General features: G+C 40.3%; 17 protein-coding genes and 4 pseudogenes across 21 annotated transcripts; 10 read left to right on the top strand and 11 right to left on the bottom strand.

The window, feature by feature from the left end:
- The first annotated feature begins 10,789 nt into the window (after nt 1–10,789).
- Nucleotides 10,790–26,867, top strand: dipk1ab (divergent protein kinase domain 1Ab). 3 transcript variants are annotated; one of them, XM_069680483.1, is made up of 5 exons: nt 10,790–11,018; nt 23,948–24,082; nt 24,213–24,320; nt 24,397–24,573; nt 25,772–26,867. In XM_069680483.1, the coding sequence occupies exons 1-5, from the start codon at nt 10,905–10,907 to the stop codon at nt 26,582–26,584; spliced, it is 1,347 nt and encodes a 448-aa protein (XP_069536584.1). In that variant the 5' UTR covers nt 10,790–10,904; the 3' UTR covers nt 26,585–26,867. The 3 variants fall into 3 exon arrangements, with proteins under 3 accessions (XP_069536584.1, XP_069536585.1, XP_069536586.1); XM_069680484.1 differs by having other exon boundaries at nt 10,993–11,008; XM_069680485.1 differs by lacking the exon at nt 10,790–11,018 and adding an exon at nt 11,954–12,138.
- A 423-nt stretch (nt 26,868–27,290) lies between these two features.
- LOC138607831 (large ribosomal subunit protein uL18) lies at nt 27,291–33,420 on the bottom strand. The gene is made up of 8 exons (XM_069680487.1): nt 33,344–33,420; nt 32,770–32,839; nt 32,577–32,692; nt 32,080–32,214; nt 31,725–31,927; nt 29,519–29,696; nt 27,758–27,846; nt 27,291–27,453 (listed from the first exon to the last, which is right to left on the bottom strand). Exons 1-8 carry the CDS (start codon nt 33,344–33,346, stop codon nt 27,354–27,356), a joined length of 894 nt encoding a protein of 297 aa, XP_069536588.1. The 5' UTR covers nt 33,347–33,420; the 3' UTR covers nt 27,291–27,353.
- Nucleotides 33,421–39,560: 6,140 nt separating this feature from the next.
- Nucleotides 39,561–81,804, top strand: evi5b (ecotropic viral integration site 5b). Of its 2 annotated transcripts, XM_069680480.1 has the most exons (20): nt 39,561–39,736; nt 46,920–47,152; nt 56,444–56,633; nt 60,447–60,671; nt 60,828–60,902; nt 61,019–61,144; nt 61,575–61,718; nt 62,316–62,405; nt 62,682–62,779; nt 63,948–64,008; nt 64,103–64,156; nt 65,215–65,247; nt 65,654–65,806; nt 67,182–67,313; nt 67,424–67,564; nt 67,653–67,811; nt 68,209–68,355; nt 68,769–68,864; nt 75,878–75,973; nt 79,166–81,804. In XM_069680480.1, exons 2-20 carry the CDS (start codon nt 47,001–47,003, stop codon nt 79,436–79,438), a joined length of 2,445 nt encoding a protein of 814 aa, XP_069536581.1. In that variant the 5' UTR covers nt 39,561–39,736; nt 46,920–47,000; the 3' UTR covers nt 79,439–81,804. The 2 variants fall into 2 exon arrangements, with proteins under 2 accessions (XP_069536581.1, XP_069536582.1); XM_069680481.1 differs by lacking the exons at nt 65,215–65,247; nt 65,654–65,806.
- Nucleotides 81,805–84,519: 2,715 nt separating this feature from the next.
- On the top strand, nt 84,520–87,886 carry gfi1ab (growth factor independent 1A transcription repressor b). Its single transcript, XM_069680488.1, has 6 exons — nt 84,520–84,655; nt 85,229–85,414; nt 85,887–86,263; nt 86,517–86,654; nt 86,782–86,947; nt 87,155–87,886. Exons 1-6 carry the CDS (start codon nt 84,544–84,546, stop codon nt 87,331–87,333), a joined length of 1,158 nt encoding a protein of 385 aa, XP_069536589.1. The 5' UTR covers nt 84,520–84,543; the 3' UTR covers nt 87,334–87,886.
- An 18,508-nt stretch (nt 87,887–106,394) lies between these two features.
- LOC138607801 (glomulin-like) lies at nt 106,395–114,470 on the top strand. The gene is made up of 18 exons (XM_069680451.1): nt 106,395–106,436; nt 107,695–107,820; nt 109,651–109,761; nt 109,837–109,945; nt 110,875–111,124; nt 111,210–111,300; nt 111,404–111,570; nt 111,679–111,732; nt 111,823–111,853; nt 111,943–112,032; nt 112,368–112,409; nt 112,498–112,571; nt 112,749–112,833; nt 112,976–113,085; nt 113,809–113,872; nt 113,954–114,089; nt 114,195–114,289; nt 114,375–114,470. Exons 1-18 carry the CDS (start codon nt 106,395–106,397, stop codon nt 114,468–114,470), a joined length of 1,773 nt encoding a protein of 590 aa, XP_069536552.1.
- A 972-nt stretch (nt 114,471–115,442) lies between these two features.
- LOC138607841 (protein SPO16 homolog) lies at nt 115,443–117,264 on the bottom strand. Its single transcript, XM_069680498.1, has 5 exons — nt 117,199–117,264; nt 116,877–116,970; nt 116,350–116,521; nt 116,040–116,118; nt 115,443–115,954 (listed from the first exon to the last, which is right to left on the bottom strand). Exons 1-5 carry the CDS (start codon nt 117,262–117,264, stop codon nt 115,847–115,849), a joined length of 519 nt encoding a protein of 172 aa, XP_069536599.1. The 3' UTR covers nt 115,443–115,846.
- A 414-nt stretch (nt 117,265–117,678) lies between these two features.
- LOC138607840 (apolipoprotein L3-like) lies at nt 117,679–118,973 on the bottom strand. The gene has a single exon (XM_069680497.1). It carries the CDS (start codon nt 118,962–118,964, stop codon nt 118,272–118,274), a length of 693 nt encoding a protein of 230 aa, XP_069536598.1. The 5' UTR covers nt 118,965–118,973; the 3' UTR covers nt 117,679–118,271.
- A 524-nt stretch (nt 118,974–119,497) lies between these two features.
- Nucleotides 119,498–123,201, bottom strand: LOC138607224 (uncharacterized). The gene is made up of 6 exons (XM_069679800.1): nt 123,162–123,201; nt 121,814–122,347; nt 121,562–121,672; nt 119,940–120,881; nt 119,716–119,798; nt 119,498–119,616 (listed from the first exon to the last, which is right to left on the bottom strand). Exons 1-6 carry the CDS (start codon nt 123,188–123,190, stop codon nt 119,498–119,500), a joined length of 1,818 nt encoding a protein of 605 aa, XP_069535901.1. The 5' UTR covers nt 123,191–123,201.
- Nucleotides 123,202–130,253: 7,052 nt separating this feature from the next.
- LOC138607223 (uncharacterized) lies at nt 130,254–167,251 on the bottom strand. The gene is made up of 3 exons (XM_069679799.1): nt 166,815–167,251; nt 165,816–165,891; nt 130,254–130,851 (listed from the first exon to the last, which is right to left on the bottom strand). The coding sequence occupies exons 1-3, from the start codon at nt 166,885–166,887 to the stop codon at nt 130,254–130,256; spliced, it is 747 nt and encodes a 248-aa protein (XP_069535900.1). The 5' UTR covers nt 166,888–167,251.
- On the top strand, nt 141,557–143,689 carry LOC138607183 (apolipoprotein L3-like; annotated as a pseudogene).
- Nucleotides 150,530–155,250, top strand: LOC138607182 (uncharacterized; annotated as a pseudogene).
- On the bottom strand, nt 160,595–165,179 carry LOC138606909 (uncharacterized; annotated as a pseudogene).
- A 3,454-nt stretch (nt 167,252–170,705) lies between the features above and the next one.
- On the bottom strand, nt 170,706–172,771 carry LOC138606849 (apolipoprotein L3-like). Its single transcript, XM_069679313.1, has 2 exons — nt 172,665–172,771; nt 170,706–172,016 (listed from the first exon to the last, which is right to left on the bottom strand). Exons 1-2 carry the CDS (start codon nt 172,757–172,759, stop codon nt 171,221–171,223), a joined length of 891 nt encoding a protein of 296 aa, XP_069535414.1. The 5' UTR covers nt 172,760–172,771; the 3' UTR covers nt 170,706–171,220.
- An 87-nt stretch (nt 172,772–172,858) lies between these two features.
- On the bottom strand, nt 172,859–175,324 carry LOC138607222 (uncharacterized). The gene is made up of 3 exons (XM_069679798.1): nt 175,252–175,324; nt 174,262–174,322; nt 172,859–173,456 (listed from the first exon to the last, which is right to left on the bottom strand). Exons 1-3 carry the CDS (start codon nt 175,322–175,324, stop codon nt 172,859–172,861), a joined length of 732 nt encoding a protein of 243 aa, XP_069535899.1.
- Nucleotides 175,325–180,274: 4,950 nt separating this feature from the next.
- LOC138607221 (uncharacterized) lies at nt 180,275–184,733 on the top strand (annotated as a pseudogene).
- A 6,206-nt stretch (nt 184,734–190,939) lies between these two features.
- btbd8 (BTB domain containing 8) lies at nt 190,940–223,828 on the bottom strand. The gene is made up of 19 exons (XM_069679719.1): nt 223,541–223,828; nt 222,809–222,927; nt 220,344–220,523; nt 217,182–217,306; nt 216,664–216,778; nt 213,801–213,890; nt 212,958–213,038; nt 212,085–212,181; nt 210,034–210,122; nt 208,025–208,127; nt 205,680–205,862; nt 205,400–205,570; nt 202,975–203,104; nt 201,998–202,059; nt 200,729–201,272; nt 199,971–200,058; nt 196,740–196,864; nt 194,766–196,649; nt 190,940–191,841 (listed from the first exon to the last, which is right to left on the bottom strand). Exons 2-19 carry the CDS (start codon nt 222,910–222,912, stop codon nt 191,342–191,344), a joined length of 4,671 nt encoding a protein of 1,556 aa, XP_069535820.1. The 5' UTR covers nt 222,913–222,927; nt 223,541–223,828; the 3' UTR covers nt 190,940–191,341.
- Nucleotides 223,829–225,602: 1,774 nt separating this feature from the next.
- ephx4 (epoxide hydrolase 4) lies at nt 225,603–239,939 on the bottom strand. The gene is made up of 7 exons (XM_069680591.1): nt 239,598–239,939; nt 238,308–238,393; nt 236,076–236,233; nt 232,916–233,044; nt 232,442–232,545; nt 229,448–229,596; nt 225,603–226,527 (listed from the first exon to the last, which is right to left on the bottom strand). Exons 1-7 carry the CDS (start codon nt 239,838–239,840, stop codon nt 226,287–226,289), a joined length of 1,110 nt encoding a protein of 369 aa, XP_069536692.1. The 5' UTR covers nt 239,841–239,939; the 3' UTR covers nt 225,603–226,286.
- A 4,514-nt stretch (nt 239,940–244,453) lies between these two features.
- Nucleotides 244,454–257,594, bottom strand: brdt (bromodomain, testis-specific). Its single transcript, XM_069679646.1, has 19 exons — nt 257,566–257,594; nt 254,158–254,409; nt 253,876–254,013; nt 253,431–253,569; nt 253,076–253,197; nt 252,277–252,627; nt 252,067–252,195; nt 250,154–250,351; nt 249,873–250,054; nt 249,506–249,780; nt 248,581–248,694; nt 248,372–248,491; nt 247,941–248,171; nt 247,256–247,326; nt 246,758–246,821; nt 246,574–246,680; nt 246,127–246,320; nt 245,402–245,627; nt 244,454–245,290 (listed from the first exon to the last, which is right to left on the bottom strand). Exons 2-19 carry the CDS (start codon nt 254,347–254,349, stop codon nt 245,225–245,227), a joined length of 2,919 nt encoding a protein of 972 aa, XP_069535747.1. The 5' UTR covers nt 254,350–254,409; nt 257,566–257,594; the 3' UTR covers nt 244,454–245,224.
- Nucleotides 257,595–271,461: 13,867 nt separating this feature from the next.
- Nucleotides 271,462–345,713, top strand: tgfbr3 (transforming growth factor, beta receptor III). Its single transcript, XM_069680166.1, has 16 exons — nt 271,462–271,577; nt 292,499–292,686; nt 306,613–306,750; nt 317,834–318,017; nt 319,365–319,527; nt 319,952–320,099; nt 322,946–323,135; nt 323,403–323,695; nt 325,516–325,671; nt 328,254–328,394; nt 328,816–329,001; nt 332,579–332,872; nt 333,554–333,680; nt 338,643–338,693; nt 339,712–339,819; nt 345,418–345,713. Exons 1-16 carry the CDS (start codon nt 271,517–271,519, stop codon nt 345,537–345,539), a joined length of 2,550 nt encoding a protein of 849 aa, XP_069536267.1. The 5' UTR covers nt 271,462–271,516; the 3' UTR covers nt 345,540–345,713.
- A 55,747-nt stretch (nt 345,714–401,460) lies between these two features.
- znf644b (zinc finger protein 644b) lies at nt 401,461–448,845 on the top strand. The gene is made up of 8 exons (XM_069679797.1): nt 401,461–402,992; nt 403,596–404,155; nt 405,553–405,555; nt 405,845–406,402; nt 408,587–408,688; nt 408,901–408,997; nt 410,585–410,739; nt 448,607–448,845. Exons 1-8 carry the CDS (start codon nt 401,461–401,463, stop codon nt 448,843–448,845), a joined length of 3,246 nt encoding a protein of 1,081 aa, XP_069535898.1.
- Nucleotides 448,846–483,332: 34,487 nt separating this feature from the next.
- On the top strand, nt 483,333–486,809 carry barhl2 (BarH-like homeobox 2). Of its 2 annotated transcripts, none has more exons than XM_069680275.1 (3): nt 483,333–484,157; nt 484,854–485,070; nt 486,186–486,809. In XM_069680275.1, the coding sequence occupies exons 1-3, from the start codon at nt 483,608–483,610 to the stop codon at nt 486,496–486,498; spliced, it is 1,080 nt and encodes a 359-aa protein (XP_069536376.1). In that variant the 5' UTR covers nt 483,333–483,607; the 3' UTR covers nt 486,499–486,809. The 2 variants fall into 2 exon arrangements, with proteins under 2 accessions (XP_069536376.1, XP_069536375.1); XM_069680274.1 differs by having other exon boundaries at nt 484,845–485,070.
- Nucleotides 486,810–492,822: the final 6,013 nt, after the last annotated feature.

The raw sequence follows: 492,822 nt of genomic DNA, 5'->3' as shown, positions 1-492,822 counted from the left end.
ACAGAAAACCATCAAGATCAGGCTGCTGTATATGTAATTTGATATATTTTACATTTAACTATGGCACAACTTGGCTACTAGTTACAGTTAGATGTAGATAATGGTTTTTTTTATAGCTTTTAATTGCTGGAAATGTCCTGTGAACAAATACAAGCATGCATTATAATATTTTGGCCATACCGTTTGGGTAATAAAAAAAATTTAAATTACATTTGTTCCTTTTTTTAAACCAAGTCCCTCAGATTAAGTCTTGAGATGCCTAAAAACAGCTCCCTGCAGCGACTGAGGATCAACACAGAGCTCAAGTCGCGTCCTTACCATGTAACCATTGTATGGGTGTGGTCTCGTTTGGATGTATGATGTCAGTTCAGACATTCACTTGTATTATTGGAGCTTGAAAACCTAGTGTGGAGCCAAAAGCAGCTGGCTCACCTGAGCCCTGCTGCCAGCTTCTCCATGGCAACTTTCCGCTCCTCTGCTTTCTGCTGTGACCGGCGCAGGACGTTCCTCAGCTCCTGCAGATGGTCCAACGTCCCCACCAGCTCGCCTTTCACTGTTTTCATCTGGCTCTCCAGCATCTGTGTGTGATGGAGGGAGTTTCGCCTGTGTCGTCTGCTGGAGCGCACTCTCTCCTCCAGGTCCTCCACTGCAACGAGGAACCAAAAAATACAGTCACACACCACACAACATGCAATAAGAGATTTTCAAGAATAATCACTAAGGATTATTGGTTTGTGATACAGACCCATGTTCTCCTGGTAGCCCATGCTCTCTGAGCCAGACTCTGGCTTCTTCTCAAACAGGCCCTTTGTCTGCTGCAGCATCTTCTCCATCTTGACCAGTTCAGCAGCCTTTGTGTCGCTGTCCCGACGCACTTTCAGTAAATCCTGCTCCCTCTGAGTGAGTGAGCTGTCGTACTTACTCATGTTGAATATTAGAGATCCAAACAGCACAAACTGCAACTTCACACTGCAACACAGTCACCTGCTATAACAGCTACCAACCTCAGTGAGCTGAAGACACAGGGATGATGCGTCTAAAGCTGATCTCAAACATCCAATAATGTTCCTCTCTGGAAACATAGACTCCTCTTTATGCTGCTTCAGCAGATGAAACAATGTTTTGTTTGCAAATGAAGCAGTCTGCTGGTCATATTTTGCTTTTTATAGTCCCTAACCTCAGCACATGTCTGGGAGTCATCTGAAAACAGACGGCTCTCAGTGCACACCATTACAACTGGCAAGTCATAAGACCAGCTTCACAAAGCCTGCGAGCATAACTGATCATTTCTGCGCTGAACAAAGCTCTGAGGAGAGCTGGAGTTAGTCAGCTTGTTGCTTTGGATTTGACATAATGGAAGAAATTTGATTTTTTATTTTATTTTATCGAGATTATTTAGCATTTTGAGATTTGTGACTCAAAATGTAAGAAAATAAAATCTTCCTCCTCTGATTTATAATTCTTCTATTTTCTTTTTCTTTATTCTAAAACTTTTTTACTCTTTTTCTCGTGCCTGGCCTTATTTCACTTACCCAAATGAAGCCTAGTTTCACACTGTCCGGTGTTTTGGTGACCGGCTATATGCTGCAGTAGGTGGACATGAGCACCAGGGGGAGTGCAACCTGCAATTCAGTGGCAAGATTTACTGCTTGAATCCCAACAGAGGGGGAATCCATCCTGTGAATGCTGCATCACAAAAGAAAGCCTTGTCCCTGTTGCTCATCTACAGTTTCTCCTCTGTCTCATGGACAGATCTAATTCTGTGTTTAGCAGAGCCAACCAGTCTCTGCAGATCGCAATACTAACACATTTATAATCCAGTTTAATACGAAATTGTTGCTTAAAGCTGTGCTTAAAGTTTCCATCTTCTTGTGTTATTATTAGTTTTCCACATGTCCTCATATAAAGGTCACTCACCTCCAGGGCTTTCTGGGAATTATTTCCATGTTCCTGCAGCGTGACCATGTCTTTCTCTATCTCCTTGCCCCAGGCTGTCAACAAACAAAGTCACTTCTATTTGTAGGAGTATGAATGTTATGAAACTGTCGGACATAATGACATAATGTACAGACATTATCCGAGGAGAATCAGAATCACACATGCTGGTCATCAAGTTATTTTTTTTTTTTTAGAAAAGCCACTTGAATGTAAACAGATAGTAAGAACACATTAAATGTAAAATATAAAACATACAACACACAACAACAAACCAAGAAAAAGGTGTTACTTTCATGTTTTTGCTCTAAATGATATGAGATTTATTTCAGGCAGAAACAGGTCCTACTTCAACTGAGGAACAACCTGTAAAAGGCTGTTGTGTTGGAACACATTTGATACACTTCTCTACATGAATAGGTTGTTCCAGAAATCCCATTAAATACACATGACCAAACAGTACATACAGTTGTGTTGATCACAGTTGACCCTGAGGGAGCAGCTCTTAATCCACAAGCATGAGCATGTGGCTGCTGCAGTGTTGGTCTTGTGTTGTGTTTGTGTTTCAGGAAGTCTTTAGGATCTCTGGAGCTAAATCTCTGACAGGAGCTCCGGCAATGAAAGGCGCCTGGTACTCCCATCACAACGGGGCCCTAAGTCGCTAACTAGACTCTTCTCCTCAGTAGTCCCCAGGTGGTGGAATGAGTTACCAAACTCCATTCGGCCCGCAGAGTCCCTTTCACCTTTAAGAAAAAGCTAAAGACCCAGCTCTTTCATGCACACCTCTGCACTTAATGATATTGATGCTATTGATAATGACGACATCGACATTGATTTATGTTGATTAAGATTCTCATGTTGCTGATGATGATCATTATATAAATAAACAAAAAGGCCCTGTGCACTGCCTGTTGGCACCAGTGTCCCATCACTGTTTGTTGGCACTTACTGACTTTATTCCCTCCTGTCCTGCTCGTTGATTGTGTTGTATTAACTCTCAGATGTACGTCGCTTTGGACAAAAGCTGCTAAATGAAATTTTAACATTGTAACATTGTAAGGGGACGTTTTACAACTTTGCCTGCAGTACATTCATGTAGCCACCAGGCGGCGACTTCAATCAATATCTTATCTAGTCTCACAACAAACAAGTAAGTAATTTATAATCGTGCCATTAGATTATATTTACATTAAGAGCACCCTGTCTGTCCCTATGAGGTGTACACAGTACCCACAGGAACTTTTAACTGAGATCAGACCAAAATACTCCAATCAAACCTAATCAGCCATGCCAAGAAAACCTTCACTCTGATGAGAAGCCAATATATCACGGTACATCCTTAAATAGTGTATTTTCAGTGTAGGAGTAGTCCTCATTATTACCCTCCGCATACACACATGAGCTTGTTCATATCAACACTTTCACAAAAGCATACGTGACACCTGTCTTACTGTGCTTCTACTCATTAAATTCTATTTTTAATGTCCAATTAACCCCCCTGAGTAGTTTAGTCCTGCTCTGCCCTCAGCTGGTGGAGGAATGATATAACATCCATGTATAAAAATACTCCCTTTGCAGAGGGTACATCTGTTAAATTTAGCTGACAGTGAGGCCTTTCTGGCCTCAAGCTTTACACTGTTCAATTATAAGTGGGAAGGGTCTGAGAAGAAGTAAATGTACCATTCCATCTGTTAAATCAATCACACAAATACCATTGATAGAGTTGTGTACTCGGTGAGCCTGATTATTACAATTATTTACATGCATTATTCTTATACAGGTTAAAGTGGGAAAACAACAACAACAAAAACAACAACAAGTTCTTTAAATAAGGTAAAAACATTTTAAAACTCTTACAAAGTGGAAGAATAAGTCGGCCTACCAGAGTGGTTAATCTGTGATCTACCTGTTGAGCCTTTTGAGAGATGATGCTTGTGATTGATTAGTCATGACTGGAGAGGCTGGCTGATGCCTCATTCTCAAGGAAGCTGCCACTGGGAACTTGGATTTTGTAAGTATCTTTATTGATACCCAGTGTTAATTTTTTCTTCAAGTCAAGTCACTTTTTTTCCACCCAAGATAGAGCACTCTTAGTATATTAGTAGCCCGTCTAATAATGATATTATTGGCCAATTTATACAAGTTCAAAAAGTATGACAGTGAATTGTATCTGTGTTATCTTGGCACAGACGCAGCCATGATGATGGTCTGAGACCGTATTGAGTAGTAACGAGTACGGCTGATGAGGCTTCTATTTGGGGAAAAAACATCAGGTAGCGGGGGTCTTTGATGTTGCGTGTTGCCATAGCGAGAAGTTTGGCTGACAGCCAGTCCTCCAGTCTTGACAATCACATACCGGGGAGCTTTTTGAGTCGTCCAATCATGATTCCCAGTTTGGGCCCATACATATTGAATTTTACAACATTCAAATTTATGAACACACTCAAGTCAAGTTGAGTCTCAAGTCATTTATTTTTTGTCAAGTCAAGTCGCAAGTCATAAAAACAGTGTCTCGAGTTGACTCAAGTCCAAGTCACCAAGTCTCAAGTCCACATCTCTGTTGATACCTCCCTTTTTCAGTGGGCAACAGTGTCACTGACATTAATGCTCTATACTTCTACAGTGTCCATAGATTAACAGCATGTGGGCCCTATATTTATACAAACTGTGAAATAAAATCAGGAAAAGATATTTGCAGATGGTTTATTATTATTTATTTATATCTGGTTTGTATTTGGGTCACAGTGGGGCTGTTGTCTCTTTATATGACCTTACATTTATGAATGGCTTTGTGTTTATTTAGTTTCTATTTAGTTTTTCACAAGTCTGTCCCTAAAGTAATCAGCAAGCATTGAACAAGGGGACATTTTATTAAACATAATTCTTACATTATCAACAGTCTGTAACATCCATATCTACACAGGCACACAAAACAAGAACGGATTATTTACTAAAGAAAATATGTCTCGTTTAAACCCAATCGCCAGAATACTTAGTTACACAGTTAAACCACCTTCAACTCAGAAACCGAAATATGCACTGAATCAGGTTTTGAGAAGTCTGGAAATGCTCCATGGAGAACTGATACAGACCAGGATACTAGAATCATCTCGTCCAGGTTTCGAACATAGGACTAAGATGGTGAGAAATCACGACACAGCTGCACACAGATGTTGAGAAACTTGGATACTGTCATGATCAGGTACACAGGGATGACCAGGTTTCTCATGTTCTGTGTTAACCTCGTATGCCAAATGTATGGCACAAAATCAGGATACAAATGAGCATGAAAACACTCTGAATGCGTTCATTATGCAACACTTTGACTTGACTGCTCAGTGACTTTGTCCCAAGCCCATCAAAACAGGACACAACTCATTATAATCTACATGGATATACACTTTTATTTCTTAAAAAGGCTCCTTTTTTTCCCCAAACAGCTGGGAACTGTTATTTTCATCGAACACTTCTCAAACAAGAGCAAGTAGTGCCTTCGTTGGAGGGCTATTTTTAGCTGTGCATTAATACACATTTGATGTGCGAGTGAGTGTTGACAGCAGCAGGATGGTGCAATTGGGATTTACTTAAAATAAACTACAGTGTGCGTGCTCATGGAGATGAAGGAGCATGTCAGCTGGTTTGGCTCTCCCATATGATAATGATATTTATATTCAGAAGCTACATTTGCAAGATCAAAGAAAGGCAAAAGTAAAGATACAAATATAAATAAATATTTGACATAAAATTAGATTGTGTTTAGGGCTTGTCATGTATTTTGAAACTTAGGTTAGGCTCCATATTTAAAGCTCCATGTGAGGAGTTTTCGCTGGTTATGAAACAGACTGAAATTTATTCTGATGACTCTGTATGACCCACAAAGGCAAACCAGACCATCAGCAACATTATTAATATAAAGTTATTTTTAATGCCTGAAACTGCTGGCGGGGGGTAGGTAAAGACAAAGCGATTAATTGCATGCTGCCTTTGTTTACATTTTACAGGGCAAAAATTTGAAGCAGGATGAGTTTTTTTCGTTAAAAACCACCACTTTAAATAAATGTCTGTTAAGTTACTATTTATCGCCAAATGAGGTGACACAATGGTGATCAAGCCTATGGCCCACTTATGAAAGCCTTTGCATTTGCAGTATACAGTAGAATTACGGACTGGGCGTCTGTGGCGACATTCGCAGAAAAAATCACAAGTGGCGCCCAGTTAGTGACTCGTTTCCATCACCCAGCAGTGGTTGGTCTGCCAGAGAGGGTAGGCGGAACTAAGCAGCTGCTTTTCCGGTCTCTGTAAGTGTTGTGAGTAAACTGTAATCTACTATGGCCAAACAAACAAAAAGATTAACAATTGCTACAGATACAACTTCAAAAATAAGTGAAAATCCAAAGAAAAAGAAACAAATTCGACACCCAGATGAGGGCAAAGGAAAGCGACCGTCAGCAAGGAAAGGCAAGAGTTACAACCGTGACAAAGGGAGCCAACCACAGATGTCTGGTTAAATTGGGAAGTTTCACAACAAATCGAGAAATTGAAACTGAAAACTTAGAGATTATCATTTTAAAGGTATAGTATGTAGGATTTTTTCTTGCATTTTGTCAACAACACATTCAAACTGGGCCCCTCCTCCTGGGCTCTTTGTCACCATAAACTCACTCCCTCTCACTCTCTCACTAGCATGCTAACCGCCGGTTACCATTGCGCCAACATGCTAACTGCCGGTTACCGTTGCGCCAGCATACTAACCGCAGTTACCATTGCGCTAGCATGCTAACCGCCAGTTAGCTTGTCCTACCCAGTTTGAGGCACCTACCTGTCCAACAGAAAGAAGGCCAACTCTGCATCGCTCTTTTGCCATGTTCGCTGGTCTGAATGGAGCCCAGTTGCTATCAGGGTATATATATCTATGAGTATAGAATGGATGCACACACACTCACCAACACACATGTATAGAGGCTCGTAAGCGCTGATTTTTATTATATTATATTTGTAAAAGACTATATTTTATTTTTCCAGGAAAATCCTTCTTATTATGCCTTTAAGCATGTACAGGAGAAAATTAGCAAAGAGATAAGAGGTACAGCTTTGTCCACAGGGGGCGCCAAAATCATCCCGAACTGAAAGCTCCTCACAGGAGCTTTAATATTCGGATTCACTGGTGTACAAAACAGTGCCTCAGTCCAACCTCATCCAAATTTGGAACCCTGTATGTCACGTTTGATGGCAACAATAATTCCTGAACTGGTTGAAGAAAGACAATAACGTATTGTTGTTTTAACATGTTCTTATTGTTGTCCAATTCAGAAGGTTTCTCAACTGGCCAGCCTACAATCTTTGTGCAGATTTTCATTTGGCAGAAAAGTTTGACTAAGGCTTCTAACATGTTGTTTTTCAGTACTGTAAAACAACCGTCATTGCAAAAGTAAAAAACTGAAGAAAAATGTGTCTCCTTGCCATAAACATCTAAGACGGAGGAGGAAATAAATCCTTTTGGACGCCTTCTCTCCTCTCGTGTGGTAAAAGGCCTGATTCAGCTAATAGAGAGGAATTACATGACAAAGTTTGCTGCTACTGAAAGAAATAATTCCGTCATGTATTATCCTAGTTTATTTATCTATTTAATCTGAATAATATTTTGTGTGTTATCTGTTATATTCCTGTTTCGTTTTGTCATTCACCCTTCCCTCTTGTGTCTATTGCTTTACTTCCTGCATATATTTAACCGCGCGATCGGCCTGACCTCATTGTTTTCACCTGTGCCTTAATGATCTCACCTGTGTCTGATTAGCCTCGCCTTCTTTGCATTTAACCCATATACACATTATATTTTATATTTCCCTTATGTTTGAGTCTACATTTTTTCATTACTCAATTTATTTTGTTCTGTAATTTTGGGGTCAATCTAGCACTAGAATTTTCTTCTATTAATAAAGCGAGCTTCTATTTAGTCTTTGTCTTCCCCTGTTTCTGTGTTAGCCTGTGTCTTTTGTTGAATAAGTCTGCTATTGGGTCCTCTCACTTTGTTAATAGAAAACCCTTTTGGTGTGATTTTTCAGAGGGAACCTTCTCTTACATTCTTAATAATGTATTCGTATCTTTTTAACCAGCATGACTCAAGAGAGGAGTCCACAGCTGTGCCATTGTAATACAGTAGTCTCACCATGAGGGGGAAGGCTAACAACAGTTTTATCTTATGAAACTGCTGTCTCTTGACAAATAAAGGTTTGATAAAACAACATTTCTCTTCTGTGATTCTGTTTTAGCTTCTGCTTTAAAATCTGAAGTTAGCATGAGCCGTTACAAACACCTGCTTCAGGATCATCCCCACCATCTCCGTTAATGCACAGCACAGGTACAAATTGTTCCAAAATCGGGAACGTTGAGATTATTTCTGGTGGGCTGTATGACAGACACGTCCTGTCATTTGTTACCAAGGCTACTCATCTGGTTTGCATGGATGAGATGGAAAGATGAGGTAATGAGCAGGTGTGGGCAGCAGGGCTATACAGGGATCACTGTTGGTAATGAAAGGTAAACTGGATTTAGACCTCTGCAAATGTTCCAGTGCTAATTAATCTGAAAGGTTATGTTTGTCGCCTTTATTACATTATATTGTGTGTAATTATCTATACTTGTCTACGTAATTACACAGCATATCTGGCAAGAACATCCCATGTATCTCTGCCATATTCTCTGTGCACTCCAGTGGTGCCACAGCCTGCGTCTCTGCACCAGCGTGACGGTTGTTTGTTTGTTCTTATATGGAAATAGAATTTTTTATCAACCCACTCAGAGTGCCTCAAGGTAATCAGCATTACATAATCTCAGGAAATACCTTATCTGCATCCAGTTTCTCTCCTCGAGGCTCCTATAACTCCTCCAAATTCTGAGCCTCTCTCCCAGAAAATTCAATATCACAGCTTTGTTTCTGTCTTTTCTAATGTTCCTCCAGAAAGAATTGATCGATGCAGCTCTCACGGCTCCGCTGTGCTGCATGAATTCTTCATTCTCGTGCAATTAAATCTGTCATTTCTAATTCTAAAGACAAATTGCATTTGTGTCTTCACACATAGGAATGCACTTTTGTGAAATACAACCATAGAAAGTTGTTGTCTGTTTTGATGGATGATAATGCACATGATGCGCATGCTAATGTGCTTTATAACTGAGTGCCCATTACCTTTTTGTTGGTGTGCTCCCAAGAGGCTCAGTCTTACTGTCTTTTATGATGTGAGATGCCAGCAAGCAACTCAGCTTTAGTGCAAATTTTGCAGGCTGAAATGAATTTACATTTATGCTTTTCATATGTCATATTAATATGGAAATCTGTGTAATCTGAGCATGCTCTACCTGTTCTCTCTTCTCCCTTACTATCAAGAAAACAGAAGACAATACATGCATTATATACAGATGTATGCCAAAGCCAGTAAGATTTAATAAATAATAAATTATGTCCAAACAAGAATGAGGTGATTCATCATCATCCGCACCCTCCTCCTCCTCTGCTTGCCCAAGCTTCCCTCTCAGCTGTGAGACTTGTCACTTTTGTGTTATTTTTTCCAAACCATACAAGGAAACACAAATCTCCCCTGAAGCCAGTTTGGAGTTGAGGCATCATGTGTCAGCCTTTATGCTTTAAATGTTAACACTAAGGAAGTTTGTTGGTCCAACATTTGCTATAAGATGGTTCACAATTCTCTTCCCAAATCGTCCTCACACAGGTTCCCATTTCAATTTGACACCATGCTAAATGACACTTTTACCTTTATCTTAGATTCCTCTGCATTAGCCATTTTACATAAATGCTGTATGTATGATGATGTCAAATCATGTTAGGAAAAATAATAATTGCCCGCAGCAGACATGGATTTAGTCTCCTTTCACCTCTGTTTTGGTCTCCACCAGCTTCTAAGGAAATATCAGGCTCTTTAAATGCGAAATGCTATTTTCACCAGCTATGGTTAACTTTTTCTGACTGCTGATATGCTGAAAATGTGCTGCTGCTTTGAGCTTTGACACTGAACAAAAACAGTAATAATGCAACAATAAAACCAAAACAATGAGCTTAAAGAGGCTAAAAAAGCTAATTAGAACTGAGATAAACTGCAGAGTCTGGAGATTATTTGTCACAGCTTTACTGTTACGTCATTAAATCCAATGTTGATGCAAATATATATGGCTTAGAGCAACTTTAAAGATATGACAGGTAATTAGGTAGGAATAAAGTAGTTTACCTTTACAACATCTTAAAGCACATGCAAATTGTAGCATATGTATATTTGAAACAACAGTTATCATGCAATAAATCATTTATAACACAATAATGTCACACAGTAACTTCACGCAGTATATGCACATGAATATTATGTATCATACTGCTTATATGTACATTTTTAACATGCTGTTTTTGTGCTAAATTTACATGAGAAATTTGTTCTATTTTGCTAAAAAAGTTGGGGAAAAGTATACATCTCCGGCCGCATTATTAATAAAGCAATAAGCACTTAAGCGACTTAGAGACTTTAAGATACTTACAGTTTATTAATTAAGGCAATATTTGACAGAGAAATCAGCAAAACCAACCTGTCACTTAAATTTAACATATGTTGAACCACTTGATAAACAGGACAATTTCTCTTTTTTTAAATATAAAATTAAGTGGAAGCTAAGAAAAGAAAACCCCATTCAAGTGAACATGTAGTCATCATATAAGATAAATGTATTCTTTATAGTTAACCACAGATGGTTTCAAACTGTTACTCATCCTAATTGGTCAAAACGCCCCAGAAGCCATCATGGCCAATGTGAGCCTGACTTCGCTGCAGTCTCCGGCGCAGCTCAGTCCGTCGCCTCCTGCATCCAAACGCACACTGACGGAGCTGCCGACAGAATTCATAATGTTTTATATTTGGAAAATCTCCAGGGTTTGCCCGATAGGCGTTGCCTGATAGTCTAGCTGCCATATGAAGAGTGCGCCGATTGTTCCTCCTCCAGCAGCTGTTGTGAGATGTTCTGCATTTGCCATGGCACGAGGTCTGCTTCCATGGGGGTTCTTCAAGAAGCCTCTGTACGTTCAGGTAAGCTTCTGGGAAATCCCTCTTCACTCTAGTGTCCAACTTGGAATCGATCCCGGCTCTGTGCATGTATATCTACCGGTAACATCCGAGCGTATAGAAATATACATCGCTATTAATCGCTAATAGGCGACGTTGCCTCCAATATTACAGCTTATACTTTATTATTTGACCTTCATGTTGTATGACTATTGGTCGTTATTTGCACATATTTCTGTGTAGGTTTGTCAGACTGAATCATAAAGTCACTTGATGCTCGACGGAATCAACCATCCTCTTGATCCTCGTTGCTGTAGCAACAACGTCCATGATACATCTGGCTGCTACAGCTGATACGTTGAGAAGAGGCTGTTTAAGAGGCTGCAAAAGTTTATCATCACCCTACATTACATAAGAGGTTTACTGTTTCCTCAGTTTACCTGTCACGTCTGTTTATGGTTTACTGCATGCACGGCAATATGAGAATGCATGTGGGTTATGGGCTGCTTTAGAATTCATCACAGGGAAATATTGGCAAACGTTTCATGTCATGCAAACTTATATCAAAACATAGAAATGTATTAAAGATCTGTATTAGATCTAGATCTGTATTTGATGAGATGCTACCCTCGCCATCCTCGTGGGAGGCTGTTGAAGAATATTATGTAACACTTGGATGTGACTGAAATTAGGTGAAGTCCACAGTGGCCTTCCTCATAAGCAAAATTAAACTCTGCTAGGAAAGCCCCTCAAGGACACATGGAGGTCTCGGGAACCCAAATTTAGGATCCACAAAGTCAACATATTCCAGGCCAAGTGACGAGCTAGAAAAGCCTCCCCGTGTCAGGCTGTTCTATTCAAATATTATGGTAATAGTACCTCTACATTAAGCCTCAAATTGCTTCACTAGTTGGAGCATACTTGGCTGCTGCTCTGTGCTTCCTGTGTGTGCCCTTGCATGTTAGAGACAAAAACCTGTCAAGTGCAGTGAATGGAGGGAGAATCAGCCAGTCTCGGGGGACAGCCACCAGCATCGCTCTGTTTTCTAGGCCACCTCAGCCTCCCGGTGACAACTTAAGAAGTGTCATTCAGTGATCCTTGGAGAGAAGCTATTTCCACTGAAACACAAAAACTGACAAGTCGTGTAAGCTGCAAACTTTGGTTCTTTTTTCATAGTTTGATTTTATAATGATGTACAGATATTACAATCAAATACAAACATGTTTGATTAAGCAGCTTTTCTTATTTCCTTTAAGAGGTGATTAAAGATCATTTGGTTTCTTGCGTCTCCTTATAATGCTTCAAATATGCTTTAAAAACACACTTTAAAGGTAACGTGTGTAAAGGCGTGTAGAGTGTAAACAGATATCTCCTTACCTTCATCACGTCAACAGCTTTGCTTTCTCTGAAAATTACTTGACAGCAATTTAATATTATTAGCTTTTGTCTATTCTCATTCTTATTTTAAGATTTACTGTAGTCATGCTGTCAAATTTATTTAAGAATGTAATCTCCTGTATTTTATGGAATTTAAAAATCAATATCAGAATTGATTTAAATAATATTGTAGCAGGCATCGGTGAGGTTTCAACAAATGTAACGAAACAGCTGAGAGGTTTTAAACAGCACTCACTGTCAACAGAGACACTGATTACTTGTAACAACAGTCTACAGCCCCATATAACTGCCCGTGCGCTGAAGGTAACCCCTACACAAGGAAATAACTGCATCCTATAACTGCATGCTAACTATTATAACAATAACAGAACACATGATTTCAACACCACAACATTGCAAATAACATTGCAGGAATATTATTATAACTTAGATCCATTGTCCCACAATTCCAAGCAGCTGGCAGGTGGGCGTGTTTTTAGCAATAGTGTTGACTGTTAGCAATAGTGTAAATGCAAGTAAAAAATCTCTCCAGAATGCATTTTATTATCGGCTAGTTGATAAGTTGTAATGATTTCAAGTGTATATTTTCTAAAGGTGAAGACGCAGCTTCTGCAGCTTTAATTCCTTGTCATAAATAAATTGTAGAAAGGTAAATTATTGACATATCGTTGGTCTTATTAGAACTTCTGTTGCATATCAATGCTACAAAAACATTGCATTCTAGACCGAGAGCTTTGCATGTAGCTGCAGCTGTGTGTTAAATAACAATTAAATGGGGTATAATAACACAAATTTTGACATCTAATTCAACTTATTTCTGTAAACACTTTTTTAATGTTACATATTGAGTATAAACTGCAGTTGATGTTGAATCCAGCCAACTTTATGTGGAAGATAAATATTGGGATATTTTGCACATCACAGCCCTGACTGGTCGGTTGAGATGTGGGAGGGGGTTTCCCCTGACAGGAAGCTGCAGTCCTTGCAGGAATAAGATGTGATGTCGCCTGTGTGTGAACAACATGTGCTTGCTGTTACATTGTTTGATTTAACAGCACATGACAGAAAGAACCACTGCTGATAAAGTAATGTTCACATGTGGTAATGTCGCAGTATTGAGTCAGCATGAAAATGCGTGCTTTGTATGTGTGTGTGGGGGTGGAGGAGGTGGTGTGTGTGTGTGTGTCTGTGTGGTTAGGGGGGTTGCCTGCTGTCTGGACTGTGATGAGTCAGATCTTTGTAGTGTCTGTGCAGAGAGTGTGGCATCCTTTTTTCAGCACAGTCTGTGACAAGTGGGGAGGCATGCTGGGCTGCTGCTGGGGCAGAACTCTTAAAGGTCGTCTTTTTGTCAACATTTAACTGGATCTGCTTTTATGCACATCCTGTTTGGGTTTTACATTTATTCTGGAGGACTCTTTGAGGGCGTGCACTAATTTGTAAATACATCAACAGAATAAATACATACAAGAAATAAAACAATAATAACACAGTGCCTTGCAGAAGTTTTCACCTAGCTTGGACATTTCCAAATTTGACTGTGTTACCATCAGAAATGTAGAGACCAGCTCCAGTCATGTTTTAAGACATAAAATGCTCTGCTTGAAATAATAAATTGTGTCTGATATGTTCTTTCTGTAAAAATACGTTTAATTATCTTGTAAAAATCCTCTCAAGGCATGTCCTCCTTCTCGCTCATTACAATTTCCTGAATCTGGATAGTCCCCGTCCATTGTGCACATTTCCACCTGCCCCCTCTGTCGCAAAAACAAAACTCGTCTCTGCCATCGTTTAGTGGCAACTTGTTGAAACTTAGCTTGCTTGAAATGTAGTGATTAGTATTAGTAACGTTAACGTTAACAAGTTTGCAAAAATGATGAGGTTACAGCTGGCTCGCGCATCACTGAAGTGGTTGCCATAGGTTGCACATAATGATATGCATAGCGTCACCCCGTCCATTAACGGGATTGGCTCCTTAGGTTTGTGACGTCTCAAACCTGCCAATCTGAAAACGTGTTGTTCAGCCTGTCCTTGGTACACTGCAGTTTAAAAGCAAACAGGCCCAGCCGTGGAGATGACTGCCTATGTTGTCCCTGATATGTCTTGTAGCTCATGAAGAACACCACATGGAGATGTTTACAAGGTTAAACACTTGATTTTCACTGGAGGGGGGCTTCAATTACACTTATGCGGCCTTTTTACTGTTTGATTAACAAACAAGAGCAGACAAAAAAGCAGACATCTCATGGATGCACAAGCTAACCTGAAGGCAGATGTTTGCACCTGATTATAGGTAGACGTTTCACAGCACACACGCAAAACTATTTTCATTTGAAACATTTTTGAATACCAGTAAATATTCTCTTTCCCCCACTGCAAAATTATAGACTACTTTGTGTTGATGCACCTCCTAAAAAACCCATTTTACTTTGCAGTTGTGACAACATATGGGAGAGATCAAGGGGTTTAAAAACTAATGCAAGGCAACTAACAAGCAGTAAAAGCTTAGCACAGTTAGAGACAGTTACATTCAAAGGTGGCGTAGTTTGTTTCTATCACTTGAACGAGTCAGATAATGACTATTGAATGAGTTTAATGAGGGAGTTATATATGATGATGGTAATTTGTCAGTAAGGGCTTAATGCCTGTCATGTCTTACTGTTAGTAATGCCTATAACCTTTTAATACAAGCTACAATGATGAGTCGAATAACTGTCACAAGTAATAAATCTTAGGGTGGACTGATAAACGTAATGTATTGGTCTACCAGTGGAGGCAGAGGCATGTCTGTAGATAACGTCTCTGTAATCCAGAACAGACAAGAAGACGGCTTCGATTATCCGCTTCCTGCGGAGAAGAGGAAAATTAGCTCAAATTTTTTGTCTTTTCTTGGTGAAAAGTATGTCATTGTGATATTTAAATGGAAATTAGATTACAAGGCATTTATACTGAAAGACCCTCTCAATACCATGACCTTCCAGAGTGGTACAATGTAAACTATTGCCCCCAATGTCTCTGTCTCTAGTGAAGAGCCTGTATTTAGTCTTGTGCAATCAGGACTACTTTCACGTTAAAAAGTGCATCTTGTATTTGAGGCTTGTTTTAGAGATGATATTTGTGAGTATCTCTTGTCATTCACTCCTCCAGCCCCCTCCATCTTTTGTTTCTCTATTTTCACATCTTTCTCGGCTCTGCAGCAGCCCATTAACCAGCAGCCTCTGAGGGATAGCTTTATAACCATACATAATGGATGAATAGTTTGCAGGCTGCAAAAACCAAGTGTCAGTACAGGGTTGTGCTGCTTTGATCAGCTTTAATCTCCTCTCTGCCTCAATAGTTCACCATCAGGTAGCAGTATGTGAACCTAAAGCATGTACTTCTTGGAGTACTTTCATGGTTTGAATACACAGCCTTCCTTTAACAGAGCTGTAGGTGGGTGTAGATGAAGGAGTTCAGCCTGATGTAGACAGACCATTTCTTTCCGCCCACCTCAGCATATGGCCACAGTTCCCAGTCAGTCTCTAATTAATAGCTGTCACAGCAGCCACAATCAATATGGCCTCATTAGCCATGTTTGTGTAACTCTCCCCCTTCACAAAGGGTCAATACATGATCCCAGAGATAGAAATGAAACGGCCGGAGTAGAAATGAAAGCCACAAAGCATCGATTAGAAAGAGGCCGACCATACATTTGTTTCCCCGTAGAGTGATATTTCCATAATGCTTTGCTGTTGATGCATTTCACCTACGGAAAAATCAATGGGAACTATATGCAGCACTCACTTGTGTGGTCAGTGCTGTTAAAGTTGTTGTGGGCCAGCGTGGTCAGATTTGTAAGAAAACCAATCAATAAAAAGGCAACAGAAAACATATTTAAATAGCATTGGTTAAATAGATTGTCATTGGAAATTAGAGCATTTCTTTGTTCGGTGTTTCTATGTTGAATTGTATTCAATATATAATATGGGCATCTGTCATTTTATTAACAAGACAAACCTGCAGTCAAAATGTAATTTAGACTGAAATGCGACTGGTTTGTTTTATGTAGACTCGTAAAAGACTGAACCAGAAAAACTAAAGAGGGTATGAGTAGACTGTAATTATGACTGTACTCAGGATTTAAGAACATTGTAGTGTCTTTCAGCTAATGTTTTGGTGTTACGGTCCACATAACTGTTTCAGTTCACTCTTTCTGCTCTCATCAGTGCTTTTTTTTGCCATAGTTCTACTAAAATGCTCAGATTGACGACCTGTTAAATGCCTGCTTAGCAGCAATGTCCAACAGACCCAGTATGACAACATAAATGAAGCTGGTACCTCTGACCCACAAAACAGACTCCTATTATACTGGTTTATGATAAATTAAGAGATTAAATGAGAAATGTACATGATAAAAAACAACTGATCTGTGGTAACCTGTAGACACAGAGGGCAGGAGAATGTTTGGGTTGCTTGCGGCCTTGAGGCTACGACCGAGTCACAGCTTATATAATATTCAGCACAAAATCACTCTCTCTCATGTGATGTTGCTTAATCATTTACAGTTATCAGTTTTTGCCAACATGTATAAAACGGCCTAATGCAACGCTTTACCCATTATGATGATATCAATGATGTGTACTCTAATTCCATATCTGACTCTTTAAAGTTAAAAAAGATTGTTGCCACCAACTTTTATAGAATAATTGAATCTTCGACAGTCAGGAAGGAGCGTAAGTATTTACACATAACAACAAAATGAAGGAGGTCCAATGACAGACATGAAGACACCAAAACAGACATAAGGCTGTGTTTTTATGCAACTTGTGTGTAAAAGGCTAAGAGAGACAAACATTTAATAACAGTATCCTTATAAATTTACAGTCAAACACAATACAACTTTATATGCATTTAATTTATGTTTATTAGCCTAATTATTTATTTTTAAGGGGCAATTTATCGTCGCCAATTAACCTGCTGTGCATGTGTTTGGGTTTGTGGGAGGAAACCGGAGCGTCCCGGGGAAAAACCCACGGAGGCATGGGGAGAACATACAAACTCCACACAGGAAGTTACCAGCTGGTCGGAAGGTTCTCCCTGTGAGGTGACAGTGCTAACCACTGCACCGCCATGCCCCCCTTTTCAGGTAAACCTTTTAAACAGCAAATATTTTGGATTGTTATGGCAATCCAAAATGTCTGCTGTGAAAATGGTTTGGGGGGTGGGGGGGGGGGGTGGAGAGAGGGGGGGATGGAGGAAGAGGAGGGGGAGAAAGAAGGGGGTTGAGAAGGAGGGAGGAAGAAGGGGAAAGAGTGGGGTTTGGAGAGGAGGGGGGAGAAAAACGAGGGGGGGTGGAGAAGAAGGGAGGAAGAAGGGAAAAGGGGGGGAGGGGGGGATGGAGGAGGAGGAGGGGGAGAAAGAAGGGGGTGGAGAAGGAGGGAGGAAGAAGGGGAAAGAGTGGGGTTTGGAGAGGAGGGGGGAGAAAAAAGAGGGGGGTTGGAGAAGAAGGGAGGAAGAAGGGGAAAGGGGGGGAGGGGGGTGGAGAGGAAGGGAGGAAGAAGGGGAAAGGGGGGGAGGGGGGGTGGAGAAGAAGGAAGGAAGAAGGGGAAAGGGGGGAGGGGAGGGGAGAGGGGGAAGACTTTTACTTATTCTTCCACCTCTGAGGCTTCCTCAACCCCAGGAAGTGTCTGGCCTGCTTCCAGATGGACGGTGTCTTCTTTTCCGTCACTGGAGCAATCTCCTCAGACACTCCCGGCATCTCCACTTCTTCAGGGGCAGCTGCAACTGGGAGGTTCTCTTCCAGGCCCATCTGCTCCTCTGGCTGCTCCTCACGCCTTGATCTTTTTCTCCGAGAAGGCATGAAGTTTTCCCGGTCGGCTTGCAGTTCCTTGGAAAGCGCGTCATTTCTCAGGAGCTGAACGTTGAGCTGAGTTTGCAGCTCCTGCAGATCCCTGATAAGACGGCTTTCCGTCACTGCGATTTGCTGCCGCATGATGTTTGCCTCTTCTGCCATCTTCTGACACATGGCCTCCTGCTCAGCCCTCATGGTGCAGATCTGATGCTGGCTCTCTGACAGCATGTCCGATTGAGACTGAACTTTTTCCTCAAGTTCATGCTGAACGCTCTCAGACTGCTGTCGGATAGTGAGGACCTCCCGCTGGTACCTCTGGCTGAGCTGCTGGTTGTAATCCCTGCACTTCACCAGTTCTTCTTGGAGACCCTGGGTCTTGTTCTTCTCCTCCTGTAGCTCAGCAGTGAAATGTTGCTGGCTGATCTTGTGCTCCAGCTCAAGCTCCTCGTAGTCTTGCTGGACGATCTTTTGAACACTGAGCTGAGTTTTCAGCTCCTCCAGATCTGTCCAGAACTTCTTCTCCTTCTCAAAGACATTCTGCTGCAGGACAGCCACCTCCTCCGCCACCCTCTGACGGAGGGCATCCTGTTCGGCTCTCAAGGAAGCGATGAGTTGATGGTCCTGCAGCGCTCTGTCAGCGTGAGCCTGCATCTGCTGCTGCAGCTCACACTGAAGGCTCTCCATCTGCTGTCTGGCACCGAGGACGTCAGTTTCGTACCTGAGAGTGAACTCATGGTGGAAAACCTTCGTCCTGTCCAGCTCTTCTTGGAGGAGCCTGTTCTTGTCCCTCTCTCCCTGGAGCTCTGCTGCAAACTTTTCGCTGCTGATCAGGTGGGCCACTTTCAGCTCCTCATAATCAGCATGAAGTTGCTTCTTCTGCTTTTGTCGGTTGGTGTCCCTGACGAGTGTGGCAATCTTGGTAGTGCAGAGAGCCTCCTCGGTGCTGTACTTTTGCAGCCGCTCTAGGTCCTCCTTAGTGTCTTTGCCCCTGTTGATATACATTTCTTTGAGGACCTTTTGTTTAGCGAGCTGCTGCTTTGTCTCCTCCAACTCTGCAGCGATGAGCATCTTCTCATTCTTCTGACTGCTGCAATGAGCCCTCTCTCTGTTAAGCAGCTCATTGAGCTGGCTCACATCCCGACGGAGACTTTCCAGCTCCATCGAGTTGCTTTGCCGAGCTCTTCCTCCGAACTGCAGTCTAGAGGTGTTCTTCTTCCCTTTGGGGGTTCTTGCTTGCTGCATTTTCTTATTCTGGTGGACTCAGTGGTAAAGAAAAGCTGCAGTCTTTGGTCTTCTTGGTGAGTGTTCTTTCTCTTAGTAGTGTAACTTACTGAAGGGTTGGAACGATCTGACTCTGGGCGTCTGCTCTCTTTTATAGGCACCTGATGATGTCAGAGAATTATGCCTTTAATTTTCAGTTGCATTCTTTGTGACTTTGATGAGTTCGGCTGTTCCATTTCTTCTTCTACTCTTTTTTTTGCCTGCGTGTTTACATTCAAAATCAACATCTGTCAACTATATTCTAAACAGTTAGTTCTGACCAAGTAATCTGATTGGACAAGAGAATTTCGAAGAGTTGCGACATAGAGAACATCACTGGGACTTTTCACTTTGTGTATCACTCCACCTCAGCCTCAGGTGTTCTGAATACTTAAGCAATATCACATGAGAGGGAGTGACGTTGTACTGGATATCATCACAGCTGTGATTTGGTTGTAGGCACGATGCCGCAGGCCGAGTGCTGCAGATAAAGTCCAGAAGGAGGAGCCAATGTTGGACTTCATTTCACCAGGTGACACTACAGTAACTTTATATGGTGATAAAATGCCAATGGTGTGTTTACAGTTTGTTGTGCTATCCCCAGTTAGCTAAACATATCAAATCATGCTAAATTGAACCCCCCCCCAATACGTTAAATTGTCAAAAATAGTACTAAGAATAAGACGTCTCTCATAAATAAGAAAGAGAACATTACCTCTGTGGCTTCTTTAGTAGCTTATGCCCCGGTGGCAATGTCTGAGAAATATACTCCAGTGCTTTTTTACTCAAAAGAAAAACATAATATTAAAGGCCGCTGCATGGAGAAAAAATTACATTACAGAGTGACATATGGAGGCAGTATGAAAGCTTGATTTGTGCATCATCTCTAGTGTCCAAAGCAGAAAATGGATGCGTGATCTGTTTAGACGCAGATACAAAGGGCAAAACAAATGTAATCTCTGAAAGTAAACTTCACATTTTGTGCTTCTAAGTTTTTATGAGGCTGAGTGTTTAAGGAAAGAGCAGAGTGGCTGCTACTTTCTGTTTAACAACATAGTGGGGTCAGAGAGATCCCAGAAGAAGATGGAGCACTGTTACAGAGGGAATAAAGAAGACGAGGGGGGAGATAGAGAGACTTTTGCCAATATAGACAATTGGAAGTGAAAGGGGCAGAGACTGTAAGCAGAGGGAGTCCATCACTGTCAACGCTGAGTGCAAAAATCATTAATAGCTGGGAAAGCACTACTGCCAAAAAGTCTGTTATTTTTCACTAATGTTCTTCAATTGGAGAAATGCCATTTTGGATCCAGGCTGAATGTATTTATCAGCTGGGAAAGAAACTCTGTAGAAAGTCTGGATTATCTTTAAATGTTTCACTGGTGCTGTTCCAGACCCCAAACAGCCTTTACTGTTAATCACTGAGCGTGCATTTAGAAGCAGTTTGATTAATGATGTTCTCTGTGATACAGCTCAGTTTGGAGCTAATTCGTACAGAGCTGTGTTTTAGGGAATGTGCTACTAACTGGTCCATTCCCTTCCACACTAGCCAAATAACTGTAAAGATTATTTTTTTGCCTTTATTTGATAGGAAAGTGAAGAGTCACAGGAAATACGGGGAAGAGGGAATGGGGATGACATGCATCAAAGGACCACAAGTCAGTGTTGAACCTGCAGCCGATGCGACAAGGACTTTGCCACTATACATGGGGCACCTGCTCTACTGGCTGAGCCAAACCAGCACCCCATGTTGCTGTTTTAAATTGTTTACATGTTGTATTACTTTGCTTTATGTCAAGTATCCACTGCTCATATCCCTCCACTGGCTCCCAGTCGCCGCTTGCATCAAATTCAAAACCCTGTTGCTCGCTTACAAAACAGCAACAAAAACAGCTCCTGCCTACCTGAACGCCTTCATCCAGGTCTACACTCCATCCCGCCCACTACGCTCTGCCAATGAAAGGTGCCTGGTACTCCCATCACAACAGGCCCCTAAGTCGCTAACTAGACTCTTCTCCTCTGTAGTCCCCCATGAACACCTCTGCACTTAATGATATTGAGACTATAGATGATGTTGATGATGGTGACATTGAGGATGTTGTTGATGTTGATAAAGATATGATGAGAATGATGATGACTATTGTGAAGGGAGCCCTGTCTGTCTGACACTTAAACACACACACACACATGCACACATACACACACACATACAAATACATACACACACACGCACACCCACACACACATACACGCGTACACCTACTGAGCAGTGGTTTGTAGGTGGGAGGTTTATGAATTTTTAGTTAATACTGTAATTTATTTTGGGATTGGCCAATCAATGTATTAATTATTTCACTCTTTTCCTGTTAATAATGTTTATTTATTATTACATTTCTATCAATAGCACTCATTAAGTTACAGTATGTAAAGGGGGATTGATTTTGTGTAGATAAGGTGAGAATGTGGATCTGCCGATCAGTGGGGAAGTGTTTACCGGTGTGTGGGGGTAATTAGTGGCACCTGTGGGAAAGAGTTAAAGGGAGGTGAATTTCAGTCAGAAGGGGTTCCTCTCCAGTGCCTAGGGCTGGAGAGGTCAGTCGGGGGGATGTCTCTGTGAGGAGCTCTTCATAATATTGTTTGATGCATGCTGTAAAAAGCCTGATCTCAGAATAAAACTATATAATCTGCTACAACGTGGTCCGTAGTTTCCGTCTGGAAAGTGCAGTGTGACACTATATTGACCTTGTTGATGTTGCTGATGATGATTTTTATAAAAAATAAATTAATAAATAACGCCCCGTGCACTGCCTGTTGGCACCAGTGTCCGATTGCACTTGAAGCTGTTTGTTGGCTCTTACCGACTTCGTTCCCTCCTGTCTTGATCGTTGCTTGTGTTGTGTTAACTCTCAGATGTACGTCGCTTTGGACAAAAGTGTCTCCTATAGAAATTGTAACATGGTATGTTTTTTTTACGTGCTCTTTTTTTTTTTTTTTCTGGCTAATTAAATTAGCAAAAACATTTGACATTGAAAAAATAGTCATCCGAAATGTTGCCCAGAGTTTTTCTTATAAGAAAAAAGGGATGTGGGGATTTGTTAATTTTTCCAAGCAGTCTAGGCTTTTAGATATAAGTGTACTTTCAGCTTATTAGATAGTTAACTACTATCTCACATCTTCATTGTGATATCAGCAAAATTTAGCAGTCAGCAGATTACCTACCTTACGGAAGCCCTAAGCAGACATGCATCCATACGTTTTATTTACTCCATTTTCCTGTGATAACGAGTTAACTTCCGGTTGTCTTATGACTTATTATTCTAGTTATCTGAACATAACAAAGCTGCACCACAGTAACGTCAGATGATCATAGCTTGTATCCCCAGAGTTGCAAAAGCACAAAACAAACTTAGAAACAGGCTTAACTTACCTCATCAGTGTGGGCAATGGCAGCATGGCATGTCGTGGTCTGTAAGGTCACAGTGACTAGTGACCTATTTTGTTTTCTTGATTGCCGGAAAATGATCCTGTTATCACGACAAAACCAGCTTTGTTATCTCAAGATAAGGAGATAAATAAGTTGAGATCTCCAGAAAGCAACCAGAAATTACTGGTCATCATGGGAATACAGAGTAAATAAAATGTATGGATGTATGTCTGCTTTGGGCTTCCGTACTACCTGATGTTACAGAAAATTAACTGTTAGTATCTGTAACAGCTACTACATAGCACAGCTAAATGTTAGCATCATCTTATGTGTTATGTTCCCACTTCTCCTTTAAAGGGACACTAGTTCATACTTTTACACTCACAGTGGGTGAAATGAGTGTGTGTATTGCACAAGGTGAATAACTCATAGGGAATTATCAACAGACTGTAGTTCGCTTAAAATCTACTGAGCATTTTAGTATCTTTCTACATTGCTTTGGTTTCATGGCCTGTCGTAAAAAACTAAGCTCCAGCTTTTACCAATAGAGAGTCTACACTTGTGCTGGCTGATAAATCGCATTTTCATTGTCATCGTGATATCAAAGTATTGCTTCACTGCCTGAAACGCAATTATTACAAAAATCTTTTCTTCCTTAATAATTAGCTGGAAATAATAAAACATTTTCATGGGTAGGGCACATGGTGTGCTCTACACATAGGGACTGATATACTGGCCTTGGACAACAAACACCACTCTGGCCCTCCTCTCATAAATCTTCATTATGATGTGTCATCTGAAAAATCCCTCGTTTCACGCTGTTCTCAGATCAACTTGGCCAGTCTAATGCACTGAAACATCAACAGATAACAGAGTGCCTTTCATATGATTTATTGATTAAGGATTTGATGCAGTTTTCCATTTACAACACGGATATGATGCCACTCAATCTTAATATATGAGCATATTGAAACTTCAACACTACTTCTGTGTGCTTGTTAAGCTTTTATCTAACTGATCACAAGCTTTGAAATGTGTTTCCAACAGGCCAGATTCTCCTACCTGCACATGAAGTACCTGTTCTTCTCCTGGCTGGCTGTGTTCGTGGGGAGCTGGATAGTTTATGTAGAGTACTCGTCCTACACAGAGCTGTGTCGAGGGCACGACTGCAAAAATTCAATAGTGAGTATTTTCTCTACTTGCTCTTTTTTATTTAAAAAAAAACATCCAACCCAGGCCTTTGATTCTCATACCCTGCGTTATATTCTAACTCCTTTATGAGGTTAACCAATATTTCCATTGTATTTTTCAGTGCGACAAATACAAAAAAGGAGTCATCGACGGCTCGGCCTGCAGCAGCCTGTGTGAGAAAGACACTCTGTACCTGGGGAAGTGCTACACTGCCAAAGCCAACAGCCAGGTCAGTCTCTTTTAAATCAATTACTCCTCTCACGTCTAATCCATTCTGCACCTCAGGCTTACCGTGTTTATCTTAGGTGTACTCTGGGATCTGGGGAGACCTGGAGGGAGTCATTAAGTGCCAGATGGAAGAGGCTCCTCATTATGATTTGGGGAGTGAGATGGAGCCAAGGAAGGAGGCTGCGGCCTTCAACAAGCCCACCGAGGGGACGTCTGTGGAGAAGTTCAGAGAGATGATCCTCAACCACCTAAAGGTTAGGAAGCCCTTGTTAAACACTAATACAACTAGGGATTAGGGATGCACAATATCCCTGATGCATACATACTGTATATTCCAAAGCATGTGTCCTAATATATTTCCTTTTTTTTACCTAATTGAAGAGACCATCATGTCTCTTCTGTAGTGGAATAAACATTATCCTGCTTGTTCTTATTCTGATGGCAGATGCAAAAACGAAATAAAATGCTTTTTAAATTGTTCACAGTTCACTGTGAAAAAACATGTTTCACGTAAAACGTGCCATATTTACTTTTATGCAACATATTTTTAAGGTCCACAGCGCCACCTACTGTATCTGTGTAGTAAATGGCATCAGATCATCAGGGCCAAGTTATTCAGAAGTTATCTGAAAGGTTTCAGCACTGGATTTGATCAAATCTCAAAATTTAAAAGAAAAAGGATCTTGATCTAACCTTCTTAATCTGTTATTCAAATCTTTTGAGAAGGACTGGGATACCTTTAATCCAAAAATATGGATTATACTGATCCCAGGAGAAGGTTGGATTTAGGGTGATGGGTGATGATGAGAATGAAATTGGTTTCATTGAACAAATGAAGCAACATTTTTATCATGTAGTATACACTGTGCATTAATGTATATTTTGCACTAAATTTTTAAATTAAACAAAAAAAGATTTTTGCCACCACATAAAAATAATCATTTCAACCATAACATAATATTGATTACAGCGACACAATCAGAGCTAGTTTCTAGCAATTGCATCTCTTGACCTATTTCAGTACACGGGTCTGTTTATCATATGAAAATATATTTGTTTGTTTTAATGTATATGTGGGTCATATAACGGGTCTGGTTGTTAAAGAAAATCTGGACATGGAATGGGATGTTTCTGTTGTTTCTTTTCCTGTGACCCTGCACTGACTGTTAGTGGCTTACTGGACATTTAAATTTTAAATCTGGTCATCTTGAAAACTTTGTGTCTAGATCAGGGCGATCCAATCCCATGTTGCTTAAAAGAAACAGCACAGAATAACAATGGATTAGCTGAATCGATTTTTTGATCAACTGTTCCCTGAATAGTCAAGAGCATCACTTTAGTATCATCTTGTTGGCAGAATTTTAATTGGAAGCTGACTAATGACGTGACAATGTCGTGGTGCATCCTTAAGCTCTGACTTAACAGCCTTGTTTTCTTTTTCTTTATCTCCAGGCCAAAGTGGGAGATCAGGCTAACCTTGCAGACCTGGCAACACAAGTGCTGTCTATAACAGACGCTAATAAGGACGGTCACATCTCACTGCCGGAGGCTCGCTCGACATGGGCTCTGCTGCAGCTCAATGAATTCCTGTTAGCATTAGTCCTGCAAGACAGAGAGCACACGCCCAAGTTACTCGGCTTCTGTGGAGACCTGTATGTGATGGAGAAGGTGCCACATTCTCCCCTGTACGGGATCAGCCTACCCTGGATCATGGAGGTGTGGATTCCTACCGGTCTGCGCCGCAGCATGGACCAGTGGTTCACCCCCTCCTGGCCACACAAGGCCAAGATCTCCATCGGACTACTGGAGCTGGTCGAGGACATTTTCCACGGCACTTTTGGCAGCTTCCTCATGTGCGATGTCCGTGCCACTAGTTTTGGATACAATGATCGCCATGACCTGAAGGTGATGGATGCACGTTACATTGTCCCTGAAGCCACCTTCCAAGAAATCATCAGGCAACAGCGCTGTGATGTGGACGAGGATTGTCTCTACGGAGCAGACTGCCTCACTTCCTGTGACCTCACCAAGCACCGCTGTACGCCCGAGGTCACCCGGCCGAACTTAGCCAAAGCCTGTGAAGCGCTCAAGGACTACATTCTGCGAGGTGCCCCGTCAGATGTGAGAGAGGAGCTGGAGAAGCAGCTGTACGCTTGCATTGCACTGAAAGGTTCAACAGAACAGATGGAGATTGAGCACTCACTAATTCTGAACAATCTCAAGACTTTGCTATGGAAGAAAATCTCTCACACAAAAGACTCGTAATAAAAAGGCAATTATTGCACAAAAGGCACAAGACCGATTCCTGTCCCTTCAAGTTTTTAAATGAAATAGTGGACTCTTTTCACTGTGGAAATTATTCCTCTTCTATTTATCTTGACATGTATAACTTAAGCATTTTATCCTGCAGGAATGTCACTTTCATATTAAATCATGTAATACATTGTTTAAGTTTTGTTTATATTATGGAGGAAAATGAGCAAGTGCAATTTTTTGAAACCATTAAAAAGGAAATCAATAAATGACTTAAGAAGCATGTTAGCCTCAATTTTGTCTCAACCCTTTTGGATTCTCTGCTGCAAGTCTTCTTTCTTATATTGCACAAAAACAACCATGGACTACACTTCTGCATCCATACCATTTTAGATCAAACAAACTATAATGTCCAAGGAAAAAAAATTTCTTCATTTAGTTTGTGAGCATTTAAGTTTGTGGTTTCATCCTCACTTGTAACAGACGGTTGCCTTAATCCACAGCTCACTCAAAAGACACATTTCTGCAAAGAAGGCTTTCATTGCATTATTCAATTGTAGCCATTTTATGACTAGCAAACAGCCTATAAAGCCATAATCTCACTTAAGATTTAAGTGATGGACTCTGCTATATAAATAATGATCTTAATAACACCCCTGATTTCAGAAATACAAGTAATTATGAAATGCAATATGACAAAGCACACAAGAGGATCGGACTCTTTTCAATAGATTTATTAGAACAAATGTTTTTCGCACTTGGAACGGAGCCAGCAGACACCTTAATCTGAAACCTCCTGTTCCTGAGCCCGGAGGAAGCTGGCCTTCTTCTGGGCGACGCGGTCCTTCCTCTGTTCCAGAGAGAGCTTGGCACGGTTCCACCTAGGTCACAAAAAAAGCACGATTAGCATTTCTGAAATGGATGCATCAGGGTTGCTGTTTAACAATACTTCCATAGAATACTTGATCAGATGTTAAGTCTTTTTGTACCTTCCAGGTGCCTCAATAGGCCTCACTTGCATTCAGATATTACTACACTATTGTGCAATATTTCCTTAAGCAATCAGAGCCTAAGAGCGGATTATGACCTGCACTCAGTCAATATTTAGCCCAACTTTGAACAGACTAATTTCCAAGACTGTAGAATAAACATTAAAACCTTTTTGAATCAATCAACTTGTCTTACCTCTTCTTCTTGATCTCTTTGAGGGGCTTCTTTTCATGGACTGGGTTCTCACGAATGGCAGCATGAGCCTTCTCGTACATTGCCTCAATCTGAAAGAGAGATAACCAGTCAACCTTGTGCCCGGAAACTTTCATATCCAGTTTTCTAGGTGAGATGTATTCTTCACTTTCACCAGCTGTGCTAAATACTGATACTAAATACTATATTTTTGCAGTCTTTTTGTTTAATATAAAAGTGAATACACTGAAAATCTTAACTAAACAGTTCCCATGTAACCTGAGCCCATGTCTTGTTATCCTATTGTCATTTTTCTCCTCACACCATGTCACCTTTACCAGTCGATATTAAACATTTACAAGATGATTTTATATTTTCATCACATTGCGAAAAACTCCTCACAGGAGCTTTAAGAAAGCCAGATTCTGACTACCTTCCACAGTCATATCTGTGAATTATTAATTCACTAAATGCCTAGAAAATGTCTTATCATTCCTCTCAAAATCTTCCTGAATCAGCCACCATATCAGTAACCAGTGAATTTTCCCCCTCTTTAAATCATTGTTGCATCAGTCCCATTTAAAATCCCATATTAGACTGTCAAACCACCAGAACTGCACCTCAAAACATCTACACTGAAGCTATGAAGGCCTGAAGGTGTATAAAAAAAGCAACATTAAAGATCAACTTAATATTGTGATCGATAGGGTGATCACAAGCCTAAAATTTAAAATCTACAGAACATGGACAAAAAGAGCCACTACCCAATTATGCAGGGTTGTACGGAGGTGTAGACGTGTAAGCTTGTTGTTTAGAGCGTAATGGCTGTGAAACAATCAGAAAATAAAGCTTAGGTGCCTTTCGTAACTGTCGAACCTTAAACTGAGAGCAAGACTGCACACGCCACATGGGATCTCGTCTGTTCAGTTTAGATGCACAGAGGGTCGAAACAGCGGTGCTCTGACAGCGAGGTTTCTTTTGCTGATTACTGTGATTTCAACACGAGTTTGTAGATCACAATGAATCGTTCTGTATGGGAAAGATGGGCTACGGCACATGGAGAGAGAGTTTACTTCGTCTTCTTTACTTCTGTTTTATGTCCGGTGTAAATCGGTAACATCACGAGTTTAACTGGTGGGAAAATGTCCCCGACGTGGCATCCCTAGTTAAGATGTGAGAGATGGTAAATGGACTTTACTTGTATAGCGCTTTTCTAGTCTTACAACTACTCAAAAGTGCTTTTACACTACATGTCACAATCACCCTCACACACACACATTCACAAACTGATGGCAATGACCTAAGTGCCAATTGGGATCTATGCCCATTCATACCCGATGGCTATGCCTTCGGGAGAAATTCGGGGTTCAGCGTCTTGCCCAAGGACACTTCAACATGTGTGACTGTGGCAGTCAGGGATCAAACCCCCACAGCCACCAGATGCATGATTTATTCCAAGCATTGAATGGACCAAATGTTTATTTGTTATTAACCGATTTCGTTTTTCTGGGTAAGAGGAAGTGATCACTTAAGCCTGCCCCGGAGATCTGTCTCATGAGGCATCACTAATGCTCATGTGTGAAATTAGACACTAATGAAACAGCTAATAGTCCTAAGATCTAATAACATCACAAAACATCATGAATTAGAGGAGCTCCATATATTCCTGAACGGATCAGTTAGACCACCAACTGCCCCAGACTCTTTTTGGTACAGTGTAATAGACTGAATGAGCAATTCAACAAATGTATAAGGAGTACTTGCCGAATCAGGGGTAACTCCATTCTTGATGAAACGGGAGAACTGCTTCTTGTAAGCGTCCTCGTCCTCCTCCATCAGATAGCTCATGTACTCTGACACGTTGGTGCCCATGATGTGCTTGCGGTGGACCTCAGCGTTGAACTCCTTGCTCTCTGGATCGTACCCAGGGAAGCGCTTGGTGCTGGTGGGGGAAATAAAGCAAGGAAAGGTTAATTCACAGCAGGTTCAGCGCAACATAAACCAGAAAAGCAGAACTTCAAGATTATTGTCAAAGCAGAATAAATGTATGCCAAAGTAAACGGTGCTACATTTGGAATTAACTTTTTCTCCTGCATCACTGAAACATCTCTTTGTGCGCTTTGCATTCAACTTTACTCAACTCAACACTGGGTATCAATAATCTGTCATCTGTATTCTGTCAACACGGTTGGGGCTCAGTGGTAGTCGGTTGTCTCTCAATCGGAAGGTTGGGGGTTCGATCCCTGACTGCTACTGTCACATGTCCAAGTGGGCCTTGGGCAAGACGCTGAACCCCAAATTGCACCATAAGGCATGGTCACTGGAGTATCAATGTGTATAGATCCTGATTGCAGAATGGCACTTAGGCCTTTGCCATAGATGTGTGAATGGGTGAATGTGACATGTAGTGTAAAAGCACTTTGAGAGGTTGGAAGACTGGAAAAGCGCTATACAGGTACATTCACCATTTACTGTGACTGTATCTTAACATGCGTCAGCAGCATCAACAAGCAGCCTTGACGTCAACTGCTGTTTTGAACTAGCTTCCTCATGATTGTGATGAGTGAATCACTTGGACGCAAGTAAAAGTGACGGTTGATGTTTTGAATGTCGGTAAATGTTTGGATATCCGATTTGTCATCGTTTTAAATTTCTCTGTTGCTCCGTTTTATGTCAGCACCAGTATCATTGTGCTTCTTTAGGTTTTGGCCATGAAAGTCTGGCAAAAGTTTTTGTAATCTTAATGAGACTTCACTCCTAATTAAATTAAAGAGGAAAATACAAGCTGTACAGACAGTTCTTAAACGTAGCTCATAGAGCACAGGCAGATACGACACTGGAGCACAATTTTAGGTGTGAAAAGGTGTTTAAACCATTAGAACCTACAATATCGATCTTTTAGCTGGCCTTAAGTTTACTTTGCATGTTTTAGATTCACTTTTTGCCGTGTTATACTACAAATCCTTGAAGCATTTACTCTCATGTTTGCCCCATTTACACAGCAAGATGATAAATATTCCATCACAAGCATTCAACCCCATCAATAGGGCCGTCTATTTCCATATATAACCCTTTCACATCAGGGTTGGATGACAGACTATTGCTGTGGTTTTGTCCTCATGCCTGTGTCTGCCTGAAGTGTAGTCCAAGTGACATTTTAAGCAAAGAAAATGAATCAGAGTTTACAAAGAAACCAAAAGCAGTAAGCAGACAACAAACAAGCCACAGCTCATTATCTAACAGAAGATCTGCAGCGCATGCCTCGTCTTACTTTCTCCCCGAAAGGACGAGAAAGAGTTTCCTTCCAAAATCTTGTTCACCGCACCACAACAGTAAACCTCAGTTTCAGTGCCATTTTCAGTTGCCTGCACACCAACTGAAGACCTTTTGAATGGCACAGTAGACTTTTTGACTTGTTATAATAATAAAAAGCACACTAGTCACCAACATTATCAGCTCTGTTCTATTCAAGTGTCTGAAAGGAATTCAACCCCCATTTGTTTATATTAACACCTGTGTCGTTCTCTAGCATACCAAGATACCTTGCATGAATAAAGGTCTGACCAGAAAAACAAAAACATAGCAGATTTCTATAATTGAAGACAAGGACTAAAAATTCGGTTAGATTCTACAAATACAATTTCCACCAGCCTTCCTTATATTTTATTCAAGGTGTCACTTTTACAAGACTTCATCAGGAGCACCTTGGCGGCAAAGTGGTTACAGTGCATGCCACATAACCGCGTCACATGCTAACCACCAAACTTTGTTGCACGTCATAACCCCCTCTTGGTTGATCTCAGTGTCGCTGACATTTGTAATAAAGGCAAAAACGCCTCCGATTCGATCAAGTGAAACAACCAAAACTTGTAGGATATTGAAAAGAAACCTTTGTCTCAGTAATCTCACATTGCCAAAGAACACACTTACTACATTTAAACAGGCATTAGGATAGGATAGGACAGGTTACCTGTGTGGGATGGACAGGCCTCCATCCACAGCCCCCTTCAGGACACCGAACACCTTGTTGCCTGTGGTGGTTCTAGCAAGTCCAGCATCCAGGTAGCAGGTGAAAGCGCCGGGCTGACCATCAATGCTCTCCACGTTGAACTCATCGCCTGTGACCTCCACCTGGCCTTCGTACACCTTATCCAGGCCAAACTTGTTCAGCAGCTGAGGACCAAAAATTGCAACAATCAAGATCAAAGTCAGCCGACAACAAACTATACCCTTTGTACAATTATTTTCTCTTTAAAATGTGATTTTAGAAGTACACCATTAAAGTTGAGAACATCTGATCTGTGTTCAACTAAGTCTATACTCACTCTGCGGGCCACCAGCAGACCAGTGCAGTAGGCTGCTGCGTAGTTCGTCAGACCCACAGAGATCCCGTATTTCGGCAGCTCGTGTGAGTAGGCCGCACACACGATCATGTCACCCTCAATCTTGGCATAAGCGATCTGCAACACAATTACAAGTAACCATGAATTTTGCAGCTGTACTGTTGACATGGACAAGCCACACAAGGGACATTGTTCTTACAAAGGACGGTACTTTTCCGTGCATTATAAGGCAGCTCAGATACGTAGCCAAAGACACCCAAAAATAAATTAAGACTCCACATCTCAGTTATTTTATTTACTAGGTTTACATTAATCAGAAAAGTCTACAATGTATTTTCAATGAATTCTCTATGCAGGTGATATTGGGACTGCTGCTATCCATAGAAACATATCCATCACCTCTTTCGATTGTTTTGACAGGTAATACAACAAGCCCTTTCCCTTACAATAAAAACTGGGTAATCTCAGTGGACGCTCACCTGGCAGACAATGTCCCTGTTGGAGAAACGGACAATTATCCGGTACTTGGGTGTGTTGTACTTGTTCTTATCTTGAACAACCAGGCGCTTGCGAGCAAAGAAGTCAGTCTTTCCCTCTGGAAGGAGAAAACATATTTACTAACTTGTAAACAACAGACATTGGCAGGAAGACGACTGTCACAGGTGGTCTTACCTCTCCTCCTCCTGAATTTGACCTGATACCTCTTGAAGTAGGCCTTGTTCTTCACCACTTTAACAAAACCCTGCAAGAGGACATGCATTGGCTTAGCATCAGGGACAAAACAGTCAATAACATTAAGGCTAACTCAAAGTGTTTTTCCTGTGTTAATGTAACCATGTTACTAGGGCTGTCACTGTCATGGGGTAACGCTGACCAGGCTAACATTAGCAAGCTAATCAAATGGAAATGGACGAGAGGAGTTAGCATTCGGCTACATGGGAAGCCAATAAGCTAATAGGCTTGTGGTAAGTGGTAATAAAAGGAAATTCGGGGTATGTGAACTAAGTGAGAAACTGGTAACATATGAATGAAAACATCACAGCAAAGCAGTCAACAGATATAAGGAATCAGTGAGTTTGTGAAGGCAGCCATTAGGCCACGTTAGGTAGAACCGGGTAAGTATTAGCAGGACATAATCTAACTTCATCTGAACATCAGAAGCATGTTTTTAAACGTCTGACACCACGCAGCATACAATGTATGTCTAAGGTAGACATGTAGGCGCATATTGGGTTGAATTACAAACCATTTTGCAGTCTTTTTGTCTCCTTATGAAGGAGCCCGGAGCCAAAGACTGGGGCTTGACTCCGCTGCACTGGAAAAAGGAAGATCTTCATGCGCATGCTCCGTAAATAGCGTGTCACAGGATGAGCTTCAGAGACGCCATGCTGCAGAGGATTCACCACTCTGCCCCCTATCGAGCTGGGGCGGCCATTCACCATAATAACAGCATTCTTCTGCCTTTCTTTGCTTGTATTGAGATGGCAGAAAATACGATGTTGAATTGAATTGAAATGTATTTCGAACATGTACATAAAGAAATGAACATACAAAAAAGCAGACGGACAGAAATAAGTAATATTTACAAACAATGAAAAGTATAATGCAAAGGAAGAACATAATAATATGTGTCAAACAGAAATGAGTGGGAAGAAGTACAAACTTATTAAATCCCACCCCTTCTCGCTTAGTTATAAGGAAGCTGACTGGATAATTATCAAACCTATACATTAATTATATATCTATCATAATCATAGTTATCTTTTTGATATTTGAATATATATAATATACATTATACTTATACATTAATATATATGTGTGTACCCACATACCGTACCCATATGTTCATCACTCTGTTTACCTCAAGAACTATAAAACTAATTATCCTTTATCCTCACACATTATTGGCTCAACTGACAATAAACTTGCAACACTGCATCGTCAGACTATTCTCCACTGTCCATGCAGATTGTTGACTTTTCAAAAATAGAACTTACAATGCAGTAAACTATTATAAAACTACTGTAAACATCTTAATCTAATGGCATTGTAGATGTGGTGAGATGCATTTCATCTCTTAAAAACAGAAAAGTTAACAGTATTTTAAAAGTTATCCTCTTGTACACTATTGCAGAGCATCTTCAGACGTTTGTGACTTGTGAATTAATCAATCTTTGTAAAATAAATATAACAGGAATCTATATGAAATTCTCTGCATTTTGCCTTAAAAACTGACAATGTTTAAAATATTCCTGCACATGCATGAAAAGCTGTTACAACAACTATTTTGGTTGCCTACGTGTAAGCATGAAACCAAATTTTACATCTCTATATCTCTGGGTAGCTCACCAAGATACCATTTTATTGATGGCAAAGGGAGACGCGGATGATGCAGAATGAACATCTATAAATACTCAGGTTTGGGATTTAGAGAAACAAGATGATCAGGTAATTTTTTAACAATGTACAGTTCTGCTGATTGTCCCTCCTGTATGTAGCATATACATATATATTTAATTTAATTTATCTGTTATAATAATAATAATATTATTGCTAAACATTAAGAATTGGACTAGAGAAAATGAAACCAGAAGATAATCAACTCGGAAAGAAGAGGAAAATGAAACTGATGTCAATATTTAATAAAACTCAGGAGACTTGAAATGGTTTTCAGCAAAATATCTTATATTTAGGAAAATGAAAAATAAAATGAAAAATTAATATATATATATAACAATTCACAAATAAAATTTACTTTTGTCAACAAGACAGCTCAAAACATTCACACAATCCAAACTTAAAGTACATTCAATTTCTTTTCAAAAGTTAATTTATAATTGTCCTTTAAATAAAAAAAACCCTTTTCAGGCCTTAAGTCTAAAACTACATGAAGAGTCCAAGATTTTTAACTTTCACCTTCTCCTCAAAATGCCCAGAGTTGCTGCTGCGGAGTACCTATAATTGAGATTCAAATCTGTCCTGGCCTCCTATTTTAGTCTTTCATCAATTTGCAAGCCATTTTATTCTTGTGGGGTTTTTTGACACTCAGTTATATCAAGCTATTCCATGAAATGGCCAAAATTTACATCAAGGACATGTGCCATATTTAGTGTTTTCATTCCCTTCATACTGTTTAATATTATTCCATGTTTTATTCCCTTCTTCATATTGAAAAAATGGATTCAGAACCTGTGTGGCAATCGCAACCTCTCTTCAACCTCATACTCATTTTGGTACTTACTAAATAAAAATGGTGGTGGACTTCAGGAGACAAAGGACCAGTCCTAAAGACACAGGACGCCAACAGACTCAGTAAGCTCATCAGGAAGGCTGGCTCTGTCTTGGGAGTGGAACTAGAGTCTCTAGTGGAAGTGTCTGAGAGGAGGATTCTGAGGAAACACCTCTCACCCCCTGCACGCCTCTCTGGAGTCCTACCAGAGCACCTTCAGCGCTAGACTGAGAACACAGAGGAGCACTGCAGAGCACTACGGGAAGTCTTTTCTACCTGTGGCCATAAGACTTTCAGTATCAGGTTATATTATGTTTACTATGTGCAATAATACTTTTCTATATCTGGCTGTATTATGTTCATTATGTGTAATAATACGTTTCTGGCCACATTTACATTTGTATTCATGTAGATATTTATAGAATGCATAAGCATGTGCAATATGTCGGCTTATTTATTAGTACCATGTGCAGTATCAGGAGCAACATGTACATGTAGGTGTACATAGTGTATATATTTATTATTAATATTATTGTTGTATTTTATTCTTTTTGTCTTTTTTTATCCATCACTTGTTTTACTCGTGTCGTTTACTTTAGCTGTTGTAACAAGTAAATTTCCCCCAATGGGGATCGATAAAGTCTGTCTTATCTTATCTTATCTTGATATAATCTTTTCTCAATCATTGTGTTCAATTGCATTCTATATCATGCACAATCCCTAAATTTATAATATTGTGCAATACAATACAAGTTCTTACTACGTAAAAACTGTCAATTTAACTGCCACCATTACTTCCTGCCTACTTCTGTAAATAACTATTGTAATATTGTTTTTCTATCAGGCACTGTCTCTTTTGCATTATCCCATACACTTTTTTTTTCAGTTATATTTGAGTTGTTTTTTTGTATTTCTCTAATTTGTACTGTATTTTTGGAGCTATCTGGCACTGTAATTTCCTTCAGGATGAATAAAGTTCTGTCTTATCTTATGTTATCTTAAAACTTTAAACTAGTCATCACAACTCTGCACATTTATTCCAGCTTTTCAATCCAAATTTTAATGGTTATTAAATTATGCTTTTAAGTTTGATTGTCATATTTTCAGATTTTAACATTCTGTTCATATCACTGGGTAGGAGTGATTTTATTCAAGTAGGTTGAGTTTTCCCGTTAATGACCCTCAGTGCAATAGAACCGCTGCACAGATAGTTTCCCCCTCCATTGATACCTGAAACCAACCTGACGATGCAAAAATGCAGTCCATATAACCTGCGTCTGCACATATAACCTATAAAATGATCCTCCAAAAAGCCCCTCAATGCCACTCACATTTACAGTCCCTCAAAGAAAGGAGTTACTTTGTGATCTATAAAATGTAGGTTATTTCAGCAGAAGTGAATCATGGAGTCAGCCATTGATTAGCAGGGATTAAAGGGTGCAAGCAGTAGCGTGTTTCTGGGTTTCTGGGCGTGACAGCAAAACAATGCCAGCATAGACGCATAAAACTGACTATTATGAGGTTAACATCTGATCCACCTGCTACATCATTATATCAGCCTTTGCTAGCTCACACAACCAGCAGCTGCAGTAGCACAAACTGTCAGGGAGGAATTATTCCTGAAAAGCTAACTTGTAACTCTCTAGTGGAAATATATTGATGCTTATATTATTCTTATTTTTCTTTGAGGGCCTAGATCAATGATTTCTTCACAAATAATCTCATTACGGATAATAACTTTTTTAATATGTATTCATAGCTATATAATTATGTACATCTGACAGACTGTTGTGTCTACAGTCTCTATGGTGTTGCCAGGTCTGACCTTTACAACGTCACCTGCCTTTCAGCTACTTCTATGAACACAGGAGTGTCAGACACACAACAGAAGATATGCGTCACAGCTTCCAAGTGAAACCTGAAAAGTTGGTTTTATGACAGTTTGGTATTTGAGGCTGTCTGCTTAGTCACATTTTCATCAGAGCTATTTTGCGCTGATGTGGTAACTTTGTTGTGTGTTTCTGTTGACTACTCTCGCTCAGTGAAAGCCGGCTGTGTAAAGCAAACGTAGTCATGTTGCTTCTAGCCAATTTTTAGTTAATTATCGACAATTTACTTTTTTGTTGAATTATTTATTAAGGTGTGTAGTTTTATTTTATGAGGAATAACCGCACCGTGAGAACATAATTTCTTTATATGGATTAATGGTATGTTTTGATTCTACAATGCTGACATGGATTAACTGAAAGAACACGAAGACAGCACATTTTGATCTTCCAGTCTGCTCAAACAGAAACATTTTTACTCTCAGCAATGAACTTCAGGTAAGTTATTTAGATCAGATTAGATAAGCACACACATACAGAGCTACAGGAAGCTTGAGACTCTTTTCTTTTACTCGTAATAGTACTTGGTTGGATCCCAGCAAGGTTGCAAAATGTCACATTTACTTCTTGTTAATGCCTCTTAAAGTTATGAATCAAAATGGCAAAGAAGAGGTGATATGTAATAATATACATGGTTAAAGATTTATTTTAATAGAAGCTCTCCTTTTCTTGCTGCCTGCTTCCTGAACAGATTGTCTCATATATTTTACCCCCTTACTCTGAGAGAGTGCAATAAATCTAAATAGAAATAAACAAAAAAGGTCTTTGACAGTAGATATATTGTCTTGGGTTCCTGAGAAGCTCCACATGATGTCACGTCTTACAACGTAAACTCCTGCCAGTCGGCATCACTCAACATGTGCAGTTTGCAAAACTCAGTGTAAAATGTCTAAATAGGAAACTGTTAAAATACTTCTAAACAACTGCATACCTATAATGTATAAAAAATACATCATATACTGAATTATGATTATCTCCAAAAAACCTGTAAAAGTGACAAACCTTCCAAGCAGTCCCCTAATGATGTTATGAGATAGTTTTTCATTTGTTTTTGAAGTACGCTTTAAAACCAACAAACCAGTGTCTGTCTGAAGTAGATTTTTAATGCAGGAAAGTATTCATGTACTTTTTTAGAGAAACTAAACAGAGTAGACTTCATGGCTGTTCTGCTCAAACCAAGCTAATATGACTCACATTAGATTTAGATTAGATTTGTAGGAGGAAAAAACATGAAAGTGCCCTCATGGATGCCACTGTTGCAGATAGAAAAAAATGATAAAGTGCCCTCTGGTTGCCCTTCCAGTGGCTAAATGATACATGTTGGAAAATTAGTTGGCCTCCACACTCTCCTATGTGTGAGACAATGCCCTCATGTTAAGCCTCTATAGTAAAGAATGCCCACGTTGTTGTTTCGCATCAAAACATTTTGCATGCTGGTACCCCATGGCATACTGTGGTATTTTGCCCCTGCCCCTTAAACCTCCTGAGTATGCCACTGCATGCATATAAAAAAGAAGCAGGCAAAAAGACCAGCATCAGTGAAAAATGCAAAGCCGAACACTTACTCCATTCCACAAAAAATTATTCAATAATCATATTTTGATCCTATGTGGATCTCTGTCAGGTGAATGTTTGAAAGAATGGAAACCATAACCATATTTACACATTTTGAAAACAAAAAGGCTACAAAGCTGTGTCATGGAATTTGTGGTTAGTTCTTCCAGATCAGCTGATAAACATATACAAAACAAAAGGTAATTATTCAATTAGAATTTATAAGCATCTATACATATGGAAAAAAAAAATAAAATGTGGTGAAAGATATACTTCAAAACATCAAATATCTTTATACTTTACATTGCACATAGAAATCTATAAAAAAAATGTTTATACCTCATATTTATTTATTCAAATATTGCATAGGATCTCCATTAGTTATCACTGCAATAACAACTATTCTTATTGGGGTCCATACCAAAATGAACACAAAACATTCAAGATCACACAATAGACAACACAATATACAACTTCAGATACATTTAGATAACTAATTTCCCCATTTTACTTGAGAAGGATATTCTTATTTGACTTAAACTACAAACTGCTCTTTTTAATTTATTTGGAAATACAGTAATTATTTTTTTGTGAATGAATAAAAAGCTCTATGTAGTGCCGTTTTACATCCTGACCACTTGGTGGCAGTGTTGCCACATGTTTGAGCTGAACGCGCATGCTCCGTGCGATGTAAACATTTGGTAGGCCGCCGCCGTCTGTCTGAGCTTTGCAGACATTTGTGTACACGTATTATATGGCTGCATGGGCTTGACCGAAGACTCAATGGAACTAGCTAACTTAACGCTGGCTAGCTTTCAAGTGGAAACCTAGCTATGCTAACTTGGAAAATATAGCTAATGTATTCGGGTAAAGTGTCGGAAAACCGGACTTTTTCTTATAGAAGTAGAACTATACTTTCGTGCATGGGAAGCAGACGACGTTTGCTGCGGCTGGTTAAAAACGCTTCAAGGTAAAAGATGTTCTTGTTTTTTCGGGCTCTGTCTAATAACTGGAATGAGCACTTACTCATAGAGCAACCGCTTATTATCAATGTATCAGTCAAAGGTAATAGTATGACATTACATTTAAAGTGTGGACGTTGTCAACACCGAACTTTTACATTTTGTTAGTCGTAATATTAGCTTTTAGACCTGTTTATCGTTGCTGTCAATGATGTTTAGTGTTGATAAACTACTTAGTTGGCTGGCTAAGGACTCAGCTCAGCTATCAACTGGAAGCAAAATATAAAATAACAGTGGGTTGGATTATTTTCTGCTGTGAAATGTCGAATTAAGCTTCACATGTAGCAATGTAACCCTACTGTAGCCTCGTGGAGCCTTCTGGAAGAAAGACACTCTGCTGCATACTGTTGCATTTGATGCTAGATCTCCATTTCAGCTCACAACACCAGCGAGCCATAAAAGGAGTAGAGACTTCTCCTGTGTGTAATGCATCTATCCTCGGTTTAATGCCTGTAAACTAAAATGTTTTAATAGGTGAGAGTTTAGCCTACTGTGTGTTCTGAGCTTTAAGCTGTTCAGGAGTGGCATTCGTTGTGTTCAAGCCAAGGATATCTTTAACTCAAACTGCAGAGAAGTGACTTGCAAGTTGCAACAACAACACAGCTCTGCGACCAGAGATGTCTTGGGCGATACACCCACCAAAGTTTAACACATTGAAACATACAGAAAGCACTACCACTACATTTCGGCTGTAAAAAATATTGCAGTATACCGTTTCCTGCTGATAAAGGATAAGGTTTTAAGAGAGAAAAGGGAAAGCACAACGTAGGCAATGGGATAAAGGTTAGAGCCTGAGAGTAAGAGTAAAAAGTCCTATATTTATATAACTGCTGATATTCTTCATGTGTAAATTGCACAGTTTGCTGTTTTATTTACCAAAACGCAAGTGCTTAATGTTAGTGTTTACCGTGTCTGTTCACAACATGGTAGCTTATGTTTGTTGTCCTTTTGGTTCATTGTGTACTTTGCTGTATTTCTGAGCTCCTGGCCCCTATGTTCATTAAAGGGTTGACATCACAAAGTCACCTAATATCTCTTTATGAACTTACAGCATTGTTAACAATAAAGTAAAAGCGCTAAGCAGGAGAATTCTATATCAGTGTATATCTGACAACATGTAAGCCTATACATTATAACTGTAATACACCAATATAGACCAGTAAATCGAATGTATGTGAGTATACAGTTTTAATACACCTCCACCGAATAACTGGTCACAGTGCTTAAACTAGCAGGTTTAGCGTTACTCCTAAGACTGTGACTTGCTTTACTAAATGTAAAGTGAATTTCCCTGGTGGTCATGGCAAGATGCCTCTATAATTGACACTGAACAACTCTTTCTAGTAAGTGAGTTGTGTCGGCAAGACCAGAGATTGCCATGTCAAAGGATTCACTTGTCAGTACTTGCTGCAGTTTTAACAGGCTTTCTCTGACCTCAGGCCTCAGTATAGACACATAGGAACATAAACTGCATCAGGGAGTTAGAATGCATCTTTTTTTGGACTGAAAGGATGCAGAAGATATGTTTGATGTTTTGTCTGTTCTTTTCGGTTGTATTATTTTGCAGAAAAACTGCAAGAAGGGACAATTCATAGATAATATACACTTTTTTAAATTTAAGAAGCTGTATTGACATGGAGATTAAACACACATAACAGAATGAGTAGTTTTAGTTTCCATTGAGTAATGCTGTCATTCCCACGGAATAAACTAGCCAAGGCGGACATATCTGTGTTGGCGTTGATAAACCCTTTTATATCCTACACTACTCTAAGGCTGCTTTTAGCACTGCAGTTTTTTGCCAGCCAAGTGTAAAATATTATCCAGTCCTTTTAGCTCTCAGTATCTGCTCTATAGTGAAGAATCGCCTTCAGCAACGCCATTGAAATGCTGATTGTACACTGGGAAAAGCTGAGCTTCCCTCTGTGTGTGTGAAGTGAAAGGCCTTTCTACCTCAGTGTGAGTGTGTTATTGTAAGTAAGGCCTGTGTTTTTAATTCCCTCACACAGCGGCACATGAACGGCAACTTGCTCTAAAGATAGCCATGCGTTCTTCTGCTGGGCAAGACTATTTTGTTCTTATTCAATGCCTCGAAATAAAACTAATTCTCTGTCTCTGTTGTATATTATCACAGAAGATGATGTAACCTTAAATCTGAATGTTGTAGTTTTACATTTGTCGTTGCCTTAGAGGTCGGTATAGTCTCTTTGCCTGGTCCGTTTACATCGCTGTGGACTTAACGTTTGCTGCTGTGAAATAAATTTTGAATTTTAAATTCGGAGAAAGGAAGTGCTTCTCTGCTGTGCCTTTGGTCTTTCTCAGTTCCCCAATCGTCTTGAAGTTTCTTCGCGGAGGCTTTCTTTTTGTCTTGCTGTGGGTTTCATTAGCTATGCGCATTGCATCTCAGGGCCCCTTTGAGGTCTTTGGCAAACAAAAGCAGAAACAATCTCTGTATCCAGGATTTATAGGAAAGCCTTGCTTCAGTTGGCTGAGCTTACTAGAAGGAATGTCTTCTAAGGCCACCTGGACATTGGCATCTCTCAGAGCATGGCCTTTGCATGTACTGACAAAGTTGAGTAGAATTTACGTCTGCTCATATTTGGATCCCTGAATTTGGTATTCAGGTCATTTAAAGTTTGCTTGAAAATCTGCATGAACGTACACTATTTTTTTATATATAAATCAACAAGGTTCATAATTAATGAGGTTTATCTTTAATCAGAACTAATGAGCACGCACATAAACAAGGCAATGCCCAGGCCTTACTTTACTTGGGTCAACGTGGTGTTTAGTCAACATAGTCATCTTTTCTCTTCACGGTTAGTTCTGCATGGCATCCCACATTGGGGATCAGTGTTTGAAGAAACCTCCAGCCCTAACATTCCCTTCTTGCTTTGAAAGAGAGAGAACAGACAATGATCTGCGGGTGTAAAAAAGAGCGAAGAGAAACATTTGTGTAAGATAAAAATTGGAGAGTGCAGTTTTTCATATCAGTGACAAACATTAATTATTTTTGTCTAGTAATTTGATTAATGTGGTTGTAAGAAAGGTAGGATTTACTACATTTATTTTTCTGTTCAGGTGAATTTAGGCACAAGCGCATTAGTTCTTTCTATTATTGGCCATATACTTTTACTTTTCTACTGTTGATGTGGAAATATGTGCTGATCAACATTTGGGTCGGTTGCACTGCACACAGCTAGTGAATACAGTTGCTTGATGCAGGATAAAGTTGTTTCTGTTACTGGTGTGGAGGCTGTTCTTTTTCTTAATGACAGCCTGAGCTCATAAATGCAACCTGCAATTTCTTCAGACCTTTTCCTATATTCCTATCACACTCATAGCAAGTTATATGATTAAATCAACCTCTTATTTGTCTCATTATAGTAGTGTATGTCCAAGACAGTGCAGGCATGGTCATGTGAGGTTTTTTAAAAACCATGTAGGGAAATGGTAAACATATTTCTTTGTTATGAAAAAAGGATTGAATTTATAAATCTCATAATACTGAAATTTGCAAGAGGGTTTTTATTTTCGACAAAATCTAATGTACACTAATGCAGATCTTTATCAAGTTTTTGCCACAAGTTGGGTGCCACCTTTTATTGTTTAGGTGTCCTTGCTGACTTCAATGCTGCCATCCTGCCGGGTGTAGAGGATGAGGGTCTGTTAGTTTAGCTGTATTGTCACATTGTAAGTAAATATGCTCCCCACAGTGACAGCTCAGGAACAGGGTGTTGCTATAAAAACGTTAAAATTTCGGAGTACCAACTTCCTGTTTTATCTCCTTCTCAGAATAGAACTGGCGCAGGCAATTGCCTATAGGGACCCCTGAGGTAGAATGTGATATGTTATAGTCTACCTTTTACTGTTGTAAATGTTGTACTGCTCAAGTGGATTCATGTTGGGTCTCTCTGAATAACTTAAAAAAAAGGGTACCGTCTAGACCTGCTCTTGAGATAACTTTGGTTATGATTTGAAGCTGTACAAACAACATTTGATTGATTGATTTGATTGAACTTTATTATAACATAATGTCATAAAATGTTTTAACAACAGTATATAGATATTTTTGCTGATTTCATAACAGTTGCTGTCAGTAACCTTTTTAAATTACATTTTTAATATTAATGATGGATATGATGCATATTTCCTTTTTTAGTTTTTGACTTGAGTATCATGTCATCCAATATTACTGGTGAAGTTGTGCATAATACAAATTTTGATAGGACAAATAACATTAAAGTACCAATCTGATGTTCCTACATGGTTAGATAAAATACAATAGAACTGTTCTCTGTTGTCTTTGAAGATATGCCTGTTGAGATTTTAGGTTTTTTTTGCTTTTCTACCATTAGACTTTATATGAATGAAAAAAGCATCTCCACATTCAAATCTGTGCCAAGAGCGAAAGAGACCTTCTTCAAGGCATGAACAGGTAACAAGTGAATGCAGCAGTGTAAAAGGTTAAGAGAACATCACTTGATTACCCTTAATGCAGAACACTTGTGTGGCTAAGCATCAGGGGGACTGTAGTCTTGAGTATAGTGGACTATTTGTTAAAGGCAAAGTGTCTATAGAGACAGTCAAGAAAAACGAACCATATCGAATATACAAAGTTCATAATATATGCAACAAGATTAAATATGCAACAATAGAGATATATGCTCTGTAAAAATCAGGCTTTTTTCATTTGTGTTTTTTCATTCACTTTACTACTTATAGCTCCAGCACCTCAATCAAGTTGATACCGGGTGAGCGTTGTTTTTTTTCTATTTTTGAATCTCAACCATTACAGTTCATCTCTGTGTTGTGTTAAAGTTCCTGTAAAGTCACTGTCTGTCTCTGTCTGCACAGGAGCGTAACAAAAGCTTAGCTAACATATTATCAGTCTGTGCTGTAGCACATTCCTACCTAACACCACACTCACCACAATCTTTCCCTCCGCCTCCTTTTCTCTCCTTTTCCTTTTTGTCTTTTGTCCTCTTCAGACCTTATAGTCACAAAGAAAAATGACTCATCATTTTATGCAGAGTAAAAATGTATGAAATTAGTTTCCTGCCTGGTGGCAGTATCCAGACTTCCTGCTGAAAGTGAACGCTCAGCTGATTGTGTTTTCTCTCAGGTGCGAGGTGAGGTAAATGTCAGATTTTTTTATTTTTTTGCTGAGTGCAGAGGTCCACTTCCTGCTCTAGACTGACTTCAGCAGGAGATCTTAAGAAGTCCTATCTTTTGTGGAGTACTTTGACCCTCCTGACAGTATGATCAGCCTATGACTACAGGGCAGTGTGTCATTGAACGGTTGGAAGTTCAGAAGAGTGGATTACCTTCAGGAGAGAATGTGTTACGGCCATTTTTCTTTTTGGTGTGTCCTCCTAATCAACCCATACTGGATTTCCTCATGGGGTATGTTAGCAGCTGAAGTAAAGACTTTTGATCAATTTGAGTAGCAGGTATGACTGTATAATAGATTCACAGCATATAGTCTCCATGTCCTTTCATGCCTAACTTAAATTATGGGGTGTGTCAATTGCTAACAGTCAGTCATTGTAACATTGTAACAGAATGCACTGTGATGTGGTTTGGTGTATGGTAGTGTTGTGCACAAGAAGCTCTTCATTAATAGACCAAAATGTAATATGAAGCAGAAAACACTGTACTGTACTTGTGCAGTGTATTAGCAAAAGTAAGAAGCAACGAAATGTATCAGTAGTTAAAGTTAATGATTATTTATAGTAGGGCTGGGCGGTATACTGGTTTCACACCGTCACCAGTGTCACGTTCTGCCACGTCATAGATTTTGCAATACCATCAATACCGGGATGAACATAAACTTTCGTACATGTTTTCCATAACTTATCTACAGGAGAAGTCTGTCTGATATCACATAGTGCATCTCTTCCGCAGAGCACACAGAGACCTGACGCTCTGCATGCAGACACTGTACAGTGACCTATAAAAATGCACACAACGCTGCAGCCGTCATATATATAATGTCGGCGGGATGATTGAGACAGACGCGCAGTTACGCGAGTCGGCTTTTTAATGAATGTGTCCCCGTTATTAGCGGAACCTCGTCCTGTCGCTGATTAACACTGTGGCCGCATGAACGGACCGTTCGCGGAGCAGAGGTGCCGTGGAGTGTTTACGTTTAGCGGCTTCATCTGCTGCGCACACATGGCATGAGGTTGTGTGTTGGCGATAGGAAGTATGATGCGTGAGTTTCCCCAAAAGGTCCCGGCACGGGGCTGGTCACGCTGATTAGACATACATTTGAACACCATTAGAAACGGTAGATGACAAGTAACCTAGTTGAAGTCTATTTGTAGTCGCTGAAAGTGTGGTAAAAGTAGGAGGTAAAAGTAAGAACAGTTGGCTGTTCAATACGAAGGTTTGAATATATGTTCCGCTCTTTTATTTTTTATAAGAGTCAACTCCTATATCAGCCGATATAAATCTCATGCTTTAACTGTGAGAGACAAGTTTATCTGAGTTTCTGTATGCCCCCACAGTCAGTGTACATCAAACCATTTCTACCCGGCAACTGTCCTAATGTTTCAAGTCACATCAGTCATTTTTCACTATGTCATTTAATTTTAGGTGGTTAATGACCTCGAATTAGCAGCAAGTAAGCTAGCAGTTCATAGCGCCTATAAAGTTTCAGAGAGACACAGATTTATAACATGAAACTACATTCAGTGTTTTTACTAGTTTTAATCACCAGGTGTGTTTGTTTTTGAGAAGAGGAGACCTCTGTAGATAAAATCAGCTCCAACACTGAAGGCTTATTTTAAGACTTACGGTTTGTGAAGTTGCTTTTGCTTTGTCCTGTGTATATTGTATATTGACTTTGTTAAAAAAGAAAGAAAAAAGTGATTCCAGTTGGTGTTTCTTTACTGATGTGTCTGAACATGGACATTTATGGTGCAGCCCTTATGGTCTGTTGCTACACAATAAAACATGAGGAACCTTTTCTTTCGTAGTTCAGCAGAAGTAGTCTGCTTCACGTGAGACTGTGCCCAGTGGCAACTGTGCACACATTGATTTAAGCCTTTTGCTAACAATAAAGACTAAAGAGTTTACTACTGTAATGTTATTACTTAACTAAGAGGTATTCTCCATGCTCCACAGGTGGCGACAGACAAGGTTGCTGGTAAGCTGAGTTCTACTCTCTCATGGGTGAAGAACTCGGTGTCCCACACGGTCAGTCAGATGGCTAGCCAGGTGGCCACGCCCACATCCCTGCAGACCACTGCTACCTCCTCCTCTACGTCTCTGTCCTCGCCTGGCCTCTCACCCTCCTCACCAGCGCAGCTCAGTCCTGACGATGTGGAGCTGCTCGCCAAGCTCGAGGAGCAGAACAGGTAAACAGTCTGTTTCTGAAGCGTCTCCTATCCATCAGCTTAACAGTTTGTGATGTAAAGAATTGTGTTAGAGGGTTGACTTGGTTCAAATGCTTGATCAACACCATGTGTACTGTAGTTACACAGGGATAGAGTCTGACTGAAATTTTAAACTGTTGTACTCAAAGTCTATTTCCTTTTTTATGTTGCAAAAGTTTAGAACAATTCTTGTAATTAGAGGGACAGTAAACACTATGAGATATTTGTTTACATTATGTATAAAAAGTTAAGAAACAACACTTTTACATAGTTTTCAAGTCAGTGTTCAAATATTTATCTTGTTAATGTCTCATTGCCTTGTTTTTTACACTTGCTCTCCTCTGAGTGCTGTTCAGTCATCTGCACATCCCCACCATCCCCCTCCTGATACACACACAGAAATGACGGTGACATCCAACAGGTTGCAACATGCCAGTCTGTTAACTGGAGGAAAAAGAGAGTTTAATACTGGTGGAAGAAAAGTTCCAGTTCGACAGGTTTTGGTTAATTTTGGTTTTCTCGGATTAAGGCCAAAAACTTTTAGTATTTGTACTGGGTTTTTTTGGGTCACTTTGTGCTCCTACAGTTTCAGAAGGAAGTATATTAGATGGTGCAGACTTTGACTTACTGGTTTGCAGATGTTCTCGCTGTGTGTCAGGGTTGGCTCACTGGGCTATAGACTTGTTTGAAACTGTCTCATCCACTGGCTCGTCTCATCCATGAAACGTCTCATCCATGTACGTTTAAGTACATGGGACAAAATATATAAAGGTCAAGAAAAAAAAGAATTAATGAATCCTATCTCTAATATATATATAATATTTGGAAGGATATCCTACAGAATTCAGAATACAGCTGACGGGGCTAGGGCTGTGATGGTACTGAATTTTCCTAAACGCGGTGAAACATGGTTTTTAAGCGGTTTGGTGGTTAACCGCCGTCTTAAGTCCACTGCCGGAGTATGTTTTGTGTGTTTTCACTGCTGCTTATCCCGCAGATGGTAAAACATCGTCGACATGAGTGAACACAGCATGAGCGGTGGTTTATTACCACTACTGAGTTTGTATCCCTATTTGTTGAAATTAAATCTGTGGTGACTGGCTAGTTGTTGTTGTAGTAGCTTAACTAGCATGTCACGATACTAAACACGGGCTCGTCTGCGGGGATTAGATGCGCAGAGGGTTGAAACAGCGGTGCTCTGACAGCCAGGTTACTTTTGCTCATTACTGTGATTTTAAGTTGTTCATTATTTATCGTTCTGTATGGAAAGATGAGGTGCGTCCCTGGGACATATGAATAGTGAGTTTACTGCGTCCTTTTAGATTTTGATGAGCCGGAGATGCTGGACGTGTATCTAGCAACATCACTGGGTCTATATTTCAAAATAAAAAAGCGGTGATGACTGTCACTTGTTCCACCCTGCAGGTCACATAACCACGGTATTGCGGCCATGCTGTTACCGTCACAGCCGTAGTTCCAGCAGACTACTTTCTAAGTGTTTTCAGTCATGTTGCTTTTTAATATATCACTAAAGCAGCTGAAGGAATTTAGTCATCATATGTCTGGATCTGAAATGATCAAGGTAAACTAAGTCTGATCATGACAGCACCAGAGCTATTGATTTTTTTTCTGTGAAATTGCTTCATTTATAGTGTTTATACTCGTTTAAACACTGTTTTTTTGTTTTGTTTTGGACCTCTGTGGATAATTGGGCTACAGGCTGCCATGCTGTTTCTCCTGCATTGAAGCAGCTCAAAAACATAAGACAAGATCTTTGACTGACAAACTACTGTCAACTGTTCTCTTCTGATGATTCCAATCGTTGAGTTTTAGGGGTAAGCCATACTTGCTTGTTTGTTTGTATTGTTTACTACTGCTCTAGCTTTTCTTCTCTTCCAGGGGAATGATCATCTTATATGCACAAAGTAAAATAAGGAAGAGTTTCAGACAGGAGCTGTTCCCTGTTGGAGAATGGAGATAAGTCGTATCAAAAATTATAACAAGCTTAGGAGTAAAGTAGCTTTTAAATGTTGTAGTTGTCACGCAACTCTGTTCTATGTGTTCTTCAAAGAGAAGGGTACAATAGCTTTTTGGTAATCAGCAGAAACAATAGCCACACATTGAACAGTAACAGTCTTTTGTAAAGTAAGATGTACTCTGTGCCGTGCCAGATTCGCTCATTGTCCACATCAGAATAAAGTACTGGTTGAGGATGACGTGACACCTTTCTGTAGCCAACTATGTGAATTCTTCCTCCGCTGTGACTCTCACCCAGGGTTAGTGCAGTCTGTGTCAGCATGGAAACCAAGCGTGCAGTTCAGAGTTCGGGATTGTGTCACAGTTAACTCCAGTGAAAAAGACAGCAGAGCTCTGTTGAATGCAGAGGTCGGTGACTCATCGGTACGCCCACTACAGCTACTGCTCCAGAATGCAAAGTGACACTTGTTGCAATGATTCCCCTCTTTGGGGGAGGTCAAACCTTACTAGGAAAATATTTCATTATTAAATATATGTTATGAAGCATTGAGCAGACTCTCATCTGGTGAACCGAAGTCATATTGTTGTGGGGCTCAAATGTTTTCAGCTCTTTGACTTCTGACTTCTACCTGACACAGCATGTTTCTTTCACATAACACATTTCTCTGCAGCCATGCTTTACCTCTGACAGTAATACAGTCTCTTCTTTCTTACCATACCTGTAACAAATTACTGAGGCATACCAAGCACACAAATTATATCGTGTACTTCTACTTCCCCTTCCCTTAGCCATCATTTTGTGAAATGAACTTAAATATAATACACTGAACTACTGATGTACTTTACACCTGAGAAGGGGTTCTTCGTTGACAGGCAGCTGTCACTTGGTTTTTCACTGTTAATAAAAACTTTAGGCTGCGGTGAAGTGTATAGACTTAAATGGAATACCTGAGAACTATACACTAACACATGCTTCATGATCAAATTTAGTTTTGTGTGTTTACTTCTGTCCACAACATGCTCTGTTTTTCCCTGTCCTCCTGGGTCCAGAGCAATGATGATGATGTATATACACATGGACGACGCATCTCCATCTGCTCTCATTGTACGAAATTGATGCCAAAATAGCCACCGTGACGGGTGCTGCCATCATGTGATGGTTACGTCATTTGAAACCAGAGTTGCGCAGTAGAGATCGAACGGTGGAGCCAGCATATCCACTTTCACTGACCAAAACACACTTAAATTACCGGAAAAAAAATGCGAAGGTCTCGCAGCTTCTTGTGTTGGTCTGAGGTTAACGTTCACTGACTGTAGCGATTGTTTTAGTTACGTCTCCTCTCCCCGTTCCTCCTCTACTCTGCTAATCTGGAACAGATCGGCTGCAGGAGCCGTATTTGTCAACAGAGCTGTCAGTCATCCTTTTTACAGTATCAAATAACTTATTAAAAATTAACTTGTCAGAAAAATGAACACTTGATAAGAACTAACTATAATGACAGGAACCATGTTAAAAAAATTTTTATTTGGCATGTATTTTGATTTTATACTGACTCATGTCCCATCTGATAACATGGAGGAGGCGGGCTTTATGACCTATACTGACAGTCGGCAGGGGGCGCTTGAAATGTTTTGGCTTCACTTTTAGAGAGCTGTCATGTCGGCCATCTTTTTATACAGTCTAGGACCAGAGGAATACTGTATATTTAAATATTAGAAAATCAAAATCCACACCCTAACATGCTTGCTTAAAAATAGAAACTTAATATGGCCCTTGGTACCCCATAAAACACACCAGCATGTCAACGTGAAGTGTCACATTGACTTGATAAACACTTGTATCTTTTTATCTATACCTAACTTCCTTATTGGACACTGCCCTACATATCATCCATGCTGAACTGGACCACTGAAACCTACAAAGCTCGCACTATTTACTGTCTGATGTTTCAAGTCCTTCACTTTTACTCAGAACTTGGACAATCAGCCTTTAGTTATTGTGCTCCAAATATGTGGAATTACTTACAACACAGTCTCAAGATTGACACTCTAATTTCTCTCGGACAAATAAAGGCAATGGTTTCAAACCACTTCACCTCAGCCTGCTATTGTTCTTACTGAGTATTTTGTTTTTGGTTGTTTTAATTGTGACATTTTCTGTATCTGAACATCATTGCAAATGAGGCAAACCTCAATGATTTTTGAGGCTTAAATGAAGGTTTGAATGAATGAATGAATGAATGAATGAATGAATGCATGCATCACTGCAAAGTACTATTATAGATAATTACGTAGTAAAAAGGTAAACCTCTTTACTTCCACAAATACAAGAGGCACAAAGATGTAAAGAGAGAGAGGCAGAATACCAGGCAAGAGTTAATGCATTGCAGTCAGGGTTCCTATAGTCATGGAAACAGCCTGACATGTTAAATTAATTTTTCCAGGCCCGGGGAGGTTATGGAAAAAGTAGGAGTTATGGAATGCATTTATTTTATTCAGTTTTACAGCAAGCACTAATGAAACAATACTAAACCTTAAAGTAGTGACTTGTTAGGTAGTTCACAATGACCTAATTTAGGATACTTCAGGGGTCGTGGAGAGTGCAGTTAGAGTGAGTGAAGCTGTACAGAGTTTCTTTCTCTCTCTAATTTGATTTGTGGCCATTAAACTAGTGAGGAACAAAAGTACAAAGTATGAAAAATGGCAGTTTAAATCTTCCTGTACTGTGAAATTCATACAGGAAGTACCAGTCATTTATTGTATACAATTATTTATTAATTTAGCGTGTTCCTTCAGCTAAATAGAGACATTTCCAATATAAATTGGTGCATTAAATAAACCGGTAAAATACAGGAAGTAAAGTTTTTGAAGCTCAAAATGTCAATTGGGCTTTTCAGGTGAAAGAAAAGAGGGAGATCTTGGGTATTCGTGCATGTATTACAGATACTGTGATGCACCCAGCACTTGCTGAACCAAGTGTTTGTTTGTTTGGTGAGGCCTTTGTACCCTACAGAGCAGATAAAAGGCACTAGCATTCGTTCAATAGCTCCACACAGACAAGGAAGTCGCACACTGACTGCTTCAATCTGTAAATCAGGAATGCCATTGCTCCAGAATTCCTACAAACCAGAGACATGAGGAGTACGTCATGAATTTCTCTTGGTAAGGTGTACAGTATTTTATGCTTGTTCTCCTGCAGTAATAAACTGCAAATCAAAGCCTTGACATTATAACAGTAACACTCTTGAAAGATAATTAACCTCTAATTATTTGGCCTTTTGGCCTAGCTCAAAATTTGACACAATATTTACTTTTAAAAACTGCAAATGTGGCTTGACAAAAATAATTTCTATGTAGCTTTTTGGTATTTTGTGCTTGAAAAGCTACCGCCTTATGTTTGACTACTGGTGAATTATTAGCAAGGGTGTAGGTATGGTCAGGTTCATGTGTAACAGAGCCTTGGGTCAGTGTGTGTAACTTTTTGAAGGGCTAACTAACATGCTTAAAAACTTTAAATTTAAATATATAATGTTAATTTTATTAACTTTTTAGCAGTAGTATCAGAGCTGAATAGTAGTGTAGAAGCTCTGTTGCAGGCTAGTCTTTCTGGTCGTCCATTTAACTCCCTCCCACACGACCCAAATTTGGCTGTAACCCTAGCCAATCTGGGAGCACCCACAGTGCCGTCACAGGCTCCAGTGCAGAAGCTCGGGTCTCTTTCCGAGATCATGTGTCCGACCCTTTGTGTGCCTGTCATGAGCTCCTCTCTACCGTACAGGTTGGGCGTCACAGTTTGTTTCCTCTGCACGCTGATCCTTGATCTGGTCACTCTGTCAGTAGCTCGAGTGACAAACTGATAAGAGTGATAGAGTGCAAGATTGACCTGCTGAAAACACATTTCTCAAGCTTTTCATCCCCTGCAATGCACTTTTTGTACGTCACTTTTTTGCAGTCATTCAAAGCAAGTGTAAGGGTGTACTTCTTAGTGTTTCTGCCAGTTATTATGAGAATTTGATTGAGTGGATTTGTGTTGATTTTTTTGAAATTCCTCCTGTTTATAATCATAAGTTGTGTTTATACTCATGATGTAAAGTACACAGAACCTTTTGTTCCTGCAACTATTTGAGGAACTGAAAGGTTCCTTCAACCTGTTGTTGTCGTCTGTGTTCCCACAGTGGTCTAAAGATCAGTGCAAATTCTGATTCTGACAATACTTTATGACAATGATGCTAGGGCTGCATAATACTGGAAAAAACTGATGTTTGGCTAACTTTTTTTCTGTGATATTTATTGCGATTTAAAGAAAAATACAAGAAATTATACCATAAAAATGCAGTGTGTTTTCATTTACATATAAACAATTAACAATCACTCTTGTTATTATTTGGGACTTTTAAGTTTTCTTTTAACCGCTCTCCTTCTTCTAACATACTAGTCCAGCGACTCTGACAGCCTTAAAAAAAAAAGAGGGTTGAAGAGCCGAAAAAGTAGAGAGGGTTGAGGTGGAGCAACACGCTTCTTAAAATAAAAAAACTTGTTGGCTGCAGTTGCGTATTTTTTTTTCATCATACCATATCATATAATTTCTAATGGTGTTCAAATGTATGTTTAATTAGCATGGACAGTTCAGTGAAGGTAACTTTTTGAAACGAAAGCTCACTGTCTCCTACTTCCTGTTGGCTCACAAAACCACACACAGTGTGTTTGTTGCTAAAAGTGTAGCCGCTAAAAATAAACTCTCTGCACGTCTGTTTATGTAGCCACGGCATTAACCAGCATCGGGACGAGGTGCAGCTGATAACAGGAATACACTAACTTGTAAGCCACCTCACGTAACGGAACATCTGCCTTGATCATCGTGTCGACATGATCTGTGACGGCACCAACGTTGCGTGCTTGTTTACAGTTTACTGTTTACAGGCACACAAAGATTCAGTTCGGTTCACTCTGTGCTCTCATAAAGAGCTGCACTAATGGGAAATCATGCGGACCTTTGTTGTAGATTAGTCGTGGAAAACGTGAAACTGTTGAGTTTTCTCTATGAACTGAGCAACAGTAAAGAAGCAGCGTGACGTGTTTCAAGTATGGCTTCACTATTGCACATCCTGCGATGTCACTATCACACATGTGCACAAGGTAATTGCGATTGTTGCCATAAAGTCACATTGTATCATTGCGAGTTGCTGTTGCTTGGTTTTGGCCTGAGCAGCAATATTGAATTGGCCCTGGACTTGGTCCATCTATCCTGTGCTGTCTTCTGTAGCTTCATCGAATGTCGTATTAGAAATAACTAAAAACTCACATACTGGTTCACAGCTACAGACTATTCCAAAATAGTGGTGTAAATACAAATTAGCAAGCATTGAACCAATCAGAAATCCCCCGAGCTTAAAGCCCAACAGCTAAGTTTCTTGTACTTTTGGAGAGCACTACCCCCAGAGCAGAGACTTTTTTGGGGAAGGGGAATGTCCCAGAACCTATTTCAGTCGCTGGTCCCTGAGGTGGAAATGCCTCCAAACGTTCCTACTCCCTGTTGATGGTTCATCTGGTGCAAACGCTGCTATATCATGACTACTCATCATGTTATTGTAACTGATGAACAAACACTTCATAACTTGACAAAATGTTTTCTAGTTTTAGAAGTCCTTAATTCTGCATCCGGGCAAATACATTAATCAGATGTGATTTTACAACCTGACATCTGGAGAAGGGAAGTAATTGCTAATTTGAATGCTAATGATCCATCTGTAGCAGTCTGTTGCTGTCACCCAGTAGGTTATGAAGCTGTAATACATCAGTGTTAAGTGGCTTTAAATGAGCTGTCCATTTTTAGCACTGCCCTAGAAATGTGGGCAGCTTTGATTTCAACACAAGAAGTGGTTTGTCTGTTTGCCACAATCACAGCTTAAAAACTGGTGGCACTGATTCTTCATTTAGCAGGACACTAGGGCTCCTGCACTCTTCTGGCATGTCCATGTTTAAACAGGTGATCATTTTTAAAGAAGGAGGTATTATGCTGTTTCACATTTTAAGACATATAGTTTTACAATGTTGGCTGTCCAGACTAAACATGGGTGATGTTTCAGATCTGTAGGTAAAGGTATGTTGGAGTAATCACCAGGCTTCTCAGCTCAGTCTGTAGGCTGCTGTGTACGCCAGGGTTTTTCGCCACGCTGCGCTTTGTGACGTCACAAAGTGCAGCCTCAGCAGGCTGCGGAGAGCTGGCCAGTCAGAAGAAAGTGGGCCTGTGGGGTTAGGGCTTCTTAAAGGGACAGAGCTGATTGTGTCGTTTCAGGCAGAGGCTGTATGACGGCCTGCACAGAGCACCAGTGTGAGAGAAATGTTGGAGGGTTTTTTTACTGTAAATTATGCTAAGCTAGGGAAAGTGAAATACAAAGCTTAAAATTAGCATATTATCTCCCCTTTAAAATAAACATGCTATTGATGCTTTTTTTTATGCATAGGGGGGCATTTTGAGCAGATCAGGCAGAAAATGGTGTCAAAAAACTGTACTAATGCACATATCTTTGTTTTTCCTTTTAATTTGCAATTTGTCTGTTTGTTAAGTGATGGTGTGTACAGCGTTTTTTTTCCTTTACAGAACAAGTTTTTACATTACATTTTAGCACATTTCCTCAAACTTTGATTAAACTGTTTGCATTGCTTTCTTCCACCTTATAAACTTCGCATTTTTGTCCTTTAAACTATTAATACAATTCAATTTGTAAAGTTAATTAGTGTTCATTAAAAACAACTACTCTACTATTAAGGCTGCTGTTTGCCAGTAGATTTGTTACTGTCAGTAATTAGACTAGAACACTTAATGTTGTTTTATTGTCTTTATTGGGCAATAGATATAAATAGATATGTATAAACAAACAGTAAAACAAAGGTAGGCATACAGTTAAAATCAAACCAGGGACTAGGCCTATATGGTCTGGATATTTATCACTAGGCCACCAGGACTACCCATGTAGGACTCTTTAGATGGCTTTGCATTGGAGATGCAGACGCTTGTTTCAAAGATGTAATTTGAATTATATTTAGCATACATGGAGCATACCTGTTTTACTTTGGAAAAACTAAACAAAACATTCAGATACAGTTCATGAAGTTTCCTGTAAAGGATCTAAGTACTCTTATTTTTGTCAGTTCCTTCTTAAAGGGACATTTGAATTAGGTTTTGATATATGACTGACAAAACATTTCCTTGAGATGTACAAAAAAAAGAAAAAGCCAAATGTTGTTGTATCTGTTCTGAGTGTTAACACATCCCTCGTCTTGCCTTTACTTCAGGCTACTGGAGACGGACAGCAAGTCCCTGCGCTCCATGAACGGTTCCAGGCGCAACAGTGGCTCCTCCTTGGTGTCCAGCTCCTCCGCCTCCTCCAACCTCTCCCACCTGGAGGAGGACACGTGGATCCTTTGGGGGCGAATTGTCAATGAGTGGGAGGAGGTGCGCAAGAAGAAGGAGAAGCAGCTTAAGGTGAGACTTGTGCACATGACTACCTGTGGAGTGACATCCAAGTCCTGTGCAGACCTGCTTATGTGCTTACTGACACACGGCTGTGTTAAGAGCTTACTGACACACATTTGACCCATCTGCTGAAGGTTAAGGCTGTAATTTCATAACTTCTTAGAGGTGTATCTTTTTTGGCCACACAGAAAGAAACGTCAGCTCAAATGCTACTGTTTCTGGTTATAACTTGCTTTGAACCATATAAGAAAGTTAAGATCCCGCCTGCTCTATCTCTCTTGTGATATCTTTCTCTGCTATTTGTATACAGCTCTAGCCTATGCTACAATGACCCTATTTGTTTGAATGTTTACTTGGTCCAGAAATAATTTAAGCTATCTTTGTCCCAGGTGACCCAGTAGTGTTATCCTTGAACTTGTTATTTTAGTTCTTGACATTTGGAGCTAATTTTAGGTTGTTTGTTCCATTGGTTACTGCATGAAGTCTTGTGATAACCCTATGGCCAGTCACTGTCACTGGCAGTTGGATTTAAGCTGCACTCAAACAGTGGAAAGATAGGCGACCTGGAACACAGAAAGTCCTGTTCAATGCTTTGTTTGAATTGTCTAATAACAAACAAAAGGCATAGCACTGAGTCTGGAAGGAACCTGTAGTTCCTTATGTTTCTAACAGCTTAGTGCAAATGCAAAAGTTTGAAGTTACCTGTTGTTTAAGGTCATGTCACCTGAAAGCTCCTCAAAACAAGGATTCTTGCACCGAAGACCAGATCGAGATGACCTCACACTTACAACAACTGGCAGAAAAAATAACTACAGTTTATGCACATAACACTACATGAAATTGGCAAACTTTTTTTGCCCTTTGCTTTTATTGGATAGGACAGTGGATAGGTTCGGAAATGAGGGAGAGACAGAGCGGGGAATGGATGACATGCAGCAAGGGCCAAGGGTCAGAGTTGAACCTGGGGCCGGTGCATCGAGGACAGAGAACTCGATAAACGACCTCCTTTCCCGTGTGCTGCATTGTATGCAGAAAAAGAACCTGTTTTTCTAGTGATTTACTTTAATTAACGGGTCTAACCTTTGCCGAAATTTCAACATCATGACGCAGATTTGTAAAAAGTCAAAATGAAGCTCTGTCAGGTCTGTCCTCAAGAGGAGAAGAAAACTACTTTAAAAATGCTCGTTTGTTGAACGGATGTCGGATCCATCATTTCTGATGCATTCGAGGAAGTTGGGGAAATCTGAATGCTGAACGGCTTTCGTGACACCGTGTCAAAGGAATTTATCTCAAGTTAAATTTTAGGTCTAGAGCAGATTGTTAGCTGTTATCATGCTGATGTCACATAGCCGCTGATGGGAGTCGGGATGTCATTACTGCGCATTACGATCTGCCTGCTTTTGCTCTCCGCACAGACTGTTTTTCCTGCATACGTTGCAGCCTGCTGATACGTGATTGGTCAATGCTACTCAGACTACAAGTGTAGTACAAACGGAAACCAGAACACTTGCTGTCCCGGAAATCCACGTCCCTGTCTACAGATTCTACATTAGAGATTGGGCATTAGGTAACATTAGCCTGGTAAATCCTCCCTTTTCAGACACTGAACCCAGAGCTGTCTTTGAGCATGTTTGCTCTTCAAAGACGAAAATCTAAGTCTCTCTTTATCCTCACACGGCACTCCAATACATATGCTGATATAACCACTTTCTCTCTGTTCATCATTCGGTTTGTTCTGTGCCATTACAATGTGTGTATGTGACGCAGATGTTTTCTACCCAGATTTTGTTGAAACAAACATTATTCCTTATATAACAACCTTTGGTCCTCAGCTTAAAATTGCAGCCCAGTATCGTTACAGTCATGGTAAACCTTAATGCTCAGTCAGTCCCCATGTTCATCCTCCTGCCTTAGTCACAGTCTGTCTCACTTTAAGTCCATTGTCTCTAATCCGTCAACATGCAAAAACAAGTGTGGACATAGAGTTTCTGTTGCATGAACCTGTTGATGCAGCCACCCTTATTCAAATGGAGCAGAACATCTGCATTATCTGGGGCAGGGTTTCTGTTATAGCTGTCACTGTGTGTGTAAATGGGGAAGTGTTGCGCAGTACTGGTGACCTGCATGGGTGTTATTATGTAATTTAACAGAAGTAGTAATAACCAGATGGTTGTTGTTGCAACTAACGTGGGATATTAATCATAACTGCTGAGGCGTCCACAAAATTGGCGTTTCTTCCCCCTCAGCTTCTGGAGAAAAACACACAGTGTCTGTTGCATGAAGGAAGGAACCGTGTCAGCAAAACCCATGATGTGTTTTCATAATGTTACGTTTCATTGAGACACATTGCTGCTGAGGAGAAATGTTTTTAGATCAGTGGATATCCAGTAGGGCTGTACCCAACTCAGAATTTATTTTAGTTCAGTGCTAAAACAAACGGCTATATCAGCCAATATGACTCATGTTTTACCTTTTAAAACACACATTTATCAGGTTTTCCATAAGCACTGGTCGACAGCCAGACATTAAACATTTCCAGCCGACTACTTTCAGTACCTTCATGTTTAACAATATTATTGAACTGGTTAGAGGATTTCAGTCATCCAGAGAACAGTTAGCAGCAAATGCTCGAATAGTGTTGTAGAAACACAGATTTTGAACATGAAACTTTTAGAGCACTGGGTCAATTTGTATTTTAGAGGAGGAGACTGCAAAAAATCAACTCTTGGTAAACACATTGTTTACCACGAATACTGAAGGAATCCTAACCTATAACAAGCTGATCCCCTACAAATGAGCAAGCTGCAGTTTGAAGATTTACATGATATCTATGTTGGAGCCTTTCACCGTGAATTAGAGTGAATAGAAAAAGGGAGTTAAAGCAGTGGTGTGCCTCAGAAAGCAGCTTTCGCTCAGAGTCATGATATGAGGCGGTGCATTGTTCCAGTACAAAGCTTGGTTTGTCTTGTCTAACCTCTAAGAGGCGAGAGGGATCCCCTGCTGAAAGCCTGTGTGGGAGGACCTCTGCTCCAGATGCACCCTGCACTGACCAGATGCACACACGCACATGATCCCATCACGGCAGGAAAGACGAGTGTTCCCTGTCAGCACAGGAAATTGCTTAATCAAATTGTACCAGCAGTAATATATGGAAACACATCACAGTGAAAAGTGCCTGGCAAGATTATATCTGGCATTGGAAATTGTATTATTTTAAGATGCACACTGTGCTGAAGTGGAGAAAATAAATAATAGAGTACAAGGCATGCCCATGGCTGTGTACTGCTGTAAGAAAGGCTTTACCCTTTCTTCACAGGAAACAGATGTGTTTTTTACACTCTAAAAATTGAACAAAGACACTCTCCCAAAGCTCATTTATATTCCTTATTTGTGTCTTTAAATACAGTCAGGTTAAAGATGTTATCTCAAAGATCTCAGTTTCGTTCTCTTTGGTGGCACCAATTGCGGGAGCACACTTCCCAGATATCCAGACAGTGCTGCATGTGTGATGTCCACGGTTGTAATGGTTGATTTTCCGTGCTGACGGTCGCTTTCCTTTTTAGACTGTTTGCCTTCATCTGAGCGTCGAATTTGTTTCTTTTTCTTTGGATTTTCACTTATTTTTGAAGTTGTATCTGTAGTCATCCATCTTTTCTTTGTTTGTTCAGCCATAGTACATTACTGTTTACTCGCAACACTTGTAGAGTCCGGAAAAGCAGCCGCTTATCTCTGCATACCCTCTCTGGCAGACCAGCCACTGCAGGGTGATGGAAAACGTGTCACTTGAACATCAGTTTTAAACATAAATCTTTTTCCCATCAGGATCTTGTCAGAAAAGGCGTCCCACACCACTTTCGGGCGATAGTATGGCAGCTGTTGTGCAACGCTCAGAATATGCCCATCAAGGATCAGTACTCAGAACTCCTAAAGATGACATCGCCCTGCGAGAAGCTGATTCGCAGAGACATCGCCCGCACATATCCCGAACACGACTTCTTTAAGGAGAAAGACAGCTTGGGACAAGAAGTTCTCTTCAACGTCATGAAGGTAAGGCTCAGAAGACGCGGATGAACTAATAATCTTGTGTACAGATTAGATTAGTTTCAGGATAAAAACTGTAATTCGAGTAAATTCACAAAGAAAGTGTGTTCAGCTTTGACTTTTTGACATCACTGAAACTCAAATTAATCTCTCTCACCTCAGGCATATTCTCTGGTCGACCGCGAGGTTGGTTACTGTCAAGGGAGTGCATTCATTGTAGGACTGCTTCTCATGCAGGTATAATCCCTTCTTCACCACAAATTCACACAAAAACACTTTCGCCAGCTGTCGGCACATGGTTTCACATTAAATAAACAGATTTGTGGTTTGACTTCATCCTGTTATTTTTCTAGATGCCAGAAGAGGAGGCTTTCTGTGTGTTTGTGAAGTTGATGCAGGACTACCGATTACGTGAGCTCTTTAAACCCAGTATGGCCGAACTGGGACTCTGCATGTACCAGTTTGAGTGTATGATCCAGGTACACACCTCATTTTTGGATATGAATCCTAATTTATACTTCTGTAACTATCTGACTGTAACTTGTATGATTACTGTAATTTTTAACTTCTTAAGGCTCATAGTGTGCGCATATTTTCTGTGTTGCAATTTTTTTTAGAAAAAGTAACTATTGCTCAACATTTATTAAATAATACTCACCACAAAAAAACTCAACACAGTGGCATTAACACCCACTATCTTTTGTCGTTGTAATGCTAAGTGGCATAGACACACCAGCGCACAAGTATAGATACTCAAAACAGCATAAGTCGATGATGTAAGCTCTGTGTAGATTAAGCACTTAAGTAGGAATCAGGCTTCAAGACAGCTGCAAGGGCTGACCACAGTTTGTCAAAATATAGTCATGTGCAAGTGTAATGGTGTAAATCCTTATGATTTTCGACTTGCAGGAGCAACTCCCGGACCTGCACATGCACTTCCAGGCTCAGAGCTTTCACACCTCCATGTATGCCTCCTCCTGGTTCCTCACCATCTTCCTAACCTCCTTCCCTCTGCCCGTCGCCACGAGGATCTTTGACATTTTCATGTGTGAGGTCAGTTAAAAGTAACCTTGGCCGTTCTCAGGGGCTAGATCTCGCTTTGAGTGATATCCTGTCTACCTATGTATCAATGTGCAAAGAAATGCTACCTTTCCATGTTTGTCATTCCACTATTTTGCTTGCATATTATTCTCATGTTCACTTTCTGAAAGAAATACTGGTTTTAGACTCTTGCACTTCTACTTTTGTTGTTTTTTAAAGATTGTGATTTGATAGTTGGACATTATCTGCTGTTGCATTCACTGTCAGCGTGGCTTCTAGCCTCAAACAAAATGTGTAAAATGCAGATGTGAAACTTAAAAAAGGAACAGTAAGCCCTTACATTGATACCAAGTGTTTTCACTCAGGCAAGGTGTAAGGATACCATTTCTGCTATAATGACTATATGGGAAAAGTAAATAAAATGTTGTCCAATAGCACCACCTGATGGAGAAAATGGAAACACTACGGTTCACATTAAATAGTTACTAAGAGTTGTTTCATAACTCCTGTTATACCTATTGTCAACCCTTTTTAAAACTCAGCCCATTTAAAACACAGTGGCCATTATTATACAACTCTTAGATGATTCCTGTTGCTCTCTTTCTTCAGGGTCTGGAGATAGTTTTCCGTGTTGGACTTGCCATCCTTCAGATGAACCAGGCTGAACTCATCCAGCTTGACATGGAGGGAATGTTACAGGTATATCACCACAACCAGTTACATAACTTGTCATTTAAACAGCTCAGATTTCTGGTGCAAAATACACAGTCTCCTCTGGGGAGGAACCTTCCCCACACCCAGATAATTGATACGTATGTTCCCAAGTGTTACCTGTGTAAATGCTGACATGTGATGTAGTGCTTTGAGGTCAAGAAGCACCTGACTAAGATGTCAGGATACATAGTTGTCTGAAAGCAGCTGGTTTGTGGGTGTGTGGCACTTATCCTGCCTTTGTCTTTCCCCACTGTGCTCCAGCACTTTCAGAGGATCATCCCACACCAGCTCGACAGTGGACCAGACAAGGTCATCCTGGCTGCTTATCAGGTTAAATACAACGCCAAGAAGATGAAAAAGTAAGCACAACTCTCTGTTCATAAACACCCTCCAAACTCTCCCTTTGAAGTTTACACAAGAATCACAAGAGTTAATCAAGTCCCATTTCATTTTGTCATTTCATTCAATTGCAATTGCACCAGCCTCAACTGAAGTTGTGATGGTGAGAATTAGTATTGAAGACTCATAAGATTTTAAGTCTGATTGGTTTTGTTCTATGTTTAATGAAGTAAACCTAAATACATGTATTTGTTATCTTGTTGTTATTCTATCTAAATATGATATATGAAGTTGCACTATTTTTTAGACCAGTTATCTACTTGATAGTTTACCAGAAATAGCAGTGTGTTGTCAGTGAGGTCCAAAAACTTAACTGCAATTACTCCTTAGTTGCCAGCGTAGTGAGATCTTCAAGATTGCTTTAAATTGAATTAATTACTTACAAAGTATATTAATTGAAAACCAAATAACATTTGGTTACGTCTTTCCAAAAAGCTTATCTTAAATTTCTAGAAATTGCTGCCTTGTAAATTAAAGTTATAATCTCGAAGATCTCTGTTTCGTTCTCTTTGGCGGCATCTATGGCGATAAACAGTAATTGCGAGAGCATACTTCCAGATATCCAGACAGTGCTGCATGTGTGACGTCCACTTCGGCTCCGGATGTAACTCTTGATTTTCCTGGCTGGCGGTCGCTTTCCTTTTTAGACTGTTTGCCTTCATCTGAGCGTCGAGTTTGTTTCTTTGTGTGTTTGTTGCTTTAGCTCCGCCTACCCTCTCTGGCAGACCAACCACTGCTGTCTGATGGAAAACGCGTCACTAACTGGGCGCCGCTTGTGATTTTTTCTGTGAAAGTCAACACAGACACCCAGTCTGTAATACTGCAAATGCAAAGGCTTTCATCAGTGGGCCATAGACTCAATCACCATTGTGTTATCTCATTCGGCAACAGATAGTGACTTAACAGCCATTTATTTAAATGAAAATCTTCAAGATTATCACTTTAAAGCATCACATTGTGGTTTGGAGTTTTGAATACATTAAAAAAAAGTTTTTTGCTGGTGTTTTTTATTTGTCCATGTTTTTATTGTTGCTCTTGGTTTCAGTACCCCAGCTTCACATATTTTATTTTATCTTCGTTTTGTGAGCAACACTAATATTCTTGTCTTTTAATAATTATATTTTTCAGGTTAGAAAAAGAATACACTACAATCAAAACTAAAGAGATGGAGGAGCAGGTGGAGATAAAGGTCGGTGGAGTTTGTTGAGTGTTTAAAATAATGTCCTGAAGGCTCCAGTGTGCTCATTTAGTTTCATTTGAGTTTGTAATCTGTTGTTTTGCAGAGGCTGCGGACAGAGAACCGGCTCCTGAAGCAGAGGATAGACACACTAGAGAAAGTGAGTGTTTGTCACAGGTTCTCCGTCACCAGACAAACCATCAGACAATGCTCCCTGCTCATCAACATTACATTAACTCATCCAGCTGCGTATGCTCACACATAATGCATCTCCTCCTAATGATGGAGCCTTACCTTTCACTAACTGGGCTGTGTTAGTTGAAAGATGTGTATTGACTACATCATGGATTGACTGCTCGGTCTGGGGAGTTTTCTGACTGTAGATACAGTCAGAAACAGACGCCAGATATGCACTTGTTGTAGCGCTGACTGCCTGTGGGCCCTGAGTAACTTCTGTTCCACCAGACACCACTAACTGAAGCAGAGACTGTAACAAGCCTGTTTGGAATGTGAAAGTGGCTGCTTGATGCTGTTCAAGCTGATACAAAGCACTGCATTCCCAGTTGCACTGTTTGTATCATTCTGCATCCATTTGTGTCTTTTTGACACTCCTGCTGCCAGGCGAAGGCACCATGCATGAGGTCTGCCATGGATAGCTAAGGGTGTCTGCTACGCCGCGTTTGCCTGCAGGGAGGAACACTGTGGTCTAATCGAATCTGTTATTCAAAACCAGCTCGAGTCTGCTGCTCTGTCACCTAACTCCCAGGATCCTTTTAAACGCTTACTAACTCTTCAAAAGCTTGGATGAACCTCATTTAACTACAATAAAGCCCAGAGCTTCAGTTGAACTTAACAATACAAAGCTCCTCAGCACTTTTACTGTGCTGTCGCTGCACCATACCTTACTTTCTGCTTACACGAGAGCTGTCCTTTGCTTCTTCCTGTCTGAAACCTGTCATTGTGTTCCTGCACCACTTAATTTTTTCAATTTGTCAACAGCTTATTTGCACCTTTTTCACCACATCTGCATGCAATGTTCCTTTTCTACCCCTGAATGTAAACATCCATTAACCATCTGTGAAAAACAAACGATTCTTAAGGGGAAATGAACATTGCATTTCTTCTCTCAAACAATCAATTGTTCTATGTGTGCTTTAAACTGTCTCGGATTGTCTCTCTCTCTCTCTGCTGTCTCTTGTCGATATTTCTGTTTTGTAGGAAAGTGCTTCCTTGGCAGATAGATTGATCCAGGTATATTCCCTCATTTTCTCTTTACCCTTGTTACTTAATTTTGCACCTTTCTTTTTCTTCCTCTCCTTATAGCCTTGCATGCTTATGATTGGCAGAATGAAGGACAAAGTAATAATGCAGAACCTATTAAACTCTTTTGATTCTTTGAATTAAGACCTAAAGCAGATTACTGATTAGAGTGTAAAATAAATGCATGAAATACCACATTGTGGCAGACAAAGTCACAAATCATGCTGAAAAAAGCAAAACAATTCTAATATAAATCACATACTGCTTGAGTTAAAAAAGCATGTCCTTAGAAAAACCCGATCCCTCATCTTCACTTCTGATTTGCCCCCTCATTCGTCCTCTCGTTTCATTTCCTGTCATGCTAACTTCACCCCGGCTCGGTTGGTTATGTCCCAAGGGACAAGTGACTCGAGCTCAGGAGGCGGAGGAGAACTACCTGGTCAAGCGGGAACTGGCCACAGTCAAACAGCAGAGCGAGGAGGCCAGTGCTCAGCTGGAGCAGGCCATGAAAACCATCGGGCAGCTTCAGCAGCAGCAGCAGCCACATGTGGTAAGGAGGGACATAGCGTCCCCAGCTGGCAAGTTGCATCGGCTCTGATCCTGCTCAGTCAGTGGCAGGAGCCGTGACTTTGAAACTGCAATGTTTCCCGGATCAGTTTGTGTTGTGCAGTAATGAAACCTCTGGCTGATCATTTTAAGATCGTGCTGTGAGCTAAAATTGACACATGAGTAAGAATGTGTTTCACTAGAGTTCAAATAAGCCACGGTTTTCCCCCACCGCCCTCTTGGCACTTACTGCCTAAAAACAAAACCCGTGGCTGAGCAGGGCTTCTCTTTCACTTTGCACATCGACTTTGGGTGAAGATCTGTTTTGGCATGCATGAATTCAAATTGTGACACGGAGTACGACACAGTTCAGCCACCATTTCCAGTCCTCTGCATTCTCAGAAATGTATTCATGAATTTGTAAGCAGTTGTCTTACAGGCTGCTGGATTTCACACATTGCACCCTGTTCACAGGCTGTGCTCACTGCATATCTACTCACCTAACATTGTGAATTATTGATGGTTGGATTCCAGATGATAATGTGTATGCATTAACGTGTTTTACATAATTGGCTATCTTGCTTCACAATGAGCAGTCATGAATTATATATGTAAAAGTGAAAAGCAATGTCGATGTTGATGTCAGCTGGAATTAAGGATGAAAGTCTTTGCAGTGACGTGTCAAGAGGTCTGTTATCTAGAGCTCGACCAATTTGGGATTCTTTTTTTGGACTGATAAGATAAATATTTAAAGAGGAAAATTAACTGATTTCAGATATTTTTGTGCTGGAATGAAAAGGGCGTTTTCTACAAGAACGTTGCACTGATATGACAATGCATAGCACCTCAGAAACATAGAGTACTTTATTTATCCCAGAGAGGAAATTACATTAATACATACATATGTACATTACTGCTTTCTTAACTAGTGAACATTATTAAAGAATATTAAGCGCTATAAATTGTCAACAAATTCTAGTGCAGACCACCATCTGCTCAGTTACATGTGACTGCAGGCTCTAAACTATGGAGTCTGAGTGCGCTCTACTGGACAAACTAGGGGGTGACACAATTTCTAAAATTGTATACTGTATTATATTTTGGCACATATTAGAAAACATATACGACCAAAGTGATATATCTGTGGTAGGCCTGAATCAGCATGATAATACTGGACGAACAATGTATCAGTCGGCTCTAGTATTTTATAAATACACTATCAGCCGACCCTTTTCAAAGGACTGGAATTATTTTTGGACCCTGTTTTACATAACTGGAGGTTTAAAATTATGCTATCCATCAAGTGCCAACTTTGAGGACACACAGACATCAACACTGCCTTGCTCTCTGTGCTCACTCAGTCTCATGTCCTGTTATAGAAAGGAGCCCCTCGCTACTCCGAGGAGTCCGTCCTGCAGCTGGAGAGGGAGCTTGTGCAGGCTCGGTTGATGGAGGCCGAGTCTCAGTGTGCCCTCAAGGAGATGCAGGATAAGATCCTGGATATGGAAAAGGTTGCTATCTTAATACATTATGTGCTTTCTAATCTTAGCATTATTATTATACAACCTGGTTATATTATTGTAGAGCTATAAACATAATGAATCTTACACAACGTCTTCAGAGGAACACGTCTCTACCAGATGACACCAATGTGGCTCGTCTTCAAGAGGAGCTGATAGGAGTGAAGCTGAGAGAGGCTGAGGCTCTGACCGGCCTTAAAGAGCTGAGGCAGCAAGTCAGAGACCTGGAAGAGCACTGGCAGGTGAGCACCATAGCGTACCAAATCAGTACATTATCTTTGTCGGACAAGTCAAAATGAAAAGGTGACTGACTGTAAAAACACTCCCCAGCGTCACTTGGCACGTACTACGGGCCGCTGGAAGGACAGCCCCAAAAAGAACACCCTGAGCGAGCTGCAGGATGAGCTGATGAGCGTGAGGCTGCGTGAGGCTGAGGCCCAGGCAGAGCTGCGAGAGACACGGCAGAGGATGCTGGAGCTGGAGACACAGGTCAGAGGTCACATCAGGACACATTAACCTGGTCAAGCTGGTTTATTCTTTTGATACATTTACAGTTATGCATTTTAGATTCTTAGCTTTTCGAGCCAATTTCATTACTCTTAAGAATAAAAGGTTTACTGTACTATTGGCTCTTCAGTGAGTAAGCTGGATTTACAGTTTTTCCAATAAATCTTAAATGGGCAGAAAAATAAGTGACTTCTCTACCTGTGTTGGCACAGCATATCCTTCAGAGGGCAGCAGACATCTGTTCTGAACAACTCAGAAACTTGAGCTTGAAGCAGTGCAGGCAGTTCTCCTCATGCAGTTTTGTCACTCAATTGTTTCAATGAACGAAAGTTAAATTAATATTGTTTTTGTCTTTAATGTGCCACCTGTGCTCACACAGAATCAGATTCACAGTAACCAGCTGCGACGGGCGGAGCAGGAGAGTCGCTGTCTCCAGGAGTGTGTGCAAACACTGACGGTGCAAAACAAGGACCTGCATGTGCAACTGCAAGAGATCAAGAGGAAACAAGCTGAGATTGAATGCAAGGTAAAACTCTGCTGCTGATATGCAACATTACACTTCATTGTATATGCAGGGGGAGATACAAGGTCTTTTATGACTTAAACTAAATACAATAAAAAAATAAGTATTTATATATAAAATCGTATATTACAAAAATCATATAATTAGGGGTCAATTCCAAATCAAGAGGGAGGAGGCGACTTGTTCTATTGTCAGTGGTAGTATTGTATTCTGATGGATCTGCTGATGCTGCTAGATTTCTCCATCTCTCAGGGAATTTCCCCCACATCCGACTCACACATATACAAATAGAAATGCCAATAAATCATGTAAAAAAACACGTTTTCATAACTGGCCATTCAGCACCAAACCTCCCCGGGGCTCTGGTAGAACTGTTGTTGAAATAACGTCTTTGGGTTTTTTTTGTTTCCCCTCAGAGTAAAGAAGAGGTGATGGCAGTGAGGCTGCGGGAAGCTGACAACATTGCTGCTATGGCTGAACTCCAGCAACAGATCTCAGAGCTTGAGATTCAGGTAAAGTCCCAACGAACTCCTCGCTGTGTTTGTCTGTCACACTCCTGCCTCTGCACCAAGCTAAAGATTTCCTCGACTCCTTCACAAACCACATTTATAACACGTAAACTTCCCTCTGACAAAAAGAGAAGTTTTGCATTTATCAAGTGACAAAACTGAGTTATTCTTATTTTCATTAATGAGAGGAAGACCGTTTGGTTGTTCAGTATGCCGTTAAAATACGTTTGTGGAGTTGATTTTAATGCAAATAGTAAAAAAAAATCATATTGTTTAAATCCTCAGTGTGTTCTTTTTTAATGCTTTGGCTACATTGAACACATGTATAGGAACAATGAAAATATGAATAATAGAGGGAATTTGAGCATTAAAAATTCAAATGTATTTCAAAGATTAAAAATAACATGGAATTAAACTGAATAGAGAAGGATTGACAGCTCTTGTGTGTTTCTTATGAAACGTGTTATGAGTGATGGGCTTCCTGCGTTTAAGCGCTGTCGCAGTTGTTTTCATGTAAGATTACTCATTGATTTGAAATGGGCCGGGCTCTGATGGAAAAAGATATCACGGATTCCCGTCCGCCAATCAGAGTTTCACGATATAAGAATCTGAAAGAGTTGATGTGTGCTTTGCTTCAGTTGCCAAGGAGACGCCACTGTCACTCACATATAATCAAACCACACCTAGCAGTCCTGCTGACGCAGATTAGCGTTATTCCCCTCTTATTTGAAATGTGACTTGTTGCTTAATTCGTTATGAATATGGAGATCGATTATGACATTATGACGTTTTCAGATGCTTTAAAGCACAGATAGGGCATTAGTTAGAAATGCAAAGTGATGCTGATTGTAGGGTAGATAGCACAGTGCAAATTTATTCAGTCCTACTTCTAATCTAAACTTCAGTAAAAGAACAAATCCACCTGAAGCAGACTTTGCACATTTATTTATATATACAAAACCATAATTCTGTATGACAAAGTATCCAATAAATGTCATTAAGGAGGAATGTATATTACAAAGATGTATATTATTTTTGTTTGGTGAACTGTGTTTAAAGAGCTGTCATGAATTTTAATGAAGCTGATTAGACTTTAATATAAACGTATTCACTGTATGAACTAGAGCCTGACCTATATTGGATTTTTGGGGCCGATGCCGATTCCAATATTAGGGAGTAAATAAATGCCGATGTCGATATATCGGCATCGTATACAAAACGTCTTAATTTGCCGTTGAATGAGAACAGTCCACGTGCGTGTGTGTCTCACTGCTGGAAGGAGCTGCAGGTGTGCTGCGGGCGGAGTAGACAGACGCACACACCTGGCAGCAGCGCGACGATTGCTTATTAAAACAAAACCCTGTATCTTCCTGCGGAGTTATACGGAGGTGTAGACGTGTAAGCTTGTTGTTTAGAGCGTAACCGCTGTGAAACTAGCAGACAATAAAGCTTAAAGCTCCTGTGCATTCGTTATTATCAAACTTAAAACAAACTGAGAGCCAGACTGTACACACGAAATCTTGTCTGCGCAGTTTACATGCGCAGAGGGTAGAAACAGCGGTGCTCTGAATGCAAGCTTTCTTTGGCTGATTACTGTGATTTTAACATGAGTTTGTTGTTCACAATGTTTCGTTCTATATGGGAAAGATCTTTTTATATGGGAAAGATCTTTTTTTAATTTTACTGTATGGGAAAGATAACGCTTCCTTTCACTGTGTGTGCTGCTCTGCTCAGCTGTGACGCGCACTCTGGCAGTCATAGGGACGTCATCATTTCCCATCATGCCTGCCGCCTAGTGCTGACTGAGTAGTTTAAGTTGTTAAGTTTGCTATTTATGTTCCAAAATGCAAAAAAATATTTTGTTAGTGTTTTTAATGTGTCTGTTTACAACATATGTTCTGCATATGTTCGTAATTGTCATTTTTGTGCAGGTTTATAGTTGTAACCGTGAATGAGGAGGCTGTTTCATTTTTTGACATCAGCCGTATTTTGCTAAAATGAATGAGAGTCTGGCTCCCATGCTGCCAAAATTAAAACTGCGCCCTCTGCTTGTCAGGAGGTGCACTGGCTTTTACCCGCAGCACTGCTAAAATTAAATCTATATATATCGGAGCATATCGGAGGACTTCTACGCTAATACCGATATATCTGCGAAGTGCAAATATCGGCAGATAAAATCGGTTGACTGATAAATCGTACGGGCTCAGTATGAACCAGTCTCAACAAGCAAGCGTAAAAAAAACAGTATTTATCCCCAAACAGATGTAGCACTACACACAACAAGGGTGACCAAAACAAATACAGGTGCTGCTCCGCCAGCACTCAGCAGTTCTGAATGATAACAGATCGTCTCAATCATGATGAGTTTAGGCTCATTTGCAGGCTCAACACTTAGAAACCGACACCTTTCATGCATTGAAGACGTAGTTTATGCAAAGTGTGAACGGGCTATAGAGGATGATTTTCTATCTTTATCTGGTCACTTAAAATGTCTCATGATTATGTTTGTGAAGAAGCGTATGTGTATGATTGAAACATAATCAGGTCTTTAAGCACACGACATGGGCACACAGAAGGCCTATATCTATATCAAAGATTCAGTTTGTCCACTGTTGAGTTTATGAGGAAGTTCTGGAAGTTGGTTTGTTGGTTGTAAATTGTTGGTACTTTACAAAATGCTGGACATGAGATCAACATGTTCTTTTTGGTTTTTTTGGAAGTGGACTGAAGCATGTTGGATAAAAGAATCATTTTAGACGAGATTGTTTAGTCAATAATGAGTAAGTGTCTGACACTTGTTTTGAAACTACGTATGTGCATATGTCCTGTGGAAAAAACATTTTTAATAAATTATTTACATGTATAAATGTCAGAGGCAGTGATTGTATCATAGTACCCACCCTTTTGATCATTTCTTACCAGAGGCACGTTTAGCAGCACGTCCACTTTTGAAGTCATGTGCAGTTTTGTTAAATGACTCAAGTTCTTGACACCATAGATTCTTACTGTCAGGCCACCGTATTTCCCCCTTATACTTCTGATGCATATCATACTGAGTTGTTTTTGCAGTGTGAAACAGATTTTGTTCCGGTGTCACATTGTTGCAAAAAATAATTTGAATACATCATGCAAAAGTGTTGTGGCTGCACAAACTGCCCAAACTACTATTGTGCTCTCATGTTATTTAACATGTAGGTACTGGTCAGTGAAAACGGTTTGAAATCAACCGTGCAGATAGGAAACACAAGCAATGAGCAGAAAGTGTCCAATAGCTGTTAAAAACAGCAGAAATGTGACTTAATTCTCAGACTGCAGCGGTACTTGGAAGGAAACCTTTAACACAAATATAGTATATAAATATAGAGATTTTATTAACAAAGCATGAAGTGTATTTATTGCCGATATTGAGTGTTAATACTTTACTGTAAGTCGCTATATTCAGCATTAATTAGCAGTACATTAACATGAAATAAGTGGCTTATACCCGAGTACTATAATGTTCATGTAAGCAGATGAAAGTCAATAAATGACAGTGTTGTACAACATATAAGTATAAAATATGTCTTCATAGGGCATTATAGTTATTGGTAAATGCTGCACACCAATAAACATTTAAAATGTCCTTATATCAGCACACAGCCACATTATAGTGCGTTATTAACCCTTTGTTACATTTTTATAGCGTGTTAATAAATGCTGAACAGTGGTTGTTGTTGTTGAGTTTAAAGTGTCTTATCTGGAAGCTTGGACTATTTATAAGTACGACACCTACAACTTCTCACAGCACACACAATCACACAGTGTGGTCTGAGGTTTTGGTTACTAAGTGATGGAGCCAAAACATGCAACACCAGAAATTTACCACTACCGCCCCCGCACTTTTCACAATCTGCATGCTGAACTCTCTGTTAAACGTGTCAAAAACAAGCAAAAGCCAAAAGCTTTAATTAAACCCTATTTCCTTTATTTTTTTTATCATAAGAATCTAAGAAGTGTTTTCACACATATGAATTATTTTTCTGTCAGGGGCATGTCTTTGAATCTAATGGCTGAAATCACTGTACCAGTTCTGGCTTTTTGGTCTGTGGTTTGGTTACTTCTCTATAAGTTGTGGGTGAAAACAGCTTCACTTACAAGAAAATAAAAGGGAAAAAAAATCTGTTGCCTTGCCTTCTTTGTGAGAGATGGTGTGATGCATGTTGCTGACAATTTGCAGCTTGCTTTATGATGTGAGAGGTCAGCGTTTGATCAGATAAGCTCAGTCTAAGACTAGATACAGAGTGTAGAAGAACGAGCAGTGGCACTTATAGGTTACTTAAACATTAAGGTGACGTGTACCTTATTGTCATTTAAGAACAGCACACATCCTGCAGAGATTGAATAAACAGATTCAAATAAATGATAACAACCACTAAGTAAAGTCGTCACTGAAACTAAGATGTCTCAGAGGGTCTCTGTGTAACACTCTTTCACTATCACTGCCATTGCCTCTGTTGAACGCCACAGCAACACTCTGTGCTGATAGGAAGTGGTTTCTCGTTTTGAAGCAGAGGCTCTACCAAAGGTGATATGCATGGTTTATTTTGAGGTTTCTATGACATGCTCAGAGATTTATACTAAATGTTTTAGCTTGTAACTGACACTCTCATTTATTTTTTTAATTAAATGAAATGTAGCTTTATCATCATTCTTACAAAAAAGCTAATTCTAATGCCCACATCCGGACAACAATTTAAAACTTCATCATGGCCCTTGTAAAAGTATTATTATACTTCTTCAATGAGAGGCTAATACTGAGACTGAAAGGTTAAATTATTGTACAAATATAACCGAACCAAACATTTTCACATATGCGTCACATATCTCTGTGTAGATTTTTTATAAGCTTATTCATCTTTTCCACACCACCAGTTCACAAGTCCAGAAAAACACAGTATTTTGTCAAGGTGGGCGTGGTTTCCACAGGACGTAGCAGCTATTTTACCAAACATAACCGAACTGTTACCATCCCCCGAAACAGAACAGGTTTGATTATTTTTAAGCACCAACATTATTTGCTTAAAAATTGATCAACAGTCAGGTAAAAGTCATTTGAAAATCTGCAGGGATGTCTAGTCCCAGTCTTTGTAAATTCGATGATCACATATCTATAAAAACCATTCCTGATTGTAGTTACAGTTAGGCATGAGCTTTCCTGTAGGTTTAATCTTGGGGTTAAATCAAAGATTAGGTTATTACACAATTTATCAGGTTGCAGTTTTGCTTTCTTTTCCAAAAAGTAACCAGAAGACGCAATGCAAGCCAATCAGGCTACCTTGCAATAACAGTGGAGATGCTCACAAAGTGACTCGCAACACATCATTTCGAATGCAATTTCAATGCATATCATTAAAATTACCTTAAAGGGCTGCGATTTAGCTCACTCAAGATGGGTGGATAAAGATATTTGTGATTATTGATGCATGATGTGCAAGATAAACTGCCATTGGTACAGATTACACATTTTACTTGACATTTATTTCTATGTCATTAGTTGCATTTCCACCCTTCCTTTTGCTCCTCTTTCAACAGACTTTGAATGAAGTCTCTCTGAGACGTTTGTTGACCTCGGCCACGGCCTGACACCTGTTGATTCACACAGCTGAACATGAGGAAGTGTCATTAACTGCCTCCTGCATCTTATTGTTGCAGTTTTGGAGCTGTGAAACCTCAAAAACACCAGATTTTTTTAATAATCTCACTTGTGAAGCGACCCCCCCAAAAAAAAAGCCTTTTGGGACCTGCCATATTCAACTCCATTTTACCACAGGAATCAGAAGCCCTGTGTATATTTTGGGGTGTTGGTTGGACAGAGAGGCACTCGTTGTCACCTCTCTGTGATACTGAGTGCTGTGTGCACATCTTCCCTTTTTGGTCTCAGTGTAGAAGCGGCAGGTTCAGGGTTGTGACTGACGTTTGAAATAGAGTATCTGTTTGTCTCCAGATGTCTTCACTGAGGAAAGTAAACATCTCAAAGTGGCTGTTTAACTGTTAAAGCTAACAACAAGTTGCATCCCCAGAGGCCCCAGGAGGAAATCACAACAGCACAAATGACACTGTTTTGTGTTTCCCCTGACATCTGTCACTTTGGTCTCCTGCCTCACAAGAAGTGCACTCTGTGATGTTGCTGTTTTAGGAGCAGGACTCTCGTATCTGCGGCTTTTTGTCCTGCCTGTACAGTAGTTCAGTGGATCTTGAACTTATTTAAATAATACCCCTTTTGAAATGTTTTCAGCCATGTAACAACTGTCCAGTGCAAAAATACTTTTGGTAGAAAAAAAGAGGTAAATTAAAGAGCTAATCCATCAACAACAACCTTGTAACTCAAAAACATATCATGATGTGGCTTCAAGCAACTGTTGGCCAATTTGTCCCTGATAAGAAGCATAAAGCCTGGGGAGGGCTTTAGCTCATTTAGTTTGATCCCCTTAAAATACATCGATTTTTAGGCTCTGTTTTTGCTTTTGTTATTACTTCTTTTCCCATGTTTTCAGCTGAATTGCTTCAACTTCTCAACTGCAAATCTTGATTCAGGTCTTTCATTTACTATTGTAAATGGCTTTGCACTTACAGTAAACAAACCTACTCTTGGACATGATTGTTTGTTGCAAGAGTTGAGACTTGTCGATTAATGATTGCATCGAAAACTAGGAATGTTAAATATAAGATGTGTTTTATGAAACATTTACTTTTTTTGTAATTATTTGTATGATGAAGGACTTCTCAGAGGATGTTTTTTCTTTATGACATTCATTTTATTTTATTTTTAAATATGCAGGATTGATATTTTCCTACTTAACATTTTTATTTAAATCTCCCTCAGCAGAAAACAGCAGTAGTGCAAAACAATTAATATCCCTGTGCACTTACGCATATTTTTTTTACAACTTATTTCCAAGTTTAATCAATTTGTTCTCGAGATAAATGTGCCTGTATCACCGAGAATCACTGTTCACTCATGTCTCTTCTACCAACAGAAAGAAGAAGGAAAGGTCCAAGGCCAGCTGAACCACACAGACTCGAGTCAGTACATCCGCGACCTCAAAGACCAGATATCAGAGCTCAAACATGAGGTGAGACTTTCAAAACAAGCTGAACGTCCATTGGTGTTCACACTACCTTATTTTGCAGCCTTTTTTTTCCCTTCTTTCTACATATTCAGATTTTGTTGTTGCCGATGCTTTGATCTCGCATTTCAAAACATTCAATCAGATATGGTTTTGTCTTTGAGGCCAACAGATTAGTACAAGTGTAAACTACACCCAGAGACTTCCTGTGCGGAGTTAAAACTGCGCATGACTTGTTGACACCTCAACAGTCATCACCTATAGATCTTTATAGAGGGTTTTACCAGGTTTGTCACAAAGTAGAGCTAAAATAAATGACAAAGACGGACGTACATTTACCGTCTAAACATTAAAACTGAAGATCTTACGTGATGAATTTAACATTAGAAAATTGAAGGTATCTCTTAATCTACCTTAGACCTTTAATTCTGTTCTTTTTTTAGTGCTGCCTGCCTTACTGTTTGTTATGCATGTAAGGGCTTCATGTATTGTTTCAGCAGCAAAATAACAAAACACATTGTTTTTTGCAAAGCACACAGCATACTCGCTGCTGTGCATGCAGAGTCTGCGTGTCACCTGCCTGTAAATATACAGGATACACAGCTACTGTGACAAGTAATGTAACCTGGATGTTCGACATTTCTAAGTGCATGTATTCCTGTTATCAGTGGCACCTTGTCCCTGTGCTGTGGCTACATTTGCAGACCATTTTCCAGAGTGCATATGCAGCGTAATGTAGCCCTTTAGTGGCTACACAAGGATACGTAAGGTTGTATGAGTAACAGTGTAGAACAAGACATTGAGTTTCCGCCCTGCAGCTCGTCGGTGCCCTAATGTGAAAGTGCTGAACACAAAACACACACAAAAATCGCAGTAACCACATCTATCTGAAGATCGTGCCAGCATACAGATAAATCTGTTTGCTGCTTTACTTTAAAACGTTTATCTCGTCTGCGCTGAGATGCCTGTTTATCTTTCACTGATTAAGCATCGGTTGAACATTATTACCAAGATTACCAGTAAACAACACAGCTGCGACACTTTGACTTTACAATTCACAATATATACCACAAAAAAAAATTGCAATGTCAGCTTTTTTTCAATATGCAAGGTTCAACATCTGTACACTCTTATGACAAGTTTCTACTTATTTATGATTGACTCCCACATCAGGATTATTCACCATTATTAATTTACAATAAGAATAACATATCTGGACTTCTGTGGCCTTACTGAAACAAAACAAGGACACCAAAAAAGAGCTGGAGAGTAGTGGTTCTTTTCCCCTCACACTTTGTTTTGCCTGGTTCAGTTTATCTTAACTCTCTATGATCTCAAGCACCTGCAGTGAGCAAACCTGAAAGCTGAGAGTGGTACAATGAAACCCACCATGCTCGCCCTCACAGACTTAGAACCGGCATCATATTGCTGGAAATATTGACTGCAGACGGTCATGTGTTGGTTAGTTCACAATTTCCTTGATGCATGGAAACAACAGGAAGCCAGAGTGCCAAGTTTAGACAGGTGCAGGTAGACGTAGGCTTTTTGTTTGTCATTTTGTCTACTGAGCTCTGAACTGGCCTCTGACTGCGTCTCTTCCCACATGTCTGTCTGTTGAATGGCAGGCTGACTCAGGTAAGTTGGTGCAGATGTAACCTTGTGACCTTCAGTGGTTCATCCCGACTATTGTGTAGCCACCACGCTAGCTCTGTTTGGGTTTGTTTAATTACGCATGGTGGATGTGACCTTTTATTCATTAATCAAACCAAACAGCAAGTCCTCCCTTTAAGTCTTTCCACGTGTAAAGCTGAAGCATGCTGTTAGAAGACGAGCACAAAACTCGATTCAAATCTTGTGTGTCAAAGTTTGTCTTTTGAGTCTGGCCAGAATTTTCTCTTTGCTTGAGGCAGATTGAGAAAAGAAACCGCAGATCAGCACTAGCTGCGATGTGTGTTATTTTCCCCCATCAGCCATGCAGCGGCAGCGAGCCCTCTATGTCTCTGTGCTACAGTAAGAAGTGAAGTACATTTACTAGAAAAGTTAATTAGACAAACCACATAAAGGTGAGATTCATGATGCGTCATCAGAATTGTTTTGGTTTCACAAGAGAAAAGACTTAAAGGAAGAGGCGTGAGTTTGGTTAATGTACAATGGGTTAACTTACCACCTGTAATGAAGAGCAGAGAGCAGTCATTTCCTTTAAGTTTACTTATGACAGGTTCAGGACTGTCTGTCATGCAGTCTCAAATGGAGCTAGACCTCACCCATGAAAAAACAAAATACAATAATTGTGTCCCTGATCCATTCTACATGCTGATTCTGAGCAAGTTTTGAATATGTAATGATTTCACTATGGAAAAGTGTCAACATTAAAGTGATCATCTTGAAAATTTTCATTTAAATAAATGTCTGTTAAGTCACTATCTAGTGCCAAATGAGGTAACACAATGGTGACTGAGCCTGTGGCCCACTGAGGAAACCTTTGTATTTGCAGTATATAGTATTATTAAGGACTGGGTGTCTGGTGTGACTTTTGCAGTGGTTGGTCTGCCAGAGAGGGTAGGCGGAGCTAAGCGGCTGCCAGTCTCTGCACGTGTTGCGAGTAAACAGTAATCTACTATGGCTGAACAAACAAAGAAAAGATGGATGACTACAGATACAACTTCTAAAATAAGGGAAAATCCAAATAAAAAGAAACAAATTCACAATATTGGTAATCTGTCAATTTGTGACCTTGTGAAATGGGAAGTGGTCTCACAAATCCCACATCAGTCTGTAGTTCAGCTGCTCCAAAGATGTTGGTGTTCATGTTGTTCTTGTATCCTTTCCTTTAGTTTAGATGGTGAATGATACAGATTTCTTGTATAGTAACTGCAGAAATAGTGTAGTATGTAAATGATCATGTAGTAAATACGTTATTGGTCTGTAGTATGGAATTGGGACACAACTGGTATCTTGTAACATTGTTCCCATTTGATTTGTGGTGAAGTTGCTGCTGCACGTTACATTTGTGAAACCTCATCTCATCCTGTACTGTTAGAATATCCCTGACTGCCAAATATTTGACCATATTGTGCTCACATCATATCTGTAGGTCTTTGTTCTCTCCCTCCAAAGTGACATATGTATCTGGCTCATGCCTGCATGCAGAATCAGTCCGTGTGTTCCTCCTAATACTCCTTCCTCTTCCTCTCACAGATTTGCTGCTTAAAAGGACAGAGGGGCTTGGCCAGTCAGTCCACCTTTGATGGCATCCACATCGTCAATCACTATGTGGCGGATGATAGGTCTTACCAGTCTTCCGATGAAGATGGAGTCAAGGACCCCATCCTGCAGGGCAACCAGCAGAGGAGCGGGGGTCGTATCAGACTGCGGCCAAACCTCCCCGACACCGACAGTGAGGAGGAGGATGAGGACGAGGAGTCCCTGCGACTCTCTGTACCTCAGAGCAGCAAGTCCACCACCGTGTGATGAGCAGAGGACAGACGCTGTCAGCACCCAGCGAGGGAGCGGTGTTCCCAGCAGCCATTTCAGAGGAGACGTCTGGATGTGGGAGTTCTGAATTTCAGAAAGAAAATGCATCATTTCATATCATGAGAATCACACTTACGGATTGAGTTTATTTAGTTTGTTTGTAGTTTTTGTTTTTCTTCCTGAGGGCAGCAAACACCACTGACAGAAGCAGATCATCAGCATGGACCTCAGTAACATGAAGCGTATCAAACTCAACGGGGCTACAATGTCCAGAAGAGGACATCAAGCCCTCCTGTAGGTACAACACAGACAGAGAGACTGTGCAATAAAACCTTTTATGCTATATCACACACTTCATCCAACCGGTTTTTATACTTTTAAAAGCATTTTATAAATGAACATCTAACATGTATCGATGCCGTTACTACTACGTATCCATCTTGCAAAAGCAGAAGTGCACAAGTGCTGTGTGTGTATATATATCTATTGTCCTGACGAGCTTGGTCACAGGCTGGTGCTGTGTCAGCCCACGTTGACTTTTTGGCCTTAGCAGAAGCCGCATGCCTTCTACCAGGGCTGGTGAAGCACGAGGTCAACCAGACATCTGCATACTTGTAGATATGTAAATGTGTATTATGTTTTTTTTTTTTCAATTCCTTTTGAACTTGAAAATATGTATCTATTGCATATCTTAGTTTATATTGTACAATGCAGAGAGAAAAAAAGGGACATATAAGTTAGTTTAACACGGTAACCCGAACAACAAATCCCGTTAAAGAGAGGAGTGGGGTGAATGGTAAAAGAACAACTGATTTTTCTTCATTAGAAGACTTTGGCTTGTTGTTATTCCTGAAAAGTTAAAGTAAATAATCTATGAAAGTGTAATTATGGCCAGGTATAAGGAAAAAGGTTAAGAAAAGGAGGTTAAGTTGAATCAAAATAATGTTGAATGTCAAGAATAAAGCTGAAATCTATAAGAAAAGTAGAATGTCAATAGTAAATTTGGACTTCCATTATGAGTGCCAGGTATAAGAAAAAAAAATCCCAGGTGGATGGTTTAAGAGTCACTTTGTAAATGACTCTCATTTGACTTTATACCTGGCCCTGCTTTGAAAGTTTAACTACTACTCGACTTCAAAAGATCTCCCCTCATATTTTTTCCTTATGCATGGCCCTAATCGTGTTCAGACCAAAAGCTAAGCAAATGTTTCTCCCTGAGTTACCTGCATAAGTTTGACAGCAACATCATTTGTGTTCATTCTTGTTGGATAAACAAAACCTGCTAATATTCACCCTTCGAGATATGTATGGAAACTGTCTGGATTGACTTTAATGATACTTCTTGCTGCTTGAGGCTGACCCATGCCCAGTTCTATGGCCTGTTGGCTATGATAGGCTCAACCAGGCGTAATAAAAACAAATGGGTAAAAAACATGCTAAAATAAATACATCATGATGCAGATCTTTAAAAGTAAAAATAAATGCTTTCTCCATAATCAGACTTGCAAAAATGCATGTTTTTTTCAATGCAGTCAATCTCAGGATGTCAGGAGAATCTCAACTCAAAGGGTTTTGCACGACAGCATCACAGATTTCTCCCTGAAGTTAAAATGAATTTGCCTGGTTTGCGTTGCCTGGCATCAGTTTGCATCGTCTTTGTGTGTTGTTGTGTTGAAATGTTTCTATGCTTTTGGTCTGAACACGCTTTAATACTCTTCTGTTAAAGTCAGTGCAGAAAGGGGGCAGATTAAGTTCTTCACTATGGTGCTCTTGTTCTTTGACACATCCCAACTTTACTCTCGAAATGAGTCAGTCAAATTTAGCACATAGTTCATTTGGTGAGTCAAGCATGAGTAATGCCTATCATATGTTTTGCTTCTCATAAATTGCACATGAAATAGATGACAGCCCCCGGGAACTTGGGAGATGAATCTGCGATCACACAACATGGTACACTTTAAAAACACAATCTGGACGAGGAACTGTCGAGTGTTACCAAAGTAAAAGCACTGTATTCTGCACCGTGCTCATCCACAGGCCCACTTCCACTCCATTTCATGCCCAAGGACCTGGATGTGTAAGACTTTGAATTTCTCTGATTGTCTGTATTTGAACACTAACTCCTGTATTCAGCGAAAGACGAGGTGGAAGTGAACGCAGCAGTGTTGGCAGTCCATGAAACAGAAAAAAATAACAAGATACCCTGTGTTTGTTTGATGGGAACACGTTATGGCACTTTTTGAGTCTGCAGTGCAGTAAGGACACACATGATGGCAACACTATGGCGCAGTCAGCACACTCTGGAGACTACATGAGATTTGTGTGTGCGTGTGTGAGTGATGAGTTCACAATAAAAACGTTTGATAAACTCCTTCACTGGTGTCTCTCTTTAATTTAATCAAATGTAGGCAGCAGACCTCCAACCTTCCTCCTCTGCCACACGTCGACTGTGAGAGTGTGTGATGTTGAGTCTCAGCTCTGCCTTCCTCTTGTGAAGATTCTTGCTTAGATTGAGCGCATTCAGGAAGTGATTTCTCGCGGTTTTTCAGAGCTCAGCCTCCAGTACTGATCATTTCAAGCAGAAAACCACACTTTAAAAGAGCGTTTCTCTTTGGGAGCTCTGGAGGATCAACCAGGTTTGTATTAATGCCAACTGATGATTTTATTTTAATTTGACTTTGAGCACAGTTTGTAAAGCCGAAAGTGAGCAATTTGTAGGTTTATTGTATTTTTTTTTAATGTATTGCAGTGATTGACAATGCGCTGATATTTTGACGCTGCAAAGTAACAGTTAAATTTCATATTTAAATTTAATCAGGCTGGTTGAAAAAAACGGGCAAGTTTAGTTTTCACACCTGCCAACAAGACGCGTGTCTGATTAAGCTGTCATGTAAAATTCATCATTTCGGCCTTTATCTGCAATTTTGTAATTACATCAGCCGAATTTGAGTTAAACCCCGTCTTTAAAACAGTACAGGATACATGTTACTACTGCTGTTTTTTTAATATATATTTAGAATTAGAAATATTTTTCGACTAACCTTATTTTCTGTCCAAATTGTGCGGTGTGTCCTGAAACGTGCAAGATCGCATTTACACCAGAGACTGAGGCTGTGTGTAGGAGGCATGAATCAATCGGCTGTTTTCACATGAAGAGGCGTTTTTAAAAGTTGCATTATAATAGCGTGCAAGAAAGTTTGAATAAATTATTCATTGAAAAAAAGGAAATGTGTTTAAACATCCAAAAAAGTCATTCTAATTTGAGACACTGGCTTATTATTATTAGTCATATTGTTATTATTATTGGAGCAGTATATTTAACTCATATTGTCACGTAACCTGGTAGCTTTTATCACGCAGCGTCCTCTCCGCCGGCCTATCGGTTCTCCCCGGGCAGCAGGACCTGTCTGCTTCGCTTTTTTTTTTATCGGTTTGGGCTTCATATCTTCACTGACACTGCGTCCGGAAGCCCCGGCCGTGATGCGTCTAATCGAGCTGGGACATGTGGCGCTTTGATTTCCTGCTCATCGTGGACTGATAGGCTGGTTTTTGCCTGCAGCCGACAAGTGAAACTGTATTCAGTGATCTGTAACAATCACAGATTTAGTCTATAAGATTGTGTCCGCACGCTAAATCTGAACCAATGAATCCTTGTCTTCAATTTTGCGAAAATATTTACAGTCATAGATTTGACATGAGCAGATTTAATGATACGTAAATGTGGATGTAGAAGATGTTAAGTGAAACGATTTTGGTCAAATGGAGCTTCAGAAATATAACTTAATTTGAATTTTGACGCCTATTTAAAGAAAACACAATTAAAACATCCATTAAAACATTAACGATTTTATGTTGTGTTATTATTATTGCCTGATTGTCTTGTTATAATCAAATCCCCCCTCGCTATATCACTGTTACAGTTTGGGAATTTATTAATTCCACCTGCGATGGCTAAAAGGCGCCAGGACGCACGACCCTATCCTTTGTCCTGTGCGTAATGACGCTTAACAGGCGTAACCATTTGCGTCCTGGAGGGCAAACTGAAAACAAATTGTCTCTGTTTGGGGCTTCTTTCTTTTGAGTGTAAACCTCGCGGGGTAATGTGATACTGTCACCGCAGGCGTGAAGACGGTGAGTGTCTGTCGCGTAATAACAGTCTCAGGCCCAACAGAGCACCAGACCAGTGTACCAAACTCTTTCATCTGCAGACCCCTGGAGCCCGAGGTTTAAATAAAGGTGCATTTAAAAAGAGATTTATATTAAATCAACGTCATAGCCTGTATCAGATGATGGAAAAAATAGTCCCTCGTCACATCATTATAGCCGGTAAACCCCCTGCATGAATCTACCGGCTAAACTGGTGTAAGTCAATGCATTTCCAAGTAAACGTAATCTATATTAAGCATATGAGGCCACTATGAATTCAGAGTTTCCCCCACCCTTTCATTTTACCACTACATGCTATATGCAGCCTCTCAGCAACTGACGCCCTGGGGTGCGCCTCCACGTTTCCTCTCCCCCTGTTAGATTGAGTAAGGCGCTGATAAGGCCCGTATCACTCCTCCTGATTGCCACGGGCTCCTCTGGAGACACGAGCCGCAGTCTGATCCGGGAGGGACCAGCTGCCCCGGGCGGTGGGCTCAACGCTGAAAAAAGTCCGGATTCAAAGGCCACTTACATTCTGACTTTTGTTCTGAGTATAAAAGATAGAAGGTGTCTGGCACAAGCCCTCATGTTCTGAAGTGAGGCCTGGAAAGAGTGAATTTGCATTGCGGAGAAGGTGAAAAGAAGTCGCCCCCGCAGCAGACTATTTTCCTCTCACCTGTGACCACAGCACACGCGCTGACTAAAAACACCGCATGTGGATATTTTTTGCAGTGGAGGAGCCGCTGCAGTGACACCTGTCTGCGCAACACCTGGCAGACGGGACAGACCGTGTTGCGCATGCTCCGCCGTCAGGTTGAAATCTCTTAAAGCACTTGAAACCGCATCTCCGCAGCAGTCCAGCGGAGATCAAATCCTTGCAGGGTTCAGACAGCGCGCGCAGCACTCTTCTATGCAGCGGGATTTTCATCAGTGATTTGTCTGCTCTCAGATCAGAGATGCCTCGCTCCTTCATGGTGAAGAGTAAAAAGGCGCACAGCTACCACCAGCCCCGGAGTTTGGAGGATGACTACAGCAGGCTGGACTCGATACTGGCGCACATATGCTCAGGTTTGTGCAAAATGATCCAGTTTTAAAATGTTCTTTGTTGCGCAAAATGTGTCTTTGAATGCTGCATTTTATTCCTATATTACGTGATATTGTTTTCTACAGTAACATGAGTGAATTGTAATTTTTGAAGGCTGCCTGCAAAGTTTCACTGATTTAACAGTTTAAAATACTTCAAAACTTGCGCGCAATTTACTGTGCCTTTATTTTGTTTTGTGAAACAGAAATTACGATTTGTACTGAGATTTTACACAAACAAAAAATGATTTCCATGAATACATTTAACGACAAAATAACAACAGAGACACGTTTTATACTCTGCTGCATCACTATTATACATAAGAAGTGAGGCTAAACTGGCCTTACCATTAGTCATTTTGCGCACCTAATAATCTTTTTAATTTTTATTGAATTTAGTTAATTTTCCCACAGTGACATAATTATTATTATTATTATATCAATAATAGTTTTTAAATCTACAATCGTGCCTCACAGTGCATATTACGTTTGTGCAGAGACAAACGCACTCACTTCTTTTCTGTTAACCTGCTGGCTGTGCTCCGTCTCTCCCCTCAGAGGTGGATAAATTCCCGGATGACACCGACATGTCGGTGGACAGGTACGGTCTCTCTCCGGACTCTCCCCTGGGCGACGCTGCTGATTTCTCCCCGAAGTCCCCTCTGAGCTGCGCCGACAGTCTGTGCGGTCGCTCATCGGACTATGAGGACTTCTGGAGGCCTCCGTCCCCCTCTGCATCACCGGGTACAAACACACACCACACAGACGCAACACAGATAAAGTGTGATGAACGTTATTCTTACATTAAAAAAAGATTAAATCATATATTATATTTTTCTAAGATTTCTACCTGAAAGATATTGTGAGATTTTTATTTTTCAGCGCTTTATGGAGCCACTATAAATGGTCTCATCTGTTAGGGTTCTTTTTCATTTTTTCATTTCATTTGCATTTACCCGCAAATACTACTGAGGCTTCTTTTAAGCTCTTTTTGCCATGTTTACTACCTGTCAATAACTCCAGTTTTCCAATTCTCGCACATTCCCTCTTCTTTATTTAATATTCTGATCCCTAAAACAGGATCATCATCTGGGATTTCTCTGAGAGAACATTGCATGACTCTTTATGTGCCGGCTGGCCCTTTGGGGCCCTGGAGGCACCCAGCTTTAACCATGTCAATGGCTTCATTAAAATTTAATCTGTTTCCCTTCTCCAGTTGATTCGGAGAAATCCCTCTCTCCTCTGGTGGACGAGACGCAGCCCTTCACTGTTCCCTTTCGGCCGTACGCCTGGGGCAGCTACCCAGGGCCAGGACTGAGGCCCCTGGTGCAGCAGAGCCTCCATCCCAGCATGGATGTGGACAGGGACCCGGGGTCTATTTCTTTCTATGGTGACAGGAGCACCCACCCGGCCTTGGACTCATACCGGACTCTTGGCGAGGAGGTTTATGGAGACTACAGGAGGCACGCGGCTGCTCTGCTGTTTCCGGAGGGAGGCCTGCACGGGAAAGCCCACAGCGCGAAGGCCCAGACCAACCTGCTGTGCTCCAGCCTGATCCTCAACGGGGCCTACAAGTGTGTCAAGTGCAGTAAGGTGAGGATGGGGATAAAAACCAACCCTCTGCTGTTGTTTTGATTAAATAAATGTATGGGTGTCAGCCTATGCATTGCCAAAATAAATAAATACAAAATCAAATGATCCCGATGATAACTGTTTAAGAAAACACGAATTAAATGATCTTGAGCAAGACCCTTAAAGGCTCTATGGCTGAGGCTGACCTCTGACCTCCCATCTTAAAGAGATTTCCCAAATGAAATAATTAGACTCACTTATCTCTTTCCACCAGGTGTTTTCCACTCCGCACGGTTTGGAAGTGCACGTCCGCAGATCGCACAGCGGCACCAGACCGTTTGCTTGCGAAATCTGCGGTAAAACCTTCGGGCACGCTGTCAGTCTGGAGCAACACAAAGCTGTGCACTCTCAGGTAACCTCACACTTTGAAACTAAAACAAACCCGCATCCCCGGAACTAACACCTTTTCTCTAAGTACGCATCTTCTCGTTGCCCATGCCTGCTAGTCTAACCCCACTATGCCTCTGCTCACGTTTCAGGAAAGAAGCTTCGACTGCAAAATATGCGGTAAAAGTTTCAAAAGGTCATCCACTCTGTCGACGCACCTGCTCATCCACTCCGACACTCGGCCGTATCCGTGCCAGTACTGCGGGAAGAGGTTCCACCAGAAGTCAGACATGAAGAAACACACTTTCATCCACACAGGTGAGTGGAGGAAAGGCAGCTTGTGTTGCTTCGAATAACAAAACATATGATCGAAGTTTAATTGATATTCGAATTATTTTGTTGTTTGCTGGATGTCTAGTATCTGTGCGTAAAAGTCCGACATCTCGATGAAAGAATACAGAATTTATCTTATGTTCAATTAAAGATAACCCCAAATAACACATCTTCCTTAAACGTGTTTTTAAGGTGAGAAGCCACACAAATGTCAGGTGTGCGGGAAAGCGTTCAGCCAGAGCTCCAACCTCATCACACACAGCAGGAAACACACCGGATACAAACCTTTCGGCTGCGACCTCTGCGGGAAAGGCTTCCAGAGGAAAGTGGACCTGAGGAGGCACAAAGAGACGCAGCACGGACTGAAATGAAGCGAAATTATTCTCTGCACAAATCCTGTCATAATATTATCAGACTGTAGAGTCTTTAAAGTATTATCACTGATACGAGGACATCTGAAATCACAGGCAGAAGACATGTTTTCAATCTGCCAGCGTGAGGACGTTTCTAGGATCAAAACTCACTGATCCACGTTGTAAAAACCTGCTGTTAAAGTGCATTGGAAATAATATAACTATTTATTTATTTTAATAAGAAAACGTTACGGACTTTTCGAAGTGAAGACACCGAAAACACTAATTATTTTCCAGATTATTCCAAAGGTCCATAAAACCAGAGATAAGCTGGGAGCTGTGAGAGCCGCAGATGAAATACGATGGCGCGTGATGAAATAGATCCATCATGTTTACATCGACCGATAGGAATCAGCTTCTGTGGGCTTTAAACCCCAAAATATTTGTACCCTGATCGACAAAAAGCTAACAGAGCAGCAAATCTGCGCCTCTCCAAAGACCCGAGGCGCTCTCTGTTTTCAGTTTGAAGGCATGCTGGCAAAACAGCCTCCTCAGACTGTGTGATTTAATAAACAGGAGGCCTTACTCACAAAGATGTTATCTTCATCTTCTACATTTTGCACATTTTACTGTCATAATGATTTTTAAAAATGTATTATTTTCTCCCAAGTCTATTTTATTTTCTGGTTGGTTTTATTGAAATTTAAAAATGCAATAAAATCTAAACGTGAAAGGATCTAAGATGACTTATTTTGAGACATTTCCGTTGAGTTTACTGGTCATTTTATTCAGTTTTCAGCACTAAATCTGAGCAAAAATCCCCAGAATTTTGACACCCAAGTCTTATTTTCTGTTTGGTTTTATTCAAATTAAAAAACTGCAATAAAATCTAAATGTGAAATGAACTAAGGTGGCTTTTACTGATTGTTTAATTCAAATCAACAAAAAATCCCCTGAATTGATCATTTTTGACACCTTACAGACTGAAGCCTTGTGTACAGGCCGTGTAAAGTATAATTTAATGTGTTTTTTATATAATAGCAATGAAATGATCAAATAACTGCTTCATTATAAATCAGCCACCTACCTAACAACAATATAATCTTTTAAGATCTTAGCTTTAACAAAGTGTTTAGGTGAATAAAAGCCACAGACACAAACAAAGAAGAATCAGGACATCTCAGCATCTTGCTGCCGTGATTGTAAATGCCCTGAGGCGACTGCAGCTCCTGTTTGTTTTGACCACTGCAGCCAAGTGTTTCTACCTTAAACAGTCTGAGCAGATTTAACCGTTAACCAAGTGTTTTTTTACCCTCATGGCCGTTATTTCAAAAAACAAAGGCAAACCGAGTTTGGGCAGGAAGCTGGCAGACACACAGAGCAGCTGTGATCCTCTGAGGGATCACTGCCGGGATGGAGTGTCGCATACAGTTTACTAGAACTCTGTTTAAAGAGACGAGCAGTGGTGGTTTAATCTGAGGCCTGTGGGTGGATCGCAGGACATCAGTTATACAGTTTGAAATCAAGCAACAATACATCCTGTTAAGACTAAGACAATTATGTTAGACAGATGGTGAGTGACACAAAGTATGATAACTAAAAATCATTTAGTCATCATCAGAAAGTCTTGACACAAGCTAAATAAAATAATCTGACAAAAAAGCTTTCACGGCCATAAAACTGCCAGTTAGTCGAGTTTACACACGACACATGACTGTCTAAAAAGATGTAATAACAAAAAAAATCATTTGATCCGTTTACCGTCCAACAAAGACAGAAAGGAGGAACAATCAGTAAGTCGTCCTCCCTCAACATTGATTGAAATCACTGACTCACCAGGATTTCCTCCGCCTCACTTCCCTCAAAATCGTACAACATCCAGCCTGCGAAAATACTGAATATTTTAAACCCCCAGATGAACAGACTGAAGGAGAACACAGGAAAAGGCGAGCTCATTTTAAAGCCAGACTTAATGGAGCTGTGCACCTTGGTGCTGTGATGCACAGAGGGAGCCGTGTCATTTATTCTCTGTGCATAAAAATAAACTCCATGTTCATCACGTTCCCCGTCTTTAAATGTGTGCTAAAAGTGGCTCATTTCACTGGAAATCTGCAGATTATATAAAGGATATTACTGAGCGTGACAGAGACAAATGCTGCTATCTGAAAAAAAGAAAAAAAACACTGTTCAGACTGAGTGATGTCGAATCTGCTCACAGGGGAGGAATGAGGCTGAGTTTGCCATTAAGTGCCTTTAACACTCGGAGGCAGCCTCAAGCCAACAGCCGGACCACGGCTCTTTGAATTAACGGGCAAGAAGGGGGACTTTAGTTGTGAAGAGGAACCTGAACTTTTCTTTCTTTCAAGGTCTTTCTTTAGGGCTACAGACTCTTAGTAAAAACATACCTACGTGTTTCAGCCACTGAGGCCTTCATCAGGACGCTTGTTTTTGTGTGCCTCAGATCCTTTTAACTTGGATCCCCAAACTGAAGAGCACCAGAGACAACTTTTTTCACACCCATGCAGCACTCCATGCATCTGCTTTTTATAAAATACAGAGAGAATATCATTATGACACACCATATTAGTGACTGAAAAAGTAATCCTTAAAGAAAGAGCAAAAAACAAAAAGAAAAAAAAGATGGCTGCCCAGAGATTTTTGTGATCTGCTCCACAGTTTGTAAAATGTACTCTCTGTTCCTCGAGTAGTGTAAAGGATGTTCTCCAGATTTATAACAGACATCATGTCTGGGAGCAAAGGGCAGAATCCTTTCACTTTTATGATAGCTTGATGAAGCAGAGAAGAGGTAAAGGCCAGCACATTCAGTTTGGCTTCAACAAATCCAAGTCTGGAGCAATTACAAAATTGACAACAAAAAAAATCTGGCTCAGGGGCTTCCTGGTTTGAACCTCGGGCCTTTCTGTGTGGAGTTTGCATGTTCTCCCCGTGCATGCGTGGGTTCTCTCCGGGTACTCCGGCTTCCTCCCACAGTCCAAAGACATGCTCGTTAGGTTCATTGGTGACTCTAAATTTCCCGTAGGTGTGAGCGTGAGCGTGAAAAGTTGTCTGTCTCTATGTGTCAGCCCTGTTATTGACTGGTGATCAGTGCAGGGTGTACCCCACCTCTCGTCCAATAACAGCCAGGATTGGCTCCAGCCCCCCGTGACCCTGAGCAGGAAAAGCGGTATATATGATGGATGGATCTGGCTCAGTTTGGTGGAGGGTCTCTGAAAAAGACTAACTCCAGCTCCAGTAGCTTGATTGTAAAGTGCCCGACATGTGATAACTAAACAGGGATGCTGAGTAGTGAGCCAGATGCACGTTTTATTCATCACATGCAGGGTCCACATCAGCTAACATTCAAGCTAATGCTTATTTGGTGTTAGATATGTGAACTTTACACAACAAACTCTCATTTGAACTTGATTTGAAGCAACTGGACAACATCACAGAATTCAGAGAGCATATCATTTGTGACTATCTCATCTGCTCTTGCACGATTTCCTCTGAGAGACGCAGGTCGCGCACAATCAGAGAGAACTTTTCAAGCACAAATCTTCAAACGAGCCATTAGGGCTGACCAGATTTCCTCCAAGGGCACGGCTGGATTTTTTTAAAGCATTACCCCACTGCCCGGAGGCATATCAAATATGAATAGAAGGCGGCTCGATCGATTGGAGCGGGCGAGTAATCAGAGCATTGCAGTCTGAGGGCTCAAATCTAGGCCTGCATCCTGGACCATAAGTGCACACACTCAGGAATCACACACATCTGTGCACACATGCATGCACCCACAGGTCTGACTGGATTAATTTCTCCTGACAGACATAGTTGTGCAATTAGAAAGTTCAGTGTCTGGGTTTCTGTGGTTCTGGATGATTTATTATTAATCTGAAATTAAACATGAATAATAAAAGAGAGTTTTTAGAGACACGTTGGTGTTTGATTTTGATTTTTTTTTCTCGTTCTGCTGTTTAAAGCAGCTGAACAGTCTCGATACAGGACTAATTAAACTTCTGTCGATAAAGAGATTTACTGTGGACGTTTCCCACGTTATGGATAGACTTCACAGTTAGTCACAGAACAACAACAGCCTGTAAGTCTGCAGGTTTGTAGCTTGCATGCTGGACATGATAACATTTACAACAAACTACTTTCTAACTGTAAAACGTCCCCCGTCACCTTTTAGATCCTGGTGATTATTCAAATCTTCTCTTAAGCAGATGATTTAAGCAGTTGCATATCTGGAAAATATAAGAGAAACAAGGTGAGCTGAACATGGCAGCTACTTTACACTGCTGTAATGTAGTATATCATCATACTTTGGGACATAAACGTCTGCATTTTTACCTCATCCATGTCTGTGCAATTACTTCTCATGTGCAATTGTTATTTATTCTGCAATATGTCACTTAACTTATCATCAGTCATATCACCATGATACACACCGTGTGTGTTTTTGACTTGATATAATTGATTTGTACAAAAACATAACCACAATAAGTGAAAGGTGCACATAGTGTATATACTTATTTTTTAATATTATTATTGTATTTTATTGTCTGTTTGTCTTGCATCTGTTTTACCCTGTCCTTTACGTTGAGCTGTTGTAACAAGTGAATTTCCCCCAATGGGGGATCAATACAGTCAATCTTGTCCTACCCGAAGCGGCAGCTCAGCTTGTAGCCAACCAATGAGCTGCCAACGGTTGTCTAAAACACTTAATTTTAATGTGAAACTGCTTGATTCAGTGTCTCATCTGATTAAAACGCAGAGTCGCAGAGTTGCAGAGAAGGAGACCACTGTGCATAATTCAGCTCCTGATGGAAACCTCGTGCAGGTTGAACACTGAAGCAATTTTAATCTCTTCTTACAGATTCTGCATAAAAAGTCTGTGGCGTGGGAAGTGTTTACTTTCTGTTTGTAGTCTGAGTGGTATTGACCAATCACGTATCAGCAGGCTTTGGTTGCATGCAGGAAAGACCTTCTGTGGTAACGTCTTGAGCAACAGCTCAGCTCACAGCTCCTCTTGATGCCTTATCTGTAAGAGAGTGTTAATGACAAACTGATTAATACCTAAAACTGCTGTATTCACTGGTTTTGTATTTGCTCTAGATATAGACAGGGTTTTTTCAATGTAAAGAAACAAAACACAGTAGTTGAGATCTAACTTCAGGTCAGCAACCAGAGCTCATCTCCACATTTACAGCTTTTATACTCACACACACTACAGGAGGGAATCTGATGAAAGCATTGCATGCTGGCTCATCCTATCATCATATGCTTTACTTTTCATGAGAGAGAAGAGAGGGACGGCACCATAAGGAGAGAGCAAATGTGATTATTCCCCCCGAGGGCATGCAGACCTGTTGTGTATATTGTAATAATAATGTGGTATTTGCTCTCCCGCTGCGTTCAGCAGATTTCACACAGGTTTGACGAGTTACAAAGAGAGATAACCTGAGAGAGATGAAGGATTTCTAAAGCAAGGTTCTGAGAACAAGCACTGATCAATGTGCTCAAATACGGGAAATGAAGGGTAGAACTTCCTGAAAGATGTGAGGAAATAAAAGTGTTTTCATACATGTTTGAGTTAGGAAACTTTCTGCCTCAGAGAGACTTCCCTCCTCACCTGTCCCCGTCCCCGGTGGTTGACACGCCAAACTGAGCTGGGACGGATGAAGTGAGGCAGGGCTCATATAGGACACGGCTCTTTTGTTGCAGGAGGCTTATTCATTATTCACCTGATCTGAAAAACAGACTGCAAACCAACTGCACAGCTGTCATCGAGCAACAAGGCGTAGACACAAATTATTCATGACTCGGCAAAGAAAAGGCAGCAGAATGAGAGGAAAATAATAACAAGAGACATCAGCGAGGCAGCTGACAGGCTGAACACGTGTGGGGAGAGACGGCCTCTTCGGGCTGACAGGCTAACTGCTCCAAGCTTCCCCTGGAACGCTTTCACACACCAAACAGAACCAGAATGTACGTTTGTTTATGACTTTTATATTTTTAAAGACATTTTCACACCATGAAGTTTGTCATTAAAGTAGTAGCTTCATAAATGATCTTAGTGTAGAGAGTAAGGGCACTCACACTGACAGTTATGGGAAAGTACAGTCCACTATGAGTACCTGCATGGTTTACTCAGGTAAAGCTCATGCACTATGTAAGAAAGAACACCGCACACACACTGTACTACATGGCAGTGTACTAAAATAAGTATCTAAATTAGGACACAGCATTAGTTTAGTATCTTGTGATGTTATAGCAGCCACGTCTACGTGTTTGGGAGAGCCCTAATCTGTCTTTTTGTCTCTGGTAAGTATGGCTGCCCTTCAGAGTCAATGTTTCAAATCATTAGTCCAGAAGACCCGGAGATGATTTGCATTTTTTCCAATCAAAAATTGGTAGCTTTGTCTATTATTTGCTTCTTTGTACATGGAGTAATGCAGGAGCAACAGCATGGCAGGCTGTAAACTTTACAAACTGAGTCTCTAACACCTCAAACCTGCACTGAGCAGATTCACTTCAGTTGAATCAGGACAACACAAATACTATTATTATGTTAACCCTCTCTTATCAGGTTCTGCAACATTCAGGATTCTTATCATGCAACTTAAAACCTTTGCTATTATGTTTTAATATAATCTCCTGGGCTGCACACCTGGGGGCAGGCTAATCAGGAGTACTGGACACACCTGGGCCTGGTGTGCCTCGTGCATATAAGCCAGAGCAGCAGCCAGTCTTGGGCAGACCTGCTGTCACACCTCTGGTTGCTCTTTGTTTGCTTTTACAGCACAACATCCATGCCGCACATTCACTGTGACTTTACAGATTGTTCATATCTACTTGTTTTTTCATCAATTTTGTATCTTTATTTTGTCCACTAGGTTTTAAGCTTGCATTGCTGTCTTATTCCCTTTAATCTGTATTAAATTCCTGATGTAAAGCACTCAATAATTTTATTGAAAAAGTGTTCTATACATTTAGTTCATTATAATTACTACTATGACAATCACAGTAATAATAAAGTGATGAATAACTGTTTATAGTGTATTTATTGGAATCATGTTTTAGAGCATATTTTAAGCCCAACACTAAATGTTCTCATTGCATGTTTGCGTGTTCATGTGTGTGTTTGGACAGTGTTGTTGTTTTCAGTTTTCAGGCCCGTTTATAATGGCATGTCCCAAGGTGTGTGTGCGTGATTCTAGAGCCAGGACCACACACACACACACACACACACACACTAGCGACATCAGAAAGGCCAAATGAGAGCCGACATCTTCTCCGGCCGCCTTGAAAGCTTTCCATTAGCCGGCTCTGTTCTGAGGGTCTGGGGCCCCGAACAGCATGAGTCCGTGGGGAGCTGCCGGTGGTGGGCGGTAGGTGGGTGTGTGTGGGGGCGGGTTCTGATGGGGGACCCACAGGTTAGATGAAAGTAGGGGGGTCGGGAAGGCTGTCCGCTCATTTAAAGACATGTTTTTCTGGTTCATTAAGCATTACATATCACTAGACAATTTGGATGTGGGCTGTCACTCAGGCACAAAAAGGCTGCTCTGTCGCTGCTCACTTAGAGTTTGTGTCTGTGTCGCAGCCCCCTGCTCTTTTTCTACACTTACACATATCATATTATATTGTGTAACAGTACAAAAAGACCTGTGTTCACCCCTTTTAGCCCTTCTGCTCCTACAGCACGCTCTCACCTTGCTGGCCTGGTTTCATCATTTATCTGCAGTCATGTCCAATAACATATGAATCCTTAAGGTGACATTAAAAGGATCGACTCGGGCTAAAAGGCTTGAAAACAAAAGATTCTCTTCTCTTCAGGGGAAAGAAATCACATGGAAAAGGAAATCCAGACAAGAAGGAGAGCTTTATATCCTTTTAGCGTGCAGCTGATACTCTTGTTCACTCGTAAAAGGTTTTACATCACCGAGGAATTCATGTGTAGAATGTAAAGCTTTCAGATTCATGCACAAATCCAAGCAAACTGTACAATAAATGCAACTATAGGACTTACTGTTTGTAAATGTTGCAGTAAAATACTAGAGGCTACACTGTTACAGCTGGAGATTAAACCTCAAACCATAACATCCTAATTTGACAAATGGAAAAGTGCTTGTATTCTGCTTTTGTTCAGAAAACTTTAAAGAAATGTGGCTTCTCCTCAATAAAGGAACAAAGGGGCTGGACAAGATGATACATCTCTATGATAATGTAAAAGTATCCTTTAGATATCTGTTACCCACTAAAAGAGAAGTATTGTATATCCACCTTCAGTGGAAATTACAGTGTAAATACAGACTATTCTAAATCCTTGCCAAGGGCGTAGAGTTCATGGTCGGGATGGTAGGACATGTCCCTGCCAATATACAGAAAGTACTAAATTGTGGCATAACATGTAACTGTTGCACTTTCAGCCTGCAGAGGAGTCGTGCATATGAGACTGTGTGTGTCACTGTAAACAAGGACTCCAGTCTACAGTTCAGGTCATACACTTCACTAAAGTGAAATTTATACAGCGGAACATGTCTCATCATCAAATGACCACTTCCTGCACCGCCAACGCTGTCCATATGCATGCCCACTCACTCTCGCTCTCTCTCTCTCTCTCTATCCCTGAGGGAGTGCAGTTCGTTTAAATATTATACATACTAACATTTGCCTGAATGTCTTTGGTTACAGTGGGACATTTGAAATGACAACACCTCATCATCAAAGTGTTACATTTATCCATTATAACTAATGGATAAAATAAAGGATAAAACCTAATTACTGCTGCAAATACCAGTCACTGAGGTGGAGATAAAGACACAGAGATGTGAGGTCACATACTAAAGTCATTTCTTCTTTTCAGTCTCAAGCGGTGATTAAACAATAATTTATCTGGGAATTCATAATTCCTTCATAAGGAGAGTGCAGATGAAGCAGAGAAATCATTCTGTCCTCACTCTCTGTCAACTAAACTACTGCGAGACAACAAGGAGATGAAGTGACATGAAGAAGCATATTTGAAATATTGATAGAAAAAAAATTTAATAAAGTAAATATTGTGTGAAATTCAGCAAAACTGGTTCAAAGCACACCTGTACTTGTACTTGTACTTGTGTAATGTACTTGCAGTGCATGTGAAAATTAGTCATCCCTAAACAAGTTTGCATGTTAAATTATTATTTTACAATTTTGAGTCAAAGTAGACACAACGGGGCTTTCCTGACACTGACCAACATTAATGTTAATGTCTACTTGAAAACAGACCTCTACAGTCATCTTGTTAAACTACAAATATGACATACATGTGTGTTTAAGTGCTCTACTCCTTCAATAAGGAGCGCCCTTTGCCAAAAAAGGGCGAAAATCACCCTTGCAGATCTGCAGGCTGATAGAGACCTAACCAGGTGAAGAGTAAAGGCTGTACTTGCTCCCAAGGTCCAACTTTGAGCTTGAATTAAACACTTTCAAAGGGACTCTAACTATAAATAAACTAACCATGTGCAATACAACCACACTGCTGTACAGCCAAACTGTTAATTAAGTGGTACGAAGTGTTATAACAGAGGAATGTTTAGTTCCTCTGTTAAAGAAACACACAAAACCTCTCTGAGCATATATTATCTATGCAAACAGTATATGATTTGTGATCAAGCATGGCAGCACAAGATGTTCCTCTGTGATACAGTCCTCCTCTTAACCAGGTCTGATTGCTGCTATGAATCTTTCTAAAAAATTCATAAGATCCATTTCACAAATGACCAAGCCAAGCATGCGCCTTTATCCACACAGCAGAGAGAGAGAGAGCGAGGCGAGGAAGGATCTATAAGAGGAGCCCGCAGCCGGAGGAAGGAGAACAAAATGACAAAGATTTATTCTCAGCCATGATCAAATATTTATGCTGAGGCATTCAAGTAAAGTTACTTTTTGTGTTCTGATTTAATGAATGATTTGAGCAGTGGCAGTGCTGGGAGGCACAGATGTTGCGTTTGCTGAAGCCTGCACTAATGCCCATTCAGGGGTCTGTGTGGTCATGTGTCAGACTGCAGCAGGATCAAAGCAGAGTAATGCCATTGTGGGGATCGCAGCATACAGGAGTAGGATGGTAAGTACTTCCACAGCCCCAGAGGTTTACACTGGGCCGTGACTGAGGAGAGAAAAGATTACTATATTAATATGTTGTTGAAGATCCTGCAGGAAAAAGGACGTTTTTAACAACAATTCCTTTCTATTTGTTCCACAAGCTCATTTATCAGAATGAAATGTGAAACACCTTAAAAGGATTGCATTCACCCAATATCTCTCGTTCGTTTAATCTCAGGCCAGTTTGTTGCCAATCAATCCACCAGAGACGAGACACTTTACAATAGAGCTGCACACGCTGGGATCCAAAATGATTAAGCCGCAGTCAAAGGAAATGGAGACTCTCCCATTCTCCCTCTGGCATCCTCTGAAACATTAATGACCCCAAGCTGAATCTGATCTGGCCCTCTTTACTCAGTGTTTTATCTGTAACTCACAGCTATCTACCCGCTGATGATTTCAGACAATCAGACATAAAGATGAACCAACTTTCTGCCTGCATTTCTGATATCTATTGCTGGATGTCTCAAACGTTCCTCAGCGTTATCAAAAGAGCAATAATAACAAAACAGAAATTATTGAAGCCAAATTCAGTTCTTTCAATCAGATAGTATGCACTCAAGGACCCCTGTCCCATTATATATAAGTACATTTCAAAAAGTAAATCCTTGTTACCCTTTGAGGATTTACACGGCGCTGTATTTTGTCTTGCCTAGATTTCTGTAATGCCCACTACATAATTATTACTCAGGATAGCCTCTGTAGCCTTCAATAGCTCTGAAATATTCTGCTGAGATTACCAGTTCAAAAAGTTAATAAAATTCAGATCTTTGTCTCTCTGCATTGTCATTGATTTAATTATTTAAATGTTGACCTTAAAGGCTTTACATTTACAGACGCCTTATTGTATTAAAGATCTGCTAACCCGCTTTGAGTGGAGGGCCTTCTTAGTTTGCCTGTAATTTGCTTCCTTGTTGTTCCCAGAGCCACAGTGGTGGCTTTAAGAGCTTTTGATTGGGGCACTGGTTTAGTTCAGCATCCCATGAACAGCGGCCCCCGGGTTCAAATCTGACCCTAGGCCCTTTGCTGCATGTCATGCCCACTCTATTCACTGTCCTATCAATAAAGGCAAAAGGCCAAAAAAATAAACTAAAAACACAAAAAGCTTTTGCTGTCAGTGCCAAAAACTATAAAAACCAAACAGCTGAAATCTGGTTAAATAAATCTCTAAGGGCCCGATCAGACAGAGTGCCGCATTGTTTTCAATGAGAGGACGCGTGCTGCTTTGAACTCAAAGCAGAAAAGCGCCCAACGTCATTGCCGCTTTTTCTCATTGTCCAATCGGATGAATGGAGAGGTGTGCCTTCTGTCAGGTAACAAAATAAAGGTTAGGTCAATGACAGCTAATGATTCGGTGGTTGCCTTAACAACAGAAAAGTGCAGCGAGCTGCTCTTTTTTTTACCGTAGGCTTCAACAAAAAAGGCAGTGCGGTGCGTTTTACACCTGCAAAATAGCTCTGTCTGATCGGGGCCTAACTGCTTTTGAAAGTCGACTTCAGAAATCCTTTTTTCTTAAAAAACCAAAACATAACAACAAGACTTTTATCTCTAAGATAATTTAAATAAACAAATAAATTAAAGATAAAGTTCATCTATATACATTAGAATAATTCTCCGGATAAATCAACTCAAATTGAAATGACAATCAGTTAAGTCATCTGAAAATAAAAAAATTAGAAAACCAACAAAAAACCTTGACCTGTATAACGAGCAGTGAAAGAAAAGATTCCATTTAAAGTTTGTAAATTCAAAGAGGGTCCGGATTAGATGACCTGAAAGGAAGCCGTGAGAGGGCAGGAAGTGCCAGGAGACGTCTGTGGCAGGTGAAATACAAATGCTAACACTCGAGTGAACGCTTAAACGGATAAAGGGAGTTCAAGAAAAAAAAAAAGGCTAAAAGCCTCCATCACTTCCAACAAGACATTGGTACCCCAAACACAGTGTGTCAGCATCTTTAAACACCGGAGAGAAGGGGAGATGACAAAATCATTTTGACAGCCAGTTCACATGTAACATCTCCGATTCATCCACCTTGGGGAGTTGCTGGGCAGTTTTACCCCGCTGCCGGGGGAAACCAAGCCCCCGTGTGTGATAGCAGAGTGGGCAGGGCTGAGCTTGTGCGCCGCGCCACACGCCAATTATTGATCAAAGTCAGACAGGGTGTCAGTCTCCACAGCCCAGAGATACAGCAGGCAAGCAGCAGTTATCTGTGTCTATTAAGGCGTCCGCTCTGTGTGTATTGATTGGGAACAACTCGACACAGGGAATTGTCATCAAAATGCCGATTTACAAAAGGTTGAGCAGGCGGTGGTGAAGTCTGTCTGGTGCAGGCAGTATGGATTTGTTGATGCACTTCTCCCAGCGGCGCTCAGAGCCAGACAGACGCAGCAGCCCAGGCAGGACTGAGGCGTCCGGCCTGGGCCTTTGTCTCACCTTGGGAGCTTTCACCTCACAGCACACTGGTGGATAAAGCAGCTTTATGCCCTGTTGAAAGATGTGAAAAAGACTGGACTACATTACTGCAACAGCCTCTGCCCGAGCACAAACAAATGTTCACTAAACACGCTCAGACTGCCCCCGCACAGCCCCTCCCTGCAATTGTTTGCTACAGGGGCAAAGCTTTTACAAAAAGGGGCCAGGGTCAAGATTCTCCCTGGTGAGACCACCAGCTCCATTAGCTCACAGATCACTGGGGTATCTCTTTCCCCCTAAAGATATTCTACTTCTGGACTCCACTTCTAAACTAGCAACAATGATAAGAGAAGAGGAAAACAAAGCCTATTGTAAATTGACCTGTGTTGTTAAGACAAACACTTCTCCACTCCCTAAACATCCAGACTAGTTCAGCACCATCTGCTGACATTATGAGATGTCTCTGTTTGAGATTACTGCTACCAACCTCAAACAATACTTTTACGTGGAAGACATATTGACATACCACAGCAGGAAAAACACAGATGTTAATTAAAAATGAATGACGGCTGAATCCCATTTAGCTGCCTCTGTTTCTGGTTCCTAATGTGCATGCTGGTTCACATTTAACTCTCATTCTTTACTGATTTTGGCGGTCCCTGTGGGCGACTGCTTTTGTTAAGATCGCAAATGGCAAGTGAAAGAAAGACACGTCACTTCTTTTTAACTACCATTGTTGTGCTTTTGCAGGATGCATACATGAGTATCTATTTGTGGCTATGCAGGATTAATAACTGTAATATGACAATGGTGACTTTCCTGTGTTTAAGTTCTGCTGATACACCCTGTTTAGCCAACAACTAAGACATGTGTTAGCTTGTTAAAAGTAATCTGGTTTATAACGCAAAAATAAGACAACTGCAAGATAAAGTTATGTATATGCTTCACATTGGGGGTCCAGCATCTCCCTGTCCGGGTTTGATTTTTGATATAATGACCCTCTTGCAGTCAATTTTTTGCTTCTGGGCCCCTATAAGATAAGAGAGTATAAGATAAGATAAGATAAGATAGTGAGCCCCAGAGGGAAACTCGGTTGTTGCGACAGCACAAAGTAGCAAGAAGGCAAGTAAAAATAGCTTAGTGAGAGATGAAAATAAAATAATATAAGAGATATATACAACTGGTATACTGAAGTGACAATCTAAAGTGACATATATGGGTAATAGCAGCAACATTTAGCAGTATGTAATGGTACAGTATAAAGTATGAAATATTGCAGTATAAATAAGTTGCAATATAAAAAGTGTCAAATACAGTATGTTATATTACGGTATGTATATGTATATATAATACAGTATGATATGAAATATTAAGTCGATAACAATATTACAGCAGCAGAAACATGTTGTGTACTTGACATGTACACAGCCAACACTCACAATGCATTTCATAAATAAAATAGACGTATTACACGTCTGTCTATGAGGGTAAAGTAAAGTTTGGTTTCCTATCAAGGTCGCCTCGTGTTTTCACCTGTGCTGTCCAATTTAGGTTTTTTGTTTGTCAGTCAATTCTCTGCTTCTTTACATCTCTGGATTCCTTTTAACTGGCAAATTTACAACTCCCTCTTAAACTTTGTAGAGAGAAATGTGCCATAAAATGCTAAGTCGAAATCGGACCCAGCGACAGCTGCGACAGGTATTAAAAGTAACTACATAGAGAAAGTCAGTTGTCTCCCTGATGGCCTTGCTTCATCATCAGTGTTTCATAAGTTATACAGGGTCATAAATATTTTTTAATGTCAAGAAAAGGGATCTACTGTTCTTTGAAGGGGAGGTTCTAGGCCATGCTGGAAAGTGGAGTTACAGAAGCCCCTTATGTAGAAACTGTTTTCAGGTACTTCAGAGAGAAACATAATATCTGAACACTACTGCCACTTTTGCTCCTGGATACACTGACAACTTTAAAACTAGATGGCTTGGATGATGAAAAACTATCCTGTGTATTTCTTTGTTTTGTTTTTTGGTGATCTCTTCCATTTTAATTTTCAGTGTTTAATGAACAGCTCCCTGCTTGTGGTGCATGTACGTACGTTCCTGTTTGAATTGGGTGGACCTAACCTCATCTTAAGTAATTTAAGACACTTTAGATCAAACAGTAAATCAGCAATCACAAAAGCAAATCTGGACTATATAAAAAATATCTTAAAATCAAATTCATGTGAAGGCAGCAGCAGTGAAGCTGGAGCAGCACCCGAGGGAGAGGCCCTAAACATGGCAGTTTTTCTTTGACAAGCACAGCGGGGCCTGGGGAGGTTTTGGGCAGACAGGAGAGCTTGCAGCAGTCTGCGGAGGCCTCCGGGGGATCCTGACTGGATAAATAGTTCACTTAGAACCTCTTGCTCTCTAAGAGGTCACTAAGGAAATATGGGATGGAAAGGGAAAATGGAGAGGCTTTATCTCGCTCTCATAGGACTGCTGCCTGTTTGTATACTAGACTGCTCCATAAATACTGCACTATCTGCTGCTGCACCGCTGAAATGATACAGTCTTTTTCATGCCTGCTTCTTCTTCCAATCAAACTAATGTCAAAAATATACCTTTAAATTTCCTCATTACATAAATAAAACTATGTAAACTCATCTACTAGAGCTGAAGCTTATACAAGACGGTCCTCTGCACACCTTGTTACTCAACTGTGTTGTTGTAGTCCAGCAAATTAAATATAAATGGATATGTGATATCAGTGACCTGAGATACACGTATGCCTCTGAACACTGCCGGCCGCTCCCCACATGCCTAGACAGAACACACACTGTCATACAGTATCTTCACCTGTCCTGAAGATCGCTGAGGATATCAATTCATGGAAATTGATACTTTGGTTGGGGACTTCCAAATAAATGTACGTGCCCCTTTAAGATATATTGCAGGTATACAGCTGAGTCAGATTTCACACTGGGACATTTTATCTCCTGACACGATGCTGCAGGGAGCTATTTAATAATCAAACCAAACTAAATCTAAGAGAAGGTTCTAAATATTAAAAACATTTAAGCCAAGCTATCTTTCTGTATGTAGCAAAGTCAAATAATGTGTACATTTCAAGCTAGATAATCTAATTCTCTTAATGGCATTCTCATGGACTAGTCGAATGAATTGAATTCCATTATATGGTACTTTTAAAGTTGTAGTAACTGGTCAGAGATTAAGATTTTGCATGGATACACATTGAGGCCTCAGTAATTGTGATATGCCAACTGGAAGTAGCAATTCAAGTGCTTTCAGCTTTGAGAATTGTGAGGCTGCTACCTGTGACTGAGGCGAGATATTGATGGATTACTGTTGTTATTTGGGGCTGGGCCAGTTAGGGGAAGGTGATATCACATCCCACCTTTAATTCGAATCACAATCTGAGGACAGTTGTCATGTTGGTCAGTGTAACTCAATCTGATCAAACTACACCCACACAGTCCTGATGAAGCAGATGTAAGCAGCATTTTCAGTGTTAAACTCTAAAACAAAACCCTAAGATGTTTTTGAACTTGTTTTTTTAGTCATGACTGTCATTGTTAAACAGAAATAGTATATAAATGCTGTTAAAGTTGTAATCTCGCAAATCTCTTTGGCGGCACACTTCCCAGATATCCAGACAGTGTTGCATGTGTGACGTCCACGGTCGGCTCCGGTTGTAACTCTTGATGTTCCTCACTGACGGTCGCTTTCCTTTTCAGACTGTTTGCCTTCATCTGAGCGTCGAATTTGTTTCTTTTTCTTTGGATTTTCACTTATTTCTGAAGTTGTATCTGTAGTCATTCATCTTTTCTTTGTTTGTTCAGCCATCGTAGATTACTATTTACTCGCAACACCGGCAGAGACTGGAAAAGCAGCCGCTTAGCTCTGCCTACCCTCTCTGGCAGACCAGCCACTGCTGGCTGATGGAAAACGTGTCAATAACTGGGCGCCGATTTTTTCCGTGAAAGTCGCACCAGACACCCAGTCTGTAATACTGCAGATGCAAAGGCTTTTATCAGTGGACCATAGGCTCAATCACCATTGTGCTACCTCATTCGGTGATAGATACTACAGGCATATATTAAAATGAAAATCTTTTATCTTATTACTTTAAGGAAAATGTTCACTTATCTTAAGTCCAGCATTCAAAACTAAAAGCACAGAGGTATAAAGTAGAATTCAAAACACTTCTGACACCACAGCCTTTGTATTCATAAGGTGTTTAATCTAAAGATTCCCTCCAGACAAACAGTGCCCTCCTGAGTTAGAATGTGATCACTACTTTTACTCACTCATCAGGACATTTGGATTCCTGCTCCTGAAAGACAGAAATGATAAAATCAATACCTTTGCAAATCAGTATTTTGTAACCTGTATTATCAAAGCAGCATGTACTCCATTCAGTTAAAGGCTGCAGCGACCATTTAGATGCAAGTGAAAACTACAGGCCTTAATCATGGTTGGTTTCAAGGCAAACAGAAATAGAAATACATTTGTGCATTGAAGTTCATTCTTCACTTAATAATTGTGTTTTTTTATCATCACTTCCCCTTTATTGTATCTAAACAAAATCATTAATTTGATGTAGCCTCTGTGAGTCATAAGCTATTATTTATACAGTCTAGGTCATAAGGCATACTGATCCTTGATTTCCTGCACACAGGAACAACTGTCGAAACAAAACCTCATCAGCCCGCAATTACCAATGACTAAATCAGTGACAAACCCGGGATGAGCAGCAGTCTGAGCTGTGTTTGCTTTGTGGCTTTTGTCCAAAGCTTTCATCACACAGCAATACAGAGAGCAAACCAGAGCGGCAGATGTCGGCTAAATCCGACCGTTCAAACACGCTTCTCTCCCTATTCATGTGAAATCAGGACTTGAGCTGCTGCTGTACTGAAGCTGTCTGGCGGGAGCAGGAAGTCAGTGATTGTACTTCTATTATATTACACACACACACAAGCCAACGCTCGGGGGGGAAAAGATGATCCCAGCCTTTGAAGCCTTTGTGTTTGGCAATATGTTGTCATTAAGCAATCATGGAAAGGCATTCTTAATCCTCATGCTTCTCTGTACAACAAGCTCTTCCATTTAATTACAAAGAGGAGCTGGGGCAGCCAGTATGTGTCGCAGGTGGATTTATTTGTATAATATACTGTCAAATCACAATAAGGCCCAGACCAGGGCTGCTTATCGTATACATGCAAAACAAATGTTGGTCATGTTAGTACAACAAACCGTGTATGTATTTAACATCATCTTCTCCTAAAGCACACTGTTAACACACACTTAGATGTCTGTTGATGTGGCACACGTGCAGTCTTAAATGAAAATTAAACAATATGGTCATTTAGAAGGTTGTAGGTTGTGATACTGTTGAACTGTACTGAGTCATACTAAGAGATCCCACTAACTTTGTGTCTATCACTGCTGTTGTATAGACTATTCTATTTATTTATGTATTTAATGTACTGTATAGCGACAAGTATGAGGCATGTAAACCAATGTCACACACTACAGCCTTTAAAGCCTATGCTAATTCGCAATGCCCGTCCCTAAATGGGCCTTCCCAGCTAGCAGGGAATGTTCCCATAACATCGGCTAACATTACCTACAAGTTCTAATTATGTTTGAAAGAAAACGTTTTAATCTAATATTCAAATAATGTTTTAAGGATGTTTATCATTTCAAATAAAGTTCTTGCAACGTTAAAACTTAAACTGAGACAAAACGTTTTAACTGCAACATTCTGAAGATATTCAGGATGTTATTGATGTCAGAATGCCTTTTATAAAACATTTGCTCAATGTCACATAAAAACAACACTGCAACTTTCTGAAAATGTTTTCAGAGAACGTTCTCCTGCTGTTAAAAGGAACGCTTAATGTAAGTAAGACCGCTGCATTCCACCGTCATGGTTTACAGGGAATGGGGTCTTAAATACGCTCACAGAAAAATGCTTAATATATTTTTTCTTGCCATCAACCACCACATATGAATATAATATATATAAAATAATATGAAGAAGCATATGAATTGCTCCTTAAAATACAGACTATGTTAGTGACATATCCCCACCTACAGAGCAGAATATGAGCAGGTAGTAGACACATTCAGTGGACCTCACTGGATTACATAACTTCTTACAGAGGGGTCCCTGGTCTAATACATTCACGGTCCTTCCAAAGCGTGACCAACGATACACGATTCATTTAGCAGAACTGAAAGAGGAATTCGACTGGATCCTTCCAGACACTTCCACATTTTCTGTGACCACACACAAGCGCTCTGGTTTAATCCTATTACAAGTCGAGCACAAAGAGAGATAAGAGGTTTATGTCAGGGTTCCTTACAGACTGAATCTCTTTCCCCCCCGAGAGACGAGGAGAGCAATCCTTTTGGTCATTTTGATACCGGGTGCTGACGCTGGTTCTTATAGCTGCCACAGCTTCTATTTAAAATAAAGACATATTGATAAGAGGATTGACTGTGATGGCTCAGGACACACTGATGATGAATGAAGAGCAGGTGAATGACATAATCCAGAGATGGGTAAGTCAACAATGTTCTATTACTGTAATAAAATAAAGATGGCAGCCTTACTCATTATCACTTTTCTTTACTTAAGTTTTAAAATGTGTACTTTTAAGATATCAGCCAAATAACTCACCTACTTTGATGAAGATTTTGGTGACAAAGTAAACAAGAGCAGTCATACTTACTGCCTGCCTTGTAACAGCAATCACCAATTAAAGGTAAAAACAACATATAACGTCATAGTAACTGTTGGCAATGGGTCTTGGCATTTTTTCTACTCTCTGAACTCTACCGGAGGGAAGGACTCAATTCGTCCATGAGATAGTCCCTCGCTTGGTGTTTTGATGATTGCGGTAGACAGGGCTGACTCACACTTCAGCCCAGAATCTCCCCTGGGAGCTTGACTGAGTTGAGATCTGATGACTGCGAAGGCCATAGCGTATGATCCAGATAATTTTCATACTCATGAAACCATTCAGTGATTCCTCACTCCCTATGGATGTGGGCATTGTGATCCTGGAGTGATTGTTCCTTTAATTTGTCACCCACCTTTGTCTCGTTTTTCACACAGCTTCCATTTACCTCTAATGTGACCATAAGAAGGGAAATTAAAATGCTGTTATCAAGAGGATGACTGTTGCAAATTATAAATGTAGAGTTTTCCAAATGATGAGCAACTAAAAGACAATGAATACTGAAAAATCCATAGTGGCATGGGGTCATATTTCAAAGTAAAACAACATATCTGGTGACCCACTGGCTATCCTTAGACAACAGCTAACGTTAGCATTAACCCAAAACCTGGCTGACATTAAAGTTGTTTGTAGGAAAGGCCTAAATTCCTAGCTAACAGTATGTTAGCTAGCAGTATGTTAGCTAGGAAGTGTTGAATGCTACGCTAGCAGTTGTCTAACGATACCTCATTGTTTATTATGTTGTTTAATCTTTAAATATTGTCCCATTTTTCTCTGGATTTTCACAATAAATTGCCTTTCCAGTTGATGATCAAACAAGAAGCGTGAAATGATAACCATTATTCAAATTTCCTTCGTTTGTAAACGTGTAACCTACAACACAAAAAGTACAATACTGTAACAGCATTAGAGGTGCCACAATTGGGTGTAACACCAGTGGAAAATGGCAGCCAAGTGATTGTGGTAAATAATATCCTCATTATTGACTTACTTTATTTGTCCTCATGTTTTAAGCTGAGGGATAATATCTGCTCACACTTAGATAACTGACAGGCGTTCTTCCTACATCCTGTTCTTAGCGGGATACTCCAGAAGAAGATTTAAATCCAGAGGACCATCAGCAGTTCAAGGATTTTGGATTTGCTTGTCTAACAGAGGGTGACAGTGGGCAACTACTTACATTCCTCCAGGATGAGAAGAACCAGGTATTTCTCCTCCACCACTAACACAACTGAAAGACACACGTCTGCTCTCTCCTGACTGGCAGTACCTCACAGATATAAAGTGACAGTGTTAATCTGTCATACAGCACTTGAAGCACATACACAGTAACACCACAGCCTCCTGAGCAACAACAGCCACACAGCTACTGAAGCGAACAGCAGCATCCACTTCCCTGCAACTACCCCACTATGCTCAGCATTAACATGCAGCCGGTACTCTGTGCCTGCTGCAGCCTCTTGACCTGGAGGTGTGGGGAGAAAACAAGCAGATATTCAGTCAGATTTCTCGCTCCACTGATAACCCTCTTCAATACGGCACTCCTCTAAGTGCCCTTGGTTGTCCCTTCTCTCCACGCTTCATGCAGTTGTGTTAAGCATACTTTTAGAAGCTTGTGTCATTTAGTACGATTCTGAAGCAAAAACAATCTCGAGGGGTTCAAGTGATTAATAAATAGGAAATCCATGGCCTTGAACTTGGACATAGAGAAAAAGAATAACCTTAAGCAGCAATAGCTGAGGTCTAAGCAGACTGTGAGCATTTGGTGTTTGTTTCTTCTTGTTTATTTGACAGGAAGATATATATATAAATATTTGTTTTCATATAATGATAATAATAATAATAACAATAAGCTTTATTTATATAGCAATTTTCTTAACAAGGTTACAAAGTGCTTCACAAAAAATACATAAAGATAAAAGGAAAGCAGATAAAAATACAGGAGTTAAAACAGACGATAAATTAAGAATTCATGAAAGCCTTCCTGTCGAAGAAAGTTTTCAGAGCCGGTTTAAAAGAAGCTTAAGTTGTGGCCTGTCTTACTGTCATCGGCACAGTCTGGGGGCTCTCACTGCAAAGGCCCGGTCACCTTTGGTTACCAGTTGAGATTTAGGAACAGCCAACAGAGCTGCGTACACTGATCTCAGGGAACGCCGAGGCACATAAGGGGGCAAAAGAGCTGTAATATATTTTAGGGTAAGGTCATGTAATCCTTTAAAAGTAATCAATGAATTCTTAAAATTGATTCGATAAAAAAAATGGCAGCTAGTGTAAGCTGGCAAGCACAGGAGTCTGTGCTGGTATTTCTGGGTGCCTGTTAAAATTCAAGCAGCAGCATACTGAACCATTACATCCTCACTACATGTCGATGATCTGTTTAGTTGTATAAATGTTTGCAGAAACATTTGATGTAGCTTAAAAGATGCATTTTGCATGAGAACATTTGTAGCTTTTTATTGATAAAAACTGATAATAATACTAAAAAATAATATTGCAGAAGTCTTTAGAGCAGAAGACCAGTTGGAGTTGCCTTTTTTTTTAAATTTAGATTTTATTGCATTTTTCATCTTTCGCACACTCAGACATAAACAGAACTTTCACCATTGTACAATTATGAGGCTTGGCTTACTAAACAGACAGATATCAACATTAACATAATATTAACGTGACAGAAAAAAATAAGGTAAATACCATTTCTGGTATGTGTTTTCTTACAGTTTAAAGTGCTGCCTCTCAGATCTATATTATGTTCTGATGACGTGTCGTGTGTTCAGAACCGTTAATTGTTTGCAATTAGACATATAACAATGCAATGCTCCTTAGATCTATCAACATGGAGATGTGCAAACCTGCACTCATTGTACTCACAATCGTGCTTTTTTCCAGTCCATTTAATCCCACAGGTTTTCTCCTGATGCAAAGCAAGATGTTGCACAAACACGTGTTTATGTAGCAACAAGTGCAAATGGACAGGAAGTGCCCGACTCTACTTCTTTGGCTACTAATGAAAAATAATTGTGTTCTCTTGCACTTAGGGCCTTGTCAAGACTATGGGCTGTGTTCTCATCGCACCTCTCGTAAAAGAAGTAGTTAAAAAAAAGAAGAGTCATGATCACTGCCAGGATGCCCTCACACATCTGTCAAAGGTAGATACAAACAATCCATCCATATAATAAGCCATGATTCCGATAATTTGGCTGTAATGCTGTTCTATTGTTTAGACTTGCAGCCCGGATGAACTCCTGTACAGCTTGCTCGAACTAATTGAAGACATAGATCCAGGTGTCATATCTGAGACCATCTTAGCCCTCGTTCCACATCTTCAAACAGGTAACACGACCCGCAGAGACAAAAGGCTGCCACAGTAACACTTTCTAAGACATCTAGAGCACTTGCATAATGTATGAGGGGAGTTGATAAGCACGTATAATTCTGTACGGTGTCCTATGACAATATTAGGCATTAGGCCAATCTTTAAAATGATGTTGTAATAATTCATAATAATAACTTAAAATAATACATTCATTCATTATCTTCATGATGTGTAAAATACAAGCATACAAATACAATTGTTGACTGACAGAAATCATAAAATTTCTAATTGTTTTGTTTTTGAAAAATATGCTCAACAGACATGAACATAATCAATCACGCAGCTCAATAGATGTGTCTTTGTCGTAGAACATAATAGCCTACCCTCACTGATATAATAGGGTAGAAGCTATTATAATAAGAGATAAGATAAGATAGACTTTATTGATCCCCCATTGGCGGGAATTCACTTGTTACAACAGCTCAAGTAAACGACAGGGTAAAACAAGTAATGGATAAAAAAAATAAATAAAATAAAATAAAATAAAGAAATTAAAAATTAAAAATTAAAAAAAGACATGTATAACAATGCAATTCCACAGCAACACAAATGTCAACCTCCAAAATCATACAGCTGAATCAACACCTCTCTATAACAGTTTTAATTAAAATGCATTATAACCTCCATTCCTTCCCTCCTATCTTGATCGTTGTATTAACTCTAAGATTTACGTCGCAATGGACAAAAGCATCTGCTAAATGAAATTGTAAAATTGTAACATTAAGGAAGAATGTACTGCAGGATAGCTGCATAATCCTTGCATTTGCTTTAGCTTCCTGCTGTTATTGACAACTGGTTATCCTGCATATGCAGTGATTTAAAAAGTGGTGTTTGGCGCCCCCTGCTGGACATTACTGTTAACTACAACAACCTTGTCGCTTAACAGTGCTGCTTCAGCTGGAGGAACGAAAGGCAGCCGGGGTGGGTTTGGCTCTCTCCGCCCTGCAGAAGCAGTTATCCCGGCTGCCTGTACCGTACACACAGCAGCAGGAGGAGGCTGACGAGTACGGTGTGTGTCGCTGCTGCAACGCCTTGGCTGCCTTTACAAAGCCATTCATAGAGGAGATGAAGAGGAAGAATGGAAACTACACGACCACCTCTGAGGATGAGGAGCTGAAGACTGAGCTTCTGAAGTTGTAGGTTTCCTTTTCTATGTTTTGTAACATTACATGTAAAAAAAAAAAAAAAGGTTGTAAAAGGCTTGATTTTGATGTTCTGCAGCTGCATGTGGAGCTTGAGAGAGCCTTTGCTTGAGGCTGAACTGAACCGAGACAGAAAAACATCGCTCTGGCTGTTTGCCACAGAGATCATGGTAACAGCATTTTTTCTGTGTTTTATGTGCTTAAACAAAGGATGATGTTTCAGTGTGATTTAATTATTTGAAACAATGTCTCTGTGCATTACTTATCCTACAGGTCATATTACCTACTATCCAAGAGTCTCTCTCCGAGCTCCTGTTCTTCAACACTGTGAAGAAAAGCACCCAGACGGACAGCATTCAGTCAAAGGAGTCAAGAGCTTGTCTGGCTTATCTACTGTTTGTCCAACTGATCAGCATAGACAGCTTTCCAGCGGTATACAGGTGAAATAAAAGCTATACATCCGTTCAGACACACTCACATGAACAGAAAAAACAGTGCTCATTGTTGTCTAATGATAGTTTAAATTGTACTGTTTTCTTCTTTGTCAGTCCTGTATTTGTTCTTCAGTGCAACATGGAATACATCAATCAGCTACTCAGTAGGTACGCCATCAATTCAAAGTTGACTGAAAAAGTTATTTCTTTAGAATGACTGATTTCTTAATGTAATTGGGAATCTAATTTCTTTGAAAGCAAAAAGGAATCACACTTACTCAAAGGACTGGTAAGGAAACCTTTATAGTGATTTAGAAGTAGCCCTAATGATGAGATTAAACAAAGTATAAAATCAGAAAATTATCTGTTTTCTCTCAGGCACTGTATGCAAAAAGCTTGGACAGTGTGCAGGACAACAGCCTGCCAGTGAGTCTACTAGAACTGAAGAGCTTCTATAGTGTACCACAGGTAAGAGAAGAATATCATCAGCCTCCCTCTTACACTCTTAAAAGTTGTGCTAAGAAATGTATAGTCATACATCCAAATACCAGTTTATCTACAGGGGTCTGATAGCACAAGGAAATCACTTATTATTGGAACTTGCTTGTAGGATTAGGATTAAACATTATCGCTACCATGACTACTACTACTACTACTACTACTACTACTACTACTACTACTACAACAACAATTGTTCTGACCAAAATATCAGAAAAAGCTCTTCGGGCCAGTAAGTTGTCATTGTCCAGATGTTGAACTTGTGCTTGTCAAATCAATGACTTGTGGTGTGCTGAAATTCATAGAATCTGCGGCAAGTCCTTACCGATTGTCCAATGCAACATTTGGTGAGTATAATGCCTAAAGAAAGGATGCCTTTCACATACTGTGAAACTCATGATTGTGTTTAACTTTAAGTGATCACTACTTTCCCAGAGAGAATCAGGAATGAAGGTTTTCCAGCTCTTCATCAATAAATTAGATGCTGAAGCAAAGCACAAGTTCTTCAGGTGGGTAAATCAGCATGGAGGATAGTTCATGTGCGTCAGTAGCACAACTACGCTTAATTCAATGCACCTTCCTCCCATTGTTTTTGTGTATATTTGCTTTAAATTAATATGCAATCTTTTAAAAGTATTCCACTGTATTAAGAATCTACTATATATCGATGTGTGATTCTGTTGTAGGTGCATGTTAAAAACCAGCAACCACGCAGGAGTAGAAAGCTACATAGTAAAGAACATCAGGAGTCAAGCAGAATCTTCTATGCAGGTGAGTTCTGATTACTTCGTTTTATCAGGATTGAGACGATCCTGACTTTGTATTTGACCTTAGTCTTGATGACTCAGATGTTGTTTCATGTCTGGTGATTTTATTTGAAGGTGTTTTAAATGCATAACTAACTCCCCTCCAGCCAGGTAATGCCAACAAATGGTTTCTTGGAGAGGAGCTTCTCTCGTTGTTGGGACTAGTTTTCTGTTTGCCACAAGGTGCTGAGACTGATTTGCTGAACAGTATGGACCGGTAAGTAACAGCTGATGATTACATAAAGGCCTGCTCATTTGTTACTTTTGACTCTGCCCTAGGCATAATCCATTAACTAACTAACTATTAAATGTTTACTAGCCCAGAGGCAATGCAGTCTGGAAAATGTCTCTTGGCCACAGTCTGACTAAGTTTTAAAAAATCCCCTTAATTGGAGTTTTTTTGGGGCCAAACCACAAACCACATATCCTGTAAAAGGAGATGCAAACACTAAGAAATGTATCTCCAGCATTTTCTGCCCTTCAAAAGATATTGCAAAACATTTCTATAACTAAGTAAAGGCAACATTTCATTAAATAAATATGGAGCTAGATATCTAGGTTCTATCAAATTATCTACATTAAATGCAAGGTTTCAATGTTTTTCACATCACTGTATTGTATTTTGCATTTCAATTATATACAAAAATCAGGATCAGGAATCAGGAATATTTTAGTTATTAATTAGCTAAATGTGTTCTCTGCTTCTTATCCGTTTGTTCTAGTTTTTCTTTTTACTTGCTTTTGTATTCGACTTGATGTCACTGTAAATTAGGGTTTAGCCCTCAATGATGTCGCTAGTATATATAAAATTCATGGATGAATTAAAAATACATAACAAATTTAGATCTGTTTATGTAAATCTCAACCTTCTCACAAATGTGTCTGCTCACATTTCATTCAGATTAAGCTATTAAGCATTGCCCTATCTCTCTTTTTACAGGATTATGGAGAGTCTGAATCTTCTACGCTATCTCCTCATCAGAGACAAAGAACTGAGGAGTACAGTAAGTCACCCTAATTCAACACTTTCACTGGTCAGTCAGCCTGGTTAATGCCGAAAGCTGATGATCTCCTCCTACCTTCAGGCAGATGTGTGGGAAGAGCTGTGCAGAATCAGAGATGAATACCTCAAGATGCTGCGTGTGTGTATCAACATATCAAGAGGATATTACTCAGCTGAACTGAAGGCACTGAGGGAGGATCAGAAGCTAAAAGCAAAAGGTAGGAATTACCTGCTATTCTTTGCAGCAAAATAACATTGAAATGACTAATGGGGGCACAATAGTCTGTTAACATACTGTGAACTCTCTTATTTCCCTCCCATAGAAGCCAGAGATGCTGCCAGGTCCAGCAGATTAGTCAAAAGCATGACAGTGAAACATGAGAAAGTGTCCAATATGTCCCCAGAGAGCCAGCATCAGGTACTGAAACTTTCTCTCTCTTTAATTATCATTTTCATTTTGTAATCTGTAAAACCAGACAGCTGATAACTCTTGTATGCTGCAGGTGTTGCAGAGCGCTCTGGTGACATTTGACCTGATGGAGAGTCTTATAGTCCGGATTGAAGAGATCACAGAGGAAAAGCTCAAGATTCCTAACTAAACAACTCTCTCAAACTCTAATGAGCATCTGTCCAACTGGTAGAGAAAACTGAACATTTTAAATTCATATTTATTAGATTTGTTTTTTTTATATCTCTTCATCATCATCATCATTGAAGCTGCTGTGAGGAGTTTTTTGCTGGTTAAGAAACAGACTGAAATTAATTCTGACTACTTTATATGACCTACAAAAGCAAACCAGACCATCAGCAACAAGATTGATTATTTCTATATAATTGTTTTTTGCTGACCACCGGGTTCAGCCCTACACACGGGTCTGTATATGACTGACTGACTGATTGAGTAACTGACGGACGGACGGTACTTTAACAGCTGTAGAGAGAGTTGCGACATCACAATGGCGGATCATAGAGCATATTGGACCTTCACTGATGCGACTCTCTGTCTATAGGTTCTGGATACTTTGTTACTGCTCGGCCACTGTCCTCACCTACGTCCCCAGCGCACCTGCTTTCTCATCGGCCTCATAAGAACAGTCCTTGTAACACATTGCCCACAAAAGCGCACATTGACCTGATGCGGTCAGCCACATACGAGGTTTTGACCTCGTCTTGTTTATCCCATAAGCTGCTGGCGGGGGTTAGGTGTCAGACGAAGAGATTAAGTGCAGGCTGCCTTTGTTTACATTTTTCAGGGCAGAAATGTAAGGTGTGTGATACATATGACTGTTGAGCAGGATGAGATTTATTGGTTAAAAAACACCACTTTGTACAACTTTGTCCACAGGGGGCGCCAAAATCAACACAAACCAAAAGGTCCTCACAGGAGCTTTAAGCAACTTTTTAAAATCCAGTTATTATAATGATATAATAAAAATTCCTCTTCATGTTGCGTTGTACAAAATGAAAAATGGCTGGATGTAGCTCACATTTTGTGGTGCGAGGATATGGAACGCCAAAGTACATATGAGCACGAGCTCTTTGTTATCAAATTTAATACATGATACCTAATCATTTTTTGAAGCGTGTATGTAACTAGATTTTTTCTTTTCAATTTCTCTGTATCATTTTTATTTATTGGATCATCTGTTACTGATTGGTTTTTCTTTTTGCTAATTTCTTAATTTTCTTTTTCTTCATTAACTGGACTTTATACACTCTCAACTTAAAAAAAGGCTGCTTGTGCTCAAGAGTCATTTCACTGGACTAATATTCAGAACACTTTTTGATTTAATATGTTTTAGTTTTACTGATATAAAACATGTTTTTTATACATTTTGAATTATTCTATGGCAAAGTTACTGCAGACATTTCTAACAGAACAGAACAAACTGTAGTCATATACTGTAACAAATCGTTTACCTTCATTACCTTATCGTAATAAAACAGCAGAGGTGTTTGTGATCACCAGCTGAGCTTATAGCGTGTCTCGTAGCATCTCCCACACAGGACTGCTTTTGATGATGTGAGCCCGAGCCTGAGACATCCGGTTGCAGATACTGTCCACATGGGGTTTACTGGTGGCCTGCAGACAAAATTAGCCTTTACTTATATCAAATCATTTGTTATCCAAAAATACCAAATATTTTGTGCACTGCCTTTTTCTTCACCTTGGCAATTGTCAACATCCCTTTTACAATCTCAGCATTGTTTCGCACAGGCAGGATCCTGAGATTGCTACCAAAGAATCTGAAAGATACAAGACTTTTCTCAGTTATAATATATATATATGTATATATATATATATATATATGTATATGTATATATAAGAAGTATGTAAGATGAAATAAATCATGTTAATAATGTCTATGTAACCAGAATCCTGTTTTTTTTTTGTGTCAGTAAAAGCAACAAGGTTTTAACATGCTTCCAGACTTCAACTTGGGGACATGACAAGACATATTGTAGCCATTTATCTACCTGTGTTGAATCACAGCCAAGATTTCCAGCTCCCTTTTCCCATTAAAGGGGGCATATAGAAGCAGAAAGCTGTTCCTGTGTACTTGCACAAACATCTTTATCCTCTCAATGAGTCCAGATTGCTCAAAAGGCTCAAGGTGGTCTTGAGGGTCAATCAACAGAAATGCAGTACCTAGTGACATAAATTATTCATGTCACATTATTATAAAAACAAAATTGCATTTTTTGTTTACTGTGAGGCTAAATTCGTCTACAACATCCATTAAAGATAATAATACTAACATATTTTAATCAATTTACAATATAATCACATTGTTTCTTACACTGTTTTTAAGTTTAGGGTACAATTCTAGCTGAATAAGTTAATACTGTGTATGAGCAAAGTAAATGTTGGACACTGGCTTGAAAAGTGAAATGCAAGTGTATTGGAGAACTAATTGTCCAGACTAGCTCTTTAGGTCTTGTGTTTGAGGTTTGGTCTATGGGTTTGGTGCTTTATCTAACACCAGACAATACAGCAGGTTTACCTGACAGAGGAAAAATAAAAACTCCGGACTCCACACTGTTTGAAAATCTGATGCGGTGCTGCTGCGCACTTAGCATCCTGTTTGTGTCATGGTTCTGTGAAAAAAAAGGTTACGATATTTTTATTAATTTAGCTTCTACATTCGGTTAAAAGCTGCATTAAGTTAAATTAGGTACCAATTTAACGACTGTAATTATCTTTAGCGCACATTTTTGTGTTTTGTTGTCACCGTTATTGCGTCAAGGTTAGCTTGATAGGTAGCTAGCAAACTTCACTTAAGTAGCCTAATCGTAATGTTTGAAAATTCAGACGTTAACTCCTACCTGGAGTGATGTGCTGGCAATAATCGTTGTTTTCCACTGAGGAGTCGTTTCTTTGTTTGTTGCCATTAATAAATGCTTGCTGAAAGGCTCTTGAACACTTTAGCTTTGATAATACGACCCCAAAACTTTACGCTTCAGCGCGTTGAATCGTTGTTTGTTTCTCGCTGAGTGCGCACGACAGCGTCTCTGTTGTAGCTTGAGCCCAGTACGGGCAATAACCCCTGGCTGTAGCACGCGGAATGGGGTGGGGTCAGATGTGGGCGGAGTCAGACGTGTACACTGTAGAGTGTTACAGTTTTATGTACATCGTAGAGTTAATAAAACATAAGCCAGGATCAAGACCGGAGGGAACAAATTAAATAAGAGCCAACAAACAGCTTCAGGTCGTATTTATTATAATTACAATTAATTATTATTTTTTTGCTGATGTGTCTCAGAAACCTGAGAGATATCTAGCAATAGTTAAATATAATACACATCCTGTAGGCCTAGAGAAAAACATGGTTATATATCCTCTAATGACAGTGACATGCTGAGGCTAATTAGAGTAGAAGATATTGGGGGAGAGATACAGGGAAGGGTTTTAACAGTTTCAGCAGAAAATAATATGTGACACTTTAACTTTAAGACATTGACAAAACTTTAACAAAAACATTTGATAAAACTTTTGATTATAAAGTTTAAAAATTTTCCATCAATATCAAGCAATAGTTAAATATCTGGACCTGACAGATCCACATCCTGTTGTGAAAAACATGGTTATATCCTCTAATGACATTGACATTACAATTTCACCGCAATTAGAGTAGAAGATATAGGGGAAGAGATCTTTCCCTTGTTTGTCACTAAAAATCAGCACATCTTCATCCTGGATCACCAGCTTCATATCAGCATATCATTTTCCATCTGTCTAATGTTTGATCCCTGATCTCTCTGTAATGTCCAAAACACAACATCCACGTACCCTCTCGTAAGCATCACAACTGATCGTCCCAAAAGTACCAACTGTTCATATATATTTACACAAATGCAGATTGATGTTACAGAGCACAACAGGGCTTATTCTGAAATGTTTACTTCTGTGGATAAAATGGCTCCTCCAACAAATCTCTGCTTTCTTCTGATTTAAGGGAATTATAGATCTTCTGCCATAAATCCACCGCAGCAGCAGCCCTTGCAGCTATGGCTCTGATGGACTTTGAGCAGTCAGTCTCGCTGCCTTTGGCCAGACTGGTGCTGTCTTCCAGGCCAACAAAGAGAGCATTGAGCCCAACGAGACCGCCCCTGGCGGACTTTGAGAGGGCCACAGCCCCTTTGGCTGTTACCTTACCCATACCTGTAGTGCCAATAGCACCAGTTTCAAGAAGCACCCTCTGTACTCCCGCAGCCATATCTATCGGACGTGCTTCTAATTTGATGACTTGTTGAGTAATGACCTCATCCAGACAAGCCTGGATACTTTGCAAATCCTCCTTGAAGTTCTCGAGGATTTCCTTGGCTTTTTGTTGTTGGGTTGTGTTTACTCCGATCTCTGTTGCTCTGGTGAAAGCAGCGTTGACTCTGTTGGTTCCTATTATCACTAACCCCATCACAGTCAGAGCTAGAGATCCTCCATCTGTAAATGGAATTAATCCCAAACCAGCAATGATGAGCAAAACTCCCACTGTCACCACAGAGCTGCCCACCACACCAGAGATCCTTGCCCAGAGATTCATGGAGTCAAGCTGCACAGCGACCTGCTTCAGCTTTTTTAAAGACTGCAGCATCTTGGGCTGTCGCTCTTCAAACTCTCTGAAGTGCTGATCCTTCCTGAAAGAGAGAAAACAAAACTATTTATGAACTCTTTGATGTCTTTTAGCCTCTTTAGCTCAATGTTTTATGAACTTTATGCTCTTAATATATAATATAATATAATGTCATATATTAAAATACACATAATAACCAGGAAACACTGAATATTTATTTTAATATTTTTCAACACCAGGGTCAACAATTGGCAGGCTGGATGTTATGTTCATATTGAACATGTTTAAATTTGACAGATAAAAATGTGACTCTACAGAAGGTGAAAGCTCCGTCTGGAGATGTCTCAGAGATCTGGCTCTGCAATTTATTCTCATGTGTGTTTACAAACACCTCTTTAATATTCAAAGTGTCCTCTTCGTAGGCTGAACAAACAATAATTATGTTGTCATGCAGTGTTACCACTAAAATAAACTGGATGTGTCCTTTGTAATATAATGCTGTAGAAGAAGTGAATGCAGCGGAGCAGTCAGGACTGGTGCGTTCACAGTCACCATTATCCCTGAGTCACCCCCTCTCTGACAGATTGGAGACTGAAAAGTAGCATCATGGCAGAGCTGTGGTATGGATCTCTTGCTACTGTTGTTGTGTTGATATTGTCGTATAATGCTGAGCCTAATAAAGAGGCCAGTGAGTGTATAATAGATCATATCAGGCCAAACTAAACATTCATATGAAACACTGACCTGATTTCATTAAGCTGCTTAATGTGACTGAGCATCCTTCGTATGTCGTCTTCAGACAAATCCTCAGCGAGAGCCACTGCAGTTTCTGTGGACATCCTCTGGGACAGGTGCCTAAAGACAGAACAATATCTTATTTTTCATATGTAAACATTTTCCTTTCATGTTTCTGTGATTCATTATTTATTATTCCAGATTCATTTAAATAGTTTAACACCATAATGTGCCAATAACATAATAATAAGAGCTAAATACCTGATCTCTAAAATGTCATAGATCCTCTGGACAGTCTGAATGTACTCATCCAACTGTTGTGAAATCACTTCAAGGTTCTGAAGTTTGGGGAGGAAGGAGTCATCTGCTTCTTGTTCGTAAGTGAAGAGGATGGGGCAGATCAGCCGAGCAGCTTGGATCACCTCCTGAACGAGCTCCAGGCTGACCCCTGCTGGCAGGTGAATCACCACATGCTTCTCCTGCATGAACACACGAGGTGAGGTGACCGCCAGCTTCTTCACTGCATCCAGAAAGCAGCCGAGCTTCTCCAGGCCTTTCAGCGTGTCCTCCAGCACAAGGGCCAGCTCTTGCTCTTCCCTCAGCACTGCCTGCCTTCTAGTTCTGTCCATTAGCTCAAAAGGGTTTAGGTTCTCTTGAAGTTTGTCAGCCCTGTTTTTTATGTCCTTTATTTTGTTTAATTCTCCCTTCCTTTCATGAATCCATCCAGGCAGTCCTCTCACTGTGTGGATGCAGTCGAGTGTTTCTGTGGTGTAGCTGCACAAGACCTCATCCAGACAAGCCTGGATACTTTGCAAATCCTCCTTGAAGTTCTCGAGGCTTTCCTTGGCTTTTTGTTGTTGGGTTGTGTTTACTCCGATTTCTGTTGCTCTGGTGAAAGCAGCGTTGACTCTGTTGGTTCCTATTATCACTAACCCCATCACAGTCAGAGCTAGAGATCCTCCATCTGTAAATGGAATTAATCCCAAACCAGCAATGATGAGCAAAACTCCCACTGTCACCACAGAGCTGCCCACCACATCAGAGATCCTTGCCCAGAGATTCATGGAGTCAAGCAGCACAGCGACCTGCTTCAGCTCTCTTAAAGACTGCAGCATCTTGGGCTGTCGCTCTTCAAACTCTCTGATGAATTCAGATTCTGTTCCTTCCTGGAACAAGAACACCGTCCAGAAGTGCTGATCCTTCCTGAAAGAGAGAAAACAAAACTATTTATGAACTCTTTGATGTCTTTTAGCCTCTTTAGCTCAATGTTTTATGAACTTCATGCTCTTAATATATAATATAATATAATGTAATATATTAAAATACACATAATAACCAGGAAACACTGAATATTTATTTTAATATTTTTCAACACCAGGGTCAACAATTGGCAGGCTGGATGTTATGTTCATATTGAACATGTTTAAATTTGACAGATGAAAATGTGACTCTACAGAAGGTGAAAGCTCCGTCTGGAGATGTCTCAGAGATCTGGCTCTGCAATTTATTCTCATGTGTGTTTACAAACACCTCTTTAATATTCAAAGTGTCCTCTTCGTAGGCTGAACAAACAATAATTATGTTGTCATGCAGTGTTACCACTAAAATAAACTGGATGTGTCCTTTGTAATATAATGCTGTAGAAGAAGTGAATGCAGCGGAGCAGTCAGGACTGGTGCGTTCACAGTCACCATTATCCCTGAGTCACCCCCTCTCTGACAGATTGGAGACTGAAAAGTAGCATCATGGCAGAGCTGTGGTATGGATCTCTTGCTACTGTTGTTGTTTTGATATTGTCGTATAATGCTGAGCCTTATAAAGAGGCCAGTGAGTATATAATAGATCATATCAGGCCAAACTAAACATTCATATGAAATACTGACCTGATTTCATCAAGCTGCTTAATGTCACTGAGCATCCTTCGTATGTCGTCTTCAGACAAATCCTCAGCGAGAGCCACTGCAGTTTCTGTGGACATCCTCTGGGACAGGTGCCTAAAGACAGAACAATATCTTATTTTTCATATGTAAACATTTTCCTTTCATGTTTCTGTGATTCATTATTTATTATTCCAGATTCATTTAAATAGTTTAACACCATAATGTGCCAATAACATAATAATAAGAGCTACATACCTGATCTCTAAAATGTCATAGATCCTCTGGACAGTCTGAATGTTCTCATCCAACTGTTGTGAAATCACTTCAAGGTTCTGAAGTTCGGGGAGGAAGGAGTCATCTGCTTCTTGTTCGTAAGTGAAGAGGATGGGGCAGATCAGCCGAGCAGCTTGGATCACCTCCTGAACGAGCTCCAGGCTGACCCCTGCTGGCAGGTGAATCACCACATGCTTCTCCTGCATGAACACACGAGGTGAGGTGACCGCCAGCTTCTTCACTGCATCCACAAAGCAGCTGAGCTTCTCCAGGCCTTTCAGTGTGTCCTCCAGCACAAGGGCCAGCTCTTCCCTCAGCACTGCCTGCCTTCTAGTTCTGTCCATTAGCTCAAAAGGGTTTAGGTTCTCTTGAAGTTTGTCAGCCCTGTTTTTTATGGCCTTTATTTTGTTTAATTCTCCCTTCCTTTCATGAATCCATCCAGGCAGTCCTCTCACTGTGTGGATGCAGTCGAGTGTTTCTGTGGTGTAGCTGCACAAGGCCTCCTGTAGTTTCTCTCTGTCACACAGAAACACACTTTGAAGGTTAATCTCTGTGAAGCGATCTGTCAAAGCTAAATGATGAATAACAACAACTTCACTGAGCTGTTTTTTAATGGCTGCCACAAAGGAACAATGTGGGAGACCACAAACACACCAACACACTGTGTTTAAAATCACATGACTTGAAGGTCATGGATCTGTTAGAATGAAAGACAGCGCAGAGCAGGAATGAATTTCTTCAGACTAAAAAAGAGAGGGGTTATAATTTAAAGACCTTCTCTAAAGAAATGAAGAGGGAGCGTGTTGCAGTCTGTGGGCAGGTTTTTGGAACACTTTGAAAAAGCTCAAGAAAAACACAAACTTTATCCTGTTAAAGAAACACTTTTGATGTAATGCAGTAGAGGAAAGAGTGTGATAGCTGGGTGGATATTTGGGTTATAAAAAGAATAGTGACTGTCCAGAAGATGTAAATATGGTATAGTGGTTTGGAAGTACAGAGGGTGTAGGAATAAAGCCTGTATACTTCCTCCTAGTCCTTTAAGAACATGCTCTGTTTACTTTGTGTTACATTTTGCTTTTTAAATTGTTGTACAGGTTTACTGTTAATGCTATTCTGTTTTTCTTGTGAAGTTATTAATCTACTTTTGTCTTATAGACGTGTTGGAAATAAAAATAAGTCATATGATATGAAAGAATTAAAAGACTGAAATTTAAAATGATATTGAATAAAATCTTAATAAACTCTCAGTGAGGTACAAAAAGGCCATGATACAGGCTACTCGGGATACAGACTTCTCAAAAGCAAGATTAGAACTTAAAAAGGAAGTTACCCATTTTGCTCTCCATCAAAATAAATCATCCAGTCAATGCTTCTTCGATGTGAAGCTAGGACTATAAAGAGAGAGAGAGACGGTTTAGTAGAATGAAAAGAAACAGGAAGCTAACACAAAGATGCTAATAAAGGTGTGATGTGTTCACCTTGTGATTATTAGAACTCTGTCAGCTGCATGCTAACTATAAAGGAGGAAACACAACCACAGGTCCACCTGTCTATGAAGGCACACATGGTCTACATACTGTACAGATTGTACCCAGCTGTGGAGTCAGGAGCTCTCAGAGAGATCATTTATAAATCTGATCAGTGACTTTTTAATCAGCAAAGAGATGCAGGATGAAATGTTTTTACTTGGAATATATTTAAGATGTGTCTCTAATCTTTGCTGCTTTACTTGTAAAACTAAACCATCTATAAAGTGATTGAGATAAAACAGAATTAAGTCTTAGCGCACACGTCTTCAGGCTCTGCTTTGTTTGAGGGTCAGAAACCACAAAGGTTTGGATCTGTTGTTTCATAATGTTCAGGATCAATCATCATTTCTGTGTTTCATTCAGTTCTGTCACTTCACTGTTCTTCTTGTTTACAGCATAGACTATACACAGTCATTAGTTTACACCACTTGACCTGCAGGTCTCTCCAGAGCTCACATGCTGTGACAGAGCTGTTTGAGACTTTTACCATCATTAAACATTGTTTCATCTATTCTTAGGGACGATAATTAGCAGTGTTATTTTGTTTAAACTGCAGAATGAATTTTACAGACATGATTTTTACAGTGCTTGGCATAACCAGGTTGAGATGTGAGTCTTAATTTCCACATTAGTTTAATACTATACAGTTACATCATGTAAGGATACGGAGTGTAAGCTTATTAACATGCTATTAACCGTGTTCTTTGACATTCAGTCATTTAAAAGTCTGTCTCTTTATCAGCACACACATTGTCACATTTTCTTGCTCAAAGATTCAAACTTACCTGGATGCAGACTTGCTTCCTGTCCCGATGTTCTGTCTTCACCTTCATGTTGCGACTTTATAACATTCCCCATCGCTGCTTCATTACACTTTAAATGGATCAGTAACAAAAGTCTGTTTGTCTCCTGCACCAGAGATCACCATTCGTACCCAGCTGGTGACTGAATCTTCTGAAATAACTGAATACTGAAAGAGGAGACTGCTCTCCACTGTGTTTAGGCTGTCTCTGTCCCTGCGTGTGTCCTGAAGCAGTTCTGAAGGGAAATAATTGTAATGTTTTGTGAAAACATTGGACCAAATATTCAGCTGAGTAGGTTTCACTCTGTTTACTCCTAGATGACTCTGAAATACCTTATCAGTAGTTTAATCATCATAAGTTTAATGGAGATTACAGGACAGCCTGTAAACATCTTCTTATCTTCACAAAACAGAAGCAGTAAACCCATCAACTGGCCTTCATGGTATCACAGCAACATGATCACTTATTCCTCATTTCTGAAGTTACCCTCAGTTAGAGTTTCAAAATGGTTTGCTACTAAAGAACATTTTTTTGTGCTCAACTATTATGGTACTGAAGAAGCGACTACATGCCTCTCTCGATTCAACCCTCTCCTCTGGTTTAAAGAAGCTAATAACTGACTCATCTGTAATTTGTTCATATATATCGTATAATCAGCAACAGGCATGTGCACACAGAGGACCCAAAGTCCCTCAGAGTCGAAAAGTGCCTCAACAACCTCAAACTTTTTCATTTACATAAATGTCTTTTAAGTCACTATCTATCACTGAATGATGATTGAACCTATGGCCCACTGATGAAAGCCTTTGCATTTGCAGTATATTTATTTGGTAGATATATTTAGTATATTTTATGGACTGTGTGTCTGTGGCAACATCCAGCCGTAGATGTCTGTTCAAACAGACATCTACAGCCTGATCAACATGTCTATTAATCAAATAAGTTTTTGCGTCACGTCGGCTATTTTCTTCTTCTCAGTCTCAAGCTGTGATGAAACAATAATAGAATACTGTATGTTGTGATCTTGTCTGCCATGATTCCTCTGTGTTCTGGGAGGAGCAACATGCACACCTGTGCTGGCTGGACTCAATTATAGACAGCTGAAGTTCATCTCCTCGCAATCAAGACTCTTATAAATAGGCAGAGAGCCCATTGTTCAGTTTCAGTTCAACCAAGCAGACATGTGTTCTCCTTTGCCTGTCAAGTGTGACAAAAGTGAGTTATGATCTAAGGACTATTAGTTTGATGATGTAATTTATTTGTTAAGTTCAGTGTGACTTTATTTAGTGTTTAATTGATACATTGATATCTTGTGTTTACCTGTGTTTAGAGCTTAATCTAACTTGTCAGGCTAATGTTAATTCACATGTTGATGAGAACAGTCATTTTTGTTAATGTTGTTGAAACATAGAACTGACCCACTTTATTATACACTTTCTCTTTGTTTAAACACAGACTTCACCACTTGACAAACTAAAGGTGCAACTGTAAATAAAGTCCTTTTCTTTCTTGGAATCTCACGTCTCACTGCCTCTAATTCGAATACCTCGTGTCGATAATTTAATGTTCATAAGCTCCAGCCCTCCTCAATTAGCCTACTTGTTTGTGCATTCAAACTCTAAAGCCGACAAATGAACAGCAGTACGTATTTCAATATCTGCCGGGTTTTTTCTCCTTCTTTCGCGACAAAGACCTACACAGCACAAGCGCCTGTGTTACCATGACAACAGGAAGCCACTAGAGGCCACTGTAGTATCGCCTATTTAAGATTTAATGGATTCGTCTGAGGTTTTTGTCGCTAAACATAACGAAACCAAAGAAAGGCACTATAGTCTTCTAAAGTGGGTTTTGTTTGATTAAAATAGTTTATTTTATGATGATAAAATTGGTCCTTTATTAGCCTACATATCCTATACAACATTTCAAGATTAGCACAGGTGTGAATAATGACACTAATCAGGGAAAGTTATCACAGATATGTTCAGATGCAAAAGTTACAGATGAACTGCCACAATAACATTTAGATTTTCTGACAATATTCTTAAAAATAGTGTGAATCAACTCCAAAAATGAATGGAAAGCTTTTTAACTGGTCTACCATAAAGTCACATTTTGTGAACTAAGTTGATGTTCTTTGTAGAATGTGAACTACCACAAAAACAGGTGGGGAAAAATTATTCAAACCCTGAAACTGTCTACAACTGTCTCAGCTAGCCGAACATTAATGCAACACTTCATAGCCCTTCAAGCAAAGGTTAACCAAATATAACAATTCTAATCTATGCTTTTCCTGCCATGACTTGACATTTTGCTTCTTGAAATGTCTGACTGATGTATAAACTAGAATTACCGCCTTACGGTTGTATGTCTCCGCCAACAAGTCAAGCTGAAGTTACATTTCTGTGTAGAGTTATTAAACAAAAGGTATTGCGTGTATGTTTTGGCGCAATGGAAGTTAATATATAACGACATGTATGATTCCAGTGAGAAATATGCTGCCCTCACTTGGTGACTATTTTTCCAGAGGAGAGAGTACTGAAAAAGAGCTTTGACACATGATGCAATTATCATCACCTTAAGTTCAATATTAGCAAGATCATGGAGCTTGTGGATTACCAGAGAAACAGAAGGCCTCCTGTCCTGGTTGTCATCCAGTGAGAGGAAGTGAAAAGGGTGGATTCATACATGTGGGGTCTAAATCAATCAGAGTTGGATTAGAGTGACAATATGAAGCATTATGCTGTCACAGTGAGGTTGACCTTTCATCTTTTGGGTATAAAATGTCATCACTTCATCTTAAACCTATTGATCCTGTGAATTCTTGCGTTATGGCCACAAATGTGTTTTGTGAGTTCACATTTACCTTGACCTTTGACCACCAAGATCTACTCAGTTCATCCTTGAGTCCAAGGAGACGCTTGTGCAAAATCTTAAGACATTCCTTCGAGGCATTCCTCAGATATCGTGTTCACAAGAATGGGATGGACACATGGACAACCCGAAAACATAATGCCTCCAGCCACGGCTGGCGCAGGCGCGGAGTCATAAAAAGCAATATGTAAAATGGACAAAATTACAATATACAATATGACATTGAGGAACAATTTTCTTTTTTTCCAGAAACACAAATTTATTTTTATTATTTCTATATTTTTAATTACATGAAATGCAAGCCAGTAGGCTGATAAAAGATAACCATATCACCTGAACACTGTCATGAGAAAGAAATGATTTTTTTCTTACTCTATTCTTTTCTAGAGCTTTGAAGCAACATCAATTCAACAGTCAAACATACAAAAATATCAGCATGCATAACAGCCCATTTGTGTCAGGAAACAGTCCAGAGGGCATAATGGGGAATGTGAATAAGCTGTGGCAAAGTCCAGAGTGTTGCAGAGTGCAAAAAAAGGAGATAAATTATAATAAATGTAACTTCTGATAAGGTATTTCTGAGGAGTCCAGGGGTAAATAGTCCTTCCCTTAATAAAATAAAAAAGTGAAACCTATTCTGCTGAATATTTGGTCCTATTTTTGGAGTTAAGATAAGATAATCCTTTATTGATCCCCAGGGGGGGAATTTGGGTGTCACAGCAGTAAGACAAAATAGCAAGTCAGTAAATACAGAATAAAAAGAATAGATAGATTCATAAAAAAAATATGAGGGATACATATAAAAAGACAAGGTATATACAACTGTTATACAGGTAGGAGTAAGTATGACTAACCATCAAATTCTCAGGGATTGAACCTTTTCCCTTCAAAACTGCTTCAAGACACATGTCAGGACAGAGACAGCCTCAACACAGTGGAGAGCAGTCTCCTTCCCCAAGAAGAAATAAACCTGCTATAATTAACTTATAAACCCAATGAAATTATAATATACAGCTGTTGCAGCCTGGACTTTTCATTGTTTTATTACCTGCTCCATCCTGAATAAATAAACACCAGGTCACCTTCCTCAAACAGTCTCAGCAATGCTTTTGGTTTGTGAGCCAGCACCGCCCTTTAGATCTTGTTCTCCTCTTTCAGCTGTTCCACCAAGCAGACAAACACTTTAAAATGATGTCAATGACTTTTTATTAATTTGGCTTCTACATTCGGTTAAAAGCTGCATTAAGTTAAATTAGGTACCAATTTAACGGCTGTAATTATCTTTAGCACACATTTTTGTGTTTTGTAGTCACCGTTATTGCATCAAGGTTAGCTTGATAGGATAGGTAGCTAGCAAACTTCACTTAAGTAGCCGAATTGTAATGTTCGAAAATTCAGACGTTAACTCCTACCTGGAGTGATGTGCTGGCAATAATCGTTGTTTTCCACTGAGGAGTCGTTTCTTTGTTTGTTGCCATTACTACATGCTTGCTGAAAGGCACTTGAATACTTTAGTTTTGATAATATGACGCCAAAATTTTGTTGTTTGTTTCTCGCTGAGTGCGCACGACAGCGTCTCTGTTGTAGCTTGAGCCCAGTACGGGCAATAACCCCTGGCTGTAGCATGCGGAATGGGTTGGGGTCAGATGTGGGCGGAGTCAGACGTGTACAATGTAGTGTGTTACATTTTTAGAAAGACATGTACATCGCAGAGTTAATAAAATACAAGCCAGGATCAAGACAGGAGGGAACAAATTCAATAAGAGCCAACAAACAGCTCAGGTCATATTTATTATCCATCCATCCTTCCATTATCTATACCGCTTATCCTGTTCAGGGTCGCGGGGGGCTGGAGCCTATTCCAGCTGTCATTGGGCGAAGGGCGAGGTACACCCTGGACTGGTCGCCAGTCAATCACAGGGCCGACACTTAGAGACAGACAACCTTTCGCACTCACACCCACACCTATGGGCAATTTTAGAGTCACCAATTAACCTTACATGAATGTCTTTGGACTGTGGGAGGAAGCCGGAGACCCCGGAGGGAACCCGCGCATGCACGAGGAGAACATGCAAACTCCACACAGAAGGGCCCACCTTGCCCAAACCGGGGTTTGAACCGGTGACCTTCTAGCTGTGAGGCAACAGCGCTAACCACTGCCCCCACAGAGCTGCCCACCACATCAGAGATCCTTGCCCCCTGATTCATGGAGTCAAGCTGCACAGCGACCTGCTTCAGCTCTTTTAAAGACTGCAGCATCTTGGGCTTTCGCTCTTCAAACTCTCTGAGGAATTCAGATTCTGTTCCTTCCTGGAACAAGAACACCGTCCAGAAGTGCTGATCCTTCCTGAAAGAGAGAAAACAAAACTATTTATGAACTCTTTGATGTCTTTTAGCCTCTTTAGCTCAGTGTTTTATGAACTTCATGCTCTTAATATATAATATAATATAATGTAATATATTACAATACACATAATAACCAGGAAACACTGAATATTTATTTTAATATTTTTCAACACCAGGGTCAACAAATGGCAGGCTGGATGTTATGTTCATATTGAACATGTTTAAATTTGACAGATGAAAATGTGACTCTACAGAAGGTGAAAGCTCCGTCTGGAGATGTCTCAGAGATCTGGCTCTGCAATTTATTCTCATGTGTGTTTACAAACACCTCTTTAATATTTAAAGTGTCCTCTTCGTGGCTGAACAAACAATAATTATGTTGTCATGCAGTGTTACCACTAAAATAAACTGAATGTGTCCTTTGTAATATAATGCTGTAGAAGAAGTGAATGCAGCGGAGCAGTCAGGACTGGTGCATTCACAGTCACCATTATCCCTGAGTCACCCCCTCTCTGACAGATTGGAGACTGAAAAGTAGCATCATGGCAGAGCTGTGGTATGGATCTCTTGCTACTGTTGTTGTGTTGATATTGTCGTATAATGCTGAGCCTAATAAAGAGGCCAGTGAGTGTATAATAGATCATATCAGGCCAAACTAAACATTCATATGAAATACTGACCTGATTTCATCAAGCTGCTTAATGTCACTGAGCATCCTTCGTATGTCGTCTTCAGACAAATCCTCACCGAGAGCCACTGCAGTTTCTGTGGACATCCTCTGGGACAGGTGCCTAAAGACAGAACAATATCTTATTTTTCATATGTAAACATTTTCCTTAATGTTTCTGTGATTCATTATTTATTATTCCAGATTCATTTAAATAGTTTAACACCATAATGTGCCAATAACATAATAATAAGAGCTACATACCTGATCTTAAAGAAGTCATAGATCATCTGGACGGTCTGAATGTACTCATCCAACTGTTGTGAAATCTCTTCAAGGTTCTGAAGTTCGGGGAGGAAGGAGTCATCTGCTTCTTGTTCGTAAGTGAAAAGGATGGGGCAGATCAGCCGAGCAGCTTGGATCACCTCCTGAACGAGCTCCAGGCTGACCCCTGCTGGCAGGTGAATCACCACATGCTTCTCCTGCATGAACACACGAGGTGAGGTGACCGCCAGCTTCTTCACGGCATCCAGAAAGCAGCCGAGCTTCTCCAGGCCTTTCAGTGTGTCCTCCAGCACAAGGGCCAGCTCTTGCTCTTCCCTCAGCACTGCCTGCCTTCTAGTTCTGTCCATTAGCTCAAAAGGGTTTAGGTTCTTTTGAAGTTTGTCAGCCCTGTTTTTTATGTCCTTTATTTTGTTTAATTCTCCCTTCCTTTCATGAATCCATCCAGGCAGTCCTCTCACTGTGTGGATGCAGTCGAGTGTTTCTGTGGTGTAGCTGCACAAGGCCTCCTGTAGTTTCTCTCTGTCACACAGAAACACACTTTGAAGGTTAATCTCTGTGAAGCGATCTGTCAAAGCTAAATGATAAATAACAACAAATTCACTGAGCTGTTTTTTAATGGCTGCCACAAAGGAACAATGTGGGAGACCACAAACACACCAACACACTGTGTTTAAAATCACATGACTTGAAGGTCATGGATCTGTTAGAATGAAAGACAGCGCAGAGCAGGAATGAATTTCGTCAGACTTAAAAGAGACGGGTTATAATTTAAAGACCTTCTCTAAAGAAATGAAGAGGGAGCGTGTTGCAGTCTGTGGGCAGGTTTTTGGAACACTTTGAAAAAGCTCAAGAAAAGCACAAACTTTATCCTGTTAAAGAAACACGTTTGATGTAATGCAGTAGAGGAAAGAGTGTGATAGCTGGGTGGATATTTGGGTTATAAAAAGAATAGTGACTGTCCAGAAGATGTAAATATGGTATAGTGGTTTGGAAGTACAGAGGGTGTAGGAATAAAGCCTGTATACTTCCTCCTACTCCTTTAAGATCATGCTCTGTTTACTTTGTGTAACATTTTGCTTTTTAAATTGTTGTACAGGTTTACTGTTAATGCTATTCTGTTTTTCTTGTGAAGTTATTAATCTACTTTTGTCTTATAGACGTGTTGGAAAGAAAAATAAGTCATATGATATGAAAGAATTAAAAGACTGAAATTTAAAATGATATTGAATAAAATCTTAACAAACTCTCAGTGAGGTACAAAAAGGCCATGATACAGGCTACTCAGGATACAGACTTCTTAAAATCAAGATTAGAACTTAAAAAGGAAGTTACCCATTTTGCTCTCCGTCAAAATAAATTATCCAGTCAATGCTTCTTCTTCGTCGATGTGAAGCGAATAGAATTCGAAGAGAATAAATCGTTAATAAAGAGAGAGAGACGGTTTAGTAGAATGAAAAAGAAACAGGAAGCTAACACAAAGATGCTAATAAAGGTGTGATGTGTTCACCGTGTGATTATTAAAACTCTGTCAGCTGCATGCTAACTATAAAGGAGGAAACACAACCACAGGTCCACCTGTCTATGAAGGCACACATGGTCTACATACTGTACAGATTGTACCCAGCTGTGGAGTCAGGAGCTCTCAGAGAGATCATTTATAAATCTGATCAGTGACTTTTTAATCAGCAAAGAGATGCAGGATGAAATGTTTTTACTTGGAATATATTTAAGATCTGTTTCTAATCTTTGCTGCTTTACTTGTAAAACTAAACCATCTATAAAGTGATTCAGATAAAACAGAATTAAGTCTTAGCGTGCACGTCTTCAGACTCTGCTTTGTCTGAGGGTGAGAAACCACAAAGGTTTGGATCTGTTGTTTCATAATGTTCAGGATCAATCATCATTTCTGTGTTTCATTCTGTTCTGTCACTTCACTGTTCTTCTTGTTTACAGCATAGACTATACACAGTCATTAGTTTACACCACTTGACCTGCAGGTCTCTCCAGAGCTCACATGCTGTCACAGAGCTGTTTGAGACTTTTACCATCATTAAACGATGTTTCATCTATTCTCAGGGATGATAATTAGCAGTGTTAGACATGATTCTTACAGTGCTTGGCATAACCAGGTTGAGTTGTGAGTCTTAATTTCCACATTAGTTTAATACTTTACAGTTACATCATGTAAGGATACGGAGTGTAAGCTTATTAACATGCTATTAACCGTGTTCTTTGACATTCAGTCATTTAAAAGTCTGTCTCTTCATCAGCAGTGAAGGACCAATTTTATCATAAAATAAACTATTTTAATCAAAAAAACTCACTTTAGAAGACTATAAGGTGCCTTTATCTTTGGTTTCGTTATGTTTAGCCACAAAAACCTCAGAGCAACCGTTAAATCTTACATAGGCGATACTACAGCAGCCTCTAGTGGCTTCCTGTTGTTATGGTAACAGGCGCTTGTGCTTTGTAGGTCTTTGTTGCGAAAGAAGGAGAAAAAACCCAGCAGATATTGAAATTGAATTTCATTTGAATGCACAAACAAGTAGGCTAACTACTATCAGGTGGTTATTATATTAGTGTTTTAGGTGTAACATAATTGAGGAGTGTTGTTTCTCAGACATTGATGATGCGCAGATGATGAAAAGAACTTCCGTTGACATCGACTTGTTTGTATATAAGCATAGGTTTATTACAAAGAATCAGCATCAGTCAGGCTTCATGAATACCTGGGAGATCATCACAGCCGAATAGTGTCTCCCCGAATTACAGTTCTAAATGCACTTATATATGTTGGGGGTGTGTATATGTTTCTTCTTCTTTACCATAACAGGACAAGGACCCTCAGACTCTCAGACTGGGGGTCGTTAAATGCATCACTTAATAAGGAGTGAACCTCCTCTCAGTGTACATTATGCTCCTTCACATCATTGTATAAACAGAGCACATGAACATATTTACGACTCTTAAACAGGACTCTACAGAATCCTCCGCGTAAGCATTTCCATCTCAGGTCAGTTACTTCAGGAGGGCTGGAGCTTATGAACATTCAATTATTGACATGAGGTATTCAAATTAGAGGCAGTGAGACGAGAGATTCCAAGAAAGAAAAGGACTTTATTTACAGTTGCACCTTTAGTTTGTCAAGTGGTGAAGTCTGTGTTTAAACAAAGAGAAAGTGTATAATAAAGTGGGTCAGTCCTATGTTTCAACAATATTAACAAAAATGACTGTTCTCATCAACATGTGAATTAACATTAGCCTGACAAGTTAGATTAAGCTCTAAACACAGGTAAACACAAGATATCAATATATCAATAAAACACTAAATAAAGTCACACTGAGCTTAACAAATAAATGACATCATCAAACTAATTGTCCAGATCATAACTCACTTTTGTCACACTTGACACATGTCTGCTTGATTGAACTGAAACTGAACAATGGGCTCTCTGCCTATTTATAAGAGTCTTGATTGTGAGGAGATGAACTTCAGCTGTCTATAATTGAGTCCAGCCAGCACAGGTGTGCATGTTGCACCTCCCAGAACACAGAGGAATCATGGCAGACAAGATCACAACATACAGTATTCTATTATTGTTTCATCACAGCTTGAGACTGAGAAGAAGAAAATAGCCGACGTGACACAAAAACTTATTTGATTATTAGACATGTTGATCATTTACTGCAAATGCAAAGGCTTTCATCAGTGGGCCATAGGTTCAATCATCATTCAGTGATAGATAGTGACTTAAAAGACATTTATGTAAATGAAAAAGTTTGAGGTTGTTGAGGCACTTTTCGACTCTGGGGGACTTTGGGTCCTCTGTGTGCACATGCCTGTTGCTGATTATACGATATATATGAACAAATTACAGATGAGTCAGTTATTAGCTTCTTTAAACCAGAGGAGAGGGTTGAATCGAGAGAGGCATGTAGTCGCTTCTTCAGTACCATAATAGTTTAGCACAAAAAAATGTTCTTTAGTAGCAAACCATTTTGAAACTCTAACTGAGGGTAACTTCAGAAATGAGGAATAAGTGATCATGTTGCTGTTATACCATGAAGGCCAGTTGACGGGTTTACTGCTTCTGTTTTGTGCAGATAAGAAGATTTTTACAGGCTGTCCTGTAATCTCCATTAAACTTATGATGATTAAACTACTGATAAGGTTTTTCAGAGTCATCCAGGAGTAAATAGAGCCCCTCCCTTAATAAAAAAAAGTGAAACCTACTCAGCTGAATATTTGGTCCTATGTTTTCACAAATCATTAAAATCATTTCCCTTCAGAACTGCTTCAAGACACACGCAGGGACAGAGACAGCCTAAACACAGCGGAGAGCAGTCTCCTGTTTCAGTATTCAGTTATTTCAGAAGATTCAGTCACCAGCTGGGTACGAATGGTGATCTCTGGTGCAGGAGACAAACAGACTTTTGTTACTGATCCATTTAAAGTGTAATGAAGCAGCGATGGGGGATTCTATGAAGCCGCAACATGGAGGTGAAGGCAGAACATCGGGACAGGAAGCACGTCTGCATCCAGGTGAGTTTGAATTAGTCTAGTAGGAAGGAGGGGTCCCAATGTCCCCGAGACAAATATTTTTGAAACATGTTTTTTTAGGACCCTAAAGGTGCCTACTTAAGATTTTTGCTTGTTGCCCGGGTCAACTAATGTCCCATGGGGGTTTTTTGGTGGCCATTTTGAATTTATGTCCGCACGAATGGCGAAAACACCAATAAAACGCCAATTTTCATAACTCCTAAACCAGACATCATACAAAGACAAATGAACCAATTTTTCCGTGTAATTTTGGCATGGGGAATTGATTGAGAGAGTTATTATCATGATTTGAACAAGTTGGATACATTAAAACTTTAAAAATAAGAAAAAGTCAGATTAATTTACACTTAAAACCTTGCAAAATATCTGTCTACATATATACCAAACTATACCATCTATATATACCATCATCATATAGTACTATCATAATTTAAACAGAACAGAGTATGTTAGTAAATGTGTAATAATTGAGGCCCCTCCCCGATAAAAGCCATCTAGTATCGTCGGCAGTATTTCCATCCAGGCAACTGCCACATATGAATCTATCTGGTTTTCAATGTGGGTAAATAAAATAAGGTCATTGACTTCAAAGGTCCTCCTACAGAGACATAATGCATCAGGCATCAGCCTGGCATCCAGCACTACTGTTAGGAATCTGGGAGTTCTATTTGATCAGGATATGTCCTTCATCTCCCACATAAAACAAATATCAAGGACTGCCTTCTTTCATCTTCGCAACATAGCAAAAATCAGACACATCTTGTCTCAAAACGATGCAGAAAAACTAGTCCATGCATTCGTTACTTCCAGGTTGGATTATTGTAACTCATTACTATCAGGCTGCCCTAATAAGTCACTAAAATCTCTGCAGCTGGTACAAAATGCTGCAGCACGTGTGCTGACAAGAACTAGGAAGAGAGATCACATCTCTCCTGTATTAGCCTCTCTGCACTGGCTTCCTGTAAAATCTAGAATAGAATTTAAAATCCTTCTTCGTGCTTACAAAGCTCTTAATGGTCAGGCACCATCATATCTTAAAGAGCTCATAGTGCCATATTACCCCTCTAGAACATTGCGCTCCCAGGATGCAGGCCTGCTTGTGGTACCTAAAGTCTCTAAGAGTAGTGTTGGAGGTAGAGCCTTCAATTACCAGGCCCCCCTCCTCTGGAACAATCTACCAGTCAAGGTCCGGGAGGCAGACACCCTCTCTTCTTTTAAGAGTAAACTTAAAACTTTCCTCTTTGATAAAGCTTATAGTTAGGGCTGGCTCAGGCTTGGACTAGCCCATAGTTACGCTGCTATAGGTTTAGACTGCCGGGGGATCTGACACACCAAGCTTCTCTCTCTCTCTCTCTCTCTCTCTGTCCCTCTCTCTCTCTGTGTTTCTCTGTCTCTCTCTCTCTCTGTGTTTCTCTGTCTCTCTCCCTCTCTGTCCCTCTCTCTCTCTCTCTCTGACTCTCTCTCTCTCTCTCCCTCTCTCTCTGTCATATTAATGCAGCTCATTAACTGTGTATCTTCTGGTCCCCATTAACATTACTAACCACATATCTTCCTGGGAGTTCTTGTGCTCCCTTGTCTTGAAGGTTCCTGGAGATCGTTGCTGCAGACCACCTGCTGCTTCGGACCTGCCTGACTACAACAACTACTAACATCAGCCTTCCCCATAGTATCATTATTGTTGCTGCTAATGCTAATAGTAGACCTGTTGACTTCAACTGTTACAATTACGATTACCTCAGCCTTTATCATTACTCTGCTTCTCTTGCTAATTTATTTATTTATTTATTTTGCTATCTTCACCCTAGTCTACCACTATTGTTGGCATTGTATCCATCAGTATGTGTCTGTTGTTGTTCATGTAACAAGGACATATGTTGTTGTTGTAACAAGGACATATATTGTTGTTGCTCTCTTTGCCTGTCTCTATCCTGCATCTCCTTCTATCCCATTTTCGGCCCATCCAGTCGAGGCAGATGGCTGTTCAACATGAGTCTGGTTCTGCTCGAGGTTTCTGCCTGTTAAAAGGAAGTTTTTCTGCCAATGTGCCGAATATTGCTAAGTGCTACTCATGGTGATTCATGTTGGGCCTCTCTTTAAATAACTTAACAAAGAGTCGGTCTAGACCTGCTCTTTCTGTAAAGTGTCTCGAGATAACTCTGGTTATGATTTGGCGCTATACAAATAAAATTTGATTGATTGATTGATTGATAGTGATCATTATTGATTTACTACTGCTACTACTATTAAAACTATTACAACAACTACTGCAGCTGGTATTACGACTACTACCACTGTGGCTCCTACTACTATTTATGATAAAGGGCCTTATGACATTTTTTATGATATACTGTTATCACAATGTGAAGTTGCTGCTGCCTCTTAACCAGGACCAAGGGCATTTCCATCCACATGGGATTCTCTTTATAAATGACATAAAATGTGTATCTCTTAATCTCTTTTTTATTACATGAAAAATATATAACATGTCTAATTCCAACTATATTTTTCAATCAAACCTGTATTGCATTAGATTCTGTTATGTGTCAACAAATCATCCTGCCTCAACAGAAACTGCTGGAATGGACACAGCTGTGGACATGGTAGATCTCCACCAATATTTTATTGAAGGGGAGGGAGTTGGAAACCGGTGTAAGTTTCCCCAGTTTCAGGGAACTCTTGCCTGATGCGGGTGACCACCCTGGCCCAGGTATCCCAAGCACCACTGCACAAAGTTTCGGTATGCCAGGTGTCTTAGCAACTGTGAAATTGTCTAAATACTATTCCCTGTATAAAGTGACTTAGATTTCCTAAAACTGGCCTATTGAGCTCTGGTTCCTGCATCTCCTCATAGAGCTGCATGTATGTCCCATACACAGCCTGCAGCACATAGGGGTTGAGGGCAACTGGTTCGAAACCTGGGTGAGCAGTTACACAGGCTGCACCCCCAATCTGGTCACACCTATGCATCACCTGTATAAAATGAAAGACATCGTTTTGTGATGGTGTCTTGCATGGATGAATGTGTTATAACCACACAAGTACATGTGTGTAAATTACTTGCCTCTTGTATTCAATACACAACTAATAATATAAGATAATAATGCAATGTGATCTACCTGTGTCCATAGACTTTGCAGTAGTGTCAGGTCGCAGTATTAGGTCAAAAATATTTAGCTTTTTTATGGCTCTTGGTGAGCTGTTACCTTTGCCACCTCCTTGCAGCAGATATTTTCTCAACGAGGGAGCTTAGTGCAGTGACCAAAAGAGCACCTGTTGTAAATAGAAAAGAAATCTAAGTGGCTTGCCATGAAATATGCCTATTGTTAAGTGCATAAACGGGGCCATTTGTTTAAAAATGTTAAAGCCATAACTTTCAAATCCTCTGGGGGGAACCATTCAGAAATGTCAACCATCCACCTGCTGCCTGTGCTTGCGGCTCAAACTGATACAGCTCTGGATCGCTGTGGTCGTGGCCTACAGGACACACTGGAGGAACGTGAATTAAACACAAGTAACTTGGGCCCTAATGAAAAGGATATCCAGGGGCAGGGGCAGCAGCCTTCAAAGGCTGAAGAATTCAAACGAAATTCAAACGAAATGGCGGACTTTTACGCGGCCAAGGAATACACTTTAAAATGTAAAAGTTTTTGGTTTCAACTCAATCGAATAGCTAGTGTTACACGTTTATGAAAACAAAAGGGCTCTTGAAACAAATTATCTTTGAAATTATATGTTAACTTACTCGACGTTAGTTATGCAAGCTGGTTAGCCCACAAGCTACCTGTTGCTAGACAGTGACACAAGGGTAGACCAGACCGTCTCATTTCAGTTTGGCTTTAACGTCTTACCATTTACCATTCTACGAAGGCTATGAATGATAAATGGTAATGGTAAATGGACCGTACTTAAATAGCCCTTTTCCAGTCTTTGCAACCACTCATAGCTGTTTTTACACTACATATCACATTCACCCACTTACACACTGATGGCAGAGGCTGCTACGTGAAGTGCCCAACTGTTAATCAGATCTCACTTTCATACCCGTTGGCTATGCCACCTGGAGCAATTTGATTGACTGGCTCTACCACTGAGCCACAACAGAATGGAGCTTCCTCTGTGGACCGCCTCCTTCGATGGCTGCAGTCCCTGGATTGGGACACAGCTACTGTCTTTAAATGAGAGGGTGTCAGACTTTACTCTTTTAAAAATCTTTTCATAGTCTTCTAGTTTATGGTAGCCACAAGTAATCTACCTGTAGCCGCTGCAGTAAAGACATGTTGCGGAAATGACTTTTTTGCTAATAATGCAGAAAAATGTCATTCCAACCAGACGACACTACAGCCTCTCCACAGAACTCATCATGCCTTGCCGATATCTTTAAATGGATGAAAGAACGCCACCTTCAGCTCAACCTATCCGAGACTGAGCTCCTTGTCATCCCAGCCAGTCCCTCTATGCAACCACAGATCAATATCCAGCTTGGACAAGTTGAACTCATACCCACTAAGTCTGCCCGGGACCTGAGCGTCATGATGACGTCCAGCTAACCTTTAAGGTTCATGTGGCCTGGATTGCTCGGTCATCAGACCCTACCTGTCAGAGCATGCAACACATCTGCTGGTACAGGCTCTCTTGATATCACGCATGGACTACTGCAACTCCCTACTGGCAGGCCTCCTGCATGCACATTCAAACCTCTGCAGATGATCCAGAACGCAGCAGCACGACTGGATCAAATTCAAACCCTGTTGCTCTCTTACAAAAGGGCAACAAAAACGGCTCCTGCCTTTCTGAACGCCCTCATCCAGGTCTACACTCGGTCCCGCCCACTACGCTCTGCCAATGAAAGGCGCCTGGTCCTCCCATCACAACAGGGCCCTAAGACTCTAACCAGACTCTTCTCCTCAGTCGTCCCCAGGTGGTGGAACGAGCTACCAAACTCCATTTGGTCCACAGAGTCCCTATTACCTTTAAGAAGCTAAAGACACAGCTCTTTATGACCTCTGACCTTAATGATATTGATGCTATTGATGATGATGACGTTGAGGATGTAATTTATGCTGACTAGGATTTTCATGATGATGATGACGATGACTACATTGACCTTGTTGATGATGATCAATAATAATAATTTTTTTTTTAAAAACGCTCTGTGCACTGCCGGCACCGCTGTCCAATCGCACTTGAAGCTGTTTGTCGGCTCTTATTGACTTTGTGCCCTCCTGTCCTGATCGTAACTTGTGTGGTGTTAACTCTCAAATGTATGTCGCTTTGGACAAAAGCGTCTGCTAAATGAAATTGTAACATTGTAAATGGTAGCTAACAAGATCTGCTACGTTAGCTTTGACTCTTGACTCTTAACATCATATATACATGAATTCAACAGTAATTTAGATCAAATTTAGATAAAAAACAAACAAACATATAAATCAGTAAACAAAAAAGAAATTTTAAAGTGGTGTACATTTATATAAAACAATTCAATCTGAAATAATGTCATATTTTAATTGAATAAGCTCATTTTATATACCTCAACATTGAGACCACAGTTGTGGGACATGAACAAAAGTGGTGTTTGGACCCATAAAATGCTTTGTGTATATTTTTTTAAATAACACTATTTAGTAATTATTTTTAATGTGAAGATTAATGATAACACTGTGTATGTACTATTTAGCATCTTATGACAAATTTGAACATAATTACAAGATTTCACTCCTTGTTTGGTGGGCTATACATGTATGTGTCTATACAATACAGTATATATTTATGTGTGTGTGTGTGTGTGTGTGTGTGTGTGTGTGTGTGTATATTGTGTGTGTATATACTGTATATAGCCTAAATAAGCAAGTGGTCATTGTTCCTTCTAGTTGGACAATAAAATGGGGTACCCATGCAGGGTTTTAAATGTAAATTAATTTGACTCCACAGCTGGGTACAATCTGTACAGTATGTAGACCATGTGTGCCTTCATAGACAGGTGGACCTGTGGTTGTGTTTCCTCCTTTATAGTTAGCATGCAGCTGACAGAGTTCTAATAATCACAAGGTGAACACATCACACCTTTATTAGCATCTTTGTGTTAGCTTCCTGTTTCTTTTTCATTCTACTAAACCGTCTCTCTCTCTTTATTAACTCTTTATTCTCCTAGCTTCACATCGACGAAGAAGAAGAAGCATTAACCAGATATTTAATTTTGATGGAGAGCAAAATGGGTAACTTCCTTTTTAAGTTCTAACTGCTTTTTAGATGTCTGTATCCTGAGTAGCCTGTATCATGGCCTTTTTGTACCTCACTGAGAGTTTATTAAGATTTTATTCAATATCATTTTAAATTTCAGTCTTTTAAGTCATGTGAGTGTGTTGGTGTGTTTGTGGTCTCCCACATTGTTCCTTTGTGGCAGTCATTAAAAAACAGCTCAGTGAATGTGTTGTTATTTATCATTTAGCTTTGACAGATCGCTTCACAGAGATTAACCTTCAAAGTGTGTTTCTGTGTGACAGAGAGAAACTACAGGAGGCCTTGTGCAGCTACACCACAGAAACACTTGACTGCATCCACACAGTGAGAGGACTGTGTGGATGGATTCAAGAAAGGAAGGTAGAATTAAACAAAATAAAGGACATAAAAAACAGGGCTGACAAACTTAATAATGTAACAGTAATGAACAGAACTAGAAGGCAGGCAGTGCTGAGGGAAGAGCTGGCCCTTGTGCTGGAGGGGACACGGAAAGGCCTGGAGAAGCTCGGCTGCTTTCTGGATGCAGTGAAGAAGCTGGCGGTCACCTCACCTTGTGTGTTCATGCAGGAGAAGCAGGTGGTGATTCACCTGCCAGCAGGGGTCAACCTGGAGCTCGTTCAGGAGGTGATCCAAGCTGCTCGGCTGATCTGCCCCATCCTCTTCACTTACGAACAAGAAGCAGGTGACTCCTTCCTCCCCAAACTTCAGAACCTTGAAGTGATTTCACAACAGTTGGATGAGTACATTCAGACTGTCCAGATGATCTATGACATTTTAGAGATCAGGTATGTAGCTCTTATTATTATGTTATTGGCACATAATGGTGTTAAACTATTTAAATAAATCTGGAATAATAAATAATGAATCACAGAAACATTAAAGGAAAATGTTTACATATGAAAAATAAGATATTGTTCTGTCTTTAGTCACCTGTCCCAGAGGATGTCCACAGAAACTGCAGTGGCTCTCGGTGAGGATTTGTCTGAAGACGACATACGAAGGATGCTCAGTCACATTAAGCAGCTTGATGAAATCAGGTCAGTATTTCATATGAATGTTTAGTTTGGCCTGATATGATCTATTATACACTCACTGGCCTCTTTATTAGGCTCAGCATTATACGACAATATCAACACAACAACAGTAGCAATAGATCCATACCACAGCTCTGCCATGATGCTACTTTCCAGTCTCTATATGGGTTACGTGCAATACATGTTTGTGGTCTTTCATGGGAATTTCACGGGCATGTTCTCTTATGGATTGTGTTGGTTTCTATTGTCTTTAATTTACTGATCCTACTGAATTGGGAGCAAGGTACGTGCAGCATTGGAGTCCCAGACAAATTTCCTCAAGGGGACAATAAAGTGTATCGTACTCTACAGCATTATATTACAAAGGACACGTCCAGTTTATTTTAGTGGTAACACTGCATGACAACATAATTATTGTTTGTTCAGCCTACGAAGAGGACACTTTGAATATTAAAGAGGTGTTTGTAAACACACATGAGAATAAATTGCAGAGCCAGATCTCTGAGACATCTCCAGACGGAGCTTTCACCTTCTGTAGAGTCACATTTTTATCTGTCAAATTTAAACATGTTCAATATGAACATAACATCCAGCCTGCCATTTGTTGACCCTGGTGTTGAAAAATATTAAAATAAATATTCAGTGTTTCCTGGTTATTATGTGTATTGTAATATATTACATTACATTATATATGTGATATTAAGAGCATAAAGTTCATAAAACATTGAGCTAAAGAGGCTAAAAGACATCAAAGAGTTCATAAATAGTTTTGTTTTCTCTCTTTCAGGAAGGATCAGCTCTTCTGGACGGTGTTCTTGTTCCAGGAAGGAACAGAATCTGAATACATCAGAGAGTTTGAGGAGCGAAAGCCCAAATGCTGCAGTCTTTAAAAGAGCTGGGCAGCTCTGTGGGGGCAGTTGAAGGTTTGCTCTTTATTGCTGGTTTGGTATTAATTCCATTTACAGCTGGAGGATCTCTAGCTCTGACTGCTGCAGGGGTAGTGATGGGAGGAACCAGCGTAGTCAGCGCTGCTGTCACCACAGCAACAGAGATCGGAGTAAACACAACACAACAACAAAAAGCCAAGGAAATCCTCGAGAACTTCAAGGAGGATTTGCAAAGTATCCAGGCTTGTCTGGATGAGGTCATTACTCAACAAGTCATCAAATTAGAAGCACGTCCGATAGATATGGCTGCGAGAGTACAGAGGGTGCTTCATAAAACTGGTACTATTGGCGCTACGGGTATGGGTAAGGTAACAGCCAAAGGGGCCTTGGCCCTCTCAAAGTCCGCCAGGGCCGGTCTCTTTGGGCTCAATGCTCTCTTTGTCGGCCTGGATATCTTCATCTACCAAGACAGCACCAGTCTGGCCAAAGGCAGCGAGACTGAATTCTCAAAGTCCATCAGAGCCATAGCTGCAGGGGCTGCTGCTGCGGTGGATTTATGGCAGAAGATCTATAATTCCCTTAAATCAAAAGAAAGCAGAGATTTGCTGGAGGAGCCATTTTATCCACAGAAGTAAAGATTTCAGAATAAATGAATTAAAAAACAACAACCGATAAGGCCATAATGGCACATGAATTTAATATGCATTTCATTAAATCAGTAGAATTAACTGAAAATTTTGGCTGTCCAACCATAACTAATAATACAGTAACTACAGAATCATCCTATTAAATTTGTATAAAAGAGGTCACTGAAGCACAAATTACAAAAATAATTAAGAAAGTATCAAATTCTAAGGCAAAAGATTTTGGATTGTTGGAAAAAATTTTGAAGCTTTATAATCAAATGTATTAGAGTTGAAGTTATATAATCAAAAGTTTTGTAATGATATGTTTTAGTTGAAACTTTATAATCAAATGTTTTAGAGTTGAAGTTATAGACCCATAAGATTTATATATTAAATGTTTTAATGCCTTAAAGTTCAAGTTTTTATAGTTATAATGCCTTAAAGTTAACTTTCCTATAGTCTAATGCCTTAAAGTTAAAGGTTTTATAGTTAAAATGTCTTAAAGTTAACTTGTCTATAGTCTAAGGCCTTAAAGTTCAAGTTTTACAGTCAAATGTCTTAAAGTTAAAGTTTTACAGTCAAATGTTTTATAGTTAAGGTTTTACAGTCAAATGTTTTATAGTTAAGGTTTTATATTCTAATGTTTTATAATAAGTTTTTATAATCTAAAGTGTTAAAATTCTAAAAATAGAATCCTAAGCTGAGAAACTCGCTGGGCTCAGTATGAGGCTGACCCGTGGGCAGTCTCATCCGGATGGACTCAGGTTTATTTCGTTGTATTTGTATGGGAATAAACTCTTTTTGCATCAGATTCTGCCAGTCTCTAGTATTTGCTTGTCTGAATTTTTGAAGACTTTGATTATATTTTTAAAAGTTTTTTAACCAAGTTTTATAACCTATTTTTAAGAGTTTTTCAACCCAGTTTATTACCTAGTTTAAAGAGTTTTTCAACCATGTTTTATTTTCTATTGGAGATTGAAATTATGTTGCAGATAAGAGAGTTTGTGAAACTTTTGCCACAACAGGATGCTCTTTTCTTTAAAAACAATTGGTTTGAGTCATATGTTGAGAACAGAGAGCAGTGTGTGAATGTGGACCAAGATAAACCATCCCTTACCATCCCTAGAATGGGTATTCCCCAAGGTTCAATTCTTGGCCCTATTCTTTTTAGTCTATTTATAAATGACTTGCCTTTAACTTGCCCTGAGGCCGGTTTCCAGCTTTATGCAGATGATGTGGTCATATACGCTCCTGCTAAGTCACTTAGCAAGGCAGCTGAGGTCCTAACTGCACACTTGAATAAGGTCCATCAGTGGCTGGAACAAAATTATCTGCTTTTGAGCCTGAATAAAAACTCTTTCTCTATTAGAAAACAGTGCTCACCTGAAAAAGTGAATATCAAGATAAAGAATGAAGAAATAGAGGAGGTTAATGATGTTAAGTTCTGAGGAATAATTTTAGATCCACAGCTTAAATTTGATAAACATGTTAAGAAAATATCAAAAACAGAGAAAAACAACCTAAATGACTATATACCTCCTCAGGCAGCCAGTTTATTCATGCATTCTATGATATTTGTCTCATTTTTGTTATTGTATGACAGTATGGGCTCAAGCGTCACTCAGTACAACCAGAAACCTGTCATCTTTATACAACCAGGCCCTGAAAGTATGGGCAAAGAACCCACCTGGTGGCATTATTATCATATATTTAAAAAATGGCCATTAAATTTGAGAGCTTCATGCAATAATGTTTTCTCAAATTAGTTTTGAAATATATAAACAATCTCGCCCCTGAACCTCTGACCAGATATATCCAAAGACAGGACAGTAAGAGAGTAACCAGGAGCATAAATTAGGGTAACTGTAAAATACAACATTGCAGATCTAAAAATGAACAATCAGCCGGCTCCATTCAGGGCTGTCAACTCTGGAACACATTCCCAACTGACATCAAATTAATCCCTGATTTAAAATCTTTCACAACAAAGGTTAAAAGCTGGCTCAAAGCAAACCAGAGCTGTTTTCAATTTTAGCTTATTGTATTTTCAATTACTTATTTGCACTTGCACTTCCGGTTTCTGTAAGCATTGCCAGAAACAGTAATCTTAATCTTAGTAATAAAGTAAACTTTTCAACGTGTCTTGACTTGTCATGAAAAGCACACATCACTCCAGCCCAGACCCAGTTAGGTTACACTGAATGATATCACTGAGGCTCTAACTGTCTTTCTCAAAGAAACCACTGATCTAATGAGACTGAATTAGTCTAAACAACTGAACACTGACTGACTGCGCTACTTTCATGAAAACATGTTCAGTCTGTGGGTTCTTCGTGGAGTAATGTGGTTCAGGGGCGCCCGCTACACCAACTGGCACCCCTCAAGTGCCATTTTTTTTGCTTGAGCCTCTACCCCCGAAAATGCACGGCCCTGACCAGCACTGAATAAAAACAAATGTTTGAAAAATTGGTGTTAGGCCTTTTGCCTTGTGATTTTTAGTGAGTAGATACCATTAAGGTGATTTTACTTATTTTCTGCCTGTGCACATTAAGTCATTCAGACATGGAGGTTTGAGGTTGAATGAAATTAAAATGAGACTTTTGATCAGGGCAACCTTTCAAATCATCTCCTGTAAGACAGTTGAACACTGTCACATTTATTTTACACAGTGGATCCTCCTCTTATCCAGTCTTGTGACCACTCAAAGAGCTTTTACACTACACGTCACATTCACACACTGTTGGCTATGTCACCAGGAGCAATTTGGGGTTCAGTCTTGCCTGTGTTGCCCACAATAACCCTTGGCTGCAGCACACTGAATGGGGTAGGGTCAGATGTGGGCAGAGCTGGACATCAGATGGACTACAGCACCATCTGCTGCATGAGCGCAAGAAGTAGAAATATGAACTTGTATTTCCATGTATAAAATAGAAAAATATATTATTAACTTTACAGCTCGTTATTGTTTGGTCATTTAGTTCATTTTTTTATTAATTCATTATTAATTAATGAGGACACTGTATTGAAGTCTGCACATGCTGCTCAGAGTATTCCAGTCAGCAGCAGCAGTTACTTTTATCCATCCTCCTATTTATCCTAAACCAATTTCCCATGAGAACATATAAGATCAATTAGCTTAAGTCTGTTAATGTATTAGTTTGTATTCTTTAATCTGGAGGGGTTTCATTCAATTTACACTGCTTCAGCTTATTCTTATCAAGAGACTTCATATCTGCCTAACAGAACTTTCAATGAGATATCATATAGAAGCGTCAGAAGTACAAAATAAATCTACCAAAATAAATCTACTCCATTTGAACAAAAGGAGGTGCTGAAAATGTCAGATTCAGAGGCTACAGATCACAGATCAGATCACATACCTCATGCTCCGCTTTAGAGCTCACATTCTTCTGCCACCGTCATCTCTGCCAATGGGTCCTCATTTAGGAAGACAGCAGAGAAAAAGAACCATTGCATCATAAAGTATGCATTCTTGTACCATGCCACATCTTCTCCTGACTGATGAAAAGAGGTGGAGGAGACAAACTGTATGGTGCTTCAGCACATCCTTGGAGATTTTAAGTCGTTAATGAAATTTACTTACCCATTCTAAGTTGCTGCTGAGTGCCATTTCCTCTGTCACTGTCTTTAGAATCACAATCAGCTAGCTATGTACACATAGAAGAAATTTGACGGTGGTTTAACTTTGCTTTCTATATACACTTAAACATTAAACTAATATGTACAAGCCTACATTAAACATAACATTTTGCCTGGACAATCCTGAAATATAAAAAGTAGGCAATGGCCCATGACCTCCATGTTTAGGGATGTTTAACATTTATACATTTTAGCAATCATTTTTCTTTAGAAAGTAAAATATGGATGCTTAGATTGCCCCAAGATGTGTAAAAACATTTTTTAATAAGAGCGTACCAAAATCTATCCATAACTTACCCTGGACCACAGTCCTCTCTCTGTCGGTGTCTTTTATTCGATCCGTTTCCTTCGATCTGTCAATCGCAACAAGATATTGTTAACCAACAGAACTGGAGGATTGGTTCATTTCAGTTTTGACTGAATAAGATAAAAAAAACAAACAACAACAATAGAATTTAATCCATTAATCAGGATGGTGTCAAATGAATGGATCCTTACCTTACCTCTCATTAGAACCTTAAATTCTAATGAACCCTAAAGAACAGCACAAGACGACCTTCCGTCTTTCCTTTTCATGGTTAAAAGTTCTTTGGTACTGTAAATGTCAAAACTTTAAAGCCGACAAGTGAACAGCGGCAAGTATTTTAATATCCAACGTTTTTTTTTTCCTCCTTCTTCCGCGGCGAGGACCCACTCAGCACGAGCGCAAGTGTTACCGTGACAACAGGAAGCCAGCAGAGGCCGCTGTAGCATCGCCTATTAAGATTTACCCATTCTGCTGAGGTTTTCGTGGCTAAAAATAACGAAACCAATGATAAAGGCATTAAACGCAACTTACAGTCTTCAAAGGTGAGTTTGTTTGATTAAAACAATAGTTCCTTTAGGCCTACTATTTATCATAATTTACAACATTTCAAGATAAGCACAGGTGTAAGTGTTAACACTAGACAGGGAAAGAAGTTCTCACCTGCTAAATGACGAGTAAATGTTGGCGATTTTAGCCAAAAGTTACAAGTGAACTGCCACAAATAACATGTTGATTTCCTTACACAATATGACTCTTAAAAAAAATGTGTATAAACTACTCTAAAAAATGAACGGAAGGCATTTCACTTGGTCTATGATAAAGTTAAATTTAACTAGATGTTTTCTGTATGTGAACTACCACAGAAACAGGTGAGTAAAAACTAATCAGAACCTGAAACGCTCTACAGCGGTCTTAGCGAGCCAAACATTAATGCAACACCCTTTCATGGCCTTTCAAGCAAAAGTTAAACAATATTATAACTCACATCTATGCTTTCCGTGCTACGACTTATAGTGATGTATAAAAAAGGCAATAGGTAGAATTGACAAAATTACCAAAAAATAAACTGGAGCAAAATCAGTGTACAATATGACATTGAGGAACAATGTTGTTGTTTTTCCAGAAACACAAATGTTTATTTTTAATGACATTAAATGCAAGCCAGTAGGCTGATATTTTTCTTTAAGAAATTTCAGTCAACCATATCACCTGAACACTGTCATGAGAAAGAAATTATTTTTTTCTTACTCTATTCTTTTCTAGAGCTTTGAAGCAACATCAATTCAACAGTCAAACATACAAAAATATCAGCATGCATAACAGCCCATTTGTGTCAGGAAACAGTCCAGAGGGCATAATGGGGAATGCAAATAAGCTGTGGCAAAGTCCAGAGTGTTGCAGAGTGCAAAAAAAACAGATAAATTATAATAAATGTAACTTCTGATAAGGTATTTCTGAGGAGTCCAGGGGTAAATAGTCCTGTCCTTAATAAAATAAAAAAGTGAAACCTATTCTGCTGAATATTTGGTCCGATTTTTGGAGTTAAGATTAGATAATCCTTTATTGATCCCCAGGGGGGTAATTTGGGTGTTACGGCAGTAAGATAAAATAGCAAGTCAGTAAATACAGAATAAAAAGAATAGATAGATTAATAAAAAAATATGAGGGATACATATAAAAAGACAAGGTATATACAACTGTTATACAGGTAGGAGTAAGTATGACTAACAATCAAATTCTCAGGGATTGAACCTTTTCCCTTCAAAACTGCTTCAAGACACATGTCAGGACAGAGACAGCCTCAACACAGTGGAGAGCAGTCTCCTTCCCCAAGAAGAAATAAACCTGCTATAAACCCAATGAAATTATAATATACAGCTGTTGCTGCCTGGACTTTTCATTGTTTTATTACCTGCTCTGTTCCATCCTGAATAAATAAACACCAGGTCACGTTGCTCAAACAGTCTCAGCAATGCTTTTGGTTTGTGAGCCAGCACCGCCCTTTAGATCTTGTTCTCCTCTTTCAGCTGTTCCACCAAGCAGACAAACACTTTTAAATGACGTCAATAACTGTTTTACAGTTTTGATATGATAGCTGCTGTGTTGCTTGTATTTATCAGCTTTAATGACCTCAGTCAGCTCTTTGCTTGTGTTCCTTCAACATGGCTGTGACGAGGTGTGTTGATGTTTGTTCCCTGTGAAGATGACACAATGATAATGATGCAGTGCTCTAAAGGGGTGAGGGTTTTAACAGACAGAACACAACAGTTTAGTGGTTATACTTTTTAGTGGTTTAATTTTGTTATACAAAGATAATATATGAGTAACATATTATCTTTACTCCTCTTCATATAGCCTATAATAATTAATATAATTTACAGACTTATCCAGAAAGACCTGGAGCCTTATAACACACGTTTGACCTTCAAAAACAAAAGATAAAAATACTATTTCATTATTGATTAAATAATCCATTCATAGTATAAAATATATACTGTTAATGGTCGGCACTATTTACCTCTAGCAAACTCCTACTTGCATTATTCTTTTTCTTTTAGCCTTTAGATATTGTTTCAGCATCATTAGAGGAAGCCTGATTCATTGCCAATAACAGCCTCGGTGTTGTTAAATGCTGGACTCTTTTTATATACCCTATAGCATTATATGACTTTATGAGGGATGGTGATGGTGTGTACTCAAGCACTACTGAGCAAACTCAGTCTGTCAAAGTCCTCATTCAGTATTCAGTTATTTCAGAAGGTTCATTCACCAGCTGGGTACGAATGGTGATCTCAAAAAGGTGCAGGAGACAAACAGACTTTTGTAATTGATCCATTTTAATTGTAATAAAGCAGCGATGGGGGATTCTATTGAACACCAACATGGAGGTGAAGGCAGAAGATCGGGAAAGGAAACACATCAGAATCCAGGTAACAAGTTTGAATCTTTGAGCAAGAAAATGTGATAAAAGTCTGAAGTGAGTAAGTTAGTGTGTGTGCTGATAAAGAGACAGACTTTTAAATGTCTGAGTGTCAAAGAACACAGTTAATACTATGTTATAAAGCTTACACTCCTTACATGATATAACTATTAAATTAATGTGGAAATTAAGACTGTATCTTAGAAAAATTGCATTTCCTTGCAGAAAATGCGTGGCAATGCTGAAAGCTGAAGGCTGAAATGCAATTGCTAAATGGTGCTGAAAATGCAAAACACTGTTTAAAATGCAAAAATGTGAAACTGCCGAAAGCTGTGGAAAAGATTAAAAAGGTGAGGAAGATTAGGCAGAATGTGAGAAAGAAAGAGAGGGGGAGAAAGAAAGAGACAGAAAGAGAGGGGGAGAAACAGAGCGATACAAAGAGAGAGAGACTGGGAGAGAAAGAGGGACAGAAAGATATAGGGAGAGAAAGAGAAAGAGACAGAAAGAGAGAGAAAGTTAGATAGGGGGCAAAAGTAATGAGTATCAGCAAAATACTGATACTGTTAGCATGTAGAGAGTCTGCTGAAGGTGTAGATGTGTTTTTTATGTCTGTGATGCTAAATATGTGGACCCCACAGGGAAATACAAAAGTGCAACCAGGTGGTTCGCCCGAAGAAGTTGAAGTCAAATTTGACATTGTGGTAGACGGAGAGATTTTCAGCGCTCCTGTTGCTTTGAAGCTCATTGTGCCAAAACTGTTCATCTGTTTGACTTCAAAAACCTTTCAGCGGTAGAGGAGAAGATTTCCTACATTTTGAGGGTAAAATTGTGTGGAGTGAAAATTGTGGGCTAAGGAAGCAATTTGTTTGTAAGAATTTTGAGTTATTTTTAACCTGCTCTACAATGTACCGATGACATCACCCACTCTAGCCTGTGCCATCTGCACCCATTGTAAAATCTGAAAACTGCTAAAAACATTACTTACTTCGCGCTTTCAAAAACTGTAAAAGATAGCAAAACGCTCAATACAAGTACAACAGTTTTTGTAGCACAAAGTATGTAGAAAAGTAGCATAGCAAAAAACATACGGAAGAGGAATAAGTAGCAGAAAAATAATAAAGAACAGGATAACAATAGTGTGAATGCTGAATCAGCATTCACACTAAACAGAGTAACACAGAGAGAATGAAGCACATCTCAGCTCTGGTTATGTCAATCACTGTAAGAATCATGTCTGTGAACTCATTCTGCAGTTTAAACAAAATAACACTGCTAATTATCGTCCCTAAGAATAGATGAAACAATGTTTAATGATGGTAAAAACGAGTTTCTCGGAAACTTCGAGCCTCAAACAGCTCTGTGACACCATGTGAGCTCTGGAGACACCTGCAGGTCACATGGCGTAAACTAATGACTGTATATAATCTGTAGTGTATCAAGAAGAACAAGGAAGTGACAGAACATTATGAAACAACAGATCCAAACAAAGCAGAGTCTGAAGATGTGCGTGCTAAGACTTAATTCTGTTTTATCTGAATCACTTTATAGATGGTTTAGTTTTACATGTAAAGCAGCAAAGGTTAGAGACACATCTTAAATATATTCCAAGTAAACACATTTCATCCTGCATCTCTTTGCTGATTAAAAAGTCACTGATCAGATTTATAAATGATCTCTCTGAGAGCTCCTGACTCCACAGCTGGGTACAATCTGTACAGTATGTAGACCATGTGTGCCTTCATAGACAGGTGGACCTGTGGTTGTGTTTCCTCCTTTATAGTTAGCATGCAGCTGACAGAGTTCTAATAATCACAAGGTGAACACATCACACCTTTATTAGCATCTTTGTGTTAGCTTCCTGTTTCTTTTTCATTCTACTAAACCGTCTCTCTCTCTCTTTATAGTCCTAGCTTCACATCGACAAAGAAGAAGCATTGTACCGATAATTAATTTTGATGGAGAGCAAAATGGGTAACTTCCTTTTTAAGTTCTAATCTTGCTTTTTAGATGTCTGTATCCGGAGTAGCCTGTATCATGGCCTTTTTGTACCTCACTGAGAGTTTATTAAGATTTTATTCAATATCATTTTAAATTTCAGTAATGTGATTTTAAACACAGTGTGTTGGTGTGTTTGTGGTCTCCCACATTGTTCCTTTGTGGCAGCCATTAAAAAACAGCTCAGTGAATTTGTTGTTATTTATCATTTAGCTTTGACAGATCACTTCACAGAGATTAACCTTCAAACTGTGTTTCTGTGTGACAGAGAGAAACTACAGGAGGCCTTGTGCAGCTACACCACAGAAACACTCGACTGCATCCACACAGTGAGAGGACTGCCTGGACGGATTCATGAGAGGAAGGGAGAATTAAACAAAATAAAGGACATAAAAAACAGGGCTGAGCAAATGGACGGAACTAGAAGGCAGGCAGGGCTGTGGGAAGAGCTAGACGCTGTGCTGGAGGGGACACGGAAAGGCCTGGAGAAGCTCGGCTGCTTTCTGGATGCAGTGAAGAAGCTGGCGGTCACCTCACCTCGTGTGTTCATGCAGGAGAAGCATGTGGTGATTCACCTGCCAGCAGGGGTCAGCCTGGAGCTCGTTCAGGAGGTGATCCAAGCTGCTCGGCTGATCTGCCCCATCCTCTTCACTTACGAACAAGAAGCAGATGACTCCTTCCTCCCCGAACTTCAGAACCTTGAAGTGATTTCACAACAGTTGGATGAGTACATTCAGACTGTCCAGATGATCTATGACATTTTAGAGATCAGGTATGTAGCTCTTATTATTATGTTATTGGCACATTATGGTGTTAAACTATTTAAATGAATCTGGAATAATAAATAATGAATCACAGAAACATTAAAGGAAAATGTTTACATATTAAAAATAAGATATTGTTCTGTCTTTAGGCACCTGTCCCAGAGGATGTCCACAGAAACTGCAGTGGCTCTCGCTGAGGATTTGTCTGAAGACGACATATGAAGGATGCTCAGTCACATTAAGCAGCTTGATGAAATCAGGTCAGTATTTCATATGAATGTTTAATTTGACCTGATATGATCTATTATACACTCACTGGCCTCTTTATTAGGCTCAGCATTATACAACAATATCAACACAACAACAGTAGCAAGAGATCCATACCACAGCTCTGCCATGATGCTACTTTTCAGTCTCCAATCTGTCAGAGAGGGAGTGACTCAGGGATAATGGTGACTGTGAACGCACCAGTCCTGACTGCTCCGCTGCATTCACTTCCTCTACAGCATTATATTACAAAGGACACATTCAGTTTATTTTAGTGGTAACACTGCATGACAACATAATTATTGTTTGTTCAGCCTACGAAGAGGACACTTTGAATATTAAAGAGGTGTTTGTAAACACACATGAGAATAAATTGCAGAGCCAGATCTCTGAGACATCTCCAGACGGAGCTTTCACCTTCTGTAGAGTCACATTTTCATCTGTCAAATTTAAACATGTTCAATATGAACATAACATCCAGCCTGCCATTTGTTGACCCTGGTGTTGAAAAATATTAAAATAAATATTCAGTGTTTCCTGGTTATTATGTGTATTTTAATATATTACATTATATTATATTATATATTAAGAGCATAAAGTTCATAAAACATTGAGCTAAAGAGGCTAAAAGACATCAAAGAGTTCATAAATAGTTTTGTTTTCTCTCTTTCAGGAAGGATCAGCACTTCTGGACGGTGTTCTTGTTCCAGGAAGGAACAGAATCTGAATTCATCAGAGAGTTTGAAGAGCGACAGCCCAAGATGCTGCAGTCTTTAAAAGAGCTGGAGCAGGTCGCTGTGCAGCTTGACTCCATGAATCTCTGGGCAAGGATCTCTGGTGTGGTGGGCAGCTCTGTGGGGGCAGTGGGAGTTTTGCTCACTATTGCTGGTTTGGGATTAATTCCATTTACAGCTGGAGGATATCTAGCTCTGACTGCTGCAGGGGTAGTGATGGGAGGAACCAGCGTAGTCAACGCTGCTGTCACCACAGCAACAGAGATCGGAGTAAACACAACACAACAACAAGAAGCCAAGGAAAGCCTCGAGAACTTCAAGGAGGATTTGCAAAGTATCCAGGCTTGTCTGGATACTTGTCTGCTTCTTAAAACTGGTGCTATTGGCGCTACAGGTATGGGTAAGGTAACAGCCAAAGGGGCCGTGGCCCTCTCAAAGTCCGCCAGGGCCGGTCTCGTTGGGCTCAATGCTCTCTTTGTCAGCCTGGATAACTTCCTCATTTTCCAAGACAGCACCAGTCTGGCCAAAGGCAGCAAGACTGAATTCTCAAAGTCCATCAGAGCCATAGCTGCAGGGGCTGCTGCTGCGGTGGATTTATGGCAGAAGATCTGTAATTCCCTTAAATCAGAAGAAAGCAGAGATTTGTTGGAGGAGCCATTTTATCCACAGAAGTAAAGATTTCAGAATAAGCGAATTAAAAAAAAAACCTGTTGTGCTCTGTAACATCAATCTGCATTTGTACTAATATATGAACAGTTGGTACTTTTGGGACGATCAGTTGTGATGCTTACGAGAGGGTATGTGGATGTTGTGTTCTGGACATTACAGAGAGATCAGGGATCAAACATTAGACAGATGGAAAATGATATGCTGACATGAAGCTGGTGATCCAGGATGAAGATGTGCTGATTTTTAGTGACAAACAAGGGAACGAAAAGAATATTATTGTCTGTTGCACCTGTTAAAACCCTTGTATCCCTGTATCTCTTCCCCTATATCTTCTACTCCAATTAGCCTCAGCATGTCACTGTCATTAGAGGATACAGCCATGGTTATCAAAACAGGATGTGGACTTTTGCTAGATATCTCTCAGGTTCCTGTGACACATCAGCAAAAAAATGACATCAATGACTGGTGAAAATGTTTGTTTATGCTGTGATTCTTTTTTTTTTTTTTTTCTATCATTGTGGCAATGCTGTGAGGTGTGATTAACTGTATCATGATAGTACTAGACTTATTCCTCTGGATTTAAACAGAGGACGGGAGAAAAATATGGAATTTCAAAGTGTATAAATATGAAACCCCCTCAGCAGCTGGTGCACTAAGGTTTCACTGGCTAATGTTAAAGTTTAAAAAAAACATGTAGCAATCTTTGGTGTTTTCATGATTAATCAAAGGTTCCTCCATGAATTTAATTTGGAAAGGAGCCAAAGAACTAAAAATAAATTGAACATTGATCAACGATAAAGCCATAATGGCACATGAATTTAATATGTATTTCATTAAATCAGTAGAATTAACTGAAAATTTTGGCTGTCCAACTATAACTAATAATACAGTAGCTACAGAATCATCCTATTAAGTTTGTATAAAAGAGGTCACTGAAGCACAAATTAACACAAAAATAATTAAGAAAGTATCAAATTCTCAGGCAAAAGATTTTGGATGCTCTTTTCTTTAAAAACAGCTGGTTTGAGTCATATGTTGAGAACAGAGAGCAGTGTGTGAATGTGGACCAAGATAAACCATCCCTTTAAAACAATAGAATGGGTATTCCCCAAGGTTCAATTCTTGGCCCTATTCTTTTTATTCTATTTATAAATGACTTGCCTTTAAACTTGCCCTGAGGCTGGCTTCCAGCTTTATGCAGATGACGTGGTCATATACACACCTGCTAAGTCACTTAGCAAGGCAGCTGAGGTCCTAACTGTACACTTGAATAAGGTCCATCAGTGACTGGAACAAAATTATCTGCTTTTGAGCCTGAATAAAAACTCTTTCTCTATTAGAAAACAGTGCTCACATGAAAAATTGAATATCAAGATAAAGAATGAAGAAATAGAGGAGGTTAATGATGTTAAGTTCTGAGGAATAATTTTAGATCCACAGCTTAAATTTGATAAACATGTTAAGAAAATCTCAAAAACAGACAAAAACAACCTAAATTGTTTCAAACTAATTAGGCCCTATACCCCAGCTCAGGCAGCCAGGTTATTCATGCATTCTATGATATTTGTCTCATTTTTGTTATTGTATGACAGTATGGGCTCAAGCTTTACCCAGTACAACAAGAAACCTGTCATCTTTATACAACCAGGCCCTGAAAGTATGGGCAAAGAACCCCCTGGTGGCATTATTATCATATATTTAAAAAATGGCCATTAAATTTGAGAGCTTCATGCAATAATGTTTTCTCAAATTACTTTTGAAATATGTAAACAATCTCGCCCCTGAACCTCTTACCAGATATATCCAAAGACAGGACAGTGAGAGAGTAACCAGGAGCATAAATTAGGGTAACTGTAAAATACAACATTGCAGATCTAAATATGAACAATCAGCCGGCTCCATTCAGGGCTGTCAACTCTGGAACACATTCTCAACTGACATCAAATTAATCCCTGATTTAAAATCTTTCACAACAAAGGTGAAATGCTGGCTCAAAGCAAACCAGAGCTTTGTTCAATTTTAGCTTATTGTATTTTCAATTACTTATTTTTGTCATTGTATAGTATTTGTGTGATGTTATACCATGGCATATATATATATATATGATAGTGAGTGCTTTATTTTTTATTAAATTGTATATGTAAAAGCACATTGGTCTGTTAGTGATGTTAGAAAGCTGTAGTTGATCCATCAGACAGTGTAGGCGGAGCTAAGTGGTTGCACTTCCGGTTTCTGTAAGCATTGCGAGAAACAGTAATCTACTATGGCTGAACAAACAAGGAAAAGATCGATGACTACAGATACAACTTCAAAAATAAGTTTAAATCCAAAGAAAAAGAAACAAATTCAACGCTCATATGAAGGCAAACAGTCAACAAACGAAAGCGTGGAAAATGAAAGTTAGAACCATTACAAAAAGAGCCAGCTGTAGATGTCTGGTTAAAGTAGGTCTAGTGCTCTGTAACGTACTAATTATCATCAGTAGGAGATGTAATATATTAATTACATTATATGAAGTACTCTGTTTTCTGAAACTGATTTTCTCTCAATCAATCAATCAATTAACTTTTCAACGTGTCTTGACTTGTCATGAAAAGCACACATCACTCCAGCCCAGACCCAGTTAGGTTACACTGAATGATATCACTGAGGCTCTAACTGTCTTTCTCAAAGAAACCACTGATCTAATGAGACTGAATTAGTCTAAACAACTGAACACTGACTGACTGCGTTACTTTCATGAAAACATGTTCAGTCTGTGGGTTCTTCGTGGAGTAATGTGGTTCAGGGGCGCCCGCTACACCAACTGGCACCCCTCAAGTGCCATTTTTTTTGCTTGAGCCTCTACCCCCGAAAATGCACGGCCCTGACCAGCACTGAAAAAAGCAAATGTTTGAAAAGTTGGTGTTAGGCCTTTTACCATGTGATTTTTAGTGAGTAGATACTATTAAAGTGATTTTACTTATTTTCTGCCTGTGCACATTAAGTCATTCAGACATGGAGGTTTGAGGTTGTATGAAATGAAAATGAGACTTTTGATCAGGGCGACCTTTCATCTCATCTCCTGTAAGACAGTTGAACACTGTCACATTTATTTTACACAGTGGATCCTCCTCTTATCCAGTCTTGTGAACACTCAAACAGCTTTTACACTACATGTCACATTCACACACCGTTGGCTATGCCACCGGGAGCAATTTGGGTGTCTTCAATGTCTTGCCTGTGTTGCCCACAATAACCCTTGGCTGCAGCACACTGAATGGGGTAGGGTCAGATGTGGGCGGAGCTGGACATCAGATGGACTACAGCACCATCTGGTGCATGAGTGCAAGAAGTAGAAATATGAACTTGTATTTCTTCTTACAAAATAGAAAAATATATTATTAACTTTACAGCTTGTTATTTTTTGGTCATTTAGTTCATTTTTTTATAAATTCATTATTAATTAATGAGGACACCGTATTGAAGTCTGCACATGCTGCTCAGAGTATTCCAGTCAGCAGCAGCAGTTACTTTTATCCATCCTCCTATTTATCCTAAACCAATTTTCCATGAGAACATAAGATCAATTAGCTTAAGTCTGTTAATATATTTGTTTGTATTCTCTTATCTGGAGGTATTTTTTATTCAATTTACACTGCTGCAGCCTACTCTTATCAAGAGACTTTGTATCTGCCTAACAGAACTTTCAATGAGATATCATATAGAAGCGTCAGAGGTACAAAATAAATCTACTCCATTTGAACAAAAGGAGGTGCTGAAAATGTCAGATTCAGAGGCTACAGATCACAGATCAGATCACATACCTCATGCTCCGCTTTAGAGCTCACATTCTTCTGCCAACGTCATCTCTGCCAATGGGTCCTCATTTAGGAAGACAGCAGAGAAAAAGAACCATTGCATCATAAAGTATGCATTCTTGTACCATGCCACATCTTCTCCTGACTGATGAAAAGAGGTGGAGGAGACAAACTGTATGGTGCTTCAGCACATCCTTGGAGATTTTAAGTCCTAAATGAAATTGACTTAACCATTCTAAGTTGCTGCTGAGTGCCACTTCCTCGGTCACTGTCTTTAGAATCACAATCAGCTAGCTATGTACACATAGAAGAAATTTGACGGTGGTTTAACTTTGCTTTCTATGTACACTTAAACATTAAACTAATATGTATAAGCCTACATTAAACATAACATTTTGCCTGGACAATCCTGAAATATAAAAAGTAGGCAATGGCCCATGACCTCCATGTTTAGGGATGTTTAACATTTATACATTTTAGCAATCATTTTTCTTTAGAAAGTAAAATATGGATGCTTAGATTGCCCCAAGATGTGTGAAAACATTTTTTAATAAGAGCGTACCAAAATCTATCCATAACTTACCCTGGACCACAGTCCTCTCTCTGTCCGTGTCTTTTATTCGATCCGTTTCCTTCCAATCTGTCAATCGCAACAAGATATTGTTAACCAACAGAACTGGAGGATTGGTTCATTTCAGTTTTGACTGAATAAGATAAAAAAAACAAACAACAACAATAGAATTTAATCCATTAATCAGGATGGTGTCAAATGAATGGATCCTTACCTTACCTCTCATTAGAACCTTAAATTCTAATGAACCCTAAAGAACAGCACAAGACGACCTTCCGTCTTTCCTTTTCATGGTTAAATATCCTTTGCTACTGTAAATGTCAAAACTTTAAAGCCGACAAGTGAACAGCGGCAAGTATTTTAATATCTAACGTTTTTTTTTCTCCTTCTTCCACGGCGAGGACCCACTCAGCACGAGCGCAAGTGTTACCGTGACAACAGGAAGCCAGCAGAGGCCGCTGTAGCATCGCCTATTAAGATTTACCAATTCTGCTGAGGTTTTCGTGGCTAAAAATAACGAAACCAATGATAAAGGCATTAAACGCAACTTACAGTCTTCAAAGGCGAGTTTGTTTGATTAAAACAATAGTTCCTTTAGGCCTACTACTTATCATAATTTACAACATTTCAAGATAAGCACAGGTGTAAGTGTTAACACTAGACAGGGAAAGAAGTTCTCACCTGCTAAATGACGAGTAAATGTTGGCGATTTTAGGCAAAAGTTACAAGTGAACTGCCACAATAACATATTGATTTCCTTACACAATATGACTCTTAAAAAAAATGTGTATAAACTACTCTAAAAAAATGAACGGAAGGCATTTTACTTGGTCTATGATAAAGTTAAATTTAACTAGATGTTTTCTGTATGTGAACTACCACAGAAACAGCCGTCTTAGCGAGCCAAACATTAATGCAACACCCTTTCATGGCCTTTCAAGCAAAAGTTAAACAATATTATAACTCACATCTATGCTTTCCGTGCTACGACTTATAGTGATGTATAAAAAAAGGCAATAGGTAGAATTGACAAAATTACCAAAAAATAAACTGGAGCAAAATCAGTGTACAATATGACATTGAGGAACAAATTTGTTGTTGTTTTTCCAAAACACAAATGTTTATTTTTAATGACATTAAATGCAAGCCAGTAGGCTGATATTTTTCTTTAAGACATTTCAGTCAACCATATCACCTGAACACTGTCATGAGAAAGAAATTATTTTTTTCTTACTCTATTCTTTTCTAGAGCTTTGAAGCAACATCAATTCAACAGTCAAACATACAAAAATATCAGCATGCATAACAGCCCATTTGTGTCAGGAAACAGTCCAGAGGGCATAATGGGGAATGCAAATAAGCTGCAGCAAAGTCCAGAGTGTTGCAGAGTGCAAAAAAAGGAAATAAATTATAATAAATGTAACTTCTGATAAGGTATTTCTGAGGAGTCCAGGGGTAAATAGTCCTTCCCTTAATAAAATAAAAAAGTGAAACCTATTCTGCTGAATATTTGGTCCTATTTTTGGAGTTAAGATTAGATAATCATTTATTGATCCCCAGGGGGGTAATTTGGGTGTTACAGCAGTAAGGCAAAATAGCAAGTCAGTAAATACAGAATAAAAAGAATAGATAGATTAATAAAAAAATATGAGGGATACATATAAAAAGACAAGGTATATACAACTGTTATACAGGTAGGAGTAAGTATGACTAACAATCAAATTCTCAGGGATTGAACCTTTTCCCTTCAAAACTGCTTCAAGACACATGTCAGGACAGAGACAGCCTAAAGACAGTGGAGAGCAGTCTCCTTCCCCAAGAAGAAATAAACCTGCTATAATTAACTTATAAACCCAATGAAATTATAATATACAGCTGTTGCAGCCTGGACTTTTCATTGTTTTATTACCTCTGCTCCATCCTGAATAAATAAACACCAGGTCACCTTCCTCAAACAGTCTCAGCAATGCTTTTGGTTTGTGAGCCAGCACCGCCCTTTAGATCTTGTTCTCCTCTTTCAGCTGTTCCACCAAGCAGACAAACACTTTAAAATGATGTCAATGACTTTTTATTAATTTAGCTTCTACATTCGGTTAAAAGCTGCATTAAGTTAAATTAGGTACCAATTTAACGACTGTAATTATCTTTAGCGCACATTTTTGTGTTTTGTAATCACCGTTATTGCATCAAGGTTAGCTTGATAGGATAGGTAGCTAGCAAACTTCACTTAAGTAGCCGAATCGTAATGTTCGAAAATTCAGACGTTAACTCCTACCTGGAGTGATGTGCTGGCAATAATCGTTGTTTTCCACTGAGGAGTCGTTTCTTTGTTTGTTGCCATTACTAAATGCTTGCTGAAAGGCACTTGAACACTTTAGTTTTGATAATAAGACCCCAGAACTTTACGCTTTAGTGCGTTGAATCGTTGTTTGTTTCTCGCTGAGTGCGCACGACAGCGTCTCTGTTGTAGCTTGAGCCCAGTACGGGCAATAACCCCTGGCTGTAGTACGCGGAATAGGTTGGGGTCAGATGTGGGCGGAGTCAGACGTGTACAATGTAGTGTGTTACATTTTTAGAAAGACATGTACATTGCAGAGTTAATAAAATACAAGCCAAGATCAAGACAGGAGGGAACAAATTAAATAAGAGCCAACAAACAGCTTCTGGTCGTATTTATTATAATTACAATTAATTATTATTTTTTTGCTGATGTGTCTCAGAAACCTGAGAGATATCTAGCGATAGTTAAATATCTGGACCTGACAAGTCCACATCCTGTAGGCCTAGAGAAAAACATGGTTATATATCCTCTAATGACAGTGACATGCTGAGGCTAATTAGAGTAGAAGATATTGGGGGAGAGATACACGGAAGGGTTTTAACAGCTGCAACAGACAATAATATTTGACATTTGACTATAAGAACTTTAACTTTGAGAAATTTGACTATAAAAACTTTAAGACATTTGATGACAAAACTTTTGATTATAAAGTTTCAAAATTTTCCATCAATATCAAGCAATAGTTAAATATCTGGATCTGACAGGTCCACATCCTGTTGTGAAAAACATGGTTATATCTTCTAATGACAGTGACATTACAATTTCACTGTCAATTAGAGTAGAAGATATAGGGGAAGAGATCTTTCCCTTGTTTGTCACTAAAAATCAGCACATCTTCATCCTGGATCACCAGCTTCATGTCAGCATATCATTTTCCATCTGTCTAATGTTTGATCCCTGATCTCTCTGTAATGTCCAAAACACAACATCCAGATACCCTCTCGTAAGCATCACAACTGATCGTCCCAAAAATACCAACTGTTCATATATATTTACACAAATGCAGATTGATGTTACAGAGCACAACAGGTTTTTTTTTTCATTCGCTTATTCTGAAATGTTTACTTCTGTGGATAAAATGGCTCCTACAACAAATCTCTGCTTTCTTCTGATTTAAGGGAATTATAGATCTTCTGCCATAAATCCACCACAGGAGCAGCCCTTGCAGCTATGCTTCTGATGGACTTTGAGAATTCAGTCTCGCTGCCTTTGGCCAGACTGGTGCTGTCTTGGTAGATGAAGAAGATATCCAGGCCGACAAAGAGAGCATTGAGCCCAAAGAGACCGGCCCTGGCTGATTTTGAGAGGGCCACGGCCCCTTTGGCTGTTACCTTACCCATACCTGTAGTGCCAATAGCACCAGTTTTAAGAAGCACCCTCTGTACTCCCGCAGCCATATCTATCGGACGTGCTTCTAATTTCATGACTTGTTGAGAAATGACCTTATTCAGACAAGCCTGGATACTTTGCAAATCCTTCTTGAAGTTCTCGAGGATTTCCTTGGCTTTTTGTTGTTGTGTTGTGTTTACTCCGATCTCTGTTGCTGTGGTGACAGCAGTGTTGACTCCGCTGGTTCCTCCCATCACTAACCCTGTCACAGTCAGAGCTAGAGATCCTCCAGCTGTAAATGGAATTAATACCAAACCAGCAATACTGAGCAAACCTCCCACTGCCCCCACAGAGCTGCCCACCACACCAGAGATCCTTGCCCCCAGATTCATGGAGTCAAGCTGCACAGCGACCTGCTCCAGCTCTTTTAAAGACTGCAGCATCTTGGGCTGTCGCTCTTCAAACTCTCTGATGAATTCAGATTCTGTTCCTTCCTGGAACAAGAACACCGTCCAGAAGTGCTGATCCTTCCTGAAAGAGAGAAAACAAAACTATTTATGAACTCTTTGATGTCTTTTAGCCTCTTTAGCTCAATGTTTTATGAACTTTATGCTCTTAATATCACATATATAATAATATAATGTAATAAATTAAAATACACATAATTACCAGGAAACACTGAATATTTATTTCAATATTTTTCAACACCAGGGTCAACAAATGGCAGGCTGGATGTTATGTTCATATTGAACATGTTTAAATTTGACAGATGAAAATGTGACTCTACAGAAGGTGAAAGCTCCGTCTGGAGATGTCTCAGAGATCTGGCTCTGCAATTTATTCTCATGTGTGTTTACAAACACCTCTTTAATATTCAAAGTGTCCTCTTCATAGGCTGAACAAACAATAATTATGTTGTCATGCAGTGTTACCACTAAAATAAAGTGGATGTGTCCTTTGTAATATAATGCTGTAGAAGAAGTGAATGCAGCGGAGCAGTCAGGACTGGTGCGTTCACAGTCACCATTATCCCTGAGCATCATGGCAGAGCTGTGGTATGGATCTGTTGCTACTGTTGTTGTGTTGATATTGTCGTATAATGCTGAGCCTAAAAAAGAGGCCAGTGAGTGTATAATAGATCATATCAGGCCAAACTAAACATTCATATGAAATACTGACCTGATTTCATCAAGCTGCTTAATGTGACTGAGCATCCTTCGTATGTCGTCTTCAGACAAATCCTCAGCGAGAGCCACTGCAGTTTCTGTGGACATCCTCTGGGACAGGTGCCTAAAGACAGAACAATATCTTATTTTTAATATGTAAACATTTTCCTTTAATGTTTCTGTGATTCATTATTTATTATTCCAGATTCATTTAAATAGTTTAACACCATAATGTGCCAATAACATAATAATAAGAGCTACATACCTGATCTCTAAAATGTCATAGATCATCTGGACAGTCTGAATGTACTCATCCAACTGTTGTGAAATCACTTCAAGGTTCTGAAGTTCGGGGAGGAAGGAGTCATCTGCTTCTTGTTCGTAAGTGAAGAGGATGGGGCAGATCAGCCGAGCAGCTTGGATCACCTCCTGAACGAGCTCCAGGCTGACCCCTGCTGGCAGGTGAATCACCACCTGCTTCTCCTGCATGAACACACGAGGTGAGGTGACCGCCAGCTTCTTCACTGCATCCAGAAAGCAGCCGAGCTTCTCCAGGCCTTTTAGTGTGTCCTCCAGCACAGCGGCCAGCTCTTCCCTCAGCACTGCCTGCCTTCTAGTTCTGTCCATTAGCTCAAAAGGGTTTAGGTTCTCTTGAAGTTTGTCAGCCCTGTTTTTTATGGCCTTTATTTTGTTTAATTCTCCCTTCCTTTCATGAATCCATCCCCACAGTCTTCTCACTGTGTGGATGCAGTCGAGTGTTTCTGTGGTGTAGCTGTACAAGGCCTCCTGTAGTTTCTCTCTGTCACACAGAAACACAGTCTGAAGGTTAATCTCTGTGAAGCAATCTGTCAGAGTTAAATGATGAATAACAACAACTTCACTGAGCTGTTTTTTAATGGCTGCCACAAAGGAACAATGTGGGAGACCACAAACACACCAACACACTGTGTTTAAAATCACATGACTTGAAGGTCATGGATCTGTTAGAATGAAAGACAGTGCAGAGCAGGAATGAATTTCTTCAGACTTAAAAGAGAGGGGTTATAATTTAAAGACCTTCTCTAAAGAAATGAAGAGGGAGCGTGTTGCAATCTGTGGGCGGGTTTTTGGAACACTTTGAAAAAGCTCAAGAAAAGCACAAACTTTATCCTGTTAAAGAAACACGTTTGATGTAATGCAGTAGAGGAAAGAGTGTGACAGCTGGGTGGATATTTGGGTTATAAAAAGAATAGTGACTGTCCAGAAGATGTAAATATGGTATAGTGGTTTGGAAGTACAGAAGGTGTAGGAATAAAGCCTGTATAGTTCCTCCTACTCCTTTAAGAACATGCTCTGTTTACTTTGTGTTACATTTTGCTTTTTAAATTGTTGTACAGGTTTACTGTTAATGCTATTCTGTTTTTCTTGTTAAGTTATTAATCTACTTTTGTCTTATAGACGTGTTGGAAATAAAAATAAGTCATATGATATGAAAGAATTAAAAGACTGAAATTTAAAATGATATTGAATAAAATCTTAATAAACTCTCAGTGAGGTACAAAAAGGCCATGATACAGGCTACTCGGGATACAGACTTCTTAAAAGCAAGATTAGAACTTAAAAAGGAAGTTACCCATTTTGCTCTCCATCAAAATTAAATATCCGGTCAATGCTTCTTCTTCTTCTTCTTCTTCGATGTGAAGCTAGGACTATAAAGAGAGAGAGAGACGGTTTAGTAGAATGAAAAAGAAACAGGAAGCTAACACAAAGATGCTAATAAAGGTGTGATGTGTTCACCTTGTGATTATTAGAACTCTGTCAGCTGCATGCTAACTATAAAGGAGGAAACACAACCACAGGTCCACCTGTCTATGAAGGCACACATGGTCTACATACTGTACAGATTGTACCCAGCTGTGGAGTCAGGAGCTCTCAGAGAGATCATTTATAAATCTGATCAGTGACTTTTTAATCAGCAAAGAGATGCAGGATGAAATGTTTTTACTTGGAATATATTTAAGATGTGTCTCTAATCTTTGCTGCTTTACTTGTAAAACTAAACCATCTATAAAGTGATTCAGATAAAACAGAATTAAGTCTTAGCGCGCACATCTTCAGACTCTGCTTTGTTTGAGGGTGAGAAACCACAAAGGTTTGGATCTGTTGTTTCATAATGTTCAGGATCAGTCATCATTTCTGTGTTCCATTCTGTTCTGTCACTTCACTGTTCTTCTTGTTTACAGCATAGACTATACACAGTCATTAGTTTACACCACTTGACCTGCAGGTCTCTCCAGAGCTCACATGCTGTCACAGAGCTGTTTGAGACTTTTACCATCATTAAACATTGTTTCATCTATTCTTAGGGACGATAATTAGCAGTGTTATTTTGTTTAAACTGCAGAATGAATTTACAGACATGATTTTTACAGTGCTTGGCATAACCAGGTTGAGATGTGAGTCTTAATTTCCACATTAGTTTAATACTATACAGTTACATCATGTAAGGATACGGAGTGTAAGCTTATTAACATGCTATTAACCGTGTTCTTTGACATTAAGTCATTTAAAAGTCTGTCTCTTTATCAGCACACACATTGTCACATTTTCTTGCTCAAAGATTCAAACTCACCTGGATGCAGACGTGCTTCCTGTCCCGATGTTCTGTCTTCACCTTCATGTTGCGACTTCATAGAATCCCCCATCGCTGCTTCATTACACTTTAAATGGATCAATAACAAAAGTCTGTTTGTCTCCTGCACCAGAGATCACCATTCGTACCCAGCTGGTGACTGAATCTTCTGAAATAACTGAATACTGAAACAGGAGACTGCTCTCCACTGTGTTTAGGCTGTCTCTGTCCCTGCGTGTGTCCTGAAGCAGTTCTTAAGGGAAATAATTTTAATGTTTTGTGAAAACATAGGACCAAATATTCAGCTGAGTAGGTTTCACTCTGTTTACTCCTAGATGACTCTGAAATACCTTATCAGTAGTTTAATCATCATAAGTTTAATGGAGATTACAGGACGGCCTGTAAACATCTTCTTATCTGCACAAAACAGAAGCAGTAAACCCGTCAACTGGCCTTCATAGTATCACAGCAACATGATCACTTATTCCTCATTTCTGAAGTTACCCTCAGTTAGAGTTTCAAAATGGTTTGCTACTAAAGAACATTTTTTTGTGCTAAACTATTATGGTACTGAAGAAGCGACTACATGCCTCTCTCGATTCAACCCTCTCCTCTGCTTTAAAGAAGCTAATAACTGACTCATCTGTAATTTGTTCATATATATCGTATAATCAGCAACAGGCATGTGCACATAGAGGACCCAAAGTCCCTCAGAGTCGAAAAGTGCCTCAACAACCTCAAACTTTTTCATTTAAATAAATGTCTTTTAAGTCACTATCTATCACTGAATGATGATTGAACCTATGGCCCACTGATGAAAGCCTTTGCAGTATATTTATTTGGTAGATATATATAGTATATTTTTATGGACTGTGTGTCTGTGGCAACATCCAGCCGTAGATGTCTGTTCAAACAGACATCTACAGCCTGATCAACATGTCTATTAATCAAATAAGTTTTTGTGTCACGTCGGCTTTTTTCTTCTTCTCACTCTCAGGCTGTGATGAAACAATAATAGAATACTGTATGTTGTGATCTTGTCTGCCATGATTCCTCTGTGTTCTGGGAGGAGCAACATGCACACCTGTGCTGGCTGGACTCAATTATAGACAGCTGAAGTTCATCTCCTCACAATCAAGACTCTTCTAAATAGGCAGAGAGCCCATTGTTCAGTTTCAGTTCAACCAACCAGACATGTGTTCTCCTTTGCCTGTCAAGTGTGACAAAAGTGAGTTATGATCTAAGGACTATTAGTTTGATGATGTCATTTATTTGTTAAGTTCAATGTGACTTTATTTAGTGTTTAATTGATATATTGATATCTTGTGTTTACCTGTGTTTAGAGCTTAATCTAACTTGTCAGGCTAATGTTAATTCACATGTTGATGAGAACAGTCATTTTTGTTAATATTGTTGATACATAGAACTGACCCACTTTATTATACACTTTCTCTTTGTTTAAACACAGACTTCACCACTTGACAAACTAAAGGTGCAACTGTAAATAAAGTCCTTTTCTGTCTTGGAATCTCACGTCTCACTGCCTCTATGTGAAGCATTATGCTGTCACAGTGAGGTTGACCTTTCATCTTTTGGGTATAAAATGTCATCACTTCATCTTAAACCTATTGATCCTGTGAATTCTTGCGTTATGGCCACAAACGTGTTTTGTGAGTTCACATTTACCTTGACCTTTGACCACCAAGATCTACTCAGTTCATCCTTGAGTCCAAGTAGACGTTTGTGCAAAATGTTAAGAAATTCCTTCAAGGCATTCCTCAGATATTGTGTTCACAAGAATGGGATGGACGTGAAGTCACTGTGACCTTGACCTTTGACCACCAAGATCTACTCAGTTCATCCTTGAGTCCAAGCGGACAATTGTGCCAAATTTGATGAAATTCCCTCAAGGCATTTCTGAGATATTGTGTTCACAAGAATGGGATGGACGGACGGACAACCCGAAAACATAATGCCTCCAGCCATGGCGGTCGCTGGCGCGGAGGCATAAAAAGCAATACATAGCAATACGTAAAATGGACAAATAACCAAAAAGTAAATAAATAACCCGGAGCATGTTCAGTGTACAATATGACATTGAGGAACAATTTTCATTTTTTCCAGAAACACACATTTTATATTTTTAATGACATTAAATGCAAGCCAGTAGGCTTATATTTTTCTTTAAGAAATTTCAGTCAACCATATCATCTGAACACTGTCATGAGAAAGAAATTATTTTTTTCTTACTCTATTCTTTTCTAGAGCTTTGAAGCAACATCAATTCAACAGTCAAACATACAAAAATATCAGCATGCATAACAGCCCATTTGTGTCAGGAAACAGTCCAGAGGGCATAATGGGGAATGTGAATAAGCTGCGGCAAAGTCCAGAGTGTTGCAGAGTGCAAAAAAAGGAAATAAATTATAATAAATGTAACTTCTGATAAGGTATTTCTGAGGAGTCCAGGGGTAAATAGTCCTTCCCTTAATAAAATAAAAAAGTGAAACCTATTCTGCTGAATATTTGGTCCTATTTTTGGAGTTAAGATAAGATAATCCTTTATTGATCCCCAGGGGGGAAATTTGGGTGTTACAGCAGTAAGACAAAATAGCAAGTCAGTAAATACAGAATAAAAAGAATAGATAGATTAATAAAAAAATATGAGGGATACATATAAAAAGACAAGGTATACAACTGTTATACAGGTAGGAGTAAGTATGACTAACAATCAAATTCTCAGGGATTGAACCTTTTCCCTTCAAAACTGCTTCAAGACACATGTCAGGACAGAGACAGCCTGAACACAGTGGAGAGCAGTCTCCTTCCCCAAGAAGAAATAAACCTGCTATAATTAACTTATAAACCCAATGAAATTATAATATACAGCTGTTGCAGCCTGGACTTTTAATTGTTTTATTACCTGCTCCATCCTGAATAAATAAACACCAGGTCACCTTCCTCAAACAGTCTCAGCAATGCTTTTGGTCTGTGAGCCAGCACCGCCGTTTAGATCTTGTTCTCCTCTTTCAGCTGTTCCACCAAGCAGACAAACACTTTTAAATGATGTCAATGACTTTTTATTAATTTGGCTTCTACATTCGGTTAAAAGCTGCATTAAGTTAAATTAGGTACCAATTTAACGACTGTAATTATCCTTAGCGCACATTTTTGTGTTTTGTAGTCACCGTTATTGCATCAAGGTTAGCTTGATAGGATAGGTAGCCAGCAAACTTTCAGACGTTAACTCCTACCTGGAGTGATGTGCTGGCAATAATCGTTGTTTTCCACTGAGGGGTCGTTTCTTTGTTTGTTGCCATTACTAAATGCTTGCTGAAAGGCACTTGAATACTTTAGTTTTGATAATACGACCCCAAAACTTTACACTTTAGCGCGTTGAATCGTTTTGTTTCTCGCTGAGTGCGCACGACAGCGTCTCTGTTGTAGCTTGAGCCCAGTACAGCCAATAACCCCTGGCTGTAGTACGCGGAATAGGTTGGGGTCAGATGTGGGCGGAGTCAGACGTGTACACTGTAGAGTGTTACAGTTTTAGAAAGACATGTACATCGTAGAGTTAATAAAATACAAGCCAGGATCAAGACAGGGGGGAACAAATTAAATAAGAGCCAACAAACAGCTTCAGGTCGTATTTATTATAATTACAATTAATTATTTTTTTGCTGATGTGTCTCAGAAACCTGAGAGATATCTAGCAATGGTTAAATATCTGGACCTGACACATCCTGTAGGCCTAGAGAAAAACATGGTTATATATCCTCTAATGACAGTGACATGCTGAGGCTAATTAGAGTAGAAGATATTGGGGGAGAGATACAGGGAAGGGTTTTAACAGTTTCAACAGACAATATTTAAGATAATAATATAATTTTAATATAAGAACTTTAACTTTGAGAAATTTGACTATAAAAACTTTAACTTCAAGACATTTGACTATAAAAACTTTAAGACATTTGATGACAAAACTTTTGATTATAAAGTTTCAAAATTTTCCATCAATATCAAGCAATAGTTAAATATCTGGACCTGACAGGTCCACATCCTGTTGTGAAAAACATGGTTATATCCTCTAATGACAGTGACATTACAATTTCACTGTCAATTAGAGTAGAAGATATAGGGGAAGAGATCTTTCCCTTGTTTGTCACTAAAAATCAGCACATCTTCATCCTGGATCACTAGCTTCATGTCAGCATATCATTTTCCATCTGTCTAATTTTTGATCCCTGATCTCTCTGTAATGTCCAAAACACAACATCCAGATACCCTCTCGTAAGCATCACAACTGATCGTCCCAAAAGTACCAACTGTTCATATATTAGTACAAATGCAGATTGATGTTACAGAGCACAACAGGTTTCTTTTTTAATTCGCTTATTCTGAAATGTTTACTTCTGTGGATAAAATGGCTCCTCCAACAAATCTCTGCTTTCTTCTGATTTAAGGGAATTATAGATCTTCTGCCATAAATCCACCGCAGCAGCAGCCCTTGCAGCTATGGCTCTGATGGACTTTGAGAATTCAGTCTCGCTGCCTTTGGCCAGACTGGTGCTGTCTTGGTAGATGAAGATATCCAGGCCGACAAAGAGAGCATTGAGCCCAACGAGACCTACCCTGGCGGACTTTGAGAGGGCCACGGCCCCTTTGGCTGTTACCTTACCCATACCTGTAGTGCCAATAGCACCAGTTTTAAGAAGCACCCTCTGTACTCCCGCAGCCATATCTATCGGACGTGCTTCTAATTTGATGACTTGTTGAGTAATGACCTCATCCAGACAAGCCTGGATACTTTGCAAATCCTCCTTGAAGTTCTTGAGGATTTCCTTGGCTTCTTGTTGTTGTGTTGTGTTTACTCCGATCTCTGTTGCTGTGGTGACAGTAGCGTTGACTCCGTTGGTTCCTATTATCACTAACCCCATCACAGTCAGAGCTAGAGATCCTCCATCTGTAAATGGAATTAATCCCAAACCAGCAATGATGAGCAAACCTCCCACTGTCACCACAGAGCTGCCCACCACACCAGAGATCCTTGCCCAGAGATTCATGGAGTCAAGCTGCACAGGGACCTGCTCCAGCTCTTTTAAAGGCTGCAGCATCTTGGGCTGTCGCTCTTCAAACTCTCTGATGAATTCAGATTCTGTTCCTTCCTGGAACAAGAACACCGTCCAGAAGTGCTGATCCTTCCTGAAAGAGAGAAAACAAAACTATTTATGAACTCTTTGATGTCTTTTAGCCTCTTTAGCTCAATGTTTTATGAACTTCATGCTCTTAATATCACATGTATAATAATATAATGTAATAAATTAAAATACACATAATAACCAGGAAACACTGAATATTTATTTTAATATTTTTCAACACCAGGGTCAACAAATGGCAGGCTGGATGTTATGTTCATATTGAACATGTTTAAATTTGACAGATGAAAATGTGACTCTACAGAAGGTGAAAGCTCCGTCTGGAGATGTCTCAGAGATCTGGCTCTGCAATTTATTCTCATGTGTGTTTACAAACACCTCTTTAATATTCAAAGTGTCCTCTTCGTAGGCTGAACAAACAATAATTATGTTGTCATGCAGTGTTACCACTAAAATAAAGTGGATGTGTCCTTTGTAATATAATGCTGTAGAGGAAGTGAATGCAGCGGAGCAGTCAGGACTGGTGCGTTCACAGTCACCATTATCCCTGAGCATCATGGCAGAGCTGTGGTATGGATCTGTTGCTACTGTTGTTGTGTTGATATTGTCGTATAATGCTGAGCCTAATAAAGAGGCCAGTGAGTGTATAATAGATCATATCAGGCCAAACAAAAGATTCGTATGAAATACTGACCTGATTTCATCAAGCTGCTTAATGTGACTGAGCATCCTTCGTATGTCGTCTTCAGACAAATCCTCAGCGAGAGCCACTGCAGTTTCTGTGGACATCCTCTGGGACAGGTGCCTAAAGACAGAACAATATCTTATTTTTCATATGTAAACATTTTCCTTTAATGTTTCTGTGATTCATTATTTATTATTCCAGATTCATTTAAATAGTTTAACACCATAATGTGCCAATAACATAATAATAAGAGCTACATACCTGATCTCTAAAATGTCATAGATCATCTGGACAGTCTGAATGTACTCATCCAACTGTTGTAAAATCACTTCAAGGTTCTGAAGTTTGGGGAGGAAGGAGTCACCTGCTTCTTGTTCGTAAGTGAAGAGGATGGGGCAGATCAGCCGAGCAGCTTGGATCACCTCCTGAACGAGCTCCAGGCTGACCCCTGCTGGCAGGTGAATCACCACATGCTTCTCCTGCATGAACACACGAGGTGAGGTGACCGCCAGCTTCTTCACTGCATCCAGAAAGCAGCCGAGCTTCTCCAGGCCTTTCAGTGTGTCCTCCAGCACAAGGGCCAGCTCTTGCTCTTCCCTCAGCACTGCCTGCCTTCTAGTTCTGTCCATTAGCTCAAAAGGGTTTAGGTTCTCTTGAAGTTTGTCAGCCCTGTTTTTTATGGCCTTTATTTTGTTTAATTCTCCCTTCCTTTCATGAATCCATCCAGGCAGTCCTCTCACTGTGTGGATGCAGTCGAGTGTTTCTGTGGTGTAGCTGCACAAGGCCTCCTGTAGTTTCTCTCTGTCACACAGAAACACAGTTTGAAGGTTAATCTCTGTGAAGTGATCTGTCAAAGTTAAATGATAAATAACAACAAATTCACTGAGCTGTTTTTTAATGGCTGCCACAAAGGAACAATGTGGGAGACCACAAACACACCAACACACTGTGTTTAAAATCACATGACTTGAAGGGCATGGATCTGTTAGAATGAAAGACAGCGCAGAGCAGGAATGAATTTCTTCAGACTAAAAAAGAGAGGGGTTATAATTTAAAGACCTTCTCTAAAGAAATGAAGAGGGAGCAAGTTGCAGTATGTGGGTGGGTTTGTGGAAAAAGCTCAAGAAAAGCACAAACTTTATCCTGTTAAAGAAACACGTTTGATGTAATGCAGTAGAGGAAAGAGTGGGATAGCTGGGTGGATATTTGGGTTATAAAAAGAATAGTGACTGTCCAGAAGATGTTAATATGGTATAGTGGTTTGGAAGTACAGAAGGTGTAGGAATAAAGCCTGTATAGTTCCTCCTACTCCTTTAAGAACATGCTCTGTTTACTTTGTGTTACATTTTGCTTTTTAAATTGTTGTACAGGTTTACTGTTAATGCTATTCTGTTTTTCTTGTTAAGTTATTAATCTACTTTTGTCTTATAGACGTGTTGGAAATAAAAATAAGTCATATGATATGAAAGAATTAAAAGACTGAAATTTAAAATGATATTGAATAAAATCTTAATAAACTCTCAGTGAGGTACAAAAAGGCCATGATACAGGCTACTCGGGATACAGACTTCTTAAAAGCAAGATTAGAACTTAAAAAGGAAGTTACCCATTTTGCTCTCCATCAAAATAAATTATCGGTACAATGCTTCTTCTTCTTCGATTTGAAGCTAGGAGTATAAAGAGAGAGAGAGACGGTTTAGTAGAATGAAAAAGAAACAGGAAGCTAACACAAAGATGCTAATAAAGGTGTGATGTGTTCACCTTGTGATTATTAGAACTCTGTCAGCTGCATGCTAACTATAAAGGAGGAAACACAACCACAGGTCCACCTGTCTATGAAGGCACACATGGTCTACATACTGTACAGATTGTACCCAGCTGTGGAGTCAGGAGCTCTCAGAGAGATCATTTATAAATCTGATCAGTGACTTTTTAATCAGCAAAGAGATGCAGGATGAAATGTTTTTACTTGGAATATATTTAAGATGCGTCTCTAATCTTTGCTGCTTTACTTGTAAAACTAAACCATCTATAAAGTGATTCAGATAAAACAGAATTAAGTCTTACCGCACACGTCTTCAGGCTCTGCTTTGTTTGAGGGTGAGAAACCACAAAGGTTTGGATCTGTTGTTTCATAATGTTCAGGATCAATCATCATTTCTGTGTTTCATTCTGTTCTGTCACTTCACTGTTCTTCTTGTTTACAGCATAGACTATACACAGTCATTAGTTTACACCACTTGACCTGCAGGTCTCTCCAGAGCTCACATGCTGTCACAGAGCTGTTTGAGACTTTTACCATCATTAAACATTGTTTCATCTATTCTTAGGGACGATAATTAGCAGTGTTATTTTGTTTAAACTGCAGAATGAATTTACAGACATGATTTTTACAGTACTTGGCATAACCAGGTTGAGATGTGAGTCTTAATTTCCACATTAGTTTAATACTATACAGTTACATCATGTAAGGATACGGAGTGTAAGCTTATTAACATGCTATTAACCGTGTTCTTTGACATTAAGTCATTTAAAAGTCTGTCTCTTTATCAGCACACACATTGTCACATTTTCTTGCTCAAAGATTCAAACTCACCTGGATGCAGACTTGCTTCCTGTCCCGATGTACTGCCTTCACCTCCATGTTGCGGCTTCATAGAATCCCCCATCGCTGCTTCATTACGCTTTAAATGGATCAGTAACAAAAGTCTGTTTGTCTCCTGCACCAGAGATCACCATTCGTACCCAGCTGGTGACTGAACCTTCTGAAATAACTGAATACTGAAACAGGAGACTGCTCTCCACTGTGTTTAGGCTGTCTCTGTCCCTGCGTGTGTCCTGAAGCAGTTCTGAAGGGAAATAATTGTAATGTTTTGTGTTTTTTGTGTTTGTGTTTTTTCACTTTTTTTTATTAAGGGAGGGACTCTATTTACTCCTGGATGACTCTGAAAAACCTTATCAGTAGTTTAATCATCATAAGTTTAATGGAGATTACAGGACGGCCTGTAAACATCTTCTAATCTGCACAAAACAGAAGCAGTAAACCCGTCAACCGGCCTTCATAGTATCACAGCAACATGATCACTTATTCTTCATTTCTGAAGTTACCCTCAGTTAGAGTTTCAAAATGGTTTGCTACTAAAGAACATTTTTTTGTGCTCAACTATTATGGTACTGAAGAAGCGACTTCATGCCTCTCTCGATTCAACCCTCTCCTCTGCTTTAAAGAAGCTAATAACTGACTCATCTGTAATTTGTTCATATATATCGTATAATCAGCAACAGGCATGTGTACACAGAGGACCCAAAGTCCCTCAGAGTCGAAAAGTGCCTCAACAACCTCAAACTTTTTCATTTACATAAATGTCTTTTAAGTCACTATCTATCACTGAATGATGATTGAACCTATGGCCCACTGATGAAAGCCTTTGCAGTATATTTATTTGGTAGATATATATAGTATATTTTTATGGACTGTGTGTCTGTGGCAACATCCAGCTGTAGATGTCTGTTCAAACAGACATCTACAGCCTGATCAACATGTCTAATAATCAAATAAGTTTTTGTGTCACGTCGGCTATTTTCTTCTTCTCAGTCTCAAGTTGTGATGAAACAATAATAGAATACTGTATGTTGTGATCTTGTCTGCCATGATTCCTCTGTGTTCTGGGAGTAGCAACATGCACACCTGTGCTGGCTGGACTCAATTATAGACAGCTGAAGTTCATCTCCTCACAATCAAGACTCTTCTAAATAGGCAGAGAGCCCATTGTTCAGTTTCAGTTCAACCAACCAGACATGTGTTCTCCTTTGCCTGTCAAGTGTGACAAAAGTGAGTTATGATCTAAGGACTATTAGTTTGATGGTGTCATTTATTTGTTAAGCTCAGTGTGACTTTATTTAGTGTTTTATTGATATATTGATATCTTGTGTTTACCTGTGTTTAGAGCTTAATCTAACTTGTCAGGCTAATGTTAATTCACATGTTGATGAGAACAGTCATTTTTGTTAATATTGTTGAAACATAGAACCGACCCATTTTATTATACACTTTCTCTTTGTTTAAACACAGACTTCACCAATTGACAAACTAAAGGTGCAACTGTAAATAAAGTCCTTTTCTTTCTTGGAATCTCACGTCTCACTGCCTCTACTTTGAATACATCATGTCAATAATTTAATGTTCATAAGCTCCAGCCCTCCTCAATTAGCCTGCTTGTTTGTGCATTCAAAACTCTAAAGCTGACAAATGAACAGCAGTACGTATTTCAATATCTGCCGGGTTTTTTCTCCTTCTTTCGCGACGAAGAGCTACACAGCACAAGCGCCTGTGTTACCATGACAACAGGAAGCCACTAGAGGCCGCTGTAGTATCGCCTATTTAAGATTTAACGGTTCTTCTGAGGTTTTTGTGGCTAAACATAACGAAACGAAAGAGGCACTATAGTCTTCTAAAGTGGGTTTTGTTTGATTAAAATAGTTTATTTTATGATGATCAAATTGGTCCTTTATTAGCCTACATATCCTATACAACATTTCAAGATAAGCACAGGTGTGAATAATGACACTAATCAGGGAAAGTTATCACAGATATGTTCAGATGCAAAAGTTACAGGTGAACTGCCACAATAACATTTAGATTTTCTGACAATATTCTTAAAGAGTGTGAATCAACTCCAAAAATGAATGGAAAGCTTTTTAACTGGTCTACCATAAAGTCACATTTTGTGAACTAAGTTGATGTTCTTTGTAGAATGTGAACTACCACAAAAACAGGTGAGGAAAAACTATTCAAACCCTGAAACTGTCTACAACTGTCTCAGCTAGCTGAACATTAATGCAACACTTCATAGCCCTTCAAGCAAAGGTTAACCAAATATAACAATTCTGATGCTTTTCCTGCCATGACTTGTCTTTGTGCTTCTTGAAACGTCTGACTGATGTATAAACTAGAATTACCACCTTACGGTTGTATGCCTCTGCCAACTAGTCAAGCTGAAGTTACATTTCTTGAGTTAAGTTATTAAAAGGTATTACGTGTATGTTTCGGCGCAATGGAAGTTGATATATATAGCGACATGTATGATTCCAGTGAGAAATATGCTGCACTCACTTGGTGACTATTTTTCCAGAGGAGAGAGTACTGAAAAAGAGTTTTGACACATGATGCAATTATCATCACCTTAAGTTCAATATTAGCAAGATCATGGAGCTTGTGGATTACCAGAGAAACAGGAGGCCTCCTGTCCTGGTTGTCATCCAGTGAGAGGAAGTGAAAAGGGTGGATTCATACATGTGGGGTCTAAATCAATCAGAGTTGGACTAGAGTGACAATATAAAGCATTATGCTGTCACATTGAGGTTGACCTTTCATCTTTTGGGTATAAAATGTCATCACTTCATCTTAAACCTATTGATCCTGTGAATTCTTGCATTATGGCCACAAATGTGTTTTGTGAGTTCACATTTACCTTGACCTTTGACCACCAAGATCTACTCAGTTCATCCTTGAGTCCAAGTAGACGTTTGTGCAAAATTTTAAGAAATTCCTTCAAGGCATTCCTCAGATATCGTGTTCACAAGAATGGGATGGACGTGAGGTCACTGTGACCTTGACCTTTGACCACCAAAATGTTATCAGATCATTCTTGAGTCCAAGCGGACAATTGTGCCAAATCTGATGAAATTCCCTCAAGGCATTTCTGAGATATCGTGTTCACAAGAATGGGATGGACGGACGGACAACCCGAAAACATAATGCCTCCAGCCATGGCTGGCGCAGGCGCGGAGTCATAAAGAGCAATATGTAAAATGGACAAAATTACAATATACAATATGACATTGAGGAACAATTTTCTTTTTTTCCAGAAACACAAATTTATTTTTATTATTTCTATATTTTTAATGACATTAAATGCAAGCCAGTAGGCTGATAAAAGATAACCATATCACCTGAACACTGTCATGAGAAAGAAATGATTTTTTTCTTACTCTATTCTTTTCTAGAGCTTTGAAGCAACATCAATTCAACAGTCATACATACAAATATATCAGCATGCATAACAGCCCATTTGTGTCAGGAAACAGTCCAGAGGGCATAATGGAGAATGTGAATAAGCTGCGGCAAAGTCCAGAGTGTTGCAGAGTGCAAAAAAAGGAAATGAATTATAATAAATGTAACTTCTGATAAGGTATTTCTGAGGAGTCCAGGGGTAAATAGTCCTTCCCTTAATAAAATAAAAAAGTGAAACCTATTCTGCTGAATATTTGGTCCTATTTTTGGAGTTAAGATTAGATAATCCTTTATTGATCCCCAGGAGGGTAATTTGGGTGTTACAGCAGTAAGGCAAAATAGCAAGTCAGTAAATACAGAATAAAAAGAATAGATAGATTAATAAAAAAATATGAGGGATACATATAAAAAGACAAGGTATATACAACTGTTATACAGGTAGGAGTAAGTATGACTAACAATCAAATTCTCAGGGATTGAACCTTTTCCCTTCAAAACTGCTTCAAGACACATGTCAGGACAGAGACAGCCTAAACACAGTGGAGAGCAGTCTCCTTCCCCAAGAAGAAATAAACCTGCTATAAACCCAATGAAATTATAATATACAGCTGTTGCTGCCTGGACTTTTTGTTGTTTTATTACCTGCTCTGTTCCATCCTGAATAAATAAACACCAGGTCACGTTCTGGTCTCAGCAATGCTTTTGGTCTGTGAGCCAGCACCGCCCTTTAGATCTTGTTCTCCTCTTTCAGCTGTTCCACCAAGCAGACAAACACTTTTAAATGACGTCAATAACTGTTTTACAGTTTTGATATGATAGCTGCTGTGTTGCTTGTATTTATCAGCTTTAATGACCTCAGTCAGCTCTTTGCTTGTGTTCCTTCAACATGGCTGTGACGAGGTGTGTTGATGTTTGTTCCCTGTGAAGATGACACAATGATAATGATGCAGTGCTCTAAAGGGGTGAGGGTTTTAACAGACAGAACACAACAGTTTAGTGGTTATACTTTTTAGTGGTTTAATTTTGTTATACAAAGATAATATATGAGTAACATATTATCTTTACTCCTCTTCGTATAGCCTATAATAATTAATATAATTTACAGACTTATCCAGAAAGACCTGGAGCCTTATAACACACGTTTGACCTTCAAAAACAAAAGATAAAAATACTATTTCATTATTGATTAAATAATCCATTCATAGTATAAAATATATACTGTTAATGGTCGGCACTATTTACCTCTAGCAAACTCCTACTTGCATTATTCTTTTTCTTTTAGCCTTTAGATATTGTTTCAGCATCATTAGAGGAAGCCTGATTCATTGCCAGTAACAGCCTCGGTGTTGTTAAATGCTGGACTCTTTTTATATACCCTATAGCATTATATGACTTTATGAGGGATGGTGATGGTGTGTACTCAAGCACTACTGAGCAAACTCAGTCTGTCAAAGTCCTCATTCAGTATTCAGTTATTTCAGAAGGTTCAGTCACCAGCTGGGTACGTATGGTGATCTCAAAAAGGTGCAGGAGACAAACAGACTTTTATAATTGATCCATTTTAATTGTAATAAAGCAGCGATGGGGGATTCTATTGAACACCAACATGGAGGTGAAGGCAGAAGATCGGGAAAGGAAACACATCAGAATCCAGGTAACAAGTTTGAATCTTTGAGCAAGAAAATGTGATAAAAGTCTGAAGTGAGTAAGTTAGTGTGTGTGCTGATAAAGAGACAGACTTTTAAATGTCTGAGTGTCAAAGAACACAGTTAATACTATGTTATAAAGCTTACACTCCTTACATGATATAACTATTAAATTAATGTGGAAATTAAGACTGTATCTTAGAAAAATTGCATTTCCTTGCAGAAAATGCGTGGCAATGCTGAAAGCTGAAGGCTGAAATGCAATTGCTAAATGGTGCTGAAAATGCAAAACACTGTTTAAAATGCAAAAATGTGAAACTGCCGAAAGCTGTGGAAAAGATTAAAAAGGTGAGGAAGATTAGGCAGAATGTGAGAAAGAAAGAGAGGGGGAGAAAGAAAGAGACAGAAAGAGAGGGGGAGAAACAGAGCGATACAAAGAGAGAGAGACTGGGAGAGAAAGAGGGACAGAAAGATATAGGGAGAGAAAGAGAAAGAGACAGAAAGAGAGAGAAAGTTAGATAGGGGGCAAAAGTAATGAGTATCAGCAAAATACTGATACTGTTAGCATGTAGAGAGTCTGCTGAAGGTGTAGATGTGTTTTTTATGTCTGTGATGCTAAATATGTGGACCCCACAGGGAAATACAAAAGTGCAACCAGGTGGTTCGCCTGAGGAAGTTGAAGTCAAATTTGACATTGTGGTAGATGGAGAGTTTTTCAGCGCTCCTGTTGCTTTGAAGCTCATTGTGCCAAAACTGTTCATCTGTTTGACTTCAAAAACCTTTCAGCGGTAGAGGAGAAGATTTCCTACATTTTGAGGGTAAAATTGTGTGGAGTGAAAATTGTGGGCTAAGGAAACAATTTGTTTGTAAGAATTTTGAGTTATTTTTAACCTGCTCTACAATGTACAGATGACATCACCCACTCTAGCCTGTGCCATCTGCACCCATTGTAAAATCTGAAAACTGCTAAAAACATTACTTACTTCGAGCTTTCAAAAACTGTAAAAGATAGCAAAACGCTCAATACAAGTACAACAGTTTTTGTAGCACAAAGTATGTAGAAAAGTAGCATAGCAAAAAACATACGGAAGAGGAATAAGTAGCAGAAAAATAATAAAGAACAGGATAACAATAGTGTGAATGCTGAATCAGCATTCACACTAAACAGAGTAACACAGAGAGAATGAAGCACATCTCAGCTCTGGTTATGTCAATCACTGTAAGAATCATGTCTGTGAACTCATTCTGCAGTTTAAACAAAATAACACTGCTAATTATCGTCCCTAAGAATAGATGAAACATCGTTTAATGATGGTAAAAACGAGTTTCTCGGAAACTTCGAGCCTCAAACAGCTCTGTGACACCATGTGAGCTCTGGAGACACCTGCAGGTCACATGGCGTAAACTAATGACTGTATATAATCTGTAGTGTATCAAGAAGAACAAGGAAGTGACAGAACATTATGAAACAACAGATCCAAACAAAGCAGAGTCTGAAGATGTGCGTGCTAAGACTTAATTCTGTTTTATCTGAATCACTTTATAGATGGTTTAGTTTTACATGTAAAGCAGCAAAGGTTAGAGACACATCTTAAATATATTCCAAGTAAAAACATTTCATCCTGCATCTCTTTGCTGATTAAAAAGTCACTGATCAGATTTATAAATGATCTCTCTGAGAGCTCCTGACTCCACAGCTGGGTACAATCTGTACAGTATGTAGACCATGTGTGCCTTCATAGACAGGTGGACCTGTGGTTGTGTTTCCTCCTTTATAGTTAGCATGCAGCTGACAGAGTTCTAATAATCACAAGGTGAACACATCACACCTTTATTAGCATCTTTGTGTTAGCTTCCTGTTTCTTTTTCATTCTACTAAACCGTCTCTCTCTCTCTTTATAGTCCTAGCTTCACATCGACAAAGAAGAAGCATTGTACCGATAATTAATTTTGATGGAGAGCAAAATGGGTAACTTCCTTTTTAAGTTCTAATCTTGCTTTTAAGATGTCTGTATCCGGAGTAGCCTGTATCATGGCCTTTTTGTACCTCACTGAGAGTTTATTAAGATTTTATTCAATATCATTTTAAATTTCAGTCTTTTAAGTCATGTGATTTTAAACAAAGTGTGTTGGTGTGTTTGTGGTCTCCCACATTGTTCCTTTGTGGCAGCCATTAAAAAACAGCTCAGTGAATTTGTTGTTATTTATCATTTAGCTTTGACAGATCGCTTCACAGAGATTAACCTTCAAAGTGTGTTTCTGTGTGACAGAGAGAAACTACAGGAGGCCTTGTGCAGCTACACCACAGAAACACTCGACTGCATCCACACAGTGAGAGGACTGCCTGGATGGATTCATGAGAAGAAGGGAGAATTAAACAAAATAAAGGACATAAAAAACAGGGCTGAGCAAATGGACGGAACTAGAAGGCAGGCAGGGCTGTGGGAAGAGCTAGACGCTGTGCTGGAGGGGACACGGAAAGGCCTGGAGAAGCTCGGCTGCTTTCTGGATGCAGTGAAGAAGCTGGCGGTCACCTCACCTGGTGTGTTCATGCAGGAGAAGCATGTGGTGATTCACCTGCCAGCAGGGGTCAGCCTGGAGCTCGTTCAGGAGGTGATCCAAGCTGCTCGGCTGATCTGCCCCATCCTCTTCACTTACGAACAAGAAGCAGATGACTCCTTCCTCCCCAAACTTCAGAACCTTGAAGTTATTTCACAACAGTTGGATGAGTACATTCAGACTGTCCAGAGGATCTATGACATTTTAGAGATCAGGTATGTAGCTCTTATTATTATGTTATTGGCACATTATGGTGTTAAACTATTTAAATGAATCTGGAATTATAAATAATGAATCACAGAAACATTAAAGGAAAATGTTTACATATGAAAAATAAGATATTGTTCTGTCTTTAGGCACCTGTCCCAGAGGATGTCCACAGAAACTGCAGTGGCTCTCGCTGAGGATTTGTCTGAAGATGACATACGGAGGATGCTCAGTCACATTAAGCAGCTTGATGAAATCAGGTCAGTATTTCATATGAATGTTTAATTTGACCTGATATGATCTATTATACACTCACTGGCCTCTTTATTAGGCTCAGCATTATACAACAATATCAACACAACAACAGTAGCAAGAGATCCATACCACAGCTCTGCCATGATGCTACTTTTCAGTCTCCAATCTGTCAGAGAGGGAGTGACTCAGGGATAATGGTGACTGTGAACGCACCAGTCCTGACTGCTCCGCTGCATTCACTTCTTCTACAGCATTATATTACAAAGGACACATCCACTTTATTTTAGTGGTAACACTGCATGACAACATAATTATTGTTTGTTCAGCCTACGAAGAGGACACTTTGAATATTAAAGAGGTGTTTGTAAACACACATGAGAATAAATTGCAGAGCCAGATCTCTGAGACATCTCCAGACGGAGCTTTCACCTTCTGTAGAGTCACATTTTCATCTTTCAAATTGAAACATGTTCAATATGAACATAACATCCAGCCTGCCATTTGTTGACCCTGGTGTTGAAAAATATTTATATAAATATTCAGTGTTTCCTGGTTATTATGTGTATTTTAATATATTACATTATATTATATTATATATTAAGAGCATAAAGTTCATAAAACATTGAGCTAAAGAGGCTAAAAGACATCAAAGAGTTCATAAATAGTTTTGTTTTCTCTCTTTCAGGAAGGATCAGCACTTCTGGACGGTGTTCTTGTTCCAGGAAGGAACAGAATCTGAATTCATCAGAGAGTTTGAAGAGCGACAGCCCAAGATGCTGCAGTCTTGCAGTGGGAGGTTTGCTCACTATTGCTGGTTTGGGATTAATTCCATTTACAGCTGGAGGATCTCTAGCTCTGACTGCTGCAGGGGTAGTGATGGGAGGAACCAGCGTAGTCAACGCTGCTGTCACCACAGCAACAGAGATCGGAGTAAACACAACACAACAACAAAAAGCCAAGGAAATCCTCGAGAACTTCAAGGAGGATTTGCAAAGTATCCAGGCTTGTCTGGATGAGGTCATTACTCAACAAGTCATCAAATTAGAAGCACATCTGATAGATATGGCTGCGGGAGTACAGAGGGTGCTTCTTGAAACTGATGCTATTGGCACTACAGGTATGGGTAAGGTAACAGCCAAAGGGGCCGTGGCCCTCTCAAAGTCCGCCAGGGCCGGTCTCTTTGGGCTCAATGCTCTCTTTGTCGGCCTGGATATCTTCTTCATCTACCAAGACAGCACCAGTCTGGCCAAAGGCAGCGAGACTGAATTCTCAAAGTCCATCAGAGCCATAGCTGCAGGGGCTGCTGCTGCGGTGGATTTATGGCAGAAGATCTATAATTCCCTTAAATCAAAAGAAAGCAGAGACTTGCTGGAGGAGCCATTTTATCCACAGAAGTAAAGATTTCAGAATAAGCGAATTTAAAAAAAAATTCCTGTTGTGCTCTGTAACATCAATCTGCATTTGTACTAATATATGAACAGTTGGTACTTTTGGGACGATCAGTTGTGATGCTTACGAGAGGGTATGTGGATGTTGTGTTCTGGACATTACAGAGAGATCTGGGATCAAACATTAGACAGATGGAAAATGATATGCTGACATGAAGCTGGTGATCCAGGATGAAGATGTGCTGATTTTTAGTGACAAAAAAGGGAACGCAAAGAATATTATTGTCTGTTGCAGCTGTTAAAACCCTTCCCTGTATCTCTTCCCCTATATCTTCTACTCCAATTAGCCTCAGCATGTCACTGCCATTAGAGGATAGCCATGGTTATCACAACAGGATGTGGACTTTTGCTAGATATCTCTCAGGTTTCTGTGACACATCAGCAAAAAAATGACATCAGTGACTGGTGAAAATGTTTGTTTATGCTGTGATTATTATTATTTTTTATCATTGTGGCAATGCTGTGAGGTGTGTTTTACTGTATTATGATAGTACTAGACTTATTCCTCTGGATTTGAGCACAGGACTCAGGCAGAATAAAAATGTGGAATTTCAAAGTATAGAGATATAAAAACCCCTGTTTCACTAAGGTTTCAATGGCTAATGTTACAGTTTAAAAAAACATGTAGCAATTTAAAGATCCTGCTAATATCCTGTTTTTATGAGAAATCAAAGGTTCCTCCATAAATTTAATTTAATTTGGAAATCAGCCAAAGAACTAAAAATAAATGGAACTTTCATCACCGATAAAGCCATAATGGCACATGAATTTAATATGCATTTCATTAAATCAGTAGAATTAACTGAAAATTTCCGCTGTCCAACCATAACTAATAATACAGTAGCTACAGAATCATCCTATTAAATTTGTATAAAAGAGGTCACTGAAGCACAAATTACAAAAATAATTAAGAAAGTATCAAATTCTAAGGCAAAAGATTTTGGATTGTTGGAAAAAATGTTGAAGCTTTATAATCAAATGTATTAGAGTTGAAGTTATATAATCAAAAGTTTTGTAATGATATGTTTTAGTTGAAACTTTATAATCAAATGTTTTAGAGTTGAAGTTATATACCCATAAGATTTATATATTAAATGTTTTAATGCCTTAAAGTTCAAGTTTTTATAGTTATAATGCCTTAAAGTTAACTTTCCTATAGTCTAAAGCCTTAAAGTTAAAGTTTTACAGTCAAATGTCTTAAAGTTAAAGTTTTACAGTCAAATGTTTTATAGTTAAGGTTTTACAGTCAAATGTTTTATAGTTAAGGTTTTATATTCTAATGTTTTATAATAAGTTTTTATAATCTAAAGTGTTAAAACTCTAAAAATAGAATCCTAAGCTGAGAAACTCGCTGGGCTCAGTATGAGGCTGACCCGTGGGCAGTCTCATCCGGATGGACTCGGGTTTATTTCGTTGTATTTGTACGGGAATAAACTCTTTTTGCATCAGATTCTGCCAGTCTCTAGTGTTTGCTTGTCTGAATTTTTGAAGACTTTGATTATATTTTTAAAAGTTTTTTAACCAAGTTTTATAACCTATTTTTAAGAGTTTTTCAACCCAGTTTATTACCTAGTTTTAAGAGTTTTTCAACCATGTTTTATTTTCTATTGGAGATTGAAATTATGTTGCAGATAAGAGAGTTTGTGAAACTTTTGCCACAACAGGATGCTCTTTTCTTTAAAAAGAATTGGTTTGAGTCATATGTTGAGAACAGAGAGCAGTGTGTGAATGTGGACCAAGATAAACCATCCCTTTAAAACAATAGAATGGGTATTCCCCAAGGTTCAATTCTTGGCCCTCTTCTTTTTAGTCTATTTATAAATGACTTGCCTTTAACTTGCCCTGAGGCCGGTTTCCAGCTTTATGCAGATGATGTGGTCATATACGCTCCTGCTAAGTCACTTAACAAGGCAGCTGAGGTCCTAACTGCACACTTGAATAAGGTCCATCAGTGGCTGGAACAAAATTATCTGCTTTTGAGCCTAAATAAAAACTCTTTCTCTATTAGAAAACAGTGCTCACCTGAAAAAGTGAATATCAAGATAAAGAATGAAGAAATAGAGGAGGTTAATGATGTTAAGTTCTGAGGAATAATTTTAGATCCACAGCTTAAATTTGATAAACATGTTAAGAAAATCTCAAAAACAGAGAAAAACAACCTAAATTACTATACACCTCCTCAGGCAGCCAGTTTATTCATGCATTCTATGATATTTGTCTCATTTTTGTTATTGTATGACAGTATGGGCTCAAGCGTCACCCAGTACAACCAGAAACCTGTCATCTTTATACAATCAGGCCCTGAAAGTATGGGCAAAGAACCCCCTGGTGGCATTATTATCATATATTTAAAAAATGGCCATTAAATTTGAGAGCTTCATGCAATAATGTTTTACAGGACAGTAAGAGAGTAACCAGGAGCATGAATTAGGGCAACTGTAAAATACAACATTGCAGATCTAAATATGAACAATCAGCCGGCTCCATTCAGGGCTGTCAACTCTGGAACACATTCCCAACTGACATCAAATTAATCCCAGATATAAAATCTTTCACAACAAAGGTGAAATGCTGGCTCAAAGCAAACCAGAGCTGTAGTCATTTTTTAGCTTATTGTATTTTAAATTACTTATTTGTATCATTGTATAGTATTTGTGTGATGTTATACTATGGCATATACATATATATATATATGATAGTGAGTGCTTTATTTTTTATTAAATTGTATATGTAAAAGCACATTAGTCTGTTAGTGATGTTAGAAAGCTGTAGTTGATCCATCAGACAGTGTAGGCGGAGCTAAGTGGTTGCACTTCCGGTTTCTGTAAGCATTGCGAGAAACAGTAATCTACTATGGCTGAACAAACAAGGAAAAGATCGATGACTACAGATACAACTTCAAAAATAAGTTTAAATCCAAAGAAAAAGAAACAAATTCGACGCTCATATGAAGGCAAACAGTCAACAAACGAAAGCGTGGAAAATGAAAGTTAGAACCATTACAAAAAGAGCCAGCTGTAGATGTCTGGTTAAAGTAGGTCTAGTGCTCTGTAACGTACTAATTATCATCAGTAGGAGATGTAATATATTAATTACATTATATGAAGTACTCTGTTTTCTGAAACTGATTTTCTCTCAATCAATCAATCAATTAACTTTTCAAAGTGTCTTGACTTGTCATGAAAAGCACACATCACTCCAGCCCAGACCCAGTTAGGTTACACTGAATGATATCACTGAGGCTCTAACTGTCTTTCTCAAAGAAACCACTGATCTAATGAGACTGAATTAGTCTAAACAACTGAACACTGACTGACTGCGTTACTTTCATGAAAACATGTTCAGTCTGTGGGTTCTAAGTGGAGTAATGTGGTTCAGGGGCGCCTGCTACACCAACTGGCACCCCTCAAGTGCCCTTTTTTTTGCTTGAGCCCCTACCCCCGAAAATGCACGGCCCTGACCAGCACTGAAAAAAGCAAATGTTTGAAAAGTTGGTGTTAGGCCTTTTGCCTTGTGATTTTTAGTGAGCAGATACTATTAAAGTGATTTTACTTATATTCTGCCTGTGCACATTAAGTCATTCAGACCTGGAGGTTTGAGGTTGAATGAAATGAAAATGAGACTTTTGATCAGGGCGACCTTTCATCTCATCTCCTGTAAGACAGTTGAACACTGTCACATTTATTTTACACAGTGGATCCTCCTCTTATCCAGTCTTGTGACCGCTCAAACAGCTTTTACACTACACGTCACATTCACACACCGTTGGCTATGCCACCAGGAGCAATTTGGGTGTCTTCAATGTCTTGCCTGTGTTGCCCACAATAACCCTTGGCTGCAGCACACTGAATGGGGTAGGGTCAGATGTGGGCGGAGCTGGACATCAGATGGACTACAGCACCATCTGCTGCATGAGTGCAAGAAGTAGAAATATGAACTTGTATTTCTACTTATAAAATATAAAAATATATTATTTAACTTTACAGCTTGCTTTTTTTTTTTGGTCATTTAGTTAATTTTTTTTATAAATTCATTATTACATTAGGCCTACTGTATAATGAGGACACCGTATTGAAGTCTGCACATGCTGCTCAGAGTATTCCAGTCAGCAGCAGCAGTTACTTTTATCCATCCTCCTATTTATCCTAAACCAATTTTCCATGAGAACATAAGATCAATAAGTTTAAGTCTGTTAATGTATTAGTTTGTATTCTTTCATCTGGAGGTATCTTTTATTCAATTTACACTGCTGCAGCTTATTCTTATCAAGAGACTTTGTATCTGCCTAACAGAACTTTCAATGAGATATCATATAGAAGCGTCAGAAGTACAAAATAAATCTACCAAAATAAATCTACTCCATTTGAACAAAAGGAGGTGCTGAAAATGTCAGATTCAGAGGCTACAGATCACAGATCAGATCACATACCTCATGCTCCGCTTCAGAGCTCACATTCTTCTGCCAACGTCATCTCTGCCGATGGGTCCTCATTTAGGAAGACACCAGAGAAAAAGAACCATTGCATCATAAAGTATGCATTCTTGTACCATGCCACATCTTCTCCTGACTGATGAAAAGAGGTGGAGGAGACAAACTGTATGGTGCTTCAGCACATCCTTGGAGATTTTAAGTCCTAAATGAAATTGACTTAACCATTCTAAGTTGCTGCTGAGTGCCACTTCCTCGGTCACTGTCTTTTGAATCACAATCAGCTAGCTATGTACACATAGAAGAAATTTGACTGTGGTTTAACTTTGCTTTCTATGTACACTTAAACATTAAACTAATATGTATAAGCCTACATTAAACATAACATTTTGCCTGGACAATCCTGAAATATAAAAAGTATGCAATGGCCCATGACCTCCATGTTTAGGGATTTTTAACATTTATACATTTTAGCAATCATTTTTCTTTAGAAAGTGCAATATGGATGCTTAGAATGCCCCACGATGGGTAAAAACATTTTTTTTAGGAAGAGCGTACCAAAATCTATCCATAACTTACCCTGGACCACAGTCCTCTCTCTGTCCGTGTCTTTTATTCGATCCGTTTCCTTCCAATCTGTCAATCGCAACAAGATATTGTTAACCAACAGAACTGGAGGATTGGTTCATTTCAGTTTTGACTGAATAAGATAAAAAAACAAAACAATAGAATTGAATCCATTAATCAGGACGGTGTCTGAGGCAGATTTACATCACATCAAGGAAATGAATGGATCCTTACCTCTCAAATGGAACATTAAACAACAGCAGAAGAAGACCTTCCGTCTTTCCTTTTCATGGTTAAATATCCTTTGCTACTGTAAATGTCAAAATTTTAAAGCCGACAAGTGAACAGCGGCAAGTATTTTAATATCTAACGGTTTTTTTTCCTCCTTCTTCCGCGGCGAGGACCCACTCAGCACGAGCGCAAGTGTTACCGTGACAACAGGAAGCCAGCAGAGGCCGCTGTAGCATCGCCTATTAAGATTTACCAATTCTGCTGAGGTTTTCGTGGCTAAAAATAACGAAACCAATGATAAAGGCATTAAACGCAACTTATAGTCTTCAAAGGTGAGTTTGTTTGATTAAAACAATAGTTCCTTTAGGCCTACTACTTATCATAATTTACAACATTTCAAGATAAGCACAGGTGTACGTGGTAACATTAGACAGGGAAAGAAGTTATCACCTGCTAAATGACGAATAAATGTTGGCGATTTTAGGCAAAAGTTACAAGTGAACTGCCACAATTACATGTTGATTTTCTTACACAATATGACTCTTAAAAAAAGTGTGAATAAACTACTCTAAAAAATGAATGGAAGGCATTTCACTTGGTCTATCATAAAGTTAAATTTAACTAAGATGTTTTCTGTATGTGAACTACCACAGACACAGGTGAGTAAAAACTATTCAGACCCTGAAACGGTCTTAGCAAGCCAAACATTAATGCATCACTTCTTCATGGCCTTTCAAGCAAACCTTAACCAATATTGTAACTCACATCTATGCTTTCCATGCTAGGACTTACCAGTCTGCTTCTTAAAACGTCTGACTGATGTATAAAAAAAGGCAATAGGTAGAATTGACAAAATTACCAAAAAATAAAATGGAGCAAAATCAGTGTACAGTATGACATTGAGGAACAATGTTGTTGTTTTTTCCAGAAACACAAATGTTTATTTTTAATGACATTAAATGCAAGCCAGTAGGCTGATATTTTTCTTTAAGAAATTTCAGTCAACCATATCATCTGAACACTGTCATGAGAAAGAAATGATTTTTTTCTTACTCTATTCTTTTCTAGAGCTTTGAAGCAACATCAATTCAACAGTCAAACATACAAAAATATCAGCATGCATAACAGCCCATTTGTGTCAGGAAACAGTCCAGAGGGCATAATGGGGAATGCAAATAAGCTGCGGCAAAGTCCAGAGTGTAGCAGAGTGCAAAAAAAAGGTGGAGAAAAGGAGACAGATAAATTATAATAAATTAAGACAAACTTGATGTAAAGACTTTCAGTGTTCATTGAGAAGGCGTAAACTGTCCGGCAGGATCTCCTCTGTGTAGTCAGTGATGTGTCTCCAGTTCCACGATGGTCCACTCCCCCTGAGGAGATGCAGCGTCTTCTGGGGAGAAGCTGGTCACTGTGATGCTGGTGGAGGAGTCCTCCATGGGTGAGATGAGCTCCGCCCAGCGTTTGAAGGTCTCCTTCTCTGGGGACAGGAAGGCCTGCGAGTCCAGACAGTCACGTGAGAGGGACAGTGTCTGCTTGATAAGGTACTGGGCCAGGTTGAGCTCCTCAGGCACAGGGTTTATGACGCCCAGATTGGACTCATGATCTGAGAGGAGTTGCCTGAGCAGGCACCAGTCCCGCTCTGCAAACTCATTGCTTTTGTCATGGTCCCCTTTTAGCTTTTCTTCCTCTGCCTTCAGTTTAACATTCCTGTCCTTGTCCGAGCAGTGCTCAAAGGCTTCTCCCACATCCATCTCGTAAATGGGAGAGAGGGCTTTGGATGGTCGGCGGTCATGTTTGCAGCTTTGATCCAATCTGTCACAACCATTGTCCCCTAAAAGCAATTGACAATACTGCAAAATGACAAACTGAAATACTCCTCCACATTTCTTTTCTAGTTCTGAGACTAGTCTAGCCTTCTACAATAAAACACTGACTACTGAAGTTTACCCTTAATGCAACTGTGTACGTTATTCCATACTGAAGTTATGTGAGGACTGCCAATTGGGAAGCAGTGACACTGATGGTCACCTTATGGTTGATTCAATCCATTGCTTTGCAATTCACCAATTACTTCAAATATGGATGTCAAGGGTATACAGTTGCCTTAAAGGTAACGCACAGAGGATTGCTTTTCTGTGTGCATCTCTTTATCCACCTGTTCAAACAAAGTAAGCCATGCATTGCCAGCACCAGTGAACGCTGCATTTGTCAGTAACAGTGATATGTTTTGAGATTTACGTGCAGGTCTTTGAACAGGCAGACCTAACAACAGACTTAAATACTGTCACAAAAACCTAAAAATGCAAGCAACAGTGCTTCACTTAGCAGCACAAAGAAAATGGCACACCACCGAGTTTCTTTTGACATTCTTTGTGTTTTCTATCTTTAACAATTCCAAAAAGGCAAAGATGAAGTAATGGATCAGTGTTTGATAAAAACAAAATATTTTACATGTTTGCATTGGGACAGACCCTCGCTAGTGGTGCAGCAGGATTTCTTTTTCTGAATTTGATGAGTGAAAAAAGAGAGACATGGCAGAACCATGACAGCTGCTCTAGAGACACATCACATACTTTACAGAGGAGGCTACTGACACATAAACCTACTGAACAAAAGCTTGTAGACAACAAAACACACTTTTCTTTAAAGTGGACAGCTAATCATCTAGACACAAACCTACTGGGTATGACAAAAGGTGATGGATAATAATAAAAAAAAACATACATAAAAATGATCAATGGTATAAAGGGAATGACAAACAATATTTTAATACTAGCATGCATGTGTGTAGTGCAAAAAAAAAAAAAAAAAATTAAAATTAAAGCAAACAAAAAAACTCAGGAACAAATACATTCTCCAATTTAAATAAAGAAAAACAGCAGGGGATGCAAGGGAAACGTTCCCTGGTACAACACATTTTTCTGAGTAGCAGTGGCAGTCTAGTGTCATCAATTTTGTACAAACATTTTTACTTGACCATAAAGTCAGGTAATTACACTAAAGAAATTTGAAAAAAATCATTACTTGCTTGTAAATTACCTGAACACAAATTTAAAGGTGTTACATGTAGTATTTAAGCATCAACAAATCTTTTCAAATGAATTTTGAGATGTTAATATAATAACTGTAATCAAAAAGACCATAACTGAGACGCTAAGTCGCGTCTTCTAAAGCTACACTGCAATTGATTTGTGCACCACAATATTTGTTTCCATATTTGTTTGGGCTTAATGGCGCAGAGGATGAATAAGTTTGTGTTTCTTTAAATGGCAGAACAATGTTTTGACTTTAAAGTAATAATCTCGAAGATTTTCATTTAAATAAATGTCTGTTAAATGATTGATGACTACAGATACAACTTCAAAAAGAAGTGAAAATCCAAAGAAAAAGAAACAAATTCGACGCTCAGATGAAGCAAACAGTCTAAAAAGGAAAGCGACCGACAGTGAGGAAAATCAAGAGTTACAACCGGAGCCAACCGTGGACGTCACACATGCGACACTGTCTGGATATCTGGGAAGCGTGCTCCTGCAATTACCGTTTATCGCCATAGGTGCCGCCAAAGAGAACGAAACTGAGATCTTCGAGATTAGCACTGTAAAGCAATATGGGCTACATGCAGATCTCTCTTAACCCTGTGATGCTAAATGTAACCAGCACTGACATTTTCTTGATGTCCTGAGATTGCATCAGAAATGTTTAATCTGACCTCCATTCAGAAAACAAGCCTTTAGAAGCCGTTTTAGCTTGTAAACTCTTTTGCTATGTAATTGGTAGAGTGAATATATGCATATGTCATTTTTTTTTTTTTTTTTTACAAATTCATACAAAAACAAATGATCCTGTGGCGGTATGTGATGTGAAAATAAGATTTGCTTCCTAAATGGGGCATAAAAGGAGAGACATACTGCATCTTCTCTGACCAGAAGCAATGGGGTTTAGGGGAATTGCAGTCTGATTCCAAGAAACACAATCTTTATCAATAGCTCTATTTGTGGCATGACATATAATCTTCTTAATGGTCTCATTGTTACAGTTTATATAACAACAAACCAAAATGAATTTGGCAATGATATACTGACGTTAGAATGTATATATAACACCTTTAAATATGTCAAATTAACTGTGGCTTAAAAAGGCCAACGACTGTTCGACTGCATAAAAGAAATGACAAAAATAATCAAAAAATCTTTTTTTATGTACATAAAAGTGCATTGGTATAACTATGTCACAAGCCTTGTCACAAGGCAGATATTTTTTTGACAAATACAATTCTATGATCAGTCTTAGTAAAGAATACACTGCTTTACCCTTTTTTTGTGTAAACTGAGATTACCAGGGCCTAAATGCCTCCGACTACAGGTAGTTCAGTTGTTTAAATAGTACAGTTTTGGTTCGGTGTTCTGATGAGACCAATCTCCGTCTTTAAAAGGATATTGATATTGTTGCAAATTCAAATCTACAACAGCTACACAATCAATGGGTTGAAATGAGGGAAAGCTTTTAGCTATGGAAACAGGATGATTCCATTTGAATTTGAACTTGTATTTTTAACTAGTTTCTAAACTAGTATTCTCAATGATATCCTTTTTCTGAAAGAGGGATAGGTATATGTTGGGTGTAGGTAAGGTCTAGGAATTCGAGCAGAGGAGAATGAATCTTGCAGGGATAAACTACACCTACACTTATGGAGTTTAAGGATAAGAGATGGGTTTGGATTTGGGGTCTAAGAAGGGTCCGTAGATCATACATTACCTGCTGGAGATTGTGCAGCATGTACAGGAGACTCCCCTGTCAGCTGAGGCTCATTTAAGTCTAGATGTAAATCAGCTTTCTTGCTTTCTGAGGTGTGATTTTTGCGTGGCCCTCCGTTGTATTGTTCAGTGTGCCGAAGATCCAGATGGCATGGGCGCTCCTGGGGAGGGAGGTCTCTGGTATCACAGTCCGGGACAGTATTGCTAGACTTCATTTCATCAACCTGGATGTGAACAGTGTCTTCCTTCTCTGGCTCCTGGATCTCCGTCAGGAATATGGAGGATTTATCTTCCTGTTCCTCGTGTTGTTTGTGCTTCAAACCGTCATTCTCAAGGTGGTTCTGTTGGTCACTGGAGGGGGCACAATTAGACTGTGGGGTTACAGAGTCAGACTCGAAAACATCACAGGGAGTCATAGCATCATCTGGCTGTTGAGGTGGAGTTTGGACACCGCCCTCTTCCGAGCCAAGCTCCTCACACTCGTCGACAGAGAGCAACACTGAGCGCCGGAAGTTAGAGGTCGACTGGTACTCTGGCTGATCGTTCTCCTGCTCCACGCCGTCATCATCGAAAGCTAGATTCACGATCCCCTGATAGTGTGGCGAGGCTTCAGTTGGCGGCGGTGGAGCCTGACCTGGAATCACCTCAACTTCAGACCTCTCATCTTCTGTGGCCTCTTCATCTTCGTCTTCCTCTTCGTCCTCTGAGGAGAAGAGCTGAGGGTCGGGGACGCTTTTCACAGTCACAGTGGCCTCCACCTCCGAGTGCTCCTCCTCTACAGGAACCTCCTCCCTGTGCAACCAGGAACGAGGACGCTGTCTCACTCCCTCCTCCTCGCTAGTGGTCTCTGCTTCTCGCCCTCGCACCCGCACCTCCACTCTCAGCCCCGCCCCACCTTCGTACATCTTTAACTCCTCGGGGGTGCTCGTGTCACTACTACTGCGACCCAGGAAGTCATGACAGCGCATGGTTCCACACTTGGAGACACCTCTGTCGTTGGAGCAGTCGTCGTCTTGCGAGCCGCCCGCGTCGTAGTCCTCTGAGCGAGGCTTGATGTCGTCAGAGGAGGTGGTGTGTGTGCTGCCGGTCTCAGACCCTGGGCTGACCTGATGGTGGATGCCGCTCCATGAGTCCTCTAAGGGAGTGTCCATGCTACCCATGCTGCAGGGGGTGTCGATGGGGCGTTCAGTGTCTTTTGGGGAGTTTGGGGAGCTGACCTCATGAACTTGTCCTCCACTGATGTGAGCTTTGTTGACACCACTTTGTGACTGTTTGAAGGTGCTTGCTTTAGCAGATTTGACACTGGGGATCTTGTTAGCTGCTGATGTAGCTCTGGTGTCCTCTCCGGCACTACCAGCGTTATCTAACTGTATCTCAGTCTTCTGGAGACTCTGCTCAGGGCTTAGTGAATCCCCTCTGGCATTGCTTATTGGCTGGTCAGTGAGTGCTACCTCTGTGCTATCTTTCTGCACTGCATCATCACCAGTGTTTTCAGGTTGAGCCAGCTCAGTTTTACAATCTAAACTTTTGCCATTCACTGCCTCTTTTCCTTTAGTTCCTGATTTCTTGGAGGCAGCAGCAGCTGAGGTTTTGGCAGTTGCTCCAGATTTTGGAGAAGCTTTCTCCGTAGATAATTCTGTACTACTTTTTGGCTTTGGTCCAGACTTGGCAGCTACAACAGAGGTTTGCTTGGAGGGGGCGGAAGAGGGTTTTGTTGGTTTAGCGCTGGATTTAGCTGAGGCTCCAGTCGCTGAAGTGGGTTTTGTGATCTTCTTCTTGGGAGCTTCACCGGCTGCTTTGTCTGGTGCGGAGGATTTCAACCCGTCCTTGCTATCCTCTTTCCTGGGGGAAGCTGGCTTTTTCAGGGAGGATCCATGCTTTGAGACTAAACCAAAGACACAACCCAACAAAACATTAAAACATGACGACAGTATAATGAGACACATCCACATCCATCAGACTTTGAACGTCTCACCGTGGTGGTCTGGTGTGCCTCTTCCCTTGGTTTCTGCTCTTCCTGCTGTCAATCCAGTAGACGCTCTCTCTGCTGCACCAGTCCTGACTTTGCCACTTTCTCTTAAACTTGATTTATTGGTTGGACTGTAAACGGAAAGAATTCATAAAACAGTTGAGTGACAACAGATGTCTTTACCACAATATCCCTGAAATATATAAGCTAACATAAAACATATTTATGCAAGAGCTGCAGGGGAAGTGAATCATGAGTTTTTATTTACCACCAGCAGGGGGCAGTAAAGATTTTCTCCCATTCAGTCAAGGTCAAGCCTCTGAGACATGAGCTGATTATCAATGTAGAGAATTTCAAGTTGTTACTTGTGTCCTTGCGAAGAATATTCTTCCCTGACTTTTAATTAAGATTAACTTTAGGAACAAAAGAACAGAAATCAACCATTCACCAATTAAAATGTTCATTATGTGACCTAAGGCAAACAGTTTACCCTGTACAGCTTTTTAAATCCATCTTAGATTGTCATGATAGTTAATTTATTAAGTCAGGTTGAAAAATATGTAATGATAACCCAAAATTGTGAGAAAGGGGGTGCAATGTAACCTGCCCCCTCAGAGCACCTTCATTTTTTATGGATTACACTGTCAACTTTCACTGCAGTGGGCAGAAATCCAAAAAATAAATTAATTATACCTTTTCAAAATAAGCCAATCAAAACACACAACCATAAAATGTTTTATTAAAACACCTCACATATATGCCTGCTTTCCAAGAAGACTATTAAATATTAATGTGCTTCCAGGACAGATGGAGTTTGGATGATGCTGATGGTAAAAGAGATATTTTTAACATCTTTGAAGGACACATAAGAGGCTCGTCAGAATAAGCTACACGGTTGCTTTTATCCTTGTGGAAGCCACATGTGGCCCAAAAAAAGACAAGCAGGCAACTCTGTCTAGCAACAACCATCAGTATGATTGTTTCATATACCGTGACCTAAAGACTTCCAGTGAAGGGGGTGGGACTTACTGCCATCGAGCTCAGATAAATACTTGGTCCAGTCATGTTAAAATTGCTGTGTGGAAGCATGGCACTGATATTCAGACATGTTCAGACCTAATTCAAGTTCAGAGTGCATGTTGGCTGGGTCCAGACCTTCAAATCTGTCCACACCCATCAAATGTGCTTTGCAGGGGACATATGATTAGCCAATCAGCACCTTGGGTAGGTGTACGACGTTATCAAGCTCTTGCTAGATTTGTCTACTTATAATAAACAGATATTGACAATGAAAACAGAAACTGTAGTCCAGGGATGATCACTGACCCATACGACTTTGGTTTATTGCAGGAAAACCATCCATGTGAAGAGCAAAAGACAGGGAAGCATTAGCAAATATATAATCCCTGAACCCATTTGCTATCATGTGACAGATTTAGCTTTCTAATAATCTCTATAAACAGATATCAGCAAATGAAGGCAGACGACAATCCCCTCTCTACTCCAACTCTATTCACGTGTCTCCAAATAGTAGTCGGACTGTAAACATTGGCTGCGTGCGGAAAAGGAAGTCTCGGCCCAGATAGCCTTAATGCTTAATCGGATATCCACTGGCTACACCGGACGCCCCAAAACATTGGCATTCAACCCCAGAAGCAACATTGATGTATCCCGGCTCCAAGATTGTTCCTGATCGTATATTATTTATTTTTACTATAGTGTTATTGCAGCTGCCAAATTGCATGCAATAGGGACAGACGACTTTGTACATACTACACTTTTATTGAAATAATAGTGGTCTTGGAGATACAAAGAGACCTTCGCTGAACTAACCATTCAACGTAATGTTTCTTCCAGATGTAGTATGACATCCTGGACTGGACATGCTAAATGTTTTTCTGATATAGTAGAGTCGGTCGTCTTTCAATCGGAAGGTCGGAGGTTCGATCTCCAGCTCCCTCAAGCTACATGTCAAAGTGTCCTTGGGCAAGACACTGAAGCCCTTTTGCTTCCGGTGGCATAGCCAACGGGAATGAATGTGATAACTGATTGACAGTTGGGCACGTTACGTAGCAGCCTTCAGCCATCAGTGTGTGAATGTGTGTGTGAATGGGTCAATGTGACATGTAGTGTAAAAGCAGCTTTGAGCAGTCGCAAAGACTAGAAAAGCGCTGTATAAGTACAGACCATTTACCATATACTAAAATAGGTGCAAGTCCTATTATTGTAAAGCAGCTTAAATGCTTTCTAGCTGTGTGTCAGAATAAAGGAGATATAACAAAAAGACAACAACTGTGACTGAATTGACAAACTTGTTTTCTCTATTCTCTACTCTATTTATAGATTCTACATAGAAATGCGGTCACCTGATGATGGTTTAGCTTCTTATTCATTTCTATAAACAGACATCTGCATGCTAACAGCTAACAATCCGTTCTACATCTAAAATTCAACTTGAGATCAATTCTCTTGAAGCTGTGCAACAAAAGCTGTTTACCATTTAGATTTCCCGACTTCCATCAGAAATGATCGATCCCACCTCCGTTCAAGAAATTATTTTAGAAGTAGTTTTCTTCTCCTCTTGAGGACAAAGCTTCATTTTTACTTTTTACAAATCTGCATCACGATGTTAAAATTTCAGCAAAAGGTAAGACCCGTTAGTTAAAGTAAATCACAAGACAAACAGTTTCTCTTTCTGTAACAATGCAGCATGCAGAAAAGGAAGTCTTGACTGGAAGTCATTTAGCGCTAACTGCTGGCTAAATCAGACACAGTCCTCAGACTACAGGCGATGGGATCTGAAATGGTTTTTACTTAGCTATGCCCCATTCTTTTAAACCCAGCAAAATCAGTATGTTGGCATGGCTACGAATCAGAGTTGACCTGAAATGATTCTTGATTCAGGCAGATTAGTTGATCTCAAGTGATTACACAGAAAAACAAAATCCCCATCCCCCACGGAAATGGGTAAGAGTGGTGTAACTGTCAGACCGAAGATGAAAACAGAGTAACAAGTGGAACATTCTGTCAGATATCAGGCATACAGAAAAGTCCAAAGACAACATCCAGCTGTAGAGCATAAAGTTTTACACCTATCATTTTATTGAATACACCTGCTCTATAAGAAAAGTGAAGTTATTATTTGGCATTATATAGATAAAATCTAATAAATGTGATAGAGAAGAAGCAATGAGAAAGCATCCTGATATGCAGCATACTGCTAAGAGTGAGGCTCACCTGCTGGTCTTGGTTGTATCTGATTTCTGAGGAGGTTTTGTCAGTGGGGATTTGTTTACCGCTTTGGCCTGGAGTTTGAGCTTTGCACCTAAAACACAGAAAGGGTCCAGGTATATACTTTAGAGAACAATCAACCAAAACAACACAGACGTCCTACACATATGAAACTTGATTTACTCACAAATTAATCTTAAAATCTTCAGGGAAGCAAGGATACAAAGTAAAGTGGGGTATTGTGTTGCTAGTGTGCAAGCTCACATCACAGAGACTCAAAGTCTCTTTCGGGGTGGGGTACAAAGACACATGCTGTACTTCTACCAGCAGAGCAGACAGCTGAGACCCACTACAGCCGTGGATACTAATATCAGTTGGGATTACCCCTCCTCCCTCAAACCATCCTGACTACAAAAGCTCAAAGTGATCAGTCACACCCCCCTGTGTGACAGCTGTATGGGGCTGTGACCTCTGCCGTGAGTTTGTACACTGACACCAGCAGTCTGCCAAGGTCGGCCTCATGTGCTTCGTTGGCTGATAAATCAACATTCATACATGACACCGCCCTTGTCTTCTAAAAATCCCTCTTGGCCAAGGGACAACATTCATCATACTAATTATCCTGCAGGTCCTTTAATATTCCAGCTACAGTAATACAGCTGGAGCCGACTCGCTGACACTTCAGCTTGGCTAGTGATGTCCTTAATAGTAACTGGTGTCAGTTACAATGATGAAATGTAAAGAGGTCAATAAAGAGTGTAAACCTGGGATGGAGTGGGTGTCGTTGCGAGGGCTGCTGGCACCGTTTTCTGGCGAAGCGCTGCCTGATGAGGGTGAAGCGCGGGGCTGTGCCTGGGTGGTGCCAGAAGTGCTGTCAGCCTTTCCTGCTGAGCTCTTCTGAGCTTTCATTGCAGCCGTCTGGCTTGTAGAAGTGCAGCTGGGGGGAGATGTTTTAGGCCGTGCACCCGGGTTTGGCTTCTTGTCTTGCTCTTTAGCCCCATGAGAGCTTCGGGGGCCATTGGCACTTGCTACATCCCGCCTGGCCCCTGCAGCTCCTGTGCCATTGACAACAGGTGTTCCAGCTGATGCTGTCTTTGCTTTTGCTGCTACACTCTGGTCTCCTGGTTTCTTTACACTCTTTGCCTTGGTTGTGTGACCATCTCCTTGTTTGTTAGCTGTCCCCAGTCCATCAGACTTCATGGCTGATGCAGCACCACGTGAGGAGGAGGTTGTGTTTTCAGACACCCTTTGGGTCCTGTGCACAGGAGGACTCTCAGGTGCAGATGGAGGGCATCTTACAGCCCTCGACTGCAAAAAACAAACAAACACATTAGTCATGTAACCCAGAGACTGGATTAATCAGAAAATAACCGGAGCACAGTCATATATAACTGAAAGCTTTTAACACAGATTACCTCAAGCCACTGAAGCACACTGCTAGAAAAGATGCTGGTCTGCTTTGCTCATCAGCCAAAGTCCTATTTCTGCACATCCTTGTGTTTTCTTTAATTGCCTATAAGGTAATTTATACTTTTTGACAGTTAAGTATAGGTTAATGTCTTTTTCACTTAATGTCATAATTGAACTTTTGAAACTACATAAATGTCAGTATCTGTGGAACAATCAGCAGATTCAGAGTCAACGACGTAAAGTTTCTGTTTTGACTGCATCAAACCACTTCCTGGGAGTGATGAGCTTCACTGCTCTGAAGCACTCATGTCTCTCCATCCTAACAACCCCTCTCTGGATCACCTCAGCCAGGCTTATCTTTGCTTTTACATCTGTTTAGAGAGGTCCCTGCTGCTCATTTCATACTGTATCTCTTTGCTGTGAGGGTGGGGCGTTTTATGACACATGGCGTCCGAAGGCCACACACTCTAATCACTGTCAGGGATTACACAAACTTACATGGCTTTCTCTGAGCTAAAAAAACTCATTCACATCATCAGATTAAGTCAAAGTCAGAGTTTGGATCAACAAATAAAACAGAAATAAAACTTTCAATAAAGAACATAATCGTTGGGTTTAATTACCTGTGAGCTAGTGAACACAGGTTTTTTACCGAGCCTTCGACTGTCCCCTTTGTCAATAGCATCTATTAAAAACAGGATGAAAAGGAAGACACAATTATTCATCATCCAGTATTTTGCCTGCAAAACAGATTATTCTAGACAGGTATAAGAGGCTGCAACACACTGTCTTGGTCCTTCATTATATAAGCTGGAGAAGCCCTTCTTTTCATTCACAAATTCCCGTCTCCACACCCTGTGTTTACCCTCCGATGTTTTCCATTTGGAAACAAACATCAAATCAATGCATTGATCAGTCAGCCATGTCTGGCAAAGACTATTCCAAACAAAGCACAACCGTTTCTATACCTCATAAAAAAACTATTTTAGAACCTAATGATAGTATTTCATAAAAAGCAAATTGAATTTACTCCATTAGCTGAAGCACTGTATATTTGTAATGTTTGCATTTGAGATATGGAATCTGATTACACTGGCAAGAAATGTACCAGTAATAAGCACAGACTGATTCCACCAAATAAATTATTCATGCAGTGAATTTCAACACATTACTGGCTCAGCAGAGAGGAAACTGCATCTTATATGTATTTGTGGAAGCTTCTCATCATGTGCAGACCCACAAAGCTGGAATTCTGCCTCTCACTCCCACCCATTGACACAAGCATGGCGGGTTTGGTGCATTTACCATGTTAGGGTCCACTCAAGACAGTTTGAACGGTAGCTAACATAAATCAAGAATTTCAAACAACAGCACAGACCAAAAATAAATGGGTTAGTAGTGACCAGACAGCTGTGTAGAAATAAGCCATTTAATGTTTAATCAGCCCACAGCATACGCTACAAGGGCTTTGGTTCACCCCTGATGATGCAGAGCCACTGCTTCAGCGCTAGGCTGGGTTAGGGAGCAAAAAAAACACATCCACACACACCGCAGCATGAATATCCAGTGTGAGAGTACAAACAAGGATATTCTTCCTTACCTGCAAGTATCCTCTCTCTGTGTTTGGAAGAAAGGGTCTCCCATCCCTGCGTGTGGCGGACCGCGTAAAAGGTCTGAAGCAGGAAGGTCCACAGCCGACCACGTAGCGTACAAATCTCTTGCCTGAACGGCTGGCAGACACAGAGGAGAGAGAGGCAGAGGAGAAGAATGGAAAGGGGTGCGCTGCAGCACAAGCGAATCAGCAGCTGCTTGAAGAACCTTTCGCCATGGCAACAAATACCCCTCCCTCCTCCCTCCCTCCCTGTCTTTCTGTGTCCCTCCCTCCCCCCTCCGTCTCCGTTGCAGAATCCACTTGAGCTCCCTTGAGCAAATCAGTGATGTCAGCGGCCGTTGCCCATACTCCTGCCTCCACGCCTGATTATAAAAACAGGGCTGGACAGAAAGGAGGAGCTTTCTCTTCCTCCTCCTCTGCACTAACCACACACCCCTGACCAGCAGAAACGCAGCCAGATTAGCAAGGGCTGCTGGCACACGTCACAGTCTCCCTCAGCCTAATCCATTCTGCCATACTGTACGGTATTTACAGGGGTTATGCGCTTTAACTCGTGCAGCCAGGTCAATTTCCTCTGGAAGACAGCTCACGAGCTTAACCTGCCTGCCTACACAATTGATTTTTGAGAGTCTGTAATCTCTTAACTGTTTAATAGACTATTGACTGATTGGATTTACAATGATCTTTGACAGTATTCAACATAGTTTATTTGTTTATTTAAAGTGTATTTGAGGCTTGAACTGAATAATTTCATGTTTATACTTAATCATGACGTGCCAACATTTAAATTAAAGTCCTGTGCATCAACTCACAGCACAAAGCAGTCACTTAACATCAATATTTAAATACATCCAATGGAAGAATGGAGCTGGATGTCAGTGATATTATATACTTGCATTTAAGACTTGCTTGGTTCTAATACCAATTACTGAAACACAAATCTTGATGAAACCGTGCATAGGATGTTGTTGTGACTACATTTTTACGTCATGTGTTGTTAAAGGTGACCTGGTGAGTTCTGGAATCCTAGCAGCACAATGGAGCAGTGTGCACGGACAAGGACACACACACAAATTTACCCTAACATTAAGTTGGACATTCCTGAGCTACAGAAATTGATTATACATATCAAACTGCAGAAAACTGCCCCCCCCCTCCCCAAAATTTTGGCTTGCATGCGCCCCTGGATGTACAGGTGGCAGTCTCATGCAGAGATATGCTGCACTGCACCACCAAATGCAGGGAGAAGAAGACTGCAAGCAAGTGAGCAATGCACGATTACAATACTTTGAAATGTGTTGAATGATTTCTTGCAGAGCCAATTTTGTTTAGACCTCAACGATACGTGAATCTGAATGTAAACATTATTTTTGTTTGTTTCCAAACAAACTTTACATTTGGACAGGAGTAGGAAAGTAATATTAATGGGCAACTGACAAAAGCAAAATCTTTGTGTTTATAATGAGAAGCAGAAATATTTACTCAAGCCAACACTGATTTGACATTTTGTATCTGTATCCACTGATAACTGACAGCTGCAACATAATAGTTTTAGGGATCAACCAAATTCAATTATAATTCTTAACTGAATAAAGTGTTAAACGATGAACTCAAGTATTTTGTGGTTCCTCTAGTTTGACAGCACTGAGTAAAATTCAACATGGCAAATACTGTGGCCTAAGTTGTGTAGATGTAGGAATCTCTTTTGCACCTCTGTTAAAAACTAATGCAACTCTGGTATTTATGTTATTATTAGTAGTAAATGTATGATTGAGGGAAAAAGAATGTCTCATGTATGCGTTAAAGTCGCCTATTTGTTGTGTAAAAACCCTTTCATACCAAAGCCAAGCAGAGTCGGACCCACATCACACCCTGGTAAGGAGCAGGGTTGCAAAGTCCCATTGGACAACTCATGCTGACACATATTCACCCCAAGCTCTTGCTTTAGACTGAAAAGCAAAGTAAATGTGGAGTTTGCCCCTCCAAAGCTGTATGCTACCCTGCGTTCAGAGTGAAGAAAAGCACACAATGATAAAGAAGATGAAAGCACAAAATGGTTGTTAGAAAAGATTTTCAGGTAAATCCAGCTCAAGGCGAGAGACTGAAAACATCATTAACAGGAAGGTAAAGCTGTGTGCATGCCTGAAAGAGGATCTTATCGTTATCAGCTCTACAATTACAAGGAGAAGAGGTTAAAAGCTCGGGCAAAAAACATGAAGTGGACGCGGATTTGTTGATTGATTTAACATTTTGTCAAACTGTGACCCAGGCAGGTCCTTTCTTAACATGGTTCTAATTTGCTCTAATGAATAGGACTAAATGGGAAACTGAACTACAATGATTAGATGCGAGTACAACCCCAATAAAAGAGCAAGAGACAAAGTATTGAGTACAGAGAATCTGCTTATATCACCTCTTCTTGTTTCTGTCCTCCCAGCTCCAGGAGCGAGTCCTCTTCCCCATCATCTCCAGTCAGAAGGTACACAGCAGTGAAAAGATCACAGCAGTTGTCCACAGTCACACCTTCTCTGATAGCTGAACACAACTTCTTCAATAACGTGGGCTCTCGGGTAAACTCTTCCCTCTGTAATGATACATAACAGACACTAAGAAAAAAGAAACCTATGTTGAATATTTCCCTAGGTGATTACAGTAAAGGGGAGTGCAGGAGCACTGCTTCACTGCCGCCTCACCTTGCGAAGGTCCCAAAAGGCCTGAGTGTGGATCACTCTGGGGAGATGCTGGACAATGACGCCGAGGCTCTCCTCCTGCAGCTCTGTGGCAAGACTCCGAACCTGTTGAGCCCACTTGACTTCTGGGAGACTGCCAAGCAACTGCTCGGTGCCACAGAGCATGGTTACTGCATTCTGCACGGTCTGAATGGAAACATCTATCAGCTAAAGAAACTCTCTCTAGGTGAGAACACAAAATAAAGTCAAATGAACATAATCCTTTAATAAAGAAGCAAAGACACCCAATGTCCTTGTGTATTCAATACCACTTGTTCATCACTTAGGTGTGACTCAATCAATGTAGTTAATGTTATCTGTCGATAATAATTTCAAACAGATCTTTTAAGCCTTTTCCACTTTTCTCTTCAGGACACACTGGACTGTGCTCGCAGACTAAGAAAGAAACTCCACCAACTAAAGAGTTTTAGACAATGCAACAGGTTTCTGTTTTTGACAAAAATTGTACTGCATGCTTTAAGACATTTAAAATGCTCTGCTTGAAATAATAAATTGTGTCTGATATGTTTTTTCTGCAAAATACGTTTAATTATGTAAAAATCCTCCCAAGGCATCTCCTTCTTCTCCCTCATTAAAAATTCACGACTCTGCATAGTCCCCGCCCACTACGTACTACATTTCTCCTTTTGTAAAATTACAGCCGAAAACAAAACACGTCTGGAAACTTAGCAAGCTTGAAATGTAGTAATTAGTAGTAGTAACGTTAACGTTAGTAGTTTGCAAAAATTACGATGACGGTTACAGATGGCTTGCACATTGCCTTAGTGGTTGCCATAGATTGCACATAGTGATATGCATAGTGTCACCTCATCCATTAACGGGATTGGCTCCTTAGGTTTGTGACGTCTCAAACCTGCCAATCTGAAAACGTGTTGTTCAGCCTGTCCTTGGTACGCTGCAGTTTAAAAGCAGACAGCCCCAGCCATGGAGATGACTGCTGATGTTGTCCCTGATATGTCTTGTAGCTCATGAAGAACACCACATGGAGATGTTTACAAGGTTAAACACTGGATTTTCACTGGAGCGGGTCAACATTTTAACAGCTTTGTGCTACCCACTGGGCTGATGCAGACAATTTGTTGATGGCAATCATTGCATTTTGGATGTGGCATTCTGTGGCATTGACATGATGATTCCTAATTGTGGCGGTGGTGATCTGGATCTAATGTCACTCAAAGTAAATGCGGATAAGTCTTGGAATGTAAAACACTACACCTAGAAGCTTAATTGAATAATTTGATATGACTTGTTTTCTGTGACTCGTTGTCAGTATCTGTATTTGCTGATGTTATGAAATTATATTATTCTTCAGAGTTTGTAATGACTTAGCCTGCTGGCAATCTACTTTAGATGTTTTTAAGTCAAGCTCTAGATCGTGGACAGATTAACCCACAAATAGGATGATTAATTTATGTCTCTTTTTTTTACAGAGAAAATCCAACATGGCTGAAACATTTGCAATCAAAGTTTTCACCGTCTGCAATTTATCAAAAAGATAGAGTCTAAAACCGATACCAATATTAAAAGTGCCTCCAATAGAGCACCGTCAATGTACCAATCTAATACCTGTACGTATTAGCCCCCCAACTTGTTTCTGCTCTTAGAAAACATATATATTATGGCTTCCACTAGTAACTACTGTTTTGGAGCTGCAGAAAAGAAAAAATGAATTCAGAAAAATGATCATGTGATGATAGCAGTGTGGTGCATGCTGAAAGTGTATTGCTTGTCAAAGCACTAATGGAGGTTATCAGAATCAGTACCAGAGAGAAAAAAAACATGGTTTGGGAGTACTCTAAAAATAGAAATATTTATGAATCCAGACCCTGGCCTGAATATGTTTTTTATATTTTCTCTGTGTGCATGTACAACCCTGCTTTATTTGCTTTTTATTCCTGGCCAGGACCTACTGATCAGTGGAGGGAGTCCCCGGATTGTGTAACGGTTCTTGGCCAGAATCTGAATCTCAATACTTGCCAAGAGTGAACAATAGTACACTTGTCTTGCTTTACTCACACGATGCACTCCACCTCCTTCACAGTGATGAAAGACAGACTCAAAATCTAATTACCCACAACAAGGCTGGATCACTTCCCATCCGTCTACAGCCACATCACATAGCTAAATTAGTCCATCTTTAATAACTGAAAATTTAATAAAGGTCATCTTTAATTAGATAATGTTTGGATTTCCTTCCTGTGGAACAACACTGCAGAACGGGTTGATGATATTTGTGCAATTATATGAATACAGCACAGCTGATGACAATGTGGGAGGGAGAAACTCACCATGGTTTCTGTTACAGCTGTTAGACAGGCTCTTTGGAGCTCAGGGGACAAGAGGGAAAAGTTTCTCTCACACCACGTCTTCACAAAATGTTCAGCAACCCACCTGAAAATACATATCCAATAGTAACTGGGGATAAATTGCTTTAGGCAGGATAGTTCCATTTCTAGGCAGTTTTAAACTTCTTCTTAAACAGTCGGACAAAGTCATGGAACCCTTTCTGATGTTTCTGCAGTGTAATCAGGCTCTGAGGGTCTAAGCAGTGGTAGGCAGAGCTTTGCTCGAGAGAACAAGCCAATGAGTGATGATGAGAACGTCAGTAACTCTTGGTTCACCCCCCCCCACACACACACACACACACACACATACACCACTTCACATCAGAACCAGCTAACAGCCTCGCGCAACACATCCATTCCCCCTGACCTACATTCACACACTTCTTGTCCGCGCACTGCAGTGTGGAAGAGCGCAGTTAGCTTGCAGTAGTATCAGCCCCAAGACAACTGGGAGTTAAATATTCAGAGTTTGTGTGACACAAATAAGAAATAAATGAAAGGGATAAAAGCTGTGAAGCACATTGAAACACAACAAAGGTTTCCAGTTAAATCTGATCCACGTTAACAAGCAACTTCTTTTACGTAAGACATAAAAAATGCTCTGCGTGAAAAATAAGAAATTGTGTCAGATATGTTTTTTCTGCAAAATACGTTTAATTACCTTTTAAAAATCCTCCAAAGGCATCTCCTCCTTCTCCCTAATTAAAAATTCCCAAATCTGCATAGTCCCTGCCCACTATGCAAATTTCCAACTGCACCCTCCATCGGGAAAACAAAACACGTCTCTGCTATCGTTTAGTAGCAACTTGTTGAAATTTAGCTAGCTTGAAATGTAGCAATTAGTCATAGTAGTGTGAACGGTAGTCGTCAGTAGTGAGTTTGCAGAAAATTACGATGATGGTTGCAGCTGGCTTGCGTATCGCTGAAGTAGTTGCCATAGGTTGCCCATATTGATATGTAATGCGTAATCTATGAGGGCCAGTGTGCCCCATCATCGTACATCCACTAATGCCGGAATCAGATTGTCAATCATACATTTACGTGTCAGAGCACTCTGTCATCCTATTGGTCAATGTCAGGGAACATGTCGTAGGAGATGTCAAACTAGGAAACAATAAATTCTGACAGGCTAGACTTCTGGTCGGGGTGTCTTGGAGCATCAAAGACGCAGCATCGCTGTTCTTCAGTTATGTTACATTACACGTCCATTCATCGTTCCCGACACTGGATATTTGTCGGCCACTACCAAATAGTGTAAAAATCGGCCTGAATTTGTGTAGTATGATCCCGGCATAGGAGTGTTATTTTTCTCGTGACAAAGACAGATTGTTATTCGAAGTATCTGTCAACATTTTGGAATGTGTCCCTGCAGATATAAACCTTTTTACGCAAGATCTTTTTTTTTTTTAAACTAGAAACACATGCAACATCGCTTTCTGTGAAGACACCAGACTCCATGGACAAAACAGTTGTTTAACCTTGCAGAACACTGGAGCTGCTCGCTGCCTCGGTCTGTTGTGATAGACAAGCAACTTCTGTCACTTGTGACGTAAAACAACTGTTTTGGCTAATGTAGTCTGGCTTTGAAGAGAGCGATGTAATGGTTTCTGGCATCGATGCCTTCAATTATGTTGCCAGTCACTACAAATAACAATCTGAGCCTGTCAGTGGAAAAAACAAGCACTTTTTGTGGATACACTTTCAAAAAACATATAGTAAGAAAGAAAAAGGGCCCAACTGTGGTCTGTTGAGTTCACATTAAAGCAAACTGCACTTTAGAAATAAAGCTAACCCTTAATGACACAGACATATGATCTTGCGTTACCTAGCAACTAGAAAGTGATGTTACTTGCAGAGGCAAGAATGGCGACAGGTTTGAAAGTGTTAACATTTAAGCACCATTAGTTCATTAAAAGCATTTTGCTCAATTAGCTTTGAGTGCAGACACTTACCTCTTACACAACATGTGGAGGTTTTGAAGGCCTAAGGCGTGTGTGAGGGACAGGCACTCCAGAACTGTTCTCTGAACACCGTCATATGGCTTTAAACACAAGGGGAAAAGAGGCATTAATTATCACACACTAACTTCAGAAAATGACACACTGAGGGCTCAGTTATGTACAGTAACGGGTATGAAAATGTACCATGTATCTAGCTCGTGGTAAAATGGGAATGAAAACATGTTCAGAGAAGTGAGACAACATTTCTATTGACACTGATCATGCAGACAGCATACAAAATCAACACGTGTAAAGCCAAAGGAATAAAAATGGGATTTGTTTTGGTCTTTTCAGCTGTGATTCTTCACATACTGCTGAATCCCTGATGCTTTTTAGATTACAAGGACCCAGCACACTGAAGTGATCTAAATACAAAAGTAAATAGAAATAGAAAACATACAATCCTAACTCATTTAGAGTGAAGGCTATAGGGATCGAGTCAAGCACTCTCTTCTGACAGGTGAGGGCCCAGCCTTTAAAATGTAGGAAGTCACTGATCAAGTTTTTTCTCTCATGTTGCTGATTCCAATGCATAAAGGGCATTTGCCATAAGTCCTATGAAAGACAAAATATGTAATAAAGATGTTCTGTTTTCATTTCTAATGTTAATATTTGGTTGAAATTTTGTTTTTAAATATGACAGAATAATCCTAAATACACTCATTGAGAATACTGAAACTGACTTCATATTTATGTGGCACTAGATTGACATATTTTCAAATATCAAAAATGCTATGTATGTTAAACTCCCTGGCATATACACACAGAAAACAGAAATAGAAAGCTAATTGTATGGTAAATGGACTGTACTTGTATAGCGCTTTTCTCGTCTTCAGACCACTCAAAGCACATTGGGCCTCATTCACTAATACATGCGTAGAAATGTTCTTATTCTGCGCACAAAGTAAGTTCATACACAAAATTACCGTCGGATTCATGATTGTTCTCACCACCGTACGTATGTTAGTGAATCAGAATAATTCTAAATTGACAAGTGCGTGGCTGCAATCTGCATACTACCACACCCCCATTTCTCTATACAAAGACATCCACTCGGCGTATCAGGAAGAGAGCAGTGAGGTGAAGACAGAAGAGGAAAAAGTTGCAAGAGATGGTCCTAAAGCTCAGCACAGCAGAAACACACTTTTCTGAATTGTGTCCTCAGGAGTCACGATGTTGAAAAAAAAAGAAGCTTGGGCTTCAATAACTGAGGTTCGGACCGTGACTCAGTTAAGAAAAAAAAAAAAAGCGTTTCGTCATCAAGGTGGATGCTAAAAAAAGAAAAAATGAAGGAACTGGGGGGAGGACAAGGAGCACCTGATCTGACAGCGCTGGATGAGAGACTGGCTGCAATAATTGAATCATTTATATCTGGAATTTGTCCCCACACTGACAGTGAAAGTGATGATATTAGACAAGAGCCGTCTCCTAAAGGCAATTCATTTTATAATTTAAAGTGTTGTTTTGTAATTAACGAGTCAATCCGAAAAAAACATTTTATTCAAATGAAAATAGCAATGCTTATTGCAACTATTAATTAATTAGAATGAACAATTTAATTTGGTCAATGCATTAGTAAATTCACGGTTTTAAATGTTCAAAAGTTTTCTTTTAGATGAATAGTTTAAATATGCCGTGCATTAAGTTATAAGGGTGTGTTTACATTTTCTGAGAAAGCCTGTCCTTCATCATTTGTGCGTACGCATGGTCGACGAGGAAGTTCTACATTTGTTCGCAGAGCACAACAAACTCAAGTAAGAACATATTGTTGAAACCCAGATGTGTGCGTCAAACGTATTCACACACTGATGGCAAAGGCCTAAGTGCCGATCTCCAATCATTACTATGCACGTTCATACCCGATGGCTATGCCTTTGGGAGCAATTTGGGGTTCAGTGTCTTGCCCAAGGACACAACCGACTCCACCACTGAGCCACAGCTGACTCTAATAAGCCTAAGAAAGCAAATAAGGTATTGAGTAGTTTTCCTTCCTCATAGCTGACCTTGGGGAAGAAGCGGCAGCAGTCTCTTGTCAGGACCATCTCCACCACGTCTTTCAGCCCCTCCAAACCCAACATGTCTGCTGCCAACACCACCTGACTGTGGGACAGGAGACATCAAACACACGTCAGTTTGCTTTATGTGCCTGCGGCTATATTAAATAAACTCCCTAACTTGTGGATCCTATCTTAATTCTTTTGTAACCATTATAATAAGGGTGAGGACCTGATTAAGGTTCAGTTCCTAAGTCAATGCTCCTCTCCTAACTGAACACATGAAAAGTGTACTTCTTAAGAACCCTTACATCTCGATATCTTAGATAACCTTTAATATACAGATAAGCTGCTTTCTTTGACTTTTTCGACCAGGTAGTGTTGGCTTACTTCTTCAATACATGTAGCTTCTCTTGTATGATTTTACACAACCAATGAAATATCAACAGCTGCTAAATTATCCCATTCCACTTCTTTCATCTACTAAATTGGTGTTGTTGAAAATTTCCCAAAAAACAACATCTTTGAATTTCTGCACAGACGTTTAAACACCACCTGTCTTGAAGCCTGCAAACTGCCATTGTCTCCACTTTTTTTCTTTGTTTCAGTAATAAAAAACGATTGTTATTACGTAGATTAGGTCCGCAAATTAGAGAAGTAGACATAAAAGTATGTATGTAAAAAATGTTCGATTGAGTATTGAGGGTTTCCTAAACTGAGATAAGACAGGATAAAGTAAAGTAAGTCCTTAAGTTATTAAGGATTTACTTCTGTAATATTTAACTGTAAAAATCACATTTTAGACCCTTCCTATCTTAACTTTATACTGAAAGCTTTTGTACAATGGCCGCTCATTTTGGACATTCATATCACACACAGTACCTGGCACTGGCTCCAGGCGGTAGATCCACAATGGCCCCATACATGAACTGGAGAAGGATCTCCATCTCATCTGGCCCTAGGCTGAAAGGATTAACAAAAAATGTTTACAAGCTTTAACTTTCACCTTAACATACAGAAGTGTCTGCTATCACAGTTAATAGTGTTAACACGAGTCCAGGCACAGTGTGGATGCATTCTGTCTTTCTATATTTTCCTGATAATACATGCAAACACAACTTAAGGGCTGTGAATAAATCTATACATCATGCAGCACTGGGCCTAACGTGACTGCAGCCTGGGGGCCACTTCACAGGTTTTCCCCCCACACGTCAATGCAGCCGCTCTCCATTCTGACAGCCGTGTCTTCCCCCGTTACCCTCAGATCAGTAATGCTGAGGCGAGTGACACTCCGTCTCTCCCTGGAGGAAAAAACTGGGCTTCATTTGCCTCTGCCTCTGAAAAGGGACAGTGGGTGGTAGTGGGGGTGTGTGGGTGGTGGTGGGGGCTCTTCAGCAGGCAGTGGATGAGAAGACATTTATGTGCCTCAAAGAAAAGAACACAACCTTGCTTGGTAGAAATCTGAGCGTGCTGTTCAGGCTTTCTCTGGCAGTGGGTGGTTGTGCGTGTGTGTTTGGGTATGCAGAGTTAAAACATGCCATTGTGCATGAAAGCCCATACTGTACACAGCCACCTCTGTCACAAGACAGGAATAATAAATGCAGCTTATGCAGGATTCAGCTGTATTGTTCAGGAATGAAATGAAGAATTGTTACGCCAGGAGTGGAGGTGTATTATTGATCCATGTGACCCACTCCTTGATGACGCGCATGCACCAAGTCTTACCCTTGCAGAGTGATGCACTGTCTGGAGCTCTCCATCCAACTCCCGCTCAGCATGGCTCGGAAGTACTGAGACCGTGCACACAGGATTGCCCTAGAAACCCAATAAAGCAGACAGTTGCATGTCAGATTCACCCACCACTTTAATAATTTACATGTCATCTAGCGTGCCTGTGTTTATCTAAGTGACTCTGAAGCAAACGACAAAAAATTCTAGTGTGTGTTCTGTATTCTCCGGAGATAGTGGCCTCTCAAGACTGCACAGTCACTGATATGGAAATATACTGCCACAGAGGTGTTTGTAGTACTTAATTAGCTCCCTTTAAGGATTTGGACTGATAATGTTCTAAATCTCATGAAAAGAATGCTGTGTGTATCCAAAGCCTTATATCTTACACCTTTGTTTCACAGAGGTCATTTAATTTCCCATATCTATTAAAAAAAACTGCATGAAAATGACGCTGCAGTTTATTTGGTTTAGTCAAACATACACTGTCCTCCCACCAGAAATATGTATTAATCTGCAGCTAAAAATAGTCCCCAACAAATGCATTTCAATTTTACAATTTTCTCCTGGTTGAGTATGAATCAAAAAAGCAGCTGGGCACTAAAATGTGTTTGTCCAGCTATTTTAGGAACAACTTAATATAAAAAATAAAGAATGATATATTTATGACCTGATTTCTAAAGCACTAAGTCGTCAGTAGGAACCAACAGGCCCGAGGCTCAGAGAGCAGACGGCGTGGGGAAATCAGAAGGTATTGTGGGACGCCATTGTTGGTTTTGTTTTGTTTTTCTTTGGGATTTTGTGGGAAGAGAAATAAAGTTATGCCAGCTTCATCAATACATTTCAGAGTCTCAGTGTAATGGAAGTGTAACGTTTGTTTTTTTACCCTTAAATTCTTCCAACAGTAGCCGTTTTTACACTGCGGTTCCGCCTCAGCGCCGCAACGAAGCTCCGCCGTCATGCAGCCTTTGCCATTTAACATTGGACTAAGCAAAGCTGGTGGCTGTTATGCTATTTAAGTCTTTTACTTATTTTTATTCTACTTCTGTGTTGATTGCTCTGCACCAAAACGACCAAAACAAATTCCTTGTAGTGTAAACCTACTTGGCAAAAAACCTGATTCTGTAAAGCCGCTCCAGTGTGTGTTTCTACAGCGTTCCGGCATTGCAGAAGCAAAACGTGCGCAGTACACATACACAGTGCCGTTCCGCCCTTCTGGCTCTGCTGTTTACACGGACGCCGTTTCACCTCTGTAACGCCTCTGTTAATACCTCCAATGCCGAATCAGAGGCGGAATGGTGGGGCGATGTCATTCTGCCTCTGATTCGTGTTACATGATGTAACGTTACAGAGGCATAATAATAGCGCCTTGAACTGGCAGTGTGTAAGGGGCTATAATTGCGGTTAGGAAGCGATGTAAAAAAAAAAAAACAGCTTATACTGTGTTTGGCTGAGGGACTGTGTTGTATTTCAATGTGATGTGTTACAGATATCCTTTGAATTTAAGTGAAGAACCATTTCACAGTACACAGTAAGTCAGCTCTGTGCAATATTGACAAATTCACATATTACTTTATTTTAAGAAAATCAGTTGATATACACACAAATATTACTTTGGGAGTCACTATCAGTGCTATAGAAAACATTTTCAGAGTATCTTCGAACGAATAGGCCCACACAGCAACCCGACATATTCACTCTAGCTCTTGTCTTAGCTTGAAAACTTCACACTTCAATATTATAATGACCGAAAAATAATAATAACCCTTATGTCAATATACGGATTTATTATTAAATTCACTGCCAAGACTACAACCTTAGATGTGTAGCCAATATATTTCTTTATTAGTAAAATGAACAAATAAAACTTGCAATGAAATGAAAAAGTGAAATTTCTTCGACAAAAACAAATGAAGTTTGTATTTGTGTTATTAGAAATGCGTTCCCAATGGAGTAAGAAGAAAACCTTGTTTAGCTCACATTTTTATGTGTCAGAAATTGTGGTGACTTCTGTTTGCATGAATCGGATAATTCTTCTCTACGCTTTACACAAGTTGTGGATTACAAACTAATCCCCGATAGGCTCTCTGCTCTAAATGTCATAGAGCAGATAAATATAATGCTATATAGGCTGGGCAATATGGACTAAAGTTAAGATCTTTTCACACCACATGCTGTTTACAATTTAAGGCTATTTTATGCCACCAATGTAAACAGCTTTTTAGAAGGTGTTTTCAGGCAACCGCCTTTTGAAACTCACTGCGCCGCACACTTCTCTCTCTTCGCTGCCGATGGTCGAATAAATAAGTTGTGCTGCTTTTACTGACTACAGACTTAAGCCCATTTTTACAGAGGGCAACAGTTTACTCCAGTTTGAACGCTGCAAAACCAAACCTATATTTGGAAATAATTCCTCACTTTTGTAGCACTATCTAGTGTATGTTGCCATGTTGACCTTTTCCCAGAAGAAAGCTCTAGGCTGGAGAAGCCCTGGCTCAGCCTGTGGGTGAGAGCTACAGCAGCTAACACTGAGATGTTACACAGATAACTGCTGCAGAGCAACCAAAAACAGCCCAGCTTCTGCTCTCCTACAAGCACTGGCTGTCTGGCTGCTCCCCTGAGCATGAAACCTGTCTCCATGGTTACAAGCTACTACTACCTCTGCAACACTGAATGACCACCCACTCGCACGAGTCAAAGGCAGACGTGCAACCTCTGTAGTGTTTTACATGTGGTAAATTGGGCTGTGTTGTACTGGAATACACTCAGAATACATGCCAACTATGATGACCAAACAGACTGTGCTGTCTGATTTCAGATGTGAATACGGGGGCTGAGAGCTGTCTAAAAATAGCTCTACCTGTGGCAGGAGAAGATCTGCTCGGCTACTTGGATGGTGATGTCACATTGCTCTCCTCTCTGATACAGCTCCAGCAGGTCAGCTCCGAGGCCCGAGGCTGGCTCGAGACCAGTTTCTGGAGGGACGAATTGAAGGTTGAGAGGGATAATTAAGGAATAATCGAGGGAAAGTGATGAAGACAAAGGCAGTGAGCGTGTGAGACAGATAACAGAGGTATTTGTGTCTGTGTGAAAAAGCTGAAGTAGCTGTCACTAAACCACTTAACTGCATATATTGCAAAAAGTCACAATCATGCTTGTTAGAGCACAGCTAAATGTTGCATATCCATAGCTTACCCATGCTGCAATTAGCAGTTTACAACAACAGCAACGACAACAACAGGGATCCAAATGTGATTAGCGCTTAAGTGGATTATGACAAAGATAACATGATGCGATGAAGGGGGGAGGGCAGGGGACAACTGAGCAGTCACATAACCCAGAATAACCCCTACAGAGAAAGCATGTTGTTTTGTTTACCTGAGTCAGTGGAACTACAAAGGTCTGCCGGGTCGGGAACAGACAGAGTACTTCCTGGCACAGAGCCCTCCGGGTCTGGGAGGATTTGAGCCGAGCGCATGCTCTGGTCCGCTGTGTACACTCGTCTGCAGGGGGAAGCAAAAAAGGTTAATTAAAAGTAGGCTCGTTCCCATCTCTTTAAATTACAATCTCATTTAATGCTTAAATGCTCATTTAAGTTGCTGCCCTGGTCATGGTCACAGTAACAAAAAGTTTGAGCAGAGCAACATATACAGCCAAACCTGACAGATGTTCGCTTCAAAGAAATACAAATCAGAGAATAATAACATCTAAGAAAGTGGTACCAGAAAATGTGGGTTTGTTTTTTTGCTAACACAAATGATTAACTACTAATACTACTAAAAAATACTAAACAATGAATGTGCTTTAGCTTGATGATTCATTTGATTTAGAAATCATTCTGCAGTCTCACTTTGTTTTGTTGCATCACTGTAAGAAGGTGTCACCAGAAGATAGAGGCCAGAGAGTCTATTTAACAGTAGGAGGCATATCTAAGAGGCTATGCTGAAGGCCCCACAGGTGGACATAAATTTATACGTGCTACCAGGGAACATGCAAAACATGGAAACTAGAAAAAAATAGCTATTGTTGATATAAGAATCTGAGGTTAAATAAACTCATAACAGCATAAAATCAAACAGCACATGCCCTGTCATCCTATCTCTTCTCTGGTTTCTCCCAGACAATTAAATATATATAATGATATCTCAATTCTTCCTTTTTATGTCTTTATTTTTTGCTTTTTTGATTTCCTGATTTAATTTTACAACCTTCACTTACAGCACCAGCTTGAGAGAACAGTCAGAGAAATAAGTAAGTCAGCAAAAAGCGACTCCACGTTGTGTGCACCACTGGGAGAATTAATTAAAAATGCACAGACTCCCTTATGTTTATTCCTCCAATGAGGAGTTCAAAAACATTTGTCTAAATATGACAAGACCAAAAGACACAAATCCCTCCTTTCAGTTCAATGTTAAAACTGAAGATTGTGTTGAAATATTATTGAATTGTACTTGAATCATTTGATTTGACAGTCATTGTTTTACATCTTTTCTTATGAATGTGGGATTACATTTTTCCTATAGTCAAGGCTCTGAAAAGCAAATAGAAATCACATTTAGTGATAATATTTGCACTACTTGTAGGGCCTCAATACATAAAGGACTGACACCAAAGTAATATTGTAGTCTCAATTCATATTCTGAATGAGGCCCTCACTATTCTCAGGGTTTGGCACACTGAATGTCCAGAAATTAATAAACACACACTGTCATTTCCCAGAAGAACTCAAATTTCCGTCTTTGCTTGAATGCATCACTTAATCCACTATTCTCCGACATTCACGAAGCATATGAAATATTTTTTAATAATGTCAGCAGCCCCTCTAGAAAAGGTCGCGCCTTTGACAGCATCTGAGTGAAAGTACAAATATCATAGCAGAAAATGACTTTGGTAGAAGTGAAAGTCATCTATTCTAATATTACTAGAGTAAAAATCTATCTAAAGTATCTGATATGTACTGTTCTTAAGTATCAAAAGCACTTTTCTGTCATTAATTATTGAAAGTAAAAGTACAAGTAAATGGTGTTAAAAAAAGAAAGAGGTTTAAAAACTAGCTTGAATTGCTTTATGTGTGAATAGTGCTCTATAAATAAACTTGCCTTGCCTTAAAAAACTGAGTCACATGAAGAAAAATACGGTCTTCACAACTTAAAGGCCCCTTTTGGGGTTAACCTTGTTAACATGCCCATATGGTGTTTTTAATATGATACAAAAATACTCATAGTCGCTACTCACTTACATCGGACATGCCTGGACTTGACTTAAAAGCAAAACTTTGAAACAACTTTGAAAGTTTCACGTTTGCAACCAGGGATTTTGCGTACGTTTGTTTCTTCAAGGTTTTTATATCAGTTGGCATCCACAATGTTGCATTACTGCCACCCTCTGTTTTTAACCTCTCAGTTTCCATTCATTTAAAGACGCATTTTCAGTTTTAAAAAAACATTCTCCTGATTTAATTTTGAGTAACAAAGATTCTTAGGGGGAATGTTTTGGAGTAAAAGTGGAAGTTGACAGAAAACACAAAAAAACTGATACAAACATGTATTGGCACTATCAAGAGGAATACATGGTTAAAATGGTAATGAAACTAATAAGCAAAGATGTGATAATCAATTGGTTAGAAAACAAACTAAGGCACGTAACGTAGTGACAAATTGAATTTGCCACATTCATTTTTGTCATCCTGTTAAGTAGAAAAAACAAACAAACCTAGGCCTGAGCTAAAACATCTCAACATGAATCCATGTTTAACAGGATACCTGTGAGTGCTAACAAACTCAATCCAGCCTGGATGCCTGAACTCAGTATTGCTGTAGTTGAAGAAAGAAGCTTTCAAGAAACTTTTAGACTCCATGTTAGTGTAACCAAAGGACGACTCCTTCTTCTAGTCCTAATTATAACTTGCTAATGAGACGCAGACACAAATCAGTGGATCAAAGACTTGTGCACTGTAAGAGCCCACACTGCAGAGCCTTGATATAAACTACATAACTGCTGCACTAGAGACGTGAAGCAGATGATTAAAATTACTCAGAGTTTGAGATTTGTATGCCTCTACACTGACATGAAAATGTGATGAGCAATGTGTTTTTTAATAACTGCAGAATTTTTAAATCTCCTTGAAACAAACATTGAAATACCAGCAAATCTGTCAGCTTGAACATGGTGTATATGGCGCCCTCTGTCAGCGAGTCTGTGTAACTGTAACACTGAGAGTGAAGGATAAATTATGTGTCTGGACATCCCCTCCTAGAAAGCAGTCGCAGGGTTAAGGCTTCATGACTGTTATTCAGAGAAGCTATTAATAGAGAATTACTGTGATTTTAAACATGTGCCCTTTTGGAATATCCCTTCTTTCAGCCCACAGCCCTGAGAAGGGCTTTTATACCCCGACATATGTGAAAACATTTGGACAACATCTGGAATCCCCCTTTAAAGCTGTCCCTAGAGAGGCAAATAGATGTTTTATAAATGCCAACAAAAGAAAAACAAATGCTGTAATAATCAAATTAGCATTCACCTGATCCCACTGCCTACCTGAGGAAGTCTCTCAGCGCGGACAGCTCATAGCCAGGTAGATGAATGATGGTGGGATCTTTGTGCGTGTGTCCCCGAAGAACATGGGGAGCTCTGGCCAACAGTACGGCTCTGTGTGCTCGAAGCGAGCCCGAGGCAGCAAACAGAGAAACATCAGCCTCCAGCTCCTCCTGCAGCAACCTGGAGAGAGATATTACAACACCTGATGAGGAGAATTTCCCTCATAATTCCCCTTTTCAAAGTGATTAGAGGATTAAAACAAATGTTACAAAACAAAGTATAATTGGAGCCACAATGTTCATATTATGAGTGGATTTCAAAGCAAACAGAAAATGGACAATAAGAAGCCTATCTTATCCAACAGCTACGATCTATGAGATTCAAAGATGGATCTCATGTCCTAGTTTTGCACTTCAGAGTTACACAGTCCTGAGGCAGTCCATTTCTCCTTCACCACCATTATCTCTCGTCTTGCCTCCATGTCTGATCTGGCTGACCCAGAAATCAGTCAGCTTGAGGCTAATTGGGCAGTATGAGTTCAAATGCTGGTACCGTGTCCATTACTGTAACCCTCCGATGAAAAGTGGCCGAATTGATGAGCCACTCGTGCGAGAAGGAGACTCACATCCCTGTCAAGTGGAACCCAATGAACTGCTCAGATACACGTGAGCTCGATTCATGCGAGCCTCCAGTCATCATGGGTGAGCTTTAGTGTAACTTTGCCCTCTGCCAAGTTTTATGTTTCAGATCCACTGATCCTCTTATTGGGGGAAGTACTTCAGCCTTGGCTTTTCTAATACTATTACATTAAAAGAAATGTAAATTCTGTAAATCCTAGGATTTATTGTTAGACTAAAAGCTTCCTTGTTTATTGAACATTCTTTCCTCAACTGCTTTTGCTGAGTAAAATTATACGCTGGTCAAAAAAGTCATGTTTTTCTTTTAGTCAAATGTGGGTGCTTGTTTTTTTTTGGTGGATGAGGTACCAACATTCTCGACATTTAAAAGAAAAACAAAATGAGTTTGGGAATTTCAACTCCAAGGCTCGATTAATAGCTTACTTCTTAAGCTTTAAACCACATCTTGCAGTCATCCTTGCGTGTGCATTTATTGATAAAAATATGATAAAAGTAGCAAAAACACGTAAGATGTTTGCAAAAGGTAAAATCAATTTTCCATGGCAACAAGAGACTGTTAAAGGTATAATTTAGTATTGTTCTTTCATACATTTTGGGGACTCCCAAGAGCCAGATTAAACAAGAATGGTCAAAAGGGAAGCATGGCTAAGATGTCCGTATTTTCTTATCCCAGCTATAGACCATGCTCTTAACATGCTGGACCCTACAATTCCCATCATGCAATTGCTGCTGATTTAACTGAGCTAAATGAGGAAAATCACTTGCATGCCAATTTACCCCTTTCAGTCCCAGTGGACTGTCCCAGTTGTATTAAATCTCAGATGTATGTCGCATTGGACAAAAGTGTCTGCTAAATTAAATTGTGGTGTGTTGCCCTCTGTTAAGAAAGGCTTATGCACAAACTGATTCGTTTATCTCACTGTCAATCAACATATCTGAAAAAGTAAAAATTAGCTTTCATGCTTGCTTGAAATCCTTCCTCTGGTGTTATTATCGCAACACAGAGTGTATAGAGCTCATTGAAAAAGTATCAACATCGACGCGTTCGGTCATGTGCCTGAATTTGTGCCTGCAAGCATGTGCACTACTGGACCCATCAGCCTAATATTTTTCGTGCACATCTATATCTGTATGCTAAACAACTTCCTGCGGTTGCCTTAATATTTTAAAATACTTATTTGTAATACTTTCTTATCAACTGCTTTGTTATTGACTGCATACTCTACACTCCTCTTGATGGGCTGCTAAGGGAGCTGTAATGAGCAATCATATTTTACAAATAGAAGCTTAAAGTGGTTCTTCTGTAAATATTTTCTTGTCACACAATTGTTGAAGTACTATAATATAGCAACAATGATCCTGATAAATCTGGATGCACCATCTGGTTCTTTACACCTGCTTACTGTTTATGACCTAATAATGGCAAAGCATTCAAGGTTTGGATGGTTAAACACACCTGCCGTCAGAGAGCTGGTAAGCCTTTCGCTGAGCAAAATGGTGAACAAGGAAACGTTGTGATTATTGAATACGCTTTTTTTTTTGTGGCATGGAGCAGGTATGCAAGCCTTTCTTTTTACGGATGCTGCTCTTCTTATTGCCCCACATCTGCAAGATGTGTGTGCAACCACCCTTCTTCACAGCATTCAAATGTCAACAAAAAAACTGCAGGGACAGTAAGAAAAATCACCTTACTTTCAGGCGATCCTAAAATCTATTAGTGTTTCCATTTGACAGCCCTGTATTGCTTAACAAGAACCTTTAAATTGACATTAGCTGACGATCACCATTTGACCCTGGACTTTGCATACTGTCACATGTCTTACTTACCCGTTAAGGTCTGCAGATAAGGCAGATGATAAACATCTCTTCAGCTGCTCTTTGTATTTGCGCTCTTTGGCCTGGAACTCTCTTGCGGCCTCTGTCGTGATCATGGTTTATTAAGTTCCCTAGGACAGAGACAAGACAAAGATCCTTTGAATTTGTTACAAATCTTTATAGGAAATGGGAACTAGATACAACCCAGTGTCATGCTGAGGGAGTCTTTTGAGGAGGAAAGGTGAGACAGGTTATCTGAAACATTGCAAAAGGCACAAATCGTGAGTCATATACATGCCAGGTTGTTAACCGAATCAGATTTTAGATTCTGTAAATTAATGCTGCAGTACAATTGTTAAATACAATTTAATAACAATAGAAACACTTCTCTTGCCTCACCCTGCATGACTTGACACGTTTACCCACAATCCAACCCAGAGAGGCGCTGTTTTACAATTTAAATAAATGATAATGAGAAGAGGCAGTCTTGACAACCAGATACAAACTCCTTAGGCCTAACTGTTCGATGACCAAGAAATATACAAAGCTGTATTAATGAAATGACAATGTTAGCTTTAATACTACATGGCATGCTTACCTTAACGTGAACTCAGCATCAATGAACATACCACAGATAGCATCACCCAGTGTAACCTGTTTCTCTCTATTTTTAGATAAGTTCTGTTAATACAATAGCTGCCCTTGTCCATAATGAAACACTGATTCACACTCTCACACACGTACCTGTGTTAATACATGTAATTGCGTTTTCTCTGCTGGTTAGTGCCGTCATCTTAACATCACTGCTTCATTTTCCTCCTGCCGCTAGCATGCTAGCACTAGCTAACATGCGCGACCGTTAGTAGTACTTATGTACTTAAACCTTAAAGCCTGAGTACCGTGTGAGAAATATAGACCCGTAACATTAAATGCAGCCGATAATTCTCTGTAAGTGTAGGGTTCGGTAACAAGCATAAATTAAACAGACTATTATCATGAACGGGCTGACCCACTGACCGATGTTGTTGACATCACTGCTGCACGCTGTGTCCACCCACTAGGATACGGTTTGAAAAACGGAGAAGGTATGGCCAAGTCGTCACAGCCCGGAAGCTGATGCACCTGCGCAATGCAAGTAAGGAAGCTGGCCTGAAGGTGCCGTGTCCTCAAATGGTGCTTTCAGGATCTGAGTTTCAAATCTCAAAAGTCTGAATAAACATGGAAAACAAACAACGTATGATTACAAGTTTATGTGAAACAGGCGCCCTCTGGTGGCGGAGTTCCTTTCTCAAAGACAAGGCTCACATGCCTGTTATATTGCTTTGTACAGTATAAGATAAGATAGTACTTTATTGATCGGAAATTCGGTATATCCCCTTATGTGATCAAGTACATTTCAAAAGTTGATATTTATATTCATTAATGAATTAATATCTGTACTTGATTATTTCGCTAGAAACGTAGAAGGCAAATTGCGGAAATAATCTTGAAATTAACTCTGAAGCGCATTAAAGATGATAAGCATGTAATGGCCTTGTGGTATGGCAATTAAAGTACAAAAAAAACAAAAGTAAAAAGTAGGCCATGATTTTCTTATACTAAATACAGTGTCAGAAAAAGTTATTGTTGATGTTAAATACCTATTTGCATGGTACAGAGTAAACATTATAGGCCTATTAAACAAACTATAAATAGTAGTATTTATAATAATAAAACAAAATCCAACAATTGTGATTTTGATTCCATATTTATTTTTAATTAGGCATACAAGTACTGACATTAAAAATATTTGCCAGTTTCTACTGGGTTCATTTTTTACCCTCAACTGCCAAAATAAATGTTTACATTTGCCAAGAAGGTCAGCATTAGGGCATGCCCCTAACTGACACTGATGTCATTGTCCTCTCCTACACATTTTATCCTATCCCATGATGTCAGTGTGGACTGTAAATGCTTCAATCAGCATTATAGAGCCAGAGACACATAAGATTTCAAATCTTGTGCGATAGTGAGATCTATTGCTAAGTGATCTGGTGCAATATTGGTAGAACTTTTTTATAAGGTATATTTTGAGTTAAGGATTTGTAAATGGCTAATAAATTATGTTATAGGTGTTAGTAATATAAACAATAAGCCATTAATCAGGAGTACATTTGGACAAGTTTGATCTTCTTGTTTCCGATCAAGGCTTTTTGGGCAAAAGATAAAAAAGGTGAAAAAAAGATACAAATAGAAATAACTAGAAAGCATAGACCTCCGCCAAAGCCTTTTGTATGAATATGATGCAAATCCGCTTCAGAATGTAATGGGTTTTTCCTTGGCCCATGCTACATCCTTCCTTACCTCCTTCGCGGGAGTAAAAATAAGAAATTCTGTAAGAGGTCCTTGGTGGTTAGAAATAGACATTATCATGTATTGCCCAAACGTTCTCTTCTCTAAATAGCTCAGCAGTGCATGTGAGGTTTGTGCCGTTTATGTAAGCCTGATGAAACCAGCTCCTTTCACATGAACATTTCTGTTCAAATATGACCACATGGGTATTAAGCTACAAATATAAGCCTTAAACTACTCCAAATGTTTGTTGGACCGAAAATAACCAACATCGACTGCTGTATCACTCAGCTCTGTGATATATTTAACAGTACAATCATGACTATTTGTGGGCTTTCTTGTCTCTGCTATGTGAAAGTTAGTAGTGAGTGTTCACAGGCACACACATGGGGCATGAGGCACAGCTTCAAACACAGCACTGTTATTATTGTCATCCTAAAAACAGGCCAGACTTTTTAAAAGAGCAGCATAGTCCAACAGCTTGACACGTAATTTATTTATAAAATCAAATGGTGTAGACCTGGCTCAGTGGATTTCAAAATGCAGTGTGTAGGAATAGATACAAAATAGTACAATAGTCAACCATCACTGACATTTCTATACATGAAGGTCAAGATAACAACATTCTCTACAATTGAGCAAGTATCTCTGAGGAGAAAATAGAAAAAAAGAAACCTCCTTTAGACATCACTACCTGATAAAGGGAACAGGAGCGTTGTGGCTCCCAAAGGACTGTGCCCGAAGAAGAGCGGAGCAACCCAGTGAAACACACAAGTACAGCAGACGACACCACATCCCAGTCTCTCAGGACATCTTTACACCGCGACTACTTGAAAGTTAAAAGGCACCACACAATACAAGTTACAAGGAGACTTTGCCACACATTTGTAATGCTGTAACTGACAAACTTTAAGGCGGATGTCATGTGCAAAAAACATCTTGAATATGTGCCACACATACTGCCCAGTGTCCTCTCCAGTGTGCTTTGATTCTTTCCTGTACCGCTGACGTCTCTAAAAAATATTTGAAATGTGAAAGATTTAAAGAATGATTGCATTATCACTATGTTGCTTGGTATCACAGGCATATTCCAGGCTTCCAGGTGTGGCAAGTGAGAGGGGAGAAAGGGGGAGGGGCTGGCGGAAGCCTCTCTGTGGATTTAGTTCCTGTAGCTTTTACGTCCCTCTCCCTCCTTGAGGAAGGTCCATATAAGGGTGTTCACAATATCAGGCTGGTCTTGCTGGAGCCAGTGACTGGCTCCAGAAATGATGTTAAGACGGAAATGATTCCGGATGTAGAGGCGGCATGCCTCCGCCATTTCTTGCTCCAAGAAGGCATCCCGCTCCCCCCACAGAAGCAGCACCGGAGACCTGACATGGTTCTGGCTCAGGGGGAGAGAGCTACGGAGAGAAAGGGGGGGAAAAAACCTGAGTCAGTTTCTCGGATGAAGGATCTGAAAAGAAAATTTACATTAAAAATAATTTAGAATAATATATTAATATTAATATTTTATTGTATTATTTTATTGCACATCTGTCTTAAACACTTATCAAGTGTCAAGAGTGAAATTCAAGTCAAGACCAACTCTGAATACAGTTGTAAGGAATTCTACAGCTATGCACTTAAGCAGAAGGCCTTATTAGAAGCTGCACGCTCAAGCAAAAAGTATAAAGCCAAGAGGAACATCTAAACATTGTCTAAGATATAGATTAGAATATTGTGAGCATAGAGCCAGTGTGGTGCTAGATTTTAAGACAGTGCTCTATTCTTGTGTTTCACCGGCAGGTGCTTTCTGTGGTGCTGAAAGTTCATTGTCTGTGTGGGCCCGGCCTGCCTGAAGTTGTTGCTGTGATGGAGAGAACTGAAAGACTTTTGATGGACAAAACTTTAAAAAAAAATTCAGCCAGGTGCTCTCCTTGGTGCTGGAAGAGCATTGATTGTGTTACTATGATGGACAAAAGTGAAAAAAAAAGTTTTTGTTTCCTCCTGACCAGTTTTGATTTGTATTTCTGGTTTTGTTTATTTTATTTATTATTTTATGTAGTGCCTTATTGCATACCCAGTGGTGCCTTTAATTGGCATTGTCCAGTAAATGCAGATAATTTTCAAATGCATTTCTTTTGTGTAGTGAATCTATGTGATTCTGGGCTGAGTGAGTTTTGTTTTGTTCAGATAATCAGCCTATGTACTCCATGTAGCCTAATCCAGTACATGTTCTACTTCTAATATGTGGTTCAGTATATTGTTCTACTAGAGCAAACACTTTAATGTGGTGTTTGGAGTTGTGCTGGGGTTGTGTTGTTGCTCTCTGTTGTTGGAGAAAATACAGGCAAGCCTTACCCTTTTAAGGCGCATTAAAGTACTATACTTAAAAGAACAATTGTAGCCTTGACTGTCTGTTCTGTTTGATTGTACACAGTCAGGTGTGTTAACTTGAGAGGCATTGTGAAATAGCATGAAAGCTCCATGCTTACTATGTTTTCTCACGTGAGAGAACTTGGGAAAGTTGCATTTAAATAATAATTAATAATAATAATAATATATTTGTGAAGTTTTTATTTGCAGTCTTGTTATGTGCTACTGAATCAACCAGATGGCAAAGCATAGTAATGTTATAAGCTAAGGGGTAGAATAGAAATGTTTTTTTAAAGTTATTTTAGACTACCTCGATGTATTGGTATCCCACATTGTCCCACATTGTCCCACACAAATGTAGTCTTTGTCCCACATCTGGTGAATTGGGATCTGGTCACCCTACCTGTCGGGGTCCCATTCCACTATAACAACCTGCTCACTAATCATTATCCCTTACATATTATAATATATTATTCATGATATTAATATTATACTAATTATGGATAGTAAAGTCAATATAGAATTGATGACAGAAAGTGCAACATGGCTGAATGAAACTTTGCTACTTGAGATTCAGGGTCTTGGTTATAGATATAACATGTATAGCTGTGTTGATTTTCCTGGGCATCGCATTTGTGCAGATGGTAAAATGTTAGGGTAATATCAATGACTTTGGTATAACAATAACATCACTTAACATCAGCTTTGAGCTCTATGTAAGTGTAACTAACTTTGAAACAATGTTTGCTGGTTCTTACTGATCCGTTGAGCTAACAGATTAAAGCTGTTGAGAGCTAGCAAGCAAGGATGTAATAAGCCTTCCCCTTTTTTACTTTTCTTGAAATGTTTCCCACTTAGAACGTAAGATCGCACCTTTTTAGTTTTTTGGGTTACCTTTTCAAACCAGAAGCATTCCAGTTACATATACCCCCAATGACTTTGCACTTGAAATTATTCTCTGCACTTTAAAGCCTGACATCAATGTCCTCTGTTCAGTGGTGGAAGCGGTCTGACATCACCGGCTATTTGTGGATATTTTAATCACAAATTGCGATGTGCATCAAAACAGGCCGATGGAAACGATTCTTATCTCAGATTATTTAAAGGCTGATTTTAATTTGATAAATAGACCTCATCATACCGTATTATCTTTATCATGGAGATCTCATACAGTGTGTGAAATATATCTTCAGAATTCCCACTTTAATCTGTAGGATAGATCATTAATTTGTTCTTGCTTTATTTCTCTTCAAAATGACGCCAGCCTCCCACCACTCTGGCCAGGATGAGTAAAATGGATGGATGGATGTTTCTGCGTATTTATGTATTTGTGTCCCTTAGGTACAGTATGCGCTTGTAGAGAGGCTAATTGAGCATGGGTCAGTGATATTTGTTTTACGTAAGCATATAAAGGCTATTCTGAGATAACTCGCTGCTTGAGAATGGAGCAGATGGCGTGCTCAGCCATGCATGTACAGTTCACATGTTAAAAATGCATGCACTGATACTTTCTTTGATCTGATTTGTGACGATCACTCTTGGCTAGAGAGGCACGTCTTACGTGGGAGAATGACGATGAATGTAAATATAAATATTTGACCTCTTTGTGACCTTAACTGGGGGACAGGTTTAATTGTCTTTCAGTTCTTCCTATAGAGTTGTGACAGCAGATGGCGCTACTAAATTTGCATTAAATAAAATGTATGTTCTCTAGATGCACATAAAGTAACCATTTTTAAAAGTACATATAATGTGCTTTTAAACTGACTGAGTTACACTGTAGAATAACTCATGATGACCAAACAGATTCTGACTACATCAAATAATAGAATATATAATAAGTGTAACACCAACAGGGCTTTCACTTTTTATACTGCACTTTGCTAAAAAAATACTCAATACTTTTACTTAAATTAGAGTAATTTTATAAAGCAGAATTTATACTTAAAGTGTATTATTCCCCACCTGAAGACATTCCTGTAGTAGTTGAGGGCTCCGGTCAGAGCTCCCGGCTGTGAGAGTGCATACAGATAGGCCTCCAGGTCCTCTGCAGTAAGCCACCTGCCTTTTCTTCCGATTCCTGTGTTGCGGCTGGTGAACAAGGCCTTCAAAGCCTGCGGCATAGACACAAGCAAACACTGGGGTGAATTTATGTTAGCGCTGAAATTAGATTCAGAAAACATTTTCAAAAGGACGTCAGTGTCAGTGTAATATGAGTCAGAAAATGTTCTTCTTTGCTGAAATCAGCTCTGACGACCTTCGGGCACAACTCTGGCACCCTGACGTACTGCTGGCTTGACAACATCACATGCTGTGCTTTAACTTTTGAAAACGCCAACACAGTGATCGTGGGACATAATCAAATCCTACATTTGATTAGCAAATATCAAAAATATGTGAACACTTCAACATCAAATGACATTTAAAATGTTTTTCAAAGCTTAATCACTAGAGGAAGTCATTACATTTGAGAAAACTAAATACATTTTTACATTTCAGAGATAGGACTATAAGCAGATAGTTAGCTTAGCTTCACAAACAAACAAAAAACAAAACAGAAGAGTTTTTATGGGGAGGTGGCATTGATTAAACAAATCAGCTATCACGTGTTATTTAACATTAGACTCCTGCTTTAAGTCTATCAGCTCAGCTATCAGGCTGCTTGCTGTAGCATATAGGCATATTGCCCAAAATGTGAAGCCATTCCTTTGACTAAATTTAAAGGAAAGGTATGAAGACCTCGGAATAGAAGCTTTGCTGGGCAAGGTATCACATACAGGTGCTCTTTGGATACTACATGTGTACTGTGCTTTCATTTTGTTAAAGGGGACTAGAAGCGCCAATGGGTAAAATTTACCCGCAGCTGTCTATTGATTGTATGTGACTTTTTTTCCAATTCAAGCCCCCCAGTCTTTGACTTTTCCTAAAAGTGTGTTTGGTAGCGCCCCCTATTGTTAAAAAATGTCAACATAAAGTTGGATTTTAAAAATGGCCATTTATACCTATAACCGCCAGCGGGTCAAATGTACCCATGTATAGAACGCAGTCATTTTCGCTCGTCTAGATTGATACATTGTATGATGCTACGCCAACGCCTTTTTCTACTACTGTGTGTCACCAAGTTGCTCATCAAGTCATAAGAGATTCATGAATGTAAATCAGGCATTAGATTTACTCAATTCCTTGAGTGTAGGTGAGTCTGATGGTGGGGAGGTCTCTGGACTGTATGCTGGCTTTTGGTTTGTTTTCTGCGAAGCACCTTGTTCAGAAAGCGCTTTGCAAATAAAGCTTATTGTTATATATATTTCATTGTCATGTTGTCATTTTGTAAGCTGCATAAAGACACCACATCTAGCATTTCATTATACAACTTTGTGTTGTAAAATGATAAATAAATGAACCTTGTACCTTGAAAATCAGTACATTCTAATAGTGGGTAAATTATTTATTATTTATTTATTATACTGTGACCCCTGGCGGTTCTAGTGTTAAGCTATGCAATCAATTTTATTTTTAATCATGTTGGTAAAGTTTGTTTGTTTCATTTTAAAAATTATATTTTAATTTAATTATTTTTCGGAGCCTCTCCTTCCTCCTGAAACGAACAAGCCGCTTTGCCATTCAAAGGTTAGACCTTAGCCGTGATTGGCTGACAGTATTTGGAGCGAATGCGGCCGCACAGCACTGTCACTCTAAAGTTGTAGAAAACATGGCTGCTCTAGGTTCAGTTTTTCAGCCTTACATTTACGAGGCAGAATCACCAGGAGGTATCGGAATGGTAAACTGAAATCTTGACAATGACTTGACTACAAGCAAGAGCAAGAAGGCAGCCTGAGGTGAATGACGGTGAGTGACGATTGCTCTATTTCAGAGAAAGCAAGGTTCCACGTAGAAACCTGCAGCTGTTCTGAACGGCCCATTTCAGAGGCGACCTTTATAAAAATGTCACTCTGGAAAAACACAGAATTATGCAGTTTTCACTTTTTCACTGTGAACAATAAACACCCAAAAATGTGAAACCCATGCAAAATATGAGAATAACCATTTAAAAACATTTGTTAAACATGATCTCAATCAAAAATGTTTAATGGAGGTCTCCTTTAAATTTCATCCAAGGCCCTGACTGTTCTTTTAAACACTGAGGTTTACTCCTTTTATTATCTCCTCTCCATCCTTTCCTTTCTTCCATCTCCCTTTCCTGCCGTTCTCTTCCCCCTCATTCCTCATGATGTGACACTTCCTCGTTTTTGACCAATAGGCTTGTACATTGATAGAGAAGTCTCCTCCCTCTCCACTCATCAGTGTGACACATTATAGGTGTGTAAGCTGCTGCTGACAGTGACCTTGATGAAGACGCAACAAATCTGCTATTTTCAATACATATTGCTGTTTCAAATAAAGGCAGTGAGATTTTACATAATCATTACATTGCACCTTGCATCATTTTCTCTAGGGACTCGCATTTTACATTCACGATTGAGATCACATCTACCCCTACAATGAGCCCTTTACAAGATAGAATACTGTTATATTTGTATCACTGTGCACCATTTCCATGGTATAAAAAACTGATTATGGATCACTGTTTTAATGATTATACTTACATGTAAAGGCACATTTAGATATGAATGAGAATAAAGATGAGGGGAAAAAATCTTTATGATATAAATACAAATATTTTTGGTAACATGGCTTAATCCATCCTAGCGTATGATTCGTTAATAAACTAAAATGTAATATTCCCCATATGTTTACTACATGTGACCTCTGTCACAGCAGGTGGTTCATTGTGACACTGATGCAAGCAATTCAAAGAGCCTGACACTGTAATAACATGCAACACACACCAACGCAGATGCTTTAAACCACACATGCATGCCACACACAACACACACAGAGACGCAAACACACACACAACCTTGACCTTGAAACCGCTTAAGCCCACACACAACAGACCACCTTGAAATCATTGATGGAGAGCATGAGCTCCGGGAAGCGGGGCAGCTGGAAGAAAAAGAAATGACTGGATTTCAGCAGCTGGCTCGGGTGACGAAGAGCATAATCTGCAGGAGAGGAGAGAGAAGTTCAATATTAATTTTAACGCCAACTTTGCGCACGCTGTGAGGTCATAGGCGTGATAACTCTCAATGACTTTGCCTCTCTGTTTGCAGCAGCTAAACCAGCTGTTCCAGCTCCACATTAGCCTCCTGTAATTAGCTTCTTATCTACTTCCCTCAAGGCAGAAGAGGAATTGCCAGATGGATGCATACATTGAATTGAAGTAATAATACTTCCTAATTAATGACAATAATTATGGTAATATTCCAAGAGAAAAACCAGAGGCTCTCTAATTAGCATGAACAAAATTGGTTTCCTTTCACAACTTGCAGAATATTATCTGAATGCATTTGTTTGCACGTAAAGAAATCATACCTGAGAACACAGAGGGATGGGGACAGTTCAGAACGATGAGTTTTGTCACCATCTCGGGGTAATGAATGGCAAACAGCCACGCTATTGTCCCTCCCCAGTCGTGGCCAACAAGGCAACATCTGTTGTATCCTTGGGAGAGAAGCAAACACACATGAGACCTTGCTTTGTTATCGGAGTAGAAGAAAGGAATTCTGTTAATGATGAAAGAACACGATGTTCGTGCTGATGTTGCGATGTTTACTAAAGCATGTCAGTGACCTGAAAAATCAATACTATTCTCACTTCTTTATTGCTGTCTCCCTCCCTCAGAGGGCATTTACACCCATCAAATGGATGTATTTCATGACACACAGCCAGATGCAGATCAAGGTCAGGCCATCTGCGGGAGGAATTCTGATCACATTACTCCCTATGAACTAATCCCCTTACCTATGTGAGCACCATTTACAGCCACTGGTATAAATCACACGAGCAACCTAACACTCATATTACATATATGCTTCAAAATAAGACTGTTACAGCTTAGTCTGAGCCCTTTTTGGAAAATTACAGAGGGCCACAGTTCTTTCTCCTATTGGTCTCTGTATGTTTGATATGAGCACTGACAGCAGTGGGAGTGATTTAAATTTTAATTCATGTTTTAACAAGTTCATAAAAACATCTTTTTTTTTTCATTTTAGGGATACCACTAGAGTCAGACCTTATCTGACTGAACTCGCAGCCACACAATCTATTATTCAGTACCTTTTTTTAGCAGATAACCGAAAAAGCTGCATCCAGAAAGTTAACTTGGAAAAAGAAAATACATCACTGCTTCAGACACTGCGATAGAACTGATTCTGATAACCTTTCCGTGTTGTTTAAAACCTTAGTTTTATGCTCCAGCCGGCTGATTAATGGTAAATGGACTGTACTTATAATAGAGCTTTTCCAGTCTTCAGGCCGCTCAAAGCTGCTTTTACATGACATGTCACATTCACCCTTTCACACTCACATTCACACACTGATGGCAAAGGCCTATGTGTCAGTCTTCCATCATACCCGATGGCTATCCCTTCGGGAGCTGTTTGGGGTTCAGTGTCTTGCCCAGGGACACGTTGACATGCAACTGTGTCTTATTAATGTTTCTTGTTTTCTGTCTGTGTTGTTTATTGCTGTGTGAGGCTGGTGTTAAATACATGGTTAAAAGACACATCTGTAAATGTGGACTGCAGTGTGGCCCATGTGGGCTCTAACAGCTGGTGTTAACAGGGCTCTGTAGTACAATTTCAGATCAGGTCACAGTAGTTACCAGATGATCAATGCTACCCTCCCACTTGCACTGAAATAACTATTATGCATTATTGAGTGCTAAGCTCCCGGAAGCCTGTTAAGAAATTAACAGTGACAGCTAGAACAATGGAAGAAGCCTCAAAGCATTAACCATAGAGCTCTCTCGTGAGCACTTTTGAGAGAATTTAAATTTTTAATGAGGAATGTGGTCAAAACCTGCTTGAGAATATTTATCACATATTGTGGTGTCTCTGGGCTAGACTTTAATTTCGTTTAAATTGTGGAAGAAAGACGTGTTAAAACATGATTAACAGCTACTCTACTCAGAATTGTTGTTATAAAAATGGTTGTTATGGAGAGTTATTATGTGTAAAGTCTTGTCATAGTGACTAACCAACAGAGAATTATCTCTTTCTGGTTGTGAAACAAAATGAATGGAGAGAGAAACTTTGCTGTTCTCTGTCAGTCTCTCTTCAGTGCCATTTTCAGATGCACCAGCCAGCTATTTTTTGTGGTAGAGCTCTACAAATCCAGCTCAGCTTCAAACAGCCAACAGGCACCATTAGAGGCTATCTGGCAAACATAAGAGGAGCATTTCACCACTAAACAGGAGCTGCTGGATACCACAGCAGTTAAAAGTAGAAAATATGTTGGACCTGCACTTGCCAGATGGATACGAACAAAACTCCAAATACATGCTAAAGTTGCTGCATGTCTTCACTTGTAATTAGGCATCTGTTTGCTGACTGAATTTGGCATAATAATATATAAAACGATTGCTTGTGCAGCGTGCTCTACTGTCCCAAAAAGGCCAAAACAACTCTGAAGAAATCTTGCTATTAAGAGATATTTTAGCGTTACTTTGTTCCCCTTTTTGTAGTTTTAACCTTCATTTCTACTGGTTATGAAAATGTACTCACTTCAGTAATAGCTAGCTTTAAACACTCCAACATTTCAGGGACATTGTGAACCACTTTAAAAATGAGTCCATCCAATATGTTCCTAATAAATCCTTGTTACACAAGAAAACTGTGTTTGCAAAACAACTGAAGTACAGTCGATTTGGGGCATAACTTCACTATTCACTTAAGTTTTTGTCCCAGATAACTTCAGGTAACCTTTAAGTTTACCTAAAACCTGCATGATTGTGTGACTACTTTATCTCTTGCCTTATTATGCTGCTTTTCCTGGTACCTGCTTTTCTAAACCTCAACTATTAACTTGTTGAGTTTGTGTAATTATGACTGATAAGAATGTTGGACAAATTTAGGACCTGAGTTGTAAAAGACCAGAATTAACCTTCAGCAAGTTATATAAGTAAGTAGGCTAAGTAAGGACAGTGTGTAAGTGTAGCAAAGTCAGGACATGACCATCTGATTTATTTCAGCTTTCTTGTAATTGGTGCTGAAACAGTAGCTGCAACACACTTGAATACGAGGTGACAAGTGTGAAGGAGAGGACAAAGATAGAGCCACCAGACACTAACGACTGTATATGAACTCATTAGGGAATCTTCAGTGACATTTCAATCTTCAGACTGGTTATCTTACATAGTCAGTTAAAGGCACTGTGGTGTGCTGGCCAGTAAAAGAGCAAGAAATATCTTTCTGGCCAAATGATCATTAGTGGATGCTGGTGTGAGCAGACAGCCTCCGGCTAGCTTCCTTCTAATGTTAGCATGCAGACAGCAGGCTGTGGGCTCTGTATCTGCACAATGTCCCATGTTCAGTAAGAATGAGTCACAGGAAGTTTGTCATGCCATGCTGCAGGCCCGAGGGCTGTCCACAGCTTAAGACTGATAAACAAGTTTATTTTTGACTCAACGCACTGTCAAAACAGCGACAAATCTTTGTAGATTTTCAAGATTACAGACATACAGTCCTCTCACCTAAGTACTCCACAATGTCCTTGACGTCGGTGACGAGGTTATCGAAGCCATAACTTTCGTTGGAGAGTGGCAAGTCGGACTCCCCGTAGCCCCGCATGTCCACGGCCACCACGCGGAATTCACTCTTAAACTCGCGCAGCTGGTAGCGCCAGGAGAACCTGAGGCAGGAAAACAGAGGCACAGATGACTAACATTTTCTCGCTTTTTAAACTGATTATTTTCATACTGAGAGAGACAGGCTTAAACTTGTGTCTTCCTTGGCAGCTAGAGAGCCAGCTATTCCTTTTAAAGTGGTGCTCCAGCAATTAATATTTCACCATCAGGGATCAGACAAAGAAAGAGTTGTCTAAATCGATGCAGCAGAGGTTAAGATATTCTGACTTTAAGTTTGCGGTAAAGCCTAAAAACACTGGTTCCTTCATCCCCAATAATGCAATTTAAGAGGGTCTCTTGTTCCTCTGCCCTTCCAAGTGCAAACCCCCAGCTTATAACAAAAGAGTGTTTGGAGTGTCAAAGTGGAATCTGTTAGCCTGATGACATCATTTGGGTGTTTTCTCAGACTACAGAAATATCTCTTTAGAGCCAAACATTGTACAATTGTTTCACAGGCTGATAAGCATTCCCACTGACATTTAACTGAACTTGGAGTGCAACTTCAAAGGAGTGCGTCTTATAAAGTGCTCTTTAGTGGCCCTACAGACTCAAACTGTCCACTGTTTTTTATTTAGCCTTTGTTAGAGAGGACAGCTGAAGAGAGACAGGGAATATGGGGAGAGGAGAGGGGAGTGACATGCAGCAAAGGGCTGAGGGCAGCCGCTGCTTCAAGGACTGTAGCCCATGTGTTAGGGGCGCCTGGGAGTTAAACCAGCACCCCGAACTGTTCAGATTTAAGATAGTTAACTTTGACTATATATAAGAAGTGGACATTACCACCGTGACGTCACCCAATGGTTTGTAAACCCCCCTTTTGACGCCTCAGTTTGGCATTCATGACCTTGGCCATCTTGTTCTTTATTGGTGCCAGACGTTACCATAATTGGAGAACAGGGTGGATATGCATTGTTACACCTCTATCGTGATTTACAGGCCCCTTTAGTAAAGACTTGTCAATTACAGTCTTAAATCATTCCCTGCTTTATTGTCTATTTTACTTGAAATGGGACCATAATTTGAACATCATGCTGTATTGAGAAAGACTTAAAACTAGTGGTTGGAGACCATTAGCTCACATTGCACTTCCAAACTGGCTTCCCTTTTAAAAGCCAGAGGCTGTGTCCACTTCTTATATATGGTATATGATACATCACAAAGTTTTTAAAGCTGACACACAGCTTTCTGTTTGTAAGGTCACCTCAGCATAATAGAAGCTGTTTTAGATTCGAAACGCCCCCTGGTCATGCAGACCAGGCTCACTTCCTAATTGAACATCTTGTTGAGGTAGAGGCTCCTCATCAGGACTGAAATCCCCCCCCCCCCCCCCCCGCCTCCTCATCCTCAGCTGTGCAGGGGGGAAGCAATGCAGAGCCCTCTCTACAATTCTGATGAGTCAGTATAAGATCCCTGCACTCAACTCCGATCTTAGAATATAGATGAGGTTTAAAGCAAAGTAAGCCCCTCGGACCCCTCCACCCTCCCTCTGATACACAGATACACTTCTCATTTCAAAGAGGGAATTAACACATATTAAGCAAGTGTGAAGAGTTCTTTTCAACCATGTCACTCTCAGCGCAGTTCATCATTCCTGTGAAGAATATACAGCAGTGAAGCAGAAAGAGCTCTCCTATAACATTAATTAATGGCGGTCCTGCCAGCAGCTTAGATGGTTTGTTAGAGATATGGCCACGCTTACAGCTCTTGACAACCTCTCTGGCCCCAATCCAGGAGCAACTCTCAACACCATTTTTCATTTCATATCAGGAGGAGGAGATCTTGAATGCTCTGGACCATTTCCCCCCTCCCCCCCAATGGCAAATCATATCCCCTGGCTGGAGGGGATTTGTTATTGCAGCCCAGGAGCCAGACTACATAGATTTAACCTTAAACCTGAAACATTAGAGCCAAGGAATTCTCATTGTCAGCGGAAATTTCCGAGAAGTGACCGATGTAACAAATACCAGGCAGCTGAACAAGCAGAGTTTTACAGTTGGGTTGTCAGCTTCTTCTGGGTGCAGTGGAGCTCACTAATACTGTTACCGCAACTGCCCCCCGCACCCTGATTTCCCTGTGACCTACCAGAACTCAGGGAAGCCGTGTAAGAACAGCATGAGCGGCTTTCCTCTCTCTCCAGCAGCAACATAATGAAACCTAAGGCCGGACTCCTGGGTGGGAAAAAGGGACACAGGCATTAACATACAATACTTAGGCTGAGAGTCTCATCCGCAGCCTCTTTTTGGACACAATAGAACAAGTCAGCATTTTTAGCATCTATAACTGAGCCGCATAGAAGTGAGTGAAAACATTATTTAATTTTGAGGAAAACAATGAAAGAAAGGCTTACTTCTGAATCAAGACTGTATCTGTTGTTGCTACTTTATTATCTCAGAGTTCCTGTTAAAACATACTTTTTTTTAACACTCCTCAAGCATAAGTCTGAAGTTCTTCAGTTCTTCCTACACCCAAATGAAACATTTATGTTTCATTAAGTAAAGTGAAGAGATGGTTTATGGTTCCTGCATAAAACATGCGGCTGGTTCAGGAAAACAAAGTCTGTGGGGAAATCTATCTAATTACATTTACCCTGCTAGCTACTGTCCGAACAATTTCGAGGAAAATGTATTTTTGACTGCATTGCATATAAAACCAGATACATATAGGAACAGCAACAGTATGTATTTACTGTAGTATGTAATGCACTGCTGTCGGTTAAACCGTCAAAACGTATGCAGTAGTGAAAATGATCTTGCCCTGCACTAGCTAGAAGTAGCTTTAAAATGCTTCTTCAGGAACATCTTAGATCAATAATCAGTAACCGCATACTATTAATGTAACAGTCAAAGGAACCATCCTGTTGCATATACTTAGAGTATTTTCTTATTATAATCCGCCTGTTCTTTCACCTTATTACGACGCAGGATTTCATCTGCCTGTACATGTTTGTATATTTTAGTATACTTTTACCTAACTACATTATATAAATAATTATTTCACAGACACTAGGGTTTGGTTACAGACATGCCTTTGTATTTAATTACATAATATTGAACACAGGTTGTCAGTTAGAGGCTGGCAGCCCGCCGCACGTAGAGGCGGAGGAGCTGTTCTTTCAGCACCACCTGAGCGCAGCGCCAGCAAACCGTGTTTCCACCCAAAACGTCTCATAAAATAAACAGACGCCTCATGATCTGACCACAGATCAGGCCTGTTTGTCTTTTCACGACGCGACACGGCACACCAAGGTGTTGTAGCATTTTACATCTGAGCATCTTAGCATGTAATAGAGGCTCATACACACACAAACAATGGGATTTCCCCCCGTACAGTGACCAGACACCTTTCACGTCCAAGTGCATGCGTGTGTCTTACCTTGATCCTAACATAACAGTGGGTTCCCAAGGACGTGTCATTCAGACAAGCCGGGGGAGTTTCACGAATCACCCATTGGAAGGTTGTTGTCGGCCTCAGGATGATGTTCCACCAAAGTTTCAGCAGGGCTACGACGGTGCACAGAGCACAATAACCGTATATAAGCGACCAATACCCCAAAACTCTGATTTTCAGCGCAAGTCTGATTAGAAATAACAGCAAGTTGTGGAGCACTCTCGCCATCTTTACATTGCCGCAGAAAATCTATCCAGATCAAGTTACCTATTGATTTCTCTCTGTTAATCGCTCGCTGGTGTTTAAATACTGCTCTGACAATGCCGTTGTGTCGTTACCAGCGCATACGCACGACTGTCTGAAGGGAGGATCCCGAGAAACGTTTGAATGGGACGGTGGCTGGAGCATCACGTCAGATTTCACGCTTGCGTGTGACAGCACTGGTTGTTTAGCAGGAGACGGTGTTGTTGACTATACAAGGCAAGTCCGAAACCAAGCAGTAAGCCTGTCGATGCAGTCAGTGATTTACAGTGATTTCAGCACAGCTAAGAGGCGCTGTTAGGCAGAGAGGCACAGAAAATCACTGCAAAGCACCGGCGATGCACGCCTCTTTCATGGAAACAACGCTGTATAAAAGACAGTATGCATGTGTGCAAAATGTATCAATGAAATACTTCTTATTTTAATTGTCTTACCATCCAGTTCTTGAACAATAGCTGGTTGTTACATGATTTAATCATATGTGACAGCGCATTAATATTTAAATCAGATGTAATGCGGTCACAGGTGTGCTTTTATTCAGCCCTTTAAACCAAGCAATTATTTTGTTAGAAAACACAACTCAAGACGAGATTACACGCCTAGGCTTTTAAACCAGTTAACCAATTTCAGATTAGCCAAATCCCTCACGTGACTGGATATGTTACAGATTACACGTCTATTAGGCCTACTACGGTCTACAAGTTCTTCTGCCGCACTATTTTAAGTCTTTGTGTCATAGATTCTAATTGGATTTTAACCTAATTGGCGTGATTTTATTTAATGTATTGGCCAGTCTTTATACAGCATCAGATGTAGAATGTTTGAGGGAGCCTGAAAACTAAGAATTGTTGTGCATGACAATACAGAACTTGAAACCTTAGTGCTCTTCAGGGTTGCAGTGCAGAGCCCCAAATGCTGACATAATGAAATATAACAGAATTCATGAATAAGATATTCTGTTTCATAAATGATTAAAAAGCACAGTAAAAAGATAATTAAAGCTTGATACATTTCCTTTGACCTCTAATCAGTTAAAAATACTGTACTTGGACGTGATGGGGGCCTCCCTACCTTTAAATGTGACCTAATGGCTGGAAACAAAGAACTGCTGTGGCATAAATTATAATCCACCTTTCTTCTTTTAAGTGGTGAAAGAACTGAGTCTCATATGGTCGCTGAAAAAATAATGTTATTTCTAAACTCTGTATTTAGAAGTACAAAATCACCATCTGTGTGCACAGCACACAACTGCCTTACACATAAGGTTTTTTTTTAGAGGGACGCACTTTTTAATAGGGTATCCTTTATAAAAGGTCTGGAAGTTCAAACTAGTATCTATTCATAACAATAACAATAACAATAACTTTATTGATCCCCAAAGGGAAATTCACTTGTCTGGCATCTCATCTACCATTTACAGAAGAATTAAAAGTCTTCTTCTGTCAAAGATCTTCTATATCTCTCTGTCCTGCAGTGAAGAAAGAGGAGCCGTCCACCACCGTTGTTTCTTTGGTCCATCAAGGTGTTATAATGGATATGGTTAGTAAATCATTTACTTAACTATATACTTCAGTTATAAGCTTTTTATCAGAACAAGTTTCGTGTTTCCATGTTGTGAAAACGTATTTGGACAGATAGTGAGTGACCACAGCTACAAAACCAACAATTCATTACAATTAAATCACCACATTTATTAAACTATCATCTGGGATCTGGTTGTGGTAGCAGCTACGCTGGGTAGTCCAGATTTTCCATTCTTCAGCAAGGTCTTACAGAAACTCCTGGGGAATTCAGAGGTTTTCCAAAACTAATATTCCTTAAGCATGTTCAGAGTATAACCTGTGGTCTCCTGGTTGAGTGTGCCTGGAAAACCTCCAAAGGAAAGTCAGAAGCCCGTACCTGAAGCGGATTAGCTCTATCCCTTGCACCCTGTATGAGCTTCTTTTACCACTTCTAAGGGTGAGCCTATTCTATCTCGGAAGAAAACTGATTTTGCCTACTTGTTGCAGCAATCTCATTCTTTCATCACCACCAAAAAGCCAGTGACCATGGACGATGGTTGAAACGTAGATTGACAGGTGAATCTGGAGCTTAGCTTTGTGGCTAAGCTGCCTCGTCACCACAGCAGTCCAATACAATGTGAGCATTATTGACACCTGCTGACCACCTGTGAATGCATGCTCATGCAAACCGCACCGTGCATGTGGATGGTTATTGCCTGGTGAAGCCAACAGAACCACAGGCTGAAGCACCCCATGGCTGTGCCTTTAGGTGAAATCAAACAATCACAGAAATCGTGTTTGACTTACTGCTCAGAATATGGACACAGCTCTCGGTTGGATTATAAAAGCACATGATGGCAACAGCCCCTTTACCCCATACTCTAGCAATACACCCTGAACACTCCCTGGGTGAACATGGTTGTAATCCTTCTCCAAATCCACAAATGTAGACCGGCTGGACAATCTCTCATTACCCATCCACTAAGCCTGTAAGGATATAGGCCTGTTCCCTTCTTTCCAGCACCCTTGTGTAAAAGCATTCCCAAGAGAGCTGAGCAGGGTAGTAGTACCCTTCCTTTAAAACATGGAGTACATTCTCCAGTCCCCGTTTTTGTAAAAATGGAAACCAACACCATGGTCTGCCATTGTGCAGGTACATCCGGACTCCATGCAACATTGAAAAGACATGTCAGCCAAGACAACCCGACAATGTTTAGAGCCCTCTGCATATGAGGGCTAATGTCATCCACACATGGGCCCTTTAACCCTTCACTAGCCCTGCAAGATAAAGAGCTGGTCCACAAAGAATCCACATGGTTTCTCCTTTCCAGCACCCTGTAGTAAACATTCCCAGGGAGGCTTAGCAGGGTTATACCGCAGTAACTGAAGCACACCCTTTGGTCTCCTTTTTAAAAAATGGACCTCCATGCATACCTGAAAAGTTTAGGTAGAGGTAGAGTAGGTTGTCCCCCAATCAGAAGGTCAGTGGTCTGATCCCCAGCTCCTCCAGTCTACATGCTGAAGTATCCTTGGGCTTAGATACTGAACCTGAATTGCTCCCGTAGGCATAGCCTGCAGTGTGAATGTGAATGAATTTTTAGCTGATTAGTGTCTCTTGTGTGGCACTAAAATGGTGTATTAATGCATGAACGAAAGTGTACAAAGGCCTTGAGTGGTCAGAAGACTAGAAAGGCGCTACATTTTACCATATCTGCATCTGTACATGCACACCTGGCACATTGTTGCTGAAGAACTTGTTAACCTAAGAGAATTCTGCCAGGGATATGTGTTAGGCTTTCACTGTCTTTACTCTGCATCCCCTAAAGAGGGTGTAGTGGTTAGGTTCAGGAGTATCACAAAGTACTTCCTCTACCACCCAACAATATCCTCAGTTAGTGTCAGCAGTTCTCCCCTGCTGAGCACAGCCTAGGCCAAGCCCAGCTTTGTCTTCCTGAGTCCCCTGATGGTTTGCCAGAACTTTTTTGTGGCCAACTGAAACACTGCCATCCTTGTTTATGTTGACAACACCCCTTCTGGCCTCCTGTGATCCGGCTGCTGCTTTACAAGACCTCTGGGCAAACCTTGTACAAAAGGCTGCGGTGAATTCTTAGGTTGGCGCCAAGACAGTTACACACTTGAAGATGCCTCCACAATGGGGACTATTGCAGAGTTGGAAATCGGATACTATATACTATATACTACATACTATATACTGCGTTCGGCAGTAGTATGTAGTATGGAGGAGTTTTTCAAACTCATTTTGAGGTATGTTCACCAGGCGCCAGTCTCCGGTTTTGGAAAGCGGAAGTAAACAATAGCCAGACAAAAAGCAAACCGCCGCTTCGTTAGCTAAAGCACCCCCCCTTCTGGTGCCGTCTGCCATTTCAACTGCCGTTGTGACGTTACAGCACTTTGCATTGTGGGATACAGTAGGCAAGGTAGACTGGTCCAATGCATTCTGCAGATTTTTTCTGAATCAGTACGTCATCCAGGTATTTTTTGCATACTGCACATTTTGATTTTGTTGTCAAACTGCATACTAGATTTTGGCCAAATCAGCGCGTACTGCTAGTACAGTATAGTATGGCATTTTTAACACAGCCGGAGTGCCCGTCTTCTCAGGGGTTGCTTGAGACATTCCACAATAGGTAGGAGTTAAAAACATCATAATTTTTTTAATCTACTTTTATGCTATCTGAGGAAGTAGGCCTACCTCCTAACATTTGAATATCACCTGCTGGTCCTCCTGCTCTGGTTATCCAACATTTAAAAATCACACCTGACCTATAGGAACAAAAACAGACGGTAAGATGAAGATAAAGTATTAAGTGGTGCAGATACTTCAAGATGAGCTCCATATCCAATAGAAGATAAAACAGGTAAATAAATCCAATCTTTAACACACATCATGCTCAATTCTTTGACGGGGCAGCAGGGAAATCTGTATCAGACAGGTTTTTGCAGTCTGCATTTCACTGCTTTTATACAACTGTATGTGGTGAGGAAGTGAGTCAGATTGCTTTGTGAAAATAGCTTTATTATGAGTAAAAAAAAACAAACAAAGAATCTTTTAGCATATATAAACTGTAACATACAGAATATGTATATAATCTCCAAACACAACTTTGGAACTGTATGAACAACAAAGTGCAGCATGTGTGCAGTAAACACATTTTTCAAGTAGTCAAGCAAACAAGGAACTGAGATTATCCAATTGCACGTTGGAAACTGTGGCATAGACCAACCAATATTCGTTCCAATTTTTACTCCTGTGCAGGAATGCTCTCAAAAGAAAATAAGAGTATGCATACATGCATTTAAACATATGTTATATAAACGAGTGTCTTGTCTACAATAAGTTTATTTTCTGTTCCTGAGTGATGATAAACTGAAACATGGTGGAAAGGGTTTATGGGAGAACTAAACAGAAGCACAAAACAATCCTGCACGTTACAGTTAACAATACAACAAAGTGGTATCTATACTAGTGCATGGACGCATTAATTGGCTCGTCATACACAGCTGTCGGTTGTAGGTCGAAACATTCAAATGTTGTCCAACAGACAAAACAACAAAAGGTTCAATTCAGGTTTGAATTTTCACAGTTCTCATCTCATTTCATTCAATTCAAGAGTGCATCAGTGCAGACATTCACCAACCATCTCAAATACACATTAAGGGCATGACCCATTTTTATTTTATCCAATGCTTTTTTCCCTCAATAAAGATTACATTTTTTTGTCACAGAAAAAACAAGCTTGATGTGAAGTTAAGTGCCCAAGAAATCTCCAACAGTTCAAGATGTGACACACAGAATTCTTCTCCCTCCAAGTTAATCCCAGTTGCTTTTTAGTCCATTTTAAGCTCAAAATCAGTCATGATCTCCCGCTGCCTCGTCATGTCAATACTTGACATCTAAAAAGAGAAAAAACACCCAACAAAATAGTAGTTAATCAACCATTTCACAAATACTACAATGCGTGTGTGTTTGTATATATAGCTAAAAAGATACATAATGTTACTCACAGCCTCTCGCCTGCGACGTTCTTGCTCCTTCCTGCGGGCCATCTCTCTTTCCCTATCCACAGAGGACTGTGTGCTTACAGGTTGTAATTCTTTTGGAGACTTTGCCTTTTGCTGCTCCAAATCTGTAGGAGAGTCTACAGTGGGCTCTGTGCAAATGCTCTCTGGTGAATCAGGCGCCTCTTTCGTAGGGTTTACATGCATTTCTGCTTTACATGGACTAGGAACGCTAGAGGGAAAATTTTCTTGTTGATTGGTTATCAAGCTTTCACAGGGAAATACCACTTGAAATTATAATTCTTTCAAAAAACTTGGATTTAAACAATATGAATCATTGTGACAAATTTTCTCCAAGAGCAACAATTTTAAGAAATTTAATTCTGAAGCTATGCAATGCATTTCCATATAGACTGTATATAAGAAGTGGACGTAGCCACCATGAAGTCAATCATTTGTTTGTGAACCCCAATTTTGAAGCTTCGAGTTCGGTATTTTGGCCCATTACCAACTTGTTTTGGAGCCGGAGTGACCATATTTGGACAACAGGGTGGCTATGCAGTTTAATCTCTATCCTTAGCAGGATCATTTTCTGATATCGCTACATACAATCTTATTTCTACAACCACGCTCCGTCTTTACGCTCCGTGCTAACCATTAAAAAGACTTCACTTTTGAAAGCGAGACGCTACGTCCACCTCTTGTAAATAGTCTATGTATGTGTTAAATACCTGCTCTTTTCAGGAGCCTCCCTCTCCTTATTTCCTTCCTCACGTTTCTTCTTCAGAGCTTTTTCACGTTCCTCCTTTTCTATGACAGCCTTACGGAACTGTTGAAAGCTCTCTTTTGAGGACTTGATTACGGTTGAAGCGACGGACTGCCTCACCAGTTTTGCCCAAGAGTCTGCATTTTTCAGAACTATGTCCTAAACAAGACACATTTCATGAATTTTAATAAATGCATAAATTGATGTTTGGCCTCTAGAGAGCAAAAAATGTAGCAGACAAGGGTAATGATTTAATGCCATCTGGTGGGTGAAAGATTGACTGCATGTTAAAACTGATTAACTTTAATTAAGTATCTTTATGTTTACATTTAAAAAACAAGTTTAGTATGCGTAGATGTTTCATATAACCAGCTCTGACGGAGCTGGTTTAACTAAAACTACCTTTACCAACCTTTTTGGGTATTTGGGGCTTTTCCTCTTCAGCTGAATTACTTGCTGTGTTGGTGTAAGGCACATTAGTCAGCTGACTGTAAGGAAAATCCTCAGGATATCTGAAATCTGACAAAAATAATTCTAATAAATAAGTGTAAAATGTTGGCTAAAGAATAGTCTTGTCAAAGTGCGGGTATACTTACTGGACCTCGTCTCATCTTTGGAGGGCAGTGGGCTGTCTCTCAGAGGGGACAGAACCGGGGCCTGCTGACAGGTAATATCTGATATTTAAAAACTTTAGGTTTTCTGAACTTTAGGTTTAGAAAATAATTTCCCTGATATCAAATTGAAAGGATAAGGACAGCATCTATTTCATTGTAATTCCCTTGGAGTCTTATCTTTATTTTTTGAAAACGTTATTAAAATGACAGGCCTTGATGTACTCTAAAACAACTGGCAGATGCCGTTTTGTTTTTCTTTTTTTGCTCTTTAGTACAACAAAGCAAAGCCCTCGGGGTCCTCTGTAAATGTAACTTGGCCTTACATTTGTTACATGCACTTAACAAGTGAGTTAATTTAAGGTTAATCACACTGCAAAATGATTCAAGAGGCCAACAGAAAGGCAGAAATTACAACAAAGACAATCCAAAGCAAGACTCATCTCAAGTAGCAATTAAAAGTGTGTCACAAGATAGTAGTACCTCAAATCTGGCAGCAGCCCAGTCCAGCAAAACTCCTGGAGATGCCATTGGTGATAAAAGGGCGGACAAATCTATCAAACAGAAAATAAAGCAGTTAATTCAAGACTCAACAACCAAAACTATGTGAGAGACAAAGGAGAAACTGAGCATTTAGACAAGCATAGAGCAAGAGCTGGTGTACAGTAATATCAGCTCAAGACAAGAAGAGGCAGATTGACTTTGAAAGAAAGACAAGGACAGTTATAATTCTTCACTTAAAGTCATACTGGAAATTTCTCAAGGTCACTGAGCACATAGGACAGTAGAGAGGGAGCAGGCAACCTGAGGTGAACAGGCTATGAAGGAGGAAGGTTTGTTATTTGCAATTGTACGATTCATAATGTGGGGCCACTGGCAGTGAGAATGCTGATGAAGCTGATCTGTGAGCACGGGGCAGCAGTATTGATGCTGATACGGCACTGGGACAAAGGGTAAGGAAAGGTTGGGAAAGACAGAGAAATATAAATTAAAACATGTATAATGTCGATGGGTTTTAACTTCTTTAACTTTCTGATACTGAAGTTAAATCAAAGGGCAACCCAGTTTTCCTACCTTCCACTTTACAACCTAAAGATCCAATACATTTCAATAAGTGAAACTAATCCCTCTCAGTTGAGACAAAAAAAAGGACAGATTTAAGCAGTACCTGGAGGTGATAAAGTCAGCTCGTCACAGGTCTGCTCTGCATTAAGTAGTGTTGGTTGGCCTTGGGTGGTTTCTGCTACTGACGACTGCACAGCAGGAGGGGCAGGACATGTCTTCACTGCAGTGTTTGTTAAATCTTTCGTCCCTGATATCTGCTTACAGGCAGGGTGAGTCTCCTTCAACTTTGTCTTCTGGCAAGAGTTCCTTCTTTTCTGCTTCTTTGTTTTTGGCACTGAAAAGACATGCACATTAATAATTCAGGGTCTAGGAGAGCCAGGCATCAGTCCTTTTCTTCCCCCCAAAACTGTTTGCATCAAGTAAGGCATCCAGTTAAATAGTGGCAGTAGCTTAACTCTCCTCTAAGCAGGGGAGACAGAAAGGGTAAAACAAAGGCAGGTAAGAGAGAAGAGCGTTACTGGGTGCGCAACTAACCTGATTCAGTGTCACTGCTATCAGAGGAGCTAGAACTACTACTGCTGCTGCTGCTGCTGCTGCTGGATGATGACAAGCTGGTGCTGCTGCTGCTGAGGTCAGGAGATGCAATGATTATAGCTGTTAAAAAAAAAAAAGTTTTACACTCAGTGTCTCACATGTTGAAGCATGACTGTTTAATTACATTGTTAATCTAATTCAGTTCTTACCTACTGGGTGTTTTTTCTTTATACAGTGCTGCTCTTTAGTGACAGTTTGAGATTTTACTGCATCCTTTAGTTTCCCAGGCTGCATTCCTCCTGTAGGCTTTACCTGAATTTGTTCTGCAGGGAAGACAAGATAATAACACTCTATTCTCATTGCAAATACTAGTTATATAAGACATAACTTCAGACTTCTGAATCCAGTGTTTCCACACAAAATTTGTGCTACCACTGCTTTAGATTTCTATAACATGTCCTGAAGTCGCAATTAGACGACAGCGGAGATTTCCACTCCAAATGAACGATCGTTCGTCCTCTCTCCTCCTTGAGGAAGAGCACTGAAACAGTGACAGGAGTCACAGGAAGTCAATCCCCCCCCAAAGTCGTGGCAACCAAATAAACAGCAGGACCAATTTACTCCTCACACGCAAGGGTCCGCTCCACGGATGCTCTCTGTCCACACAGACTCATACTCAGTTCTATTACACAATGCAAACAATCCACGTGCCTATATCAGCTGTGCTCAGTATCAAACTTTCAGCTCAGCTGGCGATGTCCCTCCAGCCAGCTGCCACAACATTGTAGTGAAATGAGGAGCTATTGTGTATCTAACTCCTCATTTCAACTAGGCCACATAAAGAGTGGCTCAGTTTTGAGCTGAACTTTTTAGCTGTCAGACGCCCGGTTCCTATTTCTGTAGCTTTGCAAACACCGCAATGGACGAGGTGCAGCTGATTAAGGAAGTTGAAAGATACCCCCCTGGATGTGGAGTCGCCGACATGCTCTACGGGCCCTGACTCTCTCCGCTATGACAGCCTCTCCTGCCAGTAAAGCCTCCAGATGTATAGACTACAAACAACCGCTGCTGGAAAAAAATCCTAGAGGAAACACTGTAATCTAATAAAACATAAATAATTTGAGCTGTACTTACTGTTAACACTCTTGTTGCATTTCTTCAGACATGCTCCAACAAACTTCTGCAGGGCTCTCAGCGTGGAAGGCTTGAGGAGTTCAAAGTCAACCTCAATTTCCTCCAGAGTGGAGTCTCGCAGACACGACTCCCTGGCATGAATGATTTTGACCAACTTGCCCAGCTTGTCACCCGGCAGCTTGTTGATGTCTTGTTTCAACTGCTTCTTCTCCTGGTAAGTCACCTCATCCTCACATTTTGAATGTGCTCCGTGAATATTGTGTCTGTTGCCATGCCTACGCACACATAAAACCATGTAATATTAGCCCTTGGATATGTTGTAGAAAATAAATAAACCCTGTTATATGATCAAGAGGAGCTCACTTACATAATTGAGCTCTTGCAGTTAGCCATTTTTTCAACCATAGATCTGTATTTGGAGGATTTGTGCTTTAGTCTAGCGATATACTTTTCTTTGACTCTTTTTTCCTTTTTCAACTTGTCTTTCTTCTTTGGTTTCATTTGTGGCTGTTGGGTGAGTCTCTTCAGCTGGTCACTCACAGCTTTCAACTGAGAAGCCAGCCATTAATGACACAATTAGGTAAAATGCACTGAAGTGAATAACTTCTTAAAAGCCATGTGCACTTTTACTGGCATGTATATACCAACCCGCTCCTTGAGACTGGCCAGCTGCATGGCCATCTCTTCGGATGACCTCTCTGTGTCTGAGGAGCTATCACTTTCAGAGCTTGATGATGTCAACAGATTTCCAACTCTGTCTCCTTTTCCCTTGTCAACTCGCTGATGAGGTAAGGGACAACCCTCTGCTTCCTGGGGGACCTTCAGATATCGGGCCTCAAAAACTTCCTGTTGATACAACCAAAAACATTGATTCGTTTTTTTCTAACATTCCTGCTGCAACAGTCAGACTGATATCCCCATCTGAAAGGATGTTAAACACAAAAAACATTGAAAAATATAAAAATTATTTATTTTAATCAATGTCGAAATTAGATTGACTATACTTATTGACTGTACTTTAGACTTAAACCCATTCGTATGGAGGTAGTCTAACCAGGGGCCTATACTACAAAGCAAGTTCGACAAACCCAGGGTAACTTTTCCTGATCTGGCTTCACTTAACTTGACAAAGACAATCGCGCTAAGCGGTCACACAACGCTGGTTATCAACTCGATAAGTCAACCCAAGGTTTCCATGAGCGCTTTCTATCTAAATATGGACAAGTCCGCCGTCAGCTGATCTGCATATTTTACAAACTCAGAGCAAACTAAGATATGAGGGAATAACACATACTCCAGAATAAATTCCACCCAGCTGCAGCAGCCAAATGCAGGAAGGACAAAAAGCAAAAAAAAAGTGGATTTTGTAAATGCACAAGTACAATATCACTGCTCCATCATTAGATTAATACGTTGCAGAGATGTATGTTAATGACTGATACGGCTGGGCTGAGAGAATAAGTCTAAATCTTACTATGGAGCAAATAAAAATAAAACCACAATTTACAGCTGTAAGAATGCTTTCTTTCATATGTTATAAGTACAAAAGTACTTCAGGCTTCATTGTTTTTATCAGTCTCTGTTATAGATGTACATCAGTACATCTCTATGAATATCTTTCATGAATATATTTAATAAAAACAGTCGGTAAGGGGGAAGTGTTTTACCGCTCTCTCCTACTCCTCTTTCACGATCTGCTCACAGAGCTCCCAAATCAACAGACCTGATTGGTCAGTAGGTGGTGTTTAGTACAGGTTTATCTCTTATCTTAAATATAACCTGCCCCGGAGCAGGTTAGGTGTTCAGCACAAGTTACCATGGTGATCTACCCCGGCAAGAAGTGAACCACCTTCGTAGTACTGAAAACCCAGAGTTAACCCTGAAGTTACCTTGATAACTGCAAATTCTGCTTCGTAGTGCACCCCCCTGGGGACCTCATGTGATTTAATAATAATAATAATAATAATAATAATAATAATAATAACAAAAGAAAATGTTGATCCTGTTTAAATATAGAAAAATCATACTGCAATTAATGTCATCCATAAGGTAATCTTTCATGATTTTTGCTAAGGTGATGGATTTCAGTTTTAACTTGAAATCTGTCTCCAAACTGTGTAGTGAGGAGAGCCTCCTAAATTTGCACCAAAAAAGCTTTTGAAACTGTATTTTGTAATTACCAATGCAGCCTTCATAATGCTAGATCAGAAAAGGAGGAAAAAAATACAATGAGATCACAAAAAAAATTTAAAAATCACGTAATCTCTGTGTTAACAGATTACGGACATGGTAGATTCCGTGGAATTAGGATTACAGACAACCTCTGCTATCATAACAAGTTACTAAAGGTCCCAAGGAAATAAAAGTCCCAAGAAAATAGGGCAGTTTTCAGTATATTAAAACAGATACATAAGGCCTTAAGGACACAGAATTCATCCTTGTGGTCAACTGTAAATATAAAGATAGTTATAGTTAGTTTTGTTTACAAAACCAAAAAAACAACAACAACACAAATGGTGACTTAAAGTATTACTTCTGATTTGATAGAAAAAGACCTCTACCTGCAGTTTTCGGGCCATGTAGACCACCTCATGCGCAGGGGGATTGTATTTGTAACAGTTGGAAAACATCAGCCGAACATCAGCAGCAAATTCCTTTGCGTTTGCATACTCTCGTTGGTCCATCTTTTTCTGAGGAAATGACACTGTGAGGAAAATGTATTCAACTTATATTGAAAATAATGTTATATATTCAGAGAAATCAGCACTTACCCTGATGGTACCAAGATCCATAGGCTGTTTGATTATATCATGGTAGTCGTGCAAGCCCAAAGCAACTGCATCAACCGGGGTATAAAATGGCCATGCATAAACATAGTGTCTCTTTGAGAGCAGCTCCTTCAGGATATCATCGCAGCACCTGAGCTGCTCAGACAGTCTGACCTTTTTGCCCTCACAGGTGGGCAAGTCTTTCTTAGGAGGTTTGATGGGTCTTCCACTGCCCCGCCTGGAGAATAATGTACAAGGTGCTGAATGATCCTCGGCAGGAGAGACCTCACTGCTGGTGGTCACTGAAGTGGTGGAGGTTGTGGGTTCTGCTTTCCTCTTAAAACCTTTTTTAATCTGAAACGGGTTGCAAAACAGTAAATCAATCAGCTCAAAGTAAGACAAAGCAGTGGCACAAAGAATTTAGAATTAGCATTTTTCGTTCAGTTCAGGGCAGAAATACGTTGATAAGTCTTTCTATCACATTTCTTACAACTACAAAAGTTATTTTTTCAGTTGTCTTAATGATATTTTAGAGTTTGTCATTTCCTGGAAAAAAGAAAAATATGTCAAGGAATCATTTTGCGCCCAATAAAATATTTCTCAATACATCCCTCATTATACAAACCACCGGTAAGCTGGGTTCAACACTGTTACAATCTACTGTTAAAGCTGATCAATATTTACAAGTCCTTACCTACCTTTTTGTAGATGTGCTAAATCAATATCAAAACTTAAGATATTTCATGACTTGAAGCAAGTTTAAATATGGCGCAAGTTGTGTGCAAATCAATGCAATACTAACTGTTGCATCAATTTGTGCAGAGAGCTGAATAGGTTGGAGGAATTGAGGGACATTGGAAGGAATGACTGTCACCGTCTGCTGGAGAACAACTTCTGACATAAAGGATCTCTGCTTAATTGCACCTGCATGACAAAAGATACATGATAATACACGAGCAAGAATTGGGTACCATTTTAAAATATACAATAAAAGAAGCACAATTACTGTCCAGACTACAATATATATGGTTGTATTTGTTGGTGTTTGGTATATTTGATAGTCCTACTCAAATACATCTGCAACAAACACTATTACATACACACTATTACACACTACTACATCTAAACATGCAAATAAGGCCAAACATTTTTAGGACCTGTATTTGTCTTTCTGCATTTCACTGGTTCCTTTGAAGTAATTGTTGTGACTTCAAACTCTTCCTCTGGCATTTCGGAAACTTTCTGCAAAAAAAGCTTCTCCAGGGACTGTGCCATAAAAACAATGTCGTCCTTAGGCTGCCGAAAGAAACAATACAGATTATAATGAAATAAAAGCACTCAATGTTGCATGTATTCTTATGACAATACTATTTAGACAGCAGAAAAATACCTTAAGAAGAAGAATTAGAAGAAAAGAATTAGTTATTGAAGTGGGTTTACACAAGTTACCTTAACTGCATTACACTATGTTAAACAGGGACTAAAGAACAGTTCAGAGTTGTTAGATTTACAAAATTTCCATTAAGTTTTTGTTTCTGTTTGACTTGCACTTTACAGTTATACGTACAGTGCTTATAAAGCACCGCATTCGTGTCATCTTACCTGATTGTACATATAACAGTTGGTGAACATGGTGTTGAAGTCCTTCACACATTCAAGTCCTTTCCAGTAATATTTGTTCTGAAGACGCTTCTTAATAGTACTCAAATCCATAGGATTTTTAATAATTGTATAATAATCCTGAAAGACAACAAAGACATTTACAGGAAAACACTGCACACTGCTCTTCCTACATCTCAGTATAATAAAGTATAATTTAAGATCTCATACTTGAGATTAAGAACAGGGGCGGGGGTAGCCTGATATTACATATCTATATCTTACTGGAAGACGCAGTGCCACTGCATCAACTGGCTGGCGAAAGGGCCATGAAAAATTATGCCTCCATAAAGCTTTGATGACCACCTTCTCCAGATACTGTAGCTGATTGGTTGTGCGTCCAGGCAACTTGGAATTTATGACCTCTGGCGGAGGGGGGTTGCCACTCATAGTCGGATAGACTTTCACATCAGACATTTTGTTATGGCCATGAAGGGAGAAAGCAGTAGTCTTTGCTTCAACTTGTCACAGGTTTTCCTAAACAGGGAGTAAAGAGTACTTTCAGTACTTCTGTAAAATTATAATAACAAATGATTTAATCTTTATTGCAGTTATGTGAAGGCCTCATAGTAAGTCACCTGTTCAATTTATTTTTATTAAAAAGAAAAGATATTACAAATAGTCCATCTTTTTGTTTTATTAATAAAAACGTAGATGCTAGTCAAATAGATAATTGATTAGAGCACAGCAGATGCTCAAAATAGGCATCTTTCCAGTTGAGTGGTAACACTGCCACCTACAGCATCTCTCAGAAATTGTGGTGTTCAGTATTTCAGCTCTATGAAAAAACATCTTTTAATAATTGAAAAAGTAACAAAAGATATCCCATAAACAGCCTCTGCTTTAAAATGTCATAAAAAGTGCTTCAGTATGGCTTATTTTAGGCTTATTGTGCAACATGTAAGCTGGGGTTGAACTAAACTTCTAAGGGTGTTTTGTGTGAAGTACAACTTGCTGCACAGTTAGAAGAAAATTCATGTAACATTTTGTAATAAACTTACAATAGGAGTTTACTCATGTCTTCGAGAAATAAACATTTCTTGTTAAACAAAGAGCTTTGATGAAATCTGCAAGATGAAAATTTTGTCAATATCCTGTCACCCCAATTACTTTCTTTTGACAACACACCAAAAATAAATTAACGTTGCAAGTTCTGCATCTTATTTGCATTTTATTTCAATAAAGACGACATGAAAACAATTCTTTCATACATTAATGAATTTAGTGTAATCCAGCTCATCATAACTTTGTTTGTCCGGTGCAGGAAGAAGCAAAATTAATTTCAGTAATTAAATAAAGCGCTTCACACAGTTCACTTTCATATAGCAAATAGGCTAGTACTTTCATACAGAAAGTACTAGCCTATTTCTGAAAAAGCAAAGCTAACCATTAGAACATAATTAATCAGTAACTTGACTAATTAATAGCTTAAATACTAAGTCTTTTACAAGCTAAAATTGCTTTGCATTTACGATTCTTTTTTTTGCTTCTTACAAACACATTCTGCTTTAATGTAATTTACGTCACTTAAAGGAAACCAATTGAGTTAACTGAGTCAAACAATTACTAGTTGCATTGCTTAGAAAGTTACAACCTGAACAAGGGTTAAGATACTTCACTATCCTACTGTTAAACACATACAAAAGGGATAGGGCTGGGCAATATGACAATATAAATACAAATCATTAAAACAATATGAAAATGTCGATCATATGTGTTTTTCTATATCGTCTCTATCACGATGTCACAAAACCAGCGGCTGAACTGCTTTACAGCTATTTTAACGTCATTTTGACAATGCTTTACGTTCTGATCCTTGCACATGGGAGTGAACCTGGAGCGAACCACAGAGGGAGGCGCTGTTTATTAACATGGACATTAACATGCAGAAAAGGAATCAGGCTCAGCCCAAGCGAAAACAAACACTGCATACTTTTAATTTGTCAAGTATCTAATTCACACAGGATCATGCAAAAAAAAGGCTTTACCGTGTGGTGATTTCATATTTACTAACTATTTGTTAAATTACCAGAAAACATGCTATATCGTGATATACATTATCCGGATATGATAATCGTACATCATGATATAGAATTTTGGACATATCGCCCACCCCTACACAGGATTTTTTCTCTTTCAATGTTACTTTTACTGCCATATATTAAAAAGAAACAAATGCAATTTAGTAAAAATAAATTGTGTTTAACTCCACTTCCAGTCAACTGTTTCAAACATTACAACTCTGGGAAAATTGAAAAAACAGACTCCACTGTTCAGTCCTCAGCACATCCAGCCTGATGGATCAAGGTCATCTCTTTTGGAACACAAAATAGCTGCTACATAATATACAATGTAAAATATAAAAAAGACAATGTAAAACATCCATTAGTTGACAAAAAGTGTAGTGTAAAAAAACATATGTATGTATGTATATTCAGCAATAGCAAACTGAGATCAGTGTCTCATCACATACATTAAGCAAATTAAAAGGTCAGCCTATGTGATTTTTAACCAAAAATGATTAAAACTTCTGTACCAGCTTTCATAAAGCCAGAAAGAAAATACCAACAGATAATAACAGTGAACATTTAATTACAGACATTCTGAAACGTTAGTTCTGCTTTTTTTTTTAAGTAAAAACTCTTCAGTTATTTTATCAAACCACAAACAGAGCCTACATGGCAGCACATTCCTAATAGACTGAAATAACATTTGTACCCAGCTTCCATTTAACCACTGAATCCTCGCAACAACAGTCATTACTTAAAACAAACTATAGATTATATTTAACCTACTAACGTGGCATGAAACTGATTCCCCACGAACCTGCCACGACTTTTAATGCTGTACTGCAAAACATTTCCAAGTTTATTTGTGATTCGTTTTTTTAACCTTAAACGCTTGCTAATAATTGCATTCATATAGTTTAAAACTTTGCGAAACAATCAGACTTGTTAAGCGTTAAAATATGGGTAATTTTCCCAAATGATATGTATCGTCATTAAGAGAGGGCATGGCTGCATGCTGCACTGTTGACAGTACTCGGGCCAACACGTGCAACTACCTCCACGCCCACCGGTTAGTTTAGCCACTTGTGCTAGCCAACGTCACTTTGCTAAATGACTAACATGTTTCTAGAGAGGGCTTAAAGTTGATGAAGCTAATGTCAGTGTTTGGTTTGAACACTACGGTGGTGTCCATTTTTGACGAACAGGTTAAAGGATTTAATCATAACTTACGCAATCATAATAAAATTTGCGATTTTGAAACGTTAGCCGTTGTGCTAAAGTTAGCAAGCTAGCAGTCGGCAAGGCAATAATTATTTTCACCCTCTCATTAGTTGAACTACTTGATTTTATTTGGCGAAATACGGTTGTTACGGTCCATCAATTGCATTTTAAGAATCCCTTCACGCAAGCATGACATGTTCGCAAAACAATGTTAGCATTAACGGCTAGCTAAAGCTAAGGTTAGCAACATACTCGCGTTAACGTTATAGGTTTCTTTCTGTCTTCAGCTAACAGCTTTCGCAAATATTTCACGCATAAATAGATAAACACCGGTCTCATTAACGAAAGTGCATAATTTAAAAACATGTCATTTGTAAACGTTGTGTTACCGTGCTAGCATTACCTTGCAAGAAATCACAGGCTCTCTCTTTCAACTCTTCAGTGGCCGATGTCTCTACGGCAACCGCCTCAAATTTATACCCCTCTGCACGAGCCTCTAGAAGTGATTGGTCAAACTCTACCTGCACGTGTTAGGTCGCTTTTCTGCAGTGAAAAACGCTCGAGACCACTTATTTCATGCAAAAAAAAACTCCCTATGTCTCCTGCAAATGTATAGCTACCTGAGATTGAAAGCATGATATATTTTTGTTGAGTTGCTCCGAATAAAATGGTAACACGATTCACAAAATATCTTAAATGATTATCGATCGATAAGAATTCTGACTGCTTTGTGCAAAGTCACCAAACACAAAAACAGTCGCGTACATGCTGTGGCGATTTGCCTGCTACTGAATGGGTTATGTGTCTGTGTAGATCTACAGGAACGGAAAACTGGGATCTGGGCGGAGCGGTGAGTTCGCGGGCTGACCCAGAATCGGAAAACTTAATTTCAGCGAACATATAAATACTACCAACCCCTCTTTACCATAAAAAAAAAATATAATATTCAATAAGATACAACCATTGTGGTCCCTTTCTCAAGTGAGAGAAAAATAATTTGAGGAGTCATTGAGGACTATTAACACGTTTGAATGAGACTTATCTCTAAATATAATGAAGATCGTTCAGAGTATTAAACCGCAGGGCCCGACTGTGGGCTTTACCACGGTTCGCGAACTAAGCATATATTTACTTCCTGTGAACTGGAAATTTGAGGGGATACCTGTTCAGTGTGGACTGAATTAAGTTATTGTGTCGTTATTTCTTGTCACATACTTTATGTATACTTAATGCAAACAGATAAACTAGCTATAACGACATATTCACCATTGATAAGCACAATTATAAATCCGCCATTATCCGCAATTGATTAAACGGAAAATCTTATTTTATCATGTTTTCATAACGTTCTGTACAGCTCAACAAAGTTTTGTGTTTTATTTTAGAATATTGGCCAAAGTGGCCAAAACAACCAACATTTTAACTACAAGACAGACTTTTGTCTAAAAACGTATTCTACAGCATTTACACAATCTGACCACCAGATAGAGCCATTGGTAAAAATGTGGGGTTTAAAATATCCTACTAAAGACGGGGACTTGACAGCAGAAATGAGTGGAATACTGCTTTGTTTGAGTTTTAGAAACACAAAAATGATTGAGTGAAACATTTTCAGTTTTGAATAGACAAGAAATAATTCCTTGTGATGTGACGAAATGTTATTTCGCTCCAAAAAGCAAACACAGGAAGTCATGAAGGCCAAGAATGTTTTGAAGTGTTTTGTCTGTTATTTTCAAAGACTGACTGTCGATCTTTGCATGTTTAAGTGAGAAGCTAGACTTAATGTTATTGCAGCTTTTATTGTAAACTGTATATAATTCCTTTTATACAATCAGTCAGTGGTAGCCCCCATAACTAACCTGCATAACTGATGAGGTGTTTGTCCTTCTCTGTGTCCTAAAGTGTTCTTCATTTCAGGTCATCAACAGTTTTATATAATTAGCCCTAAACGTGTTATATATGATCTATTAATGGAATATGTATTGCTCTCGAATTAAAGCAGCTTAGGTTGACCTAGATGTAGAAAGTGAAAGGCATGAGTAGTAAATAAAAAAGTGTCATATGTCCTGAATGACTTTTGGATCGGACCATAAATACTGACACAGTGTCCGTCCGCTGACAATGACAGGAAGCTTGTTCAGAAGGGAGGAGGTCATTTAGGAAAAGGATCTGCCCCCTGATGTTTCAAATGTGAGGAGTAACAACGGGTATTTGTTTTTCAATGAATAAATTAAAACTCCTCCACCCAAGTGAGGGAAGAATTAAGAAACACTTACTTAAAACACCAAATACTGCTACTCAGTGGTAAGTTAATATACTCAAATACTGTTCCTCACGGGATTTAAACATACATTTTACATATATATTTACTTTATATTCCATTACATTCATTAAACCCCTACATTTACCTGTATTTCTTCAGAATAAGATTGTACAAGGGCTCCAATGATTTTATCAAACTACGCCACATTAAAAAAAGTAGCCAAGTAAGAATAATCTCCACCTCAAACAGCTCCACCTTGATGACCTTGAATGCTGCTTGCGCAGTAAGAGATCCACAATAAATAATACAGTCATTTTCTATACCACTTATCCTGTTCAGAGTCGTGGGTGTGGGGGGCTGGAGCCTATCCCAGCTGTCATTGGGCGAGAGGCGGGGTACACCCTGGACTAGTTGCCAGTCAATCACAGGGCTGACACACAGAGACGGACAACCGGCTCACACCCACACCTACAGGCAATTTAGAGTTACCAATGAACCTAACGAGCATGTGTTTGGACTGCGGGAGGAAGCCGGAGTACCCGGAGGGAACACGTATGTACGTGGAGAACATACTCCACACAGAAAGGCCTACTTTGTCCAAACTAGGAACCTCTTAGCTGTGAGGCAACAGCACAAACCACTCCACCACCGTGCAGCCCATGATGTATAATAATGTAAAAGTGACTGGAGCCTTTTCTTGCATAAAGAGATTTTTTTATTCTGTATTCTTAAGAGCACATTTCCCTGCTAATATTTCTGTAATTCTAACTTTTAATGCTGGATTTTTAGTATGAAGTATTTTGATGCTGGTTTTACCTCAGTTAAGGATCATACTTCCACTACAGATACTACCGCTACCATTTTTACTACTAATTTGTATATTCTTGATTATCTGACCCCTAAAAGAATAAGAATTACGCAGAGCTGGACTAATTGTTCTAGGATTTCACTGATCTACATCCTCAAAATCTGCATGCCTGTGTTGTTTTTAATGATTGAATCCTTCAGTGGTTGCAAGGGAGTCTTTTTTTGTTATTGTTTATTCTGATAGAAAAATGCCAAACAAGGCATCTCAAACCTCTTCTTAGACCCACATTCCTCTAGGTTAGTACATACTGTACATAGAGGGCAGGTGGGAGACGTCCTGACAGGGAGGAGCCCGATTCTTAAATACATATTTTAAAAATGGTCTAATATTATGGAAAACTAAACTAGACGGGCAGTTTGATACACACAGAAATCTGTTATTAATTGGCTTTTAAGCTGTAGTTTATTCCTAATGTGCCCCATATGTGACTGGTAAAAGATGGGGAGTCTCTTCAAATAACTAAAGATGTTTGGAGTGGTCCAGTAGCATGTGGTTTGGTTTTTAAATGAATTAAAGGGAGAGTCCGCATTTGAATAGGCTTCAGATGTGTTTCTGCTTTGATTTAGGGCATAAAAACTAGTTATAGAAAAAAGGGCCTTCCATAACAATGAAACTCAGCTCATCTTTCCTGCTACTGATAGGTATTTTAAATCAAAGTGAGACCATGTGAGAAATGTCCTGGTCTCTTCAAAGTCATGGAGCCAGCTGGAGCAAAGTTTTTAGTCAGGATTCTCTTTTCTTGTGGCCGCTGAGTGTTTGAAAAAGTATGAGACAGCAGATTCCCCTTCCCTCTATCTGATACTCCCTGTGACTCATGTCAGCAGCAGTCCAATAACAGCCCCTGCCCAAATCAAATATCTAGAGTGTTCTTAAGAAGATGTTGGATCAGGGACAAAGGGGGATCCTCAGTGATGAGAAGTTACTGTTATTATTAAAAAAGATCACTGCAACCCGACTCAAAGTAAAATGAAGGTAATTTTGCATTTAGAGCAAATTGGGTTATTACGACTAATTTAGGAAACAATCCTGTGGGTCTTATAAGAGGGAGCAAACACTCCATGTTGTCAGGACTCATTGGAAAGCTAAGCAGCAGGCATTAAGAGTCATGGTTAATGTGATTAACTTATTAATTCCATTGGCTGCATAAATCTCTTTTGACAATTACTATGTGCTCCTTTAGTAGCAGTCACAAGTTTTTTTTAATTAATTAATTAATCAATAACATGACCTTCCATTCATAAGTTATAACGTTAATATGCAGTCTAGAAGTGCTGTCAGTCAGCATGGGTTAAAACAGAAGTCACAAAGTGTTACTGGACATTCATATAAATGTTTATCTGCATTCACTACAAGTTGTAGTTCTGTTTTTGGCACAATAGAAAACACTCTTCTAGTTCATCTACAGAGGCCATAATGATGGCAAAGGTTCTTTGGGAAAGCATAACATTATATTTAGAAATACTTAATTTAACCCGGGGGGAATTCTGGTGTTGCTGCTGCTCGTATACAGACTAGAGTCATAAAGAAATATTGTATAATAAAAATATATTATACATGAGATTAATCCAAATACATAAACTGTATCTCTGAGCCCAGTGAGCCATAACTTCATTGCTCTTATCACCCACTACAGCACTTTTAATGGCATTGTTATGTAGATTCTGAGTCTGCTTAACACTTGTGCATTCGAAAGGTGCTGCAAAAAGGAAATGACCCTGAAAACACAATCTGAAACTTCCATAATGCATACATTATAAGTAGTTAATAGCTTAAAGTTGGTAGTTGATCTATTGAATATTGTCTCCAACAAAAATAGACAGCATATATAAACTTACTTAAATATATACGGAAGCCCTAAGCGGACACGCATACATACATTTTATTGACTTTGTTTTCCTGTGATCCCAAGATAACAAAGCAGGTTTTCTTGTGATAACAGGATCATTTTCCAGCGATCTAGAAAACAAAACAACAGACTGGTCACTGTAATATTACAGAGCGGGACATGCTGCCATTGTCCACACTGGTGAGCCTGTTTCTATGTTTGTTTTGTGCTTTTGCAACTCTGGGGATACGAGTTATGATCATGTGACGTTATGTTGGTGCAGCGCTGTTATCTCGAGATAACGAGAAAAATAAGTCGAGATCTCAAGAAAACAACCCGCAATTAATCGTTATCACGGGAAAACAGAGTAAATAAAATGTATGGATGCATGTCCGCTTAGCGTTTCCATGTATAACCACTCACTTTCCACTTCCACAAGTATTTGCCATGCCACATAGAAAGTAACATATAACAATAAATCAGTCAATCACTCAGTCAATCAATCAATTTATTTGTTAAATGTGGTCATATCAAAGGAAAATGTCATGCTTTCAATTTGTCAACTCATGCACCAACAACAATAAGCGCTACATCAAGATTAACAGTCTGTGAGCAGTTCATGTGTTCTCAGGGCCGTGCAGAGGCCTCCTCCTCTCTCCTCTGATCTGTCACATCAGAATACAGAGTCACTCAGCTTAATGGTACCGTCCTTCACTCCGGGATAGAGCCAAGTTTTGGGAGGTTTGTGGGTTTCTGCAGTAATACTTGGTGGCATTTTCACCGTGTGCCGCACAATATCTAACAAAGCATTGTTGGACTTGACAGCTCATGCAATCAACTAGGTCAATACAAACTCATGACTGGAGTTACATTAATGGAAAGTGAAGATGCTTTAGATTGCTCGTGTCTTTGATGCTCCGTTATGCTTTTATTCCCCTTCCTCTCAGCTGTATTCACAACCCTAACACGGTGTAAATAAACAAAGTGGAACGCTTTAACAGAGACATGCATATGTATGAGATGTAAAATAATATGATCCCTTTGAGCGTTTCATTGTCATCTCTCAAAAGCTGCACATCAGTGGTTGTTTTGTGTGTTTTCCACAACAAAAGTTTCCTTCCCTCTTGTCACAGGTGTCATCTCATTAGTGGTAAATCACTGAGCTGACATTCATGTTGTACCCAGTCACACAGTGTTTCCTTTTCACTGGAAGTCTGATATCACAGCGAAGCAAAGCAGTATTTGTTCAGGAGGGTATGAGAGATTTCACACACAGAAATCAGACAGTTTAGTGCTTGTGATCAGGGTGGTGGGGTGTTGAGATGAAAGTGTGTGAAAAAAATGTCTTGTGAAAGCTGTAAAAAATACTTTATATCGTATCAGAAGCCATATGAAATTCAAATATGGGAAAAGCCAATTGATGTTTATTAATTCAATTTATAATATCTGTCCCAAAGCAAGTTGAGTGCTCTTATTTTGAAGGTCTGAATGAATTTGTTGTTTTTGCTATAAACTAAAGCATCTGCTAAATAAATGAAAAGTATTCTAAGTGGGTTTTGTCCATACCTAATAGAACCAAATTACCTAATCCATAAAAATACCACATGGAGACACAGTTTCCAAATTGGTTGGCCATGCTTCATTTACTGGCCCTTTGAGCAAATTAAACCACTACATTAAAAATTCATAATCCTTGATGCATGTTATTCCATAAACAGCGGGTGCAGGCCCTCATAAGCTTTCTTTGCTTCACAGAATAAAATCATTAAGAATTACGCTTTTGTTTTGTTTTATTATTACTTCCGTGAAACTATGCTGATTTAGAATGTACAACATAGGTCATAATAAATACTAGGATTAGGTAGGATTTCCTAGAAAAATATAGACTTATATAATATAATATAAATCATCACATGGGCCTCTATACATGTGTGTTGGCGAGTGTGTGTGCAGACCCTTGTGGGACCCTTCCCTCTGCATCTATTCTGTTGTTTTGCTTTGCATGGGCATTTTCAGGAGGGGGCGCTGTTGTTGTTCCCTGAGCCAATCACAGTGTATAGGTGAGTGTGGGAGTGGTTCAAATTAGCAACTGGGCCCCATTCAGACCGGCGAACATGGAGTGATGCAGAATTGGCCTTCTTTCTGTTGGACAGGTAGGTGCCTCAAACCGAATAGGACAAGCTAACAGCGGTTAGCATGCTAGCGCAAAGGTAACCGTGATGCTGTCGGTGTTAGCTCGGCGGGGTGGGCGTGTTTTCGCACGAGAGAGTGAGAGTGAGCTTGGTGACGAAGAGCCCAGGAGGAGGGGCTCAGTTTGAACGTGTTGTTGACAAAGTGCAAGAAAAAATCCTACTTATTGTACCTTTAACAAATGCTTATGTAGAAATGATGCTCTAAACTGTCTCATTGTGTAATTGTGTTTCTGTTTTGCACCCTGTGATGGTTTTCTGAATTCATACCTTTTTTACCATTTGGAATACCTTTTCCTATTACCCCTAAGCAAGAAGAACGATGTTAAAACAAACTACCAGAGTATCTATTCCACAAAACAACTTAAAAAACATACTGAGTGAGTGTTTGGTGTTTTCATTAGCATTTCACCAAACTTGCACTGTGTTTATCCTTCTGCCAGATTCATGCTTCCTTGTAATTGTTATAAATACCTAAAAAACTTAAATTTAAAGTACACTGTTGCTAAAAACTTGTTGCTTATGCTTATCTGCAAATAAATTTAAGGCCTTTTACTGTCATCTTCATGGAATTTATGACTACATTTGTTAAGAAGAGACTTCCATTATTGTTATAAATATGGATTATAACATATGGATGTTTTACCAGTCTGTGGTTGCCAGTGTCCTCTTTTACACTGTAGTGTGCTGGGGAGGCAGCACATCCAAGAAGGACACATCCAGACTGGATAAACTGATCAGGCGAGCCGGCTCTGTGATCGGCATGAAGCTGGACCCTCTGGTAACGGTGGCAGAGACAAGGACACTGAACAAACTGTTGGACATTATGGACAATGCCAGCCACCCTCTGCACACCGTCATCAGCAACCAGAGGAGCCTGTTCAGTGAGAGACTGCTCCTTCCAAAGTGCAGGACTAACCGACTGAAGAACTCCTTTGTCCCTCATGCCATCAGGCTGTACAACTCCTCACTTAGGGGGAGGAGGTAACAGGGACAGACTCTCTCAACAGCGGTAGCCACTAATTCACCTCACAAAGTTAATAGTAGTTATCTTCTTTATTCAATAGTAATATTTATTCATTTCTCAAAGGGTCATATGTGCAATAAAAATCTGTCAATGTGCAATAATCTCTCACCACAGTGCAATAACCTAATACCACAGTGCAATAACCTAATTTAGTTTAATCGAACTAAATACCAGGTCAATTACCCACTGTTTACTTGTATATTTTCTAAGAGTGTATATTTTATATATTTTGTAATCTAATTTTGTACTTTATATATATATATATATATATCGATAGATATATATATTTTGATCTTTATTTTTTACCCTCTGTGTGCTGATTCTTTCCTATTGTATTGTACTGTATAAGCTGCTGGAGACTGAATTTCCCAGAGGGAGTCATCCCAAAGGGATCAATAAAGTTGAGTCTAAGTCTAAATAATAGATTATGTCAAAAACGATGATAAATTCCTGTTTTAACAGCATCTTCTACATATACTGATGTTGCTAGGAAAATCTTGACATGGCTGAAATGGTGCTCTGCAAATCACTATGCGCTACTTTTGACTTGACTTGTCATCAGGGCATCCTATTGAGAAACAACTGTTCTAAAGTAATGCATCATATTTTAGCTGTCAATTGGAATGTCGTATAAAGTAAAGTGTACAAAACAGTTCCTCTGAAATGTACTTGAGAAAGAGCATAATGTACCACAAATACTCAAGTCAAGTAAAAATATTTATCATTGCACCTCCTTCTTGCTTCCAGCAACAAGAGAGATAATCAAACCCTCTTTCTGTAGCAATAAACGCTCAAGTATTCTGCTGAGGCCACTAAAAATATGCACTGATTACCCCTCATCCTACCAACATATTTAACATAGGAGGACAACCGCTGGGTTCCCTGGGAAACCTCCAAAATTCAAGAAATAACCATGAAAGCTAAATGTTAACTTATGTGTTCTCCAAACATTGTTGGTAATGCAGTAAATGTAAAGTATAGATTATCATCATTTTAGGAATGTTGAATGTTGATGTAGTTGGAATTGGGGTATACATATATTTCAATAGCATTATTAAAACCAGATATAGAAAACAATGATGATGTCAAGGAACAAATTGATTGACAGTTGAGTTATAAAAAAAATGAATAGTAGAGTAAAGCTCCTATAGATATGACAAAGATCCTAGATATGATACGGTTTGTAGGATTAAGGTTAAAACAAGACCTTTCTAAAGCAGACATTCCCATAATCTGGCATCAAGAACCCCTATATAGATACAGATCAATCCAAGAGCCCACATGTGATAAGAGTGACCAAAAGCAAACCAACGCAATAACATTTTGGAAGACTTGCAAACACTGACTTTCAGCACACAGTCATGCATTCTCAACTTTCAACTTGGTATAAGATAATTGCGCAAGATCAAGTGGCTAGAGGACCTCCTGACACTCTCGCGGGGCCTCCTAAGGAGACCGTGCACCCTGCTTTGGGAAGTTCTGCAGCAGCCCGTCTCGCGCACTCTGCTCAGCCTCCTCCCTCTAAGCCCCGCCCCCAGATGAAGCCCTCACTAAAAGGGAGACAGATAGTGGAAAACTGATTAAAACTTTGAGCGAGAGGGGCTGTTTATCCACACTTTGTTTAGAAAAACAGCACGTCAACTTCGTCCACAGCTGTTTTCCGAAATAACAACGTAATGGTGTAAATGTCCAGACTGGAGAGGAACGACTTTGATATCCACAGACACCGGAGCGACTTTAACTTCAACCGAGTTTACTTGGGCATTTTCTGGAGACTCTGCATGGTACGTCCGCTCGTGTTTACGTGCTTTCGCTGTGTATACTAACCAGTTTGCTTGTTTCAATAAGAGCATGGTTTATCAAAAGACTGTCATTGTTAACGGGGTCTGTGAAAATTGTAAAAAATAATGTTTTCCAGTAAACATAACCGCCCATAAATCCAGCTGAACACATCTGTCTCTTGAATCCTTTGACATGCAGCTTTCCTTCCTCCTCTCCTTCTTGGAGCTTCAGGCTATTAGCTACTACTACTTACGCCTGCTGACTTGTTATCCATTTTCTGCTGTTTTGAATGTGTATTATGAGAAAAGTTTGAACTCAGAACAGTACTTGCGGAGTAATTTCCTTCCCATAGAAAACATGACAGTGAAACGTTATGCTCTCACAGTTGCTGCAGTCCAGGCGCTCCTGTGGGATGACTGACAGTGAAACCGTGCCGTGTAATATGTAACAGAACATAGTGGATGGACAGTGGATTTTGCCTACCATTAAGATGAATTGCTTTGTGTTTTTGTGTTTACCACTTGTGTCAGTCAGTGTTGTAATGACAGAGGTGATAGTTTTGCTTTAGAGTGAAGTTGAATTTACTGAGTAGGCGACTTCCTAGCAACATAACCTAGTGACGCGTTGCACCAAATGATTGACACTAACCTTATTAATGCATGTTTATTGATATGTCAGTCCAGTGATATTTATAAAGAAGCATATATGCTACATTCTAAGCCAATCAATTGGTTTTGATATTCAGCAGCAGCAAATTCTGTATACATATAAGTTAGTCTTCTAATTTTTCCTTTGCTTAATTGTTGAATTATTAAAAAAACAAAGCAATGTAAAATTCACATCACATCTTTCCAGACCGTAAGCCAAAGTTATGAATTTTGAGACAGGTGATGTTACTGATTTAGTGAGGAAAAACTCACAGCTTAATGATATATAGGTATAGTTCATTCTTGAGCTGAAGTGAAATTAGATCATTGCTTTGTGAATTATGCACCGGTTTTGCACAGATATGACTATGCAAAGCTACTAAAACAAATAACTTAAGCAAAGAATATTTGACATTATTATACATTGTCAAACAATTGTAGTGCGGACCGTCATCTTTGCAGCTGTGATGCTCTGCTACATGTGCTGCAGATGGTGCTGAGAGTATTGTAAACTGGAGGCTGAGCACACTGCTGCACAAACTAAGTGATGACACCGTTTTTAATCAAGCATAGTTTTCTGCATTGCATGTTCTGCATGAGAAGTTCTCATATCAGCACAGAACACATAGCCTCTATGTCGATACCACTGGATAGTATTGACCGTTATTTTGGTCTTGCAGTCCTTCTTAAAATATTTACACTACAATGATGCAAAATACAGCAGGCAGCAAATCCTCAACAGGAGTTAGGTCCAACACTCAGTCCAGGATGTGTGCAGTGTATAATACATTACAGTGTTATGTGTACTAAAGTGTGTGTGGACAGACTCTTTAGAATTAAGGCCGTGGTAATGTTGTATGCACTCATTCTTTTGTGATGGAAGAAGTTGGTGGTTTGGTGGTTTGTCAGTCCTGAGCCTGTACAAGATCACACTGTAAGAGGAGGAGAGCTCATTTAAGATTATTCACCAGGTCAAATGACCACACAAATGTCTAAATGACTTATGAAGCAAACCAATGTCAGATAAGCAACATCTTACCACAAGATGCTGAGTGCAACACAAATACTACCTCAGCTTTCTGTGTTGCTGCTGTCTTGGGTATGGGTTTGTGATTAAGGGAACATATGCACCTCTTGATGTTACAGCACTTAACTGCAGAGTGTATATGCATACGTGATGACACAGATACGAGCCAGGCCTTTAACATTGAAGGGACCACAAGTATGCAGCTTGGTTTCAGTTTCGTGAAGGACGTTCTATCTGGGGTCTGCATGTCCTGATGTACTTTCCAGATCTTCTTAGGGTGAAATAGTTGCTCGGCTTAGACGGTCAGGGTTGAAGAGAAGTCACATGAGGTGATTTGAGTTGTTGCTGCAACAAAACCAGCACCGTGTCGCGGAGCTTTTGGAGTAAAAGCTTTACACTCAACCCAAAATAAATGGGTAGGCTTTGTTGTCTCAATAAAAAAAGGACAATTTACACATCAGGCTTTTAAATCTTCAACCACAGTGTTACCTAACAGAGTATACTGCTTCCTTTCAGTGTTCAACTTTCCTTTGACTTGTTGCTCTCTGCCTCATGGAAGGTATTGCCACACAGTTAACCTTCCTTTGGTTGTGAGAAGATGAAGGTCAAGGAGGGACATAAATCAAATAGAGGGTGCTGGCTCGCCTCGACTCGCTGAAAGTGTAATATTTGTCATGATCTTCCAAAATGACTCCCCAGCCCCTGCACTGAAAGGCCCTTTTGTCCTGTGAAAGAAGCTTGCACTGCAGAGCGATGCACCTTGGTGCTTTGTGCATCGCTTTCTGTACACCCTCTTTGGTTCACCACGATCAAGTTAGGAGCACATCTGTTTTTTTACACATGGCTATGTGCCAGTCACAGAAGGTCCCTTTTAAACCACAAGCGTATGCAACTGTCACAGCATCCTCACCACACAGGGTTTACAGTAACAGTTTTTTTGTCGCAAAGAAACCTATACCTCAGGGAAGTAGTTTTAATAACATTGTATGTGGACAAAATCTTTCTGAAATAATGTTTTGGTTAGATAACTAACAATCTGAAATAGGTAGTAATTAAATATCATACTCTTCTTAAATGATTCTATAATGTTTGACCAATTTGACCACCTTTTTATCCTTGATTCAGACGTTGCAAAACATGGTCCTAAATCAATAGAATGGAGAAGTCTTTGCTTTGTTTGTGATATAATAGGCCTTAAATTCACAAAAAGAGGGTCATGTATGTGTCCCTAATCTGCTCCCTGTGGTTGTTAAATTACTCTGCTTCTCTGGTGTCATCCTCACAGCTCACTGATTTGATCTTTCAATATGATGTCTTTCCCGTTTCCGTTGAGGACAAACGTATCTTTCTGCAATCTGCAAATAATTGCGGATATATAATTGGCATGTACTGTATGTGTCTATGAAACAAAAATATCAGTACAGAAATATCTTTTGAGGTCATTTAGATACAGTGATGCCATTATACAGAAGGGAGCAACTAGAAGTTTATTAGTTAAAAAATACTTTAGGTTGGGTGGGTTTTTCCCATGGCAGCCTTTGACTGACATCTGGGGCATTGTTGCTATGAGACACACTAACAATTTCCTTGGTGTTCTGCTGACTGGCGCCTGTCATATCTTATTAATGTCAACAGAAGCAGAAGCTAGTTAGCCTAGCTTGCTAACTTATTGATTGATTGATGTTCACCTGTTGAGTCACCCGCAGCTCTTGCATGCTCACTCTTGTGTTCATCCCACTATAAAAAAGCGGGTCTAGCCAGTGTTAGCTGTGTCTCTTTCATGCTTCTAGCTGTGGTGCGTGCAAACGACCAGGTAACCTCAGCAGGCCACACTTTAGACAGTGATCAGAATGACTGTATACAGAAAAACATGGCAATTGCTCACACACAGATTTGACTAAACTATTGCTAACAACACTGGCCTCTACAGTTTCTTAATGGCCTATATGACCACTTTGGAGTGCCTTAACAGGAGTGCATGACTCATAACAAACACAGTAGAAAAACAGTATTGGAGCTCGCCCTATATTGTGCAGAAAACATCCATCATATCAGTCTGGCTTTATACAGTATATATTGATTTCTTTGCAACAGCACGTTTAAATTTTAGTGAAACTTTGATCAGTGAATAATAGTGCATGTTCTTTTTGTCCCGTCATGGTGGTCAGTGTTTGCGGTTAGATTAATAAAGTTAAAGCTACAGGCGAGGTCATGCTGATTAGCGTGGTGGTATTAAGCTGCTTACTCAAGACCCCACTGGAGCATTCACTGTTTCCTGACGCTCTCAATTAAAGTCCGTTAATAACCTGTGGCAGGTTCCAAAGTGTTTCACACCCAGCGAGCCAGTCAGCCGCCCCACACTCCTCAAACACTCTGACTGGCCATGGGCACGGGAAGGTGTGTGCAGCAAGGTCCTTTGAAGCATGCATGACCCCTAATTAACCCTCCTGGATTAATCCCCTTTTCTCCAAACTGCTGTTTCTCTTGTCTCATCTCATCACTCCCAGAGGGTGTGTTGAGCAGAGCCCTGTTCCCTGCTGTTTGTGCACGCTCCGTACTCGCTGCCACTTTTGGTTGACTTTCTCTACTTTTGTTCACTTTGCAGCTGGGGCTTGGAGCGGACTTCCTGTAGCCTGCGTCACTGAGAGCGAAACCTTCCATAGAAGTCAGGAGAAAGGCCTGTTTGCCCATATTCCTCATACTGGAAGCTGCAGGATAATTACACAATGGCAAGAAAATCCCCCATTCCCTGGTTACTTCTCGCAATATGCTGCCTGGCATCTGCAGGTAAGTTTGTCTTATTGCTTTGCTACATTTTAAACCAAATGATGATCAGATATGCAAGAATTTTGTTTATTTATGAGTTAAACCCTGTGCGACTCAGGAACACATGATATGGACTATGCACAAAGCCTTCAAGTGCTGTGTTTTCTGACAACCACAGCTCTGTCCATACTTTGGGATTTTCCACAGTTTCTCCCAGCATGCCTTTCTAGACAGTGCTTGTCAGAGTTGAGACGGAGGAGGATTTACAGTTAAGAAAGTGCTGACAAGTTCAATCTCAGAAACAAACACTCAGCAGGCCTACATGTATCAGTCAGATTGACTGGAATGAAACTCAGATATTTCTAAATCCCCAGTAATTTATGACTGTTAAACCGGCAAACCCAAGAGAGAAGGAGAGAGAGAATAAGTGAACTGCTAAGGTGAAGACCTCCAAAGAAAATCATGTTTTTAACATTGTGAACATGTCCATGTGCTGTTTTTCATTTGCTACAAGTCAACAAGATTTAAGAGCTTTCAGTCGGGATGAAGGTTTGATCAAATATTTGCAGCACATTATTAGCTATTTGATACTGAAGTCAAGCTGAAGGCTTATGCAACCTCTTATTGTTGTGTTTCTAAAGTTGTAGAGAGTGGACAATATAATAAACTACCATTCTGATACGTCGACTTGACCAAGCGTGCTATCATAGAACTGTTCAAATGATATCTTAAGTCATATTCTAAATTTTTATCTCTAATCCCAAGAATGTGAAGCACATTTTTGTCCCTGATGCTTTGTGGAGGCCCTCCAATGGTATCTCGTTCTGAAGCTCAAGGTAGCACCTGTTAAGTGTCTGTTTCTTGGTACCTTTAATTTGTGTTAGGATCTAAAACACAGTTAGGTCAGTTTTAAGGTACCCCTCAGCGTCTCTTTTCTTCCTTTGTAACATGTGGCAAATCGTCTGTTTGTTAGGCAAAGAAATAAACTCTCTGGTTAAGTTAATGAAATCATGATGTGTGTTAAATTAATAACTCAATGCTGACTTTGTGTTATAGTGCATAACATTTTTAAGGTATAATACAAACATGTAGGAAAACACCTGCCTGACTTGAGCTGCAGGCGAATGGTGTAGGGGTAGGTGGAGATTGAGAGGCGTTATTCATATACTACAATAAGGCAATGATGTAGTGTTACATCCAAGCCATTTTACAGGGAGGAGTTTTTAGCGGTATAATTAATACAATAGGAAAACTTTACTGTAATGGTCTGTTTAAACAAACTATTTGGTTAAATGAAGGAAATCATGATGTGGGTTAAAATAACAACTTAATTATGGCTTTTGGTTTTAATTCATTACTTTTTGTCGGCATAAGCACAAACAGTGGATGAAAACAGCCTGCCTGACTCGAGCTGCAGGCGAATGGTGGAGAGGCGGAGGGGTGGGCAGAGATTTGAAGGCGGGGGCTAACAGCATATTTATACTAGTATGGGAATTTCTAACAAATATACTTTTCTTTAAAGATGATTTTATTATATAGTTATATAGGACAGCTGAAGAGAGACAGGAAATGTGGGGAGTAGAGCGTGGGAGAAGACATGCATCAAATGGATCGGCAGACCGGGAGTCAACCTGCGATCAGCGCATCGAGGACTGTAGCCTCTAGACATGGGGCGCCTGTTCTACCAACTGAGCCAAACCAGCGCCCCAAGCAAATATACTTTTTGATATTCACTGGGAACCAGTCAAACATTATTTGTGACTGATTTGACTTCGAAAATTCATGAAAATTAATTCACATACTACAACAAGGCAAATATGTAGCGTTACATCCGAGCCATTTTACAGGGAGGAGTTTTTAGGGGTTTAATAAATACCACAGGGACAAACCTTTCTGAAAGTCAGCAGATGATTTCGGTTACTGACACAACCCGACCCTAAAGAATCTTATCTAATGAATAAGAAATCCTGTACCTCACATTATTAAGACTGTGCATCTTACTTGTGAACTTTTATACTCATGTTAGTACTTGTTAACACAAGCAACAGTTTCCTGGAGTGCTCAGACTTGTATCTGTGACACCCTACCACATACTTCACCCGTCACAGTTACCTGTATTTGCTTTCGGTTGCTGTCCATTTTTACTTGACATTGCTGTGAGATTGTTTGCGGCTACAGGACGCAATGTTTGACATTGTTCTCACTGTGTTAAGACACAGAAAAGATATTTCTGAAAAAATTTTATATATACATGTCAATTGTTACTCCTTTGTTAAATAGTACCATTAAATTCAATTTAATTTCATATAGGGAAATTGCTTGTTAATAGTTATGGTCATATCTGAACCGGCTGGGTAGGAGGTTCATGTTGTTGAGGAGGTGCCCGCTATATGTAATTAGAGCAACTATCACTGCTGTAATGACCACATGGCTTCAATATCCAGTGGTGGTTTTCGTTGCTTGGTAACTTGACCAAAATATTCAATTCACTGACCATAGCCTGACACTCAGCTCTACAGTTTGATGAAAAGTCTGTCAAGTTGGCACCAATCTGAACCACACTGAGGATCCAGTGGGCATTCCTCTCTTCAGTTTCTCCGATAGTGAGATGTCCTGTTTACTGACACTGGTTTCACAATGTTTTCCTTTGGACATGAACTCACTGCAGCTTAAATCAGGAACATCCCTGTTGTTTTTCCGTGGTTACACAGGAATAATTACCCAGCAGGAGGCACGCCACATAGCTAGCTCTCCAAAAAAAAAGTGTGGTTCCCGTTTTTCATGCTTTTTGTGTCTTTCTTGCCAACATATGTTATTATCTGAAAGCTGTCTGGAGGTTTGAACCGCACTCCATAGAGCTGACTTTTACTGAAACAATAGAAGTGTAGTCAGAATGTGCTGTGGGTAAAGCAAACATAATTTCTCCCACAATGCCAGGATCTCCAACACAATGAAGGCACGTATGAAGTTTTCCTCTAAATTCTTCCTCATACTGCACAACGCATTGTTGTACCGTGTCACAAGGGACAGATATTTACAGTAAGACGACCGAATGCCCTTTCCTCCAAAGAGCACTGGCAGCGAGTATACACAGTGATTCATGGGCAAACCTTCAGATCTTTGAATTATCCCAAATTTTGTTTTAAACAGGTAAAATGCAGTCTGAAAAACACCCTATGGTCCAACATCAAGATAAAAAGACATTCTTTCATCTCCATTTGGCAAAATTAACTTATTTTTTCACTGTCAGATTTAATCTTATACGTTTTTTCTCCATTTCTTTACACATCACCACTCCAGTTTATCTCACCTCTTTTTCTATCATCTCGCAGCATCTGTGTAAACAGTCACATCTGCCCTCTAAACTTGTCAGGAGAGCTCTTACGTAATGTTTAGATTAGTCTGCAATGAGTCTTCTCTCAGCGTAATGCAATCCAGGATCTGGGCCTCCCATAACTCTTTAAAGTCAGACTGAGAGCACCTTGACGTCCATATTTCAACTCCCTGCTATGCCGCTCCGCTCTAGTTTTTTCTTTTTATGACTTTTTTCCTTCATATCCTTACTACCATTTTGTGGTTGACTGTCCTCAGCTTGCCAAACAGTTATTTTGTAGAGGATATGGCATGAACATCGGGCTGAGTTTGGGTTTCGTTAAGAAACAGAATCTTGTAGGAGCCGTGCCAGATATTAATTTGAGGCACTTGCCAGAAACAGCTCCGGCAGGATGCTGGTTGTACTGGAGGCACAAGGCCGACACGGTGTCTCACTGAAAAACAAGCCAACATTATTGATTGCAGGAGTCCCTTTTCCTCCTATAATGGCCTTTCCTGATTTAACCTCTGGGACGGCTTGATGAATGATGGGGCTATTAATGTAAATCTTGTAAATCTTTGGCTACTTATTGTGGAACCATATAGCCATACAATGAGATTGTTAAATAACACAATAACTGGAAAAGGAAATTGAATTGTGCTCAAATTCAGACTCCATACGTTCAGCTCAAAGATTTTAAACTGCAGGGTTTCACAGGACGCTTGGGTGGTATCTACAAATTACATGAGGGTGTTAAGAAATCTCCAAGGTGTTCTGATCCACTTTATTTACACACAATTTAATCCAGGTCAAATCCTAGTATTTGGCTGACCGCATCAGGTCAATGTGCACTTTTGTGGCTAATGTGTTACAAGGACTGTCCTGGTGAGGCCGATGACAACATGTTTGAAAGCAGGTGCGCGCTGTGGACGTAGGTGAGGACAGCGGAGGAGCAATGAAGGAGCAGCCCCGCCTACACCCCAAACAAAGTATCCAGAGCCGTAAAGACAGAGAGTCGCGTCGGTGGAGGTCCAATATGCTCCATGATTCGCCATTGCGATGTTGCAACTCTCTCTCTCTCTACGGCTGTGAAAGTGGCGTCACTCAGTCAGTCAGTCACATACAGACCTGTGTGTAGGGCAAAAAACATCAAAGTTTACCAAAGTGCTGCACAATGAAATTAAAAAAGCAGAAATAAAAACAGTAAAATACATACAAAAAACAAAAAGCATACAAAAAGAACAAAAATTAAATACATAAAAGCCTGTAAACACGTAAAAAAAAAAAACCTATAATAAGACAATAAAAACGACCCAGAAAGACAAAGACCACACAACTCTCATGCTGGGTTAAAGGCCAAAGAATAAAAGTAACTTTTAAGGTGGGGGCAATCCTAATGTGTGGGGGGAGTTATTATACATACTGTCAAAAACACACACATTCCTCTTTCCATTGAACTGATTGGAAGATGCTGTGCTTTCTTGTGCTGGAAATGGCAGCTGAGCACAGAAATAAATGCGACTGTGAGTGGTGGGGAATTGCCAAATATAACACTTTAGCTACATTAAAATTTTACATATATGTACAGTTTACGGTAGTGTGTGCGCCGCACCTTACTGCTTACACCTGTAGCACACGTACAGCCCCAGGTTGTGTGAAAAACCGGCACACAACTTAGTGAGCTTTCGTTTATAGAACGGTCTCACCTTGGTCATTCCCGGTGCTATTTCAGTCTCTCTTGTCAGCTAAAAGTTTGCAGTCTGAAACAATAAAACTGAAGTCACTTCCTGTTGCTGACACATAGAGCAGGTTAGGACATCATCTTTTGGAAAAACTTTAACTATCTGATATTTTTCTAGCTCACTTGTTTTGCATCACTTCCTGTCAGAAGTTCTTGTCCTGCTCTGCTCTAACTTTCATTGATTATAGTAATCATCAGTATTCATCCAACCACAGGACCACCAGCAAGAATCCATGGAACAAAGTCACTAATTCCTATCCATTCATTTTTTATGAGCCGTACGTATATATTTAAACCCAGCCTGAGTTGTCTGAGTCTGCTAATTACATATTGCATGCAGCATTGTTGGCAAAACAATGTTATACAAACTGCATTGACTTCTATTTGTAGCTGCTCAGTTTTTACTTTTGCTCAAAAACGGCCATATACCGCAAACTGTGTTTTTTATACCTTCCTGACATTTCACCAGATACCGCGGGCCTATTTTACAGCAACGTAAACAACTTTCTCTCTGTCTGCATTTTTGTACACTCTTGTCAGACACAAGTCACTGTGATGCCAAAAGTGGCTGTTCCCCCGCAGTTGAGCGAAAGGTTCATCTTTATATCCACAATGCTTTCTTAGGACCAGCGAGAGGGGGGAGTGCCAAAATGCATTGTGCAACCGCTGTAATCTGAGAGGAGGGGTAGCCAGGGGGAGGAGAGAGGCAGGCGCAGGCGTGGGGCGTCTGGTCCAAATCGACACACTCCACACACGTACGGCGTGCCAAACCGACAGAGTCCCTTCCAGCGTGCTAAACCAGATGTTGCCCTGTGATTCATGCGAGGAGCCGGAGCAGCACGGCGCAGAGGCAGAGCGCTGCTAGGCAGAGCGGTTGGGATGTTTACATAGCAACGGGAGTCCCTTGTGTGTGTAATTACAGGTCTGCTCTCCCCCATGGTGAGGCCTTTATCTTAACTACGCTGTCAAGGAGGACGAGGCAGCCACTCTGGCCCTGTCTGTTTATTTCTTTTGCTTACAGTATAAAGGTTACCCTCGTATTACCCAGTTTCATTATCAACTTTGTATAAATTAGTTTGTGGACTATTTATTTAGATATAGTCACTCTCCTTGCAGACATACACGCACACACTCACACATCTGTCTTCACAGATAAACTCTGATCCACGTCCAAGTCCATCTTGTCTCCTGTTGAGAGGACGCTTACGCAAATCTGCAGGAGTAAACCAGATCCCGCCCCCTTCCCTCTCTCTCTCTCTCTCTTTCTCCATAGTTCCAGTAAGCAGGCGTGTAAATAATTTCAGTCAAAGCCAGTAATGGAAGACAGCTGCTGTGATAGTGCGTTTTCCATTGTGTTTCACGGCCCAATGAAAAAAAAGCCACTGGACTCGGGGGAGAGTAAGAGTAAGGGAGAGTGACTTCATTGAGGGAAGAGAAAGTAATTGTAAAATATTGGACTCCCTCTTTGCAGATAACCTTCAGAAGCAGAAGGAAAAAAAAATCTGTTTTCCTATCATGCCGTATTTGGTTGAGGTGTAGTTTAATTTTTTTCCCGTAACCAGTGAGAGTGTATCTGACCTTTTCTTGCCCAATCACTCTGCAAATGTGCCAGATTTTGAGTGCATGACTCTTAATCTCCAACAAAAGTCCTAATATGGGATTCTACTCGAAGGCTTCCAGGTGGTGTCTTTCATCAGAGCAGCCCCTCCTGGGGCCTCACCTTCCCCACTCCGTTTCCACCAGATGAGTCCTGCTGAACGACCACGTCCCTATTTTGGAATCATCCTTTGGAAAACAAGAGTGTCTGTCCAAAAGATGACAGAAGGTCCTTTACTTTGCCCTAAAAAACAAATATTTGGGTTAGATCAGGAGCAAAAACAAGAACACTTTGACATTCTTCTTTTCCACTTTCCACTGATTTTGATCGATTAAGGAAGAGTTCATATTAAGGTCAGCTGGTTCTAGCTCCCGAGCAGTGGCCCAACACTTTACAATACAGCTCTGTAGGTTCTACAGTTATTTCTTGACACTGTCCTCTATCTTATTGTTTTGTTGTGCTTTTAAAGTCGGGAGACATTGTTTGAACAGTAATGAGTGGAACAAACATGGGAATTTTATCCAGGAGATTTGGGTTTCTGAGATTTAACTTGAATGTCTAACTGCACATTGTATATTCTTAATTGTTAAAGTTATAATCGCGAAGATCTCAGTTTCTTTGGCGGCACCTATGGCGACAAACGGTAACGGCCTGTGTTTTTTTTTTGCATGAAAGTCGCACCAGGCAGCCAGTCTGTAATACTGCGAATGCAAAGGCTTTCATCAGTGGGCTATAGGCTCAATCACCATTGTGTTACCTCATTTGGCGATAGATAGATACTTAACAGACATTTATTTAAATGAAAATCTTTGAGATTATTACTTTAACTTGACCGCAGAGCCCTGACGTGCAACACTAACACTAGAGAGGTCTCTAGATTGTCTTATTTTGAAGAGGTTCACTGACCAAGCGAGAGTGAGGAGTGAAAACGTGCTTTTGAGGTTGCAGTAGGAATAAAATACCCATTAGCTGCAATGATATACTCTTTGACAGTACTGTAATAGGCTATTTTAGGTGTAACATAGCCTACTTCTCTCATAGCTTTAAGTGTCTTTCTATCAAAAATATTAAAAACAGTTATATAAGTTATTATTTCGGAGCAGTGTGTCTTTGTTGCAAGTGTTTCCATTCTTTTCAAAGCTTATTTCTTCTTTGGTGACTGTTCTGACAAAGCTTTTATTCATCCTTCTTTCCGTTTGTTAACTGTCCAGTAAAGAGGCCCTCCCAGCGTCCTTTGTACGTGTCAATACACGAGGCAGTCTGGCATTTGACAAGTCATTCTTCTTTTTTTGCCCTCCCGTTCCAAAAGATGAAGAACCCCGGAGGAATGTAGTCCCTTCCAGCTGGTGTGAAATCGCGGTCTGCCGTGCCCTTTCTCACCTCTGTGGCTCCTTCACACTGGGCTCACACACTGGCACAAAGGCCCGGCATTGTGTCACTCTTTGCTTTCTGATGATGGCAACCTGCTGCTTCTCAAAGGCCCCTTTTATCACCTCTGAGTGATGATGTTTTTGTGAAATATCAGAGGATCAAAGCTTTCGTTATGGGTTGCTAAGTGATAGAAAAATAAGAGATTTGTTTTTAGCTTATTGATTTAGGAAAATCTTTTGCTTATGCTCCTAACACCGCCTATATGTTGATTTTTCCGGGTTTATGGAAGGGTGTGCGGTCTGTGTATATCATTTTAGTTAGATTTGAACAAAAGATATGGCTTGTCTTGACTAGAAGCTATCCAGCTCATCCAGTTGAGACATGACATGGATGAAATGTGCAGTAAAATCTTCACATGTAAGTGCATTATGATTGATAGTATTGTGTTGGCTCTGCAGCTTATTCCAAGCCTTATTACATTCTGTGGGATCTTATAATTTCCTGACTCAAAGATATCATCCTGTCAGACGTATTGGCTTCCCATCACTGCTGCTGGATGATATTAAAAGCTGCACATTGGGGATTCCTGACGATTCAGATGATCCAATCAAATTGATATCAAGAAGGACAAGACAATTGACCTTAGGGAACACCTCCCTGTAACCCCTACTGGGTTTGAATATTTGTGAATGTAGATGAAGGATGGGCTGCTCCAGATCTCCCACCACGCAGCTGTCAGAGAACATTGCTTTTGCAGGCGTGCATGATTGATGAGTGAGATGCCCTTGGAGCAGCAGGACCGACATTTCTCTGCAAATCTCTGTTTAACCAGAAAGGACTCTTTTGCTCCGGTACTATTAGTACGGTTCTAAGTACAGGAATGTACAGGGTGAGCTGGTGGGTGATGGAGTCCACTTACGGTATCTCTACAAAGTCATGTACATTTTATATACACTTTACATGTAAAAGCCCAACTAGGGATAAGAGTAGGGACAAACTCTCTCTCGATCTGCAGCACGCAGTTTCATTCTCTCAATTGAAACTATGTTAAAATTGCATTTTAATTGCATCTAAATTCAAATATCCCTCATCAATAATATGAAGACCTTTATACTCTTAACTGTACTGGTTTCTGTTTAGTGATACATGACCTGCTTGTCGGTCTTACCCATTTTCTGCTCTTCAGATAAACGGACAGCCAGCTCTTGTTTCGTGACTGCGCTGACAACTTTTTTGTCCTTTGATATTATAAGTCCAGACAGCACATGTCAGCACCCATCAGCAAAGACATACTGTACACTGGTAGCACAGCCAGTAAAGTCTTTAGTCAGATGCACACATGCTCGGTCTCTCCCAGCTGTCTCACTTTACACAGTGGCTCCTGTGTTCCTCTTGGGAATTAGCCTTGTCATCCATCTCTTCAAAGCCCTCTGATTTATGCCTGCATTTAGAGGTACAGAGAAGTGTACCCACGTCCATCTCCGCTGCTTTCCTGTGGTTTTGTGTGCTCTTTTTCTACTTATGCTGATGGTTTAGTAACAGGTGCTCACTTCTTCTGTCAGGGCTAATGAATGATCACCAGGCTCACTGTCACCAACTTTAACCTGCTTTAAGTTTATCAAAATATATAAGCTACTCTGCCTTGAACAAACAGAGCAATTTAATATTGATCTAGATCAGTCCTTTACAAATCAACCTGCTACCATTTCACCTGAAAAACACGGGATATAAAACAATTTAGCAAACCCAAACAACCCCAAAAAACACATGATTTTATATTCAGTTTTAACTCCCTAAGATCTACCAAAACCAGATGAGCTGAGCTGATTAAACTGTTTAAAACATGTCCTTACTTCTCCTGCCCTGGTTTTTGCCTTTTTAGGCGATCTTCTTGTTGGATTTGAAAAGACTGAAAAGACTCATGGCTAGAGAAATTAGTTCTCAGCGTGTTTTTTGTGTATAAATGCAGAATATCATGTGTTTTCATCTGAGATAATAGTCTCCCCAAACGATTGGACAATTGAACCTCAATCAAAGAGTGCTCTTAGTTAATAATTAAAAGAAGGAAATACACTTTTTATTACACATTTAATAAAAAGGCAATTGATTTAGCATTTGTTCTTTTTAGCTTGGCATGTTAATACAATGAAAACTGCCTTTTTCCTCAAGAACCACCAAAGGGTTGACATTTGTGGTCTAACTTCTGGATGGATTTCCATGAAATCTGGAGATTCATGTCCCCCTTAGGACAGTTTGTAATGGTCATCCTTTGTTTCAAACGTATTCAATAATTTAATTTATGACCAATTACCCTCTAAAGTAATGACATACCCATCAGCCTCAGCTGTACTACTATTGCTGTGTTAGCTGTTGTTTGCTACTGAGCACATGATGGTAAGGTTACACACTGTAAGATGTAGGTCTACTTTTATAGGAAGCATACCCACTTAACATCAGCATGTTAGCCTTGTAGTTGCTAAGATGTTAGCATTTAGCATCGTTTTGCCTGAGTACAGCCCGACAAAGCCGCTTGCATGGCTGCTCGTTGGTCATATTTTTCCTATACTATCGGTCTTAAGAAAAATATGACAACATTTTTTCACAATTTATTATTTACTCGGTTTTATACGTTTTTTTTTTTTTTTACTTTATTGTGTCCCCTCATAAACCCCGGCTCTTGCAAATGAGCGAGATGCATTTTTGCTGGCACAGTGTCTTTCCTTTGTGTCCAGTGCCGTAAGTGTTGCTGAAGTTTTTACATCCACAGGGACGTTATTTATGGTCTGAACACCTGTTAACATACTTAAGAACTGAAAAAAAAGCTTTGCCTGCCTATCCATACATGCTTTAGCTCCACGTCCCCCACGTAGATAATATATAATCCATTAAAACTCCCGTCTTTTAGCTGTTTTCTCAATTATATGCCAGCCGACAAGATTGTGGTAGACGAAGCTTCCAATAAAGATTGTTTGGGTGATATTAAGTTACAGACGGCTTTCTGACTTCAGATTTCACACTTTGATGGGGGAGTTTACGACTTCCCTAATGGAGTTCAGGCTCACCCCTGCGCTCCTCCCTTCATCCCATTCCAGCTTCCTCCTCTTATGCCTCCAATTTTACAGTCCAGAGATAAATCCTTTTCATAGGCAGGCCGAAGAAGTGAACTTACTCTCCCCTTATGAAAGGCTTTACTCACTTCCTGTAGTAGTGGCTGAAGGTTCAGGGGTGAGTGGGCTGCGCTAATGTCAACAGTGTACAGCTAGTGATTCTTCAGTCCAAAGCCCCTCAGGAAAACAAGAGCGGGCAGAATATTACGTTCCCTAAACTGGGTTGCGTGGTCCATGGGAATCATGCCCTGCAGGAAAAGAGAGCGGAGACCAGAGGATTCATGTAATCCTGCAGTTCATATGGGAGCCGGGATATCTTAGGTAGGAGGAGATAAAGTATATTGAAACCGAGAGGCCCCTTTTTGCTATGTTGTTTATTGTAATTAAATTTGCCTTATTATGTCTTTCCATTATTAGACACGTGTATTCGAAATGCATTAAGTTACATTACTATCTTTTCCTGCTCCATGTATTTTCATGCGTTGACATGTGTGAGCTAATCTTCTCTGCCTTGACTTTCTTGACTTCTGCTTCTGGAGAAACACAGTCAGCCTGCCCGCTGAAGGATTCTGGGAACGAGATATGTGAGGATGTGTATGCACACACAGGGGAGGGTTCTGTTTGTTTATCTTCGGAAATGGCTTTGTGGGAATATCAGATTTGTCCCTAACTGGCACACAGGCTGACATCACTTCCTGTACCCAAATGTTGGCTCAGGGCCGCAGCGTGGACGACAACAAAGTACATTCTTTGGAAAACAGAGGCGTTTATCTCATGTGAGATAGGAGAGGGCTGTATTGTTAAATGCACCTAGAATAGAGTTTGTGTGAATTCAGAGTTTGAAACTGACAAAAGCTTTGATACTTTGTCGAGATTGGAACTAAATAATTGATTGTTCAGTCAAAAGAAAAATAATCAAACTACTTTTATCATTGCTAAAAAAAATTTTAAGGAAAATGCTTGAAATTCCTCAGTTTCAGTTCATGTTTTCTTTTGCTCTACGTGATTGTAAACTAAATGTTGTTGGTGGTTAGACATTTGACTACATTTCCTCGAGCTATAAGGGATTTTTCTTGGCCTTTTGCCTTTATTAGATAGGACAGTGACAGGAAACATGGGGAGGAGAGAGTGGGAAATGACATCCTCCAAAGGGCTGCGAATCGGGGTCTAACCCATGGCCGATGCATCGAGGACTTTGCCTCTGTACATGCGGCGCCTGCTCTACCGACTGAGCTAAACCGGCACCCCTGAGAGGGATATTTCTGTATCTTTTGGCCTAATCCTGATTTATATTCTCTCAATAAATGGTTAAACAGTGGAGATTCCATGTTCTCCCCGTGCACGCTAGGGTTCCCTCCAGATACTGCGGCTTCCTCCCACAGTCCAAAGACATGCTCGTTAGGTTCACTGGTGACTTAGAATCGCCCGTAGATGTGTGTGAGCGTGAAAGGTTGTCTGTCTCTATTTATCAGCCTAGCACCAATCCTAGCTGTACCCCGCCTCTCGCCCAGTGATAGCTGGGGTAGGCTCCAGCCCCCCTGTGACCCTGAACAGGACAAGCGGTGTAGATAACAGATGGTTTAACAGTCAATATCCTCTTGTAATCGCAGATACCTCGTGAGAGGAATAAAATGTGTTATGACATCATCTTACATGAGAGTGAAGTATTAATTTATAATCTTGGTTCTTAAAGGGGATTTATTGAGTCAAAATATGGAACACTTGCAAGAATTACAAACTTATTACAGAAGTATTTCTGTTCTGGCTCCAGACACTCTGCTTTTTTTTTGTCCTTAGATTTCCCCAGAATTCTTGTAAATCTTGTCTCGTTCAATTTCACTTGTAATTGTTTTTAAGTACGTGGCTGCTTTTGTTTCTTCAACATAACCGCCGTAGACAGATCTTTTTCGAGATATGAAAGCTCTTTGAAAAACTCATTTACATAGTGAACATTTTCTCCTAAAACCGGAAATGCTTTTTTCCTTTCTTTGTAACGCCTGTTGTCTAGTGAAAGGTGTGAAAACGAAACTTTCAATCGCCTTCTTTTTTCTTTATCACCTTAGGATCTGAAAGTAGACCAGCCCTGTGTATTTAAATCGTAGAAAAGGTTACAGTCCAAAAGGAGCCTGTCTGTGACATCACTGCCCAACCTCACACTGTTTAAATACATAAAAAATAGATAAAGTCTCCCTTCTTACTTTGGATTGACTATATTCACTTCCTGTCCTATCCTTAACACTATCAAAGACAAGCCTGAATACACAGGCATTAGAAAGTAATAAAAGAACATCATGAATATCTTTTTACAGAAAATAAATCCCTATTGTAGATGGTCCTGTCACTCCAAATCCAGTGTTTTTCTTAGAATCAGTCTGTATATATTAAAATGTCAATCCTCCCAAAAGGCATGATTGAAGAAATAAACATGTACCTCGGGGCTGTTAGGAGGAAACGAGGTAGAGTAAGGGGAGTGTTTGTCACGAGTGCTAGTCTTTTGAAGTTATGTGCTTTACTTTAAAATGAGTCACACTACAGGGAAGTCTGATCATGAGTTGTTCAGGGATGGGCCTCCAGTAAAACATATAACTGAATCATATTAACCCTTAGAGCTCTATAGAAATGTTCCAGCAGTGCCCACATTGGTATTTTGCAAACTGTGACATTACCTTTGGTTATAATGTTTCTTCTGCAGTGATAAGATACTGGGTGTCTTATCAAGCTGAAGTGGTATGGAACTCCACCTCACTGTAACTTCCTGTCGCAGTTCCTACCTACAGTAAAAGATGAAAGATTATGAAGTGAATAAGTCGTCATGTTGTTCCACTCTGTAAATGCCCCCTTATGTCCTACTTTCAATACTTAAACCACAAAGTCTTCTTAGACTGATACTTGTGGTTATTATGCCTGTGACATTTGAAACCAATGGAAGTTTTGATATAGCTGCCACTTTGGAAGCTAACAGAGTAATTTTTGTCTGTACAAGAGCAAATTCAGTGTTAGGCCTCTTTTAGTTTGATTGTGGCCGTGTAGAGATGCCACAAGTTGATCTGCAAGTCTCTGGACAGGAAGCTAGATAACAAGCATCTTTTGCTGGATGGTTTTGGCTAAATAAAGTGAAAGATTTCTGATTCTTTGTTCTTTTGCTTTTGGTATGTCAGCTGTCAAAAACCCCCCAATAAGCCCTGTTAAAACACAGTAACATCTCCTCATGCACAGTGTTCTGTGTGTGTGTGTGTGTGTGTGTGTGTGTGTGTGTGTGTGTGTGTGTGAACCACAGAGCACTGCTGCATGGTCAGTGGGTGGTACCCACAAGTTCAGATTGTTTTCAACTTTTTTCTCTCGGAGTTTCCGATCTTTCCCCTTTTGAAAACAGTCTCAGCAATCCCAGCATGCAGAGCTGAAAGAGCAGGTCTAAATCTGTGAAAGGAGGACTCTAAATTAACAGAATGTTAATGTCCTTAACATTAAAGAAAAACTGGTATTTACAGAGATTATGATCAACTATTAAAATCCTGTCTTTAACTTTTCTGACAGAAGTAAAGATATTATTCAACCATTCAAGTTGTCGATTCAGTTAAATGAATCGTGGATGTGACTTGACCTCACAGCTGGGAGGCGTGGGGGGAATGGGGCAATGATGAGATGTTGATGTTGAGTCTATCGGGCCGGATCAGGATCTGGCTGTCTTGTCAATGTTAACTTTTAGTCCTAGAGTCTTGTCTGTTTCTGATTTAGGGAAAAAAAGAAGGTCCCATAAAACGTAAGGCTCCCTATCAATAAAGGAAAGGGTTATAAATCGTCAACTTCCAACTCTCCAGCCTTTTACTGTGGTTTGATTGCAGGTTCAGTATGCCTTGGCTGGCACGATTAAAGTGGAGGTATTTCAAAGACGACCAGACTTAGTTAAAGCCGCAGTAGGCAACATTATTTCATAAGAATTTGGTTAAAATAAAGCATTTTGATCATTGCATTTCCCTAACATTATTACACTGACACTCTGTGACTGTGAGCGCCCGCCCCTTTGTATTTAGTTCTGAATCAAACAAACAATCAGAATTAGCTTTCCAACTAGCCAATCACAGCAACTATGTACAAACTAGCATCTTGACTTGTGTCAGCAGCAGCACGCACGCAGAGGTTTTGTCAATCAGGAGCCATGGCAACGTGCTGTAAATTTCCTGTACCTCCTTTGCCAACAATGGCATATTGCGTATACTGTTAAGGAAGCAAAAAGAAGGTAGGTTAACGGTAGCTCTTACGGTAGCAGCTAACGGTAGCTCTAACGGAAACAGCTAACGGTAGCACTAAGCTCCAACACCTAGAGATAAAAAGGTGGTCCACACCAAGAATCATGACTATAATGATAACTTTAGTAGTATTTGAACATTTTGCCAGCAGTAAAGTGTACTTTTTGGAAGGAACAGCATCTCTCCTCTCTCTCCTGCCTCGGTGCTGCAGAGAGACGCACTGCACAACTGCTGCGCGAAAGTTGCAAAATGCGCGTGCATGTTTGGTGTAGCGGAGTAATACAGGGAGGCGGAATGTTTTTTCCACTGGAATGTTGCTTACTGCCACTTTAATGTTCTTGGAGACGTTTCGCCTCTCATCTGAAAGGCTGTAAGTTTGATATGCAGTATAATTAAGCTACATTATCATCCATCTTTATACAGGGTAAACACAGTCCCAGGTATCACTGATCAGACTTTGCTAGATCCTTTGGGGAGATGCAGAACAATTTCAGAATAGTATTCGTAGAATTATGTAATTTGCTGAAGTTTCAAGATATTACTTTGTAGCTTACCACAATGTTGCTTACGTTTACAGCAAGTTTACCTCAGTAATTGGGTTACTATAACAACTTGGCAAGCTGCAGAGTACAAAATAGTTGGTATTATTGCTCATCTTATCCCTCTGAAGCGTGATATATTTTAGAGATTACTGTTACAGCTGGAGTATGAGAATTAACATCAGATTTTTGCTGTGTTTGTTGGATTAAGGAGGTATCTGTGGTAAAGTCTGCAGAGTGTCTGCTTGGCCCAGGCCGGACTTGTTTTTCAGGCAGATTGAACAACAGCTTCTCTCATTCCTCTGCTGTGGGTGTTTGGCCTGGCCAGCTAAAAGGCAGTAGTAGCAGCTGGACAGGACATACTCTGTACTCGTGCGATGACCGAAGAAACAGAGAGATGGCTGGAGAGGAGGAGGAGGAGGAGGAGGAGGAGGAGACAGTTGCGGGGGAGAAAGGCAGACAGAAAAGGTGACAGAAGACACCGAGTAATGGCAGGGCAAGCAACTCAAGTGTTTTTCCTTTAATAGTAGCAGCATATGTGATGGGATGAAACTAGTTTTGACTGGATTTACAACTGAAAGAGTGATGAATACCTTTGTTTCTTTTATGTATCATTTAACAGCTTACTTTGGAAGGGTAGGTCATGTTGGCTGTTCACTACACCCCAAAATCCTGAACTGTTGGATGGATAGAACCATATACTTGCTATTCTAACTGAATAACCAGTTGTTTTTTATATTAACCATAGATGAAATAATAGTGTACTCTAAAAAGGGTTAGCTTTAAGTACTAACCAGTTCCCCCTAAGCTCTGTGGAGCCTTTTAATGCCTTTCAGCGTATTGTTTTGGTCTAACTTCCTGTGACTTTACTGTTTGGGTTCAGACACGTGGCTATCATTAGCGTAGTGAGCTATCTAAGTTAAGCTCTGATTAACACAATGTATGCTACCCGTTCAGCAACTAAAGGCAGAAAGCTAGAAATTAGAAGAAGAAGTTTATTTAGTAATTCAACTTTTTCACTCTGTTTTTAACAAACATAGGCCTGAAATACACACATGCGCAAACAGGACTCCATGCACATGCACTAATGGAGAGATATCAGAGTGAGCTGGCTGCACATGGACATGCACCCTGAGCAGTGGGGGATTCGGTGCCTTGCTCAAGGACACCCCGACAGAGCCCAGGAAAGGAGCTGGCACCTCTCCAGCTACCAGCCCCAATTCCACGCTTGGTCCATACCAGGATTTGAACCGGCCACCCTCCGGTTACCCAAGCCAAGTCCATACAGACTTAGCCACCGCCTACCGACCGTCGACTCTAGCTGGTGTTTCTGGCGACCAAAACAATAATATTGTATAATATTGTAATTTTATTCACCAGAAAGCTAGAGACTTGACTCCTAATGAAAGTTAATGTTGTTTCCTATCTGCAGGATGTTAAAGTTGTAATCTTGAAGAAATCAGATTTGTTCTTTTTGGCAGCACCTATGGCGATAAACAGTAATTACGGGAGCACACTTCCCAGATATCCAGACAGTGTCGCATGTGTGACGTCCACGGTTGGCTCTGGTTGTAACTCTTGATTTTCCTGGCTGACTGTCGCTTTCCTTTTTAGACTGTTTGCCTTCATCTGAGCATCCAATTTGTTTCATTTTCTTTGGATTTTCACTTATTTTTGAAGTTGTATCTGTAGTCATCCATCTTTTCTTTGTTTGTTCAGCCATAGTAGATTACTGTTTACTGTTTGCAGAGACCGGAAAAGCAGCCGCTTAGCACCGCCTACCCTCTATGGCAGACCAACCACTGCTGGGTGATGGAAAACGTGTCACTAACTGGGCGCCGCTTGTGATTTTTCGCAAAAGTTGCACCAAACATCTATATAAATTTAGGGAGATAATATGTCATTGTTTTGTTTGAGCTTATTTTGGCTGCCCCCATGTGGTGCAACAAGATGTCGAATTCGCAGTCAGTCTGGCACAGAGGTTTGACCAAATAACCAAAGAGATCAGAAGGTTTGTTTTATTCCTCGTCTTGTCAGCAACACATGCTCAGCGGAGGTCAGATTGTGGATTTACATTTTGCCCACCAGTTAGTGTTCGAAATAGAAAGGGTTAATCTTCTGTGGGGCATAATATGCTCATCAAAATCATGGACCTAGACATTTTTAAAATCTTACCAGGCTGACCAAGTGGAAATTTTGACCTGATGCTGGCACTGGATGAATGGGGATCCTCTAAGACCTCAGGATTCATCCTGTGGGGACCGTGACTTCTAATGTTTCTATTCAAATCCAAGCAAGGTTATACAGATATCTTGTCACAGGGTAAGGTGCAGGTCATGGAGAAAATGTTGTGAAATGGGGCCTATGAAAGGTCAGAAATCAAATTATTGGCGACAAATAATATTTAAGAAAGTGCTCAAAAAACTTCAAAAGTCAGTATTCATGACTGACTAATATTACCTTTCTTAGGCTCTGCAAAAACAATGCCATGAAACCCTGTCCTACTTTCCTTGTCGCGGCCTTTTCTCCCCCACGTCTCTCTTTTCTGTTGTATTTTTAAGCAGTCTAACAAAATCAGATCATCCCCCCAATGTGTAATCTTTTGGCAGTCTCCCAGAAAGAACTACGTTTTCTTTGTTTGTCTGGCAGTTGTTTGTTATTCTCCATGCGTGAGGGGAAAAAGTGAGTTGGAGTGCCCTCAGACGTGTTTGTGGGAGTGAAGCTTGATGACATGGGTAGAGAGGGAATCGGCCTGGGTCCTTTGGGAGGAAAAGGGAGGAGGGGGGTTAGGCGGGGGTTGAAATACTGATGCACCACAGGTTTTTGCCATTAGGCCCTGTCCTTTTATTTATCACTAAAGCCGTTATGATATATATGTTCCCCATTAGAGATTCAGAAATAATCTCCCTGGGCTTGGAGGGAATTCACAAGCAACTAGAGACAGAAGAAGGTCCAGGTTGAGACATCTGTCAAGGGTTTGGGATTCGTCTCAAGAGACAAATATGGTAATAATAAAGCCCCCTGTGTTATTCTCACAACAAGTAGGGGAGAGAGGAGCTATGCCATATATGATCTCTGGCTTTACGCTGATATAACATGACTTATTGGACAGCACGGTAAGAGAAAACAATAGCTGTGTGTTCTGGGTAAAGAAAAAAATCCCCCTTGCTGTACCCCACTACTGAGGCACTGTGTTTTTGAGTCAGTTGGGGAGAATTTAACATTGTTATCTAACAGTCTTTCACTTAGACTTTAATGATTTCCAAATGCTCCATCTGATTGCTATTGGCAGCCATTGCGTGTTTAGCGTGATGTGTTTGAAATGTGAGCAGACCTTGGCTGGCACAAGGCTGTGGGGGTAAAACACAAGGTCTGACCCCGAGAAAAAAGCCAGCCACAGACGTTCTCAGAGGATACACGGCTCTCTAATGGAAAAGAGATGTTCGGTACCTTGCTCAAACCTCAGCGCTGTGCCACCTCGACTTCATGTTAGATGAGTGTATTCTTGTGTATGTTCGTGTTACACCCTGAATGTGTTAAAGTGGGTCATGCAGATGTAAACTGTTAAAGAGTTTACACTACGGGTCAGGAGGATCTCAGGCTGTGGTGAAGCTGGTTAGCCACCTGGGAGCTTGTGGCTTGTTTCATATCATGCAGGAGAAAACATGGACTCTGATTACAATGAACACAAGTTCAAGTTCTTTATTTGTCATATGCACAACAAAGGGAAGCAGTCATTGGCAATGAAATTCTCTCTGTTCTCAAGCTTCCATTAATTAGGTTTGATGCATTTTGCATCAAACCTTTTTGACTCTGTTCTTTACCCTGGTAACACCTGAAGTTTTGACTAAGACCTGAAATAATCATTACCATCCCATAAGGTTCGAATTCAATGGAAACATTTACTGCTCCAGTAAAGACAATGGATTTTAGATATGACCTGGCAACGAGAGATATTTCCAGTTCGCTCCGCTCAAAGAACATTTGGCTCAGCTGTAACCCAGAAGGCTAACGTTACGCCAGCAAGATTCATCGTCAATAATATTGCATTTGCTTTACATACAGTAAATATCATTTGACAGTACTTTTAACAAAAGATTAGCGAGCTATCCAGCCATGTAATTGTTTCCAAATCAACATCAAGATGTTCATGACCAAGGGGCCATGTGTGCTGTCGGCTGCAGCCTGTGGAAGCGATGATGAATAGCAAATAGGATTTTGCAAGTTTTTCACAAGCCATAACTCGGTTTGACTAATCCCTGAAACAATCATTACCATCCCACAAGGTTTGCATACAATGGAAACACTGTTCACTTCTCCAGTAAAACAAATCTTAGACAGCAGTTTCAAAGGAAATATTAAGTAGATGTTCAATGTTAGGAAATAATGAAAACCCTGCGTCCAATCAAAAAAGGAGTGATCGTCCAGTCCTCGGTATAATATAAAACATTGGACAGTTATTGGTAGGTTTACGGGTATAATAAGGTAGCGTAATATAAAGGTTAATTAGGTGCTACAAAGAGCTGTGACTCTGGGTTAAGTCAAGTATTCCAGACGTTCACAGATCACTGAACTGCTCATTACATCATTAGAGCTGCCTGTGAAGTAGACAAAACACAGAAAGAGACCCAACAGACACGAGCCTCAGTGTCCTCACACCCTGCTGAGTTCTGCTGTGCTTGATTGACCGAGCTCAGTCACCGTTTTTTTTTGTAGTCGGCTGCTGCAGTGTGAGTGAAATGAGAGAATCTGCTAGATAGTAAAAGAGAGTGACCACAATGCAACTCAACTGCTGACACTCTGGTCGGATATTTGGGAATGTTTTGTTACTTGCTGTTAATGAGGACTTGGACCATTGGACCAGAAACTAGAAAGCAGCATTTAGCACACCTTGCACAGCCCCATCTAAAGACACTCTTTATATCATACATTATCCCTCCTCAAAATCTGTAGGCAGGCTTTTATGTGTAAAATCAGTAGATTTCCATCAGTTTTGATATGATTTAACTCTGGTTCTTTTCTTTCAGGACCATTGTTTCGCAGCCCATGTGAGCTGTTGCCGGTTGGGATGGGACACCCAGTGCAAGCCATGCTGAAGAGCTTCACCGCCCTGTCAGGCTGTGCAAGCAGGGGCACCACCAGCCTCCCTCAGGAGGTCCACATCATCAACCTGAGAGGACACGCTCCAGAGGGACCAGACAACACCCTGGCAGAAGTGAGTCAGCCTTAGTTAAAGGAGCTAAACTAGGAGTTACATTCTCTACCACAATAATAAACGTTTCAATAAAACAGTCAGCCATTGAACCACAGTTCTCTAAACCTATATTTACTGTCAGTGCGTTAATCTTTTCCAAATCTTAAGGTGATTTTTATTGTTCAACCTGACAAAAAAAAATGCAAGAACTGCTTCACTCAATTTTGACACTGCCCTCATTTGCTCTATTTATACCTCTGACTCTGATAAAAGCTGCTTTCCCGTTTCCCTTTAGCTTAGAGGAAGCTTCCTGCCCAAAGCGGGGGAGGAAAGGCAGGCTCCCACTAGAATGGCACAGTCAAGTTGATTCACATGTATGTACAATATTGGGGGCACTTGAGTCTTGTCGACTAAGGTTTATCGCTGGGCTTACAAGCTAGGAACATGCTAATGTATGTGCTAGTCCTTCACTATAGCATCTAGCACCTTTTACTCTCTGATTCCATTTTGTTTTAAAGATTAGGATTTATTAGTTTCCACAAAACACAACATTAATGTCTGTTGGGTTTAATTTTAAGATTATATTGTTTTAAGGTTCCCCACTCGATGCACTGAAATAAACTACAATGACTTTCTAGAGGATGAAAAACAAGACGGTGATACTCATTTAAATGTCTCTGCATGGATTTTTTCCAACCACCGATTTGTTTTGAGCACTTCTCTTTGGTGATCTCATTCTAACTGTCAGCACACATCTTAATTGTGCTCATAAAGTTCATGCGGGTTTTGATGCCACTCCCAGTCTTGAGGTGTTTTACAGAAAGTCTCATGGCAGGTCTTCTCAAAGTTAGCCGTAGTTTTTCGATGAATCATAAGCCCACGGCTTTTAAAAAGCGCTGGCTGTGTCTGGATTTTTAAACTGTCCGAGATTCCCAACCCCCTCAGTCACTGCTGTGTGAAAAGCAGCATGTATAGACTTGCCATTGCAATTTCGCTGCTGATGTAGGCTTAAACTCTGCCAAGGCCAAATATACAGAAAAATTGTGTGTACGTGCAAATACAGAAATTACTCTCTGTATTCAGTGGCTGAACTTGCTCTGAAGCTTTACTACATGAACTTAAGTAATAGATCTCTGTAGCCCAGAAATGAGAAGGATTTGTCGTGTCGTATTATGATCTTTCATGTTACCCAACATAATGTAATAGCAAGGAGTTACATGGCTTTCTTTTAAATGTGAGATTTGTCAGATAGAGCAGGACTTTGATTCCCCATAAACATCACAATAGATGCAGATTGTACAATATTATGAGGCAAATTAGACATCCTAAAGTAATTTGGGAAATCTAAAATTCCAATCTGGGAGTAAAAGAAATGATTGAAATGTTGGTTTGGAATTGAAACTCTTTTGCGATTAAGATATCTTAGGAATACAAATACATCTGGTCTGAATAATATTTGAACGATTCTATTTGAGATATCTGCAAATTCAATTTGTGACTTGTATTGAATTTAAAGACCTCCTCCAGTGAAAATCAAGCTTTTAACCTTGTAAACATCTCTCTAAACATGTGGTGTTTCTCATGTGCTACAATACATATCAGGGACAACATCAGCAGTCATCTCCATGGCTGGGCCTGTCTGCTTTTAAACTGCAGTGTACCAAGGACAGGCTGAACAACACGTTTTCAGATTGGCAGGTTTGATACGTCACAAACCTAAGGAGCCAATCCCGTTAATGGACGGGGTGACGCTTTACACATCATTGTGTGCAACCTATGGCAACCACTTCGGCGATGCACGAGCCAGCTGTAACCGTCATCGTAATTTTTGCAAACTCACTACTGACTGCTAACGTTAACGTTACTACTACTAATTACTACATTTCAAGCTAGCTAAGTTTCAACAAGTTTCCACTAAACAATGGCAGAGACGTGTTTTGTTTTCTACTGTATTTTACAAAAGGAGAAACGTACGCAGTGGGTCAATGCAGATTCAGGAATTTTTAATGAGGGAGAAGGAGGAGATGCTTTGGGACACAGCTGATTATTTCAAGCAGATCAACTCATCTGAGTAATCATCTGATGTATATTTTGTTATGTTTCATCTAGCTTCATATAAACTTGGTTCAAAGAAGAAAGTGATTATTCACAGACAGAAAAATTCAAAACAAGCTGAATTTTAATGTAATTTTTAGGACACTCAAGTGGCCTTTTATTGGACAGAGTATTGAGTGCGAAGTAAAGTCCAAACAAGAAGGATTTTTGACATGGATTTTTAACTTGTGCTGACAAGGACATGTCCGAAAATCAGGCAATCTTAACCGTATTTTGTTTGTGTGTGAGGGACCAAATAATTCAATAATTCTTAACCGACAATTTCTGGAAGTGATTTTTTCATGCTTTTGCTTATTTTGTCCCGACTGATTATTTCTTAGTTTTCTGTAGAGGTCTTACATTAGGTTCATAAGTGACTTTAAACATTTCAAAATTTATTTGACATTGTTATTTGCTTTCTTTCTGACAAGATGTATAGAACATTTTGCTTTGTAAGTGACCACTCACAGTATAACTGTTGCCCACAGGCCAGTAAAACCTTTACTTTGAGGGTCTGTAAAATCCATCTCCTCACATCAGTTTATCCAGCTGTTGGTAACCCATCACCTCCATGGTCAAGTGAGGACTTGTGTGGAGGAGGCAGATATCCAGCTGCCTGTTCCCCTGCCTCCAGCCTTGGCTCCAGAAGGTCACTCTGGCTCTGGTTGAGATTAGGTGGCCCTGCTGCAGGCTCAATCTGTGAGCGGAGGTTTCTACATTTGATAAGATAAGATCCCCTAAAGGACACTCGGACAGTCTGCCCACTCCCTCTCTGTCCTTGATTGCGTTTCCACCTGTGTTGTGGGCACAGATCGGCCCGAGCAGCCTCCTCATAAGTGCTTTGCCTTGAACACGACTGTCCTGAAGGGCACACAGTGCGTCACATCGTGATCTCATCGACACGATCTGTCCCAAATCTGTCATGACAGCAGGAGGTGATAATCCAGTGGAATAAAGGAATTACAACTTGAAAGGGCATCTTTAAATGTTTAACATCGTTGCTCATATTTGGCCAAGCATGTTTCCCCCTAAAAGGCTGTGAAAAAGGACCATGATACTCTTTGTTCTTTATCTTTGATCATTGCTCGTCGAAAGCATGAAACCCATTCCCAGTTAATGAAGTTGAGATCTAATAAAGATGATCAGTGGGAGGCATCTTGATAAAAACAAACTCTTTATTTACCAAGGAAGCCCTACCCAATCTCTTCTGTTAATTATTTATAACTCAAATTCAGTAGAATTGTTTCTTTAACAGGCATGACACATGGCTCTAAAGAACAAAGTAGATCCCAGCTCTATGGTGAAATAAATAAACTTCTCAAACCACTCTTGCAGCTTAGTTTGTTTCTCTATCCATCCATATGCTTATTTTGTGCAAATAACTTATATTTCTGCTGATCTGTATCTATGTATACATGTCTATTAAAAGATATGCTGCTCACTTACAGATAAAGATTTTTTAACTATTAGGCTTAAAGTTAAAACCTCAACAATTTTCAGTTAAAAACTGTCCTTTCTTTTGACACGAGTTAACACAATGTTGAAAAAGTTGATTGCCTTCTGCCCTTGCATTTACAATTCTTTAATATTAGAAAGTGGGCGTAGACATTCATGGAAAAAAAACATCTCAAGCGCCATCCATAACCCATCAGTGATCCGTCCGCCAGAGAGAGTAGGCGGAGTGGAGTAATGTTTCTGGTCTCGGTGGAGTTGTGAGTAAACGGTTACTATGGCCAAAAGGAGAATAAAATAATCAATGACTAAAGATGATGACATTGTAAAAACATTTGCAAATCCTTATAAAAGGAAACTGACGCAACGTTCAGAAGAAGACAAATGTTTCAAAACTGTCAGGCGCTGTTTGGATCTCTGTAAGGTTCAAAAACACGCATGCAATTACCACTTATAACCACAGGGGCCGCCAAATAGCACTAAAACTTGTGATTTTTTTGCAAAGCTGCTGTCAAGAACCATGAACAATATCTTCAAAATTAAGAGGTAACAGCACTCATAGTAATAGCACTTCAAACAAACTACAGAGTTGTGATTTTTTAATCCATATAATGAACTGAAAGGCGTGGGTTGATATTTCATGAGGAAGTGGTGTCTGGCCCACAGAACAGACAGTATTTGGATGTTTTGAGTGATGGCTTGCAGGACAAGAGATGCCTGTGGCTGTTTTGGCTGTGCTGGACCGGCTGTCTGGGCTGAGGCACTGCTGGAGAACATGATGTGCCCCAGTAACGCTTTACTAAGTGTTTGCAAAACTCAGCCTTTTACCAGGTATGGGAATACACATGGTCTGTATGGACTAATAGGCACAAAGGGGATCACATGGTCAATTTCAGACAGTTTTACACACACACCGGCAGACACACATCCTGCAGCTGCGCTGTGTGAGGCCTGTTTCACATCTCTTTCACATCCATGTGTGAAAGTCGCTGCTTGCAGTTTGTCCATATTTTCAGTAAAGACGTGAGAGCAATGAATCGTTTCCTGCCTGCCCCGGTGAACCCATTCTGTATGGGTATTAACTAAGGGGTATGAACTGTTAGCCACAGAAAGAAATGCACAGCTGGGCCTGACTCAGAATACACACTTTGGCCCCTGGCCAATTTCCACACCAAAGCTGAGTTATTAAGTGCAACAGAACACCTCAGTAGTGACTGTGCAGAGTGCGTCGTCTGGAATACCCTCACATTTACAGGTCATGCAGTCAGCGTAGAATAACACACCAGAGGAAGAAAATATGCTAATCATCCATTCCAGTAGCCTAAAGCTAGAATTAGCCACAATAATATTTTGGATAGTCTTCTGGTGATGTACAAGCCATGTGTTCAAATCTGCTGTAGTGAAAGTAAAGCAGTTTAAAGCAAACAATGCATACTTAAAATGTCTCTGATCCTGAAGCACCCACAATATAAGTATAGTATTTCATACTGCGTACATTTAATAAAGGTGAAGCTGATTTAAGATGACTGGAAACTAAAACTGTATGGCTTTTATCAACATTAGATATTTAAATTAAAGAGGGTTTACATATACAAGGACTTTGTCTTGGTGTTTTGTTGCATTACAATAATTACACAGATATAGAATGAAAAAATATAAAGTAAGTAAACGGAAGAACTCCTGCTGTTGAAGAAGTTAAGGAAAATAAAATATACAATGAAAATATGAAGGAATGCTCTATAAAACATGTCCAAGTTTACTGTATGTTATTGTACAGTTACTGTCCATAATGTCTGCTCGAGAGCCTGAGTATGTCCTTAAAGTTGTGACACTGAAACATGGCAATACAAAAACAAACCATGTTTTAAATAGATCGTTTCAAACAGCACCTTCACATCATCATTTGTATATTTAATGATGGGTTCAGTCTCGGGCAAGAGGCCAGACGAGACAAACTCTCAGACTGACTTTCTCTATTTGGCAAGAGAGTAAATTGCAGTGTAAGACACCAGTAATCCCCAATCTTAGAGAAATACCAGTTCTTACACAATGTGGCTTTAATTTTTTATAGTTGAAAAAGACAAATCTGTCCCAGAGAGCATTATAATCCTTTCAAAGATTTCCTGGAAAGAGACGCTCAGTTTATTCTGAAAATACTGTCAGCCATGCTAGCAGGATGGCGTGATTGGTCTGCCAGTCGGTCGGTTGGTCCACCAATACAAAAATATCTCAAAAGCTACCGGGCGAATTGCCATGAAATTTGTTCACACATGGTCCTCGATCCTGAAATGAAGCCTGCCCCAGAAAACGCCCACCTAGCATTAGCCACACATATTATCTCTGCTGAGCTCATTGTGATTTGAGACTTAAATATTTTTATGATGCTCTGGACTCTTACTTTAAGTTCTTCGAGACAGTGGGCTGCTTGTGTCATAGGGTACTAACTCTACTTTTCATAACATGACCAGTATTATAGCTGGCTCGTGTGATCAATATATTTTTTTACTTCTAAAATGTTATTCACATTTGTCTGAAACAAAGAATGATGATTTCATCAGCTCGAGTGGTCATGATCAAAGTAACAGAAGCCCCTCTTCTCTATTATCCCCCTTCGGGCCTCTAAAGGAAAGAGAAGCCGAGGCTGAGAGGTTGTATCCTGGAATAAGACTTATGAAGGGACTGTTCTTGGCGGACAACTCGCAGTAAAGCCTCTTGTGCCAGGTCGGGGTGATGTGTGTCAAATAATGGGACAGTAATTTTCACGTTTTCACAGAATTAGACCAAATTGAATAAAAAGGATCTAATCTTTTAGAGCAAGAGAAAAAATGAGAGTTAAAGTCGGAGTGAGCTGAGCTGCAGACCAGACCTGCTGCTGAAATTTCATCCACGTTTTAAACCCTTTGGGACTCTTCGGCAAAATATAATTTGTCAGTTGACTACTGACCTGAAGGTGTTGGTGTTTTGCCACTTACGCTCTACCAAAACAATGACCTCATCTTGAAGTGCTTTTTTCTGTTCCCCTCACTCTGGTTCAGCAGTGTAGGTATCAAGTTTAAACAGTTTTCCATATGTTCCTTCTGTCAGACGCTGAAGTGGCCTTTTGCACCTTGCTTACAAGCCACCACCACGTGTGCATGGATGTAAAGCTTGGCACTGTCGTGGACACCTAGTTTCCCAAGTGACAGCTCAAATGTAGAGCATAAAAGCAACAGGCCTGTCTGGGCATACAGTCGGGCGATATGGTGGAAAATAAACAAAAGGGCCTGGTGGTATCTGGAATCGGCCATCTTTCTGTAATCAGCTCACCAAAAGCAAACATCAAACAGAGCCACTTGCTCGGGATCAGGGTGAGGCAGAGCAGCTGATTGTTTTATCAGCTGGAATTCGCAGATATCTTCTGTGAGTGAGTATAGCTGGAGGAGCTCACCAGGCACAGAGAGCACAGCAGTAGATATGACTTAAGCTTACACACAAGACAAGCTGCACATTCAAAGCCAGCAATGTTTTTATTTTAACCCCCTTTTTTGTCTTTTGTTTGGCTGTATACTGTTATCAGATATCTAGGGCTGTATATGAAGCTTTGACTGGTTTTTTTTCAGTTCAGCTGAAAGTTCAGGAAAATCTGTTTAGAGCACCAGATATTTGTTAATAAAGTATGAAAATTTGGCGCCAGCCTATTGATAATTGTATTTTTGTCCCACCTCTATTTCTTAATATTTCAAGAAAATCACTGGTGTATCATTTACCAGATGAAGGATTTCAGCTGGTGGGCTAATGTTTAATTTAAAACCTTAAGGCCTATGTACATAAAAGAAGACTGTGGGGGAAACAATGATTTTTAACATGAAATTGCATATTACCCCCTTTGTTGTGGAGATGAGGAGACTTCTGCAGATTATTTGGCTGTTTGCAAACAAGGGTCAGACTCAGTTTGAGAAGTTAACAGCCTACCACAATGTTGCTCTAACATTGCTGTCTGTACAATGACACATTTCAAAAAGTGCAGATATTTAAACGACAAAGTGCAAGTCACAGCACAGAGTGTATTCTTGGTCTTTCCATGACCCCGTTCCCTCGCCTCGATGCTGCGTTATTTACCTCAGCATGTCCTGCCATTCTGCCGTATCACTTAGATTGTTATCCAGAGGTCCCGTCTCACTTTGACGTCTTTTCAGGCTGTTCAGGCTTCTCGCAGTTTGGCGTTGAGTGCAGACTGATTTCCATCAGAGTTCGGGGGGTGGGGTGGGGTGGGGGGGCTCCAGGTAACATCAGTCAGTAACAACAGTCAACAGGTTTTTCGTTCGCCTCCCCTCCATCACTTAGCTCCTTCGCCACGGCTCCCCTTCTCTCCCTCTGTACACCCTCAGTGATCCAGAAAGAACCAAGATCCAGACAGACAAGACACACATCAGATAACACAGAATGATTGGTCCCAGACTGCGAGCCTTTCTCCTCTTGGAGCCAAAACTTTAAAGTTCTTAGTCAAACTACTTTGTTTTCTACTTTTGCAATCTTTCAGGTTCCAGAGTTTGTTATGATCTTGGGTATCAGTCTATCAAACTGAAGCCGAACCAATATGGGATTTTTGAGACCAATTCCAATGAGGAAAATGTGACCAATATGGTTATGGCAACTGATGTAGTGTTTGTTTTTTGTTGTTGTTGGAATGAAAATTGACATTTTCGATGTGGCTTGTGCACTGTATTTTGCACGAATATGAACTAATTACGTTATGAAATAAGATGTAACAAGACTATACATTGTCAACTAATACAAAGGAAAACGACTGTCATCTCAGCTTTGATTTCCCTCTACATGTGCTGCCGATGGTAGGGTTGGGTAAGATTACTTTTAAAAGTAACTTGTTACATTACAAGATTACTGCCATTAAAAAGTAACTCGTTATGTTACTGCCTTACCTACTGAGAAAGGTTCTGATAACTTTTGCTTTACCAAAAATTAAACCCCCTTTGTGACTCGCTTATATTGTCAGGACGGCATTTAACCTACTGCACGTCTACCTTTGAATGTATTGACTCTACCGTCATTGCATAGCCTCGTTTACAGCCAATAATCTGTAACTCTGCAGCCTAATAACAGGAATGCCGGAAACAATATAACCTTTACAGCTCTTTATGATGCTATCAATCTGACAGCAGACTGGGCAGAAGCATACAGTATTAGGCACAGCTGTTTCAATGAAAACAATACAACACAGGCTCTGAGTCCCACCAGTGTTGCGGAACTGTGTTCAGCTTGCAGATGCTTCTTCAAATTTGAAGTAGAACTCTAAATTTCGAAAGAATAGGAATATTTCCACTAAATAAACGAAGCAGTCCTCTCTGCCATCTCGCTAGTTGAATTAGCAAGCTACACATGCGCACCGACACAGTTGTGTTTACCTTCCGCCGGTACACAGCTACCTGCCAAGAACTAAACAGAAACAGTGCTTTCGGGATGAAAATGAAAAGTAACTAAATAATGGATTACTTGAATTGCAGAACTAATAACAGATTACTTTGTAACGCAACATTGACATACTTTGACATTGTTTCTAAATCACCCCAGGCATAGTCTTACATCATATGTTCTGTAAAATAAATTATCATAATATCGGCCAGCAGATATATTGGTAAAACATTAAAACATGTCATCATTCAGTCATTGTTATAGGAAATGTTTGTTCATGTCAATTATTCAGTCGCTGATTATTATTTCCTGGGAGGGGGAATGTGCTCCAAGATTAGTTTTACTTTTTGCCTAATTAAAGGATGTTTGGGGTTTTCTCCGAATCAACTGGGATCACCAAGCACTTAATGAGCTCCGTCAATAAAGGAAACTGCAAGCACTGATACCGAGCTCTGACTGCAGCGTGTCAGTGTTTGTCTATGCAAGCGTCATGTTACAATGTTGATGCACTCTGTTTATGAAGCACACTTGAGACTTGATTTAGTTGGCTTGAAAGGTCATGAAATTGCAACCACATGCTCAAGTAAGGGCAAACAAATCAGCCTTTATAATTACAGTGTCACAGGCATCAGTAGGTTCTAAAACTAACCATGGAGCTTTGTTATGAAATAAAAGCTTGTGTATGATTCATCATTTGGGTTTCAGTTGGCGCTCCGTTTGTTGTTGTTGAAGCTGACTTCAGGCTGAAAGTTGAAGCTGTTTTGATTTTTTTTTTACGTTTCCATTGTTTACTCATGCCACCACCACTAATGGTATGCTCCGTGATGGGCCTGGCTTATCCTGCTACAGCTGTCGTCCCTTGTGTGGAGTGTAGTTTCAGTAACGCGATAGGTCTCCATCCATGGCTGCTGGCAAAAGCGCCCCATAACTGTAATGAACACTGGACTCACAAATCCCAGTGCCAGCGTCCTGATAATCAATCAGGTGTGGCCTCCTGATCCCAGAAGACCCTTTGCTCTTTGCAGGGTCCAACGCAGGAAGCAGCACCAGGGACAACTTAGCGCCACCTGATCCTTGTGAACACCATTAGAGGCACTTTGAAGCCTTCTGTTTCTGCACTTCTTCTCTTCACACCCTGGCTGTGTAACAAGGTCTGTTGCTATGTGGACCAGACCTTGTTGCGGTAACTGAGTGGGCAGGGATGCTCACCAGCTGCTGTTAAATCTTTATCATCACTTACATTGTGAAACCGAGCCCTGTGGTCGCAGCTAATGCAGCTTGGTTTACTGTTTACTTGCTGAACCTTGGATAGCAGACGATAATTACCGAAGTTTTCCCTTTTCACGATTAGCTCCTCTTGGCGCTTCCTCTCCTTAGCGTTCTGTTTATGTTTTTTTTTGGTTTGCAGGTGACTCACGTCTTCTGGAAATGTTTCTGTCTGGGTTTAATTTCCTCATCTTTTACAGCTCTCTCTCGCTCACTCTCATTCTTCTTCTGTCTGCCTCTTCCATCTCTCAAAGCCAGGGCCTCAAAGCCAGGCCAGGTATGATCATATCTTGGTTTTTGTTATCCTCAGAGGAGCCATGAACATGCTTTTTCCACCGTCTGGACTAAGTGGAACAAATATGCAAATAAAAAAAGAGAGAGGGAGCAGTAAGTCTCTGATCTGTTTGTTTGGATCATCATCCAGTTTTCCTCATAAATAACCATTCGGTAATTTCTTCCATTTTCTTGTCTCAGAGACTTCCTAATGATTTGTGCACATTCGTGGACCACATCTCTAAAGACTCAATGTGCTGCTCTCCTCCAGGGCTAGCATCTGTAGAGGACAGATAATGACGCTTTGATGCTCAGTGTTCACTCAGTCTTTGCTGTCGGTGTCTCTTGTTAAATGGCTTCATACCAGCATCACAGTGATAAGTCTTTGAACACAGAGTATCTGCCAGAAGATCAAAATCACAGTTAACTGACTAGAATACATCTCCTCTGAGGGAGACATGAGTCTGGCAGTGTGGGTTTGAGAGATGTAGAGCATTATTGTAAGAATTGGATTCAACTAAAATACTTTATTTGTGGTCTGTGCAGCACTGAACAAGAAACTGTAGGCTTGCTGTGGCTCAAAAGTCCTTCTTGACCTTGAAAACAGCAATTCAGCACGTTTACCTGGATTCATAATATTGTTCTCTCTTTACCAGACCTTAGTATTTTACACTAAGTAGCTGGTTAGGTAATCACTTCACATTCAACTTGGAGCACTAGCTCAGTTATCTCCTTAATTGTTTATATGAAAACTCACCAATGAAATGTCACAGATTTTAAGTACTTTTTGACAATTCTTCTGCAGCATAGTATTATAAAAAAGGTCTCAAAGTGTTACTGTTGTTTATGCCTATGTCATTCCCAACCAACGTTATGTAACTCAAAAAACAGTAACGTCACACAGTTTCTGCCCTTTTTATGTGGCAGGCAATGCACATAAGTCATCCTCAACAGCAGTTGTGATGTGGTGTTTGAATGATGGAAACAGTTGGTAAACAAATAGATACAAAAGAATGTTGACTCAAAACTGTACAGTCAAAGAGATTAATTCACGAAAGGATTGTGCGGCTTTTGCGCCCGCTAAACCTGTGGAAATGACTCCGCCTCATTCTCCAAGCTCATGCAGAGGGTTGAATGCACCCCAAAGTGCGCTGCAGAGCAAACAGTGTGTCTGTGCTCTGGTGCCATGTGCGTGTATATAAATGAGTCATTTTGCAGACATTCGGGGCAAATTTGGCCCCTTTGTATGCAAATGAGCCTTGTGGCAAAAACACCTAACATACAAAGGCTAGCGCGAACAGCACCACGCAGTGAGAGGGAATGTATTACCGCCTGCAGAGAGTGGGTGGTATCTGCAGCGCAGTATTATAAGGGCTGTCACGCTCTGAGTTTGCAGTGATCATGACGACAATTTTTGTGTGATCAAAAAATGTATTTATCTGTAAATACATTTTGTTAACAATATATTGTCATTATCAGGAGACCAATAAGTCCGGGGCTGTGCGAGGTCTAACACGGGCACACCTTGTCCACATGTGTGAAGCTATTACGCATGACGGGGATTATTATATAGATGAGCTGCTATTGCACGCTCGTTTCAAGGGGACATGTTTTTAGCTAGGCAGTCAATTTCGTCGTCATGTTGGTAAAGTTTGTTACATTTTAAAAATTGTATACATTCCTCCTGAAACGAACAAGCTGTTTTGCCGTTAAAAGGTCAGACCTTAGCCATGATTGGCTGAGGCCGCACTGCGCTGTCACTCCAAAGTTGTAGAAAACATGGCTGCTCTCGGATCGGTTATTCTGCCTTATATGTACGAGGCAGAATCGGCAGGAGGTAAGATAAGTTGAAATCTTGACTACAAGCTAGTGCAAGAAGGCAGCCTGAGGTGAATGACGGTGAATGATGATAGGTCGATTTCACTTTAATACAGACAGTTAAACTAGTAAACACCTGTCGTGTCTGGACTTAACTGTTAAAAGAGCTGCCCCCTCTCCCTGCTCATCCATCTGTGCATCCATCATGGAGTTGAGATCGGTCAACTATCTATCTATCATTTATTTTTTCCTGAATGGAAATAGTGCATAAAGCTGCTGTAAGGCAGCCCGCCTGGTTTTGGGCCAAAACCCTAATGTTTGTAACACCTGGCTCTGCCTCTGCCACCTAAATATATTTTTAATAATTTGTTATAGAGCAGATAGGAACTTTGTTCTGTTCTTTTATGGTAGTTTTCTGTTGATTCCTGAAATAAGGAGCATATGAGTGTATCAGGAACTAATTGTGCAAGGAAAATGGTTTAAATTAACGATGCAGATCATCATTTTCATAATGTACACACCATAACCACATCAAAACCAATTACTGGAGCTATTGTTCTCTACAGAATTTAATGGTCCTAACTCATTCAAACACTCCTAATATGAAACTGTCAACCCATATTTACGATCTTCATAATTACAAATAGTTTGTTCCATTTTTAGCTTCAATGGAAGCACAAAGGCTGTATTTATTGAGAAAAGGAGAAGGGCCAATATTTTTGCAAGCCGTGACTGATTAAGTTACTGCTGGGGTGGTTATATCACATAATGTGAATCCTTGTGAGTTGAATTAGTCATTAACAGACTTTTAGTGCTGACACACAGGATGGGGCTAATATGATTAGTCTGGGAATACAGAGGGGAGGAAGTTTAAAGAAGAGTGTTGAAGAGTATCACTTCTCATCAAAGCTGAAGAGAACAATTAAGAATGTTAAACAACTCTTGAGCAGGCGTAGGTGATATTTAAAATCAATGCTGAACTGTAGAAAGGTTAGTGGAAAGGCAGATTGTTGACTGAGATTTGCGTTCAGTGCATGCTCAGACCATGAACCAACGGACTAGATTTGGTCCAGACAGGTCTGGAAACAGAAAACAAGAAAATAACAACATAGGTCCCAAAACACCAAGTTTGTTTTCCCAATCTCGCAACCAGACTGTGTAAATCTATTTTAATGCCAGGCTGAGAACCAAAGGCATAGTTGCAAGCTGTAGAGATGGTAACAGAGAGCCGCCACTTACTATTTTTTCACTCTGCTAACAAAGACTCCACTGTGTGAAAGTTCAGATCCCTCTGAGGCTACATATCAGCGCTAAGCAAGTGCCTTTTAGGGAGAACAGCATGCCGTCTTTGTGAAATTATCAGCAAAGTGAGTACATAAACAACCACAGAGCCTGATAACAGAGAACAATCTACAACATTATAGCTTGGCAATTACACCAGCCAGGATAGTAGCTGTATTGCCTGATAATTTTGGTTATATTTCAATGAACATAAGACAATAAAAGCTTTGACATTTTCACAGTGTACCTGCATGTTCTCAGTTTCTGTCCTTATCCCTGCCTCAGTATACTGATACTTTTCAACCAGTGTGCTGTTCTTTTATGTGACTCCAATCTCTTTTTTTGTCTCCCCAGGTTGAGCTGCATCTGAAGCCCATCCAGTCTCTGCTGCACCACAAGAAGCCACTGGCCTTCGTGCTCAACTCCCCCCAGTCGCTGATCTGGAAGATCAAGACGGAGAACCTGGCCCTGGGCATTAAACATACCTTTCATGTGAGTCCAGCGTCACTAAAAGCCTTTAAATCCTGCTTCCTAAAACTGTGTATTCATTTCCTCACAGGCTGAGCCGTATTCCTATTTCAGTAGCCGTCTTATCTGAGCAAAATATATTAAATGATAAAAGTTTGCAGAGGAGGCCTTTGCACGCTCCACCCGAGGTTGTGAGGAGGATTTATACCTGTATACAAACACACAAGGTTTCGTCTGTGCTCTCTTCCTCAATTGGGCAAATGAACTATGAACATTATGATTGTAAATATTTGTAAAGGTGGTTTCAGGTTTTAGTACACATCTGAATAACATTCTTCAATTTGTAAACTGATTCAGTATAATTCAGATTTATCACCACTTTCCACAAACTCAAACCGGTATCACCCCCCCACATCATGTAATCATCTATTAGGATGTAATGTGCTCTGTCAGCTGTATTCCCAAACTATAACCACAGGGCCATATCCCCGCTGCCTCCCTCCCTCCTCTAAAAAGTCCTGTTGATAGCTTGGCAGCCGTTCAAATCAGACAGGGCGTATCCGCAAAAATCCCTAACAAGGGGGGAATGTTTGGGAGCAAACAGTAAACCACTAAAGCTCTGCTGAGAAAAAAGTTGATCTCTCACCTTCTCTTTTTTGCTGCAGTCCTAAATATGTTTGCTAATTTCTTTTTTAATAAATGATAATAAGTGTGAGATTTCAAATACAGCATCGGCATGAAACTTACTTGGACTTAGACTATGTACCTTTGCAGAACAGCAGGAACTATTGCCAGATGTGGTAGTTAAAGGACAATGACACATTGAATCTTCCTTCATTTCTCAAGATTCTCCTGAGTTAAGCACAAAGGTCCTCTTTGATTTTGATTAATGTAAATCTGAGATAAAGTAAAGAAAATTCCGCTGCAAATTCCTTCATTCTATTTACAAACATAATGTAATTCCTGTGTGCAAGTTTTTTGTTGTCTCTGTATCCTTCATCTTGCAATGCATGTAGACAGAAAGCTCCCAAGAAAGCTCAAATCAATCATAAGAGTGAAATCTCAACTCTGACAAGCTGTATCTAATCTTTAAACAGGCTCAACAGTTGTGTCGGGGCAGGCTATTAACATTAAATATTAGACAGCGGATGTAGCACAGAGCCTTGACATCATGTGTAACGATAATGTGAATTCAAGTAAAACACAGACTTTTCTTATCCCTACAATTTGCAGCTGGAAACACAGACCAAGGCAGGCTATTTATTTATCCCATTTGGTCCCCAGTGATACAACTCTAACTAAAATCTAATAATACTAATGTTACTTTAATGGCATCCCCATGTTGCTAAAATGTAAGTAGAATGTAGAACTTCCTCTATTTTAAGTTTGTGACATTACCTTGTATTAAAAAACTTGTGTTGCATGTGTTTCATGCTAAAGTTGTGCACCAGGGTACATGTGGGGGTCGAAGAGACAAGGATTTGATGAGGGATATGTCAGTGTAGTAGGAGCCAGGTCCCCTGGAGAGCCAGACATATTTAGTGAAGGTACCATGGGGCCTGGCTGGGAAACTTAATAAAACATGTAAAACTGGACTGCTCCAGCGCCCTTGTTTAAAGCCTGTGTATCACAAGAGAAAATCATCGCAAAATGAGCTCCACAAGCCTCAGCCGGGGCTTAACTATTCTATATTGCTATGGAGAGTTTTTTCTACGCCTTTATATGCTGAGAAGGCTTTTCTGGTTTTTTGGCTTCCCAGAAGTAATCATTTTCAATTGTATGTTAACACCACGGCATTCTGCAAGAATGCAGTATCAGGTACACAAATTATTTCCAGATGTGGTCAAGTGTTTTTGTTGCTTACTTTTCATGAGCAACATATCCTGCCGTGAAAGCCAATGTGACACGGAGAAGAATCGAGATTGATTGCAAAATCCTTGCATTATGCACTATACATACACACGCACATATGCATCATATAAAGAGCCTTGTGTTCCTATTTATATAGATATACTGTACTCTCTGTTTACTAGCCCCTTGTTAGTGTGAGGGCTTGTGTTAATATGCCTCTTCTACACCACATGAAACTTTTAGGGCTTATCTGATATATGACTTACATCAAGAGGATACATCAGTTAATCAACATCTCTGCATACAGTGTGATTACTTTACACTTAAAGTGAAGGAGTAGTTAAAGAGTTCAGATTTGAGATAATCTGTTCTTGAAAAAACCTTTTGCCTTTAAAGGATTAAAGAACTTTTGAATTCATGCAGAATTAAGAAGCCGACATGTGAGGTGAACAGGAATGCACCAAAATCATTTTATCAAATGCTTGTAGAAACATAGTTATCAGAGAAATACACAACATGAGCTTGAGGCCCAAGGGCCAGATACTCCTTTTAATTGTTTCCTGTCGTGTTGGAAATGTTCTCATGTCAGAAGAGACGGCTGCATTTTATGCAGATTGATGTGCATCTGACCTTCTTGTATTTTCTTTAGCTGTGATAATGTGTGGCCATCGGGATGGATGTCTCTGTAACGACCAGCAGGTCAGCATCACAGTAAACGCCTCCCCTTGTCAGTGGCGGCAGACAGAACGCAGCTGACAGCCATCATTAAGGCCTTCAGTGTAGACAGGGCTGTTGCTGTGTGTCATCGGGGATTTTTGCAGAGCAAGGAGTTTTCACTTCTTTTTAAACTCAAGGTTAAAAAAAATGCTGCACTGAATCTCATTTTTAAATGATAAGATAAATCTCTGTATTAAAGGAATGTGCATCTTTAGATTAAATGCATTAGCTGCAACCGCTGAAGCTACAAACACATTTTCTGACACAAACCGAGGTATTAGCTTTCTCTGTTGGCACTTCAGTGTGATACTTGTTTGGCACAGGAGTGAGGAGAGATAAATGGAATCTTAACAGTGAAGGAGGAGGCCTCGCAGTCAGACAAAGCTGAGCGAATGGCTTTGACTGACTGCAGCCCCCCCCCCCCCCCCCCCCTGAGTAAAGGTGTTAAGTATATTGTGTTTAAGTGACAGCACTGAGCCCTCTGGTAGTGCAAGCTGTTGGCATCTTATCCACCGGCCTGACTGCACATGGCTGTAACCCAAAGGAGTCCCAGAGGCTGCTCCTCTTCCCTGGTTCTCTCTCTTAAAATGCCACACAGCTCACATAGGTCTCTTCAACGTCCCTTCAATTCAAACAACATCAACTTAGTTCATTAATGATGAATTGTATGTGACAATTTCTGAAGGGTTGCCGTCCTGACCTACAGCTGCTACACTTTTACTCTCCTGCACGGCACTTACTTTTAAACTTTGGGACCTTGGTCTCAGATAGAGGTAGACGAAAGTGGGCCTCCCATATCCAGCCAGTGATCCTTGATTGATATTGCCATTAGACTTATATGTACTGGTTCTTTAAAGTAACCTCTTGCTTGGGTGACTTTTTATGGTTTAGCTTTTTTTTCCGAAGATTAGAACCGCCTAAAGGTGAGTTAAATATGCAATTGATAACTATATACATAATGTCATGCTAAAAGAGTAAGTACAGGTTATGCCCCTGGCAAAAAGTCAGCATCCTTAACAATTACTGATCATTTTAGAAGGCGGCATGTATCTAGTCTGTATTTCAGTACAGAGCGGGTTAGTTCTAGTATCATAAGGAATATAATAACATACCATATTTCCTCTAATAAAAAAATGGTTGTTAAATAAAGCCAGGCCTCTTTAAAATAGCCTGGGGCGTTCTTTTAGCTGCTTAGCTTACTTGTGTAACATGCAACTATGCCTTTGATTCTCAGACCATGTATGTATATTTAAACTTACAGCCTCTGGGGCGCTGGTTTGTCTCGGTTGGTTGAGCGGGCGCCCCATGTCTAGAGGCTACGGTCCTCGACGCCCTGATCGCAGGTTCTTCTCCCGGTCTGCTGATACCCCACGTTTCCTGTCTCTCTTCAGCTGTCCTAAACAATAAAGGCAAAAGCCAAAAAAATTATCTTTACAAGAAAACAACTTACAGCCTCTTCTGAGAGAAAAGCCGTTTTGGATGCAGAATTACTGATGTGTTTGGCGAAGGTAAAGCCTTTTTGGGTCGGCTTTGGTTGCTGTTTTGTAAACTTGCTTAAATCCAATAAGAGCGAGGCAGAGCTGGTGACATTAACTTCTGATAAAATCCAGCGCTGAATAACCCAAATACTTGCTAAACTGCTTGTCGGTGTTTATTTTTTCATGTAATCGAAACCCCCACAAAGTAATGCAGTAATGTAGATGTGCTTCTCGGCCGTAGAAATAATGCTTAATTATTACTGCATCAAATGAGCTAGTTAGCTGGACATGCTAACACATGAAGCTAACATCAAAACCAATGAAAACCCTTTTTAATCTATTCCTTGCACGATTGCTGAGCCTCGATTAGACAATGGTTTGGGGAAGGGGAAGTCAACGGTCACTATATTCAAAAGTTCAACTGGGCCACAAAAGTACCTCTCTACATTGGCCACAGATGTATAACTCTCAGTGTCAATAATGACTCTGCCAATTCCCACACTCTCTGATCGGTGCATCTCCGATGGAGAGGTTGCTGTGGTGAGGGCCTCGAGTTACAGAGTCAAGAGGAACTGGTTTTGAGCTTAACACTTCAGAACAGAAACCCACAGCCAGACCTCCCTCACACTGCCTTTCCATTTGAGAGGCTGTTTCCTGGGGCTTATTGGACTCTGAATCAGGCCTGCCAGTCCTTGTTTCCTGGTCCCAGTTCTCTGCGCGCGGTGGACACAGATGGGCTGCCTGGAAAAGCATCAGAGACGTCGTGCACACTGTTGCTGTTGGCCACTGGAGGCTGCTGACTTTTAAAATGGCAGAATCCAAACTTTTGTTGTAAAACATGTTCTCCACGGTACTCCTTGTCAATCAGCAGCAGGCAGGAATCATCATGGGTGTAGAATGACATGAAATATGAACATTGAAATTGGGCCAAATTTTATTTTACCGAGGGACACTTGGATTCCGAGTGAGACACATGTGCAGAGTGTGCTGTGTTGACTTTGTGGCCTTATGTATATATTTCTTCGGGGGGTTCGGGGAGGGGGGCTGTGTTGCATCTCTGCTTGAAAGGCTTGACTTGGATCAAATGTTTTATGACTCTTAATGGAACAACACTGTTAAGTTTTTCTGCTGGCTTGTGTTGCCTATTGTTTGTTTGCCAAGCTTTGCCTTTTCACTCCTGTATTTCTTTCATTAGTTGAAGGCTCTTCCTTTAAGTTTTGCTCTCACACGAGCGCTCTCCTCAGAGTAATTGTTAATGGAAACCATGGGTAGCCACTATTGCTTTTTATTTGGAGACAGGAATGGCAGAGGACCGCTTCAGAGTGGCGCTGAAACATATGGTATTGTTTTCTCCACAACAGAGCCTGCCAGTTCACAGGAACACATTTCAGCAAGTGTCCTGATTAGCTCCATATCTCATCAAGGGAGATACGATCAAATCAGCCATGAAAGCATTTATCACATTAAAATCACCAGGGACTTATTGCATGCTCATACTCTCGCTCAACCCTTTCTGCACTTCCCATCACCCTCCTCTGTTTGCAACACCTCTTAATTTCCAAACAGCCTTCTGCGATTCCCAGGCTTAGGGTGTTGCTCGGTGGAGGATTACAGCTCTACAGCTCTATGATAATTGATGTCAAACATTTGGCATGCCTTCTTCTCTTTACTGCACATATGGCTGTAATATGTTGGTGCTTATAGGCAGAGAGGGCAGGAAATATACTGTTAGATGTTTAGGGCCATGAATACTCTGTACTGGCAGATGTTTTTCTATCACAATAGATTTCAAAGAGAAGGATTGTGTTTCCATTTAGATTTGAGTCGGGTAAAGTAACATGCCGGCCTGCAAACACAGTTACATGACTTTCTACTATTACAATCCGTTTCAGTCCCTCTGGTGTGTCGCTAACTTCTCTACATTCTTTGTTTGCACTCATCTGCCAAGTCTGAGGAATTCCTCTTAAGTGGTGGTAATATCCAGTCTTTATGTATTTAGACTTCAGAACACATTACAAGACCTTCACAGCACAACATTTTACTTGAAGACAGTTTTTGGCAGTAATAGCAAAAGCATGCTTAGTAAGAGATGAGCTCTATTTTCTTACAGTGAGGATTCTGTTTTACTTGGCCACTGGCTGCTGCTTACAACTCAAAAGAACTCTGGGTAGCCAAGAGAGCTTTGCTACAAGCACTGGTTGGTCACGAAGTCAACATGCATCCAACAAAAAGGAGATCCCCCAGACCAGATCTTTGGATCAGTAGATCTCTTTTCCGATAAAGGAAACTTATTCGTTGGTGCACGCTGTGTTGTAGAGTAGAAGCTGTTCCTCACCAACAGTACTGACTGTCAGCTTATGCTCTGCAATATATATATATTTATAAATTCTATGTAAAACCATGAAAGAAATTACTGTTTGGCTTCCAGCAATTCACGGCCTCTCTTTCCTGAAAAGGGGCGCACATCAAAAACGCGAGAAATATTTCTCGGCACTAACACAAACGGGTGTGACCAGCAAATCTTTGCAGTTTTTGTGACCACAGGCGTTGGCGCAAAACAGACGCAGCTGGGCCCAATGTATAAAAGAGGCTGGATACATTATTTGGAGGAATATATAATAAACTGGCGGAGTCAGGGCCAGTTTTAGTAAAGACCAATCACATGAGCTCCTCTCATCCTCCCTAAAAGAACCCAGAGGATAGAGAGAGGCTCCGAGCCCGTATGTGCTGTCAATGGACAATGAACAGACAGCTCATGTATATTGTTTCTTCATTTGCTGAAATATCAATAAGGTCACTGAACATAAAATCCTGGTGTCTTCAAAATAATTCAATAAATAATGTAAAGATCGGTTTTTGTTGAGCTTTGCCAGTGAGGGGTAGGCACAGGTTGCACTGGCCCTGTGCAGGAATCAGCTCGAGAGACTTAAAAAAACAACTTTATAAATAGTCTAAATAACATTTCTTCTTTGTTGGTTTGTTAATATTCAGTGGTATTATTTAATGGATATGCCAGCATATGTGTAAGCCACAACTTAATTAAAATGACCCCAATGAATGGGGTGCTGGTTTAGCTCAGTGGGTGGATCAGGCACCTCATATACAGAGGCTACAGTCCTCGACGCAATAGCTGCAGGTTCAACTCCCGGCACTTTGCTGCATGTCAGCCCCCCACTCTCTTCTCCCCATATTTCCTGTTTTCCTATTTTCCATCAATAGAGGCAAAAATGTCCCCAAAAAAATGTTTAAACATTAAACTTACTGTAATCTCTATTTACAGATTCGACATAGAAATGTAGAACTTGTAGGCAGGGGCGTGGATTTTAGGGATGTGTTCTGGTTTCTGCTTTTACTACGATTGTAGTCTGAGTAATAATGACCAATCACGTAGACACCTGTTGCAAGCTCTGCTAACAATCTGTTCTAGATCTAAAATTCAACCTAAAAAATTTCCCGACATTATCGAATGCATCAGAAATGATTGATCCTACCTCTGTTCAACAAACAAGCATTTTAAAAGTTAATTCCAGTAAATCACAAGAAAAACGTTTTTTTGAGTTTTTTCTGTAAACAATGCAGCACGCGGAAAAGGAAGTCTTGACTGGAAGTTGTTTATTGCTAACCGCTGGCTACACGCCTGGCATGTTCACTGTATCCCCAGAGCCTATATCGTCGTCAGACTATAGCCGATGGGATCTGAGTTTGAACTTACTGTAATAATCCTGTTGACATGACAAAAATAGTATTTTTGATAAGAATGTTTCTCAGCCACATTAGGAAATGAATTTTGATGCACATATAAATCTGCAGTAGAAAAACTGTGTCACAAACATACATGAAAGATGTTTAGTGATAGATGATGGTGTGAGTGTGCCTCTGCTGAATCAAGACACACAAATATCTCTGGACCGCATCGGTAATAGAGATGTTAAAAGCAGGTTTTAACACTAATGCGAAATTGTGCCTAAACGAACATCCAAAATTGCCTGCAGTCGGTTGTACTTCTTTTCCCACCTCGGCACAAACACATTTGTGTGGTTCCAGGAAATTACCAAACAGGCACAGACTCAAAAAAATAGACTTTCACAAGAGGAAAATTGCATCAAAAGTGCATTTTCCCCTAGTGCTGGCTTTGAGCCTGCAGGAAAATAGAGCCCAAAGTGTTTTCAGTCTGCCAAGTGGGCATGCAACAGGGGAGACAGAGAGAGAGAGAGGGAGAGAGAGAGTTTGTTAAAGCCCAGAGTGGGTCCCTCACTTCCCTGTTACACATTCTTGAGGTTTGCAGTTCTCTGCAAAGCCTGGAGCTAATTTGGCTTTCAGGCTTTCCCCTCTAATTCCTTGCGACTAATTACAGCTGTATTCCCGCAATTAAACTGATAAACTCTGCTGAGCTTGGCAAAGTGAGCGAAGAAACCCCAGCCCCTCCTTACTGACTTAGGGCACCACCTCTTCTCCATCTTTCTTTCTTTCCGCCATAGTAAACACGCTAAAAATAAAATAAACCTGAATTCTTCGACAGTGTCTGTCTCCTAGGTCCCAGTATTTACTGCCTCTGGTGACAATGCCAGGAACATCGCGAGGAGCGTCCAGAGGTCAGGCAGATGTTGCGCATGAGGAGATTTGAATAGTTGTGTCTGAAAAACCTACACAACCCTCAGGGATATTCTTCTGCTATCTTAAAAGCATGATTACAATTTAGGGACAACCTTATAACGTCATCACAACGAGGCTTTCCTTTTTATTCCTCTCAGATTCAACAGGATTTAATGTTTTAATCTGTCCTGCCAGCACTGTGTCAGCTCATGCATACGGATAGGATACCTAGGGAGAAAGAAAAACAAGCATGGAAATAAAATGAGGTAGGCTGTCTAGACCGTGTGCTTGGACTCATTTGGTTGTATGGTAGGGTTTTCAGCACATGTGAATGTTTATCTCCCTGAACTGAGGCATATGGGCTGAGCTCCATTAAGTGCCAAAGGGGTGGCCCCTGCTCAAAACGGCAAGGCCAGCTTCCTTGTCAAACGCTAATCAGCACTTCTTTGCCCTCCATATTATTAGGCCTCATATCTCATTTTTGTCTTTTTTTGACATTGATTTCATAGCTGGATTCAGACACCACGTTTGCTTCACTTGCCAATACAAGTAGAACAAGAAAAAGTCAGTTTAAAAGATTTTTCCAAACAAGAGCAAATATCTAGTATCCAAGAGTATATTTAAAAAACAAGTGCATCCAGACTCAAAACAAGCACCTTTGTGTGACACAAAGGAAAACATTTAAATTCAAAAATGGTGTCTTCATAGGAAAATGCAATTCTGTTGAAATAAGGCCATGTGCCCTGGAGTTCACATAGAAAGTCTGAACCTGTGCTAGAGATGAGATTGGCAGGCTTAAAGAAAGAAATGATTCACAGACATACGTTTATTTGCCAAACTTATGTATGAGTCAAATACCAACTTGGGGATGTAATGCAATTGTGCAGCAGTTCAAATGACTCATGCTGAGTTCTTCTGACATGAATAGTGTGCTGTCTTTGTTCTGTACATCTACTGCAATCCATGGCATTGTCACGAACTGGCTCAAAGTCAGTGACAAAGGAGGGAATCACATGAAATACTGTTGAGACCAGTGGTTCTCAACTGATCTAGCGTCAGGACCCACCACCACCCTCTTAATGACAAATCGCAACCCAAATTTCACAGTATGTCAACATCACAAAACACATCAGTGTAATAGTCAACCAAAATGACCAGCAGGTAGCAGTGCGAGATAAATATTCCCTCTCCAAATCCCTCAATTAGCAGCCGTTCTTCAGCAGAAATAAACTGAAGTGCAACATAAATGCAAGTTTATGAAGTTTCAAGAATGTCAATGTAACTGTAGCTGGGATTATCCAATCAGTGGATACATGGAGTGAACTACTGTACCTGCGTCATAGGAAACCCATGTCCTTCAAAATAAAAGAGCAGCATGGACTTTTTGCCACAACATTTTTTTTTTTCCGATGAAAACAGCCCCACGACCCATTTTAGGGTCCCGACCCACCAATTGAGAACCAAGGGTTTAAACAACATTAATTTATTGTAAATCTAAAGATAAAATAAACACAATTATGTAAGGTAGATAGGTCAGTCATGAATGCAGCGTATGGATGAGTGTAGTGTTGAATGCAAACAAAGCAGAAACAACCAAACCAGCTGGTGGAGGCCTGGAAGGAAGAGAGGGGAGACAGAGGTTAGAGTGGAAGCAACTTAAATAAGCTGAGGACCGATTAACTCAGGTGCAGGCAGTTTCCTGATGTCCTTCCCGACTCTGCCCATTGGCTCCTGAATCAGGAAGTCAACCAAACCAATAGCAGGCAGAGAGGGCAGGACGTCACTTAAAGATAATTAAGTACAAAAAACTGAAAGCTCGAACATAAAAACTTCCTTCATTTGAGTTATTTAACCTTACTTAGATTTCACGTTTTGCAGTGTGATGCATGACGTACAAAAAGTTAGTCCTCTAGCCAATGTCTGTTTTGTTTGTGTTTTACCTGTTTGTGTGACCTCTCTGTCACCCCTTGTAGCCGTATTCAAGCAGACTTACTCATCTGTGATGACGCACTACAACGCTTTCCTCACTTCACTGTCTAAACCAGACAAATTATTGTGAAGCAGAGCATGTAATATGCAGAGAATATTTGTGTAACGGTCTAAAAGAATGGTTTGGATGGAGAGTAAAGGATGGGTTTCAATGTTTAGAGAACAGGTTTTATTTTGGAAAGGCTGAGCTCTTTTTTCCCCCCTTTTTTTCAGTCTGCCTGCAGGTTCTTCACTTTACAATGTGTCACACTGTATCTTTAACAGGGATGAGCTAGTTAACTTGACTTTTATGTGCATGTCCTCCTGTTGAAATCTTAAAAAGTGGCTGCCAGGTTTAGTTTCAGCTGAACATGAAGAAAACATGCAGATATGGCTCCTGTGTGTCAGCATCCACTATCACATTTCCCAGAACTGAGATAACAACTTATCAGAGCAGCTCTTTTGTCCTCTAACACGCCTCCCTTTTTCCTCTCCTCAAGGTATCCGAGGGCTCGGAGGTCCACTTTCAGCCGGGAAACTTCTCCTTTCTCTGCCAGATCCAGAAGGAGACCCTTCCCCATGGCAACGAGCACCTCCTTAACTGGGCCCAGAAGAAGTACAGGGCAGTCACCTCTTTCTCTGAGCTCAGGATGACTCAAGACATCTACATCAAAGTTGGAGAAGGTGTGTGCTAGATTCCCCAAATTCCCAACATAGCTCCTGGCCCCAAGGCACGCCTCCCCGTTTAGCTCCCTTAACTTAACTTAGCTGTTGTGTTTTAGCCCTAGCAAGAGGTTTATATGCACTACTGTGAGAAAAGAATTGGCTCCCTCTGTTTTGCTACCTGTTAGCTGTGGCTGCTTACAGTGTTATGAATTGTCTGACCCCCAGAAAAGAAAGTGCAGGATAGTCGGGGAGTGTGTCTAAATGGATGAAGCACTTCTCGGGAGAGGCTGTGATTGATGGTCACACATGTTGGAGCCATGAGCTTCCTATTCTTCATGTCCTCCGTCCAGTAAACGAACAGCACTTCTTTCTTCACAATGCATCAGCCCTCAGACAGGACTTCTTGTTTTTAATGAGCGTCTTTCACTACATAGAGATACAACAAAAGCTCATGTCTGCAGAGAACTAATGGCTGCACTACTGGCGGTGATAAGTTCTGTCTCTGTGTGAGTTGCCTGGGAGAACAGAGTGGTTGCTCAGCCTTGGAGCTTTTTGCTTGTGTCATTAGGGGGGCTGTGGTTTGGCAAAAGCCCAGCGTACCATGATGTTTACTTCAAGCAAAGAGCTCTAGATTTCCACTCTTTCACATCATCAGTAGTGCTTCATGAAGATGGACAGTCTAACTTTGCTTCCTAACCAGGAACGTACCAGTGCCACAGGGGTTCCGGAGAGGAAAGTGCCAACCTTCAGTTTACAAGTTGTCCAAGGCTTTGCTTGCCAAATAAGGAAACAGCTGTCTTGTGTTTTCTCTGAGTGCTAAGAGGGGACCTGACATTTCAAGTTCTGAAGCTACTTTTGTAGAAAATATCCAATTTTTTGAACAGTTGGAGGAAAATGGAGGAAAAAACATTCAACTGTTTAAATCTTTGTGTTTATTAAGATAATCTTCCTGTTATTGTTGCAAATTCTGGTAAAAAGGCTTTCTTAGTTTTCCCATGTTGGCCTGAAAGAGAAATTTCCCTGTTGATAAGAAGACAGGTTGTGCCAACCAGAGCACGCCTAACCTTATCCGACGCTGGGCCGGGTCTAGTTAGTGCTGAGAGACAATGAGAATACCAGCTGCAGGGCCGTGTAGTGAAGCAGGTAAGCGGTTCTTCAGCTGGAACGGCAAACATTCACGCTACTGAAGTCTCCCTGAGCAGGACATTGGATTCCTCCCAGAAGCAAGGGGCTTCTCTAGCTGACCTCATGCTCTGCTCCCCCCCTGTGGTGGAGGGAGAACCAAAAGCTGTATTTCTTCTCTGGGGGATCAAAACAGCCTCTCAGAACCCCTGAAGAGTAACGTAAACATCTCTCCACTTTTAGATCCAGTGTTTTCCGACACCTGCAAGATTGATACCAAGTTCCTGTCTCTGAACTACCTGGGCGGCTACGTGGAGCCGCAGACATCAAAGGGCTGCATCCTGTCTGGACCCGACAAAGACAGAGAAGTCCACATCGTCGAGCTCCAAGCACCCAACTCCAGCAGGTATGCAGTCAAAGCCAAGAAAACATGTTGTCATAGTTTATTTTTGAGGTTAAGATGCTCTCACTAATCTCTGTGGGGTTTGTTTTGGATGGAAACGGACATGAAGGCAGGGAGGGGGGTGTTACTCTTCACTTTGGGCTGTTTTTTTGAGAGAGATATTTCAAAACTGGGTCTCAAAGTACAGGTTGCCAGATAATCTCCTCACTCCCTCAGTGGAGCGATTATTCTTTGCACTCCAAAGACCACAAATGTGTTGGTAGCTGTGCTGTATCTCACTCAAGTGCTATCTGGTCTGTAGTGCATATGTCTGCTTTTTCTCTGGGAACGCATCCAGCTCTTTAATTAGTTGGCCAGACACAGAGAGCACGATAACGCTACGTCGACCTTACCCTCCAGAGTTCTTTTTTTCTCTCTTTTCCTGCAGCGCTTTCCAGGTGGATGTCATTGTGGAGCTTCGCCCTCTGGAGGACGATGCCCCGCTGCATCGTGACGTCGTCTTGCTGCTCAAGTGCACCAAGTCCGTCAACTGGGTCATCAAGGCCCACAGCGTGATCGGCAGGCTGGATGTAGTGGTAAGCGAGCACCATGACAACCGATAAAAGCTTTTCATCCAGGAACATCGTTTTTCCCTTACAGACTTCACCACGGAGGTCGTCTTATCACACATTGCAGTGGCTAACATGTCACATCGCAGACAGAAATGTCATCACTTTGCACCACTGACCAAAAATTGTGTCACACCAGGATGTGTGCTGAATAGGCGCCTGGTCCCCCCCGTTGCAGGCAGAGAGACAGGATAACAGGTTAAAGGAGGAACTGTGAAGTTTCCTCGCGGCAGCTCCGGGGACTGTCATCACATTCAGAGAGCTGGAGATGGGATCGGTGGGGGCATCATATATTTTAGAACCAAAGCTACTGCACATGTAGCCTAAGCTGCTTCCTATCAGTCATAATGTGAATTATGAGGCAGCACTTGCTTCAGGCACTTTTTTAAAGCTGTGAGCTGTTCAGAGCTCCTCACCACACTCCAAAGACAAACACTGGCTAATTACTGCCATATATCACAGTGCCCTTTTACTTTTAAATATGGTTTTATACATGTCGTCGCTGAGTATGAATATACTGTTTTGATATTAAATCTTCATTAGTTTAACTCAAGTCTCCAAGGACCCTCAGGAACTTTAAGAATATGACACTTCGTATGTACACTATGGAAGAACAGTTGAACTGTAGATCATGTTGACAGGGGATTGGATGTTATCCAACCTCTGTAGTTGCTCCAGGGATGGAGTTTTAAAACCTGTTCTTTAGATCAAAAAAAATCAGTGCAGTAAAACAGAAAGAAACCCTCGAATATTTGAATAGTGCTGAGTGTAGAGACATTTCCTATTTACTTCTCTAAATTACTGTTGTCCCATGTGCCCCTCTCTTCTGTTAACCCCGCACTAGTTTCAGAGGAGGTGTCCAGGGGGTTTTGTGTTTCCTCAGTGTGTAATGCTGATACTTTTACAGGGCCGCAGCAGCCATGACACTGCACTTTAGCTAGGCCTGTTGTGTTTGTACAGCTGCCTGGTCACTGCTGTACAGTAAGTCAATCAGGTTGAGTGTAATGCCAGGTCACCTAATGCCTGTGGTACTTAAAAACAGTGCACATGGATGGTATTGCCTCTGGTGGAACAGATTAATGTCTTCTTGTACCAACTTAACACTTATATAATCTCTGTTTACAGATTCTATGTAGAAAAGTAGAATCTGTAGGCAGGGGCGTGGATTATAGGGATGACAGTTGTTCTGGTTTCCATTTGTAGTACGCTTGTAGTCAGAGTAATATTGACCAATCACGTATCAGCAGGCTACAGCGTATGCAGGAAAACAGTCCGTGTTGACATCCCGGCTCCCATCAGCGTCATCTGACAATGATTTACATTATTAATCTCTTGAAACAGGCATCTGCGTGCGCTGGTTTATATATAACCATATACAGAGGCTACAGTCCTCAATGCAGCGGCCCCACGTTCAATTCCCACCCTCGGCCCTTTGCTGGTTTGATCCCCACTCTCTCTTCCCCCATTTCCAACCATCCACTGTCCTCTCTCTAAAATAAAGGCATAAAAAACTGGAAAAATTAAAATTAAAAATAGATAAATAAACAGACATCTGCATGCTAACAGCTAACAATCTGCTCTAGATCTAAGATTCAACCTGAGATAAATTCCCTGATGCTGTGTCACGAAAGCTGATCAGCGTTCAGATTTCCCAACTTCCTCAAATGCATCAGAAATGATGGCTCCGTTCTCCATTCAACAAACGAGCATTTTAAAAGTAGTTTTCTTCTCCTCTTGAGGACAGACCTGGCAAAGCTTGCACGTCTTGCATTTTTACTTTTTATAAATCTGCATCATGATGTTGAAATTTCAGCAAAGGCAAGAACTGTTAATTAAAGGAAATCACAAGAAAAACTGTTTCTTTTTCTGTACACAATACAGGATGTCTTGACCATAAGTCCTTATTTGCTAACCGCTGGCTACACGCCCGGCATGTTCACCAGAGGCTATATTGTTGTCAGATCATAGCCGATGGGATCCGAGATTGACACTTATATAAAAATAAAGCAGTCTGGGTTAGTTTGGTCCAGACTGAAATATCACAACAATTTCTGGATGGATTGCCATCCATTGCCAACCATTGTCATGGTCCACCGATGATGTAGCCCACTGTCTGTAGTGCCCTGACTTATCCTGTTGTGCCGCTGTGAGTTTGACATTTTATTTATTTTTTTTGTGTTCACACAAACCAGAACCTGCTACAGACACAACTCCTTACAAGTGCTTCCACGCGTAATAATCTATGTTACACCACAGGAGGATGGTTTGTCTAAACACACTTCCCAAAAAGCTGAGTTTTTGACTTTTACTTGACAGCAGTGGTACACAGGAAGTAGTGCTTGTGCAACCAGTGTTTGGGAGAGTGTCAACTATGTATGTGATGTGATAGCCTCGTAAAAACTGAGGCCTCACTTCTGTCAGAAAGCAGGTTCTACTCAGTGTTGCTCAAGAGACTCGAATGTGTGGGAAATGGCTGTGAGAAAGTATCGTAACTCCCTCACACAGGGAGGGTACGCGGCAGGGCAGAACACAAATTTTTAGGAGCAAACTAACATGTTGGTTTCTCAGCATTGATTTAGCTGTGGCACACCCATTACCTCACACTCATGCATGTGATTCACACACACACACAGCATGAGAGCAGGACTGTACTTGAAGCTGAATATCTGTGGTAAAAGCTGAGCAGTAAATCATTTGTTTCTGAAGATCTTAAAGGAGCTTACTTAAAAGTGTAGTCTCTCATAAATGATAATTCGTCATGAGAATTAAACATTTCGAAAAGAAAAATAACATTTGTCCTTTCTTTTTCACAGGCCTCTGATACTGTGAGTTTTGGGTCAAACACGGAGAGGCTGATGCAAGTGTCCAAATCCCCCAAGCAGCGCTTGCCATTGGGGTCACAAGCCTTGATCAAGTGGGCAGGGGAGCATGACTACAGTCCAGTCACCTCTTACACCAGCACTCCTGTGGCTAACCACTTTACTATCCGACTTAGAGAGCCAGGTAAACTCAAGAGACCTGTCCTCTTGGCTCAAATCACCTGCAACATACATAGAAAAGAGTATTCAGATAATATATAGCAGGAATACAATGTGCAAGACACATATTTAACCAGCTGTTGCAGTTTTTGCACAAATATTATTACTCATTTCACAGTCCTTATAGAGAATCTAGCGTGAAATTGTGAAATGGTTTTATAGTCGTAGCCCTGTGTAATTTGCCTGCCTGTAAAATCAGCCTCTTGAGCTTCCAACCATGTGTGACTTCCAGATGTGGTGGATCCTCTGGAGAGCATGTTACCTCCAGAGCTCTCCATCTTGCGTGACTCCAGTCCTCATCGAGGAGAAGGAGGAGGAGTTGCTTCTCGGCGCTCCGGTCTGCCCTTTGCCTTCCCACCACCTGTGTCTGACGGCCTGCCCTACCTGCAGCTGCCCACCTCCTTTGACGAGCGGCCCTGGGAAAACGGAGAGCCGGAGGAGCACCAGGGAGTCCTGAGTGTTGGCCTCAGCGTGCAGTGTGAGGACACAAAGATGGTGGTCAGCATCGACAAAGAAAGCCTGCAAGTGAGTCAGCAGCAACATTTTTACCACCAAGGATCCTGTTAAACACATAGTGCTACAAGTAATGATTATTTTAAGTCATTCAGACCAGTATCATTCTGTCATAAAGCAAAAAGGCTAACACACACGTGAAACACACACACAGCTTAAATGTTCTCAACATTTTGACTTTGATTGACTTTATTTTCATCAATTCACCTTATTCTCAGAATGCAAATGAAAAAAAATCCTACTCTTCTCATTTCTTCTTATGTCTGGCCATTATAGTCTTCTAGATCTAAGGCATGAAATACATGAAAAATCAAATATTTGTAGTATTTTCTAAAATTATTGACTCCTAGAAGTTTTATTGTAATATGAAACTGAGAAGACCAAGAAGATCAGAGCATATGTAAAACTTTATCTAGTGAATTATAATTATTTCATGTAAAAAAAAAAAATTAATTAAATCAACTGATTCAATAAGATTGATGAGGCAGTTTTTTTTCCAGCACAGAAGCAAACAGAAGAGGAATGCTCTCTTCTGATTTTAAATAATCAGTCGGAGCAGGTTTTATAAGATGCTTGATAAAACTTTATTGCTAAGTCTGAATATTAAAAAAACTGCACAATTGTTTTGTTTTCCAACCAGTGTTAATTTCATTCATTAAACTTATGACGATAAATGAATCTCAACAACCTTATTTACATAACGAAAACGAGACGTAGATAATTAGATCATTGATAATAAAAACTGGTATGCCAAGTATGCTTTGTTTTTGTTAACGAGACGAAACGGGACGAAAATGTTAGTGGTGGGCTGTCCGACACTTAAAATCCATATTTTCCCCACTGTGCATCTAGGTAAGGTAAGCAATCCGGATATTACACAGTAAAAGTGAGTAAAATGGTGCTTGGTACAACCTGTCACCTTGATACCAATTTCTGATACATGTGATACTGATACTGACACAAACTATGAAGGATAAATATGACTCAAATATGACTAAAACTAATTTTGGTCTAAAGACTATGACTAAATCTAAAAAAGCTGCCAAAATGAACACTGTTCGCCCACCAGACTTGATTGAACAGCATTATTGATGGTTTAAAATTGCATATGTAAAAAATGTGTCACCGTCTGAATGAGCAGATTTGCCTTTGGGTGTTTTATTTATACATGTATTCTCCTGTGACAGAGACTCGATGTAATAAACTGTGACAAAGAGAACAGAAAACAACAAACACAGGACACCCAAACAGAGTACCAGCCACTGTCTGCACCAATTAGGGCGCTGAATGAATGTCTTCTGCACTGCAGTTAGTGACATAAACATCCATGTTTCTAGGTTGTTGATATCTAAAGATGAAGGAAGTGGGCGGGCTTTTGTATCAAACCTAATCAGTGTGATAATTACAGCAAACAAGTACACAGATCGATGGAAACAGATAGTTTCAGGTCTACGATTGGAAAACAAAAAGAATACTGTTAAGCACAATGACAACTATTGTTCTTGTTCTAATACTTTTTATTGAAATACCCCCTGCCCTGTTATAAACAGGCTGACATTAAAGCAAGTAGAACGGTTCCCAGCTTTTGGCATCTCAACACGTGGACAGCGCAGTCAGCCCACATCACAGAGTGGAAACTGGCATGGACTCTAATTAGGAGAGGCTGGGGTTGGAGCTAGACCACCTTGTGGGATTTGTTTATTCCTGGGAACCCAAAGTCATACACAACCGCTGTGACTTTTAATCTTTCTTTTACAGTTCTGAATATGATTTATTAAAGGAAAGGTTTTTTTGATCATTATCCAATGTTGCCTGTTTTTATGTTTCCACAGGCAAACGGGATTACTCATGCCAACCTCACGCTCCAAGACCCCGCGTGCAAAGCAACAGTCAATGCCACCCACTACACGCTGGAAACTCCTCTGAACGGCTGTCAGACCACAGTTTATCCCATGCAGGGTAGCCCAATGGCCCTCCACATCAACTCTGTGAGTATAAAACCTATAAATATACTTTAGTTTAAAATAAGTCGAGACAATAAAGCTCTTTAAACTGAACCACAAAAAACAGGAACAGGGGCCTCCTCATTTAAAATCCAATTACGTATGTCAACATACTAAAACTAATAATATAATGTTCAGCTGATGCTAACATTTATTTTGGCTAAGAAATCAGCATGCTGGATGTCTCTTTTGCCTTTTGGACTTTTGCTCATGATGTCTAGATTACCAATTACTAAAAAGAAGAAATTCAAGTTTAATCTATTTTTCTAGCAAGCAAGCTACACTCACAAGATTCTACTTACGATTGGAGAAAACACCCCCCAAAATCCCATCCTAATGTATTCTGATAGGCTAGTACTTCTGTACTGTTACTTATAATAATAATGATAATAATAATTTTATTTATATAGCACCTTTAAAAACAAGAGTTTACAAAGTGCTTTGACAACCAAGCAAGCAAAGTAAAGCAGAGAACAAGCAGAAAACCAGCAAATCACAAAACAAGCAAAGCACAAAACCAGCAACTCACAAAATAAACAAAGCACAAAACCCAATACCCAATAGGCAACAGGAGAACCCACACAACCAAGACCAGGGGGACGAAGCAGGAAGAAGTAGAAAGAGTAAATAAAATAAAATAACTAAAAGAGATAAAATAAAGGAAATAACGGAAAAAGAAATAAAAGCTGTAAAAGTAATAGGAGAGATAGAAACCAGTGAAGGCAATAAAAACAATAGAAGAGCTCAAAGCAATACAAACAATAAAAAGAAATAAAATCAGTAAAGCAACAAAAGAGATTAAAGCAATAAAAGCAGTAAAGGACATAAAGGATCAATAAAAGAAATAAAGGATGGAAAAGTAAGAATAAGGTGAGATAAAATTTTAAAGAGATAAATAAGAGCCAGTTAGAAGACGACACCACATAAAAGCAAGTCTGTAAAAGTGAGTTTTAAGAAGAGATTTAAAAGATGTCACTGATTTTGCGAGAGCACTTGGTGCCTCAAAGGTTTCTGCAGGGAAGCATTTTAACCCAAGAGCCAAGGAGACCTCTGTCCACGTGCACTTCTTCCCCTCACCCAAACCGTGATCTTCACCTGAATTTAACAAAGTAGTTACACCGCCTAAACCTAATCAATCAAGTCAATTAATCAAATTTGATTTATATAGCACCAAATCATAACCAATGTTATCTGAAGACACAGACCATACTCTATTAGATTATTTGGAGAGAGACCCAACATGAATCCACCTTGAGCAGTACTTAGCAACGTTGGCAACAGTGGCAGAAAAACGTCCTTTTGTCAGGCAGAAACTTCGAGCAGAACCAGGCTCATGTTGAACAGCCATCTGTATCGACTGGATGAGACGAAAAGTGGGATGGAGCTAGTATTATTTGTTTGACTTTTCTTAGCCAATCACAGCACAGTGGTAACAGACTGGTCCATTTTGTTTATAGGAAAAAAGAACACATAATTAAAGCTATTTAACCAGGCTTGATACCTTTTCATTTTGAAAATGAAAAACAATGGTCTTAAATCACTTACAGTGCTTACTGTATCCCAGGCCATGTTATGTTGTTGAAAAAATCAGGGAAAAACACATAATGTCAAAGTTTGTGGGCTTAGAAAACCTCAGCTCAGATGCTTTTAGCTCAAATGCTCCACATAAAGTTTTGTCGTCCTTTTTTAATCTCATAGAAAATGGGAAAATATACATAATCGATATATACTTCCCTACACAAACGATTAGAAATCATTTTTTCTTCCAAACTCTATAGTAACTTCTTTATGTAACGTGAGCATTTTATGGGTGTCAGCATTCATACTGACATCCCCATTATCTTCATTGTTAAGGAATGCATTCATGTGTTTGTTCTAACAAGCAGAGATGAATCACTTCCTCCGTAACCTTTTGAAATCTTTTGTCGGGGGAAATTTGGAGCAACACATTTAGTGTCCGATGCAGATTGAAAATCTGGGCACATGTCCAAGGTCGTCTTTTGTGTAAACACTTGGATGCAGGGATGACCTCTGACCTCTAGTCAAAAGAGATACATTTTCATTGTCAAGGTCCCTGCACATCAAACACAATCTGCTCTGGCTGTTGTTTCTCCTGTCCTGTGATGTGTTGATTTAATTCAGCAGTGGCACCAATTGCAGGTCAACTAGCACTTGGTGCAGACTGAAGAAAAACACTGTTGGTGTCATGGAGATTGTCCTCCCAGCTCATTAAATTAAAACTTGCTCAAAGCAGCATGTAGTCATCTCAGACCCCTGACATTCTTCTTCTCTACTGAGAAATTATGTTTTCATGTTTTTGTTCAGCGTGAGTCCCACTGCTGAAGCAACAGGACATTCCCACATTTCAAATCCAAGTTCCAATGTTTTGGCGACCCCTCATAAAGATTACAATCTCCGTGCCTGTGGCCTGTTGAAATCCCTGAATTGAGCAACACTAGTTAAAACTGAATCTGTGAATAAAAAAGGCTGGAAGTGATTGTTGTGAAAGTTTTCCTTTCTGATGTGGCCTTGTTTCCGTGAGTAATGTAATCTTCTGTGGATTGCAGGTTCTAATAAGTCGTACTGACACTAAGGATGGGAGTGGTGGGCCGCTGGATTATGACGACCTGGAATCTGGAGACGTGCATTTCACGAGGGACACAAAGGATTTAGAGAGGATGTTGATGGAGTCCACGGAGCACATAGTGGTAAGATATGTTTTTTCTGTCTGTATGAGAACTGCAATCACTGCAGAATCAAAGTTGACAAATCATGACCTTCTACATCACAATGTAAATCATGACAAGTTGGAAAAAAACACAATTTCCCAGAGTCCCTTGGTGCTAGTAAAGCCTCATCTGGCTTTCGCAATCTCTCTGTCTTTCCATGATATCTGTTTTATGAACTTGACCTGACATTTTCCATTTGAAGTTTCTCCATCTTCATCCCTCTGCAGACTTATTTTCCTCTGCCTCATCCATTCCTCCTCTCCCACTTATTGTTCTTGTTTAAACAGTATCTCTATGTTCTGGTCCATCTCAGTGTGGTCAAGCACTGACCCACAGCTATGGAGCGGTGGAATCTGATGTCCAATATATTTGTGTTGGCTTTGTCCTTTTCTTCTCCCAGTTCAATTGCACGTACCGAAAGAACCAGGAAACCTCAGGAACAGTTGTCAAGATTGTACCGGGACCAGGGAAGCAACCGGTCAACAACATGTCATTTAACATGGAGCTGTACAACAAACTGCCGTTCATCAACCCTTCACGCCAGGCCTTCCACACTGTTGCACAAAATCAGCAAGTCTTTGTGGAGGTATGCTTTGCATTTGTAACACATTGTTCCTTATGTAAGAGCATAAGTCAGAAGTGTTTAAAGCAGCCATATCGTATATCAGAGATGGAAAGTACATTTATCTGCCCCATTTCAGAGGCATTTAAAAGTTCTTTGAGCAGAGAAATACATGTAAGAAATTGCACTTAAAGGACAATAAAGAGGCAATTAAAACTACAAGCAAAACGAAGCAAGCGAAAGGAAGAGTATGAGAGAAAGTTTTGTTTTTTTATCATTTTATTTCCCTTTTTTTAAACAACATTTTCTAAAACACACATTATGAAATGCAAAAATACAAAAAACCTTGTATTTTGCCCATTTTATACCGCATCCCTCAAAATACAGGACAACTTGTTTAAAACAAAAAAAAAACTAAAACTAAAATAAAAATGTAGAAATATATATATGATATACACTCACTGGCCACCTGAAAAATCTAATTTAACCCAATACACCAGCTCAGCCATAAGATTTGCTTTTATGTTGCCTCTAATGTACACGTTTTGTTCTAAGCTGTCACAGAGGTGTTAATTCCATGATATTTCAGCATCAAGGTCATAATTGGTGGTGGGACTGTTCTGAGCTGCATTATATTCAGAGGTGTTTCTAATACTCTGGCCCCCTTATGTATGTAAATAGGGAAGACAAAAAATTAGGCAATATAATGTACTTCAGTACAACACCACCTTTAACTTTGGCCTCAGTAATAAACATCATTGAATTTACACACTTCAGACTCTCAACAAAACTAAACTTCATAGAAGCAGAATCCATGGCAGTGCTGTTGAACATAATTGCATTAGATTTTTTTAGGTGTACCTAATGAAGTGGCCGGTGAGTGTATGTCACATTAAACAGTCAAAATGTAAACATAAATACATACATTCTTACAAACTAATAGACATATCACAGTTGACTATAGTCAATCCACTATTGACTTAGGTCATAGTATCGGTTATGAAAGAGTACACAGCTTTAGTGTTTTCATATGTCAGAAATGGTTGCCATGTTATATAAAATATACCACAAGAACCACTGAATGTACACCTTATGTTCTCCATGTGTAAAAACCCCATAAGATCTCCAGCCCATTGGACATGTGTGGGAGAGGCCTCCTGCTTCCATGTCATATACGTATAACCCTTCGATTCCACCAGACCCTGGATAAATCTTAGCCAACTTTTCCTTGGATAGATGAAGGCGGTGCAAGACTTTGAAATGTAGGAGCCTGTGTCTAGCACAAATTGAGGGAAAACAAATATTTTTTGAGCTGGAAATTAAAAGAGCCGACAGTTTGAGCCGACCTCGGGTATTCAGGAAGCTTGTTTCACAGGTCTCTAGCATTGAAACTAAATGCTGCTTCGGCATCTATGTTTTTGATCCTGGAAACACTGACCTAAGCTGATGGCTCTGGATGCTTCATAGCGAACAAGCAAATAAGATATGTATTCAGGCACAAGACCATTAAGTCCTCTGTGAGCAAGTAAGAGGATTTCTTATCGCTGACTGTGGAAGTAGCATTCTGGACAAGGAGCTGTTTGATGAGCAAAACTCCAGACTGCTTTTCTGTATCTTGTTTAGACAAAAATCCTTTAATTGTGGCAATATTTTTAAGGTTTAGTTGGCTGATTCTATCATTTGCTTTACGTGGCTTTCAAACTTTAGTCTCTCACGACACCAAGATTCCTATCTTGATTTCTGTATTTTAGTTTCATAGAAAGTTGAAACTGTCTTTTATCTTTCTCTGCAGGGCCAAATATAATGCTAGTTTTACGTGTTTAGTTGTAGCAAAAAGTTGTTACAAAACTGTTCTCTGTGTACTCTCTGTCTGGGACTTAAGCTCTTCCTGCTTTGATCGCTCAGTGTGACATAAATGGGGTCACTTTGTATTTGGTCTAGTTGGGGCTAAAATAGGCTGACACTCACTTTCACCCCTTGTCTTCATTGTATCTCCTCTCTACGTGTCTCTGTATCCCGTCTGTCTGGCTCGAAGTCCCGTCTGTCTGTTTCGCAACAGTAATTATGGAGGTCATGTAAGAGATGGCAAAGGCTCGTACTTTGAGGTCCTTTGAAGAGTTGATTTATGATGATATCAGCGGGAGATGCATTGCTGACAGCGTGGACACAGAGCCAGCTGGTTACAAAGAGTTGTCTGTGCATGTGTATGCAAGACCTGTCCAATGAGGATACCATCACTGACAATCAGTGAAAAAAGGAGGAAAGAGGAGAAATAATAACTCAAGGGACTGTCTCATGGCTGGAAAGATTTTACTACCTTCCTCTGCACTGCTACTTAAATACTACTTGGAAATATTTGTTGTCGTTGACATAGCAAAGAGTTCGCAAATAGTTGTTACACATCCAACAGACAGAGAAACGTTAGCATTCATTTGAAGTCATTTGGGAAATGGGTTTATTCATTTTCTCTTACTGCCACTCATACTGTAAAACAACCTTTATTCAACCAGGAAGTCCCTTGAGGTTTAAATCTCTTTTTTTAGGATTAGCTTAGCTTAGGTTAGCCTTGCTTAGCATAAAGACTTGAAGAAGGCAGGGGGAAACAGCTAGCCTGGCCTTGTGCAAAGGCAAAAAGAATGATCAGACTACCAGCGCCTCTAATGTGTAGACTTGGTTGTTTAATCTGATCATAAACAAAGCTACAAACACAAGTTGTTTCTTTAATGTGTTTAATTTCCAGACTACTTCTTGACGAGAAGCATTGACTTTCTAAAGTGTTGTCAAATAGCTAGTCCCCCCTGCTGTAAGTGTTTATGCTAAGCTCAGTTACCCAACAGAAATGAGTGTATCAATCTAACCCTCTGATCTCCAAGTAAGTGAGTAAGTGTATTTCCCAGTATTACATTTTTTTTCTTTCTCTTTGGCAGCACCGATGCCGATAAACTGTAATTGCGGGAGCACACTTTCCAGATATCCAGACAGTGTTGCATGTGTGACGTCCATAGCTCCAGTTGTAACTCTTGATTTTCCTGGCTGACGTTTGTTTTCCTTTTAGGCTGTTTTCCTTCACCTGATTGTTGAATTTGTTTCTTTTTCTTTGGATTTTCACTTCTTTTTGAAGTTGTATCTGTAGTCATCGATCTTTTCTTTGTTTGTTCAGCCATAGTAGATTACTGTTTACCCGCAACACTTGCAGAGACAGGAAAAGCAGCCACTTAGCTCCGCCTACCCTCTCTGGCAGACCAACCACTGCTGGGTGATGGAAAACGCGTCACTAACTGGGCGCTGCTTGTGATTTTTAACGTGAAAGTCACACCCGAAACCCAGTCCGTAATTCTGCAACTACAAAGGCTTTCATCAGTGGGCCATAGGCTCAATCACCATTGTGTTACCTCATTTGGCAATAGATAGTGACTTAACATACATCTATTTAAATGAAAATCTTCGAGATTATTACTATAATAAAGTATAAGGATTGTGTTGCAAAAATTGGGATTCAGCTAGTCCTATCAGAGTGGAGTTTCTTTCCTGTCATAAAAATTAACAAATCATTGAGATATTTAAAGAGGAAATGTTTTTTACTTTCTCTAATGTGTTTCAGGTTACATCAACCACATCAGATCCGGAGCTGGGGTTCACCATCATGTCGTGCTTTGTTTCTCCCAACTCCAACCCCAGCGTGGTCTCAGACTACTCCCTCATCGAGACGGTCTGCCCTAAGGACGACTCCGTCAAGTACTATCCTCAGAGGGACTTCCCTGTCCCTCACGCACAGGCAGAGAAGAAGAGTTTCAGCTTCAACTTCAACTCAAATTACAACATCTCCCTACTCTTCCTGCACTGTGAGATGTCTCTGTGCTCCAACGGATCTCACAATAACCAAAGATTACCACGGGTATGCCGTAAAATGTATTATTTTGCATGTTTAACACGTTCACTTTACAAGTTCACTTTCTGTTTCTCCAGAGACATGAAGTGTTCGCGGTGTTGTATTCGGAAGACTTTAATTTAGTGTACTAGTGTAGCATCTTTACTCTGGCTGACCTGAGCCATTCAGCATCAGGTCTGCACTCAAAGCAGGAAACATGAATTGATGAAATGGTTGCCAAGTATCCAGCTGCAGAACAAAATAAGCATTCATCTTGGCTATCATTTTCATTTTTCTCTCACTGTTATTTGTCCAACTCATACAGTCTCTTGCAAAAAAAAACTTTCCTCTACTTTTGTTGACCTTTTCACTTAAAAAAAAGGAGTGATAAAAAAGTGGCCTGGGGCTAACTTGTTACTGTGAAGCTAATTGTCATTATGATTACAATCAGTGTCAGTTAAAAGCTTGTGAGTTTGTCATTTGTTTGATTGCCAAGTTAGACTATCGGTCAGGTATGACAGAAGGCATTTCCTTGAGGTTGAATAATGTGAATGTTTGCCTTTGGCCTCTAGAAAACCTTTTTCTTCTGTAGAAGACTGCAGAGCGTCAAAGCCTTTTATAGAGTGCCATATTTCTTCTTTTTGTTGTTGTAAATGTAGCGTTTAAAATGGCTTAATTCTCTTCTTTTCTCTAATTGTCTTCCCACAGTGCTTACAACTGGGTGAGAACTGTGATTCTCTTGATCTGAACCAAATCGTATGGATGATGATGAACACTAAGACGTCTACCAAGCCGCTGGTTGTCGTGGATGGAACAAGTCAACCAGGCATAACATGTAAGTTTGGAGAAAAAAAGACAAATTCTACTCTCACTTAGACTCCTTTTCATAATGCACGTGGGCTCTCTCTTGTCACTCTCATCCATATGTGAGTTTATCAGTGCTACATATTATGAATTAAACTCTGATTATCATAGTTTTGAGTATAAAGCGTGATAAGGAAACTGGAGTGAAGAGAGAGGCCAGTGTGAGGGCAGCAGAGCCAGAGAAAGCTTGGTCCGCCACTTGGAGATTAAACCAAAACCACAAAACACTGCACATCACTTCCCCACATCTGGTCATCATTAACTGCGGTGTGTGTGTGTGTGTGTGTGTGTGTGTGTGTGTGTGTGTGTGTGTGTGTTGTACGATTGTGTACGCAGGTGCGTGTGTGTGCACATTTGCCTATTTACATTAACGACAGTACACAAGAGTGTGCTTTTGGGTGTGTGTGTACATACGAGCATGTGGTTGACAGCAGTGAATGGGAGTGTACCAACACTGAGGCCCGCTTGGCCTGCTCTGGCCCGGTCCATGCTGAGGGAGAGGTGGAAAAAGACGAGTCATACAGAACCGAGCTCCAGTTGTTTTCACTTAGGACCTTCACTGTGGCCTCCGCTTTCCACTAGAGAGGGGGAGAAGGGAGGAGTGAGGGGAGTGGTGGTCCTCCAGTTGGCTTTAGGAGTCCAGCCAGAGCCTAAAGGCCCCCCGATCCTCTCTTGTACAGTCATTCATTCTCACAGTATTGAGTCTGAGAGGCTGTGAGAGTGATCACGGGGAGGGAGCAACATGCAGACTTGAGGGGGGCCTGAGGTCACTTTTTTACTAATTATGATCTAAACCGAGATGGGGTGATATCATGAGTGCCCGATCTCTGGTGGACAGCCAGAGCTTTTCAAATCAGCATCCCCTCTGAGCAATGACATCAACCAGAGACCTGTGGTCAATTTGAGTCAACTGTACTGACTCATGAGTTTAATATAAATCACGTCATTTTAATCAGCGTGAGATTGAATCAGACTGATGGATCAGAATGGCACACATCAGCCAATTCAACCTTAATGCCAACATGTTGTATTGTTATATAAACTAGCTGTTAAATGACTTGAAATTGCAGTTGAGAAATTATGTTTTCAGTAATTAAAAACAGTGTCACATATATAGTAATTAACAACTGGCTCCAGTGGTTTTGAACACGGATATCTTGAATTTTCTCACACATAGATGGTCACAAGAACCATTTAAGAGCCAGACCTTAAATGACCTACTTGTAGTTAGTGTTTTCCACTGCTTTCTGACTATTTAAGGACCAGAAGATGAATCATTAATCACTGGAAAAATAATGGACTAATTGATGGTGATAATAATTGTAAATTGCTCTGCACTCTCACATTGTGTAGATCAAATCTCTTGAATCGAACTTAAAAGATTTTTATCCACATGTTGATGACGCTTTGTATTAAGGTCCTTGTAATAAGTGTAAATAGGTAATAAGACCCTTATAAGTCCTTATAAGATGTTTATTATCAATAAATATATGGTAATGAGACTATGTAAGTGTTGATAATAGTATCATAATCATGTTTATTGTTAGATTATAAGATATTTATAAGCACTTAATAAGAAACTTGTAAACAATTTATAGACAGCTTAAGAGCATTAATAAAAGGCTTATAAGTTTAATGTTTATAATTACATCCATTCATTGAGTCTTACTCACTTACCAATTATGCCATTGTTAAGCCTTGACTAAGCTTTACAGTTGCTTTATGGAGTTTAATACATACTTTATTATGCAGTATTGCAGTATTATGCAGCCACTGGATCTAAAGCGAGAACAGTGCCTTATTACGGTTAAAAGATTTATTAACCTTAATAAAAGCATAATTAACTGTTAATAAGCGCATAGTTCATTGCTAATTACTGCATAATAAAATATGCATTAAACTCAATAAAGCAATTGTGAAGCTTAGTAAAGGTTAAAAGTAATCATCTTGAAGATTTTCATTTAAATAAATGTCACTATCTGTCGCCGAATGAGGTAACACAATGGTGATTGAGCCAATGGCCCACTGATGAAAGCCTTTGCTGAAAGCCTTTGCTGTATTATGGACCGGGTGTCTGTGTTGACTTTCACATAAAAAATAACAAGCGGCGCCCAGTTGGTGACGTGTTTTCCATCACCCAGCAGTGGTTGGTCTGCCAGAGAGGGTAGGCGGAGCTAAGCGGCTGCTTTTCCGGTCTCTGCAAGTGTTGGGAGTAAACAGTAATCTACTATGGCTGAACAAACAAAGAAAAGATGGATGACTACAGATACAACTTCAAAAATATAATAAAATATGGATGTATAATATAATCCAAAGAAAAAGAAACAAATTCGACGCTCAGATGAAGGCAAAAAGGAAAACGACCGTCAGCGAGGAAAATCATGAGTTACAACCGGAGCCAACAGCAAATTTTTGATCTTATTGAGATTTTAGATTTTTTCCATGTTTTTTAAAACTCCCAAATGTCAATAAAGATATCAGCTTCAAAAATCTAGTATAAGTCAGGCTGTAAAGAGAATTTCTGAACCGAAGAGGGGGATTTATTTCATTTTAATTGGACATTGGGTTTCTGTGCTGGGCTGAGATACAGATTCCGTCACTTTTCAGCACAGAAGTTCCAGTGTTGATGTTAGAGAGACTGCAAAGGATATTGGTGAACCGAGACTCTGAAACGTGCAGTAATGAGTGAGTGAGTTTGCTTAGCTGGTCCAGAGTAGGCAGCAACAGGCACTGCCCACACCAGTATGCCAGTGCAGCGGGTTTATTATCCATGGAACGGATTAAGTTAACACAGATATGCAATAAACACAGTGAAAAAAACTTCAAATTTCAAAGGGCCGTGTTTTATAACACAAAGGCATCTCTTATGCTAGGATGGCAAACAAAACAAGCAGCCTTTTTTAAAGGCCACAGTTCTGCACTGGACAGCATCCCAAAGAGCTGAACTTGATCTATAAATCAAAGAGGGCCACTTGTGGCCAACTTGGTGCATGGAAAAACATAAAAGCCTCAAAGTCCTGCCATCAGAAGTAGATTTACTGCTTCACAACATCAGTAAATTTTATGCCTTTTTTTATGGATCTGGTAACATTCAGGAAAAGTTGAAAAGTATTTATTGGAGAGGTTGGCAGTGTGGATGATATCATTAAACCAGTACAGGTAGTATTACTTTTGTTTAAGGCTGCAGAGAGGAAAAGGAGAAGATGCAAAACCTACAATTACAGTTTGGTTTATTTATATTACAATAATTAAAATATAATCTGCTTCCAAAGAGAAGTTTTATATCAGGATAATAATATTACATAATGCAGTAGAGTGAAACTGCAGCGTATGAAATACAGTACACTTTCTAAAGTGCTTACCCCTCGCTTCGCTTATCTTTCTAGGGAGCTGATTTCTGTGATGAATGTCTGTTATAATGCATTACCTTTAAGTCTGCTGAATTGGGTTTTTATGTTCCCCTTGTGGGTTGATGTATTCACTAACTAGATGTGAAGCAGCTTACTTTTTCATTAAAGTTAACAAAAAGGTCAAGATATGTAATTTTCAAACTAAAAGATAAGGATGTTTCGACTTGTGCATGACTTTGGATTCATGCCTCAGCAGATTGTGGCCAATAAAACAAGAATGAATCTCCCACACTTCAGATTATGAAGCTAATACTTCAGACAAAGATGTTTTTGCAGATCCATAATAGGAAACCTTTGTAACCATATAAAACTTATGTTGTATGAGGCGTTAAAGGCCTTTTGGATTTAAGTTTATCGCAATAACATGATTTTAACTGTCAAGTTCAACTGCAGTCGGCTTTATAAGTATGGACAACTGTTGTCAAGAGCCTCAAAGAGGCCATCAGTGGTCTCTGCACGCTGTGAGGAGAGGTCAGAGTTGAACAAAAACAAGCTCTTAAGAAGGGGTGCTCTCTCATTCCATAGCAAGCAAACTTACATAAACAAATGACGTTCATAGAGATATCTGAACTGTTCCAACTCTGGCAACAGCTTAAAGCTGCAAACATAAGCCACAAGTTTAACTTCCAGGGTGCTGTCTGTTTCTGCTGAAACAAAGAACACAAGTCATGATCTGACCGATGTCCAGCAGAGTACTGTTCCTCACAGACGTCAAGGCAGTATTTGAGAAGTACATTGAGTTTCAGCTTTATAACAATGGCAGAACTTGGATGATTGTCATGTAGTTTTTTCAGACAACACAAGGCAATCAAGTAGTCAACTTTACAAGATAACATTGCACATTTAGCTGCTGTGCTCTTCCTCTCTCTGCTGCTTGTAGGGCTGAAAGCATTAGTGGCCACTCTCTGCATTCTTACCATAACACATCACACAGGACAGATAACACAGAGCGATAGGATGCGGGTGAAGGGTGGCAGAGAGAACGTCCTCTGGCCATCGTCCCCTCTGAAATTAAAGTCCTCTATGATGACCTGTCATCATCCATTACGCGAGATGAAAACTCAAAGGTGTCCTATCCAAGAATAGCGCCCATTGTGCTGGACTCTTGGACATGTACCAGGCTCGCCTCTTGAGTTTGCTCATACACAAGCGCCTTTGTATTGTTTGTTAAGACATCATTAAGGCTAAGTTCACTTTTGAAAGCCTTCCAGATGGCTTGGAATAAATGGGTTAGCAGGACTGGTTGGAGTCAGAAGGTTCATCCCTTAGGACACTGTCAGCGTGCAGAATAACGGCTCTTTCAGCGATTTCCTGCTCCAGGTTTCTGCATCACATTCCTCAGAGAGTTGCTTATCAACACAGGCTAATATCAGCAATCTGCTGATCCTCTGGCCTGTGGCTGACAGGCTGACTCAGTACATGTATTGTGTTTTCTTTTAATAATTAAAATGTGTAACATACACTGTGGTTCAGTATATATAATGGTCAGCATATATTAAAACCGCTTTGTTTTTGTTTTGCAGTTTTTCCCTCTCCAAGAGCACCTCCAAGTCCAGAGGATACTTCTGATGATAGTAAGCTAACATGTCACACTATCTTACTCGTCTTCTCTCCTGTCTTTATGTATGTCTATGAATATGAAAATATGGAAACCCAGAGTGTTTAATATTGACTTAAAGGTAGGAAATTAGGAAATATATTATCATATGAATAGAATAATCGTTATTGATCCCCCATTGGGGGAAATTAAGTTGTTACAGCAGCTCAAAAAACAGTTCTAAATACAAACAATAATAGCAATGATAATAATAAATAAAGAAGTAATAATAAAAATAATAGTAAAATCTATATACATTATTTACACCCTTTTACTTGTATATGTAAAAATAATTGCGCTGAAAAAATATACATATGCACACATACACAACGTACTTACATGTATACATATATAGGTAGTGAGTGAATTTTGTTTTTAGTTAAAGTTTGTTTTTAATTAATCAGCATTTATTTATGTAGAAATGTCATTTCATGTCTGTTTTCATGATAAGTGAGTTCTGTTCAGTTCCCGACATTTCAACCTCACTGTTGCCGTCATGATTAGCGCTAACGTTAGCCAGACCGCTAGACTCAGACACACAAATTACAGCCTGCCATCTGTTTTCACCATGTCGAGTTTGCAATCCTGCTAGCCACAGAGCTGAAGCTAACGGTAGCCTACAGTAACATCGATTGTTGTGAGGATGGTGGCTGCCATCGCTATCGTGACAGTGCATGTCCGATAGCCATACCTCTCTCTGCATTTTATACTTTTATATATTAAAAGTGCGTCTTATACACCAAGTATCACAGTATGTTAGAGATATATTTATGTTTTGTAAGAAATAGGTAAATACTTCAGTTTGTTAGGAGACCGTGACAGGACTAATAAGATGATGTCAGGGCATGCAATAAAGGCAAAACACTGTTTACGCAATTCTTCGAGTCGTTATTTATCGAACATTGTTGTTTTTATTCATATAATATTGAACCACTAATGAGTTGTGAGTTGTGTCATGTCAGCATGCCTAAAACGTGTGTTGTTTTGTTTTCCAGGCACGCGGTACATCCTGGACACTCCGACGGTGGTGGGGATCGCCTTCGCAGCCTTTGTTATTGGGGCTCTGTTGACCGGAGCCTTGTGGTTTATCTACTCCCACACAGGTAGGTCCTTTACCTGCTGCTCCATGGCCCCGGCTCACCTTTCTTCTACATTAATGAAAAGATAAGATGCAAAGGAATGTCCGAGTGCCGCTGTGCCAGAAATGTGCCGCTGGGATTGCCAAACATCCTGCTGCTGACAGAGGCCAGTTCACAATAACATATTGACTCCTCTACTGTAAATATATCCTGTTGGTCAGCAGCGAGAGCTCTTCTCTTTCCTGCCTTTGAATGTTTTCGGGGCCTGCGGGGTGGTCAGCGAATATTCTCAGTACAATGGCTGGAGACGAGTTGGAAATTCCCCTTGTTGGGTTTAGCGGCACTCACAGGAAAAGACACACAATCTGTCCATTAGATGCCAAGACCTTCCCTATCGTCCCAAGCCTGCTGACCCCGGCCGACCCCCGAGAGGAAGTGTGCTCTCAGCAGCCCTTTGGGTTCACCGGTGCATAGAGCTGCCCCTGTTCTCGTTGGCCTCACTGCGTGATACGCCATGCCATTGACCTGTTAACCCATCGCTGATGTGTTCTCCACGGTCGTCTTTCATGAACGGGGTCAGGATGTTTGAGAGTACAAGTCAGGGCTTTCTGAAAATACAACCATGTGAGTGTTTAAGTTAATGCTAAGTTGACAGTTTGGAAGAAGCTCTCGGTCGGATGGTGCTAAAGGGTCAGTCTAGTAAATCATCCTCCCTGATAGCTGTGAGTTTTTCTGAATGAAGATATAGACACTTGTCAGAATGATTTCAGTTATTGGCCGGTTGGCTGGTTAGTCACATTAATAAGCATTTACTGAACAAATTCTCAAGTAGCAGAAAAGATCAGCTGTCAGATTTTAGTGCCCTTATCTGTATCACAATATTGGTATTGGCTGAGCTTTAGAAAGCCACTTTACTCAAGCTTTATGGGTTTCCTAGAGCAACAAAGAAGCACATGCTTTGTGGTTGGCTTCCCAAAGATATAAGAGGGTCAAAGTGAGGATGAATAGAGAAATAGTTGTAAACAGGAATATTTTAGAGATGTTTAAAAAGTAGAAATGAAGCAGCATGTTCTTGTTTATGTAGCTAAAATAGGGCTTTGTTTTCTTTCTGACATGACCTTACATGGCAATATTGGCAGTTCCACGTAAACCCCAAGAATGTAGATCCCCAAAACAACAACCAAAAATATCAGTGTATTTTAAACTAGTGTACACTAGAATGATGAAACATGAAACAGATCGGGTCAATCCCCTCAGGGTCTGAGGACAATGTTCCCGCTCTCTTGAGGAAGAAGATTTTAAGTTACATACACTCATTGGCATTATATTTGTGGAAGTGTTTCCATTACAGTTGTATTCCCTATAAGGCAGTTACTAGTATCAATGCTTCAAAAGCACCCACAATATTTTATTTTCCATTTTTGTTCGTTATCTTGGCACAATATAAAGCTCCATTCTGCCAGGGCTGCAGTCACGACTGCCAACAGATCTGCTCTCCACCTCGGCTCGACTGGTGAAATAACATACGAATGAAAAATCCAAACCAATTGTGAAAACAGGCTAAATTACTTACACGAGGACAAATTTCACACATTATCTGCTCTGAAATCCAAACATATGCAACAAGATTAGAAAGTAATGGTGATCACACACTAGAGAAAACTACAAAGCAGCTTCCTTTCTTAGCCTCGCGAGTGGCAGGGCGCTTAGATTTGCAATGCCAGTTTGATCCTCCACTTCAGTTTAGACCAAAATATATCTACAAGTATTGGTCGGATTGGCATGAAGCTTGATACGGACTTTCACAATGCCTCTGAAGCTGGATATTAATGACTGTGACCATCCACTGACCTTACCTCTAGCGCCACCATGAGGTTGACATCTTTAGTAAAATTCGTATAAACGTTTTTAGTTTAATTTTTAGTCAAACTGATAAACTAGAAGTTCTAATTTTTCTTCTAAATTGCGGCACCTTATAGCGATAAAAGGCAATAGCAGATAACAAGACATCCACGGTTGGCTCCGATTGTAACTCTTGATTTTCCTCGCTGACGGTCGCTTTGCCTTCATGTGAGTGTCGAGTTTGTTTCTTTTTCTTTGGATTTTCACTTATTTTTGAAGTTGTATCTGTAGTCATCCATCTTTTCTTTGTTTGTTCAGCCGTATTAGATTACTGTTTACTCGCAACACTTGCAGAGACCGGAAAAGCAGCCGCTTAGCTCCGCCTACCCTCTCTGGCAGACCAACCACTGCTGGCTGATGGAAAACGCGTCACTAACTGGGCGCCGCTTGTGATTCTTTTCCTCGAATGTTGCCACAGACACCCAGTCTGTAATAATGCAAATGCAAAGGCTTTCATCAGTGGGCCATAGGCTCAATCACCATTGTGTTAGCTCATTCGGCGATAGGTAGTGACTTAACAGACATTTATTTAAATGAAACTCTTGGAGATTATATCTTTCATTCTTAATAAAATGTTCTGAGCAATCTGGCACTAGAGTGATCTTATTCTCTATTGTTGTAGGGATTGCAATAACATTAGGTGAAGACATTTATAATGAACTTTTAATACATTTTTATTAACTTTATCATCATTAGATCCAAATTGTATCTTTTCCACACTGGTTTGTGACTAAAACATACAGAATACATATTTATTAGCAAACGTTAGCATGCTAAAAGGCCAAACTAAGATAGAGATCATGATACATTTTTTCCCTGTGCAGTTTACAAGTTCAATTTTTCTTGTAAATCTAATACAGGTTAGTCTTGTAACTCACACTTAGTTAGTGATGAGATAATAGAAAATGTCTCTGAATTTGATTTAACAGTCGAGACCTCTGCTCTGCTGTTGCTCCGACTTTGACAAAGGAATGTAGAAATGCGTTCATTTATTCATTTAGTGTGACAGTATGGTGCAGCTCTTCCACACTGCACACACTGGATGTAGTTTCTAAGGTGTCTAATGATTATGAAGTCATTGATTTAACTAAAACAAAACAGATTTTTTCACTTGAAAAATTGGTTAGTCTTAAATGTAAATGTCATAGCCTTACAGGGTTTTCTGTGTCACATCCTTGGACACTTAAAGACATTTAAAGTATGCAATGTCGACTATGCTAAGAGATACTGAGATAGTGCTTCTGCTATTGAGATTCCTCGTCCAGAGTTTAAGGCGAATTGTTCCTGCGTCCCACATCTGTTGCAACAACTGCATACAGTTTTCATACACAGTATGTTTCTGTGACATGAAAGCAGCCTTTATCTCTCCGATCTAGAAAGATAATATTGGACTTGGATTCACCTCATATGTCGGAGGAAATATAAATTCCCAAGTCCCTTTGTTTCGTGGAGCTCTCGGTCCTGTGAGGGAAGGACTGCTGGCAGCTCTGCTCTGGTAAACATTAACAGAACTGAGGGGCCCCGGAGAGGGAGCGGGATGCAGGATTCGCCTGTGGACACATGTGCCTGTCATATATGCAAGCACTCATATATACATATACAACTTTAGGGCCAAACCAAACTGTCAGTAGAAAAATCTTTGTCTTAGAGAGGAGACTTTTAATGGAATAAAGCTAGAAGGAAACCGAGGAACACACTGCAGTAGTAACTGTGCCAAATACTCAAATTAAACACAGACTTGGCTTGAATTCAACAGCCGTTCATTGTCTGTCACAGACGTTTTCTGTAAACAGATGTAAGAACTTTTATTTGCTCCTCCTTTTTTAATCACTGGATCCCAAGAGCCTACGAAAAGAACTGCTTGTTTAGGCACAGAACAATAAACCAGTCAGTGGTTTGAGCTTCAGTCAGAAGGTTCTGCCTGTTTGTTCTGCTTTATCTACTAAAGCCAAGCTAATTGAATCCAGATAACTACAGAAATGAACTCCAGAAGCGGGAATCCTCCTGTCTTTTTGTTCAAAACATCTTCTGTCACATAGGATGTTAGCGGTTGTTTCCGGATTCTGAGGTGAATTTTTTCGGGCCCTTTCAGTTAAAGAACAAGCTGTGAATCCCTGGCAGATTATACTTACAGATGGTTAAAGTTAGAACAGATGAAGTCCAGAGCTCTTCTTGATTTAATTTGCATATATGCCAATTGCATTAACGATAGCATTAGTAAGAGTCTTTTAGGGGGTTTTCACATTAGGGACCCAGGCCCGGATCCGAGTACACTTGACCCCAAAGTACGGTTCATGTGTACTCGGGTACGGTACGCATCAGATGTGAAAGCTAACCGTACCAAACCACAGAAGTGGACTGCTTTTTAGAGTGTCTCCTCCTAAATCCGAGTATGCACGCAGCACCGCCGCTCCCATCCTCTGAACTGCGTGGCCATGGCTGATACCGTAGGAATGTAGGTGAGAGGGTCGTGAGTAATAGTCGGCATAGTGCGAAGGTCAGCTCCATTGTATGGGCTTGGGATCATGCGATTCACACACTTTTCTACACTGGAACGACAAAAAAAAGTTATGTAGTTGATGATACTCCTCTTCTTCTCTTTGTTTTTGAGGTGCATTACCACCACCTTCTGATTCGGAGTCCTACCGCAAGTGTTCTCGGGTATGGAATGAAATTACTAATGTGAAAGCTGAGCAGCGGGGTAGAGGGGGGTTAATCGTACTCGGGTACCATATGAAGCAATCGTACCTAATGTGAAAACGCCCTTCATCTATACAAGGCTGTGCACCAAACACTGGGACAGAAAAATTGTATTTTAACGAAAGTATTCAGGTATATCAGGTGTAGTATACGGTTCTCTAGCTGCCACTCCCTGCAGAGTGGGCGGATCGGGTTGAAATTTCTACTGCACTGGTCACATGCCGACCTGATGAGGTCATGACTGCATTTACGCCGCACGAGAAAATGTGCGTGTTACAACTGTAACGCGTTACATTTAAGGCGACTCTCGCCTACCTATTTTACTGTATCCAGCCTCAAGTTTCTTCTATTATTGCTCATATTTTGTGCATTTGCAACTTACAATTTGCATTTACGTAACTTATTATGTGCGCTGCCTCCCACATTCACAAACCCTGAACAGAAGAGATGAAGGAATTCTAGATGGCTTCAAGATGTAAAGTGTTTTTTGTCATAATTAAGGATTTCGAAACAACTTGCAAGATGTGCCAAATATCTTTCAAACTTAGGACCATTGGATATAAAGCTGTAATGTCCCATATGAAATCAGAAAAGCACTCAAGCTATGCTGATCTTCCATCCCTTCATCATCAGCTCCTGCTGGATCACAGCCTGATAAGGTTTCACCGAACAATACAGCCATGGCCTCTGTTTATCTCTTTAAGCTTTTCACCAGTCTACTCTACTACTCTGAAAAAAGTGGATTCACACGTTAAACCTGTGTTCAAGTCTTTAAAAGGTCTTAAAATCCTAGAAACCTTGTTTATGTCAAGTGGTGGCAGTCACAGTCATAGTTAAGATTACAGAGGAATGATGGAGGTGCCTGCGTCTTAGAGCGGAGCAGTTTGTACCTTTTAAACAAATCAATTTGTTCTGTTCCTACGTCTGCCTTTCATTTATATCAATTTTTCCATCTCCCTTTGCTCCAATCTCCTCCCTCCTCCCTCCCTCTCCACCCTCTCTCTCCTGCTCTGTGTCTAGGAGATGCAGCTGCAGGCACGCAGCAGGTCCAGAAGTCCCAGCCCGCCTCAGAGAACAGCAGTGCGGCCCACAGTATCGGCAGTACTCAAAGCACCCCCTGCTCCAGCAGCAGCACAGCGTAGCCCAGGACGAGGCCCTGCCACGGAACAGGAAGCGCCTGAAAGGTTCACAGGGACCGGTTTGTTAATCTCCTTCCATGAGAGGATTTTTTGGGGCCTGCAATAGGAGTGAAAATTATTTTAAAGAAAGAACACAAAAACACATATGGTTCTTGTGTTTATTACTTTTGTATCACTTCAAGAATGTGCAGACAAATTTACTGTCCTGTTGTTATTGGTCTGTAATAGTAGTGAAACCCTCACTGCACATCGAGTACAAAAACTACAAGAATCGTGAAAGTAAACCGGGCATGTCTTTTAATCCAAATGCTGTTTCTTCAGACCACAACAGAGCCTTTTGTTTTGACCTTAAATGGTGTGATTTCGGCTGTTTATAACAAGCAGGTGTGCTCCAACAGCAAGCAGAGCAATCACGCTGCAGATGTCAGTATTAGTAAGTGAGATGTTGATGGCTGGTCTAACACGTTACTTTATTGTTACCTTTAAAAGTGCAAAGAAGCGAAGTAACCACTATAAACATGCGGACAACAGTGCAGTATAAGCGCAGGTCGTCCTCTTCTCAGAGAGAGATGATGGCTGTTAGAAAGACAGTGTGGGTGTTGAATGTATGCAGAAGAGTAAACGCCAAATAATGTGACTAAAAAATGTGAAAGACATGTTGATAAAAGCCGCAGTTTGTAATCACAAATAGACATATTTTACCAGTGCATACTTTTCAGTAGTTTCAGTAATGCATTTCAGTAAATCGGGTCTGAGACTCAATTTCATTAATGTTACCCAACTTCACAGGGGCATTATGGGTTCCCTTTTTTTCCAGTCTTTGTTAAAAGAATAATTCAGCATGTTGGAAAATGTGTTTTTGACTTCTTTATCAGGACGATAAATAGATCAAAACTCTTATGTCTTTGTGTTAAGTCAAAGCTCGACACAGGAGGTGAATAGCTTAGCTTAGCATGAAGACTCCAAGCAAAGTTTGTTCCAGTGCAATACAGTTAGGTAAGAGAAAGTGTTCAAATTTTTAGGACCACAAAATGTAATTGTCCATTGACACTTAAAAGTACGCCCACTTCACACGCTCTTCATACAGCCAGGCTAGCTAGTTATCACATGCTGCTAAGCTAGGCATATTGCTTCCCACATGGCTCTTTCTGAAGTTAAAAAAAAAGCTAGAACTCTGAAACTCAGATTAACATGCTATGTGAAATAAAAAATGACAATTTCGTATTTTGGATGTAGCTTCAAACTGTTTCTCGAGCTAGCCGTTTCCCTCTGCGTCCAGTTTTTAAGCTAGGCTAAGCTAATCACCCCTGGCTCCAGCTAAAGTCTCCACATGCAGACACCAGAGTGGTGTCAATCATCATATTTCAATCTTTAAAATTAATTGAATAAGCACATTTCCCAAAATGTCAAACTATTCTTTTAAGACTTGTATATTTTTGTAAGTATTGTAAATACTCATAAATGTTATGAGGCAACGTATGTGCTAATCCTGTTTTTGTACTTCTGGTTACGGATTGAGGTGAAGTTTATTCAATATCTGATTTTTTAAAAGTGATGAAATAAGAACAACAGTGTCGGATGACAGGTTCAATTTAGGGTTTAATTTAAGGACAAATTCAAAATCATGGTTTAGTAAAGTTGACACAATTATGATCTTACTGTCTATTCCTCTGCAACTACAGACTGTGTTTATTATTGATTTATTTGATTGATTTCCTTTACAGTTTATCTTTTAATTGTTAGGTATAGTATAAATATATAAATCAGAAAATAGTTCAAGTAGACCAACACCCACACATGAGAGAAAGAGTGAAAACGAGCATTTTCCTTTCAAAATTATGTAAAGAATAATTATTCTCGTGCCATCTGATGAATGGATTCTAAAATGTTTCAGTACGTCTCTACAGATTTAGCTGATTGTCTGATGGAACCAGAGGAAGACAAGTTTTGTTACATTTTAAAGCTAATTGTACAGTGTATGACTGTGTTTGTATAAATCTTGGCACTGACAGAGTGTTCAATAAGCTGTAGCTGGAGCTCATTATAGTGGATACATATATTTTCATGTTTTCTTTTAACTGCAACACCACGACTACCCCACCGTCTCAGAATACAATGAATGTTTGCTGTAGTGCCTTCCTTTAACCTGTATGTGTTTTTATCAGACTGTTTGTGGGACTAATTTGAGGAGGGAAGATTCCCTGTAAGGATTTAAACATAACAAGAAAACCAGAATGTATATTATCTCAACCTTTTTTCTTTTATGTAAACATGTATAAAGCTTTCTACAGAGGGAACAGAGTATAAATATATATATTTGTGTATAGAATTATATTTTGGAGTATATTTACCAAGAGAAATCTATTGTTGAGTGTGTGTGTGTGTGTGAAAGTACTGTGAATTTATGGATGTGCTCAAACATAATACATGTTTGTGGAGGATTCATTTAGTTTATTCATTCCAGTTTCATGCCATGTTTTATGACACTAAAACAGATAAAATATTTACATTTTAGTACAAATTTATGAAGCTTCTTTTGATGGAATCACACTGTTTTACTGAACTAAAAGAGTGAAAAGCGTGCAGATATGCACACCTCCATTTCAAACAATGCACTCACATAAAAACGTTTATATTTCAGCTGCTAATTAAAGGACGTGTCATAAAACGAGAAATGAGCTTGTAATGAATATTATATGTAAATGCTTCTGCTACTTAAAGAGAGGGTATTATGCTGTTTCACATTTTAAGACAGCAGACTTCGGAGAGCTGGCCAATCAGAAGAACGTGGGCTTGCAGGGGCGAGGTTTCTTAAAGGGACAGCGCTGACTGAGTCGTTTCAGGCAGAGGCTGTATGAGGGCCAGCACAGAGTATGGGACAAATTATGCGAAGCTACTCCACAGGGATCACAGAGAGAAATATGAAGCTTGAAATTAGCATAATACCTGCCCTTTAAACGTTCTTCTGTACATGAAATACAGCTCCTTGTGTTTTGTTCAAACATTTTACTTCCCCACTTGTCAATACCGACTCATTATTGTTGAAGATTGATAACTGTTTGGTATAAGTTAAAATGTTTTACAATTATTTCTTATGAAGCAAAAAGCATTTTTATGTTAACGTCTGTCAACTTTATTCTGGAAGCTTTTTAACCCACAGAAAACTGCAGTCTGTGACCACAATCTTTTCCTAAACATAACCAGTGAGTGTTGTTGTCTGGACCTAACAAAACTGCGACCCTGTCACAACATTTATCACGTACTTGGTTCGGGTTTTGGCACCAAAAAAAGGAAACAATTATGGTTTGGCTTCAAAATCAAGACAGCGTTGACAGTTGGTTTCATGTTAAGCAATGTTAATTTAAAGACAGAACTTTGGCTCGCTAGTCTCAATGCTCAACAGCAAGTAAAGCCACGTTAGTGGTAATCGCTCCTCCCTTTTCAGACGCCTAACACAAAGCAGCTTTATTCTCTGCAGATGGGAGTCTGAAAAAACCCAACCCTTCTCCAGTCTTTATTGTTACCCCGCATCCCATCCCATTACACAACAAGGTTAACAATACTCTCGTTTGAGCTCAACCCTGTTTGCTTCACTATTTTAAATCGTATGCACGTAACCCGAAAGTTATCATTGTTTCGTTACGTTCTACACAACCTCAATGCTTGGTTACGTTATTGTCAAATAACCCAGGTCACAAACTGGTTCAGGTTCCTCTGTTGTCACAATAATGACAACATCCCCTTAACGTAATGAAAGGATGAAATCAAGGCTAAAACCACTGATGGCTGCGGTGAAACCAAAATTAAAGGGGGATATATAATGAGTTTGCGTGTATTCAGTTACAATGGAGGATGGAGAAAGTCCAACTATTTTATTTTGTTTCTGGAAACCAAACAGTTTTCAATAACACTTGAGAAATGGTTTTTATTGAGTTGCATTGGAGCCACTTGGTTTTAGAGCAACATTAGATCTTGTTTGTTTTTTCGGGCCTGCTGCCAGGCGCGTCTGTGCCAAAACCTATTTGAAACCTCGATTCAGTAAAGCTCAGAGTAAATATACAGCAATGATATGTAGTGCTCTGTTGCTGTTATCAAGCTGCTTTATCGTGAACAACAACACTGCATCTCAGTGTGCAGAACACAGAGATCCATGTCTTGCAGAGGGGAGATGTGCAGCAGCCTATAATCAGCGGTCATTGTGGGATTACGGCTTTCTGGCGTTCCTGTAGATTTGAGGTTTCTCTTATCGACTGTGGCGAATCCATCTCCCATATGTAATTATCTCCTCCACCTCGTGTCATGCTGTTCAGTGGCTGAGCCTCAAGTTATGCTCTGGATCTAATCTTCTCATTTGACATAATTGGGGGATATTCTTTCACTCGTACTGACATTACGATCCATAAGAGTTGCTGTTCAAACATTCTTCCCTGCCATTTGCTCCAGTGCATGCTGGGAAAAAAGTGTAAGAGTAGCTAACGATAAGAGGCTATCAATATGAAATGATGCTGTATCACACAAAAGGAGCATTGTTGTAAGTGTGCATACTGACTTATATGATCTGAGAACAGCTGTAATCGGAGCACGATCCATGTATGTAGTTATTGATTGTATTTTTTTTTTTAACCATTTGACTACCTCATGTTGTTATATGAATGTGTAAGTTGTGTATTATGTGTGTGAGAGTTTCCAGTGCCTGTGTCTGAGCTCACACTGCGGGTTGATCATTCGGGCCCCTTCATGTTGCAGTTTCACTTATTTTCAATCTCAAAGCAAACCATGAAGTTTGAGCTTCACCGCGATGCCAACGTTGCCTTTTTTGGGCATTTTGTAAATGTGTAAAACTTTGATGACCCTTTTATTAATGTTTTCTTTTGGTTTTTGAAACTTTTATATATGCTGTAAATATGCATGACATGTGTATCCCCATTATGTCCAATAAATTTCCTTAAAATTTTACAACCTGTTGTTTTGTGATGATTTCTGTGCCACTCTGAGGCAGCCTGACGGTGAGCCATGTGTGGGGGAGCAGCGTGGATACCTCCTGTATGGACCTGGTTTACAACAATGAGCTGTAATAATGATGTGTTAGGCTTGGCTCTGCTGCGGTGAAGTCATGACTCTTCTCTGGTGAGCTCATAGCTTGATATGGACCATGTGGATCTCTGGCTGGAGGTGTTTTTTCTGAGACGAGTGCAATGTATGAGTCCATACCTCCCTCCCCTCCCAACGGCATATGCTCCAGCTTTGCTTTTGATTAGAGCTCCATGGAGACCAGCTGTAAGCAGCATGCCTTGGAGTAGCTCTGAAAGTCTCTGATTTTAGCGCTATAGAAGGAGGCCATGGGCGAATGGTAAAGCTGCCTCTTGTTATGCCAGCTCAGGTCTGGGTTAACTGGTTCACTCGTCCCAAATCCTTCTGACCCCTTTTAAAGCCCCCAGAAACCCACATCCACAGTAGGCTTTGAACTATGTAATTTAGGGTCATGTATGTACATAATAATAACCACCTAAAAAGTATGCAGTAGGATATCTTTTACACCTCTAGCCCCTCCATCCGATCAGTCCGCTCTTTGCACCTAACATTCCTAGCATCGTTTTAGCCAACTATTGAGGGCCGCAGGTGATGAATGTTGAATCCCGACTGTGGGAGTTTATTGCCAATCGTTGACAATCTATTTTTTGGTGGCGGATGTTGACGTCAGCTGGAAGAGTAGCTTCATAATAATGTAGCACTAGCTTATACTACAAACCATAATTTAGCTTCACAGCTTTAAGAACAAATAGGGGCATATCAGCTAATGTTGCATGTGTATGCTAACAGCTAACTATGATATGGATGGCAAAGCATTTGTAGCTCACTATTAAGTGACCAATCAAGATCAATAATTTCAGATGGCAGCAATTCACTTCCTCCTTTGATCCATCCATCATCTATACCGCCTATCCTGCTTATCCTGCATATCCCAGCTGTCATTGGGTGAGAGGCGGGGTACACCCTGGACTGATCGCTAGTCAATCACAGGGCTGACACACAGAGACAGACAACTTTCATGCTCACACTTACCTAAGGGCAATTAAGAGTCACCAATGAACCTAATGAGCATGTGTTTGGACTGTGGGAGGAAGCCGGGGTACCCGGAGGGAACCCACGCATGCGCTGGGAGATCATGCAAACTCCACACAGAAAGGATTTAACGTCTTTTTGACAATGCTTTACCTGGAGTGAACCACAGAGGGAGGTGCTGTTTACTAACATGGACATTAATGTGCAGAAAGTGACCTTTTGAGATCAATAATCTCAGATGGCAGTGAATCTGCTTCCTCCTTTGATTCAGACGCCTCAAATATAGCGTTAAAGGCTGCAGTGCACAGCGCACTGTACACTGATTAACACATTGTTCTGATCAGAGCCAGGCAAATGTCAATCGGCCACGCCTCCAAAGTCCTGAGAACTGGTCTTCTCTGCCAAATAACCAGTTTTGATCTTGCCTTTCTAATAATAGAGAATGTTTTTTTCTCTCAGATTCTATTAGAAGCCTCATGAGACTCAACTTTGATACCATTTTTGTATTTTTAGTATTTCAAGCTTTATGGCCTCTGTGATGTTACATCTGTATCTTTTCTTCCCAGACTGCCCAGGGGCATCGTCATGCTCCGACACTCTCGTCCAACTGACGACTAATTCACTGAATTCCTCAACAAAATGCTCATCCACCTCATCAAACCAGAATGTAGACCGTGATGTAATTATTTTCATTTCCAGCTCTCCCCTTCGGGTACCTGGAACACACACTCGTTGTTTGGCTTCTACATTGTGCAGCTAATGCATTGAGTCACTGATTGCATGAGCCCCAGACAATAGTGCATGACAAATACAGGATTAAATCAAAAGAGGCTTTTTGTGTTCGGACGCTGGGGAGGCCAGGCTAATATAAAGCAGACCTTTGCTCCCAAACATGATTACTTGAATTAAGTTAAGTGAGATGTTTTGGAACATTTGGCGGGTTTACAACATCAGAGGGGGATGAGAGCAGATTAGCAGGGTCTGTGTGTACCTACCCTCACAGCACCTCTTCCTGTCCCATGGCAGAGAACTGTAATGAGGTTGGAATAGTATCAGCACGTCCTACGATGAAGCGGGGCCAAAGAGACAGACTCTGATGTTGCTTCACAGAAACACATTCACAGAAACAAGTCGAATAAAAAAGTTGATTAAACAGATATTTTATGTTAAAAATCTGAATGAAATACTCCTTTGTGAGTTGCAGAGACACTGACTCCCTTAAGAAAGTTTCCCCATAAGTATAACAACAATGTATAATGTACCCTTAACTGCTTTAAATCACACCTACTGTATTTGCTATGTTTTACAACTTTTATGCTAAGTTATAAAAAAGGACCACTATAGGGCTGTAACCTGTCAGTCTGCTCTGAGGGCTGAAAACAAGTGAGGTCACGATCACAGGAGGCCCTGCCACAGCTCCATTGGAGTACAGATGATGAACGGCTTCATCAGAAAGCATCTGGTCCTCAGATAAAAAGTTATTGGTATGATCTTAGTGGTGAGGTAATCGAATAAAATTGAGCCTATTTTATGATATTTTAACACCTAGCCTATAACCTAGGTGAGAAATGGCAGACTCCAAAGGTGCTTTTTGGTAATCATCATCAAGTTATTAAGATTAAAGGTCCTGAAAACATATTCTCTCAATGAACAATGTTGTTCTACAAGAACACACAATTTTCAATGGCTAAACACTTTTCACTGAAGAGGTTTCTGGACTTTATTTCACTGTGATATTTTGGCTTCACTTTTGTACAATGAGAGTAGATGAAGACGTGTTGTCCATCTTTATAAAGAGTCATTGGATTTACATTAGAATGACTTCTGCATTACAAGCTAGCTATCTGAAAAATATGCTATACACATGTATGCTATACATTTTGTGTGTCCCTTCTCACATGCTTCTGGTAACATAAGCCAAAGGAATCCCTCCATTCACACAGTCATACAGACAATACACATTATATACAGTGTTGAAAATCAGTCACACAGCTCCCTCGAGGGTGAGATATACCTCAAATTTCAGTCCCAACAAGTTGAACATATGAGGCAATAAAAGTGCTTATCTGATCCAGGTAGAATACTTCCCCTGCTTTCAGCTGTAAGTGAAGCCCCCTGACTGAGGCGTGCTAACTTTAGCCTCCCATCACAGCTGGTTCTTATGCTGCACCAAAATATGACTATGCTACGTTTCATACTGCTGCCAAGATCCATAAAACAGCCTCATTTTGCTGAATTGCAAACTGTGTTTTGATTGTGGCACATGGGTACTGCATGTGTGTGTTTTTTTAGATACTTGAGGCCCTCATACTTATTGCTGGGAAGCACACGAGTGTTTCCAGTTGGAAGAAAAGAAAAAGAAAAAAACTCTGCAGCCTAAAATTACACTGCTCATAATGAAAAAGCTCAATCATTACTAGCTTCTACCACAAACATCTCCCACTCTCTCTGTTTCTATGTACCCCTTCTTTCTTTATCTCTATGCTGCACCGTCGCATGCACATGTGCAGTATGCCTGTCCCTGTGCACAAACTCACGCACCAAACAGTCGCCTGCCTCCATGCACTTAATTTTTTCCTGACTGGTTTGCTTTCCAAACCACAAATCCAAACTGAGCACATAAACAAACAGGACGAAATGAGCTTCCATTCGCTCGTCCAGCTCCAGTCTCGTCTCTAGTGTCTTATCCTTTCATCTTGGTCTGCTGTGTCCACATAGTATTTACACCTGGCCACATCTCTCCTCACGCAGCACACAAGTCTGATTGCTTCAACTCGACAGTTTCCTCTGAAATACCTCTTTTTCATTTGACGTGGTTGTGAGTTTATGTTTCCGCTGGTGTGGTTGAAGTCGTAACATTTTAGGAGGAGCACAGCGGCGCACGTGGCTCCTGCAGACACATCATTCATTTACACTTCCCTGACTTGTGGCCTCAACCCTAAAGTGTCTCAAACCACCTGGGGAGGCAGTTTTTAATAACAGATAAACATGTTAGAAGCCAGAGCGTTCATGTGCATTGGTTGCTTTTGGCTTGTTATGTCATTCATCACTCCTAAAGGTGGCTCTGTGAAAGATTTATTCATAATTTTTGTGGCAAACAATTATTGTATAATCATTCTGAGTGACTGTTATTGCTCTAAAAGTCGACTGCTGCATATTTTGAATTGAAGGAACTATCGTCCAGCTCATTTGGATTCTTGCCAACACAAGCATATCATGTGTGGAGCAGATGACATTCATGCCGCAGACGGTGCATGCTTTTTCAATGCATTAAATACTTTTTATTGACTGCACCTTTATCTTAAGAAGTAAAATAGCATTTCTTTCTATCAAACCAACTTCAAACCAAACTATGACATGAGGTCTACCGTACATATGTTGCATAAAAGAGGTGGATGTGGTCCTTAGGTCTGCGAAGTGAAGCAAATGCAAAGTACCCGCATTTATTTCTAATGTCGAGCAGGGGGCGACTCCTGCAGTCCAGTTGTAGATAAGTCTATGAGAAAAAGACCATACTTTAGGGTTGAAAAATAACGCCAGTAAACCTTTTCCCTAACGAGTTAATGGTCTCAATCACTAGTTTCAGTTCTTCTTCAATACAGTTCATTTTCATGTTCATGTTCATTTTGTACATTATGGTCCCTTCCACAGGAAAATAGACAACAAAGCAGGGTATGCTTAAGAGCGTGGACTTGACAAGTCAGTACAACAGCGCCCTCTCCATCAAATTAGAGTAGCAGAATTGTGCACCAACCCAATGTCCAAATATTGCCACTTTCCAAAAAACAAGATGGCGACAGCAAAACTTCCAAACTCGTGGCTAGACAGCAAAAAGTGGGTGATGTCACGGGGGCTACCTTCACTTCTTTTATAGAGTTGCTATAAAAGGAGAAAGTAAAGTAGTATCCGATGTAGTCAGAACAGTCCAGAAACTCTTGTACATGTAATTCTTTAACAGTAATAACAAGAGAAGAAGCACCTGAAACAAACAGAAGAATTAGAATGAACCCCACCCCCCCCAAAAAAGGCCTGACCTGATTCTAAAATTAAATAATATGAACTAGCTGGGCGTTGGTTTAGCTCAGCGGTTAAATCGTCTGCCCATGCAAAGAGGCTATAGTCCTCGATTCAGCGGCCCCCAGGCTCAACTCCAACCCTCGGCTCTCTGCCGCCCGTCATCCCCCACTCTCTCGTCCCCTGTTTCTAACTCAATCCACTGCCCTCTCTTTCAATAAAGGCAAAACAAAATCTTTAAAAAAAGGAATAATATAAAAAAGCTTTCAGAGATGGCCTACCTCCACTGTAATGTAAGTGCTGATACATTTCCAGTATTATTTTTATCTGAACATGAATTTAATCTGCACCCAAATTCAAAGCTTAATCCAAAAGGCAACTGGACTTCAGTTCTAAAGAAGCTTTTCGGATAAGAGGTAAAACATCTTCAGGAACTTCATCCAAGTCCAGTTTTTTGTGATTAAGCTTGGAATCACCAGGACCTGGAACCTAATGTGCTTTCTAACCATTATAATCGACATTTCCATGATCGTTTGGCCTAAGTCACAGTGAGTGGGGGTGGAGGGAGTTAGTTGTGTTTTGGTGCTGAATTTATCATATCTCTTTAAAGTGATAATCTCGAAGATTTTCATTTAAATAAATGTCTCTTAAGTCCCTATCTATCATCGAATTAGGTAACACAAAGGTGATTGAGCCTATGGCCCACTGATGAAAGCCTTTGCAGTATTACAGACTGGGTGTCTGTGGCGACTTTCGCAGAAAAAATCACAAGCGGCGCCCAGTTAGTGGAGTGTTTTCCATCACCCAGCAGTGGTTGGTCTGCCAGAGAGGGTAGGCGGAGCTAAGCGGCTGCTTTTCCAGTCTCTGCAAGTGTTGCGAGTAAACAGTAATCTACTATGGCTGAACAAACAAAGAAAAGATGGATGACTACAGATACAACTTCAAAAATAAGTAAAAATCCAAAGAAAAAGAAACAAATTCGACGCTCAGATGAAGCAAACAGTCTGAAAAGGAAAGCGACCGTCGGCCAGGAAAATCAAGAGTTACAACCGGAGCCAACCGTGGACGTCACACATGCAGCACTGTCTGGATATCTGGGAAGTGTGCTCCCGCAATTATTGTTTATTACCATAGGTGGTGAAACAGAGAACCAAGATCTTCGAGATTACCACTTTAAATAGATTTTGCGGTTTCTCTAGTCCATTGATGCTTTCATTTTATCTTTAATTTTATTTAGCTGTGAGGACTTTTCTTGTTGTTACAGAAACCAGAGTGATGTGCTTAAATTTTCATCAACATTATTTCTCTGTGCAAAAACACAAAAACAACCTTTGCCACAGGGGACATCCATCGTGTGAGTATTTTATTCACTGAACCACAGAAGGTCCACCCTCCTGATGAAAACCGTCTTTCTGCTGTCAGGCCCACGAGCGACACACAGCACAAGTTGCAGGAGGGCCGGCCAGCCTTCATTAACATTTGTTTTTCCATCCAGGATCCTGCGCGGGGAGAACCGCTCGCTCTGCCAGGCCTCCAGAGTTCAAATCTGCACTGCAACCAAACCAAATAAGCCGGGTCCAAGTACCCACTCCTAAACGCAACCAGATGTCTGCCCTCAGCTAATAATCAGAGAAAATACAGCCCCCTCCTGCCATTGGTTCGGTGGAAGCCCCAGCTGATCAGTGAAAGCTGTCATCCACAAAACAGATGTGCAGACTGAGAGTAGAAATTACGCTCGCAGCCCGAGGCCACACTGAAAGGTGAATGGAGCAGAGGTGTAGTTAAGGAAAAGAGTAAAATATAGCATGTGAAGGAAAGCTGCTTTGCAGAAGTCTGCAGACAGGACCGAAACCTTTGAGTGAAGGTTTATGCTTAGAAAAATCATGGTTATGTTTTATGATTATATCAGTAATTGATCAAATCTTCTTGGTCAACAATATCATTTTTTTCTGGACCTTTTTTTTCATCGATCAGAATGGAAAGTGGTGGCCTCCTTCTTCTGTTAGAGATGTTAAAGAAATTAGATTTAAACAAGCCTTCCACAGAATTAAATGGTAAATGGATTGCACATATAGCACTAGTCTTCAGAGGCTAGGCTTTTACACTACAGTCACATTCACCCCTGCTATGTAAATCAGGGTCTAACCATTCAACACAGTCACACATCGATGGGTACACCATCTGGGGTAATTTAGGGTTCTTGCCCACGGACACTATGACATGTCGACAGGAATCGAACCAACCTTTCAATTAAAAGACAACTGCCTCTACCACTGAGCCAAAGCCGCCCCCTGTCATCAGAGTCACTTATAGTTGTTAGGTCTAATTGGTCGAAGCGGCCCACAAAGCCTGAGGCTGTAGAAATGTTCTCACATTATGACCATTACTGTGTGTGAGTGTGTTGTCAGGTTTTGTTTGTTGTAGTTGTATTGTTGTAGTTGGTTGTATTGTTTTAAATTGTATAAAGAGTATTGTATGCTACTTCATGTATAAAAATGATTTCAATTAATAATTTGCCCTTCAGGAGAATTCAGTATTCAGGTGGTCAGTCCAGGTGTAACCCCGCCTCTCGCCCAATGACAGCTGGGACAGACTCCAGTCCCCCACGACCCTGAACAAGCAGTATAGATAAGAGATGGATGGAGAATACTGGTTCTTTCTAAGTCACATGACTTAAAAACTCCAACTGACTTGACAATATCCAAAAACACTCAGCTCAATGTTTTCTTTAACTCACCCCAGCCAAAAAGTTGAAACCTACCGTTATAAAGATATAGTTTTAAAAGGTTTAATGCCTATGAACAGGCCTATTGACCTAACAACGGATATACTTCAACAGCAGTCATGGTGCTGAGCAGGAGGGAAATATTTGCTCAACATATAAGTGAAAGATGACAAATGAAAATGGACAGTAACATGTACAATTCTTGTAGATTTAAAATACTTACAAACAATTCAATAAAACATTTAAGAAAGCATTAAAAACAGAGCAAAATGACACAAAGTTTGGGTGGGTCTTTACTTTGTTTGTATCTGTTGTCCTGACTTGGGACCTGTTGGCCTTGATTTGTGACATGTTGGTTGTTGACTTGCAACTTGTTTTGTCTTGACTTGGGTCCCGCTGGTCTTGACCAATGACTGTATATATAGATGGATGATGCGTCTCCATCTGCTCCCATTGTACGAAAGTGATGGCAAAATAGCACCCGTGATAGGCGCTGCCATCATGCGATGGTGACGTCACTTGGAGCCAGAGACTGTGCAGTAGAGATCGGCAGGTTGCACCACCGAAGTCACTTCCTTTAACCCAAACACACACTTAACTTACCCAAAAAACAGCAAGGATCCCGCACGCCGGCGTGTTTAACAGCAGAACAGCTTCTCTGTGTTGGTCTGAGGTTACCGTTCAACTTCAGGAAACTTCAGTGACTGTAGTGATTGTTTTTGTTAAGTCTCCTCTTGACGTTTGTCCTCCACTCTGCTAATCTGGAACAGATCGGCTGCAGGAGCCGTATTTTTCAACAGAGCTGTCAATCATCCTTTTTACAGCATCAAATAACTAATTAAAAATAAACTTGTCAGAAAAACGAACACTTGGACTTAAATCAGCATGATAAGAACTAACTATAATGACAGAAACCATGTTTGAGAAAAATTTATCTGGCATGTATTTTGATTTTATAGTTTGACTCATGTCCCATCTGTTAACATGGAGGAGGCGGGCTTAATGACCTATACCGCAGCCAGTCAGCAGGGGGCGATAGAGAGGGTTTGGCTTCACTTTTAGGGAGCTGTCATGTCGTCCATCTTTTTATACAGTCTATGGTCTTGACTATAACCTGTTCTTGACTTGCAACTTGTTGGTCTTGTCCTGGGACCTTTCAGTGTTGACTTGGGTAGTCTTTTTCTTGACTTGAAATATGTTTATCTTGACCTGAGACTTGTTGAGGTTGATTTAGGACCTGCTGGTCTTAAATTAGACCTGTTTGTCTTGTCTGAGGACCTCATAGTCAAAAATCTCTCTTACTCACGTTTGGCGTTGAAAGCAGTCAGTAGCTTGCAGCCAATGAACCTGCAGCATCGATCAGGGGCTACGATCTGTCTCAGAGGGGAAGCAGACGTCATCTTTAGGGTGGCTCGAGGACAAATGTGGAATATTTTTTTGTAATTTAGGTCACGTGCCTGGCAAAGAAAAATATCGTAGTACAATGGTCTCTGGTTATCCTTTGAATGGGCCCACTGTGTTGGCTGAACTGATCTGAATTCCACAGACACGTTACCATAAAGACTCCCTGGAGGAGTTTGCATCTCCTCTCTCAATCTTAATAACAGACCCGTCCACGCGGCCCAGTCATCGTTAGGTCAGACCTGGCTTTGGTTCGTGTCTTCATCTCCTCTCCTGCATCTACTATTGCAACCCTCCCTCCCTCTCTCTCTTACAAAACACAATCAACTACTTTGCTGTAATTCGTCTTCCAGGTTTGGCGCTGAGATTCTTGGTGTTTTGAGGCGAGCTGTGCAGTTGGACGAGCTCTTCATTATGACACTGCTCGTTTATCCAGTCCGACAGCCTGGCTTGACTCACTCTTGGGTTCCCCTTAAGATCAATAATATGCTGCAGACAGCAGTGGTAGGATTACATAAACAGCTCTGATGATGAGGGCCCCATACACAGCATCACTGCTCTGTACGCTGAGGAGACACAGCACCTTTCACGCTCACAGATCTGCTTCTTTTCCTCTGGAAGCTGTCTGGAGTCGAGGAGCGGCAGGGATGCAAATGCACTAAAAGAAGAACACTGATTCTTATGAAAGTCCTGCTGGCCTGATTGCTCTGGTGTAAACAGTGCTGTCCCCGCTCTGCAGATCCAGCCATGCTCGGCTGCCCTGCTGAGAGTCTACACCCTATATGGTAAGCGTAGTAAAAACACTCAAGGTTAGGACCCAAAACAGATTATTCACAGGGACCTCTGTTTATGGAAGTGTCACTGTCTCGAAGTTTCACATTTTTCTGACGGTTCCTCTCCTCTGCTGCAGCACAGCTGTACAAAACTTCACTCCTTAAACGTACGAAAGTGAAATATTAACCCCTCCAGTCAACATACATTCAGATTTAACATCTCAATGCCATAAATCCCTCATGATCAATATGTCACACACGCAGGATTAAAGCTGACGTCCATTACAAAGCCACGCGTTCTTAAGCACCTGTGAGACCGGCCAGCAGATGTTGCTCACCATCAGGTTACATCAGCTGTTCAGTTTATTAGCAAGCACGTGTGTTACATTTATTCTGCATTTTCAGTAATGAGGGGGTTTCTAACACCTCAGCGCTGGTGTAAATCAGACGTGGATGTGATGCAGAGCACAGTGACCTTGCGGGGCCAGTGGTGAGAGCTGCTAGACATACAGACAGTGTTTGGCCTGATTTGCTAATGCGTTACACAGCTGGACCCTCCTCCTCCTCTCTTATTATGGAGGTCTTGTGGAGGAGACCCTGGAAGGTTTGTCAAAATGCTACTGAAAAGTAAGTATCCAAATTCTTTGTGAAAGAACAAGAGGCCTTTAAATAACCTGAAAGATTCTTTGTTTTTGAAAATGACTAAAGTAAATATGTCTAAAATGTACCTTTCAGTTTTGATCATGCAGTTTATTCTGATGGTTTTGGCTGCAGAAAATCAGACAATGCGAGTGAATATTGGTACAGAAGTTCTGTATTGCAGCCCAAAGCACACAGCCTCCAAAGTATTTTCTGTGATTGTTGCACCCACTGTGATCGACTGGGACAAACACTCTGATAAAGCCATCTATCAGCTGAGCGAGCTGTTTGTCTTCTGACATCAAGTCTGGTCGATTCCCGTGTCAAGATGCCAAATAAAAAGTGTACAAACTGCACATTCAAGGCCTTCCATACGTGCAAAGGAGAATCTACACGTTATTACATTTACGCTCTACTCTTTATTTTGGCTGCTGCAGCAGTAGAAACATTTATGACAGGGGGATCTCTGTCTCACTGCACAATTTGAAATCAGTGCTGACACAAACATCAGTAACAGAGCCTCTGGTTGGTGGAAATTAAGGAACCAAAATCTAATTGGTCACTCCACTTAACACAAGGCGTCAGAAAGTGGCTAAGTGGATGGCGAGCACAGAGATGGCTCTGCACAGAAACAAGGATAAATGACTTCATGCATGTGGGGAAAGAGGATGTTTGGTCGAATATGCGAAAAAGTTGCAATTTGCTAAAAATTGCAAGGTTAAAAAAAGTTGCAGCAATTAGTTGAATTTTCATGAATTTGTGATCGCAACTTCTTGGAAGGACTGATTAATAATAAATGAAGATTAATTAGATTTATGATTTAGATTTATTTTACCATGCACATTTTGAATTCTTTTTGATGTACTTAGAATCGGCCTTCCTTAGGTGTGTTTAGTGACGAGCTACTTGTAGTAGTTTCGCAAGATTCATAAATAGAACAAGTCAGTTTTTGCAAACATAGTAAAGAGATGAAACTCCAGTGATGTAACGATGCGATGCAACTCCATACAGATGCTCAAACATACATAAACATAACATACTAAAAGTTCCTTCAGAATAAAATTCATGTTGTACATCATAAAATGTTGAAATGTTTAAAAATGAAGTGTTTAAATTCAGTGAAATCATTAGATTTATATCATGAGACTTTTGCTCTTGACTGATTGGTAAAGTAAGTAAGTTTGTTTCAATTTTCAGTCGGAGCTGTCCTAAGTCGGTCTTTTGCTCGATTTGACGTTCCAATAAATTCAAGTATGTTTCTTTGCCTTGGCTTGCTAGCTAGTATTGCTAACCTTGCTTACACTATGGCCTGCTGAAAGGCTATGCTAACTGCAATTATGGGTGCAGAATGAAAGTTTTTCTTCTTGTAGTTTTATACTCAGAGCAGGACGGGAAATATCTCAACAAGAATCTAGTTGCAGATTCCAATCTTTGCAAAACCAAAACGTCTCAGGATGTGAGAAGGTGTCAGAGATCAGTCTGATAAATGTCTTTTCAAAATCTTCGAGAGAATGATCGGTATTTATCAGACTCCAGAACAATGTTTGAAAACAATCCCCAGCCTTTATCTCAAGTGCAAAAAGAGTTGGTCAGCCAAGCAGTTCAAAAACTAAAATTTACTATAACACAATTATTCAAAGAGCTCAGCAGCATCATGAGTTATTCTAGTTTAGTTATGTTTTAATTTGTATTTTGGGTTCAGATATTATTTCCTGTTTTACTCCGTCACTTTGTCTCCTCATCAGTTCTCATTGTTAAGTTTAGTATTTTATTTCATCTGTGTTCTTGTCACGTAGTCTTGTTTAGTTAGTATTTCATTTTGTGTTTCATTGGTTAGGTCATTTCCTGTTTTACTTTGTCACCTTGGCTGTGTCCAAAATGCCATACAACATACTATATACTGCATACTGCGTTCGGCAGTAGTATGTATGGAGGAACTTTTCAAATTCATTTTGCAGTATGCTACGCCAGGCGGAAGTAAACAATAACCGCTGTTTCTTTAGCTATAGCGCCCCCTTCTGCTGGAATGCTGCTGCTGTCCGTCATTTCAACTGCCGCTGTGACCGTTCCAGCGCTTTGCATTGTGGGACATTGTACAGTAGGTGAGGTAAACTGGTCCGATGCATACTGGAGATTTTTTCCAAATCAGTACGACATCCGGGTATTTTTGGCATACTGCACATTTCGCTTTTGTTTGCATACTGCATACCACACTTTGGCCAGATCCGTACGTACTGCTAGTATAGAGTGGCATTTCAAACACAGCATATGTCTCTCGTGTTGATCCACTTCCTGCCTTTGTGCATTTCCCGCTTGTTTGATTGTGTGCCCTGCCCTGATTGTTTTCACCTGCCCCTTGATTGTCTCACCTGTGTCTGATTCGCCTCACCTCCTAAATTTATTTAGTCTCTGTGCTCCCCTGTCTCTTTTTCAGTTCGTCGTTTGTCTTATGTCCATTGTCTTTCTTAGTGAAATGTTTGTCTTGTCTAACCTAGCATCTTCAGTGAAGCTGCCCTGTGGATTAACATGTTTCTTTAGTGTTTTCCCTTGACTTTTATGCTTCTGTGGATTATTCCTTTGTTGGATTATTTTGCTTGGACTTCATGTTGGACTTTGTTTGCCTTGGATTACCAGGTAAGGTTTTTTGTTGTTGCCTTTTTGTCTTTTTGTTGAAAGAATAAATATCATCGTCTGCATCTGGGTCCTCTCCCTTTTTGTTTTATCCTAAACCTGGCACAGAAGCTTTTATATATCAAAACTGCTCTGGTCATAAGGAAGAAAGAACATTTCAGGCCCAGGCAGACACCTTTTTTTATTTAGCCACAGCTCCTCAATGACCCTCAAACATCAACTTCACTGCTTGCTTAAATCTTCAACCCTGAAATGTGTTTTTGTACTATAAAGATGCCTGTGTTACAATCCCCATAACATCCCAATCCTGTGGAAAAAGTCAGACGATGTAAAATGTTCCATCTCCACTGCCAGCTCCGTGTATGTTAGCATCTTATAGCGCTCATATAAGTGAGTCCTCACAGAGACCTTGGCCTTTCCTCCTGTGACGATACTGAATCTCCGATCTTGACAGAGCGGCCTCACTATATGAAAGCGGCCATATTTCTGCCTTGCTGCTCTTGTAGGCTCTGAACTCACCAAGGTTAGGTCTCTTCACTCTGCCAGCATGTTCTCCAGCTGTTCCTTTGTGCAGTAACCATGAACGGTGACATCAAGGATTTGAACTCTTGTTGACTTCCTGGTTTTTCCTGTATTTGCATATTGATTGGTGAATGACATTTGTGGGAATTTTTGGCTCTTTTTAACCCATGGCAGTATTTTATTTTGTAGGAGTCACCAATATGCACATAACTAAAGGTGTCTATGTGTTTTAATCAATATTTTCTTTGATGGAACAGGAATAAAAGGAATATTAGGGAGGGATATTCTATTTAACATTCTTAAAAATAAAGGATATTCAAACTAAATGAACAGAATAAAAAGTTAAAGAGTCAGCATTAATAGGCATACATACTAAGATGCCGGTTTGGCCACATTTTGACCTCTCCTGATATATTAATGTATGTATGACGTGTACTTGAGAATTCAAAGCGGCCCTTTAAGGCAGCACACAGAGCTGCAGAGGAGGAGCTGCAGCACAGAGGGCTCTGCTGCTCGCGTCATCGGGGACACGGACCGTCCAACTTTGATTTGACAGGTTCAGTGCGATCCCACTGGGGCGTCTGAAGTCCTTCAAGAGCTCCATCAGTGCCCTGCAGGAGCTGAAAACGCATCGCTCCAGCTCTTCATCTCCCGCTCTGCTGTTGATCCAGAGACTTCAGTGGTCAGTTACTCACAGATGCAAAGTCTCTTTCATGGACAGAATCAAACAGTCAGCAAGTAGCCCGCCTGTTCCCTAGAATCCACATGAACTCTGGATGCTTTTTAGTACGACTGTGAAGTATTTATACACACATTTCATACAACAGGGATGAAATCAATGTGCTTCAAAATGATGATACAGAAATAAAACGGTAGGTATCATACATGATAAAAACACACGAGGTAAGAAGGTATTAAAAACATGCATGATAGGATAACAAGGAATTACAGTTAAAAGGGAGTAACACATGATGATATCATTGATAAAACAAGGGATAATACTGATTTCAAAATAAAAGTTTGACCTTTTTCGCCTACACTTTATACCCAAGTAAACGCTTGCATCAACAGATATGTTTTATTCTGCTTTTACATTGAGACAGTTTAAGCAGACTGTAGCTGACGCCTAACAGACAGCTAGCAGCACTCTCCTGTCACTCAAAGCTCTTGCCACTATTCATGCAAAAATATAATTTAAACATGAGTCATAAATGCGAACAGTGCCAACAAACAGCTTCAAGTGCGATCGGACACTGGTGCCAACAGGCAGTGTAGAGGGCGTTTTATTTTTTTTTAAATAATCATCAGCAACATCAACAAGATCAGCATAGTCATCATCATCATCATGAAAATCCTAGTCAGCATAAATTAGATCCTCGATGTCATCATCATCAATAGCATCAATATCATGAATGTCAGAGGTGTTCATAAAGAGCTAGGTCTTTAGCTTCTTCTTAAAGGTCAAAGGGACTCTGCGGGATGGAGTTTGGGGGACTACAGAGGAGAAGAGTCTAGTTAGCGACTTTGTGATGGGAGTACCAGGCGCCTTTCATTGGCAGAGTGTAGTTGGCGGGATGGAGTGTAGACCTGGATGAGGGTGTTCAGGTAGGCAGGAGCTGTTTTTGTTGCTGTTTTGTAAGCAAGCAACAGGGTTTGGAATTTGATGCGAGCGGCGACTGGGAGCCAGATAAGATAAGATAAGATAAGATAGTACTTTATTGATGCCCAGAGGGGAAATTTGGTTGTTGCAACAGCACAAAGACAAGTAGCAATAGCAGCAACATTTAACAATATGAAGTGGTGCAGTATAAGTATGAAGTATTGCAGTAAGGTGCGATAAAAAAGTGTCAAATAAATACAGTACGTTATATTACAGTATGTATATATATATAATGCAGTATGGAATATTAAGTCAATAACTGTGTATATTGCAGCAGCAGAAACAACATATCAGATGTAATGATAACCTAATATAGTGCAGTAGTAAGGCAGTAAGTAGTAGTATGAAGACATAATAGTATATAAGTGTATAATTAAGTCAGACCAGTAGAGGGTCACTGAGGAGTGAAGGTGATGAGAGTCACTGTCTGCTCGGGGGCTGTTCAGCAGCATGACAGTCCGCAGCTTTCACCGCTGTTGTTCAGTCTGATGGCAGTGGGCACAAAGGAGCGCCTGAAGCGCTCAGTTCTGCACCTTGGTGTGATGAGGCGCTGGCTGAATGAGCTGCTCATCTGCCACAGCTCATCATGGAGCGGGTGAGAGGGGGCTTCATGCTCCTCTCAGCCACTGACTCCAGAGTGTCCGGTTCAAGCCCAACCACAGAGAGGTCTTCATCACCAGCCTTGATGCCACCCCAGCAGCACACCACAGCAAAGAACAGTGCGCTGGCCAATACAGACTGGTAGAAGTTGTAATGAATACAGAAATTAGCTGCACCAACACCGGTCTTTGCACCCTGCTGTAAACATGTTTAATTGTACTGTAAAGTCGGATGTTTTAATATGGGGCCTAATGGGGATTCACTCACTTTTGGAGCCAGCCTCAAGTGGCCACTTGAGGAACTGCAGGTTTACACACAGTTTAATGACAGTGTTCTGTCAGTCCTTTCACTAGCAAAGACCATACCATCAACAGGATGTAATTTAACAATTTATTGATTAATAAAATTGATGATAATGATGCTTGGACTTGGAGAGGTCAGGGCCCTACGGATAGGAGGACAGAATAAGAGCAGGGGTGGGAGGGAGGAGTGCAAAATAACAGCGCGAAAGAGGAGACGAGGAAGAGCCGCGGTTGAGGTGTGGTCCTGCTCCTGAAACTTTGCTATGCAGCATCAATTAAAGTAAATTAAAGTTAATAATTCACCCCTTGGACTGCTGATTGTTTCTTACATATTGGAGTGCAATTCAATTCAGGCCGACTCCCTGTGTTACTAGCACACCTGCAGGATTCTGAGCTAAGAAAAGAAAATAGATCCAATCTGTGCTGGGCGTCAGAGTCTGAAATAAACAGGCTTTTTGTTGATACATTTAAGGAGTCTTTGAAACAGATAAATTACATTCATGACTCTTGCAGGATTAACTGTTAACCCTCACATTTTACCCTTCTACCCAGGTCTGCATCACAGACTGCAGCCTGATTACAGCATCTGATACACCGCGGTGCCAAGGAAATGTAGTTGTGTAAAAATGCAGACCGCGTGCTCATGGCGGGCTCGGAGCGGATGGGGACCTTCTTTGCTATAAAGTGCGTGCTTAATGACGCCTGTGTTGCTCGTGTGGTAGCCGCGCCGCACCAAACCTCCGTTCCCAGGGGTAAACGTAATCACGTGGGCAATCATTAAGATCCAGGCTCTGAAGTGATCAAAACTGCGGCGTACACACAAAAGCTCCCTCTGCTCTTATAAAGCATATTTAGACTATTAGATAAGCCACAACTGACAATTAAGCTGTTGGCTGGCTCTCCCACACACATTTTCCTGAGCCTGGTTCAAATCTTAAACACCATCTTTGCACGGAGCGAGCGCCACGCCGCCTTATCAAACTTTTTTGGTTTTTTAATAGCTGGTAAAATGTTGATTCTGTGGAGTTCTTTGCAGGGACCGAGTAGTGACGCACTGTATATTGTGCAATCGTTATTAAGTTTCGTTGTGCGCAGTGATTTGCATGTGTTAGTCCGTCTTATCTGAGCCAGATGTTTCCAGGTTGAGGCTGTTTTAGATCATGTGACTTAAAGGGTGTTAAGTAAAGGAAATTACATCAGCTGTCTTCAGTTTCACAGACAGACTACTGTCACATGTAAGCTTTTCTCACATGCAGCCCGGTAAACAGGAAATGGCTTAAGAGAACAACAAATTGTTTGAACGAGCTCCATGAGTTGCAGAAAACTAAACAAAGATGTATTCTTTGTTATTACACAACTAACTGGAAGAGACAAAATATTTGAACAAGAACTGTCCAAAGAAAATCACTGCTGAAGAGTTTCTGGGTTTAAGTTTTCATCTGTGTGTCTGTCCCATCTGTTACTTGTTGAGATCTTTCGCAGCTTTGTAACAGTACCTGCTATTTTCCCCGAATGCTCCTCCTCTGGAAGCTGCGGTCTACCTGCCCTCCGACCACCACCTGCCCTTCACCACAAAGAGCAGCAAAACATCTGGGACCTAAAGAGACTTAAGTACGCCTGGTGAGCAGACACCAAATCATAGAAGGGAGTGGGAGTAAAATATGGAGAAATAAAGAGGCAGAGACAGATGTTGTATCGCAGATAAATGCAAATGATTCTAGTGCAAGGACGGGAAAGAAAAATGCTCAGTGATCCAGATGTGTGCAGGAAGCGACTCCCAGAGGGAAACTCCTGTCTCCTCCAGACGGAGACAAATAATTCATCCTCACATGGACGCTGCAGACTCTGCTAGCTTTGGGGCCAAAGGGTCACTGTGGGCGTCTCGGGATCAGCCTCATATTAACTTTGCCTTACTATCCAGCCACTGTCACCTGACCAAAAAAGAAGGGGACAAATAATAGGATATACATGTGCTCCCAACTTCCCTTCTCAAAACTGAAATCACAAGAGAAAAGTTCAAACAGTGAACAGAACAATGTGTTTATCTGCTCTTATTTGAATATTCTAAAATCATTTTCAGTCAGCAAGAACTCTCAAGCTGCACCTACTTTTGTTATGAAGGATTCTGATGCTGTTCACGACAAAATGGAAATATTGAATTGTTTTAATGAGCATTTTCTATCCTCTGGCACCATATTTGACTCTGCTTGCTCTGCATCCCCATACCCCAGTGTATGATGGTCAGCCCTTTAATTTCATGCCTTTTTCTGTGCAGGAAGTTCATAAGGCCTTAAAGGTGTTAGATACGAGAAAACCTTCAGGACCTGATTTCATTGATCCTTACTTCCTTAAACTGGCAGCTGATTTTGTAGTGGAGCCTCTTGCATATCTTTTTAACCTTACAGTGCAAACTAAAGAAATCAGCTTTTGTTCTCCCTTTATTGAAAGGCGGTGACCCAAGTATTTTAAATAATTATAGGCCAATATCTAATTTATCAGTACTGACTAAAGTTCTTGAATCTCTTGTGAGTGATCAACTAAAGGATTTTTTATACACCAATGACATTTTATCACCTTATCAATCAGGCTTTAGGAAAAAGCACAGCACAATCACAGCAGCACTGAAGGTGGTAAATGACATTTCCATTGCACTTGACAAGAAGCAACATTGCACAGTTCTTTTCATTGATTTGTCCAAAGCTTTTGATACAGTTGACCATGATGTGCTAAAGAATAGACTCTTGCACTCAGGACTGACTATTAGGTCCACTCTTATTTACAATTTATGTCAATACTCTAGGTCAAAATGTATCTAATGCAAATTTCCATTTTTATGCTGATGATACTGTTGTATACTGCTGTGCAGCAACTCTTGCACAGGCCATTGAATTATTGCAGAATGCTTTTATTATTGTTCAAAATACACTGCTTGAGCTAAAACTTGTTTTAAATGCAGATAAGACCAAGTGTATGATGTTTTCAAACTCAAAGAATGTGTCACGTGTGCCTTTTGTTGTCACTTGTGATGGAAAACAGATAGAGGTTGTTCACACGTACAAATACCTGGGTATTTTAATTGATGACCCCCTTAATTTTAAACCACATGTGCTGCACCTGGTGAGAAAGCTGAGGCTCAAACTGGGTTTTTATTTTCGTAACAAGTTGTGTTTTTCTTTTAATGTAAAAAAGCGTCTTGTTGCTGCTACTTTTTTGCCTGTGTTGGACTATGGTGATCTTTTGTATATGCACGCCTCTGCTCAGTGTCTTCATATGGTTGATACAGCTTACCATGCATCCCTGAGGTTCATTACCAGCTGTAAAGCTCTGACTCACCATTGTGAATTATACTCTCGGGTAGGATGGCCTCCTCTGGCAACCCATAGGCTCACACATTGGCACACTTTTATATATAAGGCAGTTCTTGGTCTGCTTCCACACTACTTATGTGTTTTTATCACGCAGAAAAGTGCTGGACAATATTTACTGCGTTCTCGGGACTTCATCTTACTCTCTGTCCCAAATGCCCGGACAGGAATTGGGAAAAGGGCTTTTGGATATTCTGCACCCTCAGCGTGGAATTTGTTGCAGAATGACTTGAAACTGAAGGAACTACTCTCGCTAAATGCCTTCAAATCTAAAATGAAAGACTTAGAGGCAGATTCCATAAGATGTCGATGTCTTTAAATTGCCTGCTTGTACAACTTTCTTTTCTTTTTAATTTGTCCCTGTTTGTGCGTCTATCTGCAACTTTGTGTTTTTTGCTGCTGTCTTGGCCAGGTCTCCATTGAAAATTAGATTCTTAATCTCAATGGGACTACCTGGTTAAATAAAGGTTAAATAATTAAAAATAATAAATAGCCGGTCATGCTAACTAGCTTACTACCTACGTTAGCAAATAGCTTTTACTTCCATGGCCAAGAGCACATCTTTAGCTGACTAATTTACTACCTGGGGTAAAAGGATAGGAAAGGAAAAGAAAAGAGTTCAGACAACTTCATTGATCCCAAGGAGGGCAATTCATGCAAGACTTACCCCATCACAAGCTCACAAACAACATCTACAAATCCACAAGCAACATCCAAAATGTTACATGTCAAGCACCAAAACAGTAGACCAGACAGACAGAGGTCGGTGAAGGACAGCAAATAAGTTAGATAACATATAATCGCATTAAAATAGATTAAAAGAGAAAAGATAATAAATAGACAATGTTACATGTTTTGGCAAAACAAGAACAGGCCTGTTATTTTTTGTCATGATATGTGAAGCACTTTATGTCTGTATGAAAGGTGCTGAGATAAAGGGGGTGTATTATGCTAATCTCTAGCTTCATATTTCTCTCTGTGATACCTGTGGAGTAGCTTAGCATAATTTACAGTTGGAAAAAAACTCACATTTTCCTCACACTGGTGCTCTGTGCAGGCCCTCATACAGCCTCTGCCTAAAATGACTCAGTCAGCTCTGTCCCTGTAAGAAACCCCGCCCCTACAAGCCCACTTTCTTCTGATTGGCCAGCTCTCTGAAGCCTGCTGAGGCCGCACTTTGTGATGTAGCAAAGTGCAGCGTGTAGAAAAAACTGTGTGAAACCTGGTGTTCACAGCAGCCTGCAGACTGAGCTGGGAAGCCTGGGCATTACTCCAACATACTTTTACCTACAGATTTGAAACTTCACTCACGTTTAGTCTGGACATCCAACATTGTAAAATTATATATATATCTTAAAATGTGAAACAGCATAATACCTTCTCTTTAAGTTTTTCCTTTGATTTGGCACCCATCTGTCTAGCTGGGAGGTGTTGTCCTTCCACTGAGTCTTGGGTCAAAACCAGGGTTTCCATCTAGCACGCTTTGCTTTGAATATCTCCAAAAGGAGGAGAGGCATCATTCAACACATCTAATGATCTAATGATACTTAATAAGACTACAGCTAGTGATCACTTAATGAAACTCAGGGAGGAGCCTGGCTCAGGTTCCAACACAAACAAACTTAAGTCCTGTTTATTGTTCATTTAAATGTGATCATTAAACGGAGGCGGAGAAGCCGTGGCTTGTTCTGGTTGCTCAGAGAAACCTCTGCAGATTACAGATGGCACAGGGTGTATTTTCTGTTGCTGCCTGAGATGTGTTCATTGGCACTGCCCCGGGCCGTGGTCACACACTCGCGAGGCAGAAAAGGTTTGTGTTGGATTAAGGCCAGCAGAGACGGTTGCGCAATATTAGGGTGAGCTCACTCTGCGTAATATCTGGGATAGGGAGGGACAGAGGCAGCGGACAAACCAGAAGAATGAAGCTGGGCTTTCCAAAAGGATGACTGGACCAAAACCTCCAACAATAAAAGTTGATGAGTGGTGTGTAACTCAGTCTTTGTCATGCAGACTTTGTCAGAGTAAGCTGAAACCAGGTCCAGAGTGTGTATACATGTGTCAGTGTGTCTGAGAGAGGAAAGGAGACACTGTCAGGAGGTGAAGCTGCAAAGATAAGTTCATTTTCAGCTCAGCTTTCACAAACTGTGAGGTGAGATAACACACGCAACATCATATTTCACTTTGAGGTCGATGTGCTGAAGTGCAGCGCAGTTACACTTCACAACTGTGTCATCACCACAAAATTCAGGTGCGTGCACGCACACTGGCATCGACCAAGTTCTTTGTGGTTGCACACAAATGCTTTCCAGATGCACACACAGCCCTCTGTGAGGCAGGCATTTGTGCACGCATGCATACGTTGAAACAACAGACTTGCACCATACCCTAAGATGCATAAGTTATTGCATGTTATACACAGTCTCAATATTATACATTTTACAAGTATGATGCATAGTTAATGCAGCATTAGTAGAGGCAGAAATGATGCTACAGTTTGCTGCAGGCTACTCGTGTCTATTGATCTTATTGCTCAGGTAGGCATTAAATGGAGAGGCAGCAGAGCGAAGATGAATTTGCTCACCTGCAGCTCCCTCTAGTGGACAAACATCGGCATTAGCTCCACCAGCTGGATCACAGACAATGCCTCCGCTGCTTCACTCGACCCGTTGAGTTATACGTGTTGTTTTCATATATATATTTTTGTTTTTAAAAAGGAGACTTTCAAGACAAGAAGACACATAGTCATGTCAATATAACACAGATTACGTGTACTGTTATTAAAGGAGAGATAGAAAATGTCTGGGTATGTGTCTATATGAGGTAGCATGCATCAATAGCGTTATATTATACTTTCGATGGCCCTTAAAGGGGTAGGAGCTCGATTTACAGCAGCGGTGAACTTAAATTTTCTTTCTTTCATTAAATAATTATCTCTGCATTTTTATTATTCACTTGCAAGAATGATTTGATCATAATATTTTGCTTGAATTTGTCATCTAGATTCTGCACGTACACCCACCCTCTTTCTCCTTTACCACAGCTGGTGTTTGTATATAACGCTAGAAAGAAAGGAGCTACCAGACAAAACAACTTAAACCAGTTTAAACTAAAAAAAAGCCATAAAGTAATATTTTATCCTCCAAGATTTAAACCTGCAAAGAGGCAGTTATTCCTTCAAAGCATTAAGCACACAGTGTACTAAGACCTGTCTGAAATGTAGAAGAAATATGGTGCAGTATAGTTTGAGATGCATCTGAACTTGATTGAACCCCTCCAGCTCAGACAGACACTTCTGCAGTGTGAGGGATGAGTGTGTGGAGGAGTGCAGACTGCGACCCCGAGCCAAAGTCTGCATACCGCAGCAGTACAGTGCAGTCCGGAGAACTGTAGCACATTTATTACAGCAGCTGATGTACAGGAAGCTGCTTGGCTAGTTGCACGCGCTCAACGCGCCAAAGTGTGGAGGATAACTGGCCGAGGCCTCTGAGCGAAAAAGTACATCGTATGCTGCCATAGTCTGACTCAAAACAAGTTCAACTCCTACACTACAGTCTGAAAAATAATAGAATTAATGTGTGATATTGAAATTGACATGAAGCAGGCAGCTGGATGCCAACAAATATATCCAACTGGGATGGGATTTCACAGACAAAATTATGAGTATGGCAGCGGACTGTCATTGTGAGATCAGAGTGCAAAGAGACTCAGTTCTCTGTGGACCTAACTTTTCAGGCGGAGGAATCATTAAAACAGTCCCTTTGCGTTATTTCCCCTATGGCAGTGTGGCTCTTACACCCAACTGTTTCTCAATTAAAGTGAAAGTGCGGCTGCATGCAAGTGCAAGAGTAAGTAATACATGAAAGCCCAAAGACTGTCAATCAATTATCCCATTAGTGAAAAACTTTAGAAAAAAGGCTCAGACAGGCCTTGTTTATCTTGTGTGATTACTAACTCAAGCTTGTTCCACAATCTGAGGCGGACTCATCGAGGCGATAACGAGGCGGACGGGGGGTCCCACTGTGACCTCACTGTTACCCAAACTAGCATCTGTTATGTGCAAAAGCATTAACTTAACAACAGAGCCAGGGTCATCCTCTATTCTCTTTATAGAGCAATCACAGGAGGCAAAAATTGGCTTATTGAAATAATGAGCATGCAACATACAACATCTGACTCAGACTCCCAAGATTTCTCTGGGCTTTGAAGAGAACAAACACAGCGGTGAAACTTTAAGCATTCTCTTTATTTCTCTTCCTCAGATATGTTGTGAAGAGAAAACAAATATCGCTGCAGACTCCAAAGCGCTCCTCGTCTCCAGCGTACAAAACTAATCAGCCTGTGTTACTCGCCCAAGGTCTTCCCATTTTTCATTAGCAGTGTTCAGCCCCCACGGCGAGGCAACATGAAAGAGACGGCAGAGTGCTCAAAAGATGGCTCTTCGTCTTTGCAATTTATGTCAATCTGGCTTGCTTTAGCGTGTTTACAGAGAGATCAATTCCCAAACTCAGAGGGCCGACATTGTCAAAAATGAATAATTTAATAATGATAACCTTAAACTTTTTGTTTTGCCATAATTGCCTCTGTAATATTCTTCCTGTGCCAAATAGACATGAGTGGAAATCAAAGTGTTTCTTTCATAGTGGTGACAAAACAGCTTTTTATTAATGACTCTGACCTGCAGCTGTTAACAGATTTGGAAAGGAGGCTTGCAAAGCTTCTGTCCTTGAATGTCTGATGTCTTTTAATCTGTCCTCATGCCAACACAGTTTTTCATTTCTATACATTTTAATTAAAATTATTTTTAGTGAGGAGACTCTGTATGCTTTATGTTTATGTAAGATATCCACAGGCTCTAATAATTAGCAACATTTTCTCATTACAGTATTGATGAACATTATACAACAGTTAGTTCTGACCAAGTGATCTGATTGAATAAGAGGCATTACATGAGTGCTGAGATACAGTAGAGAACAACACTTGGAATTTCCACTCTGTGTATCACTCCGCCTCAGCCAAGCGTTCTGAATACTGTTAATTAACATTACAGCAGACTGTGTATGTCAACATTAATCAGGCTGGTTCCTCTGAATCACACAGCACACCCGTATTTCACGGGTCGATGATAAATTAAAACAAACAGATAATTGTACATGAAACAGCTGATCTGTGGTAACCTGGAGACACAGAGTGCAGGAGAATGTTTGGGTTGCTTAGCAACAACAGTCCAGTTTCAGGTAAGTTGTGAAACTAGTTCAGTTGGTGGAGCAAAAAAAAAATCTGTTGAATATTGTTACTTATTACTAATATTTACCATTTGCATTTGCCAGCTGTTGTGAGAAGACTGCGGCCTCTTGCCTACGAATGAAACACAGCAGTGCTGATATTCAGGATAACCTCACTCCCTCGTGTGATATTGCTTAAATATACCTACTTAAAATCATCACAGTAAAAAAAGCAAATAAATCATATTGAAATATCAATTAATAGATATATTAATAAGCTATAAATAAATACATAAATAAGAGTAATAATAAGTAATAATAATTTTCTGGTTATAGTTTTAACACTCTCCAATGGTAACAGGAAAAAGTCTATTAATCACATTGATAGCCAGTAAATTCATCATAACCATCTTTATAATAATAACAATTATTATGTATATAATAGTAAGAGCAATTAGAGCAATGAAAGGTACAATAAGCATTATGTTTATAAATTGTAGAGTGATTCTAATAAAAAATAAGCTCTTAATAAGATTGACATTTAAAACAATGATAAGAACATCCATCTCACGCCTACGGGTAATGTAGTGTCACCAGTGACACTACAGTGAACCTAACCTACCAGTGAACCTAACAAGCATGTCTTTGGACTGTGGGAGGAGGCCGAAGTACCCGGAGAGAATCCACGCAGACACGGGGAGAACATGCAAACTCCACACAGAAAGGCCCACATACATCTGAACCAGGATTCCAACGTGGAACCTTTTTGTTGTGAGGCAACAGTGCTAACCACTGCACCACTGCAGCCACTGTGCAACCCAATAAGAATGTTTAAAAGAAAAAAGTGCATACATACACATACATATAAATATACATGCACAACGACACAAGTTTTAAACATATGTAAATATATATGTTATTACAAAGATTATAGTCTACATCTGCTCAATATGTCAACTGCATGAGATCACTTTTGAGAAGACATACAATTATCAATTGAAATTATCTTGCTGGTTAATATTCAAGCATTTTAAATGAACACAAAGTCCACTGATTAGTTTTCCTCGCCCTTAACTTAACCCTCCCAATCATCCTGCAGCACCAGCGAGGCCAGCAGCACCAGTGAGGCCGGCAGCCCAGCACCACTCCGCTCTGTTATACCCACTCCACAGCTGAGAACTCTTTAAGACCTTGCATAAGCATTAGGATGTGAATATCTGCACTCCACATGGCTCATCAATGAATTATAGCCCTGCTGCTTTCCAAAAGATACCGCAGATCTGCTTAGCCGATAAAAACTTACATCAACATCAAAGAAGTCCTCTTAAAAGAGCAAGTTTAGAAGGATTAATATTTGATAATGCTGAAACCCTGCATAAGCACACAGGCAATGAGTGCCTGCCTGATAATCTCTTAAGAATATTAAAAGCCCTAATATGCCATATTTACTGATATTAAGGATTAAAACAGCATATAATATGCGTTTAAAAATCGTTTTGCATATCAAAATACAATTTGTGAGCAGTGATTTAATGCTAGTTAATAAGACTCATTTCAAAAAGCAGACTAGGAATGGACATAGCAGGCCTCCCTCTGCCCCCTTGTGGTCATTTTATATCACTTCATGGATGAAGGGGCATTCAAAGCATTTTAACATTATTAATATCTTACTATGGACTTAATTTGGTGCATGTAACAGCTATATCTTTAACTATCAAGCATGTAAAGCGTACACTTTATTGAAGTCTATAGGGGTGTAACTTAAAGTAGGAGGCCAAGTGATTGAACACATGATGAGCATCATGTTCTGTATAATGTCTCTGGAGGAGGCCTTCTTCTCAACTCATGGTTATTTCAGATTTTGAGGTGGAGACTGCAGATCACAAAGTGAGTGTTGGAGTTTGAAAACATTGATCATACTGAGCCACACGCTGATATTGATTCACAAAAGTTTGAAATTCTTCTACTTATTTTTTGTTGAAGAAGCTGTTATACAGTTTTTACACAGCTTGTATAATACTGTGGTGCCAATACAAACATAAGTACAATTTTGACGACTTGAACTTTTATTTGTGTAGGCCTACTTCCATATATGGTAGTAAATATGTGTGCTACTTTTCATAAGGAAATATTGTACTTTTTAGTTTGCTATGTTTATTTCATTATTATAGTTTCTTTAAAGATTAAGAATGGACATGCAAAACACATGACCATGATGCACTGTAAAAGATACAACACTTTCCATCAGGGTACATATAATAGAGTAAGGCCTAATTAATGCATGATGCAAGTATTAAAGACAGATGTATTGTGGATTTCTTTTGTTCACCGTAACATGATCATGTCCCTATGACACTCAGAATAGATCATCAGTTATGGGATGTTAATTCAGAGTTACTTCATATATTAATTGATATGCATCAATAAGCTGAATTTCGTAATATATTTAATGGTTTATGTATGTAACTATACTTATACATATACATATATAACTGTATGTCGTTCTCAGACAACCAGTTAGATTACAATCAAAGCCTCATATTTCTGTTTTAAACAGGTACCATCTGTGTAACTGGAATCAAGCTAATTTCATTGCATAGTAATAAATGTATACAACACAAATATATACTTTTTACCCTTATTGTAAAGTGTTGTGGATAAAACCTAATAAATGCATTTACATTTGTTGAACATTATCTCACTTTTGACCAACTCTGTAAGAGTGCTGTACATGTTCCTGCTCGTGTTATCATCAAATAATACAATGCCAGTACAACACTGACAGGCCTCATCCTGCTGCTTAGTGAACAACTTACTGTGCATACTTCCCTTTGATGATATTTAAAAAGAAGATTTAGCATTGTGGTATTGCTACTTTAACTTTATCTAAGGATCTTAATACTTCTTCCACTACTATAATTTATTAAATACATTACATGAGGACACTGTTTATATTTTCACAGTGGTTTTAATTGGCAGTGTCCTTATTCCCTGCAGAATGCTTCTCATTTTTAGTCACAATTTTAAGTTTGCCCTGATTATACTGGGCCTTGTAGAGACAATAGCTGCATTGTGTTGCTACAGAGCAGCACTGGGGTGAAGCTCCTTAAAGTTTCTGTCATCCTGTAAGTCACGTACTTTCACTGAAAGAATCAGCTCTTTTCCTTGAAAGACATAATGACGTGTCACAGAAGGTGTAAATAATGTATGATCAAATGTCTGGAAAAAGGATATCACTGGTGCTCATCTGATACAGACATGGGACTCACGTTTGGACCAAAGCTTCATTTATAATAGAAAAAATGAATTTAAAATGTTGGAGAGTGGTCAGGTGCTGACCTTGAATTCCCACTGAGGTCTGAAACAGCCTTCATTAGTGAGCCGTTTCACCTGTGCAGCCGCAGAGAGAGACAGGCTCTGAATCGCTGCTTCTGAGTTAGTGAACTCAGTAATTCCTCTACTGTCTTGTGCCCTGTGATTTAAACTGGTTCTCTGCCTCTCTTTGTTAACTAGCTTCAGTATAATGATGTAGTTTTCTGTGATGTTCCAACACCATGGCTGGAGGCAGGAGTTTAGTCAGCAGCGTGCAGGATCAAGAAAAAAAAAAGTGAGCCACTGAAAATGGAGAAAAATGGCTCGCAGTACCCCAAGGTAGGAAATAAATTGCAGACGATAACTAGTGAAGCGAGGCACAAACAGCATAATAAATTGTTCGAGATTTATGCTCTCATTTTGCAGAGCAAAATCAAACTTTGGAGTGCACGCTTGGCAGGCCATTAAAAGAATTACTTCATGCTCTGAAAACAGAGGGCTTGTGTCAATCCCTATATCTCACACAAAAAGACAACGCACTCCTCGGGATTGCTTTGTGTTTTCTGCCATCTAGGTGGGTACAGTGATAAGCTGAGATCAGTGAGGCAAGCACAAATACAGTAAGTGACTTGGAAATAGCTTTGAAAGAAACATATCTCCACTGAATAAGGAGCTAAACCCAGAGTTAATACACACTGGCATGGAGTAGATAAATATTTATGCACAAATATTTATGTCTTACAGTTTCTCAATATACCAATATTAATGATTAATGATCTGCATTCCACACATTTAATAATTTAGCAAAAATAAATAAGTCATATTTCGCCCACTCTATAAATATTCAACACATTTGGAGGAATTTGAGTTGTCTGCAGACTCCTGCGTGTTGATAATAGCAGGCACTGGAGCAGTGTACATTCAAAGATTTGTTAGTTGTTTGCTTAATCCAATCAATATTTCATATGTGTATGGATATGAGAATTACCACTCCAATCAGCCACTGCAGACACCACACGCGGACTGCGTTTTCCTCAATGCACCGAACAAAAACATGTGTAGAATAATAATAACAGGGTGCATGCTAGCAGTTAGACGTCTCACAGCTGCATTATAGCCGCGTCTAATGCAGCAGGCTTTCAGTTTCCAGTTAGTTTAATCTTTAATTGCAATGTGAATGATGATCTGGACATTTTGGTTTTATTTTAAAGAATTTGGAACGGGCAAAAGGTCGATTAAACATCTCAGGTCATCACTGTGAAGTGAACCTAAAGCTTGTATTCCTGGATAGTATGATGATCATTTATGTTAAGTAAGGCAAAACAACATTTCTGAAATATCACCTATAAGCTAAAATAAATTCATATTTAAGTGATGTTCCCCTGCCTCATGAGGCTGGAAACGCGCGATGGTTTTCCTGTGGATTCGTGGAAACGCAGCTCGGACAAGATAAACCATGAGACAGTATTAATAATGCATTTTCAGCATGCATTCTGCATCATTATTCTACAATTTAAATGAGGGTTAAAGCTCACTGCTTTGCTTGTATAAGCTCGATTGAAACATTAAATATACATTTTCACCAGTGAAACCTTCATTACAACCATTTTGAGATTCAGTTCATGGTCACAGAAGACACATTTAACCCCTTCTGATGCGTCCTGCTTGTCGTTAGTTGTTGTTGCGTCTCCCCCTCAACAGTTATACATAAAAGCTAGATTGTTATGTTAGTATATTTTATGATGTCACAGGTCTTAACTAAGAAGCTGTTTCATCATGTCGATATAAAATCTATGGCTTACTTTCTTCCTCATTCCAATATGACCATTTTGCTGGGACACAAAAAATTGGAGGTGAAGAGAAACTTTGAAATAAACATGTGTCAGAGTCATTTTTCATGTGTTGTTTTTGTAACAGCTGTTTTTATGCCATACATATCTCCTAACTTGTGTATCTGGTGCATTTTTTAGCTGTCTTCTTAGTGTTTCAAGGTAGATATCTGTACATTTTTAGATCTCATTCAAATATACTTTTAACTGGATGAAGGATTTAAGTCAACGAACGTCATATTCTAAAGTCATCAGAAAAAGTAGGAAAACTAAAGTTTGCCGCAACATGGCTCGGAGGGAGGCAGGAGAATTGATTTCTTGTGAAATAAGTAAAACATTTTTCGGTACTAAAACATTACTTAAACATCTGAAAAGTGCTCACCGACACTCGATACAACATTTTAAGCTGTATCGAAGGCATTGCTAGCTAAAGACATGTGTTAGCTAGCATAAAATCTTTGTCAGGAGGACAGGTGGGGTTGATTTTTTACAGACCAGAACATGCAATGCTGCCCTGTCCCACACTAATGAGGTAAGTGAAGCCTGTTTCTATGTTTGTTTTGTGCTTCTGCAACTCTGGGGATAAGAGTTATGATCATCTTACGTTATGGTGGTGCCATGTCGTTATCTCGTGATAAATAAGTCGAGATCTCAAGAAAACGATCAGTTGTCACAGGAAAACTGAGTAAATATAATGTATGGATGTATGTCTGCTAAGGGCTTCCGTAGTGGACAATTCAAACAAATATTAACTTTGTCATAATGCGTCAGACTGTATTTAAACGGTTCATAGATGAGTGTTAAAATAACTCGTAAGAATAAAAAGGATACCTAATCTAAATCCCGAAACCTAAGCTTCTCTCAAATTTAGAAATGGCTAATATGAGATGTGTTAATGTAGAGCAATCCAAGCAAGAGTAGATAATGGAACAATCAACCCCGGTCTCCCCTACCTACATAACAGGGACAGTCTACTAACAGACTCCACTGAAGAAGAAGTAAAGGCAAAATTTTGAGTTCGTTTACAAACTTCTAAACAAATGTATTGTCATAATATATTATATTCTCTAGGTTGTCGCCTTAGTTTAGTGGTGAATTTATTAAGGTGAGGTGGTTCTAGCTTCTTTAGAAACAAAACTGGACATATAGGGGGTCGGTGAACAGTTAGGGTGACGCTCATTTCTCAACATCCGCCTTGAACATCCCTCTCCTCTGGACCAGAGTGCAACCTGCGTGTTTTTAAACCAAAATGGCGACAGAGGAAGAGAGGGGAAAACGGGCTACGGAGTCAAGTGCAACGACAAACTTGAGGACATCCCGAGTCGTCGTCCTGAGGTAAGTGTCAGAGCGCAGTGAACGCTTTGATGTGCGCAGTGATACGTCGTATCCAGGCATCGTTATCAGTCAGTGTCACTGTCGTGGCTCAGTGTGAAGGTATGAAAACACTGCAGTGACTGATAACTGTGAAAAGTGTAGCTGTATTAACTGCTATTGAAACATAAAGTCTCGTTTCAGGACATTGCTGACAGAGTTTTCTCATTGTGGCTCAGCCTGTGTGCAGAGCAGAGCAGCTAGCTTACTGTCGCAGAGCCTGTCAAAGTAAAGTCACAGCTGCTCTAGCTCTTTGCTATCTAGCCTTAGTGTGCCAGTTTGCACTAAAGGTGAGTCAAATTACAGCAACTATGAAAAGTTAACTTCGAAATATGAGATAAGTTCACTCTTACTTTGATATTTATTCTAGGATACAAATGCAAACCATATGATGCAGAGTAAACTTTGCTTCTGAAGTCTGTGTCTGCCTTCCTCTGACCTGTTACAAAGACAGACAGAAACATACCAAGATTCACATGGTATGGAAGTTCTTTAAGGCCAAAAGTGTTGCCATCTATTATCCATTATCAAAATGGATTTTGAATGATAAAAAACTTAAACCAAAAATAACTAGATTTAATCTTCTGAAAGTTCCTATACAAATAAAATAATACTCTGCACCATCCTTGAATCATTTAGCCTACATATACCGTAAAATCTGGAATATAAGTCGCACTGGAATATAAGACGCAGTCTTTTTTTGGGGGGTATCCCAGAGGAAAAAAGGTTTCTATAGCTATTTATTAATAAAAACATGTATACAAGTTATTTCAATTTAATTTATTTTAAAACACATTCAAAACACACACAAATTACAGCCTACCATCTGTTTTAGCCATGTGAAGTTTGCAATTCTGCTTGCTACAGGTGCCCTACGGTAACATTGATTGTTGTGAGGGTGACGGCTGCAATGGCGATCATGACGGTGCATGTCCGTGGCGAAGCATTAGCAACAATCAAGTCAGTTTGCCTCGCTTAAAACAGCGAGGAAAACAGCACTGGGGCATATTGCAAATAGGAGACGTTGTAGCGGCTTGGAGATGTGACCTCCAGCGCCATCGTCTGATAAAATACCGTAACACAATAACTTCTCTGCATTTTACTGGTATATTGGACGCACCGGTATATAGGACGCAGCCCACTTTTTTTGATGAGAAAATTTTTTTTTTGAAGTGCGTCGCCGAATTTACGGTACATGTAGATTGATTGACAGCTCCCTCACTCTTAACCAGTACTCTTGCATTATTAATGTGCGTAAGGAAAACAAGTGGCTGAGGATCATTCAACATGACATGATTTCCAGCATAGTAGCTCAACCCAACTTCCATCTGACAACAGCTGGGCACACAGTTGATTGATTTATTCAATCTCCTTCTGCACAGTTTAATTGATGTAAAGCCAAACCTCACAATTAAAGTCCTTGCATGCTCCAATTGTCAAGCCATGACCTGAGAACTCACACTGTACAAGTCAGATAGAGAATGGCACCTGCAGATCGCTCTCTGTTGCTGAGGATTTTAATGTCCGTGCTGTTGGGAACAGAATGCATCTTGGGAATTAACTTGCTGCAGAGGCATTGGGTAGGGACAGAAAGTCCAAATCTCTGTGGTGGGGTTGTAAAGGTTTGATTATATTGGACATGGGCTCATAGCAGTGGTTCTGAACTGCAGTGCATAATTTAGCAAAGGGTTGTGCTTGGTAAAACTTTCCACAGTATTCTTGAGATCTGATTATTTCCCTGTATAAATATTATGGACATTAATATGGACAAAAATGAAAGCACATGATGCAGAGATTGATTAAACGTGTGTTCATTCTTAAGATTGCTAGATTGCACAATTTTTGTTCTCGCTCAGTAGTTTTGTTAGTGAAGGACTTCCATAAGCCTGGTTCTTGGGATTTTCACCCCAGGTGTTATCAGCTAAGGCATGGAGGTTTTTGTAAAATGAAAGTGTAGACCTACATAAGTGAGTCCATCACTCTCTGCAGGTGTCTAAGGACGACCTTTCATGGCTATAGAAAGAAGTCAGTGAAAGCTTAACAGCCTAGTGTAGGTTTTACTGCATCAGATACCACAGAGAGTAAAGGAGTCAACCGCCCGGCTAAATAAATCAGATGGTTGAGGCATGTTATCCACAAATTGATTATATGTCACTTGACAAGGTCAAATATTTTAACCAAGAAGCCTGGAATCCCTGAATGCTCAGCATAGCAAACAGTTATGTGTTCTCTGCTGGCCTGGCTGGCTGCTTACACAGCTATAAATGAAGACACCTGGGACTACTTAAATGGGAGAACACTGGCCTGAATTAGCAACCCAGCTGAGGAGCAGCTGCAGAGATGAGATATTTTAGTAATCAGGTGGCTCTGCCAAGAACAGAGAGGTCTGCAGAAATACATCAGAAGCGAGGAAATAAGGACGACGTGTTTTGTTTCTGTTGGGGGCATTAAGCTGTTAAATTTTCACCCCTTTAACATGAAAATAAAATGCTACCCGTCAAGACTGTTTTCTCATTATAGTGTAAAAATATCACTGTAATAATTTAGTCAAAAAACTCAAAATTACCCATAGCAAAGCTCAGTTTGCTTTGGCCTAAAGGGGCTCATTGACCCTCTAGTGGCTGTCAGCAAATATGCATTCAGGGATTCAAATATATATATTGATATCATAGCTACAAAAAAGTAAACCACCAAAATCACATTGGTTCTGTTCTAATTCTGTGCTATAGTAGCCTAGTAGCCTAGTAGTAGCTAGTAGTAGACTCTTGCACGCTACTTCGCACCTATGATGGGTTTGTTATCTCAACACTGCTACCTTGAAAGAAGATCTTTTATGAAGTGGTCAAATAATGGATACATGCTGTTTCTTTGGGGGGACAAAAAGCCAACAAAAGCTGGGCCCAGAAAAGAAACTTCCAGTGCAGAGTCAAGCAGCCACAGTGAGCATTATCTTTGCTAGCAGCACCAGTGTTTGAGCTGCACCTGCACCTGCTCTGGTTGTTGACTGTTTTCTGTTCACCTGTGATGCTCTGCTACATGTGCTGCAGACAGTACTGTCTGTCTACTTGTAAGAACTACAATATAACACACTTGCTAAATACATTTTTCTTTCATTAAAGACTATTTTTGGGGCATTTTGCCTTTATTTATAGGACAGCTGAAGATAGACAGGAAATATTAGGAGAAGAGAGTGAGGGATGACATGCAGCAAACGGCTGAGGGTAGGGGTCGAACCTGCAGCCAATGCGTCGAGCACTATAGCCTCTGTATATGGGTGACTGCTCTGTGAGCTAAACCAGCATCCATGCATCGGTGCTCTTAAATACAGATATATTTAGGCCATAACGCCCATAATCAATTCTAATTAATTGATTAATTAACTAATTATTTCAGCACAAATCACACTTCCTTGTCTCTTTGAGTAGGTTAATTTTTCAGAAATGAATGTCCCCAGCTTTCAGTTCTGGATCCTAAAACAGCCTCTGAGTTTGGAGGCACAGATCACCTGAAGCAGGGAGGGTCGGATGTCATTACTTATTACAAACTGAAATGTTTTTTTAAATCCGTAGTCAGCAGCATTTGTTTTTATTAAAAATGTTCTTGCTCTTTGTCTCTCGTACAGGATTGTTTTGTTAGAGCCTTGTGATGGAATCAGTACTTCAACATGAACTGGTAAGTAAACATCCTCCGCTTCTTTTTTAAATTTCATCTTGTTAAACATTCAGAATGATTATTGACATCCACTCTCTGAAATTTGAGAATCCCAGGTGTATAAGTGGAATATTCTTTTGTATTTAGAAGTTCACTGTTTATGATTCAGACAAGATCACAACAAGGTGGCCTCCTGTGAAGCGACACAGGTTTTAACATTTGATTGGGCAAAGTGTTTTAATTGAAATTGAAAAGCTAGAAAATGTGTGTTTTGCGCCGTCTAATTTATCATTATTACAATCACAATGGCAGAGCATAAACCTAAAATGTCACCGTCTCTGAAGAGGTGTTATCATTCAGAGGCACAGTTGTATGTCTCCTTACCGGCTTCACACCTGAAACTGTAGCTCAGATGTGTGAAATGCTCTGAAACTATGGCTGGGTGTGATTACCAGTCAAATTAAATCTGAGATGTCAGTAACATGTGTCAGTGCTCCCACTCCTACGCTTGGCAGGTTGCAGGGAGTGACAAGCTGGCTGTTGATTATTTTCCGGTGTGAAACACAATCACTGACACACAACTTGTGTTTACATCCTCTCGTCTTTGTTTCATTTTTTTTAATGTCAGCCATTAATTTGAGTTTTGTCATGACTTCCAAACTGTACCAACATGATATAATCAGTAAATCAGCAGCATTGATCAGAGGTCTCATGAGGTAAAACGCATCTCTTCTTTATAGTGATTTGACCTTTCTGTCAACTTTCATTGATAGTTTCACAGAGGAGTCAAAAACAGACATTTTAGTTGGTAAGTTGTTTCCTCTTTAAAGATTGATTTAAAGGTTACACAATGTGGATTTTTTTAGCTCATCCGGATAACGATAATTACCTGCTTTTCATGGAGGATATGAGATAAGTGATAATTAAACTTGTTTAATATTAACGTTAACGATCAAGTCAGAGCGCCCTGTTAACAAAACAAGTCATCATATATATTGGGCAACATGTAAGCTGATTAATGTTAAACACTTATATTGGGTGGATATAATTCTGCATTGATAAACGATTTTTTACCTGTATTCTTCAACGTTTTCCCTTTTATATAAGGATCCTTAAAAGATAACTGTCTGTAACTGCCTGAGTCATTAAGGACATATGCCCTAAAGATGTAGCTATTTTAAATGACAGAAAATTAAACTATTTTGGATATCAGTTTGTGCTTTGAGTTCTATTTCAAACAGAAAGGCCAAACATTTCCATGTTCATGACACTCAATTGTGAAGATTTGCAGCATTTCTTTGTCTGATGTGAGTGTATCTATGTGTTTGAGACTATGTTTTGTACAAAATGAGTAATTAAAGGCCTTTGGGAAAATGTAACTGTCATTTAACAAACCAAATATTGGTTAAAGGTATAATCAGTAGGATTTTTCCTTGCATTTTGTCAACAACACATTCAAACATTCAACAACACCGACAGCATCACGGTTACCTTTGTGCTAAGATGCAACTGCGGGTTATTGTTGCGCTAGCATGCTAACCGCCGGTTAGCTTGTCCTACTAGGTTTGAGGCACCTACCTGTCCAACAGAAAGAAGGCCAACTCTGCATCGCTCTTTCGCCATGTTTGCCGCTCTGAATGGGGCCCAGTTGCTCATTTGAACCACTCCAACACTCACCTATACACTGTGATTGGCTCAGGGAACAACAAAAGCGCCCCTCCTGAAAACGTCCCGTGCAAAGCAAAACAACAGAATAAATGCAGAGGGAAGGGTCTCACAAGGGTCTGCACACACACCAACATACTTGTATAGAGGCCCATAAGTGATGATTTATAGTATATTATATTTGTAAAAGTCTATATTTAATTGTTCTTGGAAATTCCTACTTATTATACCTTTAATCAAATAAAAATACCATCAGATTAATAAATTATAAACTCACCATCAGCCCTTTTTACATTGCAATTCCGCCACAGCGGCGTAATGTAGCTGCACCATTATGCTGCTTTTGTCATTTTACATTGACCAAGAAACGCTGCCTTAAAGCCGCCCCACTGTGTGTTTTTACACAGCGCCATTGCGAAAGCAAAAGGCGTGTGACGTGTAAACAAACTGCGCGGGCCTCACATACACAGACACAATGCTCCTCTGCCCTGCCAGCTTCGCCATTTACACTGATGCCGTTTCGCCTCTGTTACTTCCTCCAATACCAGCTCAGAGGCGGATCGACTTCGCCCCACTAGTCCCATAATAATCCCGCGTTGTGCTTGCAGTGTAATAGGGGCTATTATTTGCAGCAGCTTCATCTTCTTTGCAGTGCAGCGTGATTTCAGGACAATTAACTGCTCTCCGGTTGTCTCTGGTTTTAAATTAAATTTAACCAGATGTATGAAACACATTGCATGTAGTTTAAAATGTTTTAGCACTGTCTTCTTCATACTTTTGAGCTGTTATTCATTCCATCTCATAAATTCCCCTACTTCATGAATCCATACGAGAGAGGATCAGATCCCAAGCACCTAATTGTGCACTTAGTGGTGTCCACGAGTAGGATTTTTATCAAAAACATATTTTATACATTTCTTTGGCTAAACATACTGTATGTGCAACCGCCTCTTAATTCAGCCGTCAAACAGCAATTTCTGCTCCTGTTTGTTTTCTTGCTCTTCCCTGCCTACATTTCAGCTCGTATTAGTGAACATTCACGGCTTCTGCTGCAGTAGGAGGAGAGGAGAAAACTTTTACTTCCCTTAATTTGTGACGGCAGCTCTACAGAGAGGATTTGCAGAAACACAATTTGGATGACTTTTCAGGATTCGAGGTTCATTCATTCTGTGGTTCTGATTCTCTGACAAATGATGCAGCTTGATTATATAAAACCCTCAAACAAGCAGCTTTAAAGCAAAATAACAAAACATCCAGACGAAACAGCCAAACTTGGATTTCAATTCTTCTTAGTCTTGGATATTTTTCATGTTCACAAACCTGAATTTACATGTAAATTGAGTTCTCTGCCTTTGAGGACCAGTGACTTGTAGAGGAATACGTTTTAAAGGACAAAAAGATTTCAGCATCTTAAAATCAGAGCGACTGGCTGCAGATGTCCATAATTCAGCCGGCTGCTCAGCAGATCTACCCTCCTGTTGTCCTGCTTCACTCAGGTTATGGAGCACTTCCTCCACTAAGGGGCAGAATATGATCACTGATGCTCTCAGCCCTCGCTCGGAGGGATCATACACTGAAAGCGAGTGTAGTTAATGCGGCCTGTGTAATCACATTAAATGGAATAGATGTAATAAAAGGAGGTGATGGATAGACACAAAGAAAGGCTTATTTAAACTGTTATGTTGCTGCCATTATATGAAACCTGAGAGTAAATAATGTACACAACTGCTATTGAAAATGTTTTAAATAGACGTACTGGTAATTTAGTGCATATTTGGAGGAATAATCTAATAGACTTACATCATTTGTATCTGGCTTAATTGCATTATTATCCTTAATGCTGCATAACTACATCTAATACAGCAGACTTCCTATAAATACTTGCCGCGCTCAAACATTTCAGGCCCGATCCAGATGCACCCTCGTCTGCAAGAATGTCAAATCGCTCTGGTCTTGTATTTATCCCTCCGAACATTTTCACAAGTCCAAACAACCTCTATCTTTGAGGGTTCGGATTATCGAGCTTCTATTGTACATGAGCTGCGAGGCGGCTAACCCTTTCTGTGATACCTATCTAAGGTTGAGCTCAGCACTTTCCTCATTAATTTCCCACTTATTCTCAGAGTTGGATGTGATATTTTAGAGATTTGAGCATGCGGGGCACAGGTTAGGCGCTATTATGCTGACGGAGGGCTTTTACAGCTATGCTCAATGAGATGTGGAGTATAGGATTATACATGTGGAAAGTTATATAGTGATTAACCTTCATTTCAGTCCCCTCGGTGATCTCTGGGAGGCAAATCCTCCTCCAATCAGCTGCTGTCAGGTATATTTTTCCAGCCTGATAAATGACCTTCAGAATGATAGATCGAGGCATTCCTTCTTCTTCTGCTGTTTTTGATTTGTTTGCCCTTTCAGGTAGTTCAAATGCTTCCTTTGACTATATTCCTCCTTGATTTTCTTATAGCAGTTCATCCATATCGATTTTTAGATTCAGAGACTTTAAGGGCCCGTATGTGATTTGTGACCAGTGGTGGCGCTATGGAGCAAGTCTTATGAGTGGGCCCCGGCTTTATGAACACATCTATAAAGTATCATTGTGGTAGGGTCATTTTTTTGTCTTTAAAAGAAATTATAAGTCACCACTTAACACGGCACGGTGCCTAAAGTTAAGCTATCATCTTGAGTGATAGGAAAAATTATTTCCCTGAACATGAACTTCAACTTGTCGAGTTGTTCAGATCCGGTTTCCAGCAAGTTTCCGTAGCTGCAGGTGCCATCTGTTGGTGATATTTGGTATTGCAATAGTGCAGCGTTGCTTCAACATTTGTAATAATTAAACAACTGCAAAAAATAAATCATCATATGCATATATTTACAGATATTTCTGTTGGATTGCAGTTATCATTTTGTAGGTTAAGGCAAAGGCAAGCCCAGTAAATTAAATATAACTAGCATGCATTGCTGTGTCAAATTAGTTGCTGGTTGACCTATCTGGGGTCAAATGTTAGTTTAGATCCCTGGTTCTCAACTGGTGGGTCGGGACCCAAAAGTAGGTCGCAGATGTGCGCTTGGAACAGTTGTGGCAAAAAGTCGATGCTGCGCTTTTATTTTGAAGGACACAGGTTTCCTTTGAGGCACGTGCAGTAGTAGTGTAGTTTAGTTACACTCCATGTATCCACTGATTGGGTAATCACAGCGACAGTTACATTCTTGAAACTTGAGGAGCCCTGCAGTGGTTGCATTTATGTTGCCTTTTGGTTGACTGTTATACTGTTGCCTTCATGTGATGCTGTTTCTTTCAGTCTCAGGTCCAAACAGCAACATTTTTCATTAGATATTTGAGTGGTTGAAAAAATCTGAAATTTGGGTAGCGATTTGTCATTCAGGAGGTGGTGGTGGGTCCTGAGGCGAGACCAGTCAGGAAGCACTGGTTCAGATACAAAAAAACTAGAAGTTTTTCAAGGCGCAGACCGATCTGCATCTCTGGTAACTCCTTAATATTTACCATCAACTATTTTATATTAGCATGTGTAGAAGTCGCAAAAGTCGCATATTGTTTCTTTTTAATATTTAAAAGCACTTATGAATGAATGCCTTATTCTACAGCTAATAGACCATTACTTCCTTTTATAACCTCCTAATTCCTGCTTTTGGTCGTCTGTAAGAAAATTGTTGCATATGAATTACTTTACATGCTTTGCGTAGTGTTGTGGTACCATCTGTTAATAATATCAGAAACATTAGGTTCTTAATTCATGTACAAAAACTTGCAATAATAAGGAGGCTAAAACTCGCCATGCAGAATATAGGTAAGGCTACCAATATGCATGCTAGTAAGCAACTCTAGTAAGTATTTGTACCTTGTTTTAACTTATAACCCTGTTTTTATTTTCATATAAACTGGTGATATAATGTAATTCAGACTGAAATCAACTTTATTATCCTGCACAGGGAAATGTGTTTCCTCCAGTGTTCTTACCCCATTTAAATGATTATTTAATTTCCATTATAGCCAAATATTTTGCACTGTAAACATGTTACTGTGTGGATTTGCTCTATTTAATCAGGTTTTTTGTGTGGTGCCTGCATCTGTAATGTAACACTCTCTCCATTTTCAGTGAACCAAGTTCTCCTTTCTAACAAGAACCTGGAAAAAATCCTCTTAATCTGCTAATGATGAGAAAAAATTAAACACCAGTGTCGTTAAGCACCATTTAATCAATTAAAAGTATTGATGCCATAATTTTCTACTCATTATGCAAAGATATTTAACACTATTATGGTTTAAATTTCTATCATTTAATGTCACAACATCAGATTCATCAGTAATCCCTTTTTTCCTCCAACGCAGCGTGATGGAGGAAGCTATTTCTATCCGGCGCTGTCTTGTTCTTATCCTGCGTTTGTACATCGACGCTGCAGAGAAAGCAGGCTTTGACAACAATGGCAGCTCCCTCCCTCACCCCTCTGAAGAAAGGACATATTTGAGCCCCTTTGATTTGGCCCGATTTGTTTTGATGTGAGGAGTGAGTGGTTTTTAAAATCTCCTTAACTCCCCAGGCCTGGCCCAGCCTCCCACAGGGCTAATGACCGTAGCCTGGCCCGTGTTGAATAATACAGACGCTTGCGAGGTGGAAAGTGGGGAGGAGGGCAAAGGGTTAGACACGGGCCCTCCTTCTACAGTACACCTCCATTGATAAGATTGTATTAATTGGTATGAATAGAGAGGGGTTTTCTCCCTCTCCTTGTATACATTTACCATTATACTCATTAGCTTCCCGTTGCCTCCCAGCAAGCTTCTCCTTCACATCCCCCGGGGTCTCCTGGGAGGCAATTTGCATCTCTCCATGGTGTCTCTCTGGGGTTATTGAGGAAATATTAGCCCCTTTTCTTCTGTGGCCGACCCTTTGATTTATTTGGAGCTGGAGCTGATAGAGTGGCACTCACATGTTAATGACTGGCGCTGATACCGGCCCCTGGTGCAAGACGGCGCATTGATCCGGGTTGAAAAGGTACAATTGACAAGCAGTACTGAATAATCGTCTTACATGTGTCTGTGTGTATGTGCTGGTGTGTGTGTGTGTGTGTGTGGACCTTGGGAAATGACAAGGGAATCCCACTGCTGTCAAGGCTACTGCGCTGGAGCTGTCCACTTTCCCTGATCGAGTCAGATAAATAGGCTTTTGTTGGCCTCTGAATTCTTTGTGACTTTTTGACAGCCACAGTTTTTGCTGTTTTCTCTTCAGAGAGTCACTTCTTCTTTGTTCACTGCAGGCTCTTCTATTTATGTCACGTCTTTGACCCCCATAGCTATTCTTATTTCAGCCACTTTAAGGCCTCTAAACCCAATCAGAGGCTGCAGACAAAGCACTTGATCCAGTTACTGTTTGCAGTTGTTTGTCCTGGTCTAATAATAGAACTCAAGGTGACTACTGAAGCCTCACTTTGGTTGACATTAGTGACTTTACAAGGCCCCTGCTCCCTGCGTTTCCCCCCTTATTCCTGCACTCATATTATGTTTAAAAGACAGATAATGAGAGAGTTCATCCTAATGCCTGCGATGCTTGACATGCCTCCGAATTTAAGCTCACTGATGTCTGCTCAGCAATGTGGAGCCTGTCCTCAATTTGGAGAGCAGTTTGACACTGACTCCCTTTCATCTGAATGGTCACATGTCTACGGCAAAGCGGCAGCAACAAAGTTTCATATATATTTATATATATTTCCTTTTTTTTTTCATCTGAGCTGCAGAGAAAAGCATGCCTAATGATAGCAACAACTTCTGCCTTGCTTAGTATTTGTATATTTCCAGTTATATGGTAATAATAACATTTAATAAAAGTCAACATCCTAACTGCCGCTAAACAAAAATAACCACCGCCGCAATCGCTGCATCTCCTCTGCATACTTATAACAGATTAGAGGTTATGTATATCAATTGCGCAGCTCATGCATATTGTTATGAAGGAGAAATGCAAGAAATGGAAATGTGCCATTTCAACGAGCCGGCACAGCTTGCCAAAAGCGGGCAAGTGGGTAGTGCTTGTGGTGATGGTCGGGTTTGTTTTCCTCTCAGTGTTGGGAGATGAGAAGTCATGTATCTAAACAGAGCAGATATGATGTTTATGAGAGCCATCTGCTTGGCAGCCCTCCTGTGCCCGCTGCCCTCCTCAACGTGAGAGCAGCCTCATTAAAACGGTCACATGCCTGAGAAATTTCTAACTGCTTTTTTTTCCCCTCTCTCCTTCGCCTCTTTAAAAGGAGTAGAGTTTAAAACTAACAAAGCCTTGGGAAATCCCCATCAGACATCCCTCCCTTAATCCATTTAATTTTGAAAGGTATTGTTTAAAGCTTTAAAGTTTATATCGTTTAATCCCCCTCCAACACTACGGGCAGCAAATGAGGCCGTGTCAGCAGCTTGAACAGATATAATCTACTCCACACAACAGAAAATCCTCCTTCAAGACAAGGTTGCATGGGTTTCCTGTGAACTCGCTGTTTGATGTTTCTACCTGCTATTGAACATGACTTCTGTCTTAACCCAACTGTCACTCGCTCCCTGTCCCCTTTTATCACTCCCAATGTTCTCGCTTCACCTTTTTTCATTAGTAAATCCACCATCACACGCATTTCGCTATTCCCCCTTTTCAGGACTGGGGCAGGTAGAAGTTTGTTGTCGGCAGGTTTTCGGGCACTTTTGTGATATTTTTGCTCGTGTTGAACCTTGGCCAAAGTGCAGGTTTTAATTTGGTCTGCAGTTTTACCAGTAAGTCTCGGATTTAGGGACTCAGGAGTAGACACGTGTTTTAACACGAAAACGTACTGTGTTGGCAGAGCCTCACTCTCATCTGTGGTTTAAATTGTACTTTTTAAATTGTATAATTCTTTTGTTTTAGTTTCCACTGAACTGAAACAGATTTTTTGGTGTATGTTCTACATTTACATTTTTAGAAGTTAAAGATATAATTAAATAAATGTCTGTTAAGTCACTATCTGTCGCCGAATGAGTTAACACAATGGTGATTGAACCTATGGCCCACTGATGAAAGCCTTTGCACTTGCAGTATATAGTATTATTATGGACTGGGTGTCTCTGGCAACTTTCACGGAAAAAAATCACAAGCGGCTCCCAGTTGGTGACGTGTTTTCCATCAGTCAGCAGTGGTTGGTCTGCCAGAGAGGGTAGGCGGAGCTAAGCGGCTGCTTTTCCGGTCTCTGGAGTTGTGTTGCGAGTAAACAGTAATCTACTATGGCTGAACAAACGAATGAAAATGTCTATCATACGTGTTTTTCTATATCGTCTCTATCGTGATGTCACAAAACCAGTGACTGAACTGCTTTACGGCCACTTTTACGTCATTTTGACAACGCTTTACATTCTAAGCCTTGCATGTGGGAGTGAACCTGGAGCGAACCATAGAGGGAGGCGCTGTTTATTAACATGGACATTCACATGCAGAAAAGGACTCAGGCTCAGCCCAGGCAAAAATTCACACTCTTAGCTGTTGTCCGAACATTTCATGTCCTTGTACACTAGTTGCTGCCTTTTGACTTGACTAAAGACTCTTGTAAAGCTGTGACGTTTAGCCCACAGTGGTTACCGCCTTTTATTAATGGTGTTACTTACAGGCAACTAGAAAAAACAATTAGATAAAGCTTGTTTTATTTCTAAATTCGATCCTTATAAAGACAAATATGTCAAATCACACAGCACACTCTCTAAGATTATTTTCGATTTTTAGTTATTTGCATATAGTGACTAATGTTGATGTTATTTTGAATGACATTTTCTTACTCCTGCAAGTTGTGTCACTGTTTTGTACACATTATTAAAAAGCCAATTTATATTTAAAAGAGAGGTTCACCTTCGTACTGAGCCAAGCTAGCTGTGTTCCTGTCTCCTGTATTTATGCAAAGCTAGGCGAGCTATCTGCAGCCTGTAGCTTCATATTTAGCAGACATAGCAGTTGTATTCTTATCTAACTCTCTGCAAGGAAACAAAAGTATTTCCTAATAAGTTACATCTTCAGGTAACTCTTGTCTGTGAATCCTTCCTTAAATCGCTTGGATGAACCGCAGTATTCTTGTTGTTAAAACACACATTAGCATTTAATTTGCTGCTATAAAGAGCCTCATTTGTTTGCAGCACACCACCTATGGCTCTCATATGTTTTCCTTTAGTGTATAATTCCAGTCATATAACTCCAGTATATCTATTCACTCAGGCAGTAAATTACATTGTTTAGTTATCAAAGGCTTTGTGTAATTACATTTGTGCAATTCAGGATGACAGGGCTGATAGTGTCTGCACAAGACGCTGGCATACATAATCACAGCCAAAATCCCATTAGGGAGAATGGAGACCATTATTATGGAAATGACCTTTGGGTGACAAGAATTCAGAGGGATAAAAGAGGACGTAATCCAGACAAAGACATCGTGTGAAGCCTCCCTCTTTATTTACCCTTCTGCAAATTTAAGAAATTTGGGGTGTTTTATAAATGTGCCGCTGTTGTGTTTCTAAGTTTCACCTTTGACTGTGAATTTAAAGAATCAGCCACATTGAGGAAAGTGAGATTAGAAACTTGCTGATTCCTTCGAGCTTTTCTTTCGTTAGATACGCTGGGTAGCACTGCAGGGCTAAAATAGCAGAAGAAGAATTTAACAGTCGTTTTTTTCTGCTGTGGCACCTTCATAGAGAGAACGCGCTCACCTTGGGATTACCGGAGTGTCAAGCTGAAGCTGTTTGTTTTGAGACACACTTCGATACTCTCACACTTAAGAGGCAGCTTCATAAATTCACATTGTGTCAAAGAAATCAATAGGTCCCATTAGCTGAGGAAGTTGTAGTAATGCAGTACTTGAGGGGCCGTGGCTCCGCTTGTGTAGACATTTCTCCAGTAAAGGCGATGGCAGAGCGATATAATGTTGGCTGTTGATCCATACAGACAGCTCCAGCAGTTGGAACGGTTTGGCTGACTGGTCCCGGTTGGTTTTAAGTGCTGGCTCCACTGTGCTGCCAGCCTGGGTCTTCAGTTGAACACGAGGAAGGAATTTAGTCAAACCCTGAAGCCTACAGCGCCAAACTCTTCCTCCTCAATCTCAGTCTTCCTCATCACGCTTAAAGTTTGGGTATAGAGGTTTGAAATTTAAAGATTTGTTTATTGTAGTGGATGGAAATGTCAAAAATGTATTCAAAAACTCTTCAATAGCTTCTGCTGGGCAAGGCGACTTGGCTAACAGTCCAAAATCCAAAGAAAAGTTTAATTCACAATGCCCTCACGGAAACAAGCCACGCACATTCAAGATGCTGGTAGCAGCAAATGTTTGGCATTGGTCCTGATAGCAGATCTATTTATATTTGGTCAATAATTCGATTACTTAATCAACTAATTGCAACACTTCTTGATTTTGATTTGAAATTCATGAAAACAGATGAGAGTCTTCACAATGCTGGCGTGACTCGCGCAGAGAAAATGTAGAGAATAAAAGGCTCGCCTATTTTTACCGCGGTTCTCGGTCAAAATACACGGTGTAAATTAATTGTGATGAGTCCTGTTGATCTCTGACAGCAATATTAACATCTCTTCCTGCAGTAAAAGTCACAGGCATGGAAAGTAAAGTAGGTCAGCACTTCCGGTATGCTTTTTCAAAGTAAAAGCTCGATCTGGAAGTCTGACCCCCTCCTTTGTACACAATGCTTTTATTTTGAAGTGTTTCCCGGGCTGTTGTTTTTTTTTTAACTTTATTTGGCTCTGAAAGTACCGTCACTCACTCAGTCAGTCAGTCACATACAGACCCATGTGTGGGGCTGACCCCAGCGGTCAGCCAAAAATCTGCTACTGGTGCACAAGCTGCAGAACTGTACAGTGTTTATGGTGTTTTCTTTCTACATTTTATGTCGGTAGCCATCATCTCAAGATCAGCTGGTTGGCTAAAACATGAAGGCAGCTGGCGATTGTGAATCTTTAACTTTTTTTTATATTCAAGTAAACAGATGCTTTTTTAAATCTCAGAAGTTGCCATCTCAACCAATATTTGTCCAACTAAATTTGCATCCACCTAACTGCAGAGACCATCAAGTCTCTCTGATCATGCGTTTTGACTCTTTTCATGCAGATAGAAAAGAGAATACTCCCAAAATGTACATCACTGGGAAAAAACAACCTCAATTTAGGTTGCTTGTAAAGTATGTATTTAATGTAACATTTTTAAACATGCATACCGCCACCTACTGAATTGATCATCGAAATTGCTTGCGTTATGTGAGCCTAATAAAAGCATTACCTCATCAGCCTTTGCTGAGTGTATAAATGCTCATTTTGGGATGTTACTGATATTCAAAATTGAATATCTTCAATAAAAGATTGTAAAGTATCATAATGCGTCCCTATGTGCTGTATGTCTAATCATTGTGAAGTTGTTTACACATTTATTTCTTTCTTCTAAAACGTCTTCATGAAGAGTCTGCTGTTGTGTGTGTCTGTGTTGCACCTGAACAAAGGATGTCGTTCTCACACAGCTATAGATTTGAGCTTGAAGGCATAAATGGTGGCTTGAAATGTAGTAGATTAAGTATAGTGACCAGATTACATTGACAGGTCATACAATTATGCTTGACCTTTGCACTCAGTGTCATTGTGAAGGAGGCAAATTAGCCCTGTTCATTTACACCTGCCGTCATAGCAATTGATTAAAACTCCTACTTACACAGTCACCTAGTGTTGTGTGATAGAACAAGTAATTCAGGACGAAAAGAATCGCAGGCGGATGTTACAATATCTTGATGAAATGAGGTTGTGCAGCGTGTAGAATGACAGGGAGATGAAAGAGAACAGAGCCTGACATGAGCTGAGGTTGTGAGGCAGACTCAGAGCAGAACTGATGTGAGTACATGGCATGCTTCCCAGCCCACCAACCATCAGAGCGTGCTGCAGGAGATCATTTTAACTCCAGAACTTACTTCATTTCTGCTGCTGGTACAAATTAAAACTTTTACTCTTATGTAGTTTATGTAACACAACTATACGATTCAATGCAATCCAGTTCAACAAGCTTAACAGTTACGCCGGCGTTGGTTCTGTCTTTAACTGCATTATATTTGCATGGGTTTCTACTGTTTTGTCCACCATATTCACATAGTGAACATGATGGGAGCAGAATATCTAGTCTACTCTACCCTCTGTTTATTTCCCTTGAGTAAAAGACCACCAGTAACCAAGCCCAATCTCACTCACAACTCATTGAATATGGCAGTTTGGACAGTGGCCCAACGCTTCTCTATGAGGCTGTACATACCCTCTAGCGTCATTTCTGGACCCTATCCTGAAAAGTATTGTTTTGATGTGCCATTGAAGTCAGGTGATGCAGTATAAAGAAGTCTTCCTCCGGTCTAGGTTGGTAGCTATAGATGGGTTAGACAAATCCAGGAGAAAGGAGTTCAGTTCCAATGTTAAACTAAGGGCGCATTCACACCTAAAGTCCGTGTCTCTGCAAATGTCACCACCGTAAACACACTACATTGCACAGTTTTATGGTTTGTTTCCTGTATTTGATCCTACTTTAAGTCCGTTTACGTTCTCACCAGAATCAAACCTGACCGTGGTTCGTTTGGAAACGGACCAAGACCCGTCTTTTCTAGTGGTCCATGTCCGGATGTTTGGTGCGTACCAGAGTTTCATTCCGCCATTCACATCACCTAAACGAACCACTCCGAGGGGGACAAACGCTCCAGGGTTCGGTTCAATCGGATGTGATCCCGCCCTTACAGTCAACCTTTAAGTTGATATCTTTTAAAGCTACATAACCTATGTACTCTAGTCACATAATCATATGTACATTAATTATGTAACTATAGTGCATAGCAATTTTTTTCCCTGATGTTTTTGTGTCTTAACAACCACATATGGAGCGACGCATGCGAGCTTGCTCAGGCAGGCAACTGGAGCTGACATGCGTCATTCTCCACGATCACCTGACAAACACTTCCTCCCAATTTGGCATCTATTTAAGCTGCAAGATTTCCGGGCTGTCCCTCTGCTCTGTCATTGCCACTGCTGCCCGGCACCAGTACTGCGTTCATACTTTAAACTCCAGCACCCACCTGCAGGCTCCGGCTAAGGGGGTTTCAAATATTATCTCATCACTCCTCAAATTTCTGCATGTTTAACAAATCTGGTGTGATGAGCTGAACACAAGCGATGTTCTGCTGCTGCAAAAATCATTTCAAACTATTACAAACATCAGTCGTCTGAGAGAATCAAGGTTACATTCCCAAAACTCATAACTGTAAAATGTTTCTCGACAAGCTTCGAACCAGCTGTTGCAAATGTATATTTGCTAACTTGATTGTGGAACGCTGCATGTGCAAAACTGCTGCTTTTGGTTAACGTGACAAATCTGACATTTTGAGAACAAGTTGTAGCCAACCCGGATCGCAACCTCTGTGATCCTGTCGACATAAATTAAATATTATAATCATGAAGTTAGAGTTAGGTTTAGACGATTTTGTTACATTATACTGTTGTAGTAAATAAAGTAGCCACTATTTATCCACCCAGGACATATTACAGGAAACAGGCCTCACTATAAATAATTGCAGGGCTATTACTGGATTACATCAGGTTGCACAAATGACCTGGTAAATTGTTACCAGAAGTTTACAGCATCTTGAGAAAAACAAATTGCAAACAGAAGAAAAGATGTAAAAAAAAAAAGTAAAGATTGCTCAATCCAGAGTCGTGAGGCATTATAATTTGTTTTCTATTGTAAACAGCAAACAATGATGATGTTGCTCTTCCTAAATCTGATTTAGCAAACAGAAGAGCGAGGCCGGTGTCTTGGGGAAAAACCAGGCAGGGTTAGTGAAAGCTCACAGCAGATTGATCTGTTCATACAGCTTAACTGTATTAAAGCTCATAATCCCTGTAAATATCTTCAGGCAAGGCAAAGTCAGCCTTTTAACATTGACTAAATGAAGAAAATAGAAGCAAATGAGTTTTTACAAATTATATTTCTATTGAGCCCCTGTTGGTTATATATATAGAAGCGAGTTGTGTGCGCTAGCTGCTAATGAGGCTTACACGTTTCGAACAAAGATATTTTGATGGTTTTGCCACCCTGCCGTTCGGGGCTAACAGTGAAGTGCGCTTTAAATGTAGAGCGTCTGTTCCCCTTTTTGAACCTCTAACACCACAGCAGATGGGGAGAATATGGAGCTCAGAAGGTTTTACCTCAGAGGTGGTAACAGTGGAGCCACTCATTAACACTGAATTTACCACTTCGTTAGCAACGCAGCTTCCTGTAGAAAACGACCAGCCCTGGATATCAAATCCTCTGAGCATACATTTTAAAGTCTCTGGAAGAGCATAGTGTAATCTGTTATAAGATGTAGCATACACATGCTTAATATCACACTGATTATAATCCTTTTTAATATCTTAAAGCCATAAATTTAATAGGTTTGTCACAAAAAATGTAATCAAATTAAATCATTTCTTCTGGCTTTATTCCAATTCATCAGAGAATAAGTATGTCCATCCAAGTGTGTGCGCAGAGGCATATGTTTTCATTTTGTGGGTCGGCCTGTGTTTGTGTTATAGACAGATTGTGCGCCTGTCAATTTGTCAGGATTCAAGTAACAACAGTCCCATGCTGGGATCTGTGTTTGCACCATCACAGAGTGATAAGACGCAATATGATCTCATTGGAGGTGTACTTTGTTCCCATGGAAATTGGTCAATTTTAGCAGACGAGTGAGAACTTAAGGTGGAGAAGCATGAAGGTTGTATCCCAGAGGTACGCTCACATAATTAAGCATCCTCGCCAGGGTATTCAGGGGCTAACAGCAGGGTTTGTTGTGAATAGAGGTGGCGAAAGAGGGTGTTGGAAACTCATAATGTGGCACAGAATAATACCGCTCTCATTTTATGGAGAAAAGCCAAAAAACATATTTTAACAGCAATCAGCACGATTTTATCAGACCTGTTGTGAGGAAGTGTTTCAGTTTGTAATTTACATCTGGATCATTCCTCCAATTTTATTTGAAACATCGCTAACTGCAAACTGCGCTTTAAAGACATCGCTTGCTTTAGTAAGCTTTCTTGAAATAATAAAGAAATTTCGATCACATTTAAAATGTCTTGTTTTTCTTTTATATTTCAGAAACTATGCGACGATGTCAGATCTGAAGCCAAATGCACAAAAGGACAAAGACGCCAAGTCTGTGTCTGTCAGCCCAGGTCGTACTCAGGAGCCATTACAGAGTCACACATTCTCCCTGAAGAACAATGCTGCAGGTCTGTCCTCAGATGAACACGAAAACCCTTTAAATGGAACCCAGCCGAATCCATTTGTATACAGCAGTGTCCCTGCTGTTCCCCATGCAGGCAATTCATTGCCTTCAGGAGCACTTGTTAATGGACCTGGTTCACACCCCACCTCAGAGGTACACTGTGTCCTGAACAAAGGCACTGTTTTATCCAACAATGTCCTGGATGCCGCGTGGCAAGTGGAGAAGGACACGAGCCCCGAGGTGTTACCACCACCTAGTGAGCTTCAATCAGACGCTTGGAAGAACACAGCGGGGCCCGACGTAAAAACACCAGCCACACAGCCAGGTGTCAACACGCCACTGTCTCACTCGGAGGAGAATGAGTCTAAACTGGCCTATTCCACACTGTCAGGTGACGGTGCGGAGCAAATGCACATTAGCCAACCTTTGACAAAACAGACAATGAAAACAAGATCTCGACGGGACGTAGAATGGTCAGAGAGTTCCTTGGATGATTATGATGATGCTGAAGTAATCAGATGGGATTCAGCAAGGGAGCGCTTCTTGCACAATGACAGAAGGCTGGAGACCAAAGTGATGCACAAAAGAGACAGGAAGCACAATACACACGTACAGAGCGTGTCAGGCTCTGCAGAAAAGGTTAACAACAGCTTAAATCACACATGTAGACGTTTCTGTGTCTGCGGCGGTAATGATGTTGAAAATGTTGACATTGCCAACAAAGATGATTCTTTGGGTACACAGTCTGATGTGAAGCATTCCGTTGTTCCACTGAAAGATCTTTCCAGGAACACGGCTTCAGACTCTGAGCACCATATTTATAGCACAGCACAGGAAGGCTGTAATGAGGAAAATGACCCTGAATATGAAGACAGTTTTAGTTCCAAAGTAGAACAGTTCAAGACGGAACAAGTTGAACAAGAGCCACTTTTCTTTTCCTGCACAAAAGGCAATGTTAATTACATGGAAAAAAGACATTTCCATAGACATATGATGTATCATTTAGGCAAGAATAATCAGGTGAGCAGTGCGAACGTTTCACAGCCCTTCATATGCAGGGAGTGTGGGCGTTTGTTCTGTGATAGCAACTCCCTCATGAGCCACATCATTATTCACCAAGACAGGCTGGAAAAACTTATGGAGGAAATCAAAGGTCTCAAAAACACTGAATTGGAAGACAGGGGCAGCGCAGTGCAGTGCCCTCAGTGTGCGTTTGGCTGTAATTGCCCTAAAATCTTTGTCCAGCACGCCAAAACACACGATAATCTCAAGCACTACTACTTCTGTGAGGAGTGTAACTACATAACACTGACACAGCAGGCACTTGAAGCACACTTACATGTTGCACATCGTGACACACACCAGCCTCAATACAGGAAGAGGACTCATGCTAATGATGCAGAGGAAGTGGACAGGTTTCAGGGGTTTCTCACCAGCAGAGACAGAGAAGTATTTGAAGGGAATTCTGAGTTGAAGGACAAGCAATTACACTTCAGTCATTTTAAAAAGGTTGCAGACAAGACACAAGTTGCTGGGTCTAAACCAACCAAAACCAAAACAGCCCACTTCCCCCACTGTTCCAACAAAAAGGGGGGCATTTACGTCCCAAAGTCCAATGACAAAAGTGAAAACTCCTCCCAATTAAGGGGCCATACCAGCTGCATCAAAAACACTCTTTCACCGTCTTCGTGGAGGGTTGACCAGCATGGAAAATTACTCCTACAACAAGCTGTAAAATTAGATGTGGCAACTGATTTTACCTGTATGGAAAAAGATGCTGAAAACGATAACTGCAAGGCTTTTGGCAGCGCAAAGCAGAAAAACTGTCCTGCAACGGCTGATATTTTACCATCCGCTAGAAGTCTTAAATTAGACCAGATGTTCTGTCGGGGTGGCGAGAACGACCGGGCAAGCGGGAGTTTGCAAGCAAAAGCAAACCAAAACTCTGCATTAACAAGAAAAACGTCAACACCCTTGCATAAAACTATTGACAATATGAATGGTAATATATTGCCAAGGCTTAGCCCGAGGCACAAGAAGCAGTCTGCAGATAGGGAGTTAGAGAAAGGCTGTGAGGGCAGTAATATCTCCAGTGATGACACCAGTGGAGCTACAGGCAGCTTCTTGGAAAGCAGCGAGAATAAAAGGAACCCATATGCTCGGAGGTACTTCAAAAAGAGGCTGAGGTTTTCAGCCCAAGACCAAAGCCCTCATGCACTCAAGGATGAAGATGGAGGAGATGAAGACTGCAGCGACATAGAGCAACTCATCATCAAGGAGGAGTATATAGATACCTTAGTGTGTGATGATTCCACAGAGTCGCCTCGTACGTCTTCAAGCTTTGATGTTTTCCCCACACCAGGGGCAGAACATAAGCCCTGTCCGTACTGCCCTGCCGTGTTTGAGTCCGGAGTGGGTCTGTCCAATCATGTGCGAGGACACCTGCACCGAGTTGGCTTGAGCTACAATGCTCGACACATGGTTTCACCAGAGCAGGTGGCCCTGCAAGACCGCCAGCCACGAATCCGCAGAAGGATCCCCCGTGGCATGAGGAGAATGAGAAAAGGTACCAGTATTGGTTTAACGAATAACATACATATTTACACGCTAACAGCTCATCACAAAAAGGTTTTTGGATAAAGGAGATCATAGTTCGCAACAGACTGTTTCAGAATGACATGGTAAACTGTTATAAAAGAAAACTCTAGATATTTGAGATCTGGGGGCCATGATGGTTGTCAAAGGCCTGCAATAAATGTATAAATAATTTAGTCATGCTAGCAGCTTGGCTCAAGAGATGGAAGTCCTATGGTCTCTAGAGGATGACTCCTTAAGACTTTTAAGACACTTTACCCTCCTCTAGTGCCGCCATGAGGTTGACCTTTTCAGATTTAAAGCAAATGTCTCCACAACTATTGGATGGATCGCCATGACGGGCGGCTGTGGCTCAGTGGTAGAACCGGCCTTCTCTCAATCGGAAGGTTGGGGGTTTGATCCCTGACTGCTAAAGCCACGTGTCGAAGTGTCCTTGGGCAAGACACTGACCCCAAATGCCTGAATGCCTATGAATACCTATAGACCCTAACTGGAGATTGGCACGTTGGCCTTTGCCATCAGTGTGTGAACGTGTGTGTGAAAGGGTGAAAGTGACATGTAGCGTAAAAGTGCTTTGAGTGGTCAGAAGACTAGAGAAGTGCAACAGCAGAGTACAGTCCATTGTGTTTACCATTTATGTTAAGAATGAATTATAAAAACATCCTTTAACTTTCCATCCATCACAGTCATGAAGCAAAACTTGTTTGTCTAATGTGGTTTACAACCAAACACCTGCAAAACTACAGACATTCCCATCAGCCTCAGCTCATTTCTGTGAATCACAAATTGGCAATTGTTAGGATACTTACTCTTTCCACTAATGAACATTAATATTTAATACTTAATGAATAGAAAATATTATACGTGATAATCAGTCTGCTGGAATTGTCGTAAGCATGTTAGCATGTTAATGTTGGCACTTGGCTGAGTCTAGCCGAGCTGGCAGCATGACTGTAGACTCTTATCCTTGTTTTAACTGTAAACCAGATCTTCCCAAACCAAACAATCCTACCATCGTTTATTAGCCATAATCTTTTACCTTAAAACTTTTGCAAAATGTGCAAATATTAGAATTCATCATTTTTTCCAGTTGTCTAGTTTTCAGGCCATTACAATCTTTCAATTGTCTTTCAATTTAATAACTCTAGCCAGCAGAACTTACCTACCCCATTGACATTCTTTTGCTCAATAGAAGAATTTGTTATAATAAGAATATACGACTCTAGTAAGTCTTTCTTTGCAATGGTCTGATTCAGTGTCTATGGTAAACATAAGCTTTTTTACACATCCAGCAATTCCTTTTTTAGCTCTGTTTTTGGTCTCCACCACCTCCAAAATGTTTGGCTCTTCAGCTGCTTAATGTTTCGCTATTTTCACCAGGAAGTCTCCATCTGTTTCTATCTAATACATAATGCTTAGCAGGTAGTGTACAGTTGGTTTTTAGATGCTTTGTAATTAATAAGAGTTGAACAAGGACTGGACAGCTTAAAACACAAGCTAAAAGATGCTGTACAGCTGTTTACAGCTTCAGATTTGTGTAAAAGTTCTCTATAGGTTTGTGATGCTTTTATCTGAAGACTTATTAAGCGACCCAAAACACTATACTATCATAAATAATGCTTGGGGGTTTGTTCTTTCATTTGAATTTGTCAAATCCTTTCTGATATTGCAGCTGTGAAACCAGAAAAACAAGGAGAGCACAAGTGTCCCCTGTGCTGGGCCTGGTTTGACACAAAGACTGGCCTATCCAACCACGTGAGGGGACACCTGAAACAAATTGGTAGAAGTGTCACCAGCAACAGCAAGTCTCCGCTCTGTATCCTAAATGAACTGCTACATGACAAAAAAGACAATCGAAACATCCTCCAGGTCCTCAACAAGAGTGAATTCTCCTCCCGATACTTTGTCTCTCAGAAGTTAATCAGCAGCAAAGGCCTGGCTCTCGTGCACAGGGGCGTCCCAGTGAAAAAGGAGTATGAGATGAAGAGTCCACATCCCATAATGGATAGCTTCGTACCAAAACAGGAGAAGGCCTTCACAGAAAGGAAGAAGCTTCAGGTAGAAGCACAAAGAGGCTCTGAGGTCTCGCAAAGCACTTTAGTGGAACTGCTCAAGATGAAACAGGAAAGAGAGAGAAACAACCAGGAGGCCTGTGCAGCCAGGAAACTCTGTGATGTGACCAAAGACTACACGGAGGAGACACAGGTGATGGGAGCAAAGTCGCCTCATGGTATGTTTTTGTATAGGGTTTTTTTTTAAATTTGATTTTTGCTTGTTCCCCATTATGCAGCTGCTGTATCATTCTGTATATTAACGTTTTTTTTTTCTTTAAGTCCATTTACACAAATGAAGCAGTGCAGGGTATAATAAGAGTCTTTGAAATGTTCTTTTTGTTTCTAGGATGAAAAGACTGTAAAATACCACTACGAACACCTACAAAACATTTTTTAATAGTTTGGCCACAGTTTAGCTTTTTGGTGGCATACAGTACAAGACGTGTGATTCACTATCAAGGACCACACAATCACCATAATGCATTTTAACAATTATTTATTAATATTTAATTGATAATTTTGAATTAAGTGTTGTTAAACATCTTGATGCTGTCGTTTTGGGGTAGCTTCTTTGGGGATCTGCCGTAGCACCCAGGCACGACGAACCCCCTCAGGGCTCCGCGGATAGGCGGACAGAAAAAGAGAGAGAGAAGGATGGGAGGGACGGGTGCGGAATGTGAGAGCGAAAAGGGAGGAAAAGGGTCAGTTTGAATTTATGAAAATGTCGGAAGAGGCGTGATTGAGGTGTGGTCCTGCTCCTGAAACTTTGTTATATAGCATCACTAAAAAACGTAAACATCTATTCTGATTTTTTGGGAACTTTAACCCCTTTAATAAAACTGTAAATATACAGAAACTTAAAGTAATTCCAAAGCATTTTAGGTAAGTTTCAAATATCTGCAAGTTGATTTTTCAAAGGCGCAGAATGTGTAGAAGCAAAATGAATCTTAGGAAATGTTCAGAATTTATGTGAGGTCGAACTACAAAACTACCCTAAAGACAATAAAAGCATTTCAAGATCTGCTGCTCACCTTTCATAGTTAAATTAAATGACTACTCATTTGGATCATTTATATGTTCTTCCCATACAGATGTGCAAAACAAGTATGTAACTCTAGCTTCTTGTTAGAACAAAGAAGCTTGTAACAGTGCAACTCTCTTTAAGGCCACTTAAACACAAACGCATAACTACAAAAACTGAATATTACATCTGATCTTAAAGTTTTAGCATATTAAAGTTAACAATGCAAAAATATGTGTAGGTTAAATCAAACTATATTTCCCCCCCATTATTAAGAGTGGGGCGCTTTGTTTGACTGCAGTGAGGTTCACTATTTATTTGTTTGACACTATTGTCTCTGTTAACAGGTAACTGTATACAGCAGGTAGAAGTGAAGTTAACAATGTAAGAATTAAAACACACATGCAGTTATTTGAAGTTCTTTTGAGTTTCATGTTGAAAAATCATGAAATCCTTTTGATGTTTAGTTGGAAACACATCATGTGTGTTAACCGATCTTTCAGTAGGTTACAGAAAATGTTTTAATAAAGATTTACAATCAAATTGTTCTTTGTTCAGTTTAATGTTAAACTGATTGGTACGGTGCCCACCTCTACAATGTTACAGAGACAGTGAGACAGAGTGAGACTATGGTTTGTAGTGTAGTATAATACATATTTATCACTTCTTATCACATTGTAACATCAACTCAAATCCATGTTATTTCACACATTATTTTTTAACATAAAACAGTTTTTGGTTAGTATTTGTATTCCTTCTGTTAAGACGTTTATATTAGTGGAAATTGTTCTTTCTCTCAGCTCAAATTAAACAGAAAAGTCAAACCATGTTAATTTTGGAAGATCTTTTGGGATAACAGCTCTGCTCTGCTATCCCACTTCTGAATATTTGTTAACAGGCTCTGGTGCTCAGCAGTGTCATTGCCAGCTTTCTGTCGTAGGACTAACAGATCTGTGATTCTTTGTGTCGTTTATGAATCCGTTGTGATTCTCAGGAGGTGCTGCATGTGAAAATAGCCCCCCTGAAGACACCAAATTGTGTTAAACTTCGCTTGTAACACTTCTCAAACAGAAAAGTGCAAATCAGATGCTATGCATGAAACCAGGTGGAAGAAGATTTTAGAGCACACTGGGCGGTTTGACAGTTTTGCTTGATAATAAAATTACTGCGTGAACTCAAACACTTTCTTAGGATGCTCTGCTCCCTCAGTACGACAGTTTCTAACTTCTGAAGATCCTAAACTTTGGTTTGAGACGTTGGTATTATTCAGCTTTATGATTAATGAAATGGAAATGATGACTATAATTTCAGCCTAAATGTTGTTAATCATTTCTTTCAGAGGAATCAAAAACTATTCAGTTTAACCACACCTTCCCCGGGCTTCATGGTCCTCTTGCAGCCTGTGCACACAGGGAAAGGACTGGCATGGTTGAAGATCCAGGTAGGTTTCTAACAATATACAAAAGCAAAAAGTCCATATGTGTGTTTCCTGCGCTGTGCAATCAAAATTGTGGATGAAGCATATAAATCATGTGACTCAGTCTGTGGGAGAGAATAATAGTGTTGTGTTGGTATTAATCATTTAATACGTCTTGTTTGTGATAACTTTATTCCATCCCTCCGATAACAAGATGCACTGTTTTGTCTTTTTAGGCTATGATTATAAACCGAAGACGCCGAGACCAAGGCCTGGGCTGAAAAAGAAGATTTTCTCCTCCTTGAATGCTGAGATATTCACACTCACTTGCAGGTACACACATTAGAACTGTTCCCTTTGTTACCATGGCTGTAAAGAATGTGGTAAAAGTGCTCTCTACATAGTAATATATTTAAAATGTATTACCTCAATTAAAGAGATTAGAAAATCTATTAGCCAGCACGCCAGTACAAACTATGCAGGACTTAGAATAGCTACTGCTGGGCATCTTCAGGCTCTTGTTAACCCAACACAAGTCTTGTAAGAACGGTTGAAATTGGATGCGACTGATTAAGTGGTAGCACTTTGACATAAGGCCCTTTTTTCTGCCATGGCTTATTTGCTATTTTAAGTTCAGTGGATAATGGGTACTGGGTTGCACCAGCTAGGCAGAAGTTCAAAGGTGGACTAGTTGAAACGTTAAATGTCGCAGCCGGTAAACTGAACATGACAAATAACGTTTTAGTGCTGGCATATTTCAACTTCTTGTGGCCAATACATGCTCCCTCTTGAGCCCAACTGACATTGAGCACAACGCAGTAACAAAAAGCTCAAAGGCTAAACATAGCTTATGTTAAACACCAAACAACAACTTAAAGGTACAGGCAAACATTATACATCCTTTATTTACAGCTGGTGCTAAATAATAGTGACATTGAGTGTTAAAACTGGCAAACTGTTATGAATGATTTCAAGATAGTTGATCTGAACAGAGTGCATCAGTCAACCATCTTACTGCGACCTTGTACTGTGGCTGTCACTTTTCAGTCGAAATTCGAAATATCGTTCGAACCTGGTGAAATATTAATAGTTGGAACTGAAATGATTTGATCGAATTCAAATTTGAAGCACAGCAGAAAACGCTGACCCTCAAACAAATCAGTATTCTACTGTCCAGATAACACGCTGCCTGCTACAAACCAATGGAGGAAACTAACGAGCCAAGCTGTTGTTAACCTTTCCTGCTTCAGCGTCCCGACCGTGATCAGAAAGCAAAAGGGGAGACTGACTGTTGTTCTGCTCCAGGGCCGAAGCTGTAGCTAGCTTCGGGGCTAACTCCCTTCACTTTAATGCTAGCAGCATGCAGCAAGCAAGACACAGGAGCGTGGCTTAGGCTTTATAATGCACAAACACAGCCTATACTGTACATTAGTTCTGTTTTTTATACAGATCACTGTTTTCTCTGCTCTTCCGCTGCTCCGGTCCCTGGTTCACATAACTCGTGCACACACGCTTCTGTTCGCTCTCTCGTGCTAACAGCCCACTCTGACGCACTTATCTCTTCCCAAAACAGAGCTACGCATCTAGTATAAGACCATGCTGCAGAACTGAGCATCTCAACACCAACACACCTCAGGAGTGCTGTATGTACCCCCCCCTTAGAGTTCGATATCATTCAAACAAATTCCCTATCACGTTGAATTTGTTCAAACTTGATTTTTGGGAAAAGTGACAGCCCTACCTTGTATATTTTAAGTTGTATAGAATGGGTGGCCACCTGGGCCAATCCAAATACATGTAGACGATGTAAGTGGTTGTTGGAGGGATCTAAGTAAAAACAAACTCTAATGTCACACTAGAAGAAGATAATGATGGATTACCTTTAGAAACAGTGACATGCTTTTCTGTCTCCTTCTGCAGATTCTGCGACCTCGTCTTCCGGGGTCCTCTGTCCATCCAGGAGGACTGGATCAAGCATTTACAGAGGCACCTTCTGCACACCAGCGTGCCCCACTCAGGGACAGGGATGGTCGAGGTTTTGGGTCTTCATCACAAGATACAATTAAGCATGTCTGGTGAGCGCCCAGATCATGAGTAGAGTTTTATTAGACTGTCCAGCTGCCTGAATGTGCACAACGTTTATATTTATAATCAGAATAATGTTTAGATTAGTCCTGCAACTATTAATAGACGTATACTTTAGTAGAAATATATAAAAGTAAATCCAGACTACTTCACAGTATATATTAATAAAACTATACATTGGAAAGAAGATTATTGCAGGATATTATGATATGCTTTGCCTTATAAACTTAGCTATAAATAACTGATAGGTTTTTATCTTTATTTACAAAGTGAAACACAAAAATGCAGATATGCAACTGTAAAAAAAAATCATTATATTGGCTCAGATTGCTGTTTGTCAAGATAAAAAAGTGCCTTGTTAATATGACAGAGCATTTTGTTATAATGACAAAATGTTTCATTATAAAAAGAAAAGAACTTTCAAGTATATCAGAAAACAAAAAAAATCTCATTATAAACAGAAAGAAAATCTCGATATCTTACCCTTTTCTAAGAGAAACTTTTTGTGATAACAAGAAAAGTTAAAAGCAGCATCGCCACTCTCAGAGCCAACATCAAATACTGCTGTGCTCTTGTTAAGCAGTGTACACAGGGCTGTCATTAGTTTGAGGATGCTTTGAAGGATTTCACCTCTCTGTATCGTACCAGAGGAGGATCAATAGGCTTTATTGGCATGACATTCGACACGTGCTCCTCAGAAACAAAGTATCTCTCTTCATCAAAGTGACATTAGGATGTTGTATCGTGTTGGGACAGCTTGTTCTGTTCTGTTCTGCTGCTTAATCTCAAGCATCAGTGTAATTTCTGAAATCAGGCTCTCATTACAGCAGCGATACAAAGATATTTTTATAATGAAAAAGCTCTCGAGTTGTAACAAGAAAGTTCAACACTTCAGAGAATATATGTTAGAGTGTTTCATTGATGCATCTCTGTAAACGTTCTCATCTTAATTAGGCCGGAGATATACTTGCTTCTAACTACGCGTTCGCATGCACATGATGGCTGCCGAGCGTTTCCAGATGTACGATAACTATCGTATTTGTACGATAATTTAGCCCTCTGTACGATGTACGATCAATAATACCAAAAAAGGCCAAATGTAGGATAATTTGGCCCTTTCAAAGAAACCCAGAATATCAGCAATGCATCTGTCACTCATTGCATCTCTGCGCGTGCGCAGCTTGCAAGCAGCTTCCCCGAATATGCAAGGAATTATTCAGTGTGTATGTGTATGGCCATTTCAAAAACAGCGCCAAGCGTGTGGCACAGCTAAAAGAGTTTCAGGGGTTCTGTCATGTTGAGCCTCATAAACTTCCATCACAGACCCGCTGGCTCTCTCTGCACCAAGTTGTCAAGCGAATGTGCACACAGTGTGACACTCTGAGGCTTTTCTTCACCAACCAGTGTAGATACGGTGCTTTTATTTTGAAGGGTAATAACGGAACTAATGATTTTGTAATGGGCTGTGTGAAGCATACAGTTGCCGTCTTGTACAAAGGACGGGACCTCCGTGTTGTCACATTGATATGGTCCGCAGGGCACAGTTTTGCAATCAGTTTGTTATTTTGACCCTTTATTGTTTTTTTCATATGTACGATCGTTTTTGGTAAAATACGATCATTGTAAAGCTGCAGTATGATATTGCTGTATTTTCAGTCTGGCAACACTGTCGACTCTGCACATGCTCAAAAATTAACGAGATGCAGTATGAACATGTACGGTAGGGGCAGTGTAGAGGCAGAGGTCATGTGACGGGGTCAACACAGCAGCAGGGACAACAATGGCAGAAAGTTCTGAAGACAAGCTGATAGACTGAGTCCACATTTACCCACATCTGTACGATGTGTCACTGCCACCGCACAGCGACAAACATGCCTGTCAAAACAGCTGGAGACAGATAAGTTTTATTTTATGAGTCGACATGGAGACCTGCAGAACCAAATGCAAACAAGTCCGGGACCGTTACGTCCATGCACAAAGGAAAATGTTGGCGAAACGGAGAGCGGACGGTGCAGACGGTGTGTTCTGTCCACCTGAGCTGGCTGCAGTCACCGGGCCACTGAGAATTCACAGCTAAGATAATAGTAGCCTCCTCAAGTGTGGCCATGTCTGTTGTTTACATCCCGCACATATAGTAGTTGCATTTGGCCTGAGCTCTCTGGTTTGCCCTCTAAAGGTATCTTCCAGTAACACGCGTAGTGCATAGACAAGCATGTGAACAATTACGTTCATGATGCAGCCGGTTAAAAGCAAGTATCTCTCCAGCCTTAGACTCCAGGTATCAGTGTGTGATTTAAGCATGATGTCACTCATTAAAAAACAAAGGACGCTGTTCCTGAACATCTTCCAAGTTTGGTGCTTGTTTTGCAGGTTAGCACAGGAAAATGTGATGAGCAAAGATGATGTAATTTTGAACTGATGGTAAAACTTTTTCAGGGTTTATCACAAGGAGAGAGCACTTTATCTTTAGCCCAGGACATTTACTTTATATACAGTTTGTCACTCTTTGACCCTCAAGACACACTGCAACATTTTGATATATATTTCCTTTTTGAATAGAATATACATATACAACACAAGTTATATGAATGTATATTGAGCTTTAAGTAATAGCGATATTTATCTTTAGTGACTGGATGTCATTTAAGTATTTTTTATGTATTTATCCATTTTTCTTGAGATTTAAAAATACTTACACAACTATAGACATGTAATAGTCCCTAAAATCAATTTTTAACAAAATGACTAATTCAATTATTCAATTCTTCTAAAATGTAAATCCTTCTTCTCTACTCAGGCTTGATAGTTTTAGACTTAACACTGGTCTGATTTAAATACAACTTTTTGTAGATAACTGTTTGTAAAGAAATAAATAACTATTAAATAAAATGCATGAAACTAAAGTGCCACTTATGTAAATACATTTAGTGAATTCTCCTAAATTAAACAAATATACGTTAGCAACAATTAGACGTAGATATTGGATGACGGATTAGTGCATCTTCACAACATAGTTAACCCCCCAGAAAAAGGATGCGCAGTAAAGTATCCCACTGGTTGTGATTTATCTAAGATGATGTAGAGCAGTTTTGGTGGAGCGGACAAACTGTTCCACCTGACTGGTTAAGTGAAGAAGCTGTCTGAGATTTACTCTTAATGCAAAAATAAGATGCTGCTAAAGGAGGAGGTAAGCCAAACTTCTGTCAAGTTTAAAATGAAGCAAAGCCTCACTGACTTCTATAAGATCATAATCAGAAATTGTATTACTTGTGTTTTTATTAAAACAGATGGTTGTTTGCATAATCCTGCGTATAAATATCTTGAAAATAAAAACCATTACAGCCAGAGCATTCACTCTTTTTGCGTCAGAGAGCCAAGGCTTTATTCCTGTGCGTCATTACTTTGTTTGTTGATGACGTCATTACATTACATCAAGGGAGGTCATTGATCCTGTCCTATTTAATTGGAACCACAGTAGCTTTAGCGTAACTATCATAACTTAAATATGATGCAATTGAATTTACATGTATGATCCCACTGTTAATCTATTTCAAGTTCTGCTATATCTGCATTCAAATAACTATTCATATTTGTCTGTTAATAAATTATCCTTTATTTTCATTCACTCATGTGTGACTGAAGCTGATTTTAAACCTTAAGACTTTCCTTATAAACTTTTAGTGACGGTACGAGCTTAACAGGAAGTGATTTGTTTGATGATTTGGGCAGAAAGACAGCTCGTTTGTGTTCTTATAGGATGTCCACTGGTTTTACAAACCTTAACTTTAACATCGTCACCAACATGAAAAAGACAAAACATGAATACTATTGATCTGTGGGAGTTTCACTGCAGTAACATACAGTATTTACAGATATAACAGATCTCTCTCTCATTACAACACAAACTAAAAACGACATTCTAGTGAACTTTATGGAGGTCGGTTAAAGTTTGTCTCTTGTTTATTATGTAATGTATATTTATATATTTGTGACAATGGCCGTGTAAGTGCACAGCACAAATAAACGTGCAAAAATACAACAGTTTAAAATGTTTTCTTACACATCAAGAGTAAGTTTGGAATGATTAAAGTTTTCCTACTTTTGTTCCAGAGCAAAGACACGACCTTTAGCAGTTGACCCTTTCTGTCGTTTCATGATGGACCATCCCCCGCGCACATCACACAATTTGCCGCGGTTATTTTGGGTGAAACGTACAGATTTCCATGTGATTTCTGCACCCTTATTCCCAGCAGAAAGCAACTTCAGGGCTATGTGCTATTTTAAACTCCAGTTTTTAGCGTTACAGGGTGACTATTTGATGTATCTCATGCTGGATAGCCACTTCTGGGTTTTCTACTTACCAGTGGCAAAGGGGGCTAACCCTGCAGTTTATCCTGGGCAGTATTTAAAGCAGCGATCAAAGCTGTACAAACCAATTGTCATCATGCCTCTCCGGAGGGAATTTTGAAGTACATTAATGCTCCTTCTTTGGGAAATAATTGTGCCACTCTGTGACTTCATTAGGTCTCCTGGCTCTTTCAAAAGATGTTCTCTCTGGAGGTTGAAAGCCACATCGCTGGCAGACAGCATCCCAAGGGGCCGAATGAATAAAAAAGGAGAGATTATAATGAGATTGAGTTAGCCATGACCAGAATTGGGCTTTTCATTATTCCACTGGCTGGAGAGAGAGAGGGAGAGGGAGAGAGGGACAAGGCTGACATAAAGAAATGTGTTGTTGCAGGACCCGCACTCGCCATCTGCCACGGGGGTCCAATGGTAGGCAGCCAATGCATGCTTATCATTGCCATGGGTATCAAAGGGGCCTCGTCTCTGGAGATTGCTCCATTAAAACAGCAAACGCTCGAACCTCAGAAACAGAGAAAACCTGTTTTATTCAGAAGTAACACTTGTGATTGATTTAACAAATTGAAACGGGAAAAAACTTTAATTTGGTTGTTTTTTTGTATGTTTGTTTATTAGCCAATAAAGTATGGTTTAGATTTAATGTTATTTCATTTAAGTGCTTTAATGTTTGTCTTTTTTATGGTGTTTGTTGCTGCAATCAGAGGAAGTGCACAGGACTTCTTTGCTTGCTACTCTTGACTTTTTCGTCCACTAGTCCTGCCTTTTTTCCCATTTGGCGTCTGTGGCAGCCGTGATCCAGAGATCAGGACCATTGATCATGACCCTGTCCTTTGGCCAGTTATTCAGAGGTGCCTCAGACTGCCTGTGAGAGAAAAAAAAAGAAGAAAAATCAATAGGTTTCCATTATCTGGTTGGGCAGTGTCACTGGCCTGTCAATGATCCTGTTACAGCGGCGGTACAAGGGTGACACGGGCCCACACTCAATCGCTGCTGACAAGAGGAAAACATGCTGACAGGCACCGGGAACAAGTTGGAACACAGATTTGCACTTCAAGCAGCCGTCCGAGGAGGCACCGTGCAAGGCCACCACGCGGCGAGGGGCGCGCTCGGTTGGAAGGGTTGAGGGGTTGAGGGGAGGGGTGCCCAGCCAGCCTCCTTCTACTGTCTGACTGTCTAGCTCTCCACCACAAACGCTTTTATCCTCCTATAAATTATTCACCTCTGGATACACCAAAGGAAACTGGCTTGCACTGATTGTGGCTGAAGGGAAATTCATATGAACCTAAGGCCCAGTCTGCATCCATCGCTCGGCCACTCCTGCAAACTTATGCAAACACTACCTACAATGTGAAGCATTGCAGAATAAATACAACACGCTAACACCAGTTACCCATTCTTCTGCAAAATGTCAAATTTCACATTAAATCTCAATTTAATGGGAGATAGTAATTGTTTAGTCATTAAGTCACATTTCAGGGTCCTGACATGTTTCACCTCTTAACCCACAAAGAAAACAAGAGTCTGCCCTCATCAGTCCGTCCAGATGGCCAGTCAGAAATTAAGGAAGACATCAACTGTCTCCTGAAAGAACATGAATCAATATATTTTGACAAGGATCAAATGTGCTTCAGATGAACCTTTTGGCCCTCCCCAAAACACTCTTTCTCCTCTTGTCAAACCTCTTTACTTGTGTTTGTCTACATGTAACGATCACATATCCCCATGACTCATGATTCTTTTACATCACTTTGAGCAACATGATTTAATAGTTACGGCTGTGTGAGCTCCTGTCTGACTGTGTCTTTATTTCACCTTACATATTCAGCCATAAGAAGTGTATAATACTTAGAAACATATATTTCTACATACATGTCTGCAGCTTACAAATAATGAGCTCTTATTGTTTGAACTAGAGGCCTTGGGACATTTGTGACGTCACGATCCTTGTTGCGAAAACACTACCCTTCTTTTTTTTTCTTCAATTATTCCCACATATGTGTACATCTTTTTCTTCTTATGTAGGCAATTCAGTCTATAATGACTGGGGAGTTCAGGTTAATATGTTGACAAGGTTTAACAACAGCGGGTCATGTTGCACAACACGCATGGCTGCCTCCGTTCACTGCAGCAGCTGACAGGTCCTAATCACGCGCTGCCCTAAAGGCACTGGGGCATGGAGGGCTTTTAATCACTGAATTATAGACCAGCGCGAGGCTTCAAATTGAGACGTAATTAAAGTCAAAGTTGCAATAATTGTTTCGGCTAATTGGGCAGACAAGCGCGTTATGGCGCGATGTTGCATTATCTGCTGTAATTACCTGAGTCAGAGGGTTGAGCTTTTTGTCTGGAAGAAGAAGGAATATTGTGTGTTTGTAAAATGCTATTCTTTTTATGCTGCATGGAAATTTATAATACAAATAAAACAATTAAAATCAAGATACGTGCAGTTTATAGTCTGGCAGAGCTCATGGGTGCATTTTTATTTCTGCGTTTTTACGCAAGATGCGCCGAAAGGTGCGATATTTTCATGCTTCAACTAGCAAAAGTTACCTGTAATTTTCCATCATTTTCCCTATTAATTCAGCTCAATCACATCCTTTATAAATATAAACAGGCTGAGCATCATCCTCAGCATCAATGTGTCATGTACAGTAAAGAGATTAATAATGCAGTCAACAATATGCCCCGTCTTGACGTCCTCGGTAGCGATGCTGCACCTTCGGCAACATCATTATTTCCTATTAATTACTCGCCAACCAAATGCCTTCAGAAACAGATCTGCAGTCTGCAGTAGGTGTGACGGGAGAACCGGTCAGGGAGCAGCTGCCCTGCATCCCGCCGGGCTCAGACTGACCTCCTTTTTTTTTTCTTTTTTTTTTTTTTTTTTTACATCACTAAACTGGAGGCTTGACAGGCCGTGTAAGAGCACATTTGATTTGGATGAGGGGAGAAATGTAGAATATGAGCCAGAAATGACGAGTCAGGCAGGATTTCGCGTAGAGAAAAAGAATAAACTGACGAGATAAAAAAATATCCAGATCTTAACGTGTCTGTTTTTGGGCCCAAGTGTCTGTAGTGATCCATCATATTACACCCGGACTGCTGAAACCGCTTTCCTTTTTAATATGGACCTCCATCCGCACTGATTCACTCATATTTCCATCTCTGCAGCACACCTTCTCTACTATTTCACACAATATGAACATGTGCTTTAAATCCCTCAATCATTCACACAAAAAGAGGATATTTACGGTTGTGATTGTATCCAGTAATCACTTAGAGGGGTGTGAAACGGCTCTATGGGATTACAAACTGTTTAGTAACCGCTGGGCCCAGGAGCTTTATGTGCTGATGCTGCTGTGCATGTTTCACCCTCGGACGGTAGGGGGCGCTGCTCATTTCGTTCTGAGAGCAAGAAAGAGAAACACACCAACACAAAGTGGTTACACTGAAATAGATACAGACAATAATAATGAAATAAATGGAACATAAATAGCATAATTGCAGGAAATTAGAGGGATGATTTTACAAAATAAAAGTCATAGATCACTGCTTATATTTTATTCTTTGCGTCAGTTTCCACGTAAAGCTGTCAAAGCAAAATCTGTGCAGTTTATTGTGATTTTAGATATAAACTGGTACAAAATTCCTGGGCTTTTTTTTTTTTTTTTTTAACTTCACAGACCCACAGCAGCCCGGAAAGATTTCTCTTATTTTGCAGGGTGAAGGACCGTGAGCACCAAGCATTGAAGCTGACTTCCAGACATCCTTTAAGGCCTGTTTTGCAGGTGAATCCTCTCCATTTTATCAGCCTGCTGTGGCTACTGAAAGCTCACATCCCCGGCTTGCTCTCAGGACGCACAAGTCTGCAGGAGCTGCACAGATTGTCTCAACATCACATCAAACACACCCCAGAACAAAAAAAATCTTTTTCCTTTGTCGCATTTGAGGCAGAAATTTAATTACAACCGCGGGTGTACGCAGGCAGAGAAAAAAATACCAGGCGACAAATGAATATACAGAGCAAATGACAAAACATGAGGGGGAATAACTGACAGATGAAAAGACGGAGGATGTGCAGCTAACAGGCAAAACGCGCCGGTACAAAGCCGCGCGCACCTTTGAGAGCACGAGTTTGTTTTATTGCACTTCTCCCGGGTTGCATCTCCTGTCGATTTGCAGAGAAAGAAGGGGGGATAAGTGAACATGCCCTGTTTAAGAAACAAACATGCAGATTAGATGGGATTCTGACAACACACGGCTCAGACTTCATGTCCCACAGCTCAAATCTGAACAATGAAAACACACAGGGTTGGAAAATCCACTCTGCGCGGGTGACAACACTTACCGTCATCCTGCAAAAAGTAAATGCAAATAATGAGGTGGCATGTGGAAATAAATAGAGGAAGTTAAGACAAACTGATATCAACTCTGGCCCGCTTAAGACCCAATGGGTGGCACTGAAAATCTTTATTTAGACGTTTCAAGGGTATAGACGCAAATAATACAGATAAAAATCCATATTGTGATAAACGTGACGGATTTGGTGCACAGGTATTATTATTTTTATATTTCTAAAATAGAAATTAAACCCCAGAAAAGTCTGTCTTGATGCGCAGTGACGCAGAGTGGATTTGGGCGTCGCCAGCAGGAAGCCTTTCTAAAGAAGAAGAAAAAAACCTCACAAGGCTTGTGTAACATTTACTTCAAGTGCACGGAGTTGTCACCTGTTATGTGCTACCAGGCTACATGTCAGCAGCAGCCTCACAGCCTCCACTCACTCACTCAGTCACCTCTCAGGATGCTGCTCCACTGCGGGCTGCCACAGCAGGCCTACATACAGAAAATATACCTGCATAAAACCACCATCCTCAACACATCCAGACTCACCTATAGCCCGCGCACACCTTCAGACTGCAGCTGGACCGGCTCCTCAGGCCGGGAGAAACCCCACGTGACGACCAAAAGCCTAAGAAGATGTGATATAATCATAATAATATTTTTTGTTGTGCTACACAGCTTCAACAGTCACATTTACAAAGAAGGCTTGTTTTTTTGTGCGTTCCAAATTCTGTAATTATGCAAAATAAACTTTCAGCTGCCACATATGCCACGTTAACACCTACATTTCTTACACAGAGCATCAACGAAGTAATAGGCCCAACGTTGGGAAAATAAATACACAAGTAAATAAATATATAAATAGATAGATAAATATTGGTCATGGATCTCTTTCACATGCACTTAAAAAAATAGGTTAATCCAATATTGTCATTTTAGTCCCCGGAGTTTTGAAAGTCACGTGATGCTTAATTTGACGATGACGTCAAGTAAAACCAGGAAATACAGGTAAACTGGTTGCCTTTGGCGCAAAATAGAAAGTGTAGCCTGTTCATTTCGGGTGAGTAAATGAATTTTAACTGCAGGCTGCTAAAACCGAGAATAGTCTGCTTAATACCGCGATAGTTTGCAAAGTTGGCGCCATGACGGGATGTGAAAGCTGTTTTGTAAACATTTGAGAATGCGCCCAGTTTAAGCGGCTGCTTTCATGTTGGATGAAAGAATGACAGAATGAAGACACCTGATCTACAGAAGGTAAAACTTTCAACTGCATCTCTGACTTTACTTTAACTTACTTTTACTTTATCTGTGAGATAGAACGCTTCATCACATACTGTCGCCATGGCTTGTTCCCTTGAATTTTCAAGTGCCACAACTTCCAGCATTGATCAGTTCTATTGTTCTCAGCATGAGGGTCGAGACCCCAAATAGGTCTCATAATTATATTTGGAGGGTCACAATGCAAACGCAGAACATTTATATTTCTGCTGCACAGACCTTTTTTTGTGAAACACTGGATAGGTTGACCTCTTCAGGCCGAAACTAGCCTACTTCAGAATCAGAATCAAGTTATTGCCAAGTAGGTTTACACATACAAGAAGTTTGACTTGGTGTTAAACAATAAACAGAGAAGTATAATAACGCTAATTAATAAGCTATTAAAAAGTAGGACTCCCACTGTCAGTGACCTTAAGTAGAATAAGATAAAAAAAAATAGACTATAATAAGATATAAAAAAAGCAATATAACAGAAAATATGTACACCAGGTGTAATTTAAAAGCTGTCCAGATGTGCAGGTTTGTAAAAGATGATGGTAGTGCAAATGCTTAACAGTATAGAATTAAAAACAGTGCAATGTAAATGTGTGTCAAAATTCCAATCTCAATTATTTCAGTTTTGTGCTCTTTAGTGCCTACCTCAGTTTAAAATGTGATAACTTATGATTTAACCAGACATCTATGGCTGGCTCCCTTTGTCACGGTTCTCTTGATTTCCCTCGCTTTCCTTTTAGACTGTTTGTCTTCATCTGAGCGTGGAATTTGTTTGTTTTTCTTTGGATTTTCACTTATTGTTGAAGTTGTATCTGTAGTCATCGATCTTTTCTTTGTTTGTTCAGCCATAGTAGATTACTGTTTACTCGCAACACTTGCAGAGACCGGAGAAGGAGCTGCTTAGCTCCGCCTACCCTCTCGGGCAGACCAACCACTGCTGGGTGATGGAAACTAATGGTGATGGTCACTAACTGGGCACCGCTTGTGATTTTTTCCGTGAATGTCGCCACAGCCACCCAGTCTGTAATAATACTATATATTGCAAATACAAAGGCTTTCATCAGTGGGCCATAGGCTCAATCACCTTTGTGTTAACTAATTCGATAGATGATGACTGAAAAGACATTTATTTACATGAAAAAGTTTGAGATTGTTACTTTAATGTAGCGCATAAATAAAAGTGAGGATGAGAGTCCATTTCTTACTTCTATAGTGGAACTGATCATAGAATTGCTTCACTTGTTTCTTCTTTACTTTGCAGGATGTTTGCAAAGTATCACACTAGAAGGCTTTTGTCACATTCATCGGCTATAGGGGGAATTTCTCTAAGTTCATCTTAAATCACAACTATTTTGAGCCAAATGCGTTTGAATATACAGCCTAAACAAGTTATGTGAAAGCCTGAAGGTCCAAGTGCGAATACACTGAGCAGGAGACATCCATTAGTTGAAGTTTTGTAAAGTATTAGCCTATATTTTAATAACAACATAGTCGGGATATTTCAATGGGGAAGACAGAATTTTTTTGTTAAAAGGTTCACCAGTACATTTTCCTATGGACCGCAGTAAACCGCTAATAAAGCTCCCTGATCATCCAGAATAATTTCCTCATAACCTGTGTACCAGTTCATAGTCATTTTCATACTTCATTTTAAACACTCTTCATCCTTTGTGCCTGATTTCCCCACTCTGTGAACAGTAACGGTGCACAGTAGCAGCGTCCCCCCACAGGCCCGAACATTACGTGCTGCTGGGCATCAAATCTCCCCGACAGCCTCATTATTCCATTCTCCTCCACTATCCAAGGTTGATCTAATCACCAGATCAACAAGCGGGATGTGTGAGCGAACAAATAATGGAGACAAAATGAACAAATGATTAGTATGCTGTGAAAAGTACAATACGTTTCTTATTTAGCATTTAGATAACTATCTATCCTGAGGAGCAAGCTTCAAAGTTGAACTCAGTTTAGGCGAGGGGGATTAATTCTCTCTGCTGCATGCTTCATTGAATCTCTCATTACCAAACTTTGTCTGTATTGATGTTAGATTTGATTGAAGATTAGAGCATTTAGCAAATCTTGCTTTTCCGCATGTATCAGGCTTTTTCAAGCGCGGCGCAGCGCTCGCTGGTCAATACCCTCACTTTTATCCAGTGTCTGCTTCATTTAAACTTAATCAACTCCATCAATGAACTGGAACAGCGAAACGTCCCCTGGAACAATAGCTTTTGTAGGATAATGCTTTGGTCTTATTCCCAACCGGGTGGCGATAAACCTAAAATTACACTATGATGAACTATTTCAATCAATATGATAATGGAAATTGGCTTGGGTGACTCTTTGCAAGGCTTAAGGAGGCAGGCTAAAGCCTATGTGACATTAATACATCTCCATGCTCTCTCCCTGCTGTTGCAACCCCCTACCTCACTTTATTGTCCCATCTTTTCAGTGACATTGACTGCACCATATTGCAAAGCGCCTGGTAGTTTAATGATCTATCTGCACCGGGGAATGCTTGTGCTGAAATGGATGCACAAGCCGACGGTCTCATGCATTGTTTTCCAACTAAATTATAGGCTCTATACTTTGTTTCCTGTAGTGGCTCAGCGGGGTGTAGATCAATCATTGATGGCACTGCTGTAAAGTAGCTAGCAGCACAGCTTTTGCTGCTCATTTGGACACTTTGTCCTTGTGTGGGAGCCAGTGCCTGTTATTCGCTACAGTTCATCATATTTATACTGCTACCAAAAGACCAATTTCACGAGCCTTAGCAAGGAAAACGCATGCTCCCCATCTGTTGCATACTAATAAATATGCCACCTTCTGGGACAATCCAGGAGCGATCATGATGATCAACTGCCAAGTGATATGACTTACCATAAACCTGTTTATTTGAAAAGTTTCCCCTCAGCCAATAATTGTCAAATTTATTTCGGCGTCTGTTATCATTTTCTGAAGTGATTTATAAAAGAGACGGAGTTGTTTTTCCTCCACAGCTTTCAGAGTCATTTCATTATCATTTCTGAGGCCGCTGTTGGCACACGGTGCGAGACGGTGCCTTTGTGTTGTTTCAGCAGAAGTGAGCAGTTATTACTGGAGCTGAAAGTCACAGCTGTCCTTTAGCAGGCAGGCACTGATCAGCTCCGTCTCCTGTGAATGACACCAATGAATAGAGTCGTTGGTTATGTTTTTCGCAATAACACGTATTAACACTTTATTGTAATTGTTTTAACAACAAACACGTTTAAAGAGGGGGGATCATCTTTGGTAGGACCAAGAAGACATGCAGGTTGGTGGGTGCTTTAGATATTCACTGTCAGGAAATGGCCCTTTTAAACAAATACCAAAACTATATAACAAAATAACTTTCATTACTTTAACAGAAAATTCCCTCTTTCAAAAAGTCTATTAGTCAATAAAAATGACTCCTTTCTTGGTCACCAGCTGCATGATCTATATTGTAGCAGCGCTAGACATTAAAGGACCAGTGTTTAAGATTAAGGAGTCCAAAATGAGCACCATCACTCGGGTCCTCTTTCTGGAGCACTATACATGACCAAATTAACCCTAGTTCCCACAAGGTGCTGCCTTCGGGTTATAATTGTGGTTTTATATCCGTCACATGTACTTTTTTGGTTTATTCCAACTGTTTTCATCATCCTATTTTCAAGGCACAGCAGATGGCGGTGTCTAGACCACAGATAAACACGGTTAGAGACTAGTTAATAAACATAGTGAGGCATTTGTTAGCCACGGTTTCCCTCAGGAGCTGGTGGAGACCAAAAATGGAGCAAGAAGGAGAGTGAATATTGGACATACATTAATATAAACTCAAATCTCGAAACTAGCTATCATCTGAAGAAGATGTAGCCTCTGGGAGTAATGGTGGAAATTTCGTGCATTCCAGTTTGAGCCGTTCATGTGTTTCTGGTGAGTTTCAGTTTCATTGTAAAAAGTAAGTAACACTTAGGTTTCAATCTGGCTGACTAATAAACCGCTTTTCTTGTGATTTACTGGTAATTAAGTTTGTCGAAATAACAACAACATGATGCAGATTAGCAAACATGAAGCTTTGTCAGGTCTGTCCTCAAGAGGAGAAGAAAACTTTTAAAATGCATTTGTTGAACAGAGGTCGGATCCATCATATCTGATGCATTCGAGGAAATCAGGGAAATCTAAACACTAATCGATTTCATGGCACACCGTCAAGCGATTTTTTCTCAAATAGAATTTTTGATCTAGAGCAGATTGTTAGCTGAACTTGCTACAGGCGTTTATAGAGATTAACAAGAAGCTAAATCATCGTCAGACGATGGGAGCCGCGATGTCATTACGGTGGACTACTTTGCACCTTCTTCACACCACCATCTCCACAGGTACTGTTTTTCCTACGTACTGGAGCCTGGTGATACGTGACTGGTCAATACTACTCGGACTATAAACGGAAACCAGAACACTTGCTGTACTAAAATCTTTATGTAGAATCTCTAAATAGAGATTAATGTAAACCCTGATCTGTTGTGTTCAAGTGACAAAAAAACAATCAATGAATGCAGGTTAAATATCAGAAGCCTATATCTGCCCTAAGGAGCTGTTTAGTAATTACTTGCTTTAGATTTTGATCAAAAAATAAAGTCAAACATTTTTTTAGTTAAGCTTGCGTTTATCTTTGGATTTCTTCTGTCCAAAAAATGTCCATTATGAGTTCCCAGAGCACAGTTTGTCACCTTTAGTGTGCTGGACAGAACCTTTGGTAGTTTCTCCTCATTAAATACTTAAATGAATCGTCAGGTTCTTCTTCGATGCACACCAATGCTCTGTGCAGTCTTTATCCATCCTGTAACAGTAAATTTGAAGCCTTTAACTATGTATCCACGCTCTAATTACAGTTAGTATTAGTGGAGGACAGTTCTTTCCAGAGATGGGTACTCCCTGCCTCTCTAACCTCTTGCCTCCTGCAGCAGCCAGTGTCAATTAGCCCATCCTGCTTCTTAACTGACTGAAGCCGCATCCATGTCATCGTCATCCAGCTAACATGAAACACCACGCGTGTCGTTTGACACTTTTGAATATGTTGTTTGCCTTTGTTTCCATGTTTTACTCCCAGTGCTGGAAATGATTTGAGAGGACAGACATGCACAACAGATACAGCACCTTGAACATCAAAGGCCTGCACCGCTGTATTAGAAACAGTGTGTGTGTGTATCTGTGTCTCTGCTGCACACACATCCGTATCTCTGCTGCGAGTATGCGTGCACGTCAGTGTGCCTGCCATAGGAAAGCATCCTCGACAGCCCAGAATATAAAAATTTACAGGCCTTTTTCCTGCTTTGTTCGTCTCCTCTCCCATTCTCTTAGGTAAACGGGGCCTGAGTGATGGAGCCAGAACCTTTCATCTCTCCCAGTGAGTTTAAACAGCTGTCATGTTTGATTGACGGCCTGACGTGCACATGTGATGCCATAGAAGAGGGGAAGAGATTCTAGAGAGCACAGTACATTATGATTCTCCTGCCTTCAAATGAATGAGAAATTACACTAAAACCAACAGAGTTTTACGTTTCCTAGACGTCTCAGAGTTCATGCAGAACCCTTTGCATACATTCCATGACGGCTTTCATACAGATTGGATTCACTTTATTTGCTTAACTGATGTTATACCTCAAATCTTTGCATTTCATAGTCACTAGATAATTTAAAAAGTTGCCTTATGTTCAATGTATGACTCCTTATAAGGAAAAATCTTACTTTGCTAATTACTTCCTGTCTGAATTCCTTTAGTCAGACCTCTCAGTTAGTCTCTCTTTAGTTTTAATAGCCTGTGGAGCCCCTGAAGCACAATTAAGCTTAAAGTTACATTTTATAATTGCTTTCAATGAAATGAAATCTGCTACAAAGCATGCTTACATTATGAAATCATGTTTTATTATGTGCAAAATAAAGTCATGTTGGTTCTACTAAAGAATCTGTTGGTTCTGTGAATAAACATATGCGGCACAACTTAATGGTAAAATGAGCACAGACCATAGACTGTATAAAAACATGGAGGATGCGTCTCCATCTCCTCTCATTGTTCTTACTTGAAGCCAAAGTACCCACGAGGGGGGGCGCTGCCATCTTGCGCTCGAGACTGCACGGTAGAGATCGGTGGGTGGATCTGCGATAACGATGTCCTGCCCCTTCCACTAATCATAACACACATTTAACTTACCGAAAAAATTGCAAAGATCCTGCACGTTGATGTATTTAAACGCAGAAGAGCTTCTTGTGTTGGTCTGAGGTTAAAGTTCACAGATATGGAAACTTCAATGACTGTAGTGATTGTTTACCTTACGTCTCCTCTCGCTGTTCCTCCTCTACTCTGCTACTCTGGAACAGATCGGCTGCAGGAGCCGTATTTGTCAACAGAGCTGTCAATCATCCTTTTTACAGCATCAAATAACGAATTAAAAATAAACTTTTCAGAAAAATTAACACTTGGACATAAATCAGCATGATAAGAACTAGCTATAATGACAGAAACCATGTTTGAGAAATATTTATTTGGCATGTATTTTGATTTTATAGTTTGACTCATGTCCCATCTGTTAACATGGAGGAGGCGGGCTTTATGGCCTGTACTGCAGCCGGTCAGCAGGGGGCGCTCAGAATGTTTTGGCTTCACTTTTAGGGAGCTGTCATGTCGTCCATGTTTTTATACAGTCTATGGGACAGACCTTTAAATGTATCTTGAATCAGTGAGTTCCTGACAGGCAACAGATTACAGGAAGAACTCAGCTGAGCTGTCAAAACAATGATACAGTCCGGTCAGTGTTTGTCTTTAGCTTGACCCTGTCTTTCTCTCTTTGTCAGAACTACTTCGGTGTGTATCTCACCTTCTGGATGGACTGTTACAAAATGTTACAAAGACGTATTCAAGGCGTTAGTAAGATGAATCCCAAAGACTTAATTCACTGAGTCTTTTATCTGACTTTTGCACCTTCAAGGTTGGCATTTTACACTGTAAGTAAACATCTAACATTTGGTCATTAAAGGTATGCAGTTCTGAATAAGGATTTTTGAACTCAATGGCCCACTCTCTTTAATGATCCTTCAGAGCCTCCGTCCCCTCCAACAACTAACTAATCAAAAGAATTATAGTAGAAGCTGGTGGGTTTGCTGCGTTAGCCTTGAGAGGGGAAACACTTATTTCGCAATCATTGCTTTGTTCCTCGTTGGCAAGAACTTGGAAGATGGAGAGTTAGCTGGCAGGGGTTGGATTGCATTGCCCAAATGCTACCTGATGCTAACTGGCTTATATCCTGTTGTTTGGTTTGCTCTGAGCCACTTTGTGTGTTGCCCATTTACAGAGCCAGGGCTGTTCTTTGTTGAATTTGTCCACTCTCTGTGGTCTTCTTCTTATGATGAACATCACTGTCCTGCTGAATTGTTAAAAAATGCGTGTGAATATAAACATGAATCCGAGTACCAAACTGGAACACCTTTCAACACACTCAAATCAACTACTGAACTCAATTGTTTTGTTAAATATCCTATGTGCTGAAGTGCTGCACTAACACAACAATACACCACTGTGCGCGTGACCAGGACAGCACTCCTTATGCAGCATTTGCCTTTTGATTTTAAAGACTTAATGTATTGTTTTAGTATACATTATTCAGTGAGCATTGTGACGGCTGTGTGGCCTGACACATTTTTCTTTGTTTGGCCTCAGAATGTTAATGCTGATGTTTTTTACAATGGGCTTTGGCTTTGATTTAGTACACAAAAAAGCAGATCACTCTCATCTGCACTCCAATGGGCTGGAACTGGCGAGAAAGAAACAGTTTAACTAAAGAGAATATATGCATCAAATGAAAAGCAGATGAAAAAATATGCAATTATGTTCCTGATTGGGTTAAGTATTTCTCTGCCAGCACATGCCAGATAACACTAGAACCTGTCCCAAATGGGTGGCTTCCAGGCCTGGGCGCGGCCCCAGAAAACGTCACATCAGAACGGTACCGTCTCCCGCTACATCTCCGTTTCCTCAGATCCAGGGCCAGTGCGTCCCCCTCGTTCCCCTCTCCTCTTTGCTCTGCTCAGCTCCTCTCTGCGTCCCAGATAATGGAGCTCAGCTTCTGTCTGCCAAAGGGTCCGTGGCTGCCCGGGAGTAATGACCTGAGGGGGTACTTTGTGACAACCAGGGTATAATAATGCCTCCAGCCACGGACAAAGCAGACCCTTGGGGTCAATTTTTAAATACTTTTATGTTTTTCACCGAGGGCAAGAGTCATTTGTTTTTATTGTAGGTCATATACGACATATACCCTGCAAAAACAACACATTTAATCCACATAACAAGGCATATAAAGTGTGTTTAATATTGTTTATTTAATCAAAATGTGGTTAAGTTTTGATAGAACGACACTTTTGCTTTTGAGGAAACATCTTTCTCCTCAAACAGTATTTACCCAGCAAATGTCTGTAGGCTGTAGTCTGTAGGCCGATCAAAATAGTTTTATTGAGGCAGGCGAGGGAGTATGGAATCACCTGCGAATGAAAGGCTTCTCCTAATAGGTTAATTGTAACAAAAGCGCAGGGTCTTGCCCCATTGAACAGAAGAGGATTGTGGAACACAGGCCTGTGGAAATGATGTCAGGCAACGTGCTGCCTGCTCTCCCCTGCAGGGCCAGAGTTTGTCTGTCAGCAGTTAAATGCTTACCTCCTGCCCCTCCCCTAACACTCAACAATCAATTTACCTCCTCGGGGTCTATGAACCCAAAGATTTGACCTTGCAGACTTGAGCTTTGTTTCCCCCCTCATCCCTCACACCTCAACGACTTCTTATTAGAACACAAAGGAAAGGTATTTTAAAATCGTTTTTTATACACATAAAGGGAGAAATAGTCAAATGGTTCCTATGACTAAAACAGTGGGAGTCATTTTATCAAACCAAAGTTTCAGCTCAAACTAGTTTTCTCGAAAACAGAACACAGTTCTGTTTGGTGCTTTAAGTGCCTAAGTATGAAGTTTAACCCTCATTCGCTATTACAAAGGTGGCATCTACTGTTCCTGGGCTCCAAAAGTGTACTTCATATTGTGATTAGTATTTGAAAATTCATGGCAAAAGGCGTCTAAAACTACCTACTAAAATATTAACAAATGACAACATTTTCCACAGTTCAACTTAAAAATGATGAGCCACGAAAACAGCGTGTGCAGTGACTGAGAATAATTCCCATTTTGGATAGAACATGCTTTCCTATCAATGCTTAAGGAATAAATGGACATATTAGGGATTTATTTCATGTTTATTTGCCTTTTTAGTTAGTTGAAGAAGGTTAAAGGTCATGTCTAAATGGCTACCTCTTAGCCTTAGCCTAGCTTAAGGTCTGGAAATGGGGAGCAACATCTAGCTCTGTCCTGTAGCCTACATAATAAAACCACAATTTGTTTTTTTACACATTGAACACACAATATATTCATTGATGCTTTAGTTCTGCTGCTTAACAACATGTGTTTCTGACAGACAGAACCAGGGTAGCTGTTTTAGCTAAGCTAGCTAACCATCTCATGGCTGTAGCTTCATATGTAGCCTATAGATATGAAAGTGGTATCACTCTTCTCATCGAACCCTGGGAATTAAAGTAACTTTCTCTTGAATGTGAAAGTAGAAAATCATAGCGTTCACCTGTGCTTCGCAGGTTGTTGGACAGTGGAAGGTCACTCAATAAAGATGTCTGTAATGAGCATGACTGAGTCCTACTAGCCTGCTAATCAGCTAACACTGATTAGACTCTTATAGAAGAGTTCCTGGTGAATTACTTCTGTGTTAAAGGTAATGATGTAAAAAAAAAACATACATGTATTTCACTGACAATGAATCTAAAACAGAATGGCTTTTTCAGTGTTCGGTATCTTGTATGTTTTACTGTTGATTCCCTTTTATGTTGATGGGTACACAGCCCGGGGATGTCTCTGTGTCAATCAAAGAGTTCAAATCCCACAATTTATTCAGTCCCCCTCCTCTTTGTACAGTAATCAACAGTGACGGTGCACAACCCAGCAAGGTGCTAGCTAATTGGGCATACTGGGAATAAAAAAAAAAATCACCTTTTTCTCTGATTTTATTAAAACTGCTGATGGTTCAACACAAGGCTTTGTTTAGGGTGTGTGAACGAGCTTTGTAATGAGACATCTCTGTTTTAAAAGGTTATCTATATGTTGTTTTTGCTTTTGAGTATGTTTTAGCAGTGAGAGGTAAACAGGAAGTGATGTAAGAGAGGAGTGATATGGAATGCAAACTCACATGACCGTTAGTAAGAACCTGGCTCAGAGTTACTTTACTAATCACAGAAACTTTCACTTTGTATATCTCACTCGTTATCTGACGGATTCTAATGTAATTTTCTCTAGAAATTCATGTACCCCAGAGGATAAATAGGACCTACTTACTTTTAGTCCAGTGCCGCAAGCAGGTCAACATTTTTTGTTATTATGTCAAATATATCAACTTAGTAATTGGCACAATTGTTTTACAAAAATGTGTTTTTGATGGTGGATAAATCTATTATGACTTTGGGGTCACCCGAGTTTTCCTCCTCTGCGATACTATTAGTTTTTAAAGGAAATTTTTAAACAAGCATTGGATTTATTGTCATGCAATTTTATACAGATAATCAAGGTCCCTACATGATGAATTGTTATAACTATAAATAAGTGCAATTATCAGGTCAAAACTACAATTTGTCCAGTACATTGGTCTATATGGAAGCCCTGGGAGGCAAGTGAACTATAAATCTGGTGGTCCATTTTCTAACCATGAGCTAAATCTGTCCTTTTTTAAAGATTTTTTTAGGTAGCATCAAAGCTTTTGCATACATAATCTCATTAGCGACTTATTTTATGTCTTTGATCCTTTTCCAAATTACTTCCTTTTCATCCTAGAAAGATTACACGAGCAAAACCTTTTTTTCACCGGTTCCTGAGTCAGAAACACATGAACACATGAATTTATACGAGACACAGAAAAAGGAACCCTTGATTTTTTTTTTCTCACTTGCATGTCAGGTCCTGCATACATTTATAACCAAAAACATGGGGAAAAAACTGCTGAAATTACGAAAAAGTTTCAGCTGCAATTTGCGTTTTGTACTAATTAGTACATGGTAGTGGTCGTGTCAGAAAAGGCCTCAGACCAAGGGCCAGATGGGGCCTGGGCCTCTCCAAACACTGACAATTAAAAATCTATATGTATATAAAATCTGGATGCAAAAACAGCCCCGCCTATTGCGGGCTCACAGATGCACAGAAACTCGAATTTTTTAATGTTACGTCTATCCTCTGATTATTTTTAACTGCGCCCACAAAACTGACCTTTTAGTCTGTAAAAGTTTCAGTATCTGGTTTCTACTTGTGTAAAAAAAAAAAACTCCTATGTTTACTACTGTCTGGAAAACATCTGACCCGTGACAGGGTTATTTGTGACCAGAGGTCAGAGTGAATTTTTAAAATAATTTTTCAGCATGAAGCAAAGTGATTTCAAACACTTTACTTGATATATGTTTTTCACACAGATTATAAGTTCTTCATTCTGATAATAAAGTTTACTTTCACCTTCAAGATGGTTGTACAGGCTTTAAGAATTTTTCCAACAGTAGCATGCTAACATGCTGAAGTGAGATGGTGCACCCACTAAACATTAGCATGGTAGCATTGTGATAATGTTAGCATGCTGACATAAAAATACCGTTATGTTGAAGTACAGCCTCACAGAGCAGCTAGCAGGCCTTTAGACTCTTAGTCTTGTTTTCTTAATAAAGGAAATTATTAACATGCAAATGCAAAAAACAATTGTGACATTAAGTGAAAACAGAGGATACCCAAGTTGCTTTATATTGTAATGGTAAGATTCTCAATAGCCAATCAATAGTATTAAAAACACGTAAACATGTCTTTTCCCCCTCAAACATACTTTCTCTACAGCCGTAATTTAGGTGTAACCTGAAGTTTTTATCTTATTAGCAGAAATATTCTGAACAACTTCCCATGCACTAGTTAATGTGTAATCCAGCAGTGTGTCTGTCTTAAAACAGAAGGTTTCTAGATCGTTCTCTGGCATTTGTGTGGACTCTTTGCTTGTTTTTCACTGCTGTGTTAACCGTTCAGAGAAGAAGACCATATAGTTTGTGTTGGTGGAGTTTTCAGTTTGCTGAGGGGAAGACAGAGTGGTTGAGGATGTATACACGTGGGGGAAGAGCTGCAGTAACAGAACTCAGCTGGAGTGGGTTACTTGAGGGAACGCTTGAGGAGCGGGACCAGAGCCAGAAGAGCGAGGAAACATACTTCATTTTATTGATTTTGTCGATCGTCTTAAATGAGGGGCACTCCAGGCCAAAGGCTCACCTCTGCATTTTCTCTGTGTGTGCCTGAGCTGCTCGCTGGACAACGAGCAGTGGTTACAGGAAGAGAGGGATGATGGGTTTGTGTTTATGTGTGGGAAAGGTGTGTGTCCACTGCAGGGAAGTTTTCACTCATAGTCCTAAAAGTGTTGGATATCAACCTTTTGACATACATGTCTTTATGTCGGCTCTGCAAGGTGTAAGGCTCTAACCGGGTCATATGTGACTAACTTTGGCTGTCTTGCGTTTATAAGAACACAACCTCCATTTGTTTATGGTTTATATTTGACTAGAAGGACACCCAAGCTTCAGAACATACAAGTGTCTCATTACTCCTTAATTTCTTCTTCTGTGGTACCTTCTATAAATTCATAAATAAATTCATAAATTTTTGTTCACTCATTTATTATCCTCATCCATGCCACTGTTTCTCATGTTATTCTGTGTGTATTTTCTCTCCCACAGTGTCACAATGTCTGACCCAACCTGTGAATATTTCAATTTCAATGAACAGGAACTAAACGTTGTTTAAAGAGTGATTGCTGTTAGCTTAAAGCTACTGTGAGGAACTTTAATTTTGTGTCTGTTGGCAACAAGGCGGTGCATCTTATCTCTTTAGTATACAAGTGTTCCAGTGCGTAACTATCATGGATGCTTTATTCACTTGTCATGATGAAAAGAAAAAAAAAGTTTAGGACAGCGCCGCTGAGCTTTCAGGCGTTGTCCGAGGTGCCGTAGTTGTAAACGTACAGAAACAGGTGTAATGAAACAGTCACTAACATTCATGATGTATGTTTATGACATTCTTTTAAATTTATTCAAACTTTATTCTATGTGAGAATTGGGCTGTTATTGTAACTGAGCAGTCTGTACTTAAAGGTATACTAAGTAGGATTTTTCCTGCATTTAGTCAACGACTCATTCAAACTGGGCCCCTCCTCCTGGGCTCTTCGTCACCAGAAGCTCACTCTCACTCTCTCGTGCGAGGACACGCCCCCCGCCGAGCTAACACCGACAGCATCACAGTTACCGTTGCGATAGCATGCTAGCGGTCTTTCACCATGTTCGCCGCTCTGAATGGGGCCCAGTTGCCAATTTGAGCCACTCCCACACTCACACACCCACTCCCACACTCACCTATACGCTGCGATTGGCTCAGGGAACCACAACAGCGCCCCACCTGATAACCGTCCAATGCAATGCAAAACAACAGAATAGATGCAGAGGGAAGGGTCTCACAAGGGTTTACACACACACTCACCAACGCACATGTATAGAGGCCCATGTGATGATTTATATTATATTTGTAAAAGTCAATATTCTATTTTTCTAGGAAAATCCTACTTATTATACCTTTAAGGATGGTGGAGAGGCAAAGGGGAGGCATGAGGCATTGTGACTGACAGGGTCCACTTTTAGCCTCGCATTGGGGCCTGGAGCTGACAGGTTACATCACTGCGTGCGAAAAGTGTTTTTTTTTCTCAAAAAATCTCGTCCTGATTTTCTTTAACACTCAAATGAATCACCTGCATGAATATTTGTCCTGGAAAATGTCAAAGAAATGCTTTTTGGCAGCGTGCTGTTAATTGCCTCGTCTGGCAGCCGTTACAGGCGTAAGAATTACTCTATAGATAAATACAATCTTCCCGCCAATGGCCTTTTGTAGGTCATATAGAGCATTCATTTCGGTCTGTTTCATAACCAGCTTAAAATTCCTCACTGGGGGCTTTAAAGATAGGGCAAACAAACTTATTTTTGTTTATTAATTGTATTTGTGTAGGAGCTGGAGCAGGCAGTAACAGGGACGTTCTGTTTCACTATCAGAATAAACAGTGGCTAACCGTCCATGACGTCTTTCCAACACAGCTCAGAAGATTCCCCTGCCTCTAGTGTCTGTGGCGTTAATAAGCCTATTGTCTGGATCACATGCATCATCTTGAAGTCCAGAAATGACCAAGTGTGTCCATTAAACCACACCCGCCTGCACCGCCCCCTTCCCAGATCATGACCTCTTGCTTTACACCAGAGATCCTCTACTGTCCGTGACTTATTCATCACCTGCGACGCGGTTATGAATGGCTTCTGAAGGCAAATATTGATTAAATCAAGTGTAACATCACTTGGCTTAAAGCAAATGTCCATAAGCAATTACAGCGTGTAGTCTGGTAGTATTTTCCATTTTTGCTTTGGCTGACATGCTCATTTGTTTTATATTCCCATAAGTCCTGTCAGGTGGGACAGGGTTCCTTTTTGTGCAGTCAGTGTCAATAGTTATTCAATAACCATTATGCTGAAGTTTCTGCCTCTGACTGAGCCTGAAGACATGAACACCACAATGAGTCACTGAGAGAGAAGTTTTCTGGATAAACTCCAGATGAAACTTTGTAACAGATGTTTGGTGAGCAACAAAAGTAAAACTATGTTAACACATTAGTGCTGAGTGACATGGACGAAGAATGGACAACTGTGACGCATTAAAGCTACACCAATGATAAGGAATGCTATATTCTTTACATTTTCCACTCCTCAAACAGTTTATTAAAAGTAATAAAAGCAATAATAATATTTTTAAGGAAAGATGCATGTTTCCTATGACCGTAAAATCTGGAATATAAGACGCAGTCTCTTTGGGGTTACCAAAGATACGTGTATACAAGTTATTTCAACACAATTACAATTTATTTCCATTTGAAACACATTCAAAACACAGATTATAGCCTATCTGTTTTCACCATGTCGAGTTTGCAGTGTGGTAGCTAGCAGCCTACGTTAACGCTGATTGTTGTGAGGGTGGCGCACTGGTGTATAGGACGCAACCCACGTTTTAGATGAAAAAAAAAAGTCTTAAAGTGCGACTTATCCACCGAATTTTACAGTAGTTTTTAATTTTAATTCATGGTTCCCTTTACATTTCTGTTTGTCCTTATTAGAGGGAGAGTTTTGAATATCTGGCGATTCATTGGTTGCAGATCTCAAGAGAAAAGAGACTTCTTTCTTTCCAGATCGAGTGAGATTGTGTTGCTGAGACAGTTTTAACAAAGTTCATTTTCTCCTTATTTGTCTGTCTGAAAATTTAAATGTGAGTCAGTAATAAGTCCAGTGTTTAACGTGATGACTATGGTGTGAAAGATGTTTTAAAATCTGTTTAGGATATGCAGCTTCTTAATGGTAACGGCAATGGTGAAGCCTGCATGACATGTGTACTGGAAAGGACTTTTAATGTTGCAGTCTCTCATATAATTGTATTTTTTAGCCGAACTCCACAACTACATTCGTTGCTTATGCCTACCCTCTAATACGACTCTCAGTACTCATGACAAACTACACTACTAAACTACAGAATAGGTGTACTGGACAAACGTGTTGGGACACATGGTTAATTGTGAAACAGTTGCAGTTTGGTTAGGTTTAGTTGATTGGTGAAGATAAGTGTTGGTTTCAACAGCTAAGCATGTAAGTGATATGATGTCAAGACCTTACAAGACCTAAGGTAGGTGACCTTAAAGGGATAGTTCGGATTTTTGGACATCAAGTTGTATGAAATACTTGCTAGTAGTGTAGTGGATGCAAAGCTATTAGCTTACTCACCGAGCCCCGTGGCCGGAGTTCTGGCCAGTTCCAAATGTAGAATAAGTAGTTCCAACGAGATGCCAGGGTCATGAAACCAAAAAGTTTTACCCTACAGAAACAGAACGCAGGTAATGGTGATACATTTTCAACACAAAATCATCCTCCTAGGATTTCATATACTGCGCCGTTCTTTATGCACTATTTTCTCTCTTGAACAATCCAGTATCACTACGCCTCCTGCATGAAATTCCTGCGTTTGTTTGGAAATCTGACAAAACTAATTTAACTGTTGGTCCTTAAGATGACTTAAGGGACATCTGTATTTGTTGTTTGAATGCAATTGTTGTGGGTGTTGTTTTTATATATATATATATATATATATATATATTTTATCGGCTGGATATTTGGTATTTTCCTACTAACTGTAGTTTTAACTGCAGTAATATCTTTGTATGATCTGCATGTTATCCTTTAGGAGTGCCCTTTCTCTGACTGTAACAGTAGCTGTATTGGGGTAATGGACATGATTTTTACGGGGTCTCTCCCCTGCACCTCCTTGTTGTTGCTCCCTTATCTCTTGTCCTTCTCGTTTCATTACACAAAATCCCACAGAAAGCAGTGTGCAGGATCAGTTAGTCCCAGCCAGCTCAGTGCTTTCCCTGTTCTTTATTAAAGTGTAATCAAACATCGCTTTAAGTGGAAAATAAATATCCAGATCTAATAAGCTGCTCAGCCGGATCATGTAAATGCAAATTTTCAAGCTGGTTCCCATCCGTCCCACCGAGGGGAGAACAAGCCACAGCAATTGCCTCCTCCACCCGCGATTGTAAATCAGGGAAAATAATGGCTGGATAATGACCAGTTTGTGGTCTCAAGCAGATTGAATGATAACAAACCGTGCATGTTGCACGCAGCTTTTCATTTAACATCCTATCATGGGGAAAGCCGGCGAACAGCTTGGTGTGCCTCATTAAAAGGGTTGTCGATGCCTTGTAAATTTTGTGGAGCAAGGGGGAGAAAATTCACGAGACAAACTTCCTGATAGGGGAAGACAGGGTCTATTCCCCGCCCATAGGGGCCTCCTGCGCCGACGCGGGGAGCCCGAAGATCTGAGAGGACCAGCGAGCCGCCAACTGCATTGCAGTCTGTTTCCTAATGTAAAGGAGTGTGAATGAAAAGAGGAGAAAACCCACTTAGACAAGCACTAAATAATGATTTATAAGACATATAAACTGCTCGGGTTCCTTGTTTGGGGAGATGCTGATTTAGCTGCTAATTGGTGACAGAAACTGTCAAACGGGTGGCAGATAGTGATTGCAGTGGCTTCTGTCAGGATTAGGTGAGAGGGAGAGAAAAAAAGAGCTTTCTTCTGGTGAAGGCAAAGACAATATGACGGCGGTCCCCTCCCTTCTCTTGTCTGATATTTACCCACAACACATTAAACAGATAAAGAAGAGAAAAGAAACAATAAGCGCGGGATTATGGACCCTGTCTCTTGCCTTCGTCTCATGCTCTTGTGTCTTCTTTTGTTTCCCTCCTCTAAGCTGTCTCTGTGATTGATTAACGTGTTTGTTTGAAGAAATTCTGACTGTTTGCTTGCACAATAAAACACACAGACGTACGAATGCGTGCCGGATGTACACAGACACGCGGCTCACACGCACAAAGACAATGAACTGGCAGAGAGGCGGCGAAGGAGACGGATAAAGACTGACTGGCTGATCTCTCGAGGGCATCTTCCTCTAACCCTGCCTTGACTCTCCTCCTGTTTCTCTGGAGCATTAAAATGAACAGTAATTAGGCTTTGATACTCTGGCAAATGAACAGTAATTAGAGTGTGCTACTGTGGATCCTCTGCCTGGGCTGTTCATTGAATATTCACACCATTATTGAACGTTAAGATTAGCTCGCCGTTGTTGTGCACAAACAGTGTGGCATGGCAACGGCCCTTTGCAGATGGTGTTAGGGGGATGGTGGAGGCAGTGTGTGTTTGTGTGTGTGTGTGTGTGTGTGTGTGTGTGTGTGTGTGTGTGTGTAGACAGGTCGCCCAAGCCCGGCGGACCCTCAGAGGGGATTTTCTGGTTATTAGATCCTTGCCAGATCATGGGCCAATTATAAAGAAAACTGTCAGTCAAGGCAAAGTGGCTATGTGATTAGCGGAAAAGGACAAAATCAGGTGAGGAGTGTGAATCTTTCTGGAGGCAGCTTTGATTTGCTAATAAGAGGGAGAGGGAGAGGACCGGGGCAGGGTCCCCAGCTGTAGTCCTGCTTTGCTCTCTTCATTTTCACTGTGACCTTCTTAGCACTGCTGGTCTAATCTGCGCTGCAGAGGAGACATAAAGAATGGCTCTCGAGGGGGTTTTCTGGGTCCAGGCTCTGAATGAGGCACAAGGGGGTTAGCCACCAAAAAATGAGAGCAGTACCCCCTACTACCAACTGGAGGGACATGAGTAATCAAATAGTTCCTTTAGCGCGACAGGGGCCAAATGCTGCTTAATTAGCCTAATAGTTTTAAAGACTTTTTACTCCTGATAAAAAAGAGAGAAAGCACTTAAAGCTATGTCAGAGCGAGAAGGAGGAGTGAAAGGATAAGAGGAGGGAGGGAGAACCGCTTGTCTCTAGGAGCATCCTCAGCAGACAGAGGCTCTGTCCGCTCCTCTTCCTAATTTCTAAAAAGCGCGACAGTGTATCCTAATTTAGTGGCTGGTGACCAGGGCTGACATTGAGGGGCGTGGTAGGGCCTTTTTTCTCCCCGGCCGTGCTTCCTGGCTGGGGAGAAGCGAGCGCAGAGGGGAGACAGGCAGCACAGTGCCAGCGCTATAATGAAGCGCGGGAGACAGCAGGCCTGACAGCTCTGGCAGGTGATGCATGGGGCCCATGCTAATTCTTCAGCAAGCCAGTGATGGATCCTGAAATCTTGACCACACATCCCATTAGCCTCTGTCTGTGACAGGAGAATAAAGATATTAAAAAATCCGGGAGAAGTTGGGAGAAGGGGGTGCGGCGGGACGCGGAGCGGGACGCGGACAGCCAGTCAAAGGACCTTACGCAAACCTCCGAGTCCTCTGCAATATTTTCAGCAGCAAAGTTATTGATGACTTAACCTCTGGGGTGCAGGTTATGGGTGATGGATACTGTGCATCCCCAGCGTGGAACAGCAGAGGATAACAAGGCAGACAGTGAATCACCTGCCCACAGCTGATAAAAATAGAATATGACATGTTGTACAGCGAACACACTGCATTATTCCTCTGTAAATTCTAAAGAGATGAGTGAACTGGGCTTTCCTGTAAATAGATTAGTTCATTGAATGGGTTTTCTACGGTCTCAGCTGTTCTGTGCATCCCCACCGCCCTGGCTTTTGCATCTCAGCACTATGAATGGAAGCACTGTTTATTAGCCTGTCCCCGCCAACTCCTCTGCGACCTCCCCTCCTATCAGGGATAAAAAAGACTAAGGAAACAAAAAGCGCGAGGAGGGTGCGGAGCTCCTCAAGCTATCAAGCACTCAGGTGTGTTTACCATATATCTTTTATCTTCCTGTGCAGGATAAGGCTAATATTTCTGACAAGTTTTGTGTGAAATATAAATGACCCAGTCTTGATACAAATAGGAAAACCGGTAGCGAGGCGAGCCGAATCGCAGCCAGGGCCCCCAGAATCCTTCCTTATTTCTCAGGGTTGACAAATAGCACCGAGGAAGTTCCAGGGGAAACTGAGAGGTTACTGTGACAGACAAGGAGCACAATTATCACACTATGATGAAAGAGCCATGGCGAGCGCGCGTCGCACCGTTAATTACCGTCCTTTTTCCACCAGCCTCTAATGTGAGGAAAAACACGCGATGACAAGTGTGTAAAAGAGCAAGCACTAAATTACTGTCAGGAAAAATAAACGGAGGATCGCGCGGCCTGCACAGTGATTTACGGGGGCAATTAGTCACCGCCCCACGGAGATGCTGAGGACAGCAGTGCGGCGCGAGTGTGTCAGGGAGAGAGAGGGTGAGAGACACCCCTACGCTCCACCCACATATCTAAAGAAATGGGCTGGGAAGTGCGAGGATGTTCTCTGTGTTCTTGGCTGGGTGACCTTTGTCTCGCAGAGGGGCCTTCATCCAACTTTTCCCTGCTATACAAGACGTTGAAAAATAAATGATCAAGCAAACAACACCCTGCTTCAAATCACTGCCATGTTGTCATATGTATATGTATCATGATAGAATAAAAGGAGTAACATCAATGGGCGATATGGAGCAAATTTAGGTCACCGTTACTTGTTTTATGCTGCAGTCAGTTGATTACGACACAGGTGTAAGACAAGCTAAAGCAGTGTCTGTCATTACATTATCAGTCGAGTACAGCCTTTTGTCTTAAGTCGAATATGTCAGCGTACTTGAAATGCTAAACGTCTAAAATGAGCGCTCCCCAACTCCACCATCAAACATCAATGGGCTCTAATTGTTTCTAAACGTGACACAAGTTAAGATACTTCAGTTTAAAGCCCTGTCGTCACATCTCAAAAGTGACGCTTGATTTCTCAGCGCGTCTCCGCGAGCAGCTTCTGAGACAGGAGGTCGCGTCGCAGTCGTCACATGTCCCTCATATTTCATGCTCGGCTATGAAACGAACCTTTCATCACACATTAAAATACCTGCTGTACTTTTAAGGAAGTAAAACCACTGGGAATATGCCCGAGCGGGCGGAGAGCCCATTGATTTGTAATGGCTGATGACAGATTGTGTCACATCATCTTTGTTAATTTCACTCATTCCGAGCTGCTGAACAAACATGGCGTGCCTGTTCTCCTCTCTGAGAGAAGTTTCTGAAGTGATAGGCTATTGTGGAATAAATGTTGAAGTGTGCCTTGTTAAGAAATTGTCAAACCCTGTGATAGCTAACAGACGTGTGATGAAATGAAGTAAAGACAAGTGAGGGGGGATGAAGTTGGAAATTTATCTTAATATATCCGTCATAAAAGAGAATTATAGTCGAGCACCTTAAAGAAAACCCTCAAACACAGACTCTTGACTTGCTAAGCTTTTGATGCGTTCACTTCACTTAACGCTAATACCTGACGCTAACACGACAAAACGTGTAGGAGGATATTGACATGTTAATCTGCCTTGTCATGCTCGTATACATATTTAGACTGAGCATTTGCACATACATTTTAGGACGATAATAACACTGACAGTAAGCCGAGTGTTATGGGCAGTGTGATATGAAGTGGGAGGGAAGGTGGGGGTTCACATTCTCCCGGCCATATAAATCCAGTAGGGGCTAGTGAGTGGGCTTTGCTAGGTTGAGCCACGTTTCCAGGTCAGTGGCCTTGAGCATGCTTGGTTACAGCTGCCTTGCCCATTCTTATTGGCAAAGGTGCCATAAGACGGGGTTGCGAGGGGCCATAAGTGGTGAGGAGGAAGCGGTGGAGAAGCTAACCAGGAGAGGACCATATGCATGTCCAGTAGACTGCTTCCCTCAGGCTCTCTCTCCACATCCCTCACTTCACTGCATTATCCACTCCTTTGCCAGAGCTATAAGAGCCAGGACATCAGACTTCCTCAAGCTGTCAGCCTTGCTTTTTTCCCCCGGAACAACATGATGCGAGATTGGAGGAGAGTTAAGGAAAAAACAGCTGGTGGAGCTGCAGAGCGATGAGTATGGAGAGGAAGATTTAGCTGCAGCCGCTAACGCTGCCAATTAAAGGCATTTTCTTTTGTGACTGTCATGGCGCTATATGTCACACACCTTTTTTTTACCTTTACTGCTCACCGTACAGTGTAACAATCAGAACCATTTCAGGTTCATGTTTCTCCAAACTACTGTCTTGACATTTTAAAATATTTAAACTGACAGTGCACTGTGACATATATTTTACAAATGGGTGTATTATTCTCTAGTTGCTCACATTTTCATGATGCATCCTTGACTCTTACACGTACTGAAAAGAGCCCATTATTACCCAAAACAATGTAGACTGAGATTCAAATTCTGGAACCTTTAAATAAGCTGTGACTTTGATTTTCACTACATGCCATTATGCACATTTCATTATCTTGAATAACCTTCATTCCACTGTTCTAAGGCGTAGATACTAGTTAAAGTGATTGTTCTGAATTTTGGAAAAAACAATTTTTACTTTCTTGCAGAGAGATGAGAAAATGTGTAACACTCTAATGTCTGTACGGAAAAGATTTTATCTATTCATTCAATAGATTGGTAAAAGGATTTTGTACAACACTAAACATTAATGTTTACATTTGACGTATTGTTCCAGAGTTAGCTTAAAGCTAATTTTCTTCTGCAGTCCATTTGCAGCTCACAATGGAAACATCCACGCAGTGATAAAACAACACGAAACATACAAAAGTCACAGAGTAGTACACACGAACACAGTAGTATACACACTAGTAGGCTACATGTACCAATAATCTAATATAATATCTGGTTAGCTTAGCTTAGCTTAGCATACGGAGTATAATTGGGGGAAAACAACATGGCTTTGTTTCTAATGGTATAAGACATTTGTACACATATTTGAACATAAAGTATGTACGTGTGCCAAGTGCTGAACTTTAGGGAGGCTATTAGGAGGATGATGTAACAATTTGACAGAGCTAGGCTAGTTGCATCCGCATTTCTAGTCTTCTAGCTAGCTGCTAAGCAAAGCTAACCGATTGCTAGCTAAAGTCTTATATTTAAATGACAGAAAGTGGTATTGATCTTAAAAACTTATGCTGAATAATGCTGACAAAAGAACTAAACTGGTATATCTACACTTTGAGCTAAAAACAACAAGCTAGTAAATGTTTTTTGTATTTTTTTTGTTAGCATGACGTTTGCTTGGGTTGACAGGGTTTTTAGCAGTAGTAAACGGTAACTTGATGTTTAAAATATACCGTATGCGTAACAGATTGATATATGGGGTCATAAAGTGGAGAATACAAAGTGCTTGTTTTTTTTATGTTTACTTAACCAAATTGTTTGTATTCTCTGAATATTCTCCACAAAATCCACACTGGGGATTTAAATGTGTTATTTTATCAATGTTAAGCTAGTTATCAACAAATTAATTTTGCCAGCCCGTCTTCAGTCTTTGTGTTCTGCTCTTTTTTGTTTATCAAGGAAAGCTATTTGAAAATGTATTGGGGCTTTTCTTCATAAAAGAGATGCAAGCTTGAAAACATACTTCCACCTTCTCCATCATTATAGCTTCTGGTGTTCTGCAAAAAAACAGGCTTTGAAATTAGACTCACTAACTGGCTATGAAATAACAGACAGTCAAGGAGAAGTGGGGGTAAAAAAATAGGGTCTATGAATCAATATGGGCAATGGGGGAAGGCCAAATGTAATAAATAATACAATAACAAGCCTAACTAATGAGCTGCTGCGACGGTGCAGTTCACAGAATAGTCCCTTTGTATGAATCCCTCCTAATAATCTTGGGGAGCCGGTGGATGATGAAGTGTTGCCATAAGGCAACACCTGTGCAATTAAAGCAGCGGATTCTTTTGCACGTAACATTAATTTCAGCCCTTTATAAAGGCCCGATGAGCACACTAATAATCTAGTCTACTTGACTCCATGTCTAGCTGAAACAGAGCATCTAATTAGGTAAAGGTAATTAATTAGAGATAAACGGAGCTAATCAGGGCCCGTTAGCACTCCCACTTTCTTGGCATTAAGACACGGAGCCTCCTGCTCTCTCATTGGCCGTCCTGTCATCTGCTCAGTGAACATGAAAAAGATATGTTTTTAACAGAAGCTCTGTGATCTGACAATGAACTCGCCTGCTCCCCTAAGATCAAGATACTGTTCTCTTGTCTCTGTAATGATCTTATTAACCGCTGAATTCCTTACTAAATTAATGTTTTATTTAATCCGTGTCTGTTTCTCTTTTATTACCATCATGGTAGTTACACATGGTATCACTGGGGCTAGTTTTGGTGCAACAAAATGGAATGTACATATAGCAGATGAAACGACAATTCAATGAACAGAAACATCTTCTGCAAGTATTTTGATGGTTTCTTAATAATTTAAGCCATTTCTGGAGCAAGATTCCAAACATCCCTATAGTCCGAGCCTTTTAAAGATGAGGATCTGCTGCTTCTCTTTGTCTTTTGTTGTTGTTATTTTTTATATTGTTTATGATGAACTGATTAATCAAGGACTTGTCAAATTAACTGAATCTTGAAAATAATCCATTGTTGTATCCCTAGACTGTGAAATAATATTTATTTAATACAAAAATAGAACTAACTTCCTTAAAAATGGCAAAAGTTCAGGATTTGTTGGTAGCATTTTAAATCCAAACTCTCTAATATATTGGTTGCCGTGACTACAATCTTTACCAAGAAATGATATTAGAAATACATGAATGTAATTTTGCGACTTTTCCCCAATATTTCATGTGGGAACATGAAACCCCAGACAGCAAACATCAAACTTCCTGTGATTTTTGTTCTAATTATAATATGAAAGGTGAGAGGGGGGCTGCAATGGCACAGGGGTGGAAACATTTGCTTCTGTGTTACATTGATGCATCGATGCAGACCCCTGTGCCTCCACTCATGTACCTATCATGTCCAATTTTTTTCCAATAGATTTCCCAGTCTGCGCATACACGCAAATGCTGTTTGAAAAAGGAAATTTAATGGTTATTGTAATGAATGTTGACTTAGCAGATCAGAAAGCAGGAGGAAGGAAACGCGAGCGATCCTGAGAGAAGGAGAGGTTTGTTTAGATGCTCGGGTGTCGTTGGGTTTCACGAGGAGGAATGATTTGGGGGAAACATGATTATTTTTTCCTTCTGCTTTTCCTCGTACACAAGGGAGTCGTCTGCTACAAGAAGGCAGGGCACTCCCTCGACACGCATCATTAGAAGGTTTTTTACAAGCGACAAGCAGGCTATTTGGCTGTCATTGGGATTGTTTGAAGAGAATATGTTTCTGCTCCATACTCCAGGGAGCCCCACATCAGGAAAAAAGTAGATCACCCTTGAGCACTTGACACTGCTGTTATGCATTTGTCAATATTAAGGCTAAGAGGTTGGGCCAGTGTGTGTAAATTGGGAGTTTGGCGCCATTGCTTGCCTTAAATGTGAGTTGACCTTTGACCTTGGATGTCACTCATTTCGCTAACCTTGTCTTCGCTAATTGCCACACTCAGCCCAACCAGTACTGATCAATTATTCAATTGTACAATATCTACTGAGCAACGTATACATGGGATTCTGGTGTGCAAACACATGTACAGCTAGATTAGCTTTTTTTGTTAGCTTTAAGGCAGCTATTGAGTACAACTGATTGATGGCAATCACATTTATACATTTCAATGGTAACCCATAATATCACACATATAAAATGTTAGCTTGTTTTTATTAGCTTAAATTAGCATCCTATTGGCTGTGGTCACTAAAGCATGTTAGCGCCATATTCTGCATGACCATTTTCTACAACTACAAGGACATAAATTGAATGTTCAGCCTCAGTCGCTTCCTAATAACTGCTTATTGATATTAAGTAGGGTAGTTTTTGTACACTAATTATGCTATTAAGATCATCACAACAACTGTTGGTTAATTGCCTCTCAGTTGTAAACTACAGTTAGGCAGTATGAGGAATCAGTAAGTGCTTGTTAATGACCTAAAAAGAGCCAGTATGCTCCTAATATGCGAGCTAATAGGCACCTTGGTAATGGGAAAGAATTGAGCATGTTCTCAAAGCAGCAGAAGCAGAAACAAAAAAACTAAGTGTAATATAAAGTGCAGGAGACAGCAGTGAAAAGTGAAGCAGCACATTGTGCGGACATGATGGACTGTCATATTCTGAGCGCGGCCCATAATGCAACCATCACTGGTCCAAAGTGCAGGGTGTGTGCAGCGTTTACAATTGAAATGAGGCAGAGTGTAGGCATAGGGATCCTCATTATATCATTTCCCTGAGGGCTGAGGGCAGCGCTTCAGTTGGAAAGGAGGGAGACAAGTGCATCCTCGCTGTTCCACAAAGACAGAGACGAGTAACAGTTTGGTTTCAACACCAATCTCCAAATGGCTTTTCAAACGCGAATAGAGACCAACACTGTGGGGAGAGATTTGTGTCGGTGTCTGTGATTCTGGTTCATTTGTCTGCTGTTCACCATGGGCGAAACAGGCAAACATGGCACTCGGGTCACATCTGATTCCCCATCGCGGACGAGATGGCGAGAGGATGGCAGCAGTGCGAGGCAGCATTGCAGCACTCCGCCATGTCCAAAAGTATCTGCATCAGTGGTGCTGATTGTGAGGCACCCGCTGGCGCTGTTTAGATAGTTTGACTACATCAAGCTCCCTTCCAGACGGCTCTTACTGGTGCGATTAGAGGAGGGTGAAGATGAAAGGTGTTCGGTGTATTTTTAAAATTGTTGATTTTCCGTGTAATGATAGCTCGTGCAATTAAGCACTGGCTGCGGGCTCTGCATGTCCTTGTGAAAAAAATCTCAATTATTTGTGTGTGTGTGTGTAAGTGAGAATGAATGTGTGTGTACATGTCTGCCTAGGCCTCAGTTGGATTTAATAGGTTGATATTAGAGTTTTAATTTATTGCATCACTATGAGAAAACTCTACAGATTAAAAAGTTGCTTGATATGAGTGATGTGCATTAACTTGCAGCATGTTAATCTATTTATTTTATATTATAAATGAGTCTGAATGTATATTGTTATATTATATATATATTATATTATCTATTATATATTGTAATAATTTACACGGTTCAAACCAGATTCATAAAGAAAAATGCACACCAGGTTATATCTAAATAATACAGGTTTTTCTTTTTAAATATATATCATATATATATACGTTCTAATGATGATGGTTAACGTGCTGTAAACATGCAGCAACAGAGAGCAGCCGTCCAGTAGTCTGTATTGAAATGAACCCGCCTGACAGCAAATGTTTCCTCGTGGACTGAACCATAAGCCATCGTTTTCTTTGTTTCCTGATCTATAGTCTTCACGGTATGGATGACAGGACATTCTGTGTTTGTGTCTGTGTTAAAACATGGTGGGTGTGGATGCACACAGTGATGAGGCTGGGGAGCGGGGGGGGCTAACCTGTAGGGGAGATTGTCAAAAGGGCTAAATTTGCCATGAGAGTAATTGTGCCGTCCGTGGCGCTCACTTCTGCTAAATGTAATCACTTTAAATAATGTCAGTGACATCTTGTGAAGTATTTGGTGGAAGAAAAGGCACTATGTAGGGCAGGCATCTTAGTGTGTGATCCCGACTGTCTGTGCGTTATCTTCTCTTTCATTAGAGATGAACAGCCTCGGGTTGGATTGGCGGGGGCCTGTGTGTGGATGCAGGGGGTGGGCAGTGGGTACGGGAGGGGGTGGCTTCACTGGAAATGGTAAATAGGATTATAAAGAGGACTCCAGTGTTGCCTAGAAGACAAAAGTGACTGATGATTAGCTTAATATTTGTTGCACAACGCAACACTGGCTGAACATTGTGAACATTTATTGCTAGTGCCAGGAACTTTCAGCAAGCATTTCATCACACCCAACTCTGGCCCTGTGAAATCTCTTGTAATTTTACAAACAGTCAGCGTGTTAGAGAAGCAGGGGGGAAAAAAGAGAGAGAACATGTTATCGGCGGCTGCCTGATGTGCCTTCTGTACCTTGAGGCACGGTGCTGGAGATTTCAGCGTGAACTTTCGACACTTAAATGCTAAAATGCGACTGATTTGGGATGATAATAGGCGCCCTAATAGAAGCTGATCCTTTGCAATGGCTTCCAGTCTTATAGCACGCAGCTGTAATGCAATCCGAGCCGACAGTTTGGAAAAAAACTGGAGAAAGGCGCAGATAGTGGAAGATAACACCACACATAGCCCTCTCTCGCTGGCTGAGAGGGAAACATGTCTTGTAGTGCTCTGCTATGTATCAGGGTCGGTCGGAGGTAGCGGCAGATTGGAGAGGGAGCAGGAGATGGGGCAGGAGACAGTAAGTGGAGTTGGCAGAGTGAGGATCCAGGCGAGGGGGCTTGACGGTGTAAGAAGGGAGCTGACCCCTCAGCCCTCCAAGATCCACAAATGGATGGAGGCGTTGGACGGGACAGGCCTGGGGTCAGAGACCTGCTCAAGGTTGACAAGAGCCGGGGTCAACCTTCAGCAAGCCCGACTGTAAACAAGCTGCTGGAGGAAACCTAAAGGGCTGGAATCAGGAGTGCTTCCATGGTAATTCTGCACTTATTGCCATGCTGAATTGGCCTCGGATATTTGAGGGCTGCCTCAGAGGAAAAAGGTCTTGTAAGTGTACCACACCAGTGTTTGCTGCAGCTGCAGCCAAAGTCACAGAAATTATAGACCAGTATACACACTGGATATTTCTCATTCACTGCAAGCAATCTGAAAGGTTTGGGTCAGCCAACATACATTAGTTTTGACTTGCCTCAAGTGGTGTGAAGCCATTCAGACAATTTGGTTAATATATGCACCCGGCCTGGACAGATTTCTGCCTCTACTCCGATACTTAAATCAGTTTATCATGACACGTTATTATGTAAGTTGTAAATCAGAAAGACTATTTAAGTTATATTTGACGAGGCTTGGAGATCGCCTCCTCCCCAAATTTAATGGAGATAAATGGAATTATGTTTGTGTTTCCAGAAACGCCCTGGTCTGGATAATACACAGGCTTCACTTTAAACTGTTAAAATCTGAACGTCTTAATTTGATCATTACCGTGAGCAACACAAACACTCAAACTGTGTGAATGAATGGAATTCTGTTAATGTCGCTCACAGCACTGGAAAGAAAATGCCAATAACGTGTTTCCTGAAACACTGCTTTAGTAAATTTGAATAATTCAGTGTTTTTTGGGGTTAACGGTTAAGTCAGAACTACTAACTCTTTAAATGTGTTTTTTTAAATACTCACACCAAATTCTATTTACCTCCATAGTATTGGTGTGGAGACTGAAATCTTAGACACATACTGTATATATTAAAACTTTAGCAAGTCATAAACTTATTAAAGTGAATTCCTGACCATGGAAAAAGGCGTCTGGCATAATGAAATCTTGGAGAAGTCCAGCATCATTCTCTAATTAACTTATTAACAATTTCTATTACAAAAACAACACCAGCAATTGTTTCCATTTTTTTTTCTTGGTTCTAGGCTATATTTTTTTAAACATGCTCAACATCTGGGTAATGTAATACTTTGCAAAAATGACTCATGAATAAATATTGCATGTGTAATAGTGCTACTTTAAGGCGTGGATTAATATCAGTTTGGTGCTCTACGTAGATTCTACAAAAATCACTGCAAAAATATGTTTTTCTCTGGTTCTTCAATTTATAGGTTTGTGTTTGTCTTAAATTAACCTTTGTTTCATTGTAAACAACATTTCCCCATCCTTCAAGTAAAATATTATGTTTTTTAATTATGTCTTTCATTAGCAGAAAATGATGACATGGAATAATGCAAAAAAAAAAAAAAGTTAATGTTCCTTTTCATGTTTTAACTCAGAAGATTTCAGAATCAATATAAGGAATAACCTGGTTTTTAATCACAGCTGTCATGCATCTCTGCATGCTCTCCATCAGTCCGTCACAGTGCTCTTGGGTGACGTTAGGCCGCTCTTAGAGCTGCTCGTCTTTGTTGGATGACTTGTGACCGTCCATCTTTTTCTTGATCACATTCAGGAGGTTTTCAATGGTTCAGATCTGGATTGGGCTGGCCATGACATGAAGAGAGAGATGCTGGTTTAAGGAACATGTGGAGTGGTGTCTTTTTTCTTCTTTTCTTGAGCTGTGTATTTTAACTTCGGCAAGTAATTTGTAAACTTAGCAAGAAAGTTAATTCCCCACCATGGAAAAAGAAGTCTGCCAATATAAAATATTGGATAAGTCCAGCATAATTCTGCAATAAGTAAGGGCTTACTTATGGACTTAGAAACAAAATATATATTTAAAACAACACTAGCAACGTGTTAGTTGGTACCCATTGTTTCGATTACTATTAACATCTGCTGTAATACTTAACTCACATGTGAATAAACAGTGCATTTGTTGGGAACTAGTATAAGGCGTGCATTAATGCACGGTTGGTGCTCTACTTAGAATCTGTAGCATATGGCAGTTTATGTGATATTGACAGAAAATAAACTACACTTCCCATGTGTATTGTAGTGTTTTGAAGGTCAGTGTGGCCCAGTGATGTGCTTTGGATGTGTTTTTGGATAACAATGGAGATTATGGCACAGCAGAAGAAGAAATGCCAGTCTTTGGCTACACCATAGAGAAACGAAGAAAGCTTTTTGGTCTTTTCATGGAATCAGGAGACGATAAAAACATAAAGAATATTGTGATATGCAAATTGTGATGCTGAACAGAATTACAGTATTACATGTATTGACTTAGCAGCAGGCGAGCTGCTCCATGAGAGCACATTTACATGAGCGGAGCTGCCGTCCTGACTCGTGATAAATTGTAAGAAAGGCACGAGCAGGCTCAATTATTGTGGAGATAAATGTGGCTGTCGTCTGTCTAGAGGAGAACGTGTTACAAAATAAACTTCTGCTCATCTGCGTTGTTCATCATCCCATCAACACGCAGGGGTCCTATGGTGACCATGTCCCCGACAGACAGACGGTTTGTCAGGAGTTTTAATTAGTAATGGGGGATCTCAGGGGGACGGGTGTCATGGAGGGGGAAACGTGTGTGTCGTCTGTGAATAAATGCGTATACTGTTGTTGGCTGGTTGTGAACAATACAGTATTTCATGAGTTAAATCTTTCCCACAGAGCGCATATTAACGCATACACATCTCGCCTACCAACAGAGGAAGACTGAAGCCGCCAGCAGTGACACACACGCTCGCATTATTATTATTTCTGATGCATTTAATATCCTCGGTTTAAGCTTTGAAGACAATCTTTGGGGAATATTGAATCTAACCATTCTCTTTTGCCCTGGATTCCTCTCTGAGACAAAACTTTGTTAATTAGCCTCATACCTATAGGCAGAGTTTCATTTTCTGAGTTTTCCCTCGTATTATTGAAGATGCTGCTGACTCTTCCCACCCTGCCTCTTCCTCCTCCTCCTCCTCCTCCTCCTCCTCCTCTGTTGTCTTGTTATCTGAACTTGCCATTGGCATTTTTTATATGCAAATTTGGGCCAAGCGTTTTTCCAGCATCCTCCCATACCATTAGTGGTTGTGGCCCACGGTTGGCCCCAAACGCCGGTTGAAGCAGAGTCTTCAACTGTTTGTGAATGTCTCCTTAAGGCCCTCTTAGCCTGGTCCACACCAGCGCTGTCTTTAAGGAGTTATCTCAGCACCCTTGTTCTGCAGTAGTTCAAAGTCCTCACAAATCCGGCTGTCAAACTTAAGTTAGGCACGGGACCTTTTAGAAATCAATAGACCTCACTGAGCCCAACACCTCCTTGTTCTTAGCTCCTATTCTACAAACTTGCCACATATTTCTTCAAACTGTAAAACAACTTGCATAATATAGAATTTACTTCTATATGTAAACCAGTATATTTAACTGTTATTTAGGCACAGGGTTTCAGATCTGTTTCAGATCTAAACCAAAGAAAGTGAGTACAGGCATCAAGGACCTATACAGAAACGGTCAATCTTCTCGCTGTTGCTCTGGTAGACTGTAAGTGACATTGGTATTTAATTGAGACTGTTTTAAGTCCATTTAAAAACTCTTCTTTGTAGGTTTTACCAGAATTTTAACAATAGGCCAATGTCATGGACTAGTAAAGGTTAAGGAACCCTACAAGATAATGGTCAAAGCAGGATCATAGTTTAATGATAAACAAGTAAGCATGAGTCATATTTAAAATTATTTAACACTGCAATGTCTTAAATTTTTCTCTTTATCCAAATTAATGTAAATCTAATAGAAGTAAACTACAGTGTAGAGTTGATGTTTTTACTCGTTCGTGGTGTTTCAGCTGCCTCTCTTGAGAGACAAGCTAACACATTGTAAAGCAGATGCTATAAAAGTAAAGTTAGTCCAAAATGCTTCTTTATATGACATCTCAGAAGGTTTGGTGTTTTGGGATTATCCTTTAGCACAGCTTGTTCGCTATCTCCATTTCATGCTAGCAGAGAGAACTGTGCAGACTCCTGCGGAACATGTAATGAAGAAATCCATCCTGTTTGTAAGAACCTTGCACCTCGTCTATAATCATTACAGTACTAATAGCACACTAAAAACATGACTATTAAAAGCACTGCTGCTGTGTTTCAATTTAAACTGTTAAGCTGGATGAACACCCACTTATACAAAATAGTTGACTGTCTTTTGAATAATTACATCAGGCCTTTGATTTGCCTCGAACTTCAAGAATTTGAAGCGATAACCTCCGGCTATGTGATTCGCACTAAAGGACTGCTTTACATTGCCAAAGGGGCAATGCTAGGTTCTCCCCCATCACACAAACGGATGTTATTCACAACAATATGCAAAGTGCCAGCACCTGGGACTCTCAAAAGGAAGTAGACTTGAGCATTAAATCACTGGAAAGTCATTATTCAAAGAAGTTGTGTATTTTTGTTTTCATAGCATACTAAAATGCATGATTTATCTACCCTGAATAGGTAATACGGTATTACATATCATAACCCAGGGCTTGATGTATTTCACGTTGAAGCAATTTACAATATACATAAGCATCTGCATGATGGTGCGGCGGCTGTCTGAGGGGATGTTTTATGTGTGTGTCTGTTGTGACTGTCTAATGAAGAATAAAAAGTCAGAAATCTGTGTTGCTCTGAGCTCTGAGAGATGTAGACCTTTTAAATCCACTCCCGCCTCACTGCGTCCATGTATCACGTTGCAAAGTGCTGGTCAGTTTTGTCTTTAGGCACTTGTGTGCAGAAGAGGTGTACTTTTTAACCCTTGATCTACACATATACAGAGAGAAGCAGAGGGGAGAGCTGTGTTTGAATGAGCCATTCCTTGTGATGCTGCAGCCAGGCAGGCTTTAACAATGCTGTAAAGCATAATGACAGCCCCTCAGAACAGCACCATGATCACAGGCAGTAAAACTATGCAGATGGTGGCAGATGATCAGCGCCGTGTGAACAGAATACAAATGACTGCGGCCCCATAGAGTGAACCGTGGATCCCGCTAGGACAAAGGCACAGTAATGGCCGCCTCTGGGATAATACATAGCCTTCTGCTGTTGCTGCGTTTATGACAGCAAACTTTTCAATTGTGCAAAGTTATTGAAGTTATTTGCAGAAAGCTGCAAAACTGACATGTGCTCATGTCGCCCATTAAATCCCATATGAAGGGTAAGTGTGTTCTCATTGTATGTGCTATATCTGTTAATACAGCTGGATATTTACTGAGGCAATTCGGGTTAAGTACCTTAGATACACAGCAGCGTCCCAGCTGGGATTCCAACCTTCTGGTCACAAGTCTGCTCTTTTAAACATCCCTGCTAATTGGGCTGCGGGTAGATCTCAGAAAGTGTTCAGGAGACCAGCTTTCCCCTGGTTACCCGCGCCAGATGCGAAGTTTGATCTCAATTCTCTGTAAAAAAGCATATTCTATTATAGCATAGTTACAAGTATATGAAGGCCTTTAAAAGCAGTTGATGCCATAAGAAAGTCAGTTTAGGGTAGATTATGGATCAACTCATTGAACATACCTTTATTATTTAGAATCTTTAATACAGTCCAAATATAAACCCCAACTTTCTCTATTATTCATAGCTGGCATCTTTACAATAGTTTGCATTGTATAGTCGCGTCTGATCTACTGGATTTAAATTGCGGGCGCATGAAAGAAAGCGTTTGTACGTGGCTCAGCGCTTCAACATATGATGCTCTAGGTAAGTCGATGCATCAATTTTAGACGCTGTCCTCCACCTTATTGTCTTGATGCGCCATTAAAGTCAGGTGACATAGTATGAAAAGTGCAGTGAAGTCTTTTTGGCTTCGGGGTCTGTAGCGATGAATGGGTCAAACCAAATGAGATTGCTTTAATTACCGTGATGATCCAAAAATACAATATTTCGCAGTAAGCATTGTTTATAAGGACCATGTTGCATATTTATCATTGCTTACTTCACTGCAGAGCCCTGCCTGTGAAAACCAATGACTGTATATAAAGATGGACAAAATACGCCCCGTGACGGGCGCTGCCATCTTGCACTGGTGGCGTCATTTGGAGCCAGAGCTGCGCAGTAGAGATCGCCTGGTGGAGTTGGGTAGCCACTTCCGCTAACCAAAACACACACTTAACTTACCGTTAAAAAAATGGCAAAGATCCTGCACGCCAGTGTATTTAACAACAGAACAGCTTCTTGTGTTGGTTTGAAGCAGACGTTCACAGATATGGAAACTTAAACGACTGTAGTGATTGTTTTTGTTACGTCTCCTCTCGACGTTCGTCCTCCACTCTGCTAATCCAGAACAGATCGGCTGCAGGAGCCGTATTTGTCAACAGAGCTGTCAATCATCCTTTCTACAGCATCAAATAACTAATTAAAGATAAACTTGTCAGAATATGAACGCTTGGACGTAAATCAGCATGATAACAACTAACTATAGAATTCATGGTTTTGTATTTTGATTCTATAGTTTGACTCATGTCCCATCTGTTAACATGGAGGAGGCGGGCTTTATGACCTATACTGCAGCCAGTCAGCCGGGGGGGGCGCTCGAAATGTTTTGGCTGCACGTTAAGGGAGCAGCCATGTTGTCCATCTATTTATACAGTCTATGGTGAACGCTGACACCAGAGGGAGGCCTAAAGTGAAGTTTTCATTCCCAGCTTGTAAACTACAGCAGCTTGGTCAGTGGCCCTTTGCTTCAAAGTAATCCCATGTTTCCCACATTTGAACTTAAAAAAAAAGATGTTATTTAGGATAATTCTGTCAAACCAAACCGAATGTCTGGCTATTCTGTAAATGGTAACCAAATGTCCCTGCCTTTAATGTATACGTGACTAGATACAGTTAGTGATGATCTCTTGTTATGAGGACTGGGATTGGTCAACTGTCGTTCAGTGAATTCAGACAAAGACACGTGTTCTGTCATATTTTGTCAACGCCGTCTCCCTGCTGTGATTGGCCGTGCGGTGTAAATGTGTAACAACCCCTGACAAAAGCATGTGGCAGAAATGGGTCACTGCATTTTTTCTTTCTTAAATAAAGCAATGACCGATAAATAAGGCTGCTATCCTTTCCTCCATGTTGCACTGAGATACCCAAAACAAGGCTTTGCAGTATCAGCAGCCTGTGTAATCTGTCCTCACATAGGAGGTCAATATAATCATTACTACACAGGTTTGTTTAGAGCTAATACTTTGTATTAAAATAGACACAAATTAGATTAAGTTGCCTTATGAGAATAATAACCATATTCTCATATTTCAAATAGCGAGGCTCTTATACCAGGAGGTTGCTGCTGGCAACTTAGCTTTTGTTGTGTATTTATGTAACAAATAATTTCTCCATTCAGCCTAAACACAACCTGCTATTGTAAAACATGATCTGATTGCTAAACTGTTTTGCTAGCTGCTCCCATGCATCCGTTGTGCGATGTAAATTGAATAAAAATGCTCCTTGCTTGGCTGTGGATGGTTGGGGATGCACTGTGAGGAGCCCTGAGCAGACTCATTTGTAGAGAACATTTAGATAATTTAGAAGTGGGGGTGATGTGGCATTAGAACACCCTTTAACCTCTGAATCTTGACTGAACTGTGCATAATTGGTTGGTCAGCTCCTTTGCTAATTAGTGTAGCATTAATGTGCGCAGCCCTGGGCTAGTGTGGTGCCAGAGTTGCTGAGGGGAGTGTGGGGGCTGGCGTCGCTCTGTGGAGCAGCCACCATTAACACTGGCCCATAGGCAGCCTGCTGGGAGGTGAGAGTGCTCGAGACCCAGTCAGGTCCAGACTCGGGGTGAGGCCTCGGAGCTCCCTCAGATCCATATCTTCAATGTCCTTGTGAAGGAGCGCTGATGCAGGCGCAGCGGTGACATCACAGAAGCTCCTCTATGATCCCTCGCTCTGTAAACTCATGACAGGCATGCGACCCCTGCCACTCCTCAGCAGGCCGCCCTCAGTGCCGGCAGGGCAGCGCGAACAGTGACTGATGTTGGCATGAGACGTGCTGCCAAGTGCCCCAGCCTGTGTGTCCAATCATGGATGTTGATTTCAATTAGCTCAATCACATGCTCCAATACTGACCTCTCTGATTCAAGGGCTTTGTCTTTAGCTGCATTTTAGCGTCCCTGCATGTTGAATCAGCTGCCCCTCGGCGACCTGGGTCAAATCGTTCGGTGTTTATGTGGCTCCAGGTAATGGTGAGTCCTCGGTTACGTTGGCCAAGACATTTCAGCGGTGGCCTGCCAAGCCGTGTTGGTCATCAGAAGGTGGGGTAAAGGGGGCAGGGGGGGTTGGGCTAATGATAAAAAAGCCACCCTGATAATCAGTCTGAGCAGTGGTTGGTCCTGATGGCTGGTGGCTGCCTGGTGCTGGGTTGATTGATGCTGGCCTGCGCTTCCATACAGAGCCCTGCCATGTGGACCCCACTGTGTAAACACTGTCACTGTGGTGAATCTCTTAGTTCCTTAAAGCCTGGATCAGTGGCAGGCTTTGTAATCTGCAGGCGTGACCAAAAGGAGGGGAGGAGAGGGATCACACGGCTGAGATCACATAAAGGACTTTGGTTGTGTTTCAGGATTTCTGTGGACATAAATGTAACTTGTGAGGGAAAACATTTACTCTAATTGTCATTTTTATTTCTACCAAAGAAAATATCAATGCTCAATATTCACTCCCAACATGTGGAATACAACAGCTGGGTCTGTGGCCCTAAGTCTCAACATATGCTGATCTAGGTACCACTCTAGTGTCACTTTGAAACATGCAGGGCTCCGTGGTTAAGTTAGCTATAATAGATTATACAAGTCAGGTTGGACTTTCAAAATAAGGCTGTCAAGGAAAAGCAACATCCAGTCACAATTTCAAAATAAAAGTTTCCAACAAAAGTGTTACATTTTCTAACTTTTAGACGTGCAACAATCCTCTTTTTTCCCTTTATTAGATAGGGCAGTAAAGAGTGACAGGAAATATGGGGAAGAGAGAGTAGGGATTACATGCACCAAAGGGCAGAGAGTCGAAGTCGAACCCACGGCCGATGCTTTGAGGACTTTGCCTCTGTACATGGGGCGCCTGCTCTACCGACTGAGCTAAACCGGTGCCCTGTGAAAGTCGCAGTTTGTTCAGGTTCAGGCAACAAACTAGTTTCGGCAAAAGACCATGCTGTGGGTGTTAATATACTTTGTTGTTATGTAACGTATGCACATTAACTAACTCAATGTAACATGTAACTAACATGCATGTTAGGGCTGCGCAATAAATTGCAATTTCATCGTTATCGCAATATTAGCATTCACCATAAACACATCGCAGAAGTCTGAATGTATTTATTTATTTATTTTATGTAAACAAACCATGCTCTCTCACTTAGCATGGGGAAATATTATATAATAGGAATATAATGGCCATTATACAATCAGATGATGCTCAAGCTGGCTATCAGCTACCCTCACAATAATTGGTGTCAATTTAGTGGTGAAAAAACCCCCCAGCTTTTTGGATTTAATTTGGATTCAGGAGCGACATTTTGCAAACACGGATGCATGCAAAACAGCAGATAGGCATAGAAACTGTGAGTTATAGTTAATATGCACTCTGTAATATTTGTTTTTGGCTGACCGCCGGGGTCAGCCCTACATATGGGTCTGTATGTGACTGACTGAGTGAGTGACGGTACTTTCACAGCCATAGAGAGAGATATTGCACCTCCACTGACGCGACTCTCTGTCTATATGGCTCTGGATACTTTGTTGGGGGAGTGGGCGGGGCTGCTCCTCCGCTGTCCTCACCTACGTACGCACATTGACCTAATGCAGTCAGCCACATACTAGGCTTTGACCTCGTCTTGTTGTATTGCACTTCATGTCATTATCTCAACATTGAACAATGTAATCGCACACTGCAGAGTTTTCTCTTACCATGCAGGCCTAATGTATGTAAATAATTTACTCCTAGTTTCACACAGTAATCAAACTCTGGTCTCCTGAATGAAAGTCCCTTTTTAGTTTGACCTATCCCTCGCCCCCGGCCTCCACCCCATGCAGACTTCCTTCTTTATATGAAAACAATAAGGGAGAGGACACCGCTCAGACACTAGAGGAACCTCCAGCAGCATATTGTCACTCGTTGGGCCTGAGCTGCTGCATGTGAGGACTGAGAAGGAGTGAGAAAAGGTGGCAATATTTCTCTGAAAGATCTTCAAAGACTGATAAAGCCACAGTCCCGTCTCTGTTTTCCAACCTTTTATCATGCCTCAGCCATGAATTTCCTTACTACCCCAGCCCATTGTCTGAGGCCCAGTGGGGGGAGGCCATTTCTTTAAATATCCTCAATGTCACTGCGATGCAGCGTAGGTCGGCTCTGGGGCCTGCAGACCAGAGCAGTGCTCCCCTCTCCCGTCCCGTCCCGAATGCTGAGCTCACAGTCAGAGATAAGTGCTTCTCCAGAGATGCCCCCTCTCCCTCAAATTGCCTTCTGCATCTGTGTAAGAATGTCCACGACGTGCATGTTTAACATGTGACCATTAATCACAGCCAGACAGTCAATTAAAGCCATCAGAGCCACGGGGGCCGGAGCCAGAAGCATGTGCTGGCAAAATAAGACCCAGACACATCAGAGGACACTTTCTACTTGACTGTAACTGCAATTAATCAACAGTATCTTAAATATGGCTGCCGAGGATGAGGAGGGTGTTTTCCACTGGACCGAGGCAGACCTCTATGTGGGCAGTTACAGCTCACCAGTGATTCCCGAGAACAAACCAGGTCCAGAATGACGTCAGCTTGTGTTCTTTTTTTTCTTTCTATTACTTGGATTTATATATATATGTAGCTGATATACAATCATATAAATTATATAGTTTTTATAGTAAGGGCTGGTCGATTATTCTATATTACCATTTATTGACTTTAAGCAGTGACATATAGTGACATGACCTGTTGTGGTATCATCCTGCACATTTTAGCCGTCTAAAGTAAGATTTTATTAAAAAGGTTTGAGTTTTTTCAGTTAATATTTTAAACATTAGTCTTAGTCCAGTATAAATAATATCAGTGGAATACAGTTATCATACGGTATCATCCCACAGATTCGACATGTCTGTTGTCTTTAATAAGCTTTTATTTAAGTAATCGTGAAAGATATTGTCGTACACGTATAGAGCTGTGTTGTAACATGTAACAGTAGAAAACTGTTCAAAGCAATACTGTCAAAATATACAGTATGTACCGGTGCATAGTGACGTGTTGAGAACCTGGGGTGGGAACCGCAGGGTAACTCACGATATGGAACGATACCCCACAATGACGATTATATCATGATCAGCGATTCTGATATAATTAATATATTGCAAGACCATTATATAATTTAGGGCTGTCAATCGATATAAATATTTAATAGCGATTAATCGCATGGTTGTCCGTAGTTAGCTTGCGATTAATCGCAAATTAATCGCGCATTTTTTACCTGTTGTAAATGTACCTTAAAGAGATATTTTTCATGTTTTTAATACTCTTATCAACATGGGAATGGACAAATATGTATATATAAGTGCAGGATTATTGTATGTATTCACTGTAATTTGGTGTCAGTTTCACAGAATTTGTCACAAACTGAGATGAAACAATGTTTTCAACGATAAAACAAATTAGACTTTGGATTTGAAAGTGGCTGGTGCATCTCTTAACTTCTTTTCACCGGTGTCCGACATTATCCCACTGTCTTCTTCTTCTTTTATCCTTCTGTCATTACTTCTTCAGCCAATTATTTTCTGTTAATGTTACCCTCATTTATGCGCCACTGCGAGGAGTCATCAGGTAGTGACACAGTGAGTCAGAAATCTAGATATTTATTATATCGATATTATGCGCCAGCCCATGAACGATATTTTGTCCCATCCCTATTGAGAACAAGGTGTATTTAACCTCAGACAATAAATTATAAGAATAAAATTTTGTGGCACAGCGGACGTTAAGTTCAGTATTATCTGCAAAATGTGTGCTTAGAGTAAGTAAGTAATTTCCATATAGCAGAATAGCTTGTGTCAGTGTCATGGTTTGTGTTATTGTTAGTTCTGCATTCATCTGTTTAAAGCTGTTGCTCGTCAAAAGGCAAATGATTTTAATGATGCTTTATAATTTCTTTCCTAATCTTTCGCAATGCATCATATTTGATAATGACTTTGGTAGAATCATTATCTGCAAAGTAACCAGTATGTCAGTGTTAGTCGTCCTTTTTAAAGTCCAATGTTAAACTCTGAGATAAAGTGGAAAAGGAGTGTCAAGTGCAAAAATGGAAATCCTTCAGTCAAGTGCTCATAATTCTACTTAAGTACAGTTCTTGAGATAATTTACTTAATTTCTTGTCACCATTGGTCACTTCTGTGGTTAGCATCTCATTTAAAGCAGACTGGGTGATGTATAATGATATTCGCAGTAAATGAGGAACCCTTTTCCATAAGACATTTAAACAAACACACAGAATCAATCTATAGAAGCGACATTTAACCATGTGCTTATCCTCCTCGAGAAGACACCTCCCAGGTCATCACAAGTGCAGCCTGCTCTTTTATTTTCTCCCTCCATCTGTCAGCGGTGCCTTTGTCATGAGCTCAGGCTATAGATAGAGTTGTCAAGTCGGACCTGCGGGTCACGGGGTCGGGGAACCTCTTCACTTCTGTTGACCTTCAGACAGACAGATTTATACACTGTCAAGTCTCCGCGCGAGTCTCGCCGCTCCCGCCGCAGCCGTGCCTCCTGTGATCGGAGACAACCGTAATAAAGACGTCAGGCTCTGACCCCTGTCACTCTTCGTTTCACCGGTAATTGTCATGATTGTGGAATAACATAAAGATTTCAAACAAATGCATTAGCCAAATGAGGTGAGGTGCAGACATTGACGGGTAGCCTTTCTGTCTTCCTGTCAGGGACGAGCTGTCTCCAAACACAACTTGACTCATTTGCCGGTATAATCACAGTAAATTACTTGTAGCTCATTTGCAGATTGTTGTCAGCGAGATGGAGCGCAGTTTACCCGTTTGACAGCTTAGTTAGCAGTCCAAGGACTTGTGAAATATCACACTCACACCTATTTTTCCAATTTGAGAGCCATGCGGGGAATGTGAGACGTGAAATTGTGAGATTAATCCGAGGTTCCAGCTCCAGCTGCAGTACCCACTGGGCATGTGTCATATTTTTCACAATAAGAAAGAATTGTGACCTTGAATTAAAGATTTTTATATCTTTTACTTTTATTGTTATCAATAAAAGACAGAAGTATTCTCTTAGATTCATAAATCTAGACGTTTTGTGGCTAAACAAGTAACCAAAGGGCCGTAATGACGAGACCAGAAGGGCTCGGCTAACAAGCTAACAATAAACGTGAATTATCATTGTCAAGGCATCGCAGCATTTTCATCTCTTTTTCTGTTACCCCATGTGGGTAAACAAGCGGTTGACACAAGTTAATTATTAATTAAACATGAAGCAGAAGAGAGAAAAGCATGAAAGAGTCCCTAAAGAGACCTCTAAACAAACGGGGCGTGGAGCAGGTACCAGCGCGACCCCGCTCCCAGGAGTGCTGTCTGTTGTGAGACCGCCGACTCACTAATGAGCTGTTTGCAGAACTGGGTACACAGTGACAATGACCCCTGACCTTCACCCACACTGTCTGGGGAGCAGTGAGGGGTAAGAGAAGAAAAACCTGCCCTATCTGTGCTGCTTCCTCGCTCTCTGCTCCTGGTCAAACGAGTTTTGTGACTCGGCTGTCCGGCTGCAGTTTCTCCTCCTTGAAAAGGAGCAGCAGAATTTCTCTTCTTCCTCACTGTGAAATTGACCCGCCGTGCTTCATAATGTCAGCATGTTAGGATCTTAATAATACTGAGCTGCACAATCACTTACATAATTACTATTGTAATAAGGCCATAATGAGCATATCGAAACACACGACCTTCAGGCACTCCTTTTTTTTTAATTACGCTGATCATACTGGATGAAGTGTTCTTTGCAGTGGAAGCGTTAGAGATACTAATGACCAGTTTGACAGTTTGATAGTCGTAGGGGGGGTACTGTGTGTGTTTGAGGATGCCAGTGCGTCGGCCACCGAGCCCAGCGACAGTAAAAACCCATCTAATTAACCCTCCTGGTACGACATCATGTGATTAAATTAAACCACATCATCTCCCTCCGGGTTTGCCTGGAAACAAACCAGACGATTCCTCCGCTAAGCTTTAATTTTCAAACCTGTTTCAAAGGCCTGATGCAAAGATAATTACCAGCTTCATCTCGGGTGGGTTTTTGTTCCATGCGCTTGTTCATTAATAACGATAAGAGGTTGGAGGTTAAAAACTCATTTAATTGCCTTTATATTAATGACATTATGAATAGCAGTGGAGCTGTTGAGTCTAATTCTGTCCAGTAGTTAGTCTACATGCAGGGCCCCCTGGAGGGCCGCTCATTTTGCCAGAATTACACTCCGGCAAAAGTAGAATTAATGTGCAGCACACTTTAACAGCGATGACAAACATGCTCTCCAGCAAGGAATTATCTTGAGAAATGGCTGCGGAGACTCTCCCTCTCTTCCCACACACACTCTCACACAAACACACACACACGCTGGAATTGCATCATGAATCCCCATTTTGTAAACAAAGTCCAGTCCGACCCATTTTTAGACGTTCTGTCGCCTTTCAGGGCCCCAGCGCTAATTAGACTCTCTTTACCCTCACGTCCTGTAGAGGTGAATTCCTTCCCACCTCCGAAAAGAACTGCAACCGAGCCGGGCACTGATGACTAAATTGTACTCTACTTAGGAATAATGATAATGAAAATGCCTCTCAGCCAAGCCATTTCACCCATGAATATTGCAAAGAGGTAATTTCAGCGAAGCGTTGGCATTTTAACTAATTTAAATTCCTGTTATCTCCCCGACTTTTTGGCCGGTTTTATGGCTGCTGGAGCAGATTTAGTTGTGTATGCATTATGGCCACAAGAGCCTAACCATACATCTGAATGCTAATTAAACATTTGAATAATCAGCTGAAATAGCAGGACAACATGGCCAGCGCTGCTCTTTTGTGTGAGATGCTAACAGCGAAGCATCTAAACTCTGAATGCAAGCAGGAAAAACATTGTTTTGTACTAAATACAGCAAACCCTCAACAATGTTTTTACAATCCCTTACATCCTTACATGTCCAATCTGTAAGTCCCAAGTGTCAAAATACAATAATTATATATCTTATATAGACATATGTCTGTTGTGATCTTTACTATTCACTGAATCTGCAGTCAATTAACATGTTTATAACATGCTTACATTTTCTTTATATACAAGCTGAGCCAATACAAAATGTATGTTGTCTTATTTAAGTGATTGCACACAGAATGACAGAAAAGAAAACCTAAAGTTGAAGACCTTAAATATAGTAAAAAGCATCTCTTTCTGCAAAAACAGCAGATTAATACACATATTAAACATTAAACTAAAACTGAACATAAAAAGCTGATTCATGCTGTGTAAAAAGACCAGACAAAGACATGTGTGTTACAGCAATTTCATTCTGCTAATTATACTTTTATGGCAGCTTTTCTTTTGTTTACTATAGTTGTTCTACTTTTTGTCTGTAAGTAAAGAGGACAGGTCACTCGCATGCACGTATTAAAGTAGAGCTGCAACGACAAATCGATTAGTTGGTTAAAAGAAAATTAACTTTGATAATCAATTAATTGCTTTGGTAATTTTTCAAGCAAATTTGTCAAACATTTGCCTGTTGCAGTTTCTTAAATGTGAAGACCTGCTGCATTTATTTATCAATGATGACTGTAAATACAGAGTCTTTGGGTGTTGGAGTGTTGGTTGGACAAAAGTAGCAACTTGAAGACGTCATTTTGGGCTCTTAGAAATTTTGGATGAGCTTTTTACACAATGTTTTTGACATTTGATAGAATGAAGATGAATCAATTAATCATGAAAATAAACTGACTGACAGATTAATTGATAATGAACATAGTTATATGATAATTGTTCGATGCAGCTGCTCGAACCTCAACCAAAAGATGTGGCGGTTCACAGCGAAGGAAAACTGTATTATACAATCCAATTTCATATTTTCTATTGTATGCAAGTAGAACAGACACAAGAAAATAATGCTGTTTTTGTAATGCCATAAATGGTCTCTGTAATATATCTTAATTATAGGTAAATGCTTGTTAGCAATTGTAACAAAAAAAACTGTAAATGTGCACTATAGTGTATAACTCTTCATTATATCTCTGCTTCCTACTCCCCTCTCTCTGCTCATCCCCACACTGTGTGAGTAAAGTAAAAGTTCCTGCATTTGTAGCATAATGATCCTAACTAAATAGCACAAGGAACTTATTAGTTTACAAGTATCACCAGCCAGAAATGAGGCCAAGGGGGGATGATGAATGAGTATATTTCCCCGAGCAAAAGGCTGACCTGGATACTGCTTTCTTCCTCCCCTTCCCCAGTGCCAAGTGGGCCACCATTTTTCACCGGCCTCACACTTAGCCGCGGACAGGCTTATTTGGGCCCATGCTAACGGTAGCCCTGACCCACAGTCTGCCGCTGCCAGCCTCCCTCTGCACTCATCCGAAAATTGTAATCCCTTCGCTGGGGCCCCGTAATTTGATCAAATAGCGAGCACCCTTCCCCACCACTTATTGGCCAATTAAGTCAAGTTCTCACGCAGGGGGTCCAGCTGGCTCGGTGTTATCTGGGGATGAATTGATTGAAGCCATTCCACGTCTATGAACCCTACTTTAATGATGTAGGTGATAATACTTGTAATTCTTCTCAGTCAGGGGACTCATGGGCGCAGCTGTTACCGCAGTAATCCTTGTCCTGATACACTGAAGTACCAGCAAGGCATTAATCTGTCTCTCAGATTCTCCTCCGCCAGGTTTTCTCCTCCGCGTTCCTGCTTTTACTGACGTCTCGTACTTAATGCTACATCTGTGAAATGTGACATTGAAGATGTGCATAAAAAAAGAAGAAAAAAGTTGAGGCGTGACACACGATTGGGAGGGATTCGATGTTAATGATTACGCTTGCATTCCCCAGTTTGGGCCCTGACCACTTTGTTAAAAAAAGACACTCACACCCGCATCCCTTCCCCCCTCCTCCTACTAAACCATGACAACTTAAGAAGGATAGATTTAAGGGTGAAAAATCAATAAATACATGCATTAGTTTCAAAGGCAGACATTAACATTCTAAAACAGACTTCTCTTATAATCCTGCCTCTAGCCATCCAGTCAAAATATCAAATTATCATAATGAGGTCTAACTGCATATAAATGCTAAGCATTAAAACCAGAGAAGGAGGTTACACATAATGCGATACATTCTTTATTACAAATTGCACTGTATATCTATATAGGTCCATATTTTTATAGGTTCCTCCCTTTATATTGTTGCATTAATTTGCATTGCAGCACATTTCATGGCTGTTAAAACACCTCTATGACAATGAGAATCGGTAATGAAAGAGCATGGGCGTCATGTCTTCACGCCTTTGTTTTACATAGTTCTTCTTCAGAAAGGTGGAATACTTTGTCAAAAAATTAAAAATACAACAGATGACCTGAATTTGAAGCATATTATGCACAAAAGGGTTGAGCGTGCTCTTAAGAGTGTCGACGTTGTCTTTTAACTTGAGATCAGAGAGTGAGAATTGCATAGAAATTAGTCTGAAACGGGAGCCGTCCCTCCGAAGTTCCTACGTTAGAGACGGGCGAGCAAAGGTTATCTTCTCAGCCGCTGGGACCTTGACAGGTTCTGTTTTAGTCAAATCGCTGCAGTTTTTCCAGCTCTGCAGAGCCAGAGACACCAGGGCCAGTGATAAACGATGTAAAAAGGGAATTGTTAGATTGATAATGCAGATAATACTGGAACATATTTATTCAACATTGATCAATCAAACCACCTACAGAAGAAGGAGTAATAGCCTACTAGCCATTGTGTCTGCAGATTTGTGCCTGCATGTGAAGTACATACTTCTTCCTACTGCTTGTTCAATCTCCTGTTGAATAAAATATGTAAAAGAGAAAAAAAATGAAGGGAAAACTGAGGGGTACAAAGGCACAATGAAAGCGAACTCCAGTAATACTCTGAAGATGAAGAAATTGTCGGTTAAAAATGGGAACATGACAAGCTAATGAGCTAATGTTAGAAGCTGTGTTGGTGAGCGTCGGAGAGCTGCAGTTTTTAACCTGTAACTGCTTTATTCAGAGTTATTAGTGGTTTTAATTTCAGTGTGTTTTGAAGAGGAGACTTCTGATCATGCGGATCCCATTAGAAACCCTGTGAAGAATAAACACTTAAGGAATACTAAACTAAAAAGAAGCTGAGCTGCAAGAAACAAGCTAATGAGCTAATGTTAGCGGCGGTATTGATGAGCGTTGGAGAGCTACGGGTTTTAACCTGTAACTGATTTATTCAGAGGTTTTAGTGGTTTTAATTGTAGTGTCTGTTTTGAAGAGGAGACTGTTGATAATACGAATCCCATTAGAAACCCTGTGAAGAATAATCACTTAAGGAATACTAAACTAAAAAGAAGCTGAGCTGCGAGAAACAAGCTAATGAGCTAATGTTAGCAGCAGTGTTGAAGTAACCCATTTTTAACCTGAAATTGTTTTATTTGGTGTTTTTTAATTACTTGTCAGTTTCTTTAGAAGAGGAGGAGACATCAGCTGATAATCCGGCTCCCTTTTCAAGCCATTTATAAATTCCCAAGCTAAAAAGAGCAAGCTAACTCCTAGAAACAAGCTGAGCTAATGTTAGCGGCTGCTCGGGTCGTACTTATTCTTATCAATAAACTGCTTTCTTCAGTGTTTTTACTAGTTTTTATTATCTTAACTTTAAAAAGCCTTAAAACTTTGTGAAAGACAACTTCAGTACATGTAAATAAACTATATTCTAGGGTTTATCCTGAACCCTCTGGTTTCTTCAGGTCTGTGTCAATATCAGAAAACTGTGGCAGCATTATCATACTGATCAATATGAAAAAAATGTAGTGATTTTTATTTTTTTGTTACCCAGCCCTATTATATAACATTATCTCACAGTAGGTAATATCACGCTCCGTGTGTGTGCTCCGAGTCTCCATTAGGTCCTCACGGGTGTAAAGATCTGGCGGGGTCAGGGGTCCTCACAGCCAGGTGGAATCTGGGACAAATTTACTAAGAGAATGAGATGATGCAGGCTACACTTAAAAGTAGCGTCAACAAGGGCAAACACCTGCAGGCCAGCTGCTGCTCTGTGGCACTGACAACACTCACCTGCCAATGAAAAATACAGACATTTCCACCACTGTTAATTACGCTGCCTCACTCTCTTTGTGTCTCCCTTCAAACGCTTTGCTGGGCATTTAGTGTCTGAAAATAATTTCCACACATTAATGTTCACAAGGCGGAGTATCCATTTATCTATGCCATTAAATTTACATTGCCAACTTTTGTAAAATGTATTCCCCTTAAAGCGATTGTAGGGAAACATAAAATCTTACATTTTGTATTATGTGTGTAAACTTAAGTATACTGATAGAATTTGCAAATCACTCTGAAAATGCATTGAATAATAATGAATAATACATAAAGTGCTGAGCAAATTAGACTGGTGTGAGCTCCAGCGTGCCCCGCTACGAGTGTTTTCGCTGAATGCCATGAAAGATCTCCATGTTAAGGATGAAAAATTGGGTGAGTAAGCAGCGCTAGCAAGCCGGATCAGGCTCATGGTAAACAATTTAGCGTCTGGGGGGTGTACAGTAATTACTGCTTTCAGTCTCATTTAGAAAGCCTGTTGGCGCTCGGGAGCATGATGTCACTACGATGCTGGATGAGTTTCTGGATTTGTGATGCGCAGATATGAACAGAGATTTAAGTGACAGGACGTTTGAGCTGTCATGCCAGCTTTGAACACTTCCTGTTTATTCTTCTTTTCTTTGCTCCCCTTCCAGACAGAGTCACGCCTACTTTTGTCTGAACACATATTGCTCAGTTTATCTGCTAATTTTTTGCCTTTTAAATGTGTGTGTGTGTGTGCGTGTGTGGGTGTGTAGCAGTAAATGATCTGCAACCTTGAAGTCTGTTTATGTCTTCGACTGGGTTCATTGGAAAATCAAATGAAAAACCGCATTATGTACATTTATGTACATACATTGCAAATTAGCAAAGCGGAAAATGATTGCATATGTATGTTTGTGTGTGCGCTAGTGTGCATGTGTGTGTGGCTGCAGGATAAAATAAGCAACAAGCATTTTGGGCTTGTAAACACAAGCATAGAGGAGCGTCTGTTGGTTTGTGTCCTTATTATTTTTGGCAGGGTTGCATATGTTCCCCGCGCAGAGCCGAGCTTGATTATCATTCCAATCAGCAGAGGTGGAGAGAGTCACATTAATTTGTAGTAATTAATAGCACTGCTGCATCTGACAGCGCGCGCTAACGAGACCCTTTGATTGTTTGGATCTCTAAGTGTGCCTCTCCTTGTTTGCATCACCTCGGAGGAATTCGTAATATCAAAGCTTAGCGCTATCTGATACTTGTCAAAATGCAATTTATAAAAGTTTAATTCTTTTATTGATTTAGTTTAGGTTTGATGCCTGCAGTGTCAGCTCCCCTGGTAGAACTTAGTGGATTCAAATGCTTGTCACCAGCTCGGCCTCCTTTTTACTGAGAACAATTGCCATAGGCCAGCCCAACAGGCATGGTTTAATTGCCATTAATTAAAAGCATAAATCTTTTTTCTTCACTTGCTCTGCTCTTAAACAGGGCTTTGCGTATCTGCTTTTTTTCTGTGCTTGTCAGAATCCCTTCTGGCTAGTCAGGATTCAACCCCCCCCCTTTACCCCCCCTCTCCCTCCTCCCCCCCTTTCTCTCTTCCTCCCTCCCACCCCACCCCCCTCTTTTCCCTCCTCTCTGTTCACCAGACGTTTCTGGAATCATCTTTTTAGCACACTCCTGCATGATCTGACATGAAGTGCGGGCAGCATGGTGATATTTAGTAAACCGGCTTCCTTCTTTATTGATGTATAATGAGGTCAAATGAATCCCCTCGTACGCATGCTTAGATGGCTCCTCGCCTCAAATCCTTTCTGACAGCGAGTAAAACAGCCGGCAAACACAACTCCGGCTCCCAGAGACATGGTTGTGAAAAAGCAGGAGAGAGAGAGGGAGAGAAAAAAGCTCTTTTATACCTTGGCAATTTCCCTCCTGTCTAGTCCTTAATTAGACACTTATTACCCTCTGAACAGCACCGCTCTCCTGCTCTAAGCCTCTAATACTGCAAATACTGGATGGTAGAATTAACATTAAAGCCAGGTTTATTATCAAATGACGGCTCTATTTACTTAAAAAAAAAAAAAAGGAAACCGCAGATCGCTATTTTTTTGTCAAACATTCGTGCTATCATACAACTTCTGTTTGAATTGTGTTACATTTTTTGTACTTTTACATCACTAGTGTGTTGGGATGATATTGGGCGTCCCTCAAAGCCAGTTTAAAAAGGGATCACTGGCGTTTTGAATTATCAGCGGTGTCAAAACGATTCAGTTCCCTTTCGTTGCCAAGCCTTGTCCCCTCGCCCTCAGCCCTGCGCCCTCTGCTCCTGGGTGGCCATGTCACCGTCAGCGGCTCATCCGACCACTTCGCCCGTTTACGCATATTAGCTTTTTGCCGCATCTGCCAGCATTCGCAGCCATACACCCCCCCCCCCCCCCCATCCCCTGTGCAGCTGCATACATAGTCAGGGCCGAGCCTTCCCAGGCCTTATTAAAGCCAAGCGAGTGTTCCAGTTCAGGGTCATTGAGAGAGTGCAGCACATAAATATGTTAGGGCAGCGCTATCAGCCGGTCAGTTTACCGAGGTGATCGATGATGGTCCCAGCACACTCGCCCAACAAACATCTTAAGCGGATGCGGTTTTTGCTTAATTGGGAGCTTTGCAGCTCAGATTCCGACTTATTTGATGTTGATGATGAAGTCCCAGGAAAGCCGGGGGATTCGTGTAAACTAAATGTGTGTGCGTGCTGTCTTCATTCGTACGCTGGTCAGAACTGTTACCCGTCTATTTGACCTGCATACTTTCCCTCTTCTTCTGAGGGAGTATGAACACACACACACTCACAGATACACACACACATCCTGAGCTCATTTTTAATCCTCACAGCACCCTGTGAAGGCAGGAGGAAGTTCCAATTAAAATTAAAATAAGCTCTTTTAACGGTCTCTTAAATTGACAACTGAACAATGATTTTCGAATTGGTATCTGTCAAAGGTCTCGGAAAATCCTCAGTTGATAAGGCCCAACGCATCCAATTAGTAGCAGAGCAGGGCCTCAGCCAGTAATGATTTCCAGGTCCCTTAAGATGTGGCGCGGACACTTATTGCAAATTACTGACAAAAGAGCCTTGCTGTATTGATGAGGCGGAGAACAGCCAAGTCTCCGTGTTCCCATCAGGTGGACGAGCACCGAGAGGGGCCTGAAGGAGAGCTCGGGTGTCTCTCGCTCTCCCTCCCTCTCCCTCTCTGCAGCCATAATGTGGCCTCGCTGTGCAGCTCGTATATGGCCCCCCTGCTGACACGGACTCTGAGAGACCAGCCTCTCCTGACATGAGCCCCAGCTCAGGGAAAATGCTAATGCTAACATGAGGGAGGTGTCAGGAGCGGATCATCAATAATGTCTGCAAGTTAACTGCCCTCTTCTAATTATAGCTCCTATCTCTCAGGGCCGCGGGAGGCCGCAGGGCAGCTCCTTAATTGAGCCGAGGTAGATTTCCCTTCCTATCACATCCGCGCTCCATTGTTTACAGTCCTTGAAACTGATTGAAAGGAATCAAAAGATTGGTGGAGATTCAGCGCGGAGTGTATTTGGTATGCAGGAAGAATGAATAAAGGCGGATGATTCCTGCTGGTCAGGTAGGGATTTAGATATGAAGGCCATGCTATAGCCAGAGGTCATATCATTTATTCCCATGCCTCTGGAATGCTGTATGTGTTATGTTTTTGCCTCTCTGTGTTGCTGCAACCAGAGGGGCAAATAAAGGCGGCCTCTATGACAGTCTAGTAACTAGCGCTGTTCACCTCAATTATGGGAGTTAATGAATAGATAATCACATTTTGCATTTAGATTTGCAGCCTGTGTAGCGTTACTGTAGCGCACATTTCCTGTGCGGTCTCTGGGGAGCGTTGCTGCGGGTCTACAAAGCTCTCAGGCCATGGTGAGTCTCCTGGTGTTTGCACGAGTCTGAGGCTTCCATCCCGCTGTAGGCTCAGTAAAGAAGGTGTTGACCTTCGTGACCTGAACCTGCTTCCATTGGGCGAGGAAGGGCCGCTCCATACTCTGTGCTGCAGGGTCAAATGGTTTGTAGTTTGTAGTTTCCTCTAGTTAGATGTTTGTTGCAAATGACTGTTGAGAAGTGGGAGGATTCGGGCTGATAGCAGGGTGCGTTTTGGATGCGGAGGGGGGGTTTGGGATGTTTTTGATATTTTGCTCAAGGAGATGATTGTGCTTCCATCTTCTTGTGAATACAGAATGAGCTGGCTGTTGATTGGTGATTAACATGATATCACTGTTTATATTCATTTATAAAACATGCAGAAAAATGTGATATTTGGCATGTGATCTGCATGGGTTCATTGTCTGTGTGCTGTTGTAATGCTTGTTAAACTTGCAGCCCTCTGCACGTCTGTGTTCCTTTAAGATGAGAGAGGCTTTGATTTCCCCCATCTTTGTGTCACTCTGACTGGCATACTGTTTGACAGGTGGAGTTAAAATAGAGAAAATTGTGGATGAAAATTCGTCAGTCTCAATCTCTTGCCCTGGGCTGTAGGCAGCAGAGACAGAAGCCCACTGCTTTGTGTCAAATGTTTATCAAAGGGCCTGATTAAATTGCTGTGTTCAGGGTAACAGCCTAATAGAAAAAAAATCAAATCCTTATTCCTCGGCAAGCCGTCCTTGTATGATTGTGAGCAGAATAAAGCGGGAAGATAGCGAGGTGCCAGAAGAAACCTCTGACCAGTCAGCTGTAAAGCAGGCTGGAATATCATATGCCCTTTGTTGTCGCACAAAAAGAGACGCGAGCTCTGAGATCTGTTGTTGTTCTCACTTTCCTCTGTCTTCTCAATCATTCCTTTTTCTCTTCATGGCTGGAGGAAATAAACCTGGCCCCCTTTTGCTGAGGCCGGCTCGCTTCCCCTGGCCATTCCTCTCTGTTTTGTTTCAAAAGGGCAAGGCTCTCCAGCCTGAGCAGTTTGCCCTGCAGTCCCACGCCAGGGGCGATGCTTGCCTCAGCTGCTTCATCACCGGGGGACCGAGCTAACGTCTCCTGACTGCACTTAGCTGTGTTTCTCTGATACGGTCATATCACATCAGCCTGGGCACATGTGACATTGCATCTCTTCCTAACTTTAAGCAGTTTGTTGCCATCCATGTTCTCTCGGCTTTTATCTTCCCCTTTTTGAGTGATGTTATGATTTGTTGCAATATTTCCTGGCAGCGCTGCTGCCACACGTTTGTGTCGGATAACAGGGCCTATTACAAGATCTCTGGATCTGGCCAGTTTTCCCCTACAGGAGACAGGGAGAGCTGGGCCTCCCCCTCCCACTTTTTTTCACATCCTTACCCCCGCATTTGAATTTCTAGATAATAGGCTTTGACTTCTGGCTGCACGTTTATGGGTCTTTTCATGTTATCAGCTTAGCTCATAGCGTGGAGCTGAAGAACACAGACTCCTAGTGACAGGCCAGCCAGTCAGCAAGGCGAGCCTGTCAGGATCTCTCATACACTAATGATTTCCCTTTAGTCTATTTTCTGTCTCATTGGCCGTTTCCTTCAAAAACAAAATTGCTCATTTAAATTCTCATGCCTGGGGCATTTTGGTCTTCAAATATTGTTGGAAAGTGAAAGGATTAGGCAAAATATGCTTTTTTAAAATGTTAATATATTTTCTGGTTCACTTTCTCCTCTGAGGCCAATTAGGGAATTTCTGCTGGCTGCATTAATGTCAAACTGACATCCCCAGCTATAATTACACTGTGCTTGAAACCTAACTTTCACTTGTGGGTAGATGAGTGTGCCTCGCAGTGACACAGAGACTCGCTCTGCCAGCTTTTGATCATTTAATCATTGCTTGCTTTCTTTCACTCCTTCCTCCCTCGCTTGCTGATGATTTCACCTTTTATTCCTTCTGTTGCAAAATGCAATGTTGTGTTTCATTATTCACCGCTGTATTTTGCCGGGTTCATTAGTGACATCACGCCTCCACTTCATGCCTGCTCGCAATAACACAAGGAGAATGGGGATGGTCCCTTCAGGTGCGCAAACCATATGTACATTGTTTACTCGCTTGATTCACAATTTACACTGTGATGTTTGTGTGTTGCTCTTCACTCTGTGAAAGGAGCGCTGTCAGGATTTACAGGATGGGTGATACGTGGCACAAACACATAATTTCTTTGCCAGTCGTCCGTCTGCTGCGGCTCGGTCTCATGACCAGGGAGACGGTTAATGATGGTTAATGCTTTCACAGCGACTATGAGACCTCCACAAAGTGCATCTGGAACCATATGGCAGATTACACTTGTGGTTTGGGCTCCTTTTGCCTGTCAGTTGTAATGCAAACCTCAGATAATTAACACTTAAGATGACATCAGTCACAAGACAAACAGAAAGGATGATATTGGACATAATTACAAAGGAAAAAAATAACTTTCAGTTGGAGGTTGAGTGGGATTTGTGCCCTATTTAATTGATTGATTGTTTTAATTTTATTAGTTTCATGCATAAATGAAATGCCCATCCCAAAGCAGGCTTACAAGTGACCAAAAACAAGTATATACATAAATTACATAAAATATTAAAGAAATAAAGCATCCTAATATTTTCTCCAAGCTCTAGAAACACAAGTAACCAACTTATAAACACTCAAATTTAGACAACAGTTCCTTTTTGTCATCTGTGCACAAAACATTTCAGGATTTTGAACATACATTTCATTCAGCACTTGGGTTCTTAACCTGTCTTCATGAAGATAATACATCAAAGAAAATTGGAATCATGCTCGACTGTCCCTAATTACCACATGTATACACATTCAGAGTGGAAGAAAATATAAGTTACCTCTCAATCAAAGTGGATGTGACACAATATTCCTTAAACACATGGTTTAATTCTCCAGGAGAGTAAAGTGGTGTTGTGACGTTTGCGAACGTTCCGATTCTTTCGAACGGCTCTTTGGTGCGGACGACGGGAACCGAGTCGTAGGTTAGAGCGTCCTTTTATAGTCGTGCCCAAATTTTTTCAACTGCAACTCCGCAACGCTAGGTTACGTGCATCATGTCGTCGCAACATCACAGGTTAGCAACATCACAACTAGGGCTGGGTGTCGATATGGATTTCTCAATTCGATTCGATTCCGATTCACAAGGTCCCGATTTGATTTGATTTCCGATCCAATTAGATTCAATTTGTGTTAGAGGTATATCAGTGCACCTCTAACCTGGTGCATTATAAAAGCATTTAAAGTCGAGCTGAAACGTTATTTCGAGAGTATCTAGCTTCCGTATCGTGACGTATTTCCGAGTGAAACAGGACGTGCAGGCGGGACATATCATTAGAGGGATTTAATTTGATCGTTGAGAAGTGGGCGTAGACAGACGTTCTCCACAGCGCAGTAGCTAGCTAACTGACCGAGTGTTCTTGGTGCTCTGCGGCCAAATGTTGCAGATTGATTGGTTGAAATTGTTTGGTGCTAACTTATGTAAACACGCGTGAAATTAAGTTTTACCTGAAGAAAAAATTATCAGATTTTGATATAAGTATACGAAGAAATTGATTTTCTGGGGGTTTTTTGCCTATATTGTCAAATAGATGCACAATATTACCGGGGATGCGATCTAAAAGGATTAAAATGACATTTTTAATTTCACCTCGACTTTAATGTTTACGATAACAATTGACCCTAAAGAAGCTACAACATGTACTTTTTATTTAACATGACCAACACACAGACGGCTAAATAACTTCTTTTTCCAGTTCAGATTTTAATAATGCACTTGCGGCCAAAGCCTACGCTAACAGAGAGTAACATAAACATCAGTGCAAAACTAACTTACATATTCATGGGCGCACACACAATAAAAAGAGTCCATCTGATATCACTGATGTCTCCGCAGTAGCTGCAGTAAACAAGTCCGGGCATGTCTCCCTCAATGACATGTTTTGGGGGGGGACACGCTGCATTCAGGAGCGCTCAGAAATTTGAGTCATCAGACACGTTTTTGCATATTTTTAAAGATGGATCTGGGGATTTACTCAAATGAGAATCGGAAAAATGTGTTTTTTTAAACCCAGCCCTAATCTCAACCCTCCGCCAAGTTTGTTGTTTTTTTTGTTGATGTCTCTGTAGTCATATAGAGTTGTGTCATCAGTTATTGGCAAATCAATGATGTTGATTAAGAGGAGAATAGAGTCGCGAGTCCGACCACTCTCTCATCAGACTCCCTTCAAAGAGCCGTACTTCCCAACACTAGGAGCTTTTTGGTTGTTTCTCATTGTAGTCAGACTTTCATACTGTAAAGTGTACATTTTGAATCCACACCCTGACTGTTGATTGGAGGCAGATTTCCGACACCAAACGTTGCTCTCAGCTGAAAGCAGCCTCCCGTGAGCGAGCTCCTCTCCTCCCCCGTTTAGCCTCCAACAGCTTGACAATTGTGATGCCAATCAACGTAATGACCCTGTGATTGTTTTGAATTTTCATCCCCCCCCATATTGGACACTATCAATCTGTTACAGGATGTGCTGTTGTTAGCTCTGGGGAGTGGGTGAAAAAAAAAAAGAATCACACAGCAGCACAGTTTGACAAAGTGCACACTATCTTCCACGGCTATCCGTAATGTCCATCCCTCACCCCCTCCTCCTCCTCCTCCTCCTCCGCCTTTTCTCCTCGCCTCTCTCTCTTTGCATTGTTTTACCCTTTCGCTTGGACTTCAGGTAATAGGAAATGGCACTGACCCCTCCTGATCCCCCCGATTACCTTCGTGAAGCGTGAATGTGGTTCGGAATCACACATCAGGAGACGGCTTGTAATTATTTTTGCGATGCCATCAGCATGGATCAATCACTCAGGGAGGCTGCTAGTGGAACGCCGCTCGCAGCCATGGATGCAGCCAGCAGCGACCCTCTTTGACTGACAGCTTTGGTAATTAAGTGATTGTATAGACCCCCTCCGACTGTTATAACAACCTTGTCAGGGCCAGTCTGCGTTTGGAACACACTCAAATCAATGTGTTCTACCTACCTCAGACAGAAGGAGCAAAAAACAGTGACGTTACTTGAATATTTGTCGTGGCAGCAAAAAGCTTTGTTTGACACTCCGCAGCAAAAAAACACACACTTATAATGCACAGACTTTTATTTTGAAAGCCCACAGGAAATGTGCATACCCTTGGTGAATAAAACTCTTCTTCCTGTAATTATTGTATTTTAAATTGTATAGCGTATAATAAAACTAACCTGCACTTCAAACAGAACTTGAATGTCAAATGTTTCATTACAGCCTGAGTGGAAATGACGCTCAGAGGTTGGAAGAACACACAATCTGTCTGTCCTGAATGTCACATGGCTCTCACGCTGCAACCTTTAATTCCACAGCTCCCGGGATGTAATTTTGCATTGAAATTTGATTCCCATCATCACATCATCTTCCACTTTTTTCTTCTTATCCATCACACGGAAATGAAAAATGTTCTCCATTTGCCAGAGGAGGAGCAGGTTTATCCTTCATGTGTAATCTGATCTTTAATATACTTTTAAAAGAGAGTAATTGGTGTGAACTATCACAATATCCACCATGCTGATTGTGCAGAGGAGCCCACTGTTTAACAAGCTTATACAAAGCAGTGATGAGCTGACAGTCACATGCTTGGTGTGTTACTGTCTCATTTATTAATGCTCATTACAGCCGGATGCAGCATTTTAAATAGTGTAACCAGGTCAAGTTGAATCAATAGTTCAGTCATTTACAATGAAAACAGAAGCTAATTAAATCTTGTCACACTTTATTGATGCCCCCCCCCTCCCATTCAGCATACATAAACTGAACAGTTGCTTCATAACACATTGACATGTAGTGGTAAGCCTATATGAGGTCATGTGTAAGGGTTTTTGGTGTAACAGTGAACACTTGCAACTTCTTGAAATAATCAACTAGTTGCAAAATAAATGTTTAGCGTGTGTTCACATACACGATTATAACTTCTGAAGCATGCATCATTTCCACTAGTCATACTAAAGCAGTGATAATGTGGTCTTTTGCATGAATGATTAAAGTTTGACTTCTGCATTCATAAATACTTCCTCGCTCTCTGTGAAAACTCTAAAAGTGAAGAAGTCCGTCAGATTAAGCTGACAGGCCTGTGACGATTCAAGTGAGTGAACCCTGAGTGCTCTCATATCTGTGGTCAGCAATGAACATTACACAGTTCATTATGTACGCACTGTTAATAACTGATAACGGCCTTGAGTCTGCATATATATCATTAAAAGTGAAAACATTGCATTTCCTGTTGATGCAGCAGATCTGCTTACAGTCATTGATAACATAGTTAAAGCAACACTTTAAACGTCCTTGTACCTGATTACAGCTACATGACAGTGTGTAATAAAGCATGCATTCAGTCATTAGACACCACTTATCAAAGCTAAATGGGGGTTAAGTGTTGCAATAAGTGTCTTGATGCATTCAATCTTTGTTGAACTTTAGAAAAGAGGCTTCTTTGAAAATAAATAAATAAAAAGTATTATTTCTCCTCGAGGTTGATGTATGTAACTTTTGCATTGGGTTTTTAGTTTGACACCATCTGTCCTTTGAATTACTCAATTCAGACTTCGTCAAAACACTTTGAGTTCAAATTAAAATTATTTTCCAGTTGATGTAAACTTAAGTGATTGTTCCACCTGAGCTTCAATCAACTTTGTCTGAGTTGAGAACTGTTGCCTCGGTTCAAGTATCGATCTAACAAAGACACCTGCAAGTCAGGAAGTCAGGTTCGGTTTGTCAGTGCACCTCCGAACCTGTTGGAGTACAGGGCAATTATTCCAGGCGTGTAAAGGTCTGCCGTTACAAGTAGATTTGTTTAAAAAGTCACTTAAAACATGTCATTTTTAAAGATGCAGAAAACTTAACAATCATTTATTCATCCAACTAAAGTCACAGTTCAAAGTGAGAATCGCTCTAAAAGTGCCAACAGCTGAGATCGTAGTTTTATTCACAGCACAAAACTTGATCAAACTTGAGAGAAATTAGAATTCTTTTTTCACTGTAGACATAATTTTTTCTGCCCCAAACATCTAAGAAATATATGAGTGTTTCCACTGATAAATGTGCAAAGATGCTCTCACTGAATTCGCTTTCACAACATGTTTAGTGACCACTTGCTGCACAACATGTACACGTATCATGTGCAGCTTTGGACCAGTATGCCCAGTGGACCAGTGACCAGTTCTTATAAGATAATGACAGATTTTATGACGTGCTATAACCATCCAAATAAGTCTTCTGTTTCCACCGGCTCCCCTCTAAAACCACACTTCCTCTCTCGGCTTAGCGGCTCGACCTCTCAGGAACGACGCAAACACACAAAAAAGATAAAGTGTGTGATATTTGCTTGAGCCAGACACTCAACACACGATAACTCAGAGTGCCCAGGTGTTAAAATGGTCTTAAAGTCGGGGGAAGAATTTTCACGCAGGTTCATTTTCACTTTTCTTTCTCTTGCTTGAAGTGAGTGTTCGTTGCAACAGAGTGATTTGCACCAACATGGTTCTCGGATTTTAAAGGATTTGATTTTTAGGGTTGTGGATGATCCTGCAGAGGATGTACATGGTGGAGGTTAGACGCCCCATATTCCTGCACAAAGACTTTTTTTTTTTACTTCCTTTTTTAATAAATGCATTTCTCCTGCTTCAACAATGACCACCAAACAGAAGAGTCACTGAGGGGCAGCAATGATCTTCTGACTTCACACATACCGCTAGACAGCCTGTCCTTCTGCAGCTTTTAATCAGTGCGAGTCCCCGACCATCTGTCAAGGACGACACCTCTCTGATGGGATGGTCAGTCAGACATTAGACACACCCTGCACATGATCCTGCACTTTTCAGCTTAGCAAGAAGAAGTGTAAAGAGCAGTCAAAACTGGGCTGAGCTGATTTACTTAAAATGTGATTTTTTAAATCCATTACAATGATCTCCAGATAGTTCTGAACCAAATAAAACTTCTGTTAAAATGTTGTTTTTAATTTCATTATCTTCCATGATCCTAATTCCACAACATGCACATTTAATGTCTCAGTTTGAAGAATAAATTACTGAAATAAATTGTTTTTATTATCTTTTCTTTAATAAATTAAATAAATTACAAACTCAATTTTGTTCCTTTTAGAAGTCGATTAATTTATTTATATTGTCCTAATAAGTAACAGTGTTTGTCGTTGCTGCTGTTTCCTGTTAAAAAGTGACCATTCAGCTTTTTACTGACCTGAAATTTTAAAAGAAAATATAAAATAGTTTTACTTAAATTAAATGAAAAAAATAGCATAATTATATTTTTTAATTGGATGCTAAATACTTCATAATAAACTGCCTGAAACCAATAACAAATAATATTTCTGCTTGCATAATCACATCATAACCAATCAGCAAATGTCTTAATAATCTCTCTCCTCTCCTGATTGGATGCTGCATTTATGACGCACAGTGTAATTAAACAAATGAACCTGTAATGTTCATTAAGGCGGGCTCATATGACTGTGTGACTCACTGACGTGACGTGTATCACAGAGCCCTGAACCTATTAAAAGCCTTTTTGTGTATTTAATAAACTTCACTGTCTCTGTGCGCGTGTCCGGCCGCTCCCGCGTCCCTCGCGCGGTGATTGACAGTCTAAATGCGGGGTGTCCCTTTTGTAAACGCTGCAACTGTGCAACCTAAAGGTCGCCAGCGGTGAAGTGACAGCTTCCACGCAAAGCCGCCAGAGAATCAATATGGTGCCAGCCAGTGTTACACCGGCCCATCATCGACCATCAGCTGAGGCCAATAAGACGATACTCTAACTGGTAGCGTTCAATTTGCTCCTGCGGCGCCTTAAACCTAATAAAGCGATTGATTGTTCCTGTTTGCGGTTGATGCGCAGCCCGCGTGCCTCCCCGCACACTGACTGACGTGTTTAGGCATCACTTTGATCTGATCCGAGCGGTTTGTAGGGACGAAGGTTCAGAAAAGGCCTGATCACATGAGGACAGGATATTCTAATTAGTGTGTGGAGCTCGTGTCTTTATATTTGTGCCACGTTGTTGTTTCTGAGACTGTCACTTTGTTTTAGAGTGAGGCTGGCTGGTTGATAATTATCTTAAATCCGGATTAATTTCAAATCAAGTGGATCACCTGCAATGTGAAGTCATTCAGCTTATTACAGAGCAGCTGAGGCCTCAGCTCGCGCCTGGTCCTCTCTCCTCCTGCAGGCTGTGGCCTCGCTTTGTCGCCGCCTGCTGTTCAAACTGTGCGTGCGTCTCATGCGGGAGAGACTCAGATCCACTGACAGGAGGCTTCTGCACTACTTCACACTGTTAGAGAAATATAACCTTACTTTTCCGGTGCTCGAGCCTCTGCTACGTTTAAGGACATTTAACTGAAATATTTAATTGACACTGTACGGCCTGATAGAAAACGGACACGTCTGTTTTTAGGATAAAAAACGGTCACCGTTTGTAATTTCACTGAAATAACACTCAAAACATTGAACCTTTCTGCACATGTTAATAATCAAAAAAAAGAAAGATTGTAGCTTTTAACTCCAGTTTGCTGATTAACTTTATTTACCAACAGTTTGTTGTTAATTTAAAGCGTTGAACTTATTAATGAGAGTTTAACATTTTTATTTTCTGGTGCGCGAGTGTAAAGAAAAATCAAACTCGACAATAAATAAGTTATAAACAAAGCACATGTAGGGTTTACGTTGAGAACGGTTTGTTTCTAATTTGTATAACTAATTTCTTGACAATGCGTTCCATGCAAATCCCCATAGAATAAAACAATAAAAATATATAAAATAAATCCTGATTAATACCTAAATAGTTGTAAATAAGAAATCGAATAATAAATAAATAACAAACCTACAAATCCGGCATAAAATCTTCATCCGGCTTCCATCAGTGATCACATCAGCACCATCGTCATCCTCAACCTGCTGGGGAGGAAGGAGAAGAAAATATAGAACAATAATAATAATAATAATAATAGTAAGCTAACCCCGCTGCATGATTCATCCTCAAATTCCGGAGAAGTGCGGAGGCTGAGGAGAAAGAGAAAAAAAAAATCGATCTGCAAAAAAAAAAAAAAAGATCACGTCCGAGCACGAGCGTGCATTCACCTCTCTGAGGGAAGTGGCATTCCCCACGAACACGCATGATCCGGAGCGTCTGAACACAGCCTCCCTGCACACTCTGTCAGCTGCACGCGCCGCACACTTTTCCTCCATATCCTTCAAATCCACGTCGGGGGGAAAAAGTGCTGAATTTCCGACTACCTTTGAACGCTCATTAGCACCTCATAATTACTTTACTAATTAGGATGACATGGTTATTAAAGGGGATGCGCTGTCATGACAGTCACCAGCACTCCTCCTCGTGCCTAAATATGCCGACCTCGCGGCTCTGAGAATATATCTATAAAGATAGATGCCATCCTTGACACCGCGAGCGCTCAGCGTGCAGGACGCGAGCATGGACGCATTTTCCATTATTTTCTACAAATGATTTTTTTCAATTCAAAACCTGCTCTGAAATCTGACGAATTTGAAGTACGGCAACAGCTGAGCCGTTTAAACTGTTACACACATCTTATATGCTTTGAAAAGTTGAACAAGATGGTTAAATAATCTGAAGTGATGCAGTATTTAAATGATGTGTGGAAAAAGGAATTAGACATTTATAATTGATCCTAGCACAGAGCTGCTTTACGGCCACTGTGGATTTTTGCCTTTTAGTTATATTCAACCAAATAATTTAAAGCTCATTATTTAGGCTCGTCTTTTTTATTTCCCACTTCTGTCTTTTCGGTCGTAGCTCGGGTATTTAATACAAAACTATTTTCAGCATGGCCTTAAAGCACATGCCTGTTTTTTCCCAGCTTTTTAAAAAAAGAGCTATTCTGGAATTAAACTCAATTCAATGGTTGGCTTGAACTGTCTCGATAAAGAAACAACTCCCTGATTGGTGAGGTGCCGGAGCCGGTCAGGATGTGAGCCAATGGCAGCGCGGGGAGGCGGAGGCGGTGGGGGTGAGGAGAGAAAAGGCGTCGAGTGTTTATTATAAAGGAGAAAATATTAATTCCCCCTCGCCGTGGGCCGTGACGTCAGTATAGGAAGTCATTGTAGAGCAACACTGGAGCGATTAGCAGCAAAAAGGGGGAGCCTGATGTCGAGGAGTCAGCCCTATGTATATCTCTCTATACGCCTCAACTTTTAACACAAAGTTCAATATCCAAACACAAAAAGCGACGTGGACTACGCAGACCCACACTTTGCTTTTCCGCATTTTCCCTGAATGTAACATCTTGGACCGTACACAGGCTGCGTGAGCCGCTTTTAAACGTGGATTTTGTTTCTCTCTTGGGTTTATTTGTCAACTCTTCTTCTTTTTAATTTTTTTCTACCTCCGAGTTAATTTTGCTGACTTTCTTCACATCGGAGGAGAAGCGTCTCACTGTTGTTATGAAGGCTTCTTCTCTCCTTTCTTAACATGGAAGCATCCAGCGGGTCGAGTTTTGGGATAGACACTATTTTATCCGGCGCGTCTAACTCTGGTAACCCCGTGCTAATGAACGGAGACTTTCGGCTCGGCGACAGCAGGACAGCGGATTTCAGGAGCCAGGCGACCCCGTCACCATGCTCGGAGATAGACACTGTGGGAACAGCCCCCTCATCCCCCATCTCGGTCACCATGGAGCACGCTGCCGATCCGCACCTGGTCCAGGACAGCCTTCAGCATCACCACCACCTCCACAACCAGGCGCAGAGTTTGCCGCTGTCGCCGCAGCAACAGCCGCTCGCCGGGGCCGGCTGCGCCCCGAGGACTGCCACCTCCTCGTTTCTAATCAAAGACATTTTAGGAGACAGTAAACCTCTGGCAGCTTGCGCACCTTACAGCACCAGTGTATCCTCACCACATCACACGCCAAAACCAGAAAGTGCCACGGCTCCGGACGGCTTCAGGCCCAAGTTGGAACAAGACGAAAACAGAAGCAAGTTGGACAAAAGAGACGACATACAGAGTGAAATGAAATGCAACGGTAAGTGAACATAAAATGTTATTTATTTCAGAAGGCGCCATGTAGGATTGTTGTAGGTTTGTTTACTAAAAAAAGAGTTACAGTAAATTATTTCCGGCTACAGAAAATGTAGCCGACAAAACCAAATATTGAGCAGAAAAATAATGGAGTTAGCAGGCTAATAATAATTATTATTATGATACAAATAATACAAATATGAATTATGTTCTGTGTCTGAATCTTTGTCTGAGTTTCAGCCTCCTTTATTAGTCTAATAGATGTGAAAACAGATGTAAGCCTGGTGATTTTCCCCGTGCGCGAGGCCTCCCTAGTGGGTCAATTAGAGAGATTATTGTTCTTCCTGGAGGGGGGATCATGGAGCACTGAAACACAGCTACAAATAGAGATGGATTGACATATTGATTTCTCGTTTTCTGAAGGAAAAGAATAAAAAAAAACTTCAAGTGACAAATTCACACAAATGTCTTTTATTGTTTTCTTCTGTGCCACGTGCGAGTTCAACGATTTAATGAAGTATTTCTACACAAGTTTGGGAAAGTTTGTCTGGAGGCATGTGGGTATTTTTTGTTTTTGTTTTATGGGCCCAGTATGGAAAGGGATAATGAATCACATTCTGTGCAGTAAGTAAAGACAAGCAGGCCTACCGCTCACATTTAGTCTAACCCCTCCGCCTCGCTCTGTGCCCAGGGACTAAAGAAGAGGGAGACCGAGAGATCTCCAGCAGCAGAGACAGTCCTCCGATGCGCACGAAAAAGCCTCGCAAAGCACGGACAGCCTTCACCGACCACCAGCTCAACCAGCTGGAGAGGAGCTTCGAGCGACAGAAATACCTCAGCGTGCAGGACCGCATGGACCTGGCCGCGGCTCTCAACCTGACAGACACACAAGTCAAGACCTGGTACCAAAACAGACGGTAGGACACCAAAAGCATCATCACTCAGCGAGCCATTAACTGCAGACACAACAAGTACACACACAAGGTCCAAAATGGTGCAACAAAAGAACAATGTTTTTGTCCTGTAGAAAACTATTTTAAAGAAGAAAGCACCATGTCAGCTGTTTTAAAACCAACCGGAAACGCTCTGGAATATTTCACAATTAAAAAAAAATATCTAAACATATTTACGGAGTTGTAGAATTGTTAAACAATCACCAACTAAATAAACCTTTAAGGATAAACGATTTCTGTCTATTTAAAATTTATTCTACATACTTATTTTTAAGTTTCTACATATTTAGTCATATTTACATTTCACACGTTTGACAGGCCTTTATTTTGTTAACTATTCTTACATGCAATTTCTATTTATGCAATCTCAATGTCTGACTTCCTGCAGACGTGCAAAACTTTTCTTTGAATCATCAGACAGGGCCGGCGATTTTCTACATTTTAATTCTTATTAAACTAAAAAAAAAGTCAATTTTATATCCGGAATAAATTTCCGCACACTTCAAAATAAGAGTCCTGTCTGGTTTATGTCCAGGTGAAAATTGGAGAAAAAGATTACATTATACGTTTTCTGTCAGTGTCAGTTTTTCCTCGCTTGTTCGCACGTGCGCAGCGTCACGAATGCCTACAATATTGTAAACAGTAAATTGACTGTGAGATGATTTTTTTTTTTGGAAGCGTCATGTAATATTTTTCTTTCTCCACATGTTGTTAATGCACACTACTGAACATGTTTGTGTTTAAGAGTCTGTGATGAGCAGACCATTGACATTTAACAGGCGACTTTTCAAAATAAAAGTGTATTTGAAAACTGAATTACAGAGCCTGTAATAATTGTGTGAGCAGGTGTAAGAAAAGTAGGCGTTTGATATGTTTGGACCAAAGCACATCACTGAGGAGACTTCAGACTAGTACCCTGATATTTCTTACTTTTTTCCTTTGCCTAATTAAACCTTAACCATAAATCGGCGCGTGCGATAATTAGGCCTCTGCATGCCAATTAAAGGGGCGTTTGGGGAATTAGCGAGAGAGCGAAGTGATTAAATAATTCATCTGTTGTATTTTGATCTGATTTCCAGGACGAAGTGGAAGAGGCAAACGGCGGTGGGATTAGAGCTCCTGGCTGAAGCAGGAAACTACTCGGCCTTACAGAGAATGTTCCCGTCGCCATATTTCTACCACCCGAGCCTGCTGGGCACCGTGGACAGCACGACGGCAGCCGCGGCGGCCGCAGCCATGTACAGCAGTATGTACCGGACTCCTTCCGCGCCGCATCCCAGCCTCCAGAGACCTCTGGTCCCGAGGGTGCTCATTCATGGCCTTGGGCCGGGGGGGCAACCGGCACTAAACCCCCTCTCTAACCCCATGTCCGGCACACCACACCCGCGATAAAACACGAAAAAAGACGAGAAAAGACGATGACCACAAACTGGTTGAAGACGTGATGTGAGTAACTGCATCGGATCCACATTGCAGGACTTTTTCTTCCCCCCCAAAAAGACACATTTAAAGACATTTTACAGAAGTAAAGGAGGTATTTAATATAGGCCCAAATAGCCTAAAAGCGCAGTCCTATAAAGACTCTCTCTGTCCGGGCCGAGACAGACACAGGACTGCTCATGTCTGATTGTTTGTTTGTTTGTCTTTTGTACAAATACACTTACATTAGCAAATAAACTTATAAAGTTTATTAGATGGAGAAGAACGGAATGAATAAAGAAGTAATGATACTAATTCAATTGCAGACGTTTCTATTTTAAATTGAGTCTAAATTCCATTTTTACGCAAACTTTCAAAATAAAAGAATCTTACAAATTATCAGATGCAGATTTTTAATCCCAATCCAATTATTGGATGAGTCTCTAAATAGTTTAATAATATTTTAAAAATATTTTACCACTTTTTTGTGGCTCTTATTTAATTAAAAACACATTTTACACTTTAAATAACTGTAGGCACGATTCGACATTTGGACCACGTTTATAGGCCTCGTGGTGTCTAACCCACATAATCCCAGTAGCTACATTCTTTCTTTGGACTGACATATTTTTATGACATAAAGGGATCAACATAAATAATTTGTTATGCAACCATATGCTCTTTAGATTAGAAAGATCATTTAGTTTCAAACGTCTGAAGGTCACTTTTCCACGCCTTTATTTTCATGTTTACCAGCACATCTACATATGGATGCGCAGCAGCTGATTGGTGCTGGGCTGAATGGTTTTGATGAGTCGGGGATACTGGGAATGTGGCCTTGGCTTAGCAGCTGTTCCCTGGGAGCGCAGCAGACAATAAGCCTGAATTTCTCAGCGTGAGCGATCAGGCGCAGGATCAGGACGAGAAGCCTGCAAGAAAAAAAAACCTGCAGATAATCTGCTCATTCTCAATAACCAATAGCCGTTGGTGAACTTGTTTCAGGAAGTTTGGAGGGGAAATAATCTCCAGTGACCTTAATGCACATTATGGTGTTTTTCAGTATCACAATAATTTTTGCATCAGTCTAAAATCATTTGCGTAATTTGGTACCCTTTTCTCAAATATAATTGTTGATGTTTTGTGCGTAAAAGGTGACCATCTCTACATTCCTGGCATTTTTCTCTTAGTGTGTCTCTTCTATGGCAAGATGCTTCTCAAAGAGCAAAACTAAACAAACACAGCGCGGATGTGAAATTAAATGTTATCAAAATACTTTGATTTTATTTAGCCTCCTCTGAGCGCGCACCCCGGAGAATATGGCGGGGAGGCTGTTCGTGTGAATTAGCGCCTCGGGGCTCGTTTGTTTGGGTTTCTCTTCTTTGAACATGATTACAGTGAGCCAAATTGACCTTTGCTGCTTTAGATAAAAATGAAGAACACGTGCAAACCTGCAGTATACATTCACATTTATTTTATATCTGTTTTACATAAAATCTTGGCGAGTTTATGAGCGCCTTTTGCCTTTTATGGTTGCTCGTATTTTAATTTCGGTTATATTAGCAAAAATACAACACTGCTGCATTTTTAATGCGCGTTCAGAGTATGATTTTTAAAATATGTATAAGCAGAGCGGTCGTGTACAAAAACCTCAGACAGCCAAAAGCAAACAGTTTGCCAGTAAACACAGGCTTAAGTGTATCTGTTTCTTAATACTTTGAACACATGTTAATGATGCCTGTTTAAGCCGCCTGCTTGTCATTCACTGCATGGACACTTCTTCTGTCATTTAGTGCACAACAGTCTCGCTCCTTTCACTTCCTGCAGCCTGCATGGACATCTCCTTTAAGGACACATTAAACCCATTACATGCGTTATCTCCATTTAACTAAATAGCCTGGACCATAGTTATTATTATTGGCTCGAGTGTTCACAGCACAATTATGGCGCTGCTCATACAGTACACTCAGACTAATTACACTAACTACAGCATCCATTCTCGTTAAATGGATAATAAAGCACGTCAGACTGTTGCGGTATGAATCGCTCCTTCATGGCCTTGTAAACTATTGGAAATTACTGCGAAAACATCTCTGGCCTATATCGCCAATGTTGAAAAATATTAGCCTACCATATTGACCCTACAGCTTGTGCCCATTACTGCAGTATAGTGCCGACGCATGTTGTTCATATGCATGACTTCTGCAGCATTATTTATTTATTGCACTCTGCGGGTGGGAGGGGTGGGGGTGTCGGCGGTTGTGCGGGCTGTTCCAATTCATTAATAATAGCCTAAGCCATATACAGCAGCGCTGAATTAATAGGCTGCTGCCTGCTCGTGCTACCTGGTAATTTTGGGCGTTGCTATATTTTTTTCCTGCTATTTTTTCAAGCATTTCGGCGAATGTATCGCTCAACACAAAGCAGCTTTCAGTCAGTTTAAAGTGGGCCACAGTGAGGCTGAGTTAAACTGGCAGCTCGAGGCTTCCTGGCATGTTCTGCATTTGTTATGGACTCGGCCAAAGCTGAAATAAATGTAAAAGTATGATTAACATTATTTTAAGTCGTGCTGGATTTGGTTTAAAGACGTTAAAATGCGAGAACTCGACAGAATCTAAACGCAACATGTTAAATATTTTAGAAAACTATGAAAATAGAGAATTAAATCTGTTTATATTTGTGTTTTTATTATTTAGACTCGCTGCTGAGGCCAAACGGAGTTTTTTGGTAAGATGAGTGATACTTGAGAAAAGAGAATCAGTGCTGGAAAAAAAGGGCAGCAGACTTGAATAAAGAGGATTAGGCCTTTCTTTTACATGGCGCATATTATCCACAACAGATGGGCTTTAGAGAGTCGTTTTCTTCGTCTTCTTGCCTCAAGGAACCTTGTTGGGCACTTTAATTGCCATTTTTTCCCAACTGATGTAATGGTGGGATATCTTTTTCATTACAATAATGAGGTAACACTTGCTCTCCTTGGCCTCTCATTATCACATCTCCTACATCACTCACTAAACACAAATTTAACCCCACCCCCTTCTTCCCAAAAAAAAAAAAAAATCCTCGCGCTAACTTCTCCTATACGTCTTGTACACTATAATCAACAGCTGCTGTGTCCCGCTCCCCTGCCTGTCTGCCTGTGTGCTGATGCACGTTACTGCAATCCTTTTCATTAAGAGCCTGCAGGAGAATCTCAAGCTCTGCATAATAATCGTTTGACCAGCAGCGTTTGCAGAATATCACATTTCTTTTGGAATATAAGCATCAGATGGATATATTAGGGGTGCTGTTTATGCCACTAAAACACATGCAAGCATTATGTTAGAGTATGGACTGATCACAGTCCAAAACACATAAAAGCTATCCTGAGAACAACTGGAGTTAGATGGTCAGGTTTGATATTTTTCAGCAGGGACTATTTTTTCAATCATCAGCACTCTCTGAAAGAAAAAAACAATCTGAGGGTTTGCTTCCAATTTTCCAAATGTCAAACCCTAAACATGCTGTAAGTGCTAGCTTCTAGCTGCAAGATGATGCTGCGAGGTGCAGCCGAGGGCTTGAATGTGATGGTTGAAAATATATAGGCTGCACGCTGTATTTTCCTCCATATAACACGGGCACCCTCAAATAATTTAATAAAAGACCGCAGCAGAAATATCTTTGAACAGTCTTTTAGCATGAATTAGCATTCATTTTACAGGTAATGTAAAAGGTCAAACATTTACAGGTATGATGCAATATTACATGATGTTGGCAAAAAGCAAAAGCCTGTAGAGAATTACACAGTTTCACACGTCTGAACACAAATTGTCATGAATTTTACTTTAGCATCTTTTGTCTAACTTGTTCATAAACGTGTTTTTTATAAATCAAATTTAAGTTTGAAATTTGAGTTTAATTAATAATAATGATAATAATAACATGATATACTCCTAGATAAAAGGAAATCAGTGGAAAGTGGACTACTGGGTCTTATTCAGAGGCTATTCATCTAAGATAGGTCAGGTGTCTTTGCCTGAATGACTAAATGAATAAAAACTATCAGTCACAGTTGTCCTTATGTGCGCAGGGTTGCCATGCTCTCTGACCTGGCAACATGTTACCTCTGCCCTCTGTGTTGGTAGAACCAATTAGTGACGGGAAGTATTTGTGCAAAAAAAACCTCCCCTAACTAAAAATACTGCTAAAGTTTGGTTGTTAAGAGCGGCGAGTAACTGACTTGTTGACACGGAGGCTGTAAGCCATCCACTCGTCATCTCATGAACACCCACCTCACGTCTGAGCCCAGACTAGCACGGACATCTGCAAGCGTCCCGCTGAATGATGCCGTATAGCTGCGACATATCAGAGTTTAAATGGCCTCATCATTTCAGCAAATCCAGCCAGTTTCCCTCTCTCTTTTTGTCAAGTGACAGGACAGCTGATGGCAGAGAAGCTCCGCTACCTTTCAAGTTTCAACCAGGCGCCGTCACATGCGACCGCACAACCAAGAAGAAAAAAGTCTGTCAGCAGTGATGTCAAAAGCTTCAATTTTTACAGAGCAATTAGGGGTTTCATCACAGCGGAGTGATGTCAGGATTCATTACGGCTCAGCAACAGCTAATTGCTTCAAGGTTAAAGTAACAGATCTGACGGCATTATATTTTAAGTGACAGACTCAAATTCTGGTGGTGTTTCACAGAGCAGCGCTGACATTAAGGGAGTGTGCTGGGAGGATGTGGGGCTGAGAGGCAATTGAAATTACTGCACGTTAGGATTGTGATTGGTTACAGTCGCGGTAACTCTCTGAGGAACGTACATAGGGACGGGTGTTTAGGACAATGTAACGTACACTTCAAGTATTCTTGAAATGTCTAGTGGATATAAAGTAGTGACAAAATGTAAAATATAATGTGTATTAGAACTCTGCACCTGCTTTAACTTCTCAGCAGCTTCATCTGTTTATCGAGAGCTGCTGTGGTTTCCAACCTGTTTAGCTTTTGACCTCTTTTTGTCATTAGTCTTTTCTGTCTCTTAGATTAATTTATATGGAAACATTTTACAGGCTTCAATAAATAAAGCAACATCATTTTACACGAAAAAAACCAGGATAAGAGAAAAAGCGAAACATTTTTTTACACAGCTTCGATTTCGCTGATTCCATATCTGCTCCATCGTCTTGCAGCCACTTGTAGGGCTCCTGACCCCCATGTTCGGAGCCACATTACATCTGCAGTAACAATTCTTTTGCTACTTTACTCAACGTTTGACGATAATATGATGCAACATGTAATGACGCTCTTGTGGTTGGGAATTTTAGTCATCAATATGGGGCGTCTAGTCAGGACACGGGAGGCTGGGATTCCCTTGAGCATTTATTGTTAACTCAATTATAGGTACACAGATGCACAGGCACTGTTCTTGTTAAAATATGACGTGGGAGTGTGGCTCTAAATAAAGAGGAAACAAGACATCCACGCTAGCTACGTTAGCTACATACACATTATGCCATCTCTACAGTTAACATAAACCTCACAATATAGACTAAAAGGTTTCTACATAAGACATAAACAGTGCTAAGCAGCTATTAGAGACTATAACTGAAATACTTCTAAATAGGCTGCATACAGGATAGATAAAAATACTATTTAACATAAACTAGCTTGTTAATTGCTTCTTAAACAGCTGGTTAACTTACAATATTATGATATAAATTGCCAACAGAAACTATAGTCTTTACAATAAATACACACATTAGCATTTACTTGTGATCATTGACGCACACAAACTGTGAAAACAACTGAAACGTAGCTTCTGCTAAAATGTCTAACTTTTAGCTAAAAACCAACTGGCACTTTCTATGAACCGGCGCAAGCTGTGTGCAAAACCGTCGTTGCCTGGCAACGGGTTAAACGCCACTGTACATTTGTCTTCCTGTTACCTGAGCCTGAGCACACAACATATTAGCAGACAGCTGCCTTCTTACACATCAAGCAGACAAGGACCAAAGTTAGCATAAATCCGAAGTTGCGTTTACATAGCCCAGTCCAATAGTCACTCCCATTATGGCTCCGGTTTTGGTCTCCACCAACTCATGAGGGATATTTTCCACGTTAGCGACTCATTTGTCCACTTTGTTCATGAGCTAGTCAGTTCTATAAACATATATCTGCAAATGAATGAAGAATCCACAGCAGCTAGCTAGGTTTTTTGATGTTGGAAGCGCTTTAGCATTTGTAGCCGAGTAGTATCGTTAAAGCAAGCGTTAGATGTTTTTCAGGTCTGTGTTGAGAGCTGTAATCCCGGAACCCAACGGCTATC

The sequence above is a fragment of the Semicossyphus pulcher genome, unplaced genomic scaffold (assembly GCF_022749685.1).
Source record: "Semicossyphus pulcher isolate SPU_LCO1_2020_fin unplaced genomic scaffold, fSemPul1.0.p SCAF_4, whole genome shotgun sequence".
Classification (NCBI taxonomy): Eukaryota; Metazoa; Chordata; class Actinopteri; order Labriformes; family Labridae; genus Semicossyphus; species Semicossyphus pulcher.
Note: the sequence above shows the minus strand (reverse complement) of the source record. Positions and strands in the feature narration are given on the sequence as shown.

Excerpts from the sequence above, each read along its gene's own strand:
- LOC138607223 (XM_069679799.1), bottom strand. The coding sequence starts at position 166,887 with ATGGGGGATTCTATGAAGTCGCAACATGAAGGTGAAGACAGAACATCG. Across the intron at positions 165,892-166,814 it reads GGAAGCACGTCTGCATCCAG|TCCTAGCTTCACATCGAAGA; the intron begins GTGAGTTTGAAT and ends CTCTCTTTATAG. Across the intron at positions 130,852-165,815 it reads TTTGATGGAGAGCAAAATGG|AGAGAAACTACAGGAGGCCT; the intron begins GTAACTTCCTTT and ends TCTGTGTGACAG.
- ephx4 (XM_069680591.1), bottom strand. The coding sequence starts at position 239,840 with ATGGCGAGAGTGCTCCACAACTTGCTGTTATTTCTAATCAGACTTGCG. Across the intron at positions 233,045-236,075 it reads GGACATTGTGGAGTACTTAG|GATACAACAGATGTTGCCTT; the intron begins GTGAGAGGACTG and ends TTCTCTCCCAAG. Across the intron at positions 232,546-232,915 it reads CCATCCCTCTGTGTTCTCAG|ATTATGCTCTTCGTCACCCG; the intron begins GTATGATTTCTT and ends CCTCTCCTGCAG.
- LOC138607841 (XM_069680498.1), bottom strand. The coding sequence starts at position 117,264 with ATGGCAACAAACAAAGAAACGACTCCTCAGTGGAAAACAACGATTATT. Across the intron at positions 116,522-116,876 it reads TTTTATTTTTCCTCTGTCAG|GTACTGCATTTCTGTTGATT; the intron begins GTAAACCTGCTG and ends TTATGTCACTAG. Across the intron at positions 115,955-116,039 it reads GGATGTTGACAATTGCCAAG|GCCACCAGTAAACCCCATGT; the intron begins GTGAAGAAAAAG and ends TTTTGTCTGCAG.
- btbd8 (XM_069679719.1), bottom strand. The coding sequence starts at position 222,912 with ATGATCACGACAGAGGCCGCAAGAGAGTTCCAGGCCAAAGAGCGCAAA. Across the intron at positions 220,524-222,808 it reads TTATCTGCAGACCTTAACGG|GTTGCTGCAGGAGGAGCTGG; the intron begins GTAAGTAAGACA and ends ATCTCTCTCCAG. Across the intron at positions 208,128-210,033 it reads CTCCACATGTTGTGTAAGAG|GTGGGTTGCTGAACATTTTG; the intron begins GTAAGTGTCTGC and ends ATGTATTTTCAG.
- LOC138607831 (XM_069680487.1), bottom strand. Across the intron at positions 32,215-32,576 it reads ACAGGGACATTGTCTGCCAG|ATCGCTTATGCCAAGATTGA; the intron begins GTGAGCGTCCAC and ends ATTGTGTTGCAG. Across the intron at positions 27,847-29,518 it reads ATGGAGTTACCCCTGATTCG|ATTGAGGCAATGTACGAGAA; the intron begins GCAAGTACTCCT and ends TCTCTCTTTCAG.
- barhl2 (XM_069680274.1), top strand. The coding sequence starts at position 483,608 with ATGGAAGCATCCAGCGGGTCGAGTTTTGGGATAGACACTATTTTATCC. Across the intron at positions 484,158-484,844 it reads GAGTGAAATGAAATGCAACG|GGACTAAAGAAGAGGGAGAC; the intron begins GTAAGTGAACAT and ends CTCTGTGCCCAG. Across the intron at positions 485,071-486,185 it reads ACCTGGTACCAAAACAGACG|GACGAAGTGGAAGAGGCAAA; the intron begins GTAGGACACCAA and ends TCTGATTTCCAG.
- LOC138606849 (XM_069679313.1), bottom strand. The coding sequence starts at position 172,759 with ATGTCCACAGAAACTGCAGTGGCTCTCGCTGAGGATTTGTCTGAAGAC. Across the intron at positions 172,017-172,664 it reads AAGCAGCTTGATGAAATCAG|GAAGGATCAGCACTTCTGGA; the intron begins GTCAGTATTTCA and ends TCTCTCTTTCAG.
- LOC138607222 (XM_069679798.1), bottom strand. The coding sequence starts at position 175,324 with ATGGGGGATTCTATGAAGCCGCAACATGGAGGTGAAGGCAGTACATCG. Across the intron at positions 174,323-175,251 it reads GGAAGCAAGTCTGCATCCAG|CTTCAAATCGAAGAAGAAGA; the intron begins GTGAGTTTGAAT and ends TTATACTCCTAG. Across the intron at positions 173,457-174,261 it reads TTTGATGGAGAGCAAAATGG|AGAGAAACTACAGGAGGCCT; the intron begins GTAACTTCCTTT and ends TCTGTGTGACAG.
- LOC138607840 (XM_069680497.1), bottom strand. The coding sequence starts at position 118,964 with ATGCTGCAGTCTTTAAAAAAGCTGAAGCAGGTCGCTGTGCAGCTTGAC.
- gfi1ab (XM_069680488.1), top strand. The coding sequence starts at position 84,544 with ATGCCTCGCTCCTTCATGGTGAAGAGTAAAAAGGCGCACAGCTACCAC. Across the intron at positions 86,655-86,781 it reads ACAAAGCTGTGCACTCTCAG|GAAAGAAGCTTCGACTGCAA; the intron begins GTAACCTCACAC and ends CTCACGTTTCAG. Across the intron at positions 86,948-87,154 it reads ACACACTTTCATCCACACAG|GTGAGAAGCCACACAAATGT; the intron begins GTGAGTGGAGGA and ends CGTGTTTTTAAG.
- evi5b (XM_069680480.1), top strand. The coding sequence starts at position 47,001 with ATGGCTAGCCAGGTGGCCACGCCCACATCCCTGCAGACCACTGCTACC. Across the intron at positions 64,009-64,102 it reads AGGAGCAGGTGGAGATAAAG|AGGCTGCGGACAGAGAACCG; the intron begins GTCGGTGGAGTT and ends GTTGTTTTGCAG. Across the intron at positions 65,807-67,181 it reads AGCAGCAGCAGCCACATGTG|AAAGGAGCCCCTCGCTACTC; the intron begins GTAAGGAGGGAC and ends GTCCTGTTATAG.
- znf644b (XM_069679797.1), top strand. The coding sequence starts at position 401,461 with ATGTCAGATCTGAAGCCAAATGCACAAAAGGACAAAGACGCCAAGTCT. Across the intron at positions 402,993-403,595 it reads GATGCAGAGGAAGTGGACAG|GCTTAGCCCGAGGCACAAGA; the intron begins GTTTCAGGGGTT and ends TATATTGCCAAG. Across the intron at positions 410,740-448,606 it reads GATACAATTAAGCATGTCTG|GGTCGGTCGGAGGTAGCGGC; the intron begins GTGAGCGCCCAG and ends GCTATGTATCAG.
- LOC138607224 (XM_069679800.1), bottom strand. The coding sequence starts at position 123,190 with ATGATTTATTTTGATGGAGAGCAAAATGG. Across the intron at positions 121,673-121,813 it reads TATGACATTTTAGAGATCAG|GCACCTGTCCCAGAGGATGT; the intron begins GTATGTAGCTCT and ends TTCTGTCTTTAG. Across the intron at positions 120,882-121,561 it reads AAGCAGCTTGATGAAATCAG|GAAGGATCAGCACTTCTGGA; the intron begins GTCAGTATTTCA and ends TCTCTCTTTCAG.
- brdt (XM_069679646.1), bottom strand. The coding sequence starts at position 254,349 with ATGTCTGATGTGAAAGTCTATCCGACTATGAGTGGCAACCCCCCTCCG. Across the intron at positions 252,628-253,075 it reads CTGCACAAATTGATGCAACA|ATTAAAAAAGGTTTTAAGAG; the intron begins GTTAGTATTGCA and ends AACCCGTTTCAG. Across the intron at positions 252,196-252,276 it reads TGGATCTTGGTACCATCAGG|AAAAAGATGGACCAACGAGA; the intron begins GTAAGTGCTGAT and ends TCATTTCCTCAG.
- LOC138607801 (XM_069680451.1), top strand. The coding sequence starts at position 106,395 with ATGATGAATGAAGAGCAGGTGAATGACATAATCCAGAGATGG. Across the intron at positions 111,854-111,942 it reads CACACTTACTCAAAGGACTG|GCACTGTATGCAAAAAGCTT; the intron begins GTAAGGAAACCT and ends GTTTTCTCTCAG. Across the intron at positions 112,572-112,748 it reads GCAAAGCACAAGTTCTTCAG|GTGCATGTTAAAAACCAGCA; the intron begins GTGGGTAAATCA and ends ATTCTGTTGTAG.
- tgfbr3 (XM_069680166.1), top strand. The coding sequence starts at position 271,517 with ATGGCAAGAAAATCCCCCATTCCCTGGTTACTTCTCGCAATATGCTGC. Across the intron at positions 306,751-317,833 it reads GCATTAAACATACCTTTCAT|GTATCCGAGGGCTCGGAGGT; the intron begins GTGAGTCCAGCG and ends CCTCTCCTCAAG. Across the intron at positions 338,694-339,711 it reads AGAGGATACTTCTGATGATA|GCACGCGGTACATCCTGGAC; the intron begins GTAAGCTAACAT and ends TTTGTTTTCCAG.
- dipk1ab (XM_069680483.1), top strand. The coding sequence starts at position 10,905 with ATGAAGAGTGCGCCGATTGTTCCTCCTCCAGCAGCTGTTGTGAGATGT. Across the intron at positions 24,083-24,212 it reads ACGACTGCAAAAATTCAATA|TGCGACAAATACAAAAAAGG; the intron begins GTGAGTATTTTC and ends TGTATTTTTCAG. Across the intron at positions 24,321-24,396 it reads CTGCCAAAGCCAACAGCCAG|GTGTACTCTGGGATCTGGGG; the intron begins GTCAGTCTCTTT and ends TGTTTATCTTAG.